The sequence below is a fragment of the Elgaria multicarinata genome, chromosome 5, assembly GCF_023053635.1.
Source record: "Elgaria multicarinata webbii isolate HBS135686 ecotype San Diego chromosome 5, rElgMul1.1.pri, whole genome shotgun sequence".
Classification (NCBI taxonomy): Eukaryota; Metazoa; Chordata; class Lepidosauria; order Squamata; family Anguidae; genus Elgaria; species Elgaria multicarinata.
This window is the reverse complement of record NC_086175.1, coordinates 119,200,211-119,776,926: the sequence shown is the minus strand read 5'-3', so window position 1 is coordinate 119,776,926 and position 576,716 is coordinate 119,200,211. Positions and strand designations below refer to the sequence as shown.

Sequence of the window (576,716 nt, the reverse complement as noted above, 5' to 3'; positions counted from 1 at the left end):
GAGCGTTCGTGTGCTGCTGTCCCTTTAAAAAATAAAAATGGTGGCCACAACGCCTCTCCTTCTGACATCGTTGTGCGTCGCATGTAAACAGAGGAGGAATTTCGCATTAAACACAACATGAGATCTTCCCTCCTCTGTCATGGGATAAAAGGTAGGTCTAGCTAAGGCCGAAGTCTGTAGAGTCCCAAGCTTGTGATGTGATTTGCAGATGCAAGGCGTTCCAACAACATGCACACGCTTGAAAAAATGTGTATGAAACAAATGTGTGTGTTTTGAAAAATCCATGCAAACATGCTTTAATCAGTAGGTGTAGAATGTGTTCATTAAAACAAAAAGACAAACAAAAACCATGATGAAACGCGTGTGAACATATGAACAAAAGTTTGTGTGGAAAAATAAAAAAAAAGTTTGCAATCTGACAAGGATGAGTTTCAAGGTGGAATTCGGAAAACCTCAATGAGTTCTGCTGATTCGCGCATCCCTAGGGAAAAGGCCTGGAAAGGTTCCAGGAATGTCAAATACCCCCCACCCCCTGCACAAACGATCTGTACCTCATGGGTCATAAAGAACTATCAATGCCAATGAAAACATGGCAAGACCCCAATGTGGCTGGGTTTTGTAATTGACAGGTGCCCCAAACTCGATTTCCATAACATCGAGTTATAAGAGGAGAGGACCCCACGGCAGCACTCCAATGGTAATTCATCCTTTTCATCAAAGCTGGAATGGGAGGCGGGGGGTGGGGGTTGTTTCTCTTTGTAGAGCAGCACCATTTTCCGTTAGCAGGAGCCTTTCTGTTTGTGTTATATAACCTTTCCCGACACGGAAAGAATGCCGCTTCCATTCACAAAGCTTCCATTAACTCCAGGAGGTCGGCACATGGCTAATGTCAGTCCCCTTTGGTCTTAGATTACCTTTTAAAAACTAATAAAGCCTAATTAAAATTCAGCTAATGTAAATCTGCATTTGGTATTCTAACACAATTGGGTTAATGCAAGCGAGAGGGGAGGGAGAGCAAAGAGCATTGTTCAAAAGCTGCTCAGATTAGCTGAATTACTACTTCGCTAAAAGCCTCTGCCTTCTTCTTTTTTTAATGCGGCAGGGTTTGACAAAAGCAAATAATTAGGTTTTCTTCATTTTTAAATTGAACTTTTTCTTCTTAATGGCTGCTCAGAGCTTGCTCAGGAGAGACTCTGGAAGAACTGACAGTGCAATTATATGAATTCACCACAGACAGAGTTTGGATATCACTTGCTCCAGAGGAAATGTTGTTCAAAAGCCGGCCTGCCACGGTTGCCACTGTATTTCTGACAGGAGCCCTGTTCTTATAACAACAGAAGCTGAAATCCAACTGGTTCTCACTGTGCATGGAAAACATTGCCTGTAGAAGTGCTAGCAGTCAGGCAGCTGTTAACAGTGGAGTGGAAATGATAACCTTTCCTCTCTCCATTACCAGTGGGTGACCTTTACGCAACTGGATTTGGAACTGGACTCTGCAAACTGTCTATATTATTATTATTAATAATAATTTTAATAATGATTTTTCTGAGCCAAATTATGAAATTCTGAACATGTCATTACCAGGAGTGCAAAAAGACATGTATATGTCTCCCCACCTGCTAGGGAGGGATGGACTCACCTGTGTCTGGCTCGTTGGATGCCTGCCAAGCTGCCACAGCCATACATAAGCTTCTTTGGGAAAGAATGGAGGCTCCGGAAATTGTGGGTTTCCCACGTTGCATAAATGGGGCCTTCATGGTCGCAATTTACACAACATGGAAAATATGTATTTTCCAGAGCTGCCATTGCTGCAGCAATGGAGGCTCTGGATGAGGGCAGCAGTTGACAGCTTCTTCTCAGGCCATGCAGTCACTCAAAGTGCAGGGCTGTGAAAGCACCACTGCCTGGTAAGCTGGGTACAGGGGGTGAACCCAGGGGAGTTCAAGAGGCAGCTGGACAACCATATGTCAGGGATGCTTTAGGGTGGATTCCTGCATTGTGCAGGGGGTTGCACTCGTAGGCCCCTTCCAACTCTGCTATTCTATGATTCTATGAGTCTGACAGACTCCCAGATCCAGTTGGGTGCCCACAATATCTCTTTTGTCATCCCCACTCAGTGTGACCCCCAATCCCTGTCCATCCAAGAACACATTGTCATTGTCTTACTGCCCTCTTTCCTTTGTAGATACTTGGTGGTGGTGACAAGGAAGTCTAAGTGGAAGCCTCTTTGAAGGGCATCTTTCTCCAAGGTGTCCAAGTCCTTAATGTGAATGTCAGTGTCTTTGGAAACTACATCTCCCAGACATGGAAACACATAATTTCCAGAAGGACACTCCATGCTCATACTAAGGATTCCTTATTCTTGAAAATGGCAATTCCCAGTGTCCAGGGCACCTGGATTGCAGCCCTTGCCATGTTCAAGATATGAAGTAGGGAGGGAATGTGGTGATGTATGCATGTTTCAAACACTTTTGTGTGTGTTTGCAGAACACATTGCAAGCTCAGAAATATACGAATTTTGACCAGATTACTTTCAGATCTGCATTTAGGTCTTGGAAATGCAACATGTTTATGGATAAGTGTGCAAATAGCCAGCCAGTCTTATCCTGGAATGGGAACATGGAAGATTGATCATTCAAAGCATGTTCTCTTTCACCAAAGTACGATCCCTTCCCAAGGGAAGGATCTACAACTAAACCTAAACAGGAACAATGTCAGTCAACCACTGGAGAATTGCAAGCAATAAAAATCAATAAATCACATATCTACAAAGACCTGTCCCAAATATGTGATTTCAGTGTGAGAAGGAGGAAATTATCTTTGGATGAGAAATTCAATAGGTTGGCATCCCTTTTCTGGTCTCTGTTCCTGGATATAGCAATCGAGAATTTCATGGGAAGCACTCTTTGAAAAAATGAAATCAACACCCCCTGCAGAGCCCTGCATGCATCCACAATATGCTATAGAAGGATTGGGGACCCCTTGGAGCAGTTTCAAGGGGGACTACAGGTGGGGAAAAGGGGATGGAAATGCCCTTTGCATGAACAGATTTCACTGGCAATATTTGGATGTAGCCCAATAGCAACACATCAAATGGCTTCAGCAAATCAATGCATGCTCTGAAAACATCTGAGCATGCTTAATACTATCCCACTGGGTTTATGTCTTGAGTAAAATGTATAGAATTGCACTGTTAAGCAAGGAAATTTTGCTCACAAGTTAGCTGGTGATAGCCCAGCTCAAAATGACAGAATGTGGGTCAGTCTTCGTACAGCAGCACAGTTTGCCATAAATCAAGATTTTAATTAAGGTGATAATTGTTTGTTTTTAAAATTAAGTGGCTTCTAGCTCAATTCAATGGTTTGTTTTCAATGCCTATGGGGGGAAATCAATAGGTTGTATTTACACTCTTCTCTTGAATCAGTGTTACAAGATAATGAACCTCATTTCTACTCGAGTGGTATCATCAACACAAGTACACAGAAAGAGTCCAATTGCACCATGCTCTCAGCGTTTTCGTACCACGTGTTGCACAGAGGGGAGACCCCTAAATTAACAGTACTGCACCCGGGTAGCTATCTTAGCTTTTCTTTTATTTATAGTGGGTGAATTCACCTTCATTTGGCATCAAGATACGCAAACCACATTGCCTAAAAATCCCCATAATACTAATGATTTGACTCATAACAAAGGCTACAGCTGGGTGAACATGTCAGCAGGAATAGTCCAAGACCGATTGGAAAGAAAGTGCATGTGGTGAATGCAGCTGGGAAAACAGTATATGCTTGCATTCTGGCTGCATTAAGCCTAAAAAGCATTTTGTTATTAACTTCAGTCAGAATAGGGTTTTGCCCCTGTAAGGTGCTGGGAGGAGCAAGGATCTCATTTTTTGTTTGTTTTGCCTAATACACTCCGCAGCAGCAGCAGCAGCTGCTGCTTCTTCTTCTTCTTCTTCTTCTTCTTCTTCTTCTTCTTCTTCTTCTTCTTCTTCTCCTTCTTTGCAAGCAATTTTCCTAATACACTATTGATTTTTTTCTAATGCAATGCATTTTCCCATTATTTTTCCAAATATATTCAATTTTGTATGCATTTGAAAACTCCATTGCAAAATTCAGAGAGGTGCGCATTTTGAAAGATAACTGGGTTTTTGTTTGCAAGGTAGCTTGAAAGGGTGAACTAAGGTACTGAACAAATTTCTCTGCTGTCCCTGTGGCTGCCTGCCATCAGGCTACTGCAAGCTGAGCAGACTGAGCCCTCTATCCCAAGGCCATCATCTTGGCTGCCGTACCAACTGGCGTGAGCCTCCAGTCACCTGACCAGAGTGATCATTTATGCATTGCCAAAAGAGACGACAAAAGGGGGTACAGATCTGCATAAAATTTGCATATGTGTCTGCTAATGAATATGCATCTATGCAAAAGAGAAATCATTACTATAGTGTGAATTACTTTTATTTACCTAAGCACTGTGAGACAGCAGGGGGGAATAGCTAAGAGCAGACGTAGTAAATTTGAATGACTGGCAGGTCCACCTTCTAATCCCTGGGCACATGTTACTAGGGTCTCCAGTCACTGCGCTTTGGGGGACAGCAAGGATGAGACCATGAAATGTGCATTCTTCCAATGCCACCATTCTTCCAATAGCCTTACATTCTTTTGCATTCATTTTAAGTTAACTTTCTAGCCACTGCATCTGTCTTGACATTTTGCAGGGAGGTTTTGGCATGAGAACACCTCTACGATGTGTGCTGTTTTTATACCCAATTGAATTTTAAGATGCCTTTTAATAATGTGCTGCCTTTTAATAATGTATTGGTTTTATATGTTTTTAATCAATTATATGTATTTTTGTAAACTGCCCAGAAAGCTTCAGCTATGGGGCAGTATATAAATGTAATAAATAAATATAAATAAAAATAAATATAAAAATAATAAATAAATATGTATTTTATGGTGTTTTGTATTTGTGTTGTGCCCCACCTCAATCCAGATGGAGAAGCGGGAAATAAATAAATAAATTATTATTATTATTATTATTATTATTATTATTATTATTATTATTATTTGACCCCTCAAAAAAAAAGAAAAACTTGGGGAGAGGAAAGGGGAAGAGAATCCCCTCCCCTTAAGAGAACCCCCTTTCTACATGCACCACTATACAAATCCTCCTGAAACTTTGCAGGTTTATTACTTAAGGGTTCACTTTAGTTTTGTTTTTATACTGTTTTTTTATGTTTTGATGGTTTTTAAATTTTGTATACTTTTAATGTTTACCATTTTTAATTGTTGTAAACTGCCCAGAGAGCTTCGGCTGTGGGGTGGTATATAAATGTAATAAATAAAATAAAATAAATAAATATTTAGTTTGTCAGTAGTACACATAGAGCCTGTTTAGATGACATGCTAAACCATGGTTAGGCCACTAAGCCTTGTGCAGCAAATGGTTAGTGAGCATGACATGCTAAGTCATGGTTAACATGACACACTAAGCTGTAATGTTTTGCTCAAAACATCTGAGCAGGGTCACAGTGCTCAGTGGGATAAGCACATCCTCTTTTGGAGACCCTGATAATCCCAGAGGTTCTCACTCCAAAACATACCAGGCTTGATCTTCCTCTTTTCTTTTCATTTTTTATTCAGAATAGAACGATGATTCACGCTGCACCTATTTTTCTGACATTGAGCAGGTGTCCTCCTGCCCTGGGCACTGCTATGCTTATAAGTATTATCCCATTCTGATCAAGAGTAAAACATTGCAGTCAGTGTTGGATTTCCATGCTACTCAATAGGAGCCACGAAGCCTCAGTTTTTTGAACCTCAGCTCGGGGTAGCTGAAGCTAATTGACACTGGCCTCAGCTAGACCTCGTGGTCTAGTGCAATGGAGGGGCGAAGATCCTGCGATATTTTTATCACGAAATCTCCCCCTCTGTTCACACACGGTTTGCGACAACCTGGAGAAGAGAAGATTGGTCTGGAGAAGAGAAGATTGAGGGGAGACATGATAGCACTCTTCAAATACTTAAAAGGTTGTCACACAGAGGAGGGCCAGGATCTCTTCTTAATCCTCCCAGAGTGCAGGACACAGAATAACGGGCTCAAGTTAAAGGAAGCCAGATTCCAGCTGGACATCAGGAAAAACTTCCTGACTGTTAGATCAGTACAACAATGGAATCAGTTGCCTGGTGAAGTTGTGGGCTCTCCCAAACTAGAGGCCTTCAAGAGGCAGCTGGACAACCATCTATCAGGGATGCTTTAGGGTGGATTCCTGCATTGAGCAGGGGGTTGGACTTGATGGCCTTGTAGGCCCCTTCCAACTCTGCTATTCTATGATTCTATGATTCTATGAACCTCAGAGGGAGAGGCGTCACACCCGCCATTTTGTTTTTTTAAGAAGAAGATGTGCACGAGTGCTTGTGCTCAAAATGTAAGGTGTTATTTTTAAATAAAAAACCTATTTTCCCCACTCCCCGCACCCCACTCCCGATGGGCGCACTGCTCCTGAGGAGTTCTGCACCCCATGCGTCGGTCCCAGCTCCTCGCAAGGAACCGCGAGGAACCGGGACAAACCGTGATGTCCACACACACTTTCCATGGTCTTGGGCTCAGCCCGAGACCGCAGAAAAAGTGGGCCTAAAGTGTAGGGTGAGATCCCAGAACAAGGGAGGGATCATCTCTCCCTGATCCCGGGATCCCCTGTGCGGCATGTGGATGCAAAGGGATAATCCTGGGGATTGCCCAAGGATTTCGCCCCATCTAGCTAAGGCCTCTGATTCAGTCCAAACAGAAACAGGCCATTTTCTAAAGTGCTGTATTGGGGTCCAAATCACATCATGGGCTCAATGCACATCTCTTGCTCCTAAGGTAAGCAGGGATGCTTTATAAAGATGTTGCTGGAAGTGTTGAACTGTTCCGTTACACTGTAGATAATGCACAAAACTGTGTCTGAAACATGCATTCGCTCATGGTGAGCTCTTACGCATTCTCTGGCTGGGGCTCTAAGTGAACCTTTGTTTGAAGGACTAAATACATCTTTTTGGAATTGAGGAACGAATTTAAACATCCCTCCTTTCTCCCACGGCAGTTGCTTTGTGATGGTTTCATTAGTCACAAATTCTATGATAGCAGCCATCTGCAAAACCAGTTACATGAAACTGGAGTCTGTCATCATTTATTTGTTTTCTCTGTCTGTAAAAACAACTTTATTCAGCCATTGCAGCCTGTTCAGTCTATGTTAACAACTTGTAAATAGTTTATTAAGTCATTTTAAAAAAACACTTTCCTCTACTGTATATTTGGTATTAGTATATCAGATACATCCATATTTACGCCCGAGTGGTGATGTTGTATAAATATAAAACATCTTTTCACCCCAGTTTTTTCAATGTTTTGTATTTCTAGTAGTTGTGTCACATAGTACTTCTTTCCCTCTATTCTGCCCTGGTTAGGCCTCATCTTGAGTATTGCATTTACTTCTGGGCACCACACTTCAAGAAGGATGCAGACAAGCTGGAGCGTGTTCAGAGGAGGACAACCAGGATTATCAGGGGTCTGCAAACAAAGCCCTATGAACAGAGACTGAAAGAACTGGGAATGTTTAGCCTGGATAAGAGAAGTTTAAGGTCAGACATGATAGGACTCTTCAAATACTTGAATGGTTGTCACACTGAGGATGGCCAGGATCTCTTCTCAATCATGCCAGAGTACAGGACACGGAATAATGGGCTCAAGTTACAGGAAGCCAGATTCCAGCTGGACATCAGGAAAAACTTCCTGACTGTTAGAGCGGTATGGCAATGGAACTAGATACCTAGGAAGGTTGTGGGCTCTCCTACACTAGAGGCATTCAAGAGGCAGCTGGACAACCATCTGTCAGGGATGCTTTAAGGTAGATACCTGCATTGAGCAGGGGGCTGCACTCGGTGGCCTTATGGGCCCCTTTCAGCTCTACTATGATTCTATGATTCTATGTTCATTATTTCAACTGTTGCCTCCTGTATTGGGATACCATAACACTGTACGACAGATCCTGAAACATATTACTGTCAATGCTGCCTGCACATGCAACAGTATTGTGTGAAAAAAAAAGGCAGGATGGCGTCTCTATCTCTTATTTATTCATTCCATTTCTATGCTGCTCTATAACAAACAGTTCTCAAGACAGCTCACGCAAGCCACTTTTTGATTCAAGGGCCAACGTTAGACTGTTGTGCGCATCGAGGAAAGCATCCTGTATACAAGCCAAGGGTCCCACAGGTGTTGAATTGATCCATAGGCACATTATTTATTTATCCCTTATTTAATGATATCTATGAATCACTTACGCTAACAGCAATTTCTAAGCAATGTACAAAACAATATGATGTGAGATTGCAATAAAATACTGTATATTATTACTTTATAGTAGGGCTGTGCAGTGCCTCGGGCCAAGGCCCCGAATCTGAGCTGAAGTGGGCTGATTCGGCCTGCCTCGGCTCAGTTCTGAGGTGGTTTGGGTGAAGCCCAAGGTGCCCTGAAGTGGCTTCAAAGGCTGCAAAGCTTTGAAGTGCCTTGGTGCTTCAGAGCGGCCCTCGGCGGGCCCTTACCTGCTGCCTCCACTGCTGCCATCCGCCGCTCGCCGCCGTCCACTGGCGCCTCCATCCTTGCATCTGGCAGCTTCCAGTGCTGCTGACGCATATGACCGGAAGTAGGCCACGGTGGCCTACCTCTGATCATATGCATCGGTAGCAGTGGAAGCCACCAGATGCAAGGACAGTGGCAGCAGTGGACAGCGGATGTTGGACGATGGCGGGGCAGTTATGGTGATGGGTGGTGGTGGACGGCGGCCAGCAACAGCAGGTAAGTCTGGGAAAGTCTAAGTCACCTCAGAGAGCCCAAATCTTGCCTCAGCTTCAGCACTGAGGTGGGTCAGGCAACCCGCGAAGCACCCCTGAGCTGAACCGAGGCTGCTTCAGGGGCTCCAAGCTGGCCTCCGAGGCGGATTGGGGGTGGGTGCACAGCCCTACTTCATACCTTTTCAAAATTCTTGTTGGAACAATCCTACTTTCATAACCTTCAAAACAACAACAACAACAACAACAACAACAACAATAATAATATATTTCTTACCTCCCTCTCCACTTTGATCGAGATCGGGAACAACAATAAACGATAAAATTTATTTATTTATTTCATTTATTTATTACACTTATATACCGCCTCCATAGCCAGAGCTCTCTGGGTGGTTTACAGAAATTCTAAAATTGAGATAAAAACAAGTATACAAAATTTAAAATTTTAAAGCACAGAACATACATAAAGCATTAAAAACTGTTAAAAAACTAAATGTTTGGGTGAATTAAACATAATATACATTGTTAAAAACATCCTAAAAAACATCCTAAAAACATTTTAAAAACATATTAAAAATCCACTGGATAGGCCTGCCGGAAGAAATTAGTCTTTATGGCTTTCTTGAATGCTAGTAGACTGTTAAGTTGACAAGTCTCCTCCCGCAGGCCATTCCACAGTCTGGGAGAAGCAGAAGAGAAGGTCCTCTGGGTAACAGTTGTTAATCTAGTTTTTGCTAGTTGAAGTAGATTCTTCCCAGACGACCTTAGTGTGCGGGGCAGATTGTATAGGAGAAGGTAGCCTGGACCCAAACCATGTAGGGCTTTAAAGGTGATAGCCAACACTTTATACTTCGCTCGGAAACTAAAGGGCTGGCGTCCATCTAATTCGTACTGGCAGGGAGTGGGCATTAGGATACTCAAGGTCCTATTCCGAACCACCATGGACCAAAATCGTAGGCATCCGCCAAGAGGATATTTCCAGATGGACATAACAACTGAGAAGGCAGGTAGGGGGTGGTCAGGCAACATCTTAAGCTAAGTGCTTAGATTAGAGAAGATTTTAGAAAGTGAAAATGCAGTAAGACCAGATGAAGCCAGAAGTTGGGAAGAGCCTGGTCTTCTACTCCAAGATAATTGAAGGAAACCTGATCATATTCTTCAGAGAATGTGGGAGATGAGGGGCTCTCAGGAACCTAATCAGAGAAGAATGCAGGACTAATAGGTGCAAGGAAAAATGTTTTAATAATGTCTTCTGGGGGATACTTTAATCATGGCTTCTAAGGGCCAACCCCAGGCTGGTAGTAAAGGAGAAGATAATGGGTCAACTGAGTTTCTAGATCTCACAACAGATCAACAGTAATCTCTCAAAGGAACTGGTGCAGCCCATGTATACCATGTATGAGCCCAGCTCCACACTGAAAATCCGGGGGTCCGCCGGACCTCTGACAAACCTCCAAAATTGTGGTGTGGTTAGGGGGAGGTTTTAAAACTAGCAGATACCCATGGTGTGGTTAAAAGATCGTTCAGAGCCCTGAACGGATCCATAGGTCCGAAGGCTTTTTAGTAGGGGTGTGCACGGACCCCCCGATCCGCTTCTCTTCCAGATCCACAACTTCCGGATTGTGTCCGCTCCACTCCGCTTCGCCTATAGTCCGCTCTGCTTCGCTGCGAAGCTCTGGATCCGGATCGGAGCTCCGCTTTCCCCCCCAATAGGCTTGCATTGAAATCCAAAAAAGTCTACAACTTTTTTTCTGTTAAAGTTAGAAACCTCAAATTTGGCACCATGACACCTCATGCATGTATACACACGCATGCCAAGACTCAAGCCAATCCAAGCCTCCCCTGATTTTGGGGGATTTTTTGAAAACCGGACACCCCATTTTCAGACATGGGATTTAATCTGACATTTTGACAGATAAAAACTTGGCAGCAGGCACCCTCACAGATGCCATCTAGATAAACATTTATGGCAAGTTTCAAGCAAATCCCATCATTCCCTGATTTTTGACGGGGCTTTAACCTTTAACACAGCACCCATAACCCCAATTCACACCCCTTTTGATATCTCCGTCAATTTTCATGTTAGAAACCTCAAACTCAGCACCATGATAGCTTATCCATGTATATATATGCATGCCAAGCCTCAAGACAATCCCATCATCCCCTGATTTTGGGGGAATTTTTGAAAATCAGACACCCCATTTTCAAACATGGGATTTGCTCTGACATTTTGACAGATTTTTTTTTTGAAGTGGGCACCCTCACAGATGCCATCTAGATCCACATTTATGGCAAGTTTCAAGCAAATCCCATCATCCCCTGATTTTTGGCGGGGCTTTAACCTTTAACTCACCCCAAATCAAGTCCCATGCTAGAACTATGTCAATTTTCATGTTAGAAATGTCAAATTAGGCACCACGACACCTCATGCATGTATACAAATGTATGCCAAGACCCAAGCCAATCCAAGCCTCCCCTGATTTTTGGGGAATTTTTGAAAATCGGACACCCTGGTATCTCAGGGATTTAAAGCTGCAGACAGCTCAATAGGGGCATTTCAAAGGAAATCCCAACATGCCATGAATTGAGGAGTAGATAAACCTATATGAATCTTCTTCCACACTTGAAAAATTGATTTGGAACTTCAAAAAGTCTAAGTGAGCGCAGGAAGGACTTACCCCTGAGTCAAAGCAAGACACACACAAACCATCCCTGCGAGGCGGGCAGGGGAGGAGGGAGGGAAAGCAGGAAGGCAGCAGGCATTTCTAGGGGCATAAGGAAATGAGGCAAGGATGGTTTGTTTCAAAGCCAGCAGTAAGTCATGCATTGCAAAGTGCAAACCATCCCTGCGAGGCGGTCACAGAGGAGGAGGACTGGCGGGCAGAGAGCCAGGCAGAGATATACCATAGATCTAGTATGGGGGAGTCAGTCCCGGCAGATGCCCCACCACGGGCTTGCCCATTTGATTTTCACAGCAGGAGAGGCTGCCTGCTTACTGTTGCCAGCCTGAGCCTTCCCTTGACCACCACTGCTTTCAGCACGCCTAGCCTCAGACATGTGCCTGCTCCCTCTTCTCATGATGATAAAAATATAATACGAATACTAATACTACTAATAATATGTATTTAGGGAAATGGGACAAGTGTGTATGCTTTGCCCAAACAGGATTTGAAATGCTCAAACTGTATTGGCTGTTTTGCACTTCACAAGGAGTGCACACAGCACACTCACACAATAACACACAATCACACACACAGTCCAAGTAACACACACACACACACACAGAGAGAGAGAGAGAGAGAGAGAGAGAGAGAGAGAGAGAGAGAGAAGAAATAGAGAATATATATTTTTGTTTTTGTTTTTTTGTATTTTTTTTTATATATATATAGAAGAAAGAAGGAAGATGAAACACAGTCAGGCTTTAAGATGGGGAAGGGGGGGGGAACCAAACAAACAGACAAACACTCCAAAAATTAAAAATAAAGTTTATATTAAATCAAAATAAGGGAAAAACACAGAGCAAACTAAGCAAACAGTCAGAAACAAGCAAACACACACACACACAAACACACACACAACCCAAGCTAAATCCTAATCTAATCTCCTCCAACTCCAAACACAGCAGCAGCACCTAACTAACTCCTCTCTCCACAAATGCCAACCCACAAAGACACACAAAGCAGAAAGCTCTCAGGGTGGCTCTGCCTTAGTCCCTCCTCCAACGCTGGGATTGGAGGATGCTTCATGAGGTGATCAATTCTCATCAGGATCGGGAGCTGAATCTGCCTGTCATCGCTAAAAAAAACACACGCCGCTTCTACCCTCTCCCAGTTTTTTTACATATTTTTTAAAAAAATTATAGCAAGCGAACCACACCACACAGAGAGCTGAGAGTAGGCTCAAAATGACCCCCAGCCACGACTCTCTAAGCACAAGAAGTTTCAGAAAGATAGCTTAAAAAACAACACAGTTATCCCCTATTCTTTTCCGCAATGCAATCCTATGGGCGAAATTATCCAAAATGGCGGGCGGATCGCTCCGCGAAAAGAGAAGCACTTCTCCTATGGCTGCTTCTCTTCGCCATGCTTCTAAGGGTCTGTGGTCCGCTTCTACTCCGCCTCTGGGCAAGGCGGAGCAGGCCAATTCGCTTCTGATTCTCCAATTCTAATCGGAGCGGAGCACACCCCTACTTTTTAGGTGACGTGAGGGCACATTTCATGTTGATGGACAGACTCTGAACACACTCCCATGTTAGGAAGATGCCAAGGGGTGAAGGGGGGGAGTTTTGAGATTGACATCTGAGGCTAACCAATATGCAAATATTGGCTATATGTGGCTAGCCACAGTCTCATCCCTGTCCCCCCATCCAATCACAGTGCTTAGGGAGAGAAATTGCAAATGATATAACCCATTTTTCCCCGCCCTGGAATTCATTCATTTGCAAGCTCATGGAGCGAGAAAAAATCCAAGTTCCAATCTCCATATGCACTACTGATGTTAGCTCAAAGGAAGGTTTTAGGAGGAAATGGCCCACTTTATGAAAATAATGAAAACCATTCCATGTAGATGAGTTGTCCCAGGAAGTGATGATGACTGGCAGGCAGTGTAGATCCATACAGTCTCAAAAGCCAATATTAGGATATGGAAAAGAATCTTGTGCCACGGGCTGGTCTGTGTATTGCAAGTATGGATGCAACTTGGCCGGGCATAAAGTCAAGAGAAGAAGCAGCGGTGAGAAAAAAGTTTGCTAGTACTAGTATATCTCCTGTTTTGTAGATAGGACTCAAGTTTATATGGTATTATATTTATGTTTGTTCTTGTCTGACCTGTCATAGAGAGAGCACACACTCCATTTCACCCCATTAGAGCAAATGGTCAGGGAACAGATCTGTTTTATAAACTGAAACAGATCTTTATTTTTATAAACTGGAGCTGACCTCTATTTTTATAAACAGAAGCTGACCTCTATTTTTATAAACTCAAGATGCACAACTGTGCATCAGCAAAGTAAAGGATAAAAGTCCTGCACAGGTGGGGGGGGGGGGGTTCCAGTTTTTTTTAAAAAAAATATCCTAAAAATCACAGGATGAAGGGATCTGCTTTAAACTTGGCATGGCTAAAGCTCTATTTAAGACCTACAAAGGTGGCAAGTTGCATCTCTTTGTCTTTAAAAATGATGGAGATGTATGCATTTTAGTTAATTCCCATTGTCTATAAATGAAGTGGTTTTCCGACGAGTAATCTGGCTGTGCGGGGAGACAGAGCCACCCTAAAAATTGAAGCAGGGAATTTCTTCAGTTGCACCTGAATTTTAGGGAGGAGGAGACCCGCTCTGCACACACCTAGTTGTCCAGGGAAAAGTATAAGTACAGCATTGTCAGGACTGAATCCCTCTTTCCATTTGGTAGGAGCTGTTGTCTCAGCACATCAATCATAGCCATGGACCATGATGAGTATAGGGTGGGAGGTGGAGGGGTCTGTATTTCCAGCATTGTTGTAAAACATCCAGATAGATGACTTTAAAAATGCAACTTTAATTGGAAAGACATCCAAGCCAAATATTACTGGGGGGGGGGGGGGAGTTAGGCACATTCATTGACTTGAAAAGGGGAATAGTCTTATGGTAAATCATCTTTGCCAACATCTGTGAGCGCTGCTGCCACTGACTGATTTTGGCAAACATAGAAAGTAGGCCTAGACTGGCGCCGTTTTGTAAATGTCATCGGATGACATCACCATGGGGAGTTGTCATCTTTTCTCATTGACAGCTACAAGGTTGTAATTAGAAGTGAGTGGCAAGGTGCTTTTGCTCTTTGATGAGAGAAGAATTATTTTTATGTCAAAATATCTCACTGCAGGATTCCCCCACCCCCACCCCTTTCAATGCCTTTCTCATCCTGGACACATTTTGCATAAGAAAGGGGGAAAGGAAAATTGAAAATGGTTGCCTAGTGACAATATATAAAAGGAGAAGATGTGCTGCATTTCAGAGATTATAAAATGTTTGAAGGCTATCATTTTGCGAAGTTGACAGACTCCCATTTGTGGAAAAGCTTAAAATGTTTCCTATTTGGGGAGGGGAACACTCACATTTTTTCAAGGAAGAACATCAAGACTGTTCTTGTTTTAAAAAAAATTAAAAAATAAGGATTTACCTATTGTGTGCTTTATGAGAACAACAAAAAAGCATGGGATTGAATCTTCAGGTAGCATGAGGGGATAACGCCAACAGACTGATGTAACAACAATTTTATTTATTTATTTATTTATTTATTACATTTTTATACCGCCCAATAGCCGAAGCTCTCTGGGCGGTTCACAAAAATTAAAACCACAGTAAAACACCCAACAGGTTAAAACACAATTACGAAATACAATATAAAAAGCGCAACCAGGATAAAACCACACAGCAAAGTTGATATAAGATTAAAATACAGAGTTAAAACAGTAAAATTTAAATTTAAGTTAAAATTAAGTGTTAAAATACTGAGTGAATAAAAAGGTCTTCAGCTGGCGACGAAAGCAGTACAGTGTAGGCGCCAGGCGGACCTCTCTGGGGAGCTCGTTCCACAACCGGGGTGCCACAGCGGAGAAAGCCCTCCTCCTAGTAGCCACCTGCCTCACTTCCTTTGGCAGGGGCTCACGGAGAAGGGCCCCTGTAGATGATCTTAAGGTCCGGGTAGGTACATATGGGAGGAGGCGTTCCTTCAGATAACCTGGCCCCAAACAAAGAAGAAGGGGTCCAAAATGAAGGACATTAATGAAAGTATCCCAATGCCTTTTGAATTAGATCTGTTCTTCAGGGAACTGACTTTATTTAGAGCAGGCTTACCCAGCTTGGGCCCCACCCTAATTTTGGACTACAACTCCCATCATCCCTGATCATTTGCCATGCTGGTTGTGACTTATGGAAGTGGTTATCCAAAAGATTTGGAAGGTTGAGAAGGCTACGTTAGAAATTACTAAAAAAAAAAAAAAAAAAAAAAAAAAAATTAACAGCAAGAGATGGATGATCAACCTTGCACTTGCCTCCCAGAGGGAACTAGGGGCTTTGCTAGACCTGCCGGGATAAGCCGGTAGGGAGGCAGGGCCAAGGCGCGCTAATGTTAGCGTGCGCCACCTCAGCTTCCAGACGCCGGATGCGCAGGGACGACGCAAGCCCTGCAGTGTCCGCCATTTTTTTTTTAGTTTAAAGGGGCCACGTGCAGCCCGAAGACTCCGAAGAAGGTAAGGGGTTTTTTTAGTTAACCCCCCCATCCGTCCCCCCTCGCCATCTCCTGTTCGTCGCCCCCCGCCATCCCCTCTCCTGCCGGTCTGGCCTTCCCTCCCCCATCTCCCCCACGGATCACCCCCCCCGGCACGATGGGCACAGCGCTCGAGTAAGTGAGTAGCCGCAAAAAGCCACGGACCTTCCTAGACGTTTCTCAGCCCCGGCCTGGGGCCGGAGCTGTGAAAAAGGCACGCCATAAGCGACTTCGCTTATGGCGCGTTAGAGGAGGCCTCAGTGCGGCCTGGCGCCAGATTCCCCTGTGAGTCATCTGGACGCACAGCAGGGAAACCGGCCCACAAAGCGCGCTAAGGCCTCGTCTAGCAAGGCCCATGGTCTTTTGAGCATTCCACATAATGCATTTTTCACCTGGGATTGTGGGGGCTGTAGTTCAACCCCTATGATCCCTTGAGTGGAGAAAGACGCTGGCAATATCACTATGCTGGCAGTGTCATCTTCTTTATCGAAACAAAGCCCTATGAGGAGAGACTGAAAAAACTAGGCATGTTTATTTATTTATTTATTTATTTATTACATTTTTATACTGCCCAATAGCCGAAGCTCTCTGGGCGGTTCACAAAAATTAAAACCACAATAAAACACCCAACAGGTTAAAAACACAATTACGAAATACAGTATAAAAAGTGCAACCAGGATAAAACTGGTTAGCCTGGAGAAGAGAAGACTAAGGGGAGACATGATAGCACTCTTCAAATACTTGACAGGTTGTCACACAGAGGAGGGCCAAGATTTCTTCTTGATCATCACAGAGTGCAAGACATGGAGTAATGGGCTCAAATTACAGGAAGCCAGATTCCGGCTGGACATCAGGAAAAACTTCCTGACTGTTAGAGCAGTGCACAGATTGCCTCCAAGTCTGTGTTTGGTTGGGAAGATGTAAACTGGGTGAATCCTGATCAAAAATGAACTTACACAAATTTCTCATGCAACCCTTGCTGTTCCCCTGTCTCTTGCTCTGGGCTAGACAATGGTGGTGGTAAGAAGGTGGAGCAGAAGATGTCATTGCCTGCTTGTTCACTGTCTCTTTGCCTTTCAATCAAGCAAGGAGTAGCAATACAGATCAAGACGAGGAGGGGCAATAGCAGTTGTTGACCATGGCAATGACAAGGGGCCCACAAAATCCTGGAGCTGGCCCTGCAAACACTTCTGCTGAAATTCTTGCAACTCCAGTTTTCTTGAACTTCCTTACGCTATTACGTAAACTAGGTGGTGGGATTTAATCATTCTTTAAATGAAATGTCCCAATCCAGCAAGAAAGATCTGGATCCATCAGCAGATCTAGATGTTTAGCTGAGTGCAAGTTATATCTGCACTGCAATGGATGCCAATCAGAGTCCAATTGGATTGGCTTCATGCATATTTTGATGCATGTAGATATGTACGGTTCGCACGTGATTTATATCCAACTACTTGCCAGTGATTTCTACTGGGAGGGAACCAAATACCTAAACATTTTAGTCTGCCCTGTTGGTTTAAAATTAGAAATAATTCAAACTAGATTTATCTCTGTGTTTGTTTGTTTAAGGAACACTAGCCTTGGATTGGTAGCCAGCATTGCTACTTCCATTTGTATTTTTCATCTATAATCGGCTTGATAAACAAGACTGTTGACCTGAAAAATTGGGCTGGGGAAAATGAAAGCTGCAGCTATAGTTCAGAGTCCTTGAACTATATTATCAAAATATAAACACATTTGAGTATTTGAAAAGACAAGTCTCTATTTGAAATGGAAAAACACTTTATTGGCAGGATGGTTGCTATCGCATGATATGTGAGCCAGTATGGTGCAGTAGCAAGAGTGCTTGGAGTCAGGAGATCTGGGTTCTAGTCCCCACTCGGCCATGTAAGCTCACTTTGGGCCAGTCACAGGCCTTAGCAAGATGAGGCTTTATCCCGGGGTGATCCCCGGGATCATCCCTGTGCATCCACATGACTCCCGGGATCAGGGAGGGATGATCCCTTCCTTGCCCCGGGGTATTGCCCTCCCCTTTGGCCCTGGTTTTTCCACGGTTCTGGGCTGAGCCCAAGACCGCGGAACGTGTGGCCAGGTGCCGCAGGTTGACCCGGCTCTGTGGAATTCCTCGCGAGGAACCGGGAGCTGGGCCCATTGGGGGTAGGGTGGGGGGAGCGGTGAAAATAATTTAATTTTTCTTTAAAAAAACTTACCATTTGCGCATGACCGTTCGTGCACTGCTGGGCCCTTAGGAAAAAGAAAAGAAAATGGCAAGTGTGACACCTCTCCTTCTGAGGTCGTCACGCATCATGTGTAAACAGAGGAGGGATCTCGCATTAAACACAACATGAGATCTTCCCTCCTCCGTCGTGGGATAACAGGTAGGTCTAGCTAAGGCTACAGACTCTCAGCCCACCCTACCTCACAGGGTTGTTGTTGGGAGGATAAAATAGAGACAAGGAGGACTGGGTATGATGCTTTGAGTTCATTGGAGGAAAAAAGGTGGGATATAAATGTAATAAAATAAATAAATAAATAAATAAATAAATAAATATGACAAGGGTTCTATGATTGACTGATGCTGGGATGGGAAGAAATAGATCTCCAAATGTTTGGGATTTTAGTTCGCAGCATTCCTGATCATTGGCCATGCTGGTAGAGGCTTCTGGGAGCTGAAGTCCAAAGCAACAGGAGGTCTACCTTCTGCCCATCCCTAGGTTAATGCATGTGTACGTTAGAGATCAACCACTTGAGCCTAGGGCCAAATATGCCCCCTCTCCATAAGTTACCAAGCCTGATGCAAGAGAGGTGTGAAAAGGAGGGTTATGGTTGTCCCAAAAGGACATTAGAAATCTACCTTGGGGGATAGGGCAACCATGCTCTAATTCCTCCTTAAAGTCACTCTCCTTTAAATCTAGTTGCCGGTCAAGGGTATATGCATAACTGTAAAAGCCTGTATTCAGCTGCAAAGATCTGCCTTAGATTTGGTGTTGTAGTTCATTAGGTACAACAATGCTTGACTGCTGTACAGAGAGAACAAATGAGTCCTTAATACTGATTATGTTTCCCTTGAGTGGCATTTCCTTCCTGCTTGGAGCTGTTCCAACCTCCAATTCCCTTTCAGGGGCTTATCAGCTACTGAATGTGGGCTATTGAACATCATCCATCAGACAATGATTGTGCAAACCTACCTTTGTAGACCCAACTGAGCTCAATTGGACGTACTCCCAGGAAAGTATGTATAGGACTGCAGCCTGATTTATCCCCATTTTGAATATTGGAAGAGTGCCTGCCGACAAGTTCCACAACAATAGATTTGGGGAGGATGACAATAGGGCAGTTCTATTTGAGCATTCAGCAGTATATTCATTTTTATTTTATTATTGTATTTATATCATGCCTTTTCCCTCCAAGGAACCCACGGCAGCAAACATAATCCTCCTCCTCTCCACTTTATCCTCACAACAACAACCCTGTGAGGTAGGCTGTGCTGAGAGTCTGTGACTGGCCCAAAGTCACCCAATGGGTTTCCATGGCTGAGTGGGGACTAGAACCCAGATCTCCTGACTCCCAGTCCAACACTTCAGCCACTACATGCACTGGCTCTCAAAATAGTATAGTGAATAGTGTGGGATGGTGGGAATTGTAATTGAACCTCTTCGGGAGGGCCACATGTTCCACTTTCCTGCTGCATGGAAGCTCTCGGGCTGATCAATAGAGATAATATCTACTTTCCACGAGGGATCTTCCATGAGTGGAAGCATTCTGCATGTGGAAGGTCATTCCATCCACTTTTTGAGGATTTTCTCTCCTATACACATACCACAGCTCACTCCATTCAGCAGCGGCTCCTGACTCTGTATAGAATTTTTAGGGGATTGGAAGGACTGCTCTACCAATGTAATAGATCCAGTTTCAATCTGGATCCAGCCCAACCACTTCCCCAACCCCAGAAATGTGCAGAACTGACATGAACCAGAACATACTTTAACATGTTTAGGCATAACCACATGACAAACTGCTATACTGCAGATGCGGCAGGGTCTTGCTATTTATTTATTTATTTATTTATTTAATTACATTTATATACCGCCCCACAGCCGAAGCTCTCTGGGCGGTTTACAACATTTAAAAATAGTAAACATTAAAAGTATACAATTTAAACACACACACACACACACACACACACAACAAAAATTTACTGTTTTACTCTGTACAGCACCATGTACACTGATGGTGCTATATAAATAAATAAATAAATAATAATAATAATAATAATAATAATAATAATAATAATAATAATAACCATGGCAAGGAAGTCTACTGCCATAGATATAAGCCAACTGCTGGACCAATTGGTTTGAGAATTAACCCAAAATAGGGATGCACAGATTTTGTTAAACCTGTTCCATCTGTGTTTTGTGGATTGTCAGGCATTTTTCATTTTGTCATCTGTTCATTAATGGAATAAAATATTTTTTAGCCAGAATTTCATTCTACTTGAGCTAATTCACATTACCACTAATTCACATTCGTGCCAATGCGCACTTGCGCACATACATTTATGCACATTAGATAGGTGCTATATAAATAATAATAATAATAATAATAATAATAATAATAATAATATGAATTAGCATTAGCACAAATGCAATTAGTGCAAATCCCCCCTCCCCCAAAAAGTGGGGGAAAAACCCGGTCTGCAAGCCTGTGACTCAGAGAAGGCCAGTCTGGTGTGTGGAATCTAAAACTTGGATCCATACAAACCTGAACTCATTTGAATCTGTTGCAGATTCTTCAACATCCTTAGCCTGTAACCCAGTCTTCTCCAATGAACCTGGTACCCCCCGGATGTGCCAGACTACAACTCCCAGCATTCTTGTCCATAGATATCCATGCTGATGTGAATTGGATTTCAGAACATCTGGAGGGTAAGGGTTGGGGTAAGACAGCTGTAACCTAGGGGCTGACTTCATGGTGCCAAGTTGGGCCCCCACTCCTCCTAAACCCCATGGTTCTGCTTACTTGTGGTGGCATTGGGTAGTCCCCATGTGAAGGAGGGAGCACAAGTCATCCTCCCTGCCCTCTTCCTGGCTTCCAGAGACCAATGGGTGGTTACCTTCCACTAGCACACACAAACCCCGATCAGCCATGGAGCAAGTTCAGATGGCAGAAGAGCCAGGGTGACCTCGCTCCCACTGATAAAGTCAGGATAATTACGGTGCAGCTTTGTGGAAAAGCTCTGCAGTGGCTGCGAAACTGTGGCTGCGTCATATAACTGACACCGTGCAGATTTGCAGCTACTGCAGGCCTTTGAGCGCATATAGGCAGCCTCCTATTCTAAGCAATATGTGTTTAATGGGTTTTTTTCATTCTCATATGTTAACTCACTCAGATGGTAGCTCTTTGACATGACATCTAGCACATCTGCCAAGGAGTCTGTGAACCAGCTGTTGCCATAAACCATTTAAATACAAATAATTGCTATTACAGTCAATACTTCTGCAAAGAAGACAGAGCTGTCTCCTGTTAGACATGTTGTACTGCAACAATTTCCAGTTCCTTCCATGCCTGCTTATGGCTTTAGTATGCTTGCATGTATCATGGTGGACTGAGCACCTTGCTGAATACAACTTATGCAGTGAAATCTAAATTGAAGATTACCAGCTTCCATTGTTCAAGCTGCTTTACCCGATAGGGTTGCTGAGGCAAGATAGGGAGCAGGTCTAAATCTCCCGGCATTCTGGGAGGGAAGGGGGAGGATCTTGCGATATGCTGATCATGAGATCCTCCCCTTTGTCCACATATGGCATGCAGCATCCAGGGAGGAAGGAGGATGTTGCGCCCGCCATTTTGGTTTTCGTTTTATTGAAGATGAGCGCATGAGCGCTCCAATGAAAAGGTCAGGTTTTTTGGTTTTTGGTTTTTTGTTTTTTTAAAAAAGATCCCTCCCCCCACCCCATCCTCGATGGGAACAGAGTGCCTGAAGAGCTCCAGGCCCCGGGCCCAGTTCCCGTTTACTCGTGAGGAGCTGGGACAAAACCGGGACAGCCGCCCACACCTCCTGTGGGAAAAAACAGGCTACAAGCCATCCCAGTTATCCCGGGGAAATGGAGGGATCTTCCCTCCCTGCCCCCGGGATCCCCTGTGCATCATGTGGACACACAGGGATGATCTCTGGGCGTTCCCCGGGATAAGGCATGGTCTAGACACGGCCAGAGATATTCTATACAAAGAAAAAAAAAGAAATGAAATGAAAATTGGTTTATTGATATCCTATTTCAGTAAGTTGCTCAAGTGAGATGTCAAATTTTATTTATTTTGTGAGGTGTCAGCTAGGGATTAGTAGATTTTGGTCAATATAACAAGAAGGAAGTTACTGGAGGGTATGCTTTGCATACAGCTAGAAAGTTTTTTTTTTTTTTTTTTGGCATGAGTTATTTTATAGGCAATGAGTAAAATACCCCAGACAACACTCTTATCAATTTTCCTTTGATCTTCTTGGAAACTACAAGCCGTTTTGAGCAAGGTAATTACACAGTGCAGTTTTTTTTAACTAATTAGTGCTCGCCTTAAATAGGCTGGAAAATTCAAGGCTGTCTTGCAAAGGTAAACTATCTTGTGAACAGATTTCCTGCAATTTGGGAGAACATATTCCTTGTCATTTGCTCTAATTCCTGCAAAGGCTACTACACCACACCATGTTCCTTCATGTGTAATAATTTGTACATCCGGAATTACATCCATGGATCTTTGTGAGTACTAATCACTTGAATACCCAATGATTCAAATTAAGGACATAAGACGTGCCATGCTGGATCAGACTGAGGGTCAACCTAGTCCAGCATGCTGTTGACACAATGGCCAACCAGCCATTGGCCAGGGACCAAATTGGGGCCGCACCAAGCCCAACCTGACACAAACGTTCTTATAGTCCTAGTAACTAAGATAGAAAACCACTGGGTTTGTTGGACTGGCATCTTCCAAATCAGGCTTCTAATAACTCGACTGTAGTAGGGTGACCATATGAAAAGGAGGACAGGGTTCCTGTATCTTTAACAGTTGCATAGAAAGGGGGATTTCAGCAGGTGTTATTTGTATATATGGAGAACCTGGTGAAATTCCCTCTTCATCACAACAGTTAAAGGTGTAGGAGCTATACTAGAGTGACCAGATTTAAAAGAAGGCAGGGCACCTGCAGCTTTAACTGTGGTGATGAAGAGGAAATTTCACCAGGTTCTCCATATATACAAATGACACCTGCTGAAATTCCCTTTTCAATGCAACTGTTAAAGATACAGGAGTCCTGTCCTCCTTTTCATATGGTCACCCTAGAGATGTTGCGAGTGCACAACTGAGTCCAGGAGTCCAGCGGAACTAGTGCTGGGCCAAATCCTGCCCCCAATTTTCAGGAACTTTCTTCCTATGAAAGAGACATTGTTTTTCTACCTCTTTCACTGGGGTGGGTTGGGGGGGGGGGATTTGGAAATTATCTCCTTAGGGCGGAGGACAGGGTTTTCACACATCTTTTTGAAGTGTAGCTGGTTGCTGAAGGCCCTTCTTCCTATTTTTTAGTTTTTCAAAAAAACAAAACAAAAACCTAACCCCGTCCAGCATTTGGAGCAGCCCAGCAGTTCTTAACGAATACCTGTTGGAGACTGTGCAATCTCTCCCTCCCCAATCAAAGTTCAGGAAGAATTCCTGGGCTCCTGAAATACCAGGCGTGATCCTTCAACAGCTGGCTACATTTAAAAAGGTACGTGGAAGCCCTGTGTCCTCTCCAAGGAGAAAATTCTCTAGAATTCTCACCCTTCCCAGCCTCTTCCGTCTGATTTTTCATGTTTCCCTCACCCCCTACAAAATGCCAAAAATGTAGGGTGACCATATGAAAAGGAGGACAGGGCTCCTGTATCTTTAACAGTTGCATAGAAAAGGAAATTTCAGCAGGTGGCATTTGTATATATGGGGAACCTGGTGAAATTCCCTCTTCATCACAACAGTTAAAGCTGCAGGTGCCCTGCCCTCTTTTAATTCGGGTCACTCTAGTATAGCTCCTGCACCTTTAACTATCGTGATGAAGAGGGAATTTCAACAGGTTCTCCATATTACAAATGACACCTGCTGAAATTCCCTTTTCTATGCAACTGTTAAAGATACAGGAACCCTGTCCTCCTTTTCATATGGTCGGTCACCCTAGAAAATGGAATGGTTGAAATTTTTGGCACAGCACTAGGCTGAACTCAGCCCACCTCCTAGACTCAGTTGGGCACCCCCAACATGAGCCCAGAGCCCAGCTGAGTGCTGACAAGGCCCTGGTGAGCACTTGGCAGCTGCCTGCCCACCACACTATAATCATGCTCTTCCCCTTCCTGTGTCAATGGTGGCTGCCATTAATGCAATGGGGGGAATTGTATGATTTCTGGAGCCTGTGTAAATTGAGTGCTTCCCCCATTAATGCAAGGGCTCAGAAAAGGTGAGCTGGGGCAGGTATCTGCAAGAGCAGGGTTAGCACCTGCCAAGGTGAGCACAGGTGAGTTTGCTATGGTGACCATATGAAAAGGAGGGAAGAGCTCCTGTATCTTTAACAGTTGCCTAGAAAAGGGAATTTCAGCAGGTGTCATTTGTATATATGGAGAACTTTATGAAATTCCATATTCATCACAACAGTTAAAGGTGCAGGAGCTATATTCAAGTGACCAGATTTAAAAGAGGGCAGGGCACCTGCAGCTTTAACTGGTGTGGTGAAGAGGAAATTTCACCAGGTTCCCCATAAATACAAATGACACCTGCTGAAATTTCTTTTTCAATACAATACAGGAGCCCTGTCCTCCTTTTCATAGGGTCACCCTAGAGTTTGCCCATTCCTGGTGACTGCCACTGTCACCACTCTTGGTTGGATCCAGATTTAGGTGCTTGCCATTGGGCTGGCAGAAGTGGACTTCCCCACCCCCTTCTGCCCATGCCTGCCCCTTGAAAATGCCACACAGAGCGTCATGGCCATGTTGAATGGAGGATCCCCAAAGCTCAGGAAGAGACACTTTCTGTGAGCGGCGCACTTCAGTCCACTGAACTCCCACTTAACAAAACCAATGGAAAGAGAAAGCTGTTCTTCCTTGGGGGACTGTTCTTGGTTGATCCATATCCTACATGCAACAGCATCAAAACACTGGTAACTCTCACCTTGGTGTGTCAAGTAGGATTTGTAATGCATATGGAGTATCACCAGATTATGATGATGCTTCTCCCCAGGAGAGGCAAGGAACATTAGACAGGGCCTGAACAGGTACTGGCAGCACTGGGAATACTGAAGGGATACGGGAGGATTTTGTTTGTGCTCACAAAAGAACCAGACAAGCCCCATTACAACCCTGAATGAGGACGCAGGCTGAAAAATATGTTCTCTGAAAATGTTTGCAAATTGTTGAGCCTGCGGTCATGTTCAAGAAATGCACATCTTTATTTATTTATTCTTTTATTGAACAGTTTGTATTTGTGCAATTTAAAATTGTGCAATTTGACACTACAGTCTATAGTGGAAATGGTGCAACTTTCCCATTGTGGTGCATTTGATTGTGCCATTTTCCTGCTTGCACAAACTGAATAGAAATTGCAAATGAGGGTGGTCAACGAGATGAGAAGAGCATCAAGGCTCAGGGAATCTGTGCAAACGTCCAACTCTATCCAGCAGGACTTGATGCAACCGAACTTTCAGTCCTCTATTCATTCTTCACATGATACAAAGGAAACGTGTCATGGACATTCCAGACTGCAGGAAGTAACATTAAGGTATCTGTAGGGCCTACTTTTATTGCATGGGGAATGGAACATCAATCTCCGATGCTGCTGAGCTGTTGCTTCAGTCATCCGTTCATTTGCCTCATGGGAAGGATGATGGATCAGGTCCCATCCTCACCTCCAAAAGCTTTTTACACATCAAAGGTATAAATTGGTCAATTTATTCAGCATTTCTCTTTCCTACGGATGCCCTCTTTACATGGCAGTAAAGGCATTTGTTAATGCAAATAGGCTTTCTGAGGCTTTCAAAAAGTCCTAATGCGTCTTGCCATTATCAAATATAAATCAGAATGACTTGCCAAATGAACCTGTGGCATGTTTTGCTACTATGCTACTAAACCATTAAGACACAAGCTTCCAAAAGCCTTTAGTGCACCTTCTTCCCAGTGATTTCCCACCCACTGACCCACCCATGTTCTGGGGCTCCAGTTACTAAGCACATCTATGCTAAACCAATACACTGAGATAGCTGATATGATTGGCTTAGAGCAGAGGGCCTTTTCTGCTGTGGCCCCATACCTCTGGAATAAGTTGCCATCAGAGGTCCACCGGGCCACATCACTGCAGGCTTTTAGGGAAGCCCTGAAAACCTGTGCTTCTTTAAGGAATTTGATCCCAAACCATTTAAGACGTTAAAACTCCAAAACAGCACTTTAAATTAGGCTCAGAAGCACACTGGTAACCAGTCCAGCTGAAGTTTCCAGACTCTTCAAAGGCAGCTCCATATACAGTACATTACACTAGTCCAGCCTGGATGTCATTAGTGCACAGACAGCTGAGGCAAGGTCCAACCTTTCCAGGCAGGGCCGTAACTGGCATACCAGCCTAAGCTGGTAAAATACGCTCCTGCACAATACAGGCACCTATGCTTCCCCAGTTAGTGCAGAGTCCAGGAGGACTCCCAAACTGTGCACAGTGTTTTGGGAAGGGGGAGTGCAACCCTATCTAAGACCAGTTTGGAAACTTCTATACACAGCAGTGTGTTTTTTTCCAAGCCCCAGTACTTCCCTCTTGTCTGGATACAATCTCAGCTCGTTCACTCTCATCCACTACTAAACAGCCTCCAGACACTTGTTCTAGAGTTGCACTTGCCACAGCAGTTTTATGTAGATGTTTAAAAGCATTGGGGACAACATGGAACCTTGCAGCACCCCACAGGCTAATAGCCATGTTGTAAAACAGAGGCCTTAGCTAGACGAGGCTTTATCCCAGGGCTAACCCTGGGATTGTCCCTGTGCGTCCATATCATGCACAGGGGATCCCGGGATCAGGGAGGGATGATCCCCCCATGCCCTGGGATAGAGCCCTCCCCTTTGGGCCTGCATTTTCCACGGTCCTAGGCTGAACCTGAAACCGCAGAACATGTGGCCCATTGCTGCAATTATTTATTCTTTATTTATTGCATTTCTATACCGCCCAATAGCCAAAGCTCCCTGGGTGGTTCACATTACTCATGCGGAGCTGGGAGCCACGCACAGGGCGCAATGCTCCTCAGGAGCACTGCGCCCATCGGGGGTAGGGTGGGGGGAGCAGGGAAACTAAATTAAATTAAAAAAAAACACTTACCTTCAGCGCACAAGCATTCGTGCGCTGCTTCTCCTTTAAAAAAAATGGCGGGAGCGACGCCTCTCTTACTGAGGTCATCATGCCTCACATGTAAACAGAGGAGGGCTCTCACGTTAAACACAATGTGAGATCTTCCCTCCTCCATCCTGGATTATAAGGTAGGTCTAGCTAAGGCCAGAAGCACCACCTTCTGAGACTGCTTCTCCAGGAAGGCCCAGAACTACTTTAATACTGTGCCTCCTAAGTCCAAGACAGATATATGATCCAGAAGGATCCTATGACTGATGGTATCAAAAGCCACTGACAGGTTCAGAAGAACCAATGGTGGCCAGATCTACACCAAGCAGGATATAACACTGAAAATGTTGAAAATGAGATATGGAATGTATCATGGGCCCCAACAGTTGTCAATGCACTTCAATACCATTATCAAACAGCAGTCTAGGTCCTACCAGAGTTGCATTCCCCCCAATCCATTCTTTGACATATGTCATCAACCAGAGTGGACAAGGCTGTTTCTGTCTCATAACCACATTTGAAATCTGATTGGAATGGAATTTTACAAGTGGATGTTTTCAAAAATCTTAATATTTTAAATCCTGTTTTATTGTTATTGGTTGGAATTGTTAGCAGTATTGTAATGACTTTTGATTGAACAATAGAATTCATCTCAGCTGCAGTCCTATGTGGACTTACTTGGGAGTAAGCCAGATGGAACACAGTGGGACTTATTTCTGAGTAAACAAGCATAAGACTGTTAGGCCGTAGCTAGACCTAAAGTTTATCCTGGGATCGTCCTGGGGTCATCCCTGTTCATGTAAATGACACGCAGGGGATCCCGGGAGCAGGCAGGGATGACCCCAGGACAATCCCGGGATAAATCTTAGGTTTAGCTAAGGCCTTAGTTATCTTAGGGTAAGTCAACGCAAGCCATGTCTTCTTACAACTGGAACAAATCTTAAGTGAAACATTACAGAAATTCACACACCATGCAATGGTGGCTGCATAATCTTCATCCATTCACCACAGAGGACTCTATTATAGGGCTCACACCTGAAAGGCCAAATCACATACTGTGAAGCATGAATTTGATAGAGAGGCAACTGTTGGATGGATTCTTTAGGAAAAAGCAATGATGACCAAATCTGTCAGAATTTTAATCTCTGTCATTTTTCTTTCTCAGAGCTATTTCATGTCGTATAAGTCACCACAGTTCTCCACAGCAGTACTTTTTTCATCATATTGCATCTAGGCTACACTTGAACCCAGTGGTATAGGGGTGAAGAGGGGTGAATATCTTTACAGAACCTCAGGGCTATCTTACATTATATAAAAAGACAAAAAACAACAACCCTTTTTTAAAAAAAACACTTTCCCCCCCTTTTAGTCTCCTTCGGCTAAAATAGTTTTCCTTCTTCTTTGTCTCTGAAGTGTCACCTTCTGACATGAGATTATTCTTGAGGGGGTGAAAATATACCCTTCTGAATGTGGTGGCAGCTCCGTGATGATAGTCAAGCAATCAAAGAAAGGGCTTCAGAAAGGAATGCCCCTTTCAAATGTGGCAGGAGTGATGGAAAAGGAAATCTTGAAATAAAAATGGGAATGACCTACAGTCCCAGTTCTGCAATTGTGACATGGTGCTTGATTTGTTTTAGTATTATTTCAAATGTATACATGCTATTCCACAATTTTTTATCACTGATATCTATAAGTTTGTTACAGTGGAGGCTGGTGGCTCCGATTTCAGTGGGGCTGTGCATCCATTCTGGGTTTCAGTCAAAACCCACCAGAACTCTAAAGGACCTCTCCAGGATGCTTACCTAATCCCCCAAATAGATCCAGCACCTGGGCTAACTCCTTAGGAATTCTGGCTGGTTCTTTTTTTTCTTTTCTATTTTAACAGTTTTATTATTTTCTACAGAAAGCAAAGCACAAGGAGAAAGAGGACCAAAAAAAAAAAAATCACATACTTAACTAATAATATAGTACACTACAACACATATTCAAAACATATAAAGCCATATTCCATTTGAGGCCATTTTCATGTCAGACATAGGCTGTCAATTACTACCCTTTTACCAGCCCAGTGTTATGTAAAAACCACAGATTATATATAAAATCCACAAACAAATAGATCATTCTTTTGCAACTCTTGTATGTACTCTATCAGAGGTTTCCAGTCCAGTACAAATGAGGTTGTTGATTTTTCTCTTACTAACACCGTAAGTTTCGCCATCTCCGCCAACTCCAAAACCTTGAGCAGCCATTCCTCCGTCGATGGTACTTGTGTCTTTTTCCAGTATTGTGTGTATAGTAGTCTTGGAATTCTGGCTGCTTCTGACTGAAACCCAGGCCTTAGCTAGACCTAAGGTTTATCCTGGGGTCGTCCCTGCCTGCTCCCGGGATCCCCTATGTGTCATTTACATGAACAGGGATGACCCCGGGATGATCCCGGGATAAACCTTAGGTCTAGCTAAGGCCCAAGAATGGATTCACAGCCCCAACACTGGAAGGCCTCCATTGGTTCTTTATAGTGGTCTTATTTTTACATACAACATCTTTAAAAGCTATCATAAAGAACCAAGTCTTTGGTGCAGATATAAATCTGCCAATTTCTTAAATGTGGGCAAACCAGTTAAAAACTCTGATTTCATGCTTTGGATGGCCGTAACTATGGTTAGAATTTTAGGTGCAGTTGTAAAGAAGCCAATTTCTTAAAGATAGCCAAATCCTTTACAAACGCAGGTTTTGATTAACCATCTTTAGCTGGCATAACATTTATTTATTTATTTATTTATTTATTTATTTATTTATTTATTTATTGTATTTATATACCGCCCCAGAGCCGAAGCTCTCTGGGCGGTTTACAACAATTAAAAATAGTAAACATTAAAAGTATACAAAATATATAAAAAAAAACATAAAAAACAGTATAAAATAACATATTTCAGGTGAATGAAGGGATGGAGGTGGAAAGAGATGGGTGAATCTGTCCATTTCATTTCACTCAGTTTCTCATTTCCACATTTGTTTTACTTTATTTTTTTATCTACAATATTTATATACTGCTGCACATCAGAGAGGTGAACAACATATAGAATAAAGTAATAAAAACAACCTCTTAAAATTACTAATTTGAAAAGAACAGAGTTCTGATAAAGCCTCAGTTGTGGTAAAACAGTGTCCAGTCTCTCAAGGAAAGCGTCCTGAAAAACATTTTCAGAAGACACTGGAAACAACACAATGTTGGTGTCTGCTTGACATTCAAAGTCAGGGAATTCTATAGGAAGGCTCTTCTCCTGGTGGACTCCAATAGGACCACCAGGAAATTTTGTTTGCAAATTTGGCCAAAACACACAAAAAATGTTCCCCACAAAAATGTATACACACTTTCATGCACATTTCTACTACTATACACATTATTGTTCGTACTTCTTGCAAGTTATTTTCTCCTAATATAATGGGGATTTCCCTGATATATACATTTATGCACATACCTTTCCTCAATATACACATTTGTGTGCATTTTTTTTTCTTGGTTGCAAATTGTATAACGGAATTCTGAAAAGTACAGATTCCAGCACACAAGTGTGTTCCAGTTCATGTATAAGTTTGGGAGTTGGAAGTTGGCTAAGTTCATATACAAATTCAGACCAAACTATTTTCTCCTCCATCCCTAGTGAGGATGGAGGAACCAGGACGTGTCCCCCAACAACACACTCCCCATCTCTTAAAAATGATTAAGAGATTGTCAAAATTATCTCTGCAACAGATGAAGGACAGGAGGAAATAAAGGTGCACTTATTCAGTGCACTGTACATCATTCTTCAAAATGCACAGGACAAAAAAAAAAAAAGAACATGTTTGCCCTTAAGCAGTTAGAACAGGTGATTATCAAGAAGTGAGATAATGTGAGCCTTGACTGAGCAATTCCTGTTTGTTTGATTTTTGTTTTTCTGAACAGGAACAATGACTTTATAGAATGTGATATGTTAACTGAAGGGTGGACAGTAATTGGGATGGATGGATGGACTCACCCACATTCAGCTTCATCAAGTGCCCACCAAGCCACCATCGCTGCCATTTGAGGTGCACCACAAGCTTCTTCAAAGAAGCTGCAGGGCTGCCCACCCTCATCCGGAGCCACCATTGTTGCACGCAGTGGAGGCCCTGGATGAGGGTGGTTCTCACGGGTGATTCCCCAGCTGGGAGTCAGTCCTCTCCAGAGTTTATCTCCTCAAGGCCAAATCCTACACACTCAGTGGGAAGTGAGGTTTCTTCCGGAGGTGAGCATCCCGACAAGCTAGCTAATGCTAGGGTCCACCAGAAGCTGAAATGCACAGCACGGAAGGAAGGCATGAGAAAGTCAGTTTGATTACACCAGAACCTGTCACCACACCAGGCGCTCTAAAGTTACAGGTGTTTGAAAAGTGGCTTCCTATTCTTCTTGAATGGACAATTGTCTTGCTTAGTTTGCATAATTTTGCCTAGGGGGACATTTCCAAGAGGTTAGACTCTGTTTAGGTAGAAGAGACATTTATTGCTTAATAAAAGCTTTGTAGATTACTTAGCAAGCCTCATCATTTGCCTCCCATCAAAAGCAGGAGTGTTCTGAGAAACATGACAGTGGGTAGCTGCCGGGCAATTGCTACACTTTGGTCCATTCGAAGAGTGGACTTACAAATGCACCACGGCTCAGCAAGCTGGGTCTGGGGGTTGGAGTTGGGCACAGGGGAAATCCACCAAACCTCAAGACCCAGTCTGGCACCCACGACCTCCCTAAACAGTAATATAATGACCATTGCATTTCTAATTCATTTATTTACATGTACATAGAGTCTTGTCTGCTAAAAAGCTGTCAAGGCAATGAACAACTATTTAAAACAATAAACCCTGCAACAATAAAAACATGAACCTTACAAGCAATAAGAGCATTATTATTATTATTATTATTATTATTATTATTATTATTATTATTATTATTAAACACATTTTAACAGGTTAAATGAAAAATATGTGTCATTTCACCCTTTCGAAAGGCCAAGAGAGTGGGAGACAATTGTAATCCTTGAGGGAGCACATTCCGTATTTGGGGGACAATACAGAAGAAAGCCTTTCCACATGTTCTTGAGAGAGGAGCATCTGTGGGTAATGGTGACCACAGAAGGTCCTTCTCATGACTGCTCCTTTTTACCTTTCTCTTTATAAAGGATCCCAACTATGGACCCATTTGGCATACTGCTGCTCACTGGTTCTGTGGTCCACTGATGCTTTTTGGCCCCACAGCAACCAGGCCAGCACTCTGTGCCCCACTCTATCCACTCTATTTACCCTTTTACTTCACTGCTGCCACCGTATAACCCAGTACTTTACCTCAGATACTTTAAGAATCCAATCCAGTTTATGAAAGAAACTAACTTTTATTTAACAATGAGTAAGTTCATGCAGTTTATCAATCTTGTGTTTTCATTTGTTGCAATACTTGTTTGTTACAATGCAGCATATCTCATGTATCCCTGCCTACTCAAATCTATCTCCTCCTGTTCCCTCTTTCCCAAAAACAATAAATTGTTGATCCTACCCTGATCTAACCCCTTCAGCAGACAAACCCAGAGACTCTCTCTCACTCCGTCAACTCACCACTCACAACTGGCACTGCTCCTAACTGCTAACTGTGACTCCCTTTCAAACACTTGAATTTAACAGCCAATCAGTATTCATGCCAACATTCCATTCACTCCCTCTCCCAACAGAATTAACCACTTACCATCCTTACCATTCAAAGTCCAAACAACATTTACATTATAAATACATAGCAATAAACAGTAAAACATCTCAGTCCTATACTTCAGGTCTTAATACGTGGGCAGGTTCATAGCAAGACAAGTGGTCCCTTAGATAGCCAGGTTCTAAGCCATTTCCGGTGCAATGCATGTTTAGCTAGAAAAAAGTCCTACAAATCTCCAAATTCCGCAGACAGGCACACTCAAGATAAGGATCAATGTGTAAAATCAATCTTGGCTTTGGTGGTGCTTTAATACATATCTGGGGTCCAGGTCTGATTATTGTGAGATTTCCAATCCAGTCATGTTCTAATGTTTAGTGTGTGACAACAAGAGTCCTAGAAAAATGCCTTGTTCTTAAAATCCAAAGAACAGCACAACAAAAATATCAATGTATGTTCAACAAGAGAGTCTTGGTACTATATGCCTCTGTTTGCTGATTCTTGCTTGTATACAGTGAGTTGGATTCAGACTTAGGCATACTTTTAATACACCAACCAAAATCAATTGGACAGTTCGTAATCACTTGTCCTATTGATTTCAATGTGTCTCTTCTAAGCATGACGAAGTCTGGATCCAACCCAATGATTTCCTTATCCAGAACTCAACCATTATCCGTAGTAAATCTACCTTTTCACAGATTGCTAGTGGTACTGAAGGAGATTTTGCTTCTTTTAATAATCTTGCTTTATTTCTGCCTAAAAGGTTACATCTCTGGTATTATCAGTAAAGTTAAAGCCTAGTCTAGTGATATTTCATAATAAAAGCTTTGAGACATCACTTTTATATGGCTAGTTTCATTTTGGAAATATTCAAACATGCTGTCTGACCTTTTTTTATGGATGCAACCCACCTGTGCCTTCTGTACCCTGAGGCTAGATTAATGTAACGATATCTCTCAAGCTGTCCTTGAAATCCATTTCAAAGATTTTTGCTACTAAGGCAGAAGGTTGAAGCAAGGCTGCCCAGCTGAGGATTGTAAGATCTGAGGAGGACCTCTCTCATCAAATATCATCTCCTTGGAAGATGCATTCAAAACAGTGGTCATCTTTTCCATGCTAAGGTCCTGATCAGCACATTACATTTTCCAGACATGCCATAAAATGTACTGATCTCTATCTATCTATCTATCTATCTATCTATCTATCTATCTATCTATCTACCTCATATTTCTAGCCCACCCAATAGCAAAATCTTCTATGGGTTGATTAGAAGAAAAAAGAATAAAAAACTTTCACAATAAGTAAAAATAGGGAATACAATATAAAACGCCTTTTCCCAACCTGGTGCTTCCCAGATGACTTGGATTACAACTACCATCATCCCAAGAATGGCAAATGGTCAAGAATGTTCGGAGTTGTAATCTAAACATCTGGAGGACACCAAGGTTGGGCTAGTCTAAAATGAACTTGGAGTGATTAGATATCTATGAAAGGTTGGATTTCTGAGAATCAGAGGTATGTAAAAAGTTCCCTATAATCCCCATGGATATTTCCACTCTGCTGTTTCATGGTGTCAAAGTTCTGGATGTAGGCAAATGCCAAAAAAAGATGGTATATAAAAATGTAATAAATAATATATTTCTGTGAAAGGTGGGGAATTCTCAGAGCAGGGTTGATCGTTCAAACAGACCATTCTGTAGTGTGAGGTGACTGGATCATTTTCCTTTGGATAATTCCTGCATGCTTCTTGTATTCGAATGAGTCATGGGTGGGGTGAAAGAGAGGAGTTATCCTCTCTGATGTGTTTCTTTGTTCTGCTATTGTTAAATTATTATCACCATCGCCCTCATTATATTATTATTATTATTATTATTATTATTATTATTATTATTAAAAAGGAATATTACAGAACTCACATCTGTAAAGAGGCTGTTCATGCAACATTCCAGGTGTGAATGGAGCAGGTGAGTCCATCCATCTCTAACTCTAAGCCAGCATTGCATGTGGTCCTTGGTAGGGATGTGCTCCGCTTCTAATCGGACCGGAGAAGCAGGAGCGGAGCGGGGGGCTTCACCTGCCCTTAAGGCGGAGGCGAAGAGGATTGGGGGGCTGGCGGAGCATGGCGAAGAGGATCGAGGTGAAGGCGGATCCTTTGCCTCGATCCGGAGCTCCGCCGGAAAGGTAAGTTGGGTTTACCGGGCCCTGCCACTGTCGCTGTCGCCCATACTGCGACGGCGGCAGGGCCCGGTAACCCCCCCCCGCCCTCCTCTCCCTTACCTGCCTCCGTCCGTGGTCCGTCGCTGTCTTCAATTGAGCCCGCCTGCGGCCCAGACTTCCTGGTGGAACCGCGGGCTCAATTGAAGACGGCGACAGACCACGGACGGAGGCAGGTAAGGTCCCCCTCTCCCTTGGTCCTTTACCGGGCTCTGCTGCTGGGACTGCCTTGAGTCTTGGCGTGTGTATGTATCCCTGGACAAGCTATCATGGTGGCGAGTTTGAGGTTTCTAAAGTGCAAATTGACGGAGCTATGGAAAAGGGTGCGAATGGGGTGCCCGGTTTTCATAAATTCCCCAAAAATCAGGGGATGATGGGACTGCCTTGAGTCTCAGCCTGCGTGTGCACCCCTGGATAAGCTTTCACGGTGGTGAGTTTGAGATTTTTAACGTGCAAATTGACAGAGCTATGGAAAGGGGTGTGAATGGGGTGCCCAGTTTTCATAAATTCCCCAAAAATAAGGGGATGATGGGACTGCCTTGAGTCTCGGCATGCATATGTATCCCTGGACAAGCTATCATGGTGGCGAGTTTGAGATTTTTAACGTGCAAATTGACGGAGCTATGGAAAGGGGTGTGAATGGGGTGCCCGGTTTTCATAAATTCCCCCAAAATCAGGAGATGATGGGACTGCCTTGAGTCTCAGTGTGCCTATGTATCCCTGGACAAGCTATCATGGTGGCGAGTTTGAGGTTTTTAACGTGCAAATTGATGGAGCTATGGAAAGGGGTGTGAATGGGGTGCCCGGTTTTCATAAATTCCCCAAAAATCAGGAGATGATGGGACTGCCTTGAGTCTTGGCGTGCGTGTGCACCCCTGGATAAGCTTTCATGGTGGCAAGTTTTAGATTTTTAACTTGCAAATTGACGGAGCTATGGAAAGGGGTGTGAATGGGGTGCCCGGTTTTCATAAATTCCCCAAAAATCAGGGGATGATGGGACTGCCTTGAGTCTCGGCGTGCATATGTATCCCTGGACAAGCTATCATGGTGGTGAGTTTGAGATTTTTAACATGCAAATTGACGGAGCTATGGAAAGGGGTGTGAATGGGGTGCCCGGTTTTCATAAATTCCCCAAAAATCAAGGGATGATGGGACTGCCTTGAGTCTCGGCATGCATATGTATCCCTGGACAAGCTATCATGGTGGCGAGTTTGAGATTTTTAACGTGCAAGTTGACGGAGCTATGGAAAGGGGTGTGAATGGCGTGCCCGATTTTCATAAATTCCCCAAAAATTAGGGGATGATGGGACTGCCTTGAGTCTTGGCGTGCATGTGCACCCCTGGATAAGCTTTCATGGTGGCGAGTTTCAGATTTTTTACATGCAAATTGACGGAGCTATGGAAAGGGGTGTGAATAGGGTGACCGGTTTTCATAAATTCCCCAAAAATCAGGGGATGATGGGATTGCCTTGAGTCTTGGTGTGCGTGTGTATACCTCCATGAGGTGTCATGGTGCCAAACTTGAGGTTTCTAACTTTCACAGAAAAAAAGTTGTATACTTTTTTAGCTTAATGCAAGCCTATGGGGGGGGGAAACGGAGCTCCGATCCGGATCCGGAGCTCCGAGCAGAGCAGAGTGGACATAGGCGGAGCGGAGGCGGGGCGGAGCGGCCCGATCCACAAATCGCGGATCTGGAAGTGAAGCGGTGCGGGAGGTCCGTGTATACCCCTAGTTCTTGGGGCTTAAACAGCTTGTGCACTCCTGCTACCCGGCATTTTAGGAAATTAAAGTTATGGATCACACGGTGCTGATGGGAGCACCCATTCTGAATGGCTGCTCCCTAGGGCAGATGTCAGCAGTAGGGTTTACTGGGGTCCTGGGTTTCCAGCAACCATTAAAGGGGGCTGCCATACCCTGGTGCTGGGCTTGTGTGTATGCATATGTGTCATTGTGTCTCCATGTGTTCTGTTTACATTCAACAAACATCATAAAGGTATTAGGTGATAAAATGCTGTAGTCCTAGCATATCAAAACCAGTAATGTTTAGAAAAAGCATTTTGGTGACAAATTGACTGCTGATGGTGCAAAAGACTGCTGGAAAAACCAGATGATCATCTTGCTAAAGCCAGCTCTTTTTCATAAGTGTTAAGGCTACGACAGAGGCATTTGTCTTCCTCCCTCGACACCAGCTCCTGCAGTTTTTCTGACGAGGTGAAATAAGTTGGCTTACTTACACTTGCTTCCTATTCGGCAAATCGTTTTTCTCCTGGAAATATGTTTAGATGATTTGGAAATCCATTAAAACGCATGGTGCATCTCTCCTGGGCCAAATTAGATCATACTAGCACTACCTGACAAGAGATATTGTCACTAGAGCTTGCTTAAAAGCAAAGGAGAGTCTGGATGTTCCCTTCTCAACGAAAGGTTGGAGGAATTTTGAAGGCAAGCAGAAAGAATTTCAAGAAAAAACAGGCGGCTTTCTGAGAGTAGGCCTTGCCTGGCACCAGGGCTGGGCAAATCTGGTAATAGGACCAGGCCAGATGGGAAATGTAGGCCCCATTTCAAACTGCTCATTAAGCATTTTTAATCAGTTCTAAATACATATGAACTAAAACGATTTATTTTAAAAAAAGGTAATGGCAAGCACTTTTATTCAAGATGTATATAAGACATCACTTCTTCACATTCAGAAATGCTTTACGTGCTTTTTTGGGGCAAATTCATCATCAACAACAGAAAAATCAAGCAACTTTGCCCAGGGGGACTCGGAGTACGCCCCCTCAAAATTGTAGGCCCATGCCAACTGGCCCCACTGCCCCCCCCCCCGCTGCCCAGCCCTCCCTGGCACCTACATGTCCTTGCCTGACACCTAAGGATGCAGCAGGTACCTGATTGAGTCTGGGAGTCCTAGGGACTTTCCCACATCCTCCCCCCTGGACCCAATAGGGCACTCAATAGCTATCTGCCCTCATCTGGAGTCTCCATTGGGCACCACAATGAGATGCCAGAATTTGCACATTTCTCCTGTTTTGCAAATGGCAGTTGGCACAGCCCCATTTACACAATGGAGGTAAATGAGTGATTTCTGGAGTGAGAGCGGATGACTTCTGAGTGTTCATTGGGCCTCACTGAGCCTCAAAAGAAGCTCATACAGCCTGATGAGCAGGAGCAGATGGCAAGCATCCAATGAATCAGAGATGAGTGGGTTTGCCCATCCTCCCCTGTCACTAATGGAATGGGGAATGCATTCTTTCAGTTTGCATTTTAATTTAATTTACCTAATTTTGCACTTTCAAAACACTGAGAACTTTGCAATCTTCTGAATTTTGCAATGGCGTTCTCCCATCACAAAAATGCATACAAGAAGGCATATATTCACTGCAGAAATGCATCTATTAGGAGAAAGAACACTAAAAATGCATTATATTATGAAAATTGCTCACTAAAATGTGTATATTAGCCAAAGATGCATAGAAAATGTATTAGGAGAAATGCTTGCGAATTTTCACATGTATTTTTTTTAAAAAATCCTCAATGTTCGAGATGAACCAAACTTAAGACTGGAGAAATTCTCAATGTTCAAGATGAATTTAAGATTTGGAAAATAAGAAACTAAGAAAAACTGAAATTCACAGATTTGTCGATCCGTAATGTCACCCACAGAAATTATTATTGCAGATTTTCAGTTAGCTTAAGCTGTGGGAGCCATCTGCCACTCACCAGCCCTTCTTCTGAGTCTGGGCTTGTTAAAAATAATTTCACTGAGGCAAAACGGACCAGAAATTGAACTAGTGTCAAAAATTGCCTGCAATGAATTTGTGGGCATCGTGTTTGGTCTCTAGAGTGCTAAGTTAAGACTGGGGAGATGCAGGTTCATATCCCCACTGAGACATGATGCTCAGTGGGTGAACTTGGACCAGTCATTGTTTGGCCTAATCTATCTCACAGGGTTGTTGTAAAGATAAGGGTAGAGAACTATGTCTGCCACCTGCAATTCTTTGTAGGAAAGATGGGATAAAAATGTAAACGACAACAAGAAGGATCTTGTGAGAATTTCAAAGCAAATCTGCAGAGTCTTCAAAAGACATGTCCCTGTATACATAGGCCCTTTCTACACCAACCCGGTGTAGAGGGAGGGAGTGGGGAGAATCTCACGATATTCTGATCATGAGATCCTCCCCTTAGTCCACATGCAGGCACGACATCCCAGGAGGAAGGAGAGTGTCGTGCCTGCATTTTTTTTAAAAAAAGGAGATGAGCGCACATGCGCTCCAACTAAAATGTAATTTGTTTTTTTAAAAAAAGACCCGACCCCGCTCTCCCCCACCCCCAATTCCTCCCAGACCAGTTCCTTCCCTCTACTGATCCCTGCTACTCACAGGGAGGAGGGAAGAAGCCAGGGACTGGCGGCCACATGTCCCATGGTCCCAGGATCATCCCGAGACCATGGGAACAATCAGCTTTTCCCAGGGATTGACAAGCGATTCCCTTCTTCATCCTGGGAGTCCCTGTGTGTCATTTGGATGCACAGGGACTCGGCCGTGACCAGCCCAGATTTTTGGGCTGGTGTAGAAACAGCCACAGCCAGGAAAAGGTGTCCCCAGATTTATCTTTTTATTACATTTCTATGCCATTGAATAGCACAAGCCGGCACATTAACAAATGAAGGAAGCAAGAAGTATGGCTTTGTCAACTGGCAGGTGCACATCACATACTAACACTAACCCATTCCTGCAGGCCAGCAGCATTAGAATGGGACAGGTTCCCTGTAGGTTCAAGCAGTGCAAACCTTTGCCACTAAAAAAATATAGGTTTCACAGTCACCTCTGGGATTGCTCTCCTATTTCTTTTGCCTGTGGATTTAAAATCTCAATTTTCCTCAAAGAGGAATGAAGGGAAGAAAATTGAAAAGAGCCCTCCCTCCCACCTCAAACACGGTTTTTCAAGAAATGTCACAGGACTCCCTTCCCTGGGTAACCATCAGCAAAAGTTCTCATTAGAAGGAACTTTACGGCACTTGCTGATCTGCAAAACAGTGTATGAGTGATGCAGACATTATCTGCATAATTGGTTTGGTGCCTACTAGAGCCACACACTGACTTTAAAGTGTCCCCCCTCTGTGTGTTCATTATATCCATCTCTCACCCACTTCTGCAGAAGACATTTATAGTACTTCGTTGCTGTTTATTATTAGAAAAGCAATGAATATGCAGTGCCATGTCCTGTGCATTAAGAGCCTAACATTAGAAAGCCCCATGTAGGTGGAGAGAGCAGAGCCCAGCAGAAGTTCACAATTCTCTCTCATTATTAAGAGCTACAAATTCTATGGAGGGGACCAGAGCACATTTCCTTCCCCCTGCCTCCAAACACAGGGTTTCTTCACAAAGCCAAACGATTACAATTCTGGCAAACGTATTTCACTTTCAGTACTTTAATAATATAGAGATTCTACTGAAGAATGGAGGCCCCAGGTGATGTTGGTGGCCGTGCCATTTCCTATGATGTAGGGAGAATCCAACATTTGAATACTTCCCACACTAGGAACGGTGCAATCTGTCAAGCTCAACTTTTTTTTTCTATTGCTAAGTTTGATCTGTCCCATTTCTATATTGGATTGTGATTTATTTATTTTTTATTTATTTATTTTTAGACTGCAAACAAATTGAATATATTTTTGAGATACACACACATAGATTTTTATGCATTAAGAACATAAGAAGAGCCCTGCTGGATCAGACCAAGGGTTCACCTAGTCCAGTACTCTGTTCACACAGTGGCCAACCAGCTGTTGACCAGGAGCCTACAAGCAGGACATGGTGCAATATTACCCTCCCACCCATGTTCCCCAGCACCTGGTGTATATAGGCTTACTGCCTCTGATAGTACGGTAGTACGTAGCCATCAGGACACTTTTCTCCCTCTCTGTTAATACTAGAACTCGGGGTCATCCCCTGAAATTGAATGGGTAAATATACGTTAAATATAGGTGACAGCTTTAATATTGTGGCTTTGCCATTTAAGTTTCATTGCTGAAGGAAAGAAGAGAAAACAATGCCCTCTAATTGACAATTGTGGAATTGGAAATGCAGTCATTTATCACGTGAAGTTCAAAGCTTAGGAGCAGGAGCCAAAAACAGTCCCAGATGTATTACAACCTTTTTGCATTAAAGATATAACAATAATACTAAGTGCTTCCACATAAAATTGTGGCAATGGGGAGGAAATTAAGTAACCTTCATAGGAATTGATAAATGTCACCCCCAAACCATGGATAATCCTTAGCTAAACAGATTTGTATTTATTTATTTATTTCCGAAAGTTAACATGCTGGTTTTATGGAAGTTCCGGTTCCAGAGCACGGAAATGAATTTTCAATGTTGAGTCATAAATAGCAGCTAGAGGTGATTGAAAACAGCACTGCTGACCCACTAATAGGGAATAACTATATACTCTAATTATGTCCAAGTGGTGGAAGGAAACAAAAAAAGAATCCTAAAGTTACATGAAAAGGAAATTAAAAGCCTTCAGCTCAGCATGATATCTCACTGTCCCCCCAAGGCAATTGAATTTATGTATTTATTTTTTTAGCAAAGGAGAGAGGATAAATCGAAACAAAACACACACGCATAAAAACCACCATATAAACTGGCCTTAGAGATTATTTGGAATCAGTTTGCAATGCCTGAATTTATGTAAATAGGTTAGATCCAAATTTAGTCATGCTCAGAGTAGACCCATTGATTTCAGTGCATCTACTCTATGCATTTGTAAGTCTGGATCCAAACTAATGATTGGAAAAACCCTTGTGACTTTGGAATCAGATCATATGACTGGAACTGATTACTGTGAGTTTGATCCAGACTTAGTCATGCTAAGAGTCGACTCACTGATTTCTTTATGCAACACTGAAAGACTCCTTTGCATACCATCACCTTTTCCCAAGGCTCATTGTGCAAATGCAATTTCAAAATCTTGCTGTCACGTCAACCCATTAATTTTTTACTCATGCTGATCTGTACTTGATGAATCAATTCTTCAAACTGACCTCCCCTCCATCCTTTCCGTTTTGGAATGGGTTGCTCTGTTATCATACTCATTTTCTGTGTTTCTTGAAATTATAATGCGTATGTCTGGAGAGCCATTCCTTACCATCTTGATTTTCATTTTATTTATTTTTTTGACATTGCTGCTGTTGTTTAAGGTGGCACCACGTGGAGATATGTCAAAGTGTCAGATCAAAGCAATAAGGGTGCATCATTGCCTCTCTCTGTTGGGGGAGTGGATGGAGGAGAAAGGGAGATTGCCGTACCGCTGGGGCACAGGGTTGTCCTGCAAACAAATCAGCTTTTTATCATAAATTTGACACGCATCACAAATTAGCAAAGGCAATTTCTAGCGTCCTAATGTAATCCCTGGAAGAACCGCAGCTGTCTATTCAGGTGCATTCAATCTCTCCTTGATGAGAATAATTACCTTCCGCCCTCACTGGGTAATTGCCTTTTGATTGAGGTCATCAGAACAATCAAGTCACTGAGAGGCAGAAATCACTGCTAGGGTAAAAAAGATGTGTGTGTGTGTGTGTAAAGACATGGACGGAAATTTGAAAAGGCGGAAATAATACAGCATCTCTGTTAATCATCTATTGTTTGTTGCCCTGTTGCAAATGGAGATCATGGGTAAAGATAACCTGATGTTAAATGAAATACTAAGTCTGCGCATGGTGTCGTCGGCGTATCCTATCATCTAACCAACAATGGTTCTAATTGTCTTCTTTCATATTAGCTTCCCCTTGTGAAACATGATATTAATATTAATGGGCGTGTTGGGTGCAGTTGCAGGGCAGCTTTGCCTGCACAATCAAATGAATGGGAGGTGCACAAGAACCTCGGGGCAACTCCATTCATTTTAACAGGCCGATTAAAAGTGCTCCGCTTGTCGGGCTCATGGTAGAAGTTCCCCAGGGGCTTGAGCTTTGCCCACCCAGTGAGCCGGTTTTCTTCCAACAACAGTGTCAAAAAAAAGAAAGAAAATCACTCGAGTTCTAGTAGAGAGAATTGGAATATATTTATGTACAGGTGGAAGCTGTTGATGCTGGCATCAGTATAACCTTCAGAATTTGACAGCAAAGAGGCTGGAGATGCTGACGAAGTTCTCATGAGCCAGGCTTACAAAAGTTTTCCAGGGCCTCATTAAAGCCCAAAAGAGGGGCAAGCTTTACAACCCCCCCCCCAAAAAAAAATCTCCTTCAGAATCACAGGAAAATAACCACCAAGTTCACTGCTGCAGGATTTCCATCTATCAGTTTGTTTCATGGGGTGAGGGAGAGAGAACCCTCCATGGGCAAAATCTGTGGGTGGAAGAGGGGACCTCATCCCCAACTACTCTTTCCCATGGTGATGCCATGGTCGTATTGCTCAGAGAGGCCTCCTTGTGATTTGCCAGCACGTGTGAATGTCAGAGGGAATGGGAACTGCCCGTGACACTGGGCACCCGCCACACCCTTGCATGACAGGCACCCAGGAAAGACAGGGAGTCCATTGGACTTTCTGCTCAACTCCGTCCTTTCCACGATCATCCCATACCCATACCCACCACCACCGTTGCTGCCAAGACTTACCTTTGCTTTGTGTCCTTCTTCCGTTAGAGCTGAGATGTAAAGGTAAGACGGGAGTCTCTCTCTTTTTCATAGATCTAAGGCTGAAAACTACAGAGGCCGTAAAGGGACATTACCCTAGTTTACAACAATAGATCTATGAAAAAGAGTGATCTCCATCTTCCCTTTGAATCACAGCTCTAAGTGGAGGAGGATGCACAGCAAAGGTTAGTCCTGGTGACAGTGGTGGTGGCAGCAGGGTTGGGGTGATCGAGAAGAGAGAGGAGAGGGGGAGGAGGCAGTTGCCTGGTGAGTCCAATGGACTCACAGTCTGCCTTACTCTGGCCCTCCCGGACAGGCAGTTGTGAATCTTTTTGAAGCACCCTAAAGCCTTTGGAACCAATCTGCTTCACCTCAGGGTGCCTTGAGCCAACCTGGTACCACATAGCCCTACAAACTAGCATTAGCATTGCCAGGCACGTTATTAAGAGTCACCTGCAGAAGCCAGCTTAATCAGGAATATCAGGAAGAGACTCAGCATGTACCCTGCCACCCAACTCTAGCCAATCAAAGAACTGTAGAGAGACCAGAAAACTTTTGGGAAATTGGAGGACCGATATTGGTCCAGCGTGCTAGCTCTACCTCTTCCCTGGAGCTGGACACAAGTTTGTCACTCTCTCTCACACACACACCCAAGCCACAGGCTTTCACAGTATTATAGCCATCTGCATTAGGGGTTTTGTGTGTGTGTGTGTTTTCTGAGAAAAATATCTGAGTTTTCCCTACCTTTTTTTAACAACACCCCCCCCCCAAAAAAAATAGTTGGCCACTTTGCAGAATTTTCTCCAAATATCCTCCAAGATGTATGAGATTGGTGCACACAAAAGACTGTCCCTTTTCTGTGGTAGCTCCTTACTTAGAACATGGCTTCTTCCCTGACTGTTTCTAAACAGGACTTAAAGACCTGGATGTTCTGGTCTGCTTTTAAATGAATGGATGCCCATTTTATCTTATAAAATGGAGTGATGACAATTGCCGTTGTTTTAAATGTCTTACATTTCTGTTTTTGCTCACTGTATTTTATATTTCCTTGTTTTAATATTTGGTCTTGTAAATCACCTTGTGGAGCTTTGCCTCAAAAGGGGATCTAAGGTTTTTGTGAACCGCCCAGAGAGCTCCTGCTATTGGGCGGTATAGAAATGTAATAAATAAATAAATATAAAAATATTTTAAATAAGTAAAAATAAATACAGACTAACATGCCTGCGCTGTCCTCTACATAAAACGCAGCTTGCAAACCACTTCCAATCCTCCATTAGTTCATATTTTAGCAAACGTCGTGGCTTAATTCAATATAACGCCAGCAGAATCCTGTTGCTTCTAATATTGCTCTAGATGGTGTGCAAAACATGAACAATTTGATTGCTTGCAGGGGTTTGGGAAACTTGTTTAAGTATGAGGTGCTGTTAGGCATATCTCGGAAATTATGCATTCCCTTTACTAACTTGAATGAGTGAGTATAGCAATTAACATAGATTTTAAAACCACACCAAATCAGATTTGCAGCCTAAATATAGTATACGTTAGGCCTATCACACGGCTGGAGTTAAATAGAAGTAGCGATACTAGCAGTAATATCACTTGTAGTAATAATACTATGAAGACATTAAGAGGATCTTGAGGACAATAAAACCTGCTATTTCATTACTTTAGAAATGATCCCTTACCATCAGTTCTCATTGTACTATACTTATAAGTTGGACAATTTAGTAGTAGATCAAACTCCGGGCTGTCATCTGCCTCAGCACTCCATTATTTGAAGTTAAAGATCGTTTATTTTTAATTGCTTTCCAAATTAGCAGGAGAGGCGATCATAACTAGAGTCTTTAAGAACCACAAGAGAAGGCAGTTTCCCCTTTCAAGTATTATACAGGATGTTGGCGAATAGGCTAGGTTAATCGTGTATGGCTCTCTTTGAACTATGCATGTGGAGTTATTTGTGATTTTTTTTCGTTCTCAATTTGAAAAGGGCATATTTACTGTTGTGGATGAATGATCAGTAGACTTGAAGGGTCAATAGGTTTGAGAATATTACTGTCAGTTGTTCAATACCAAGACCAGCCCTACCATTGGGCAGAGAGAAGAGATTGTCTCAGGCAGCAGATGTTGGGAGATTCTTGGCAGTTCCTCATGAACTCTCCAGCTGTCCCCCCCTGTTGGAGGGCAGAGCTGTCCATGCCACACAACTTGCCCTACATGCCTCAAACTAGCCTGCAGCCTCAGGTGTAGTGGAGAAAACAAAGGGCAAGAGTGCTTTCCAGTCATTTACCTCAGGCAGTACAATGTCTTGGGCCATCTCGGCTTAAAAGAGGCAGGGGTGGAGAATGCAGCAGTCACATGACGTGTCAGAAAACTGGTAAATGAGCCAGTGTGTCACCATGATTCAAATCTGGATGGTACTGCTCAGAGAAATACCTCTGCTTTTCCGTAAGGAACATTATGCTCAGCTAAGCCTATGGTGTATTGCAATGCTCATGCAACTTTTAGAAATGACTGAAATATGCATTCCACTGTTTTGGTTTTGGTCACCCGGAAACTAATTGGCAGCCAGTGAAGAGATTTTAAAACTGGTGTAATGTGGTCCCCCATAGGTGTACCAGTGACCAACCTGGTATGGATGGATCTGTCAATCACTGTCCCACTATGATCAATGCGGTCAAGCTCATTCCATCCCATTTCTGCAGAACTTTGATTTTTAAAACAATAATTCATGCCTTTTTGTTGCACATTTCTCATCATGTACTCTTGATGGACTGATTTTTGTTAGATGTGCACATGTTAGACGTGCACATTTCCCTGAGTACTTTTGCTGAAATGACGTTTTATGTGTATTTTTCTCAAATCTAGACTTCGTTGTGCACTTTCCTCTCATATGAATATTTTCATGCACAATTTTTTTTTTAACCTGAGAAAAGCTGCATCAGAAAGCTCTCAAAAATTCAGATTTCAGAATGCAACTATGACTTGATTCAGTGAAAGGCCCAGGAGGTACAAACTGGGTAAATCCATTAAAAACCAAAAAATCTTGTTGGAGTAAATTTCTCGCTCATCTCTAAATGCTATCTATGTGTCTACTCAGAAGGAAGTATTATTGAGTCCAATGGGTAGTACTGCCAGACATGAATATGTAAGATTTCAGCCTGAGCCCGCAATCCTATGCACATTTACTTAGAACTAGGCCCCACTGAACCCAGTGGGTTTTACTTCCAAGTAGACAGGCATGGCCTGGAAATTGAAGATAACAAAATTGCTTTGTCTGAACATTTTGTGCTTTACCAGCTAATCACCTATGTCACTCGGAGCATATTGGGAGCAATATGTGTAGTCTTTCTTCTGTGAACACTTGAATCCACTTGGTATATTACTAACTTTAATTAATGTTGGATCTGCTATAAAGACGTGTGGGTGCTTTCAATTTAAATGTATTAATTACAAATAGAAAGGCTTATTGTCAGCCTTTGGACCAAATCATTGCCTTGAGCAACATATATAAACCCACCATTTTGAGGAAAACTAATCTCATGTAGCATGGGTCATTTGACAATGAGTATAATTAGTACCAACTAAATTCCATTAGTAGATTTATCTAGTACATACGGTTCATCGTTTGTTTCCATTCCGGACCATGTGTTTTCTGTGCAGTATTCATGCTTTGTGCGTAGAATATTGCCCGCGTTCAGAGATTTGTTGAGTGTAGCATCTTTATAGTTGCATCCAGTTTCTCCTTTATTTATTTATTTATGTGGGGACCAAATTTCTGATAACAAATGTGATGAGAAATGGATTCAGTGATCATTGCTAAACCCTTCCTCATATGTTTTCTTATTGCAAGTTGAAAGCCTGGAGTTATTTTATAAGTACAGAACTTGGCTTTCAGATTACGTTCCACAATTGTGTTCCTCGGATTGTACCGCCTTGGTGGCATTTTAGCAAATGAGGTGGAATATAAATGTTACAGCAGCAGCACCATCAGCAGCATCTCCTGCTGACTGCTTATGACTGGAAAACCAGTCATAAGCAGCAGGCAACATAAAGCAACAGGCAACAAATCTGACTGGTGAGCTGTATTAAGCTTGATAGGCCATGAATTATTCACCTCTGGCTTATCACTAGAGCCTGTTTTAAATACCAAGACATAGGCCATGGCTAAACCAGGCCTATATCTCGGGATCTTGACCTTCATGACGTTGGATTTTGTGGCTCTGTCTGTAACTGGTTTGCCTCCTATCTAGCGGGTCGCTCTTTCAGCGTGTTGGCTAATGGCAGCTCGTCTTCTTCTTTTCCCCTTTCAGTAGGGGTTCCGCAAGGCTCGGTGCTTGGTCCGTTGTTGTTTTCTTTATACATGTTGCCCTTGGGTAATCTTATTCAATCTCATGGCCTCCAATATCATCTGTATGCCGATGATACACAATTATATCTTTCATCTCCAGATCTTTCTCCTGATGTTCACGATCGTATCTCGGCATGTCTTTCAGATATCTCAGCTTGGTTGCTTCATCGTCGTTTGAAACTTAATATGGCAAAGACTGAATTGCTTGTTTTTCCTCCTAAACCTTCTCCTCATCTCTCATTCTCTCTTACTGTCAATGATGTTACGCTTACTCCAGTCAAGGAAGCTCGTAGTCTTGGCTTTATATTTGATTCCTCTCTCTCCTTTATTCCTCATATTGAGGCAGTAGCTAAATCCTGTCGTTTTTTCCTGTATAATATTGCCAGGATTCGATCATTTTTGTCTGTCTCTTCTGCCAAGACTCTTGTTCATGCATTGGTTATTTCTCGGTTGGACTACTGCAACCTTCTTCTCACTGGCCTTCTTTCTTCTCACATCAGTCCGTTGGTTTCTGTTCACCACTCTGCTGCTAAGATCATCTTCTTGGCTCGCCGCTCTGACCATGAAACTCCACTTCTGAAATCTCTTCATTGGCTTCCAATTCACTTCAGAATCCAATATAAACTTCTCCTGTTGACCTACAAAGCTTTTCACTATCTAGCTCCTTCCTATCTCTCCTCTCTCATCTCACACTATTGCCCCGCTCGTGCTCTTCGCTCCTCTGATGCCATGTTTCTCACCTGCCCAAGGGTCTCTACTTCCCTTGCCCGGCTTCGTCCATTTTCTTCTGCTGCCCCTTATGCCTGGAACGCTCTTCCAGAACATTTGAGAACTACAAGTTCAACCGCAGCTTTTAAAGCTCAACTAAAAACTTTTCTTTTTCCTAAAGCTTTTAAAACTTGATTTTGTTCTGACTTTATACTGTTAGTTTTACCCTACCCAGTGCCTGTTTGCATTCTCTTCCCCTCCTTATTGTTTTATTATGGTTTTATTAGAATGTAAGCCTATGCGGCAGGGTCTTACTATTTACTGTTTTACTCTGTACAGCACCATGTACATTGATGGTGCTATATAAATAAATAAATAATAATAATAATAATAATAATAATAATAATAATAATAATAATCTTCCCAGGATCATCCCTGTGCATCCAAATGACACACAGGGGATCCCGGGTGCAGGCAGGGATGACCTCTCCATTTGCCTTGGATAATCCTTAGGTCTAACTAAGGCCACAGACTTGGGACATAAAATTAGGAATGGGTGAATCTGGGTAGAATCCTATTGTGCCCATCAGCTTGCAGGACCTACCACTTACACAACAGGACTTTTGCATTCTAAAAATAACCTGAAATGAGTGGTAATGCTCATTTGCAGAATGGGCCAGGTCAGAAGTGTTTCCAAAAGGGAGCTCCACTGACTGGGTCCAATCCAGACATTTCTATTTCCACTCATTTCTGAAGTTATTTGTTGAGAAGCGCAAAAGCCCCATTGTGCAACTGCTGGGACGTGTGAGCTCAACGAAAGCAGCGGGGGTGGAGCAGCCCTGTTGGATACTGCCCAGTGGCTATTTCTGGTTCATGTCACTTTCATGTATTTTTAACCCGTCATCTCTTCCAGTCTATTTCCACATGAATCTGGCAATTAACACCCTCCCCCCGACATCCCCTCAAAATGTGCATTACAATATGTATTCAATTTGAATATGTATTAAAATATTGTAAACCTCCCAGAGAGCTTCAGCTATGAAGCGGTATATAAATGCAATAAATAAATAAATAAATTTCTCCAAAAATGCTTTTAAAGTGTGCATTTACTCTCAATTTACACACATATTTTGATATGTTTAAACTGCCAAGAAATGTGCTGCCATGTTAGGAGAGGAGTGAAATCCAGTGGGTTGCTACATTCCAATCTGAACATTAGTCTGAGCAGGGGAGACCCAGTTATTTCCTATAGGAATCTGCAAAAGTCAAATTCTCCAAGCGTCCCTATATGAAAGAATAAGTGTCTTTGGCAGAGTGATGTCTCCTCACTATTTATGCATTTCTTTGTTTCATTTCTATGCCGCCCCATAGCCCAGCCCTGGATTAACCTCTAAACCATATAAGCACGTGCTTAGGACACCAAGGGAAGGGGGTCACGACAGAGTACCGGTACCATCGCTGTAGCCATCTAAGTTTAAGGAATTCCAGATTAAAAATTGTTTTCAATAAATTTTTGCATTTGCATTTTTCCTTTATAACAGATTTATTTTTTAAAAAATACATAAATCAGGGATGAAAATTGTATTTTTCCTGTTGCCCTAGTTATATGTAAGTAATTGGCTTATATTGCTTGCTGCTAAATAAATATAATAATAAAAAAAACAGTTTATATTTAATATAGTTGTGTGTTCTGGCGCAGGGGATGGCCTTGAAGAAAACTGAGTTTTTAATGTCTTATTTCACCTTCAATTGAGTCTTAATATCTTGCCAGCTAAGCAATGGAAGGGCCAATGGGGCACCATTATTGGGCTGTGCTTCGGACATCAGCTGGCCTTAATCCGGCCCTGCCATAGCTGAAGCTCTCTGGGTGGTTTACAACAACGAAAACCACAAGGTACAGCAAAAAATATGGAAGCTTAAAAAGCCACAATACCAAAGTACCACCAGAATAAAGCCTAGCGTTGATGCAGAGATTTAAAATACAGATTTAAAACAGCAATTAAAAGAGTAGGATGCTAAAAGGATGCATGGGGGGAAAAAGCTCTTCCCCAGCGCCAAAAGGACTACAATGTAGGTGCCGGGCGAACCTCTCTTTCAAATTAATAGCCATAACCAAACTTTGGATACAAATAAAAATTTCTATACAAATTCTTTCAGCACCAGAGCTTGTCTCTTTTGCACCCACTGTACAAAGTTTGCCATGTGATGCCGAAGTGCTGCTAGGTTTGAAGAGGCACTGGCTGAGTGGTTTTTGGGGGTTTTTTTTTGCACTGCCACCATCCACCTTGACTTTCCTGAGTTAACTAATTTAAAATCATTTGTTCAGCTGATCTTCTCTCTCACTTACCTCTGTCTCCGCCCCACTCATGCCTTAGGTTTGTTTCTTTGATGAGCAGGGGGTTCTCTTCTCAGCTCTACATCCCCCACCACCCATGTCCAGAAGGCAAAGGAGATAGGTTTGCTGCTCAAAGGGGTATGAGAAATTCATTTCAGTTGATTTTGACCAGAATTTACCAAATTTGCAACTCCTGGAATGAAACACTGACTCAAACGCTATCCGTGCTTGATATGTACATACCGCTAGTCCTAGACAACAGAAGGAAATTTAATAGGGATAAATGCCAACTTCTACATACAGGAAAAATAAACCAAATGCACAGTTACAAGGGGATACTTGGCTCAGCAATACTAAAAGCAAGAAGGATCTTGGAATTGTAGATCACAAGCTGAATATGAGCCAACAGTGTGATGCGGCTGCAAAAAAAAGCAAGTGCTATTTTGGGATGCATTAACAGACGTATAGCTTCCAAATTGCGCAAGGTACTGGTTCCTCTCTATTCGGCACTGATTAGGCCTCATCTTGAGTATTGTGTCCAGTTCTGGGCACCAGACTTCAAGAAGGATGCAGACCAGCTGGAGCTCCAAATGACAGCCCAGATAGATGCAACGGCCAAGAGTGCCTACTATCAGCTTCGGCTGATACGCCAGCTGCGCCGCTTCTTAGAGTCAGAAGACCTAAAGACAGTAGTGCACACGCTGGTAACCTCAAGGCTTGACTTCTGCAATGCGTTCTACATAAGGCTACCATTGTACCTAGTTCGGAAACTTCAACTAGTTCAAAATATGGCAGCCAGGTTGGTCACCAGTACACCTAGGGGTGAGCATATTACCCCAACATTAAAGTCATTCCACTGGCTGCCAATTACCATATTTCTTCAATTGTAAGACACCATCGATTGTAAGACGCACACTAATTTCAGTACCACCAACAGAAAAAAAAACCTAAGACACACCCGCGATTCTAAGACGCACCCCATTTTTAGAGATGTTTATATGGGAAAAAAGTGTGTCTTAGAATCGAAGAAATAGGATAGTTTCCAGGCAAAGTATTGGTCATTACCTTTAAAGCCCTAAATGGTTTGGGTCCAGGTTACCTGCGGGATTGCCTCCTCCCATACAGTCCGCCCCGCACACTCAGGTCCTCTGGGGTGAACTTACTTCAGTCAGCTAAAACTAGGCTGACATCAGTTTCCCAGAGGACCTTTTCTTCTGTTACCCCCGGATTGTGGAATGGCCTGCCGAAGGAGATGCATAAAATTAACTCTGTGTGTGATTTTAAGGCAGCTTTAAAGACCAGCCTTTTCCGGCAGGCCTATCCAGATCAATGTAAAATCAAGAATTTTTAAGATGTATTGATTCTGTACTAATATTGTCCCCCGCCTCGATCCAAAGGGAGAGGCAGGTAAGAAAATTATTATTATTATTATTATTATTATTATTATTATTACTATTATTATTATTATTATTATTATTATTATTTGTTCACGGCAATGATGAAACAAAGCCCTATGTGAAGCAACTGAAAGAAATTGGCATGTTTAGCCTGGAGAGAAGATTGAGGGGAGACATGATAGCCCTCTTCAAATACTTGAAAGGTTGTTACACAGAGGAGGGCCAAGATCTCTTCTCGATCCTCCCAGAGTGCAGGACACGGACTAAAGGGCTCAAGTTACAGGAAGCCAGATTTTGTCTGGACATCAGGAAAAACTTTTAGAGCAGTACGATAATGGAACCAGTTACTTTGGGAGGTGGTGGGCTCTCCCACACTTAGAAGCATTCAAGAGGCAGCTGCACAGCCATGTGTCAGGTATGCTTTAAGGTAGATTCTTGCATTGAGCAGGGGATTGGACACAAATGGCCTTATAGACCCCTTCCAACTCTACTATTATATGATTCTATGATTCTAAAGGCTATGTGCTTCCTTCAGTATCAGAGGCACTAGGCCTATATACATCAGTTGCTGAGGAATGTGGGAGGGAGGGTGCTGTTACAATGCTGTGTTTGCAGTGTGCACAGGTAGTGCACATCCCTAGATATGAATCTTGCTTGCTTGCCATTGATAGTTAACGTTGAAGAGTAATATTTGTTTCAATACTTCTGTGGGGGTATGATGGTTAAAGTATTTTGTCCTGTTGCACCCGTGTCCTGCATGTGGGTCTCTGGCTAGCAGCTAGGCTTTAGTGAGTTTATGGGGGGGGGGTGCCCCACAACTTTGCCAAACCCTGCTTGTTTGGCCCTGCTCCAAGGAGCTGGGTAACACAAGCCTTTGGAGAGGGCTCAGGAGGCTGCATAAGTCTCCCAAATGCTCAGCAAATTGCATGTTTCAGGGTCTCCGGAAAGTGAGCAATTCCCGCTGTTGCACCTGTGGCTGCTACCATTGATGTGGAGGGAGTGTGCAATTTCAGCATGAGGGAGGGCAGCTACTTAGCACTAGCAGGCCAAACCAAGCCTCAGAAGATGCTAATGTAGCCAGCAAGCAAGTGGGGGACAGTGGACGGTGGTGATGATGGGGTGAGCTCCTGCTAAGGTGGGCATGGGTGAGTTTGCTCACACTTAGGTATGCACAATCATAGATCTCGTGGCCGATCCTCCAAACCATGCTTTTGAAAGTTATGTATCAGTGCTTAAGGCAGTGCAAATCACAAGCTAGTGACTAACAAGAGAATGATTTGTTTAATTTGTAAATGAATCCAAATTTTATATTAAGGTTTGCTTCACAGAATATGCCACAACTAATTCCCACGCACAGGGAGATACAGAAAACCATATATATTCACTAACCTACTCACCTTTCGGATGGTGGCACTGAATCTAAATGAATTCTGAATCTACAAAAGAGAAAGAGACTTTTAAATATTATGGGCACCTTTTATGTACATCACAAAGAGAAAAGAGGATTATTAGGAGAATGGATTGGTCCCTTATGCATAAAGGTATCTGAAACAATCTCCCATTCTTAGCTGAAGCCGTTCTGTCATTTTTCAACCCATGGGATTAAAGAGACTTAAAATGACAGCTTTAATTTAATGTTATGACAGAGATCATCTTTTTGGCAAAGTAGCTGATTTCTTTGGAGTGTAGAACTTCCTGTATAGCCTCAGTATTGGCTTGTGTCTTGAACATGCCAAGAAATTGTCACTTAAATTACCCACCACTTAAAATACAATCCCATTGACCAATGACGAGTGTGTCGGGTGTGACAGGCCTATGGGTGGGTCCCACTGCATCCCAAGGACACACTTGAGAAGTTGCCATCACTGGAGAGGACTGCAGGACCACAGACAAGTCATATTGCACACCCAGGGGCACTGACAGGCATCTATGGACAGCCTGCAGGGCCCCAGAATCCTGAGAGGGCCCCTGCTGATGTCAACCTTGGACCCCAATGCTTATTTCATTTTATTTTTTATGGCCTGGCAGTAGAAATAGATGGTTGCATCTAAACACCCTCTTAATTTCCCACAATGCCCCTGAGCTATCAACACTCTGAGGCATTGTGGGAAATTGGAATGCAATGATCATTGGAATGCAATCACATTAGACAGGCACATCTTCCAGAACCCACTGAAAGGGGGGGGGGGGGCACCAGTTTATAATTTACCCAGAGCAATGGGCAGATCAATCTATTAATTTAGGCTTCTCTCCGACTCTTATTTTTCTTGCCAATGAATGTGTGTGTGGGGGGGGGTGAGAAATGTGCCCTTTTGCAAAATGATCATTTCTCCCATTTTTAACGCACCAAGGGAAAAAACAACTCACAAAATGACTTACACCATGCCCGGCGTAACCTGGGTGTGGTGAGGCTGTTGTGGTTGAGTGGGGGAGATGAGGCATGGAGGCCACTGGTAGCCTCAAATGGTGCCTCTAAGGTGGGGAGGGGACCATAACATGTGCACCAGGAGAGCCTCTCTGGAGGGAGCATTCCACAAAAAATGGTGCCACCACTGAAAAGGTCCTCTCTCTCTCTCTCTCTCTCTCTCTCTCTCTCTCTCTCTCTCTCTCTGTCAGAACCATCCGCCACACCTCATTTGGTGGGGATACTTGCAGGAGGGCCTCAGATGATGATCTAATGTCTGGTTAAGTTTTACTGTAGCCTAAGAGAGCAATCCTGTGGTTGCTGGATGAGCACAGGATTGGATTTGCCCATCTGAGGTCAGAGACAGCACCCCAACCTCGGAAGGGGGAGTTGGAGATCCTCCCTTCCTCCCCCACCCCCTTGCAGCCTGCTTGGAAAGAACCGCACTGACTACCCTTCAAGGTCAGGAAAAATACTTCAGAGGAGGAGGAAAGAGGGTGCTCCAGTGGGCAGGGAGGGAAGAGGACTGCAGAGGACAGAATATGAGTCATCCTGAGCCTCTCCCAGCCACCTTCCCTTGCCCTCCAAAGCACCTTCGCAAGACGGGCTAAAAAGCCTGTCTCGCAAAATTTGCAGGGCAGGAGGTCATGGAGGCGAAAATCACCTCTACCATGTTTTCTGCCATGCACTGGATGATCAGACGCCTCCAGATTTTTACATTTGCTTTTAGGCATTTTGCCAAGAATAAAATACAGGTTCAGACACAGCAGAATACACTTTGTCTGCCAATTGGTCAAAGAATATTGAGACAATTAGAAACATAGGAAGCTGCCTTATACCAAATCAGACCATGAGCCCATCTAGTCCAGTATTACCAACACCGGCAGGCAGCGGCTCTCCAGGGTTTTAAGCAGGAGCTTTTCCTGCCCTATTGGAGATGCCAGGGAGTGTAACTGAGACTTTCTATATGCTTAGCATGGATGCTACCACTAGCCACAGCCCCTCTTCAATCAGTCAATAGTGGCATATTACCAAAAACTCCATATGAGAATATGGGGGTTTGGAGGGGGGAGATTGATGTATTAAAGGAATTCCATGGTGCAATTAAATAAAAAGGGCAACTTGAATCATTTATATTGAATCATTACAATAACACACCAGAAACGAAACATGCAAGTGTGCCCTTTATTTATTTATTTTATTTATTATGTTATTTATTTATTTTATTTATTCATTACCGCTGTAATGAATTTGCCAGGCATTTCCAGGACAAAATCTCTGACATCCGTCGGGTCTTAGACTCCAGTGTTATAGCAGGTGAATCTAGTGAGGTGTCCAGAGTGCAGGCTTGTCCTGTTATCTTGGATGAGTTTCAGTTGGTACAGCTCGAGGATGTGGACAAGGTGCTTGGACATGTCCGCGCGACCACCTCTGTACTGGATCCTTGCCCCTCTTGGCTAATAAAAGCTAGCAGGGATGGAACAGCCAGCTGGGCCAAGGAGGTGATTAATGCCTCTCTACGAGAGGGAGTGGTCCCAGACCGTCTGAAAGAGGCGGTAGTGAGACCACTCCTGAAGAAAACTTCCTTGGACCCGGAAAATCTTAGTAACTACAGGCCAGTAGCAAATGTTCCATTCCTGGGCAAGGTCCTTGAGCGGGTGGTGGCGGGCCAGCTCCAGACACTCTTGGATGAGACTGATTATCTGGATCCATTTCAGTCAGGCTTCAGGCCTGGTTTTGGCACGGAAACAGCATTGGTCGCCCTGTATGATGACCTATGTCGGGAGAAAGACAGGAGAGGGAGTGTGACTCTATTGATTCTCCTCGACCTCTCAGCGGCTTTTGATACCATTGACTATGGTACCCTTCTGGGACGACTTGCTGAGCTGGGAGTGGGAGGAACTGCTCTGCAGTGTTTCCGCTCTTATTTGGCAGGTCGGATACAGAAGATGGTGCTTGGGGAACATTACTCAGCCCCGTGGACTCTCAAGTATGGGGTCCTGCAGGGGTCGGTTTTGTCCCCCATGTTGTTTAACATTTACATGTAGTTGCTGGGTGCGGTCATCCGGAGCTTTGGAGTGTGCTGTCATCAGTATGCTGACGACACACAGCTCTATTTCTCCTTTTCATCTTCAGCAGGAGAGGCTGAACCGGTGCCTGGCTGCGACAATGGACTGGATGAGGGCTAATAAACTGAAACTCAATCCAGACAAGACTGAGATGCTGTTAGTAGGTGATTCCGCTGACATGATGGGGGGTGTTCTACTGGTTCTGGATGGGATTGCACTCACCCTGAAGGAGCAGGTTCGTAGCTTGGGGGTTCTTTTAGATCCATCATTGTCACTTGAGGCTCAGGTGACCTCAGTGGCACGGAGTGCCTTCTACAAACTCCGGTTAGTGGCCCAGCTACGCCCCTATCTAGACAGGGATAACTTGGCTTCAGTTGTCCATGCTCTGGTAACCTCCAAGTTAGATTACTGCAATGCGCTCTATGTAGGGCTGCCTTTGAAGACGGTTTGGAAGCTGCAGCTCGTGCAAAATGCAGTGGCCAGATTGATTTCGGGAACCAGAAGGTTTGACCATATAACACCTGCTCCGGTCCGCTTGCACTGGCTGCCTGTATGTTTCCGAGCCCAATTCAAGGTGCTGGTGTTGACCTATAAAGCCTTACATGGCTTGGGACCACAATACCTGGCGGAACGCCTCTCCTGACTTGAATATACCCGGTCACTACGTTCAACATCTAAGGTCCTCCTCCGGGTGCCTACTCCAAGAGAGGCTCGGAGTGTGGCAACAAGGGATAGGGCCTTTTCGGTGGTGGCCCCCAGACTGTGGAATGATCTCCCTGATCCAACGCTGCTATCCTTTCGGCGCCAGGTTAAGACTTTCCTCTTTGCCCAGGCATATGGTGGCACATCCTAATTACCCACATGTTTAGTTTTAAATCGGTTTTTAATGCTTTATGTGTGTATGTTCTGTGTTTTAGAGTTTTAAATTTTGTATACTTGTTTTTACCTCAATTTTAGAATTTCTGTAAACTGCCCAGAGAGCCCTGGCTATGGGAGCGGTATATAAGTTTAATAAATAAATAAATAAATAAAATAATTTATTGCACTTATATACCGCTCCCATAGCCAGGGCTCTCTGGGAGGTTTACTCAGATCCCCAGCAATTAAAATCTGTCCTACCAAATCACACTTGTTACTCACTGATTAATCAACTAAAGTTTTGCAGTAGACTCCAGAGAGAACGTGTGCCTTGCTTGGCCATGCAGAATAGATGAAAAATCTCAGTCTGTTGCTTAACCTAGAGCTGAGCACTGCGTACAAACTGACAACCATTCCTTGACGTGCCCTCACTCTTGTACCTCTGCAGGCAGCAGGGCAAGGTTTTAATCAACCTTGAAAAGGGAGCCAACATAAAATGATACATCTCTATTTTGTGGACTGTGTTGTGTGGCTCCATACGATTTGATCCAGGTACACAAGGATGTTGAATGCTGATGAGCTTAAGAGCTGAGTTTTGACCCTCATATGTCTCATCCCGTTTTCATGGACATGCTGAAATTGATAGTACACAAAAAAGAAGGCATTGGCAAAGCATGCAAAACCAAGTTGCACACTCCAGATCCAATAATTTGTTTCATTTTGGAGGGTAAAGGAAGCAAATATCATATAGGCCAATAGAGATTTGAGTTCCCCGAGTGCTGGTCATTAAGTAGGCAAAGCAGCATCAAGTAACAGAGGCCTTGAATGGAGTAGAATGCCATGTTTTCCTTCACCTTAGGCAGCAAAATGTACATCTCTAGCATCAAGCAGCCCCACGGGAACTAGTAAACATCCAGGGACAGGATACTACATCTGCCCTTGCTCCTGACAGGACTCAAGGTGATGGTTTTGACTTGCACCATTTTTCATTTGCAAATCTGAGTGCCCTCATGGGCCACCTTACATGGCTGTTGCGTTTCATTCACCGTAATAAGGGCAGCCACTTGGACAGCTGGCTGGATCATGCTGGGAGTTAAGAACATAAGAAGAGCCCTGCTGGATCAGACCAAGGGTCCATCTAGTCCAGCACTCTACTCACACAGTGGCCAACCAGCCATTGGCCAGGGATGAACAAGCAGGACATGGTGCAACAGCACCCTCCCACCCATGTTCCCCAGCAACTGTAGGTCTTTTTCTCTCTCTAAACATGCATAAGGCTCCACTTTAAATTTGTATAATTTAAGTAAATTTCATAATTGTGTGGAAGACCTGTGGGCCTGCTCAGTTTCCTGTTCAGGTGCTAATTGTTGATGGCCAACTTCACAGCCCCTGCTTCCCTTTCTTAGACTTACTGTTATCCTATAAAGAGATGATGTCTACAAATAGAGTAGTGTCCTCTATAAATGGCTACATTAAGGATCTCAGGTTCCATACTAGGCAACATGTTTTAGGTTTTAGCTAATTTGTAGCTTGATTGGTTTTAATGGTTGACTTTGTTCTGAAGTTTATTTTATTATTGTGACATGTTTGTATTAACTTCTGGAAACCACCCAGGGAACTATTCTCTCTCTCTCTCTCTCTCTCTCTCTCTCTCTCTCTCTCTCTCTCTCTCTCTCTCTCTCTCTCTCTGGCCTTAGCTAGACCTAAGGTTTATCCCAGGATCATCCGGGGTCATCCCTGTTCATGACACACAGGGGATCCCGGGAGCAGGCAGGAACGATCCCGGGATGATCCCAGGATAATTCTTAGGTCTAGCTAAGGCCTCTCTCTCTCTCTTTCAGAAGGTGGAATACAGATATTTTAAATAAATAAATAAGTTGTGCACACCTGCTTCTAACTTACGCATTTTTTTTTAAAAAAAATGTGTTTGGCTGTAGTCCCCTGACAAAAATGCTTTCTTCCATTTGCTTCTTTGCAATCTCTCTGAACACTTTTATGATATCACCTGTGTGCAAATTCTAGGCTATATGAGCAACCTGTACAAAGGTCTCCTTCCATTTCAAACTTCCTTTCTGAAGACTTTGTGAAGTCTGACCCTGAATGTTTTCAGAAGCATTGTAAACCCTCTAGGTTTGGACTGGCTTATGATAGCTGCAGTTGAGCTTCCTACGAGCCTAGCTTTAGGGAATATTCTCTTTGTAACCAAATTTTGTAACCAAAATTTACAACATTCTGAAAACATAACCTTCCTTGATCACTTGGAATAAGGATAATACAATTAGTTCTCTGTGGCAGCACCCCAGTTATGGAATTCCATCCTGAAAGAAGTTAGGCCAGCCCTATTCCAGAAGTTTTTTTTATCAAAAAAATGTAAAAATGTTTTCTTTCCCCTCACTTTTCAATGGTGTTTAATTAGAATATTAACATTTTAATATCTCTTTCCCTTTCCATTTAATTTGTGCTCTTTGTCTTCACATAAATGATATTTATCATGTTTTTAATTGCTTAATTGTTTTAGTGTATTGAAAGTCACTTCCCTACTGCCTGTCATGGCCAAGGACTGAGAGGCCTTGGAGATGGAGGTTTCCAGTGACAGTGGCCTTAGCTAGACCTAAGGTTTATTCCGGGGTCGTCCCTGCCTGCTCCCGGGATCCCCTGTGTGTCATTTACATGAACAGGGATGACCCCGGGACAATCCCAGGATAAACCTTAGGTCTATCTAAGGCCAGTGACTCTGAGGAGAAGTCAAAACCAGTTCCCAGACCTTCACAAATGGGGCACTTTGGATACGGCACATTGGCCACTCTCACCAGGAGGCACTGCTGCCCTGAAACTCTCAGGAGAATCTCAGACTCCTTTAATAAGTAGAGAGGCTCAGGGTAGGATTCCCCAAACTGCTCCTCATACGCTCACTACCCTGAAGAAGCCAGCGACTGTGGGAAAGGGTTTGTGTCCCTTTTTTAGAGAGAGAGAGAGAGAGAGAGAGAGAGAGAGAGAGAGAGAGAGAGAGAGAACAGGTGTAGCATTTGAAGAGGTGATGGTTCCAGAAGACCCCTATCGGTTACTTAAAGCTAGTGCTGGGGGAACTTGTCTTACCAAACTGCAGGATTGCTCTCCGTGGTCCTGATCTGAGGCCACAGTCCTTGGATCAATACCTATGGTTCTGTCTGGGGTCCTGAACCTTCTCTACTCCAGAACTGTGTCAGCTGTTGCCCAACCTTGCATCCCCTTGCAGGAGCTTTGCCTAGCAGGGATGAGGGAATATAAAACGGAACTGGACAACCCTAGGGATGAACAAATGCACCTTTGCCCACCTCCCGCACCACTTTCCCAAACTCCACCTGCTGGCCCATCCTGTTTGTCACGCACAGCAAGCCGCTGGATGGCACCCAGTGGGTGACGCGTGGCATCCTGCTGCTCAAAATGGCATTTATTTATTTATTTATTTATTACATATCTATACCACCCAATAGCTGGAGCTCTCTGGGTGGTTCACAAAAATAAAAACCAAAGTATAAAACAACAGTATAAAACCATAATATAAAATACAATATAAAAGCTCAACCAGATAAAAACAGCAGCAATGCAAAATTACAAATTTAAAACACCGAGTTAAAATTTATTTATAGACTGTTAAAATGCTGGGGAAATAAAAAGGTCTTCACCTGGCGTCTGAAAGCATATAATGTAGGTGCCAAGCGAACCTCCTTAGGGAGCTCATTCCACAGCCGGGGTGCCACAGCAGAGAAGGCCCTCCTCCTGGTAGCCACCTGCCTTACTTCCTTTGGCAGGGGCTCACGGAGAAGGACCCCTGAGGATGACCTTAGGGTCCAGGCAGGTACATATGGGAGGAGGCGTTCCTTCAGATAGTGTGGAGTTTGATGCTCCACAGTATTTCCATTCATTCATTCTGTGTGTGTTGCCTCTACTGGAAAGAAGGGGATTAGAATTTCAAATCCTTTAGTCAAGAGAGTACATATGGGAGGAGGCGTTCCTTCAGATAGCCTGGCCACAAGCCGTTTACATAAATCCCCATTTGTGCAAACTGGTGATTTTTGTAAAATACTTACCTGCACTTTCCCACTCTTGAGCAAGTGGGAATTCCTGGTCTTGCATGTCTCAGCATGCACTGCAGACTTGGGCCCAGGGGGGCTGAGTGGGTGGAAACCCTCTGACCTCAAGCCCCCAAATAGACTTCCACAACACCTCTAGACAACAATGCCACTAGCTGGAACCCTCAGGCCTCTGGTCCCACTAAAAATGTTCCATTCCTCTGTCCCATGCTTGGGAATCAAGATTAAACCCTATTTTGTTGGATATCACAATCCACAATGCAGTTAGGTTTGCATCTAAACCAGTTGACTTGCATTGAAGTTCTCAAGTGAAATTCAACTATTCTAGCTTGAATAGTTACGGAGGGCCTGTCCCACCTTGCCTGTCCTCTCCTAGCTCGATCATTGGGTTTTTTCTTTGAAATCAATGACTAATTTTCCTCTTCTGTATTTATGTAGCAGTAGAACTCCCCACACACACACACTTCTTTGCTTTCAAAGCAAAACAAAGTGGATTATTTATTAATATTTGTTTCAGCATTTTTATAATTGGAATGAGGACAGGGCCTTTGATATATATCCCTTTTTGGACAAGGAACTTAATGAGAAGGGTTTTCTCCTGTCAATTTGTGAGGATTATATTCTGGTGCTTCTCGCTGACATGCCAGTCTCGAGTGCATTTCGCTTAACCACAAAGTTTGACAGTTGTCTGACTTCGCAAGGAGTGATACCAAAATAGAAAGTATGCCACAGATTGGGGCAACAGCTGCATATATTCCCAAAGGGAGAAGATAAAAAGCTTCCACGTTCCCCCCCCCCCAGCCTTTATTTGGTTTCATTAAGTAGAAATCAGCTGAAATATTATCCCAAATAAGCACTGAGGAATACTAGTAGGTCTCAAAAAATACCTCGTTTCCTGAGCCCTTCTGCTTCAAAGCTCATGTAGCTTGATTGAGCAGGTGAGGAGAGCTAGATGGAAATCTGAGAATTATTATTATTAATAATAATATTTATTAATATAGCGCCATCAATCTTCACGGTGCTGTACGGAACGAAATAAAACAGAAAACAAAACACGCTGCCATATGGCTTACATTCTAAAATCACAGTAACAAACAAACAGGGAGGGGAAAGGCCAACCAGCACAGGGGACAATAAAACAAATAATAAAAATTAGCATCGTCACACTACGGATTATAAGCCTTTGAGAAAAGAAACATTTTCAAGTAAGATTTCAAGACTGAGATCGACATCGCAGTTCGCAGATGTGCTGGAAGAGAATTCCAGGCCTAGGGGGCAGCGAGCAAAAATGGGTGAAGATGAGCGAAAGAAGTAGAAACTCTTGGGCGAGTAAGAGACATGGTGTTATTAGAGCGAAGGGTGCGAGCAGGACAGTAAGGTGAATAAGAGACGAGAGTTAGGGAGGAGCCAGACCATGACAAGCTTTAAAAGTCAAAAGGAGAAGCTTGTATTGAATTCTGTAGGAGATAGGGAGCCAGTGGAGGGATTTTAGAAGCGGGGTGACGTGATGAAAACGATGAGCCAGAAAAATAATCTTAGCCGCAGAATGATGAATGGAAACCAATGGGGAAAGATGAGAAGAAGGAAGACCAGTCAACAGGAGATTACAATAGTCCAAGCGGGAAATAGCCAAGGCATGAATGAGAGTCTTGGCGGAAGAGACCGATAAGAATGGGTGAATTCTAGAGATGTTATACAAGAAGGAACGACAAGGGTGGGAAGTATTTCCATTCACAGAGTTCCCATTTCCTAATACAACCTGCTCAGGTTGTATTTGTGATGTGCTGAGTGATGCAGGGGATAGAATGAACGACAGGAAGTGGCTACCAGAGAAAGAGCCTTTATGGTGGTGGTACCCTGGTTGAGGAATTGCTCTCCGCAGTGGACCTCGACTGGCATCCATGTTATTGCTTTATTGGCACAAGGTGGTTTTTGTTTTTGTTTTTTTAAATCTCCCATACTTTTAAAAATTGAAATCTTCAGTGTTTTTAGTTCTGCTGTTTGAATGTTGTTGCTACTATTTTTCTGTTTCTGCTTTTATTTTTATGTATTTAATTTTGTATTGCGGTTTTTAACCTGTTTGAGTGTTAGGACTCCTGGTGCCAATGGAGGCATTTTAAAAGCCTAATTTAGGGTGGGAAGTATTTCCAGCTGTGTGTATGAGGTCTTCTCCACTAGCCTATGTAATTACAGTCGTGTGAAAAAGAAAGTACACCCTCTTGGAATTGTATGATTTTACATATCAGGACATAATAACAATCATCTGTTCCTTAGCAGGTCTAAAAATTAGGTAAATACATCCTCAGATGAACAACAACACATGCCATATTACACCGTGTCATGATTTATTTAACAGAAATAAAGCCAAAATGGAGAAGCCATTTTGTGAAAAAGTAAGTATACCCTTACTGCTTCCATAGGAATTAAGATGCTAAGTAGCAGACAGGTGCTGCTAATCCAATGCCCACGGTTAATTGATCATCAGCAAGTATGACCACCTCTATAAAAGCCAAAGTTTTTTCAGTTTGCTGGTCTGGAGCATCCAGGTGTGTGTTAACACAATGCCAAGGAGGAAAGATGTCAGCAATGATCTTAAAGAAGCAATTGCTGCTGCCCATCAATCTGGGAAGGGTTATAAGGCCATTTCCAAGCAATTTAAAATCCATCATTCTACAGTGAGAAAGATGATTCAAAAGTGGAAAACATTCAAGACTGTTGCCAATCTTCCCAGGAGAGGATGTCCCAGCAAAATCACCCCAAGGTCTGACCGTGCAATGCTCAGAGAAATTGCAAAAAAAAAAAACCAAGAGTTACATTTCAGACTCTACAGGCCTCAGTGAGCATGTTAAATGTTAAAGTTCATGACAGTACAATTAGAAAAAGACTGAACAAGTATGGTTTGTTCGGAAGGGTTGCCAGGAGAAAGCCTCTTTTCTCTAAAAAGAACGTGGCAGCACAGCTTAGGTTTGCAAAGTTGCATCTGAACAAACCACAAGACTTCTGGAACGATGTCCTTTGGACAGACAAGACCAAAGTGGAGAAGTTTGGCCATAATGCACAGCGTCACATTTGGCGAAAACCAAACACAGCATATCAGCACAAACACCTCATACCAACTGTCAAGCACAGTGGTGGAGGGATGATGATTTGGGCTTGTTTTGCAGCCACAGGACCTGGGAACCTTGCAGTCATTGAGTCGACCATGAACTCCTCTGTATACCAAAGTATTCTAGAGTTAAATGTGAGGCCATCTGTCCAACATCTAAAGCTTGGTTAAAATTGGGTCATGCAACAGGACAATGATCCCAAGCACACCAGCAAATCTACAACAGAATGGCTGAAAAAGAAAAGAATCAAGGTGTTGCAATGGCCCAGTCAAAGTCCAGACCTCAACTCAATTGAAATGCTGTGGCGGGAACTTAAAAGAGTTGTGCATAAATAAATGCCCTCAAACCTCAATGAACTGAAGCAACGTTGTAAAGAAGAGTGGGCCAAAATTCCTCCACAACGATGTGAGAGACTGATAAAGTCATACAGAAAACGATTACTTCAAGTTATTGCTGCTAAAGGTGGTTCTACAAGCTATTGAATCATAAGGTGTACTTACTTTTTCACACATGGCTTCTCCATTTTGGCTTTATTTCTGTTAAATAAATCATGACATGGTGTAATATGTCATGTGTTGTTGTTCATCTGAGGTTGTATTTACCTAATTTTTAGACCTGCTGAGGAACAGATGATTGTTATTATGTCTGATATGTAAAATCATACAATTCCAAGAGGGTGTACTTTCTTTTTCACACGATTGTATATCTGAAGCCAATTCAGAGAGAAGGCAATTCTTTTTCTGATTCAAAACATGGAGAAAAATAGCACCCATTAGGAAGGTGTATGATTATCAGCAGGATAAGCGGATCAAAGATTTCAGCCCTGTTCATAGATCCCCTCTGAAAAATCTCAGTTTGATTCTCAGGCTACAAACAGCTGCAAATTTTGGGTGGGGATACTTTTTGGGGTCAGCTTCTACTAGTAAATATACAGCTCATAAGTGCAGATATGTACAAGGCTGTTTATTATCCATTAAAATGCTTTGTAGAAAGTCTGTTAGTATCAAATAACTGCTGCTGTTAGAAACGACTGAAATAAATTGTAAGCAAGACATTGAAATGTAGCATAGCAATGGACCAATTACTTTTCCAGTGCAGTTCCACAGGCTTACACGGTGTTAGTTTTACTTACAGCGGTTTAATTAACTAGAGCCGCACTAAGGATGAACGTGCTATAATGGAATCACAGAATTTGCTATACTGGAACTACAGTTTCAGGCCAAGAACGGATACAGTTTTCCCAAATGACACATAAATAAAACAAGCTGTGTTTGCTAGCACACTGAACTAATGTACCATAGCATCCTTCAAGCTTTGCACATTACAATTGTTATTTTAAAGCTACCGACACCCACACGTACTATCAGTGGCGTAACACTCAAGTTAGCCAACTTGGTTTACACTCTGCTTGCCGAAAGGGACTTTGAGCTCATTATCACTTCTTGGGAGATATTAGCGCAGAAGGGAAACTGTTGAGAAGTCTGTAAATGTCTGCTTCAACTGGGAAATGGTGCCATTGGCTGGGAGAACCGACGCCCAATTTCTTTGGGGACTTTTTCATATAAATCCTTGATGGCCAATGCTGGGGAAGCTCATAGCTAGCTGCATGAGGACTGCAGGACTCACCTGTGATTTTTAGTCCCTGTAGAAATTAGCAATGAAAAGTAAGGCCAATCTGTTTATTGGCCGTTTTGATTATTCCACTGAACTCAAGGTCAGTAGCAGCTGGCAATTCATGTTCTTGAGTCTCAGCAATGCCCCTGCCCTAAGCACTCAAGAAAGCATTGTGGAAAATGTAGTTTCTGCCAATTGAGCACCTTCTACCCATTTTAACATTAATTAGTCATGGCATTTAGACTAGACAGCCTGCTATATTTTGTGTTCCTATGCGAAATATAATGGTGCTGTGCCAAAATCTTCTCTGCCCTTTTGCAACCTCTTTGTTTCCCTGTGAAAGGGGGAGTTGTTTTTCTAACTCTTTTGAAGGGATGTTGAAAAACATAAAGTAGATCTAACACCAGTCTTAAAGGAATTACACTGGCTGCCTATACGCTTCTGGTCAGAATTCAAAGTGTTGGTAATGACATTTAAAGCCCTAAATGGCTTGGGACCTTGATACTTGAGAGGGCGCCTCTCCCTATATACGCCTGCCTGAGATTTGAGATCTGTTGGAGGAACCGTCCTCTGCGTCCCACCAACCCGAGACATACATCACGGTGGGACATGAAAGAGGGCCTTCTCTGTTGTGGCACCCCAGTTATGGATTGGGCCTGAATGGCAGCGATGCTGGCTTCATTTCAGCACCAAGTTAAAATGTGGCTTTTCATCAAAACCCTTGAGGGCTAAATTTGCCTAAAGCTGCACTTAATTGTTTTTGTTATCGCTTTTAAATATTCTACTGGTTTTAGCTTGTTAATGGTTTAATACGTTTTTAGCTGTGCACATTATTTATTGTTTTATACAGTTTGAATTGATTTTATCTGCACGCCGTCCTCCCAGTGAAATAGGGCAAGATGCAAATGTTTAAATAAATAAATAAATTCAGAGACACTTCTCATGGTGCAGTGCTTAAGTGCTTAATGTAAGGAGGAGGCCAAGGTGTGTGTATACTCTTTCTTTTACCATTCCCCCCCTCCATTCTATCCTTGTGGCCCCTCCAGCTGCTTGAGCTTCTTGGAAAGTCCCCCAGAGGATCTAGCTAAGCGGGTGTCCACACCAGCCATTTATTGCGGGATTGTATCGTAGTCATCACTAACGGGCCACATGACGATCACCTGCTCCTGCGATGATCTCGGCTCCCCCTCTCAGTTTTTCCAGAATATCCCTGACTGCTTTTGTCATGGTTTTTCCGGCTCTCTCACTTCCATTGTGAGGAATGTTTGTGGTGTGCCCCCCCTTTGCGAGGTCGTTGCTGTTCGACATGAGTTCTGGGTCAGCGAACAGCCAATCAGCTGTGAGGGGCGTGTGGATGGATATTGGCGGTGTTTCACCACTGAGGTTTTTAAAACAAAATGTATCTCTGTAAAGGAGCACATATTTTCAGAGTTCCTATTCCCCCCCCCCATGTGTTGCTGTGTATCTGCGCTGGTGCACATTCTTCAGGAGTCATTAAAAAAAATCCAGTGCACTGTACACATCTGTCTAGCCCCACCCACTTCTACCGATACACATGTGGAAGCACAGGAACAGGTCACACATGCTCCTGCAACCACACTCCTGTCATTGTGGGAAACTTTGCTCATGTATGCCCTGTGAGTGCTGATCGCAGGAGCAAGAACTTTCAGGAGCATCCCTCCTCTATAGTGAAAGGGCTGTAGGTGTAGATTAGGCTGCAGAAAACAGACACGAATGGATCTGCAGTCAAGACCGTTATTTGAAAACACCAATTTAAATCTTGCACAAATGCAAGAAGGGGTTGGAGATTTGGATTGAAGATTGAGGAGGGTAGAATCAAAATATCCCTAAGTGCAACTGGAAGACTTTAGAGCAAATAAATAGCACTGGGTTTGGGATCCAAAGAACTACTTTCGGCCCACGAAGGCGTGAATGGACAGATTCACCTCTGACCGCACTGAATGGTGCTTGCCAAACCCAGATGCTCAGCCCTGCTCATTGCACCATGTGAGCTGCCAAGCAGTCTGCATGTGCCTGGTGAGCAGTGCATGGCCACCCGATGCAAATGGTTCAAATCTCCAAAGCCCGATGAACTGCATCCTAGAGTAATGAAGGAGCTAGCGGAAGAAATCTCAGAACCTTTGTCTATTATCTTTGCAAAATCATGGAAGACGGGTGAGGTGCCGGACGACTGGAGGAGGGCTAACGTTGTCCCTATCTTCAAAAAGGGCAAAAAGGAAGAACCTGGGAACTACAGACCAGTCAGTCTGACATCCATCCCTGGGAAAATTCTGGAGCAGATTATAAAGAAATCAATGCGGTGATCACTAGAAGCCAATATGGATTTGTCAAGAACAAGTCCTGTCAGACAAATTTGATCTCATTTTTTGATCATGTAACCTTCCTTGTGGACTGTGGGAATGCTGTGGATGTCATATATCTTGACTTCAGCAAAGCTTTTGACAAAGAACCACATGACATTCTGATTAACAAACTAGCTAAAAGTGGGCTAGATGGAACAACTATTAGGTGGATTCACAGTTGGCTACAGAATCGGACTCAAAGAGTACTTATCAATGGAACCTTCTCAAACTGGGGAGAGGCAGCGAGTGGGGTACCGCAGGGCTCAGTCCTGGGCCCAGTGCTCTTCAACATTTTTATTAATAATTTGGACGAGGAGGTGCAGGGAACTCTGATCAAATTTGCAGATGACACAAAATTGGGTGGGATAGCTAATACCCTGGAAGACAGAAACAAACTTCAAAGTGATCTTGATAGGCTGGAGTGCTGGGCTGAAAACAACAGGATGAAATTTAATAGGGATAAATGCCAAGTTCTACATTTAGGAAATAGAAACCAAATGCACAGTTACAAGATGGGGGATACTTGGCTCAGCAATACTACAAACGAGAAGGAACTTGGAATTGTTGTAGATTGCAAGCTGAATATGAGCCAACAGTGCGATACGGCTGCAAAAAAGGCAAATGCTATTTTGGGCTACATTAATAGAAGTATAGCTTCCAAATCACGTGAGGTACTGGTTTCTCTCTATTCGGCCCTGGTTTGGCCTCATCTAGAGTATTGCGTCCAGTTCTGGGCTCCACAATTCAAGAAGGCCGCAGACAAGCTGGAGCGTGTTCAGAGGAGGGCAACCAGGATGATCAGGGGTCTGGAAACAAAGCCCTATGAAGAGAGACTGAAAGAACTGGGCATGTTTAGCTTGGAGAAGAGAAGATTGAGGGGAGACGTGATAGCACTCTTCAAATACTTAAAAGGTTGTCACACAGAGGAGGGCCAGGATCTCATCTCGATCCTCCCAGAGTGCAGGACACAGAATAACGGGCTCAAGTTAAAGGAAGCCAGATTCCGGCTGGACATCAGGAAAAACTTCCTGACTGTTTGAGCCGTACAACAATGGAATCAGTTACCTAGGGAGGTTGTGGGCTCTCCCACACTAGAGGCCTTCAAGAGGCAGCTGGACAACCATCTGTCAGGGATGCTTTAGGGTGGATTCCTGCATTGAACAGGGGGTTGGACTCGATGGCCTTGTAGTCCCCTTCCAACTCTGCTATTCTATGATTCTATGATTCTATGATCCCTCGCCAAACTGCCATTTTGAGAAAAAGGTGTTGGCTTGGTGTTTTGTTTTTTGTAAATGCAATGTTGTGTAAATGGCATCCGTAAAGGGACCATTTATGCAACAGTACAGGCTTAAATGGCCCCTTTGTAACCACCATTTATGCATTACATTCACAAAAATACCCATGCTGCCATTTTTTTCACAAAATGGTGGCTCAGCAGACCAGTGGGGGGACTGCTGCATTTGCCAACTATATGTGCTCTGAGTCAGGCAAGCATTGAGGTGCATAGACTGGAGTTTGGGAGGCTGAGCGGGGTCGTGGGGGCAGGGGAGAGATCTACCAGAGTCCACTCCCTTTCCAGGACTCCCGCAACATCCTTACACCCAAGGCGTCGGTGATCTGGGGACGTTTTGACCTTTTCCATTGGAAAGACAGATCTGCTTGCATTGATACAAATTGCTTATATAACACCCCCTCATTTTTTAAAAAATGTATTGTGTGAAAGAGGGAACTACTGTTCCTCACTGGAACCACTTACACAACATTACATGTCTTTAAAAAAATACCACAAAAAGCAACTGCTCTGAAGTACACAGCTCTAATCATGATTCTTTGAATTCAGGCCATTGAGCAACGTAGGTTATCTTATGTTTTTCAGCGTCTCAAAAAGTGGCCTAAAATTTAATATCATGCGCACATTTATTTATAGTAGCACTGTCCCAAATGTTTTGACCTATTTATTTTCAACCATTTATTGAGCAGGGGAGGGGCGAAAAGAAACTGCAGCTAAAAATTATGGGAAGGGGTGAGAATTTCAGAGAAATTTCTCTGGGCTTCAGGGCTTACCTTACTGTAAGGAGGGGGAGGAGGGGATCCTGCGCGTTCTTTCTTTTACCATTGCCTTCCACTGTTCTGTTCTCACAGCCTCGCCAACAGCTTGAGCTTCTCGGAAACCTCCCCGGAGGACTTAAGCAGGAGTCCCTCCTGTAGGGTTTTCAGTGCTGCTTCCTGCTCAGTGCCTGAAAGATGAGACAGACATTTTGGTTTGGCTTTGATGCAATTAAAAGTCATTTTAATAATGACGAGAAGAACAAGAATATCAGCAACTCCTCTCTCAGCTTTCAGCCATGACTGGCTAGATAGGAAAAAAAAAGTAGTGATAATCTCATTCGTAAAACAGGCAAACTGATAACATATATGCTCCAGCTATTCCATTTGTGAAATGTTGGAGGTGGAGGTTTGAAAAATGCCATTTTATTTGTCCGAATAAAAGCAAATTTCTCCAGTGACATCTCTTTTTCTCCAGTTAGAAGAGTGTGCTTGACTTAACACTTACTAAGGGCATAATTATTTGCTCGAAGACAACTCCATTTCACAGCAATCTTCTCTGTGCCAGTAGCTAGCTATTCCCTGGAGAAGATCTGGGTAAAAGAAGAAAGAAACAAATAGTGTTTCGGTGCATTCTTCTTACTCTTGGTTGGACAGGTGATTACAGCATAAATTATTTCTCCTGTTGCTACTTAATGTTTATTTACTTGGTGCTGTGTGCTGCACGAGCCTTCCCAAACAATTTGCAGCCTAATTTAGACTAAGGACCCGTTCTTTCCTTTCCTTCCCCCCCACTTCTCAGCACCACCCTCATGTCATTTCTCTACTTAAAACTTTTACTCTGAAAAAAAGAAGAAAAAGAGGTCTTTTAGTAAGCCTATAAAGATCTTTCCATTTTGGAGTTTTTTTTTCTGTTGGTTGACTCTGACTTTTTGAACTTTGATGACAATTTATATAGGTTGCACTGTTGCAGTTGACTGTATTGCTTGGCTTTATAAGTGTTGTTATTGTGTTAATTTAATCTTGTTGGTTTCAAAACTGAGTTATTGTTGTTGGCAGTATTTATTTATTTATTTATTTATTACATTTTTATACCGCCCAATAGCCGAAGCTCTCTGTATCAACTCCAGGGTTTTGTGGACCCGTCAGCAAGACACCCTCAATGTTGTCATGCTGAATGTTAGCCAGAGTTTCATGACTTGTTTCCTCCTTTAAACAAAAAAACAAAAACAAAAACACCAAAGCATGAATTAAATAGAGAGAGATGCTATTTAATTCATTCATTCATTTCTCTTTCGGTCCTTTAAAATGGTTCACCCAGATCTTCCTTTTTTTTCATCTGTGAAGGAGGATATGAGCTCTTCTTGCTCTTGAATCCAAACATCTGAATTTGCTAAAAACAAAAGCAAACTAGCAAACAGCAACATAGCACATTCAGAACGTGTGGATGCCTTTTCCCATGGGCGGCCCATCCGTGCTGGGGATCTACAGATTTAAAAGGAACAAACAAATAACAAAGATATCATTATTTCAATTCCTGTGTGCATACACTCAGGGAATATGACCAAGGCTGAAGAGGTGACCAGGGGACCGACTCGGAATGGTGGGGCTAAGTCAGGCTCAGTGGGGGCTCACACAGCCTGGTTCATGGGGGCTGGGCTGCAGGGACTGTGGGGCAAACACTCACCGATTGCAGCCCCACCCCCACCCCCACCCACCCCAGCAGCATGCTTTCCAGTTCACCAAAAAACTCAGGCTAGATCTGCCCTTGGAGTTTGAGGGTGGAGGCATCAATTTAGGGTGACCATATGAAAAGGAGGACAGGGCTCCTGTATTTTTAACAATTGCATAGAAAAGGGAATTTCATCAGGTGTCATTTGTATGCATGCAGCACTTGGTGAAAGTCCCTCTTCATCACCACAGTTAAAGCTGCAGGAGCCCTGCTCTTTTTTGTATCTGGTTACTCAAGTATAGCTCCTGCAGCTTTAACTGTGGCGATGAAGAGGGAATTTCACCAGGTGCTGCATGCATACAAATGACACCTGCTGAAATTCCCTTTCCTATGCAACTGTTAGAGATACAGGAGCCCTGTCCTCGTTTCCATATGGTCACCCTAAGCAATTGCATGGTTTGACCAGGGCGCCAGTTGCAGGCAGCTAGTCTAGGGCTGCCCTGTAGTTGGGATGGCAGGGAAAGCTCCATAGCAGCACTTTGAGTCCAGTGTGAAGAGGACTGGACCCATTTCAAAACAGGGCCAGACCTTCTGAGCATGAGGATCCTGCATTTCAAGCCCCCCTGCCCTTTAGAAGTCTTGAACCTTCACTATACTGTTGTAAGATTGGGGGGTTGGACAGGAGGAGGCTAATGGAGCCAAGACCCTTAATGGCTCCTGCTGCAAAGTTTCTGAGTGTCTCCTTTTGTTGGTGAAGGTACAGGTGAAAGGGCCGCACTGACTAGTAAAAAGCTGGGGACACGTTCAGAAAGTGAATGCCCAATTGGTAAAAGTTGCATCTTTCTTCTCTCCCTGACCTCCTACAGCCAGCTGAGTATTGGGGGTTCTCCTAGAACCATCTTTGTCACTTGAGGCTCAGGTGGCCTCGGTGGCATGGAGTGCTTTCTACCAACTCCGGTTGGTGGCCCAGCTGGACAGGGGTAACCTAGTTTCAGTTGTCCATACTTTGGTAACTTCCAGATTAGATTACTGCAATGCCCTCTACATGGGGCAGCCTTTGAAGACGGTCCGGAAGCTGCAGCTTGTGCAAAATGCGGCAGCCAGATTGATAGCTGGAACAGGGAGGTTTGAGCATATAACACCGATTCTGGCCCGCTTGCATTGGCTGCCTATATGCTTCCAAGCCCAATTCAAGGTGCTGGTTTTAACTTATAAAACCCTACATGGCTTGGGACCACAATACCTGATGGAACGCCTCTCCCAACATGAACCTACCCATACACTGTGCTCAACATCTAAGGTCCAACTCCGAGTGCCTACTCCGAGGGAAGCTCGGAGGATGGCAACAAGGGAGAGGGCCTTTTCAGTGGTTGCCCCCCGACTGTGGAATGATCTTCCTGATGAGGCTCGCCTGGCGCCAACATTGTTATCTTTTCGGCTCCAGGTCAAGATTTCTCTCTTCTCCCAGGCATTTTAAGCAGCATTTAACAACGTTAAGTTTGTTTTTAATGGACCCCAGAATTGTTGTTTTTAAATAGATATTGTTGTTTTTATACTGTTTTTTTTATGATTTTGATGGTTTTTAAATTTTGTATACTTTAATGTTTACTATTTTTAATTGTTGTAAAACAATTAAAGCCAGAGCCAGAGAGCTCTCTGAAGCCAGAGAGCTTCAGCTGTGGGGTGGTATATAAATGTAATAAAATAAATAAATAAATAAATAAATATTGTGTAGTCTAGATGTTTGTAAAGGAAAGAAAGGGGGCAGATTTCTGTTTGTGACAGAGGCTAAGCAAAGTGTGGAGACCAAGAGAATCTGGACTCTATAAATCACTTAGAGTGCTGGTTGTCTCCCTAAAGAACCGACATGGGAGCATTGGACTTTCTATGGGGAGTCTGTACCACCACCTATGCTCAACCTCTATATCTATAAATAAGCACCATTATTATTATTATTATTATTATTATTATTATTATTATTATTATTATTATTATTGCATTTTTATACCACCCAATAGCTGAAGCTCTTTGGGCAGTTTAGAAAAATTTAAACCATAGAAACCATTCAAAATATAAAGCAAACAGTATAAAAGCACAATATAAAATGCAATTTAAAAACACAACCAGAATAAAATGAGCAGCAATACAGAAATTAATACAGATTTAAAATACAAAGTTAAAACGTCAAAGTTAAAATTAAGTTGATAGACTTAAAATGCTGAAAAATAAAAAAAGGTCTTCACCTGGAAGAAAGTTTCCAGTGACCTCTTTCCAAATGAAACCAAACTAGGCAAATGCTGCAGCCCCCACTGTTGACCACCCTACCTACCTATTTATTTATTTATTTACAATATTTATATACCACTACCCATCCAAAAGATTTCAAAGTGTTGAACAACAAATAAAATAAAAGAATAGTATTATTAAATAGGTATGGAAACAAAGTTCTAATAAAACCCCAGTACTGTTAAAAATGTGGCTGGTCATTCACGGAAAGCTCCTTGAAACAGCAACGTTTTCAGGAGATGCCAGAAGAAACACAGCATTGTTGCCTGCCTGAGCTCCAAAAGCAGTGGATTCTACAGGAAGGGGGCCACCACAGTGAAGGCTCTTCTCCTAGTGGACTCCAATCGGACCATAGGTCCATGTGGACCTATGCTCCTATAACATAGATCAACCCTGTGGATCATCCTACCCACCTACACCATAATTTGAGATAATGCCATCTCAGGATTTCATGTGACAACATCTGCCACAAATGTAGAGAGTAACTTCACAGGAATGTGCCTGAAAATGAGCTGAAAGTGAACTTTGGAGGAACCAGCTAATAAGATTTTATAACATTCTATACTCCAGGTTACTGATAACATAGTTCAGTTTACTCTTAGAAAAGTCTACAACAGCTGATACAGCTCATTTCTCAACTCATATATATTGTTGAGCATGACAAACAGAAGTCACTTCAATAAAATCATCATCATAATACCCCCTATTTTAATACAGATAATATTTCATCAAAATAGATGTGGATTGTTGTTGAAGTGTTTTTAAGGCAGTATACAGTTCTGTACAATACACCCAAGAAATAATAAAAAAAAAAACAGATGAATGTTTGATTGCTATCGAGAAAGTCGCTTTGACATGTCAAAATGCTGAGTGATGTACTTGCTCTTATCGCAAAATGCACTCTTCTGAAAGACAGTTGATTTAGGTGCTTTTCTCAGATGCTAAAATGTTTAGAGATGGAATAAAGAGGACTGTGGCATTTCGTACACACGTAGAAGTTTACTGTCTTGACAACTGACAACCTAACAATACAGACAATAATATAGCTGACTTTTTTTTAAAGATAAACCTATGGTTGTGCTTTGTTGTGGATATATAATACGCTCTGAAGTAGAGTTGTTTAGAATAGGATTTTCTCTGCCCCCAAGAAACAATGATGGCCTTTATACTGGTTTCAGTAAACAAGACTGCTGGTAGTACAGCATCCTTGTCAGCAATTAGAGTTGAGAAGGTCCACTTCAAGGATGAGGAGATGAATAGGGAATTACCTTTCCTTTCCTCCAAGGAGACTACCCTTAAGTCTGATTTTTTTTCTGTCACCATTTCCTATACATATCTCTTACCAACTGAATAGAGGCAGCCAAATGTACTTAGCTGGTCATAACTGGTCATAGAACTTCCAGTTAAGAACATAAGATGGGCCATGCTGGATCAGACTAAGGGTCCATCTAGTCCAGCACTCTGTTCACACAGGGGCCAGCCAGCTGTCAACCAGGGAACCACAAGCAGGACATGGTGCAACAGCACCCTCCCACCCCTGTTCCCCAACAATGAGTGCTTACTACCTCTGATACTATGGTTGTTGATGACAAGTTAGGGATGATGAGAAAATTATTTCAGTTCATTTTTGATCAGGATTTTACCCAGTTCACGCTTTCCAGGTTGAACACAGAGTCAGACTTAATCTGCAGTCAGAGTCCATACACACATATCTGAGCTTGCAGTGTGATTCTCAGACCACCCAAAACCAAGTTCGTCAGCATGCGCACATTTGAAAACTGTGCATGAAAAAAAAACTTGCTTTTGAGAAAATGTGTGCAAATGCACTTGAATCAATGGGAGAAGCATGCCTACATTTTAACAATGCAAACAATTACATTTGGAAAAATAAACAGAAAAATCCACATGGATTTTCATGTAAAAAAACTACATTATACAATCTTGCAAAGTGATACAAACTGACAAGTTTAAAGGTGGAATCTGGAGAACTTTGGTGAATTCGTGTTTTCCTCATTTGCACATCCCTATCCTGTGTATAATGGCTCTATGGCATTCTTTTACACCATGAACACCTTTTGAGAACACTGTGTAAGAGTTACGCACCCACAAAACAAAGGCAACTCTTTATAAGTAAATGAACAAGATAAGGATGGCGAAATACTCTGCTCTAGGGAATTTGATTGGTCTAGGTGTTGTTTTTAATAGAATTGCCCAATTTCCATATATTGAGCCTTTCCGAAATCCACATTTCTGTGAACTTTCTGGTGTAGTTCATCTCAGGAAAATTGTACATATTATTTAAAAGTGTGCACAAAATGTTTTAAGGCCTTCTTGAAAGCCTGCAATGTTGGTCTATGGTGGACCTCTGGTGGAAGTTTGTTCCAGAGGTTTGGGACCACTCCAGAGAAGGCCCTCTCCTATGTGGACACCAACCTAATAGCTCTCACAGGTGGGCAAATGAGAAGGGTGTCTCATTCTGACCTTAAGTCAAAGCAATGTGTATCAAAAAGCAGTGAACCAAAATGAGCTCAGATGCCTTTGGATAAGGAAAGTTGTCAGCTTCTCCAGTGGTGCACTGAGCAAATAACCAGGTAAGACTGCACTATGATTTTTGAAAACAAGCATTAGAGAGATACTATGATCCACCAGCTACTTGATAAACCTGCTTTCAATGGCCTGGCAAATATAAAACAAGTAAAAATCAATGTCAATACGTGTGTAGTAGTAGCATCATATATCAACTTTGCTGTGTGGTTTTATCCTGGTTGCGCTTTTTATACTGTATTTCGTAATTGTGTTTTAAACTGTTGGGTGTTTTACTGTGGTTTTAATTTTTGTGAACCGCCCAGAGAGCTTCGGCTATTGGGCGGTATAAAAATGTAATAAATAAATAAATAAATAAATAAAATAGCAGTAGTAGTAACAGCAGTAGTGGATTTGGTTTGTGTCTGTTCACCTTTCACTCTTTCAAATATACACCGATTCTTACTGTATTTACACAAATAGTTCTGTAAAAGGACTTAAACATGCCAGCCACATGCACACACAAATGATGGGGCTGAAATTTATAATGAGGTCTTCAGAATGGTGGATTCAGTGGTTCACCCATAAGAACATAAAAAGAGCCATGGTGGATCAGACCAAGGGTCCATCTAGTCCAGCACTCTGTTCACACAGTAGCCAACCAGCCATCGGCCAGGATGATCAAGCTGAACATGGTGCAACAGCACCCTCCCACCCATGTTCCCCAGCAACTGGTGCACACAGGCTTTTTGCCTCGAATACTGGAGATAGCACACAACCATCAGGGCTAGTGGCTAATGATAGGCTTTGCACCCATGTCAGCTGTTTATGACTTAAGTACAGAAAATCTACCAAAGTACAATCAGGGTCCTAGGCCAGATCTACACCAAGCCAGATATGACACTTTGAAAATGGTTTGGAAACTGTATCTGGAGTGTGTCCTGGGCCCCAACAGTTGTCACTAGTGTTATAAACCATATTGATCCTGCCCTAGTCATTGCTATCCATTGCCTTGTGATGGACCTGCCTTTCCCCCCTCTCTTCCATATGAGTGGGTATGGGGAGATGGTATAGTAGATCCTCCATTAGCCGCTGGCTTCTGCTTTGGCAGTGTTCCATGTCATGTATGACTTGATGGGGCCAAACTTTGAAATCTGCTTAGAAATAAAATGATTTCTTATGTGTGTGTGGAGGATAACATTTTGAATTGAGTACATTTTGAATTGAGCCAGGAGACAGTGGTGGTCCATCTCTACACATGCAGCTTTTAGCCACCTTGAGGCCCAGTATTGGGGAAAAGGCATCATCATCATCATCATATGCATAGAATCCAACAGTTGACCGATACTGCAATAGTACAGTACTGCTCACTCCCTTCTACACTGAAACCCTTCCCACCAATGACACACATCATAGAATCAACATAGAATAGTAGAATTAGAAAAGGCCTATATGGCCATTGAGTCCAACCCCCTGCTCAATGCAGGAATCCATCTAAGGCATCCCTGACAGATGGTTGTCCAGCTGCCTCTTGAAGGTCCCTTGTGTGGGAGAGCCCACATAGATTCACTGATCCCTAGGTTCTAGTGATGTGACATTTTTCAAAGCTTCTGAGAAATTGGAATGTTTATAAATACTCCATAACACCTCAGCAGCTGAATTAATGGCTGAGGAGGTGACATTTCAATGACGTGAAGCTAGCCGATGTTGATGGATTCCAAAACTGACAAAATTTATCTCAGAGTTGTTTTGCCTTTGCTTAATTATGCTAAGGGGGGTGGAAAGCAACGTGGGAAATCTTTATGCTTTTCCATATATACCCATTATATATTGTAATTTGATATCTCAATTATTTCTTCGATCATGGTAGTTGTTTTATGAGATTATCCAAAGATGACTTTGAAGTTGCAAATAAATATATTTGCAATTGTCTGGGGACAATTTTGTATGCGTGGAAATATCACTGACTTGTGGGAATAGTCTCTGTCATAAGTGAAGGGAGAGAAAGCTGACGTCTGACAATGTTAATGGAATTCAGAGTTACTTCTTCATTATAAACAGATTTTGACATAAAGGGATGCAAGCAGTCTTTGTGAACCCTTCTTATTCAAAAATATTTACCATTTCTATTACAGGAACCCAAAGGGTATAAGCCAGTAGTCAAAAGCTGTCCAAAAGTAATCAGAATTGCCTCCAAAGGAGAAAGAACAATAAATATCATCCTTAATCTTGCTTCAACTTGATTTGCTTGAAGGGGAAAAATCAATTGAAAGGATATTGGTGAGACTCCTTTGTTCCAAAATGTATGCTCCCGCGATAGCTTAACATGACAAGCTGTTTTCTATGGAACTTGACTCTGAAAGTAAAAATAATAATATTTAAATGCTGGCTTTCACAGTAATAAAATTCTCCCCCTATTATCTGCATGTTTGATATTTCTCTCTCTTCAAATATATGTATTCCTCATTTAGTTACTATGTCTCCAGTAGTTTCAAATAACAGCTCACTAATTTAAAGTTGTGCAAATATCCACAGATGGTATGCTAGCAGAAATCAGTACTAGTGCAACATTATAAGTCTTTGCTAGTACGAAGGGTGATTCACCTTTCCAGTAGAAAGCACTAATGTGAATATATGCTATCACAATGGCATTAGTGCTACAGCTTCACATTAGTGCTATAGCTGCACTACTGCGGGAGCCTACACACAGTTTCTCTTCATGCTTGAAGACTAGTGAATAATGTCAGTGCAGGATACATATAACAGGGGTTGGGCAGATGTCAAGCTTGTGAGATCGCCTTTTGTTTGTTTGTATTAGAATACCAAAGTCCACCAACTGGAGCCACGTGAAAAATGCAGGTTGACTCAGGCCAAAGCTAGATTGGGCACTAACCTGGAGCGATCCCCGGGATCATCCCAGTTTGTTCACATGATGCACAGGGGATCCTGGGATCAGAGAGGAATGATCCCTCGCTTGCCCTGGGATCTCGCCCTCACCTTTGAGCCCACTTTTTCCACACTTTTGGGCTTATCCTGAGACCGCAGAATGTGTGTGAAGGCATCACGGTTTGTCCCGGCTCCTCATGGTTATTCTCAAGGAGCCGGGACCTGCACATGGGGCGCAGAGCTCCTCAGGAGCTCTGCGCCCATCGGGGGTGGGGTAGGGTGAGCGGAGAAAAGTGTAAAAGTAGCCCTTATGTTTTGCTCACGTGCGTTCATGCGCTCTGCCCCTTTAAGAAAAAAAATTGTGGGTGCGACGTCCTCTCCCTCCAAGGTTGTTGCACGTTTAAACAGAGGGGGAGATCTCTTGAGACCTTCACCCCTCCATCATGCTAGACCAGGTAGGTCTAGCTGTGGCCTCAGAAGGAGTCTACACCAGCCATTCATCGCAGGATTGTATCATAGTCATCACTTATGGGGTACATGATGTTCACCTGCTCCTGCAGTGATCTCAGGCCCACCTCTCAGTTATCCCAGAATATCCCTGACTGATTTTGTTGCATTTTTCCCCATCTCTCTCACTTCCAAAGACCACCAGCTGGAGCCAGGTGAAAAATGCAGGTTGGCATCAGCTAAAAATTAGGAGACAGCTTGCCTCTGAGCACATGTTCAGTCCACAGATTTGTGATGGGTACCAGTACCAAGCTCACAAGTCCTTTCACTGGGGATGTGCAAATGAGAACATAAGAAGAGCCATGCTGGATCAGACCAAGGGTCCATCTAGTCCAGCACTCTGTTCACACAGTGGCTAACCAGCCATCAGCCAGGGATGAACAAGCTGAACATGGTGCAACAGCACCCTCCCACCCATGTTCCCCAGCAACTGGTGCACACAGGCTTATTGCTGTGGATTCACAGTTGGCTACAGAATCGGACTCAAAGAGTACTTATCAATGGAACCTTCTCAAACTGGGGAGAGGCAATGAGTGGGGTACCGCAGGGCTCAGTCCTGGGCCCAGTGCTCTTCAACATTTTTATTAATAATTTGGATGAGGAGGTGCAGGGAACGCTTATCAAATTTGCAGATGACACCAAATTGGGTGGGATAGCTAATACCCTGGAAGACAGAAACAAACTTCAAAGTGATCTTGATAGGCTGGAGTGCTGGGCTGAAAACAACAAAATGAAATTTAAAAGGGATAAGTGCCAAGTTCTACATTTAGGAAATAGAAACCAAATGCACAGTTACAAGATGGGGGATACTTGGCTCAGCAATACTACAAACGAGAAAGATCTTGGAATTGTTGTAGATTACAAGCTGAATATGAGCCAACAGTGCGATATGGCTGCAAGAAAGGCAAATGCTATTTTGGGCTGCATTAATAGAAGTATAGCTTCCAAATCACGTGAGGTACTGGTTCCTCTCTATTCGGCCCTGGTTTGGCCTCATCTAGAGTATTGCATCCAGTTCTAGGCACCACACTTCAAGAAGGACGCAGACAAGCTGGAGCATTTTCAGAGGAGGGCAACCAGGATGATCAGGGGTCTGGAAACAAAGCCCTATGAAGAGAGACTAAAAGAACTGGGCATGTTTAACCTGGAGAAGAGAAGTTTGAGGGGAGACGTGATAGCACTCTTCAAATACTTAAAAGGTTGTCACACAGAGGAGGGCCAGGATCTCTTCTCGATCCTCCCAGAGTGCAGGACACGGAATAACGGGCTCAAGTTAAAGGAAGCCAGATTCTAGCTGGACATCAGGAAAAACTTCCTGACAGTTAGAGCAGTACGACAATGGAATCATTTACCTAGGGAGTTTGTGAGCAGGGGGTTAGACCTGATAGCCTTGTAGGCCTCTTCCAACTCTGCTATTCTATGATTCTATGAATACTGGAGATAGCACACAACCATCAGGGCTAGTAGCCATCAATAGCCTTTGCCTCCAGGAACTTATCCACCCCCCTTTTAAAGCCATCCAGATTGGTGGCCATCACTACACCTTGTGATAGTGAGTTCCACTACCAAATCTGCCAAACTCATGCCTGCTGAAGTTCTCTGCACTCCATTTTGTAGCTCATTCCGACTAGCATTGGGGCAAAAATCTCCTTAAGCCCACAGGGGCAGTGGAAGCCCCCGCATCCATCCCCACTAGTCCAGGCAGATGCACCCAGCACCAGGACAGGCCTGCACCCAACTGGTCTCACGCCTGACTGTGCCCCCTTTATCGTGCCCCCTCCCAGTTGTGTTAATGGTGGCTGCAAGGCTGGGGAAATTGTGTTTTCTCCCTCCACTCCTTGGGGAAATTACATTTATCCTCCCCCTTCCCTATGGTGATGGGGGGACTCAAATTAACCTTGAATTAAGAGGGCTGTTAAGGCCACAATTGGGATGAGGTAGAGCAAAGTGTGCTTTCAAGGAAAGTGCACAATTCTCCAGCCCATGATAGTGGCACGTCAGGGGAATTGCGCACTTTCTGGAGGCCCTGGAAAGTATGCTTTGCTGAGGGCTTGGTAGGCTCATGCAGGATCTATCCAAGGTGCTGAAACCAATTTGGGGCTAGGGCTCAGCACCTTGGATAGCTCTTTTAGAGTCCTGGCTGGTTCTGACTGAAACCCAGAATGGATTCTCATCCCCACTGAAATCGGAGCCACCAACCTCCACTGATCACAGCTAACTACCTTGGGTAGTAGGATTGCTGTATTAAAATTAGATTTAGTTGTGTGGACCTGTACTAACTCATAGTTAATAAGTATCAGTTGATAAGAATGAAAACAAGAACAATTGGGATCAACAATAAAGGGCCCATTCAGAAGACACTTTAAACCATGGCTTTAACCATGATTGTTAAGCCAGAAAGCCAGGCCGTGTTAAGAAGACACCTTAAACCATGGCTTTAACCATGGTGAATAAGGCTTTTTGCTTTATTCACCATGGTTAAAGCCGTGGTTTAAAGTGTCTTCTGAGCACAGCCTGGCTTTCTGGCTTAACCAACATGGTTAAAGCCACAGTTTAAGGCCTCGTCTGAATGGGGCCAAAATGTTGCAGTATGGGCAACCAGCCCGCCAGCCATTCTCTTGTCCGAAATATGCCATTCCATGCCCCCTGGTTTTTCATCCTTCCCAGAACAGTCAGCTAGCATTGTGTGGCCACTAAGCATGCTCAATCTGTGTTTAAAGTAAGTTTTGTCTTTGAAACTCACTGGTGCAATAAAACATCATCTTATTGTTTCTGGAGGTTGGCAGGTCTCCATCAAAGAAGCCCCCCCCCCCATCCAAGAGCTATAAAACTTCTGAAACTTTGAGACACTTGGGATACAGCTCACAGAAGGCAACCTGCTACAAAGAAAAAGCACAGCTCACTTGTCTTTTAAACTTTTTCAGACATTTGTCCGCATTTTCTTCCTTTCTTTTGTAGGAAAGTCTCTTCGGCGATCGCCAGTTGCTCTAGGCAAGGTGTTTTTAGCACTTTCCTCCTTCAGAAGTGTCAAGTGGCATGAAGTGAATGGACATCAGGAGGTGATTTTTTTATTTTATTTTTTTAAGGAAAAAATGGGTGTGGACTCTACTATGGCTTCAGTTGATTTCTTCTTCTTTTTTAAAAAAGCATCAACTTGCATGAGGAACAAATCCCAAAGCAGAAATGTCAGTTGTATTTGCTCTTCCTCATGGAAGCAATACAAATAAAACAAAATAATAAGCGAGGACAGCTAAGGATGACCAATGCTGTTGGTCCATGGGGTCATTTTGATTTAACAACATGAAAATCTTTGGCTTTGAGCCTCACTGATGTTTCAATTTGGTTCCCCTATCTCATTATGGAGAGAAATGCACTTCAATAAAACATAAGAAGAGCCATAAAGGATCATACCAAAGACCTATGAAATCCAGCACCTTGTTCCTACAGAAGACAACCAGATGCCCGTGGTGCTAGAAGTGCTAGAAGGGCATTTTAATAAAATTCCTTATGCCTCAAGACTCTGGCCTTGCCTTAGTCGTGGAGGATCTGCCTCATTATTTCTTCTACTGCGCTATCTATTCTCAAATTCATTCTAAATATTTAGATTGTTTTTTTGAGAATGTCTCGTGACTACTGCAGACCCAAAACTAGAAGAAGAAGAAGAAGAAGAAGAAGAAGAAGAAGAAGAAGAGGAGGAGGAGGAGGAGGAGGAGGAGGAGGAGGAGGAGGAGGAGGAGGAGGAGGAAGAAGAGGAAGAGGAAGAGGAAGAGGAAGAGGAAGAGGAAGAGGAAGAGGAAGAGGAAGAGGAGTTCACATTACGCCAGTCCTTTTCCAGCTTCATTGGCTGCCAGTCCAGGTCCGGGCCCGATTCAAAGTGCTGGTATTGACATTTAAAGCCCTAAACGTTTGGGGCCAGGTTATTTGAAGGAACGCCTCTTCCCATATGTACCTGCCCGGACCTTAAGATCATCCACAGGGGCCCTTCTCCGTGAGCCCCTGCCAAAGGAAGTGAGGCAGGTGGCTACTAGGAGGAGGGCTTTCTCTGCTGTGGCACCCCAGTTGTGGAACCCCAGAGAGGTCCGCCTGGCGCCTACACTGTACTCCTTTTGTCGCCAGCTGAAGACTTTTTTATTCTCTCAGTATTTTAACACTTAATTTTAACTTAAATTTAAATTTTACTGTTCTAACTCTGTATTTTAATCTTATATCAATTTTTCTGCATGGTTTTATCCTAGTTGTGCTTTTTATACTGTATTTTGAAATTGTGCTTTTAACATGTTGGTTGTTTTATTATGGTTTTAATTTTTGTGAAACGCCCAAAGAGCTTCGGCTATTGGGCGGTATATAAATGTAATATATAAATAAATAAATAAATAAATAAATAGAAGAAGAAGAAGAAGAAGAAGAAGAAGAAGAAGAAGAAGAAGAAGAAGAGAGTGTACTTCACTCTCTGGGGCACACGTTTATCTGATATTGAATATATATATATATATATATATATATATATATATATATGAACAAATTGCAATTTATTTAGGAGTCACTTTTCTATAACGGTGTTCGTAGCAACATTAAAAAAACCTATCAATAAAAATAAGAACAATGCAAACATATGAATAAAACAAGAATCAATAATTCCTGTAAGCAGCAGCTACAGACAACAAAACAGTAGGGTAATTAGCCTTTTAAAAAAAACTGCAAAAAGCATCCCTCTCTTCAGGAAAAAACAGCTATTTCATGGGGGCCCTATTCAACCTGATTTTATCATTTATTTATTTATTTATTTATTTTACCTTCCCATAGCTGAAACTCTCTGGGCAGTTTACAAATGTTAAAACACTGAACATTTAAAAATTAATATACAAAATTTAAAACCATAAAAAGCATAAAAACAGACTACACAGTTGGGGGACCACCACTGAAAAGGCTATCTTCCCTGTTGCCATCTTCCGAGCTTCCCTCGGAGTAGGCTCTCGAAGGAGGACATTAGATGTTGAGCATAGAATCACAGAATCACGAAATAGTAGCATTAGAGGGTCCTATAAGGCCATCTAGTCCAACCTTAAAGCATCCCTGACAGATGGTTGTCCAGCTGCCTCTTGAAGGCCTCTAGTGTGTGTTGATAATAATTTTGGGCCTACAACCTCCCTAGGTAATTGGTTCCATTGTAATATGGAGTGTAATAAAAATAAGCAGTGTAATAAAAATAAGCAAATGGAACTGAAGAGGAAATGGAAGTTGAACACAAGCAGGGAGCAATCCTATGGCCCCTAGACTCTGTCTAGACAGCCACAGTTGTTGTTGTTGTTGTTGTTGTTATTATTTCTAGGAACCGAGGTTGAAGCCAGCATTCAGTCCTCAGTTCCCAGAAACTGCTCACTCCTCCCGTCCCCCATCACCTCATAGCCAGTGTGATTTTTCCCATGCCAGCTCCTTCTCTACACTTGAGAATGGAAAATAGTGAAAAGGGGATGTGCCCAGGGTGGGGAGGGGAGATCATAGAATCATAGAATAATAGAGTTGGAAGGGGCCAATAAGGCCATCGAGTCCAACCCCCTGCTCAATGCAGGAATCCACCTTAAAGCATCCCTGACAGATGGTTGTCCAGCTGCCTCTTGAAGGCCTCTAGTATGTGTTGATAATAATTTTGGGCCCTCAACCTCCCTAGGTAATTGATTCCATTGTCGTACTGCTCTAACAGTCAGTACATTTTTGCTGATGTCCAGCCTGATGGGTTCATGGGTAGGTTCATGTCAGTTGAAATGTTCCATCAGGTATTGTTTTCCTAAGCCGTGCAAGGCTTTATCTTGAGAGATTCCACAGATTGAAAGCTGGCAGAGTTTATTTTTATTTATACTACCTTTATACTGATAATTAACAAGCAGTTCACATTAAAATGCAACATAATATAGAAGCAAGATACAAATAATATATAATTAAAAATGATTAAGGACACAATCCGAAGGGGATAGCAGAAAGCATCTGAACTCAGCCATCCAAAGCGAATTGGGAGGCATGAAGGAGGCAGTCATCACCTCTGCGCTCCTCCCACTCTGTATTTTTGCTAGACGGGCATTTTCACCCATCTAGCTAAGGCGTCGGGAAGAGGGAGGGAAGAAGGTTGGGGAGGCCTGGGGATACAGTCTAAGCCTTTGCAACCTCAGAGAGGCAGCCAGCACAGTTCTCTCTATGCTGGCTGTGAGTGGGTGGGGGGGGGAGTGCCAGTGGGATGCCGATTGCTGACATAGTGCTAGTTCTAGTGCTAGTTCTGGAAATGTAGCAATATGAAGTTCACACTGCAATTCCTAGAATAGCTCTCACGTTATATCAGAGAAACAGTCATCCGGGAGATATGGCAAGTTACGGGCATATAGGGTTAGCCTTCCTGGACAGAGACAGCAGCCAGTTTTAATTTTATTTTTACTAGTTCTATTTCAGAGTCGCATGTATCAAAAGGAATATGTTTGCAGATATGTTTGCAATCACTTTCTAGATTCTTCCATTTGTTCACAAAATCATTCACTTAATGGAGGCCTTCTCTGAGAGTCAAACTATATGCTATGCCAATTTTGTAGAGTGTCCTTAAATGTTTCTTTTACTTTTTACTCCCGTGAAACTGTGCACAGGCCTGGTTCAGATTGGGACCATGCTGTTCTGGAAAGGAGAGTTAAAATTTCTCCCCACCCATTTTTCTTGAAGTCCACCCATGGGATGCGGACAGGGAACATTTTATACATGAAACGTTGCTGCTGTTTTTATCTGGTTGAGCTTTTATATTGTATTTTATATTATGGTTTTATACTGTTGTTTTATACTTGGAATGTTTTTAATTTTTGTGAACCGCCCAGAGAGCTCTGGCTATTGGGCGGTATAGAAATGTAATAAATAAAAAAATAAAATAAAGAGTAAAAAGTGGAACAAGTCTCAAGTCTCAACTAAATGCTGCATGAATAGAGTAATATTTTTGGCCTTAGTATTCTTACTGAAATTGAAATTCATCACCTGAGAGAAGTGCAAAACCTGTCTCCACCCTTCCAATATTTGACAGATCATTAGGGGGCTTCCCGGCAATAATCGAAACACTATTTGGAGCCCTAGTTGCATTTTGAATAAGTGATCTGTCTCTAAATTAAATAGAGTCCTTGAAATAATTCAGTAATGTCCACCAACAACAGGATATCCTGTATTCAGCCATACAGTGCATTATCTCCAACATTTTCTTCAATAATCCTCCATAACCTTGCATAGCTGCCAAAGATACATAAAATCTGCATTGATTAACTGGCATTTCCAACAGGCATGGAATACAGCCTTATAAATCCCATTAAGTTTATGTGGAGTAAAATGCCACCTTAAAGATAACCTTGTATTGGACACCTTTCAATGTCTTGCATAATGAGAGATACTTTAAAACCTTTGTTTTTTAAATGTCAAACAATATATTACTAGCATTTGTAATGCATGGTTTGTCCTTTGTCTAATTAGAGGAAAACTGAACTTGCCTATGCCATCAACTTGCTCCATCCCCCTCTCCACCATCAAGAATTATTAAATACCAGGGATGATGTCCAAGCATTGTATCCTTAAGAGCTCGACAATGGTGTCAATGCCTAGACAGTGATTGACGGATTGGAAGCTGGCTTTCTCTCAAGATCCAACCTCCACGCCACCCCCATGTGATCAAATACTATAAGTACAATATAAGTAGCATCAGTGGAAGCATGATATACTAATTGTGATGAAGGATGCACCAGGTTTTTGTGGTCCTTGATTTTCCATGTTTTGAAGGACATCTGATCTAAGTGTCTGTGAAAATAGCTTGTCCACCACTCCTTTGCCCATCTTGTTCACCATCTCAAAGCCATTGTTCTTTATATTTTTTGCCTCAATATTATCATGTATTGTATATGAAAAGTCTTCCATCCCATGTGAGCCAAACCAATTAGGGGACACACAAATAATGTGACGATGTAACTGAATGATGTCAGCAGTCAGATTTGGCTATGTGGTGATTTCTGTAGAGACAACACTACTGCAATGTGCATATCATTCTTTTTTCCAACCCTGTTCCTGAGGGCTGATGTGGATAGACACTTAGATTTTAAAAGCTGTCTGCTGATGCACATAAATGTATGGATTAAAACAAACAACCCTTCCAGAAACACACACCCTTACACATTCCCATGCTTTTTTGAGTGTAATAATAAAAATTAATAATAGAGATTGCATGAAAATGTTCATGAAATACACCCTGCCAGTTCAGCTCAGCATTTTATGGAATACCTCTGGCTTCTTAAAAAATAAACATTTATATCACATGAAAATACAGAAAAGTAGACAAGGGGTAGGATCCAAATTAAGTCATTCCTAGAATACACCCATTGGAATCAGTGGCCGTTCAGATGACACGCTAAGCCACGTTGGTTAAGCATTGTTAGCTAAACATTATGCCTTAGTATGTTGTGTGAATCATGACTTAGCATGTCAAGTGAATCATTCCTAATCATGGTGGCTTCATAAACACAGTTTAAACACGCTCACTAATAATTTTCTGCAAAAGGGTTAACAGACTAACCATGGTTTAGTATGACATCTGGACTACTGTAGCCTTCTTCTGACTGGCCTTCCTTCTTTTCACATCAGTTCATTGATTTCTATTCATCACTCTGCTGCCAAGATCATTAATGGTGCTATATAAAATAATAATAATAATAATAATAATAATAATAATAATAATAATAATAATAATAATAATAATAATAATCTTCTTCTTGGCTCATCGTTCTGATCATGTTACTCCACTTCTGAAATCTCTTCACCGGCTTCCAATTCACCTCAGAAACCAATATAAACTATTCCTGTTGACTTTCAAAGCTTGTCACAGTCTAGCTTCTTCCTATCTTTCTTCTCTCATTTCACATTACTCCTCCGCTCATGCACTTCGCTCATTGAATGCCATGTTTCTTACCGGCTCAAGGGTCTCTACTTCTCTTTCTCGGCTTCATCCATTTTCTCTCACTACCCCTTATGCCTGGAATTCTCTTCCAGAGCATTTGTGGAACACGACTTCAATTTACTGTTTTTAAAGCTCAATTGAAAACTTTTCTTTTTTCTACGGCTTTTAGAACTTGACTTCGTTCTTACTTTTACACTGTTAGTTTTATTGTCCCCTGAGCCTATTTGGTGCATTCTCTTACCTCTCTTATTGTTTTATTATTATTTTATTAGAATGTAAGCCTATGTGGCAGGGTGTTGTTGTTTTATTCTTTTACTATGTACAGCACCATGTACATTGATGGTGCTATATAAATAAATAAATAATAGGACCAATGTGACTTCAGTTAGTGGATCCAGATTTAGTCATAGGCCTTAGCTAGACCTAAGGATTATCCCAGGCAAATGGAGGGGTTGTCCCTGCCTGTTCCAGGGATCCCCTGTGTGTCATTTAGATGCACAGGGATGATCCCGGGACAATCCCAGGATATAGGCCTGGTCATACTTAGAGTGGTCTCATTAATTCCAATAGGTCTTCTCTAACAGTAACTCAGTATGGATCCAACCTAAGGTATCTCAATGAATTGTTAGATAAAGGTCAAATTAATTCTGCATAAATGACTGTTCCTATGGAGGCAGAAAATGCTTGGCTGAGGCAGAAAGCCACTTGGTTGAGTTTTCAAGGAAGAGAAGTGAGTTTCCAGGACATGAAAAGATCTACAAAGATTTGGATGTAGACATTAACAGTGGTGAACTCATTATATTTGTAAAGGAGCCTTAATCCTGTACATATGCACATATATCCCTAGTGGTTGATGAACCACAGGTATGAGTGCTGGAAACATCCAGTTGCATTAGTACAAATGAAGTGCCCTGTTCTGAAGTCCAAAATCACAGAGAGAAAGCAGAAGGGTTAGATGCCTCCTACTAAATAGCAGATCGGCAAAATTAACTCTTAGATACCTGACTCCAAAGGATTGAGGACTATTATTTCAGTGAACAACTTAAAAAATTAAACAAAACATGTACTTATAAAGCCCAAACTGTTTATTTTATTAGAAACTGGCAAGGTAGAGTCAAGGCCATTGTGGTAATGTAACATAATTTAGCATGTCTAATTTGTCCTTGATTCAATAGTCAAAGACAATCTATTAAAATTCAGGTGTGTAGTATTTAATGCTTCCAAAAGTCTGAGTTCTTCTCTTATCAATTGCTCTCTAAACCGAGGAAATCCAATGCTCTGAGGTAGTGTCTTCATGTGAAGTGGAGGAAGATATTGCCTTCATGCTGAGTTTGTTCTGTTTGGCCACTATTGTGATAGCAGATGATCTGACCCACCACGTCTCTTCTTGTGAACACATGAGTAAAAGAGCGACAATAGCATTCCCATATTTATTATTTCATTTATATCCTGCAAGGAACCCAAGGCAGCTTACATGGTCCTGCTGCTGTCTGTTTTATCCTCAAAGAAACCCTGTAAGGTAGGTTAGGCTGAGAGTCAGTGACTAACCCAAAGTTTGCCCAGTGAGCTTCATGGCTGAGTGGGGATGAGAACTTGTTTCTCCCAAGTCCCAGTCCAATACTTTAATCACTACACCACAACAGCTTTAGCTCCAACTTTCCCATGCGGGTAAGCTTAAACATACTACCACCAGCTCCTCCTGTGTCTTCCTAAAAGCTGGCTCTGAGTATACTCTATGGTTCCCCCCTCGAACCACCTGCTCCCAGCAAATGATGTTCAGTGGCCTATTGTTCATGTATGAAATTGTAAGGAGCTGCTGGGGCTGGAATTGATAAACTTCAAGGTGCCCATTGGATTGTTAGCAAAAAGTCTCATGAACCATTTCATACATTGTACCTTGAGGAGACAGAAAAAAGGCATGGTTGAGCTTCAATGAAGATAAGTGAATTTCTAGGACCTTCACAGTTGGGGGGCACCACCAAAAAAGCCCTCTCCCTTGTCATCACCCTCCAAGTCATTCTTGGAAGAGGCACTCAGAAGGGATGACAGATGTTGAACATAGTGTCTGGGTATGTTCAGGTGGGAGAAGCATCCCATCAGGCATTGCTGCCCCGAGTGTCACTTAATAATGTCATATGATACATTTGTCTGAACCATCTCTTAAAGGCAATCTGATTCTACTTCAGATCTACCGTAAGGTTCAGAGAAGTGTCAGATCTGGTAGATAACGAAATGCCAGTCTGCACATTAGTCCCAGAGCAGCACATCGGATCATTTTATATACAGGTAATTGCAAAGAAAAACATGACTCAAGCATTTCTAGTATTATTTACTTCTGACGAAAAACATGCCAAATCTGAACCTTCCTTGAAATCGAGACAGATTTCTATTTGGGTAGTTTAATATGTCAGGCAGAACTTGCTACATTGAGTCTGGGTCAGATCGGGGTTGTACCATTGGAGGTAGGCTTAGGACTTCAAGGCATTACCCAACAGTGCTCTTGTACGAATGTGAAGGACCACTAGTGCATCAGGAAGCTAGCAGTTGATACTGCAACTGGAAACGAGTCCAAACTGGTGCTTCCGGAAGTGGACAACTCTCCAGCTCTCTCCAGTGATGTACTTGTGGTTTTAATTTTTGCCCAGAGAGCTTCAGCTATTGGGCAGAAATGTAATAAATAAATAAATAAATAAATTCTCTGAGTTCCAGTGATGCCCAGTTCTGGACGTGATAGTTTCTGGGGTTGCGTCATGAATGCTATTTTTCCATTGCATTAGGTGCTATTTCCTCTAGCACAGTGTGATTGGCATTGGCAAACTTCCAGTGTTGGATAGTTCCAACAGCTCTTCTCCATAAAAAACAAACAAACAAAAACCTGTGGAGAAGTTTCAAGGTTACACGGAGAATAGAGAGTTAAAAACAATCCCAATCAGACCATGCTACTAACTCCATGTTTTATGAGAGTGGCATTTAGATTCCAATAAAATGAGATTTGTGAAAGAAATTGAAGAGGCTCTTATTTCGCATGGAGCACTTTATTTATTTTCCCTTTTCCCAGGCAGACAAGCTCCTGTATTAGTAATGAAATTTCTAATCCCCCCCATATCCCGACACTATTTCTTAGTGAACTAAATGCAGTATAACTAATAATAATGTAACATATTTAGTATAAAAATGCATATTTAAACAACTAGACATCACTTTTAGAGCAGGTTGTAATTAGGAACTTAAGAAAAATGTGCAATTAAACACATTCATAAAAATAAATAGATACATGCTTAGAACACCAGTCAGTTCGCTGCATCATTAATATCCTTCAGTGTGGCACTTCTATAAAAAAAAATATTGCCATTAATTCACGTTGAAAATAGCTCAAGGCAGAATTGCCAGCACTTAAGTCTTTGCATCCACTATAGAACAACAAGCAAATATTATAGACATCTCCTCTTGATATCTCGTTTGGGCTTTTTGATGATGTCCCACACAAGAAGCTGCTGTTCGTTTGATTTTACTTTCTACACATTCATGTCTTTTTTTCTAGGTTAAGATAGGACAGACCCCCTTCAGTACCTGGAGCACTACCACAGGGCCATTGCAGGTATTGGTAGACCTAGGAAATTTAATTTTCCCAGGGCTACTGACATTCTTACAATGTCCATATCTCTGGGGAAATGACACGTATAAAGGCTCCTGGAGTCCGATTCACTGCTTCAGCACTGGAAGGGAAGCAAAAGGATTAGCTCCCTGCCTTATGTTCACTTCCACCACTTCAGAGAAATGGTCAAGTAGACAGGTAAGGAGGCAGACAGAAGAGTGGAGGTGAACAGGCATGTGGGACAAAGGGAGTTTGGAGCTTTACAGATGAGAAGCAATTGGGGGCCATAACGCTCCCTACAAGCTACTGAGATTCATATTCGAAGCTAGGGAAGGGTGAAATTGGGTAACATCTGTAGATGTCTGCCCTGCAGGGTACCAGAAGGACAACCTTGTCTTGTGCAACCTGGTGAAGTTGTCAGTATGACTCTTGGTATTTGACTTCCGGTATATGTAATAGTTTTTGATATTTGTACTCAACAATCATTCAATATGTATGCAGCAGATATTTGATGTTTTTCTTTTTCTTATTGTGTTTTGTTTCAGTTATATTTTGGTAATGTTTATCTATGTTTATATAGTGTTGAAAATGAATAAAAAATTTTTTTTTTTTTTTAAAAAAAAAGTATTTGACTTCCTCTGTGGGTGGAAATAAATTATGGGATTCACTACCACATGATGCAGTGATGGCCACCAATTTGGGTGGGTTTAAAAGGAGGTTGGATACATTCCTGGAGCAGAAGGCTATTAATGGCTACTAGTCCCAATGGCTATGTGCTACTTTCAGTATCAGAGGCAGTAAGTCTTTAAACACCAGTTGCTGGGGAACATGGGTGGGAGAGTGCTGTTGCTTGAGGGTCCCTGGTCGATAGCTGGTTGGCCACTATGTGAACAGTGTTGGATTAGATGGACCATTGGCCTGATCCAGCATGGCTCTTCTTACGTTCTTATGTTATTCCTTCACTGCATTAAATCCAGCATATTTCTTGGATTGCTAAATAACATTTTAACACTGGAAATAAAAAGGACTCACAGAACAGCTGCACAATCCTCCAGAGCTTCTCCTTGAGATTCCACTCTAGCAACCTAAACTTGCTCTTCTCTGAGAGTTTCAATTATAAACAAATTGAATCAAACACCAAAATCCCAGTGAGTGATATTGCCTGTGGGCATCAGCACATACACACCAGTTGTTCTAGTCACTCAACCATAAGGCTCCTTGGTTCTTGGGATACTTGATGGGTCTGAAGATCACTGTGTGTTTTAAGCTCAGCAACTGTTCTTTGCTATCTTAGATTTTCATAACATGTCTTTCATTTCATTGACAAAGGATCTAGATTTGTCCACTCCTGTGTGTTGGGGTAATGATTGTCTATAACTACAAGAACCAGGTATGGCTCCAGGTTTTGGGGGACCTAGGTAGGATGTCCTCACTGTCCCGTCCCCCCACCAGGTCTACACAAAGCAGAATATGACAGTCTGAAAATGTTTTGGAAACTGTATCTGGAGTGTGTCTTGAGCCCCAACGGTTGTCACTACTGTTATAAACCGTTTTAAAGCAGTAGTGTAGATCCTGCCCCAGTCCTCTCACTTTGCTTAACTTGGGAAGTTAATTTACTCTGAATGTTGATTTTAAAATCCATGAAAAAAAAATGATTAAAAATTACATGTGGGAAGGCTGCTGATTGGAGCTCCAGCCCATGCCCCCAAATTTCAAAGTGCTGCTGTCTTAATTCAGTGCCAGCATAATTCAGATGGTCTTCAAGTCTGGGCATGTGGCCGAGTGCTCTGGATACCAGAATGGGCAGACAAGCAGCTGGATAGCAGCGGTGGTTGGTAGCAATGGTGTGACCTACTGGGTTGCTGGTCCCTGCCACTTGCTCCGGTCTCTGTGTGGCAGCATCACCCCTTAACATGATGTCATACCTTGCAAAATGGCAGCACAGATCCTTACAGCCATAAACTGGTAGCATCCCAAGTGTAAGAGGTAGCACACACATATGACTTAAAATCTATCAGTGGAGGCTGGTGTTTCCAATGTCAGTGGGGCAGCGGTGAATCCAATCTGGCTTTCAGTGAGAAGACTAAAGTAGCTATCCAAGGTGCTGAACCCCTGGGGGTTAGAAGCAAAGTTGGCCATCTCACTGTTCACGCCAGCACTAAATCATTTATAAAAAAATACAGGTCATTGCCTGGTTAATCATCATCATCATCATCATCATCATCATCTGTGAGCTTAGGAATGTCTGTTAAATGTTTCCGAAAACATATCTATAGGAAGCCACTAGCTTTAACATTTACTCTATATTCCAGGGCTTATGATATAGTTTTTAGGGATGTGCTCCGCTTCTTCTCGGAGCGGAGAATCAGGAGCGAATTGGCCTGCTCCGCCTTGCCCAGAGGTGGAGTAGAAGCGAACTGGGGTCCTGGAGAAGCATGGTGAAGAGAAGCGGCCATAGGCGAAGCGCTTCTCTTTTTGCGGAGCGATCCGCCCGCCATTTTGGCTAATTTCGCCAATAGGATTGCATTGCGGAAAAGATTAGGGAATAACTGTGTTGTTTTTAAAGCTATCTCTGAAATTTCAGGTGCTTAGAGAGTCGTGGCTGGGGGTCATTTTGAGCCTACTCTCAGCACTCTGCGTGGTGCGGTTCGCTTGCTATATTTTTTAAAAAAATAGGGTAAAAAAAGCGGGAGAGGTACCTTTTAGAAGTGCTGAGAGGCAGATTCAACTCCCAGTCATGATCACCTGATGAAGAATCCTCCAATCCCAAAGTTGGAGGAGGGGATAGGCAAAACAGGATACTTAGTAACTTGGGATACCGGGAAACTTCTCTTTCTTAGTCTGAACAGACTTTTCCCAGTGTTTTTTAGAACAGTAGCCCCACCAAATGCACAAACACAACCTGAAATCATATACTAAGCAAATAAATAACAGATAGGAAACACAGCACTGCTACCCACCCTAACCTTGGTGAACAACTGAATAGATGTGGTGCAAGGGGATGAGGTCCCCTAGGGCATGTCGATGTGCCCAGTGCACACACTCCTGCCTTTGGAGGGTCATCTGAACCCTCCAAAGAGTAACCCAGTGGAGAGACTGGGTCACTTCAACTCATGCCTCTCATGAGTTGAAGTGACAGGTAGCTTCTTAAAGACTGGTACTTACTTAGGGCCAGTCAAAAATTGGCATATCCCCCTCCCCCTGGGCACGTCCACTTTCCTCTTACTGGTAAAAGACAGACATAGCCTTTTTAAAAAAATTCTTCTTGTTGTTTATTCAGCAACACTGCTGCTTTTAATTCCACCTCTCCTTTGTTTGTTTATTTATTTATTTATTTATTTATTCCATTTTATATTTACACCCCATAGCCCAAGCTCTCCTGGCTTTTCCTCTTCAGTGAAGTCAGGCAGGCTTTCATTGTGGTTCAACTCCTTATTGTTGTTGTTGTTGTTGTTGTTGTTGCTATTAATATTAATTAGTACTGCTATTATTAACATTACTATTGTTGTTGTTGTTTAATAATGGCTGTGATCACAGTGCAGTCAATCAACTCTGAAGCAAGGATCACAAGGCTTTACTCTTATCCTCCTAGCCTCCTAGTTATGGGATGCAAAAGAAAAGGCATCTCTCTGTGCTGCTCCCGCCTCACAGGGATGGTTTGCATTACTGGCTTTGAAACTATCCTTGGCTCACTTCTTTGTGCCCCCAGAAATGTCTGCTGCCTGCCTGCCTGCCTTCCCCCTGGGGTGCTGCTGTGGTGGGGCATCTGCCGGGACTGACTCCCCCATACTAGATCTATGGCATATCTCTGCCTGGCTCTCTGCCCGCCTGTCCTCCTCCTCCTCTGTGACCGCCTCGCAGGGATGGTTTGCAATGCATTACTGCTGGCTTAGAAAGAAACAAGCCATCCTTGGATTACTCCTTGTGCCCGCCTCGCAGGGTTGGTTTGCAATGTTACTGCTGGCTTAGAAAGAAACAACAAGCCATCCTTGGCTCACTTCCTTGCACCCGCCTCGAAGGGTTGGTTTGCAATGTGTTACTGCTGGCTTAGAAAGAAACAAGCCATCCTTTGCTCACTCCTTGCGCCCGCCTCGCAGGGTTGGTTTGCAATGCGTTACTGCTGGCTTAGAAAAACACAAGCCATCCTTGCTGCACTTCCTTGTGCCCCCAGAAATGTCTGCTGCCTGCCTGCCTTCCCTCCCTCCTCCCCGGCCCACCTCGCAGGGATGGTTTGTGTGTGTCTTGCTTTGACTCAGGGGATAAGTCCTTCCTGCTCTCACTTAGACTTTTTGAAGTTCCAAATAAATTTTTCAAGTGTGGAAGAAGATTCATATTTAGGGTTATCTACTCCCCAATTCATGGCATGTTAAGATTTCCGTTGAAATGGCCCCATTGAGCTGGCTGCAGCTTTAAATCCCTGAGATACTGGGGTGTCCGATTTTCAAAAATTCTCCAAAAATCAGGGGAGGCTTGGATTGGCTTGAGTCTTGGCATGCATGTGTATACATGCATGAGGTGTCATGGTGCCTAACTTGAGGTTTCTAACATGAAAATTTATGGAGATATAGAAAGGGGTGTTTGAATTGGGGTTAGGGGTGTTGCGTTGGAAGTTAAAGCCCCCCCAAAAAATCAGGGGATGATGGAATTTGCTTGAAACTTGCCATGAATGCGGATGTGCCTGCTTCCAAGTTTTTATCTGTCAAAATGTCGGAGAACAGTCCATGTCTGAAAATGGGGTGTCCAATTTTCAAAAATTCCCCCCAAATCAGGGGAGGCTTGGATTGGCTTGAGGCTTGGCATGCATGTGTATACATGCATGAGGTGTCATGGTGCCAAATTTGAGGTTTCTAACCTTAACAGAAAAACAGTTGTAGGCTTTTTTGGATTTCAATGTAAGCCTATGGGGGGGGGAAAGCGGAGCTCCGATCCGGATCCGGAGCTTCGCAGCGAACTGGAGCGGACTATAGGCAGAGCGGAACGGACCCAATCTGGAAGTTGCGGATCTGAAAGAGAAGCGGATCGGGGGGTCCGTGCACACCCCTAATAGTTTTGTACTTCAGCTAAAAAAAATCAATGGCCTTCACTTTGTTCTTAATAATAAATTAACTAATATATAATATACACCCTTTTAACAAAAGGGATATTATTAGTAAAATCCTAACTAAATGCTTTCCCCCTTGGGGCAGCAATCAATCCTCTAAGCCATCTCACTGTTTACAATTTGCTCAGCGTAATTTTACTTTTATTTGACTGGTGGCAAAATTTGCTAATACATTTCATTACAAAACCACTAATGGTTATTCCCCCCCCCCAAACAGAAAGCGTCATCTTCTGAAAGCTGTTAACAATTCACATTAACAATGCTCATTAACAATTCAAAACTGCTTTCAGTAAATATGATTTCCCACCCCACCCCTCATTTACAGAAAAAGAATATGGAAAGTTTTTATGACTGGTGGTAATGGAGAGAGAAAAAGTCTATGCGTACAACATTTAGGGGGATATTTCCTATCCATGATGATATTTTTTAAATCACTGATAGAGTAGTCATTGGAGTGGCCCGCCATGATAAGACTGGAGAATGTGCTTCTCAGCTTGTGGAATCCTTTATGTTCTCCACTGGAACCTGGAAGAGATACATCAACTGCAGACTGGTGCAGAAGAAGACACACACTTAGAACTAAATGAATTCTGAAGTAGTGTAGGGGCATGCCTGATCTCAATTGGAAGGGCATTTTATAGGACGGGATCCAACATACTAAGGGTGCAGTGCTATCAGGATAGTAAGCATCTGACCTTGGAAGCTAATGACTAACCTATGCAGGGCAGCGGCAGCATGGAGAGGCTCCTCTCTTCCATGCTTCATCTTTCGCACAGTTTCCACTGGATTCGCAAGGGAGGCCGCACGGCACATAGGAAGCTGCATAAAGCAGCTTCCGAAGTCTCCTCCCCTCCCCCGGTAGTGTCCCTTTTCACCTTCTCCATACTTCATTCCTGAGTAGGAGAAGGAGCTAGGGTGGAGAGAGTGATGATGGCTACAAGGCAGCAGGTAAGGGAAAGCTATGGGGAGACGTGATAGAGGCGCACAAAATTATACATGGTGCAGAGAATATGGATAGGGAGACATTTTTCTCCCTCTCTCAAAATGCTAGAACCCAGGGTCACCCCAGGAAGCTAATTGGTGGGAGATCCAGGACAAATAAGATGAAGCACTTCTTCACACAGCGCATAGTTAAATTATGGCATTCACTACCACAAGATGTGGTGATGGCCACCAATTTGGTTGGCTTTAAAGGGGGTTGGATAAATTCCTGGAGGAGAAGGCTATCAACAGCTCCTAGCCCTGATGGTTATGGGCTGCCTCCAGTATCTGAGGCAGTAAGCCTGTGTGCACCAGTTGCTGTGGAATATGGGTGGGAGGGTGCTGTGGCACCATGTCCTGCTTTATTTATTTATTTATTTATTTATTTATTGCATTTTTATATCACCCAATAGCTGAAGCTCTCTGGGCGGTTCACAAGAATTAAGTAGGAAAGAACTCAGGGGTAGCAAGTGTCATTCACAAAAACTGCATTTTGCGGGGGGGAGGGGGGAGGGAATACCAAGAATACTGGGGAACTCAAGATGGGGGAGCTGTTCCTTCTGAAAAGGAAACCCTGAGATTGAGAAGTGAGTGCAAGGAGCTAGTTTTTTGCATGGTGCAGGCCACAATATGGGCCACAGCTAGACCTAAGGTTTATCCCTGGATCATCCAGGGGTCAAACCTGTTCATCTAGGTGACACACAGGGGATCCAGTGCTCAGGCAGGGGCGAACCCTGGATGATCCCAGGATAAACCTTAGGTCTAGCTGTGGCCCTAGAGAACCTCTTGAGCTATGGACAAAACAGGCCATCTTGGTTCCTGGTCGACAGCTGGTTGGCCACTGTGTTAACAGAATGCTGGACTAGATGGACCCTTGGTCTGATCCAGCAGGGCTCTTCTTATGTTCTTATGTTCTAAGAGGGAGGAGGAAGACTTCAGAAACCAATAAATAAATAAATAAATAAATAAATCCTATGCCCATCTAGACATTGTCTAGTGGCCATAGTGTTGTTCCCTAATGGCCCTACTCCTGGTGGTTTCCATTAGGGAAAGGGTGGGTTATAAACCTATAGATTATAAAATTATAATATGAATAAGCAAAGTGTTTAATTTGTTGCAAATGCCAGCATAATAACTCTATGTCAGGAGAATGATAATCTGCAGTGGGATTTTTTAAAAATAAAATTGGACCATGTTTGTCTGTGTGTGTGTGTGTGTGTGTGTGTGTGTGTGTGTGTTATATTTTGTATCTCTTATCTTATAGTTGAGATCACAATGCATTTACTCATCTGCAGAAAAATGCATGTATGCAGAACATTCTCATCAAGTGGAATAGGCTAATGGGCCTAAAACAAACTTGCATAAGCAAACATTCACACAGGCAAAAGTTAAATTTACATATGATTTCATCTACATAGAGCACAGTCAGATAATTTCAAGCTGTTCAGTCTACTCAGATCTCTGACTGTGATGAATATGTGGAGGTGTGTACTTTATTGGTGTGAGTGCATGCACACACATGTATATGATTAAATTTTTTAGAGTATATGCATTAAAATAGTCTGTAATACGTCTTGAAACCATAGCCAAGTTCAGTCTTGTATAGTAAAATCTGAAAAGAGTGCATGCTGCTGGATCTTGCAAAATGGCAGCCCAGATCCTTATGGCCATGATCCCGTAACATCCCAGGTGTATGAGGTAGCACACACAGATGATCATTACACCCATTCTAAGAGCATAAGACCATAAGGAGAGCACTGCTGGATCAGACCAAGGGTCCATCAAGTCCAGCACTCTGCTCACACAGTGGCCAACCAGCTGTCGACCAGGAACCAAGATGGCCTGTTTTGTCCATAGTTCAAGAGGTTCTCCGTATTGTGGCCCGCGCCATGAAAAAACTAGCTCCTTGCACTCACTTCTCAATCTCAGGGTTTCCTTTTCAGAAGGAACACCTCCCCCATCCTGAGTCCCCCTGTGTTCTTGGTATTCCCCCCTCCCCACCACAAAATGCAGTTTTTGTGAATGACACTTGCTACCCCGGAGTTCTTTCCAACCAGACATCAGCCAGGGAACAACAAAGCAGGACATGGTGCAACAGCATCCTATCCCCCATGTTCCCCAGCAATTGTTGCACACAGGCTTACTGTCTCAGATACTGGAGATAGCACACAATCATCAGGGCTAGAAGCCATCGATAGCCTTTGCCTCCAGGCAAAGCCATCCAAGTTGGTGACTATCACTACATCTTGTGGTAGTGAATTCTGTAGCTGAACTATTTACTGCTGTACGAAGAAATATTTCCTTTTATCTGTCCTCAATCTCCTACCAATCAGCTTCATGGGATGACCCTGGGTTTTAGTATTTTGAGAGAGGGAGAAAAATGTCTCCCTATCCATATTTTCCTTGCCATTCTGAAGAACATTCACCAATCCTGGCTCTGGGTTTTTGTGGGGCCTTGGGCAAGACATGTTCAGTGGTCTTACAGTGACTCCACCATCTCACTCATTGTTGGCAGGTCTGTTGCTCCTCATCCTCTTTCTCACCATTGCTACCACTTGCTTCTTGCTCCACAGGTAGCGAGCCAGTGAGCAAGTAGGCCGTGGCATCTTCTGCTCCTCCTTCTCACCACTGCCGTTGTCCGGGCTAGAGTGAAAAGCAGACGAACAAGCAGGTTCCAATGGTAAAAAGCAGGAGAAACTTCTGGTGGGTTTTGTCAGTGGCCTCCTGCTGGATTGTGGGCCCTTGAAAGGTGCCTACCCTTGACACCAGCCCTGACATTCACATAGACAGCTGAGAAGATTAGTAAAACACAGTAAAATCCAAGAACCAAGCACTATAATCAATCATACAATGTCATTTAGAAAGCTCAACAGGCTGACCCGCTAATCCATTTTAAACAGAAAATGTAATAGCAAAGATACAATTTCCGGTAATGACATTCACAGCAATGATGTGTGAAAGAAACAGTAAACATATATATGGAACAAACGAACGAATGAATAATTTTTCCCTTGCCCAATCTGGACATGCTGGGGGTGGAACCTGAGACCATCCAAATGCCAAGTACGTGTTTTAATATTGTGGACAGACAGTTCCAAGTGCCTCTTCTGTGCATACTCAGTGCTTGGAAGAGTAGCCTGCTATCTCAGGGTCTAGAAATAACTAGGGGTGTGCACGGACCCCCCCGATCTGCTTCTCTTCCAGATCCGCGATTTGTGGATCGGCCCGCTTCGCTCCGCCCCCGCTCCGCCTATGTCCGCTCCGCTCCGCTGCGGAGCTCCGGATCCGGATCGGAGCTCCATTCCCCCCCCCCATAGGTTTGCATTAAGCTAAAAAAAATACAACTTTTTTTTCTGTTAAAGTTAGAAACCTCAAGTTTGGCACCATGACACCTCATGGATGTATACACACGCACGCCAAGACTCAAGGCAATCCCATCATCCCCTGATTTGTGGGGAATTTTTGAAAATCGGGCACCCCATTCACACCCCTTTCGATAGCTCCGTCAATTTGCATGTTAAAAACCTCAAACTCGCCACCATGATAGCTTATCCAGGGATACACACACACGGCAAGACTCAAGGCAGTCCCATCATCCCCTGATTTTTGGGGAATTTATGAAAATCGGGCACCCCATTCACACCCCTTTCGATAGCTCTGTCAATTTGCATGTTAAAACCCTCAAACTCGCCACCATGATAGCTTATCCAGGGATACACACGCACGGCAAGACTCAAGGCAGTCCCATCATCCCCTGATTTTTGGGGAATTTATGAAAATCGGATACCCCATTTGCAGACATGGACTGTTCTCTGACATTTGGACAGATAAAAAAAGGGAAGTGGGCACACTCACAGATGCCATCTAGACCCACAATCATGCCAAGGTACAAGGCAATCCCATCATCCCCTGATTTTTGGCGGAGCTTAAACCTGCAGACAGCTCAATGGGGCCATTTCAAAGGAAATCCCAAGATGCCATGAATTGGGGAGTAGAGATCAACCTAAATATGAATCTTCTTCCACACTTGAAAAATGGATTTGGAACTTCCAAAAGTCTAATTGAGTGCAGGAAGGACTTCTCCCCTGAGTCAAAGCCAGACACAAACCACCCCTGCGAGGCGGGCAGGGGAGGAGGGAGGGAAGGCAGGCAGGCATCAGACATTTCTGGGGGCATAAGGAAGTGAGCCAAGGATAAGCCAGTAAATGCATATAAAATGGAATAAATAAATAAATAAACAAAGGAGGGGTGTAATTAAAAGCAGCAGTGTTGCTGAATAAACAACAAGAAGAACTTTTTTAAAAAAGGCTATATCTGTCTTTTACCAGTAAGGGGTGTGTGGACGTGCCCAAAGGGGGAAGCATCAGCCATTTGACTGGTCCTGTCTAGGTATCAGTCTTTTAAGAAGCAGACGCTCACTTCAACTCATGATACGCATTGCTCCACTGAGTTACTCTTTTGGAGGGCTCTAATGGCCCTCCAAGTACAGGAGAGTGAGGGCACGTCCACATGCCCTAGGGGAGCTCATCCCCTTGCACCACATGTATTCAGTTGTTCCCCAAAGTTAGGGTGGGTAGCACTGCTGTGTGTTTCTTATCTGTTAGTATGATTTTAGGTTGTGTTTGTGCATTTGGTGGAGCTACTGTTTTTAAAAAACACTGGGAAAACTCCGTTCAGTGTAGAAAGAGAAGTTTCCCAGAATCCCAAGTTACCCGTTTTGCCTATCCCCTCCTCCAACTTTGGGATCATGTGATCATGACTGGGAGTTGACTCTGCCCCTCAGCAATCGAAAAGGTAATATTTTTCCCGCCTTTACCCTACTTTTTAAAAAATACTAGCAAGCGAACCGCACCACGCAGAGAGCTGAGAGTAGGCTCAAAATGACCCCCAGCCATGACTCTCTAAGCACAAGAAGTTTCAGAAAGATAGCTTCAAAAACAACACAGTTATCCCCTTTTCTTTTCCGCAATGCAATCCTATGGGCGAAATGTTTCAAAATGGCGATCGGAGCGGTCCGCGGAAAGAGGATCGCTCTGAAAATGGGCGCTTCTCTTCGCCTTGCTTCTAGGGGTCCGCGGTCCGCTTCTACTCTGCCTCTGGGCAAGGCGGAGCAGGCCAATTCGCTTCTGATTCTCCGGTTCTAATCGGAGCGGAGCAGATGCCTAGAAATAACCACAGGGAAAACATGGAGAGTAGCCCTAGGACACACTTGCAAAAGCCATTTAGAACTTTGAATGAGGTCTACAGAAGTTGCTGTGTTGCTGATGTGACCCTTCGCTCTCTCTTCTGATGTCAGCAGAGGCAGCCACTCCCTGGAAAATCCCAGGCATACCTGCAACTAGACAACAGAATGCCCAGCTGGTGCATAATAACCAGTGGCACTACTGTGCATGAACAGAACATTCAAAATCTGTCCAATGAATGGCATAGCATGGGCTTTTGGACAACTCTTGCCAACTTTTGTGTTCCTGCTGGATGAAGTGTTGCCTTGGTATGCTTGGGTTTTCCCAGGGTTGATGGGCATCAGCACAGAATTTCATCCCCAGCATTGCTGGGGATGCAGACCTGCCTCCAATAGGTAATATCTCCAACTCATTATGTGTCAGAAGGTTTCACAGAAACAAACCCACTAGCCAGGACAAAAAAATGGAAAATGGCCTTTTGAGATCACCTGTGAGACAAAAAAAAAAAAAAAGTGGCAAAATTTCCAGCACAAAGCTTTCATCTCAAATGACCTCCTGCGTTTGAGTTGCAGGTGACTATCCTCTTTCAATGGCCGGCAGGAAATTTGATCTTCTCCTCATCTAAAAGGACTGATTCCATGAAGCTGCACACCGCAGCATAAAGTGATAAGAATAAAAATGGGATTAAAAAAAATAGAGAGATACCATCTCTTCTTTTTATCAAGTAAGAAAAGGGCTTTGGAGCTCATTCAAATCCCATTATTATGCAAAATAAATCTATAAAACTTAATATCCTTGGGGTATCCTAACTTTTCTGCTTGCATTACTCTACCGGTCGGGGCAATGAGCCTGTCCCATGTAGACTTAATTTAATATGTCTGGGTTTGGATTTATATGCAAAACTTCTGATACTTTGGAAGGGAAGAGGCTATTCAGCTAAAAGTGTTGTATAAACCCCAATTAAGGCAGTGTTTGAGTGACAGAGCATTGCCCCAAAGCTAGTTCCTAAATGGTTGAGGTTGAAATATTTTGTGAAGTGGTATTTTTTGTTGAGGGTGGGGGATAGTTAATTCTGAAGCCTGTGGTGAGAATCAGCAGCTGATGTTTCAAAAGCAGGACCCTTGGAAAAAGTAATTGCCATGCAATCTGCTGACAGGAATATTCTGCATTTTTTAACAAAAGTAAAATGTTTAGTGATGGATATTTGTACTTAAAATCTCACGCATGCATTTTGAGTCTCTCTAAATGGCAGTCAAGGCACTAAAATTAGTTTTGGACTGTTCCACTTTAGGTTTTTAAGGACTTTTGGGGGCTGTGAAAGCCCAAATATGGGATGCCCTTCCCAAGGAGGACTTCCTAGCACCTACACTGTTATCCAATAATAATAATAATAATAATAATAATAATAATAATAATGATGATGATGATGATGATGATGATGATGATGATGTATGTGTTTCAATGTGTAATACAAAGAAGTTCACACGTCAGTGACCAGAGGAGAAGGGTGGTGGGAAGGAACCTTGGGAAATACAGGCTTGTTGTTATATGAGCCTCGTGTGGCGCAGAGCGGTAAAGGAGCAGTTTCTGCAGCTGAAACTCTCCCCACGGCCTGAGTTCGATCCCATTAGAAGCTGGTTTCAGGCAGCCAGCTCAGGTCGACTCAGCCTTCCATCCTCCCGAGGTTGGTAAAATGAGTACCCAGTTAGCTGGGGGAAAGGTAATAATGGCCGGGGAAGGCAACGGCAAACCACCCCGCTATAAGGCCTGCCAAGAAAACGTCAGCAAAAGCTGGCGTACCTCCAAAAGTCAGTAATGACTCAGTGCTTGCATGAGAGGGTCCTTTCCTTTCCTTTCCTTTCCTTTCCTGTTATATGCCTTGTTCCATTGATTGCATAATTGAGAAGGAAGGGAGATTGCTGGTGAAAGGAAGGTATGGTATCAAATTCAGCTTCGGCTATTGGACAGTATAAAAACGTAATAAATAAAAATAAATAAATAAATCCGGGCTACATTTATTGAAGCTCTGCAATGGGGAACTGGGCAGGCCCTAAACTACACTAGAAACTAGCTAGGTGTTTATATCGAGCAAAGCATTTTATGCCTGGAGAGTGGTGTCTGGGTGATAGGCCCCCACTGGCCTATCCATTTTGGGGAGGGGTGGCTTTCCTGTGTCATTCCCCCGCCCCCCCGGGTTGCAAAACACCAGGTGAAGTGAGTGAGTCAGCCTCACAGGTAATCCTTATCCCCACTGAGGGTTTTGAGGGGACACAAAACCCTCAGTAGAAGGCCTCAGGCATCACCTGTCATCAAACAACTGTGCCACAGAACAATCACCATCCCTTTCCTCTCAGCGTGCCTGCCCCTACCAGCCTGAGCCAAATGTAACCAAATTAATCTAAATCAAAATATCTTACAATTCCTAAGACACTCTCTCCCCACTTACAGTGGCCTAAGCTACACCTGCAGTCCTTTGAGGACTGGGGAGGGATGATCAGCTTCCGAGATTGTCCCTCAGGGATCACACATCAGCAAGTTCTCCCGGAATTAAAGGAGAGATATCCTGGGTGAAGTTTTTATTTCTCCCTACCCCTGATGCTTGTGCAAGAGCAGAGTTGTGATCCTGCACAAAGCTGCAATTTTATTTTATTTTAAAACTCAGCGCTGGAAGGTGCCGAGACCTATCTGAAATGTGAAGAAAATGCTCTCCCCCTCACCCCTGATACCCATAGGCTCACCCCTGGTTGCCTGTTCACTGATCCCCGCTATTTGCAAGGAACAGCGACAACCTTGGAAAGGGTGCCACACCGGCCACAGATCTCGAGATTGTCCTGAGAAAGGGGGGGAAATGGGGGGGAAAGCAGTCAGTAATGTCCTGGGGAAATGGAGTGGTCGTCCCTGGATCACCGCAGGATCAGCTGTGCATCATGTGGCCCAGTAGGGACGACCTCGATACTATCCCGGGATAAATGGCATGTGTAGGTTAGGCCAGTGTGAAGTAGGCAAAGAAGACACAGTGGGATTCTACACTAGTGGTTTTCTAACGTTATTAAATGGTTACTGTGACGCACAGGGTCACATGACCCTGTGTATCTAATGCTGTAAATGAGTTGTACTTACCGATTTTATTTCATTGTCCCCTTTCATTGTTGCACAGAAGTACCGCTTATATTGATTGTATGTTCCCCGTTCTATTGTCATTAGTTGTTCTCTGGAAATTTCAAAGTGAGTTGAACAGCCAATAGCTCTAAATAGCAATTCCTCTAAACTGTTCATTCTACTTCCTTTGGAAAGTCTTCACCCTTCCTTCAACCACCTTTTCTCTGAATCGCTGTGCTTCAATACATCCCCAGGGACTCTTCTGAGCCCTCAGCCTTGTACTATATGAAGTTTTGATCCCAGCCAAACTGCCAACTTTTCCTTCCCTTCCCTCACAGAAAATTAACTGCATATTGTTTTTGTTCCGGAACATTCAGCCGAACAACTCTGGACACCAGCTCACCCAGTCAATGCCAGAGGCTTCGTTGCAGCAGCCTCAAGCATAATACAATATAGATAATTTTTATTTATTTATTGCATTTTTATACCACCCAACAGCCGAAGCTCTCTGGGCGGTTCACAAAAATTATAATTGATAATACACTGGTAACGCAAGTAGCTATCCTTTGTATTTTGTTATTGTTGGTCTCTCTCTCTCTCTCTCTCTCTCTCTCTCTCTCTCTCTATATATATATATATATGTATAGTTAACCATTCATAGGTCATTAGGAGTGCAGGCAAGCAAGCCTCCTTTGCACATCTACAGCACTAGGAATGAAAAAAACACGTGCAATATGTTGTGCACATTAAGCTCTTAATGCACTGTCCCTCAAGAGTTCCATAAATAATTCCCTGTTTAGAAAATATCTCGAAAAGCTGTTGGGGGGGGGATGTTGCAAGGGCAGCTGGTGAGGCAGAGCTTTTGCTTTAGCACTGGCAAGGACGTCAGAATCATGGGGAAATGCCAAGAGAGGAGGAAATAAAAGAAGAGGGGGCAGAAAAGGCTTGGGGTAGTTTTAGCCCCCAGCTTCCAATGAGAAAATAAATGCTTCTGCAATGCAAAGCAGGCATGTTTACAATCATAACCAAAAATAATAATACTGACGTCTAAGTGAGTGCTGCAATTCTTGCGCTAACAACTCAGGAATTTCCCAAGAGATTTTCAAGAAATTACAGCATTTGAGCTATTCCTCTGTCTAAATATGCCTGACAAGAGCTCAGATAAATAGAACAAAAACAAAAAAAATTGCAAAATGCCATCCGTGTTGGTAGGTTGTTGTTGTTTTACCATCACTCTTACACTTAAAAGAAGAAAAAATAGTGTGAAGATTCTAAGATTCATTTGCCAAAGGCAAACAAATGGTACTCTCTAGGCAGCTTTTGAAGATGTGAGACTGTTTGCTTTGCTCTACCCTAGCAGTAAACACCTTCTCTAGTATTGAATGCTTGTGCTGAAAGGAGAGAATATATTGTATGTAGTCATTCCAACCCTATTTTTTGGAGACTTCTGTATTTCCCCCCTCTACCCACTTCACTTTTTGATTGAACCAATAACTATGAGTATTTTGAGATATAATGAATTCTTTAGGTTCTTTGGGAGAATTTTTTAAAAACAGTTTTCTTGTTATTTTCTACTTTTTTATCTAAACTTCATTGAAGTTTGGTATGTTATGTCAGCTGCTTCCATCTATGGATTTTACCACTGTGTGTAGGAGTTTAGCTTCTTTTCAGTGTTCTTTTTTTTCATGCTGGCCAGGGACTCACAGGACTTTTTCTGTTCTGAACACATGATAGGATTGCACCCTTAGGCAATATACATATTGCATTTTCAAGATATTTACTAATTGTAGTAATGGGAAAGGGTTGGGTTCAATCTATTGGTTCGGAGCAAGGGACTCCACTCTCAGACTGTGAGAGGCCAATGGCTATCCAATGCAGGGTGGATGGAGCACAGAAGAGATCCTTTTGTTGGATGCTTAATTTCGAGCATCTAGCAGGGGAGCTTTGAAGTGGGAGAGGGGAGGCTACATGGTGTACAGGAAGCTACATAAAGGAGCATCCACACAGGACACGAAATAATGGGCTCAAGTTACAGAAAGCCAGATTCTGGCTGGACATCAGGAAAAACTTCCTGACTGTTAGAGCAGTACGACAATGGAACCAGTTACCTAGGGAAGTGTGGGCTCTCCCACACTAGAGGCATTCAAGAGGCAGCTGGACAGCCATCTGTCAGGGATGCTTTAGGGTGGATTCCTGCATTGAGCAGGGGGTTGGACTCGATGGCCTTGTAGGCCCCTTCTAACTTTGCTATTCTATGATTCTATGATTTTGGCACATGGGTTGGCCCCTTCCAACTCTACTATTCTATGATTCTATGATCTCCCCTCCCCACCCTGGGCACATCCCCTTTTCACTATTTTCCATTCTCGAGTGTAGAGAAGGAGCTGGCATGGGAAGAATCACACTGGCTATGTGGCGATGGGGGATGGGAGGAGTGAGCAGTTTCTGGGAACTGAGGATTGAATGCTGGCTCCTACCTCGGTTCCCAGAAACAATAATAACAACAACAACAACAACAACAAAAACAACAACAACAAAGGCTGCCTAGACAGAGTCTAGGGGCCATAGGATTGCTCCCTGCTTGTGTTCGACTTCCATTTCCTCTTCAGTTCCATTTGCTTATTTTTATTACACTGCTTACGATATGGGTCTTAAAAAAGGGAGTAGGTGCCGCCTTCTTTAAAAGTGAGGAACTCAACAGTGGTAATGCCAAAATCTAGTTATGTCACCCTAGTTGAAAACTGAAGAATTTAAACTAGAGACAGAGGCCTGGCAACAATGTGGAGAGACTGAGGACTAATCTACACCAAGCAGGATATTGCACTATGAAAGAGGTATATAAAAGGCAGGAGCCACACTACTGCTTTATAGTGGTATTGAAGTGCACTGACAATTGTTGGGGCCCATTGACACATACCATATACCGCTTTCATACCACTTTTATACCTCTATAAAGCAGTAGTGTGGCTCCTGCCTTTTATATACTGATTTCATACTGCTTTCATAGTACAATATCCTGCTTACTGTAGATTAGGCCTGAGTCACTATTTTATGGCAAATGAAATCAGTGATGGAGATAAGAAAAAAAAATTCTCAGTGTGTATGGCAGTAATACATATGCCCTTCTGAGAAGATCATTGTACCCACATAACCCAGGAGATCATTTTTTGGCAGAATTGCAAAAGATGTCATCCAAACACTATATGCCAAAGCCAAGTATAATTGCAGAATGTGACAAATTCCATGCAGGGATTAGAAAGGTGAATCTATATCAGGATAGAACACTAATCGCCACACAAAACAACTCTAGGCAACAAACAGCCATAGTTCAACTCACAGGAGGTTTTCTCCAGCAAACACAAGAAGGCTCCAATGTTTCAGAAAACGATACAGGACTGGTGAAACTTCTTTGCTAGTCCCAGGCACTTTACCTTCCCTATCTGGATTAAAGACCAAGGCTTGCAGTCCCCCACCCCAATTCTATATTCAATGAACAAAAAACCTACGGTTTATAAAACAACGTTAAGGCCGTACACTTTTCCACCAAGCACCAAAAAGCGGGGAAATTGGGAGTTAAGGCTCGCCAGCCTTAACGCCACATCCTCCCTAAGGAGGCAGAAAGTACCAGTGAAATTCTCATTCTCCCAAAGCAGATAAACCATGAGGACAGGATGGAGAATAGGATATGCAGAGGTGACTGTGGGGTTGTGGAAAACTGATGACGAACAACTTAGAGCCACCTACTTCTTGATAAGCGCATGCGTGAGCTTATCAGATTCCCAATAGAGAAACATTAGGAATTTAAAAAAATAATTAAAAATTGATGGAACGGTCTTTCGAAAAAAGAAAGGCCATTCCATCAATGGGATGGATAGGGGAATGCAATCCAAGTAATGGATTGCAGAGGGAGTCTTCCCCTTTTGCGCTATAAGTGTGCAAAAAAAACCATCGCCAACCCGGAAGTAAAAGAAAGCAGATCGTGCCAGACATACTTTTCCCTCCTTTTCTGCTTTAAACTCCCACCCAGACCTCAATATTGCAGGAATCTCCCTGAAATGCGCAGGGAATGTAAAGCCAACATTTCTTTCTGGCAGTACTGCGTTTCAGAAAGATTGCTGGAATATTTTTCATTTTAGAGTGCTAGGTTGACCCCCCCCCCACTAATTACATTTAACATGGCAGAATGTTCATTTCACTGACGGGCCTTAACACAGGGGACACTACTGTGTCCCCTGTAATACTAACAACCAACTCCAAATGTGAATTCTTATGTTGCATGCAATAAATCTAAATTATGAATAAATGAGTAATCCGAAGGTTTGGAGATATTGTGTTAAAACAAAAACCAAAGAAAAACCTTGAGAAGAATGGGATAGTTGACTGACTTAGGACTGGAAATTTCTAAAAAAAAAAAAATCTAGGGAGGGCAGTGGGATTGGAATGGAACATCCTGGAAATGGGCATGGCTGGCTGGATCACTTCACACTGCCACGTTTTGTTGCATATTCCACTCATTTACCACTAACTGTAATTTCTTTACTACTTTTCCTTGTATCTCTCCCAAGAGCATCAGAATGCCATTTCATAATCCCTGCGTTACAATGCATTTTTCACTGCTGAACAGGAATTGGTAGGTGGGGAGAATATCAACCTTGAATAAAGTAAAATATTCATGGAAAATACTTATTTCCCAGTGGCTAGGCCATCCGAATATTCACAACAGAGATAATTCACCAGCCTGAGGAGCATGCTGAAGCACAGATTATCACAGGAGTGAAAAAAACAAAGGCAGCTGATATCAATATTTAATTGAGAGGAGATCCCTCCGGAGACATAGATGAGCTGCAGGCACAATGTGTGTGAAGTTGCTTGACTACCAGGTCATTATGTTCTGTTTCATGGCAGGAGTCATTACCCATAAATACCTACTCAAAAAGCCCAGCCAAGGGTGCCTGGAAGGAATGTAATCCCCTAATTGTCCCTAGTAGAGATGGCTGGTTGTGACCAATATGTTAAGGCATGTTTAGAATAGAGTTACCATCAAATTTCATCTACAGCCAAATCCAAAGTGAATTTGGAGGGTTCACACTTAATCAAAAAGTATTGGTATGAATTTCAGAGGAAGTCAACATTATTTAAACACACACTGATGTGTGTGTTTTTAGATAAGGGTCATCAGTAGAAAACAAGTTCTACCATTCTAAATGAGTAATTGGGGGGGGGGTCATTCTGAGATCCATAAAACTGAATCTTTTTCACCAATTTCCCTGCAACTTACATGTTTCAGAAAGAAGTGTTGGTTTTACATAACCTGAAAATTACATAAAGATTGAGAGAAGGAGGGCAGTTTAAAGTAGAAAGGGGGGAAACTTTCTTACAGTGACTCCTGAATTTTGGCTGGCAATGTTTTTTGCTCTGGTCTCCTCAGGAAATGACATGTTACCTAATTAAAATTCCAATGATTTCCTCTTTGTTTAATCTTATATTTGATAGAATAGCTGTTCTTTTTAAAAAAAAAAAAAATCCCCTTTAGGTTTTTTTAAAACAATATTTACGTTGAGCCATGTGCTCCCATAGAAACTAATGGACCTCCTGGTAAGTGCACTCAACCCGAGTAGTCTATCTCTCCCCCCCTTCCCCTCTCTCTAACTGGATTGGAATGTTGAGAGGCCAGGGGGATCGACTGACTGCCTCGTGGATTCCTTAACACTGTCTGTCCTTCTGGCCTGGTCATGAGGTGTATGATTTTTCTTTTCTTTCCCCCCTTCCGTTTACCTTCACATACCTTGTGCTTGCAAAGGCTCTTCTGTTGGGCAGGGAGGAGGTTGCTGCCTCTTCCCTTCCAAGTCAGAAGAGTACCTTGCAAATACAGGGAGCACTAGCTGGCTAGTGCTGTGTTTTGCAGTCTCTTCTCTTTCCTATTGGGCAGGGAGCTGGTTGCTGCTGCTACTTCTGTCCCAGCACGTTTATTACAAAGTGCTTTGGAAGCTTAGGGTGTCATCTCTCCCTTCTTAGGCAGGGAAATGCAGGGCCAGCGCTGCCATAGAGGCAGCTCAGGCGGCGGCCTAGAGTGCCAAGCAAAGGAGGGTGCCGAACGGCGCACTCAGAAGTTGCTCTCCTAGAGCGGCTTCCGGGCGTGCTGTTCCAAAGCCGACGCCGCCCCGGCCACCCCCCAAACCCAGTGTCCTGGCTTCGAAGCCAGCACCTGGCCAGGAGCTGCTCCTGGCTTCGAAGCCAGGATGCTGGGGTGGGGGTGGGGGGACCTTCAAAACGGCGCGCCCGGAAGCCACTTCTGGGCACACTGCTTTGAACCCTCCTCCCTGCCCCCCAACCCGTATCCTGGCTTCAAAGCCAGGTCACTGGGGTTGGGGGGTGGGGCGGAAGCTTCAGAACGGCACATCTGGAAGCCACTAACGGGTGCGCCGCTTTGAAGCCTCCGCCCGGCCCCCCAATGTCAGAGCGGGCGCAGGGCGGCTTTAGTATGGCGCGCCTGCCTAGGGCGCAAAATAGTCTGGCGCCAGCCATGGGGAAATGGTTGCCACCACTTTCCTCCTGAGTTGGAAAAGTATTTTGCAAACAAGGTATACTGCCTTTATAAGCTGCTTCTCTTGTGTTTTCAAAAGCTCTTCCCTCCATTCTTTGGGGAAAGGGCCTGCAACTGTCATGAGTTTTGCAAGCTCAACTCATTTTGGTTATATATAGCCAAGGTTGCTCACCTCGCTCTTCCTTCTCTGGCAGGGAAGCAGCTGCTGTTGCTTCCCTCCTGAGTGGAAGCATGCTTTGCGTAGTTTGGGACTTGAGTTAGGAAGAGGAGGAATGCAGTGTGTGTATGTGTGTGTGCAAGAGTCATCACATTAGGTTGTTGAAATGAGGTATAATGCTATTTTATCCTTTTATCTTCTTTAAATGCTCTCTATCATACCCCTTATTAGCAGCCTTGTCTGACAGGAAAAAATAGTGGAACGGTGGGTTCTAATGGTGCAAACAAGAGTTTCCAATGTTCCAAGTAGGAAAGAGAAATCCCTAAAAAAAAGAAAAAAAAAGAAAAGAACTTGCAAATGCATCCCTTTACAAACGAATTTCATTCCTGCTTATCCCGTTCCTGCTTGCAAAGAGCTGTAAAATGAGTCCCATTTCTGCTTTCAGCAACTGGGCAGCAGCAGTTCTTGGAATGGCCAAGTGACATTTGCCATTCCAGGAACTGCTGCTGAGCTGAAAGCCGATTGTGAAGACTCCCTTATGCTGTGAGTGCCGGAGATATGTTTTAAAAGTAGTAATAATAATAATAATAAAGATCATTAGAAGTCTCGCGAGCGACCTCGTAACTGAAAAAGGTAGATGGAAACCCTTCCTCCCCAACCCCATTCAGAAATGCTTCAAAATTTTCCCTCTTCTGGGTCTTCTGTGCAGGAGGCTTTTGCAGTCTGGTCCACTTTTATTGGGACATGCCTAAATGTGCTGTAAATATGCCACTAAATTAGTCTCCTTGTAAGCAAACCTGTGAATCTGACTACTTTTGTCTCCTTGGAACCCTGAAAGAACCTGAAAGCTCACTGCTGGAGCTAAGCTAGTTAGCTCAGATCCTATCAGTGTATATGTGACTGTCTGTGTGCCCCTCTCTCTCATATATATATATATATATATATATATATATATATATACACACGGAAAGGCATCCTTGGGTTTGTTCTTTACTTACTACATACCATAAACTACGTGTGAATAGAGAAATCTGTCAGAAATTATGCAGTACACTCACTTTTCGCACTTCCTAATACATTTGTTTCCCAACTAACTTTATGCTAATACAGTTATGAATCTAATACTAAAATTTGTAAATTTTACTATATTACAATTAAAAAATCCACATATATTAAATGCAAATCAGAAAACCTACCATTTTTTCATTTTACAGTTCAAGAATTAGGAGTCTTTGTCCTAATTATGCCTTACATGGTAGTTGCCTTTTTCACAGCAGCTGGGTCAACCTTTTCATTGAGTTGTCCACCTCGTCTGCCCCAAACTCTTTCTTGGTCAGTCACCTCTAGTTAGCTCAGATCCTATCAGTGTATATGTGAATTTGTGATCTCCCCCCACCCCCAAATTGCATCACTTTGCATTTATTTATTTATTTATTTATTACATTTTTATACCGCCCAATAGCCAAAGCTCTCTGGGCGGTTCACAAAAATTAAAACCACAATAAAACAACCAACAGGTTAAAAGCACAATTACAAAATACAGTATAAAAAGCACAACCAGGATAAAACCACGCAGCAGAAATTGATATAAGATTAAAATACAGAGTTAGAACAATAAAATTTAAATTTAAGTTAAAATTAAGTGTTAAAATACTGAGAGAATAAAAAGGTCTTCAGCTGGCGACAAAAGCAGTACAGTGTAGGCGACAGGCAGACCTCTCTGGGGAGCTCATTCCACAACTGGGGTGCCACAGCGGAGAAAGCCCTCCTTCTAGTAGCCACCTGCCTCACTTCCTTTGGCAGGGGCTCAGGGAGAAGGGCCCCTGTAGATGATCTTGCTTACATCAAACAGCATTTGACAGTTGATGGCTGTTCTCTTGGTACGGAAAGATCCTTTTGGAGCTCCTCACAATCCCTCTTTGTTTTAGCAAGCCTAAATAATTTGGTATCATCACCAAACATGACGACGTCAATGCTCACATCTCCCCTCATTCTAATATTATGAAAAAAGGGAGAAACTGTCTCCCTATCCACATTCTGCACAACATACATAATTTTGTATACCTTTATCATGTCTCCCCTATTCACAGTTTATTTAAGACTGCAGCACTTGCCCTGAGGAAACCACACTGCTTAGTGGTTAAACCAAACCCCATCAATCATAAGGAATACTAAGAAAAGCCATATGAACAAAATCGAAAGGAAGCATGAGAAAAAATGTAGTACTTATTTAAATATTTTTGCCCCACTTTTTGAAGTGCATAAAGCAGCTTACAAAAAGTAAAAGACTCTTGAACAAACTTAGCAGTCATGGAATAAGAAGAGAGGTCCTCTTATGGATCAGTAACTGGTTAAACAACAGAAAACAGAGAGTAGGAATAAATGGTAAATTCTCCTGATGGACAGAAGCAAATTGTGGGGTCCCACAGGGGATGGTATTGGAACCAATTCTTTTCAACTTGTTCATGAATGATCTGGAATTAGGAGTGAGCAGTGCAGAAAAAGTGCAGAAAAGGGCAACTAAAATGATTAAGGGGCTGGAGCATCCCCCTATGAAGAAATGTTACAACAGTTGGGATTCTTTAGGTTGGGGAGAAAAGGAGGCTAGGGGGAGACCTGATAGTGGTGTATAAAATTATGCATGGTGTGGAGAAAGTGAATAGAGAGACTTTTTTCCTCCCTGTCTCATAATACTGGATTCCCAGGTGATTGGTGGGAGGTGAAGGACAAGCTGATTGGTGGGAGATGAAGGACAAGTATAAAGAGGTACTTCTTCACATAGTGCATAGTTAACTATAGAATTTAGTATCACAAGATGTTGTACTGGCCACCAGTTTAGATGGCCTGTCCTCCTTTCCATATGGTCACCCTATGACATAACACTATTCCCTCTTCTGAAGAGGTCTGGACTTCAGACTATTAAAGACACACAAAGTGGCAGACCATAATATCAGTGTTAATGTGACCATTTGCTCCTGCAGGCTACCAACCTCTCTCAAAGACTTGTTGTGAGGATAAAATCCCCACCTTGTATGCCACCTTGAGAGAGTTTTGCCCTTAAAGACATCCTATTTTAAAAAATAATAATAATAAATAAATAAATAAATAAATAAAATGCTGCCCTAAGCTCCTTGGGAGAAAGATGGGATATAAATGTCAATAAATAATAAATTAATACATAAAAATATTTCCAAAGATCAGGGATATTGTTTTCACCTTCAGGTCAGATAGGCGAGTGATGCATATTCCCACAGGAATGGAACAAGAAGAAAGTTGTCATTCATACTTCCTGTGTTAAGCTATCTTATTAAGGTATGATATGGCCATCTGAATTGGGCCAGTGTGCGTCTTCTGTCTCATTAGAAGGTGAAAGGGCCCATCCGAAGTGCCTTGCCCAAATGACCCCCACCAAAAATGCTGGAGCCAGCTCAGGTAGCCTTCATCATGACTTCCTTCTTACGTGTGATAATTTGTAGTCAGCTGCAAACAAAAAGCGGGAAAATACTTATCAAAGAGTTATGTTTTGTTTCCCCAGGGCTGTGTTTTAATGAAGACCTGCTAACCATCACACAAGCAGGGGCTGAAGAACTCTGAGGCAAGCCATGCGGTCGTCATGGGAATTGATGCTGTTTCTTTCATTCACTAGCTGTCTTACAGGTAAGAACAAAACTCTTGCGCTTCTAAGAACATGAGTAGAGCCGTTCTGAATCAGACCAAAGGCCTGCCTAGTCCAGCATTCTATTTTGCACAGTGCCGAGCTGGAAGCACATGGAACACACACAAGCAGGACATGAGGACAATACCCTGATCGTGGACATAGTCATTCATCCAAAAAGTACTAATGAATAGGGATGTTACGAAGGTCTATTTGGGTCTGCAAGGGGAAGTGGTGCCCCTGCATCAGCTCCACATGGACCCATGCAGATGTGCCCAGTGCAAGGACAGACCTTCAGCCGAGTGTTTGCGAATCCCCAAGAGCGCAGGGGTGCAGGTATTTCCTGGCTTCGGGGATCATGGCCCACACCCTTTCCCCTCACCGCATTAATGGAAGCATTAATAGGGCCTTTGGGGGCTTATTAATAGGGCCACTTGTGTTAATAAGGCCCCATCAGCAATGGAGGGGGGAGAAACATGCAATTTCCCCAATGCTGAGGAAATCGCATGTTTCCCTGGAGAAATTTCGTATTTCCCCCCTGCACACTAACAGCGGCTGCATCATTATCTGTACACCACCCTGAGATCTTATTGCTATAGGGCGGGATATAAATGTTTTAAATAAATAAATAAATAAGCAAGCAAGCATGGAGGGGGGAATATGTGATTTCCCCAGCTGAAAGCCTATGCGCACCAGTTGATGGGGAACACAGGCTGGAGGGTGCTGTGCACTTGTGTCCTGCTTGTGAGTTCCCGGCTGACCACTGTATGAACAGAATGCTGGTCAAGATGGACCCTTGGTCTGGTCCTCCAGCTCTTCTTAAGGTTGTTTTGGTTTTTCAATGTATTGAGTATGATATGAATTTATACAGGGTGTTCATTCATTTTTGGAGTTTTAACCTTGTTCTTTGGTGAGGAATTTGCAGTTTCCTTTTACAGATAATTGTTTACTGGTTTTATGATCACCCCCTCCCCTCCTCCCAGGTGATATTTCGAGTTTTCTTGAGATGTTGACACAGTACAGGTTAAAAACATGAGAACAAGTGGTAGGATCCAAAGAGTTACTTGAGGTGTGCTCAAGGGCATGGATGCGTCAGTGAGATTGTTTACTTCTTTCTTTAAATGACAGAAGTGTGTGCCGTATCACAAAGTGCGCCACCAGTTTCAAAAGTGTTTTGCCTTGATACATTGGAAGACCTGGATCTGGGCCAGTTGCTGACAGAGAGAGAGAGAGAGAGAGAGAGAGAGAGAGAGAGAGAGAGCTTGGAACCAGTAAGTGGAGCAGGGGAAACAGCAGGAGAAACAGAAATCATGAACCAGAAATCAATGCCAATTACAGATCGCTGATGCCCAAGCAAAATTTCACCCTGAACAGGAACTTTTTATAGTCCTTCCTGGTCAGGGCAAGAGCCAATGGTCAGCTTTTATTGGTAGGTCTCTCCAGAGCCCAATAATCCGTTACTGCTCGGGGAACACTCTAAGGTGATTTCCTAGACAGGGCAGTTCACTTGGATCCATGCAAATAGTGCAGTTCTTAGGATCCCAACCAATAATTAAGACAATTGTCTGTGTACCACTTTCTATTGGAATTGGAAACGGGCGTATTTAAATGTCCTGCGTGGCACGGTTGGTGCTTCCGTGTGGTCATGTCCCATACTGCTCTGGCAATATAAGAACTGTCTCAAATAAATGGTAAGGCACACACAATCTGTGCTAAGGACTTCATCGGACAGGTGAATGCTTTAAAACTTGTGTTATAAGTCTCCTTGGGTATTGAGAAAGAATTTGAAAGAAGTAAGAAAGGTGGCATCATTATGTTTGGTATTTTGAATGGAAATTGCTTTTAGCTAGTGCCTATTTTTGAATGTTTTAAACCTTGTGTTATATGTCTCCTTGGGTCTTATTTTAAAGAGAAAGGTGACTGAGGGAATAACCCTATGCATGTTTAAGATGGAAAAATGTCCTACAACTCCGAGGAGTCATCAGGTAGTTTCTGTCTAGACTTGCATAGGTTTGTGCCCTAAGAAATTCAAATCATTGTCATCATTTTCATCATCATCTGGGATATAGCTCCAGGTACAGGGGGCAGCAAGAGGGGAAAGGAGCAATGACCATTTGAAGGAGGAACCGTGTAATCTGTTTTAAAATTGAAAATTGTCCCTATGCCATGTTCTAGAAACCATGATGGTTCTGTATGTGTATATTTTTGTTCAAAATGTGTATGGTGTTTCCGCACACCAGTGGAGTTTTTTCTTGCACAATGACATCTTGTCTTGCTTTTAAACTTGGCTTTACATGGTTGGTATTATCCATTAGTGTCAACAAATTATGTTGATTTATGCTTGATTATAATCATTTAATCTTTCCGCATAGGGATTCTTGCAGTCCGATAGGGTTTTACTTAACTTGATTTTTCATCTGTCTTTCATTTTATTTGCCGACTCCGTTTTTTTTTTAAAAGAAGTTATTATGTTGGTTTTCAATGTTGGGTCAACAGTATGGGTCAGATTTAATCCTACTTATTCCCCCCTTTTTCATTGTGAATATCAACAGAACAGAACAGAAAATATATCATGAAAAAGAAAAGAGGGGGGGAAACATTACATATATAGCAATATCAAAAATTTCCCATCATAAGGAAAAGGGGAGGGGGAAAGTTATACATAGAGTAGAGCAATTTAAATCAGTGGGGCTTAAATTGGTCACACCTAAGTCACAGTTAACACCTTTCAGAGAGGGAGCCATGTTAGTCTTTTGTAAGAAGTACTGTTTGTTATTTAAATTGAAATCTGTATTCAAATTTGTTTGTTTGTTGAATTGTTCAATTGATGCTCCACCTTCTGAGCCTCTAGGACCACCCTAGAGGAGTTTATGTCATAATAAAGCAGTAAAAAACATAGCAATAAGAGCGACAAGAATATATTTAAAATGTTTATGATAAATGATGAAGAACAAAGGCATAAATCAACACCTCTAGGAAGCGCTTAACTGGTCCCGTCTCCATCTGGTAACATTAAGGAATCCTCTGAGGCCTGTTGTGATATCTTTAAAAAGCATTTTCAGGATAAATTCCCTCAAACCACCATGACTTGTGCTAAACAATTAGGGGTGTGATCCGCTTCGCTTAGAATCAGAGAAGCAACAGCGAACCGGGGTGATCCGCCTCCCCTAAAGGCGGAGGAGAAGCAGATCAGGGGGCTGGAGAAGCATGGTGAAGAGAAGCGCTATAAGCGGAGCGCTCCTCTTTTCGCGGAGCACTCCGCCCGCCATTTTGGATTTTTTCGCCCATAGGATTGCATTGCGGAAAAGATTAGTGGATAACTTTTTTGTTTTTCAAGCTAACTATTTGAAACTCGCTGTGCTTAGAGAGTCATGGGTGGGGGCTCATTTTGAGTCTTTTTTCAGCACTCTGCGTGCTGTGGTTTGCTTGCTATATTTTTTTAAAAAAAATAGGGTAAAAAAGCAGGAGAGGTACCTTTTTGAAGTGCTGAGAGGCAGATTCAACTCCCAGTCATGATCACCTAATGAAGCATCCTCCAATCCCAAAGTTGGAGGGGGGTATTAAGCAAAACAGGATACTTAGTAACTTGGGATACTGGGAAACTTCTCTTTCTTAGTCTCTGAACGGACTTTTCCCAGTGATTTTTTAAACAGTAGCCCCACCAAATGCACAAACACAACCTGAAATCATATACTAAGCAAATAAATAACAGATAGGAAACACAGCACTGCTACTCACCCTAACCTTGGTGAACAACTGAATAGATGTGGTGCAAGGGAATGAGGTCCCCTACGGCATGTGGACATGCCCAGTGCACTCCTGCCCTTGGAGGATCATCAGAGCCCTCCAAAGATTAACCAGTGGAGACTGGAGTGGAGAAGCTATGCCTGTCATGAGTTGAAGTGTCAGGTACTACCTTCTTAAAGACTGGTACTTACTTAGGGCCAGTCAAATTGGCATATCCCCCTCCCCCTGGGAACGTCCACTTTCCTCTTACTGGTAAAAGACAGACATAGCCTTTTTTAAAAAAAATCTTCTTGTTGTTTATTCAGCAACACTGCTGCTTTTAATTTCACCCCTTTGTTTATTTATTTATTTATTTATTTATTACATTTTATATTTATACACCCCATAGCCCAAGCTCTCCTGGCTTTTCCTCTTCAGTGAAGTCAGGCAGGCTTTCATTGTGGTTCAACTCCTTGTTGTTGTTGTTGTTGTTGTTGTTGTTGTTGTTGTTGCTATTAATATTAATTATTAACTATTATTAACATTATTATTATGTTGTTGTTTAATAATGGCTGTGATCACAATGCAGTCAATCAACTCTGAAGCAAGGATCACAAGGCTTTACTCTTAACCTCCTAGCCTCCTAGTTATGGGATGCAAAAGAAAAGGCATCTCTCTGTGCTGCTCCCGCCTCACAGGGATGGTTTGCATTACTGGCTTTGAAACAATCCTTGGCTCATTTCCTTGTGCCCCCAGAAATGTCTGCTCCATGCCTGCCTTCCCACCTCTGCCTGGGTGCTGTTGTTTTGGGGTATCTGCTGGGACTGACTTCCTCATAGATCTATGGCATAGTCATACATCTCTGCCTGCCTCTCTGCCTGCCTGGTGCCTGGGAGCTGTACTACATGATGGGCTTTGTGGTTCAACCCCACAAGCCTCTGGCATGCTTGCTCCCAGTGCTGCCTGTACTCCTCCTCTGTGCCTGCTTCACAGGGATGGTTTGTGTGTGTCTTGCTTTGACTCAGGGGATAAATCCTTCCTGAGCTCACTTAGACTTTTTGAAATTCCAAATAAATTTTTCAAGTGTGGAAGGAGATTCATATTTAGGTTTATCTACTCCCCAATTCATGGCATGTTGGGATTTCCTTTGAAATGGCCATGAATAAAGCCCATTGAGCTGTCTGCAGCTTTAAATCCCTGAGATACTGGGGTGTCCAATTTTCAAAAATCCCCCCAAAATCAGGGGAGGCTTGGATTTGCTTGAGGCTTGGCATGCATGTGTATACATGCATCAGGTGTCATGGTGCCTAATTTGACGTTTCTAACGTGAAAATTGACAGAGTTCTAGCATGGGACGATTTGGGGTGAGTTAAAAGGTTAAAGCCCCGCCAAAAATCAGGGCATGATGGGATTTGCTTGAAACTTGCCATGAATGTGGATCTAGTTGGCATCTGTGAGGGTGCCTGCTTCAAAGGTTTTTTTCTGTCAAAATATCAGAGTAAATCCCACATCTGAAAATGGGGTATCCGATTTTCAAAAATCCACCCAAAATCAGGGGAGGCTTGGATTTGCTTGAGGCTTGGCATGCATGTGTACACATGGATAAGCTATCATGGTGCCAAGTTTGAAGTTTCTAACATTAACAGAAAAAAAAGTTGTAGGCTTTTTTGGATTTCAATACAAGTCTATGGGGGGAAGCAGAGCTCCGATCCGGATCCGGAGCTTCGCAGCGAACCACAGCGGATTATAGGTGGAGCGGAGCGGAGCAGACCCGATCTGGAAGTTGCGAATCTGGAAGAGAAGCGGATCGGGGGGTCCGTGCACACCCCTATAAATAATCGAATTAGATGAGTCTTATGGAAGTGTCCAGAGCTGCATCTGGTCCTGTGCTGATACATGAATTTAATTGTGGAGTCCTGAGAATTTGGGCAGGTACTTGCCCAATTTCAGCCCACTTCGTGTGTCTCTGGCCCCTCCTGGATTCATTGGCTCTATCCCGCAGGCAGCAGGCAATCAATTCAGTTCCATCTTTTCAGTCCCATCTTTTCAGAGGCAGTGATTCAACCCCTCCTGAAGAAACCTACTCTGGACTCAGAAGACCTTGGCTGGTAGCTATTTATTTATTTATTACATTTTTATACCACCCAATAGCTGAAGCTCTCTGGGCAGTTCACAGTTCCTGCAGTTCCTGGGAAAGGTAGTCAAGTTGCTGTATAACTTCAGGCATTTTGGGATGAGAATAAATTTCTAGATCCATTTCAACTGGGGTTTAGCCTTGGTTTGGGCAATGAGTCTGTTTTAGTCACCTTGATGTCTGACCTATGCTGGGATAAAGACACGGGGGGTGGGGTAGAGAGAAAAAACTGATTGATTCTCCTAGATCTCTCTGAGGTTTTCAGTACGACTGACCATGGTATCCTTCTGTATAGGGTGGGGTAGGAATTGAAGGCTGGGTGTTGTAATGGTTCCTTTATGGTTCCTTGGCATTTTTGTTATAATACAATGCAGGTTCCTTTTTGCCTCCATGTTATTTGACATCTACATGAAATCCCTGAATGAAATCACCCAGAGGTTTAGGGTGAGGTGTCATCAATATGTTGATGACATCCAACACTATTTCTCCTTTTCTACAAATTCAAGTTAAGGGAGCAGGAGATACTAAATCCATGCCTAGCTGTGATGAGGGTGAAGAACTGAAGCTCAGTACAAGCAAGATAGATATACTATGAGTCTGTGAGTCATTTCTCCAAAGCAATGGTGTTCACTCTGTACTAGATGGAGTTGCAATCCCCTGAAGAAAGAGGTTCACAGCTTTGGGGGTGTTCCTCACTCAATCTTTGTCACAAGAAGCACAGGTGCCTTTTATCAGTGTAGACAGCAGCTAGATCTACACTACTGCTTTATAGCAATATCGAAGTGCATCATAGAACCATATAATCATAGAATAGTAGAGTTGGAAGTGGCCTGTAAGGCCATCAAGTCCAACTCCCTGCTGAATGCAGGAATCCATGTGAAAGCATCCCTGACAGATGGCTGTCCACCAGCATCTTAAAGACCACTAGTGTGGGAGCTCCCTAGGTCATTGGTTCCATTGTCGTTCTGCTTTATTTATTTATTTATTTATTTATTTTATTACATTTTTATAACGCCCAATAGCCAAAGCTCTCTAGGCAGTTCACCCCTCATTAATTTTTGTGAACCGCCCAGAGAGCTCCGGCTATTGGGCGGTATAGAAATGTAATAAATAAATAATAATAATAATAATAAAAACAGTCAGGAAGTTTTTCCTGATGTCCATTGATATCTGTTGGTGCATATTGCACATTCCATATGCCACTTTCATAGAATCATAGAATAGCAGAGTTGGAAGGAGCCTACAAGACCATCGAATCCAACCCCCTGCTCAATGCAGGAATCCATCTTAATGAAAGACCACCCTTTCATTGTGGTCTTTCCTGCTATTTATTCCATACTATCCAAACTACTGCAACAAATGTTATTGTGTATCCTCTGTAGCTTTAACATGATGGGATCGTAATGATTTGAGTCAAGCTGTAGATCTGGGCTTTAGCTAGACAGGGTGAAACCCTGGGGCAATCCCCAGGATCGTCCCTGTGCGTCCACATGATGCACAGGGGATCCCGGGATCAGGGAGGGATGATCCCTCCCTTGCCCAGGATCTTGCCCATGCCTTCGAGCCCGCTTTCTCCGTGGCCTCAGGATGACCCCGAGACTGCAGAACATGTGGGCGGGCATCGCGGGTTGACTTGGTTCCTCATGGTTCCTCGCGAGGAGCTCGGACCCGCGCATGGGGCACAGAGCTCCTCAGGAGCTCTGCGCCCATCGGGGTGGGGGGAGAGGGGAAATTAACTTTAATTTTTTTTAAAAAAACTTACTTTTCTGCGCACAAACATTCATTCAGTCTTCTTCTTTAAGATTTTTTTTAAAAAAATGGCGGCCACGACATCCTCACCCTCCAAGGTCATCGCGTGCTGCGTGTAAACTGAGGGGGAGATCTCGTGATAAAAATATCATGAGCTCTTCACCCCTCCATCCTGCTAGACCGCTTGGTCTAGCAGAAGCCCTGGCCTCATACACCAGCGCCTACCTGAACAGAGGTACCATCTTAGAGTACTGTAAATTTAGGGGTGGGTGAACTTCTATTTGCCGGGCTGTGTGAGGAAAGGCTCACAAGGCCCTGCCGAGTGCTTGTCAGCCGCTTGCCCACATGCTGAAATTGTGTACTTCCTCTTCCTGCCTCAATGGTGGAGGGAATTGCACTGTTAATTGTGCATGCCTTCTGCCAATGGTGGCCTTAGAGGCCCCAGTGTTGCAAGGGTAAAGGCACGAATAGAGCCAGCCAGGCACTCACAGCATCCCTAACCATAATACGCTGCTAGAAAAACAGAGATCCTTCAAAATTAAAATTCAGCCAAAACATTACGTTTGTTTTTGCTGTTCTTGAAAAACATCTTTATTAACCATGATGGATAAATGGAGCCTCGCGGTCCAGAGGTGGTCCAGATAATACAGTAATCTAGTTCCTGGGGGTGAGAGATGGCTGGGCAGTTTCCATGCCCTTCATGTTTGGCTACAAAAACAGTGTGTAAGAAGTTAATCCAAACACCTATTAAATAGCATGTGCGTGCGCGCGCACACACACACACACACACAATTTGCTCCACTGGAGACAGCATATTATCTCCAGCAGCTCCAGAAGTGAGCTGGCCCAAGATATTTTGCTGCCTGAGGCAAAGGACAATAAGCCTACATACACCATTACTGCGGAGCATGTGTGGGAAGGTGTTGTTGCACTCATATCCTGCTTGTGGGCAGCTGATTGGCCACTGTGTGAACAGAATGCTGGACTAGATGGACCCTTGGTCTGATTCCGCAGGGCTCTTCTTATGTTCTTACAAGATGGCACCCTCTCCCAGCTGACTGGACTGGCAGATAATGGCTTCATCTACACCATGCAGGATGAAGATATACTATCTACATCCTTTGATATACTATCAAAGTGGTATATAAAAGGCAGGAGCCACACCAAGCAAGATATACCAGTATGAAAGTGGTATATGGTAGGTGTCAATGGGCCCCAACAGTTGTCAGTGCACTTCAATACCGCTATAAAGCAGTAGTGTGGCTCCTGCCTTTTATATACCACTTTCATAGCGCAATATCCTGCTTGGTGTAGATGAGGTCGAAGCCATCTCCAACACTAATGGGACAACGTTCTCCGCTAAACTTGAAGGCAGCAGGCTAACTTAAAGAGTGCAGAGTAGACTGCAAGACACACATTTATCTCCTTAATTTGCCACCTGAGGCAACTGCCTCACCTTACCTGCATGGAGGGGTGGGATTAAAAAACTCTCCCTCATGCCTGCTGCCAAACTGAATTCAGCCCACTGCCCCTGTGCTGTTTTTAACTAAAAACAGAAATAAAGAAGATCCGGTCATGGATCTCATATGTCTCCTGTAGTTTGGCTTTTCCTTAATCATTTATTTTTAAGAGCTCCATTAGACAATCATTTTATTGCACACTCGTTACTGGGCACTCACTGATTTTTGCAGGTCCCTCTCACATCATCATCTGCCTCCCATGCGCCTCCCGTCCCTTCTAGCCTTCGCACAACACACACGCCCCACTAAGTCCGACATTTTTGAAAATGGAAGTTGTCACTATCTCCTGCTGTGTGCAGGAGAAGCAGCATGACCAAAACAGCCCACTGCGTGAGCCACGTGCACGTTGTTTACTTCCTCTTTCAAAAGAAGAACTAATGAGGGACAAACGCGGGGGCGGAAAAATGGCAGTAAGCAAATACAATTTCCCGCCATGTGATGACACTTTGGCCTTAGCTACACCTACCTGTGAGTTCACGTTTTATTGCGAGATCCCCCCTCTGTTTACATGTGATTCGCGATGACCTCAGGGGGAGAGGTGTCGTGCCCGCCATTTTAAAAATTTCTTTAATTTCCATGCACTCGTGCACAAAAGTTAAGTGTGTTTTTAATATATTTCACGCTCCCCCCACCCCACCCCCCATGGGCGCAGTGCTCCTGAGGAGCTCTTCTCCCCATGCGTGGGTCCTGGCTCCACACGAGGAACCATGAGGAGCCAGGACAAACTGCAGCGCCCGGCCACACCAGGCCTAAAGGGGAGGGCAAGATCTCAGGGCAAGGGAGGGATCATCCCTCCCTGATCCCGGGATTCCCTGTGCGTCATGTGGACACACAGGGACGGTACCGGGGATTGCCCCGGGATAAAGCCCCATCTCGCTATGGCCTTTAAGTCTAAGAAATTCCATATGTTGTTATCAGCCACTCCAATCCATCTATTCCTCAAATGAAACTGAAGCACCTTTGAAATGTAAACCACAAACAAGTGAAAGATTAGCATTACAAAACAACATTGCATGGTGTTCAAATTAATGCTAAGCACAGTATTAGTTTGAAGAATCACAAAACACCAAACGCATTAGTGAGTCACCCAGGAATGCTGTTCAAAATTAAATACCTGTTTTGTCTTTTTGTTTTCAGCTGCTATTGATTCCTGCCAGGTATTCACTGAGGTCTGTGTTATCCTCTTTAATTCATTGACTAGATCCCCAGATTTACTTCAGCTTTGCTAAAGAAGATTATTTTATAAAAAATAATGCTTGCTTCAATAACACTCTGCATTACATTTACCCTTACAAATAGTACTTGCATTTTAATTTTGCATAAGGCAATTGTCACACTACCATCCTATATATGTCAACTAGTGAAATTGTTGACAGATATGCATACGGGGAGACAGTATGTTTATTATACGGAGAAGATTGTGGTGAGACATGATAGCACTCTTCAAATACTTGAAAGGTTGTCACACAGAGGAGGCCCAGGATCTCTTCTCAATCATACCAGATGGGCTCAAGTTACAAGAAGCCAGATTATGGCCGGACATCAGGAAAGACTTCCTGATTGTTAGAGCAGTACGTCAATAGAGCCAATTACCTAGGGAGGTCATGGGCTCCTCTCCCACACCAGAGGCATTCAAAAGGCAGCTGTACAGCCATCTGTCAGGGGTCCTTTAAGATGGATTCATGGAATCATAGAATAGTAGAGTTGGAAGGGTCCTATAAGGCCATTGAGTCCAACCCCCTGCTCTATGCAGGAATCCACCTTAAACCATACCTGACAGATAAAGACTGATTTCTTCTGGCAGGCCTATTCAGTGGAATTTTTAGATATTTTTATGTTTTAGGATGGTTTTTTATGATGTTTTTAACAATGTATATTATGTTTTAATTCAGTTTTATGTATTTTATCACTTATTGTTGTTCCCCACCTCAATCAAAATGGAGAGGCAGGTAAGAAATATTTTTTTTATTTTTTATTTGAATTTTATTACACATACAATAATCACATTACATCAACTTAATGTTGTAATAAAATACCACAATAATAAAATTGTGTAATAAAATACACAATAATAAAATTAAAAAGCTAGATAAGGTTATTATTATTATTATTATTATAGAATTTATCATTCCTGCATTGCACAGGTGGTTTGACTTGATGACCTCATAGGACCTTCCAACTCTACTATTTTATGATTCTATAGGGATGCTCAGGGACTGTACACAGGGGCCTAATCTGCTCCAAGCAGGATATTGCACTATGAGAGCAGTATGAAAGTGGTATATAAAAGGCAGGAGCCACACTACTGCTTTATAGCGGTACGGAAGTGCACTGACAACTTTTGGGGCCCGTTGAGACATACCATATACTGCTTTCATACCACTTTCATAATGCTGTCTTATGCTTGGTGTGACTCCTGCTTTTTATATACCACTTTTACCACTTCCATAGTACAATATCCTGCTTGGTGTAGATTAGGCCAAGGAGATACAATGGGGTTGCTTATAGTGCCAGGAATCAGTATCATAGGTCATGGTGAAATTGTTGGTCTGCTGTATATTTTTAAGAAGTACAATTAGAGATATCTTGGGCACCTGACTGGGTCCAGAAGTTCGATGGACTCCCCCCATCCCCCACCCCTGGACCAACTTGGGTGCCTGCTTCCATCTATGCAGCTCCATCCTATGTTGTCTTTCTCGATCACACTGTGTTGTCGTTCTTGTGTGCCAATCTATTGACAAAATGGGATGGATGGAATATTAGATCCTGGCTTACAGATATATAGATAATTGAAGTCAAAGCTGACAGAATCACGTTGGATGTCAAGGTAAGCTGCAATTCTAACAATGCATTTTCGGTTTTGTCCCTTTTGACATTTGATCTCATTGCTCTACAATTACACCCGTGTTGCGTTACTGCGGTCACTGAAGCGTGTTTGCTGCTGAAAATGCTTTCTTCTATTGATTTGTGCTCCGCATGGTCCACTAAGCCAAGTGCTTTAGCATTTTAGCTTTCAGCACTTGCAATTGCAATCTTTTTGGGTGGCAGCGCAGTGGATTTGGACAGGAACTGCTGGCCATTGTTTAGAAGTACAATTTAAATATGAAGGTTATAAGAGCACTGTGGGCAAGAGGAAAAGACATCTATTCTGCCCAGGATCAAAGAGATTTCTTTTTATCCTTCTTCTATATTACATTTTTATCATGCACTTTCTCCAAACAGCTGAAAATGTTGCATATGTTTCTCCACCTGCTTGCTTTATCCTCACAACAGCTGTGTGAGAAAGGTTAGGCTGAAAGAGAATGATTGGCCCAAACTTATCTAGTGAGTTTTGTGGCTTAATAGAGATTTGAACCTGGGGTCTCCCCACTCCCAGGCAGGATCTACACTATTGCTTTAACACGGGTTATTCATTCATTTATTTCTTACATTTATATACCGCCCCATAGCCAAAGCTCTCTAGGCGGTTTACAACAGTATTGACAACTCTTAGGGCCCAGGACACACTCCAGATACAGTTTTCAAAGTGTTATATCCTGCTTGGAGTAGATATGGCCCCCAGTCCTATTATAACCACTACATTATAATAGCTAGAATAGAAAAATAGGTAGAATAGAAAAAGCAGCATTAAAATGTACATTATAATAGTACATTACAACCACTACAGCACTTTCTGGCTAGACTGGGGCCCTTTCTACACCTAAGGATTATCCCAGGAATGCACAGGAATGATCCTGGGATGATCCCAGGGGAAAAAGGAAGGTGTAGACATGGCCTGAGTGAAATATTGGGCCTGCTCAACTTCATGTTCTCACACTGGGCCAGGAAGTTGATGACCTACCTGTAACTTTTTTAAATACTCTGTGTGTGTGTGTGTGTGTGTGTGTGTGTGTGTGTGTGTGTGTATCTATATCTCCTATATTCCTTCAAGAATACAGAAATACATGTGGGCAGGTATTGTTCTTCATTCTCACTAATCTCTTATCAGAAATTTGTCATGCAACAGAGGAACCCTTCCCCCCCCCTTTCACATGTCATATTCCATCTTTACATAGGTGTCCTATCACCTAGCTATATCTTTACGAGGCAGATGAAAACCTCCTCATTCTTTGAGATATCTTTGGTATCCAAAGGATGGAGCTATTTTTAATGCTACCTTTTCTATTCTACCATTATTATTTTGTAGTACTATTATTGTACTTCAGTGTGTCTTCAATCTTCTGAATGCAGCCTGACATCTATATAAATAAAAATGTAAATGTTCGTTTGAAAGAGACGTTATATCTCCGAAAGTTCATCACCGATTGCTTTGAAATTTTGACACAACGTTGCATTCAAATATGCGAGCGTTGTTATGTAACTATGTTCTATATGGGGTCAAAAGTTTGTCTTAAAATCGAAGAAATAGGCCTCAAAAAACCCAGTCCTGCTGATCATTGTGACATCGCCAAACAGTAGGCCAATCCACTGCCTCTGCCTCCTCTCCTATTTGCATGTTCTCTCACAATTGGCTGAGTGAATATAGATGTCACACCTGTGACAGTTACATGTTCTGAAGAAAGGTAACTGCCAAGAGTTTCCACTAACCTCCTCACCGTAAAAACATCCTTTTTAAAAAACCAAACAGTAGGCCAATCCACTGCCTCTGCCTCCTCTCCTATTTGCATGTTCTCTCCTATTTGCTCTTATAGGTCATTGTGACATCGCCAACCAGTAGGCCAATCCACTGCCTCTGCCTTCTCTCCTATTTGCATGTTCTCTCCTATTTGCTCTTATAGGTCATTGTGACATCGCCAACCAGTAGGCCAATCCACTGCCTCTGCCTCCTCTCCTATTTGCATGTTCTCTCACAATTGGCTGAGTGAATATAGATGTCACACCTGTGACAGTTACACGTTCTGAAGAAAGGTAACTGCCAGGAGTTTCCACTAACCTCCTCACCGTAAAAACATCCTTTTTAAAAAACCAAACAGTAGGCCAATCCACTGCCTCTGCCTCCTCTCCTATTTGCATGTTCTCTCACAATTGGCTGAGTGAATATAGATGTCACACGTTACACGTTCTGAAGAAAGGTAACTGCTAGGAGTTTCCACTAACCTCACCGTAAAAACATCCTTTTTAAAAAACCAAACAGTAGGCCAATCCACTGCCTCTGCCTCCTCTCCTATTTGCATGTTCTCTCACAATTGGCTGAGTGAATATAGATGTCACACCTGTGACAGTTACATGTTCTGAAGAAAGGTAACTGCTAGGAGTTTCCACTAACCTCCTCACCGTAAAAACATCCTTTTTAAAAAACCAAACAGTAGGCCAATCCACTGCCTCTGCCTCCTCTCCTATTTGCATGTTCTCTCCTATTTGCTCTTATAGGTCATAGAAGCAACAATCTTGACAGGACCTTTCAAAGGTGAAGATGTCCTCATTCCTCGCATTCCTATGATTCCAACAGATATGCCATTTCAGTTTAAGAGATTACAATTCCCAATTCGATTGGCGTTTGCAATCACCATCAACAAAGCTCAGGGCCAATCTTTAGAATTGTGCGGTTTAGATCTAGACACAGATTGCCTCTCACATGGACAATTATATGTTGTGTGTTCTAGAGTTGGCAAACCAGACAATCTCTATATCTACACAGACAATGGAACAACTAAAAATATTGTATATCCACAAGCATTGTGAAATTAAACATATTAGAAACATCCGCTTTGTCTTTTCTTTCTTTTCAATTTAACCAGACTGAGCCACAGCAACGCGTGGCAGGGTACAGCTAGTTTTAAAATATATTTCTCAGCCACATCAGTTCTCTTAATGTACCCCACAGCAGGAAAAACACAAAAAAAGGAATGAATGAGTTGCAATAAAATACACGGTACCAAACCACTGGAACAGCAGTGGAAACTGAGTTTGTAGCCACTGCTAAACTCAGTTGTGCTTTAGTTAAAAGCCGTAAGTGAAATATAGGTCTGTGAGTTAGCTGCACTAACAAGGGGGAATTAATGTACTTTACTATTCTCTATCCTGTCTTTCACTCGTGGCTTTTAACTAAACACAGGAGTTTCTGCAGACCGAGGAGCCACATGTAGAGGCATCTGGTCTGGACCCCCAAGTTGGAAGTTTCAGATCAGAAGCAGCAGGGCTTCGCTGAACAGCCGGTCAAGCCACTTATACAGTAATACAAAAATTGCCCTTAAGAGATGAACACGTGTCGAACTAATGCAAGTTTCAGCACCCTGCCTGCTATTCTGACCTGCGGCTGCTGGTGGGAGGAAGAACCTTCGGCTCTCCTCTTAGCTCCCTCCCGCTCCATCTGGCATGTTGGAGGCTTGGCGTGGATCTGACGGGAGAACCTCTGAAAGCATCCCAAAAGCTGCTCAACATGCAGTATTCAGATTTCCTAGCAAGCCCTGCCAGCATCAAAATTCATTGCCTAAAGGATGAAAAAGTCATTAGCCAGACCCCATCCAATATGTATGCCTCCCATACAGGCGAGGGCTGCTTCTGCCTTCCGTTTTCGGCACCTTCTGTCCAGTTTTGTCAAGTCCAGCGTATGCAAGTCTTTGAGAATGTGGGTTAGTTTGTTCCCTTGCCCAGGGGATAAGGCACTCATGAAATGTGGTCACCTGTCAGTCTGTAGGCCTGCCAAGAGAGCTCTTTCACGTGTGGCAAACAAACAAACAAACAAACAAACAATTGCTGCTTGGTGAATTTGTCTGTCTAGGCCTCTCTGTCAGGGCTGGCCCTCCCATGAGGCACATTGAGGTTCCTGTGTCAGGCAGCAGTTTGGGAGGACAGTGGAGTGACCACCACCCTGCTGCTTTCTTTGGCTGGCTGTCCACCCTGATTCCATCATCAGTGTCACATCAGGCACAGCATGTTGGGGGAAGATGGCAGCAATCTGCTGCCAATTGTTCACAGCTGAGAGGGAGCTTGGCTCTCATTTAGAAGTGCCGTCCCGCCCTTGCTGACACCTCATCTAGTAACCTGCTTGTCAGATGGAGGGAGGGTGCAAGTGGCTTATGGTGGTGTCAGGAGGTGCAATGGGGGAGGCAATGCCAGGCTGGGGCTGGAGGGGGTGGCCAAATTGGGGGGATTTGCTTGTCTGCCTCAGCATTTCTTTGGCTAGCCATTGGACATGCTCCAAGTTCTCTGCTATGTAAAGGAAATGGCCATGTCAATTCTCAGTGCACCGGGGGCCTTATGACATTCACAGTGAGGCCTCGTGTGGCCTGAAGTACTGCGGGGGAATGATTGTAGCTCTGTGGTCAAGTGGAGACCTTGCATGTGGAAGGTCCCAGGTTCAATCCACGGCATCTCTAGTTAAAAAAAAAGAAAAAAGGATCAGGTAGCAGATGATATGGAAGAACTTTGCACAAGATCCTGGCAGTCAGAAAGCAACTGGCAATCAGAGTAGAAAGTACTGAACTAGATGGCCAAATAGTCTGACTTAGGGCTCATCTACACCAAGCAGATATTCCACCATGAAAGTGGTATGAAAGCAGTATATAAAAGGCAGGAGCCACACTACTGCTTTATAGCGATATTAAAGTGCACTGACAACTGTTGGGACCCATGACACATAGCACATACCACTTTCATACCACTTTCATAGATGTGTCATGGGCCCCAACAGTTGTCAGTGCACTTCAGTACCACTATCAAGCAGTAGTGTAGATCCTGCAGTGCACTTCAATATCACTATAATGCAGTAGTATGGCTCCTGCCTTTTATATACCGCTTTCATAGTGGAATATCCTGCTTGGTGTAGATGAGCCCTTAGTGTAAAGGATTTTCATGAGGAAGTGACAACATTATTGTCCTTCCAGCAATTTCTGGAATGAGCTTCTTAGAGAGGTTTGTCCGGCCCCTACATATTGTACTCTTTCCATTCCCTGCTCCCAATCATTATTAGCATTTTAGCATTCCAGTTTTTAGCTCTGCTTTTTTAAACCTGCTATTGCATTTTGCTCTGGTTGCACTTTTTTACTGCACTTTTAAGCCATTATATTTTATATTGCATCTTATGATGCATTTTGTGGTTTTATTAATTGTGAACTGCGCAGAGAGCTTCAGCTGTTGGGCAGTATAGAAATGTAATAAATAAATACTTTAAATAAATTAATGGGGCCAGAAAGTGCTGCAGAGCAGTGGGTCCTAGACTGTTCTGGAAATGCTTCCATCCTGACCAGGAGCTATGGTCCTGGCAATCTTCTCAGAGGTGGAATTCAGCATTGTCATTGCACCTAACTCCAGATCTCTTGCTGCCTCCCAGTTCAGCCATGGTGCTGTGACTCAAAGGTGATTCAAGCTTATGACATATAGAAGCCATTTCCTTTCGGTATGATCACATACCATGGTGGAAATGAGTCTAAGAAGGAACAACATAGGTGGCTCCAGTGACATGCAAGAGCACAGCACTTATGGAATAAACATCCCAAAGAGCTTTGTCTGGCCCCTACGTCGTTATATTTTCAGCACCAGGCAAAGACCTTTTTTTTCCTCCCAGGCACTTCTAGGTTATTACTGCTGTTTTATCAATTCTGGTGATGTTTATTGTTTTGTATTACATTGTATTTTATTCTTTTAAAAATTACATTGTCTTTTATATTGTGTTATATGGCATTTTAGCTTTTTAACTGTTATAATCCACCCAAAGAACAGTTATTGGGTTGTTTAGAAATGTACTAAATAAAATAAAATAAATAAGAGGCCCAAGCAGATATTCCCCACCAAGAGGCCGAGCAGAAATCCTGAACCAAGAGGGTGTGTTGTGATGTTCACCTAAGAAAGAGTCAAGTAATTATCCCTATCCAAGTTGTTCCTCTGCATACATGTTTCCAGAGCCGTGTGTGATCACTTCACAGGGAAATGTCTCTGACCCCATTCCACACACCTGGAGCCACACAAAATTCCCAAGTAAAGACACAAGGCCAATATGTTAAGCACATTAATCTCTCCAGCCAAGTGGATCTTTTTAAGACTGAGACTTTCAGGGCATGTCTACTCTAGTCATTTTTCCCGGGGTCATCCCTACGTCATCCCTACACATCCAAATGATGTACAGGGTAACCCAGGGGTAACCAAGAATGACCCCTCCATTTTCATGGGATAACTGGTTGCCCAGTTATCCCAATTTTCCCCATGGTCCTGGGACCATCCCGAGGACCGCGGGCGGTGTGGCGCACGATCTTGCCTCCTCGCGAGTAAGCATGGCACTGGAAATGGGCACAGAGCTGCAGGGGGAGGCTCTGTGCCCTTTTGGGGTGGGGGCAGCATTTTCACTATCCCTGTGATTGAGGGGGTTGGGGCCCGATATCGGCCTGATACTTTTGCAAAGGATTGGGGCCTTGCAATTGTGTGACCGGCCCCTCTGTTGTTTTTATACTGTTTTTATGTTTTTTAAAATTTTTGTATACTTTTAATATTTACTATTTTTAATTGTTGTAAACCGCCCAGAGAGCTTCGGCTGTGGGGTGGTATATAAATGTAATAAATAAATAAATGTAATAAATAAATAAATAAATAAATAATAAATAAAAAGGAAATGGCACCTGTGACATCCCTCTTTCCTCCCAGGACATCGCTTGTGCATGTGCACATGGGGGAGGATCCTGGAACCCGGAAAACCCAAGATCCTCCCGCCCCACTCCCCGAAGGCTCATAGGTGTACATGAGCCCTCAAGGGCTGAATATACATTTGACCCCTTCTTTCTTTTCTGACTTGGAGTGCATTGTTTGTCAGAGTCGATGTGGGAAATTGTCCCCACTGGTCTCTTCTAAAGGAAAGCGCCACTTACTCTACGTTCAAAAGAAATATCCAGATATAGGTAAGCTGTGCAGTTTGGTTTGCTAAGGCTGAGTAAGCCACATTAAACAACAATGATTGCATGGTAACTTGTCAATGTGAGGGAGAAACATGGGGATTGAAAGGGTGCAGGCCGCCTGGGATGTCAATTAATGTATGCAGGCAAGAAAATGTCTGAGGAAGGCTCCCAGAAGTTTGAAGACAGAAGTGACTTGAATAGGGTGGCCATTTACACATTGGCCCAAGCAGGATATAACACTTTGAAAGCAGGTTGAAAACAGTATATGGAGTGTGTCCTGAGCTCCGACAGTTTTCAATACCGTTATAAACCTTTATAAAGCAGTAGTGTAGCTCCTGCCTTTGTCAAATAAGAGAAGTATCATCTACAAAGTGGAAACAGGCTTGCATAAAATGTACATATCTGCAAATGTAGACATAATTCATATAATTTAAATAGAACTACAATACATCTCATGATAGTGAAGAAGGCCCTTTGTCTATATCCATGTGTCCAAATGATGATGGGAAACTCCAGGGCCCCTGACAAAAATAGCATTTTGTTCAAGTTGCATAGAGTTGGACTTCGTTTCTGTAGGAGATGAGGGCTACAGCGTTGGTCTTAGCAGGTTAGTATTAGGAGGATGAAGATTACGCAGAGAGGAATATAGAGAAAACACTGAGAAGAGTGAAGGTGGAGCAAGACCACGGAGAGAATTTATGAAGAAGCTTAAACGTAATACAGAAAGATAAACAAAGCCAGTGGTGAGCATGATAAAAAGACAAGTGATATGCTTAGAACTGCAGCCAGCCTTGGTTTATGGTAGAGCAGTGCTTTTGTCAGTAGGCTTTTTTTTATTTTAGGGCAGCTTCCAAAAGGAGATGAAGCCTCCTCTGGAAATGATACTGAGCACAGCCAGGATTCATTCGGAGCAAGTGCAGCTGAAACAAACCACAGGAGGGAGCATTTTCAGCTCAGCACAGGCCAGAAAATGATAGCATTCAAGCTCAGGGTAGCTCCGAGTAGCCGTTGGTTTAATTCGTAAAGCCGTTCCCCTTCAGCACTGTAGCATGCTGCTAAAAACAGTCCTTTGGTCCCTTCCCAAGGCTCTGTAGGTCTCATTTTCCTAAGCGCTACAGAGGAGAAAAACATACGTCTCTTCTGAAAGATGTCTTTGTCTTCCCAAAAATTGCAGTCTTCCAGACATCCCTACTTGTGGAAACGTCGCTGTAATAACTTGGACTACCGAGTGCAATTGAAGCCATTGTTGCGTAAGGCAGTTATATCTGACTAGGTGCAGGGATGAGCCTCTATTCCAGATGTGGACGTGGCCCTTCCAGGGCATCTTTTTTGCTTTTGAATGAATGAATGAATGAATGAAAGCAAAAAGCCATCACAATTCAACATCGTTAGGAAAATAAAATACAAGTGAAAAGATGAGCTAAAGTAAATGGAATAAAAATAATTTAAACTAAAATAAAAATAGTAAACACAAATACAAGAATATAAAAATGGAAAGTCACATTAACATAAATTAATTGCTCTCCCTGTGGGTTATGAGATCAGCACATATAAAAAGGGCAAAAATTTTGCTTTTGATGAGTGAAGGGTAGCTGCCGGGTACTCAGCCCAGAATGAACTGGACTCCAGGAGCACTCCTTTTGAATCAACAAAAATTCTCAAGGTGTTCGGTTGTTATGGGGTGTGGGTTTTTTTGTTTTTGTTTTTAAAAAAGCATTTGAAAGGAATGTTCAAAAGGTACCGTTCCCTTCCCAACCTGCTATCTCATTTCCCGAACTCCAAGGTAAAAGACTCACCTTGGGGATAGGCGCCAACAGAGCAGGCAGCAGAGGGCTTGCTCATAAATGGGGGAGACTCCAGGCTAAGCTGCATGTTGCATTAAATGCATAATGCGTAGCTGATCCTAACTACATTTTTAGTTTAGTGAAACCATGTGAGGACGTATTCCAGATCGGGACCATCATTCATGGGTGGGGGGTGGCAAAAGCTTCCCACTTAATAAACTACATGCTCACACACACACACACACACACACACACACACACAAACACACAGGGCTGGGCAGAGGGGGGGGCAGCGGGGCCAGTTGGCATGGGCCTATGATTTTGAGGGGGGCTACTCCAAGTCCCCCTGGGCAAAGTTGCTTGATTTTTCTGTTGCTGCTGATGAATTTGCCCAAAGAAAAGCACGTAAAGCATTTCTGAACGTGAAGAAGTGATGTCTTATACACATCTTGAATAAAAGTGCTTGCCATTGCCTTTTTTTATAAATCGTTCTAGTTCATATGTATTTAGAACTGATTTAAAAATACTTAATGAGCAGTTTGAAATGGGGCCTACATTTCCTATCTGGCCCAGGCCTATTGCCAGCTTTGCCCGGCCCTGCAAACACCCACACCCACCCACCCACACACATGGGGGCTCTTCCTTTCTTTAGCCATATGTGGGAAGAGGAGACTAATTTAGTGGGGAAGCGACTGGGTGGGAAATTTCACCACAGCTACCCATGTGCAATGGCCCCGAAATGGATTGAAGGACTGTGTGCTTACAATAAAGTTTAAAATGTTAGGTTCAGCAAACACAGTAATAATGTATTTATTAGTGTTTTATTTTGGTTTTTATATTGCATGTTATATATATTTTTAGAAAATGTAAACCGCTTAGAGAACTTATAACATGAGTGATTTAAATAAGTAAGTAAATAAATACATAAAAAATAAATTAAACATGCTACAAATTTACCCGAGTGAGTTTTCCAAACAGAAATAAGTACAGCACTGCTAGCTCAGTGATTGGCAAGTGGTGGAGGGAATTGGGGGGGGCGGGGTATAAGCAGGGATGGCCATCGTGGGGAAATCTGTCCCTTGGGGACTTGCCGAATTTCCCCAGAGCCCATAGCTTGCATTTCTTATTTATTTATTTATTACATTTATATCCCACCTTTTTTACCTCCAAGGAATATAATCCTCCTCCTCCTCTCCATTTTATCTTTAAAACAACAACCCTGTGAAGTGGGTTGTGTTGAGAGTCTGTGACTGGTCCAAAGTCACCCAGTGGGTTTCCATGGCTGAGTGGGGACTAGAACCCGGATCTTCCGACTCCCAGTCCAACACTTTAGCCACTACACCACACTGAGCCATGGGCTTGCCCCCCAAAATCCATGAACATTCTCAAAAAAAAATTTAATATTGCCATTTACACAAATTGTATCTGCCTGCCCAAGACCAGAGATCTGTTGGAAGAGCCCTTCACTGTGCTGTATCAACACAAGATATGCACTATGGTGGGACATGGGAGAGGGATTCCCTGTGGTTGCACCCTGGCTGTGGAATGACCTCCCCCTGGAAACCCAGTTGGCACTGGTTTCATTTCAGTGCCAGGATAAGACAGCCTTTTTAATAGGGGTGTGCATGGACCCCCCGCTCCGCTTCACTTCCAGATCTGTGATTTGCGGATCGGCCCGCTTCGCTCCGCCCATGTCCGCTCCGCTCCGCTCGGAGCTCTGGATCCGGATCGGAGCTCCGTTTTCCCCCCCATAGGGTTGCATTGAAAGCTAAAAAAGTAAACAACTTTTTTTTGGTTCAAGTTAGAAACCTCACGTTTGGCACCATGACATCTCATGGGTGTATACACACGCATGCCAAGTTTCAAGGCAATCCCATCATCCCCTGATTTTTGGGGAATTTATGAAAATCGGGCACCCCATTCAGACCCCTTGGGATAGCTCCATCAATTTGCACGTTAGAAACCTCAAACCCGGCACCATGATAGCTTATCCATGTGTCCACATGGATGCCAAGTTTCAAGGCAATCCCATCATCCCCTGATTTTTGGGGAATTTTTGAAAATCAGGCACCCCATTCAGACCCCTTTCCATAGCTCCGTCAATTTGCACGTTAGAAACCTCAAACTCGCCACCATGAAAGCTTATCCAGGGATACATATGCACACCAAGACTCAAGGCAGTCCCATCATCCCCTGATTTTTGGGGAATTTATGAAAATCCAACACCCATTCACACCCCTTTCCAATAGCTCCGTCAATTTGCACGTTAAAAAAAAACCTCAAACTCACCACCATGACAGCTTATCCAGGGATACATACCCCGCACGCCGAGACTCAAGGCAGTCCCATCATCCCCTGTTTTTTGGCGGGGCTTAAACCTGCAGACCTCTCAATGGGGCCATTTCAAAGGAAATCATAACATGCCATGAATTGGGGAGTAGAGATCAACCTATATGAATCTTCTTCCACACTTGAAAAATGGATTTGGAACTTCCAAAACTCCAAGTGAGCGCAGGAAGGACTTCTCCCCTGAGTCAAAGCCAGACACACACAACATCCCTGCAAGGCGGGCAGGGGAGGAGAGAGGGAAGGCAGGCAGGCAGGCAGCAGACATTTCTGGGGGCATAAGGAAATGAGCCAAGGATAAGCCAGTAATGCATATAAAATGGAATAAATAAATAAATAAATAAATAAACGAAGGAGGGGTGGAATTAATAGCAGCGGTGTTGCTGAATAAACAACAAGAAGAACTTTAAAAAAAAGGTTATATCTGTCTTTTACCAGTAATAGGGGGACGTGCCCGGGGGAGGGGGAAGCAGCTGCCAATTTGACTGGTCCTAGTAGTGACCAGTCTTTTAAGAAGCAAGGCTGTCCGTTCAACTCATGAAAGCCATCGCTCCACCACTAAGAGAAGTCGACCGCTCACTTCAACTCATGATAGGCATTGTTCCACCGGGTTACTCTCTTTGGAAGGCTCTGATGGCCTTCCAAGTACAGGAGAGAGTGGGGACACATCCACAATGAGATGCCCTAGGGGAGCTCATCCTCTTGCACCACATCTTTTCAGTTGTTCCCCTAAGTTAGGGTGGGTAGCAGTGCTGTGTTTCTATCTCTTATTCTTGGCTTAGTATATGATTTCACAGGTTGTGTTTGTGCATTTGGTGGGGCTACTGTTTTAAAAAACACTGGGAAAAGTCTGTTCAGACTAAGAAAGAGAAGTTTCCCAGAATCCCAAGTTACCCGTTTTGCCTATCCCCTCCTCCAACTTTGGGATCATGTGATCATGACCGGGAGTTGACTCTGCCCCTCAGCAATCGAAAATGTAATCTTTTTCCCGCCTTTACCCTACTTTTTAAAAAATTCTAGCGCGCGACCCGCACCACGCAGAGAGGTAAGAGTAGTCTCAAAATGACCCCCATCCACGACTGTTTAAGCACAAGGATTTCCAGAACGATAGCTTAAAAATCAACCCAGTTATCCCCGATTCTTTTCCGCAATGCAATCCTATGGGCGAAAACCGCCGTTTGACCCGCGCTGTCCCTGTTTGTTGACCCGATTTTTTAAAAATTCTAGCGCGCGACCCGCACGACGCAGAGAGGTGAGAGTAGTCTCAAAATGACCCCCATCCACGACTGTCTAAGCACAAGAATGATAGCTTCAAAGACAACCCAGTTATCTATGGGCGAAATGTTTCAAGATGGCGATCAGAGCGGTCCGCCTGAAAGAGGAGCTCCGAAAAATGGTCGCTTCTCTTCGCCTTGCTTCTAGGGGTCCGCGGTCCGCTTCTACTCCGCCTCTGGGTAAGGCGGAGCAGGCCAATTCGCTCCTGCTTCTGCGCTTCTAATAGGAGCGGAGCACATGCCTACTTTTAAAGAAAGCCTTTAATGGCTAAATCCACCAGCCTGCATGTTGTCTTGTTTTAATTGGATTTTACTGTTTTAAAATTTCATATTGGTTTTAATACATTAATGGTTTAATTTGTTTTAGAATTGTATATTTCTTGTTCTATTTTATATGTAAGATTTTATTTGTATGCCACCTAGAGATCCTTGTGATATAGGGCGAGATATAGATGTCTTAATAAATAAATAAATAAAATAATTTGCTTAATTTGCACAAATTGTGGATGTAAAATGTTGAATTCTGCGCAAACCACAAATGCAATTTGCGCAAAGTGAGCACTTTATGGCCACAATTTGTAGTAAGCAAATTACAGCTGAAATTTGAACAATGGCAATTTGAAAGAAAGAAAGACACCATAGGCCAACCCAACTTGATTCATATTGAGTCAGGTCAGCTTCCAAGTAAGTGAGCCGAAGTCTGCAAGGGTGGATGTGGGGTGAGCTGCTGAAAGCTTGGCAAACTTCACCCCCTAGACGGATTCCTCCAACATGTCTATGTGCAACTGGAACTCAACCAGACAGCCTGCTTCCAGCAATTGTGCTCATCTGAATTCTGCTTTTGCTAGAAATCCCAATTACTCATCCCCATGAATGGACTGCCCATTTGATGCTTGATGGATGGGAAGCGCCCTTCTAGAAAAAGAGTTATTCGGATTACAGTTTTCTTTCATAACCTTCATGCACGCTTTTATGTGCCTATTATTTATTATATGTATCACACTGCAAGTGACGTTCAATCGCTAACTGACTAGCACAGTCCTAGCTGCTGGCTTGGATGTTTTAGCCTGGTGAACATAAAGTTTAGTAGAACCAGAAGACTGGACAGACACCTATCTGGAAGAACTTAGCTGTAACATAACCACTTTTAGGGAAGTGGACTGAACTGTCTGGTCCATCGGGTCGCTTCTAATTAAAACTTGATGTTGTGCAGACTTCTACTGTTACTTTCTACTGTTAGTTTTACCCTACCCTGTGCCTGCTTACCCTACCCTGTACCTGTTTGCATTCTCTTCCCCTCCTTATTGTTTTACTATGATTTTATTAGATTGTAAGCCTATGCGGCAGGGTCTTGCTATTTACTGTTTTACTCTGTACAGCACCGTGTACATTGATGGTGCTATATAAATAAATAAATAAATAATAATAATAATACATTTCCTTGAGAGTAGTATCTCTGATCTTTGATCAAATTATGTTTGATCTAACAAGACACCCTTCTGAGATTAGAGAAATGAATAAAGTGGGGAAAGTTAACTTGCTCTTCAGTCTAAAAAAGTATGAAACACACTTATCTTGTTTGGCGCTGGAGCTGTGGGAGGCAGTACTCTTACCTGGCTCCGTAAACTACTGTGTCTGGTAACTGTTGCTCACTGGAGTGTTTTGCTAGGCAGCTTTTTTCCTATTAAGTGCAGTAGTGTGAAAACGCCTGATAATGCTGAAGGCTGTGTATCCTAAGGGTTTAACTCTTCTTTGCAGCACGGCTGACTGTGCCTCCCAGAAAGACTCCTTTCCCAAGTGTCGAGTTTTTAGATGTTTCATTGTATTGACTTAATCTAACACAACGTGCTCCGTACAACATGCAGTCACAGCCGTATCGAGTAGCTGTTTCTCCCTCCAGCTCAGTGCTGAGGAATACGTGCAATTCTGTAAATTGGAGAATGCAGACATCAGACCGGGAGGTTAAATGTAGCACATGCTCATCATCTCCTGGGGTAATGGCAGCACGGTAGGGCCTCTCCTGTCTGTAGGAGCTCTTAGCTAGGTGGGCCACTGTGAGAAAGGAGCACTTTAGTTGCGGCCTGAGAGGACATGACAGCTTCTGTCCACACAATACTTGCGGGTGGTCAATGATGGCTCATTGCACACCTTTTAATGGTGTTGCTTTAGCAAGGTATGGCACAGCAAGTGGCGGCCTGTAAATGCAGGAGAAATATTGCTAAGCATTTTAATCATGTATTGGAGATTATAGCGTTGGAGACAGATTTCTCAGAGAAGTGAGGTCATCACATCAGCAAAGTCCCTGGCATGGCAGCTGGATATTTCCCTACCTACTCCAGGCGTGGCAGAAGAAGCACAGCCATGTGTCAGTGAGATACAGTGACAAGGGATTGGGGAGCGTGAAGCTCGGAAGTTCTCCTCAGCCCTGGAGAAGCCAGGAAGAACCTGCTCTGTGAGACTTCAGCCAACTAACATGTGGCCTTGCCCTTGGGAGTGCATAGAAGTGATGAGGTGATGGAAGAAGAAAGTTTAAGAGAAAGTTAGGCTGTGAACACTGGTTTGTTTGTTTTTTAAGCTTGCCTTTCCTCTGGAGCCTTGTGGCCTTGTGGGACAATTGTAGCAGCCTTCTTTGGGCATGTTTACACTAGTCCTTATCCCGGGAATTGTCCACATCCACATGACGCACAGCAGATCCCGGGGGCAGGGAGGAATGATAAATCCATTTCCCCGGGATAAATGGGACTGCTTTTAGCCCGATTCTTCCCACGGTCTCAAGATCATCCCGAGACCACGGGAGGTGTGGGCTTTGTCCCAGCTTCGTCCCGCCTCCTTGCGAGTAAACGCGAAGAGGCGGGAACTGGGCATGGGGCATGGAGCTCTTCAGGCACTCTGTGCCCATTGGGGATGGGGGTGGAGCAGGATCAGTTTTTTTTTAATATAACTTACTTTTCATTGGAGCGCATGTGCACTCATCTGTCTAAAAAAAAATGGTGGGCATGAGATCCCTCCTCCCTCCCAGGATGTCACACGCATGTTTGGACAAAGGGGAGGATCTCTCAATCAGAATATCGTGAGATCCTCCGCCCTCCATGCCCTGGTCTAGACATGCACTAAAACAGGTGTCCATCATCCCTCCCACTGAAGAGTGTTTCCGTACTTGGTCCTCAGGGCTAGCTCATGGCAGAAGAGTGTCCATGCAGGAACCCACCCATTGGAATCCAGTTGCTATGCCTTGTCCCTTTGGTGCATCTTGGAGGAATCTCTTGCTATATCTCATTGAATCACTGCCAGAAGCCCTGAAAAGCCCTCCTACAATGGAAATGGGCCATCAAAAGAAAACTGCAAGTGATATGACAGACCGCATCATTGTGTTGTACAAATATGGTTGTCTCTATTCCTACGTTAATGCATGGTGCTTCCAAAAACTGCCACACCTATTTGATCAGAGATGACAGCGAGACAAAACAAATGAGGATATACGCTCCAGGAAACAATGCCTCTCTATCATACTGCCTGAAATTCTCTCTTTGAACAACAACAGAAAAGAGCTGTTTGTTTCCAGTTAACTGGGATGCCATGGCCAGCCACATGATGTTAGCAAGAGCAGATGCAAGACTAGCAACAAAATTGTCTGCAAACTTGTCAGCATCTATATTGCTTCCGAGCATCAAGTGATTTTAACCAGAAGTGACTAGAGCTCCTTAGAGAAGCACAAGAGATCAAGGAATAAGCAGACTGCTAAGGACTAAATCTACTATCCTAACACTCTTACTAGATGGGTTTCCCAGTCAACACAATGGGAATTACTTCCAAGTAAACATACATAGGAGGATTACACAAGACCATAGTACATATGACATTTCATTCAGTGTGGAGGTGAATATTTCAAAGGCAACTGAATTTGATGTTAAATAACCAAAATATAAATCCAACAAAACAATGATGATGAAAACAAGGACTGAAAACAGACTTTGCCACATGGTTGTACTTTAGCGTGCATATCTGTCTACTCTATTAAGCACCATTATCACCCGTTACACTTGGAATAGAATAGAGGTGACGGCTAAATGCATAGGGCAATTTCATACAATTTGCTGCCTGAGTAAATAGTTAAACTATGGTGTTGGCTACCACCTGTCGTAGTGATGGCCACCGATTTGGAAGGCTTTAAAAGGGGGTTAGAGAAATTCCTGGAGGAGAAGGTTGGTTATCAATGGCTGGTAGTCCTGATGGCTATATATTACCCCAGTATCAGAGACAGTATGCCTATGTACACCAGTTGCTAGGGAACATAGGTGGGTGGGTGGGTGCTGTTGCACTCATGTACTGCTTTTGAGTTTCCCACAGGCATCTAGTTGGCCACTGTGTGAACAGAATGCTGGACTAGATGGACCAGGATGGTTCTTCTTATCTTCTTATGTTCCTAATTTAGTTAATTTACTGAAATACTTTCACATCATTTTCCAATTGCTTAGTTCTCAAAACAAAACAAAACACAGGAGTATATAATTTATCATTCATTTCACCTTTTTGTACCAGCCAGACCCTGCAGATGCATTCTAATTCATAGTTTCATGATCCAGAGGGAACCTTTACTTCAGAGGTGGACAAAATACAGCCCATGGGTTGCATGTGGCTGCTCCCATGGCCTTGTTTGCAGCACCCACTACCTTTGGTTGCTGCTGCAATAGTGGCACCAAAAAACAACAATTTTGCTTGAAAACAAGACATGCAAGGACTATGCACCGCTGCCCATTTCAGGGGAGAGAACAGATCTGGACAAGAATGGAAAGCATACACAGATCTGATAGCCATCCATTGCAATTAACAAGGGAGGCTGTGTACTGAATCCTCTATCCCCATAGGCTGGGCTGGGCAGAGGGGGGGCAGTGGGGCCAGTTGGCATGGGCCTACAATTTTGAGGGGGCCTACTTCTCACAATGATCCATGGGGTTGACTTGGTAATAGAATCTCGTGATGCCACATTAGATGTGGAAAGGGACAACATTGATCAACTACGAGCAGATATCCTGAAACTGAGAGAGAAATGGAATGATATACTTGAAGAAGCACGGCCTGTGTCAATCAAAATTTGAATGGATTGAATAGATTAGCAGTTTTGAACATTAACATTGACAAGGCAAAGTTGCTTGATTTTTCTGTTGTTGTTGATGAATTTACCCAAAGAAAAGCATGTAAAGAATTTCTGAATGTGAAGAAGTGATGTCTTATATACATCTTGAATAAAAGTGCTTGCCATTACCTTTTTTTATAAATAGTTCTAGTTCATGTGTATTTAGAACTGATTAAAAAATACTTAATGAACAGTTTGAAATGGGGCCTACATTTCCCATCTAGCCTGGGCCTATTACCAGCTTTGCCCGGCCCTGCCCATAGGAACTTCGGAAACCTACAGGATTTTAATATTTTCCTCTTCTAAATAACTACGATTTGTTAAGAAGCATAATGCCACAATGACAAATCCAAGGCACATTTCACCTTCATAACAAATAAAGATTTAAACATATCAATAAATCATAGAAGTTGGCTCAGAGAGAAGACAGAAAACCTCTTCTTGACTCCTGGGGTTGGTCTTTAAATCTCCAACTTAATGGAAAGATAAAAAAATATGATAAGATAAAATTATATCCATATCAAGAAAGCAAAAGATAGTCTATAAGAAAGTGTTGCTTTCATAAATCTGGTTTCCTCTGTCAGTGTAATAAATCCCTTTGCATTAACCGGTAAAAAAAAAAAAAAGAAGACATTTCAGAATCCAAATAATAGATTAAATGTCTTAATTCATGGTACCAATTATTTCCATACAATGAAGGTCATGTTTGTTTGAATAAAATTAGCATTCAACAGTAGACATCTTAGCAGAAATGTGAAGATCCACACCAGGGGTGTTAAATTTAGGGCCTGGAGGCCATATCGTGCCCTGTAGACTTACCCAATTCCCGCCCAGGTTCTAAGGTTCTACTTTCTACTTTTTCCAAAGGTATGGTTTCAGAACTTAGCAAGTTGAGTACTCCCCTTTTTGGCCTTTTTTCCATTCAGATAGACACTAAAATCCAATATATATATATATATATATATATATATATATATATATCCCATTTAAAATGTCCAGTTTTCTAAGGAAGAAGAAAACACTGTTTATTTGTGTGTGTGTGCAAAATCTATGATCGAATACAGAATTCCTGCCTGAATTCAAATGGAGTGAAACCCGAAGGATATTGGAATGATAAAACAATAACAGGGCAGAACTGAATTAATCCATCCTAGTTTTGATTTTGGTTTGATAGCTGGCTTATTGACATGATTGTTCCTAGGGTTTTGAGAAGAAGGATGTGTGGGTGGGGGTGGGGGTGTATGTGTGTAGATATTTGGCTATCATACTCATTCTATAAATCTGAACCTTTTTGAACTTGCTCCCCTTCTAATTCATTCTACTTTCCCCACCACCACCACCAACACACACACCCCTCATCTGTTCCATAACACAGCATTCTGTGTGCGCGCCTGCAGCCTGCTGCTGCATGTAAAGACCTGTGGATTGGGGCCCTAATCCAACACTGTCTTTAGAAAGGTGAACAGAGGAGACATCCCTTATCCCTCCTGCAATCATACATAATGAACCCTGATCAGAACCAAGCAGAGACTCTTCCTAAATCAGGTTATGATGGATTGGAAAATGGGAGACCTCACACTCCTGAGACACGGCTGGGTGTGGTGATGAACTTTTCTATGTACTTTTGGTCATTTTTTAGGAGATAGGCAAAAAGAAATCACATCCAGAAAATGAGGGAAGGGATGAGAATTTCAGAGAAATTTCTCTGTGTGCAGGGCTTCAGGATTCACCTAACAGCAAGGAAGAGGCCAAGGGTGTGTGTGGATGTGTGTGGGGGGGGAGTGCGCATGCATCTGCTCATTATTATTATTTATTGCATTTTTATTCCATCTTTCTTTCCTCCAACGTAGCGGAAAAAAAACCGTATTTTTAATGGTTTTAAATTTTGTATACTTTTTAATGTTCGCTGTTTTTAACTTTTGTTAACCGCCCAGAGAGCTTCGGCTATGGGGTGTTATGTAAATTTAATAAATAAATAAATAAATAAATAATCCTCCTCTTCTTTATTTTTATCCTCACAACAACAACCCTGTGAGGTAGGCTGGCCTGGCCCAAAGTCACCCATAGAATCATAGAATCATAGAATAGCAGAGTTGGAAGGGGCCTACAAGGCCATCGAGTCCAACCCCTGCTCAATGCAGGAATCCACCCTAAAGTGAGCTTCCATGGCTGAGCAGGGACTAGAACCCAGATCTCGTGACCCCCAGTCCAACACTCTAGCCACTGCACCACCCTGGCTCTCTTATGTCTACCCAGAAGTAAGTCCTCATTTTCCTGGGGGATGCAAGGAAACAGTAGAGAAGACTTCCCCTCTCCTCCTTTGCACACATACTAGGGAGGGAGGGAGTGCTCCCTCAATTCAGACCTTTAAAACATGTTTATTGTATGCTTCCTTCTCCACTTGTAACTGAAATACAATAACAAACAAACAAAATTAAAAAGAATGCAACGTACGTAATTTAAAAGGCTCACCGATTAATCAGCAAAACGCTGCAGCCATTAAAAAAAAGGGGGGGCTAATTTAGAATTCATTCTGCACAGAAAAGTTGTAAGACATTATCATTATTTCATGGAGCAGCTGCTTAGTCGTCGGCTATTTACATTTCATATTTGCTCTAGATGATAAAAAAATTCCAGAAAGGGCAAAAATAGTATGTTAGTAATGATTAAATAATAAAAAAAATGAAACTCTACTTTAGCTAGAGATTCAAGAACTATAATTGGGCAATGATTTAATTTCCTTACCTGCTTGAAAAGAGAAATTGCTAATATCTTATTAAAGCCTAATTTTCTTCACATTCAAAATATTTTCTTTTGCCCAAGTCAGCTCATTAATTGCTCCAAGTTACATTTAAATTGCTATCTATTCCACATTTCTAACATCAATGTCTTTAATGTGCCAGCTAATCTTCTACTTTAGGATGGGGGACCGGGCTGTTTACTACTAAGGCTGGGTCAAAATACCTTCTCCAATTTAGTGGCCCCATTCTCAAGTGGTAAAATGGGCAAGGAGATTGGGGGACATTACTGATTCTAATCACTATTCCAGTTCTCTATTTCTGCCCCATACATACACATATACACACACCAGAACAAAGAAGGACCACAATCCCATTTCTGAGAAAGGACCCCAGCTGGACCTAATTTACCTGTACGTAATAGTAATATAAAGATAACAAATCTGGGCCTCTTTTTTCAGCCTGAGGTCAGGAGGCAGGCAACTCAGATGGTAGAAGTTGCTAGGCAACTATCCTCAGTTCCCACCTCCCATCTCTGAATTTCTCCAAGCCTACAGGTTTTGTACCACTTTGCAGTGTTTCTCCCCAGGCACAAAGGATATGGGGTCATGATAGGAGAAGACAAAGAATAAAACCATAATGAAATTTGAAAGCAACCCCATCCCCGTAATTCATTTATTATTTCTTTTATTTATGATGTCTATGTGCTCCCGTAGAATAAAAAGTTCTGAGGGCAGTTCATACTATGTTGCGGGTGGAGAGATCTGAAGAGAAAAGCAGTAGCCAAATTACTGTCCGAGATACACCTCAGACTGAAATTTATTTGAGAAAGAGGGAAGAGCCATCAACCTAGAATAAGAGGGGGTTATACTGACATATAGCTCTTGTTAACGGTTCCCATTTAAAATCTGAAAATTGGGTGTCAAGGCCATAATATAGATATATTTTATTTATTTGTAATATTTCTATACTGCTGATTATAAAAGAATCTCTAAGTGGTTCACAATGTTAGATTACAACCTTAAAATACAGTATTAAAACATACCATAAAAACACAGTACAAAAAACGTGTCTAACAACAATGACAGAGCAGTAAGATGGAATAGTAAAATGGAGTGGTGTAGTTAATTTATTTAAGGCCCAGGTTAGGCCTGGGTGAACAAGTGTGTCTTCAAGAGGCGTTGGAATGATGCCACATTTTCTGCCTCCCGAACGACATGAGGGAGGGCTTTCCAATGGCGGGTGCCACTACCGAGAAGGATCGCCATCTGGGTACTTCATGGCGACATTCCGTCCATTTCGGAATGACAAACAAGACAGGAGAAGTTGCTCTACAGCAGTATCTCTATGGTGCAAGCCTTATTTGCCAGCCATTGTTCACCACCCAAGTGCCTGCACTTTATTGGAAATAGGTATGTCAAAAAGAGTTCCCTTGGATTACAGGATGGGAATAACACAGGATCTACACTACTGCTTTATAATGGTATTAACAACTGTTGGGGCCCATAACACATTCAATATACCATATTCAAACTGCTTTCAAAGTGCTGTATCCTTCTTGTTGTAGATCTGGCCTATATGTTTGGAGCACATCTTCCTCAAACTGGGCTATCATTTTCTGAATGGTTAATTTGCATGTCAATTTATCTCTCAGAGTTGGCTTTTATTGTGCCCTATTCATTTAAAGTCATAGTTAACTTTCTATTTATTATTTTTTCAAAGAAGAACATATGTGTACATTTCCCCCTTTAAAAGGCTGTTTCATGGAAAGGAGAGAAGTGGCTTAAATGCATGTTGTCATCCTTTCCTAAGAATACAGAAACTTGAGGATAGGGAAACTTGAGGAATTCCGTATTTGCACATACCTATAGGAAATAACCTAATCTACACTGCTCAGTCTAATGTGTGGCTCAGAACTTAAGTTACCCACCAGAATAACTAGTTCTCTATGGCCACAGCTAGACCTAAGGTTTATCCTGGGATCATCCAGGGTTTGCCCCTGCCTGAGCACTGGATCCCCTGTGTGTCACCTAGATGAACAGGTTTGACCCCTGGATGATCCAGGGATAAACCTTAGGTCTAGCTATGGCCTAAATGTTGCAATGCACTTTCCCACAGTTTTCAGTGCAATCCTAAGCATGTGTACTCAGATGTATCTTACTCCCAGACATATCTTACTCCCATTGCAACCTTGAAGTATCAAAACACACATTTAAGTAAGTAGTTCAGGGGAAATGCAAATTTAAATATGTGTTAGAATACTTACTTTGAGAGGATATCAAAACTATAAATCACAGGCGCATGTGGAAACAGAATGGAAAAGAATTATCGGTAAAACTATGAAAAGAAATACAGATAGGGTGACTGTATGAAAAGGAGGACAGGGCTCCTGTATCTTTAACAGTTGTATTTAAAAGGAAATTTCAGCAGGTGTCATTTGTATATATGGGCAACCTGGCGAAACTTCCTCTTCATCACAACAGTTAAAGCTGCAGGTGCCCTGCCCTCTTTTAAATCTGGTCACTCTAGTATAGCTCCTGCAGCTTTAACTGTTGTGATGAAGAGGGAATTTCATCAGGTTCTCCATTTATACAAATAACAGCTGCTGAAATTCCCTTTTCTATGCAACTGTTAAAGATACAGGAGCCCTGTCCTCCTTTTCATATGGTCACCCTAAATACAGACCAGTAATGGGCAGATTTGTGCACTCTGTCTTTGCATCATTCCCTGCTTACTAGTGGTCAACTGTTCCATTTCAATCTCTGCTGAAGGCAGAATGTACCAGTTGGTTAAACCTAAGTGTTACTTAATGTGTTGGTTTAATTTCATTGCATCTAGACTTCAGGGTGGGTCTAGAGATGGATGGCCTCACCTCCAGCTGCATCTATGCTTGCTGGCCAGCTTCCCCTGCTTGGCTCCCAGCAGCCACCTGACCCCTCAGCAAACCTCCATTTTACATTGAAGCAGCAGCTGGTTTTTCTCCCCTGTAAATGCAATGTTACTCAAATGGCCGCCGTAAAAGGGAAATTTACGTAAGACTGCAGGCGTAAATCGACTATTTATAGCTGTAATGTTGCATAAATGACCCCTTTATGGCTGCTATTTATGTTACATTAAATATACAGAAAAACCTGAGCTGCCACTGCTACGCAAAATGGCAGCTTGGTGAGGGATGGGGCAGCCGCCAGGCGCTCACGAACTGTGCAGCAGCTCAGTGAACGGGGTCAGGTATGCGTGGTGGCTCGGTGAATGGGGTCCAGGAGTGTGAACAGTGAGGAGTCTGCCAGATTCCCTCTCCATGTCAGAATCCAGCGACATCCATATGTGGGAATCACCATCTGGCAGAAACACATCTTTTTTCTTCTTTCCAAAAGCTTCTGCAGCAGCAGTGACCATTTTTGCAGCCTGGCTATCATCTTATTATTTATTTGTATACCCTGCCTTTCTCCCCAAATCAATGGCATTATTTTAAAATATTATTATTATTATTATTATTATTATTATTATTATATTACATATTAATAACATATTATTATTGTTATTTCTTGGCTGCCTTTCAGGGCAGTAGTCCTCACAAGGCAGCTTACAACAATTTAAAATAGATTGAAACAATAAAGCACATTGCAATACAATAAAAAAACATAACAATTGGAGAATAAAAACAGCACCCAACCCACAGACCCACTTACAGGCCAAAGCTCTTGAGTAAAGTGCTCTTTGACTGTTGTTGGAACAATAGCAGAGGGAGAGTGAACGGAGCCTCACTTGGGAGGGAGTTTCACATCCTGGGGGCAACCACTGAAAAGCCCTTCTCTTGTGTTGCCACCAAACATGCCTTTGATGGTGGTGGTCTCAAAAGGAGGGATTCTCCAGAAGATCTTAAGGGCTAGGCAGGCTCATATGGGAGAAGGTGGTCTTTCAGATAGCCTCGTCCCAAGCCATGTAGGGCTTTATAGGTCATAACCAGCACTTTGAATTCTGCCTGGGAACAGACCGGTAGCCTGTGAAGCTTCTGTAAAAAGGGAGTTGTGTGCTCCCCGTAACCTTCCCCAGTCAACATCTGAAGTTTCTGATCATTTTTCAAAGAGAGCCTCATTTAGAGCAGGTTACATTGTAGGTGGGAAATGGTGGTGGGGGCAGAGAAAGCATGGAGAATATTTGGAGAAAATTCTGCAAAGAGGCCTTCCTTTTCTATAGAAGTGAGAAAAAGAAAACTCTCAGGGAAAAATGTCTTTTGACAAATTTCAGGTGATATCCATCTCTAAGTGGACACATTAAATGCCAAACAAATGGTATTAGAATTCACAACTTTTGGGGAGAAGTATCTAGGCTCCCCAAATCATAAAGGCTCAGTCATACTGAAAACATTAATTCCTAACAAAACAGCAGGTAAGAGAAAGCAATGGTACTTTAAAATAAGAGCATCTTCAGCAGTCCCCCCCCCCCCCCGGGAAGCTGTTGAATCCTGCTTGTATTTAGAGATATCAAATAGAAATATTACTCATCTGTGCGAAATATATAGCACTGTAAATAATTTATCGGTCTGTCTCTAGGGAGATAAGCTTTGCTAAAGACACAGAATTAATCATGGCACTCACAGTGTTTGCCTGATGGTTAAGAAATGAGAAACTGTAAAATTACAAAAAGCCCATTCCTGGTTCTCCCAGCATGCAGTAAATGGAAATTTTGCGGCATCAGAATAAAAAATGGGGGCATAACAATGAATTTGTGATCTACTTTAAAAGTCACCAATACACAAATATATTTAAAATGTATCTAATGCATAGTTCAGTATGTGTGTTTGTATACACACACACACACACACACACACACACACACAGAGAGAGAGAGAGAGAGAGAGAGAGAGAGAGAGAGAGAGAGAGAGAGAGAGAGATTTGGAGAGATTTGCCTTAGGATATAATCACAACTCACTTCTTTCCAAAACCCAGTTAACAGCCATTGATCAGAACATTTTTTTTGGTCATTGGGCTTTTGGCTACAGTTTGAATGGAATATCCATCCTTCTGAACTGCAGTGATACTTTTGTAAATGGTATTCTGTAATTCAGTCGATACCATCACTACAGGGTCCCTGAAATCTGGCCTCGAAATGTGCAAGAACTGCTACTGATATTGGCAGTACGCAATACTTCCTCTGCACTCCTGCTTGATCTGTTCTACAAGTGGGACCCACCACTCATGCAACAGAAAGCTAGTGGTTCGATCAGCAATCCCGAAAACAAGTGGACACAAGGGACAATATCCAACTGTGTCATTCTGCTAGCACAAATGAGCTTTTGCTAGTGGAATCTCGTTCTAAACTATGCTCAAGAGAGGAATCCAACTAAAGTTACGTGTACGCAATATCCTGTGCATTATGCTTGTGAAACCTGTTGTGCAGCCCATGGCACATAATTCTTGTGCAAGCCATTGCACAACCCACTTGTGCAAATGGTTGCGCATTCCACTTGTGCAACCATAACGGGCAACCGCTTGGACAATGTAAAGATTCAGCGGAGCAGGCCCATCTGGGTTTGGGATTGTGGAATGAATTGAGTTTGCGGAATGACAAAGCTGGATACTGGCCTCTTGTTCCAAGATCAGAATAGGCCTCAGAATGACTCTGAGGCAAAGGATGTTTGTACAACTGTGGATTTAAAACATGATTACCAAATGTCCTCTATGCCTAGACCGAGGGGGGGGGGAATGTGCCTTTTCCTCACCCCCCCCCCAAAAAAAATGTTTGAAACATGATTCTCCTTAGGTTTCGGAGTTCAAGCCTCTCATGTATAGAACATGAGCCCTTAGCTTCACCACCTCACTAATCACCCAAGGCCTGCCTGTAAGCTCTGAATAGAAGACACGGCTGAAAGCCACCCCACCGAGTGACAATGAATTGCACAGGGTGTATTTTTGTTTGTTTTGTATTTACAGTGTTTTGGGCTTTTTAGTTTATACAAAAGGATATAGATAGATAGATAGATAGATAGATAGATAGATAGATAGATAGATAGATAGATATGGGGTGTGTAGAGTGGGTCTGCTCCACTCCAAAATTTGGATCGGAGCTACGATGAGGCATTTCTCTGCTCCAATTTTTGGAGTGGCTCTGCCTCTCTGCACCGTTGGATTACCTGTTGGAGCTCCATTCCATTATTGGATAACTGGTATAATGAAGCAGCTGACACTGTCAAATTTTGACATCTGTCAAACTTTTAAAAATCCTAAAAATCAAGGCATGAATGGAAGTGCTTCAAGCCTGGCATGGCTAAAGCTCTGCGTAAGAGCTATCTTGGGGCCAAGTTTCATCTCTTTATCTTTAAAAATGAGAGAGATGTAAGCATTTTTGTTAATTCCCATAGACTATAATGGAGCAATTATCCGAAAATGGAATGGAGCTCTGATGAACCACATCTCCGCTCCACAGGTATTCAACAGTTTTGAAACTGTCCCCTCTCCACTCCGAAAACTCAGAGCTTTGTTGGAGCTCCATCAGAGTTTTGGAGTTTCAGGGCAGAGCGTACAGCCCATAAAAAGTAGACTGCCCCTTGTAAATAGAAGCAATTGGAAAAAATGGAAGTTGTTTCTCAAGAAGTCAGTACTGTTTTTCTTCCAGCATTTCCTGTTTCTGTATTAAATTACAAGTGGACTGAAACTTAAATCTGGGTTTAAACCTATATTATGCATTCAAAGTGCTGCTCACTTGACGTTGATTAATTCTTGAGGCCAAACTCTCAGGCACGTGAACCAGCAATTCTGTCTTCTTGGTGCAATAATAAAGTGAAATTGTAAGTCAAACTTTTGATTAAGGAAGTATTATTATGCCAAGTGGCAAAGATTTCTGTTAATTAGTTTTACTTACGTTCTGTTATTTCTAATCTCAAAGTATTAGGTATTGATGGAATTAATAGATTAGTTGTTGCATCCAATGGGCCAAAATGCAAAGAGGTGTTGTTTTTAAATAGGCTGTATTGATTTATGCACATACACTGGTTAATCAGTTCTGTGCTCTCGTTACACAACATGTATGTTTTTAATAACTAAAGTCAAGACTGTAAACGAACGTGAATATTTTGGAGGGGTTTTTTTTAGTCAACTAATTTTGAGGAGTTTATTTAAATCATTTTGTACTTTGAAAATTAAACAGAAATATTTTTGCTTAAGCAAACTCCAACTAAACTCTTCTGAGCTGCCATTTTGGAAAGTTAACCAAAGTGTCCTCTACATCCATTCCACCTGGCTTCCTCACACTGTTTCCTTCCTGGACCTGGACCTGGACCTGGACTTGCATATCGGGTGAAAATGCATGCCAACATTGCAGTGCAAGTCAGATATGAGGCATTTGATAAGATTGTGGGAGTATCATATCCCACTGCTCAATGCAGATGCCAGGTCCAATCCCTTTTCTGTTTCGTTTTCAGTTAAAAAGCTTCTCAAGGCTGAGAAACCAGGTCTGAGATCTTAGAGAGTTGCTTCAAATTGGAGTAGACAGTAGAGATGGAGGAGTTCTCCCCATCTTCCATCAGATATACTCAAAAATAAGCCAAGCTTTACTCCAAGATCGGTAAACAGCTGGATCTACTGCTGAACCAATCCAGGCTGCTTGTCAAAGGAGCTCACAGTAACGCACAGGACATGTTTCTCCTTGGTTCTGTTTGAGAGCAGCTTTGAAGAACTGTCCATGGATAAAGTGTGGGTGGGACCCTCAAGCCCTTCCCTCAGCCCTGAGTGGGGTGTATTTAACAGCTGTCCCCACCTGAGAAACTGGGGATGGGGGACAAAAACCCGCCCTGCAGGGAACACTTCGGGTAAAATGGTGCTGGGGGAAGAGCTTTAAGGTCCCACCGCAGTTTATCCATGGACAGATCTTCAAAGCTGCCTTCAAACAGAACCAGGGAGAAGAATGTCCTCTGCATTACTGTGGCTTTGCAACAGGCCTGCTTTTGAAGAATGGCCTAGGAAAACTGGAGCTGGGGAGCGAAAGCCCTGAGCTAAGAGGGTCCCTTGTGTGGTGGGCTTTTGTTCCCCCCTCACTGCCCCAGTTTTCCTAAGATCATCTTTTTAGCAGGGATTGGGATTCTTCTCCAGCTCTGAAATTTAATCCAGACCATTGAAGCTCCTTTCTAAGCCTTTCTCAAAAAAAAAAAAAAAAAAAAATCACTAGCACCTCTAATACATAATACTAGAGTGATGGCTTATGGCATCTTTATATTTTCATCTCCCATTGAACTAAAGAGCTTATGCAATCCTTTCAAAACAAAACCAAGCATTCAATTATTTTGAAATGTTCCAGAGTTTCATGTTGTATTTGCCCACCCCCATCCCAATGTGCCTTTGTCGTGATTCTTCTTACCCTCCCTCATCTCATAGATACTATTCTTAAAGGGAAACTCCACCACCCACATTATCGGCTCATCTACATCTACGGGCTTTCTGGGATGGGGGGGCAGGATCTTGGGCTTTCCAGCTTCTGGGATCCTCCCCCAGCATCCAAACACCGGTGTGATGTCCTGGAAGGAAAGAGGGATGTTGGTGTGGCATGTGTGTGTTTTCGGAAGAAGACTTTTGCGCGAATGTGAGGGCACAATCCAGTGCCAAAGTAAGCTTGAATAAGAAAAAAAATCAAAAGTCAGCACCATAACATGCCAACAGCAATCCCAGGAATGGCAAAAAACCCTCACCCACTTACCCTGATGGGCACAGAGCACCACCCCCCGAGCTTCATTTCCATTTGTTGTGCTGCGCTACTCACGGGGAGAAGGGATGACCTGGGAGTATGCGCCACACTGCCTCAGGGTTGTCCCGGGACCATGGGTAAAATCGAGATAAAAGTAGTCCCAGTTATCCTGGGACAACAGAGAGGTTGTCCCTGGTTGACCCCAGGATCCACAGGGACAACCTCGAGCTGTCCCTGGGATAAATGGCTAGTGTAGACATGCCCTATGAGTGCATTTCATGCATTTGACATCCTATCCGTTTTGCCTCTGTCAGGTGCTTGAGATTTTAGCAGGAATTGCCAACACGGTTTCAAGCATATTCTTATGACCCTACAAAGACTAGGAGCTTGCTTTTTTAAAAAAAAAGAAAAAGAAAAAGAAAGTTGAAATTGTCAAGAAGCTGAATTCTAATGCCCTTTTCGGTACTCTTATGGAATTGCAACATGCACAGAGATTTGCTGGTAGGCAATAAAAAAGATAGACGAAATAAGCACATACACCCACACACACAAACACACCTCTAGTCCTGTGCAGTCACCAAATGTGCATGAATATACACAGGAGGCAGACACAGTGAGAATGTACCCCTGGCCACATCCCTTCATGCTCAACCTCCGTACTGTGTAGGCTCTGTCCATCCATGTACATTGAGAAAATGAAGGGTATAGGCTGCATGTTTACAGCCTATAAATGGAGGGGTGTGTGGATCTTCAATATGTGGAGTTTGTGTGTGGGACCAGAACACACCTCACCTTCCCACTCATACACAGTTTGCGACCAGATGCACAGGGCTTTGAAAGAGCCCAAAAGGATGGTTAAAAATGTGTTAAGCAATGCAGGGTAGCCATCCTATTGACTTAAAGTAGAGCATACTGGTGATGCATTGGCAGGATATCAGGAGTTAAATGCAACCATGGACAATTCCAGAAATGTATTGGTGGTACACAATTCCAGATTTCACCAGCAAATGTTAGCCAAATGATGAAGGACTGTTTCCGTTAAATTGCAACTTTTCAAATCTGGGCCTAGTTAACAAAAATCCTTTTATGGATGGCAATTGAGATATAGCAAGTTGACTTAATAACTCTTATGTTCACAACTGCAGGTGGTCTTCCCTTTGTTTTGTTAGATCATATATTCCAATCAATTAGAATAACATTTACAACCCCTGCTGCCTTAAATGTAAACTAGTTTGCAATCAATTTGCTTTAATGAAATTAAAGCTGAACTGTATGACTGAAGACAGAGAGTTCTTTGATGCTTTCCAGCTTTCGTAGTGGGATGTGAGTATGATGGGCGAAAGGCATCACATGCCAATGTCGAAAATTCAGAACACTAACGGAAGATTTAAGATAGCTTACTTTCAACTCATCAACAGGCTACAATTTTTAAAATTATCTTACAGGAGAGATGTCATTTCAAAAAGTGATGCTTGCAAATGGCTCGCAGAATTATTCCTTGTGCACATTTAATTGCACTATCAAATAGATTCAATCATTCTTTCAAACAAACAAAAACATATTCAAAAATGTAGTTCAAAACATATTCAAAAATGAAGTTGACCCCACTTGCCTATAGAAATTAGAGTTTATTATTTACATGCTAATTAACCTATAATATACAATCTGAAACAATGGCCACATTTTGGAGTTTCGGTTCGGGAGGGTTACGCATATTAGAGCACTTAACCTTGGCTAGGTCATGCTCAGACTTTGGAAGGAAAACATTTACTTAGCAATTGGAGGTATGTTCCTAGCAAATACTCATGTATGTCCTATGTTGTCAGATCCAGAACAATATTTCTTCTGTCTGTTTGTCTGTGGCCAAAAAAATTGCATAAGGTCTAAATTTGAGGATAGAGAGAAATTCATCCAATTTGTATTTTAAATGCAAACTCATCCATTTTTGTGCTTTCAAACCACTCTAAGAATGAAAACTCATCCTTCAAAATCTTCAAAATCTTCAACACTCTGAATTTTGCAGTAGAGTTCTCCAATAAAAAAATGCATACAACAATGGAAATATTGGGGGAAACAATGTTCAAACATATGTTATATTAGAAAAACTGTTCTCAGAAGATGCTTATATTAAGCAAAAGTTCATACAAAAATGTCTGCATTATGAATTATGCATACTATTAAAATATTATTAAAATATTATTAAATATTCTTCAAAACAAATTTAAGATTGGAGGAAGTTTCAGAGTTCAAGATGATTGGAAAACTTGGAGAAACTGAGAGAAACCAGACTTGACAAATTGACCTATCCCTACTTATTTTTTTATTAGAGTTCCCCATACGTCACACCAAACTTTAAGGCTCTGTGTCTCATTATACAATCCCATCAGTGAAGTTGGGTGGTCTAAGCTAAGTTTTGTACCACTGGCCGGATAGGTTGTCACAGAACAGGGGTGGAACCCTAAGATCCATTTTTGTAAAGCAAGTCATTAACTTGAAAATGTATATCTCACCTAGGATGGGTGAGAATTTTGTTACGTTCATATTTTGATAAGAATTTACCAAAACTTGCAAATTTCTTCACAAATGGGATGGAAAGAACTTGGGATTTATTTATTTTTTAATGGATGTGAAAGAAAGCAAAACTGCCAGATCTGTCCATCCAGAGACTTTGAGCTTTTCAAAGTCTTCGTTTGAATCTTTGGCCTTAGCTAGACCTAAGGTTTATCCCGGGATCGTCCCGGAGTCATCCTTGTGCATCTAAATGACACACAGGGGATCCCAGGATCAGGCCGGGACAACCCCGGGATAAACCTTAGGTCTAGCTAAGGCCTTTGTGCATTCATCCATGGCCTCAGCTAGACCAGGGGTTTTTATAGCAATGATCTCGCGATAATAGAATCCATGTGTTTTTTCCTCCATATTTTTCAAAATATACACACCCATTGTGTGCATTTTTGAAACATGCACATTCTTCTCCCATTGATTAAAGTGCATTTGTGCCTCCCCCCTTTCAAATATACGCATGCTGTGGAATGAAATTTGTTTGGTCCACAAATCACATTGCAAGCATGTCAATGTATAGACTTTGACCGCAGATTATGTCTGAGTCCTTGATGGGTCCGGAATGTGCGAAGTCAGAAAATCCTGTTCAAAAATGAACTGAAACAAATTTATCATACATCTCTACTCTGTGTTAAACAGAACCTCTGCATGCCTGTCTCTTTGTGGAATGGAAGCATGTGTGTGGATGGGTTTTTGGATTGCGCCGCCAGTCTACATACCAATTACCTGCAGGCTGGTGTGGAATTCCTTCTGGAATTTGCCCTCATATATCCAGGGCTGTCCCCAGGTTTGTTGGTTTGTCAGTTTGTTTTAAATAAAACATTTTCTTACCAGCAGCTGGGATAGCTGTGCTGGTGCTAAAAAGTATGGTTCAAAGGAATTGTTTAGTGTGTTGGGGTTCAGACCCCACCTTTGCCTTGTACTCAGTCTTTTGGCCAGGTTAATTGTCCTTTGCCATGGCTCTGATGGAAGCCATTTTGTGGTGGTTTCCAGGACTGTTTCTCAAATTGCCAAGTGCGCCCATGGCCCTGAAAGGTTGACTACCTCTGTTCTATTGGGTTCTTTCCTTTTGACAGTGGGTTTAGCTGGCAACAATGGTGAATGCATTGGGGGCCCGTTTCAGTTCCTCACAACGTCCTGGGAAGACACTACAGCAGGGGCATTGTGTGAAGAGAAGGCTGAGGGGAGACAAGATAGCAAATGTCACACTAACATCCTATATATGTCAACTAGTGAAATTGTTGACAGATATGCATACGAGGAGACAGAATGTTTATTATATGGAGAAGATTGAGGGGAGATATGATAGTACTTTTGAAATACTTGAAAGGTTCTCACATAGAGGAGGATGAAGATCTTTTCTCAATCTTCCCAGAGTGCAGGACATGGAATAATGGGCTCAAGTTACAGGAAGTCAGATTCCAACTAGACATCAGGAAAAACTTCTTGACTGTAAGAGCAGTACGACAATGGAACTAATTACCTAGGGAGGTCATGGGCTCTCCCACACTAGAGGCCTTCAAGAGGCAGCTGGACAGTCATCTGTCAGGCATGCTTTAAGGTGGATTCCTGCATTGAGCAGGGGGTTGGACTCGATGGCCTTATAGGCCCCTTCCAACTATACTATTCTATGATTCTATGAAGTTAAAATGGTGGTTCAAAGACCCTGACACTGGTGGAGGAGGGCTTAGCGCCAGTGGATTGTGCCTTGGAACTGAGACAACAGTAGCTAGGTGTTAATGCCAAACTTGACATATTCATAGTCCTATAACACTACTTTCCATGAAATTCCAATGTTAAAGTATTCCCCTCTATGGCCTATTTTATCATCAAGGTTTATTACTGTTGCAGAAAAATGGGTGCCATTTGAATGAAATGTGCTGAGGATCCCTAAATTATTTTTATTTATTTATTTATTTATTTATTCCTTATTTATTTATTATTTATTTATTTTATTTATTTATATACTGTGCCATAGCTGAAGATCTTTGGGCGGTTTACAAAAGTTAAAACAGTGAACTTTAAAAAGAAATATACACAACTTAAAACCATAAAAAGCATAAAATACAAACAAAAACAGACGATATCCATTTAAAAACAACTATTCTGGGGTCAGTTAAAAAACTCAGCATATGCTGTTAAATGCTGTTAAATGCCTGAGAGAAGAGAAAGTCTTGACCTGGTGCCGAAAAGATAACAATGTTGGCGCTAGGTGAGCCTTGTCAGGGAGATCATTCCATAAATGAGGGGTCAGCACTGAAAAGGCCCTCTCCCTTGTTGCCATCCTCCGAGTTTCCCTTGGGGTAGGCACCCGGAGGAGGACCTTAGATGTTCATAGAATCATAGAATAGTAGATTTGGAAGGAGCCTATAAGGCCATTGAGTTGATACGGGTAGGTTCATGTCGGGAGAGGCGTTCCGTCAGGTATTGTGGTCCCAAGCCGTGTGAGGCTTTATAGGTTAAAACCAGCACCTTGAATTGGGCTCGGAAACATACAGGCAGGCAATGCAAGTGAGCTAAAGTCAGTCTTATATGCTCAAACCTTCTGGTTCTATTAAAGTCTGCCTCTCTATTGTATGTAGACATCCAGCTGCTTTTCTTCAGGTTCCTCTTGCAGTAAATACGAATGGCGCTATTCACATCAGCAAAACATTGATCCCAACAAATAATGCCAATCCTGGTACATGAATCGGTGAAACCCAGCACAAGGTTGTCTTTCTTCTGCTGCTTGGCTGAATTGTTACATTTATCCTCTCATTACCAACCCGTTGTGTTTCCAGCTACATTGTATTAGCCACCGCGTTAATCTCCCCATTTGACTCGTCTGCTTCAATCTTTGTAAAGCATCTTGCCCTGTGTACTAGCTGGAATACTAAAAAGTTTGGGATGTAATCTCCAGGAAATACACTGCAATTACTGCTAGAGTATCTGCACAGCTACTACTAGATTTTGCCTGCAGATAAATTTGAGCTGGATTTGAAGAGTCCTGCTCAGGTGGGAATTCTGAAGGAAGCAAAAAGAATGTCAATAGAATAAAGTGGGAGGGGGGCTTCAAAGGGCTCGATCTGGTGGATAGAATTTCTTTCTTTTCTTGGCATTTTTTAAATGGTTTTGGAGCCGTGTATTTGTGAAAAAATACAAATGCTTCCTGTTGAGAGTACTGCAATGCACCCAGCACTATGCATGCTCTATTGCGGAAGTAACACACACGGGAAGGGGAGTATAAACAAAAACACATTCATTTTATGGGGACCAGAATCTCCTCTCTGACCTACATGTGCAGGAGGGGATGAATTCTATGGGAGCTGTGTATAAATGGCCTTATGAAATTCTCCACATTATTGATGTACAGAGAAATTCTGAATATGTAAACAAATTTCTCTGGGGGAAGGAAGAGAAATTCGTAATTTCTTGGGGGATGGTTTTCAGGGCCAATAGCCCAGCTAGGTATATCTGAGGAATCCATCCAGAGGAATGAGCTCACCAAGCTTTTATCAAGTTGACTCCCCTCCCCGCACACACTAACACAACTTCAGCTCAGTTTCCCAGGAGTTGACCCTACTCAATTTGCATTACGCCATTTGCAGCTGAAATTTGTTCAAATTGCAAAATTTACGGCCTCAATTGGCAGAAACTGCTATTTACGTTTTTGTTTTGTTTTTTAAATGAAATATTTTTGGGAAGAAACCCACAGCACAGCTCACAAATGCAAGCTGAGCTGGGAGTGCTGCAGAAATCGGGCACACCCCAAAAGGGTCAGATTTCCCAAGGATGGAAATCCCTAGAGATTTCCGCCCAGAGAGCTCCGGCTATTAGGCAGTATAGAAATGTAATAAATAAACAAATAAATAAATAAGCATAGCTTCTTTCTTTCTTTATTCTAAAGGTTTTTGTAGTTTGCAGCTGCAAGTGTTGGCATCCTGGCTTCCGTTTTGCATTCTCCAGTGTCCCAGACCTACCAATATTCCAGGTCATTGTGGAGTGGGAAAGGTAGCTATCACAAACAAACCAAAAAAGTGGAAAATATTCAGAGAAAATTCTGTAATGGGGTCTTCTCTTTTGGCATGGATATGAAAAAGAAAATTCTCAGAATTTTTCTTATAAAAACGTCTTCAAAGAAATTTCAGCTCAGCTCCAGATTGTGTACCCTAGGGTTGTTTTATGTCCGTTTACCAAAACAATCACTGGTGAAAACAGAGGAGAATATATTTTAGTTAGTTAAAATTTCTATATTCCTTTCCACTAGATTTATCAACCGTAATTTGAGTTTCCATTGTTGAAAAATTGGGCCATGAGTGTGTTTCCAACTTCTCACTGTTTCCATTCTTTTGTTTTTACCCAAAAGGATACCAGAAGAGCCTCTTTTTTTTCTTTTTTTCTTTTAGTTTTATGTTGTCATTGTCATATAATGAGAGTAAACCCACCATTGGGGAGAAATGAATCACATGATCTGTGATTTTTCAAGTGTTTCTTTTAACTGACATTTTGAAAAGCAATTTTCTCTCAAAGTCTTCATTTCTAAACATATTTCCCCCCTAAAACTCACGTTATACCCATTACAGCATGTTCTTCTGAGCCAAGAAGTACTCCCCTGTTAAAATAGCTCCACTGGCTGTTTCCGGGCACAATTCAAAGTGCTGGTTATGACCTATAACGCCCTATATGTCTCGGGTCCAGGTTATCTGAAAGACCGTATTCTCCCTTATGAGCCTGCCCATGCTTTGAGATCTTCTGGAGAAGCCCTTCTTTCAGTCCCACCATCTTCACAGGCACACTTGGTGGGAACATGGGAGAGGGCCTTCTTGGTGGCTGCTCCAGTGCTTTGGAACTCTCTTCCCGGGGAAGCTAGACTGGCTCCCTCCTTGATGGGCCTTCGGAAGCGGGCAAAAACTTCTTTGTTCCAGCAGGCCTTTGGAGAATAATCTGGTCTTCCATCTATGTTAAGGACTTGTAATATTGTCGTGTATTTTAAATGTTTATGTTTTAATATTGATTTTTTAAATATATATATATATATATATATATATATATATATATATATACACATCTCTTTTCCTAGGTTTAAAATGTATGTTTTAAATTTTGTAAGGCCACCTTGAGGCCCAGTATTGGGCAAAAGGCGGGATATAAATAAATATAATAATAATATCCAAAAATATAACTGCACTCCAGTCTGAACATTAATCTTGGACATGTGGAACAGGTCACTTCATGTCAGAATTCATAAAGAACACATTTCTCCAGCATTCCTATTTAGAAAAGGTGATTAATTTATTAAGGGCTGGAAAAAATGTTTATAGCTTTGTAGAGGAAGGAGGGTATCCCTCCTCTTCCATAACTAATTTGTTTTATAGGATTCGAGATAATGAAATGTACGTACTAAATATATGCATAAAAAAACACACAAATGTACTATACTCAATTTTTCAGGGAATGGATGTTTTCTATTATGTTTTTGAATGATACATATAATAACCATACACAACATTTACATAGTTCTCTTTGATTTAATAGTGGATTTGTAATTGAGATTTACTGGTATTAATTTGATAAATGGCCGGTTTGTACTTTTTAAATTATAATTTAAAACATACAGTAACACTAAACAATAGTAAACAGAGAAAAGGAAAAAAAGAAGAGATTAAAATAAAAAAATCAGCCGATTGCACTAGCTCCAGCATTTAACATTTGAAAAGGCCATGACTAATGTATTTGTGTCCTTCTATTCATGAAAGGACTAATAACTTTTACAAAATGAACCAGGTGAAAAGAATCAGAATCAGGGTTTTGCATCATACCTGATATTGTAGTGTCTTAATTGTGATATTATTGACGACATTGCTGTATGCACACCCTACTTCTGAATACTCATCATGTACTTCAGTTCTAGGATATCTCTCTCTCCCCCCCCCCACACACACTTTCTCTTAGCTGGACTTCCTTTTCATTGTTGCATTTTGTATAAGCCACAGATGTGATGAGGTGCATAAATTACATCATGGCGGAAACTTCCTTTCATTTCAAATTTGTATTTATTTAATATTTAATGTTAAATACTATTGTGTCAGAATTAGCACTTTAACTTCAGTCATTTCCTGTGTTCTTGCACATTTTTGCATCTGCAGGAAGACTCTCAGGGCTCTGTAATTTGCACATCAGACAATGGGGGACTTTATATTAAACCCTTGACCAATCTCTTAATTATTTACCACGTTGAAGATTCTCTAATGCTTTTTTTTTATTGTGCCCATGTGGGCTGTTTACTGAGAAGGAATTCGATGTTTTGGAGATAAATTAGCTTTATTGCTTTGCATTCACATAGTATTCTAAATGGTCTTTTCCAGGGCTCCTGAAAGTCTATTAAATTCAAGAGCCTTCCGGATATATATGCATGTATTCTTGAGGAATGCCAGCTTTTTAATGGGTTTCACTGATAGATTAATCAAACAAAGTTTCACTTGATCAACTAGTGGGGGCCAATTTTAATCAGCGATTCCAAATTTAACTGGTGGAGATGAGAGTTAAGGCTACTTTTTTTATCGTTTTGGTTCTGGTGCATTACTGTAAAAGAAAATCAGAGGAGTCCTTTCGAACAATGTGTGGTAGCCTTTCGTTTTTAAATGCTCAGTTAACTCATATACCCTTTCACATTGCTCCTAGTTCAATCTAGAAATATGGTACGGGTGCAGGTCCTTCTAATGTGCACTGCACATGAAGTCCCATTGGTTTGTCCATTTTATGGCACATTCTTCAATAAACTTCTCAGTGTGTTCTATATCGTTCCCCCAGAGCAAAATAGCTCCTGTTGAGTAAAAGAGGGGCCACCTTAGCTGGAACAACGGGGAGTTGGCAATGAGCTATTCTATTAGCCCATGTGCAGCCCATTACTCAGTTCAGGACCTTAATTGTCTGTTGGGATGGTGGGTGAGAATCTCAGTTCAGTCCAGTTTTGATAAGAATTTCCCAAAACTTTCAAAATTCTCCTTTGAAAGGACAAAATAACTTCAACAACAACAACAACAACAACAACAACAATAATAATAATAATAATAATAAGTGACTGTTAGAGCAGTAGAACAACGGAACCAGTTACCTAGGGTGGTTGTGGGCTCTCCCACACTAGAGGCCCTCAAGATGCAGCTGGACAGCCATCTGTCAGGGATGCTTTAAGGTGGATTCCTGCATTGAGCAGGGGGTTGGACTTGATGGCCTTATAGGACCCATCCAACTCTACTATTCTATGATTCTGTGAGGAGACACCAAAATGGACAGATCTGACCATCTAGGCCCAGAGTTGCCAACTCTTTTTGTTTTCGTAGGGGTCCTCATCTTTAAAAGGTAGGGGATGGTCCTCTCCACAGGGAATAGCTGTAGCTATTGAAATTGGGTGGTGCAAATGGGTGAGAATACTGTTTCAGTTAGGTTTTTAATAAGAATTTACCAAAATTCACAAAGTTCATATTCAGGAGAGAAAGAATTTAAGTGTTGTTGTTTTTTTCATTTTAATGAACACAGGAGAAAGTGATTCATCCACCCCTAACCTCCAATTGTTATACATCCCCAGGAGGCATGGCTCCATTCACAGTGTCAGCCAGAACATGGGCAGCCAATCTAACAGAGCATGGGTATTTGACTAGATGGTTATAGAGTTAATCATTGAGTGCATGGTTGTGAAACTTAACTCTCCAAGAACATGTATCTATGTGCACGAGTTTTCTGACCAGGCCTGTATATCTTGACAGCTGAAGGTCCATGATCCCCTCCTCTCTTTTTTTTTTTCTGCCTTTGAGAGAAAGGAGCTGGTCACTCTGATGTCAGTGGGCCGGTGAGTCCACTCCAGTTTTCAGTCAGAACCCATCAGAACTAAGAAGGTGTTGAACCCTATTCCAAAATGGGTTTAGCACTTTGGACAGCTCCTTTAGAGTTCTGACTGGTTCTGACTGGGGTGGATTTACTGCCCCACTGATATAGGAGCCGCCACCAGCCTCCGCTGTGAGGGACAGCAAGTGTGCAGGTCTCTTTTGGACACGTAGAGGCCCCATTTATGCAAGAGTAAATGGATGAACACTCAGTACGAAGGCTCCAGACAAGGACAGAAGTTCACATGGCACACAAGTGGGGGTGAATGGCGGTGGCAGGGAGAGTATCCAATGAGTCAGACCCGGGTGAGTTCACCCCTTCCTTAGTCAGGGTATTTTCTGCTCTATTGCTGGTATGAATGCACTATTTTAGGAAAGAGGGAGTAAACAGCCCCTTTTTCCATGGGAAGCAACAATGGAAACAGCAGCTTCTACAGGGGTGGGGCGGGGAGATAGACAGATGAGGTTTTCTAGCAAGTAGGATTGACAGTTCCTATTCTGAAGAGAGGGACTTTTCCAAATGCAATAAATGTCTACTGTGTGTGCCTCAGTGTTGGTGCACACAAAAATAGAATAGAATCCCGAAGTTGGAAGGCACGTTGCCTGACAGTAAGTCCAACTCCCTGTTAAGTGCAGGAAATCCCAAGCTATGCTAACGCCAAGAAATGGATGTACAACCTCTGCTTGAGGACCTCCAGTGAAGGTCACACCACCACCACCATCACCACCATCACCAATTAATTAATTCCAAACTGGTCTCACCATAAAGAAAGTTCTCCCTATGTTAGACTGAAATATTTTGTACTTATTTTAAAATGTTTTATATCTTGCCTTACCTCTGAAGATCTCTTGGCAGCTTACTACACGTCAATAAATTAACAATTAAAAAGATCCTCCCAATTGAATTTAAATGTAACATAAGACACAGAATCAGCAGCCAAAATACAACAGCAATCAAAATAATATTTCCAAAATAAAGGACTGCAAGTTAAAATACACACTCAGTGCCTTTCTTTAAATGGAAGGTCTTCAACAGCTTGCGGAAGGTCATTAGAATCACAGAATCATAGAATAGTAGAGTTGGAAGGGGCCTATAAGACCGTCAAGTCCAATCCCCTGCTCAATGCAGGAATCCACCTTAAAGCTTCCCTGACAGGTGGCTGTCCAGCTACCTCTTGAAGGCCTCTAGTGTGAGAGAGCCTATGACCTCCCTAGGTAATTGGTTCCATGGTCATACTTCTCTAACAGTCAATAGGTTTTTCCTGATGTCTAGAAGGAATCTGACTTCCTTAACTTGAGACCATTATTCCATTTCCTGCCTTCCTGGATGATCAAGAAGAGATCCTGGCCCTCCTCTCTGTGACAACCTTTTAAGTATTTGAAAAGTACTATCATGTCTCCCCTCAATCTTCTCTTCTCCAGGCTAAACGTGTCCAGTTCTTTCAGTCTTTCTTCATAGGGCTTTGTTTCCAGACCCCTAATCATCCTGGTTGCCCTCCTCTGAAGACACTCCAGCTTGTCTGCATCCTTCTTGAAGTGTGGTGCCCATAACTGGACGCAATACTCAAGATGAGGCTTAACCAGTGCCGAATAGAGGGGAACCAGTACCTCATGCAATTTGGAAGCTATACTTCTATTAAAGCAGCCCAAAATAGCATTTTTGCAGCCACATCACACTGTTGGCTCATATTCAGCTCGTAATCTACAACAATTCCAAGATCCTTCTCATTTGTAGTATTGCTGAGCCAAGAATCCCCCATCTTGTAACTGTGCATTTGGTTTCTTTTTCCTAGGTGTAGAATGAGGAGGTGAGATAGGCCTCCCTTAGAAGGGACTTCCAATCCTCGGTGAAGCCACCAAAAAGGCCCTCTCCCTAAGTCCCAAGAGGATTGTCAAAGATTATATCAATAGTCAGGTGGTGTTATACATAAGTCTATTACATCTACTCCTTGGCAGCAGAAAACAAGTCTTTGTCCTCTTCTATATGACAGCCTTCCGGGGGGGATCTACACTACTGCTTTAAAGCGCTTTGAAGCGCTTTATAACAGTTTTGACAACTGTTGGGGCCCAGAACACACTGCATACACAGATTTCAAAACATTTTCAAAGTGCTTTAAAGCGCTTTAAAAGCAGTAGTGTAGATCCCCCCCGGAAGGGTGGATTCCTGCATTGAGCAGGGGGTTGGACTCGATGGCCTTGTAGGCCCCTTCCAACTCTGCTATTCTATGATTCTATGATTCTATGATCCCCCCCCCCCCAGGTATAAACATAGTATCATTTCTCTCTGCACTCTTCTCTTCTCTACCTGAAACTCTACTTTTTCTATGGATTGCTAATTAACTAGGAGTGTCTTTCACCTCAGTTCTGAACCTCAAATCTGAATCAAAGCAGACCAATTCGGCCCACCTCAACCTGAATCTGGTTCAGGACTGGATTGGGCCACCTTGGCTCTAAGTGGCCAAAGTGTTTTGGGCCAATTTGGCCTGAGGGCCAGCTGCCACTGCTGCCCACCCACCCATCTGTGGGACTTCCCTGAAGCCTCCACTCTGCCGGCAAGCCACCCATCCTGTAGGAAAGCCACTCCAGCTGGAAACAGCCATTTCCAGCCGCCATAGTTTACAACAGTAGATCTACAGCAGGCCAGAGCAGCTCTCCTGGAGGACAGGCAGCTCACCAACATGAGTGGAGGCTTCAGATAAGTCCTATGGGCAGGGGGGTAAGCAGGATGGGAGGGGGAGCAGGAGAGGAGGGTCCTCTGGGCACCCAGGAAACAGCAACAGCAATTAGATTCAGAACTGAATCTGAAGTGGTCTCTGGCAGTTCCGAGGCACACCGAATCAGCCTCCGAGGCAAATCGGAAGGGCTGTGCACAGTCCTATAATTCACCCAGGTGTTTAGGAAGCTGTACTTCCTACTGATGGAAAACCTCAAGATTCTGAAAAGTTTCATGGTTGTCTATGTAGAACTTCCAGTTTAGCCAGGGCTTCTGGGAAATTGGATATTTTCACATCCCTGTTCAAGACTTGGTTATTCATGATGGATGAGCTGTTTACAGGGAGATAATAATTAGAGAATGATGTTTGAGTGCTTGTGTCCAGTCCAATTTGTTCAGGCATGCTGCAGAAATCAATACTGCTGACCACAATAATTGCACAAATTATAGCTAAAATAACATACACATTTGCATTTCTTTTGCCTCGGCTGGCATTAGAGACATGATGTTGATGGCGTGTGTGCAGAGACCGAGGGACTCTGCCAAATGATGGGTTTTTAATTTTGATTGTTTCACATGTTTGAGTGTGTACCGCACAGCTTTGAAAACAGAACAAGATCTACAAGCGATCAAGTCCCTGATGATGATGACAAGCTCAATGCTGATAAATAAATTAGGTCTGCAATGCTGCCGGAATTCCAGTTCTATTGTTATACCTCTGCTAGCGCTTGTCACTTCTAGTGTAGCACAGTCACTCATGGACTTGGGTTATTAAGACAGTGGGGTGGGGGGGAGAGACAAATGCTTCCAAAGGTTGACTGTTCTGGTCCAGTTCTGCATTGAACTGGAGCAATTCTTGGGCAGTGACATTATCTGCTTCCTTCTCCTTCAGAATATGTGAACTGTTTACACTTCCCTGTGCCTGTTTGCATTCTCTTTCCCTCCTTATTGTTTACTACAACTTTATTAGATTGTAAGCCTATGCTGCAGGGTCTTGCTATTTACTGTTTTACTCTGTACAGCACCATGTACATTGATGGTGCTATATAAATAAATAAATAAATTAATTAATAAATAATAATAATAATAATAATAATAATAATAATAATAATAATAACTGAAGCAATTGCTCAACTTCCATGGATGTATTTCTGGGGTCCCCAAATCTCCAGGGCACCATGAAGTTCTCCACTCCCTGCCCCCTTTCAGAGAGAGAGAGAGAGAGAGAGAGAGAGAGAAATATTAGGGTGGCAGGTTCTCCTTCCTGTTCCTGAACGTGCCACTGATCAGCTGTTCTTCAGTCAAGAAGAGAAGCAAAGAATTGCTTTCTTGCCCCATCCAATTGTCTTCCATCCCTGCAGACCTTTTTCCTTTTTTCTCTCTCTTTCTCCCTCCCTCCCTCCACTCCCAGCTTATGGGCTTGCTATTTCTCTCCAGCCAACCTGTTTCCTCACTTTTTTTTTTCTTCCTCTAACTTCTTTCCTCACCATTTCTCTCCTCCATCCCTGACCTTCTTCATCTCTCATCCTAGCCTCTAGCCTTGCTCTTTCTCTCCCGCTCACCTTTTATCTCGTTGTTTGCGAGTGGAGAAGAAAGCACGGAATAAAGACACAGGCCTTAGCTAGACCTCAGGTTTATCCCGGGATAATCCCGGAGTCATCCCTGTTCATGTAAATGACACACAGGGGATCCCGGGAGCAGGCAGGGACGACCCCGGGACGACCCCGGGATAAACCTTAGGTCTAGCTAAGGCCACAGGCACCAGAGCTTGGGATAAAACTAGGGACTCTTTATTTAAATAAGGTAACTTTACCCCTCCCTGGATCTGCATGTGAAAGCGCGGGAATCAATTATACCCTTTCTTCAGGAACCTAGCCTGCCAATAAGGGCAAGCCCCTCCATTGAACACCGGCCCCTTCTTCAAGCTACACTTCAGTGTATAGGCAGAACGGCCTGCATCATCCCCACTCAGGGCTGCAGAGCTCTGAGTAGATGAGACAGGAGGGTCCCCAAAGGCACACCATATCCTGACACAAAGCTGCAAAGCCCCTGAGAAGCAGGACCTCTGGATATGCCAATCACCACAAGGTGCCAGAGGGCTCACCATCCCGATCGTGCAAATTCCCGCACACCCCTGTTAACCCATCTAATTCACCTATTTATTCACCCTCTGGTAATCATAATTCCAGTATGGAATAGGCAAAAACCTAGCAGGGAAAAATTCCTACTCAGCCCCTCCTCCAAAGGAGGTGACTGGCTAATCCCATACTAGTTAAAGGCAGGGAGGGTGGGAGCTGAGAAGCGAAAGACACCGAGCTTCGGCAGGGCAGAGCTTTATAGGATCTGCCCCACCCACGCCTTATGCTGTTCACATCCCATTACACGAGCAGCGTCTTTCTTCTTCCTCCCCCCCCTGCAAAAGCCGCCCCCAAAGCCATTCAGGCCGGGCAGGGGGTGGCCTTCCCTCCACTCCCAGACTCATGATTCCTCTCCCCCTTCTTCTTAACACTGTTTCTTCCCCCCTCCCAGCCTCTACCTTTGCTCTTTCTCTCCCTTCTACCATTTTGCCTTGTTATTTTCCCCTCCCTCCCAGCCTCTGGCCTTGCTGTTACCCTTCTCACAAACTCACCAAGCCCCACCCCGCCCAGCTGGCCTTCTTCTCTCTGAGCCGGCCTGGCAAGCGCTTGGAATTGCACACGTCCAGGGCCTCTGGAAATTGCGCAATTCCCACACCATGTCATTAGTGTGCCGGGGTGGGGGGAGGAATTGTGCACTTTCCAGGCATGAAATGGCCTCTTAATGCTTGCCCCAATGGGAGAGGGAGGGGGAGAGATGTGGGAAAGCACAGTTTCTGGGTATCTGGAAAGTGCTCAAATTCCCCCAGCCATGCTAATGGCATGGCCAGAAAGGGTGCTTTCCTACTGCCACCACCACCCTGCATTCACTGGTGCCTGAAAGTCCTCTTAACACTTGCATTAAGAGGCCTTTTCAGGCCCCAATGGGCACCGGGGTGGGAAGAGTCATCTATGGGCTCATCTACCCTTAGGTGTAGATGAGCCCATAGACTGCCCCCATTCTCCTCCATTTTACAAGATCACAACGGATGCCAGTGCCCACAGACCAGAAACCCTCTTCTGGTTCAGATCCCAGCCAATCCTGAAAGGGTCTCATTAACCTCCCTGCTCAGCCACTTGCAATGAGATTTCATACCTTCCTGAGGCCACTTGTTTTCTCATGAACCGCTCTTCTTCTTAGGGATTTTGTTTTTGCAAAGCCTGTGAGTTTGAGATGAATCTGAAGTGCCGTTCCAGAAATCCTGATTCCCTAACATCTGCAAATTTGATAACTGTGCTATCCACTTCTTTACGACAACAGACACAGCAGAACCCCCTGCTGAATGCCGCCGGATACCTCTCTGCACACAGACAGTGATCCTATTATATACCTTTTGCAAGCGGTTTCCCAACAAATTGAGTTCTCATCCCGAGGCATGTTCTTCTGGATTCCATTTCTCAAGCTTCCTAACGAGGATGTCATTATGAGGATTATGAGGCTTTTTTAATGTCTATAACATTTCATGAAAGCAAAGAAAGGGCAAAGGAAAGGAGTAAACAGATACAAGCAGCATTAACTGTCTCCTGGTGTATAACACAGGTAATAAATGGAAAGTCATGTTTCCAGTGACTAAATACAATTCTGGTTTAGAGATGTGAGAAGAACGCCCATCTAGACATTATAAATATTTCTCTGCGTGTGTTTAAATGTTATTGGGAATTGATAGCAAGCTGCCATTAAAGTAATCTCTTCTGTCTATTTTCCTTCTGGGTTTTTTTCTTTTCTTTTCGTTTTCTTTTCTTTTTTCTTTTTGGCCCACTGTAAGTGGAATACCTAAGAGGTTTTAAAACATCAGAACAAAAGTTTGCAGAACAAGTCCAAGGCAGTAGCACAGTTAATTTGTTTTTGCTGAGTCCATTTCTCAGTATCGATTTTTCTATCTGGGCAATACATTGCCAGGAGCAAGAATTATTTGCAGCTGAAAGCATTTGTTTTATTTTGTTTATTTTAGTGTGGATAGATTGCATCTCTGTATATTTATAGCTTAGAGGGGAAAGTGTGGCAGAGCAGATCTAAGAAAGGGGAAAGGAGGAGCAAATGCTACAGACCTGTTGAGGACTCAACATTTACACTAAGTCAAAAAGTTTATTGAATAAGACTTCAGACCATTTCACACATAACACACATGTGTTAAAAACAAACAATAAATACATGAATCTTAAAACATTACTTTTAAAGAGTCTAAAATTAAGGTAATACAATATTTAAAAAGAAAAAGTACATAAACATTTTGATAAAATGAGTGCTTATGTTCCTATTGAGGCCCCATAAAATTTAAAAGCTGTTGCGTGGCTCATTTAAAATACATTTTTCCTTTTCCATTTTCCTTAAACTGGCCACCTTAACTGCAAAAAGGGCAACCCTATGAGTTACAAACTGGTTAGATCCTCATAAGAGGAAATTCACAGAAAACAGTAAAATACCCTGTGGCGATACCCACCTTCCTGTCCCTTAGGTATGTCTGGCTTTGTATGTCTAGCGAGTGCGGAATATTGGACTGAGTGGGTGTGTCTAGTGATGCTGTGAGGAAGGGGGAAGGAGGAGTATAAATAGGTTGGCTGAGGGGATTGTGGTCTAGTTTAGTCTTGCCTTGTCTTATCTGAGTCTGATTCTCCTTGATCTAACTGCAGCCTTTGACACGGTTGATCATGATCTTCTCTTAGATTCCCTTCATGACCTTGGATTTTGTGGCTCTGTCTATAACTGGTTTGCCTCCTATCTAGCGGGTCGCTCTTTCAGCGTGTTGGCTAATGGCAGCTCGTCTTCCTCCTTTCCCCTTTCAGTAGGGGTTCCGCAAGGCTCAGTGCTTGGCCCGTTGTTGTTTTCCTTATACATGTTGCCCTTGGGCAAGCTTATTCAATCTCATGGCCTCCAATATCATCTGTACGCCGATGATACACAACTATATCTGTCATCTCCGGAACTTTCTCCTGATGTTCACGATCGTATCTCGGCATGTCTTTCAGATATCTCAGCTTGGCTGCTTCATCGTCGCTTGAAACTTAACATGGCAAAGACTGAATTGCTTGTTTTTCCTCCTAAACCTTCTCCTCATCTCTCATTCTCTCTTACTGTCAATGATGTTACGCTTACTCCGGTCAAGGAAGCTCGTAGCCTTGGCTTTATATTCGACTCCTCGCTCTCCTTTATTCCTCATATTGAGGCAGTAGCTAAATCTTGTTGATTTTTCCTGTATAATATTGCCAGGATTTGATCATTTTTGTCTGTCTCTTCTGCCAAAATGCTTGTTCATGCACTGGTTATTTCACGGTTGGACTACTGCAACCTTCTTCTCTCTGGCCTTCCTTCTTCTCACATCAGTCCGTTGGTTTCTGTTCACCACTCTGCCGCAAAGATCATCTTCTTGGCTCGCCGCTCTAACCATGTTACTCCGCTTCTGAAATCTCTTCATTGGCTTCCAATTCACTTCAGAATCCACTATAAACTTCTCCTGTTAACCTTCAAAGCTTTTCACGGTCTAGCTCCTTCCTATCTCTCCTCTCTCATCTCACACTATTGCCCCTCTCGTGCTCTTCGCTCCTCTGATGCCATGTTTCTCGCCTGCCCAAGGGCCTCTACTTCCCTTGCTCGGCTTCGTCCATTCTCTTCTGCTGCTCCTTACGCCTGGAACGCTCTTCCAGAACATTTGAGAACTACAAGTTCAACCGCAGCTTTTAAAGCTCAACTAAAAACTTTTATTTTTCCTAAAGCTTTTAAAACTTGATGTTGTGCAGACTTCTACTGTTACTTTCTACTGTTAGTTTTACCCTACCCTGTGCCTGCTTACCCTACCCTGTACCTGTTTGCATTCTCTTCCCCTCCTTATTGTTTTACTATGATTTTATTAGATTGTAAGCCTATGCGGCAGGGTCTTGCTATTTACTGTTTTACTCTGTACAGCACCATGTACACTGATGGTGCTATATAAATAACTAATAATAATAATAATAATAATAATGATTCTGATTATTACTCTTGTGGAGTGTCTGAGGGTTGTGCTTTTTGAGAGTGTTTGGTGTGTGAGGAGTGAGTAGAGATAGGATTTTAAGGGACTTAGGATTGTTGTTTTAAATATAAAAACAAGCAGGTTTAATCTAAATTGAAATACCAAAGATCTGTTCAATTTCAATACACTTTACTTTGTGTTCTGTTACCACAAACCACACATCAGCTCGGATTTATTACCTGCTATATTACACAGTGTAAAAACATCTACCAATACACCTGCAGTTCAGTACCTCAACAATAGAACCTATTTTTCAAAACCCTTTGCCTTGCTCCCTCACATATAGGGGAGAGGTTGTGTTGTTTTTACCCTTTCCTCAGGCTATTCAAGGGCTTGAGAAGGGTGTGCTAGGCAAGGCCTTCTTTGTGAGGTTGGTGTTGTCACATACCCAGAGATTAAAATAAGAGAGCTTAGATGTTATGTCTAGGATGATCCACCAGTTACAGACTTTTACAAGTTGATAAGTCTCCTCTGCTGAAGTTCAATTAGGGGGGACACTGATGTGAAAGTATGGTTGCACATACATTTCCCTAGACAGATGAAGTGGGAACTGAATGTGCAAATGGCTGTTGCATGCACTATGCCTCCCATTCCATGTACCGTGGGCACTTTGTTGTCTGCGGTCGCTGAAAAGTTATTACCATTGACTTGCAACTGGAGGGGAGTGACATATATTTAATTCTCTACTCCTGGAAATTTTTCAGTCAGCCCCTATTTTGCCGTTATTTCTCTGACTGTGGATCAGCCATGTGACTGGCCATTGAAGAAGACTTCCGAGTCAAAATGCGTCTGGCCAAGCCCATCAAGCTTGTGAAGCACTTTTTAACTGTATTTTTAAATATGTAATGTACTGTATATTGTACTGTAGGTGCTCTATAGTCTTGATTGCATACTTCATCTTATTTTACTATAATTTTTTGTTGAAATTTATCACCTTAACCTGTTTGGTTTTCTAGTACCCCACTCATAAGAACATAAGAGCCCTGATGGGTCTCACTAAAGGTCCATATCCCACATGTCTAGAATATCTTGGACAAACCAACTCAAAGCATAACACATTTAAAAGATCTGGGCAAGAAGAAACAGCCTGGCCAAATCACAGATGCTGGTGGCTCCAATTTAGGTGGGACTGTGAATCCATTCTGGTTTCAGGCAAAACCAGACAGAACTCTAAAGGAGCTTTGCAAGGTCCTGGACTCAACCTCAAAAACTGGGTTCAGCACCTTGGAGAGTCCCTTTAGAATTGTGGATGGTTCTCACTAAACCCCAGAATAGATTTACACTCCCACTGAAATTGGAGTAACTATCTCCCACTGAATAAGACACTGGGACCTCATAAAACAACTGGCATAAATTCCCCGTCACATGCTGTCACAGGGAAGAGACAAGCCTGAATTCCTAGTTTGCACATAATGTTAAATATACCACAGACAAAACGGTCTCTGGTTTGTTTAGACATTTCTGCTTGGGGTGGGAGTGATTTGATAACCGACAAGACAGCCCTCTTGTGAGATAACTCTCGTTTACAATAATCCACAATTTTATTTTATTTTTTTTATGTCAGTTATCATGATGGGCAAACCAGGCCACTGTCTCCTTAACACTGTTACGTAGTGTAGACTTTTTGGTCCTTGGGCAGTATCCAACTGTGTCATTTCATTAGCACAAATGGCATTGTGCTAGCAGGAACTAGGTTCTGAACTAGAGGAGAATCCAACTAGTTACATTGGTGGAAGTGCACAAGTGGTTGTGCATTATACTTGTGAAACCAGTTGTGCATAACTCTTGTTCAACCCATTGTCCATTGTGTAATGGGCAATCGCTTGTGCAATGGAAAGATTCAACAGCGCTCTCTTAGTATGATTTGAGTTTGCAGAATGATACTACTGGATACCGCCCGTTATCTCTGAGCTTCAGATCTTTCCTCTGTAAAACAACGATAATAACATTTCTCTACCTCCAGGACTCTTTAAATACGTTGCAAAACACTGAATTACTGCAGTAATACGGACATTTAAATACCTTGGCTGGAAGCAGGAGTGACAGATGTTTGGAATGGTAGCAATCACAAAACAGTTCAAAAGTTGCTCCCTCAGGCACAGAAGAATTTACATGAGTTTTACATAGAATTTCAATCAAAGTGAAGCATACCATGTTAAGAGCTTTGTATTTGTCCATGGCTACTGATAACGATGGGCTCAATTCCTCGATGCAAAGAGCTTGTTAAACAGAATGTAATCTAGGGTCAATCCTACAGAAATTCAGAACCACAAAACTATTTTTTTATTGAGACATTCATTTTCTCATTTCTGCTGACTTCCTTATTCTTCAGAGAGATTTATAGTTCCACTTCTAGCCAGTGGCTGATGCTGACTTGACACAGGGTGAGGAGCATGGAGTAGCATGTGTAAGCCAGCAGCCTGGCTTACATATGAGCAGAATGAGAAGGATGCAGATCAGCTGGAGCATTTTCAGAGGAGGGCAATGAGGATGATCAGGGGTCTGGAAACAAAGCCCTATGAGGAGAGACCGAGAGAACTGGGCAAGTTTACCCTTGAGAAGAGAAGATTGAGGGGAGACTTGATAGCACTCTTCAAATACTAGAAAAGTTTGTCACACGGAGGAGAGTAAGGATCTCTTCTCAATCATCGCAGACTGCAGGACACAGACTAATAGGCTCAAGTTACAGGAAGCCAGATTCTGGCTGGACATCAGGAAAAACTTCCTGACTGTTAGAGCAGTAGGAGAATGGAACCAGTTACCTAGGGAGGTTGTGGGCTCTTCCACACTAGAGGCATTCAAGAGGCAGCTGGACAGCCATCTCTCAGGGATGTTTTAAGGTGGATTCCTACATTGAGCAGGGGGTTGGACTCGATGGCCTTATAGGCCCCTTCCAACTCTACTATTTTATGAATCTATAATTCTATGACACACACATACTTTCTGCTTTATAGGTAGAGATTATCCACGCAGTGAGAAAGACTCAATTGGCACCACTGGAACCTTCTCTTCTGATGCTGGAGGAGGAGATAAATACTCCCTCACAAATCCCTGCTGCCCTGACTCCCCTTCAGCTTCCATTGACATCTTCTAACATCATGTCACCATGCCTAGAGTAGCTTGTAGAAGGATGTGTTAGTGGGGTGCAGCCATAGTTATGACAACTCCTCCTTTCTCCTTCCAGGAGAGGGTGGTGAAGTCATGGGATATCTGTCCTGTCTTGACCCAGCTGGGTATTCCGAGTCCACTTCATTTCAGTTTCGGCTGTGGTGCTGCATTCAATCTGCAGTGAGTCAGGCCAGTTCACAAATTTCCAGGCGTTGTATGCATTTTGGAGGAAGATTCTTCCATTTGTGCAAATTTCTGGGCAATTTGAACAATTTATCACCAAACTTGTGCAAATTACAGATGAATTTATGCAAATTTGCCCATAATTTGAACATATTGATCAGAAATTTGTACAAATTTCAGAACCTTCTGCCAAAGGTGTGAAAATGTTCTCAGTGTTTTGGGAACATCACTGAGCTTGGCTCGCAGACACAACATGGAACTCTGTTGTGGGTAATCTGTTTGGGCCCATATACTAGGGGCAAGTGGGTCTGTAATGAAAAGTGGGTGGGGTCAAAGCCAAAGGTAGATTGCGCCACCCCTTCTCTCTCTCTCTCTCTCTCTCTCTCTCTCTCTCTCTCTCCTTTTTTCCTGCCATTTAATTTCCCAATAAAAATAATGTTCTTGACTTGAGCTGGATTGCGACGATACTTAGCAAAGCTTTAGCTTATTATTTAAATCCAAAAATGGTAAATCTGCTAGGCCTGCTAGAAGTATCTTGAAATTAATGACATATGCAGCCAGATCTTTGGCGCATTTAGTCAGAAGTCTTCTTGGATTCAGTGGGCCTTTCCATACATGTCTACTCAGAAGTAAGTCCTGCCAGGAATCAGAGGTTTCAGATTGCAGCCTAACAAAGCAATGCTAAGGGAAGTGGAGTGTGTGGGGGGGAATCTGCAGTGGAAGAACTGGCACTTCCTAAATGCTTCTGACTTGCACCATCCAGGGTGTAAGATATGGGGTGGATTTTCCAATGTCTTCCCTGTCCTCTTTTATTGCCTTTAAAAAAATCACTAATGGGAGTAAACATGCATATGCCAGCATACCATTTTGCCTTTGTTGGGTGTCTTAGAATCCTGCATTTCTAAGGCCTTCTTAAACCCAGTTACCACTGGAACACCAGCAGCCAATTAGCTATGGTGGTGGAAGTTTCTGCCGCTGGAAAGGTCCTGCAGCATATATGTAGGGTGATCATATGAAAAGGAGGACAGGGCTCCTGTATCTTTAACAGTTGCATAGAAAAGGGAATTTCAGCAGGTGTCATTTGTATACATGGAGAACCTGGTGAAATTCCCTCTTCATCACAACAATTAAAGCTGCAGGAGCTATACTAGAGTGACCAGATTTAAAAGAGGGCAGGGCACCTGCAGCTTTAACTATTGTGATGAAGAGGAAATTTCACCAGGTTCCCCATATATACAAATGACACCTGCAGAAATTCCCTTTTCTATGCAACTGTTAAAAATACAGGAGCCCTGTCCTCCTTTTCATATGGTCACCCTAACATATGCCATTCTCTGCCTGCAGAACTTCCTCTCCACAGTCTCTTAGGACCTCTGGCCCGTAAGATTACAGTTCAAGTGTGCATAGGACTGTGTTGTGCAAAATCCCAGTTAAATCATTTACGAAGTTATTATCCTAATATTTCTGTAAATATATTATCAATACTTGAAGATGCCTTTTCCTCTTATATTGGAGTTAAGAATACCAATCAAATTTCCCTTGATTAATTCCCTTGCTTTTGATAATGGTAAAACAGGGATTCCACTTTACGCATCTACCAGAAATTTTATATATTAACACAGTAGCTACAGCTAGATATTCTGTCTCCTGAAATATTCTCATATAAAAGAAAAAAGACAACTGTAAGCTTTTTTACTTCTCTGTGACAAAGAAGTAATATCAGATAAAACAGCAGGAAGCCATAAGATACACGTGCTACAACATTTTGTTTATTGGGCCCTTATATGATACAACATTGTTTTCAGGAGGAAAGTAGAGGCATAAGAGTTATCTGGTTTTCCTTTTTATCATTGTGTATATATTACACATCACTGCTACAAGACATTTGGTTCCATTATGCTTTAAAATCCAAGGAACATCAAGATGGCCCAAAAATAAACAGATGGAAAAGTTTGCTTTCTACTCTGCAACACAACAAGAGAAAGAGAGATCAAGCAATAGAGAATTGTTCAAGAATTTTGTGTACATCCTATCCTATCTCCAAATTTAAATTACAAAGAGTATAACATCTTATTTATCTCTTAAATAAAAAGAGAGGGAGATGAGCATTGATGAGAAAAAGCTGAACACTCAATTTTCCTATGCTTTCCCTGAATTAAATTATTGGTGGCGGGGGGGAGTATGGACTTCATGTACTGTTAAGAACATATGAATGTAAGAAGAGCCGTGCAGGATTCATGTCCACAAGCAGGACATGAATGCAACAACACCATCCTGCCCATGTTCCCCAGCAACTAGTGTACACAGGTATACAATCTCTGATACTGAAGGTGGCATAGAGCCATCAGAACTAATACCCATTGATAGACTTCTCCTCCATGAATTTGTCCAACGCCCTTTTAAAGCCATACAAATTGGTGACCATCACTGCATCTTGTGATAGCAAATTCCATAATTTAACAAGGGGCATGTCTAGAACAGGGGAGGGAGGGGGGAGGATCTCATGATATTCTGCTCACGAGATCCTCCCCTTTGTCCACATGCAAGAGCAACATCCCGGGAGGAAGGAGGGATGTCGCGCCCACCATTTTCTTTTTCTTGTCTTTTCTTTTTTACAGAAGATGAGCGCATGTGTGCTTCAAAGAAAAAATAATGTGTTTTTTTTCTTTTAAAAAAAACAACCATTCTCGCTCCCCCCCCCCATGGGCACAGAGTGCCTGAAGAGCTCTGTGCCCCATGCCCAGTTCCTGTCTCCTCGTGTTTTTCGCGAGGAGGCAGGATGAAGTCGGGATGGGCACCTACACACCTCCCGTGGTCTCAGGATGATTCCAAGACCATGGGAATAATCAGGCTACATGTGGTCCCAGTTATCCCAGGGAAATGGAGGGATCATCCCTCCCTGCTCCAGGGATCCCCTGTGCATCACATGGACACACAGGGATGATCCCAAGGATAAACACTGGATTTACACATGCCCTGTGTGCTGTGTAAAGAAGTCTTTCCTTTTATCTGTCCTGAATCTCCCACCAACCTGTTACATGGGATGACCTCAATGAGTTCTCGTATAATGTGAGCGGGAGAAAAATAGCTCCCTATCCACTTTCTCCACATCAGGCATAATTTTGCATACCTCTTCTTTAGTTGTCATTGTCATCATTTCCTGAGTTGAGTTGCTGTATGTCCTGCCTTTGAGAAAACTGTCCTCTTTTTGAAGGTGTTTTTTCTATTCTCTTTAACTATAAAGAGATACAGGAGCCCTGACCCCCTTTCTATATGTCAGCCTTAGACTGTAGTAAAGGCCTCCTTATTCCCATCTTTAAACCCCTTGCATTAATCTTTCTGCAAATAAATAAATAAATAAATTGGTCACTAGCAAGATCCATTTGGCTTCCTGTGCATACAAATCAAAGGTGCATACAAGTCAGTGATAAATAAAGCTTCTCACTCACTGTAGAACACCTTTGCTGGGAATACGCCTTTGCTATTCCCCCCCCCCCGACGCCCCCAGTGCCCTTATGGAAGTAGGGCTCACAATCAGGATGTTACAGCTAGTTTAGCACTGCTTGTACTCAAACGTAGATCAAAGCAAGCCGATTTGTTTGGCACTCCAGCTGATGAGCGCTTTACATTCAGGATTTACATGAATTTCTTGAGTTCATATTAACATTACTTAGAGTTCTCTCCAGGGGGCCCTGCCTTTTTAAGCATCAAAGTTTGAGGCCTTTTCAGCTTTATGCTCCAAATGTAGGGTGAACCGTGTACATCTTCTTCTTTTTCGCTTATGATCACTGATGCCAATTTATCAGCGGCAGAGCTAGGATTCGGTTGCAAGTTTGGGGGCTGCTCAGCTGAAGTGCCTGGAAAGCTGGTTGAGAAGTGAGATCAGCCTTCCCCAACCTGGTGTCCTCCCAGGTTGTCTCAGACTACAACTCCCAGCATCCTCCAACGGCCACACTTCACTGGGGATGCTGGGAATTGTGCTCCAACTCATTTGGAGAGCACAATCGGGGTAGGGAAGGCTGAATCAGATGGTCAGGAGTTACATGGAACTTTCTCCTAAACCCATCCGCTGAGAGTGTAGGAAACTCACCATTGGAGTACCAAGACTTTGACTAGGGATGTCACAAGCATCCGAATCTGGGAGTTTGATGGACAACCCCAACCCCCCGAGTCCACACCCCTGGACCCAGTCAGGTGTATGTGGTGTGAACATGGACCCATGCTTGAGTGCTTGTGAGACCCCTACGAGCACTTTGCAGCATCCGCCCTCACTGACGAAATTGTGCACGTTCCCCCACTGTATCAATGAGCCTTTACAGCTGCCATTGACACAGCAAGGGGAAGTGTGTAATTTCTGAAATATATGCTCAGTGGCAATATCAGAAAAAATAACTCATGACTTGCTTCTAATCCAAGGAAAAACAGAACCACTATCCTTTTATGCTATATGGCGGAGATTTATTTAACATACATCACAACTGGACCTTCAACAATATATGCCTGCTTCAGCTTTGAACATTTGGACATTATAACAACAAATGAAGATCATACAGCACACTTATTAATTAGTTTATTTGCTATTATTATTATTATTATTATTATTATTATTATTATTATTATTATTTTGTCCTCCCTTTATTTTTTCTTCTTTTTTCCCCTTTTTTCTCCTTTTCTTTCCTTCATTTCCCCCCTAAAATTATATTAATTATTTTTATATAACAGTTGCTTAGACAGCAATTGTTAAGGGACTGATCACTTGTTGGTTACATTAAAATAAAAATTATTTTAAAAAATAAATATGAGAGAAGTGGATGATTATATGAGAATACAGATAGTTGAGTATATAGACAGTAATATTCTATAGTGGAAACTTTTAAGAAAGGTCTCATAGAAACCAATACGCTAGAAGCCTTGTAATCGTATGTATTTCAACTTGAGGAAACTAAAAAGCTTATGTACACACGCTTACTTACGTTAATAAATTCAAATTACTTTCAAACAACTGGTGTGGCCTGTGGAGGAGTGACAGTTAGTTGTGGCAGTGGAATTATTTATTTATTTATTTATTGCAATTTTTATACCGCTCAATAGCTGAAGCTCTCAGGGTGGTTCACAAAAACCTGAGGGCTACTTTGCTGGGCTGTGGTGCTGTGGAGTAGGGCTATTGTCTGCTCCATTCCGGATCCCCGGATCCGGAGCGGATTGGGCCAATCCGGACCCCCTAAATTCACGTCTGATTTGGTCAGGGGAGGTCTAGATTGGTTTGGATCGGTTCGGGCCGATCTGACGCTCCAGATGCTATTTTGTGTCCAACCTCATTGTTGTTTTTTCCATTGACTTGCATTAGAAAAGAAAAATGCCTATAACTTTTTTATGTTTCAAGATACACACATGTATCTGGGCACCATGGTGGCTTCTAAATAGTTCCTTATTCATGCCAATTTTGAAGAAAATCGAATCATCCCCTGATTTTTAGGGTTTTTTAAAGCTTCCACCCAATTTACAAAACTGCATTTATCTCCATCATTTTTCAAGATACACACATATAACTGGGCACCATGATAGCTTCCATATAGGACCTTAGGCATGGCCACTTTGAAAGAAATCAGATCATGCCCTGATTTTTAGCGATTTTTTAATTATTTAAACCTCAACCATTCCCCCGATTTACAAAACTGCATTCATCTCCATCATTTTTCAAGATATACACATGGAACTGAGCACCATGATAGCTTCCATATTTATTTATTTATTTATTTATTTATTTATTTCATTTTTATACTGCCCAATAGCTGAAGCTCTCTGGACGTTTCACAAAAATTAAAACCATAGTAAAACAACAAACAGTCTAAAAACACAAATACAAAATACAGTATAAAAAGAACAACCAGGATAAAACCACGCAGCAGAAATTGATATAAGATTAAAATATAGAATTAGAACAGTAAAATTTAAATTTAAGTTAAAATTAAGTGTTAAAATATTGAGGCCATCGCTAGACCTAAGGTTTATCTCTGGATCATCCAAGGGTCAAACCTGTTCATCTAGGTGACACACAGGGGATCCAGTGCTCAGGCAGGGGTGAACCCTGGATGATCCCAGGATAAACCTTAGGTCTAGCTGTAGCCTGAGAGAATAAAAAGGTCTTCAGCTGGCGATGAAAGGAGTACAGTGTAGACACCAGGCAGACCTCTCTGGGGAGCTCATTCTACAGCCAGGGTGCCACAGCAGAGAAAGCCCTCCTCCTAGTAGCCACCTGCCTCACTTCCTTTGGCAGTGACTCACAAAGAAGGGCCCCTGTGGATGATCTTAAGGTCTGGGCAGGTACATATGAGAGGACATGTTCCTTAGGCATGGCCACTTCAAAGGAAATCGGATCATGCCCTGATTTTTAGCAATTTTTTTAATGATTTAACCCTCAACCATTCCCCCGATTTACAAAACTGAATTTGTCTCCATCATTTTTCAAGATACACACATGTAACTGGGCACTATGATAGCTTCTAAATAGATCCTTAGTTGTGCCAATTTTGAAGCAAATTGGATCATCCCCTGACTTTTAGGAATTTTTTTAAGTTAAACCTCAACCACAATATCCTTCAGAAATAAAGTGTATAGGAAAGGAGATAGTGAAAGTGCATCTCAGGACAATATTAGCACTTCAAAAGGAACACAGTGCAAAGGGAACACTGTGTTCCCTTTGAAATGCTGTTGTCCTGAAATGCACTTTCACTATCTCCTTTCCAAACTATTTAGAAGCTATCATGGTGTCCAGTTACATGTTTGTATCTTGAAAAACAAAAAAGTTATAGGCGTTTTTCTTTTCCAATGTAAGTCTATGGGGAGAAATTCGGACCTCTGGATCCAGATCGGTTTGGAAGAGGTCCAAATTGATCCAGAGCAGTTTGGACCCGATTCAGAAGGTCCAGATCAGGATCCAGAGCAGATCGGGAGGTCCCTGCACAGTCCTACTGTGGAGCCTAATGAATAAAGGTGAGACAGGAGCAGCAGCAACAACAGGCTTAAACCCTCACACAGGTCATCAGCACAGGGGGGATTGAGTAGTCCTGACTGCTGGTGGCATGGAGAGTCCTGTCAGGTAGTTTGTGGGCATCTCAGATGAAGGCAAGATGTCACAGGTGAAGGCAGGATATCATACCCCAGCCTCAAAGAAAGGACCGCCCCAAGCCTGTGGTGTCAAGTTGATATATACAGTAGATGGGTGTGTGTATGTGTGTGTGTGTGTGTGTGTGTGTGTGTGTGTGTGTGTGTGTATGGAATATCTAGGTTGCTAATGAGATAATGCCCATGTTGCTCAGATAAATTCATCCAATGCTTGAAAGCTGAACATTTAAACCCAAGTCATCAGGGAAACCTAAGAAGATTACTATTTTAATTGCAAATTAAAGCTGTCCTCTCTGTTGTATAACTTTTACAACGCAGGAAAGTTATATATACTAACCTTATTTCTTTAAGATTCATACTAATATGCAACAGTATCTTTGGTATAGTTAAATAACTAATTTGGGTATGAACTTTCTAACACTTAGTTAAATTGTACACTCACTTAAAATTGTCTTCTGGATTTGCCCATATCTTTTATGTTTTAAATGAGTACATATTCCTAAATGCAGGAGGGTATTGATTGAAATATATGCTATTTTCTCTTGCTGTACTGGAAGAGGTGACATAATCTGACTGATTGAGGTCATAATGATCCAGAGGGAGGGAAATATTTCCCCCACAGTCAGTAAAATGTATACTTTGGCTTCACACATACATGGGAGTATATTCCAGAGAACTCAATGGGGCTTACATCTGAGTAGACACATAAAGTATCACACTGTTTTTCATTTGCATCTGATCCCTTGTTACTCACTTGCAAAGATTCAAAAGGATCCTGACATGCTTTTCATGGTTTTTACTCTGTACAGCACCATGTACATTGATGGTGCTATATAAATAAATAAATAAATAATAATAATAATAATAATAATAATAATAATAATAATAATAATAATGGTTTTAATTTTTGTGAACCGCCCAGAGAGCTTCAGCTATTGGGCGGTATAAAAATGTAATAAATAAATAAATAAATAATGGAATGAAACCAACATGATGAAATTCAACTGAGATAAAAGCCAAGTTTTACATTTAGGAACAAAGAGTATAGGAAGGGAGAAGGTCAGGCTTGGCAGAAGTATTCACATGTCTTAGTGGATCACAAGCTGAACATGAGCCAGGGGTGTAATGCAGCTGCTACAAAAGTGAATGTGATTTTAAGCTGCATTAATAGAAGCATAATACCTGGTTCATCATGGGAAGTCATAGTTCCACTCCATTCTGCATTAGTCAGGTCACATTTGGAGCACCCATCCGTGCATGGGCCCCACTGCTGGTTCTGTTCCAGAACCTGTGTTGAGCATGGGGTTGGATTAGATGGTCTCCAAAACACCTTCCAACTATATGCTGTTAACTTTTTCATTCTATATTTGATCCCAGTCCAAATATGAGAGTTGCATAAACAGTTCCTTTCCCTTGCATGCTGTCATCCCCCTCTCTCTGCTGAAATCAATACGAATTGAGCTACATTTAGACTGTAAGATCCTTGGAGCAAGGACCTGTCAACATTCATTTAGTTATATTATTTATTTATTATACTTATATCCCACCTTTCCTCCAGGGCAGCATGTATGATCCAGCTCTCTATTTTATCCTCACAGCAACCCTGTGAGGTAGATTAGGCTGAGAGTCATTGACTGGTCCCAAGTGACCTTCATGACCTAATGGGGACTTTATAACCCAGATCTTCTGAGCCCCAGTTCAATACTCTAACCACTACGCCACGTTGACTCTCACACTTTTGGGTTATGAATTCCAGCAGAGTGTGAAGGACACCAAGAAAAATGAAGTCATGATAGTATTTACAACACATTTACCAATGAAGTTTTTTTAAAAAAAACAACAACACACCACTCATCTGTAATTTGCTGACATATATTAATTTTATTAATTTTATTTATTTATTTACTGCATTTTTACACTGCCCAATAGCCGAAGCTCTCTGAGCAGTTCACAAAAATATTTTTATTATTTAATTTGGCTTGTATCCTCCTCAGGGTGACTTACATGAGCTTCCAGATGAAACACTTTACAGAGCCATTCCGGAATTGATCAATTCACACACTCCTCCAGCATCAGGTGCTTCCATATCATTATGCATTAATTCTCACAAACACCAAGATGATCAAATATTTTATTAGAATTTGGAAAAAAAGAAGAGTGCTTTGCCAGAAAAAGAAAGGCTCACATAATAGAAGTCCGGGGTCTAACATTTACAGTAATGATACCTCTAATGCTCTAACCTTTGGAAGGATCTTTTTATGTGTACAATAAAGCCCTAGATGGCTTAGGCCCAATATACGTTACCATCTCCTCTATATTTAGAAAGCAGGGGTGGGGAACGTATAGAAACCAGGGATATGGACCATATAGAAAACATGGAACCAATAGAAACCAGGGATAGGGAACGTATAGAAACCATAGAACCTATAGAAAACACGGATAGGGTACCTGTAGTCCTCCCAGTGTTGTTGGATTCCACATCCCATTAGCCCCAGCCAGCATGGCCAGTGGCCAGGGGTGATGGGAGTTGTAGTGACCCATACTGTCAAATGTCAGCTGTTTGCTCCACCGGTGGGTGGATTATTTCACTTCTATACTCTCTGCAGCTGCAGAATAGCGTAGAGTTCATTAGTGTGAAGGCATCATCTGAAATACAGTAAATTGATAATAGGATGGAGACGTTATTCATTTATTAGGATGTTTGTTTGTTTTTTCAATAAAACTTTTGTATGCTGCTTTTCTCCTACAAATGACACTCAAGGCTACTTAACAAATAAATAATTAGCAGCCCTATATAGAGTCCTATATATTACCTATGAATAAGTGGCACTGAACTCACAGTGTCTGGTGGATAAAATTACCATAGCTCTAAATGGTAAGTCAAATAAATACGACCCCATTTAAAAGCATCCCAGCAGGCTATTTGCCAAACCAAAACAGACACAAAGTGAAAAACAAACCCCAAATAGAGCAATTCTTGAACTAAACACTAACACCCAATGCAAAAACTATACATCACAATGGACACACATTTTAAATAGTGTCCATAAAGTGGCTGTTTTGGTTTGGGGGTGGGGAAATGCAGAAGTATTCTACACCAGCTGAAGTTTCTGAATCATGTCTCAGAATTATATACTTGCAGTTCAGCCTTCACTATGTAAACATTGATATTAGCTTTGCCTCTTTTCTTGCTGTAGTAGGCCACCAAAATTCTTATTATTTCCCTCTCTCTCTCTCTCTCTCTCACACACACACACACACACACACAAAATCCTTTCGCTCATCCCCCCCACCCCGAATTACTGTGCATTACTCCACATGAGTCATCAGGAGCTAGCATTTTACTTGATCAAGGAGTCAGATAATTCTTCTAACACAACGCCTGTAGTGCTCTAATTTTTAAGAAGATGCTTTTGATTCAAATGCATTTCCCCATAGCTTGAAAATGTTAACTGCTTCATGAATGGAGCTCCCATGACTTCAAAGACATTTCAAACTGTGGAGCTCTGAAGGACTGGAGGCTATAATAGTTGAGGGTAGTGTTCTGACTCGGAAATGCAGACAGCAAAACTCTGGCCAAAGAAAAGGAAAGCTGAAATGTAAGCAGTGCATCAGCTGGCCATCAGTTGAACTCAAAGGGAGCTGTCCGAGGTGCTGAACCACAAAATACCCAGAATGTAAGGCAGAAGATCTCTTAACCTGGGCAGGAACTACGCTGCTGCTTTAAAATGGTTTATAACAGTAGTGACAATTGTTGTGGCCCAGGACACACTCCCTATACAGTCTTCAAAACGTTTTCAAAGTGTTATATCCTGCTTAGTGCAGATCTGGCCCTGGTCTCTGAAGCTCTCCTAACCTGGTCCATAGTGCTACATTTTAATGCTATAAACAGTTCATTACATTTTTCTTTTCATTTTCAAATGCAATACAAGGAGTAAACCCTTCTCCTCTCCTGCTCCCCTTCCCTCCCCTTTATTTATTTACATATTTATTAAAACATTTCTATCCCGCCCTATATCACAAGGATCTCAGGGCAGCGTACAGGTTTCCCCCTCCTTCTTTCATATCGTATCGTATTTAAAGCACATTCATCATTATCAGCAGCATTTTCATTTCTATACCACCCAAAAGCTGAAGCTCTCTGGGTGGTTTACAACAATTCACAAGATAATAAAATACAGCCTAAAATACAACATAGAATGCAACATCAACATTTAAACATACAAAATTTAAAAGAATTTAGATTTGTGTAGAAGAGTGCCATAAATGCTCCATCATATGTTATTAAATGTGTGGGAGTAGAGGGCAATCGTAACCTGACACTGAAAAGATCATAGTGTTGGTGCTATGATCTCAGTGGGGCACTCGTTCCAAAATTGTGGGGCCACCACTGAGATGGCCCTCTCCTTTGGCACCACCCTTTGAGCCAGGGTCACACAGAGGAATCTGGGGGCTGCAAGCAACAGAATTTTCAGGGGGGGGGGTTGCTTGTCCCAGACAGACACACATATAATCTGATTGTTGGGATGCCCCTGCTGTACAGGCGCCCTGAGCAAATTTTCCCCTTTGCCCATCCCCACCTGCTCTGGCTAGGCCTGCTCTGAGCCTCACTCTGAAAGTATAGAAAAACTGATTGTTCAGTTTATGGGATTTTTGGCCTGTGCAACTGGAGACTGGGGGCTCTGGTTTCACTGGGGCTGTGAAGCCACTTTGGGTTTCAGTCAGAATTCAGGGTTGTCATTTCTTATTGTCAGTATTTGACTCAGGATTGTCATTTCATTTCTATATTGCCCAAATTACAATACACACACACACACACACACACACACACACACAAATAAAAACATACAAATTCTAAACCCAATGTAAAACAGCTAAACAAAAACAGTTGTAATAAGATCAATGGAGGCTGCTTACTCCAATTTCGGTGGGATGGTGAATCCATTCTGGTTTTAGTCTGAATTACTCAAAACTCTAAAGGAGCTATCCTAAGTGCTGGATCCAATCTCCAAAATGGCTTCAGCACCTTGGATAGCTCATTTAGAATTTTGACTGGCTGTGCTGAAACTCAGAGTAGATTCACTTACCCCACTGAAATCAGAGCCACCAGCCTCCACTGGCCTGTGGCATCACTGAGTGCTTCTCCTCTGATTACTTCCATTAGAAAAGGTCTGCAGCACTGGTGACCCACCAGGCCAAATGCATAGCACCGTGCATATATTACAGCTTGCAAGATGATTGACAACTGCCCAGTTTTTGCAGCAACGTGATTTAACAATCCCATGGTCAATCATCTGTGTTCCTAATGGTTATGCTAGAAGAATCGCAACAAAATGTGGATTCAGTCTTGCCAACTCTGCTTCTTTTCACTGGGCACATTACTCCAAGGGACACACTGGTGTACTGCTAGCATTGCAGATGCTAGGTTCAGGCAAAAAAAAAAAATCACATTTAGTGTTGGCTGTTCCTTGCACCACAAGATGGTCCTGGTTGAGTTGGTATGCTTAGTGTACATCTGGGGGGAGTCTACATGGTGCCAAGTTGATGCCACCCTTCCCCCAATCCCTGCAGTTTTACTTACCCAGGGTGGTGCGAGGTAATCTTGATACCAAGAAGGGAGCATGGGGTTTCCATTGGACATCTGGGTATTGGAGCCATCCCCTGCCCTCTTCCTGGTTACCAGCAACCAATCGCTGGTCGCCTTCCACCAGGACCACCACCCGGATTGGCCATGGAGAGAGAACAGATGGCAGAAGAGCCGGGGTGACCTTGGTCCCTCTGGAAAAGTCAGAGTAAGTCCCTGACTTTTTTTCTGCGCAGCTTCACTGGAAAGCCCCGCGGTGGCTGTGAATCTGCAGCTGTATCATATAACTTATGCAGTGCAGATTTGCAGCCACTGCAAGGATTTGGGCACGTATATACTGCCCCTGGTCTGACCTAAAAACTACAGTTAGGAATCCTAGGAGAAATATTGGGCCCTGATGATGAGCACAATGCTTACATCTCTCTCTCTCACTCGCTCACTCCCTTACCCTCTTTCTCTCTTGCTCTCCCCAAATCTGGCTTCCAAAGCCTCAACTTCCACTCAATTCTTCACCATTGTTTTGCATGAAAGAAAATTAAAATAGAAAACAGTTCCACATGGCCAGCCCAGATGTTTGTCCACCCCAATTGGGGATGCTGGGTTGCATGGGTCACATACAACCACTGTCAAGAATAGCTCCCAAGGCTAGCCCTGTCCTGTCCTGAATTTAAGCTCACCAAGTGCCAATTGAATCTAAAAAGTATTTTTTTATATAAATTCTCTCTCTCTCTCTCTCTCTCTCTCTCTCTCTCTCTCTCACACACACACACACACACACATATATATATATATACATATATATGAATATTTTTATACGTGATTTTTTGCACTTTAGGCATTGGGGGGAAACTGAACACTTTTGAAAATTGCACACAGAAATGTGCACTTTTACCATTCTAAATGTGCACTTTTCCCAACTGAACCAGCTGAAAAACTGTTTCATTGCAACGCTTCCAAGACACGCCACACCATTTCCCCTCTGACTGCAGACACTGTTCAAAAGGAAGCCAACCTTGAGACCTATTTCCATGTTCAGAATTAGAAGGCTCCTAACTACCATATGATGGGGGAGGAGGAGGATGGGTCAGAGCTATTGTCTTGCTTCAGAACTTCCTAGAGTAGTATCCAGGTGACCTGAGTGTCTGCTTAGGATGCTGTCTTGGTATGAATGCTTGATGGGCAACATCAAGCCCCCTGCTCTCCCTTCTTAGAGCTCTTTACCTTTAGACTGGACTTGGACTGGACACAGCCTTTCCAAAAGAGGACCATCTTGCAAACAGAAGAATTCTTTTATATATGAGAAGATGGTCCTCTTCACAGCTAGGGATGGACAGACTCACCCACGTCCAGCTCTTTTGGATGCTCACCAAGCCGGCTACAAAGCTGCACTTGTCCAGAGCCTCTCTTAAGTTGTGTGAATGGCAGCTGTAAAAGCCCCATGTACACAACTTGGAAAATACGCCATTTCCAGAGCCACCACTGCTGTGCACAATAGAGGCTCTGGACAAGAGCAGACGGCTGTTGGGCAGTCCCCAAGCCTCAGGGCATGGGAAGAACATGCCTGTCAATGCACCACAATCCAATGATTTGGGTCTGGAGGGTTGGGCACACAAGAGTCTGCTGGACTCCCAGACCCAGTTGGGTGCCCGCAACCACCCTACTGACAGCCCCTCAAACAGAGAGCTGTCATCTGTAAAATAAGACACATGGGGTTAAATCCTATATTGTGCGGTTGAACTTCTGCAATTGCAATGGGCATTTCCCCTTGTTCTCCTCTTCTCTGCAATCCTCCCCATGCCCACAGATCTGCTCCAGAAAGTCCTCAAACCCTCCAGAGCAGATATGGGGTGTGGGTGGGTGGGCTGCAGAGGGATGGATGAATCTGTTCTGCCAGTAGTTTCTGCTTTGCTGCCAGATGGCCAGCAATAGATACACCCCATCAATACTCAGAATGAAGAGGGCTTTTCTTATGAGTTTCACACAACCTCTCCAGCTCCTTAAGGGATTCTTAGGGCACACCTCCTGTTTCTTTGGAGCCCCTAAAAATATGGCCATTAGGACACTTTTTCCATTTGAGTTTGGCTGACAAATCCTTTCCCTACTCTTGGGCATCCTTTCTGGAAGGGAGTGGTAGAGCAGTCCTACAAGGGAGGTTGATCCAGAACAATTGCCCCACCACCACCACCACCACCACCACCAGGTCTCTCTGATGAAATGGTGCCCCACAGTGCCATTATTTGGTCTCACTGACCCCATATTCCTAAACATATCTACTCAGATGGACGCCTCAATGAGTTCAATAGGACTTGCTCCCAGGCAGGTGTGCTACAATCCTAGGGGCTGCCTATACGTCATCTTTGCCCCAAGGTGGCTCCAAATCCATGCTGTGTCGATTATATGATGCAGCCATAGATTCAGAGCCAAAGATGTGGAGCAGAAAAGTTGGGGATTGACCCCAATTTTCCAGCCCAGACAAAGTCAGCACGGCTCTTCCCCATCTATCCTCACTCGGGCTTTCCTGGTTGGAAGGCGATTGGTCACTGGTCATTGGTCACTGGAAACCAAGGGAGTGAGAGGGGGCCAGCAAGCCTAATGTCCTCCCTTGCGCTGCCTCCCTTGTTGTGTATAACTTGCCGCCAACCTGCACCAGTGATTCCATGGGGTTTGGTGGCAGAGTAACATAAACACGCATAAAATTACACTGCGTAATTTTGACTTTTCAACCCTGTTGAGCATTCAGGAAGTGCTTAAAACATAGTTTACTTCAAAAAAAATAAAATCCAAGTCCTCAGCAACTATCTGAAACCTGCACAGCTTATCTAAGCCAAAGAAAAAGGAAAACTCAGATCCCAATAATTAGTTGTCACATTATTTATTTATCCTTTCCATACCTCCTCATTATAGGTGCAGTGCTTAACACTTAAACAATCTTAAATAAATCATCCCTTTAAATTTAATGAAACTTTTTTTGCCTGAATAAGGACTACTGGATTTCATCCTTAGAGAATGTATTGAATTTCTGTTGAATGATTCTCTTGGCTGTTCCCCTGGATTAAATTTCATTGTGATGTAGATGTTTGAAAAACAAGGCCAAGCAAATGAGTTATGACTCAAGTATCCTATTGCTCTCCTTTTGTTGTTTACATGCATATGCTGTCACATCCGACCTCTGCTCTGCATATCTATCAGGGTGTATCCTTCTGTCTCCTATTCTTTGTAGTAGACTAGGAAGCAGTCTATGAAATAATACATGGTGGGAATCTACACTGGTGTTATTCTAATGTTTTGAATGGGTTACTGTGATGCATAGTGTCACATAACCCTGGGTCTCCCACGTTGTAAATGAGTCGTACTTACAGGTTCTGTTTCTTAGTTCCAGCGTGGCTGCAGATTCATGTGCCTCCTTATATCGGTAATTCTCCTCTCACAACCCAGAGCTGCTGAGTTTGCTCCGCCCACTTCCTGTTCTCCTTCTTTTGCCCCGTTTGCTATCTTACCTGCTACAGCAGATAAATCACACCAGCCTTATACTGTGCAATCACTGACAATTGTATGCAAAGGACTCAGAAGTTTTCCACCTTAGAATCTGCTTTTATTGTGAAGTACTCCCATGCATCCTGCCTTAAAATTTGAATCAAATTGGGTCATCGGTGGATTTTTTATGATTTTTTTAAAAAAAAAATTTCCCCCCTCTTTGCAAAGGAGCTGTAGCTCCCTGCAGGAAAATTAACAAGGGTCCAAAGTCCAAAACTCATGACCAGCGGGGCTTAAATGCGGCTGCTGCTAAAACTTTTCAATTCGGTCTCCCATTCCAACCCTGACCAGACCCGACCCAGCTGAGCTTCAGCAAAGTGGCTGGCTCCTGTGCATTCAGGCAATTCCCTGGGACTTGTGTTAAGATGTTTTGGGAGGGAGGGAGTTTGTGTGTGCTTATGACTTGCCCTGCACTGCTGGCTAGGAATGAGGCAGGCAGTGGGCGAAGCAAACCCAGCAACGAAAGGATTTAACAATGTGCCCTGCAGTAACGTTGCAGCTACAGAGAACCGATACAGAGAACCACATTAGAAAGGGACACTAGCAACGTTATAAGACTAGTGTAGATCCGGCCATGGTCTGAGATCCGTTTATGGATCAACAAAAAGAAGCTCCAAACAATCAACATCCCCTGGGCTGTTCCAAGATCACTTTGCTTGCAGGATGGATCCTGCTCTCATCCTGTCCTCTTATCTTCAAAGGGACTCAAGAGTCCCTTTCAGGTGTTCATTCCAGAGATGATGGAAGGGTGCTGAGAGCCAGCATAATGTAGTGGTTAGACTGTTGGACCAGGACTCCAGAGATCTGGCTTCTAGTCCACTATGAAGCTCATTGGGTGACTTTGGGCCACTCACTGACTCTCAGCCTAACCTACCCCACAAGGTTGTTGTGAAGATAAAATGGAGAGGAGCTGGACCATATAACATGCCTTGGGTTCCTTGCAGGAGGAAAAAAAGGTGGGATAGAAAGGTAATAATAAAAATGGAATAAAACATAAAGCTTCAATCCGTTCGAAATGTACATTCATTCGGACATCTGAAGGGCAGCTATGGAAATACAGCTGTACATGGGAGGTCCCTTTTCAGATGTTTTAATGAACACATATAGAATAAGGAGGAGTTTGCCACCCAGATGCCATCCCTAAACAATGCATATTAATTGTCCCCAGATGAAATTCCTGAAAGAATGTCATTGTATGAGAATGTCATTACAGTTCCAATATCAGCTGAAAATGCCCTGCTCCCAGCCCTGAAAACAGTTGCATTTTTTGGGAAAAGTTCACCTATTCTTGAGCTTGTGATCACGTTCTCAAAATGTATGCTTTTTGAAAAGCATTTTTCATGCTTTTAATTTATTTTTATTTATTTATTATTGCATTTATATCTCGCCTTTTTTCCTCCAAGGAACTCCTCCTCCTTTCTATGCTATTCTCACCACAACAACCCTGTGAGGTAGGTTGGGCTGAGAGTCTGTGACTGGCCCAAAGTCACCCAGTGGGTTTCTATGGCTGAGTGGGGATCTCCCAACTCCCAGTCCAACACTTTAGCCACTACACCACACTGGCTCCCATTTAATCAATGGAAAGTGCACTCTGTGGTGCAAGCTTGGGAAAATGCACATTTTCCTGTTCAAAAATGCACTATTTTCCTGTTGGGAAACACACACACACACATACATGAATACTCACATTTGGGAGTGAGAGATGAGGTGGGAAAAGGAGGATGTGAAATGGGGACCAAGCTGCCAGCACAGTTGATGCTGTTGCCACTTGCAGTGGCAGAACAAAAGAAAAAAGAAAGTAGCTGTTGTTCAACTCTTGCCAATGGTGACACCTACCTGTGAGAAACAGTTGGAGAATTTCTCTTCCCCCTGCAGAAATTCAGTGAAATTGTCGTCATTCCCCCCTCCCCCCGATTTCTCTACCCACAAGTAGGGTGGAGAATTTGAAGAAGCCACTTGTGCACAGCTCTATTTAAAAGTCAAGGAGAACAGAAATGGCTTAGCCTGGCCCCAAAAAGATCACAATATCAATGCAAGGCTAGCTGCCCCTAAGAGAACACTCCAGAGTTGGGGGCCCACCACTGAAAAAGCCCTCCCATGGTTGCCAAAGCTTCCCTTCCACTTCGTTGAAACCTGGAGCTCACTGACAGCATTGGACCATACACAGAACTGTTTATGGAGAGAAGGGTAATAATTAGTGTATTAATCGTCCTCTAGCTGCAGAGCTATGCCAACAATAACGTGATTTTCTCTTAATTACTTCAAAAACCTTGACAGATTTTTACGTACCGCTGTCATATCTTTTCTTCCCCAACTTCTGCCACTCTGCCTGCTCCGCTGATTCAATATGAATGCTGGAGGTTTGTTTGGTGAACATGCTTATGGAAATTATTCAGAATTACTGAAGACAGTCTGACTTCTTATTTATCAAGCATAATCACTTAGCAGCCAGTATGTGTGTGGTTTTCTTTCTGTCTGATTGCTTGTTTTCATCTTTGTTCTGTATGAGCGAGCTCCTACGTTATGGCTTGAAGCTTCAGCGGGCAGTTGTAGAACCATGCAATGCCTGCAACTTTGCCCGAAGAACAACATAAAGCACACCATGGAACTAATTAAATAGCCCTACTTAATTGAATATATGGTTTGCAGCCCTAGAAAGACATATCTCTCATGCTATGCTATAGATACAATGAAGATGCCAGAAAGAATTAGATCACTTCACCATGTGATGCACCAATCAATGGCTATTGCATGACACCTGGGAAGAAGTGTACGTGTACACACACACACACACACATTTTATTTTGCTTCCAAGCTGAATCTGAAATGTAGCAATTTGTGAAACTTGTCTCTTTATTGACATCCCCAAGGGTCTCATCACATGTACGTCATATGTGTGCAGAGAGATACTTGCATCTGAATCACTGTTGCCTGCTGCGTGAATAATATTATCCACAATTAACTTAATTTAACACCATGGTCATCATCACCATTCAAGAGCGAAGGCATCTTTCTAAACAGCATGGTGCAGATCTGGGTTATTTTTGTACATCACGTTGGTAGTATTATCTGCAACTGGCTTCAACATCCATCCACTGCTTTTGCTTCTCCCCACACCTTCAATGATATCCCTTCAGACCTCCTGGAGGTTTAGGTCACTTGTCAGCCACCAGGACACTTCTCAGCCACCAGGACACTTCTCAGCCACTATGGTTTTCACATCAGGAGTGAGAAATCGTGTGCTCTATGTAATGTGCAGATTGGATGTCATTTTCAGACACCCACACAATGTGTTACTTCAGCATAAGGAGAATCTTTCTAAATGGGGCAGATCTTTTTTTCTTTCTTTTTTTGTTCAGGATGTTCTACAGGTCACTAGTCAAGAATGATTCCTCGCTGCTTTATGACATTGTTGAATATTAATACTTTTTATATATATAATAACAAGGCTGTCTCTCTTGGTGTAATCATAATTAATAGTGTTACTATAGATCCTCTAGACTTTTGTTATGCTTGACAAATCTTGGTATTTTAGACTCATTGAAATGGAACAGAAAGAATAGGGCAGTCATTGATAATTTAAATCAAATAAATGTGTCCTCATCTGCTAGTTCACATGTCTGGTAATTTCATTGAGTAATACTGATGCAGGAGGCATTTTTGTTCACTGCATGTTAGTAGTGTAACTCACCAATTCCCACTGGAACTGCAGGTGTAACCTCCTTCTCTTCTTTCATTCTGTATTTCAAGACATACTTTTTTCAAAATCAGATGACAGCATATCATGCTTGGAAACTGGAATATGAACCACCCAGGCAGATTGTCTGGGACCCAAAGAGCTACATTTAGGGAATGGAGAACCCACAAATTCGCCAAGCCCTGCTCACCTAGCCCTGTTCTGAGGAGCTGGGCCAGAAGAGCGCTCGGCAAAGCACACTTTCTGGGTAGGGTGACCAACTGTCAGGATTTCCCCAGATTTGTCCTGGTTTTTGTTCTTTCCATGGTGTCAGGGGGGATTTTCTATAATTTTCAATAATGTCCTGGAATGACACACCTTCCTCTTTAAGGCTGCCATTAGCATGGCAGGAGGGAATGACATGCTTTCTTGAGGCACGTCATTCCCCCACCCCGAGCTCCAATTGAGGTCTTAAAGGGGAAAGTGGGTCATTCGTGGACATTATAGAAAAGGCCCCAATTAGAGTGGATGGTGGTGGTGCAGAATGAAATCCTTTCCCCTCCTCCACTCCAATCGGGTTCTTTAAGATGGCGGGGGAATAATGTACTTTCTGCAGGACTCAGAAAGCTGCTTCCCCACACACACACTAGGTGTCCTCTTTTTTGGTTTCCCAAATATGGTCACCCTATTTCTGGGGCCTCCAGAAAGTGCAGTTGAAGGCCTTTGAGGCCCCAATTGGGTGGGGGGTGCAATTTCCCCAGGCTGGGGAAATTGTGTATTTTCTACTCCACTCTAATGGCGGCAACTGCCATTAGAGTGGAAAGACAAAATATGCAATTTTCCCAGCCTTGGGAAAATTGTGTTCCTTCCCCCCACACCACTGATGGGTTCCTTAAAAGCCCTGTTAATAGGGCCTTTAAGGCCCCCATTGGTACAGTGTGTGGGGGAGAGAAAAACACTATTTCCCTAAGACTGGGGAAGTTGCGTATTTCCCCCCACTGCATTAATGGTGACTACCATTAACACAGCAGAGGGAAAAGACAAAGGAAGCACAGTCAGGATGGAACCACACCCACTTGCTCTCGAAAGCTCTGGGCACATCCGCCTGGGTCCATGAAGGCCAGAAGGCCATGAAGCCTTCACAGGCCCAGGTGGATTTTTGCCTGAAGGCTAGCTACTTTGGTCATACCCAAGGTTATAGTCCTGCCATGTGCACCAACAATGTGAGATGATAAGTGCATAGGAAGACTTAGTCTTCTGATAAATGGAATTGCTAAATCCATATACCAGGGGTGAAAGACCTATGACTCTCCTGGATGTTGTTGGATTCCATCTCCCATAATCCCAGACAATTTGGTCAGTGGTCATGGATGATGGGAGTTGTAGTCCAACAACATCTTCTAGGTTCTCCCAACCCACACCCACACCAGCCATATATACGAAAAGAACTGTCAGGTTTTCTGCCAAAGAACTGTAGTTCTGTGCATGCAGTGACAAGTCACTGTTTGAAATTCCCCGGCTCCCTCACAGAAGCACAGTTCCCAGAGTTATTTGGGCAGGAGGTAATGGCAGTCAAACCAGCTCAAATCTATAGCACCTCTTAGCATTCAAGGAATCCTTTCCCCTGAGTGAAACACCACACAGGGCATGTCACCTTTGCCTGATAGCATCTGCCACCAGCTGGAAGATATTATGCAGATTTTGTTCCTTGCATTAAAGCATTCAAATTAGCTGCTGCCCTCTATACTCTTATTCAGGCTCCAGGAAGCTTTCTGTGGTGCATAAGGTGCACACTTCTGAGGGCAAGAAATAGATGCTCAACAAACAATGTCAGACTTTTTCATCCCACTTCTCAGGATTTGTTAGAGTAGCATGGAGACTCACCAGCCCACCTGAGAAAAACATAAGTATGTCAAACATATAATGAAATCTGCACGCACCCACACACATGTCCCGGGATCCACTTTAAATGCCTGCAGTGGAAAACTATGTACACGTATAATTTAAAGGGGATATGTTCCTAAGGGCAAACACAAGAAAGTTCAATGAAAGTATGGAGGAATCCTAGAACCATCAACCAAGATAAACTGTGTGAAGAAATACTTTCCTTCCTCTGTTCTTAATATTCTGCCAATCAGTGGCAGTGCACACTCTCAAGTTCTAGCATTGTGAGAGATCTCTACACCAGGTATAATTACAGAACCTTCCATTAAACTAAAAAGCCCGAATCATCTCTACCTATAAAGCAGAAAGTATGTGTGTGTCACGTATGTCTGGAAATGTTTACCACTTCCAGATGAGTTAGAAACTTGTAATTTGACATGCTGATAGGTCTGGCGATACAATGTACCAGAAAAATCTAAAAACACTAAAGTTGGGGTTTTAGGTATTTTTTAAAGAATTTAATAAAAACCCTATGCTAATGCCTACAACTCCCAGCATGCCTTGGGTGGAACTCCCAGCATGCCTTGGGCAGGAGGCCAGACTTACCAGCCTTTGGTGGCCATTGTGATTTCTAATGTTAGTCTCAAGCAGTCAACCCAACTCTACATAAAAGGAAACAACCCACATAAATGGGCTGCATCCTTTTGTGGTGCCTCCTCCCACTTGCCATGTCTGGTTTTAAAATCATAACTAGATACAACAGTGTGTCTTTGAGAGGCTGAACTCTGGACATGCTCAAAGGCACCCCGTCCAGATATCACTGGTTCTCCCCCCCCCCGAGAAACTGAGGGAAGCACGCATGCAGCCTTCACCGTTAAGTGGGAGTGAGGGAGGAAAGGGAAACACTCTGCACATGCCCAGAAATAGGCTCAACGAATGGGGGCAAGTAGGTGGGCTGGCCCTGACTCTTCAGTACAGGCTCCTGATGGAGCACTTGGTGGGCAAGAAATGCAGCTGTCCTTGCAGGACTTGGCTTGAGCTGGGTGTGCCCACTGACAGCTACTTACTTCCCTTCTTTCACAATACTACTCCTCAATCCTCTAACAAAGAGCAGCATCAGCAATGAGAGGAAGGAAGTGCCTCTCAGAGGACGTGGGCATCTGCGGGCCGCCAAAGGCATGCTGGGAGGTGTAGAGTACTGGCATAAAAAGTGGCTGATTTTAACTAATCATTAGTCAGTCAGCCGGCTGGCTCCCTCAAGGCCTATGTGCAGACACCAATTGCACAGTGCAATGTGGACTGGATTGGCCAAACTTCACTTCCTGTGAGCCTCAGTGGCAGGATTCCCATTGGGCAAGTTGGGCACCACAGCAAAAGGTACGCTAGGAGTTGTAGTTTTTGTTTTCAGCGGGAACAAGGAAAATCATGGCAGTGGCTTCACGCGTACGGTGAGAGCGAGAGCGAACCATTCAATTTACTTTAAAGTTACCTCACAGGCCTTACATCAGCCTACCTTACAGGATTGTCATGACAGTGAGAGAGGAAAAAAAGAAACAAATATAATTCTATTAAAAGTTACCTCACAGGCTTAGCACTGGCCTACTACCTCTTACACATAACTTAAGGGGGAATGCCGGGTATAATTTGGAAAAAAAAAAAAGGTTTGCATCCTTTTTAGCTGGTAGAAACGGTATTGTGTGTCCTGATTGTTTCTGAAGTTTAGACGGCTGTGCCGGCGAAGGCATGATGGAAGGTGTAGGCATTTCAGGTAAAACAAAAAATGTGGTTTATCATCAAGCTCTAATTTAAAATACAGTTCTTATTAACACAATTTTCCATTTATTCTAACCAAACAATTTACTAACTCAACCAAACTAAAAAACCAACAACCAACCTAAAATGAATAAGTTGCAGAGAAATTTATTTTTTCAAATATATGTTATAAATATTATTCACAGACCCGAGCAACGTCGGGCATATCAGCTAGTTCACCATAAAGTGGAAATGGAAGAGGGCAAAAGCAAAGATAGATGGGAAAAGAAGATCAAGAGAAAAAAGCGTCTGGATCTGCCCTTGACCATATCACCAAACTAGTGGGATTTAACAGGCTTTATGCTAGTATCAAATAATTCACAATTTCTGGTTGCTGGGTGTTCGGATTTTATTTATTTTTTATTTATTTATTGCATTTTTATGCCGCCCAATAGCCAAAGCTCTCTGGCTGGATATATTGCATCCCATCCTTTTGTTCTTCTTTGTGATTTGAAAACAAGGGAAGGTTATTCTTAGCCACGATAGAGGACATAATTTATCTGTTTCTTATATCCGGAAAGATATGGCCTTAACTATGCGATCTCGTGCATAATCAGACAGGTTTGGAGTTCTCCGGATGTAATCTTGTGCTGTACATCTCAATTAATCTTGCAGACTGTGGCTAATCACATCCCCACCAGGCAAGCTCACATCTCTCACCGAGCTGGGATTATTAAAATCCATATTTCACGTTAACAGCCATGTGTGTGAGATTAGTTTCTAAGTAGTAATGTACCTGCCATAAATACCGCCTTTCTGGTATCTTCTGAAATACTGCCTCTGTCAAAGATGAAAAAGCAGGATGTGCATTCAAAAGTAGTTTACAAGTCTTTTTTTTCTCTCCCCGCCTTTTTTTTTTCTTTTTAAGAAAGATTACTTTTTTCTTTCATCTTTTTACTCTGATATATCCGAAAAGCTGGAAGGGTCCAGACAAAAACATATTCCAGAGCTAATAGATTGTGCCATGATTTCCAAAGTTGTGATAGTTAAATCACACTATTAGCAGAACTAAGATCATAGGTATTTTTTTGCCTTTATACCTGTCTATCTAAAAAGCTTATTTTTAGAGAGTATATAAAAAAGTGCAATGCTGTAAGTTATTGGTATGCATATGGCTCCTGTTTGGTGGGAGACAAACCCAGCATATTAATTCATGCAGGAATCTGATGGGCAAACTCCTTTGAGGACAGAAAAGAGAATTTACTGCTGTTTAGCTAAATGTCGGAGCTGTGCATGTTTTTTTCATTCTTCGTTCTTATCTCTCCCACTATTCCCAGTGTGCAGAGGACATTGCTGTTTGCTTATATAGCCAAAGCAGCACAAATAGGAAGTATCAACAGGTTTGTAGGAACACCAGCTTTGTGGAAATAAGGCCTTAGCTAGACCTAAGGTTTATCCCGGGATCATCCAGGGGGTATCCCTGTCTGCTCCCGGGATATCCTATGTGTCATTTACATGAACAGGGATGACCCCGGGACAATCCCAGGATAAGCCTTAGGTCTAGCTAAGGCCTAAGAAACCCCCCAAAAAACTATAGGAGGCAGGAAAAAGCATAAGTGGGAGATCCTCAAAACAGCTGACTGAATGCTGTGCTAAATAATCCAACTTACACGTCTCTAAAACTTACAAATTGTCTTGGTTCTGAAACTAAACAGGAGCAAATTAATATATAGCATGTAAATATACACACAAAAGCAGGATTAATAAAATCTGGGAGACAATGAGTATGTATAAACTTACTCAGCAAGTACAGCGAGTAAGGAATCCTAATGTGAAGAATGATATTATGATACCATGGTTTCCAATTTGTATTATTTACTTTCTTTAGGTATTCAGCTCCTAAATAGGCCATATTATTGTAGATATTCCATAAAATATCGGTTATAGACTAAGATTTATAATTAGTGGATTCCTTTGTTTCTTTAGTGATTTTGATTTAATATTATGTCACTCATCCTTCTCGCTTTATTTTATTAACCTTATTTCAAAATTAAATAAAATTTCATGATAAAAAATATACACAAAATGTGGATATTAATGCATACATTACAAATAATGTGTACAAATTTCTGTATGGATTTTCATTTCATTTCTACAAAAAAAAAATGCAACTTCATGCAGAACGTGGATGGAATAAGCTTGACCTCAAATAACTGACAGTCTCGGCTAGACTGAGACTGACAAATCTGTCCATCCCTAGATAAGGCCAAGAGTTATTGACCACCCAATGGGCTCCATAACTAATCATAGCCTAAGAAATCCACCACATTAGTTCTCCTCTTCCCAAGGTTAAGGCCAGACATCTTGAATACAGTAAAAGAAGGAAAAATAAAGTGGTGCATTATGAGAAACTGTCTGTCTCATATAAGGTTATCAAAGAAATCTGGTTTTTTTGGGGGGGGGGGCATTATTTGTTGAGTTTCCTAGATTCAGCTCCCTGGACTTTCTTTCATTTCCCAACTCAATCTGCAGTTAGTTGAGCCAGTTTGTAGTTTTTCTAGGCGTTTAGTACATGCTTTTTGCAGATTCTGCAATTTGTGCAATTTTTAAGCAATTTGCACAAATTTGGCCACAATTTGTGCAAATTGTTCAGAAAATTACGCATATTGTAGAACCTGGAAAAAAATGCAAAAAAAGTTCCCAGAATTCAGAAAAAAGCCCATAGCTCTGCCCACCAACACAAATCGAGTCACACATGATCTCAGTCAAGTCAAAAAAGGATCAGGTTTCCCAATGACTGACATCCCCAATTCCACATTTTGTAGGCGCAAAGAGAAACAGATTTGTTACATTCCTATACTCACACCTTGCAAGGATCATTACATACACTTCTCTCCACCACAACCACCTCAGTAGACCACATAGCTAAAGTCAACTTTGTGACATCAGCCAACTTATTTATTTATTTATTTATTACACTTATATACTGCTCCCACAGCCAAGGCTCTCTGGGCGGTTTACAGAAATTCTAAAAATTGAGGTAAAAACAAGTATACAAAATTTAAAACTCTAAAACACACATAAAGCATTAAAAACCGATTAAAAACTAAACATGTGGGTAATTAGGTAATTAGGTAACTGCATTGAGAATAAAGGCTATTAATAGCTAGTAGTTTGTTTATTTATTTATTACATTTCTATACCGCCCAATAGCCGGAGCTCTCTGGGTGGTTCACAAAGCTAGTTGTGATAACTAGCCTTCTCAACACAGTGCCCTCCAGATGCATTGGACCACAAGCTGGATACAGACAGAAAACTAAGCCACAAACGAAAAAGAAACAGTGAACATACTAACAGATGTAGCTGTTCTTTCCAATAAGATTGGTTTATTTATTGAAGGACTTCAAATCCAGACTTTACAAAATTAGGGTGACCATATAAAAAGGTCATATTGTATTGAAAAGTTGTATTGAAAAGGAAATTTCAGCAGGTGTCATTTGTATATATGGGGAACCTGGTGAAAGTTCCTCTTCATCACAACAGTTAAAGCTGCAGGTGCCCTGCCCTCTTTTAAATGTGGTCACTCTATTATAGCTCCTGCAGCTTTAACTGTGGTGATGAAGAGGGAATTTCACCAGGTTCTCCATATATACAAATGACACCTGAAATTTCCTTTTCAATACAACTGTTAAATATACAGGAGCCCTGTCCTCCTTTTCATATGGTCACCCTAGCAAAACAGCAAAGGGTTAAGTGACATCTTTCCATGAGCATGAGAACTGTAGATGGGATTATTTACATTTCCTTCAGAAAGCAAAAAAGTTCATCCAACCAACCTCAGGACACATGCAGAAATGGTGGCATTCGGATACTTTAGTCAAACAAATCCCACAGGTGCTTGTAATCAATCCAAGGTTGCATAATGAAAATACTAAAGTTCATTAGATAGCCATTCAAGCTTGGCATACATGGGTATTACAATCATAATAGATTCTACCAATGAACCACCTAATTTCAAGTTTCGGTGGCATCTCAAGATAGCTGCACTGAAACATATAGAAATCGATCGGTTTCACAGGAACCTGACTCTGTATAACTGAGTTGTTACTATTAATATGCAATGACATGCATGTGCATTAGAGATTCATTAGTACTGCAATCAGACATTCAATTTCTAAAGACGATGGGAACAACATGCAATCCTGAAGACTCTAGCATCCCCAGAAGGCAAAAAAGGGAGAGTAATTTATTGTCTCTTAATAAACAAATAGAAAATATGCGGTATCCCACTTTTTGCTCTAAATGCATAGAAAATCTTTAGTAACTCAGAAGGCAATGTGGTGAATTTGTTGTCCGATGTTGGTTTTGCTGGTTTGCATGGAATCTACTCAAGCCGCCATTCTTATCTAGGAGCTTTTAAGATCAAAGAACTCAATATGTCAGCCAAGCCAAAGCGAAAAGTTTTCTAAAAATAAATGCAGAGAGAGAAGCATCCGCAGCAATCCCTGGTGGAAATTACTCATCTGAACTGCATTTATATGAGGGGGGAGGGAGTACAAAGGAGCATAGTTAAAAATAGCCTCTCCCTACAGACACTGATAACTTGAAAACCAGCACAATCAACAACTGTACAAATTACAGACATCGGCATCGTACACTTATCAAGTTATATTTAAGGCATCAAATGTCATGAAATAGACAGCAAGGCAGAAATTATGCAGAGTGGGTATTAGCTATATCAAGAGAAAAAATTAAATGCCAGTTCCTGGGGTCTCTTTATTGGGTTCCAGTGTGAATCCAGGGTGGGGCCATGCGGAGAGAAGCATGTTTGGTTCCCACGGAGCTCAGTGGGACGCAGTTGACAGGCTGTAATCAAAAAGTTGAATGGCTGCCAGTTACTCCGAGGAAGAAAAGTGAAGCCCTGCACCTGGTGATAACGTTGCAGCGGAAGCAAAACCTCTTTATTGAAACCTACAATTGATTTTTCCAGATGTCTCTATGTAGAACTCCACTGGGGTGTGGGCAGGTACCAGGTGTCTCTGCGTGCACTCAGTGTACAGCTCTCTGTCCAACATTTTGCTGGTACATTATAAATGCCACATGCAATACCGTGACCCTTTTTTAAACAGCTTAGAACACAATCCTAAACCATTGTTTGATGTCTGGAAGGGTTTGCGATAGCATACTGGTCTGGTGTTAGGGTGGCCATAGGAAAAGGAGGACAGGGCTCCTGTATCTTTAACAGTTGCACAGAAAAGGGAATTTCAGCAGGTGTCATTTGTATGCATGCAGCACCTGGTGAAATTCCCTCTGTAACACAACAGTTAAAGCTGCAGGAGCACTGCCCTCTTTTGTATCTGGTCAAGAGGGCAGGGCTGCTGCAGCTTTAACTGTTGTGATGAAGAGGGAATTTCACCAGGTGATGCATGCATACAAATGACACCTGCTGAAATTCCTTTTTCTGTGCAACTGTTAAAGATCCTGGAGCCCTGTCCTCCTTTCCATATGGTCACCCAATCTGGTGTCCCTCCAACAGCCACCGCAAGCAGAGAGGAGTTTTGTGCAGCTTTCAGCAGCTGCTAAAGCTCAGGCAGATCCCACCCACCCATTCTGCTTTGCCTTGACAGGTGAAAAGTGACCAATGATGGTTGTCCTGCCAGCAGTAGCAGGCGGAAAGACTCAAAATGCAGTGTCCCGTTCCATGCCCATTAACGCATGCCCCCCTGCTGTTAAAGGGAGGATTGTAAAATCAGAAGAACTACCTCCTCTCAGAGTTGCCAGCTAAGAGCAGAGAATTTATGGCTGCCCTTATCGAGGCGGACGCTGAACTAGAAAAACTGCAGCTACGCTGACTGAGTTGAGTCACACAGTCACAGTGTAGGGTTTAGATGCAGGAAGAGTTGGGGTCGAGTTTCACCAGAGAGTCTAAATGCACAGAGAGCTGGATGGACTGAACACCAGGGTCTGAACGTAACTTCCAAACCCTGACAGCCTGCTAAGGCTGATCCCCTACTCTCACTAGCCTGCGCTAAGCTGGGGTTGGAGGAGCCTTCCTCATTGTCCAACACTGTTAAAGTGGCATCAGCTGAGTAAGGTAAGGAGTCTTGTCCTACCTTGCTGCTAGTGCCTTTCCAAGGGTCTGCTAGAGCTTGACCTTCCTCTGATGATGATGATGAGGCTGGAGGAGAAATGACACCTCTCTTCTTCGCTGGCTGGTGCAAACCAGCAGGGCTAGGGATGAAGCAGTTCATCCTCTGCATCACTCCACACTCTGGATGCTGGAGAAATCCAAGATGGGCTAAAATGAGTTCGGATTTCTAAGAATCTGACCTGTGGAATCAACCTCTGGCTGGCCTTCTCGGGCTGCAAAAAATCCATGGACTTCTGGGTTTCTTCTTCTTTTTACTTCCCCAAAACATGCACAAATTTATTTAGAAGAGAGTATGCAAGTTTCTATTGAGTTATATGCAGGGAAAAGTTGAATGGAATCCGGGGGTGGGGGGTGGAGAATACGTTAAATGTTACATGCTAACATAAATTACATAAATTGTTGTGAACCCTCTTAAGGAATTATTTGCCCATTTTTCCACATTAACCGGGGGTGGGTGGGATTGAATCCATCTGTGAGTGGACGCCAGACTGAACACCACCATACAATCCACGAAACACTCACTGGACAGATTTCACAAAATCCAAACATCCCTACACCCCACCAGATCTACTCAAGTTTGCTCTGCCCCTCCAGAGACATTTTTAAGTCTTTCTGCTCTGCATTTCTTCATTGCAACGTATTTACCAAAGCCTGTTCTGTTCCATGGATATCAATGCGATGTGTTGCTTGGAAAATATCGTTCTTCAAGGCACTAGAGTCTATACTATTGACTCAACTGCACTCAAGGACTATATTTCCCCAGTTCCTATAAAGAGCTTACATGTGAGTCACACGGCAGAAGGAGAAGAAAGAGAGGGTGCTAAGAGATTCCTGTGAACAAACACAGCTAAACATGCAGAATATATGGAGGAGCAAGAGTGAACAGTGAGGTGTGGCATGAGCAGCAACAACAGTATTTTAGTGTTGTGTTGTTGTTGTTTTTATGATGATGATAATCCACAGGGGTCCTTCTTCATGAGCCCCTGCCAAAGGAAGTGAGGCAGGTGGCTACTAGGAGGAGGGTTTTCTCTGCTGTGGCACCCCGGTTGTGGAACCCCAGAGAGGTTCGCCTGGCACCTACACTGTATTCCTTCCGTCGCCAGCTGAAGACCTTTTTATTTTCTCAGTATTTTAACACTTAATTTTAACTTACATTTAAATTTTACTGTTCTAACTCTGTATTTTAATCTATATCAATTTCTGCTGTGTGGTTTTATCCTGGTTGTGCTTTTTATATTCTATTTGTGTTTTTAGGCTGTTGGTTGTTTTATTATGCTTTTCATGGTTTTAATTTCTGTGAACCACCCAGAGAGCTTCGGCTATTGGGCAGTATAAAAATGTAATAAATAAATAAATAAATAAATAAATAATGTTTGTTACCTGCCTCTCAGAATGGATCGAGGCGGGGTACAACAGCAAGCATAAAATACATAAAATACTGATTAAAAACATAGTATACACTGTTAAAAAAACATCCTAAAAGCATCCTAAAAGCATCCTAAAATTCCACTGGATAGGCGTGCCAAAAGAGATAAGTCTTTATAGCTTTCTTGAATGCTAAAAGACTGTCAAGCTGATGAGCAGGCTATTCCAACTTTTGGACAAAGACAGTAAGAAGACCAAACATACTTATACTGCATGTGAAAAATTAGCATGCTGACATCCAGGTACGGCATTTCATGGGGGTTGGGGGGGTGGATGAAAACTGTGGTGAAAGAGGCTGGGAGAGGTGAGATGTTTTCTCCTTGGGGAGAGGGACAGGGTTTCCACATACCTTTTTTAAATGAAGCCAGTTGTTGAGGGGTCTTCTTTCTTTTCATTTTATTTTTTAAAAACACCCACATCATATTCAGAAGCCCAGGAGTTCTTCCTGAATGGTTATTGGAAAGGGAAAGGTCACATGGTCTCCAATAGGCATTCACTAAGAACTGCTGGGATCTTCCAAATGCTTGGGGGGGGGCAGTTCTTGAAAAACTAAAAAAATAGGAAGAATTTAAATGTAGCTGATTGCCCCTCAGCAATCGGCTGCACTTTAAAAAGGTATGTGGAAACCCTTTCTCCCTCCCTCTGAAAGAGGAAGAAAAACAATGCCTCTTTCTCAGGGGGAGAGAAAGTTCCCCAAAATAGGGGAAAGGATTCGGCCCAGCACTTATCCCAGGCATTTCCCTTCTGCCCTCATTGAATCTGTTATTGGCCTTTTCTTCTCCTCTATCTCCTCTTCTCCTTGCTGGCTTAGTCACCTCCGTGGAAAGCTGAGCCCGCATATCTTGCACCTGGGCCTGTTGTTCTTGATCAGTCTTGCCAGATACGCTCTGCCATCCTGGGATTCCGATACTCACTGTCATTTCTTTTAAAAGCTGAAACTGCAGATCAAACACCTGTGATGTTCCCCTCTGTTCACCTGATCTGCGGACGGGTGTGTGCACATGTGTCTTCTTCCTTTCTCTTTCTTTCAACATTTATCCCTGTAGGTTTGTGGATTCTGTGTATGATTGCCACATTTATTTATTAATTAATATTGAGTTCTGGGATGGGGTGTAGGGGGAATTGTCCTTTTTCTGCATACAGTGTTAAATACCACATGGCATTTGAAGATGAAAATAGCAACACCTGTTCCTTGGTCTTTGAAATGGGATTGTGTCTGTTTTGCTGAAAACTCATTTCTAATGACCCCGGGCTTGCAGAATAGCATGAATGTGCACTTTGTACCCAGTGTCAGTGATGCTAAAAAATAGTGAAGAAATACAGTGCATAGTTAAATTATGGAATTCACTACCGCAAGATGTGGTGATGGCCGCCAATTTGGGTGGCTTTAAAAAGGGTTGGATAAATTCCTGGAGGAGAAGGCTATCAATGGCTACTAGCCCTGATGGCTATGTGCTACCTCTGAGGCATTTATTACTATATGCAATAAATAAATAAATAAATAAATAAATAAATAAGCACCAGTTCCTGGGGAACATGGGTGGGAGGATGTTGTTGTACCATATTTATTTATTTATTTATTTATTTATTTATTGCATTTTTATACCACCCAATAGCCGAAGCTCTCTGGGCGGTTCACAAAAATTAAAACCATGAAGAGAATAAAAACAACCAACAATTTAGAAACACAAATACAAAATACAACAAATACAGTACCATGTCCTGCTTTGTTGTTCTTGGTCAACAGCTGGTCGGCCACAATGTGAACTAAGCGCTGGACTAGATGGACCCTTAGGCCCTTTCCACATCATCCATTTTTCGAGGGATCTTCCCTGGATTATCCCTGTGTGTCCAAATGATGCACAGGGGATGCTGGGAGCAGAAAGGGATGATCCCTCCATTTCCCCAGGATAACTGGGACTTAAGTTATCCCAGTTTTACCTGCGGTCCAGGGATGATCCCAAGGACCATAGGTGTGGGCACCCATCACGGCTTCTTCCCTCTTCCCTGCGACTAGTGGGGGTCATCAGAGGGAAGGAGCTGGGACAGGGGGAGTCCAGGGCCATCGGGGATGGGGTGGGGAGTGGGGTTGGGCCTTTTTTTAAAAAAAAACTTAATTTTCACTGGAGCATGAGTGCATTCCAGCTCTTTTTGTTTTTAAAAAATGGTGGCCATGACGGGTGTGACACCTGTGACATCACACGGCGCATGTGGACTGAGGGCAATGATCCCAGAAGCAGGTAAGTCCGGGATCATCCCCCTCTCCCTCCCTCTATACCCGTAGGTGTAGAAAGGGCCTTAGTCTAATCCAGCATGGCTCTTTTATGGTCTTATAAGTTGGTGGGGAAAGTGTATGTGGCACAATGTGTTATATGTTCGGGGCTCACATAAGCTATTATTGTAATTAATAGTAGTAGTTTTTGTAGCACCAACAGTAACTAATCCCCACCATTTATCAAACGGGCATATTTCCACAAGGCTGCTTTTAAACATAAGAATGGTAAAGTCAAAATGTTACTTCAAGCAGCTGAGTGTTTTACCTACTGAATGGTGATATGGATGATTCTGTGCCCATATTGTTAAGCACAACAGTATTCGTACAACTGTTTATATGCTTGGCCATCTGTAAACCATTTAGTTTTCACTGTGTCACTGCTTCATGTATTGATCTATTTGCAGTGTTGCCAAATGCCACCTAAAACCAATTTTAGGATGGAATTTGTGAATCTGCCAAGGTGGAGACATACTCCAAAACACATAAGCAGAATCCACAACATGGTTTTCATTGGATCCACACGGGGGTTTTGCAGAAAGTGCCTGATTCTTTATTCAGCCTTAACATTACAAGAATCCCATGATGTATTGGAGATGTAAGCAGAATACTCATACTACTACTGCTTGTGCAACTTTGAGACTACTAATCCCATATTGCAGTGCGACTGCACTAAGTAGGCAAATATGAACAGGACCCAATTATTCAAATGAGCTACACAAGTCTCAGAACGAGACAGACCTCCAAAGAACATGTGGTTTTCTGCAAGATTACATTTACTTATGAGCAGGAGGAGGAGGAGGAGGAGGAGGGAGGGGGGGATGTTTTGCATACATTTCCAGGGATGCCAAAAATGCCGAAGTCAAAGGAGGAAAACAAAGGATGCTATTTATTATGATAAAATAAATCTGATGCATTTCCAACTCTTGGGTCCTTCCTCAGGGTGTTTAGAAAAAATACAGGTATCTCTTTTATTTCATACCCTCAGCCTCCTATGATCTGAGGGTCTGAAACACGTCGGGTTAATTTTATCATAATAAATGACATGCTTTTTCTACCCCTTTGCCTTGTCTTTTTCGGCATCTCTGCTGGGGTTTTCTTTTCTTTTGGGCCTCCCTTTCCAGGGCCTAAAGTTTGTAATAGCAGTTCAGCTATATCTGCCTCCAGAGTTTAATGCAATTAGCAATTACTTTATTAGGTAAGTAAATAGCAGCTTCAGCGAAAGGTAATTTCAGTCAGGGCCATGACTTGGCAACTAATTAAATGTTGACGGGATCTTGTCTCAGACAAATTCCAGGTCAAGCTACAACCCTAGTTTCCAATCACCAGTAGGTGTCACCTAATTTAATTGCAAATCAGGTAACCAAAATGTAATCATGTCTAGTCTTCTGCTCTCCCTTTCAATGGCTTTTGAGCAAGATCCGTCTTCCTGGTTCCTTGATGTGTGTTTACGGATGTCACAGGTGCCTGACTGAGTCCAGAAGACAGAACGACTCCCCTGCATCCACCCCTCGCCCCTGGACACAGTCGGGCACTCACAGCATGCTGGCGGACCTGTCCCCCGAGCACCTGTGAAGCCTTATGAGTGCTTGGCAGCTGTCTGCCCTTGTCCACCATAATGGAGGCTCTGGAAATTACGCATTTTCCTCATTGTGTAAATGGTGGCCCTAAACGCCCATTGACATCTTTACTCTGGCCTGCTTGCATTGGCTTCCTGTATGTTTCCAAGCCCGATTCAAGGTGCTGGCTTTAACCTATAAAGCTTGGGACCTCACAGAATGACTCTCCTGACATGAACCTACCTGTACACTACGTTCAACATCTAAGGTTCTCCTCCGGGTGCCTACTCTGAGGGAAACTCTGAGGACGGCTACAAGGGAGCGGGCCTTCTCTGTAGTGGCCCCCAACTGTGGAATGATCTCCCTGACAAGGCTCGCTTGGTGCCAACATTATCTTTTCAGTGCCAGGTCGAGACTTTTCACTTCTCCCAGGCATTTAGCTATATGTGAAGAGCCTGGGTCTGTTTTTTAGGCTCATAACTTTTTAAAGTTGTTATAGCGGTTTTAAATGTGTGTGCATATTGATTGTTTTTGTGGTTTTTATTTTTTGTATATTGTTTTTAAGTGTTTTAATCTTATGTAAACTGCCCAGAGAACTTTGTCTATGGGGTGGTTGTGATAGTCCCCCCGTGTCCCTGGACCTTTCTTGATCCACCTGCTACCACGGGAGAAACATCCACCCTCCACTGGGTATCCTCCTGGATCACTTCACTACTTTTGTGACTCCAAATGACCCAACTCAGATGCACAAGTTAGGGCTATAGATGCCAAGTCTGTCTCTGTGGCACGCCTGCTTCAGCTTAGGCTGAAGCAGGCTTCAGCCTAAGCAGTCCAGATCAACACCTTTACCCAACCTTCTCCTTTCCGCTGCCACCACAGATTTCACCCGTACCCTTTCCCAGGTACTTCACTGTCCACACCAGGATTAATTAAACAATATTTATTTAACAATTAGATTGTTCAGGCTCAAAGTGTGTTGGTTTCCTTCAGTTAACAAGCTTATGGTTACAAGCACATAGCATAATGGTTTCTTAGGTTCATTCACTTAAACATTTTTCAATATAACTTTCAGTAGTCATCCTGCCTACTCTACCCACTCTAACTACACTATCCTCTTCCCACACTCTGATCTCCCAAAACAACAAACACAGAGACCCTTCTTAACTCTAACCCAACGCTCTCTCCACCCTTTACCTCAGAAGCAGTTCTCTTTTATTCAGCTCAGTCTTCTGACTCCTCCCCCTCTCACACACAGCCAATCCAGGCACTCCCCACCAACATCCAATCAGCACTCACCTTCATCTAGCACTCATTAACCCTTTTATGCTTCATACTTACTACAACACACTCACGGTGAGTACTACTATTTTAACTCTGCAGCTCTTAAAACTTTATATTTAGCAAACTTAACACTAAACAGTAAAACATCACAGTGGTATATGAATGCAAATAATAATAATAATAGTGACCTTTACATCTGCAATTTATGCAATGGGGGAAATATGCAATTTCCAAAGTGAAATATGTAATGTCCAGGTCTTGTTGGGGTTCGCCAAGTCTCAAAAGAAGCTTGTGCAGCCCAATGAGCAGGAATGGATGGCAATGTGGGTGAGTTTGCCCATCCCTATGTATGTTATGAACCTTCTATAGGTATGTAAAAAGGAAATCTAAAGTAAAATATAAAGCCTAAGCCTTAATCTCAAACGTGCTGTTAGCTATTAAATGTATGATTGGTTAGCAATAAAGGAAAATGAGACATAAGTGTCTATATTTGGTACTGAGAAACAAATAAGGTCTGCTATATGTTGGGTTCAAACTGCAGCATTTTGAAAAAACATTTTGCTTTATAGCCTTTGTTGAACTTCAAAGGATAATCTGGAAATATCTTCTGTTGCAGCGTTGTTGTTTTTCCGTTGTAGCGTTGTTGTCTTCCCAAAGCCAACTACTGGGCTTATCCCCACCCCCTTTTCTTTTCTTGCATGTCTACTCAGAAGTAAGTCCCATTGAGTTCAGTGGGACTTACTCCCAGGAAAGTGTGTATAGGGTTACAGTCTACACCTGCTTTTTTATTATTATTTACACAGAATGAAAATAAAAGAACAAGGTATGTTTATTGGGAGTGTATATTTTTACAGGCTGTCAGGAGCCCATTTTTAGTTCTTTATTTCCTTGTAGCTGCTGCAAGTCTGTCAATTCCAGAAGCCGATATTAATAGCCGAGTACTGAATCCTTGGGAGACATTAAAAAGGCAAACCATAATTTTCTTTAATATCCCTTGTTCTGACAGACAGAACTAAAGTGCTTTCTGTGATTGATGTGTCAGAAAAAGTGCCATGGAAAAATAATAATCTTGTTTAAGTTTTTAATGTGAGTGTTGGATGACCACCTGAAAAATAATGCTTCCTTTCTTTTAATAGGAATGCAAGAGAGCAATCCTACAGCCCCTAGGCACCATTGGCAGGGTGCAGGGGATAGTTCAGATTCCTGGATCAAGGGTGGACCTCAGACCCAGGAGTCTGAGCTCCCTGCCCCCTCCCCATCATGCCGGATGCTTCTCCAAGGTTGCAAAAGTGACCGTAGATGAAAGGGGCATTCCCATGGGCAGGGAGGGGAGGGGAGGGGATAAGGGAGGCCAGCTTACAAGGAATTCTCCAGCTTCCCCAGTTTCTTCCCTGCGCCTCCTTAAAGCCTCTGCTAGATGGCCAAAAAGCAAAACAAAAACACCCATCTAGCTGAAATGCAGAGCGGGAGGAATGCAGAGGCACTCTGCATAAGGTGCCCATCAGCATCTGAGTTCAGAGGCTGATGGGCATCTGGATAGGATTGTGCCCTAAGCTTTAATTCAACCTTCCTCAACCTGATGCTCTGTGGATGATTTGGACCACAACTCCCAGCATTCCTGACCATTGGACATTGCTGACAAGAGCTGATGGAAGTTGAAATCCAAAACATTTGCGAGACACCAGGTTGAGGGAGGTTGATGTAGCTCAATACTGTCTAGAAGTCGCTCTCCAGGGCTTTAGGCAGGAGATCCTCCCTGCTGTACCTGGAGAGGCTAGAATTTTAAAAGTCAATATATATTTCCTTTTCCTTAAGGGATCAAACAGGATGGTAAGACTCAAACATAGAATCAGAGAAAGTGGGCATGAAACACAGAATGTATATGGTCATTGTGGAGGTTTTTAAACCCACCATGTTTTTGTCATGCAATTGTTAGTCGTTAAAAGCATTAAGTGGCACAAAATTGTGGTATGTATGAGCTTACATGCAATAGTGTAATGATTTCTCTTGTTCATCTTCTGTGATTACTGTTGAATGCTCAGACTGTTCTGAAGGGTACAATAGAGAAACCATACTCATCATATATATATTTTTAAAAGCATAGTAATTTCAAGGCTACAATCATTTAGATATTACTACAAGCTTTTCAAACAACTGAGTACATTGTACATTTCCGTTTTATTTTTTTACAAGTTGCACAGAACTGACTTCAAACTTTTGCAATGAAATTCTCACCTCCCGCTGCACCCACATTGCGTTCCATAAAAGTTACAAATGCATATATAATAAATGTTTACGACGCCATCCATTCACAAAACCCATTCAAATGAATTGGCATTGTGGAGTATATTCTTGAGCTTTCAGGGAAGGAAATCAGAGATTAACACACTACTGAGCTTCTTCATAAACTAGAGAAGCAGTCACATGCCTATTCCCTCCAGAGGGCATGTTCTCTAAGATGTGATGTAAGACTTAATGCATACAGCCCATAAAATACATGGAATGTGCCCTCAAGTAAATCGTTCTTAGAAAAAACTCACAGACACAGAGGCCCAGTTCATCAATGTGAAGAAATGTCCTGTTTATAACCATTATTGTTATGTAATGTTTACCTTGTGTGGCCTCTGAGGCAATAATAATAATAATAATAATAATAATAATAATAATAATAATAATACATTTATTTGTTATCCACCACTCCCTCCAGATCGAGGCGGGGTACAACACAAATGCAAACGCCATAGAATACATATAATTGATTAAAACATGTAAACTAATACATTATTAAAAGCAGCACAATATTAAAAGGCATCTTAAAATTTAACTGGGTACGCCTGCTGGAAGAGATCAGTCTTTATAGCTTTCTTAAAATCCGGAAGACTGTTAAGTTGACGAATGTCTCCCAGCAGGTCATTCCACAAACTGGGAGCAGCAGAAGAAAAGGTCCTCAGGGTAATAGTTGTCAGCCTTGTTTTTGTTGACTGGAGTAAATTCTTCCCAGAGGACCCAAGTGTGTGGGGCAGATTGTATGGGAGAAGGTGATCCCGCAGGTAGCCTGGACCCAAACCATGTAGGGCTTTATAGTTGATAACCAACTCTTTATACTTCACCCGGAAACTAATTGGCAGTCAGTGAAGAGATTTTAAAACTGGTGTAATGTGGTCACCCCTAGGTGTACCAGTGACCAGCCTGGCTGCCATATTTTGAACTAGTAGAAGTTTCCGGACTAGGCACAAAGGTAGCCCTATGTAGAGAGCATTGCAGAAGTCAAGCCTCGAAGTTACCAGCACGCGCACTACCGTCTTTAGGTCTTCCAACTCTAGGAAGGGGCACAGCTGGCATATCAGCCGAAGCTGATAGTAGGCACTCCTGGCCATCACATCTATCTGGGCTGTCATTTGGAGCGACGGATCCAGAAGCACCCCTGTACGGTCAATATTGGTGTTTTGTTGTTTTTCCCATAATCTATTTCTATTGAATCAAAGGCGGCTGAAAGATCAATAAAGGCTACATATAGATGACTCTTGATATTCTTGGTATATTTCCTGATGATGTAATTCAGAGTAAAACATTGATCGATGGTGCTATATCCGCTTCTAAAACCAGCTTGTTCTTCATGTATAATTGGTTCATTTCTAGCCAATCAAGTAATTTTTGAAGTAAGTGTCTTGAATATAACTTTGAGGAGATGTCCAGCAAACTGATCGGCCGATAGTTTTTTGGGTCATCCCGGTCTCCTTTCTTATAAATTGGGGAGATGTTAGTCACTTTCCATCTGGAGGGCATTTGTCCAGTGTTATTAATCCTGGTAAACAGAGCAGCAAGGATTGGTATCCAACATTTTGAGTGTTCTTTATAAAGCTCCGGAGGTGAAAGATCTTCCCCAGGAGCCTTTTAAAGTTGCAAACGTGAGACAAGAGTCTTTATCTCCCTGCTAGTGTCCGGTTGCCATTCAGGTGGGTTAGACGGATGTTGATGTGCCCCTGATCATCCCTGTATCTGAGTAGGCCTCAGGCCTTGTTTTGTTAGTGTCAAAGGTGATATTGTAGTGATATTCTGAAGGGGTGCAGAGAGAAACAATCACTTTGAATGTTGTTAGATGTGGTATATCTGGTGTGTTTGATTTTGATTAGCTGGAGATGCTAGCTAGGTGAAAGAGTGCTGGGAAACAACAATAACGATATGACATTTGAAAGTTGTAAGTCTTTTGTAGTCACAGAGGGAGAGGTTCTTCTGGTTGGTGTGTGGTGTTTTGGAAGGACTGGGAGAAAGCTGAGGAGAAAGTTAATAGCCAAGGCCTGGATACTGAGCTATTCATTCTCTGTGGGCTAGTGAAGATCAGGTGTTGAGAGCAAGTGGCTGTGTTAACTGTTCTAAGATCTTTCCAGAAGAAAGTCATAGAAGCAGGCTGTAGAAAACCCCAGAGAAATTGTCCAAGCAGACAGAAAGACAACAGGAGGAGCTTTGGTGTCTGAGGAAGACTGTACCTAGAAACTGGACCTTGTTGTAAGTGTATTTGGCTGAGATAAAGTTTTATGAAATTTGGCCTGAGGTAAAAGAAGGTATTAGAGGCTTGTAGCAGCAGTGTCCCTTGAGTCCTTAAGGGTTGTCATTAAGAAGTGTTTTGAAAACTCCGAAGTAAATATTAGTCATTTCTTATGTTTAAAATATCCCTTTAATTATACATTGTTTTTAAATAGTTCTTCTTGTCTCTAGTGTCAATGTCCATCTCACTCCTAGGCTTTTTAGGTGTGAGATGGGGAGATTTTAAAGTATTCTAACAGAATTGGTGGCAGTAGAAAAGGTTCAGTTGGTGGAACTCTTGGGCTCTAGTGGCAGAGAGTTACTTAGGCCAGGAAAAACAAGCATTTGCTATAAATAAGAAACCCCATAGGTGGGATTGCCCAGTAAAGAAGCAGTTTCCCCATAGGTGGTGGCAAGGCTCCGGAAAGGAAATCCTCCATATATCTGACCATAAATTCCCTTCGCTTGATAGAGGAGGATACAAATGAAATCCCTTGCATTACACCTTATAAGACCTGCAAGATCGACAAGACGGGTAGTATCTCCATTCTGCCATCATGGACAGCAATTTGAGCAGTAATATATTAAGTGGGAGGGGGAACATTGCAGTTCTGGTAAACTATTCACAGGAAACAGTAGACAATTTATTTTTAAACTCTATCTGAATAGCCTGAAGGTGCATAATTTCCATTAATACAAGAACTGTTCATCCTTTTCAATACAAATATAGCGATAATGACTCCAAAGGTAACTTCAAACATTCCTTTTATGTTTTTGATGTATGACAAGATCATTGCCTAGCATTTAAGCGAAACTGAAAGCTGAGCTCCTTATTTGTTAGTGATACCAGAGAAATGTGTTACTGTTCTTTTTTGAACTCATCACACTGCATCTCGCCACCCTCTTGCCTCCTTCATCTCACTTTTTTTTTCTTAAAAAAGTATAAAAGGCAGGAAAAATAAAATAGTCCTTTGGGGAATATTTTTTTCTGGACTTGTGTTGGTGTAGGTGTGCAGAATGTATGATCCATCCTGTATTGGATCACAGCCAAATCTCCAGACCTTGTGACAAAGGTGAGATCTACATCAAGCGGGATATAACACTTTGAAAGCAATTTAAAAATAGTATATGGAAATTGTCCTGGGCCCCAACAGTTGTCAATCCCATTAAAACCTGTTATAAAGTAGTAGTGTAGATCCTAACGAAGAAGGCTCAGTGTTTTCCAGGCATCTTTGTTGCCACCTGACTACTACAACTGAGCACATAAGGTAAATTTGGAGGTCCCTCTGTACCTGTGTACAGCATTCAGAGAATAACTATACTCATTAAACAAAAACTCTATGGTTTACAAACTATGTTAAGGCTCTAGAGATTTCAACCAAGCATCAAAAAGCAGGGGAATTGGGTGTTATGGCTCACAATCTTCCTGAAATTTTCAGGTTATGTAAAATCGACATTTCTTTCTGACACATGTAAATTTCAGGAAGATTGGTGAAAAAAATCTCGATGTTATGAATGTTAGAATACCCAAACCCCCAATTACCCCATTATAATAGTTTGTTGTTTATTCGTTCAGTTGCTTCCGACTTTTCATGACTTCATGGACCAGCCCACGCCAGAGCTTTCTGTCAGCCGTTGCCACCCCTAGCTCCCCCAAGGTCAAGTCTGTCACCTCCAGAATATCATCCATCCATCTCGCCCTTGGTTGGCCCCTCTTCCTTTTGCCTTCCCCTTTCCCTAGCATCAGTATCTTCTCCAGGGTGTCATGTCTTCTCATTATGTGGCCAAAGTCCTTCAGTTTTGCCTTTAACACCATTCCCTCAAGTGAGCAGTCTGGCTTTATTTCCTGGAGTATGGACTGGTTTGATCTTCTTGCAGTCCAAGGCACTCGCAGAATTTTCGTCCAACACCTCAGTTCAAAAGCATCTATCTTCCTTCGCTCAGCTTTCCTTATGGTCCAACTCTCGCAGACATAGGTTACTACGGGGAATACCATTGCTTTAACTATGCGGACCTTTGTTGTCAGTGTGGTGTCTCTGCTCTTAACTATTTTATCAAGATTTGTCATTGCTCTCCTCCCAAGAAGTAAACGTCTTCTGATTTCTTGGCTGCAGTCAGTGTCTGCAGTAATCTTTGAGCCCAGAAATACAAAGTCTGTCACTGCCTCCACGTTTTCTCCCTCTATTTGCCAGTTATCAATCAAGCTGGTTGCCATAATCTTGGTTCTCAGATATGCAGATGACAGGCAAAAGGAAGAGGGGCCGACCAAGGGCAAGATGGATGGATGATATTCTGGAGGTGACAGACTTGACCTTGGGAGAGCTAGGGGTGGTGACGGCCGACAGAAACCTCTGGCGTGGGCTGGTCCATGAAGTCACAAAGAGTCGGAAGCAACTGAACGAATAAACAACAACAACCCCCTATCACTGTTGCCTGTTGCTTTCCTTCTTTCTTGGGCTACTTCCAGTGTCTCAGCAGACAGCCATCTTGCCTTCTTGGTTTTCTTTTTCTTTGGGACGTTTTTTGTTGCCACCTCTTGGACAATGTTGCGAACTTCTGCCCATAGTTCTTCCGGGACCTATCTACTAAATCTAGTCCCTTAAATCTATTCTTCACTTCCACTGCATATTCATTAGGAATATTAGTGAGCTCATATCTAACTGATCTGTGGGTCTTCCCTATTCTCTTTAGTTTGATTCTAAATTGTGCAATAAGAAGTTCGTGATCTGTCACGAACAAGTCAGCTCCAGGTTTTGTTTTTACTGTCTGTATAGATGTCTGCCACCTTTGGCTGCAAAGGATGTAGTCAATCTGATTTCGGTGTCGGCCATCTGGTGAAGTTCATGTATAAAGCCGTCTTTTCGGTTGTTGGAAGAGAGTGTTTGTTATGCACAGTGAGTTGTCCTGGCAGAATTCTATCAGCCCATGTCCCGCTTCATTTTGTTCTCCTAGACCATGCTTACCTGTAATTCCAGATGTCATTTGACTGCCCACCTTAGCGTTCCAGTCTCCTGTAACGAAAATAACATCTCTTTTTGGTGTATTATCCAGTAGGTGCTGCAGATCCTCATAGAACTGATCTACTTCTGCTTCTTCAGCATCTGTGGTTGGGGCGTATATTTGGATCACTGTGATGTTAAATGGCTTACCCTGAATTCGAATTGAGATCATTCTATCATTTTTTGGATTGTATCCAAGCACTGCTTTAGCCACTTTATTATTAATTATGAAGGCTACTCCATTTCTTCTGTGATCCTCTTGTCCACAGTAGTAGATCTGGTGGTGATCTGATGTGAAGTGGCCCATTCCAGTCCATTTCAGTTCACTGACACCCAATATATCTATATTTAATCTTGACATCTCACCAATAACCACATCCAATTTGCCCTGGCTCATAGAATGGCAGAATGCTTTTTTTCCGGTCAAACCTTAACTAAGGACGCATTGTTGTGTGTCCTTAAATAATCCTCAACATCAAAATTCTTAGAGTTAAGCCAGTGGAGGCTGGTGGATCCAATTTGGTGGGGGTTGTAAATCCAATCTAGGTTTCAGTCAGAACTCTGAATGAGCTATCCAAGATGCTGAGCCCTTTATCCAAAATTTGCTCACTTTGGTTAGTTCCTTTAGCATTCTGACTGGTTACAGAGCATTATGGATGCCATTTACACAACATTACATTTATAGAAAAACTTGAGTAAACAATTCAACATGGAATGGTGGTTCACTGAGGGGTCAGGGGCTGTCGGGGGCTTGTGACTGTGTGGCAGCTTGGTGACCGGGATTGGATAAGTGCAGAGGCTCAGCAAATGGGATCTGAGAGGCTGAGCAGGGGGGAGTCTGCCGGACTCCACACACACCATTCTCAGACTCCCACAACATCCCTGCAACTACAGAACAGCATCTTGCCAGTTCGACCAATAAAACTACTGATTACTGGAGTTAGTGCATGGTTTGGCATATTTGTTCTGTTGCCTGCAGAGACTGCACAAGCTTTATCACTAAATCTAAGTCCTCAAACCCATCGAATTATCTTCCGGGAATCTTCAGTTTTCGCTTGCTCACTCCATAGTAGCTTCTCAAAGGAAGGTATCTCTGTAGGTTAGGCGGAGGCTGGAGCGAATGCTGAGAATGAAAACTTCTCCAGGCAGTTCCTCGATGGCACTGCTTTGATCACAATCTTTTTACTGAGTTTTCAGCCCTAACCTGTAGGACATCCTGCAAATGCAAAAAAGAAGAAGAAAAAAGATAAAGAAAAAATTGAAAAAAAGAAATCCTGTTCAGATCTATGGCGACTCAGCTATTACAGTTTCTATGAGCAGTGAGCATCCATTAGCATTTCTGTCAGGCCAATAACTATTTCAGGCATAATGTGCTTGGGAGAGATGGGGGAAATGAATCAGAGGGAAAGGAAAGATGGGCTTTTCATGTAGGTCTGCATTTCAGCTCTTTACCAAAGGATGTCATTTGCCGGCTGTTGACTGAAACCCTCTGCAGCTGTTGAGCAGGGGCTTATTTTCCTGCTTTACAAAACACAAGGACAAGCGCTTTGTTTCAGTGTCAAACCCAAAGACCAAATATTAGCTGTTCCTTGAGATTCTTGCCTCCAGCCTAAAGACGTCTCAGACAGTATGCATAAGAATGATGTTTTGCACCTGCTGTGGAGCAGGCATATATATATATATATATATATATATATATATATATATATATATCATATTTCATCATACTCTGGCATGACTAGCATGCTAAGGTGAGATGAGGCAGAGATGAGCAGGCATCACTCTCGATTTGGGATGGAATAACCAGTGATTTTCTAGTTCGCCAAAATTCTTTGAAATGCAGTTTCAAGCTTGTTTCACCTCATTCCCATTTTTGTTTCTAATTTCTTCTACAGCTTATTCAAACAGGAAAAGTGCACATTTTGAACAGGAAAATGTGGCCATTTCTCTGCATATTTTCCCCCATAAGGGCATATTCCCTACCCGCATAGACTAGAGCATAAAAAAAATGTGCACGTTTCAAATGTGATCGCAATTTTTGTTAATTTGCAAACATTCCTCAAAATAAAACATGCTGCTTTTGCTCACATTCAGGATTGCAAACAGTACATTTTTGGATGAATAGGAATGGAATTCTTGAACATCCTATTCTCAATTATGAGGGCTGGGGGAATGTTTAGCTGTTGCCCCAATGATGTCCCCAAGTCCATCCTTTTTCTTCCTCCTACATTATTGTTCCGGAAAATAAATCAGCCACCATTCTGAAGCAAAATGGTGGCTTGGAAAAGGAGCAAAAGGGCCCTCGTTGCTTGTTGGTCACTCATTAAGCCACTGAGGGGCTCACATAGTATGGCAAGCAAGTGCGGGCGGTGGCTCAGAGAATGACCGAGGGTGCTAGAAAAGGTGAGGCCATCCAGCCCTATTCATATATGCTGTCATGCTCTCTTAAGTAAAGCACTACATGTATTGGCTTGGCTTTCAATGGCAGGAATCTTACAGGGGCTGCAATCTGCCGCTCGGCATTGCTCCTCTCCAGGGCCAATCCCCCCATCCATCCACATCCCCAACACATCAGAATAATGGACTGTTTTCTAGTCGATATGTGTGAAATCAGTTCCTGCCGTTCCATCAAGACCCAGTATACCCAAAGTACAAAATCCAGTAAGACGCTAGGCAAACAGAAGCACATTTCCTTGAATCAGAGAGCTGAAAGGGACTTTACAGATAATCTAATCCAACCTCGGGATATAAAAATCATCAAAACCTGAGCTCAGCCAGGTTCTCTGGGTTCCATCTTGCAGCTTGGTCTGACTCAGATTGTGAACTTTTCCCTCCTCTTTGTGTGGAAAGCATTAAGTGCTTGGGCAGCCATTCAAAAGTATGTGATCTATTCCCATTAATTAAAACATGTTTATGTGCACCTTTTACATGCATATTTTAACATGTGTAATTTCCACCACCACTACCACCAAGAGCACTGCAAGATCAGGAACGTACAACCTTCAACTACAGATTGCATTCATGTTTGGGTTTGGGTTTAAGAGGTGTGAACAGGGTAAATTCTGGTCATAAATGAACTGAAATGCATTTCTCATACATTACAAATCCATCCGTCTGTTCAGTGCAGGCACTGCAATGCAGGATACAGCTACAGTATCCCTGACAGTGGGCCATTTAGGTTCTGTTTAAATACTCCGCTTAGGAGAACCCACGACCTCCGAAGGCATTCTATTCCACTGCACAACAGCCCTCACTGTTAGAACATTTCTCCTAATGTTTACCTAAAATTTGAGCCTGCCCTTTAGAGAAACCGAAAACAACTCCATCTTCTGCATTACATGTCTCACCTTAATCTTCTGTTCCCTAGGATAAACATGTCCATCTCTTCCAAACATTCCTCTTAGGACTTCATTTCCAGACCCCTCAGTATCTTGGTCACTCTGATCTGGACACATTCCATTCTGCTAATGGGCTTCTTAAAATGTGGTGCCCAGAATTGGACACACTACTCCAAATGCAGCCCGACTAATGCAGAATAGAGCAGATATATACAGTACTGGCAGTATTTTCAGTGTTGGTGAATGCTAACATGAGCAACATATTCCCATTATGAGCTTAACATTGTGAGAAATGGAATATTATTTCCATCTTTCCTTAACTTCCAGTCTTCACTATCATTATCTAAAGATTATATTTGGCACCCAAAACCTGGATTCCTTTCCTTTTCTTCTTTCCACCATCTGTCACCATTCTGTAATATTAATAATTTCAAGTAATTTGATGCTGATGACTTTTCTTTTGTAGGAGGTAGAAAAATAAACTCCCTAGTCTTGACTTGGCATTTAAGGAAATTTCTTCATTATGTATTTACACTGGTTTACTTCAAGTATATGAGCTTGTTTTGAGAAGCGGTTCCCTGCTGAGTATGATTTGTACTATTTTTTTAAATATAAATTGCTAATTTGGATGTTATTAAAACAAAACAGGAGAAAAATAATGTACTCTTGTTAATTATGATTTACTCTTAAGGAGTTCACTATCCACTGTGGAAAGAACTTAATGCTCTCCAGATGTTTTGGACTACAATCCCCACAATCTTTAACCAATTAGCCATGCTGGCTGGGCCTTATGGGAGCTGTAGTACAACATCTGGAGGGTACCAGGTTGTCTACTGCTGCACTATAGGCTGTAAATGGCCACAGTTGGACCAGCAAGAATATAGAAATATACCAAAATAGGAAGAAAATGTTTCATTTGGTCAAAGTTCTGAATGTTGGAAGTTAAAAAAAAAAATCCCCAGTAAGCATACTGAGATGGCTGTGAGAAATAAAAATGTCACTTGGTGTTTGGGCAGGGGAGTTTTGGTTCATTAAGGAATGGTGAGTGTGATTTATCCAGACTTTCAATGTACCACAAAAAGGATGCATACTCAGTTGGTTGTGAGTAGGGATGTTGTGGGCACCCAACTACATCCTGTGCCCACCCCACCCCCACCCCCCAGACTCAGCTCACTGAGCCATGCCGCATTCACCGGCCTGCTCATCGAGCCCTCTGTAGCTTAGTGACTGCCTGGCAGCAGTCCACCTCATCTGGAGCCACCGTTGTGTGCAACAGTGGCAACTCTAGAAATTGCGTATTTCCAATGTTGCAGAAATGGTAGCTGTAAATGCCACGTTTATGCCACATTAAAGGCATGGATCCTCTATTCACACCTTTAATATTGCATAAACGGGACCTTCATGACTGCCACTTCTACAACTTTGGAAATATGCAATTTCCAGAGCCACCATTTTTGCACACAGTGGCAGCTTCGTGGATGGGTGAACAGCCCTATGGCTTCATCAGGTGCTGGCCAGGCTGCAAAGAAAAGAAGGGAGTTGCCATGGGGATGAAGCTTCCCTTTTTTGACTCATGAATCTTTTTCTGTTACTTGAGGGTGGACTGTTTGAACTGCCTTGTGGAGGCTTTTCTCCCCCCATTTTTTTTCCTGTGGGTTTCATGTGGATGAGGCCTTGTACTGTTAGTTTTCTTAAAGAAAAGAGCTTCGGCATATGGGTGGTATAAATATGTAATAAAAAAATTAATTAATTAACACAAACTATTGTTTAGTGAATGATCTAAGGTCCGGGCCCGATTCAAAGTGCTGGTATTGACATTTAAAGCCCTAAACGGTTTGGGGCCAGGTTATTTGAAGGAATGCCTCCTCCCATATGTACCTGCCCGGACCTTAAGATCATCTTCAGCGGCCCTTCTCCGTGAGCCCCTGCCGAAGCAAGTGAGGCAGGTGGCTACTAGGAGGAGGGCTTTCTCCGCTGTGGCACCCCGGTTGTGGAATGAGCTCTCCAGAGAGGTCCGCCTGGTGCCTACACTGTACTCCTTTCGTTGCCAGCTGAAGTCCTTTTTATTTTCCCAGTATTTTAACACTTAAATTTAACTTAAATTTAAATTTTACTGTTTTAACTCTGTATTTTAATTTTATATCAATTTTGCTGCGTGGTTTTTATTCTGGTTGTGCTTTTTATATTGTATTGTGTATTTGTGCTTTTAACCTGTTGATTGTCTTACTATGATTTTAATTTTTGTGAACCACCCAGAGAGCTTCGGCTATTGGGCGGTATAGAAATGTAATAAATAAATAAATGAAATATGATATAATGTGAATATAATGTTGATATTATTGGTACTTAATATAGTTAAATTACCTAGTGCTTATTTAAATTGTAAATTTAAATAATTTACAATTATTTGTAAATTATAATGTATTTATAATTGTAATGTATTATAGTTATGGCTATTGAGTATGTTTTGTGAACCGCTTTCAACAGTGTTTTATGGGAAATGCGGTATACAAATAAATTGACTGTGAATAAGAAAAGGAGAAGGGAGAGAAAGGAAAAGAGAGGAGGACACAGGGGATTGGATGAAGGGAGGCAGCAAATGGAAGCTGAGTGAGAAACAAAAACCATAGAGAAGGGGATAATATGGAAGTTTGGAACAGATGCAGTCTAGAAGAACGTGAGGAAGATACAGAAAAAGGTAAGAAATTGAGAACAGGGAGCTGATGGGGAAAACCACAGCAGCATGACTAGGACATGGGCTTTAGATTTTATTACATTATATAGAACTGCTGGAGCTCACCTTAGGAAACCATGTCCTCTGCAATGCTGTAGAGTGTGAGCCAGGACAGCTATGGGTAGCAGCACTCGAAGGTGATGTCATTTAGGAGTGACACCCAACCAGCTCATCTACTGGAATTGGCTGCAGCTGTGGTTGGCAGGCAGGGAAGGGACAGGAGGGTCCAGTGGATGCTAGAGAGTGACTTAAATAGCCCCATGTGGGGCAATATGGAAAGGAGGATGGAGCAAGTGAGAAAAAAAGATAGAATGAGAGCATGTGAGCAAAGAGAGAGACTAGGGGAAAAGAGGCACACAGAGGCAGAAGAAGTAGCTAGTGGGATGGACATTTGGGAGTGGCTAGAGTGTTCACTGGGCCACAGGAGAGACCATGTAGGCCATCAGTTGTCTCTAGGTTCTGTAGATTTTCCATTAAGCAGAAGTATCCTGAGTGGAAATGGTGCAAGCCAAGGAGAAAGCTGATGCCTTCAAGGAGTTGAGACTGCGACTGACCCAAAGGGGATTGCCTTTAGTGTTTGTGTGTTTGGGGGGGGAGCTCTGTTCTGTGAAGACCCAATCAGAACCAGTGAAGTAACTGCAAAAAGTTTCAGTAAACAACTACTTAATTAGCATGTGTTGTTGTTTGATGGACCTGATGGAGGTTTAGATGTTCCCTTGCCAGAGAACAGGATCACAGCATGCAGGGTGGGAGGAGGAAACTTGGTGTTAACAACAGCCCCCATGTCTGTTGTAGGGTCTGATTCCACTCTGAATTGAGAGGGGAAATCTAGAGAGAACATGCAGAGGAGAGATGCATATACTGCATGGACAAGAGTTGACGAGAGTTCACAGATTTACTTAAAATGTGCAGCTGAATATTTTGTGTGTTATTCCAGTTCTGCAAGACTTTTTTTAAAAAATAACTCTCTCTTGTCATGTTTCCCAAAGCTTAAAAAAATAAAAAAATAAAGGCACATACTATATGAACACCAAGCACAGAAATGGAAACCGCACGTGTTAGCCAAAAACACAGACCGGTGGAATATTTTAACGTCAGTAAAATGGACCCTGCATAATCAGTTCCTTTTAATTGGAAGAAGCATGGTGGGCGGAGCATCAATCAAAGAGCTGTTCTGCACAGTTGGAGAGAACAATAAAGAGAGTAGAAAGCCGTAATTGGGGTATTTCGTTACTCCCCACCGAGCTAAAGAGAAGGCAGTGGGCAGCGGTATTTATTTAGCAGTTTGATGCTTTTATCCCAGCAGCAGCACATTTCTTTTCTATTGGCATTATCCCATAAATATATACATAATGAAAATTAAGACACTGGAATTATAATTAACTACTGGCAGTTACTCGTATGGGATTAAGCAGCTTTTATCCCACATCCTTGCAATCTTAAACCTAAATGTACCATTCAGCTTGTTTAAGAGACAGCTTGAAGAGAAACTTCTTCTTTTTTGGTGTCTTGTGTTAATCTGCTTTTGAAGTCCTTTCTCTGTGTGTTCTTCCCCTCATGCTGATATGTTATTTATTTGTATTTTATCCCATCCCGGTGTTGGTCTCAGGCAACAGGTGTTAGGGTACCATTAAAGCAAATGATCAATGATTTAGTTTATCCTTGGACTGGACAAAAGTCACTGATGGCCTTGCTAGACATACCTGAAAATCCGGGCGTGTGGAGGGGCCAGCCTGCGCTAGAAGTAGCGTGGGCTGTTGCTCCTATACACACATCAGACCTGACTGGATAAAGGAAAGGCCCGTCGCGTTGGCCATTTTGTTTAATATCTTAAAGGGCCTTAGTGCGCAGGAGCGCACCAGCGACTAAGGTAGGCTTTTTTAAAGGGAAGAAAAGGGTTCCCTGCTCCCCCCTGCCCCTGTTTTCCCCACCCTGGCTGCGATCCCCCCCACCCGCGATCTCCGATTCCACCCCCCAACCATGATCTCCAATTCCCCCCATCCCCCCGGCTCTGTTTTTCCCCCATCCCCCCTGGCTCCATTTCCCCCCATCCCCCCTGGCTCCGATTCCCCCATCTCACCCCCCCTGCCTTGATGGCAGCAGCGCTCCTGTGGAGCGCTGCGTGCCATCCGCTGCTTTTCCTGGCTACTCACGAGTAAATGCGGTAGCCGGGAAAAGCGGTGGACCGGTCTACACGCCGGTGGTCTGGGGCTCAGCCCGAGACTGCGGGAAATACCGGGCCACAAGCAGTGCCGGTTACCCCCGGGTCCAGGGAGGTTTGACCCCTGCCTGAGCCCGGGATCCCCTGTGCGTCATCTGGACGCACCGGGCTAACCAGTCATCTAGCAAGGCCCTGAGTAAGTTTTCTTCAGGGGTAATTTGTTGTGGCTTCATACTGGCAAGGGCCAGACTGAAAAGTGGGTGGGAAGGGAATCCAAACAGAACCACATCCCCCCTCTTTCTGCAGCCACCTTTTTGGCGGGACTGAGAATCCAATCCAGTCAGAACCAGCCAGAACTCTAAAGGAGCTATCCAAGATGCTACCCCACTGAAATCAGATCAACCAGCTTCCACTGCCTCCCAGGTTTTTGCAACCCTTATAAAAGTAATGTAAGTAGGAATTTCACAGTGTGCTTGAGTTTATGGGGCACTGGTGGGAGCTGTTCAAGTTTTCAGGTAAGGAAAGACATGCTAGAGCTGGGATGTTGTGGTTTATTTGATCACTCATGCCAGTACCAACTGATGGGATCTGGTGGCCTAAGGTTTGAGATCTAACTGTCCACTTCGCTATCAAAAATGTAAAGGGATTGGTGGTGGTGATGGAGTCACACCTTTGATTTGTGAATCCATCAGTAAGAACAAGAAGACAGGCCCCTGCCCTGGGGAGCTTAAATATTAGGTTTTGACACAAAGGGCTGGGAGGAAAACACAGGTGAAAGTAACAGGAGAAGAGGATAAGTTCTTTTCACATATTTAGGCTTGGTTTCAGTAGGGCATGGGAATTAAGAGGTTGAGAGTGTGATTACTCTGATGCCTTTAGGGGTAGTCTCCACGCTCCTGTATCTAACTGTGTTTAATTCACTAGGGCCAGATCTACACCAAGTAGGATATGACACTTTGAAAATGTTTTGAAAACTCTATATGGCGTGTGTCCCCAATGGTTGTCACTACTGTTATAAAACATTTTAAAGCAGTAGTGTAGATCCTGCCTAGGAGGCCTTAGGCAAGCTGCTATTTTTTCAGCTTAGATTACCCCCACGCCACCCATGGAAGTTCATACTACTGCCGTGCCCTGCCTAACACTTTTATGCAAAGTGCACTGAATATGGTGTATAAATGCTAAGTCCTAATAATTATTATTAAAGGCTTACCTCATAACAAAAGCATGAGCCTGAGGCTATCTTGAAGATGGTGGACAGCTCCACCACCCTTTAGTTCCAGGGTCTCTATACTGATGAGCATAAAGATCAATGGTGCCGTTGAAATTTGTCCCACGGTAATATTTGAAGTAGGTTTGGGGTAAAGCATTAAAGAAATTGCAAGGGAAGTTAACAGACTTTTGATGCAGTTGGTATCCGTTCTTGGTAGTGGCAGTGGTGATGCTGGACATTCCAGGGTCTGTTATTAGGTTTTGCCTAAAGCAAAATTCAGAGCAAATTTGGGAAGTCTTCTTCAATCAAACACCAGGATTTTGGGAGGGGTGAGACAAAATTTTTGTTAAGACTGGTTAAATTTCTAAGAGGGTGGTTTTCATGGGCATGGAACATGGCCATTGGAACATCCTCTTTGTAAAGAAAAAGTTTAACAGGGCACACACACACACATTCGTGTGTGTGTGTGTGCGTGCATGCGTGCGTGCGTGTGTGTCTTTTCCTCTTCCACACCACCTCCCAATTAGAAACTTTTGAAAAATGAAGTGCCTTGCCTGTCCCCAACCTCAAAAAAGGTATGTAAGGAGAAGGCCTTTTTCTGTCAGTTGAGATTATTGTGAAATTTGAGTTGTCTCCTAAAACAAACACAGAGAGAATTATTTGTTTGCCACCCTTTCTGTTACAAGGCTTTTTGAACATTTACACGGCCGCTTAAGTAAATTCCATGTTTGTCACCAATAACTTGAGGTATTCACGCTCCCCACACACCCCCCTCCAGTTTCTTTCTTTTAAAGCCTTTTAGGAGGATGTGTATATTAACCCTTTCAACCCACCGCCAGTTTTCTAAAGGTTATATATCATTTTTGGAAAGAAAACAAATTTTGAGAATTGAACCTTTTCCCCCCAGTATGAATTGATAGGTGTGCTTGGCTATGTCGGCGTGACAAAATGTAGGACCAGTTTATGGGTTTGACAGCCATATTGAGACTATTTTAAATTGCTACATATTGTAGTTTTGACCTGTTACCTGTTATCATGCTGATCATGTGAATTTCACCAGTGTTACAGGTGAGAGACTTTGTTTCAGCTATCTGTCTATAGTTCAGTACTTTGGAAGCACTTAGCCAGCTGTTTACCACTTAATAGCAGATACATACATCTTTAAAAAGTGTACACCTAAGATTGTTTCATGGGTTACAACCTAGATTTTTGTACTAACAATAATTAGTACAGGAAAATCATTTTTCCCATGTTTTATTTTTATTATGAATATGCTTATAGTGTCACCTTAGAATATAACCTGCATATAATGACAGAAAAACATTTATGTTATTAAACACAGCTCTGCTAAGGATTCTTAGATCTTAACAGCATAGAAAGAAATACACTTTCTTAACCATTTCTTTTTCTTAATCTTCTAGTCTTGACACTTTAAAAAGAAAAGATCTCATTCTAAGTACCAAGTTCTCTATTCAATACCGAATAGGCAATTCAGCAGACAGGTACATAGGTGTAGTGAGCTTTTAAAAAGAAACTCCCGTATTCAGCATGCACTTGTACCCCCCCTTTTTTTTTGTCAAAGTTATCTCATAACTAATATTATCAACTGACCCATAAATTAGGGCTCACAATCTTAATTATCTCACTGTTGTTAAACAGTTTTTAAGAAAATTAAAATTAAAATTGGAACATACATATAATGCTTGCTCATACACCTTTCAGGCTAGATAAGATGAATTTTGAATACATCTCAGAACATAACTCTTTTCTCAAAATCTGCTAATTAAACTTAAGTCTACAATTCTTTTCCTAGACATCTATATATCAAGCTTTTTGATGTGTGCACCTTACACAATATTTTGCTCATTAATTGTTAAGTGAGAACTTTAAGTACACTTTTCACCTGGAATTATACAGTCCCAAACTTGTTAATTATATTATTATTATTATTATTTATTGGCTTTAAATCAGCATTTCCTCTTTGGATACTATTGAAGTCATCTTTATATAATAGTTGCCCAGAATTCATTGTAAACTTGCTTGTGTCTTTTATATTGGTACCAGTTAATTTATTATTTATTTCTCTGGATTCTAGTTATGTTCTTTGCAACATGCTTAATTGCTTCGGACTTGCGGCTCCAAGACAAGACAGCGTTTGGTTTTTGTGGAAGGAAAATAGTAATGTTCTTCAGTAATCATTTCAACCACGTTGAAGACTTTTTTGTGGCCTAATAAACATTACCTGATCCACCTGGCAAGTAACTAGACATGGATGAATGGTTCACTGTGTCATTGTATCTGCCACATGGAATAATAGAAAGAGACATCTATGAGACAGTCCTACCTAAAATGTAAAAATCAAAAATGTATCCAAGGACTTTTGATCCAAGAGAGTTCCTCTACAGCCTACGAAAATCTGCTCATTAGGAACTTTGTGGGAAGCTGTAGGGGAAGATGAGAATTTAGGGGAATATATATAGAGAGAGGGATTCATAAGTATAATATGTTGTACTGTGTATATATAGAAATATAAACTCATAGGGTCATGGACATGAAATACAACTGAAACCACCATGGTGTTAAAATCTTACAATGTGTGATCAAAGTTTCTGCTGTAAATCTGATGGTCATATAATTTGCAATCCTTAACAGGAGGCAGATCAATTTGCCTATTTTGTACAAAAATAATATTATGTATTTATTTATTGTCATAATCTGCTTTCAGACAAGCTTATAACAATTAATAACAGCAATAGCAATGACACCAATCAAATGATTAAATTCAGCAGATCAGCCAAAAGTCACAGTATAAACCAGAGTAAAAGTATAGAAAAACTAAAATGAATAGGGGAAATAAACTGCCCTTTCTTGGACACCTATATGTTCAGAGAGCTTTTTTACATGAGGCTGCTAATCCATTGTATCTACTTCCAGTTTTGTCACAGAATTGAGATCTGAAGTTTACACAAAAAGTTGTTCCACTACTTCACTTCTAGATGGCACTGTGCTATAACAGAATAACACAATTACATGCATAGAAAAATATGTTTCATTATGCAAATAATACTCTGTTTTCTCCATTCTAAAACACTCCCTGCAAAAATGCTCTTTAAAAATTGAAGCAAAACTGAAGGGCCACATCATCATCTAAAGAAGCGATAAACAACCATGAGTCAGGAATGATGATCACACAATAAATGCCTTCAGTAGGGAAGCTCAGTGGCTCTTCTTTTCAGAAGTTTGGACTAAATTTACAGATATTAGGGGCAAGTCCAGTAGGGTGCACAACATTAGGGGCAACGCCAGTACTTGCACTTCCACTTCTCCATATATCCAGCCTCACTCATGGAGGAAAATCTGGGAACAGGGCTACTAACTGTTGAGTTTTGTAATTCTTTCTTACTCTGGTGTCTAAGATTATTCTACTGTGTCATTCTTCGGTATTAAATGATGCAGTAATAAAATGAAATAAAAATTCAGTTCTACAGTAAAGACCACATAGGGCAGTATCCAATGCTGCCACTGTGCTCATGTTGATTACGTTATGCCAGCGGGACCCACTGATGGTGCAACGGCGAATCCCAGAAATGAACAGAAATGCTTCTTTCCAGATTGTAACTGTGAAGTGTATCTCGGCAAGCTCTGCTGACTTGCCCTGTTCTGGAAATATTTTGGCTCATTTCTGGTTGTTTTAACAACCTCTAGCTCCCTGTTGTGCATGGAGAGCATAGAACACTGCCCATAGGTTTTTAGTTTCCAAAATTGGGTGGAGCCCCCACTTTGCATGCAACAGGTCACAGGTTTGATCCCTGGCATCTCCAGGTAGGGCTGGAAAAACTCCTGCCGGAAACATTGGGCAATACTGTGGGCATGTCTACACCAGCCCTATATCCCAGGATCATCCCAGGATTGTTCCTGTGCATCCAAATGCCACACAGGGGATCCCGGGAGCAAGCAGGGATGATCAATGGGATAGCCCTTAGGTGTAGAAAGGGCCTGTGTTGACAATACTGGGTTAGATGGACCAAGGTTCTGACTCAGTATAAGCCAGCTTCCTATGTTCCTAACATCAACATAGTATGGGGAAATAGTTTTAAAAATGTTGCATTCCTATTCAGTCTTTCTTAAAAGGCTATAACTTCTAGGAAATTGTAGAAAAGTTTCCAGCCTCCTATGGCATAAATCAGTGCATATGCAAATAGAAAATGTGAGATAATAGCTACCTACACAGCAGAATTTAATACACAGGCTTACTGTATATGACTGATTGCTCTTATATCTTAGTCTTCCGAAATGAAAATTCCCAGTGGAATTAGTTTTCGAATGATGAAGTGTACAAGGAAAGGTCAACATTTTATTTAGACTTGCACAGCGGAAATATGAGTGCAAGTTAAATATTTAATGTTTTCTTCTTAAAGCCAGGCATAACTCTATCAATTGGCCACCGCAGATCCTTCACTGGGTTATAATTAATGTCTTACTTTCCCCTACAAACACTTTCCCCTCTTCTTTGAAAAGAAAAACAATGGCCTTTGCTAGACCTACCTTAAAAAGCGCGATGGAGGAGGGGAAAGCCCGTGATGCAACTATCGCGGGCTGTCATGCTAGTCTATATGTCAGGCGCGATGAGCTCACGAAGAGAGCCATCGCGCCCACCATATTTTTTTTGTTCTTAAAGGGCCGGATGCGCACGAATGCTCGTGCGCCCAGGTATGCTTTTTTTTAAAAAAAAATCATTTCCCCCGGTCCCTCCACTGTGCCCCCGATGGACGCAGTGCTCCTGGGGGTCGCTGCGCCCCGTGCGCAGCTCCCGGCTACGTGCGAGTAATCACGTGTAGCCAGGGTCAAGCTGCGAAAACAGGCCACACGGCAGAAAATACCGGGCCCATAGGGATAGACTATATCCTGGGGCCAGGGAGAGTTGATCCCTCCCTGAGCCCGGGATCCCGTATGCGTCATCTGGATGCACAGGGGCGATCCCGGGTATCAGCCCGGGATATAGCCTCGTCTAGCAAAGGCCAATGACTGGAGGTAGGGATGGACGAATCGGTTTATTTCCAATCCACATCACTTTTGTGTTCACTCATAAGATTGTATCCAATGATAGCTTAGCCTCAATAGGAAGTATTTCCATGCAGTCATGCAATTTGGGACACCCAGTGTTCACAAATCCTTCCCATCCACTTAAGCTTCCCGTTCCCACTGGAAAAACTGTTTCTGAGGGTTGGGGAAGGTGCAGAGGGTGCAGGAAGTAGGTAGGTTTGGCAAAAATTGGATGTGCCAACTGAAGCTAGGGGAAGCCACCATTTGATACCGCCTATATGTTGTGCTGTCCAGTTTACACATTACTCTGTTAATTAGGTTTTTGTTTTGTTTTTGTTTCTTAAAAAACAAAAAATCACTTTGTCTGTGCCTTCTCCTATTGGAGATTAGCTAACATAAGAACATAAGAAGTGCCCTGCTGGATCAGACCAAGGGTCCATCAAGTCCAGCACTCTGTTCACACAGTGCCCAACCAGCCATCGTCCAGGGATGAACAAGCAGGACATGGAGCAACAGTACCCTCCCTCCCATGTTCCCCAGCAACTTGTGCACACAGGCTTACTGCCTAGAATAGATAGCACTCAACCTTCAGGGCTAGTAGCCATTGATAGCCTTTGCCTCCAGGAATTTATCCAACCCCCTTTTGAAGCCATCCAGATTGGTGGCCCTCACTACATCCTGTGGTACTGAGTTCCATAATTTAACTATGTGCTCTGTGAAGAAGTACTTCCTTTTATTTGTCCTGGATCTCCCACCAATCAGTTTCATGGGATGACCCCAGGTGCTAGTATTTTGAGAGAGGGAGAAAAATGTCTCCCTGTCCACATTCTCCATACCATGCATAATTTTGTACACCTCTATCATGTCTCCCCTTAGCCTTTTTTCTCAAGCTAAACAATCTCAGTTGATATAACCTTCCCTCATAGGGGAGATGCTCCAGCCCCTTAATAATTACAGCTGTTTTTGTTTTTGATGCCACTGCTCTAAATAATTGTATAGAATCATAGAATCATAGAATAGCAGATTTGGAAGGGGCCTACAAGGCCATCGAGTCCAACCCCCTGCTCGATGCAGGAATCCACCCTAAAGAATCCCTGACAGATGGTTGTCCAGCTGCCTCTTGAAGGCCTCTAGTGTGGGAGAGCCCACAACCTTCCTAGGTAACTGGTTCCATTGTCGTACTGCTCTAACAGTAAGGAAGTTTTTCCTGATGTCCAGCTGGAATCTGGCTTCCTTTAACTTGAGCCCGTTATTCCATGTCCTGCAGTTTAGGAGGATCGAGAAGAGACCCTGGCCCTCCTCTGTGTGACAACCTTTTAAGTATTTGAAGAGTGCTATCAAAAGTACAGAGTGCTAACAGAGTGCTATCAGAAGTACAGCCATACCACTCCCTCAAGTTCTTCTTCCCACTGATCATTTCCCTTTGTATAATAAGTTGGAGCATGGTGTATTTTTCTCCTCAAATAATATGGCCAAGATATTGCAATTTTCTTTTTTCTGATGGTATTTTTTAATTCTGTTGGTTTGTTTACCCCACATAGTACATCCTCATTTGTTATTCAGTCAATCCATAGTATCTTCAATGTACATTGGTATATCCATATTTCAAAAGATTCGATTTTCCTCAAGTTGTTTTTCTTACGTATCCAAGCCTCCACTCCGTAAAATAATATTGAAAACATGCAGCATCTTACCTTCCAAGTCCTTAGGGTAAAATTATGGTCACCATTACAAAGCAGTTGTTTCATTTTGACAAATGCTGTTCTTGCCTTCTTGACTCACAGGCACATGTGTATTCCTCCCCCCCAAAAAAATGTGCATTTATAAGTACACTTTGATAGCTGAGAACTGCCTCAGAACTTTTGGGAAGTGTGAACATGGGTGGATAAAGAAGTTCCAATCCTCACATTAGTGTGGGAGCTGCTGACCAAAATTAGTTCATAATCAGAACTCAAAAGACTGAATTCCTCAAGCAGCTTTCCCCTTCCCTACAAGTCTATTGCAGGAAGATGATCTATAATGGAGACTTAGGCCTCATCTACACCAAGCAGGATATTGCACCAAGCAGTATGAAAGTGGTATATAAAAGGCAGGAGCCACACTAAGTAGGATATAGTGGTATGAAAGTGGTATAAGGTATATTTTAATGGGCCCCAACAGTTGTCAGTGCACTTCAGTACTACTATAAAGCAGTAGTGTGGCTCCTGCCTTTTATATACCACTTTCATAGTGCAATATCCTGCTTAGTGTAGATGAGGCCTTAGAGTCATCAAGTTGTATGATGTGGAGAATGCCCAGGGACTAAGGAAATGAAGATATATATGAGTTCCTGGGATAAACAGACTTGGGTGTTATGTACTGTCGGTCCTGTAGACTGGAATGAATTTTAACCTTCACAAGTAAAAGGTTAGTTTAATTAAGTGTTAGCAAAAGCTGTTTACAAGCGTCTCCTACGGTGCTGACAACACATCCAGTGATTAATTTGTGGGATTCCTGGGGGGAAAGACTAAGCCACAGAAAGGCCTTAACAATGCACACCAAGGTGAATAGAATGTTGTAAAATATTTAGCAGACACTAAAGCACAGCACAGAATATTACTCAAAGACCAGGCAGTACAAGGGAGTATGTTTTAGAGTAAAAAGAACAGAGGCTTAAAAGGAGAAAAGCTGAGCACATCATAAGGTATTCCTAGCAGATAAAACTAAATTAGTGTAAGAAGAAAGTTATTTTATTACCAGTTATTGGAAGTTTTTCAGTCCTCAACTCTAACTAATTGCCAGCCACTATCTATATCTAGATATAGATACTGTTTCTTATTATGTATATTAAAGAATTGACAATATATATGAAGACATCTGTACATATTGGTAATAATTATTCCAGAAATTAATTACTCTTCCCAAATTGGCACTACAATTATCAATGTTAATTTACTATCTTTCAGTATCTGAAGTTATTATTATTTATTTCATTCCCATCACTGTCCTACACCCTGTGTGCATAAAAAAAACAGAGTGTGGAGCTGCTTCTCCTAAGATTCCAGTTTGAGCATTTTTACCTGGCCAGTTTTATATAATTCATTGAGAAGAACATTCATCTAGTGATGCCTGTCACTAAGAAATCAGTTTCTTTTTTGGCCCAATTGAGTTCTGCGGTGCAAACAACTCACTTTACGTCTGTGATCTCAACTACAAGCTGTTCCCCAAACCCTTACCTGCATCATCTCTTTCTTTTATGACCAGTTTATTGATTGATTTGGCTGTTTGTCACACTGATTGTTAGAGTGGGTATAGATCACTTCACACATTACACAGAGGCAACCCAGGTTTGCCACTGAGTATACACTCAGGTAGCTGCAACTGATCACTGCTTCCTGATGAATGCTGGGATCTTTGCGCAGCTGCCCTGAGTGGTGAACCACTGAACTGCAGGTAGCGGTGTTCTCCATCAAGTACCTTCTAGCCTTGGCCAGATCAAGTTTGATCAAGAGGGCTATAAATCCCATGATGGATGGTGATGAAAACCCAGAGTCAAGGGCTACAGATAACAGCCCAAGCACTGTAGCAAGAAGAGCAGCTGTGGTGGGGCCTGTTAAACCTCTTAATAAAAATGTAGGGAGATCATGGAACTGGGGGATACCTATCTTGACAAGTGAAAAGGTTTTTGAAGTAGTAGTCCATCACAAGCTGAGTATGAGTCAGCCATGTGATGTGATTGGAAAAAAGGCAAATGCAATTTTAGGTTGCATCAACAGAAGTATAGTTTCTACATCATGGAAAGTAATAGTTCCACTCTGCTCTACTCTGCTCTGGTCAGACATCACCTTAAATACTGTGTCCTGTTCTGGACACCACATTTTAAGAAGGATTTGGATAAACTGGAACAAGTTCAGAGAAGGGCAACAAAGATGTTCAGGGGACTAGAAAATAAGCCCTGTGAGGAAATATGAAAGGAACTGGATATGTTTAGCCTTGAGAAGAGAAAGCTGAGGGGGGTGGGTATGATAGCACTCTTAAAGTACCTAAAGAGTTGTCACACAGAAGAGGACCACAACCTCCTCTCTATCATCCAAGACACAAAATAAAAGGCTTAAGTTAGAGGAAGGCAGATTTTGGTTGAAACTCAGGAAAAACTTCCTAATGGTCAGAGCAGTCAGACAATGGAACCAACTACTAGGGATGTGCTCCGCTTCTAATCAGACTGGAGAAGCAGGAGCGGAGCGGGGGGCTTCGCCTGCCCTTAAGGCAGAGGCGAAGAGGATTGGGGGGCCGGCGGAGCGTGGCAAAGAGGATCGAGGTGAAGGCGGATCCTTCGCCTCGATTCGGAGCTCCGCCGGAAAGGTAAGTGGGGTTTACCGGGCCCTGCCGGCGATGGCGGCAGGACCCGGTAACCTCCCTCCCCGCCCTCCTCTCCCTTACCTGCCTCCATCCGCGGTCCATCGGCGTCTTCAATTGAGCCCACGGTTCCACCAGGAAGCCCAGACTTCCTGGTTGAACCGCGGGCTCAATTGAAGACGCCGATGGACCACGGACGGAGGCAGGTAAGGCCCCCCTCTCCCTTGGTCCCTTACCGGGCTCTGCCGCTGGGACTGCCTTGAGTCTTGGCGTGCGTATGTATCCCTGGACAAGCTATCATGGTGATGAGTTTGAGGTTTCTAAAGTGCAAATTGACGGAGCTATGGAAAGGGGTGTGAATGGGGTGCCCGGTTTTCATAAATTCCCCAAAAATCAGGGGATGATGGGACTGCCTTGAGTCTTGGCGTGCGTGTGCACCCCTGGATAAGCTTTCATGGTGGCGAGTTTGAGATTTTTAACGTGTAAATTGACGGAGCTATGGAAAGGGGTGTGAATGGGGTGTCCGGTTTTCATAAATTCCCCAAAAATCAGGGGATGATGGGACTGCCTTGAGTCTCAGCATGCGTATGTATCCCTGGACAAGCTATCATGGTGGCGAGTTTGAGATTTTTAACGTGCAAATTGACGGAGCTATGGAAAGGGGTGTGAATGGGGTGTCCGGTTTTCATAAATTCCCCAAAAATCAGGGGATGATGGGATTGCCTTGAGTCTTGGCGTGCGTGTGTATACCTCCATGAGGTGTCATGGTGCCAAACTTGAGGTTTCTAACTTTAACAGAAAAAAAGTTGTATACTTTTTTAGCTTAATGCAAGCCTATGTGGGGGGGGAAACGGAGCTCCGATCTGGATCCGGAGCTCCGAGCGGAGCGGAGTGGACATAGGCGGAGCGGGGGCTGGGCGGAGCGGCCCAATCCGCAAATTGCGGATCTGGAAGTGAAGCGGAGCGGGGGGGTCCGTGCACACCCCTACCAACTACCTAGAGAGGTGATAGGCTCTCTGACGCCGGAGGTATGCAAGTCTGGACAGCCATTTGTCAGGGATGCTTTAAACTGGATTCCTGCACTGAGCAGGGGATTGGACTGGATGGCCTAAATGCCTCCTTCCAACTCTATAATTCTGTGATTCAGGACAACTCATTATTTTATTCTCACGTCAACCTCGTAGGTAAGGCTAAGAGATAGTGGCTGCCCCAAAGTCACTCAATGACCTTCATGTCTGAGTGGGGGATTTATACATTTCCCCCTGCCCTAATCCTAGTGCAATACTCTAACCACTGCACCACACTTTCCAACTTGTAGCTCAGTCTCTTATGCACTACATGTGTATTGATTAATTCTTCCTGCACTGGGATTATTATCTTCTTAGGCTTTCCAATATCCAGCTTAACATTTCAGCTTCTGATGTCTCCTTTTCTGGCCAAATAGCATTTTGTCTATTTGGAGGGCTTCGTTCCACACCTTTGCACCTTCGATACATTGTAATTTGGGTTTTAAAGAATTATTTTCAAAAAGGATTTTGAGTCTTAAAAAATATTCAGCTATTTTTACGCCTGCCAAAGACTTATGGAAGTAATTTGTTTTTTATCCCAAGCTTGCCTAAAAGGTTCCAGGTAGTAACATAAACCAGAAGACGTGCAGATGACTGTGTGTGTTTTTCTCCTTGTCATTAGAACACTGAGACAAAATTATAGCCTCATAATGCATACAAGTACAGGGGTTTATATTTCAGTTTTATAATGCAGTACTTCAGGTAGCAATAAAAAGAGATACATTTCTGGCATAAACATATACAAATATTTAGCTAAATATATGTGAAACCATCTCTTTTATTTTATTTTCGTGGTGTCACTAAACCTCTACCCAGCTAGACTATAAATAACATTTCATGTTTTTTTCTTCTTTAAAATAAATGAGGTGACTTGGTATCATGTATATGGATAGCTGCTCCTTATTTATATAGATTATAAAATTCCTAAATTTGATTATTTCCCATACAAGCTAGGAAACAGGGCCAGCCTGAGATATTTTGCTGCCCACAGTGGAACATTAAATGTCCCCTTCCCCACAAATAAAAGTTGGTTGTACACAAGGCCAACCAAGGCAGGATCTACATTACTGCTTTAAAGCGGTTTATAACAGTAGTGGCAACTGTTGAGGCCCAGGACATACTCCATATACAGTTTTCAAACTGTTTTCAAAGTGTCATATCCTGCTTGGTGTACATTCAGCACAAGTTACTTTGGGGGCTGAGACAGAACATCCCACAAGCACCCCCCTCTAGGAATAACACACACACACACACACACACAAACATAAAATAGAATGAATTAAAATAACTGAAAATATCCTAGCCTTCCGTGACACCCCACATCAGCTGACTAAGGCAGCCGGTTTGCTCTGCCAAATGGTAGGGCTGGCCCTGCAAAATAGGTGGTGCATCATATTGCCACAATATTTTAGTTTGTGTCTGCATCTTATTATTACTTAGGACTTCTGTATTGGGCTAGCTCAGTAGTTCTATACATTGAGGATCAAACTAAACATTGCTCTTAAAACACAGGACACAGCTGCATCCGTCCTTTTTTTTTTTCATACCACAAAGGTAAGCATGTGGGACCCAATTCAGATCAAGACCCTAATTTAGGGACTGGGGGGCTTTAATCCTTTGTCCCCACCACCACTGTGGTCCTAATCTGGATTTCCCCCCATATGCCTGCAAAAAAAAAAATCCCAATAAATAAATAAATAAATAAATATCCTCCAGTTTTCACTGGGAGCCTTCCCACCCCCCTTTGCAGACTGCATATATGTGTGAGGAGGGGTGATACAGACTGGAAATGCAATGGGAGAAATGGTTGAAGCCCTCCTCTCCCACATGCTAGGTTGCCAATCTGGATTAGGTCCCCCACACTCACTGTTGAACAAGAGAAAGGAAGAGACGCAGCTGCCTGCTACATGTTAAAAGTAGTGCGTAATTCACCTCTCTGTCATTATTGTTAGAAACCATTAATTGCATAGGCCTATTTGCTTTCAGTCAGCTTTCCAAAGGCAGGCATAAAAAGGTGTGTGGTTACTAATGTGCACAGCTCGACTCGCAAACACAACATGTTAGCAATACACACTATGGAACTCCATAGAGTCAAATGAGAAATTAGGGTCTCCTGCATTACCAGCCAACTAGGGCCCTTCAATCTGGAAAGATGCCGGGCTCACTGTCCTTTCCGTAAGTGAGGAGGGTGGGGACATAAGATAGGGCATTCTTCGTGGTGGCCCCCTGTTGCAAGAGAAGTGTGATTAGCCACCACTGTGTCTATTTTTAAATGTAAGTTAGAGATGTTTCTACTTCCAAAATCAATGGACTCTTGACTTGTTGTGATTGTGTTTTTAGGTTACATTATTATTGTTGTAGTCTAAATTGTTTTATTGTGATAGTAGAATTTTATTGTTGTTTTGTTGGTACTTGTTTAATTAATATTCTAAGCAGCTCTGTGCTCCTTTCCAAGGAAGGCTCGGGAATAAAATTTTCAAACAAGTAAGTAAATATCACATTGAAAAACAGTTGAGGAGCACATACCGCTAACTCATACAGCAAGAAATGATTACATTTCAGAACCAGAGTGTAGTTTACAGTAGTAAACTGTGTAAAGTGAAGCTGGCTGCCTTGAATAAGTCAGGGAAACAGAACAGAAATGGCACTCCCTTTGAACAACATAATTAAAAGTTACAGCATGGAGAAAAACTGTCTTAGAGTTTTAGTGACATTTGACTAAACATGCGGGGTAGTAAGAAAAGAAAAGAAAAAAATAGCCCAGGCAAGCGAAGGTCACATTTGCAAGTATTATAAGCTAGATTCCATTCTAATTAGAGAACCAGTAAATGTCATTGAGCCCTCGCCACTGACCAACTGTCACTGAAGTCACACCTTGCAACTAGGAAGTCAAGAGTTCTTTACTCAGAAGTAGGGCTCTGCCAAGCATGCATTGCCTGTGTTTCACTGAGGCAAACAATGCTAACTTAAAGTTAGGGCAGTGTAGCCAGGAGTGATCACATGAGGGGTGGGTGAAGTCACCCGCATCTGATTCGTCAAACACTCGCCCCACTGCTGCCACCCACCCCGATGGGCTGTGTGAGCTTCTTATTTTTAATTTATTTATTTACAGTATTTATATACTGTAGGGCTGTGCAAATCCAGGCTTCAGATTTGAAAATTTGAAGCACAGAGGCCATTTTATGTTGGATCGCCATTTTATGACAGTTCTGCCATTTCAAAGCACAGCCCTAGGCCCCCATACAGCCTACAACTCCCAGCATCCATTGGCTGGGAGGGCTGTACTTACAGAGTCTTGTTGCCGCCACCGCCATTGCCCACTCTGTAGGTCCACCGATGAGATCCGCCTCCTCAGGCTGGGCCCCATTCTCTCTGGCCGGCGTCCATTTCTATACCACACAAAATAACCAAAGCTCTCTTTTGAGGCTCGCCAAGGCCCAACGAGTGCTTGGCAGCCGTCCGCCCTCGCTCTGGAAATTGCGTATTTTCCCCATTGCATAAATGGCGACCGTAAGGGCCCCATTTACGCAAGAGCAAAAGCTTGAACACTCCACACCTTTACTGATGCATAAGTTTGCTGTCAACTGTAACTGCTGAACTTTGCAACTAAGATTGTAGTGCCTGAATTTGCTTTCCTTTTCCCCCTCCTCCTCCTCCCTCCCAATCCCCTTTCCTTTTGTGTCATGTCTTTTAGATTGCAAGCCTGTGGGCAGGGACTGTCAAGAAATACTTTTGTAAGCCACCGTGAGAGCCTTTTTTGGCTGAATGGCGGCATAAAAATCCTTAAATAAATAAATAAATGGCACTTTTATGGCCACCGTTTATGCAACAGGGGAAATACGTAATTTCCAGAGCCTCCATTGTGCACTTTTACTCTTGCATAAATGGGGGCATTACAGCCGCCATTTACACAACAGAGGGAAATACATAATTTCTGGATGAGGGCAGGCAGCTGCTGAGAGCTCATCAGGCCTCATGAAAACTCGGAGCGCAGATCCATGAACGTGCCGTGGGTATGAGGGGGGGATATGGGTGACATTCCTAGTGATGGTGTCACTGAGGGCAAAAGAAGCCTTTTCAGAGTAAGGGCATTGTTTCCTGAATATGCCAAGCCTTTTGTCCCCTTACATAGCAATCCCCAAAATATCACTGAAAAGGAGCTCCTTTTGATGCTGACAGGGATTTTTTTATTTTTTTTTTTTAGCAAAAGCTGCACATCCACTTCTGCCTCAGCCCTTTTCAAGAGCTCATGGCCTTTACATCTCGAATTATGGCCACTCAAAATAGTGGACAGATTTTGCATTCTTTCATCTTGCCAGCACAATGACATATAATAACGATAGAATTGTGAATCATATTTTTAACCAATAATATAAATGGCAATCCAGCAGGATTAAAACTCATTGATTTCAGTTGGAATTGAAAGCAGTTAACTGTGCAGTGTACTAAGCCTTATTGCATATTAAAAGGAAGTTAATCATGTGTGTTTCCCATTGAGATTGGTTGAACTCAGGTCCATTAACTGTATACTCCAGTCCTATTGATTTCAATGGAAATCCTTTATTTCCCCCAAACGGCACCCATACTGTACAATTTTCTGCTAATTCTTAGCACCACTGATGTGAAGGAGGAAGGAAAAAGAAGAGGGGATCAATTGGAGTAAGTCAGGATGAACAGATGTGTTTTTAGGTAGTGACTCTTGTCCTCTGTTTTTAGTTTTAAGCATGACTGTAAAACTAAGGAACGGAGGAAGAACATCAGAAGTCAGGTGGAAGGGTATTCCAGTGCTATGGAACTATATGAGGAAAAATGGGATTTAGACAGGAAATAGAGTAAGAAGATCAGTAGCAGTAGATTAGACTTCCCCAACCTGGTACCCTCCAGACATTTTGGATTTCTACTCCCATCAGCCTTGGCCAGCATGGCCAATCATCAGGAAACTTGGGAGTTGTAGTCCAAAATACTGAGAGGGCATCAGGTTAGGGGAGGCTTCTATAGAGCAAAGCATCTAAGGAGGAGCATACAGAGAACAGAGTGAAGATAAACATAGAGGAGCAGGACCACTTGAAAACTGCAAGAATTTAAAGGGGAAAGAAGTGAGAAGTTTATTACCTCCTTGCCTTATCAAAAGTAGGTATTATTATTATTATTATTATTATTATTATTATTATTATTATTATTATTATTATTGCTTGGGTGGGAATAACAATGGGGCAGGTTTCTTTCACTGATTTGGCTGTTGTTTTTTCACCTCTTGTTGTTTTGAGCTTTTCTCAAGAATCTCTCCCTCAATCTCCTGGGGAATTTTCAAGGTGAACCACAGGGACTTTGCTCACCACTAGCAGCAAATACTTATGAGGCTGGTGTGGAGGCCTTGCAACAGCTCAGTTACTCCCTACAGGGTTTTTCAAAGGCCAGCTCCAACACTGAGACCAGATCTGTACCAAGCAGAATATAACACTATGGAAACAGATTGAAAATGGTATATGGGCTCAAGTTACAGGAAGCCATATTCTGGCTGGACATCAGGAAAAACTTCCTGACTGTTAGAGCAGTACAACGATGGAACCAGTTACCTAGGGAGGTTGTGGGCTCTCCCACACTAGAGGGCATCAAGAGGCCTCTGTACAACCATCTGTCAGGTATGCTTTAAGGTGGAATCCTGCATTGAAGATGGCCTTATTGGCCCCTTCCAACTCTACTCTTCTATGATTCAGTGCAGTGGCAGAGCCACCGAAGAGCAGCCAGAGAACCATTTCCCACTCTGTCTGGCTCCCCCTCTGGATCCCTACTCAATGGCCCTACTCAATGACCCTTCCAATTCTACTATTCTATGATTCTGTGGAATGTGTCATGGGCCCCAACAGTTATCAGTGCACTTCAGTGCTGTAATAAAGCAGTAGTGTAGATCCAGCCAGAGTAGGCCCTGAATTAAATGCCCTCTGGTAGGTCCCCTCATCTATTGGTGGGCCGTGGTGGTGGAATTACCTGGCAGTAGTGGCAGGCAATGACAGTGCTCCAAGCAGTGGTGGGTGGTTGAAGGGATGCCATTTAAATTTCCCACAGTGTTGCTGAGTGATGATATGCTGGAGGCATGGTGGGAAATTTAAGTGGCAGGTAGTGATGCTTGGAACACCAGACTGGAATTTTTAGAAAGGGGTGCAGCGTACGCATTAGCAATGGGTCCTCCCAGGACACTGGGGCCCAAGCAATTGACCAATGATGCCCAGGTGCTGACACCAGCACTGAACAAGGCCCTGCAGCTTCTTGGGCATCCTTAGCTGACAGAAAAGATAACATTTCAGACTTGAGGAGCCGACAGTTCTGGACTCAAAGCTGCTAATGTCTGAACATTTGCCACTGCCTCACCCGTACCCAATGTAGCTACAGGGTTGATGAAATGTAATGATTTGATCAAGGACTACATGGAATTGATGTTCCTTATGAATAATATTAACAAATTTCTCATCTCTGACACAGTAAATTAGATCGTTCAGTGAATCTGAATTCTCATCTGTAAAGTGAGGGCTCAAGCCACCGAGAATTTCCATGAGTCTGCATTGCCTATGGTGTTATTTTGGTGAATTATGTCTAAATCTGATCATATCAAGCGCTGAGCAGCTGCAAGTGCTGAACAGCTAGGCTTCCATCAATAATTTAATGAGACTGACTCATTACAAAGTCACCAGATAGGATGGAGATATTAATATGCTGGCTGGGGGGGAAATCATACTTAAGATAAGTCTTCAAAACAAATTATGGTATGTCTCTATCTAACTGCTAGATATCTAGTGTGTGTTTGTGTGTGTGTTGGGCCACAATGACAGGGGGTTAAACGTGGGTTGGATAGTTCTAATCCCCTTGGCGCATGAATAAAGTACCCCAATTTCAAGGAAAAGAACTGAAAATTAAAGAATTGTTCATACATTTCTCCTTCAAACAGGGGACTCAGAACAGGGGACCCAAATAGTTAAGCAATGTCCACACCAACTAGAAAGTTGAATTTCAACAAATGTGCAATACCTGAGGGCAAAATCCTTGAGGGTGTCTTATCCCTGAGGAAAGCTCAGTAGAGTTCATGAATGTATTGGGGAGAAGCGAGAAACTCCTTCCTTTTCATTAGTGTACTACTCACACTTCAAAAGAAGTCTTACCCCTCATATCAAGCTGCCCATCCTTTCATACAACTCTAACCATCATGTCCTTTCTAAGGAGCCAATGATCTATATTATGTCGTACAAGTGGGACCTGCAACAAAATATTGCAGTGTGAAGTACTCCTGAAGCCAACCAGCCGTGCCTTCTTCCAGAATACTCCAGTCTATTTACCTGCCCACTGGTCTTTCATTCCTCCTTCCTCAATCAGTCAGCAGTCTGTGCCCATTAACCATGATCAATCCTCATTGGACTGTTTTTGGGTTTCCCCAACATGATCACAAATGACTTCAAAAGAGGAAATCTCTCTAAAATGAGGGAACTGGTAAAATGAAGTTGGAAAGCGGAAATCAAGGTTAAATCCCTTCAAAATGCTTAGAGGTTACTTAAAACCACACAATAATCAATGGGGGTGGGGGTAAAGATGCAATTGTCCGTTGTGTTGATTATTATAACAGGCACACAACTCACAGTAAGCTGCTCTGCTGCTTATCTGGAGACCCATTGATTAACATGTCATGTGGCCAGCTCTGTTGTGTAATCTCCCCCATTGAGTGCACTATTCCGGAAGGTCAGAGAGTTCTCTGGCAGGAGCAGCCAAAAGCACCCCGGCCGCTCCTGTACATCCAGCAGAACTAGAAATGCATGATGGGATAGGGTTGGGAGGAATGATGGAGGAGCACCAGCTGCCCAGAAGGGCTCCGGGACTTTCAGCCATGCAACAAGGGAAGAGGCAACATGTTGTGTGTGGGGTACCTCTGAAGTAAAGGTACTGTGCCTTACCTATTCCCTCCTCCTTTGCCTAAAGTGTCGTCTGAACACGGCCAATGAAGAGCAGTCCAGAAACTGAAGCAAGAAGATGCTTCAGTTTCCCTGCCTCCCAAGGAGGGAGCTCAGGAAAAAAAAGTTGCAAGAGCCCTGCAACACTAAGAAGGCAATGAAATGATTGGTCACTCAATTGCATATATCGATTGGAACTAAATTACCAATTCTTTGGCTGCAGGCTTCTATCTCTTAGGGAATTTACCTTATTTTAGAGCACTTTTGTTTCAAAATAGAAATCTCTAGCACTATAGTAGACATGTCCAATTCTTCAAACCGCCATCTCTAAAACAGATGCTACTCTCCCAAAACAATCACACCATTTCATCAACATTGATAGAAAGTTTGATGTTCCACATTTCAGGAGAAACACAGTGAGAAACAATAGCCTTTTATGGCTCCACTAGTCTATAAAAGCACTACACCTTTGTTGATGGCTTAGATGACAAAGAAGATACAGTTTGAAAACTCACTTCCAATACTTTTATAGACTAGTTAGGCCAGTAAAAGGTATCGCCTCACGTTCTCTGCATTCCTTACTCTGCAGGACTAATGTCATTACACATCTCCAGGTAGGGTTAAGATTTTCTTTGTAGTGTGACCATATGAAAAGGACTTCGGTATCTTTAACAGTTGTATTGAAAAGGGAATTTCAGTAGGTGTCATTTTTATTCATGCAACACCTGGTGAAATTCTGCCTTCATTACAACAGTTAAAGCTGTAGGAGCCTTGCCTAGCAGGACCAGATACAAAAGAGGGCAGGGCTCCGGCAGCTTTAACTTGTGATGAAGAGGGAATTTCACAAAATGATGCATGCATACAAATCACACCTGCTGAAACTCCCTTTTTTTATATAACTGTTAAAGTTACAGGAGCCCTGTCCTCCTTTTCATATGGTCACCCTACTGGAAAAAATCAACTTATATCCCCATACCAAAAAAGGGAAACACTAAAGAATGTTCCAACTATCGGACAGTGGCACTTATTTCACATGCCAGCAAGGTAATGCTCAAGATCCTGCAAGGTAGACTCCAGCAATTCATGGAGCGAGAATTGCCAGATGTACAAGCTGGGTTTAGAAAAGGCAGAGGAACTAGAGACCGAATTGCCAATATCCACTGGATAATGGAGAAAGCCAGGGAGTTCCAGAAAAACATCTATTTCTGTTTTATTGACTATTCTAAAGCCTTTGACTGTGTGGATCATAACAAACTGTGGCAAGTTCTTGGTGGTATGAGGATACCAAGTCATCTTGTCTGCCTCCTGAGGAATCTGTACAACGAACAAGTAGCAACAGTAAGAACAAACCACGGAACAACGGACTGGTTTAAGATTGGGAAAGGAGTACGGCAGGGCTGTATACTCTCACCTTACCTATTCAACTTGTATGCAGAACACATCATGCGACGTGCTGGGCTTGACGAATCCAAGGCTGGAGTTAAAATCGCAGGAAGAAACATTAACAATCTCAGATATGCAGATGACACCACTTTGATGGCTGAAAGCGAGGAGGAGCTGAGGAGCCTTATGACAAAGGTGAAAGAAGAAAGTGCAAAAGCTGGGTTGCAGTTAAACCTCAAAAAAACCAAGATTATGGCAACCAGCTTGAATGATAACTGTCAAACAGAGGGAGAAAACGTGGAGGCAGTGACAGACTTTGTATTTCTGGGTGCAAAGATTACTGCAAACGCTGACTGCAGCCAGGAAATCAGAAGACGTTTACTTCCTGGGAGGAGAGCAATGACAAATCTTGATAAAATAGTTAAGAGCAGAGACACCACACTGACAACAAAGGTCTGCATAGTTAAAGCAATAGGTTTATAGAGCAATAGGTCCGCATAGGTTACCCCGTAGTAACCTATGGCTGCGAGAGCTGGACCATAAGGAAAGCTGAGCGAAGGAAGATAGATGCTTTTGAACTGTGGTGTTGGAGGAAAATTCTGAGAGTGTCTTGGACTGCAAGAAGATCAAACCAGTCCATACTCCAGGAAATAAAGCCAGACTGCTCACTTGAGGGAATGGTGTTAAAGGCAAAACTGAAGTACTTTGGCCACATAATGAGAAGACAGGATACCCTGGAGAAGAGGCTGATGCTAGGGAAAGTGGAAGGCAAAAGGAAGAGGGGCCGACCAAGGGCAAGATGGATGGATGATATTCTGGAGGTGACAGACTTGACCTTGGGGGAGCTAGCGGTGGCGACAGCCGACAGAAAGCTCTGGCGTGGGCTGGTCCATGAAGTCACGAAGAGTCGGAAACGACTGAATGAATAAACAACAACTTCTTTGCTACCATTAGAAGGGTATTTGGTGGTGATGCAAGAGAGGGACTTTCTGGAGGCTGCTCCCAGACTGTGAAACTCCTTGCCTAGAGAGGCTTGGTTGGCTCCCTTTCTGTTGTCCTTCCAACAGCAGGCAAAGACATTTTAATTTAAGCTGGTCTTTGGCATGTTACTATTGCATTTTTAACTGTGCTTTCTTTCATGTATTTCATTTTCCATTGTTTTAATCACATGTTTTTTAATTTTAAAAAGAGTTGCTATGATTATAAACCGCCCTTGAGTGCCATTTTCTTGATAGAAAGGCAGGGTAAAAAAAAATCAAATCAAAAACAAATCAGGATGGGACAGACGTATGTATCAATGCATAAAGAAACTGATACAAACCGGAAATAAATTCCCAGGAATTTAATGGTTTGTGATGAGGCACCTATGTCTTCTGTTTTAGATCAGGTCTATTGAGCGGAAAGCATTGTTTATTTAAATCTTTTCAACTGTTTACATTGTTTAAATTTTTCTATGTTAAAAATTTCAGACTCTTATTATGTTATACGTTGTATATTTACAAATTGTTGCAAACCACCCAAAGAGCTTTATCTATGGGGCACTGTAGAAATAAATTTATTTATTTATTTATTTATTTATTACATTTTTATACCGCCCAATAGCCGAAGCTCTCTGGGTGGTTTATTTATTTATTTATTACATTCAGAAATAAAATCAATCAATCAATCAATCTGTCCCTCCTTAATTAGAGAACAGGACGCAGAGGGTAGAAAACAACAAACAATTCTCACAACAGGGAGATAGAAAAAGTTAGATCCCCAATGACCTATATATTTTCTTCCCTCCTTCCCCCCTCACAGGTAATTCAAGCACTGCCCTTTTCTGTCACTGGTAATGTGATGCAGAGAACAACTCCCCCCTCAGAATATCTTTCGTCAACCTGGGGCCATCCAGATGTGTTGGATTGCAACTGACCAATAGCCGTGCTCGCTGAGAATGACAAGAGTGCAGTTCAACACATGTAGAGGGCACCAGTTTGGGCACAGCTGACCTAAAGAATGCCTAAATAGTATCAAAACAGATATTTCAGTACTGAGAACAGAGTTCTTTATTTGTCTTCTGTAGCACAGAAATCTGGTTCAATGAACATTAAGGGAACTATTTGGCCGATTAAAGGAAACGATACCACTGAAAAGTGTTTTCTAATTAGGTTACCTAGGGCAGTGAGGGTCAGTTTAAGCAAGGCCAGATCACCTCAGGGAAAGGCTTCGACTGGAAACGGGTTTGCTTTCAGGCATGTCTGGTTACTGCTATCTGTTGGCACTGCTGAGTGCAGATTCCAGACTCGCAGCAGTAAACAAAAGGAAGAAAGCTTTCCTTCTACATAATTGATTAAAACCATCTCTAAATGTGTTTTACAAGACCCCCATGTCGCTAGGAACACGGAATCCTCATGAGTGCCGTAAAACAGCCACCATTAAATGAAACCGCATCGTTAACATTAATCCCTATCTAATGGAGGACCCCTTTAGCAATTACACTCGGAAAGGTCAGGAACCAGATTGCCTAATGTGGTGTTAGTGGGGAATATTATCATTGGAATATAAGTGAAGTTTGTTTTGTTATTATGAAATCGCTGCTCTTCAAAACCACCACTTTAGATTTACTCTAGAGCTCGGCCGAACATTTCTTCCACATTTTTTCAACCATTTTAATTCAATGTTTGCCAGGGTTCCTTCTATGACCTGGACTCCCAGAGGAACTCTTTCAGGAGCCTTCCCTCCTTAAGAGTTCCACCTTCCTTCTTTTTACCTTCCCCTTCCCAGTAATGTGTAGTCTAACTATAAATGTGGGGCGAGTAATCCTCCAGACACTTGTGCATTAACACAACAGTTTACTAGTAAAGCAAAACAAGCAATTTACAACTGAAGATAGTTCCTCAATAGAGCTGAGTGACACAAAGGCAATAAAACAATAAAAGCTGCAAAAGGCAAATTCTTTTACCCTAATCTGCTTCTTTCTGCTCCTTCTTTAATATGTTGATTTTCTAAAAAGCCTGCTCCTGGCTTTGGTCTGTCTCTTCTCCCGCCCCATAAAACAGATAGTAAAGTTCCCACTGAGGAAATGAAACTTAACCAGGAATGAACCTTAACTGGATAAATGAAACTCCTCTGAGGGATACGTGACCCCCACAACAGAAAACTCCAGGTCTTTAAAGCCTGACTTTATTACCTTGCCTCTGCAGGCCCCCAAACTTCACAGTGATACAAAAGAAATGGCTTTCGAAGGGGGGAGGAATTTTGAAAGAGATTGAAAGAGAATTGTGGTGTAGGATTCTTGTGCTTATCTGAGATATGAGGTGGTTGAGGGTAGGGTGACCATATTTGGGAAACCAAAAAAGAGGACACCTATTGTGTGTGTGGGGAAGCAGCTTTCTGAGTCCTGCAGAAAGTACGTTATTCCCCCGCCACCTTAAAGAACCCGATTGGAGTGGAGAAGGGGAAAGGATTTCATTCTGCACCACCACCATCCACTCCAATTGGGGCCTTTTCTATAATGTCCACGAATGACCCACTTTCCCCTTTAAGACCTCAATTGGAGCTCGGGGTGGGGGAATGATGTGCCTCAAGAAAGCATGTCACTCCCTCCTGCCATGCTAATGGAAGCCTTAAAGAGGAAGGTGTGTCATTCCAGGACATTATTGAAAATTATAGAAAATCCCCCCTGACACCATGGAAAGAACAAAAACCAGGACAAATCCGGGGAAATCCTGACAGTTGGTCACCCTAGTTGAGGGAATATGCGTGTGTGTGTCCTTTTACTGTACAGTTATCACTCTGCGGTCTGTAAGCCTCCCCAACGTCCAGCTCTTTCATGGGTGGGGGTTGGGAGAGGAGAAAACTTTTGGAAACAGGAGAACAGGTTTCAACACAGCTGGAACTGACACCATAACACCTTTTTAAATTCCTATGTTCTTGCATACATAGGGGAGGTTTGAAACCTGGACTGGGAAGAATGTGGACACTTCTCATATCTACTCATCCATGAAGCTCACTGGGTAGCATTCAGAAAGTCAGTACTTCGCTCTGCTTAATCTGCCTCACAGGGTGGTTGTGCAGCTGAACAGATTATCTCATCTACACTATCTGGGCTTCCTAAAAGAAGGACAAGATAATAAATGTGACGAATGATACATAAATAAAGTAAAATGTCTCATTTTACCATTTGTTTACCATTACTATTTACCATTTGTTTACTATTACTATTTATTTTTGTTTTATGTTTTAAAGCTAGTGTTGAAAGGATTTAGCAAAGTATACTTAACATAGGTACTTTAAAATCTATCAACAGGGTCCCACGCTCAGGACTGAAAGCCATTTCAGATGGAATACCATTTTTCCCCTCTTATCATTCTTGTTGTGGTTTTGCTGAGAGATAAAAATTGTATTGGTATAATAGAAGATACACGGAACTCAAGATGGAATGCAAGTTCCAGCCTTCACAGTTCATTTATAAGCAAAGCTACTTTTTGTGTGTGCATTTTTGTTCTGAAAGCATTAATGTGCATACAGAATAGCAAAAGTCTCATTTCAAGGAAGATGTTTGCTTAGTCTCCAGTCCCAAGTAGAAATTACGATCAATCTACAAACGTTGCCACCTGGGAGAGTGTAGATCTTGTTAAAATATGATAAGAAATATATCAGGAGACAATGGAAGATAATGTTGTAAAGAAAACCACATTATATTGCTATGCGGAGGATTCTGGTGGCATCGCTAGCAGAAGTCCTATACTCATACTTCATTTTAATTTTGGGCATTACATCACGGACTACTGCTGTTTCCTCTTTCTTCTTTTTATTGGTCCAACCATCTTATATTACAATACTAAATAATTCCTTCTGGTGAGACATAAAAGGATTTTAAGGGGGGGGGAGAGAAAAGAAAAATAGGATGCAATTTCAAGCTTGAATGGTTGTCATACAGGGGCTCGGGTGATTTATGAATTCCTGTACAAGATAATATTCCAAATTTGGCTTTTGAGAAAATAGTTACCTGGATCCAGTAGTCTCTCAGGAGAAAGCCAGCCTACTGACAGAGGAAGTTCCTTTTGCTTCCCCTTTCAATCCAATGCAAGGGGGGGGGGAGGCAGTTCTGGATGCACAGAAGAAATTGAGAAGAGAGCTCCCTCCTCAACTGAAATGAACCAGTAAAGATCTGCAGGAGATCAGAGCTTCTGCTGTTGTAGATGAGGCTATGTATTCGGTGTTTGATTTGCCTCGATAAAATTGTCCGAATGACTACAAAGCTTAGGGGGAAAGTTCCCACTGGTGCCAATGAGATTTTTTTCTCTTAAGTCTTGTAACCATATTGGGAGAGGAAATAGTTCCGATTGCAATAGGGAGGGATGAGATAGACTTCCCCTCCCTATGTGTTGCATACCCAGTAAGGACAGGCTCCTATGTGTGCCTGTAAGGGAGATGTAGGTACTTGCTATGTATGAAGTATAACATCTAGTTTGGCCATTAGGGAAGACCAAGGGGGACGTGGTAGCATTCTTCAGATAACTCAAGGACCATCACAAATACTTGTTCTCTGCTGCCCCAGAATACAGGTCTAGGTCAAATGGGCTTAAGTTACGGGAGGGTAGATTTCAATTGAGCCTTAAGAGAAAGTCTTGATGGTGGAGCCAGTTAACTGGATAGAGGGGCATTGGGCTCTTGCTTGCACATTGGGATAAAAAAATCCCAACTTCAAGTATAAGACGATGGGATCTGAGGCCTTAGCTAGACCTAAGGTTTATCCCAGGATCCTGGGAGCAGGCAGGGACGATCCCGGGATAAACCTTAGGTCTAACTAAGACCTAAGTTAGCAAGAGAAAGAGATCTTGGAGTGGTGGTGGACTGTTAGAGATGTTGGAAGTATCCAGTTCAGGGGGGCTCGCTCATTGAGTTTTTACCAGCTTGCGGCCCTCAGCACCAGCTTGTGGATACACAAGCTTGCCCAACTCATTGTGTGCCGAGGCAGGCAAGCTTGCTATTTCCCATTTTTCCATGAGCCACCATTTGCACAAAAATTGGGAGCTAGCTATTTTTGGAAATTACCATCTTGCATAAAATGCCAGCCATAATTAGTGGCATTTGTGCAAGAATGCAGTCATAAATGGCTTAATTTAATCATCTACAGCCACCATTTCATGAAAAATTGTGATTTTTGTAAATCGCTTGCCCCCAATTTTGCACAATGCATTGCTCAACCCTACAGACAGCTCATTGAAAACATTGACCCAGGGTGTGGCTGCTGTGAAAAAGGCAAACTTCGTCTCAGGCATAATCAGGGAAAGAATTGAAAATAAAACTGTCAAGATAATATCCCCTTATACAAATCTATAGTGCAACCACACTTAGAATACTGTCTACAGTTCTGGTCACCACACATAAAAGGTTATTGTGGAACTGGGAAAAGTGCAGTCCAATGCCTGCATTAAGCAAGGCATTGGAAAAGATGCCTTACGAGATCCCTCCAATTCGGTTATTCTATGCCCCTTTGTGCCTGGTGCAAGCATAGCCTAAAACAAAGGCTACCCATGCTTTCATATCTGTTCATCCATGTTGCTGCATTATAGTTAGACAGCTCAGTGCCTGGAATTTAAACCCTCAAAGCTTCTCAAGAGTTCAGGCTCAGAGAATTTGGATGTAAACCTGACCAGATGTTCAGGATTACACCCTCTGTTGCTTGTGTCTATTGGGCTCATAAATTTCCGCTCATCAAGGCGTGATCTGAAATTGAAGGTTATATTTTCCTGCTCCACAGATGACTGTAACTCATCTTTAAAAAATCATATATATTTTTAAAAAAAATTGAAATGTGCTGTGACCTGCTTCAGGTATAGGAGAGGATTTGAAAAAGGGAAATCCCAAATAATCTAAAACCACTTAAGAGAGAGAATTTTATTACAGGACTGCAACATTTTCTCTCTTCTTTTATTGTATTGGCAGTCTGGCATTGTACTGCATCAAGTCATAAGAACATAAGAAGTGCCCTGATGCTGGATCAGACCAAAGATCCATCTAGTCCAGCACTGTGTTCATACAGTGGCCAACAAAGCAAGACATGGTGCAACAGGACCCTCCCACCCATGTTCCCCAGAAACTGGTGCACACAGGCTTACTGCCTTGAATACTGGAGATAGCACATAACCATCAGGGCTAGGAGCCATTCATAGCCTTCTCCAGGAATTTATCCACCACCACCCTTTTAAAGCCATCCAAATTGGTGGTCATTACTACATCTTGTGGTAGTGGGATGACCCCGGGTTCTAGTATTTTGAGAGAGGGAGAAAAATGTCTCCCTATCCACATTCTCCATACTACGCATAATTTTGTACATCTCTATCCCTGCTCATCTAATGCAGTACAATAGTTGTGTGATGGCCAGCAGTTTGCCATGAAAGCTACAGGTTCAAATTCCATTCTCCTCCATGCCAGAGGCAAGTAAGGGGATTGTAACTTAGGAAAGTGGGCTTCACCCAGTGGTAAAGCACATGTTTTGCATGCAGAAGGTCCCTGATTATATCACTCATCTTTGTTTAAAGAGAGCTGGATCTTTCTAAAGACTAATCTACACCTACAGCCCTTTTGCAAAGGAGGAAGGGTGGTTGCAAGTTTCCCTGCTTCCGGGATCAGCGCTCACATGGCACATGTGAGTGAAGTTTTCCGCATTTTCAGGAGTGCCGTTGGGGGGGGACGTGTTCCCCATGATGGCACTTCCACATGTGGATCTGGAGAAGTGGGTGGGGGGTGGTTTTTATGTGGCTACGGGGATGGGTTTTTTTTTATGACTCGTTAGAGATGTGCACAAACACAAATGCACAGCTACACATGGGGTGGATAGGGAGTCAATTGAATGTGCGATGCTGAGCAGATATATGTTTGTGTATAAAAAAGGCACTTTGCGATGAAACACGCTGATACTCATGTACACACCCCTCACAGGTCATTGGCTGTTCACTGGTCCTGGAACTCATGGCAAAGAGCAGCGACATCGCAAAGGAGGGGCACACTGGCTGCAGACTTTGGGATTGTAGTGAAAGAGGGGGAGGTAACCATGTCAAAACCAGTCAGTGAAATCCCGGAATAACTGAGGAGTGGACCCAAGATCACAATGGGATCAGCCATCTAAACCATCTAAAATAAAATCTCATATGCAAACAAACAACCAGTCTCGGACAGATACAAATGTTTTCAGCTATCTCTGATTTATAAGTGTGGTTGCCAATCAAACATTTCTGGGGAGCGTTGTCCTCAACAGAGGTGCCACTACAGAAAAGGACCTATTTCCAAAGGCCACCAGTGAAGAAGTTAATGCATTAGCAGGGTCATGATGATCCATGATGATCTTTGGAATGGAGTGGGGCTCAACTTGCAATGGCTTTTGGATTTCTAAAGTTGGAAGTGCATTTCTAACCTGTCCTCATTTCTAAAATTCACCACCATCACTAGTTATCTCCAGTTAAAGAAATACTGGACTTTTCCCTAAGACTCTGGAGAGCTGTTGCCAGTCAGAGAAAACAGCACTGAGTTAGAGATACCTGTGATCTCCCTAAGCTCCTATCGATTTTTTTGCATGGTGTGTACTGAATTTGCAGCTAATAGAAGAATGCAGTTTCCTGCCACCTACACCTGATCGAAGATAATATTTGTCTGTCATACTTGATAGCTTGCCAATATGGGCTACAGTGTGAAATACTAAAAGTACTTTGTGATTGACAAGAGCAAAAGAATACACAACTGTATGGTGTCTGATAGCCCAACACTATGCATTTTCAATAGGATGAACTCCAACATTAGCATGGACAGCATGGCAGCTATCAAATGTGAATAAGAGTTATTTCAGTATGTAGAGAAAATGGTGCATTTGTATGTGGGAGTGTGTACCAAGGTAAACCACCCCTCATGGGATTGTGCAGGGATGTATCTTAGTGGCAGAGCACATGTTTTGCATTCCAAAGGTCCCAGGTTCAATCCTGCCATCTGAAGATAGGGCCTAGGAAGACTCTTGTCTGAAATCATGGAGGGCTTCTGTGTGTTAAGTGTAGACAATCATGAGCTAGATGAATAAACAGTCTGACTCAGTAGAAGATACCGTAATTCTTCAATTCTAAGACACCATCGATTGTAAGACACACACTAATTCCAGTACCACCAACAGAAAAAAAGCTTTGATTCTAAGAAATAATAAACGCACCCACGATTCTAAGATGCACCCCGTTTTTAGAGATGTTTATATGGGGAAAAAAAGTGTGTCTTAGAATCGAAGAAATACGGTAACTTTTTATGTTCCTAATGCCAGACTTCCTATATTTCTAATTAACCTTCTCTGCTGTGGCACCCTGGCTGTGGAATATGCTCCCTAAGGAGGTTCGCTTGGCACCTACATTATATGCTTTTAGACGCCAGGTGAAGACCTTTTTATTCTCCCAGCATTTTAACAGTCTATAAATAAATTTTAACTTGGTGTTTTAACTTTGTAATTTTGCATTGCTGCTGTTTTTATCTGGTTGAGCTTTTATATTGTATTTTATATTATGGTTTTATACTGTTGTTTTATACTTTTAATGTTTTTAATTTTTGTGAACCGCCCAGAGAGCTCCGGCTATTGGGCGGTATAGAAATGTAATAAATAAATAAATAATAAATAAATAAACATGGCAGGGTGGAGAGAGATAATGTTTGAAGATTTCCTAATATAATGCATTTTAATGTTAATCTCACAAATATAGGCATTTTTGCACCTTTCCCTAATATGTGCATTTGTGTATGCATTGTTTAATTGGGGAAGTCCATTGCAACATTTGGAGAAGTCCACATTTTGAAGGGTAACTGCGTTTCGGTTTGCGGAGTGCTTTGAAAGGCCAAAATTAAGTTATTTCACATTAAAATGACAACTGGACAAATTTCTTTTCCATCCTTAGCACTCATAGTTGATACAGACCTTCATTTACATTGGGATGGCCTAGGGAATGGGTAACAAACAACTTTTGAAATTGCCAGGATTCTCTGAACATTATCTAATCACTCATTTCATGCCTGACTCCCATTTGCATTTGTGATTGGTGCAAATGGAAACTTGCATAAGTCGAGCAGCAATTAAATGGGAGATTTGCACCAATTTCCCAAAATTTTCAACAATTTCCTAATTTGCACAGGTTTCCTCCATAGATTAAAATGTGTCTGTTTCAGCCTATGGAGGACATTAGCACAAATTAGAAAATTTGGGCCAATCAAACTGGGAGTCAGGAACAAAACAAATGCAAACATGTGTTCAACAATTTTGGGGGGACATATGGTCATGATAGTGTCTGGAGCTTTGAAAGGGGTGTGCGCATACGTTTTGTGAGCCAAAATGAAATTCTCATATGTTTGTAGGACAGCCATCTGGGCCCCATTGAACTGTTTGACCTAAAGTCGGGGACATGTAGAATTGTTGCATGCCAAAAGTTGTGCACAACTACATTGGAATCCATGTTTGTGTTGTGTAAGAAACGATGTTATCTAAAAGCTGATATTTCTCATCTCCAATTCAGAATACACTTCTCTCTTCCCTCCCCTCCAGAATATTCCGAAGCTATTCCGGGAATCCCTACCACATATGCTGCTATCTTAAGACTCAAATCTGCCAGTTCATCCTACTCCTCAGCTGCCATTAACTCAAGAAGCAGGCAACGATCAAGCAGCCCTGGCCTAGGAAGCATCTCTTCGCCAAGCTGGCATGGGACCGCGCAACACTATCACTCGCCAACGAACCTCTATCATACCTCAGAGGCCTTCAAACATGATGGTATGTTCGATTTCCCCTGGTGGATCCTTGGTAGAGAAAGCACAAATCTGTGGCTCTGACAGTTTCAAAAGCTATTCATTATATTCAAATTGTTTATGCATCTGCCGCTAAATTTCAATAAACTACATTCAGCCCCTGAAAAAGAGAAAATCACTTTCTTTAAATCTCTTAGATTAATCTTAAAATGAGCACTTTCAGCGTATTTCCGAAGTTTCCTTTCATATTGAAGCCATACTAACATAACTGTGGAAAACTAGACATGAAATGAAATTGCATTACAACCCAACCTGATCTATATTACTTGTCTGTATCTTTGAAAGTCAATACAGTAGAGCTTGGGAAGCCAATATATTTCTCCCTCGATTGCTCCAATATTTTTAAAATTGACTCCATAACACTAGTTATGTAGTTTATAACCATGAAGCTCTATTTATCAAACTAATTTTGTCATCAATCAAATATTTCATAGAACTCTTCCATAATACATATAAAGTACACCTTTGTATTTTTCCAGCTTAAAAATCTTCAGATATAATAAATATTCTCTATTATACAAATGGCATTTTCTCTTACCTTCTTTTTTTTCCTGATGAACCTTAATAATATCTTATTAATAAGAGGAAGAGAAATGTTTTATATATAGGCAAGCGAAGAGCTGAAAGAATTATCTTTAGTAGAACCCTCATAATTAATATAAATATACTATTACGTTATTTATTTATATAATTTTAATAAATTTTACATTGACAATTAATGTTAATTGTATTTCGAAATTATTGCTAATATTAAATTCAACACATGTATTTGAGATGAAGGTGTCAGTCGGCAGTCATTGGGCTCGACAAAAATAGGAGTGATTTGGCCTAGCAAAAAATGGTGATGCTATATATACTATACAGATTATTTCTTCTTCTCTCCTATAAAGTTACTATGATCAGCCAAGATCTACTGTACCCAAAGACAAATCGCAAGGATCAGCTACCACTCTCCAGCTTTTTACTCCTGGTTTTCAGAGCTTAACGTAATACTTATATTCAATATATAGAATGATCACTCAGAGATTATAGACTCATAATAGCTCATCTTGCTATCAAGATACTGCATGAGTTGGCTATGAGGTTCATTAACAGTGCAATCCATTAGTCAAAAGTAAATCACCATGCAGTTTAATGGTACCAAGGCCCAAAACATGCATGACTTTGAATCCATAACTAGCAGCTACATCTTTGTGCTATTTTTACTCAAGATTAGGTGTAGTTGAAACTTGATTTTGTTCTGACTTTATACTGTTAGTTTTACCCTACTCAGTGCCTGTTTACCCTACCCTGTGCCTGTTTGCATTCTCTTCCCCTCCTTATTGTTTTATTATGATTTTATTAGAATGTAAGCCTATGCGGCAGGGTCTTGCTATTTACTGTTTTACTCTGTACAGCACCATGTACATTGATGGTGCTATATAAATAAATAATAATAATAATAATAGTTGTCCCAATTCAGGTTTTAAGAGCCCTCTAACCCCATACTAGAAATCCAATCTGGATCAGGCCCATCACACCTAATCTACATTAAAAATGTGGGTGGGGGGAGATGTAAGTACTAGATATGGATGTATGGTTGTATCCATTTTGGCCCCTACTCTTAGGTAAATGTGTACTTACCTAATATGACCTAGCTTAATATGACTTTGGTCTGCCAGTATCTCTCTTATAGGAGCTATACTAGAGCTATACTAGAGTGAACAGATACAAAAGAGGGCAGGGCTCCTACAGCTTTAACTGTTGTGATGAAAAGGGAATTTCACCAGGGGCTGCATGCATACAAATGACACCTGCTGAAATTCCCTTTTCTATACAACTGTTAAAGACACTGGAGCCCTGTCCTCCTTTCCATATGGTCACCCTAAATTTATTTTAGAAGATTTGGTAGAATATTGTGTTCTATTTATTTATTTATTTCATTTATATCCCACCTTTCCCCCCCCCAAAGAACCCAAGGCAGCGTACATAATCCTCCTCCTCTCCATTTTATCCTCTCAACAACAACCCTGTGAGGTATGTTGGGCTGAGTGTCTGTGACTGGCCCAAAGTCACCCAGTCGGATTCCATGGCTGAGTAGGGACTAGAACTCAGATCTCCCAACATTCAGTCCAACATTTTAGCCACTACACCACACTGGCTCTCACTACACCAGAATGGCTTTTATGTGATTCCACAATATGAAAGTTTCCTTCTATGGCCCTGAATCAAAAAGACTCCACTGTTCATATCTAGTGGTAATTTAAGAAAACATGAAGAAGCTAATGTGTCAGCTAACATTCTGCATATTTAGATCAAACAGATTTTATTATTATTTATTTATTGGTAACAACAGACTTTTAATACCATTGAATTTGCTGTCTGTACGTGTTATCCCGAGAATTTAAAATCTGATTAAGAGATCAGACTGACTCTTTCCACGGTAATGAAGGTTAATTGAAAGACCCTGAAGAGCCATCACCTGAAGCACATACTGAGCAACTGTAAATTGAAAGCAAACATTCAAAGAATGAGTACCAAAGTGAAAATGATGTGTTGAACAACAGCTAATATCTGATTTGTCTGAACCACGTTAAGGCTTCTCCCCTTTCCTCAATCAAAAGAACATGTGCTTCTTCTCTGAGTAAGGATCCTGTTCCCATTTATACTGGAACAATTTCAAGAGATATAGGGAGCATTAGAGTATTTGTGAACCGCCCAGAGAACTTCGGCTATTGGGCGGTACAGAAATGCAATAAATAAATAAATAGAAGGAAACTTGATTATTTTTATTTGGTGGTCCTCATTTCCCCAAGCATCAGGTACAATGTGGATCTACCAACTTTCTTGTGAAACAATCTCCATTGCTCTTTTGTTTCCATATTGTTGTTGGTTTTCATATTGACCCTGACTGTGGTTTAAGGTGTCTTCTGAATGGGGCCGCAGTGTTGTGTGAACCATTCCTAACTATTGTGGCTGCATAGCCATGGTTTAAGCATGCTCACTAACCATTTACTGCAAAAGAGTTAGACCACCATGGCTTAGTGTGTTGTCTGAACAGGCCCAATATCTCAATTTGGAGGGAAAGTCTAGTTCAGTGTCTGCCTGGAGGGTAGCTATGAAGCTTCATCATTGGCCTAATGGCCACTGGTGTAATGGAACCAGGGCTCACAGGGACTCACCAATGGGACTATTTTATTGGCAGGGACAATGATGTCATCTGCCAAACCCCTCAGCCTTCCCTGTTCCCTCCAAGTTTAGCTACCATCATCTCAGCAGCTGGGGAGGAAATGAATTTGCTTGCAAATAATATATTGTTCCCTGTTGTAATGTAAACTATTTTCAGGTGGCTTGGTCTTGAACGGAAATTAAGCTTTACAAAATACTGGTTCCTACTGCAGGTGAAAATTGCTGGGCATGCTTCGTTTATATGGATCAAAACATATGCCTGCATTTTTGGACTCTTCTCGGGGGCATGGCTATGGGATTGTCACAATGAGGCCCTGTACTTCACAACCTACTGTTAATGGCGGTAGGAGGCTCCAGGGGAAAATGCTGGGAATCCATCAAGGCAGGATCCTTTTAAGACAAGGGGCCCCCAGGTACTTAATGTTAATTTGAACACCCCCATGCTCAACTAAGCCTTCAGCAAGGCTTAGGAGAATTTCAAAACTGAATTTCATAATTGGAGCATGTGCAGTTTGCCATAGATTTCTGTTCCTTCAGTTCATTACTTTCAGATTGGACTAGTCCATGCAGGTCTGCCTTTGAAAAGTGTTCAGAAACTTCAGCTTGCCCAGAATGCTGCAGCTAGCAATGAATGGTAGGGCTGGTGGAGGAATTCAACTTGAGGTCAAGTCCAGCGAGCTGTTGTTGTCGTTGTTGTTTGTTTGTTTGTTTTTGAGTTGAGGGCTGTATTACAAAAGGCAGCAAACTACTGATTTGTGTGCTAGTCTGGGAAAATCCCTGCATGACAAAGTTCCATGAAATCAGCCCAATCTATGTGGTTGCACTATTCATACATTCATACCCATGCAGGATGGGACAGCACCACTCTGCACTGGCTTTTTTGATTCAGGCTGTGTGTGAAGGAGGCTTTTGAGTCATCTTTCACAACAAATCTCTCCGCAATGCAAAACTAACAGGCGTCCATCGAGGTAAGGTATAAATAAAGTCAACATACTGCTGCAACACACATCGTTGCAACAGTAGCAGGAGCTGCTGTTGCTGAGTTTCAAAACTGGGGGAGTTAAAAAACTGACAGGTGTTCCTAAAAGTCTTGATGAAGAACGGGGGGGCGGGGGGTGTTGCCCTTGGGAAATTACAGTAGTAAGTGATGGCATATGCCTGTCTGCGTTTATTTCTCAATAGATCTGTCTTTGTTAAGGAACGTCTTTTGATTTATTATGTATCAACTTCTTTGTCATGACTCTTTACAACGTATTAATTTCTCTTCCCATTTTATGTTCTTGCTCACATGTTAGAATTAAAGTTAGAAAGTACAAGTTCATACGCAATCCGGTTAGGGTGCAATCCTGTGCACTTTTAGATAGGGGTGGAAAAAAGACTTACAACTCCCAGCAAATTCTGCGGCTCTCTGAGTGCCAGCCTCAGTGGCTTTAGTGGTCTTTATATTCCTAAGTTTTAAATGTGTTGGCTTGGAAATCCTGTCGTGGTGCTTTTATTGTATTTTAACATATTGTGCATTACTTTATGGGCCTTTGGAGCAAAATTTGGCCAAATTATAAACATACTAATAATATAGGTAATATTGACAATAATCTATTCTATCTCTACTTAAAAAATATTTGGAAAGTTCCCATTCTAAGTCAACCTGTACTTATCAATGTTAGAGGAATGTCATAATTTTTTCAACACTTATTTTATTTATTTATAATTTATAATTTATAATTTAAAATTCATTATATATGTATGCATTTTGGTATATTTTTGAGCCGAGAACTATATTGCAAAATGCAACATGGAGAAGCTAACTGCATTCTAATTTGTATAGGAGTCTGGGAAAATCACTACATGAGAAAGACCCAGGCAAGCATGGCTCATATTATTATTATTATTATTATTATTATTATTATTATTATTATTATTATTATATATAGCACCATTAATGTACATGGTGCTGTACAGAGTAGTTGTTGAACCTCTTTCAGCTGTGGGTTGAATTCAATTTCAAAGATGCTGTTGTGGGCGGGGCTGAAGGAAAAGCAGGTGGGGCCAAAATGACAGCATGTTTTAGCTTAAAGCTCTTACTGCCAGTAACTAAGCCTTAGGAGAGATAGAATGCGTGTGTGTGTGTAAAGGCCAGTAAACCACCAGATCAGTGTTGTGCTGAAAATTTCTCCCATAAGAATTTCAAACATTCTCATTCAAAATTGTTTTCAAAAGGAAGTTCAAAGGAGAAGAAATTTCGGAGAAATTCTCATGGGTTTGGTTCAGGGTTCTTGTGTTTACCTTACCTATGAGATGACTGAGGAGTGTGTGCGAGTGTCCTGGCTTTCACTGTGCAGTCTTCTCTCTGACAGCCTCCTTGGCTTCCTGCACTTTCCACGCAGAGGAAGGCATCATGAATTTTATTCCTCCTGTAGGGCCTTTTCAGATCAGGAAGTACAGGCAGACCGGGAGACTCTAGAGCATTGGTGAGATGTGTAATAGAAAGAAAAATATAGACAGTCCACTCAGCCACCTCACAGTGATTAGTTAAGGACATTCCAAAAGACATTTACAAACTATTGTAGACTTGGCGTTCTGTGAAGATCCTATTAATTCCTCCAAAATATAGGAGGTGCTGAAGCACTCATCGCTGATGGCCCATATATAGACATCAGAAGGTGCTGTGATTGGATATATTGCCACCCAGCACTAAGTGTTAAGTGATATCTATGCTGCAGTATTGAAAATGGGAAAAACTCATCATCCGATCCTATTAACTGATCCGGAGTATAAAATACACTATCAACCCAATTCCTCCATGCCACCTCCACCCAAAAGCCTGTTTCTTATTTTCAAATCAGGATTCCCTCATAAAATTAATGTAGCATGAGAATAAGGTTCAAACTGCAGCTGATGAGATATTAGGTACCATATAAAGCCACCATAATTACAGGTAGAGCCATTCTTTTCTTTTTAATGGACCTAGATCCAAAGGTCATCCAGCTGAAAAAAGGTGATAAATAGTTTGACTCCAAAATAATCCATGAAACATACTTGGAACAAATAAGCTATTTTCAAGAGTTCTTTATAGCTCATAATTCTTTGCACTTAAGAACATAAGAAGTGTCATGCTGGATCAGACCAAGGGTCCATCTAGTCCAGCACTCTGTTCACACAGTGGCCAACCAGCCATCAGCCAGGGATGAACATGGTGCAACAACATCCTCCCATCCATGTTCCCTAGCAACTGGTGCACACAGGCTTACTTCCTCAAATACTGGACTGTAGATAGCACACAACCATTAGAGCTAGTAGCCATTGATAGCCTTCTCCTCCAGGTATTTTATCCTACCCCCTTTTAAAGCCAACCAAATTGGTGGCCATCACCACATCTTGTGGTAGTGAGTTTCATAATTTAACTATGCGCTGCGTCCTTCCTTTCCAGTACACATGTACATTTTCAAACTGCCATTTGGGGATGGTAGTGCAGGGGTGGGGAGAATTGTCTTGATCATGTGGTGTTTGTATTTTAATTAGGGAAGTTGCCACCAGACCCCTTTTGCCAAACCATGGGGCATTCCTACACACGCTCCTAAAGCCCCATGCATCCAGGAGTGCCTTGCCACTGCCCGCTCCTCCTGTGAGCTGGCATTTTTATGGATAACTGTTTTCATATACTTATGTTGTGCAAAATGGCAGCCGTAAAAGGGCAATTTTGGCAACAATAGAGATGTAGTGGGCTAAATGTAAGTGTCTTTTCTTCCAAGAGGAAAAATGTGGATTTTTGATTGGGATAAATTAATATTTTTAAAAGTACAATTTTTTCCCTAATTTGAAAAAAAAATACTAAATTTTCATGCACTGAAGCATGGACATGCACATTTTTCAGAAGTGCACATTTTCATAAACTTCCGAATATGAATGCAGGTTCAAGAAATTGTGAAAATTTCCAGGGAATTGTGTTCCTGCTTGCATTTGCATTCAGGGTTGTGAATGGGACAACGGTGCAAGTTTACAAACTGGAACAAAATTCTTGAAAGAAATTGGTTCTACACTGTCAGTAGATGTATGGTTCTGAAATTGATGTTGAGACGAAAGTCCTATGCATGCTTACTTGGGACTCCGCCCTTCTGAATTTGTTGTGATGCAGAGATGTGCAAATTTGCCTGGATCTGGTCTGGGGGGGGTGTCTGTCATGAGGAAATCTGGGCCTCATGGACCCTTAAACATAACTAAGCACAATAATAATAATAATAATAATAATAATAATAATAATAATCCTTAACCGCCTCTCCTTCTGGATCGAGGTGGGGTACAACACAAATACAAAACACCATAAAATACATTATTATTATTATTATTATTATTATTATTATTATTATTATTATTTGTATCCCGCCTTTTGCCCAATACTGGGCCTCATTTTTATACATATAATTGAATAAAAACATATAAAACTAATATATTATTAAAAGGCAGCACAATATTAAAAGGCATCTTAAAATTCAACTGGGTTGAATTTTACGTCTGCAATTTGCATAAAATATGCTAATTGCAGCCATAAGTTGCTCAAGATGCAAATTGCTTACCAATTTATATAGCTAGCTATTTTAAAAAGGGAAATTTTAGACAGACCCCTCCCACTCTCCCTGCTGGTGTTAACACCGGCAGGAAGCACCGGTCTGCTGCAGATTTCAGAGGTCTGATTCTTTGGGGTACGACCTCATTTAAATCTGTTGATGACTTCTCCAGCACCCCTATTTCTGAGTAGAGTTGCTGAAACCTCAGACTGCTGAATTATATGGACCTTTGGTCTGATCCAGCATGGTTCTTCTTACGTCCTTATATTCTTTCAAAAATAGATTTATTTATTTATTTATTGCATTTCCATACCGCCCAATAGCTGAAGCTCCCTGGGTGGTTCACGTCTTTTGCATGGACGGCTTTTTTGGAAATGTTCTATATTCTGTCGGTAGTGCTGTGTTTTTATCCATTGTAAACCACTCCTGGTGTTTTGAAGATGGGCGGAGTACAAATGTAATGCAAAATAAATATCTGCAGATGTCGTCCTATGAGTCTCCTGTAGATAGATTGCAGATATTCATATCTGTAATTTGCCAGCAACCCCTTCATGCTCCTATGAGGACCCAAATTGACAAGGATTGATCTGAATCATTATGTCTGCTGAGAAGCAGAAGAGCCCAATCATGCACACACTTATGCACAAGGGTATTTTTGTGCATGTGAAAATCTTCCAAATTAGCAGATGAAAATCGCTGGCTTGTTTAAGAGCATTCGTGTCACGGGAATTAGGAACCAAAAGATACGAAGCAAATTATTCCATCGTTTATAGAGAGAAGTGATTATGCAAAGTGCTATAAAAACTTTATCTTGTTCCCGGGAAGTAAAGGTTGCCAAAAAAAAAAAAAATCCCCTCTCTCTTTTTGGCAGGATCCTGAGAAGCAGAAATTCAAATGGTGAAGCCAATGGAGGCTGGTGGCTCCCATTTCAGTGGGGCTGAGAATCCATTCTGGTTTTAAGTCAGAACCAGCCAGAACTCTACAGGATTATTTATTATTATTATTATTATTATTATTATTATTATTATTATTATTATTATTATTATTATTATTTATTTATTTATATAGCACCATCAATGTACATGGTGCTGTACAGATAACACAGTAAATAGCAAGACCCTGCCGCATAGGCTTACAATCTAATAAGTTGTAGTAAACAATAAAGAGGGAAGGAGAATGCAAACAGGCACAGGGAAGTGTAAACAGGCACCGGGTAGGGAGAAGCTAACAGTATAGAGTCTTAGCCCCAAAATAGGGTCAGCACCTTGGATAGTTCCTTTAGAGTTCTGGCTGGTGAAGCATTTTTTTTCATCATGGAGACTGAGTAACGACAAAACCAAGCAAACACAGGCCTAGCATCATTATCCGGCATCAACAGGCAGCTGCCAGGACCCATTAACACTAACTCCTATCCTGCCCAAAACCCTGCATGCCAGGCAGCTGTGAGCCAGTATTTAAAATTTCCCATAATGCCCTGGACTGGCCAAAATAGCATCATTTTGGTGGGGGGGGGGGCAGTGGGGGAACTTTAAAATGGCAGCCCATAGGTACATGTCAGTATTGCAAGCTAAGGCCATATCCAGGGACAGAGTTGGCTCCAGATTTATGCTAGCCCTTGGACAAGTTGTCCACTTTCTCCTCAGCACTGCCACAGTTGCCCATTTGTTTGCCCTATCTATCTGGGTCCAGTTCAGAACACCACCTTGAGGAAGAGGGCAGGATGAGTGGAGAATGATTGTCTGTATTATAAATTTTAGATGAGGACAGGGCAGATGAAGAAGCAACAATCCCAGGAAAAGAGACCAGCAGAACCAGGGAGCTCCAGGAGATAGCAACTCCCCAATGATGCCATCCCTTGAAGTTAGTTGGGGTCACGGTCATTTGGGATAGGAAGGGGCCCATGGAGGGCACCAGAAGAGGGAAAGTTTTTCTTTTCCTGATACATACGTGCTGCAGGTCAATGAACTGAGGACTTCCTGGATTTGATTCAGATATAAGATGTGTAGGACCTTCAAAATAACAGTAAGGTTTCAGTGCCAGGTGTACTTTCTTCGGAGTAAGCCCCACAGATGCAAAGTGAGACTTCTGAGTATAGCTGGCAGCTCTAAAATAAAATAAAATAAAATGGAGCCCAGTGTGAGAGGGTGAGTGGAGGGAGAGTAGTAGAAGCAGCAGCAAAGACCATTTGCCAATAGGAGGCCTGGGAGTGGAAGCACAGCTGAAGAGGAGAGAGAGAGAGAGAGAGAGAGAGAGAATCTTGCCCCTTATTTTTTTGCCAACTGATCCAAAAGCAAAGAAAATCAGCCAAGCCAGTTTCTTGTTTATTTATTTATTTCATTTATATATCGCCCCATAGCCGAAGCTCTCTGGGCGGTTTACAAAAGTTAAAAACAGTAAACATTAAAAAAGTTTTAATGTTTCAAGTAAGCACGAATAAGATCCAGCTGCACAACCGTCTATCATGAAGGGACCACACTACAGTCAGAATGAGTCAATCTTGTGTGATCCGAAGATGGGAATCCTAAAGGACACAATTAGTTTTGCTCAGGCACCAGCTAGCAGAGTTGCCCTATTCTGCACAAAACTTGATTTTTACTTAATGATGATGTGCTTGACCATCTCATTTCAGCTTTGCCTGTCTTGGGTCCTTACTCTGCCTCTGTGGTTTGTGCTATGATCTTCCCATTCCCCCCTTCTTTATTTCGCAGGATGGTCATGTTTTAATTAAAGTGGTTGGCAGTTATATATAATTGAAACGGAGTTCACAGTTCTCTGTTCTTTGGGTCTTTTTACCTGAGGGTCATATCTCCATATCTATGCCTGCAAGGCTACATAATAACCCCACATTAATCATCACAGTCTAGGTAGGTCATGTGGGGGGGGGAGGAAAAAATGCATGACAAGGATCTCCAAATCTCAAAAGGTCTATACAGATGTTTTCTTGGACATCTGAGAGAAGACTCAAAGTGTGTACTGGAATGGGTCTGCGTATGCTGGCTCTACCCTAGGGATGTCCATTGCTATAAAATCCGGCCCGTGAAGATACACACAGACTTCCCTGGCAACCCCGACTTGGCTTGCCTTTGAGCATCATCCCACATACCTGTTTCCCTCGAATTATCCCCTACAGCGCTAAGCTGTCACCATTGTTGTTGTTGTTACTACCTAGGCTAGATCCTTTGCATACCAGGAAATGGGTTTAAGGGGGGAAATGTAAAAAAAAATCATTAAAAAATCAACAGATGACCCAATCTGATTCAAATTTGGTATGCATAAAGCTCTCCTTAATATCTATTGCTGTGCCAATTTTGATGTCTTTATCTTTAAAGCTTACCCAGATGTAAGTATTTGTTTAATTTTTCTTCAAATCCTGCTCTTGCGCCCCAGTGGCCACTCAGAAAACAACAAATGATACGCTCAAAAACTAGTAGCAAAATATGGCGAGGCTTTTGCCTTTGAAGCACAATTAAAGCAGGATGCATGGGAGTACTTCACAATAAAAGCAGATTATAAGCTGGAAAACTTTGGAGTCCTTTGCACGCAATTCACAGTGATTGCGCAGTATAATGCTGGTGTGATAAAGCTCCATTTGAGCTGAGCCCCAAGCATCTGTTCCCCAAATCTGGGAAATTGGAAGCAGTGGAGGTAGAAGGGGGCAGTTCCCACCACCAATGTTCCACCACTGCAGTGCAATGCTCTCTCTGTCCCTGGTAGTAGCAGGAAGAGAGAGAGAGAGAGCAGCACAGCAGTGAAAAGGTGGGTGGGGAGCTGCTCCACCAGGAGGGACAGAAAGAGCATTGGGCCTTTGCATGATGGCAGAAGGAGGTGGAATGCTCCCGCTTTCTGCTGCCATGCAAAGGTGGAAAATGTGCAAGCTGGTCCAATTCGGTGCATGCGGAGTCGGGCCAGCTGGCAGATGCCTGACCAGAGTCTAGGGAGTGAGCTGGTGAGAGCATGTGGAGCGTCATACCCCTCCCCCATGGATTCCTCCAGTGTCCATACTCTGCCCTTCTATTTTTGTTCATGCTGGGCTCTTCCGCTTCACTACAGATTTTGCCATTGAACCTGCAAGTTCTGAACTAAAGATGTCAGAGAATTCCGTTTGGTGGCTGGTGATCGCTGAGCTTTCATCAGCCCCCACCCCAGATTTCAGCTCACATCCCCACGAGTTGGCCCGGCTCAATCTGCATCATGTCAGGCCATCTCATGGTTTTTCTGGTGTGCGTTTTTCATAAATAGAAAGTTCAGCAAATTGCATCTGCAAATTTGCATTATTTGCACCAATTCTGGCTGTAACTTGCTTAATTCCAGACATAATTTGCACGAAAAACACCACACCCAATCCCAGATCTTAGGTAAACTAACAGCTTGGCTTGCGAAGGCAACCAGAGCCAGGCGGGCTGTGGGAATCCATCAGTCCCAAAAAGTACCAGATTTGCAAACAACAGACATCCCTAGTCTGAACAAGAGTTCCATTTGTATTAGCTGGAATGCAAGTAGAACTCTCCTAGTGACTGGGAACCCCGAAAGGGCTAACGTCTTTTGGAGGATTCAGCCATTTTATTTATTTATTTATTTATTTATTGGAGAGGGATAAAAATACTAGGTGGATGATTGATTCACACATGAATGTGATTACTCTGCATGTGCTTGTGTACCCTGAATGAGGGTGAGGTGAACCAGGCTGTTTGTTAAATTGTATTTGAATTTTATATATGAAAGATGATGATGATGATGATTGTATTTGGGGTTTGTCATTGGTTTTGTGAATTGCCCAGAGAGTTTTGGCTAGTGGATGGTATAGAAATGAAATAAATGAAATGAAATCTCACCCAAGAATCTCCCCACCCTTATCCCCGAGTGAAAAAACAAACGAACAAAGCTGAAGCTAATGCTGCATGCCATAAAAACCTCCACCAGCTGTACATGGTGCTATATATATAAATAAATAATAATAATAATAATAATCTTTGCTAAAAAGTACAGAAGCAGGCCAAGTTGGTTGTTTCTCTGACCTGCTTGTGAGCCTAGATGTCAAAGTCTTCTGACTGTGGTGTTATATCTGGGATAGCTCATTCACACATGCAAACACTCACCTGCTGTTCTAGTAATCAAGTGAGGAGTAGACATATATGGGCCAGATCAGAGACAAGCAGGGTGATGATATGAAAAGGAGGACTGGGCTCCTGTATCTTTAGAAAAGGAGATTTCAGCAGGTGTCATTTGTAGGCCTTCAGCAACTGGTGAGATTTCCTCGTCATCACAACAGTGAAAGCTGCAGAAGCTATACTAGAGTGACCAGATACAAAGGAGGGCAGGGCTCCTGCAGCTTTCACTGTTGTGATGAAGAGGGAATTTCACCAGATGCTGCAAGCATACAAATGCCACCTGCTGAAATTCCCTTTTCAATTCAACTGTTAAAGATACAGGAGCCCTATCTTCCTTTCCATATGGTCATCCTAATACTGGAGCCCTGCCTCCTTTCCATATGGTCACCCTAGAGACAAGTTAAGTGTACCCTTCCTCCCCCCAAAAATCTTGTTGTGCAAAACTTGCAGAAAGCTTTCACTATGACCTCTGAAGGAGATTGTCCTTGCTGTCTTCACAGAGAGTGTCGATTACGGGCCGGTGTTTATACAGGAACCCGACAATGTGATTTTCCCCATGGATTCAGATGAGAAGAAAGTGTCCCTCAGTTGTCAAGCACGAGGAAATCCTGCTCCTACTTACAGGTAAGTAACATGCTTGTAGGGACGGACAAGCAGGGTTCTCCTGTTTTCAATCCTAAATCCATTCCATCCAATTTCCAAGCCAATTAAAAGAGAGAGAAAAGAGTACCCAACACCTTTTGTATACATTTCTCCTATATACCCATTTTTGTACTCAATTTCCCATAGCATGTCACTTCGTACACGTTTGTTTGTTTTTAAATGAAGAGTTGTACCACAACATTCTGAGAAGTGGAAAAACCAACGGATAACTGAATCCCAGTTTGCATATTGCTTCAGGAAGTGCGAATTAGGTCAGTTCTTATTCAAACATGAATCAAAATGAATTCTCCCTCATCATTCCATGTTTTCTGGAATGCTCTTCCATAGGTTTATTATTTATTATGTCCAGCCCTATTCGGAAGATCCAGCAAAGCTCAAAATATTTCTGAGATGTGTATGTGGGTTTATTCCTTGCAGGTTGTTCTTGAATTTTGTGTGTCATGGCAGGGAGGGCCAGGGAGGTTGCAGAAAGGCAGAGGGTTGGGTTCTGCAATTGCACGTGAAGTTCATAGTGTCCTTAAGTATGTGTTAATAAGGACTGGAGAACTTGCAGGGGGCTGGCCCTGTGAGTTCACTGAGCCCTGCTCTTCTGGCCCTGTTCCGAGGGGCTAGGCCAGATGAGAGCTCGGCAAAGCACACTTTCTGGGGCCTCTGGAAAGTGTGCAATTCCCCCCCCCAGGACACTATTAGCATGGCCGGGAGAACTGCACACTTTCCGGAGGCCCTGGAAAGTGCACATTGTCTTCCCCTTGCATGCCAAGGGGCCCAGGAAAGTGTGCAATTCGCCCAGCCACAGCACTGGGGCAAAATCCACTGGGCCCATCCACATGGGCCCATGAGGGCCCAGGCGGATTTTTGCTCCAATGTTATTAGGGAACAAGGAGTACCAGAGGCATTATCAGATGAACACATTTTGCACATAATGAACCCATGGATGGGGATAGAGGGGTGGGTATCATACCTGCTGACCCAACTCCTGACTTTGATAGACTGCTCTGGTTTTCTACCTAGAGTCTATCCATGTACAATTTGTACGTGCATAGACTTTCTCTATAACCTGAACACTGCATTTTTATAAGCTATAGACTGCATGGACAGATACATTGAACTGTAAGTGTTAGGGATGTCACGGGAGTCGGAGAGCAGGGTGGATGACTAATTACTTCTCAAAAATAATTAGTTATGGAATTCTGTCAATTATATCAACGTTTTGTTTAAATCTCCTGTGTCTTCTTGAAATGGACACTTTCTCTGATTTCCTCCAAGATGGGTCCGGAATGGAACGGAGATCGACATTGAAAGCGATTACCGCTTCAGCATAATAGAAGGGAGCATTATCATCAATAATCCCAGCGAAACGAAAGATGCAGGGCAGTATCAGTGCTTTACCACCAACATGTTTGGCAGCATTTTGAGCAGAGAAGCGACACTTCAGTTTGCATGTAAGTAACAACACACTGTTGATCCTATTGCCATGTCCCTTTTTATCATCTGGATTCATTCATTCATTGTTATTTATTACGGTCACAGACCAGCAAAATCAACACCAAAACATACAAAGGGTAGATAAAAAGTGACATAAAAACAAAATACAGTTTGGTGAGTTGCTTCTCTCAGAAGGATTGCAATGTTATTTTTCTAATTTGCATTGAGGTCATGAGAAACTTAGAGACCCTTTCAGTGATATGGGAGGACACCTCCCTTAAACAGATTAATACCAACGTAGTGGGGCTACATCCAGAAAAGGCTGTTAATAAAGAAAAGATTGGCTTTTTTCTGCATTCCTCATACATGTTACAATGCAAAATGACATGTTCAACAGATTCTATTGCTCCAGAACCACAGACAATGAAGTGAATATTGAGGATGGGACTGGTTGAACTGTGAAGGAATGGCCTTCCCCCAACCTGGTGTTCTGAATCTCAGCTCCCATCAGCCCCAGCCCATATGGCCAATGGCAGGAAAGCTGATCTACAGTTTCTGCTAAGTGATGGTGTTTCACAGGATCTCAGTCAGGAGTAGTTTACAAGTTAGCTTTATTACGGAGGTAGCTGGAAACAGCCTCCATATGTTGGATGTTCCACACCACCAACAGATTATGTCCTGTGGCTCATTGTGTGATTCTCCTACAAGGTGTGAAGAATTATGTTGCCCAGTGTGACAAAATCACCTGCTTCTTGGGTTAATCTTTTCCATTATATTGATATGAATGTCAATATTTTCATATTGACATTTCATATTGACATCAGGAAGTTAGGAAGGGTTAACTGTGGATAGCAGAATATGTGTGTGTGTGTGTGTGTGTGTGTGTGTGTGTGTGTGTTGTTGCAAGTGTGATTCTTCCTGGGGGAAAGGCAGAGTGAGTGATGTCAGAGGAGGTTTTTTTTTCTGTTTTGACAGTTTTGAGGGAAATATGGTTTGGAGTTTGGCGAAAGATCATCTTAATTTGTTGGAGAATTTAGAGAGGTAGTGAAGCAGGTTTAGGCTATTTATTCATCATCCATGTAAATGATAATAATATCTATAGCATTGAAACAACATCTCGTAAATAATAAACTTTTATTTTGTGTTATTGAGTTAAATCTGTGTGCAGTTTGGTTTTTGTTTATGTTACCGCATACGTTAGTATTTAATAGCCAGCACCTAGTTCCCCAAACTAGTAATTATAGTAGCAGTGACAAATTTGACACACTTGGCATTGATTGTGAAGGTATAGACCGTTGGTTAGGTCAGTGTATACAGCTGTTTCGGCAGTGACCTCCTACTTCTTGGACTTATTATCTAGGCATGAGGGGATAATAGGGGAAAGCCCAGAGAAAGGAGGGGTGGCTCTCCTACACAGACTTGCCATTGGTAGAGAAATTCTCTTCACATACAAAGGACTATATAATGAGCATTGTTTTATGTTATGACAGTGGCAAGACGAAACCATCGTGAGGGGTCAGATCAAGCATCAGGCCTGCTGAAATGAGAAATACTTCAGGTTTTGTCAAAACATTGCCAAGCTGTTTTATGGGAGCAGGAACCTTTCTGGATGATCTGAGGGGACAGGCAGGTTCTACTAGAATGACTTAGTTCAGACAACACATTTCTCAGTGGTGATTTAGAACTCCACAGTGGAGTTTTTACACCACCATTGAGAACTGTGTTGTCTGGTGGGAAAACGCTCCATGCAGAATGTCCACGCTGTGCAGAAGAGAGTTCCTGCACAACCATTGTGTTGTGTGGTGGGCTCCGTGGAGTTTTCCATTGCATTGAGTTGACTTTTCCCACTGGCTACAGAGTTCCCTGGCAAGAGCGGCAGCAGGGGAAAGTGCCACAAGAATTGAATTTGTTTGTTTTTTGCAGTAATGGCTGATGGGATACTATCAAGAGCACTGGGGGAGGAGAGAGGGCAGTGGATCTGTCAATCACATGTCACGTTGACTTTTACTCAACTCCACAGTAGCCCACAGTCACGCAATGGTGGAGTTAGAATATGCTGTGTGGGGAGTACCCCCTTAAAAACTCAACCGTTGAGTGTTTTCACACTGCATTGACTAATGCGTTGTCTGAACTGAGCCAATGCATCCCATTTATTTATGTATTTATTTATTACATTTTTATACCGCCTAATAGCTGAAGCTTTCTGGGCAGTTCACAAAAATTAAAACCATAATAAAACAACCAACAGGTTAAAAATACAGGCAGGCCAATCATGGCCACAGTATTCCGGATGCAGCCTGGCCGATACCTCATACAATACATTGCAATGAATACAGCTACTGTATATCCAAGCAATTGCCTTCCTCCGCTTGAAACAGAAGGCACGTCAAACAATGTTGTCACATGTCTAAGGTTCTCCACAATAACAAATATTCTCTCAAGGTGCGGTAATTTTTAATGATGTGTAGCGACTCCCTGTACAAAATTTGTCGCCATGCCATTTTGAGCTTATTGTCGTGCTGATGAAGCCTTTGAATTGATAATGTGACGTCTCCAGCTTCCTTCACATCCTGCTGAGCTTAGAACCTGAAAACTGCTAGCAATTAATCAAAAAGTTTAGGTTCTCATACATTCATCTCAAACGCAACATGAATGCGGGGGAGGAGAGATCACAAGCTTTCCCGTGATATTCCCAGCTTGGAAACCTCTGTATAGTCGCTCTGCTGAATTGATACCATTGAATCTAAATACAGGGTATGCCATTTTCCAGGGCATTTGGATGGTGAAGGCTGCAGTTCGGTACACAATTACCTGAGAGGAAGTTGCTTTGGGGAAGTGCCGTAGCTTAAGGATAGAGCACATACTTTGCATGCAGAAGTGTTCAATATCTCCAGGTAGGGCCGGAAAAGACACCAGTCTGAAACACCTACCCACTAGGTTGGTTTGTTTTCAAAAGGACTGAGAGAGGGCTAGTTGGTGGTGGCTGTGGGGGGACTGGCTGGTGGGAGAGCCCCCAGGAAACCAACTTGCCTGGGGGCAGGGGGTCAAAGGTAACGGCAGCCCCCTGTACAGTTCCATATTATTCCGCAGCTCTACATTGTGCATCTTATTGAAGTGTTTTCATTTTGAGTTCTCATGTTGTCTTTATGTATACTGTCTGATTGAGAGTTTTATGGTTTTATATTTTGTATGTCGTTTTTAATGTTTTAATGTTTTCATCTTTTGTTAACTGCCCAGAGAGCTTCAGCTATAGGGCCATATATAAATGTATATTATTATTATTATTATTATTATTATTATTATTATTATTATTTTGAAAAACTCAACAAGGTTACTGGATCCTCAACTGAGAAGACTGTATTTCAGAAATATCTAGCTTGAATTAATGGCAGCCATTGAGAACAACTAGAACTTAGTTACTGAGGGCATAATCCTATGGAGATGGCCATAGCCTCTGAACTTGGAGGGTTATAGCCATCCAAAGCAGAGTGGGAGGGAAATCTCATTCTGGCTAGATGGGCTTTTTTGCCCATCTAGCTGAGATATCAGGAAGGGGGAGGGAAAGAGGCTGGGGAGGCCCGGGGAAACAGCATAAGGCATCCACTCCCCACCCACCAGCATGAATACTTTCCTGTCTGTTCAAGGTCACCACCTTGGAGTGATAGTCAGCATGGTTCTCTCCACACTGGCTGTGTGGGGGCAGGGAACTCAAATCTTCTGGGTCCGAGACTGTGCCAAGGGGCCATATAGCATTGCTCTCCTAGTTAATGGTTGTGAACCGCCCAGGGAGCTTTAGCTAATGGGCACTATAGAAATGTTGATGTGTTTTTTTAAAAAAAAAATTGAAAAAATAATGCAAACCTAAGGTTGCATATTCATATAGAGCTTGTATTTTTCCCCAGTGGAATTGCTCCTTAGTAAATCTGTGCACGATTGTGGGCTATCGTGTCATATCGCATGACAAATCTTCAATGACTATTTTGCCAGTTTTTTTAAAAAAAACAAACCTCAAAATGTGTACATTTGAAAAAGTATACACAAAGTGCATACATTTGAAAAATATACATATACTAGCTGATATGCCCAGTGTTGCTCGGGTCCGTGAATAATGTTTATAACATTTATTTGATAAATAATAAATTTCTCTGCAAATTATTCATCTTTAGGTTGGTTGTTTTTAATTTGGTTGAGTTAGTAAATTGTTTTGTGAGAATAAATGGGAAATTGTGTTAATAAGAACTGTATTTTAAATTAGAGCTTTGTGATATTATTATTATTATTATTATTATTATTATTATTATTATTATATTTATTTGTATCCCGCCTTTTGCCCAATGCTGGGCCTCAAGGCGGCCTTACAAAGTTTAAAATATACATGGGGGGGGAGGGAAACAAAACCATAAACAATTAAAAAATACACAACAAAATTATAAGACATTAACATAGATGGAGGGCTGGATTATTCTCCAAAGGCCTGCTTGAACAAAAAAGTTTTAGCCTGCTTCCGAAAGCCCACCAAGGAGGGATAAACCACTTTTTTTTTTTTTTTTACCTGAAAAGCCTACACCTCCCATCATGCCTTGCCTGGAGCAGCCGTCTAAGCTTCAAAAACAATCAGGAAGCACAAACCCTTCTACCAGCTAAAAAAGATGCAAACCTAAGAATTTGTTTTCAAAAAATACCCAGCATTGCCCAGATATCTGAATAACATATAGTATTTATTTATTTATTTATTTATTTATTTATTACATTTTTATACCGCCCAATAGCCGAAGCTCTCTGGGCGGTTCAGGGAAGCAGATCTCAGTGGACGCAGGGAACTATTGTATACATGTGCTCTGAAGCTATTATTATGGGGGGGAAAGGAAAGGAGCCGAAACACAGAATACTTTATTGACATAATTTACTATATAATATCTACATTTAACAGGTTTTGGCAGAGAGCCAGGATGGTCAAAGCCACTGGTGACTTGGGCCTTTATTTTATTATATTAAACTTTTATTACATTCAATTTTTTTCCCCTCCCTTACCCTCACGACAACCCTGCAAGGTAGGCCAGTCCTAGGCCTGTGAGGTAACTTTAAAACAAATTAAATCAGATTCTTCCCCCACCCCTCTCTGTTTCTGAGGGAGCTGACTGACTGACTCACGGGTAGCTTGGTCATTGCCATTAGGGATGGGTCCAGATCTGTGACCTCCTTCCCTTCTGCTCCAGCCAGCCCAGGCACTCTCCTTTCAGGCCCAGGATGGCCACCTACTTCCAGATGATGGCCGCCAAAGCCTAAGTCTTCCCTGCTGCCCAAGGCACGCTAGGAGTTGTAGATGCAAGCCTAGCTCCCTGAATAGCAGGATAATCTTTGAATACATCTGAGGTGTGGTGGGAGAGCGGGCCTTCTTAGTTATGGCACCCTGCTTAAGGATTTCTTTTTCCCGGGCAGGCTTGCCTACTGACTGCATTAACGGCTTTTAAGTGCCAAGTGATTTTAAAAAGTAATAATTCCAAGGCCTTTTAACTTTATGAGATTTTTTATGCTGTGTTTTTTCTGTTATAAATAAACCCCAACATTCCAAGACAGATGCAGGAATTACTGAATAAAGTTTATGATTTTTATGTAAAAGCCTGACGTTACTATTGAAACACAAGAGTGAATGGAGGAATGACTGATAGCCGAGGCTAGAATGAAACGGTGGGTGGGGTTAGTGGCAGTTGGGGAAAGTCAGTTAGAAGGAGAACAAAGGCAGTTAGCAAAAGGTCAGGAAAGTGTGGGGGGGTGAGTTAGGGCTGAGAGATAGTGACATGCCAGTACTATACCTCTCAGCATGCCTCAGGTGCCCATATCCTCACCTCTTAGTGGATGCCCACAACCCTGGCTAAGTCCTGCTGGGACTGCTTCAGCCTGCACTTCTCACCCATAAAATGCTCCATCAGGAGCCTGTACTGAAAGGCCGGGACTCGGGTGGGCACTTACCCCCCTTTGTCAAGCTTATTTCTGGGCATGTTTCCTCCCTCCCTCTGTACTGTGTACTGCTGCCATGGTTATGTTGATAATGATAGCTCTTAAAGCTGTTTTCTCTCTGTGATTAAGTGCAAACTAGAGTTTGATGAACAGCTAGTATTTATAAAGAAGTGTGTTTTCCTCTAACCACCCCTTAAGAGAATAATAATAATAATAATAATAATAATAATAATAATAATAATAATAATAATAATAGAGTTTATTTTATGATTTAGCTTTATGTACTTGTGTTGGTAGCTCAGAATTTATAGTATTAATCTAGTTCCTTTCACTTCTCTGACCCAGGTGAATGGAGAGACATTCACGAACTTACATGATATTCCAAAAATAGAATAGTATCAATAAGGTGCTGCATCATCTGCAACCTAGGGGAAGATGAAAGGAATACAGGTGACGCTGCCCTGATGCATTCAGTCCTATTGGCTTGTTCCTGGTTGTTCTGCATTAACCTCTGCTTATGTCAAGCAAAGAGGGTCCTTTGAGACCAAAGGCTTCTCTGTCCAAGCAGCCCTTTCCTTCTCTCGGTTGTATTGAGAATGAGAAAAAATAGTAAGCTGTATGCTTTTACTTTCACATTAATGACAAGCTGAAAAACTAAGCCTCTAAATTCAAAGGAAAAATCCCTTCTCCTCCTAAGGCAGGTCTTTGTGTTGCAAGCAGTTCACAAACCTGCCTTCTGGTGTATATTTTCACCGTCTCCACATGATTTTCACCTCCACCATAATACATAATACAGGAACACGTTTCAGATTGTAAGCCCCTTAGTTAGTTAATGCATCTCTTGTGTTATTATTTATTAATTTCAGAGATGTATATGCCTTTCAACCCATTCCAAACTGGTTAGCTATTTTTTTAAAGAAAAAAGAAAGAGATACAATAAATAGTGGTTGGTTATGACTAGTTGAAGTCCCAGGCTCCAGGAGGAAGAAGGAGACACTTCTGCACAGCACCCCTGGTGCTCATAGAATCATAGAATAGTAGAGTTGGAAGGGGCCTATAAGGCCATCGAGTCCAACCCCCTGCTCAATGCAGGAATCCACCCTAAAGCATCCCTGACAGATGGTTGCCCCAGGGTTGTGTGTATGCAGCAGAGAGAAAGAGAGACAAGTTGCATACAGCCACCACTGTGAGTTGGGATATGGGAGTTCTGGCGGAGAGAGCCCATGGCTTGGCTAGCAAGTGAAAGCTAAGCTGGGGGAACTCCAGGGGAATCCATCAAACCCCAAATGGGCTGGATTTCCCGATGGCAGACATCCCTAGGCTGATATGGGAGCAGACATTCCTTAAGCTGCATAAAACCCAGACGTGCTTAAGTGGCACCTCTCATCTCAAAGTAGGATCCAGACTTAGCCTAAAGTAGACCTGTTGAAATCAATGACTTGATTTCAGTGGGTCTACTCTAAGTATGGCTAGGTCTGCATCCAACCCTCAGTATTTGTGTCTCCGCTAAATAAAATGTTTTGAGACAATCAAACCAAATCTAATAATAATAATAATAATAATAATAATAATAATAATAATAATAATAATAATAATTCTTACCCGCCTCTCCATTTTGATCGAGGCGGGGAACAACAGTAAACGGTAAAATACACAAAACTGAATTAAAACATAATATACATTGTTAAAACATCCTTTAAAAAATTCTAGAAACATTATAAAGATTAAACGATGCGTATATAGTTCCGCGTCCTCAATGCCAAAGATCTGTCTTTTGTCAAGTCATACTTGGGGTGGATAGACTCACCCAAGATCCCGCTTCTGCTGCCCACCTCCACTTGGGGCACTGTGTGAGTTTCTTTCTGGCCAAGGGGGCGCGCGATCCAGAGCGTCCATTGTTGGACACAGTGGAGGTTCTGGATGAGGGCAGACAGCTGCTGGGCAAACGCTGAGCCATAGGGTGCTCGAAGAGCAGGCCCATGAATGTGTAGCAGCCCAGCATACTGGGTCCAGGAGGGTGGACCCAGAGGATCCGCCAGACTCTCAGACCCAGTCAGGAACCCCCGGCATCCCTAAATCTTACTCAAGTCTTACTTTGACTGGGTGATGAGGCACAATTCACGTAAGCCAGAAGTCAATACAAATATCAGTACTTTCCAAAGGGGAATGGTGTGCAATGAAGCCTGCAATCCTATACCTACTTACCTGGGAATAAGCCCTATTGAACTCAATGGAACTTCGCTCTGGGTCAGTATGTGTAGGATTACACTATAAGGCAACTGCACATGTGATACCCGACAAAGATGTGGGATAACAATGCATGTGTGCTGTTCAGGAATTTAGAAAAATGTATTGATGAGAAAACTAAATCTGCTTTTGCACACAAGGGAGAGGGCCTTTTCAGTGGTGCCCCCCCCCCTCAAATTATGGAATTATCTCCCCGACAAGGCTTGCCTGGCGCCAACATTGTTATCTTTTTGGCACCAGGTTAAGATCTTTCTCTTCTCCCAGGCAGTTAACAACATGGGCTGAGTTTGCTCGTTTCGAACTGACCCCAGAATAGCTGTTTTCACAAGGATACTGTTGTTTTTATGCTTCTTGTGTTTTTAAATTTTGTATATTTGTTTTTAATGTTTACTGTTTTTAACTTTTGTAAACCGCCCAGAGAGCTTCGGCTATGGGGCGGTATATAAATGCTATAAATATAAATATAAATATAAATAAATAAATGCCCTTAATTAGACCTGTTGAGGAAGGTAAAACTATCTGTGGAAATAACGCATTGTTAGCATTGTTAAATGCTAGGGAATAGGGCAGGGTAGCTTCATTTGCAATCAAACAGGCTGTAACCCATTCTATAGTCATGCAGTTCCACTGAAAGCAATCATCCTTAAGTATGGTCTGGATTATAACCACTCTGGCTTTTGTTTGTTAATTTACTTATTCTGCTGACATCTCTCCTCACACATATAATTCATGTTCTCCTTAATGCAATAAAGTGTGCTTTATTTGTTCATAGATTATTTTGCTGTTTGGGGTCTTGACATGACTGTATTATTTACTTTCTCTCCTCCAAATCTATCTCGTAAATTTTCAATTCAACTTCCACCGTCCAATTTTACTTGTCTGATTGTTACTGCCACTTCTTTTTTTATCTTCTTTGGCGGTTTTTTGCTCCCTATATCTATTTTCCCATTTAGGATACAGAGAGACAAGTACCGATTAGCTATAACTCATATCTCCCTTTGCCAATGGTTGCAGCATAATAACTGTCCGCTGACAGACAGGATAAGAAGTCCGCAGTGACACAGACAAATAAATCAATAGGGGATTGGGAGACAGCCTATGTGCTGCACATTCTATCATGGAACACTCCTGACGGCTCGCTGGAGAACTTGCTGCCGCCTGCAAACTGTCTTTAATGAGCTCTGTTGTCTTTGGTGGCTCATGGTGACTAATAAACGCCTTGGACCCAATCCAGCCCTTTCTCCATGTGCTGAGACTATTAGTCCCAGATGGGGGTGGCCCTTTTCATCAACACATGCATCCATCAGTTTCATTGGGGTCATGATGAGCCCAATCTAGGGACTTTAGAACTTGTGGGGTGCTAGCCCCGTGAATTTGCTGAGCCGTCCTCAGCCGGCCCTGTTCTGGGAGCTGGCCAGACGAGCACTTGGTAAAGCGCACTTTCCAGGGCCTCTGGAATGTGTGCAGTTTCCCCGGCACAACATTAGCATAGCCAGGGGAATTGAGCACTTTTGGGAGGCCCCAGATAGCACCCTTTGCCTCCCCCACCATGCCAATCATGGACTTAAAGGCATGCGGGGACAGAGGAAGGAAACACGATTTCCCCAAGGCTGGGGAAACCACACTTTTGCCCCTTTACTCTAATAGCAGCCAACACCACCATTAGAGTGGAGGGGGAAATACGTGATTTCCCCAGCCTTGGGGAAATTGCATATTTTCTCCCTCCACTAGAGGTGGGGAAAGAAGGGAGATGGGGGGGGGGCAGAAGACCTGATTTCATCTGTTGATTTTGGTTGTTAGAACATAGTAAAAATGTTCAATCACATAACAATTTATGCAGTTCCTTATGTAAACTACATAACCCACACAATACTTCCCCACCTGCAAGACCACAAACTGTAAATGCTGCTTTTTCACAACAACAACAACCCCTGAACCTATTCATCTGCAAATTGGTAGTCTCGACACCCCTCTGTTCTGTTTTGTACTAGCTAAGTGGGTTTAAAAGGGATTTAGGTAAATTTTGAGACGCAGAGGGGATCTACACTAGTAAATGAAACGTTGTTTTTACAGTCATTGAATGTTTTGGTTTTTGAACGATTTAAAACATAGCAGTTTTTAAAATGTTTACTTACTTTTCTCTTTCTGTGGGAATGCATTCCTTTTGGCCACACTAAGAAAAGAAATCCGTTTGTTCTATTTCCCCCGTCTGCCAATTTCCCCTTCCACTTCCTCTTCTCTCCGAGAATCCTCCACCGGCAAACAATCCAGCAAGCAGCCTCCCAAAAGTGAAACAAAAAGTGTCAGCAAAGAAGAGGCTTGAAAGAAAAAAAAATGGCTCCAACTTTGGGTGCAGAAATTACATAAACATGCCCCCCAGGAATGTGATTGGCTAATTAAGAACTACAGGGAAACCATTTAATACGATGAAATCAGCCGCACCATACCAAATAGAACGACTTATTTCAGAGAAGTTCAAAATAAAAACCGGAGAACAGACAACAATAAAACGTCACAAACTGAACGTCATGTGGTGAAATACTACCAAACGCACACTTAAAAACGGTAAGACATGTTCTAACTTGACTAGTGTAGATCCCCTCACAGTCTCTCATTGGCTCTTAGCCATGATAGGTAAGTGAAAGTTTCAGAGCCAATATGTCACTGAATATCAGTTGCTCAGTACCAACATGGAAGAGACCTGTTGTATTCTTGCTCTGTGGGCCTTGACGGCTTCTCAGAGTTATCTGATAGGCTACTGGATGAAACAGGATGATGGGATAAATGGATCTTCGGTCTGTTCCAAAAGGGTTATCATCATATAGTGTTGGCGTAAAAATTATATAGGCAGGATCTACACTACTGTTTTATAACGGTATTGGAGTACACTGACAACTGTTGGGGCCCATTGACACACACATGCCATAAACCATTTTCAAACCATTTTCAGAATGTTATATCCTGCTTGGTGTAGATCTGGCCATACATATTTTAAAATTGAAAATGTCGTTCCTAAGGCTTAGTTACTGGCATTAAGAACTTTAAACTATGCTGGTATTTTTTGGAGTATTGTAGCCTCACCCTTTTGCCATTGCACGGGCACACCACTAGAATCTGCCCCTGTTTTAAATCAATATTAACAATTTTAAAATGAATACAGCTGCCCTTTCCAGAAAAAGGGTGAGCAAATATTAGAATACGAACTGTCCACCTTTGCTTTCTCTTTGTTGTTCTTGGGAAGGCTCGCTAGGAGAAACTTCCCTCAGAACTAGCCACTTTTAGAGGCATGATGAAACCAAAGTTAATCTGTGTGTGTGTTTGCTAACTGTTCTGCAGAATATTTACTAAAGTGCCACAGAAGATTGTAAACAATTAAATCCTTAATTTCTTTGACAGCATAAATTAACAGAGCACCTCTTGCCATTTATTTATTTCCTGACTTTTTCATTTAACTGCTAATTTATAAATAAAAATGTTTCTGACAGGTCTCTCTGCCTTTAGAACAAATTAGTGAAATGTATTGTTTGGATATAATTATGTGAGTTGCTGGGATGTGAATGTAGGAATAGAATGAAACTGTAAATTACAATTAAGATGTCTCTACCCAGCCAACGCTGATGCTATAAAATAGAAATGTATTGTATAGCTCATATTGCAGCTTGTAGACCAAAAGAAAAAAAGACACGGGCTCAGGTGCCCACAGACTATCTGGTGGCTCACCCCACATGCATGCTGGCATGAGGCAACCAGTGAGAATCCGGTGAGCAGAGTGCAATCAGGATGCAGGGGAGTTCCCCCATCTCTAGTTAGTTGTCATAAATCACCGACATTACAGAGATAAGCAGGAGGGAAATGTCAATAAACAGTCCGTAGTCAAAAGCCAAAGTTTCAGTTCGAAACTGGGTCAAAAATACTGGAATCAGGAAAGCGTCAAAGCGTAGTCAAAATCCGGTCCAAAGTCAGGTTAGGTCCAGGCAAGGTCCAGGAGCTGGCTGGCAAGGAACCAACGACAATTGCTTCCAGTAAACACCCCCAGCATCTCAGCCTTTCTTTATATTGTGCTGCTGATGCCTGAATGCCAGCTGTGTTGGATTGCAGTGAGCTCCTGTGAAGGGCTCCTCCCCAAACTCTCTCAGGCTCAGCTGTTCAGCCTTTCTCCTCTATCCCAAGCAGAGACACAACATTAATATTGTATCAAAATTCCAACTGGGCCCAGTCGGATCTGCCCAGCACTAGGCTTCCTAGCTCCTGGTGGGGTGGGGGACAAAAGTGAAACTAGAAGTGGCTCCCAAAAGTGAAACTAGAAGTGGCTGCAAAAAAGAGGCTTGAAAGAAAAAAACAGCTCCAACTTTGGGCACGGAAATTACATAAACATGCCCCCCAGGAATGCGATTGTCTAATTAAGAACTACAGGAAACCCATTTAATACGATGAAATCGGCCACATCATACCAAATAGAACGAATTATTTCAGAGAAGTTCAAAATAAAAACCGGAGAACAGACAACAATAAAACGTCACAAACTATACGTCATGTGGCGAAATACTACCAAACGCACACTTAAAAATGGTAAGACATGTTCTAACTTGACTAGTGTAGATCCCCTCAAGGTCTTGGGAGGCTCAGCAAAGGCTCGCACGGCCTGCCTCCTTGATATAATTTTCTTTTCTTTTCTGATGGTTTGTTTGGTTGAAATCTTACAGTAAAAAAAACCATTTTTAAAAACTTTTTCCCACATTTGCTTTTTTAAAATCTTAAATTCTCCCCCACCCCCCGAATATGGTGAACTTTGAGCATTTTAGTAAATTCATATCAAATCCTACTGTAACAATTTCAAACTCTTATGAAATAATGTTCTTACCCCTTCCCACATTGGAGAGAAAATAGGGGTAAAATAAATAGTTAAACAGGAATTAAAATGCCATTTTGGGTGTGGATTTCCCTTTTATTTTATTTATTTTTAAAAATCATGATTTAATGTAGCAATGGAAAGGAATGGGCATATGAGTGAATGCATGGGAAAGTGACCTGAACTGGAGATAGACTGATTCCTCCATCTCTACTCCTCATGTCCTAGGAAATATGAGCAGACTATATTTCCCTGAGGTGTAGGGGGGGGGGGGTGGACTTCATCGCAACTTCAGGCATTAAATATCTTCTTTTCCAAGCAGTTTGCCTTTTAGAAAACAGAGCTAGCAAGTATGAATATCTAAAAGGACTGTGGAAGTTACACTGCTGCAACATCATAGACCTAGGTGTTGGGGATATGAACCTTAAGGGAAAGCCGCAAACTTCTCTCTCCCTCTCACTCCCTTGGCATGTTGTTCTTTGGGCAAGCAGTCACTGAGGACCTCATTTTCAGGCCTCCTAAATATCCATAATTCATATTATATAGAAATGTAATGAATATAAAAATCTAATGGAATTTGAGAGTTGGACAAACCAGATTTATTAACGCTGGTTCCCACCTAAGTGTGATTTCCTGCACCTCAAACCCAGTAACAGATAATTCCCCCTAGACTGGTAGAACTAGAAAAGCTCTGAAACGTGTTGTCAAAAACAAACAGAATATCGGTTGTAGCACTCGGAAAGTCCTAGCTTGTTTGTGCTGGTTTTAATGGCACCCAGAAGATCGGAGAGAGCACAGAGACCTCACAACAACGGCTTGTTGTAGTTGTATACTGCATACTCTGCCTTCACGCTCAGTTCTTTGACCTACATCCTTGTTTTTCTCTCAAATTGTGTGAGATCTTTAATGCAGCTGCCCCTGTTGGGTGAAACCCTATCTATCACCACAACACCCAGTTCCCAAAGACAGGGTTGCCATTGTTCTGCTAGTGGTTGCACAGCTGCCAGCAGAGCAATTAGCACAAGCAGTGCAACTAACGGTTAGTCACAACGAGTTGCACAACACATTGGATTTGACACTAGCACAAGAATAGAAATGGGGTTTCGACAAGTGGTAGAAACCTTGCACTAGCTGGTCATGCTCTTGATACACTACCCTGGCATCCATCAGAACTATTTTAGAACTATTTTAATAAGCAATAAATAAGTCATACGTCTGTTCCATCCCATTTCTATATCAATCTGCAATTTAAAAACAAGTGCAATCCGCACGCACACAAATGTTTTTCAATAGGTACTTAAAAGCTTATTTTTGAATGTATTTTCTCACAAAATATGAACTTCTAAACATATTCCATCCTATAATGTGCATTTAGGTACCTTCTTTTTAGCTGATCACTTCAATGTTTAATCTGGAGAAATGCAAATTCTAAAAACAACAACTGTATCCCAGTTACTGTAGGAGAGGCAGATCAAGTCAGTTCATAATGGAAACAAACAAGAACAAATTCACCCAGCAACCTTAGCTGTTATGCATGCAAATCATTCATATTGAATCACTGTCCCTCCCTGGGCAGCGTCCTTCAGGAGTTTTTTTCTCTCCACCGTCCATCTACTACTGGGCTACTTGCTGCCAGTCCTTGCTGTTAACACTCCAAGGGCATCTCTCTTTCCATGAAACTGTTCCTTGTTCTGGTTAATCCAGTCTCTCACTTTTCTGCAGGTGCCTATCTGTGCCTCTAATAAAGCCTCCGCATTTGGTGATCTGTGATGCCTCTCATTTTCATTTTGTTTTTTTGAATGGCCATTGGTTCTGTTTTAGTATGTTTTACTTATCTTGTATGTGCATATTTGTATAGTTATATTATGTTTTTATTGCTCTACACCGCCTGGATATGTTTTACATGACAGATGGTATTTATTTATAAATACGTAATAATAAGGCTGGCATATAGACCCAAGATAATTACCAACCTGTCAGTGCTGACATGCATGGACCATGGATGCATTACTGAGGATTTCATCTGTTTCAGCATCTACCTGTCAGTTTTAAAACCTGATTGTACAATCATGAACAGCAGTTGCAGTACATGGATTCATATGCTGGCCTCCCAGTAAGAGGGCGCTTCACTCCTTGTGCCAGTACCGGAAGCCAGTTGCATCCCCTTGCCAAGGTACCTGCTGCCATCAGTGTTATTGTGTTGTTGTGTATTCTAAGGCAGGGACTGGCTGAAATTTATTTATTTATTTATTTGTTTATTACATTTTTATACCGCCCAATAGCTGAAGCTCTCTGGGCGGTTCACAAAAATTAAAACCACAATAAAACAACCAACAGGTTAAAAGCACAATTACGAAATACAGTATAAAAAGTGCAACCAGGATAAAACCACGCAGCAAAATTGGTATAAGATTAAAATACAGAGTTAAAACAGTAAAATTTAAATTTAAGTTAAAATTAAATGTTAAAATACTGAGAGAATAAAAAGGTCTTCAGCTGGCGATGAAAGCAGTACAGTGTAGGCGTCAGGCGGACCTCTCTGGGGAGCTCATTCCACAACCGGGGTGCCACAGCAGAGAAGGTAGATCTGCCTACATGAATAGCATCTTATCCTGGGAAGAAACCACAACAGAAGGGTTGAGCACATGCTTTGCATGCGGAATATCCCATGTTCATTTCGTGAGATTTCAGGTAGCAGGGAATGAGAAAGATACATGTGTTCGAGGTCTTGAGAGTTGCTGCCATATGTAATAAATAGTACAGGGCTAGATGGACAGATAATCTGACTTGGTATAAGTACGGATGGGTGAAGCCCCCCCACATCCTGTTAGTGCTTTGCTTGCTGAGACTGCCACCAATTACCCGACTCCGGTGTACATGCAGGGTGGGCTGCCAGATGGTCCATGGTGTGGCGTTACACCCCACTAGTCAGTTCCGTAATGCATGTCTAGCATTGGTAAGTCTGGTGGGTTTAGAATGTTGACCTGAGTGGGTGGAGTTAGAATGTCATGGGAGGGGGAGGAGTGATATATAAGGAGTGATTGTAATGATTATCATCATTTTGTATTTGTGTTTTTTAACTTGTTGGTTGTTTTATGATGGTTTTAATTTTTGTGAACCGCCCAGAGAGCTTCAGCTATTGGGCGGTATAAAAATGTAATCAATAAATAAATAAATAAGGAAATGACTGAGAGGATTTTGAGCGCTCTCTGTGTTAACTCAGTATGTTAGCTCTTGGTGTGTAGAGTACTTGGGTTCTGGAGAATTTGAGGTTCAGTGTAGAGAGTGGTGTCTTTTGAGGTTGGTGTGCTGATAGTCAGTTGGTGTATATTAATCAATACTGATAATAAAGAAAGTTCAAGAGTGAATGCGTGTGAGAAAGGAAAGTGTGTATGAGAAGAGTGAAAGGATTGGATGAGAGGTTTTAAAAAGGGGATTTTTTAAACTGTTTTATTATGAAACAAAGCTTGTGAACGTTTAAAATAAAGTTTTAATCAGTTTGTTTTAACTACCACAAAAATCCCACGTGTCTGTTTGGCAATTATCATCTCCAGTTATTTACATTTAACACCCACTCTGACAATAATCCACCTCAGTACATATAATTCACAGCGCTTTAATTTATTACTGAAATCCTTCCAATTTAACCCCTTTCTCCACATAGTTTGGAGAAAGGCAGTGGTTGTCCCTTGCCTCAGGCTCCTCAAGTTGTGGGGCTTAGGGTGAGTGCCCGCGGCCAGGCCTCTTGTTCAGAGACTGTGTCTTGGCACATGGGCACCCAGCAAGAGCTTGCATCTTTTTTTATTATTCATGAACTGTGATTTGTGCAAATTCACAGCTGGGAATATTTATGGAAATCACGATCTATGCAAATTTGCAACCTTAATAAGATTGCAATCATAAAGGACCATTTATGCCTGCAATTTTGCACAAATTGTGCTTTTTACAGAAGTGAATTTGCACAAATCATGATTTCCATAAATTTTTACACCCATGAATTTGTGCAAATCGGGATTTGCACTAATAAAAAAAAGTGGGAAACCATACCCAACTGGGCACACATTGAGTCGAGCTAGCTCAGGGATCTGTGAGCTGGGGGGGCCAAGCTGGTGAAAGCTCACCAAGCTCCACCCCCAAAACAGATTCCTCTGACATGAGGTTGCATTCCTCTGTGAGCAATCCCCATTGAATTCAATGAAATATGCTGCCAAGTCAATGTGTCTAAGATCGGGCTGTGTATTAACCAGCATGTCCTTCCATCATACCTTGCTCCTGTGCATACTTACTCAGAGGTGGGAATGTCAGAGAAATCCATTTGAGGGGTGAAACTCAATGAGCTTTTGCCACTTCAGCACCTGGGCTCTGGCCCAACGTCCACCAGTTGCCCCAACTTAGTCTGAAATAGAACATGGCATCTACATCTGTTATAATTTGTGGAACATCATGTTTACATAAAGAGGTGGTGGGAGGTCCCAGATTTCAAGAGCAACCCTGCAGGCAAACCAAGCCAATAGCATCATGGGAATCCATTGAGTATTAAAAGGACTGGATTTTCCCATGATGGTTATCTCTACTCAGAGGTCATTGCAGACTAAATCCTAACAGCCATGAGAACAGCATACAAGGATAGAAGGGATATCATAGAGGCAAATGGGATAGAACTTCACTCCTGTTTTCTGTCTACATTGGCCTTCACAGCACCATGGTAAACAATCAGGTCGCCATTTTGGAACATTTCCCTTTGCATGTGTTTCAGACCACATCCGACTATTCCTCAGGGATTCTACATGTTTATTTGTGAAATAATTAGGACTATAAGGCTATACACACTGACTGGAGTGAGTCACATTGGACTCAGTGTGGCTTAGTAAATATGCTCAGAAGACAGGAGAAGGCTATATGTGGGCCTCTTTACTACACATGCTCTTAAAATGCACTACTATTGGTTTTGTGGTTGTTTTGCAATTTAATCTTTAGAAAATTTTAATTTGATTTATTTTCATTTCCATACTGCTCCCCCTCCCAAAAGGGCAGGGCACCGTGCATGGTCTCCCCACCCCCAAATGTGCAGATCTAGAGCCTTTAAACCTTGGTAGGCATCTGTGCCCTCATGGCAGAAATTGGAAATAGACAGGATTAGGGTGAAAATGAAATTAAAGTTCGCTGTACTTCAACATGAGGTTTATCTCAATGTGCAGCTTTACTTTATGGCAAGTGTTTGTAGCTCAATACAGTGACAGATCATTTATGGCCAAGAAATTGTTCATAACGCTTGTTATTAATCTGAAAGCAGTGTATCTTCTTGTTGCCTTAATAGAGAAAATGTGCTTTTTGCAGATCAGTAAAAATGTGCAGTAATTTCTCTTTTAACCATTTGAGATTTCTGGATCCGTTGCAAGAATTTTCATATTCGGCTGTGGTGATTATTAATTCAAAAACCAGTGCTCAGTGATAATACAGTGTAATGAACACAGTATATAACAGTCAATTTCACTTAATCACGGACTGTCATGTACATCATTCTTTTTTAAAACAGCACACATTAACCCTTATCGTAAATGCTTTTGTCATTTTTATTACCCTATATAAATATCCTTATTTGCTCTCTCTTTCTTAATGAAAACATATAGCCTCCATGGCAAATGAGGCAACCATAAATTAAATATAAATTAAAATGGAAAAGACACTCTGGTTTAGTAAATGCAAACAACAAAACAAAATAAATCATCCAACAACATTTGAAAATGATTTTTTTTGTTTAAATCCATTAATATTAAGGCACTGAGCTAAAGATATGTCTCACACATTTTAGCAGTTATTGCATCTGGATCCTAATTGTGACTGATAGCTCTTAAGCAAGTAATAACGGATAGGCTATTATTTCAAGAAACCCTAATAAATAAGATGAATATTGCAGTCTAATAAGTAAAGTCTTTGGGTTGCAAAAGTAATAATAATTACAATACCAGAGTTGTAGAGTACTCCAGCACTGCAGGCCAAATATCTTATTACTTATTAGGCAGAACTCTTCACACATTCAAATAATATTGCAATCCATGTGTATTTGTAGGTGCACTTTTTAATCCTGGCAAACAAGTTCCCATTCTTAAAGAAAAAAAATTCTTGACATCATTTTGCCTTGTATGAAATCATCATCATTATGAACCCACAGCAGCATTGCAACAATTTCCAGAAGGTAGCCATGTTAGTCTGTTACAGCAAAAACAGCAAAGCTTCTTGAAGTACTGTATTTCTTTGATTGTAAGACGCTATCGATTGTAAGACGCACACTAATTTCAGTACCTCCAACAGAAAAAAAAAAACTAAGACACACCCGCGATTCTAAGACGCACCCCATTTTTAGAGATGTTTATATGGGAAAAAAGTGTGTCTTAGAATCAAAGAAATAGGATACCTTAAAGACCAGAAGTAGTACCTTAAAGGCACACACACACACACATACACTGGGGGGGGCATGTGCACCCACAGATACACACACTCACACACTTGACAGCAATTTGGAGTTGCAAACATACCTTGTTTTGATGCAAAATCATGCTATGAAAGCACCTTGCTATAAAGTAGGGGTGTGCACGGACCCCCCGCTCCGCTTCATTTCCAGATCTGCGATTTGCAGATCGGGCTGCTCCGTCCCGCCCCTGCTCTGCCTATGTCCACTCTGCTCCGCTCGGAGCTCCGGATCCGGATCGGAGCTCCGTTTCCCCCCCCCATAGGCTTGCATTAAGCTAAAAAAGTATACAACTTTTTTTCTGTGAAAGTTAGAAACCTCAAGTTTGGCACCATGACACCTCATGGATGTATACACACGCACGCCAAGACTCAAGGCAATCCCATCATCCCCTGATTTTTGGGGAATTTATGAAAACCGGGCACACCATTCACACCCCTTTCCATAACTCCATCAATTTGCATGTTAAAAATCTCAAACTCACCACCATGAAAGCTTATCCAAGGGTGCACACGCATGCCAAGACTCAACACAGTCCCATCATCCCCTGATTTTTGGGGAATTTATGAAAATCGGGCACCCCATTCACACCCCTTTCCATAGCTCCATCAATTTGCATGTTAAAAATCTCAAACTCGCCACCATGAAAGCTTATCCAGGGGTGCACACGCATGCCAAGACTCAAGGCAGTCCCATCATCCCCTGATTTTGGGGGAATTTATGAAAATCGGGCACCCCATTCACACCCCTTTGCATAGCTCTGTCAATTTGCACGTTAAAAATCTCAAACTCGCCACCATGATAGCTTGTCCAGTGATACATACGCACGCTGAGACTCAAGGCAGTCCCATCATCCCCTGATTTTTGGGGAATTTATGAAAACCGGGCACCCCATTCACACCCCTTTCCATAGCTCCATCAATTTGCACTTTAGAAATCTCAAACTCGCCACCATGATAGCTTGTCCAGGGATACATACGCACGCCAAGACTTAAGGCAGTCCCAGCGGCAGAGCCTGGTAAAGGACCAAGGGAGAGGGGGACCTTACCTGCCTCCGTCCGTGGTCCGTCGCCGTCTTCAATTGAGCCCGCGGTTCAACCAGGAAGTCTGGGCTGCAAGCGGCCCAGGCTTCCTGGTGGAACTGTGGGCTCAATTGAAGACGCCGATGGACCGCGGACGGAGGCAGGTAAGGGAGAGGAGGGCGGGGAGGGGGGTTACCGGGCCCTGCCGCCGTCGCCGCATGGGCGACAGCGGCAGCGGCAGGGCCCGGTAAACCCCACTTACCTTTCCGGCGGAGCTCCGGATCGAGGCGAAGGATCCGCCTTCACCTCGATCCTCTTTGCCACGCTCCGCCGGCCCCCCAATCCTCTTCGCCTCTGTCTTAAGGGCAGGCGAAGCCCCCCACTCCGCTCCTGCTTCTCCGGTCCGATTAGAAGCGGAGCACATCCCTACTATAAAGCAAAAATGTGAGGGGGGGCTTGGCAGCAAAACAGCTATGAAGCAGCTATTTGTGATTTAGATAGATCAATGGTCTGACTCATATAAGGCAGCTTCCTATGTTCCTAGGTAAGCCAATTAACACATGTAGGGTGATATTTTTAAAAAATCCCAATTCAAGCTTCCGGGGATAGAATTAAACCTGTTGATGAGCCCTAGCTGAACCTAAATATTCACAGTATTCTCACATGACTTACTCAGAGGAAGTGACACACTGCTGGATTTGTCTGAAAATATTTCAAGCAGTACACCGTCTTCTTCATTTTAGATGTTGAGAGCAGTAAATACCTTCATTAAATACATCACGGTGCATTTAATATGGACAAACCACCCCATGCCCACCCTGCACACCACTTGCAAGATCCCCATCACTTACCCGCCCCTGTTTGACTCCCTGGTCCATTCATGCCTGTAATCTTGTGTAAATGGCCACTTTATGGCCGCCATTTGCCTAAAAGGCATTTTACCTTAAAAACAAAAAACAAAAAACCAAGCCACTGTTTTTATACAAAGTGGTGGCTTTTTGAGGGATTGGGCAGTTGCACACTACTTGCTGGGCACTTGAGGACCCCCTAGAGACTCATCCAAGGAACCGAACGGGTGGATAAGTGGCAGTGGTGTGCACACTGGAGTCCAGGAAGCTGGGGGGGGGAGTTCACCAGACTTCACCCCCATTTAGACACCTGCAACATCCCTACCCAAAACAACAAAACATGTTCAGAGGAGGGCAACCAGGATGATCAGGGGTATGGAAAAAAATCCCTATGAAGAAGACTGAAAGAACTGGGCATGTTTAGCCTGGAGAAGAGAAGATTGAGGGGAGACATGATAGCACTCTTCAAATACTTAAAAGGTTGTCACACAGAGGAGGGCCAGGATCTCTTCTCAATCCTCGCAGAGTGCAGGGCACGGAATAACAGGCTCAAGTTAAAGGAAGCCAGATTCCAGCTGGACATCAGGAAAAAAATTCCTGACTGTTAGAACAGTACGACAATGGAATCAGTTACCTAGGGAGGTTGTGGGCTCTTCCACACTAGAAGCCTTTAAGAGGCAGCTGGACAACCATCTGTCAGGGATGCTTTGAGCAGGGGGTTGGACTCGATGGCCTTGTAGGCCCCTTCCAACTCTGCTATTCTATGATTCTATGTAGGCAACATTTAGGAGGAATATTTAGGAGGGCCATAGCATTAGATCATGCAAAATGTTTTCTGTTCAAACTTGGCATCTTACAGATAGGTCAGGAAAAGCAAGGCTCCCGTCTGAAACTGTGGAAAGCTGCTACCAGTAGGCAATACTGAGCTAGATGAACCAATGATCTGACTTGTTATAAGACAACTTTCCATACACCTGACCTCCCTTTCTGCCCTTGGACAGTAAAAACATTTGCAGGCCTGGGGGCGGTGTGTGTGTGTGTGTGTGTGTGTGGAAGAGAAGGGTATGTTATACCAAAGCAATGCCTTGTGTTGCAGTGGATAGAAGTGTCCCCAATACTCTTGTACTGCTGGTGTAAGCTGCTTGGGATGTACCTTCTGGATTAAAAGGTGGGATAGAAATCCAATAAATCCAATAAATAAAGATGTGCTGATCACTTGATTTAATAATGAGCCAGCCATGATCTTGAGACAGTATTCATGATGGCCCCTTCAGAGGACTATCTCTGCAGCGGTTACCAAGACCAGGAGCTAGGATCTTCTCATCATTAGAGAGCCGAACATGTATAAAAAGGCTCATATAACATACAAATGTCAGTGATTAGATGTGTACAAACCTCTGTGCCTCTACAGCTTGTCACTTTAAAATGTGCAATAGCAACAATATCATTGCCACGCCATAGTTTTGTAAAACTCTTTATCATTTCTTTCTTTCAGAATTTGATTTAAGTAAGCAGGCAAACCAGCCTGCATTAAAAAAAATTACAAAAATAATATAAATCATAATGGACTTCTTTAGATTAAGGGGAAATTATGTTTCCTTACCAAGGTTTTGCTTCCTGTTTCTCTTGAGCAATTGTAATGGGCTGTATTACATGGGTGGAAAAGGGTGACCCTGTGGTCTATAACTGAAAACTTCCCCACCTTTCAGTGTACATAGCCTTGAATGGAGCAGCACCCTCTAGTGGGTGTTTTCTAGTGCAACTTCAGCTGCACATGTTAGGAAATTTAAGGAGAATCAGGATATCTGGGGTGGGTGAGTTTAAACAGGATTACTGGTGGAAGGTGCAGAGATGCGAAGGAAGGTAACGATGATATCAAAAGGACCCACAATCTTCCTTGAGTGGCCAGTCACAAAGTGCCTTAATTTGCAGTGTGAAGTACCTCAATATCTTAAAAAACATTTTTTAAAAATTAGCAGTTCACAATGGATATATAGAGCATGGCCAGTGAATGTCCCTAAACAAAAAAAGGGCACATGGCAGAGAAGGCCATGTCCTTGGAAGCAGATTTATGTGAGGGAAAGATGGTCAGGTTCATTCCTTCAGATGACCTAAGTCATTTATCCCCCCTCCACCACCACCACCACTTTAATATTTTTCTAAATGTAAAAGCCTCAACATCTTAACCTCAGGAACCTACTGGTATTCAAACTATGTCCATTTCTACACCTGCCTTTTTTCCAGGGATCGTCCCAGGATCATCCCTATGCATGTAAATGACACACAGGGGATCCCGGGAGCAGGCAGGGACGTTCCCTCCGTTTTCCTGGGATAATCCTTAGGTGTAAAAAGGGCTTATGTGGGATCCTGGTATCAATGAGATCAGTCTTAGCAGGCAAGTTTTACCCAAAGACATCTTTTTCACCCTTACCAGCCCTTGCCCTGGATTTCTCTGCAATCTGCTTAGGTGTATCTCGGCAGATGTGGGAAACATTCCTTGAAGTTGAAAGTTTGAAAACCACATCTCTGTTCATCTGTTCTGTTGCATGGAATACATTTCAAAACTTGTTAAGCAAAGTGCTGCTCATACTGTTTTGGTAAGCGATTTACCAATGCAACTTGATGTTCCAGCTTACCCAGTTTGACCACTTAACTCAATCATCCCAGAGTGCAGAACATGGAATAATGGGCTCAAGGTGCAGGAAGCCAGATTTTAGCTGGACATCAGGAAAAAACTTCCTGACTGTTAGAGCAGTACGACAATGGAACCAATGACCTAGGGAGGTCATGGGCTCTTCCACACTAGAGGCATTCAAGAGGCAGCTGGACAGCCATCTCTCAGGGATACTTCAAGGTGGATTCCTGCATTGAGCTGGGGACTGGACTCGATGGCCTCCCAACTCTATGACTCTGATTCTATGAAACCTTAATTTGGAAATCTCCAACAGTCCCAAGTGAGTTGCTGCTAATATCCTTCTAAAAGTAGGATAGTTCCATAACAGCTGGCAGACTTTAGCAAAGTGAAATGTACGATTTTCCATTCAATTGGCAATAAGTTCTTTCACCTGGAGAAAAGCCTATTCTTTTTGAGCGAGGGCAATGAGCATTCCAGGAGTGAAATCCAATATTATGCTAGGAGACCTCCACTTGCACAACAGGACTTTCCTCTCCTCTCCTCCCCCATGCACACCCCATCTGCTGTGGACCATCCCTCAATCCTCTGTGGCAGATTTTGAAGGTGTTTGCGGGCTGCAGAAGAGAGGGAGAATCATTCCCCTCTCTGTTTCACTGATGGGGGCCATTCTTTTGGCAGGAGGGGTTTATTGGACACCACCACATTTTTTGGGTTATATATTTAGCTTTGAGATATTTAAACCCTTTCATTGCAAACCACCTACTGTAATCTCTTTGTAAACAGTGATGCATCAATGCACAACAGTGTTTTATTTGTTTATGCAGACTTAAGACTAGAAAATCTATTATGCAGTGCGAGTACGAGCTAACCCGAACGCACAACATAAATGGGCAGAGAGATTTTCCATGGGGATTTCCTACTTGGGGCTGGGAAAACATAGCTGATAACAAATTTCCGCCTGCAGGCTTTACACATGCTCATCAATAAATATGTATGGCCATAGGGGATCATTATGATATTGTTTTCCTCTAACGTTCTACATAATAAGAAGTTATTCAACAAGCCCAGAATTTCAGGGCAAGCAACAACTTGCTTCACTTTTTTTGTTTGTTTATTTTTGCAAACTCAGGTTTTCAGCAGCTAGAGAACACCAACTTGCATTTGGGAAGCTTTAGTTGTCCCTGATTTATTCAGTATGACAGCAGAATTTTGGTTTGAGGTAATTACATGAGTCGTATATTTACCTTTTTATAGATATTGCCTCAAAGTAAAGTATGCTCGGTGAATAATGCTGCCTTCATTGTTCGCACTGCATGGATACCGCAAATGGAGAAAGAGACACGTTTGATACATTAAATCTAGGTGTTATGAAAAAGGACTGTAATAGAAGGTTTACAAGTTTCGGGTTTTGAATTATAATGGTGGGGAGGAAACGAGGTTTTTGCATCAGCTCTTTAAAATACAGCTGGAAATAGAAGTATGGTTAAGCACTTAAAAGTTGATTTATAAAACCCTTGTTTACTGTTTATGCAGATTCTCTGCAGAGTTTACTTGGTGAAAGCATAGCATGTGTTGATTTTTGCAATAAGTTATATATTATGGAGATTCTTGTGAATGTCACCCTCATCATTCTCATCCCATAAGTGTACATTAAAGCAAAGTGGAAATGAATGTCAGGGAATCATGCTGCATTCTAAGAATTGGTGTGCAGGTTAAACTTTCCCCCCCACCACCTTAAGAAAAGAATAGCACACATTTCAGTTTAGAAAAGCAATAGAGAGAGCACCTATGTCTGATTTGAAGCCTGGGATGACACTGGGCCTTCTTTTAATAGCTCAGTATCTATTTTCTGTATTGTTCTTTTGATAGCGATTCAATATCTAGATTCAATATCTAGATTGCTATCTCCAGTATTCGAGGCAGCCTGTGTGCACCAGTTGCTGGGGAACATGGGTGGGAGGGTGCTGTTGCACCATGTCCTGCTTGTTCATCTCTGGCCGATAGCTGGTTGGCCACTGTGTGAACAGAGTGCTGGACTAGATGGACCCTTGGTCTGATCCAGCATCAGGGCACTTATGTTCTTATTCATCACTGCCTATGGAGGCATAGGTGGCCTTCACAGGGAGGAGTACCTTTTTTCCACTTTCCCTTGGTTATGCCAGCTACAGCCGTTCCTGGACAGGGATACCCTGGCCACAGTGATCCTCAAGTAACTTCTAGATTGGAGAATTTCATTGCGCTTTATTTGGGGCTGCCTGCGAGGTTGGCCCAGAGGCTGCAGCTAATGCAAAATGCCACTGCTAGGCTGCTTTTGTGAACCGCCCAGAGAGCTTCGGCTATTGGGCAGTATAGAAATGTAATAAATAAATAAATAAATAAATAAATAGGCTGCCGAGTGGGATGACCTACAGGGAATATCTTAGACCAGTACTGAAAGAGTTGCACTGGCTGACAATAAGCTTTTGAGCCAAATTGAAGGTGCTTACGGTGACATATGAAGTCCTATGTTTGCTTAGGACCTGGGGGCAATCTACACAACTGATTTAGTGCAGAAGGAGGTTGTGGCGATACCCACCTTTCTGTCCCTTAGGTATGTCTGGAGGTTTGTATGTCTAGTGAGTGTGGAATGTTTGACTGAGTGGGTGTGGCTGGTGATGCGGTGAGAGAGGGGGAGGGAGGAGTATAAATAGGTTGGCTGAGGGGATTGAGTAGTGAGTTTTGTTTGTTTGGTGGGAGGTTTGGTTTTAGTCTGGGAGTTTTAGTCTAGCTTGTGCTTCGTGAGAATGTTTGGTGTGAGGAATGAGAATTTTAAGGGACTTGGGATTGTTATTTTGAATATAAAAATATGCAGGTTTGATCTGAATTGAAATACTAAAGATTTGTTAAATTTCAATAAACTTTACTTTGTGTTCTCTTACCACAAACCACGTGTCAGCTCGGAGTTATTACCTGCTATATTACACTGTGTAAAAACATCTAAAAATACACCTGCTGTTCAGTACCTCAGTAATAGAACCTATTTTCCAAAACCCTTTACCTTGGTCCCTCACATACAGGGGAGAAGTTGTGTTGTTTTTACCCTTTCCTCAGGCTTTTCAAGAGGTAGCGCTTGGCTTGAGAAGGGTGTGCTAGGCAAGGCCTTCTGTATAAGGTTGGTGCCATCGCAGAGATCCATTGTGATACATGACACTGTCACCAAGTTGCAGCTATCCTGTGACTTCCCTCTGGAAAAGCCAAAACTTTGGAAACTCCCTGTACTGCGTTTTTACTTCAAAACTTTTTCCTGCAAGAGCCCTGCCCACTTTGGTCACTCTAGTATAGCTTCTACAGCTTTAAATAATAATAGTAATAATAATAATAATAATAATAATAATAATAATAATAATAATAATAATTTATTTCTTACCCGCCTCTTCACTTGGATCGAGGCGGGGAACTTCAATTAATGTAAATCACATTAAAAACTGATTAAAAACATAGCATACATGATTAAAACATCCTTAAAACATTCTAAAATTTCACTGGGTAGGCCTGGGAGGGAATTTCACCAGGTGCTGCATGCATAAAAATAACACCTGCTGAAATTTCCTTTTCTATGCAACTGTTAAAGATACAGGAGCCCTGTCCTGCTTTTCATATGATCACCCTAGGCTAACCTCCTTAGCATCTTTTAAATGGCTGGTAATGATGATATTGCTTCACTAAGTTCATGCTGCTCTCTGTTTTTATCATTAATCCATGGGTTTTAATATTTTTGTCTTTGTACATCACCTTGAGCACTCATGGAATAGAGGGGCTGTGACGAAGCACCCTTTCTCACTGGAGTATTCATACTGCTATACTCACCACTTGTGGAGGATCACCCCTCACCACTGAGCAATCCTTCCCTTGCCTTCTACTGCCACCATAAATCTATCCCCCTGCTTTATTTAATATATCCTAAAGTAGCTGGTAATTAAGTGTAAGACAAACAGATCAGAGATACGTATAATAAACAAAGATAAAGAATAAACAATCTCCCTGACGAGGCCCACCTGGTGTTGACATTGTCATCTTTTCAGCACCAGGTCAAGACTTTTCTCTTCTCCCAGGCATTTAGCAATATGTAATGAGCCTGGGTCTGTTTTGGGACTCATCGTTTGTAAAATTGTTGTAATGGTTTTAAATGTATGTGCATTTGGCATGTTTTTGTGGTTTTTCATTTTTGTATATTGATAAGTATATAAGATAAGTATTTTTTAGGGGTGTGCACGGACCCCCCACTCCGCTTCACTTTAAGATCTGCCATTTTCGGATCGGCCCGCTCCGCCCCGCCCCCACTCCGCCTGTGCCCACTCCGCTCCGCTCGGAGCTCCGGATCCGGATCGGAGCTCCGGTCCCCCCCCACAGGGGGGGTTACCGGGCCCTGCCGCCATCGCCGCCCATGCGGCGACGGCGGCAGAGCCCGGTAAGGAGGAGGGGGGCCTTACCTGCCTCCGTCCGTGGTCCGTCGCCGTCTTCAATTGAGCCCGTGGTTCCACCAGGAAGTCTGGGCCGCAAGTGCGGCCCAGACTTCCTGCTGGAACCACGGGCTCAATTGGAGACACTGACGGACCGCGGACAGAGGCAGGTAAGGGAGAGGAGGGTGGGGGGGTTACCGGGCCCTGCCGCCATCGCCGCCCATGCGGCGACGGCGGTAGAGCCCGGTAAGGGACCAAGGGGGAGGGGGCCTTACCTGCCTCCATCCACAGTCCGTCACTGTCTTCAATTGAGCCCGTGGTTCCACCAGGAAGTCTGGGCCGCAAGTGCAGCCCAGACTTCCTGCTGGAACCACGGGCTCAATTGGAGACGCTGACGGACCGCGGACGGAGGCAGGTAAGGGAGAGGAGGGTGGGGAGCGTTACCGGGCCCTGCTGCCGTCGCCGCATGGGCGACAGCGACAGCGGCAGGGCCCGGTAAACCCCACTTACCTTTCCGGCGGAGCTCCGGATCGAGGCGAAGGATCCACCTTCACCTCGATCCTCTTCGCCACTCTCCGCCGGCCCCCCAATCCTCTTCGCCTCTGCCTTAAGGGCAGGCGAAGCCCCCCGCTCTGCTACTGCTTCTCCGGTCCGATTAGAAGCGGAGCACATCCCTAGTATTTTTATCTTTTGTGAACTGCCCAGAGAGCTTTGGCTATGGGGCGGTATACAAATGCTAATAATAATAATAATAATAATAATAATAATAATAATAATATGCATCTGGATTACCTGGGACTGCCGTACTCTTTCTGTAAGATGTTTACCCATTCAGAAATAATATAAAGCTCTACTATATCTGATCACACATGCAGAAAATTCAGTGACAGCTGGACTTATGTATGTGTCTTTTGGCTGCAGGGAGTACTGTGTGTTTTCACCTTACACTGTGGACCAACCACACCACAGAAGGTGTCTTGACTGTCAAAAGTTGACCTTTCTACATGAGTGTCACAACACATGTTCCTTTTAACTCTAGGAAATATGGATGTGAATGTTACGCCCTGCCCTTCATGTCACAATTCATTTCTTTGCGCTGACATGCAGCCACTTTGTCAGCTAAGCCTCAGGGTGAAGTGACAGTCCATCAACAAGGCAGTGTTGATTTTCCTTTGAAAATCACAAGTATTGTATATAGGGCTTTATCATACTGTTCTTTAGAACAGAAATGTATTTCCAACTGTTCTGCATGAGGGTAAGTGTCAGAAGCTGCTAAGACTAGAATCAAGAACCTTTTGTGCCACTGCCCTGTGTGGTGCAGCTTGGACCAACTTCTACCTAGGCCGTGAACACTTCTGCCTAGATTTGATCCACCTGCCCACTCACACAAGGTGGCCACTTTGGACCTTCTGGACAGAAAAGGCTATAAAGACTTTGTGTTTGGGCTGGGACCTTTCTTGGGCAATTACACACTTCCTGGTTTTGATATGTTTCTGCCTGCTGGTCCTCAGCTCTGACTTTATGCCTGGTTCTTTGGCTCTGACTTCATGGCTTAACTTGTAGGGCTCATCTACACCAAGCAGGATATTCCACTACGAAAGCGGTACGAAAGCAGTATATAAAAGGCAGGAGCCACACTACTGCTTTATAGCAGTATTGAAGTGCACTGCAGGAACTACACTACTGCTTTATAGTGGTATTGAAGTGCACTAACAAATGTTGGAGCCCATGACACATCTACACCAAGCAAGATATAACACTGTGGTATGAAAGAAATATGAGTTATGTCATGGGCCCCAACAGTTGTCAGTGCACTTCAATACCGCTATAAAGCAGTAGTGTGGCTCCTGCCTTTTAGATCCCGCTTTCATACCATGTTCATAGTGGAATATCCTGCTTGGTGTAGATGATCCCCTAGTTTTTGGTTCCTGGTTCACCTCTGACTACTGCCTGTGGCTCAGTTCTGAGAGTAAGAACTCTACAGCCAAACTTCTTCACCCTGCCATATGAATAAATACTGAGTTTTCAAAAGAAGGACCTGTGCCAGCAGTTCTAGTCAGTGGCAACCATGAATGTTGTCCTCTAGTAGGAATTGCTAGCTGCCATTGTGGGGCAATTGGGGAAAAGGGAAATCCCATCCTTACCAGAAACAAATTCAGGCAGGGGACACCACATTCAGGACCATGCAAAAGCTACTGGCTGGCTAACTGTTCACCACGTAGGCGTGGGCTGCAGACATCAGCAAGGATGCTAGCCAATTAGTTTGCACAATGCTGACTGAAGTGCCCGCTTCCTTCACTACTGGTACAGTCAGGAAGTTCCTTCACTCTGGAATTGTTCACAATGGTAGCCAGTGGATTATACTAGAAAACTGTTCTTGTGCCAACCTAGGCCATAGCTAGACCTAAGGTTTATCCCTGGATCATCCAGAGGTCAAACCTGTTCATCTAGGTGACACACAGGGGATCCAGTGCTCAGGCAGGGGCGAACCCTGGATGATCCCAGGATAAACCTTAGGTCTAGCTGTGGCCCCAGTGTCCAGTGATTTGGGCCACATCGCATAAACCAGCCCTCATTTAAACCACTGTTAGAAAGGGTAGGTGATCCTCTCATATTATGTCTCTTTCTTTCTTTCTTTCTTTCTTTCTTTCTTTCTTTCTTTCTTTCTTTCTTTCCTGAACAGAGGCAGCTTCTCATCTTTTGCTGTGTTAGGTTTGCATCTTATGGGCAAACAGATTCCAACCAGTAAACAACAGACTAATTTTCATTTGTAACAAGTGAGCACTTGAAGTCTGCTTTCTTCTCTGGAAAGCTAATCTGCAAACTGAGTTTTGTGATAATAAGACAGCGTCAGTTCTGGCTTTACCACTGGCAGTTTTAAAACCACTTTATTTTAAATTGATCAAGTACACGACATAGCCCACTGTGAAGTATGTTGTACGACATCCTCCAGTTGAAAAAAAAAAAGGAGAAGCGGTTTAATGAGCAATGTTTTTTTTTTTTTTTAACCATAGGAAGAATAGATTTTCAAACAGGATTTTGGAAGGATGAATGGGGGTGTGCATTTATCATTGGAGCCTGTTGTTTATGCAGCTGTGACATTTGCTGTGTAAGGATGTATTCCAGTTGGGAATAAGCTGAGCATCTTACAATAGCCTCCTCGCTGTCTCTCTCATGTCAAGATTGGGCTGGTCTCTGTCCACCACTGCTGGTCTCTGTCCACCACTCTGCCGCTAAGATCATCTTCCTGGCCCGCCGCTCTGACCATGTCACTCCACTTCTGAAATCTCTTCATTGGCTTCCAATTCACTCCAGAATCCAATATAAACTTCTCCTGCTGACCTTCAAGGCTCTTCACGGTCTAGCTCCTCCCTATCTCTCCTCTCTCATCTCACACTATCGCCCCGCCCGGGCTCTCCGCTCCTCTGATGCCATGCTTCTCGCCTGCCCAAGGACCTCCACTTCCCTTGCTCGGCTTCGTCCTTTTTCTTCTGCTGCCCCTTACGCCTGGAACGCACTTCCAGAACACTTGAGAACTACAAACTCAATCACTGCTTTTAAAACTCAGCTAAAAACTTTTCTTTTCCCTATAGCCTTCAAATATTGAGTTTGTTCTGACTCTATACTATTAGCTTTACCCTACCCGGTGCCTGTTTACACTTCCCTGTGCCTGTTTGCATTCTCCTTCCCTCTTTATTGTTAACTACAACTTATTAGATTGTAAGCCTATGCGGCAGGGTCTTGCTATGTACTGTGTTATCTGTACAGCACCATGTACATTGATGGTGCTATATAAATAAATAATAATAATAATAATAATAAATACTACTTCGGCTGTAGTTGCCATAGTAGCTTTTGTTTCTGCTATTCCCTCCTGTCCTTTCCTGGCAAAACGCCATCCTAATAGCAGATTTACTCTTGTCCATGTGTGCATTTCAGTGGTGGAAGTAAAACTTGGCAAGTCGTTGAGTTTTCTGCTCCTCTTATGTATGTAGAGTTTCTTTTCTAGTGGTGGCAGACAAGCGCTCGTCAAATATTAGACAATGCTTCATTCAGTTTAAAACTAGAAATATAGTTAACCTAGGCCTTTGCTAGACCTACCTGAAAATCTGGGGGAGAGGAGGGGTGACCTCGCATTGTGAGTAACGGGAGATCTCGCCCTCATTTACATGCAAGGCGCGACAAGCTCAAGAAGCCCCGATGGGCGCAGCTCCTGGCTCCGTGCAAGTAATCGCGTGGAGCCAGGAAAAGCCGCAGAAACAGGCCACATGCTTGCGGTCTTGGGCTCAGCCCGAGACCGCGGGAAAAAGTGGGCCCAAAGTCTAGGACTTTATCCCAGGGCCAGAGAGGGATGATCCCTCCCTGAGCTCGGGATCCTCTGTGCGTCATCTGGATGCACAGGGGCATTCCCGGGTATCAGCCCGGGATAACCCCGGGTCTAGCAAAGGCCCTAGATTGTGTGTACCTGTTTTTGATAGATATAGGAATGTAATATCTCCCAGGTAAGGCAGGTCCTTCAGTTTTCACTGAGGTCCTTGCTAGACCTACCTTTAAATCCGGCTGTGTGGAGGGGCCAGCCTGTGCTAGAAGTAGTGCGGGCTGTCGGTCCTGTCTACACGTAACATGCGACGGGGTAAAGGAAAGCCCCGTTGTGTCGGCCATTTTGTTTTCACTTTAAAGTGGCCATGTGTGCAGGAGCACACCAATGATAAAGGTAGGCTTTTTTAAAAAAAGGTTTCCTGCTCCCCCTGCCCCCGATTCCCCCCCGTGCGATGTCTGATGCCCCCCTGTCCACCCACGATCTCTGATGCCCCCCATCACCCCTGGGATGCGATTCCACCCCCCGATGTCCCCTGGGCCGCGATTCCCCCACCCCCGGATCTCCCCTGGCCTCTGTTTCCCATCCTCGATCTTCCCTGGCCTCCGTTTCCCGCCCCTGATCTTCTCATGGCCTCCATTTCCCACCCCCCATGTCCCGTAGGTCGTGATTCCTGCACCCCCATGTCCCCACCGTAGCCCTGATGAGCACTGCATTTATTTATTTATTTATTTATTTATTACATTTCTATACCGCCCAATAGCCGAAGCTCTCTGGGCGGGTCACAGCCCGTCCGCTGCTTTTCCTGGCTACTCGGGAGTAAATGCAGTATCCAGGAAAAGCAGCAGATCTGGCTACACACCTGTGGTCTCGGGCAGAGCCCGAGAACGCAGGAAAAACCAGGCCAGAAGCAGTGCCAGTTACCCCGGGCCCAGGGAGGGTTCACCCCTGCCTGAACCCAGGATACCCTGTGCATCATCAGCCTCGTCTAGCAAGTCCCTGAGAGATCCTGTTCAGATAATACGCTAAGCCACATTTCCTTGCAATGCATGTACAAGGACCCACATTCAGTTCTTGGCAGCCTTTTAGGTAGTGGTGAAATACCTCTGTCTGAGCCCCTGGTGAATTACTACTCAGCCAGGTGAACCTGGTGTAAATTAGCTCCTTGACTTGTTTGCAGTGGTACCCTGCTTTCTTTCTAACATGCCTCTCTCTTGAACTATGTTCCTCCTGCAAATAGCCCGTTCTGTATGCTTTGTCCAGTGTCGTATCAAAGGTGTTAAATCTTCCATCTTTGTTTTACAGATGATTAACCATTCTGATTCAATTAGAGCTAATGCTGCAAAGCCTCCTGCTACTAATGGAAGCTGAGTCTATCTACACCCTTGTGTGTAGTATTTTCTTTTCCAGCCTGGAAGCACCTGAATAGCAATTAATTTTCACTTGCAAATAGGGCTTGTACTGTTTACAGGAAACAAGTCCTTTACAGTGGTAATTGAATTTAATAGAATGCACATTTCTACACAAGTTGTTTTTATAAATAATTTTGAAAATGCCCAGATAAAGCCCCTCACTTAAGCTGTTTGGCAGCCAGTGCATATAAATCAAGGCATAATGAATAATGGCAAGGCAGAATAATTTTCTTTTACATCTCCTAAGCAGAAATGGTGTCTCTTCCTCCTCCTCCCTGCATGCTCCTGTATGATGAAACACCAACAACCCTTTCGCACATTCCATTTCATGTTGATTTTGTAAAATTTAAGGGTGATGCTTTGGCATTGCAAAAGGAATGTCACCTTGATTGCTAGACAGAAAAGCCAAAGTCAAGACATTTAAATCTGAGTTAGTTCCTGGTTTTTGTTTGCCATTCAGCCCTTCCCAAATTTACTTTCTCATTCTTGGTACCTGGTTTGGCCCAGGGGTCATGGGTATGGTTTGGATTTTTAAAACTTATTTTATTTTATTTATTATTTATTCATTTATTGCATTTATATCCCACCATTTTTCTTCCAAGGAACCCAAGGCAGTGTACATAATCCTCTTCCTCTCCATTTTATCCTCACAACAACAACCCTGCGAGGTATGCTGGGCTGAGAGCCTGTGACTGGCCCAAAGTCATCCAGTGGGTTTCCATGGCTGAGTGGGGACTAGAACCCAGATCTCCTGACTCCCAGTCCAACACTTTAACCACTACACCACACTGATTTGTGTCATAGACTAGTAACGGAAAAAGACGTTTAGGCCCCACACTGCAGTCATGTCTACATATTATGTCAGTGCCTTAATATTACCACACAAAGGTTCTAAGGGCTGGCCCTACCATTAGGCAGAGTGAGGTGATTGCTTCAGATGGGATAAGCTGGAGAGGGGTTGGTGACAGGGAGGTGTTATAGACTTGTTTAACTATGAACCCCTCAAACAAACAAGCATCTTTTCTGAAACAGTGCCAGAGTTCTGAGCCAATTTTGTGGATGTCATGTGGGTAAACTAGCACAAAACTTTGGCATAGGTTCAGATGGAGGGGCCATAGCTCAGTGTAATAGAGCTCATCCTTTGTATGCAAAAGGTCCCAAGTTCAATCCCTGGCTTCTCCAGGTAGGGTTAGGATAGGAATCCCACCTGAAGCCCTGGCTAGCTGCTGCCAGTCAGTGTTAACAATACTGGACTAGATGGACCACGAGAATGTGGATTTTTTTGCCTTCACCAGGCCAATGTAAGGGTATTGTAAAATGAAAGAGGCCACTAACCTGAACAAAAGGATCAAAAAGGGACAGTGATATGTAAAGTAACTTTTGTGACAAGTAACAAATGTTTATGACATGATGGCATGAACATATAAAAACAATGATAAATGCCAAATGGTAAACGTGATGTAAACAACAGTATAAGATACCACTTACTTCGGAAATGTATATGTTTTGTATCTTCATCAGATCACATCTAACACTTTAATTGTTGGCAGCAGGGCTTGAACATCCACTGGGTAGTCATCTTCTTTGAAATTTGGATTCCTGCATTAAGCAGGGGGTTGGACTAGATGGCCTTGTAGGCCCCTTCCAACTCTGCTATTCTATGATTCTATGAAATGGGAAAGAACTCTGTGGTATCAATGTGTATAATAAATTATTTTATATTATTTTATAAAAATAAAATTGATAAATACCTTCAGTTAGAGGAAACCATGTATTGCACAAGCACTGATTTGTATATTGCCTTTAACGAACAACTGTAAAAATACAACTATTTTTTATTTCTTGCTTCTTATTTATTTCTTGATTTTTATTATTAATAATTATTCAAGGCAACTGGTTTAAAGTTAAACTGGGCTTTTAACTGCCAGTGAAAAGGTGCCCATATATTTATCTCATAGAGCTAGAATCTAACAGTACCTTCAATTAGGGAAGTTCAAAAAATTGCATAAAAGCAAACTTGTACCATTCCTCTATCTGGTAAAGTTCTCACAAACATTGACAAATATATACTGATAAGGTACAGGCATGCAAACTACCTTGGAAAAAAGGTGCAGACATGCAAACCACCTAAGGGTATGCCATTTTCACACTTTTGATGGCAGCACAAAACTTAGGATTTGTGGCACAGAAACGAACATAACTAGCACAATGCTTTGGCATAGGTTCAGAGTAGATAGGAGAATGTAGGGGTTATTTTTAGCATTCACCATGCCATACAAAGGATATGTCATTTCATGTTTCAGAGGGTGGCACAAAATTTGGGATTTGTGGCACAAAACAGAACAAAACTAGCACAAAATGCCCGGGGTTTGGAGGTGATATGACAATGGTGGTTTTTATACTACGAACATGGTCGGATGGTACCTGTATGTTAAATCATTATGGTTTTTGTAAATGTGTTAATATTGTTGATTTTCAAAAGTTGAATATGCCTCCGAAGGGATTTTGTATTCTCTCACTTTGCAACTCGATCTAGGGGTGGGTAGAGAAGGAGGGAAGTATTGTAGAATATTGTATTTTATAAAACGCAATAAAAAATAAAATTAAAAAAAGGAAACAAATCTGTGCTAACTATGAAGCTGCGTTTAATGTATCTGTACACAGTTGTGGGTGGCAGCACAAAACTCGGGATTAGAATGTAAGCCTATGCGGCAGGGTCTTGCTATTTATTGTTTTACTCTGTACAGCACCATGTACATTGATGGTGCTATATAAATAAATAAATAATAATAATAATAATAAAACTGGCACAAAACGTTGGCATACGTTTGGAGGTGAGGTGATACTAGCTTGGGGGGGGTTCATAGTCAAAAGAGCTGATGTGCCAGTGTGAAGACAAAGTTGTATGAGTCACATACCCCAACCTAGCCTGCTGCTTGCAGGTGCTGTGGACAATGCTGTACCATCACCAGTATTGATGAGTCAATTACCAATCTGGTCGATTTCTGTATATGGAATTAGAGGCAGCACACATGTTGTCTTGGGACATTACAGTTTCAGTTTATTAATCTAAGGATGGCAATACCCATCTACTTTAATCCTTGTCTCTTCTCAGAGTTCCTTTATCTTACGTTTATGTGGCTGAATGCAACTTTTTAATGTCTCGGATTTTATTGTTAATTGTTTTATTTGTATCACTTTAATTTTGTTTCATACTAGAGTTTGCATGTTCACCATTTTTTAAGTTGATGTCAGTGTTTTAATTATATAATATTTAATTTGCATTTTATTACTGTTAGTTGCCATGAGCACGAATTTTAATGGGAAGATGGGGTAAAAAAATGTTATTTTTGTGCCAAAATGCTAAGAACAACTGCGTGCTAATCTATAAGACTGAATGCAAACAGTTGAAGAAGTTACTAGCTTGTTTACCACAGAGTTAAAGGACCAGAAACTGGGTCAATAGATGCCAGTTCTACAAAATTAGGTACAGTGATGCTGCAGAAAGGCACGTATTCATGTTCTTTCTAAGAACTACCCTTACCATTATGCCCAATTAGAAAAAGTCATTTGGCCATAGTGCTTGGATTCAGAAGGCCTCACTAATTCATCAATGGAAAGCAGTGGTGGACGCAGATCATACCACATTACAGGCTATGCACTGATGTATCTCCAAGAATCCAAAAAATGGCTCCTAATGCAGTTGATATTTTTGTGGTCAATAGTATACACAGTATACTAGAGTTAACAGATACTGATTTGCCCTCATTCTAAGAAGAAGATTCTCTAACCAGGGTAGATAGTGTCTGGGGGTGGGGAGGGTGCAAGGGAGAGGTAGTAGCAAAGAGCTTCTAAAGAGGTAAACAGTTACACAAATCCAAGTCTTTTAACGGAATCAGAATCCCCCCCCCACTAGAAGCAGTACTTTTGACCCAATAAATGAAATGGGCAACCATTCAGTGCAGCCCTAATTAAATAATTATTTACTCAAACTACTGGAATGATGTACAGGGAAATTAAAACAAAACAAAGGGATTCTGGAGTAATGCATTCCAGACCAAACAGATCCATGGCTTGATCTACCGGAATACAGAATAAGACCAATGGAAGATGTAGGCTCACCTAGGCCACAGCTAGACCTAAGGTTTATCCTGGGATCATCCAGGGTTCGCCACTGCTTGAGCACTGGATCCCCTGTGTGTCACCTAGATGAACAGGTTTGACCCCTGGACGATCCAGGGATAAACCTTAGGTCTAGCTATGGCCCTACTCAATTTTTGCCATTAGCCAGAAAGCTTGGAAAGTGTGCCTACATGTATGCAATGCATTCAGATATAAGTTTGGAGACATTCCACTGTGGTTCCAAATTCCATGGAGAACTTATATACATCCAGATGTGTTCTCAGGAAATCCTGTTTACAGGTCTTGGGGTTGGGAATAGTAAGGCACAGTGACATTAGAGTCGGGGCCAGTAGGCAGCATTACTGTAGAAAGGGCTGTATTCTCACTCAGAACAAAGTAAGGCCATAGCTAGACCTAAGGTTTATCCCAGGATTGTCCTGGGGTCAAACCTGTTCATCTAAGTGCCACACAGGGCATCCAGCACTCAGGCAGGGACGAACCCGGGATGATCCTGGGATAAACCTGAGGTCTAGCTACGGCCTAAGTGATACTTTTGTAGCACAACATGCCCATGAGACTTCAGAGAAGTTTTTGGACAGTGACAGAGAAGCCTGTGACTCCATGGGCCTTTTCGACACCTAAGGATTATCCCAGAAAAATGGAGGGATCGTCCCTGCCTGCTCTCGCGATCCCCTGTGTGTTGTTTGGATGCACAGGGATGATTCTGGGATGATCCCGGGGGGAAAGACAGGTGTAGAAATGGCCCATCAAGAGTCAAAAATAAAAGAAAAGCTATTACATACACAGGGCAGTATTATCTTTGTATGGGAAGATGAAACAATAAGGCCCTGATAGTAGGAACCACTATGGCTAGAACATCATCATATGGGGGGAAATCGTGTTTCCTCACTGTCACTTCTCCGCCCCCTTTTGTCTCTCATTACTTCCTCTTTCTTCCCAGAGGCGAAAGAGGTAGTAAACAAAGACCATGTGGCCCATTCAGGGGCCATTTTTTATCGTGCTGCGTTCCTGCACACAGCAGGAGATAGCAGCGCATTCTGTGTTGTTGCTTTTAAAGAAGTCAGATTAAAATGGGTCTATTTTGCCACAGAAAAATGAGAGGAAGGAGCGGGAGGCTTGCAGGAGGCAAATGATGTCATCTGAAGGACCCGTGGACATCCATAAGTGGGCAGTAGTGAGCGTGCTAAAAATGCTCATCTGATGATGCATTGATAACTGTTGGGGTGCAATCCACATTCCATGGACCCCTATTTCCTGCTTTTTATTCCACATTTTTAATGATTTGACACAAGGTGTAGATCTGGCCTATGTTACACAAGTGGTTGTACAGAGGGAAGCAATTTAGAGTGCGGGGGGGGGGGGGAGAAAGAAACCCTGAAGCCAAGAGCGACAGCCATTTGTGTTATCATAGTAAGAGTTTTACAGTTTGACTAAAGTTGTGTTATTACACACTCCGGTCTCCTGCTGCGCTTGCATCATTTATTGAGTGTGCAGCAACAAGTACTAACAAGTATAATGTGCATCCAGGCCGAACATCCCTGGCTTGCGAATGCTGGATGCACAGGGGTTGCTAACTACGAAAATACTTTTTCAATAAATAATAATGAATAAATCACTTTAAAATGTCACGCCTGCCATGTAGAATTGCTCCTGGGTACTTCTTTTTCTTTTCTTTTCTTTTCTTTTTTTAAACTTTCCAGCATCACTTTTAAATTGCGCTGAAGAGGAGGTAGGAAAGGTGCAAGGAAAAAATTCACAGCTTCCTCTGCCTTTGGTCCCTCGCTTCACTGCTTTCTTCAGAAGCTCCTTGCAGCACTGACAGTCACACTTGCCAGTCACACTTTAAAGCAAAACATATTTTCATTTTTAAACACCAATCTCACAGGTTCTGCTACTTCTTCACTTTCAGCCTCTTTCGCATCCCCATCTTAACTCAATCACTGTCTGTCTCCTCCAGTGCTGACCCCAGCCAGCTGTTCGTTGCTTGATCCCTAAAGGCTGTCTTTTAAAAACACATTTTAGGATTGTCACCTACGATCCGGCCCTTGAACTCTGGTTCTCCATTGACACATACTAACATTGTCATTTCCTGAAAATACTTCGAGTGGGTTTCCCTGTTTGACGTGCAGAAAAAGAACAGCCCTATAATATTGTATCAGCCTTCCCCAACCTGATGCTGTCCACATGTTTTGGACTAGAATGCCCATCATTCCTGACCATTGGCCATGCTGGCTGGGAATGATGGGAGTTGAAGTCCAAATCACCTAGATTTGGACTTCAACTCCAGGTGACTTTTGTAAACCGCCCAGAGAGCTTAGGCTATGGGGTGGTATATAAATGCAATAAATAAATAAATAAAGGACACCAGGTTGGGAAAGGGTGTGTTACATGATACTGAAGGGGAGGTATAAGGCGAAGCACGTCTCATAAATTTGTGACCCACCTACTTTCACTGCAATGGCTACCCAGTAACTGAATTCCCTTTATGATATTACAATAGGGTGACCCTATGAAAAGGAGGACGGAGCTCCTCTCTCTTTCATAGTTGTGATGAAGAGGGAATCTCACCAGGTGTCATTTGTATGCATGCAGCACCTGGTGAAATTCCCTCTTCATTACAACATTTAAAGCTGCAGGAGCCCTGTACTCCTTTTCATATGGCCACACTATAATTTCCTTTTATTTTAATTTGCTTTATTTTATGTTATTATTTTATTTATTTATTTATTTATTTATTTAAGGATTTTTATTAGGGGTGTGCACGGACCCCCCGCTCCGCTTCACTTGCAGATCCGCCATTTTTCGGAGCGGGTCGCTCCGCCCCGCCCCCGCTCCGCCCACTTCCGCTCCGCTCCGCTCGGAGCTCCGGATCCGGATCCGGAGCTCCGTTTTTGCCCCCCCATAGGGTTGCATTGAAAGCTAAAAAAGTAAACAACTTTTTTTCCGTTGAAGTTAGAAACCTCACGTTTGGCACCATGACACCTCATGGGCGTATACACACACACGCCAAGTTTCAAGGCAATCCCATCATCCCCTGATTTTTGGCGAATTTTTGAAAATCGGGCACCCCACACACAACATCCCTGCGAGGTGGGCAGGGGAGGAGGGAGGGAAGGCAGGCAGGCATGCAGCTGGCATTTCTGGGGGCATAAGGAAGGGAGCCAAGGATAAGCCAGTAATGCATATAAAATGGAATAAATCAATCAATAAACAAAGGAGGGGTGGAATTAAAAGCAGCAGTGTTGCTCAATAAACAGCAAGAAGAATTAAAAAAAAAAGGCTATATCTGTCTTTTACCAGCAATAGGGGGACGTGCCCGGGGGAGGGGGAAGTAGCTGCCAGTTCAAGACAGCCACCAACAGCTCTGAGAAGAAGTAAAACGCTCACTTCAACTCATAACAGGCATTGCTCCACCACTGAAAAGTGACCATTCACTTCAACTCATGATAGGCATTGCTCCACCGTTTTACTCTCTTTGGAAGGCTCTATGGCCTTCCAGTGCAGGAGAGAGTGGGGGCACGTCCACGATGAGATGCCCTAGGGGAGCTCATCCCCTTGCACCACATCGATTCAGTTGTTCACCAAGGTTAGGGTGGGGAGCAGTGCTGTGTTTTCTATCTCTTATTCTTGGCTTAGTATATGATTTCAGGTTGTATTTGTGCATTTGGTGGGGCTACTGTGTTAAAAAACACGGGGAAAAGCCCGTTCAGATGAAGAAAGAGAAGTTTCCCAGAATCCCAAGTTACCTGTTTTGCCTATGCCCTCCTCCAACTTTGGGATCATCATGACCGGGAGCTGACTCTGCCCCTCAGCCCTTTGAAAAAGGTATTTTTCCCGCCGATTTTTAAAAAACTTCTAGCCCGCGACCCGTACGATGCAGAAAGTTGAGAGTGGTCTCAAAATGACCCCCATCCACGACTCTCTGTGCACAAGAATTTTCAGAACGATAGCTTAAACCCCCCCCCAGTTATCCCCGATTCTTTCCCTCAATGCAATCCTATGGGCGAAAAGCCGAAACGGAGCCCCGCGGTTGACCCGATTTTTAAAAAAATATTGCACGTGAACCACAGCACGCAGAAAGTTGAGAGTGGTCTCAAAATGACCCCCATCCACGACTCTCTGTGCACAAGAATTTTCAGAACGATAGCTTAAACCCCCCCCCAGTTATCCCCGATTCTTTCCCTCAATGCAATCCTATGGGCGAAAAGCCGAAACGGAGCCCCGCGGTTGACCCGATTTTTAAAAAAATATTGCACGTGAACCACAGCACGCAGAAAGTTGAGAGTGGTCTCAAAATGACCCCCATCCACGACTCTCTGTGCACAAGAATTTTCAGAACGATAGCTTAAACCCCCCCCCCAGTTATCCCCGATTCTTTCCCTCAATGCAATCCTATGGGCGAAAAGCCGAAACGCAGTTTGAGCCCCGCGGTTGACCCGATTTTTAAAAAAATATTGCACGTGAACCACAGCACGCAGAGAGGTGAGAGTGGTCTCAAAATGACCCCCATCCACGACTCTCTGTGCACAAGAATTTCCAGAACGATAGCTTCAAAAACAACGTAGTTATGCGCGATTATTTGCCGCAATGCAATCCTATGGCGAAATGTTTTCAAGATGGCGACCGGAGCGCTCCGCCTGAACTCGGAGCTCCGAAAAATGGTCGCTTCTCTTCGCCTTGCTTCTAGGGGGTCCGCGGTCCGCTCCTACTCCGCCTCTGGGTAAGGCGGAGCAGGCCAATCCGCTACTGCTTCTACGCTCCTAATCGGAGCGGAGCACATCCCTAATTTTTATGCCGCCATTCAGCCAAAAAAGGCTCTCATGGCGGCTTACAAAAGTATTTCTTGACAGTCCCTGCCCACAGGCTTACAATCTAAAAGACATGACACAAAAGGAAAGGGGATTGGGAGGGAGGAGGAGGAGGGGGGAAAGGAAAGCAAATTCAGGCACTACAATCTTAGTTGGAAAGTTCAGCAGTTACAGGTGACAGCAGGAGGGAGGGGGCTCTCAGCTGGAGCTGGACCCAGGCATGGTGGAGAGGTGCCTGGCTGCTGCTTCCTCCCTCACTGGTGGCCTCTGCAGAGACAGTTGGTAGCAGGAGGGAGGGGGCTCTCAGCTGGAGCTGGACCCAGGCACGGTGGAGTGGTGCCTGGCTGCTGCTTCCTCCCTCACTGGTGGCCTCTGCAGAGACAGTTGGTAGCAGGAGGGAGGGGGCTCTCAGCTGGAGCTGGACCCAGGCACAGTGGAGTGGTGCCTGGCTGCTGCTTCCTCCCTCACTGGTGGCCTATTTTATGTCCCTCCAAGATGCTTGCGGAGTCTGTGTGTATTCACGGAGTATTTTCAATTTGACCTAACAACAATCCTGTGAGGTAGGTTAGGCTGAGAGAGAATGATTTTTATGAACCGCCCAGAGAGCTTTGGCTATGAGGCGGTATAAAAATGCAACAACAACAACAACAACAACAACAACAAAACCTAGGCCAAGGTCATGTAGTGGACTTCATGGCATGGCTAAGTCCAGGTTTGATACTCTATTCACTACCACCAATTTAGTCCTCCATTGTGATTGTCTTCCATCTCACTCCCCCCTCCAAGAACTAAATTAATAAATGCATTATGGTCCAGAGATTATGCCATTACATAGGAATCTCTGTCAGGTTCTTGAATTATTATGATTCCCAGTAGATGTCTGAATGATAAAAAAAGTTCTGCTTCCCAGGATAGAGGCAGAAAAATGTACTGAGACAGAATTCCGAGTTAACCATTGATGTAGTGGTATATTTTGAACTGCAGAAGCTTATCTTGATAGTTCCTATGGAAAATCCCTAGGCATTCTTCTGCTCTTCTTATTTATATTCAAAGGAGCTATCATTCTGGTTAAAAACTCCTTCGTGAACACAAGCATCCAAAATAAACCAACAAACCAGTAATAAAATCTCAGAATTAAGTTTACGGAACGTGATTGCAATCCTATGCATAGTTCATATGTATTGAACTCAATGGTCCTTACTTTTGACTCCACTGGTTCAGCTTAGAAAACACACAGAGCTTTAACAAAAGACCTTCAGTCAACCAAAAGGCAATCTTGAATTTTTAACTAAAGAAGTCAAATATCGTGCAAATAAGTTTTGTCAGTTAGCTGCTAGTGTAAAGTAGGTATTCCATCAAAGAAAAGAAAGTAGCATTCAGCCTCTGCTTTGATTGTTTTCCTCATTCTCTGACTTCCTCTATACTAACCTGTCACAGCCAACAATAGTAAAACTCCAAAGTTTCATTGACCCTGACCAGATGATACACCAAGCCGCATTGGTTAAGCATTTTGACTTAAACATTATGGCTTAGCATGCCGTGCAAACCATTCCTAACCATGGTGGCTACATAACCATGGTTTAAACACACTCACCAACCATTTGCTGCAAAAGGGTTAGAAATCTAACCATGGCTTAGAGTGTTGTCTGAACAGGCTCATCATTACCTATTGCACTGACTAGAGGAAGGAGTAGGGGTGTACAGATATTATTAAGAACATTCAATTTATCTTTTGTGTGTCCTTTGTTCTGTCATCCATGATCATTCATAGAATCAGATTTTTGGCAGGAGAATTTTGGTTTGTGAATTAATCCACATTTGCACAAATTTCCCAAAAAATTTGGGGGGAGGGAATGAAAAAGCACAAATCCCGCCATTCACATTTTCATGCTTTAACTATCGGGGGAAATTTGCATCTTTGGTCAGTGGGTTTTCGGTTCCCACCTTATTATTAATATTTATTTATTTATAATGCACCATTAGTGTACATGGTGCTGTACAGAGTAAAACAATAAAATAACAAAACCCTGCCACATAGGCTTACATTCTAATAGAATCATAATAAAACAATAAGAAGGGGAAGAGAATGCACCAAACAGGACCAGGGTAGAGTAAAACTAACAGTATAAAAAGTAAGATCAAAATCAAGTTTTAAAAGCTTTAGAAAAAAGAAAAGTTTTTAGCTGAGCTTTAAAAAATGCGATTGAACTTGTAGTTCGCAAATGTTCTGGAAGAGCATTCCAGGCGCAAGGGGCAGCGGAAGAGAATGGATGAAGCCGAGCAAGGGAAGTAGAGACCCTTGGGCAGGTAAGAAATATGGCATCAGAGGAGCGAAGAGTACGAGCGGGGCAATAGTGTGAGATGAGAGAGGAAAGATAGGAAGGAGCTAGACTGTGAAAAGCTTTGTAGGTCAACAGGAGAAGTTTATATTGGATTCTGAGGTGAATTGGAAGTCAATGAAGAGATTTCAGAAGTGGAGTAACATGGTCAGAGCCAAGAAGATGATCTTAGCAGCAGAGTGGTGAACAGAAACCAACAAACTGATGTGAGAAGAAGGAAGGCCAGTGAGAAGAAGGTTGCAGTAGTCCAATCAAGAAATAACCAATGCATGAACAAGAGTCTTGGCAGAAGAGACAGACAAAAATGATCGAATCCTGGCAATATTATACAGGATTATACAGGATTATACAGAAACGACAGGATTTAGCTACTGCCTCGATATGAGGAATAAAGGAGAGCGAGGAATCAAATATAAAGCCAAGACTACGAGCTTCCTTGACCGGAGTAAGCGTGACATCGTTGACAGTAAGAGAGAATGAGAGGTGAGGAGAAGGTTTAGGAGGAAAAACAAGCAGTTCAGTTTTTGCCATATTAAGTTTCAAACGACGATGAAGCACTGCCTCAATATGAGGAATAAAGGAGAGCGAGGAATCAAATATAAAGCCAAGACTACGAGCTTCCTTGACCGGAGTAAGCGTGACATCGTTGACAGTGAGAGAGAATGAGAAATGAGGAGAAGGTTTAGAAGGAAAAATAAGCAATTCAGTCCTATTTTTATATGGCTAAACTTGCATACAGTTCCAGGAAATAAAAAATAAAAATCCACAAGTCTTCGGAATCTACACAACTCTACTGTGGAATCTGAGGCCATTTATCCCTGGATCGTCCAGGGGTCAAACCTGTTCATCTAGGTGACACACACAGGATCCAGTGCTCAGGCAGGAGTGAACCCTGGATGATCCCAGGATAAACCTTAGGTCTAGCTGTGGCCTGAGAGTCAGGTTCATAGAACTCCAAACACATTTGAAAACATTGCAGATCTGTCTGACGTCCCTAGCAAGGAGGATCCATCAATTCCCCTGGTGCAGAAAACATTATTACTCTTGCTCCAAGAAAAGCCCCAGATGTCCATTCCCTTGCATTCCCACAGCACTACACTTGTGTAGGGCAGTATAATTTCTTCTTGTGGTTGCTGCTTCCTTTTGCCCTGGTCTACATGGTTTGGAAGGTGTTCAGATTTGTTTCTGTCCCTTGTTCCTTCTGCAAGCATGCCAACCTGCTGCATGAATGTATACATTAGTTTTGCTTCTTTATTTCAGAGTTATACCAGGCATGTCTACACCAGCCCTATATCCCGGGATCATTCCTGTGCATCCAAGGTCATAGCTAGATGAGGGCTTATCGCAGGGATCACCCCAGGATCATCCCTGTGCGTCTAGATGACACACAGGGGATCCCGGGGGAAGGGAGGTATGATCCCTCCATTTCCCCGGGATTTTGCCCTACCCTTCTGGACCGGTTTTTCCATGGTCCCAGGCTGATCCCGAGACTGTGGAATGTGTGGCCGGGCGTCACAGTTTGATCCAGCTCCTCGCAAGTAACCGCGAGGAGCCGGGAGTAGTGCACTGGGCACAAATCTCCTGAGGAGCTCTGTGCCTGTTGGGGGTGGAGGGTGAGCAGGGAAAAGTAAAAAACACCAAACACTTACCTTCTGCACGCAAGCGCTCGTGTGCTCTGTGTTCTTTAAAAGAAAAAATGGCGGCCACGATGTCGCTGCTGCATGTAAACCAGAGCGATGACCTCGCAATCATAAAATCGCAAGATCGCCTCCTTCTGACCTCCCCCCCCCCCCTCATCTAGCTGAGGTGCAAATGCCACACATGGGATTGCGGAAGCAGGCAGGGATGATCCTTGCATTTTCCTGGGATAACCCTTAGGTGTAGAAAGGGCCTCCATGGATCTTCCTTCTAGCTCATGAATTTCAAAACATCACTTATATAACCATGATTAAGGAAACTTCCTTGAATGGTGTTGAGGTGGGGATTCTTTCTGATGCCTTCTAAGGCATGTGATTGCTTATACGGGGCAGTACTAGAGGTGATGTTAAAGAAGTGAGTGCAATTGACATTCATTATTTTTGCAATGTAAATAGCAGCTGTACGGGGGAACAGCATTGGAACTGGGGACACAAAGGGGAAATTTAACCTCTTCCTTCCCCCTGCCATTGTCCCAAGGAAAAACATTCCTCATGGCATCCACAGAGCCTTCCCTACTGGTGAAAATATCAGTTTAGGAGAGGAGATGTTTTTTGTCAGGATCATGGCAGGAGGAAAATATTAAGCTCCCCCTCCCCACAATCCTGCGTTGCTCCCCCACCCTGTTAGGGGTGCTATTTACATTACAAAAACCATACACACAAGTTGCATTTGTGCAATTAATGTCATGTCTAGTTTGGCCTCCAGTTTGCTTCCAGTAAAGCCACATTAAAGGGGCAGATGACCTAATAAAAAGGTGATAATCGCTGCAGGAAGCTGCTGTGTGAACCAATTCTTGTTACGACATGCTTTCATTAGTTCGATTTTTTTAAAAAAATTAATTAACCATGCTGCCTGGAGACCATCAAAATCTGCAAATTGGTTTTAACAACAGCAAAATAGATTTCCATCTTATCGCTCTTTATGATCTATAATTTATTTACAGTCAGTGAGGACAATTTTTGAGAGCAATTTTGTGAATTGTTGCTGCTTGTGGCATCTCTGTGAAACACTTGTATTTCTGAGAATGCAATTATATGCCCACAGAGGTGTCATTAATTTCCTTAGGATGCCATTTGCCTTTCTGAAAAATGCCTTCAAATGATAGATGGAACAGGCACTGAAAACTGTACAAATTTTCATGTTTTACTGTTGTCTTTTGGAATATGGAAAATGAATTTAATGGTTCTTCCGGAGGAATGGAAACAGGAATACTGTTTCATTATTTTGCAAAAGAACTGGGGACGGGAGAGAACAGGAAACCCAATTTTGAAAAGGTCAGCACACAATGAAAAACACAGGAGAGGTTAAGATCAACACTGTTGCTGTGCCAATTTTGTTATATCTGAAAATGTAGCCAGAGTAGCAAATGACTAGAAAAAACAAAATGGACTGTTGTACATAATCAGCTTGCTGCTCAAAAACCTTACTGGGCATTTTCATCTACATAGGAGACTCAACTACTTATATTTAATTGATGTCTTGTAAGGATCTGGACTGCTATGTCACATAGATTTCTCTCTCTCTGGTCCCTCCTTGTGATAGGCTGTGTTGTTTCATTCTAGTAAGATTTTTGCAAAGGATATAATAGTGCTAAGCCTCAACCAAAGGCTTACCTACATTTGCTTCATTAGTGATAGGGTCACTTGATCATTGCCCCTGATAATTCAGGCAAGCACAAATTAGAGTATGCATATATGGCCTTAGCTAGACCTAAGGTTTATCCCGGGGTCATCCCGGGGTCATCCCTGCCTGCTCCCGGGATCCCCTGTGTGTCATTTACATGAACAGGGATGACCCCGGGACGATCCCGGGATAAACCTTAGGTCTAGCTAAGGTCTACATCTCAAATATGTTGGAGTGGAGCAACAATGCTTGTGATAAGTCATTTGAACTAGTGGGGGGCAATAAACAGAAAGGGAACCTGTTTTCTTCCTCCACTAGTTCCTTCTTGTAACTACTTGTTAATGTAGATTGCAATTCTTAGGCTTCACTTCCTTCCTCTTTCTTCTCAGTTAGTTAACTTCCTCTTTGTCTGAAGCATGCAACCATAATGGCTGCACTCAACTCTCTCTGAAACCACTTTTGTTTTCCCAGGAGCTATAAGCTCTTAACAATGCTATATTTTAACTAGAAATAGCAGTGTGTGTGTGTGTGTGTGTGTGTGTGTGTGATTCTTTCTATAGCTTTGCCTTACACCAGTTACATGCTGAAGTTACGCAGCTGAACTTTATGAAACAAAACATAACTCTAACAAATTAGAGACACGCGTGCATCCACACTGCAAGAACCAACCATGGTGTCCTTACTAGGGATGTCGTGGGCGACCAGATGTGTCCGGGAATCTGGTGGGCAGCACTCCGTCCAAATCCCTGGATCCAGTTTGCTAAGAGATGGATGCTTCCGTGCACTCCCATCAAGTGCCATGCAGTCCGTGAGCACTCCATAGGGAAGGGAAGGAACCTCTCGTGCAAGCACTGAGTCATTACTGACTCTTGGAGGGATGCCAGCTTTCGCTGACGTTTTCTTGGCAGGCCTTATAGCGGGGTGGTTTGCCGTTGCCTTCCCCGGCGGTGATTACCTTTCCCCCCAGCTAACTGGGTACTCATTTTACCGACCTCGGAAGGATGGAAGGCTGAGTCGACCCGAGCCGGCTGCCTGAAACCAGCTTCTGCTGGGATCGAACTCAGGCCGTGGGGAGAGTTTCAGCTGCAGAAACTGCTGCTTTACCGCTATGCGCCACACGAGGCTCTCGAGCACTCCACAGCAACCCACTTTTCTAATCTTGCGGGAATGGCCATATACAGCAGTCATTGTACGCAATAATAGTTATGCGCAATTTCGTAGACAGCTCGCAGGGAGAAGCGGGTGGCTCTGGCCACTCACGGAGCATCCGGCAAGTGATCCAGGGACTCACACAGCCCAGCTCGTTCAGGCAAGTGGCAGCAGTGAGGCCACGAGCACCTGCCACTCCAGACTCGGGTGAGTCTGTCCATCCCTAGCCATTACCAAATTTCCAAAGAACCAAGCCTCACAGAATTTTGGATTTCAAACTTAAAGCAGGACCTGTTTTCTTCCAACTACCCTAATTTTGAGGTGTTTTCTTCTTCTTCTATTCTTTTGCAACACATTCAGTCACACAGCCTTATATTCTGGCATACTTTGTAAAACCCAGTAAGGGGCTCTGGTTTTCTAGTTCTTAAACGCTCTAAACGAGTTCAGCAAAAAAACTTTTCCTTTACAAAGATGAGTGTCCTACTGCTAGGGCCCTCTTTCTTCTTTCAGGGGTGGGGAAATGATTTATTTCCCACTGTTTCCAAATGTTACTTACCTATGTCTCCCTTTCAGAAATATGTTCTTGCCATCAATGGACTTTAATTTCTCTGGGTATTTACAGAAGAGTCCTCACACATTATTCTTTTGTTATGAATAATGTACCATCCTTGTGCATAGTTTTTTTGCGGAATAATAATAACAGCATCATCAGCAACAACAACATTCCCTGCCATGAGGAGAACGCAGTCGAAATTTTGACGGTGGAAAGAGCAACAACAGAAGGGATAGAATTGAAAGGAGGAGTTAAAAGAGGAGCATCCTGTTTGAATTCTTCCCAGCAGAATCTAGGCAGGGACAGACCACCTCAAGTGGGCTTCCTATCTTGATTCTATTCACAGATACACTATCCTTTACTAACTGCTACTCCATGCCTAGAAGGGCAGGGTTCATCTTCACTTCAGGGCCAGAACAGGTCAGCAGATGGTGGCAACTGTTTCCAAGACAGGGGAAGCCTTCCGCCATGCGGTTTTGTGAAGTCGAGAAGACATTGAACAACTCCCATGAACCCCAAGTGGTAAAAGGTGCTAGCAACAGTTCCTCTTTACTTTACAAACTAGGGTGGCCAAGTGTCTCCTTTACAAATGGCAGTCCTCTATTTGAAGGGTTGCCAGAGAAAATTCCTCTATATTAAGCTAACCACTATTTTAAGGGCTGCCCAGTCCATGTCCCGTTTAAAGAGAAATGCTTTTTATGGTTTTAAATTTTGTGAACCGCCCAGAGAGCTTTGGCTATGGGCCAGTACATTATTATTAATAATAATAATAATAATAATAATAATAATAATAATAATCAACCATAAGAAAGGAGAGGCCTTGGAGTTGCCCATGAACACTTAGCGCCTGGAGGGCAGACTGAGCATGAAGCACATAGACCATCTAATCACAACCTCCACATACACCCATGATGAAATGTATTATATTACTACTTAAATTATAGTAATTATTTCCAAATTTGCATCTACGCACATTTTATGCAAGTCTGTATCCTCTTTTGTCTGTCTGTGTGAGAGAGAGTGATGTGTTTCATCTTTTGGGGGGATGTGTGAGTAGCCACCTTAACTGCAAACTGTTGTAGGTGATGATGAAAATCCCAGTGAGCCTCCTACATTTTCCAAGGAGCTGCTGCTGCTGCCTTCTACCCTGCCATTAGGGATGTTGTGGGCACCTGATTGCATCCAGGAGCCTGATGGACTCCCCCACATCTGTCCCCGGACCCAGTTCTCTGGGCCATGGCACATTCGCAGGTCCACTCTTCCACTGCCCCCTGGCTTGGTGACCACCCGGTGTTGCATGCAAAAGGTCAATCCTTGGCATCTCAAAGTTGCTCTAGAAACAGCACCTGTCTGAAAACCTGGAGAGCCACAACCATTCAGTGACAAAGCCGAGCTAAACGGACCAATGATCTGACTTGGTGCAGGGTAGATTCCTGTGAACTTGGAATAAGGTAGATTCCTATAAGCAATAACAGTGGAATATTCATTTGCATTTTGAAGGGAAATAATCTCAGTTGAATAGAGGAGATTTGGAGGTACACAATCTTGGTGGATCAAGCAGACTTAATTTTGCTCATTAACCAATTATAATGTAACTAATTATCCCTGGCAACCAATTGTGTATCATTATTATCTTACCAAGTGCTTTGGCTGCCCCAGCCTACATCTCTGTGAGTATGCTTAGGTTCAGAAGTAGAGACTCCATTCCTTCTCTATGAAATTATTGGTGGTCACCAAGGGTTATTTCGAGGACAAAGATCGTGAGCACTTCATAAACATTTAATAATGTTAATAGAGTCTCATCTAGCTCCCATAGAACAGATTTCCCAGCAGATCCAATGCTGCAAAACATGTCCCAAACAATTCAATATTGCCTTGTTTGCAGTATCCCTTTGATGACACCCAAGAGCCTCACACAGGATGCAGGTTAGATGCATTGCATCCTCTTCCCCCCGTTATATCTCTTTTCGCTATGCACAGAAGGACTTTTACTGGGCAAGAAATCAATAAGCAGGAAATAGTAAAAAGGAATAAAAGAGCTATTAAATGTCTGTTACAGAAAGGTATATCGCCTAATGCCTTCTTGCTGACACCATTTCCATATCCTATAAGAAGCAATAAAAAGGTGTTGATGTATGGCAGAAAATATTGCCGTGTTCCAGTTGGAATCAGACAGAATAGATTTATTGAGTAACGGCTGGACATTCTCTTTTAAATTTCAAGAATAAAAATGAGCATTCATCTTTTTAGCATAACACAGAGAGGGAAGAGAGGAAGGAGAGGAAGAGAAAAGCTGTACAGACACTAACACCAATAACTTTCTTTCCATGAATCTAAATTGTTGTATTATGTTAACAGACCTGGGGAATTTCAGCGGCCGGATGAGAAGCGCTGTGTCGGTGAGGGAAGGTCAAGGAGTAGTTCTGATGTGCTCCCCGCCACTCCATTCTCCAGGTACAGTTGGCTGCATTTTGTATTGATACAACTCTCACTTTTCGGATGCCTAACTTTCTAGCTTCATCCCATGTACCTGTTTCCCTCGAATTATCCCTACAGCACTAAGCTGTCGGCGTTGTTGTTCTTGTTGCTAGCTAAATCACACCCCAGGCGGCAGCACTCCTAAGATCCTTTGCATACCAGGAAAAGGGTTTAAGGGAGGAAATGTAAAAAAAAATCATAAAAAATCAACAGATGACCCAATCCGATTCAAATTTGGTATGCTTAAAGCTCTCCTTAATATCTATTACTGTGCCTATTTTGATGTCTTTATCTTTAGAATTTGCGCAGATGTAAGCATTTGTTTAATTTGAATGCCTAAAGGTATCAAATCCTGCTCCTGCACCCCCAGTGGCCACTCGGAAAACAACAAATGATTCGCTCCAAAACTAGTACCAAAATAGGACGGGTCTTTTGGCTTTATAGCACAATTAAAGCAGGATGCATGGGAGTACTTCACAGTCAAAGCAGATTATAAACTGGAAAACTTCAGAGTACTTCACAATAAAAGCAGATTATAAACTGGAAAACTCTGGAGTCCTTTGCACACAATTTGCAGGGATTGCACAGTGTAACGCTGGTGTGATAAAGCTCTTCAGCTGCAGACTTGATTGTGGATTATGGAATGTTGAACTATACACAGATCCATTACCAACTCCTAGACTACCCAAGGAGCATTGCGGGATTGTCTACTGTAAATGCCACTGAACAAGAAGGGTGTCTGAGATCAAGTGGCCTTCTTTATGTTCTGCCCAGTGATGGGAACAGCAGTAGCTGTTTGTGCAAAGTGCTTCGCCTGCAGGTTGCAGGAGGACATTTCTTTCAAGCTCCAAAGTGTTCCAAATGTCATTGCTGGGAGGGGCCGTAGCTGCATGCCATTTAAAATGTTTAGTTTTGACTAGTTCAGACAAGAATTGGTTTCTGATCCTCCTGCATAATGAATGGAAGGCAAAAATAAATAATTAAACAAATAAATAAGAGAACTTATTTTTTTAAAAAATGCCCTCTGTTTGAGTTCATAAAGCTTCCCACATACTTTTTTGAACTTCAGAACAACCTTGCTGGATCAAACCTAAGCCCTATTCTGACATTATTTGCCTACACTTTCAAAGAACATGTGAAGGGAGACACATGTGCAAATGCCCCCTCCCAAATTCCCTTCTTGCCAGCTACACCCCTGAAGGGCAATTTTAAGTGTGTTTGGCTGGATGTGTTTACAATCCTCCTTTGATGGGGCCTGGCTTCCCACTCCAGGTGTTCATCATCATCATCATCATCATCATCATTTTATTCCTTTATCGAGGCATGGAACAAGTATAAAATACATAAAACTGAATTTAAAACATAATATACATTATTAAAACATCCTAAAAACATCCTAAAAGCATCCTAAAATTCCACTGGATAGGCCTGTTGGAATAAATCAGTCTTTATAACTTTCTTAAATGCTGTTTGTGCATCTTGAACACCTGTATACAGCTCTAACTTAAGGATGGATGAATCTGTCAGTTTTGCTTTCTCCTACATTTGATTTTTTTAAATCTCAAGTTTTGCTTCATCTCGAACATGAAGAAATTTGTGAGTGAGTCTGTCCATATCTAATAGGAATGGGTTGACTTTTCTCTTTTAGGTCTATTTTTTTGTGCTGTTTAAGTTTTATTGATTGACGGTGATGCTGCATATGTGATGGTGATGATTGATAGATAGATAGATAGATAGATGATAGATAGATAGATAGATAGATAGATAGATAGATGTGTATCTATAGAAAGATAGATACAGTTATCAGTTCTGATTAAATGAGAAGAAGAAATCTCTGGCTATCATCCAAATCACAACGTTTGCAAGATTGAAAAAGAATAGAGCATTAGCCATTTTTGGTCTTCTTCTTTAAACCATTCTATACGTTTTTATCACCTCCTAATAGAGAATGAAAATCTCCTTACTTTTAAATTAGAGCAGTGTTTCTGTCTATAGTATGAAAAGCAGATGTGGTCTCCCCTCTCCCTCAAAGGACATTACATCCTCTAAATGACTCTGCAGTACAATTCTGAGATATAACAGCTGTACAGATGTTATATTGAAAGTTTTATTACCATGTTCTAAAGGACAGATCTGGTTTTCACTTTAATTGGAACCAGTGCTATAAAAACCCTCCCCACCACCACCTCTGCCAATGTGGTGCATTTCACTTAACAATACATGAACTTTCTAAGCAGTGGTGTTCCTTAGAACAAAACACACACACATCCATTTCCCATGGGAGGCAATGACTACACCTACTGCCTGTGTTATCCAGTTCTTATAATGAGGTGACATGAGATCATACAGGTTCATCATCAGAGTTCATCGATTCACTGGTACAAGATGAGTGTCTTTTTTTTACTGGAAATTATTCTTCTGTAGGAAATTATTCACACATTATGATTAAATTCATGTGTAGCTGGGATTATAGCATCTCCTTTGCATGGTCTGGAAGAGTGCCTAGAGTGTTTTGTCTTATTTTATGGGAAAATGTATATCCCACCTACTAGCACTACAAGGGCTCTAGAGATGGCTTACAATGTCATTAAAATACAATACAGAGCTGAATTAAAACTATTTAAACCTTTCACAATAAATGGAGCAATCAGGCAGCCAAGACACAATTGGAACAAGCAGTGGCAGTTAACCAAAAGCCAATCTAAACAGAAATGTCTCAGCCAGCATTAGAACATAAGAAGAACCCTGCTGGATATCACCAAGGGCCTGTATCTAGTCCAACATCATGTCTCGCATAGTAGACAACCAGATGCTTCCGGGAAGCCCATGGGCAGGATATAAAGGCACAGAGCTGGGAAAAGTGCAGAAAAGGGCAACTAAGGGGCTGGAGCATCTCCCCTATGATGGAAGGTTGCAACAGCGAGGATTGTTTAGCTTGGAAAAAAGGAGGCTAAGAGGAAACATGACAGAGGTGTACAAATGGTGTGGAGAATTTGGACATTGTTCTCCTTCTTCCATAATACTAGAACCCAGGGTCATTCCATGAAGTTGATTTTATCAGAACAGATAAAAGGAAATTACATCTTGACACAATGCATAGTTAAACTACCACAAGTTGTTGTGACGGCCACCAATTTGGATAGCTTTAAAAAGAGGTTGGATAAATTCTGGGAGGAGAAGGCTATCAATGGCTACTCGTCCTGATGCTATGTGCTACTTCCAGTATCACAGGCAGTATGCCTAAATCCATCAGTTGCTGGGGAACATGGGTGAGAGGGTGCTGTTGCACCCGTGTCCTGGTTGTGGGTCCTTGGTCATCAGCTGGTTGGTCACTGTGTGGGTGCAATGATGGACTAGATGGACCCTTGAATTTATCCAGAATGGCACTTCTTAAGTTCTTATGATTTCTTATGTTCTTATATCTGTGATCCTAGAGGGCTTGGACAGATTTTCTTACAGAATGAATCCAAGAACGGTCCCATTACTGTGAGGGCCCAACTTGTCATAAGCTTTGTTCACTAACTAAGGTAGTAAACCTCTGTCTGAGCTGTACCAGTTTAGGTTGAAGGTGGGAGCTCACATGATTAATTTAGAAAACTAAAACATCAGGAAGAAAGCTAGGCTAGAACTTTCTCAGACATCTAATTTTCTACATGCAGGTTTTCTCTGGATTCTGCTTTTTAATTGTTTTATTTATTTATTTATTTATTTATTTATTAGATTTTTATACTGCCCAATAGCCGAAGCTCTCTGGGCGGTTCACAAAAATTAAAACCACAATAAAGCACCTTGTACGTTTTCTTGTACGTTGTACACCACCTTGTGATTTGATAATGAAGGGTGGTACATAAATATTTTAAATAATGAATGAATGTGCCCGTGTGGACCAACCCTTACCTGAGCCATCTACGTGTAGTAAAAGAACCTGAAATCCATCCTTTTACTCCAGCATTACTCATATCTTCTGTGGTACACTACAATCTGGATGAATGTGAGGATTAAGCTGAAGGAGGTTTATGTGTCCTGTGGAGGTGGATCATAAAACGAATACATTATTAAATTCCTAAAATATTTTAAGACATTTTAAAATTTGACTGGGTAGGCTTGCCGGAAGAGATCTGTCTTTATAGCTTTTTTAAATTCAGAAAGACCATTAAGCTGGCGGATCTCTCATAGCAGGCCATTCCACAGTCTGGGAGCAGCAAAAGAGAAGATCCGTTATGTAATGATTTTCAGCCTAGTTTTGGCTGACTGAAGTAAATTGTTCCCAGAGGACCTGAGTGTGCAGGGTGGATTGTACGGGGGAAGGTGATCCCACAGGTAACTTGGACCCAAACTATGTAGGCCTTTAAAAGTAATAACCAACACTTTATACTTCGCCTGGAAACTAATTGGCAGCCAGTGAAGTTATTTTAAAGTTGGTGTAATATGGTCACCCCTAGGTGTACCAGTGACCAACCTGGCTGCCGTATTTTGAACTAGTTGAAGTTTCCAGACTAGGCATAAAGGATGAAGCAAGGGTGGTGTTAGGAATCATTCTTTTCTCTTGTTTGGGTTTAGAACTGTGGAGATGGCAAAGGGGAAACGATGTTGAAGGGGATTTCATTACGGTAGTAGTGATTAGCTTTTGACTGTACTGGAATTCAGAAATTAAGAGCTTATAACTACTGACCATCAACTATATGATGTCTGAAGTGTGTAACCATTAAGCTTTCATCGTGAAATTTCCTGAAATAAAGAAGTCTCACTGATTTGGGTGTCTTCTGTTAGGCCTAATCTGCACCAAACAGGATATTGCACTATGAAAGCGGTGTGAAAGTGATATATAAAAGGCTGGAGCCACACTACTGCTTTATGGCGGTATTGAAGTGCACTGACAACTGTTGGGGCCCATTGACACATACGATAAACTGCTTTCATACCACTATATCCTGCTTGGTGTGGCTCCTGCCTTTTATATACCACTTTCATACTGCTTTCATAGTGCAATATCTTGCTTGGTGTAGATCTGGCCTCTGTTAGCAAACTAGTGAACCTTCTTTGTTGCAGGAAATTTCACACCGAAAGCTTAATGGTTACACACATCAGAAATCATATAGCTGATGGTCAGTAGCTATAAGCTCTAAGAAATTCTAGAACAGTCAAAAGTTAATTTGGGTGTTCTGTGTCAGTTTGCCAGAATGTGTACTTGGCTGAGGGACCAAGAAACCTGACAGGTGGTGGCAGAATAGATTTGCTCTGGTTGTTTCTGGCCCTGCGATATGGGTCCACTATTGAGCAATCTTGAGTTCTCTTCCAAATTTGTCCAGAAATCTTTACTGTTCAGTGAGCTTGCCCTGTTTCTACTTTTCCACTCACTTGTCATTCTGACATAAGGCGACGTTGACTCCTAAGTTAACGAACACTAAGTGGAGTTGGATTTGGATGTGGTGGTTTACTCGCTGAAATGGCTCTTCCCTTGGGGTACGATGAAAAGTGGGGGTGAGGGAAACTAGCTGACCTTGCCCAATTAAGGCAGCACTTGGTGCAGTGGGAATGAGGATCCCCGACAAGGAATCTCCTTCGGGGCATTCCGCTGCTGTGACACAGTGTTAGTGATGTCGACAAGTATAACTCCAGATGCCACTACAGCCAACTCAAATGTGAGAGAATAAGAGGGAGATGGCAATTAATTAACTTGAAAAATGCACTGAGAATGTTGGCTCTTGGCCATGTCCTTTATTGCCTTTTAGGCATCTTCTCTTTGTGGTTACTGATATATGGGACAATAATGATAGGGAAGGATCTTTTCTCCCTCCCCAGGGGCAGATTAATAGCTTGTTACAGAAATATCCCAATTAATCCACATTTTTGCAAATTACTAAAACTACCACTGAAGCTTCAGTTCCTCTCTCTCTCTCTCTCTCTCTCTCTCTCTCTCTCTCTCTCTCTCTCTCTCTCTCTCTCTCTGAGAGAGATTTTCTGATTCTAAGCCACAGAACCTGCTCCCCTGATTTCTGCTTGTAATGGTGGAATGCAACTTGTGGTGCATAGGCTGATAAATAATGAGACGAGACAAGAATAGCTGAGTTTAAACAGGGCCACATTTATTAATGATCTGCAAAGGGGTAGGAATCCTAACGGGCATCCAGTATGGCCTGCTTACAGGCCCCTCTAGTTGGGCGAGCCATTCATGGCCCGTGGGGAGGTGCTGCACCATTCATAATTCGCCTTCTCACAGGCCTGCCCCTTGTGGGGTAGGGTGACTTTCCTTTGTCACGCACTAACTCAGGTCGAATGGGTGAGTAGGGTTGGCCCCAAAGGTAAGCCTTATCTCCCTAGCTAGGCCGCGGGTCTCAAAACTGGGAGCCTCAGAACTTACCGGTCACCCTGAACAGTGCCTATGAATGCTCACCAATTTCCAATCCCACCCTGGATGCCCGTAACTAGCGCCAAAATCAAGTGTGAACAAATTGAATCAACAAATTAACCTATTTAGTACTCCCAAGCTGTCTTACAGTGTGGAGTAGGCAGAAAAACTCATGCACAATTCAGTACATGAGTAAAAAATTCCTACTCAGCTCTGAGTAGCAACCAGCAAGCCCACACTGCCTACAGGGAGGGAGCCGCACAGCAAAAATGAAGCTGGGATGGGTGAGTCTTATTTTATAGACCCTGCAGCCCCCTCCCAGCCTGGTGGCACCCTGTTGTACCTAGCCTATGGCAGTCAGTCAGGCATATCTCATCATCTCCCCCACCCACAAAAGCCTCCCCACTCCCAGACACGCTGGGCGTGGCAGAATGGCACTTATCTGACTCACTCTTAACATGTGGCCACACTGTGGTCTTGTTATGTATAAACTGGCCATGATTCCAATAGGCTTAGCCTATTTAGATGCTTTAACACTTTAAAGGTGCAATCCTATGCATGTTTAGATAAGGGGGGGAGTCCTACAACTCCTGGCTGGGCCAAGCTGGGAATTGTAGGATTTTCTCTCTCTCTCCAAACGTTTGTAGGATTTTGCTTTATGTGAGTCATCCATCTGCTGTCTGAATTGGTTTTGAAGCTATGGCGAATCTGGAAAGCACTTCTCCTTTAATTGTGTGTGTCGGAGGTAGTACTTTAATGTACTTTCTTGTAGGGATGTGCTCCGCTTCTCCTCGAACTGGAGAAGCAGGAGCGGAGCATGGGGCTTTGCCTGCCCTTAAGGTGAAGGCAAAGAAGATTGGGGGGCCGGCGGAGTGTGGCGAAGAAGATCGAGGTGAAGGCGGATCCTTCACCTCGATCCGGAGCTCCGCCAGAAAGGTAAGTGGGGTTTACCGGGCCCTGCCGCTGTCGCTGTTGCCCATGTGGCAACGGCGGCAGGGCCCGGTAACACCCCCCCACACACACTCTCCTCTCCCTTACCTGCGTCCGTCCGCGGTCCCTTGGCTTCTTCAGTTGAGCCCGTGGTTCAACCAGGAAGTCTGGGCTGCACAGACTTCCTGGTTGAACCGCGGGCTCAATTGAAGAAGCCGAGGGACCGCGGATGGAGGCAGGTAAGGCCCCCCTCCCCCTTGGGCCCTTACCAGGCTCTGCTGCCGTCGCCGCACGGGCAGCGACAGCGGCAGGGCCCGGTAACCCCTCCACCCTCCTCTCCCTGCCTTACATGGCGCCACTCCCCTCCCCTACGGAGCTCCGATTTGGAGCCGGAGCTCCGCGGCGAAGAGGAGCGGAGTATGGGCGGAGCGGCGCGGAGCGAGCTGATCCAAAATTTTCGGATCGGCCCGCGCGGCAGAGCAGGGGGTCCGTCCACACCCCTACTTTCTTGTTTTGCACTGCCCTGGAATGTATTTGTATGAAGGAAAGCAGACAAACATCAGAAACCATTCTTCCCCAAGTGGATGCTCTCCATGAAAGGGATTGAGGTCTGACACATCAGGAGGGGACAAGGTTGGAAACTGCTGTCTTAAATAAATGAGAAATCTCTCTTTGAAAACTATAGGAAAGTATACTATTTTCAGTCATTGTTGCAGGCTTCTGAAGGTATTTCACACTGCTATTGACTGTAAGCCCACGGGCCCCCACCCCCACCCAACCTCACTGTACTACAGCTAAGCTTGTCTGCATTTGCCAGATGCTAATGGAAACATCCTCACTGACCTGTGTATGAGACTCATAAAGTCCCATGGGCTCCCCCTTTTTTCCTGACAGGTTCTTTCCCTCAAGATACCACGGATCACATATTGGCAACTAACAAACTGTCCGTCTTCATAAGATGATGGGTTTTCAGCTCTTCTCTAGCTGAAAGCAAGGATGAAGTGTCCTTTGTTGTCTGCTGCAAAAACCTAAGAATCGTGATCTTTAGCTCATTTTAAGCATTCAGAGCGCTTCGACAATCTTATAGGGTTGTCGAAAGAATGGCTGAGACAGTGTGACAGCCCTGTAAAGTAAGGCAAAGATGGTTATCCCCAAATTGCAGCTTGGTGAGCAGAGGCCTTTGCAGCCAATCTAAGGCCACTGGGTAGGTTTTCCCTCAGCCCTATTCAAAAAGAGTCCCATGTTATACCTAGAACGGCCTTACCATGGAAGGGATTTTGTAACAATGGGGGTGGGAAGTGGGGACATCCTTTTGGGTCCTGGTGGATTTGTGGTGCCCCTGACTTGGCTTGCGTTTGTGAGCCAAGCTAGAGGTTTGTTCCTGAGATACAGGAACTTTTTTGCAAGGGGGATAGGGTGGAAAAAGCAATTTCTGCAAATTACAGATACAATTTGCACAAATTATGTCTGAAATTTGAACAAATTATGGCCAATATTTGCATAAATTATGGTTGAAATTTGCCTAATTACATGAATTTCAGTCACAATTTATGCAAATCACATCTGTAATTTACAGAAATTGCTTCACACTTTTCTTTTCAATGGAAATCCACAAGCTGGCCCAATTTGATGCAGAGTTGGGCCAGTTTGCAGGAAAGCAAGCCATAGTCTGGGAGTCTGGGAGCTGACGAAAGCTTGATGAACTTCTCCCCCTGGATGGATTCCTCTGACATCCCTAGCAGGATGGCAGTGCTAAAACCTTTGATATGATAGCACTCTTCAACTACAAGAAAGGCTGTCACCCAGAGGAGGGCCAGGATCTCTTCTCGATCATCCCAGAGTGCAGGACACGGAATAATGGGCACAAGTTACAGGAAGTCAGATTCTGGCTGGACATCAGGAAAAACTTCCTGACTGTTAGAGCAGTACGACAATGGAACCAATTACCTAGGGAGTTCATGGGCTCTTCCAAGCTAGAGGCATTCAAGAGGCAGCTGGACAACCATCATTCATTGATGCTTTAAGGTGGATTCCTGCACTGAGCAGGGGGTTGGACTCAAAGATAGATAGATAGATGATTACAGGTTATACCTGGAGCTGCCCCTAGGAACTTGAAAGCTTGCACATATTTATTTATTTATTTATTTAAAAAATAGGATTATTTTGCCTTATCAAGGTATTACACTACAATGAATTTTGGATTTTTTTCCTAATGGTCAACATATGCTTTTTTATATATTCTGATGCATGGGAAGTATCCAATTGGACACTAGCACTAATGTAAATTATGTTGCCATAGCATAAGGGATCTCAAGTGTCATGCCAATAGTGTTAGCTTGTGTGATGGGTTTTCCAGGGAATCCCGTCACACCAGCTAACTCTATTGTCATTGCGCTAGAGGTCCCTTATGCTAATGCAGTCTAATTTACGTTAGCGATAGTGTCCAATGGGATATTCTTAGATAAGATTTATGTATACCTTGAGCGTGCATCCCAGGTTTTGTATCTTGGTCACACAAACATATGACTTACATATGGATGAGTATCGATGCATCTAAGGATGATAGATACAGACAGACAGACAGACAGATGCTAAACCAGGTATACTAAACCTGAATAGGCCAAACACGTGAGGGGAAGACATGTTCCAGACCCTCATTACATTTCATCAACTTCTGCTCATGAAGGGCAACAGCCTGAACAGGAGAGTCCAGTATTTGTGGGGACTCTCTAAGTAGTTACGGATCCTGGGATATCAGGGTTCTTAATCATGTTCAGAGCTCCCATGGATATAGGAGGCCATCTTCTTTGGAATGTCCCTCTCCACACATAGAGGGTGATTGGTGTGATGATGAAAGGAACATGGCTGGAGCATTCCTCACTGCACATGTTCATTCAATAGGGATAGATGGACTGTTAAATAAATAGACAGACAAGACAGATGTGGGTAGATATCCCCCATCTAACCCCCTTTAAAAGTTGCCTTCTTATTAATTCCCTCATGTTTCTCTTTCTTGGCAGTATCTTCATTACTGACACTAGACTAATAAGATGGAGATTGTTAAGCTCTAACCATAAGTGATTTTAAAAGGTTTAACTCTGGGGGAAATGAATCTGTGATGACAGCATAATTGAGTGGGATCAGGTGCGGCTTTGCATGGCTGTGAACGTGTGTTAATGTTCGGATTAAAGACTGAAGGATTACACACACTTAGGCGAGCATCGAGGCACCCAGAGCAAATGTGCTGCGTTCTCTCCCCTTAATGAGAGAGCATTATATTTGTGGCACTGTCGAGGTGCTTCTAGGTGTCACCAGCTTTCGCTTCCACCAGTGCGGGCTATTCTTGACAATACGCTAATTAAGCGTGCTCTTGGTCCTGATAATTTGCCCGCTTCTACCTGCTGTGTCCTAGCCTTGTGATTAATTTCTGAGCGGTTTATTATCAGACGAATAACTTTTCGTATTGGCATAGTTTTTACACAGTAACATGAGGCCCCTCGTCAGGCATCTCCACACATCTGGATTAGTGATGTTAGAGGAATCTGTCCAGAGGGTGGAGTTTGCCCAGCTTTCAGCATCTCATCCCTCTGGATTTTGGCTCACTTTTCCCTGACCTGGCCCGATTCAATCTGCATCGAGTTGGGCCAGCTTGTGTATTTTCCAGTGTTTCCCACCACCACCACCAATAGAAAGTTGTGAAAATTTCAGCTGCAGTTCACATAATTTGCCCAAAATCTGGCCATAAACTGCTTAATTTGCACAAATTGCAGCTGTAATTTGCATAATTTGCAAATTTGTGAAGCTTTCTATTGACGAGAAGAAGAAGAGACACCACAAAACGTTCCCACATTTTGGGGAAATGTAAGTTGAGCCAGGTGGGCAGCAGGGGTTTATCGGGTCAAAAAAGGGCCAGATTTTCAAATGACAGAAAACCCTAATCTAATTACTAACTTTCTGGATTTTTATTCCATTGCCTTCCCATGCTCTGAGGGTAATTTAAAATCAGATCTGAGGCAGAAAAAATAACTCTTGGAGGCATTTCCTTTGGTAATCAATAAAAGAGTCCTTCCTATGGCTAATTCTTCTTGGCTATAGAATGACACTTTATTTTAGATGGTGTGCACTGAATTAAAAGCTCCAGGCCCAACCATCACATGACCTGAAGAATCAAGTTTGAATGTCTGCAGTGCCCTCTTTCTCCCCCCTCCCACTGCCATCCACCTACTTCAAGGAAGAACCATAGTTCAGTTGGTAGCACATGCTTTGTATGCAAAGGTCCAAGGTTCGATCCCTGGCATCTCCAGGTAGACCGGGGGAAATTCCTGCCTGAAACCCTAGAGAGATGCTACCAGTCAGTGTTGACAGTTCTGGGCTAGATGGACCAATGGCCTGACTCAGTGTAAGGAAGCTTCCTGTGTTCCTATAAGGAAGAGGATGGCAGAAGGGAAGGGAAGGGAAGAGAGGAGGAAAGTGATGACAAAATTATGAACCTGTTTGTTCACTTAGGTCATCATGACTTTTCTCTGCTCCCAGGCATTTAACAGCATATGTTGAGTTTTTTAACTGACCCCAGAATAGTTGTTTTTTAAATGGGTATTGCCTGTTTTTGTTTGTATTTTATGCTTTTTATGGTTTAAAATTTTGTATATTTCTTTTTAACGTTCACTGTTTTTAACTTTTGTAAACCGCCCAGAGAGCTTCAGCTATGGGGCGGTATATAAATATAATAAATCATCATCATCGGACAACTGGGCACTACTCCAGTTGTCTCTACTTGCAGAAGATTACACAGGTGGCAACTGGAGATAGATCTGCTTCTGTGGTGGCATCCTCTCTCTGGGATATCTTCCTCAAAAAATGTTCATTTGGTATCAGTCCTCTTTTCATTGTTTGCCACTTTTTATTTTCGTGGAACTTTTCTCGAGTCCCTTGGATGCTTTTTGCATTAAGTTTTCAATGCTCCTGAAAGTTGAATACTGATCTGATCAACTTTATTAGGCTTGTTATGAGAAGATCTAAAATATTCTATTCTGGCTTCTTTGAACACAGATTGGGAAAGGTAGTCTACATATATAAAAAAAGACTTTTCAATATATAAAACTTTGGTTGATAACATTTTTCTGGGCCATCAAAGCGGTGTTTGTTTGACAGGATACAGCCACATTGGACATCTGGTTTATCCACACAAAGACTAGCCAGTTGTCTTTACCTTTGTGCATGGAAGGAACTAAGAGTACATTGGAATAGCCATCACAGATCATTCCAAACACCGAAAACCTACTTGCAAGTGGTTCTTGCATGATTACATTTTGGGTATTTGTTCTTTTCTTGTTTAATAATACAGTAAAATTCAATTCAATTAAAAATCAGTTTCTTCAAGTTGCCATTTTCTCAGAATCCTGTCACGTATTGCTATCTTATTTCTATTTATTGGTTTTTTTAAAAAAACACGTTGTTCATCCAAAGATACTAAGGTGGTAAACAAAACAAAAAACACAGGAACCAAACTATGCCACAAATATAATACAATAAAAACATAAAACAACATTAAAATAAAAATAGTTCTGAGGTTTAAAAAGCAGAGCAGAGAAAGTTCAAACCAACTGATGTATTTTGCATAGGCTGTCAACCCACTGAAGATGTTTTTTTAAAAATAATTTTCAATCATCTGCAATTACATGTAAATTACTACAGGGCCCTTTTGAGAAACTGAAGAATGTGTAAGATAATTTATACATGGTTAATAAACAAAGGCTACCATGCATAATTAGAAAAGAAAGGCTTGCTTAAGGCTTTATTTTTATTTATTTTTCATTAGCTGTTACATTTGTAAGTATGGCTTCTTTAACTCAAAGCCTGACCAATTAATTGGTCTCTATTGATTTAATTGACAAAGGTGTTAGTTGATTAATCCATCTACTAATATAAGTCCATTTACGAATGTGCTTATATTTGGATATTTAGCCTCCATTCACAGAAGTTTATGTGCAATTTACTCCTCTTACCTTTCCTTCTTTTTTCACCTAGTATGTTGTGATATTTGAAACCGAGGCTTTTGAAGTATATAGTGGTACTTGTATTATTGTTGTTGTTGTTTTATTTCGTTAAAACTAACAACAAAAAAGTTTTTAAAAACCCATCTACTACAGTTTGCAGCCATTGTTCCATGGTTGCGGTTCTATGAGGCACTGACTTGCAAGTGAGCATTTATGTTCGGAAGTACCCAGAATGGAATAAACCATAGTCTGCTCAGTACTGTCTTTCCTAACTATTCTGGTGAATTGTGAGTGTGTGTGTTACTTATATGTAAAATGATCATACTGCCCTCTAGCAAGAAGCTGTGAACAACAGGGTCGGGAGCAGAAGTATTATTTTATGGGCGCCTAAAATGTGTAGTTATTTATCTTGTTGCAATTTCTGTGGGTGACCACCAGTCTCTGCAGGTATACACCAACTTGCACACTTGGGATGTACAGATTGTGTTAAAGAAAATAAAATTAAAGAAGGGGTGAACAGTTATAACAAACAGAAGTTTTATAACAGGAACTAAAATGCAACAATATATTAACACAAGCAATTATAGCAGATAACAAGCAAGTTATACACAAATGCAAAGTTATACCATTTTAATAATAATCTACAGTGTTGAGACACGAAAAAGTCTCATCAGTATTTAAACCTAATAAACAAAACAATGCAATGTGGTAACAGTATGAATCAGTAGTTTCGGCTGTTAACCGAAAGAGGATTAAAAACACTGATGAGACTAAAAGATTAAAAACATTGATGAGACTACTTTGTGTCTTAATACTACTGATTTATACTGTTAACACATTGCATTGTTTTGTTTATTAGGTTTAAATACTGATGAGATTTTTTCATGTCTCCACACTGTAGATTATTATTACAATTGTATAACTTTGCATTTGTGTATAACTCTCTTGTTATCTGCTATGATTGCTTGTGTTATTATATCATTGTATTTTTTGTTCCTGTTAAAAAAAAACTTCTGTTTGTTATAACTGTTCACTCCTTCTTTGATTGTATTTTCTTATAGTATAGCAGTTGTGTGCCTTGTGCACCTTTTGGTTGTATCTTGCCTTCTCTATTTATGCTTGGATTGTGTTAAATCCATTCCGTCTGTGTTTTATGGATTGCCAGGCATCTTTAATTCTTTCATATGCTCATTGGTAGAATCTGATTTTTTTTTCTTTTTTACCAGAATTTCATTGCATGAGTGGAGTGCGTAAATAAAGAGATGACACACAAGAATGGATTTAAAATAAGGGCCACTTTTATTTATAATTCTGCAAGAGGTGGAGGCCTAAGTGGGTATCCTATCTTGGCCATGAAGCTGGCCTTGAAGGGATCGGGCAAGACATTCGTAGCCCGACAGTTGTGGCCTTTATTCCACCACCCCTCAGGCTTCCCCGTAATGGGGTTGGTAGGCCTTCCAGTGTCGCTCGCCCCATGTTACGAAACTCCAGGTGAGTGAGAAAGGTTGGCCTCAAAGGTAAGCCCTGTCTCACCAGCTGTTGCCACAAGACTCCCAGCTGTGAGTGTCAGGCATTACCCCTCCCCACTAATGGTGCCAATGAATGCTCACCATTCCTATGCTTGTCCACGAAACATGCCAACTGTGGTAATTACGTTAAAGTTTAAATGTATGTAGAGTAAGGACATTCTCAAAGCATCGTTGAAAGAAACATAAGTTAATTTACACCTGCAGTGGAGTAAAACCCCGTTATCTCAATTCAGGCCACATATGATAGAAGTGAACTTCTTCCCATTCAGCTGGAATTGTCTTTGAAATTCTTTGAAGCCCCTTGGCCTTGTAACCAGGAATGAGCTGTCTGTGATCCTGGCAACTTACAGTCTATCCTGGACTCTTTGCCAAACTTTGTCAATATACCACCCTGGATTCTTCCTTGCACAGGATAGCTGGAGACTAACATGGGCCTGGGCAACGTGTCACTTTGCCATTTGTTCACTTACGAAGTCACATCATTAAACAGAATATAGTTTTGAATATCTAGGCTCCTGTTGGGCAACGCGTGAAGGATGGGTCACCGGCATACGCTGTGTAGAAGATTGCAGAATATTTAACGTACCGCTAGATTATTTGTTTTCAAAAAGAAGGAGGCACCAGTGGCAAAGCATTGCCTCTTTCTTTGATGTATATTCCTATGATATGAACATCAAATGTCACATTGGCTGCTGTTGCTAAGGGGTTGAAGAGATATTGTAATCATGGGACAGAGCCCTGGGCTCGAAATAAGACAACAGATGGCTATGCGTGATCTCTAAATAACAATTATTTGACAAGGGGAAGATGGATGGAAGTAGTTTGCTGGGCTTCCAGCAGCTCCACATGATGTACGAGATAACAGGGACTCAGCTGTGTTTTATGTATATGTAAGATCAGGTGAGGGCTGCAGATTTTGCACTGCCAGGTACTGTCTGAATGATAACCGGGTAGGAGTTATATTGATAATGATTTATTAGCCTAACACACGGCTAAACAGAAATATTGGCATCATTAGTCAGTTGACTAACTTTTGATAAATTGGCTAGTCCTCTCTTCCCACCTAGGCTCCAAAGTATTTTAATTAAGTCTCACAAAGAGAAAGTTACCATCAAATAAGTCTGGAGTTCAGTTCCTTGCTTTTCATTGGGAGGGCTTTTCTTTGACCGATTTGCAAGGCATCTGGCATTCTGTGGGCACACAGGCCATTTCTGTCCCGGTAACTTATTATTCAGCTTGGACAGCCTTGCTTTAATATGCATGCCTTGTTTGGGTGGTGAATGATGGAGAAAGCAGCATGACTAAGCGCCAGGCTATTGTGTGGATGGCTGATATTGTGGTCTTGTCACTGAAAAGTCATTTCACAGGGTATCACATAACAGTGAAAATAACACTGCCAAATCACAATGCCAAGTACTTATACAGCATTTTCCTAGAGTGATCAGCACACATCGCCCACATTATTTGACATTATTTACAATAATCCTTGTAAAGCATGGATGTTGTACCTTTGGCCTGTGGATCAAAACTGACCCACCTGAAGCGCCAATTCAGCCTTTCCATCTTCCCCAGACAGCCTACCCCCCTTCCCCTGGTATCAGGCGCCTGGCCTGTGGCTTAGTTTGTAGACAAGCTGTGTTTCCAGTCCATTACTTTTACTATGCAAACTACAAAAAAGTTCTTGTTTCAGGATAAAGACAGAATCCTTATGCAGCTTTCCTAGCAAGCTTTGCATAATACAAACTTCAGGTAACTACCTGGATTAAAGCCCCACCTTCTCCTTTTCATGAGGATCCTGCATTCCTATGGGTTCAGGGGAGGGCCTGGCCTGGCTGTCATCCAATTGGTTAGACTGCAGCTGGGCTTCATCCTCTCTGTCAGTATTATTCTCACCAGGGCTCTGCTCCTGCAATTTTGATGCCTCATCAAATGAAGCCTCATCAAATGAACTCCTTCCCCTCCCAGCTGCCTGTCTGATTCAGAATCATTTCCCATGTGTTCTTGGGGCACATCTGCAGAGGTGCTGGCCCCAATCCCTACATCTGGCCACACCTCCTTTTCCCTGACCTCCAATCAGGACCTGTTCTGAACTTTTGAAGTGCCTTAATAGTGGGAGGAGTTGGGGGGGAACTTACTTCCCCTCTTTTATTTATTATTTATTTTATTTATTACATTTTTATACCGCCCAATAGCCAAAGCATTTTGGAGGGGAAACATAAATGATGCTCCCATCCTCTACTCAGCTGATACCCATTGATTGAACCAGTACTGAAGCAGCAATTCATGGCTTCATTTGGAGGGGGCACCTTCCATGAATGGAGCCCTTCAATCACACATTTTATGGTCAATAGAAGACATTTTTCTGGGTATAACATTATGTGCATCAAGTTGATTACAAAACTCCCTTCTCCCCCATAGATTTGTCAAAGTTGAAGCCTGAGCAATGTCCAGGAACGTTGGCAGGCGTTTTGCAACTCTTTAAATGTCTGTATAGGAAACGGGAAAATATTTGTGTGCAGTTTTTGGTATTTGAATTGCTATTTCATTTGTGTTGGTTTTATGAGGTTGTTTTATAGCTGTTGTTGTTCCCCAATTCATTTTTGGATGGGAATGAGTCAGGTGTTTTTTTTTAAAGGCACCATTGACCCATCTGGCAATTATAAACTGTCCCCAACCCACCAATCATTTCCAAGTGCAATTTATTTCATAGTATCATCGTGTTTAAAAGCTGGAAGTGACCTTGGAGGCCATCCAGTCCAACCCATTGCTCAGCACAGGCTCAAGAGCAACAGCAGCTTTGACAGATGGATGTCCAGACTCTGCTTAAATAACTTCGAAGAAAAGCCCACTATCTCCCGAGGCCGTCTGCTCCACTGTCAAACAGCTCTTACAGCTATCATGTCTCCCCTGAATTGTCTCTTCTCCAAGCTAAACACACAGCTCTTTCAACCACACTTCTTCGGATTTGGTTCCCAAACCTATCATGTGTCTGTCTTATCTGTCTATTAAAAAGTGGAAATAACTATTCTCTTTCTGAGAGCTGCCCTTATGGCAATACAATAGGTGGAAGAGGCCATTGATGATTGGTGTATCAGGGTTTTCAGTATGCCCTCAATGATGAAATGAATTAATATGATTAGAGCCTATATATAGGCTCTCTTTATTTTATATTGGAATGATAAAGTTCAGGATTCAGTCCAACCTTATTGATTTTTCAGGGGGAATTTAACTGTTACATTGATAACTAGGGATGGATAGACTCAACCATACACAGCTCCATTGGACACCCACCAAGCTGCGGCCTGCCTCCATTCGCAGTGCCACATGAGCTTTTTCACAGCCCAGCGATTACCCAACGAAGCTGCAAGGCCACCTGCCCTCACCCAGAGCCTCAACTGTGCACAACAATGGCATTTCTGAAAACTGCATACTTCCCAAGTTAGGTAAATGGAGACTTAATGGCCACCATTTACACAACTTGGAAAATATGTCATTTCCGGAGCTGCCGTTGATATGCACAATGGAGGCTCTGGATGAGGGAGGATGGTTACCGGGCAGTTGCAGAGCCATGGGGCTCTCAAAGAGCAAGCCTGCAAAAGCGCCATGACCCAATGACCTGGGTCAGGGTGGGCATGGGGATGTCCGCTGATCTCCCAGACCCAGTCAGGCACCCACAACATGCCTATTTATAACTCTTATTTGTTATTATTTGTATTTGCGAATCAGTGTAAGTTATTAAATGAATGAATAAAGGGTTGTTTTTTTAAAAGCATATATACCACCTATTTCCCTGGAAGAGAACTCAATGTGGCAAATTAACAAAGTCAGCAATATTTAAAACAATCTTAAACACCCAAACAAATAAATAAAAAACAAACAATCTATATAAATAAAAATGTAAATGTTCATTCGAAACAGATGTTATATCTCCGAAAGTTCTTCACCGATTGCTTTGAAATTTTAACACAATGTTGCATTAGAATACGCAAGTGTTGTTATGTAACTATGTTCTATATGGAGACAAAAGTTTGTCTTAAAATCGAAGAAATAGGCCTCCTCAAAACCAGTCCTGCTGATCATTGTGACATCGCCAACCAGTAGGCCAATCCACTGCCTCTGCCTCGTCTCCTAATTGCATGTTCTCTCCTATTTGCTCTTATAGGTCATTGTGACATCGCCAACCAGTAGGCCAATCCACTGCCTCTGCCTTCTCTCCTATTTGCACGTTCTCTCCTATTTGCTCTTATAGGTCATTGTGACATCGCCAACCAGTAGGCCAATCCACTGCCTCTGCCTCCTCTCCTATTTGCATGTTCTCTCACAATTGGCTGAGTGAATATAGATGTCACACCTGTGACAGTTACACATTCTGAAGAAAGGTAACTGCCAAGAGTTTCCACTAACCTCCTCACCGTAAAAACATCATTTTTAAAAAACCAAACAGTAGGCCAATCCACTGCCTTTGCCTCCTCTCCTATTTGCATGTTCTCTCCTATTTGCTCTTATAGGTCATTGTGACATCGCCAACCAGTAGGCCAATCCACTGCCTCTGCCTTCTCTCCTATTTGCACGTTCTCTCCTATTTGCTCTTATAGGTCATTGTGACATCGCCAACCAGTAGGCCAATCCACTGCCTCTGCCTTCTCTCCTATTTGCATGTTCTCTCACAATTGGCTGAGTGAATATAGATGTCACACCTGTGACAGTTACATGTTCTGAAGAAAGGTAATTGCCAGGAGTTTCCACTAACCTCCTCACCATAAAAACATCCTTTTTAAAAAACCAAACAGTAGGCCAATCCCTGTCTCTGCCTCCTCTCCTCTTTGCATGTTCTCTCACAATTGGCTGAGTGAATATAGATGTCACACAATTATATGTTGCGTGTTCTAGAGTCGGCAAACCAGACAATCTCTATATCTACACAGACAATGGAACAACTAAAAATATTGTATATCCACAAGCATTGTGAAATTAAACATATTAGAAACATCTGCTTTGTCTTTTCTTTCTTTTCAATTTAACCAGACTGAGCCACAGCAACGCGTGGCAGGGTACAGCTAGTAAGTTTATAAAACAGCAGTTAACAATAAAGGATAAAGCACATTCAAGGACTGTTAAGCATATAAGCAAATGCCTTCTTAAAGTGACAGGTTTTCACATACTGCTAAAAACAGTGCAGTGTTAGGGCCTGATGAATTTCTGTTGGCAACGACGGATGTGGAGGAGATATAGCAAGTCTAACCAAAAACAGCTTAGAGCTCATTGTCTTGCCTATTCTACGGCAATCATGGAGGCAAAGAAGTCTTACCTTTCCACCAACATCTCATCTCCACACTGCTGTGTGGCAGAGTTGATCGAAATAGTGAAGAGCCTATTACAGCTTGGCCTTCAGACAGGAGTGGAGGATTACTTGGAAGACTTCTATGATTTGCCAAGCATTTTCCAGATGAAATCACTCAGATTCAACGTGGACTACATTTTCTCAAATGCCATTCTGGAGCAGAGTCGGGGTTTCAGTTTACTGGAAACTTTTCATGCTGTTGGTCTAGAGCAGCCTTCCTCAACCTGGGGTGCTCCAGATGTGTTGGAGATGCAGTCCAACACATCTGGAGTGCCCCAGGTTGAGGAAGGCTGGTCTAGAGGATGTGGACTGGATCCTTGGAGAAATGCAACCAACCACCTGTGTTCTTGACTCTTATCCACTGTGACTTGAAAAATCAATACAGTCAGGCTTGCACACTTGGGTCTGTGATGCATCCTTCAAGGAAGAACATATATCTCAGGAATCTTTCTAGACCCAGTAGTCTTCAAGGTCAAACCATCTTAATTGGCTGTTCAATCATGCAGAATTTAAAGGAGCCTTCCCCAACCTGATGCCCTTCACATTTTTTTGGACCACAACTCCTAGGAACTGGAGAACTCATGGGGGGGGGGTTTATCCCATGATTTCACCGAGCCCTGCTCAGCTGGCCCCATTCAGACAAGCGGTTGGCAAAGCACACTTTCCAGGGCCTCCAGAAAGTGCTCAATTCCCCCAGCATGCCATTAGTATGTCTGGGGAAATTGCACATTTTCCGGAGGCCCCAGAAAACACACTTTGCCTTGCCCACCTGGCACCAATTGTGGCCTTAAAGGCCCTCTTAAATCCTTGCATTAAGAGGGCCTTTAGAGCTCCAATTGGCACACGGGGGCAGAGGCAATGCTAATGGCATGCAGGGGGAATAGCACACTTTCTGGAGGCCCAGGAAAGAAACACTTTGCCTTCCCTCCCCCATGCCATGCCAATCAGGGCCTTAAAGGCACTCTTAATGCCAGGTTTTAAGACGGCCTTTAAGGCCATGATTGGCACCGAAGGAGATGCAATTTCCCCAAGGCTGAGGAAAGCTTATATTTTTCCCCTCCACTCTAATGTTGGGCACCACCATTAGAGTGGAGGGGGAAAATATGTGGTTTCCCCAGCCTTGGGAAAATTCTCTCTCTCTCTCTCTCTCTCTCTCATACACACACACACACACACACACATACACACACACACACCGATTGGTGCCTTAAAGGCCACCATTAGCGCAGTGGGGGGAAAGGACAAAAGGGGCAGAACCACTCATTAAAAGTAAAATTCAGGGTGAAAATCCGCTGGTCTCATCCGCTGTCCTCATGGGCCCAGGTGGATTTTCACCCCAACACTACCATTGACCATGCTGGCTTCAGCTAATGGGAGCTGATGTCCAAAACATCTGAAGGCCCCAGATCAGGGAAGGCTGGTTTCGGAGGTGTGAAAAGTCTAAACATCATGATTTTGGTCACCATAAATGTTCTTGAAATGTTGTACTAAGAACTGGGTATAGTACTATTAAAATATTTATTTCTCATCGTTCAGTTTAGGCTGCTCAGTGCCTTGTTCTATGCCTTTTGTCCTGCCTTTCCTGCTGGCAGGAATTGCATGCCTAAGATTCAGGAATCATTTGTTCTCCCATATTTTGATGACTGCTAACAATTTGGAATAAAAGCCGTTCTGTGACGCACACTAAGCTTTTTAGTTTGCCAGTGCAGGATCTGTCCTCAAGGTATGTTCACCTTGTTACCTTATCTTCAGCAACTCTCTGTGCAAAGCAGTTAGAGAGAAGGAAAGGTCTAAAGATTTATCACAGTAATTAAACCTGAACAAAGACAAATACACCATCTCTGGATTTCTATTCAGGCAGGTAGGTATGTGGTAGATACAGGAGCCCCCAGAGCAGAAAAGGAAGCAATTTCATTTCCAGGTGATAAATAGACAGCATCTTCTCTTCCTATGTGGTGCATTCTAATACAGCAAATGAATTGCTTTCATTAAAGATTTGCATGGAGGATTAATGAACACCGATAATAAATCACAGTTGTACAAGCAAATGCACAATTTATACAGGGTGTGAATTTGTGTGTTATCTTATGAGCTAAGTGGTGTGGTAGGTCAGTGAATGTGAAGTGTGAGCAGTGGGCAGGGTTATGAATGCTTTTTTAAATTATAAAAAAAATACATAAGGATGTATGAGAATTTCATTTTTTCCTTGCAAAACATGCAAGCATGCCCCATTCAAAGCACTAAATGTGAGTGCATGTCCGCCAACAATATTTCCAAATTTCTGAACATGTGTTCACATTTGTCTCATTCCCAATACCCAGTTCAATTTGCGCAAATTTTCTAACTTACACAAATTTGCTCAGTTGGCTGAATCAACCCTGCTTTAGTCTATGGAGGAAATTTGCGCAGATTAGGACATTTGAACAAATTGGGGGAGATTTGCACAAATCTCCCATTCAATCACTGCTCAGTTTGTGCAAGTTTCCCAAGATGAGTCACAAGAAAATGTTTGGAGAAACCTAGCAATCTTGAACATCACTCATTTGCCCATCCATCATTTTACACTAGGATAAACCATCTCTGAGTCTTGTATATTTCAAGGATTTCACTTGCATTTCATTGTTCATTATTTATTATTTGTTTCATTTCCATACCCCACCTGATATTTAGTTTACAACATTTCATAAAATAATGAATGCAATATAAAAATATAGCGTAAAACACAGCTTAAAAATACATATACAATTTTTTTTTAAAAAAAAAGTAGACAGCTAAAAGCAGTTTTGATAACATACTAGACCTGTTTAGATGACTGGAATTAATGCCCCATCATATGCCACTAAATATTTACAAAGTGCTGGACATGCGCTCGAGTCTGATTTGTGCAACTTCCAGTCTGATTTTGTGCAAATTTCATAATTTGTGCAAATTTCCCCTGCAGACCCATTCAGTCCCACTTTAGTCTATGGAGGAAAGTTGCACAAATTGGTGGAAATTTGCACAAGTTTCATATTTGATCGCTGGTCCGATTTCCCATTCATCCAGAGTGAACAGCAATTGCAAACATGGATAGGAATCAGACACAAGATGTGCAGCAAGTCGACGTTCAGAGAATCCTAGCAATCTTGAACATCACCCTTTCCCCCCTCCATACATGCATGTGTATATTTATTTATTTATTTATTTATTAAATTTATATACCGCTCCAGAGCCGAAGCTTTCTGGATGGTTTACAAAATTTAAAAACAGTAAACATTAAAAAGTATACAAAATTAAAAATTATAAAAAATATAAAAACAACAGTATAAAGCAACAGTATCCATTTAAACAATGGCAGTTCTGGGGTCCATTTAAAAAAAAAACTGAGCCAGGTGTTAAATACTTGGGAGAAGAGAAAAGTCTTGACCTAGTGCCAAAAAGATAACAATGTTGACGCCAGGCGAGTCTCATCGGGGAGATCATTCCATAATTGGAGGGCCACCACTGAAAAGACCCTCTCCCTTATTGACATCCTCCGAGCTTCCCTCGGAGTAGGCACTCGGAGGAGGACCTTAGATGTTGAGTGCAGTGTACGGGTAGGTTCATGTCGGGAGAGGCGTTCCATCAGGTATTGTGGTCCTAAGCCGTGTAAGGCTTTATAGGTTAAAACCAGCTCCTTGAATTGGGCTCGGAATCGACCCATATTCATCTGAAGAGTGGTTCTATAGACCTTGAAATGAACTCCTTTGGTATTAAATAACCCAAATCAACTAACTACAATTGCTGGCATTCTGTGCTATTAATTTTATAGGTTGCTTTATTGATATCAGATGAATTTACATGTCAACTCCATGCAACAAGTGTGAAATTCATGTAAAGGCATGCAATTTTATGATTGCATGATGTCCTTCATGCCGGGAGAGGTATTTGCCTACAGTGCAAAGAATAAAAATGGAGATTCCAATGATGAAAAGCCCTTCACGGCATCTCTGATGCATTCAAAGCAGCAGATATAGACAACGAAACAGCTAGAAGAACTATTATATTTTTTACCTGGCTTTGACCCCGTATGTCGAGTCTGCGTGATCTGTCTTTTTATCATACTAGCATCAGTAGTACCTTGGAAAACTCATTTCAGATGAGATAGTGTAGCACTAGGAACGCTGATATGGGAAGACCCTATAGTATTTCTCCATTAGGAGAGGGAGATCAAATTGTGGCAGCTCAGGAAACATGAGCAGGGATAGATCTCTCTGAATTAGTTCTTAAAAGTTCGTAAGGAAAATACAAAACAAAGTAAACAAAACAAAAACGTTCACCTCTCCCTGTTCTGTTGTTGGGTAGCTGAGATCTCCCTCTAGACACACAAGAATGAATTAAAGGAAGCACAATAATATATGGAAATAGGTGCAAAATTTAGAAAGGCTTTCCAAATGACCTTCGGAAACTAGATACAGGACTCCTGGAGGGATCTCTGTAAACAAGATGGGCTATTCATGAAACGAAATGCCAGCACTGCTGTCACCATGGTGACTTAATCACTTCAACAACCAAACTTTGTAAATAGCAGGGTTTGCTGGCAGACAATAGCTCCTTCGCAGCATCCCATGAGAATGCCAATTTACGGCTACCTTTACCATTCATGATTTCTTCTTCTTTATATTCTGAGCATACTGTGGTGAATGTTTGATGAATTGTACTTAAAAGTTTGTTTTCTGACACCTGTACATTGCAATTTCACTGCAACCGGCTGCATGATTTCTGCCTAGTTGCTGGTAAAGGTCTCAGATTAAAAATAAACTAACCATGAAAATTCAGTATAAGCAGTGTGTGTATGTGTGTGTGCGTGCATATATCCCAAAAACAAAAAGAAATCAACCGAGCATACTACAGTGTTGAAACTCTTACTTTGTCTCACCAATTTATTTATTTTTTTAAGATAGATGCAATGATCAAATTTTGCTCCAGAACCTGTTGGCATCAGAAAAGCATACATGATGGAGTCATAGTTAAGAATTTTAGTGTTGTATTGATTTTAGTGGGACAGAATTAAGTAAGTGCATAATTCTCCCAATGAAATCAATGGGACTTAAAAGTGCTTAACACTGACCAGGTATTGTGAAGTATACTGTTGCTAGGGTTGTCAGACTTTTGATTTCAAAATTACTGCCATAATAATAGTAATAATAATAATAATAATAATAATAATAATAATAATAATAATAATAATAATTGTTACCTGTCTCTCCCTCTGGATCGAGGCAGGGAACAACATAAAATACAAAAACGTTATAAAATATATAAAACTGATTAAAATGTATAAAACTAATGCATTGTTAAAATAAAAGCCAGACTTCTTAAAATTCGACTGGGTAGGCTTACTGGAAGAGATAGTCTTTATAGCCTTTTTATATTCAGAAAGACTGTTGAGTTGGTGAATCTCACCCAGCAAGCCATTCCACAGTCTAGGAGCGGCAGAAGAAAAGGTCCTCTGGGTAATGCTTGTCAGCCTAGTTTTTGCTGACTGGAGTAAATTCTTCCCAGAGGACCTGAGTGTGCAGGGTGGATTGTATGGGAGAAGGCAATCCTGCAGGTAACCTGGGCCCAAACCATGCAAGGCTTTGGGTCCTACTTCCACTACCAGCACTGCTGCCCTGGTGTGAGCCAAGAGGAGGACACAAACATGGAACCTGGCCAATAATGTATGGGTAGAGCCAGGGGGCGGGGACTTGGTGGGGCATTCACAGAGCCTGGCTGGTCTTGTGGTGAAGTCAATAGTTGCATCATGTGGTTGTGACCATTAAGCTGCCTGCATGGTGAGCTCAGAGGAAATACTTATAGACAGATTTTATCTCATTTTTAATTTCAACTACCCTATTTCTTCGATTCTAAGATGCACTTTTCTCCCCATATAAACATCTCTAAAAATGGGGTGCATCTTAGAATCGCGGGTGTGTCTTAGGTGCGTGGTTTTTTTTCTGTTAGTGGTACTGAAATTAGTGTGCATCTTACAATCGATGGTGTCTTACAATTGAAGAAATATGGTAGTTCAGGAAAGATTTGGATGCTGAACCTTTGGCACAACAGGATCATGGATGAAAATGGGGAGAAGAAATATCACATTTCAGGAAGTGGGCCTGTTCATAAAACTGCTCTTCTTTCTTTCTTTCTTTCTTTCTTTCTTTCTTTCTTTCTTTTTCTTTCATGTAAGTTCTGCAAGGTCAGATCTCGGTGACCATTGCTGGAAGCAGCATCCAATTCATGTGCTGTGTTGTTGATCTTTGAAGACAACATTTGTAGCCACCTTCTGGTGTAAGCATGGGCAACACATCCCCACCCTGCCTCTCAGTGTGTCCCCTGCTGCCTCACCTCATCCTCTGAGAATTTATTGAGGAGACTTATTCTGTAAGTCTCATAGCAGTGAATGGATAGTTTAAAAATCCACTGCCATGAGAGGAGGGCAGAGTAGCCCAAGGAGGGGCCATGGGGGGAAATGGCTCATAGAAGTGCACCATGGAGGTTCCAGGGGGGGAAATTGACCAACCCAAAGTGGCCCATCCCTGCTCTAATACAAGGGAAGGGTTTCTCATAGTGAAAATAACACTGAGGCAAAGCTCCTCACCAGCTCATGGATCTTTGGGGTGGGATAGCTAAAAAACGCCCAAGGCATTTTTGAAAACTCCATAGAAAACTAAGAAGTACTGTGAAATTGAGTAAAGGAAGCCTTGAAGGAAGCCATCAGAATGAGGTGGCCGATGAGGCACCACTGATGGCAAATGTATAGTCACTGACCGCATCCACAGGGTTGTGGTAGGGAGGTGCCAACATTACATGAGGTTGTCCCAATATAGCTGCCAGGCACAAAGGAATCCCAGGAACATTCCCATTATCCATAAAGCCTGCTCACATCCAAGGAGTTCTCTGACAGAGGCCTTAGCTAGACCTAAGGTTTATCCTGGGATCATCCCGGGGTCATCCCTGTTCATGTAAATGACACACAGGATATCCCAGAAGCAGGCAGGGATGACCCTGGGATAAACCTTAGGTCTAGCTAAGGCCTGATTGACCGAAGCAAAATGAAGGATGCCAGAAGGCAGTATTAACTGGGTTATCCCATACTTGCAAATTCAATGACTAGCCATTGTCCTTGTTGTGGATCATAAGAACATAAGAAAAGCCATACTGGATCAGACCAAGGGTCCATCTAGTCCAGCTCTCCATTCACACAGTGGCCAACCAGCTGTTGACCAGGGACCCACAAGCAGGACTGGGTGCAACAGCACCCTCCCACCCATTTTCCCCAGCAACTGGTGTATGTAGGCTTACTGCCTCAGATACTGGAGGTAGCACGTAGTCCTCAAGACTGGTAGCCATTGATAGCCTTCTCCTCCAGAAATTTATCCAACCCCCTTTTAAAGCCATTCAAATTGGTACCCATCACCACATCTTGTGGTAGTGAATTCCATATTCCCATCAAGAAAAATTATCCTTAGGGAATGCTTCTTCCCCTCTGTTCCAGCCTACCACTTAACGTCCTCGGAGGGTCAGCTGCTGTGACTGCCTAGTATAAGATTTCCAGTCACACACCAGAGAACCTTTGCCTCCCTTCAGAATGACCTGCTGCTTGAAATGTGCCTGCTGACTTCTTTGAATGTAAAGACTCAATTATTCCAGAAGGCCTTTCCTGTTTCGAATCTTATTGCTGACTATTATATATTGTTTCACGCTGTACGGTTTTATTGCTTGTTTTATCTTTTTAAATTGTTTTTCACATTTTTATGTTTTAACTTTGTATGCCACCCAGGGTATTTTGCAGATAGGTGAGGTATAAATTGAATCAATCATCAACATCATCAATATCTTTTTGAGAGTAAAAGTGGCGTGTGCCTCCAATCTGAATCCAGTGCCCCAGGTTTCAAAAGTGTGGGAAACACTGCATAAAGAGGAGCGTCACTGAACCCAGAATCATCACCACATGTAAACAGAGCGTTCTTTCAGTAAAATTGCTGAAGTGGTTCACATTGACTCTGTTTTTCAGCCATCACTCTAATTAATGGATGAATTATTAAAAGGCCATGCTGTCAGGTTGCTGATTAAATACCTTTGATTTTACATCAGTCACTGAGAAGCCGCGTGATGGCTACATTTCAAATAAAGTGAACTGCCTCAAACCCATACCAATTATCAGACTTTTATTTCTCTCCGTGTGAATGAGGAACAGGTGCCTCTAATTTAAAAAATGTTTTCTATGAAAATGTTCCTCTGTTGCTAAATAAACACTTGTGTTATCACTTATCGTTACAGCCAGATAAGGCATTATGTCAAATCATAGCATTACAATTTTCATTGGGGAGGGGGGAAGAGTTGGGAAATAGGCAAAATGTGTGGATTATTATTTATGAGAACTCGTGTTGAATAGTGGCTAAAAAAAAAAGCAAAGCGAGAAAGTTCCCCATTGAAATATTACCTCAGCACAGGCAGTATGATCCAAGACATCTGCTTGGAGTTGCTAGGGAACCATGGCAGGCAGGTGCTGTTGTACTCATGTCCTACTTGGGGGTTTCCTACTTGGGCAATGTGTGAACAGATTGCTGGACTAGATGAACCCTGGGCCTGAGCCAGCATAGAATCATAGAAGGGTAGAGTTGAAAGGGGCCTATAAGGCCATCGAGTCCAACCCCCTGCTCAATGTAGGAATCCACCCTAAAGCATCCCTGACAGATGGTTGTCCAGCTGCCTCTTGAAGGCCTCTAGTGTAGGAGAGCCCACAACCTCCCTAGGTAACTGGTTCCATTGTCGTACTGCTCTAACAGTCAGGAAGGTTTTCCTGATGTCCAGCCGGAATCTGGCTTCCTTTAACTTGAGCCCGTTATTCAGTGTCCTGCACTCTGGGAGGATCGAGAAGAGATCCTGGCCCTCCTCTATGTGACAACCTTTTAAGTATTTGAAGAGTGCTATCATGTCTCCCCTCAATCTTCTCTTTTCCAGGCTAAACATGCCCAGTTCTTTCAGTCTCTCTTCATAGGGCTTTGTTTCCAGACCCCTGATCATCCTGGTTGCCCTCCTCTGAACACGCTCCAGCTTGTCTGCGTCCTTCTTGAATTGTGGAGCCCAGAACTGGACACAATACTCTAGATGAGGCCTAACCAGGGCCGAATAGAGAGGAACCAGTACCTCACGTGATTTGGAAGCTATACTTCTATTAATGCAGCCCAAAATAGCATTTGCCTTTCTTGCAGCCATATCGCACTGTTGGCTCATATTCAGCTTGCGATCTACAACAATTCCAAGATCCTTCTTGTTTGTAGTATTGCTGAGCCAAGTATCCCCCATGTTGTAACTTTGCATTTGGTTTCTATTTCCTAGAACATGACTCTTCTTATGGTTTTATGTGAGGTACATAATAGGCAAGGCCCGCCAGATTAGTTTGGCTCTTGAGGCAGAAAACTCTACAGTTATCTTTCCCTGGAAGTAAAATAATTCATCATCATCATCATCATCATCATCATCATCATCATCTCTTTAGATAAGTTACAATTTGCTGCCCTTTTGTAACACCCAAACCCAGCTGCCTGAGGCCACTACCTCACTCTGCCTTATGGCAGAGCCAGCCTGAGCAACTACTGCCTCATCCTCAGCATCTTCACCTCTTCCGCCACCCCACCTATCTGCAATGTGGAGCTAGGAATGCCTATGTGTGGCAAAAAAACAAAAGGTAAAAAAAAACCCATGCCGAAACACCCCCTGCCATCCCTGGGATGGCAAAATTGCTCCCCCCCAAGGGCACGGAGCCCCCCCCCCGAACAGCTCTGTGCCTGGCCCTGCTACTTGCAGGGAGGAAGGGGGAAGCCAGGATGGGTGCCCACACCAGCCACAGTCCTCGGGATGGTCCTGGAACTGCAGAAATCAGGATAACTGCAGAAGCAGTTATCCCAGGAAAATGGAGGGGTCATCCCTGGTTGACCCCAGAATCCCCTGTGTGTCATTTGGATGCATAGGGATGACCCGGGGGGGGGGAAGTATAGTGTAAAGATGCCCTCTGAAGATCAGTAACTGCAGTCTACCTTTTTTAAAAAAACTTTCCAAAAAAAGGAAAAAGCAGCCAACCCTCTCCCAAAATACGCAGCCACATAGGCAGGTGGCTGTGTTTTAAGGTACAATTTCAGTTTGAATGAAAGAACAATGGACTGGCTGGCCAGCTTCATGTATGAACTGAGCGCGAATCCTCCACAGCCTGCCAGTGGTGTCTGGTTCCTCCAGTGTTAGTAGGGAGGTGAATCCACTCTGGGTTTCAGTCAGAACCTCTCAGAATTCTAAAGTAGCTATTCAAGGTGCTGAACCCTTTTGAGGGACAGGGCTCAGCACTTTAGATAGCTCCTCTATGGTTCTGGCTGGTTCTGAATGAAACCCAGAGTGGGTTCACTGCCCTACTGAAATAAGAGCCACCAGTCTCCCCTGCAACGTTCAGGAATCTCAACAGACAAGTAAAGCGTAGAGAAAGTTCTCTGAATTTAGACATTTTGAAAGACACTGACGTAGAACATTATTAGTATTATTATCGTTGTTGTTTTACTCTTTAGGCAGGCCTACCTAGTTGAATTTTAAGATGCCTTTTAATAATGTGCTGCTTTTTAAAAATGTATTAGTTTTATATTATTTATTTTAATAATGTATTAGTTTTTGTGAATTGCCCAGGGAGCTTCGGCTGTTGGGTGGTATAAAAATGCAAATAATAATAATAATAATAATAATAATAATAATAATAATAATAATAATAATAATATTTTAATTAATTATATGTATTTTATGGTGTTTTGCATTTGTGTTGTACCCCACCTCGATCCAGAGGGACAGGTGGATAAGAAAATTATTATTATTATTATTATTACTACTATACATTTATGTACCCCCTTTGTCCATCGTGGAAGTTCAGGTGGAGTACATGGGGTTTCCTTGGTGATCTCCCATCCATGCACCAACCAGACTCAGACCTGCTTAGCTTCAGCAAGCTGGCTGCATCATGTGCCTTGAAGCCATGCCCTGGGCTGTCATAGACTTATGGCAGTATCCAAAAAAAGGAACACCTAGAAGGATTTCTAGCTAAACTAGTTCCATCCTAAACACACACACACACACACACACACACACACACACACACACACAGAGAGAGAGAGAGAGAGAGACAGACAGAGAGGGAGAGAGAGAGAGAGAGAGAGAGAGAGAGAGAGAGAGAGAGAGAGAGAGAGAGGTGGGAGGGGGGGTTGAATGAATGCACCAAGGAAATTAAAGATATTTAGAGATGCTAATTGGAGAGATGTTTCCAATCTTGTAACCTTAAATTCTCCCAACTTTCTAACTATCCATTGACAATTAGGCTTCTTCATTCTCTTCTTCTTCTTCTTCTTCTTCTTCTTCTTCTTCTTCTTCTTCTTCTTCTTCTTCTTCTTCCTTTTCTTCTTCTTCTTTCTTATTTTTAGCACATTAGAAAAAAAGGTACCATCAGGCTAGATTGTGATTACTGTCTTCGTACCATTTCTCGGGCTGAAAACAGTAGCTCAGACAATTAGTCGCTGAAAGCCCAGAACTCACTCTACCGGCAAAGCATTTTGTGTCTTGGAGCAGTGGCAATGACTTTCTATTACTGTGCTAACCTTGACATTTCTGCATTTCGAGCCAGCCCTGACAAGACTGTCAGAGAACCGACAGCAGAGCAAGGCTGCCTCAGAGCTAATGTTGGGTGTCAAAAGTTCAGCAGCTTAGAAGAGTCGAGGCAGTGGGGGTGGGGAGTGGGAGGAGAAGAGGAGATAATGCAATGGAGACGATGGGATGTGAAAATTGAGATGGAGCTGTGTCTTCTAAGGCAGCTCTGGCAGAAGAAAGACTCTACTGCTGTAGCAGTTCCTATCCGTTGGTCTTCTCTTCCTCGACTGTTCTTCCAGTGTGACTTCGAGGAGTACTATCAGAAAACAGAAAGGGAGAGAAAGGGGAAGGGAGATGTGTTGGAGCATCTGCCACTGTGTACTGGGAGAGAGTTGTGTAGATGCCCCTTGGTGCTAGCAATGGCAAAGAAGAATAGCAGTGCTCCCCCCCGCCCCGGTAAATGATGAGTAATGTCATGATAACAGCAGCCATTGCATCAATGTCTGCCTCAACTCAGGCCTATTTGCATGCCTTGCAATGAATGTTTTCTGTACAGAGGGAAATGGTTGACACTGCCATACTAAAAATGGGACTGAGTCAGGAATGGATGTGCGCATACAGAAATGGGTGACTCATTCCCTCTACTTGGTGTTTGAGGGTGGGGGGCAGGAGGGTTGTGTTGTGTTTCTCAGAAAACTTCTGCTTTTGATGGGAGGCAAATGAGGAGGCTTGCTAAGTAATCTACAAAGCTTTTATTAAGCAACAAACATCTCTTCTGCCTGAACAGAGTCTAACCTCTTGGAAACGTCCCCCTAGGCAAAACTATGCAAACTAAGCAAGACAATTGTCCGTTCAAGAAGAATAGGAAGCCACTTCCCAAACTTCAGAGTGCCTGGTGCGGAGGCAGGTTCTGGTGTAATCAAACTGACTTTTTCACACCTTTCTTCCACCCCATGCGTTTGAGCTTCTGGCGGACCCTAGCATCAGCTAGCTTGTCGGGACGCTCACCTCCGGAAGAAACCTCACTTCCCACCGAGTGTGTAGGATTTGGCCTTGAGGAGATAAGCTCTGGAGAGGGCTGACTCCCAGCTGGGGAGTTACTTGTGAGAGCTTCCTCCCCCACTGGTACAGGCTGGCTGGTGTCTGGCGCTGCGTCTTCTGCTTCTGAGTCTGATTCTGATTGATTACCTGAAACATCTTCTCCCAAAACAGGGGCAGTAGTGTTAGACATGACAGGTTGTAAGTAAGAATTATAGGTTTTGTTTATACTAGGATCCATCAGCACCACTGAGACTTTATCACAATCCACTGGAGGTGTAATTACAACATGGCCTCTCAGTATGGAGCTGTATTATACTCACACATAAATCCCATTGAACAAATTTCCCCTGCAATGTTAATATCTAACTTCCTTCTTACATATTCTGCCTTGTTATTGTTATTGTTTCCTGTTCAGCACAGCTAAGGGATTAGTGATTAATCCCCCCATTACGGATTCTTAATTAATTACCTTTGATTCCTCACAATATGAAAGCTTTAATTACTACAAATGAATTACTTTAATTCTTTTGTTTTCTTTCTTTTATAAAGAAATAGCACTACTTTGATATAAGCGAAAGAAAAGGGAAAAATAGAGGAAAGCAGTAGTTGGAGCAATTAGAGTCAATTCAGCAGTAATTCCCACAGCCACATCAATGGGGAACAATACATGAGGCAGATGCTTCAAGCAGGAAGCTTTTAATTAAAGACAAGCTAGGCCCTAAAAGTGTCAATAGTGTGTGTGTGTGGGGGGGGGTGTTTGTCCATACTGTATAGACTGGTACTTGCAATTACAGTTTATTTCTTTAAAATCACCAAAACACATCTAAAAATAAATGGAAGGACAAATGTCCTGGAAAAGGGACAGTTGACTTCCATACTATGTTATGCGGTTCTAACCAGAATAGTGGATATTTGACTCGTATACTCTTATGCTTTATTTGCAATTTTTATGGTCAGTAGCAATATGAATAAATTGATTCTAATTGATTCTAATTCTGAGGAGACAGACTCCAGGTGAGTAGATTTTCCTGAAAGGTGAAAACATACCATAGTACCATTTCACATGTTTTATTTAAAGACACAGGAATGTGCTTGCGAATCACTGCAGTGACATAATATATGCAGGATAATAATTAATATATGCATCTAACTCTGAGACACATTTCTAACCTGTTTCACTCAGGCTAATCATATCTACAAGAGTTACGCTGTAAACCTGTACATGCTTAACTGGGAGTAAGACCCATTGAATTTGACTTACTTCTGAGTAGAGATGCATAGGATGGGTGCTATTAATGCTGGAATGAAGTTGCTATGTTTGTATTCATGGTAAAGTACTAAATGTATTTATACACATGCAGAGATTCCTACATTGTAGGAAATATTTCAGTTGTGGCACTTGCTGGGCTTTTCACTTCTAACTCCAGTGTTATTTGACCCCCCCAAAAGTATTGAAGTAAGAACTTGTGATGTGAATGGGTAAGATTAAAGCCCCTTTTGCCACACTGGCCCCGTTCAGAAGACACCTTAATAAACCATGGCTTTAACCGTGGTGGTTAAGCCAGAAAACCGGGCTGTGTTCAGAAGACATCTTAAACTATAGCTTTAACCACAGTGACTAAGGCCATAGCTAGACCTAAGGTTTATCCCTGGATTGTCCAGGGGTCAAACCTGTTCATCTAGGTGACACACAGGGGACCCAGTGCTCAGGCAGGGGCGAACCCTGGATGATCCCAGGATAAACCTTAGGTCTAGCTGTAGCCGATGGCAAAAAACCTTATTCACCATGGTTAAAGCCATGGTTTAAGGTGTCTTCTGGCTTAACCACTGGTTTAAGGTGTCAATCAGAGACATGTCCATGCAATTTTTCCCAAGCTAACTTTTAGCAGAAGATTGCAATTTCTCAAACATCAGTAACTTCAGGCCACTTTCATTTACAGATTTAATGATCTGAGTTGGTTGATTTTTTTATAAAAATTAAGTTCTGCTCTTTTTTCCCCCCAGAGATCATCTATAGCTGGGTATTTAATGAATTCCCCTCCTTTGTGGCAGAAGACAGCCGGCGTTTCATCTCCCAGGAAACAGGCAATCTCTACATCTCCAAGGTACAGCCATCAGATGTCGGGAGTTATATCTGCCTGGTGAAGAACACAGTGACCAACGCCAGGGTTCTTAGTCCTCCTACACCACTGACCCTCCGAACAGACGGTAAGCAAGCTTTATTATTATTATTATTATTATTATTATTATTATTATTATTATTATTATTATTAATTTGTATCCCACCTTTTGCCCAATACTGGGCCTCAAGGCGGTCTTACAAAGTTTAAAGCATATATTGTAAAACTAGGAAAAGAAATGTTAAAAAAAAAATTAAAATACACAACAAAATTATAACTCATTAACATAGATGGAGGACCAAGTTACTCTCCAAAGGCCTGCTGGAACGAACAAGCTTTGTGTCCAATAACCACGTTGAAATATACTGGGGTGAGGTGGTGGTTGAGTCGAGACATGGTAGGGTGTGTGCAAACTTAGTGGGATGTACAAATAGTGATGTATGTTGGTTACATCAAGATTGGATTAGTATGACAGACCTTACATGGAGCTGCCCTTGCTGTTCAGGATCTCCAGAAGCTTTGCACCTGAAGCTCACAGAACATGGTTGCCTGAGCATTTGTCCATGTTAGAACAGCTGCACTGATGCATTTCTGGCTGCAGTTCAAAGTGCTGCTGATGGTTAAGGATGGAAAAATCTGGCTGTTTTGCTTTCTGTAACATTCACATTTCTTCCAAGCATGAGTTTGTTCTGTCCACTTTTCTGCATCAGTTCCCCACCCCATCTTCATTTTTTTATCTGTATGTACTCTCATGCACATGGAAATTGGTACAGCTTTTTGTGTGCAATTTTCTCAAGTGTACATTTGTTAGAAGCACTTTCCCTAATATATGCCTTGGTGTCTGTGATTTTCCCTAATGTACACTTTTTATGTTCTTTTTCTAAATGTAAGCATTTTCTATAAACGTTTTTTGATCAGAGAACTGCATCGCAACATTCAGAGATGTGTGAAAACTGAAGGATGGTTGTGTTTAGGAAGTGTATTGAAGGGTTTATTAAAATGAGAACCAAATTTCACCCTCATCCCTAGTTATTACTTATAAAGTCATAGAATCATAGAATCATAGAATCATAGAATAGCAGAGTTGGAAGGGGCCTACAAGGCCATCGAGTCCAACCCCCTAAATGGCTTGGGTCAAGGGTATCTAATGGACTGTTTCTTCCAATGCCATCCTGCCTGAATCCTAAGAACTAGTCAAGATGACCCTGTTTGTGTCCCAACAGAGACTGATGCTAGATCAGTCAGGATGCAAAATGGGGCTTTTCCTGTGATCATACCCCCTGTTATGGAATTCTTTCCAATGGAATTCTTTCATCTGGCCCCCACATGTTTTAATTTCAATCACCTGGTGAATACAATTTTGTTTAGGTGGCTTTTTTGTTAGCCTTGTTTTATTCAGACATGTATATTATTTTTTTATGTTGGCCTCCTTGGGCAGTATTTTACAGTGGAAAGGCAGATATAAGTTTTCTGAATAAGAATAAATACATAAATAGAGATTTTGTGTCACAGCAATTTGCAAGCTGAGCCATGGGCTTTTCCAGAAATCTGGAAATGTTTTCGGGTTGTTGTTGTTTTTGTTGTTGTTTTTAAAAAATCATTAATTTACACTGATGACGATGATGGAAAATCTGCCACATGGCTCAACTCGGGTCAGCTGGTGGACACTGGAAGAGAGTTGGGGAGGGGGGTGAGATGATGAAAGCTCATTGAACTTCACCCCACAACTGGATTCCCCTGACATCCCTACTGGATTGACAAACAGGGTTGCATTCAATGTCGGCATGTTGGAGAAATCTGAAATGGATCCAGTTGACTTCAGTTTTTTGTGAATTTGATCTATGGATTCCACAGGCATTTTCTGAATTCCATGGATTCCATGGACTTGTGGACCATTTCCCACCCACCCCCAAATTGTCTGCATAATTTTGTTGTATGGACAAACAAAAGTTACTGGAAAAAATGCTAATGCATATGACATTTTTAAAAACAGTAACAACCACACACACAATATTTTATACATCTCCCCACTGTGGAGCACGCTTTTGTGTGTGTGCTCTGCTCATTGATTTCATGCTGAACTAAAAACTAATATGCAAAATGTTACTTGACAGCCAAAGTTATGTAAATTGCATCTGACATTTTGTGAACTTTTATGAAGATGAAAGGAAGTCCGATTCCATCAATGAGCAAACTCCATAATGAAAGATGCCTGATAATTCATGAAACAAATAGAGAACCAATGTAATACATTTTTTTTTAAAAAAATGGAGGAGCAGTGTTGTTGGACTCGTGTCCTGCTTGTGGCTTTCTGGTCAACAGCTGGTTGGCCACTGAGTGAACAGAATGCTGTACGAAATGGACCTTTGGTCTGATCCAGCTCTTCTGATGTTCTTACATTTTAGAATGAATTAAACAAAAACCATACATCCCTAATCCAGTGTTGTGGAGTGTAGGTGGATAAATAACGAGACAGACAACAATAGCTGGGTTTAAACAGGGCCACATATTTATTTAGCGATCTGCAAAGGGGGTTGAAAACCTATCGGGCATCCAGTATGGCCTGCTTACAGGCCCCTCAGGTCGGGCGAGACATTCATGGTCCATAGGCAGGCGCTGCACCAATCATCTTCCCACGAGCCTCCCCTTGTAGGGTAGGGGAGCCTTCCTTTGTCAACCCCAACTCAGACCGCCTGGTTCAGAATGGGTGAGTAGGGTTGGCCCCAAAGGTAAGCCTTATCTCCCAGGCAAGCTGCTGGGCTCAAAGCTGGGAGCCTCAGATCTTACCAGTCACCCTGAACAGTGCCTGTGAATGCTCACCAATTTCCAATCCCACTCTGGATGCCCATACCTAGCGCCAAAATCAAATGTGACCAAATTGAATCAACAAATTAGCCTATTTAGTACTCCCAAGCTGTCTTATAGTGTGGAGTAGGCACAATTCAGTACATGAGTAAAAAATTCCTACTCAGCCCCGTAAAAGGCAACCAACAAGCCTACACTGTCTACAGGGAGGGAGGGAGGGAGCCGTGCAGCGAAAGAGGAGGTGGGAAGGGGTGATCCTCCTTTTAAAGCATCTACACCCCCTCCCCTCCTCGAGACCCAGATGTGCCCTACCAATGGTAGGAGGGCACATCTCGTTCATCCCCCCCAAACGCTTCCCCACACCCAGGCCAGGCCGGACATAGCAGAATAGCCATTAGTGCTATTTAGGGTAGACCCATTGAAATGAATGGGACAAATTAACATTAGATACAACTCATAGTCTGATAAAGTAATTGTGTTTGTGTGCCTAAAAGGTATTTATTTTAAATTAAACATGAATGGATGCATGAGCTGGTGGTTGCAGGACAACTCCAAGCACTCTTGAATGAAACGGATTATCTAGATCCATTTCAATCGGGCTTCAGGCCTGGTTTTGGAACAGAAACTCCCTTGGTCGCCCTGTGGGATGACCTTTGCTGGGAGAGGGACAGGGGGAGTGTGACACTGTTGATTCTCTTGGACTTCTCAGCAGCTCTCAATACCTTCAACCATGGTATCCTTCTGAATAGGTTGTCAGGGCTGGGAGTTAGAGGCACTGTGTTGCAGTGGTTCCACTCCTACTGGATGGCCGATTCCAGAAGGTGGTGCTAGGGGATTATTGCTCTGTGCCATGTCATTTAGGCCATGGGGTTCCACAGGGCTCTATTTTATCTCCTATGCTGTTGAACAACCGCTGGGAGAGGTTACCCGGAGATGTGGGTTGAGGTGTCTTCAATATGTGGATGACACCCAGCTCTACTTCTCCTTTTCATCAAACCCAGGTGAGGCAGTGGTTGTGCTGAATCAGTGCCTGAGCATGGTAATGGACTGGATGAGGGCCAATAAACTGAGACTCAATCCAGACAAGACGGAGGTACTGTTAGCAGGTGATTCGCCTGTCCAGCTAGGTGATGTTCACCCTGTTCTGGATGGGGTTGCACTCCCCCTAAAGGATTGGGTTCATAGTTTGGGGGATGCTCTTGGATCCAGAACTGTCACTTGAGGCACAGGTGAACTCAGTGGTGAAGAGCACCTTTTATCAGCTTAGGCTGATATACCAACTGCGCCCTTATCTGGATGGAGATAGCCTAGCTACAGTTATCCATGCTCTCATAACCTCTCGTTTGGATTACTGCAATGTGTTATACATGGGGGTGCCTTTGAAAACAGTCTGGAAACTTCAACTGGCACAAAACAGGGCAGCACATTTACTAACAGGGACTGGCCAATGAGACCACATTATGCCACTCTTCTTCCAGCTTCATTGGCTGCCAGTCCAGGTCTGGGCACAATTCAAAGTGCTGGTATTAACATTTAAAGCCCTAAACAGCTTGGGGCCAAGCTATCTGAAGGAATGCCTCCTCCCATATGTACCTGCCCGGACCCTAAGGTCATCCTCAGGGGTCCTTCTCCATGAGCCCCTGCCAAAGGAAGTGAGGCAGGTGGCTACCAGGAGGAGGGCCTTCTCGCTGGCGCCACGGCTGTGGAATGAGCTGCCTAAGGAGGTTTGCCTGGCACCTACAATATATTCTTTCAAATGCCAGGTGAAGTCCTTTTTATTCTCTCAGTATTTTAACAGTCTATAAATTAATTTTAACTTTGTTGTTTTAAATTTGTATTTCTGCACTGCTGCTGATTTTATCCTGGTTGTGCTTTTATATTGTATTTTACATCATGTTTTTATACTGTTGTTTTATACTTTGAATGGTTTTAATTTTTGTAAGCCACCCAGAGAGCTTCAGCTATTGGGCAGTATAGGAATGCAATAATAAATAAATAAATAAATCATTAAATATTGGTTGGCATCATAAGTACATATGAAGAGCCATGCTGGGTCAGACAAAAGGTCCATCTAGTCCAGCACTCTGTTCACACAGTGGCCAACCAGGTGTCGACCAGGAACCCACAAGAAGGACACGGGTGCAACAACACCCTCCCACCCATGTTCCCCAGCAACTGGTTTGGATAGTCTTACTGCCTCTGATACTGGGTATGCCATAATTTTCAAAGACTGCTCCTTTTTCAGAAACTCACTTGAGTAGTCCACTCACACACACGCACACAGAAAAACACATAAGCTCATAGGAGTAAGTATTAAACAAAGCCGTAAAACATGCAAACACAGTAAGATACTTGCTCTGGCTTATAAATATTTGAGCACTGTGAGAACATTACAAAGTCTAGGCTTTAAAAAGATGATTTCATTTGATACAGTCTATATTCATTCAGAGCTTAGCCTGGAATTAAGTTGATCCTTGTTCATTACTACTCACTGGAAAGTTTTCATGTTTGCACAGCATGAATCCTGTATAAGAAGTAGGTCCGTATTGTGCTAAATGCCCTCACAGTTTATTTTGCTTTTGTGCCATCCTAAATTCACCAATCTTGGCTTTTCAGCAGTCAAACAATGTTGCCTGATCATTTTCTGGAACAAATCTCTCTTTCCTGTTTAAAACAGTGGAAATTATTTCCAAAACAATTTATATTTTTTACTTCATCATTTTTTTCTCTCTCTCCACCCTTCAAGAAGAAGGATTCTGGTTGGTCTATAGCATGGCTTGTGGGTCTCCCATTAGGCAGCTGGTTGGCCACTGTATGAACAGAATGCTGGACTATTTATTTATTTATTTACAATATTTCTGAACCGCTCCCTATCCAAGGATTTCAGAGCGGAGAAGAAATGTGGTAAAAGAATAAAAACAGAATAGAAAACAACATTGCAAAATTATATTTTAAAAGAATAGGTTCAAATTAAACCATGGCCAGTTATTCCTGGAAAGCTTCTTGGAACACTAATGTTCTCAGGAGGCACCAAAAACCATACAAAGTTGGTGCCTGACTGACCTCCAGTGGCAGGGAGTTCCATAAGAAGGGCCCACAACACTGAAGGCTCTTCTCCTGGTGGACTCCAGTTGGGCCATAGGCCCATCTGGAACCACCATGAGCATGCCCTCAGATGACCTCAGTGGCCGAGCAGGTTGGTGAGGGAGATGGTGCTCTCTCAGGTATCCTGGACCCAAGTTGTTTAGGGCTTTGTACACAAGTACAAGAACCTTAAACCTGGCCTGGTAGTGTATAGGCAGCCAGTGCAATGTCCTCAGCAGAGAAGTTACATGCTGGAAAGGGGCAGCTCCAGACAATAGCCGAGCTGCTGCATTCTGCACTAGCTTTAAGGGCAGCCCCACATAAAGTGCGTTGCAGTAATCCAGGACTAGATCTGATCCAGCATGGCTCCTCATATGTTCTTAGGGCTGGGTAACATCATGCTCGGGGGAGAAATGTGGCCTTCCTGGGTCCCCAATCAGGCCCCCTGGGGTTCTCCAGATTATCTGTTTCCTTAGCCATGCCCTCTTCCCTCCAGTCCCCAATCACTTGGTGGTTTCCCAACTTTTGTGAAGTCCCCCTGTCATGCCCTGCACAGAGATGGAGTCAGGAGATGAGGAGGAGGTGGCAGAGGCTGGACCTAGTGCCGAGGAGCTCAGCTCAGGTAGTGAGGAGGCTGGACTGGCAGAGACTGTGGCAGAGCCTCAGGGAGAAGAGCCAAGGCCAGCTGGGACCTCTGCTAGCTCTGAGGGCTTGATGCCAGCAAAGACTATGGAGGAGCCGCAGAGGTCTGAGGAGGAGGTGGAGAAGCCTGGTTTCAGCCAGTTGCGGGCGGAGAAGGCAACAAGACGCTGGTCTCGCCGCCTCCACCAGAAACGCCAGGCAATTAGGGATCAGCTGAGAGACCATGACTCAGCACTCTGACTGAGCATAAAAGCGCAGCCGTGAGCCATGCAAAGTTGTCAGAGATTATCTGAGCATTCTGGCGGAAGCCTTTGCTCTTAGATCTTGTGACCTCGTGCCTTGTTCCTGGACGCCTGGATTCTGATTCCTGCCCTGATTCCCGGACCCCGTGACCATGTCTGCCTACTCTGGATTCCTGCTTCGACCTTGGATTGGTTTGTGACTATGTCTTGCCTGTTGTTGCCCCTGACTCTGGACTGTGTTACTGGTTTGTTGCTGACTGTTGGCTGTGTTTGAACTTGGACTGCATTATCGAATCTCTTCCTTGCCACGCTCCCTCGACTTTGGACTGGACATTGACTATGCTAAAAGCCTGCTTCCTGAACTGTTCCTGTTCATTGACTTTTGCATTCAAACCCCTGTTTCCCCCTCCTTTCCCTGCACTGTTTAGCTTCTGTAAATAAACACCTTCATTGCCTAGCTACCGGCTGGTCTTATCTTTCTTTGTCAAGCCATTTGGCGGCTTTCCCGGACACCTCCCTTCTAAAAAATTGAAATGCCTCTCCTAAGGCTCAGTTACTGGCAACAAGAGCTTTCAGCTACCGTATTCTGGGGTGGGGGGTTGTCTCTCCCCTTTGCTTTTAGCCCCACTGTGTCATTGGTCCCACCCACCAACAGAATGTTGGCTCTCTCTAGAGCTTTTTCTGAAATTGAACTCAACCCTTGGGCTGAAAGATGTTCCCAAACCCCTGGTCTAGAGTCAATGGAAAACCTGAGCTTCATGCAGACATGGGGCATCTTCACCCATTACATTTTTCTTGAGCCACACTTAAGATTTTTTGAATTTTACACCTAAAAGTGTAATGTGTGAATGAAGTCAATGTGTGCTTATAAACACATCTATCATATAAGTGTGTGAATTGGGGAGCAATCTGAGGGGCTGTAGGATAGTTTGGATTCCTGGATCCGAGGTCAGAGGCAGTGCTCCAACCTTGGAGGGGGGAATCAGCCGTCCTCTGAGGTTGGGCACTCGACCTCGGAGAGAGGTAAAGGGGCATTTCTGAGAGTGGGGAGAAGAGGAGACTGGAGAGGCCAGCATATGAGCTCTCCCGAGGCCTCTCCAGCCTCCTTCCCTCCCCAACTAAAATGCTGTCACTAGACAGCCCATCTAGTGCAAAATGCAGGGAAGGAGGATGGGGCGGTGAAGATTGCCTCTGTTGTTTCACTCATCCTGCATAGGATGCTTTTAAGCTTCCAAGTTGCTTGCAGGCGCAACCCAAAGGATTGTTCCCTGAGAGAACCAGAGTTTGCTGTTCCCCACCCTGGAGCAGCAAGATCATTGTTGATTGTCCACCAGGTGGTGAACCCAGACGTATTGCCATGCAATGTGTTGAATGGTCCGTAAAACATCTTTCCTCTTCTATGCAGAAAAGGGCCATAGCTCAGGTCCAAAGTCAATGAGGTGATGGAGATCCATGATCAGATGACCCATCCCTTTAATTTTGCATCAGCAGATAGAGGTGGGTGGGATATGAATCAGGAATATGCAGAATGGGAGGTTTAACCGCGGCACCATATTTTTCCAATAAAACCACCCACTAAAAGTAATTATTTGTGGCCTTAAGGCAGTGGGGGAGGGGGGATTTTGGCTCTCCAGATGTTTTGGCTCACAGTCCCCTTCAACCATAGCCAACACAGCCAATGGTGAGGGGTAATGGCAGTTGTAGGCCAAGACATCTGGAAGGCCACAAGTGCCCAGCACTGCCTTAGAAAAAAAATCCAATTAATCTCTAGTTTTTCTCTAATGAGGCGAATAGCCAACTTCCTTCACTTTTTCCGCTCCATTCAGTCTGCTCATACAAGTGAGAAAAGTGAGCCCCATCATTTTGGAATTTGAATAAACCTGTAAAGGGTTTTCTCATCAATATGAATTTCACTTGGCAATGCAGAAAATGTGAGAAGTGTCTAAGTGATTAAACAGAACTTGCTTACTAGGCAGGCCACCAGAAATAGTGTGATAATTTGTAGGGGTGTGCACGGACCCCCCGCTCCGCTTCACTTGCAGATCCGCCATTTTCCGGATCGGGCCGCTCCGCCCACTTCCGCTCCGCTCCGCTCCGCTCGGAGCTCCGGATCCGGATCCGGAGCTCCGTTTCCCCCCCCCCATAGGCTTGCATTGAAAGCTAAAAAATTATACAACTTTTTTTCTGTTCAAGTTAGAAACCTCATGTTTGGCACCATGACACCTCATGGGGATATACACACGCACACCAAGTTTCAAAGCAATCCCATCATCCCCTGATTTTTGGCGAATTTTTGAAAATCGGGCACCCCACACACAACATCCCTGCGAGGTGGGCAGGGGAGAAGGGAGGGAAGGCAGGCAGGCATGCAGCTGGCATTTCTGGGGGCATAAGGAAGTGAGCCAAGGATAAGCCAGTAATGCATATAAAATGGAATAAATCAATAAATAAACAAAGGAGGGGTGGAATTAAAAGCAGCAGTGTTGCTCAATAAACAGCAAGAAGATTTTTTAAAAAAAGGCTATATCTGTCTTTTACCAGCAATAGGGGGACGTGCCCGGGGGAGGGGGAAGTAGCTGCCAGTTCAAGACAGCCACCAACAGCTCTGAGAAGAAGTAAAACGCTCACTTCAACTCATAACAGGCATTGCTCCACCACTGAAAAGTGACCATTCACTTCAACTCATGATAGGCATTGCTCCACCGTTTTACTCTCTTTGGAAGGCTCTAATGGCCTTCCAGTGCAGGAGAGAGTGGGGGCACGTCCACGATGAGATGCCCTAGGGGAGCTCATCCCCTTGCACCACATCTATTCAGTTGTTCACCAAGGTTAGGGTGGGGAGCAGTGCTGTGTTTCTATCTCTTATTCTTGGCTTAGTATATGATTTCAGGTTGTGTTTGTGCATTTGGTGGGGCTAATGTGTTAAAAAACACGGGGAAAAGCCCGTTCAGATGAAGAAAGAGAAGTTTCCCAGAATCCCAAATTACCTGTTTTGCCTATGCCCTCCTCCAACTTTGGGATCATCATGACCGGGAGCTGACTCTGCCCCTCAGCCCTTTGAAAAAGGTATTTTTCCCACCGATTTTTTAAAAACTTCTAGCGCGCGACCCGTACGATGCAGAAAGTTGAGAGTAGTCTCAAAATGACCCCCATCCACGACTCTCTGTGCACAAGAATTTTCAGAATGATAGCTTAAACCCCCCCCCAGTTATCCCCGATTCTTTCCCTCAATGCAATCCTATGGGCGAAAAGCCGAAAACGCCGTTTGAGCCGCGCGGTTGACCCGATTTTCACAAAAATATAGCACGCGACCCAGACAATGCAGAGAGGTGAGAGTGGTCTCAAAATGACCCCCATCCACGACTCTCTGAGCACAAGAATTTCTAGAACGATAGCTTCAAAAACAACCTAGTTATGCGCGATTATTTGCCGCAATGCAATCCTATGGCGAAATGTTTTCAAGATGGCGACCGGAGCGCTCCGCCTGAACTAGGAGCTCCGAAAAATGGGCGCTTCTCTTCGCCTTGCTTCTAGGGGGTCCGCGGTCCGCTCCTACTCCGCCTCTGGGTAAGGCGGAGCAGGCCAATCCGCTACTGCTTCTACGCTCCTAATCGGAGCGGATCACACCCCTAATAATTTGCCTGGATTTGTTACAGTCATTCAGTATTTTTGCTTGTCTTGTTAGTTTCAATCCTTAAGGTAAAAAAAAAGGTCTTTCCATGAATGTTGGAGTCATGCTTTCTGTCTGCTACTTTAATAATCTAGATTATAATACTGGATTCAGAGCTTCTGTGTGGGCACCATAGAGACAAGAATGATGCTTCCTATTAAAACACAGGAGGCTGTAATTTTAGAAATTGCAGTCGTAGCATGTTTCTCTTGGTAATGTGGCTGTTAACTACTTGGGGTTCATCTACACCAAGCAGGATATTGCACTATGAAAGCGGTATATAAAAGGCAGGAGCCACACTACTGCTTTCTAGCGGTATTGAAGTGCACTGACAACTGTTGGGGCCCATTGAGACATACTATATACCGCTTTCATACTGCTATATGCTGCTTGGTGTAGCTCCTGCTTTTTATATACCGCTTTCATAGTGGAATATCCTGCTTGGTGTAGATGAGCCCCCAGTCTATAGGCCCTCATTAGGCATTGGTTAAGCTACTGTGATATCACAGAAGACTAGGATATTGACAGGAAGGCAGAGAATAAAATGTGAGATGGGGTCTGGGGGAAAGACTAAATAAAGATAGAGGAATAGTCTGAATGTATTTTATCACTTTTTGTTTCCTCCAAAAGGAAAAGAAAGAATCCCATGGAAGTTAAGAACAAAACATGACTAGGAGCGCAAACAGAGAGCAAACATATCAGCTTTTCCCAAGTTTGAGTCTTCACATATTGTTGGTCTTTAATTCCCTTCCTCCTTGGCTAGCATGGGCAATGACCAGGGATGATGGAAGGTGTCCAACTTCTGGGGACCCAAGGTTGGAAAAGGGGACCACAGAGAGAGGAAAGCAGGGTGCTTAGAAAGGCATGGAAGAAACCAAGGGCAAAGGAAAGGATGGATGGATGGATGGATGGATGGATGGATGGATGGATGAGAGAAGGTGCTGATGGAATGGAGAATGAGCCAAATCAGGTTGAATGAGAAAGGGAGGTGCAACTGGAAATCTCCTTCTGAGTCTCAGCCTCCCTTTTTCCTTGTTGATATTGGTTGAGATGAATAGGGATGTCCGTCATTTGAAAATCCGCCCCTCTTCGGGCCTGACAGATTCCTCACTGCATGCCCAGCTTGGCTTCCTTTTACAATTTATGAGCTGAGCTGTGAGTTTTTCCTGAAATCCAGGAACTTTTCTCAGGTGGGGGCATGTAAATTGCGAGCCAGTGTGGTGTAGTGGCTAAAGTGTTGGACTGGGAGTTGGGAGATCTGGGTTCTAGTCCCCAATCAGCCATGGAAGCTCACTGAGTGACTTTGGGCCAGTCACAGGCTCTCAGCCCAACGTACCTCACAAGGTTGTTGTGGTGAGGATAAAATGGAGAGGAGGAGGATTATGTACATTGCCTTGAGTTCCTTGGAGGAAAAAAGGCAGGATATAAATGCATTAATAAATAAATAAAATGTAAATAGGAGTTTGCACCATTTGCAATTGCAATTTGCATAATTGGCACAAGTTTAGGCCATAAATTGAATAATTTCTATGAGCTTAGCCAGATCAAGTTGAGCAAGCTCCCAGGAAAGTGAGCCTGGGGGCGGGGCAAGGATGTGAACTGATGAAAGTTCAACAAGTTTCACTCCACAGATGGATTCCTTTATCATCCCTAGAGATGAATGATGTCACAGAATGTTCTGGAAGAGAAACCTCAGTCAGGGCCTAAGGACAGAGGAAAGTAATCAAGGAGATGTCATTTTATGTGCCCTTGGATGGCATTGTTGAGGGAAACTAAACAGAGTTCTCTTCAAGAGATCGCCTTGCTTCAGGCAAGCATACCTGTGCCTAGAGGTGAAGCCTGCTAAATTCAGAATAATCCAATTACAATAATCCTTTCTGTGAATTTGAATTTTCACGGGCTACTACTTCTCACTCAGAATTCTCAATTGTAGGCAATACCACTGGGACCTGGCATCTTATGACAATAATTCTCCCCAGACAACATGTCTATATATTTATCTTCATTGAGGCAGCAGAATAATATGATAGTTTTATGTCAAATCCTGCAAGAGTGTAGGAATTCACTTGTCTTTATATTAATCTTTTATTTCCTCAGAGCTCTGCCTCAAAGGGAAACTTATCTCCTTGATACGAAGCAAATTAAATAAAAACATCAAGAAATCCTTGAATGGATTCTGAATAAAATGAATACCTCATTTGTGCAGATGTCCTTGACAATCAGTCATTCCATACAATTCAATTTCGCTTTGCACAGACTTACAAAAACAATTTAAAATGCTATCTGAAGAGATAAAAAGTTTCATCAGGAGGGGAAAAAAATAGATCATGCATCATTTCATTAACTCCCTTTTACAGTGCATTAGAAACTCTGTAGAATTATTTAATAAGTGTTTACAAGCAGTAGAAATAGCATTGTTTTCTAGGATGCAGTTTTGGCGTCTAAATTACGAATCAGAAACAGTAAAAAAAATGCCTTTGGTGAAGGAAACTGCAGGCAACTCCCACAGAATAAGGAAATGGAAACTTAGGGAGTTCAAAAGATTTGCTGTTTGATAATAAAATGCAGTCATTTCAAGTTCATATATTTTTATGATACTGTTACCCTACCCCTCCTAATGTGCTAATAAAAGTGCTTTGAATTGTATGTGGTTTCTTACTAAAAAAAAGGAAATAAAGCCATTGAATGGTTGCTTGATAAGTACTTTTTTTGGCCTTTGCTCATCACGAGCTATTCTGAAATATATAGCTACAGGGAGGTCCCAGAACACAACCAATGCCTCATCTAAATTACGCATGATGTGGGAGATTGTCATTGGTTGTTGTTTATTCGTTCAGTCGCTTCCGAGCAATGACAAATCTCGATAAAATAGTTAAGAGCAGAGACACCACACTGACAACAAAGGTCCGCATAGTTAAAGCAATGGTATTCCCCGTAGTAACCTATGGCTGCGAGAGCTGGACCATAAGGAAAGCTGAGCGAAGGAAGATAGATGCTTTTGAACTGTGGTGTTGGAGGAAAATTCTGAGAGTGCCTTGGACCGCAAGAAGATCAAACCAGTCCATACTCCAGGAAATAAAGCCAGACTGCTCACTTGAGGGAATGGTATTAAAGGCAAAACTGAAGGACTTTGGCCACATAATGAGAAGACAGGATACCCTGGAGAAGAGGCTGATGCTAGGGAAAGTGGAAGGCAAAAGGAAGAGCAAGGGCAAGATGGATGGAGGATATTCTAAAAACAGCCTCAGAACTGGCAGTTTGTGGGGGGCATGGGAAGCATGTTCCATTTATGCAAATATTGCTTGGTGTAAATGGCGGCCACAATAAAAACAACAACCAGGCAATTAAAAAAGAACTGGAAAAAGTTCCCAGATTTCCAGGAAAAAGCCATGGCTCAGCCCTCAAATGCGAGCTGAGTTGGGTGCACAGTGGGAATTGGTTGAACCGCAAAAGTGTCAAATTTCACAGCAACCGACATTCCTACTTCACCCCACTCTGTTTTTCCGTCGCCCCACCTTGTAACAGCATGAGGGTGGGTTAAATCCCCGCCAGACCCATGCCTCAACACCATCTGTTGCAATCCCAATCACATGGCGAAAAGCCAGGCTGTCTATAGACCCGCTGGCACGTCATTACTGCTGGTGGACTCTGTCCCATTTAGTCGGCCAAAGGCTGTGTAGGCCTGATTTGGGGGTGCAACAATGCCTGCACTTGATAACTGCTTTGTAAAGTGGTGCTTTGAGATACAGGGAGGTGTTAAAATGATTTCCAAACTCATCCCCAAGAGGAAGAGGCCAGGCGTGCCCCGAGCCTAAGGAATTACTGCACATAATTTAGTGAAATTAAGAGTTCCACTCGACTATTGATTTGACACAAACTGACTACTGCCATCAATGGAAAATGCAGGTGTTCTGTTACTCTGTCTGCTAATTATCTGTTGAAAGATTTATCTGGTTGTACAAGACCTTGGGCATACAGTGCTATATGACAGCTCATTAGTACCTGTCGCTAGGGAAGAAGATATTTGCTGGTGGGGGTGCATGCGTGCGTGTGTTTTGACCAGGGCCAGCTTTTAAGCATCAGCAGACTTTGGGGGAAAATGCACCCCAGTGTTGCAGGGCTCTTTCCTACTTCCCTGCCCTTCCTTTTTATGTTGACAGCATGGTGAAATTCTGGCCTTAGCTAGACCTAAGGTTTATCCCGGGGTCGTCCCGGGGTCATCCCGGCCTGATCCTGGGATCCCCTGTGTGTCATTTACATGAACAGGGATGACCCCGGGACAATCCTGGGATAAACCTTAGGTCTAGCTAAGGCCTCAGTCTCCCAGCTTAATCTTGGACCATTTTGCAAGCAGATTTCAGCTTAGCAGGCACAATGGTTACTCACAAAACTAGGTGTTTATTTACCTCTCTGTTCACAGATTCTAACCCTTTCCCCCCTCTTCCTCCTGTATATTACCTGTCTGACAGCTTTCCCTACAGTCCTACCATATGACATGGAGTCCAGCTAGGAGCAACTTGTCACTTCCTGTCATATGTCAGCCCTCTGAAACGATCTGATTATGAGCAGAAACCATTTGGCTTCGGGACAGAAAGGCGCCAATGTAACAAGGGCACTTTGTCGCTATAGGCGGTAAAATAATGGACGTTTTGGGTTGCTTGCTGCTGAAGGAGAGAGAAGGAGCTTTGAGCCTGTCTGGTCTTTATTATTGAGGAAATGAAGGGATGCTTGCACTTGATTGTGCTTTGCACAATGCGTGTGGGTCATTTTAGCTGACAAGCATTTCTCATTTCTACAGCTCATTTTAGCTTAATTGGATATCAAAGATAGGAAAAGTAATCCTCCTTTTCCATCTCAGTCCATTACAGCTGAGCGAAAGGGGGGAACACTGCAAATAATGTAAGACAGACATTACAGCCGTCTAAGGAGCTGAATGAAGAGGATGTTTACTCTTGTGCCTCACAAAAGCAGCCATGTGAGAATTTTAAGGAAGGAGCAATGGAAGAGGGTTGTAGAATGTAATTGTTTGAAAGCATCTTGGAGTCTAGGGGCTCATCTACACCAAGCAGGATATTACACTATGAAAGCGGTATTAAAGTGGTATATAAAAGGCAGGAGCCACACTACTGCCTTATAGAGGTATTGAAGTGCACTGACAATTGTTGGGGCCCATGACACATCTACACCAAGCAGGGTATAACACTACGAAAGTGGTATATGGTATGTGTCAATGGGATGGTACAAGCTGGATAAATCCTGATCAAAATGGAATGGAAGCATATTTCTCATACATCCCTAACTCTAACTGGCAGTGGCTGTCCAGGGTCTCAGGTAGAGGTTTTCCCCATCACTTGCTACTTGATCCTTTAAACTGAAGATGCTTTCTGCAAGTGAAGCATCCATGTATCGCTGAACTAAGGTCAATCCGAAATCCCAGTTTATTAAGCTTAAACACAGGGCTCATCTACACCAAGCAGGATATTCCACTATGAAAGTGGTACGAAAGCAGTATATAAAAGGCAGGAGCCACACTACTGCTTTAGAGTGGTATTGAAGTGTACTGACAACTGTTGGGGCTCATGACACATACCATATACCGCTTTCATAGTGTTATATCCTGCTTGGTGTAGATGTGTCATGGGCCGCAGCAGTTGTCAGTGCACTTCAATACCACTATAAAGCAGTAGTGTAGATCCTGCAGTGCACTTCAATACCGCTATAAAGCAGTAGGGTGGCTCCTGCCTTTTATCTACTGCTTTCATACCGCTTTCATAGTGGAATATCCTGGTTGGTGTAGATGAGCCCACAGTTTATCAAGTCATATTCATTTCTACATTCTCCTATTTCTAAATATTTCAAGATGTGTTCTAAGATAAGAAGCGGCTCATTTCTTCCCTGTATAAACCCTGCAAGGCTTTTTTCCCCTTCTTCTCTCCCTTGGATGCAAAATTAAAATTCTTTTGAGGCAGGGTAGTTTGAAGAACGCTATCTAGCCAGCGGGGTGGGGATGATGTGACGGCATTATTTCCTTCCAGAGTCTCAAGTAGAACCAGTGGAGGTTTCACCAGTTTAGTACACTGCCGAGCAGGGATTTCACATGGTGCTTTTGAGGGATTGCCAGAGGACACATTTGTTTCTGAAAAACAGACTAGCAGGATTCGGCGTTGAAATGATGTTTTGATAAAATACAGATACCGCACCATGGAGCAAATAGGCAGGAAATATTGCATATGTAGTGTGCTCTGGGATTTGATCATGAAGCTGAGTTATTTACATGAGCACAAAACTGTTTCTAAATTCCTTCCAGGGTACCAAAATTCTTTCATACAGTGTAAGCTAAATATTTATCAGTTTTAGGTCAAATAATAATAATAATAATAATAATAATAATAATAATAATAATAATAATAATTGTGCTGTCACATCATCCCCACCATTTTGACAGGTGTACAGTACCCAAACTCTGCTGGCCAAAGCCAGACCTTCTGGGGTCCCAATCTGGCCATATACCTAGTCCCTGGCTCTATCTCCATTTCCATCAATCACCATTTAGTTTGTTGTTTTCCCAGTTTTTGTGCAATTTTTCCCCATTCTGAAAGGTTGAAATGGACCCCCTGGACCAGTATCAAACCTTCCGTTTTGGGGCAAGGTGATTGAGAGGACAGTTGCCTTCCAACTCCAAGCAGTTTTGGATGATGCAGATTTTCTAGTCCTATTTCAAATAGGCTTCAGAGCAGGATAAGGAGATGAGATTGTTATGGTCGCCTTAATGGATGACCTCTGCCTGAGTATTGACAAGGGTAGTGTATCTTTTTTGGTACTTCTGGATCTCTCAGTGGCTTTCAATACCATCGACCAAGGTATCCTTCGAACACCTGAGAGGATTGGGAATTGGGGGCACTGTGCTTCAGTCATTCTGGTCCTACCACTCAGGTAGGGTCCAGATGGTAGTGCTTGGGGATAGCTGCTCCTCAAAGAAGGAGCTTCTGTGTGGTTTACCACAAGGTGCCATCCTATCCCCAATGCTGTTTAACATCTACATGAAAATGCTGGGAGAGATCATCTGGAGGCATGAAGCGGGGTGCTATCAGTATGCTGATGACACCCAAATATATTTCTCTATGTCTTCGACAACAGCATCAGCTAAGGATAGTGTGTCTCCTCTGAATGAATGCTTGGAAGGGGTAATGCGTTGGATGAGGAAAAACAAACTAAAGCTGAATCAAGACAAGATAGAGGTACTTGCTGTCAAAGGCCCCAACCTGGGTTTGGAGGTGTGCCAACCAGTTCTGGATGGGGTTACACTCCCCCTGAAAGACTGTGTTCACAGCTTGTGGGTGCTTCTGGATCCGCCACTTCAAATGACAGCCCAGATAGATGTGACAGCCAGGAGGGCCTACTATCAGCTTCGGCTGATACGCCAGCTGCGCCCCTTCCTAGAGTTGGAAGATCTAAAGATGGTAGTGCACGTGCTGGTAACTTTGAGGCTCAACTTCTGCAATGCACTGTATATAGGGCTACCTTTGTGCCTAGTCCAGAAACTTCTACTAGTTCAAAATATTTCAGCTAGGTTGGTCACTGGTACACCTAGGGGTGACCACATTACAACAGCTTTAAAATCACTTCATTGGCTGTCAATTCGTTTCCGGGCAAAGTATAAAGTGTTGGTTATTACCTTTAAAGCCCTATATCGTTTGGGTCCGAGTTACCTGCAGGATCACCCATACAATCCGCCCCACACACTCAGGTCCTCTGGGAAGAGTTTACTCCATTCAGCAAAAACTAGGCTGACAACAGTTACCCAGAGGACTTTCTCTTCTGCTGCTCTCAGACTGTAGAATGGCCTGCCGGAGGAGATTCATCAACCTAACAGTCTTCCAGAATTTAAGAAAGCCATGAAGACAGATCTCTTCCGGCAGGCCTACCCAGTTGAATTTTAAGATGCCTTTTAATAATGAATTAGTTGTATATGTTTTAATCAGTTATACATATTTTATGGTGTTTTGTATTTGGTGTTGCACCCCGCCTCAATCCAGAGGGAAAAGCGGATAAGAAATATATTATTATTATTATTATTATTATTATTATTATTATTATTATTATTATTATTATTTTGTCCTTAACTTTGACATGCATGCACTCTATTCAAACATTATGCCCATATGTGAATATCCAGGGGTGTCAAAGGTGGTGCACTTAGTGGCAGGGTGGAATGCATGAGAACAGAAGAGCCCTGCTAGATCACATCAAAGGCCCATCTATTCCAACATTGCACAGTGGCCAACCAGACGCCTATAAGGAAGAAACACAAGAAGCCCCTTACCCCCAGTTGGTAGTTATGGGAACAAGAAGAGGCAGACAGATTTGTAACTCAGACGCAGGCCAGGGATCATTTAATTTACTTCTGAAATCCAGTCAGTTCAAGGAGATAAAACAACTCAACTGTTTAACAGCATTGAGTCAAATGAAAACTGAAAAGAGAAGATGAAGGATCTCAGATAAGGACAAGTTTTTCCACTCAGACTTTATTGATCTGTGTTGTCATTTTATGTGGCCTTCGCAGCTGATGGCTCGACCCTAACAGAAGCATTAAATATATGTACAATGTTCTAGATATGCCTCCCAAATCATGCTTTGAAGAAAGTTTCATTCGATAGATTGTGCATTTATTTCCAAATGAAAGCCCGTTCTTCTGGGTCTGCCAGCATGTAACCACTAGAGCTTCCAGTCACTCCGATGTGATTTACTAGTGCAGTTGAATATAAACAACCATTGAACAGTGGAGGCTGGTGGCTCCAATATCAGTGGGATGGTAAATCCATCAGAACCAGCCAGAATGGCCTAATCTACACCAAGCAGGATATTGCACTATGAAAGTGGTATGGAAGTGTTATATAAAAGGCAGAAGCCACAGCAAGCAGGATATAATAATAAATAATCTTACAAAGGCCCTGCCTTTCATGCCTGCTGGTCAGTATCGATGAAGTGTTGGAGATGTTGAGGAGGTACAGTGTGTTCATCGATTCGTCTGGCTTTTTCAGTCACCCTTTGAGCATACATGATGTTGTAAAGAAAGGCAATCCAATGTGTCATGCACTGAGTCATGAGAATAGGTGCTAGATCCTTCCAGGACCACAGCTTTAGTGGTACATCTCTTTAAAAAGGCCCTTTTTGGTGATGGCCCTTCATTTGTGGCCTGGTTGACACATTCAATGTTGATCATAAGGAACTGCCATTAATAGAAGTATAGCTTCCAAATCACGTGAGGAACTGGTTCCTGTCTATTCGGCCCTGGTTAGGCCTCATGCCCTCATCTAAAGTATTGCATCCAGTTCTGGGCTCCACAATTCAAGAAGGATACAGACAAGCTGGAGTGTGTCCAGAGGAGGGCAACCAGGATGATCAGGGGTCTGGAAACAAAGCCCTATGAAGAGAGACTGAAAGAACTGGGCATGTTTAGCCTGGAGAAGAGAAGATTGAGGGGAGACATGATAGCACTCTTCAAATACTTAAAAGGTTGTCACACAGAGGAAGGCCAGGATCTCTTCTCGATCCTCCCAGAGTGCAGGACACAGAATAATGGGCACAAGTTACAGGAAGCCAGATTCCGGCTGGACATCAGGGAAAACGTCCTGACTGTTAGAACAGTATGACAATGGAATCAGTTACCTAGGGAGGTTGTGGGCTCTCCCACACTAGAGGCCTTCAAAAGGCAGCTGGACAACCATCTGTCAGGGATGCTTTAGGGTGGATTCCTGCATTGAGCAGGGGGTTGGACTTGATGGCCTTATAGGCCCCTTCCAACTCTGCTTTTCTATGATTCTATGATTCTACATACTCTAGATATCAAATAAACACTGATGGCTCTAACATCCAGTGACGGCTTCCATGTATGGCACAGACAGAGATTTCGTAACAGCTCATGCCCAAAGAATCAGCTACCAGTTAGCAAGGGTAAGGTAATATGAAGTCATGCAAATACATGGGCAGGGATGGGAGGATGAATGTGGCTCAAGTCTGATGAGATTTCCAGAGTTCCACCTTGATGTTTGGTCCACCTCATTCCCGTTCCTGAATACAAGCTTTTTAAAGTTACTGTTTGAATGGGGAAAGTGTGCATTTAGATGCACTGTTTTAAAGTGTACTTTCGTGCCATTGATTAAAATATGAAAATTTGCCCCCCTTCCCCTCCCAAAGCAACTGTACATGTTTTCTAACCAACACAGTTTGTGAAAGAATCTGCAAGCTCAGGAACACCCAAGCACTGTTGCCCCAATATTCTCGCATTAACATTCAGGGGTGTGAATGGGAAAAGTTCTGATGTTTAACGTACCGAAACAAAATTTTCATATGTCCCTTTGCATGAGTGTGAATGAATTTCCTCCATAGCAGGAATCCCCATCAAATGTGAAGACAGTTCTCTAGGAAATTTTTTGAATAGGTCCTCTTCATCTACCCCAAACCTATGACCTACCTACCATCTCTTTCTTTAATTCTTTCTTCATTTATTTATTTCATGTCATTAAAGAGACCAAGCGTGACCTGAATGTTTTTAGACTTATTTTTATTCTATCTGGCATTTTGGAATGGATAGAAGCCAGTTACATTTTTAGTGTGTGGCCTATATTAGCCCTTTCTCCAACGTGGTGTTTTCAGGCTGCATCTCCCCAGATGCCATCTCCAAAGTAGGGGTGGGCGAATTCACCTGTGCCCACCTTGGCAGGCGCTCACCCCTCTACCACAACTGCATGCCCAAACTCACCAGGCCACGTAAGCCTCTTCTGAATTTGTGCCTTTATCCTTGCACCAGTGGGGCCTTTAAGGCTGCCATTAGTGCCAGGGGAGGAAGAGGGCAATTTACAGAGGCCCCAGAAATTGTGCAATTCCCCCCATTGCATCAGAGGCAATCATCCCAGAGTGCAGGACATGGAATAACAGACTGAAGTTACAGGAAGTCAGATTCCGGCTGGACATCAGGAAAAACTTCCTAACTGTTAGAGCAGTACGACAATGGAACCAGTTACCTAGGGAGGTTGTGGGCTCTCTCACACTAGAGACATTCAAGAGACAGCTGGACAACCATCTGTCAGGTATGCTTTACGGTGGATTACTGCACTGAGCAGGGGGTTGGACTCGATGGCCTTATAGGCCCCTTCCAACTCTACTATTCTATGATTCTATGATTTTGGCACATGGGTGGCCGGCTACTGAGCGCTTGCCGGGGCCTTTGCAAGCGTGTCGAGTGGCGGTCCGCACTCATGGCGGGAGTGCCCAACTAGGTCCAAGGGGCCACCAGACTACTGGACCCAGTCGGGTGTTCACAGCATCCCCAGCTGGGGATAATTGGAGTTGTAGTTCAACAAATCTGAAGTGCACTAGGTTGAGACAAGCTGGTGCAAATTATTTTTATTTATTTAATAAATTGTTTATTATTTGCAACATTTGTATACCACTCTGGATCTAAACAGATTATGGAGTGGTGAATCACAAGAGATAAACACAATATTAAAATTATTATTTTTAAAAACCAAGGGCCCCTAAAAAAGTGTCTAGTCAACCAAGAAAGACTTCCTGGAAAAGCTGTTTTCAGGAGGCAACAAATTGTGTTGGCAACTGTCTGGCCTCCAGAGGCAGGGAGTGACATAGGAAAGGGGCCACCACAGTGAAGGTTCTTCAGGTGGAACCCAATCCTATATTGGTTTATTCAGAAGTCTGTCTCCTGAGTTTTAGTGGTGCTTAACCTCCACCAAACATGTTAATAGGATTGCAGCCAAAAAAATAAAATGTTACATGGCTAATTTTATTTTGAGGAATGGGGAAATGAAGATGATGATGGTGATTGTAATACTTTTGTGCATGCTGAGGTGCATCTTCCAATTTTTTTTGACATAAACACCCTAAGAAGTAATTGTCTGCTCTTTAAAAGTAAAATGTTGCTTTGATAATACTGGGGAGCTCTCACTTTTTAGATGATGTTTGGGATTTGGTCCCATTTCCTTCCATAATTAACTTCTTGGCTAACTATCTAGCTGTTTAACAACATGGAGAGCCATGACAGCTCTCAAAATTATTTTTTATGAATGGAAACCAACAGTGACATCCGTTTTATTTTTTAAAGACCCTTCTTTATTTCCCAGGTGTGATGGGGGAATATGAGCCGAAAATTGAAGTCCATTTTCCATACACAGTTACAGCTGCAAAGGGATCTACTGTTAAGATGGAGTGCTTTGCACTTGGCAAGTAAGTACAGATTCTACCATAATTAGACACAACTGGTTGTTACAATATGACATATTTCATCTTGGGCTCTGTTATGTAGCAGTGTTCCATTTTTTCAACAAAAACATCCCCTTCCTTGATCCATATGCTAAACTTAATTAAACCAATTCCTGTGGGAATGGACTGTAAGAAGGCAATTATAAATTCTGTATGTTGTCAAATAAAGGGTTGGATCTAATCTTATTCAGAGTGGATCCATTGGGCAGGATCCGATGTGACATGAGTGCTAACATAAATTACATTGTGTTAGTATAAAGCACCTCTAGTGCAAGATGAATAGCTTTAGCTGGCATGATGGATTCCCCAGATGGATTCCCCCATCCAGTTAGATGGATTCTAACTAATGTTATTGTCAGTGTGCTACAGTTTCTTCATGTTAGTGTAACATCATTTACATTGGCGTTCAGGTCACATTGGATACTGCCCACTGAAAGCAATGGAGCTCAAATTAGTCACGACTAATTTGAGTCCCATTTATTTCAGTCAGACTACCCTAGCTACGGGTAAGTCTGGATCCAACCCCAAGTTTCCAAGTTATGGGGCTAAATGTTGAGCTGCTTTATGGAGGCAGTACTGCATAGGATCGCTGCTAGAGGACCTCACCAGTTATAGTGTGGAATAACTTGAGTGGATGCTGGTTCCACTCAAAATATGTATTAGAGAGCCTACACATTTGGGAAATGAATTCTTCTTCAGGGGCACTCTTATGCATAACAGAATTCAGACTTTGGTCTCCAAACTATGGACATGTCTACACCAGCCCTACATCCTGGAATTGTCCTGGGATCGTTCCTGTGCATCCAAATGCCACACAGGGGATCCCAGGAGTAGGCAGGGATGATCCTTCCATTTTCCTGGGATAACCCTTAGGCGTAGAAAGGGCCTAGCCTCAAAATGTAGTTTTGAAATCATCATTAGAGGAGGAGGAGGAGGAGGAGGAGGAGGAGGAGGAGGAGGAGACATGATAGAGGTGTACAAAATTATGCATGCTATGGAGAATGTAGATAGGGAGACATTTTTCTTCCTCTCCCATAATAATAAAACCTGGGATCATCCCATGAAGCTGATTGGTGGGAAATTCAGGACAGATAAAAGGAATGGAATTCACTTCCACACGATGTAGTGATGGCCACCAATTTGGATGGCTTTAAAAAGGAGTTGGATAAATTCCTGGAGGAGAAGGCTATCAATGGCTACTAGTTCTGAGGGCTAGGTGCTACCACCACTATCAGAGGCACTAAGCCTATATATATATATATGCCAGTTGCTAAGGAACATGGGTGGGAGGGTGCTGTGGCACCTTGTCCTGCTTGTGGTTCCCTGGCCGACGGCTGTTTGGCCACTGTTTGAACAGAGTGCTGGACTAGATGGACCCTCAGTCTGATCCAGCAGGTCTCTTCTTATGAGGAGGATTCATATCTCAAACATGTTGGGTTCAGTAAAGCATACTTTTTGTGCATCAGGAGATTTCCACTGTTCCTTTCCCATATTTGGTACCTTCCTGCTTTCCATTTCCTTGCCTATGGTAAGGTCAGGGAAGACAGTTAGAGTTGCAGGGCAGAGGCAGGCATTATTTCTAACATAAGAACATAAAAAGAGATCAACCTTATCAGACTAAATCCCTACCATGTCCAGCAACCTGTTTCTCACAATAGCCTCCAGGTGTCTATCGGAAACTCGAAACCAGATGTCGATGGGTAGACCTGTCCACCTGTTGTTCCCCAAAGACTGGTAGCATGAAGTGAGCAATGCAGGCTGCTACATGTTGGATTGAGCCCAACAGAAATATCTTCCCCATGGACTGAGGGAAAGGAATTTACTGTGCAGCCCTATTATGTTTTTCAGTGGAGAAGTCATTAGAAGGCCATGTGAGTGATTCAGTAGAAGGAGAGAAAGTTATGATCCTAATGGCATTCACTTACTAACAGCTAAATAAAGGAGCACCTGAGAGCATTGGTGTAATATATAGGGAAGTCAGAGGAATTTTTGTCAGCTCGGCCCCCCCAGATGCCAGCTAGTGGATACGTGAGCTGGCTTGACTCACCGCACACTGAGTTTCCTCATGATGCAAATCCCAAGTTGTGCAAATTTGTGGCTAGGAACATTTAAGCAAATTGAAGGAATGCCTCCTCCCATATGTACCTCCCCAGACCCTAAGGTCATCCTCAGTGGTCCCACTCTGTGAGCCCCTGCCAAAAGAAGTAAGGCAGGTGGCTACCAGGAGTAGGGCCTTTTCTGCTGTGGCACCCCAGCTGTGGAATGACCACCCTAAGGAGGTTCGCCTGGCATCTACACTATATTCTTTCAGACACCAGGTGAAGACCTTTTTATTCTCTCAGCATTTTAACAGTCTATAAATTTAATTTTAACTTTGCTGTTTTAATTTTGTATTTTAAATTTGGCATATTACTAGTGAGTTTGCCCATTCTAGTAATATGTTTTGAATGCTTAGTTCTTATCACCAATTTTGCTGCCATATTCTGTACTAATTGAAGTTTGTATAGAATAGGCTATAAGTTACTTCCTTACAGTATTACGTACATCCAGAGTTTGGACCACAGAGCCAGTTAGCACAACTATTTGTAGCCTTTCTCTCACAAGTGTAATTCAAATGAACCTAAAACTGTACATTATCTGCCACATGTCCACATCAATGCACTAGTTATCAGATGTGCACAAAAGTTCATAAACCCCCTGAAAATCAGACAACAGTTCCAAAAAGTTTAATGAAAACTATCAATCCATTAAAAAATATGTGTTCTGCAGAGTTGTTCCCAAAGGATGATGGTGAATTAGCAACCTAAGATCACTAAATCAATAATTAATTCAGTGTCCCAAATGAGGAAATTGATAAAACAGTAAGGCAGAAGCAAATGTAATGTCCTACATTGATTATGAAATTATGAAACATTCTGGATTTATATCCCATCATATTCTATGGGCATGGGGTGGGTATAACTATCTGTATTTTAAAAACAGAAAATGCAAACTATTAATTACGTTAAATTCAAACAACCCTGTATCTGTCTTACAGTAATTGCCAAATTTCAAGCCAAATGTAAAGGACAGAAATATAAATGTGCAGTGTTCCACAGTTCCACAATGTCACGTATAGTGTGTCTCTGTGTGTGGGAAACCCTATACATCCTAAGATGATATGAACTTACTCTGTGGGATTAAAATGTCTTCTCCCACTACAAGGCTGTTTCTTGGGGAGGGCAACCTCCCTGGGCACCAAATTTTGCGGGTGGCAAATGATACCCTGAGGGTGATGTCCCCAGTGGTGGCTATGTGGTGGTGGTGGTGGTGCTGGTGGTGCTGGTGGTGCTGGCAATGGCAGCATTCTGGGTCCTCCTAGCTGGCAGTGAGAGCCCCTCTGTTGTTGAGAGGCTTGTGCATGGAGTGGCCAGCCAATGCCTAGTTCTGAGAGTGAGGCATTGGCCTGCCTGGCACTCCAAAGACCTGTACCAGCTTCTCTCCTGCTGAGGAATGCCTGGCACAGCTCACCAGAGCACCGGCCACCCCATGCCTTAATCGGAGAACCCCTCAGCATGGGGCACGCTCTTTGGGAAGACCTGCCAGCTTGCTTCCCAGCTGCAGCAAATTCCGTAGCAGAAAAGCAGCCATGGAGGTTCTCCAGAGAGCTCACTAGGGAGCAGCAGCCCAAATGCTTCAGGATGAGGGGCCCTTCATCATAGGGAGGCATGATGGTTGAGGTGGCCTTGGGGCTGCCTGTGACACAGGAGCAGAGGCAATCGCCAGGGCCAACTCAGCCAGAATGCCTTGCTAGGAAAGATCCTTCAGGGCTAGTGAGGCAGTCAAGGCAGCGTCCACCAGGGTGGGGGGGGAGCTGGAAGAGAGGACCTTGGCGGTGGTAAGGAGGAATGGGGGAAAGGGAAAGAACAGAGGAAGAGGTGGTGAAAGCCACGGGGAGATGCATTGGGAAGGGAAAGCGAGGAGGAGGAGGAGGAGGAGGAGGAGGAGGAGGAGGAGGAACTGGTGTAAGAAGCAGCCAGGCTGGATGGGGAAGGGAAGGAGAAGACAAGGAAGAGACAAGGTTGTCAGGATGTATGTGGGTAGAAAGGAGGTGGGCGGTGGTGATGGTGGTTGGAGGGAGAAGGCAAGGAGGAGGAGGGTAGTGGTGGCAGCAGTGGCAGTAGCTGCCACTTAGGTAGGCAACAGAGAAGAGATGGTGGCAGCGTGTAATTTATTGCACCAAAATAAGTTGAGATGGTCCACATCTCATTAGCTGCCCATGCATTGAGATCATTTTATCAGGCCCTTCTCTTGATGTCCTGCCTTCTGAAATTAGGATGGTAGTGACCACTGAGACGGATTGTTCAGTGGTGGCACCCCAGTTTTGAAATGCTCTCTCTAGGGCAGCTCACTTTGAATTTAGTAGTAGTAGTAGTAGTAGTAGTCTTAGTAGTCTTTAATGCATTTGTATACCGCCCCATAGCCAAAGCTCACTGGGCAGTTTACATAAGATAAAAAGCACTTAAAAACAATATATAAAATTTAAAAACACAAAAACATACAATATACACATACATTTAAAACCACTATAACAACTAACTATGAGCCTAAAAAACAGACCCAGGCCCATTACATATTGCTAAATGCCTTGGAGAAGAGAGAAGTCTTGACCTGGCGCTGAAAAGATAACAATGTCGGCTCCAAGTGGGCCTCATCAAGGAGATTGTTCCACAGTTGGGGGGCCACCACAGAGAAGGCCCTCTCTCTTGTTGCCGTCCTCCAAGCTTCCTTCAGAGTAGGCACACAGAGGAGGACTTTAGAGGTTGAACATAGCGTTTGAATAGGTTCATGTCGAGAAAGGCATTCGATCAGGTTGATCTTATGTCCGTTTGTTGCCAAAGATGTGTTTAAAAAAAAAAAATCCCCCAGGACTTTGTAAACATCCGCTGAATGTTATGCTTGCTGCTTTATTCCTCCTTTTTAATTTTGCTATTGCTCATTTTCCTATATAATGATAATGATAATAAGGGAAAGTATTCTAAATGTATGATATGAATGCATAGGTCAGATGCCCTGGAATGTGATAGTTCTCTCCTAGTCCACTGGTTTACAAATTGGATTCCGGGAAAACTTGAGTTTCCTTGGAAACTTATCAGAGGCTGTTAATGAGAAGACCAGTAATGGTTAACAGGGTTCCCTGAAAGACATCTTGACTAATGCTACCAAATTATTTCTGCAATAAGCAATTGCAAGGAAGCACGGGGTTGTGTTGCAAGATGTGTTCATCATTCACATAGGACAGTGATGAAACACAGCCGATCTGGTCAGTGCCTTGTGGATGTACCTCACATGAGAACTATTGTTAGTGGCTGACTGATAAATGGAATGAGTAAATAAATCAATACAGATAAAGATAAATAATAATAATAAAATAAAATGTATCTACGCAGTGCAAATCCTCTGCAACAGATAGGTATAACAATCACCTCCTGGCAGATGAGATTACAAAAGATGGACCCATATTACATTAGTTCTGAAGGAGCTTCATTGTCTGATTATTTGTTGCTGAGCCCAATTCAAGGTGCCAGAACTTACCTTTAAAGCTCTAAACAATTTGGAGCAGAACTACCATATGAACTCGCCCAAAAATTAAGTTCATCAGAGGAGGCCCTTTTCTGAATTCCTGTTATAACAGAAGTACATTTGCATCAACATTCAAAAGCAAAATTGATATAATACATAAATTGTATTAATTATGTAAAGGAGTATTAATCATACTTTCTGATGCAATTGTACACCCACACGCACACTACATAAAGCTTTTCTAAACCAAGCTGTTAATCTGCTCTATGCTGTATCGCAGAATTGGAATCAGAGCACTATATGAAAAGTGTTTCCTTTCATGTTTTTCTGCTACATAACCTCTAGGTGGCACTGTGGTATAATGGAATAACAGAATTACACAAGCGGAACAGTTTTCCTACACTTTCACAAATAATGCTGCATTTTCACTGGTTTTAAAAAGAACTCATTGCAAGTGTCATTAAAAGACAGAAGGGGAACTGGAGGGTCACAACATAATCTAAGTAACCCATAACCAACCATGAATAGCAAATGATGAACACGCACTAAATGCCTCATGTAGAAAAGCTCACAGTCCTTTCTAATATAATAATTTCTAGTAATTTGCTAAAGAAATGTCTCTGTGTGTGAGAGAGAGAGAGAGAGAGAGAGGGAGAGAGACTTTAGGTTTAAATTAAAGTTTGATTCAAAAAATATAATGATTTTAAGGTAGAGGCATGTTCTGTATGAATCAATTTCATGCCATGGGCAGGGGGCGGGGCAGGACAGAATGGCATGTTCTTTCCCTGTTAAGAGCAGCTTCTCCTGCAGAAATCAGTAAGTAGGGATGGCTGTCATGGGGAAATCCTGTTCACTTTTGACTCAATGGATCCCAGCGAATCAGTTCCTGAAACCCAGGAACTTTTCCACCTTTTTTAATATGTGCAACCAATGAGGCCACTTATGCTTGTAATTTTATACAATTTGCTCTATTTACAGCAGCGATTTTGCACAAATTGTGATTTTCATAAATTGAAATTTCCATGTGCGTGCACATACACCAGGGTGACCATATGAAAAGGAGGATAGGGTATCTTTAACAGTTGCATTGAAAAGGAAATTTCAGCAGGTGTCATTTGTATATATGGGGAACCTGGTGAAATTTCCTCTTCATCACAACACTTAAAGCTGCAGATGCCCTGCCCTCTTTTAAATCTGGTAACAGTATAGCTGCAGTATAGCTCCTGCAGCTTTAGCTGTTGTGATGAAATGGAAATTTCACCAGGTGTGACATGCACACAAATGACACCTGCTGAAATTCTCTTTTCTATGCAACTGTTAAAGATACAGGAGCCCTGTCCTCCTTTTCATATGGTCACCCTAACATACACACACAAACACATAAAACAGAAAACCGCAAGCTTGCTGGACTTGCCACATGATGATTCAAGCAAGCTCAGGGATGGGTGAGTCCAGGGGGTGCGGGGAGCTGGCGATAAACATTTTCAGCTGCAGATATCAGCAGATTAGGAGGGGAAAGATGTCGACATCCTCACTGAGTAAGTGAATGCAACTCATGAGTGAAACCAAGAGTCAACAGGTTAAGGCTGACTCAAGTCTTAGCTAGACCTACAGGATAATCCTGGATGGAGGAGGGGTGATCTCGTGTTGCGATTAATGAGAGATCTCACCCTCGTTTACACGTCAGGTGCAGCGACCTCCGGAAGAGAGGCGTTGCACCCGCCATTTTTTATTTTTAAAGAGAAAGGAGTGCTCAAGTGACTAGCTGTGAGTGTTTTTTTAAAAATTGATTTCCCCCGCTCCCTCCACCCTACCACCAATGGACGCAGCTTCCTCGCGCGGAGCTGGCTCAAGCTGTGGCAACGAGCCACACCTCAGCCCGGGACCACAGAAAAAGCAGGCCCAAAGTGTAGGGCTTTATCCCAGGGCCAGGGAGGGATGATCTCTCCCTGATCCCAGGATCCCCTGTGCATCATCTGGACACACAGGGATGATCCCGGGGTTTGCCCCGGGATAAAGGCTGGCCTAGCTAAGGCCTCACAAGCAAGGAGGAGGATTTTTGGGTGTTTTCTCACCAAGACTCTGAGAAAAAACCTCTTTGTCTTGAGTTTTGTCACACCTATCACAAAAGGGGTAAGAAAGGCTGACAGCTAACACCGTCATTATCTCAACCCTAAGTTCACAGCCTCTGTTGTTAAGCAGCGGAGAGTAACTCAAAGCAATAGTGAAAGAGGCAGATGGTTTAGGTCTTGCGGCCCTTATCTTGCCTTTCCAGCCATCAGTACACAATCAGGGACCACAAGCTACACCGAAACTGCTTTTGACTTCATTCTGTAATAATGTGATGGATGACATTTCAGGCGGCATGTGACTCCTGGAGGCTGAGGCGGGAGGTAAACATGCATGAAATACCCTTTTGTCGTAGGTTTTCATCTCATCCTACTTCCCTCCTCCTTCCCACCCCACCCCGCAAATTAGCATTTACAATGTTTCTATTGTCGCCTTTCACCAGGCAATCATTAACGAACAGAAAGTCTTTATTGTTCAGCATTTTCAGCAAAAATAAACAAATGCCAGCTATTACTAATTTCCAAACGTCATTTGCTCTAGGGCTCTATAATTTTGCTTTCCTCGTGATTTTGGCTCAGGCTGTTTCATGCGGCTTCTGTTCCATTGTAACTTTGAGAATGACAAATATTCCGGAGAGACTTTCTGTGGTAGGTAACTGGCAAGCGTCCCTTAGAAGAGCCAGGGCTTTTAGTTACAGATTAATGATTTATTAATAGTGTTTATTTGGAACTGCCAATCACCGCAGGCCCCTGGAATTAAAAACTAAACTGGAAGAAACGCCATATGTGTCTGTCAAACTCAGGTCAGGCGATTTGATAGCTTGAGGGACAGAAATCCTGGAAGAAGAAAAAAAGGCCCAGAAAACAAAGCCTTGTGTACAGAGAGTATATCTGTAGTAATCGATGGTCTACATCCAGTAATTTATTCTTAATAGGTTAACCAATAATAAAAAAAGTTTCATCAGGTAAAAAGGTGTGTGTGGTTGATCAGGCAGCAGTGGAAAAAGTAATTGTACAAATGAAAGCTGTAAAAAAAAAAAGTAATATAAATGCAGTGTAACATCTCTCCTATCACACTTGCTGCTGTTCAGGATTCCAGATAGCTATTACTATCAACCAGATCATTCCAGTCTTCTCCTTCACATCCTATTGCCCATTTTTCTTCTTCATCTGACATTCTATCTTCCATCACCACTTAGCATGCTCTGTCCTCATTGGGCTGGGGCTGGGCCAGGGTGTTTGGGGATGACCCCTAGGTGGTGTTTTTTTTAAAAAAGGGGGGTTGTACTTCTGCAAAACTCAGGATTCCACCCAAGTGTGTTGAGACCTCCTTCATATTTCTCAGTGGCCAATTTGGAGCTTAACCACCTGAGTTCACTATTAGAGGGAGTGATAACACATGGATAAGGCACCATCTTAAAAAGAGGCATTCCCCCTTTTTTCTTAAATAGGAGTGAATGCCTTCTCTAAGATGATCCCTCCGACAACACACACATCCATCAACTGAGGATAAAGGAAGTCTGCTCCTTGCTTCAGGACTATAGTTTTGCACCCATGTGCAAAATTAATTGATTTATTAATCAACTAAAACTCACCAGATTAATCACTTAAGATTCCTTAAATTGTGTGACAGCCCAAATTATTAATTTTTATTTATTGTGGCATTTATTGGTTGCATGACCTATCACAAACGGCATCTGAAGCAACACTCAGAATGAAAATCATTATAAAATTGTCATCACAATGCACTGTACCATTAAATCAGCACCTTAAAATAGAACAGATAATCTCCACGAAACAGGATATGCAGCTCAGAACAATGTCTGCATCATCAGCCAGGAGTAATCAAAATATCCTTGCCTGTTGGCAAAAGGCCATTTGGCAGTCCAACGGATTTCATAGGAAGAGTATGAGTGCCATCATGGAAAGCACTAGAGTCTTGTGTCTTTGTCAAGCTCATCTGGGTGATAGATGGGACAGAAAGAAGGTCTGAGGAAACAGAGAGGAAGGGAGGGAGATGGTCCTTAAGTAACCCATATAATTCAACCATACTTTCTGGAAGATGAAAATCTTACTTTCCACACATTTGAAGGATGAGAATGTCGTTGAAAAACATTCAAAGTGTGTGTGTGTGTGTGTGTGTGTGTGTGTGTGTGTGAGAGAGAGAGAGAGAGAGAGAGAGAGTTGACATTTGAATAAACAACAGTTACATCCACAGTTTTATTTATGTATTACAGCTAGGCCACCGAGGTGTTATACAACTAATGTAAGATAAAACAATTTACCTATTTTTCAAAACAAGAACACACACAACATGTTAATCCAGCCATTAAAAACATTAAAACATTAGCACCCTCAAAATAATTCAAAAGGCTAGCTCAGCCTAGCTCAGCCTGGTGCCCTCCGGATGTTTTGGACTTCAACTCCCATCAACCTGAGCCAACATACCCAATGGTCAGGAATGTTGGGAGTTGTAATCCAAAATGTCTAGATTTTGCTCTGATCCAGCAGGACTCTTCCGAACATAAGAAGAGCTGTGCTGGATCAGACCAAAGGTCCATCTCATCCAGCATCCTGTCCATGGGAAATCAAAAGCAGGATAAGAATGCAAAGGCTGTTCTTCTGGAGGATTCAAAGGGTATAGAAAACCTTTAATTATCACTGTCGATATTTTCTGTACTTTACATCCTTCTGATTTCAGTGTTTACATACAGACATACACACAACTCTCACTCTCTCTCTCTCTCTCTCTGTGTGTGTGTGTGTGTGTGTGTGTGTGATTCAGCATAACACTTAATGAATCTGATGACATGGACTCCAGTCCATGAAAGCTTGTGTCATAATAAATATCTTAGTCAAGTGCAACAAGATTCTTTACTGTTTTTACTGGACTTGGCTGAGGAAACCATGACAGAACAGAAGGAGTTCCCACTTTCTCCGTGATCAAAGTGGTTTAGCTGGGATGGCAGCGTTACCTGTCATGGACTTATCCTTCCCCAAAAAGGGAAAGAAGAGGTGTGAACACTGAAAAGAATTTAAATTAAGTTAATTGACTCTGCAATCCCAGGGGCCATAGGCAATGCTGGATCTCCGCCTCTGACGACAAAAACTGCTCCCAGATGCCTTGGAAATGTGCAAGGCCCAGAGCCGGCCCTACCATTAAGCAGAGCGAGGTGGTCACTTCAGGCAGCAGAGGCTGGCAGGCAGCAACAAGGAGGAAAGAGCTGTTTGCCAAGCAGCCTTCCTTTGCCCCCTAAATGGGCCTAATTACCTTGAGATGAGATGAAGAATGCTGTCCCATCGCCAGTGTTGAAGGAAGATGCAACTATCAGTCCAGTCAGGTTTCATACATGGAATGGAAGTGGGTACCATCTTGTTCTTCACCTCCGGCAGAAAAATAACTTGGGGCAGTTTGGCTATCAGCCCTTCTCTGATAGCCAAACTCTAACATCAGAGACAAGGGAAAGGAGGTACGCTGGTTAAGACAAAGAACAAAAATGCTGCTCCTCATAGAAACATAGAACAGTACAGTTGGAAGGGGCCTATAAGGCCATCGAGTCCAACCCCCTGCTCAATGTAGGAATCCACCCTAAAGCATCCCTGACAGATGGTTGTCCAGCTGCCTCTTGAAGGCCTCTAGTGTGGTAGAGTCCTCCCTAACTTTTGTCTGCCCAGCATGAGCCTAGCAGGGTTTTGGATTCCTCAGAGCCTCCCATTTTGGAGTTCCTGACCACTAGAGGTAGGATTACTCTGTAAATTTCCCAAGTGGTTTTCACATGTATTTTAAGAGAATATGTTCTTCTCCTGTATCTTTCAACAACGTTACATGTAATTTTCCAAGAGGAAACCAAGAGTAAATAAGGTGTATCAGCTTCTCTAGTATTTCTAGAGACTCTGTTTTAGACTAAAAAAAACCCCGCCTACGTAAAAATATGTGCTCTTTTTTCCCCAAGAAAGTTTTATCACAGTATTCTTGGTTTTTCATCATCCTTCTATTTATTTTTTTATCAAAGTCACAGAGGAGAAATATCTGCATATACATATCTCCATATATATTCATGTTGGATATAAAATCCATGTGACTGGTGACTTCGGCAAGGAAAATAAGATTCATTAAAGCAAGTTACAACTTGCCTTTGAATAGCGATTTGCAATTTGGGAGCAATTTCCTTTGAAATCATTAAAACTTTACAGCCAAAGTATTTTACTCTCCTTGAAAAATTGGCTTATTACCTCATCATCAGAGAAGGGGAAAAAGTAAAATTTTGAAAGAGACTTGTTAATGGCCTAGGCAATGACATTAAAAAAAAAATCTTTCAGCATCTCTCCAGCTGTAATTGATAGCAGTAAAGTTGATGCAGCATACAATTAAAACAAGATAAAAGTCTGGTTAAATCTATTCAAAGTTTGCTATACCAAAATTGCTTAGAAACTTTTGTAACTCCTGAACTAGATGGAAGAGAGTCTTTATTTTGTCTGAAATATATGAAGCTGCCGTGTACATGTTCAACATATAGCCAGCATTGTCCATATAGCCAGCATTGTCTTCTGCTCTTCTCATCATCAGTTACCTGATCCTTTTATGAATGAGGATGCCATGGATTGGACCGATTTTGGTAGGGCTGTGAATCCATTCTGGATTTCAACCAGAATCAGCCAGAACTCTAAAAGGTGCTAACCCTACCATCACCATCAACCGCCCCCCAAAAATAGGTTCAGCACCTTGGAGAGCTTCTTTAGAGTTCTGACTGAAACCCACAATGGATTCACAGCCCCAACTAAATCAGATCTACCAGGCTCTACTGGATTAGTCCTTCTCTATGTAAAGCATGTGCTCAACCATGAGCTATGGCTCTTACCCTTCACATAGAGGGTCACATTGCCTAATATCTTTCCCTGATCCAGCCTAAGTGTATGGTGATACACCTGCCCCAACCTTGACATCCCAGGACATCCGCGTGGGACTAGAAAGTTCCAACATGGCTTACACTCTCATAGAAGCCAATGTTTATAAGCTGATTTCTCAGGCCTGTTTTTCAGTATAAGTCCAACAATTGACTATTTAATGTGTACCTACATCGAATAGATTTACATGCACAACCCATATATGAATGTTCTTAGGAATGGCCAAAGGTGTGATGTCTGAGTTTGCTAAAATTCACCAAACATCGTCCCACCGCTAGCCTCGTGCTCATTTCCAGTTTGCGTTTGTGAACATTGCTCGCTCTGCATGAACAGGAAACTTTAAGAAAATCAAGCAACGATTGAATGGGAGATTTGTGCAAATCTCCCCAAATTTGTGCAAATTTCTTCCATCGACTTAAGTGGGACTAATACAGTCAACTAGGGAAATTTGTGCAAATTAGGTCATTTTTGCAAATTAAGTAATTTGAGCAAATCGAACTTGGACTTGGGAACGAGATGAACGCAAGAACATGTTTGATGATTTGTGAACAGTTGTGAACCCAACAGTTGTCAGTGGTATTGAAGTGCACTGACAACTGTTGGGGCCCATTTACACATACCATGTGCCACTTTCATACTGCTTTCATAGTCCCATATCCTGCTTGGTGTAGATTAGGCCTCAGGCTGTCCCCCCCTCCTTTTTTTTTTACCAAGGCCTTCCACTCTTGAAACTAAGGAACGAGCACCCTTATCAGTTGGGGAAATGCAGACCATGCAGAGCTGTGCAAAGCAACTACTGTGCATTGTCTGTTAGTAGGGAATTTTTTTAAAAAAGCACCAGCATTCATGGTGTGTGAATGCAGCTGTGAGAACCAACTCTGAAATCATAAAATTTGCCAATTGCTCTAACAAATCAATGTACTTATGCTGTAAGGTTCTTACCTTTTCATTTTTTATATATTTTTTTCTTTTTTAAAATTCTCTTTAAAGCCACTTCCTTTGCTGGTGGCTTCAGTGGCAGAGCGGCAACAGCAAAGCTCTTGCTATAATTATTCTTCCTTCCCAGAGTGCTTCTGGGAAGAAAGCATAGTGGCAGTTAAAGCTCTACTGCTCTTTAAAAAGTTTTTTTTAAAAAAAATGTAGAAGAAGAGACAAGGGCAAGAAGCCCCTTAACCCACCTCAGTCTATTCCCTCAAAACTATGGATTGAATCATGATCCACAAAATGGAATCAAAATGGCCACCAACAATTCACCATCTGGGATAAGGTAGCGAATTGGGAGCATCCATTTCAGTCTGCCCCGAAGATTCCACCCTGAAACAGCCACAGATGGGGGAAAGTGCACAAAAGTATGGATACTATACGTTTGCCATTCTGGCCTCCACAAAATGGCAAATTTCCCAGTGAAAATCAAACTTCTACAAAAGTCACTGTAGCACTAACAAGTGTTAGAGTACTAACAAGCCTTAGCACTCATAAGACCAGAATGGACAGCCTCTGCTCCGTAGTGACTTTGCTCAAAGGTTAAGCCTGGTGAAAGCACAATATAGTTATAGAAGTAAATGTTTGCATTACATTTTTGCTGAAGTTCCGTGATGCTATTTCTTTGAGCCCCTGAAAGGTAGCACATTCAGTTTAAATCCCGTAGCTTAATTGCTGGGATGACTTAACTTTCTTTCCTATAGTCAGGAAGCATCCATGACAGCAATGGCACTTATTAAATACCCTCAGTTGAAAGTGAAATATATCAAGCAGTTCATGAGCCTTAATTGTGATTACACTTTATTGCTGCTTAGACGATTAAGCACTTAAATTAGCAGGTAACGGGATCTATATTCTTAATGGAAGGAAGGCGCTAATCATGACTTCACTAAATATTTCAGCCCCGTTCCAACCATCTCGTGGAGGAAAGTTAATGGCCCCAATCCGAGCAAAGCCCGCCTGCGGAAGTCCCAAGCAGTGCTCGAGATTCCGAATGTGCAGCTGGAAGACGCCGGGACCTACGAATGCAAGGCCGAAAACTCCCGCGGAAGGAATGTCTTCCGAGGACAGCTGCAAATATACAGTACGTGGAGAAGTTTATCTCTTGCAAAGGGCAAAACTAACCAGTGTTCTCTCCTGGCTGCAAATGAGCATGTCCAGATAGAAACACTTTGTCACTAAGGCGATAATCCTACGCTTGCTTTCCTAAGAATAGGGATGTCAGAGGAATCTGGTTTGGAGGTGGAGCTGGGTAAGCTTTTGCCAGCTCAGCCCCCCAAACACCAGCTCACAGATCCCTCAGCTGGCTCAACTCATGCATGCCAAGTCGGGCAAGCTCACATTTTCCTGCTTGGGTGGTTTTTGTGCAAATCAGGATTTGCGCAAATCTGAACTTGCACAAATTCACGACTGGGAATATTTACAGAAATCATGATTTGCACCCATTTGCATCCATAAAGTGCGCAATTTGCACAAAATTGCAGGCGTCCATGTTCCTTTATATCTTCATTTTTATGCAAATTGTGCTATTTATGGTCATGATTTTTTGCACATATTCCCAGCCACAGATTGATGCAAATCAATGGGAATAAATTCAATTGAATGCAGTTGGGTTGATTTTTTTTAAAAAAAAAACTTTTACATTCATTTATAAAACAATTCAATACTGCCTTTTAGCACTAAAAAGAACCCCAAAAGCCCTTTACAATGATAAAATACTAATGCAATTAAAGAGCAATCAAAGTCAAAGCAAAGCAGGTCAGCAAAACCAGGACTAGATGAAATTAGAACAGGTTTAAAGCCTGGCAGAGCATAGGAAAGTAGAAGGGGCCCAAGTGAGCTCCCTTTCCCAGTTGGGGCACTGCCACCGAAGGTCGTGGCCTATGTCCCCTCCGATTGCACCTGCCTTGTGCACGAGATACAATGCAGTGCTTTGGAAGATGATTACAATTGTGGGAAGTTTAGTTCTGAGTAAACCTGTACGTGATTGCACCGTAAATAGCTTTAAAGAGAGAGGAACAGAGAAAGCAGGTACTAGCATTTCAGAGCTGCGCCTGGCTGGATTTGACCCAACTGCATCTTCTGAACCTAAAGGATGTCCGATGGGAATTCAGCCTGGATGCTGCTATCTGATTCTTGCAAAAGGAGAGAACTGCAGGGTGGTCAGACCCAGGAGACCAGTGAAGATGCCTCTTACCCACAATAGGACAGAGTGGGACATGTGGTACAGCCTGATCCAGTGAAGACCGATGGCTCCAATGTCAGTGGGGTGGTGAAGCCGCTCCAGACTTCAGCCAGAGCTGGTCAGAACTCTAATGGAGCTATCCAAGGGCTGACCTTATTTGGGGTTTATTTATTCATTTATTTCATCCTAGGTCTCTATTGCCCAATAGCCGAGGCTTTCTGGGCGGTTCACAAAAATTAAAACTGCAAGATGCAGCATACAATATAAAATATGGAAGCTTAAAATCACAATATAAAAGTACAACCAGAATAAAACCGAGCAGCAACGCAGAGTTTTAAAATGCAAATTTTAAGCATGGATTTAAAATGCAGATTGAACACAGCAAAGCTAAAAGGTTAAGATGCTAAAATGCTAAAATACTAGGGAAATAAGAAGGTGTTCACCTGGGGTTTAAAGGAGTACATCGTAAGTGCCAGGTGAACCTCTCTAGGGAGCTCATTCCACAGCTGGGGGGGCCACAGCAGAAAAGGCCCTCTTCCTGGAAGCCACTCACCTCACCTCCTTTGGCAGGAGCTATCCAGCACCTTGGTTAGCTCCTTTAGAGTGCTGACTGGTTCTGACTGAAACCCAGAGTGGATTTCTGGCACCACAGGCATCGGAGCCACTAGCCTCCACTGGGCTGATCCATATACAAGCTTGAGAACAGGATTGCTGGGCAACAAAATAACTCTTCTCTGCGTGGGGGATTCAGGAACTTTGCTGGCAGCGTTTAACAAGGCCGGCTAAATTAGACAGCAACCCCGCTAGTTGCTTGGGACTGCAATATGCATACTCGGGGGGCGGGGGGGATGAAACAGTGCATGATCCAAGAGGCCGTGCGGATATCACATTGTGCTGCCTGCAATAAAGCAAGATGTTCCTCGACGGCCTTGCACGGAGCCCATTTCAGTCATCTGAGAACTGTGCTGTATCGAGGACTGGTTAGCATGTGAATGTTCAATCACCAGTGGAGGTTGGTGGCTCCGAAATCAGTGGGTCAGTGAGTCTGCTCTGGGTTTCAGGCAGAACCAGGCAGAATGCTAAAGGGGCAGAAGAGGGAGATGGGGATTGCGCCAGCCTCATTTTGGCTTCCTGTAAACAGACCAGGGATGCTCAGTTCTATGAGTGTGCCTGCTGTACATGCTCATTCCACCTCTAATTTACATTTCTCCTCACCATGCTAATATATAAGATCAATGGCGAAGTAGAGATGACACTTATCAATGCTTTGGGTGCCCTTGCTTGGCTTTCCTGAAAATCATGGCTTTTTAGCCGGGGAACAAGTCTTGGTTAAAAGCCTGACATGGACACTACAAATTCTCCTTGCTGTGGGTTCACTGATTTGTAAAAAAACCACCATCTTTTACCGAGAGGTCCCTTGCACAGCTTCCGCCTGGCTTATGGGATGGAGCCTGTCGTTCTGGGGAATGCTCCAATTTGCATTCATCCTTAGGTACTAGTTTTTCTGTCTTCCTTAATCATGCTCAGAGTGTCAGTTGAATTTGATCCAGTTCACCGTGGATGCTTTGGGGAAAGCCCAGAATGCACGGAGGCAGCCTGTCGGCTCTCATGCAATCACAGGCTGATTTGATTCCCATCTTACCTAATGCTGACAACCAGATGTACCATGATTGCCGGATACAGCTGACACTTTGGATGCGATCACTGCATCTGTCTCAGCCACTTGGCTTGACATTCAGCCCTGCAAGTGACAAAAAAAAAAAAAACCCACTTCGTGTTTGATTTCGCTAGACCCACAATGCTTGCCCGGCTTTCTGTTTTGAAGAGGTGCAACTTTTCCTCCCACTACATTTTGGCCACCTGTGATTTGTGGTTGTTGTTGTTGTTGTTCAGAATCTGGTTGATTTCCTGGCCTAGGACAGGGTTTTTCAAACTTTCTACCTTCAGGCACTGCCGGTGCTAGGTTTCGAGGGCCTTTGGGCAAGATGCCCACAATGCAGGACCCTCTATCTTCTTACCCCTATTGCCACCAGTTCCTGTTGCTCCTCGTCCTGTTTCACATGGTTGCTACTTCTTGCTTGCTTGGCAGGTAATGAACCAGTGAGCAAGCTGGCAGTGGCATCTCCTGCCGCTCCTTTTCACCACCACCATTGTCTGGGCCAGAATGAGAGGCAGGTGAACAAGCAGGTTGCCATGGCAAAGAGGAGGAGCAAGTTGAGCTCTTGCCAGTGGAGTGGGGTGTGGTCCACCAGCAGGTGCCCGGCCATCTATACCTTTGATATTGGTCCTGCCTTCAGAAAACCATTTCCACATGGACCTTTCTGCTCAGGAACAGCTGAATATTTCAGAGGATTCTGGGGAACGTTTGAGGACACACATACTACTACTACTACTAATAATAATAATAATAATAATAATAATAATAATAATAATAATGTAATTATTTCTTACCCGCCTCTCCCTTTAGATCGAGGCAGGGAACAACATTAGTACAACAATACGATATAAATCAAATACATAAAATTAATTAAAAGAGCATATAAAACCAATACAATATTTTTTAAAAAAACAATCAAGACATCTTAAAATTCTTGGTTTAAAATTCATCTGGGTAATACATGCATGGGGCTGACCAGTCTTGTTGGATCCGTCTAAACTGTGCACACCTTTTATCACCACTACCTTGAATTGTTAGGACATAAAAAAGAGCACTGCTTTATCAGGCCACAGGACTATCTAGTCCAGCATCCTATTTCTACAGTGACACGTCTCTCCCAGGAAACGTGAGCTTGCTGAAGTTCTCCAAATTCCATCCCAAGCTTGTTCTGATTCGAGTCCATATCTGATTGCAAGCTTTGAGGGGGTTTTGCATGAAAATCCATGCGTACTTCTGTGCATATTTTTCCAAATGTACTCATTGGTTGTGCACATCCTTGCAATGCACACATTCCTCTTACATTGATTAAACATATTGGTGCACATTTTTCAAAAGTGTGCATTTATTCATGCACATTTTTTCCCATATGGATGGATGCTGTTGAACATTTTCCTTTTTAGTCCAAAAATCACATTGAACCTTAGATGGTGTTGGAGTCTGTGTTTGTTCTGGAAGGTGCAAACTGGGTAAATCCTGATCAAAAGTGAACTGAAATGAATTTCTCGTACATCCCTAAGTCAGGACATGAGTTCAACAAGTATGCTGCCCCTGATTCTGGAGGTGGCATATAACCACCGTGGCTAGTTGCCATTGAGAGATAGCCTTAGGCCGTTTCTACACCTAAGGGTTATCCCAGGAAAATGAAGGATCATCCCCGCCTGCTCCCAGGATCCCCTGTGTGGCATTTGGATGCACAGGAACGATCCCAGGATGATCCCAGGATATAGGGCTGGTGTAGACATGCCCTTAGCCTCCATGAATTGGTCTCACCCTTCTTTAAACCTGTCCAAGTTGGTGGCCATCACTACATCTTGTGACAGCAAATTCCATAGGTTAACTTATGCACCTTTTGTCTGTTCTGAATCTCACACCATTCAGCCCAATGAATCTCACACCCCAAATTCTATTTTATGAAAGTGGAAGAAAAACATCTCTCTCTCTCTCTCCACTTCTTCCACACTATCTGCAGTGTTATGCACCTCTAGCACCTTTCTTCTAAACCAAATAGCACCAAACATTGTAGCCTTTTCTCAAAGGGGAGTTGTTCCTGCCCCTTTGATCAGTTTGGTTGCCTTTTCTGCAGTTTTGTTTTGCACCGAATTTCTAATATCAGCCTTCCACAACCTGGTGCTTTCTTCCAAATATGTTTGACTATAACTCCCATCATCCCCAGCTACTGGCCATGGGGAAGACTGTCCTAGGTGTCAGTGGTGGCAGAATATGTGTGAGCATGCATGGATTTGGGACATTGGGAAAAACTTCCTGACTGTTAGAGTAGTATGACAATGGAACCAGTTACCTAGGGAGGTCATGGGCTCTTCCACGCTAGAGACCTTCAAGATGCAGCTGGACAACCATCTGTCAGGGATGCTTTAAAGTGGATCCCTGCACTGAGCAGGGGGTTGGACTTGATGGCCTTATAGGCAACTTCCAACTCTACTATTCTATGATTCTATGTCTATACCATGATATGGTAGTGGTGTAAGAGAGAGTTCACACAGATAGGAAACAGTTGTGTTTTCTCTGTGTTCAACAGAAGGGCTCAAAATCCTTTTATAGGGGTTTTTTTGGGGAGGGGAAGGGTTTTTTTCTTCTTCAAATAATCCTAATAGCATTTCAGTAATTACATGCCAACAAAACATTCCAGACCTGAACATCTTATCAGTGCAAGCCTAATGTCCTCAAATATGTCTAATTAAAGGGAACAATTGGCTGACTTGGTTTGTCTCATTAATTTGTGCTTTCTCATAAATGGAGAATGATACCCATTTATCACAAAACAGTCTTTGCTTGAGCTACTTTTTTGTAAGGCACATATAAAATAATTTATTTATTTTTTTAATTTGCAATAATAATGTTAACAATCTCTCTGCTGTAAGAATCCTTTTGCCTTTTGATTATTTGCCTCTTATTATTTTTTTTCTGAGAATTGCATGTTTATCATCCCAATTTGACTTTTTGACCCCAATTATTTGAATTACATTTTGAAAATTGATAGGAACATTACAAATAATCTTCAATGGATTTGTTTATTTAGTTATTTATTTTATTTATTAAAACATTTGTATCCCACCCTATATCATTAGGATCTCAGATAAAATCAGAACAATGTAAAACAATAAATTATATACACAGCTAAAAACGTATTAAAATGGTAACAAATTAAAAACGGTAGAATTTTTTTAAAAAACACACGAATGGAAACAATTAAAACTATGTGCAAACATGGAGAATTTAGCTCTCAAAGGCTTTGATAAAAAGCTATTTTTTAACTTGGCGCCAAATGAAGCCAGTGTCGGCACCAGTCAGGCCTCCAACAATGTTGGAGGGTATTTCACAACCGGGGTGCCACAACAGAGAAGGCCTCTCCTATGTCCCACCTTTTTAAGATTATTCACAACAAACTGTCCTCTCTAATTCATTACCCAGAACTGAATGCTTTAAGGGGTTGGATAAGAGCTAAATGCAGTAGTAGACTACATACCATTACTATCATTTTCCAGAAGTCTAATGTTTGGAGAAACCATTGGAAAGAGGACACATGCTTCTTCTTCCATCTTCACTTCATTATTAATATTCCTAATAAACTCTTTTGTGAAACTGAATAGTAATTTGATTGTTAGTACTACATTTTGTACTGATGGATTAGTATGCCATTTTATCCTTCTGATTTCAGAGAGTATAAGCAGCAGGTTGGTTCCAGACTGGGTCATGCTTAGAATGGACCCATTGAAATCAGTGGGATGTAAGTTACTCATAACTAAAGTCAGTGTCATTGATTTCTGTGGAGCTACTCAAAGTATGGCTTTGGACACAACCCTGTTCATGTTTAGATATGAGAAAGGCCTACAATTCCCAGGATTCCCCAGCCAACTTTACCAGATAGCATTATCATCTTTCTCTTTTTTCCACTCTCACCTTAGGGCCTTGCTAAACGATGGGTTAGCCTGGTGTAAGCTCCAGGCCCGCCCCTGTGCATCCAGATGATGCACAGGGGATCCATGCTCAGGCAAGGGTAACCCTCCCTTGGCCCAGGATAACTGGCACCGCTTGTGGCCTGGTATTTCCAATGGTCTCGGGCTGAGCCCAAGACTGCGGGTATGTAGACAGGTCCACCGCTTTTCCTGGCTACAGCAATTACTCGCGAGTAGCCGGGAAAAGCCGCAGAGAGGGTGCAGTGTTCCACAGGAGCGCTGGGCCCATCAGGGCAGGGGGAGAGATCGGGGTGGGGAGATCGCAGGGGGGAAGCGGGGATTGTAGGGGGGAAGCAGGGATCATGGGGGGAAAGTGGGGATGGGGAAGCGGGGATCGTGAGGGGGAAAAGCGGGGATCGCGGGGGGGAACCGGAGATCGTGGGGGGGAATCGTGGCCAGGGTGGGGAAATCAGGGCAGGGGGGAGCGGGGAACCCTTTTTTTAAAAAAAAAAAACCCAACCCTGCCTGTTTTCGTCGCTGGTGCGCTCCTGTGCACCCGGGCCCTTTAAGGCTTAAACAAAATGGCGGACATGACAGGGCTTTCCTTTACCCCGTCGCATCTGACGTGTGGAAAGGAGCGACAGCCCATGCTACTTCTAGTGCAGACTGGCCCCTCCTCACCACTGGATTTTCAGGTAGGTCTAGCAAGGCCCTTAGTCTGAGTTCCAAAGTAATAGGGACATTAAGAATTCAGTTGGGTGACCAGGAAAATATTGTAAAATGGGGTTCAGAAGATCATTGGCCATTTCTATTAGATCCTCTATGACTACTTGTCTTTTTAATAGCTTACTGTACGCTCAGTCTTTTTGAATGTAACTTTTGTTGACTACAATAAATTGTTGTTGTTGTTATTGCCACCTTAGTGGATTTTGCTTGCTGCAACATGTGGCGGTGTTATCTAAAAACAAAGTATTCTTTTTGCTTTACAGTTCACATGCAAGTTCATCCAGGTTTAATTAATGTGATCAATATTTTATCCACAGAGGAGAATAAAGGGAAACACCCTCTTCTAAAATGACACTTGCAACCCAGAGTTTCCACATGTCATGGTCACTTCTTTCGTTGTCATCTGTTGTTATTATTATCATTGTTTTAAATTCAGGATGGTTTGCTAGTTCTTTGTTGTTGTTTTAAAAAAATATCAAGCTTTCTTGGATACTCATGTATAATCTCAACCTTCAAAGTATGTGTTCCTGTTGCTGGCCAGTGCTTGTCTGGAAATATTCACATGGAAAACTAAAAGCATAGTCCTATGAATGTATGTATTATTGCATTTATATCCCGCCTTTTTTCCTCCAAGGAACCCAAGGCAGCGTATATAATCCTCCTCTCCATTTTATCCTCCCAACAACAACCCTGTGAAGTGGGTTGGGCTGAGAGTCTGTGACTGGCCCAAAGGCACCCAGTGGGTTTCCATGGCCGAGTGGAGACTAGAACCCGGATCTCCTGACTCCCAGTCCGACACTTTAGCCACTACACCATACTGGCTCTCATCTATGTGCATTTATGGGCTCATCTACACCAAGCAGGATATTCCACTATGAAAGCAGTATGAAAACAGTATATAAAAGGCAGGCGCCACACCAAGCAGGATGTAGCACAATGAAAGTGGCATGAAAGTGGTGTATGGTATGTGTCAATGGGCCCCAACAGTTGTCAGTGCACTTCAATACCACTATAAAGCAGCAGTGTGGCTCCTGCCTTTTATATACCGCTTCCATAGTGGAATATCCTGCTTGGTGTAGATGAGCCCTACGTGCATCTGTGCAGAAGGCCACCCCACTGAGTTCAATGGGGATTGCTCACATCTCAGTGTGTACAGAGTTGCAGCCTAGATAATAACTTGCTTTATATTCTTCGTAACCAATGTGACGGGCAAATCTGTCATGCCCTACTTGCAACTTCTCGCAACTCCGATTTGGCGACTGGTCAAATACCAAATAGATTACAAGATTTATTTTTAAATTCAGCCCAGCACAGGGGCTGTTATTAAAGTGCCTTATTGATTTTATTCTGTCCAAAATAAATCCTTCACTGTGCTAACTCTCAATTACTAGCCAGCCCTGCCAGATATATTATTCTGCATTCCTAGATGTCAAGGCCATTGACACCTGATACTCTGCGATGCCATACAGAAGAGATTTAAAAGCTTTCCACTTCAGCGTTTCGGATTAATGAATTAAGCTTTATTAATTTAAGAAGGCTTCTTTCCTCCTCCCCCTTGGGATTTCACATCTGTAGGATAATTTTTAAAGGCCTACTGCCTATATCATCCTTTCCCAGCCAGATGTTTTGGCCTTTCAACTTCCATCATCCCAAGACAGAATATTCAATGGTCAGGAATCTTGGGAATGTTGGAAATGAGCACTGATGCATATTGGTTGTTTGGAAGGGGTTAACTTCATTAACCTTCCTTTAATTTGTCTTTATTGACTTAATTGGTTCTGCCCTTTCTTGTGCTCCTATATCTTGACCACTCCCTTTCCAATCTGCTCTGCTTTGCTATTCCGTTTCTTATCTCTTACCTCCTCACTTTATAATGAAGTTTGTTTTCTGTTTGTCCAGTACCCTAGATGATTACGTATGTATTTTTTTTACTTAGAATAAAATCTGTTATTGTTTTCTTTTTTACCTTTACCGTCAGTCTTAAGAGACTGTTTATTGAAACTGCTGTCTACGCACTGGTTAAGCTCTCCACATAGATCCTGCAGGGAATTGTATTGCTGGAAGGGGCCAGTTTGGGGAAGGCTTGGCTACAGCATCAGCTGTCACTGTGAAAACCTTATGTTGGTTAGGAGAATGGCTTTCAGAGCTACGCTGATTGGCAGGGAACTCTATGTAGCTGCAGGAGAGCGTTCCAGTTGACCTGAAGGATCTTCTTCTCCCATATACATCTGCTTGGACCCTGAGAACAGGCCTGCAAAGGGGGCAATTTGACCCAGGCTCTGGCACAGTGGGGGTGGGGGGCATACAAGTTCTCTGTGTGTGTGACAGCCCCCCCCCCCAATTCCATTGCCCTGGGCCCCCAGATTTCTCTGAGTAGCCCTGCCTAAGATCATCTTCAGCAATCCTTCTCTGGCAGCCCGCTCCAAAGGAAGTGAGGTTGGTGGAAATGTGTTGGGCCTTTTCTGCTGTGGCACCCCAGCTGTGGAAAGAGCTTTCTAGAGCGGCTCACATGGTGTCTACACTGCTCTTTTCAGTGCCAGGTGAAGACCTTTCCCCCCCCACCCCCCAGGCATTTCAGTTTTTCAGTTTCCCTTTTAAGTATGGTACTAGGGTGACCATATTTGGGAAACCAAAAAAGAGGACACCTAGTGTGCGTGTGGGGAAGCAGCTTTCTGAGTCCTGCAGAAAGTACGTTATTCCCCCGCCACCTTAAAGAACCCGATTGGAGTGGAGGAGGGGAAAGGATTTCATTCTGCACCACCACCACCCACTCCAATTGGGGCCTTTTCTATAATGTCCATGAATGACCCATTTTCCCCTTTGAGACCTCAATTGGAGCTCAGGATGGGGGAATGATGTGCCTCAAGAAAGCATGTCATTCCCTCCTGCCATGCTAATGGCAGCCTTAAAGGGGAAGGTGTGTCATTCCAGGACATTATTGAAAATTATAGAAAATCCCCCCTGACACCATGGAAAGAACAAAAACCAGGACAAATCCGGGGAAATCCTGACAGTTGGTCACCCTATATGGTACTGCATTTTCAATCTTGCACTACTGTTAGGTCCTCTTGGGCTACTATTTTAATTTTTTATACTGTAGTTTTAAACTTTTAAACATTTAAATAGTATTTTATTTTATTGTCTTGTATTTCATGGTTTTACTTATTGAGAACTGCCCAGGGAGCTTCAGCTATTGGCCAGTATAGAAAGTAATAAAATAAAATAATGTAGATAATGCTTTGTGAATGGAGTGGACCCCAGAGGCTGTTTTGAGCTGGTTGGGACATAACACTTCTGGTGCATATTAAATAAAATGACCACCAGTTTGCCTCTGAATACTAACTGCAGGGGAACAGCCATGAGAGAGCCCTTCTGTCCTGCTTTTGGGCTTCACCTAGGAATCTGTTTGGCCAAAGTGAGAAATATGATGGATTGGATAAGCCAGTGGACTGATTCAGCAGGACCCTTCTTATATCCAGGGTGTAGAAAACTGAGATGTCAGTGGAGAGCTCTGTTCATGGCCTAAAATCCACAGCAGGGTTAAGGGCATCCAAGCCCAGCCATGTGGTAATGCCATTGAGATGCAGTGGGGTGTAGTGGTTAGAGTGTTCGTCTGAGATTGGGGAGACCTGGGTTCTAGTCCCCACTCAGCCATGAAACTCATTGGGTGACTTTGGGCAAATCTATTTCACAGCGTTATTGTGAGGATAAAATTGTACATATGCAGGTGGATCGTGTATACCACCTTGGGCTCCTTGCAGTAAAAGCCAGGATATAAATGTCACAAATAAATAAATTGCTCTCCAATTAGCCAGACTGTTGTCACCTGAGGGCATCTAAAGAGACCCACCCACATCTGTATCAGGTCAAACTCAAGACAATTTGTCTTTTTCTTAATACATCCTATTTTATTTGTAATATCTAATCTTTTCCATGATTTTAATCAGCTATATCTGTGGTGGCACCCCGACTGTGGAATGCCCTCCCCTTGGAGGCCCGATTGGTGCCAACATTGATTTCATTTCAACGCCAAGTAAAAACATGGGTTTTTAACAAAGCCTTTGATGGTTAAACTCACTGGCACATTGTTTTAGCTGTTTTAACTGCATCTATTGCTTTTAAATTATATATCGTTTTAACTTGGATCATGGTTTAATTTGTTTTTAACTGTGTATCTTGTTTTATACTGTACGTTTTTATCTGTACGCCGCCCTGAGATCTTAGTGATATAGGGCGGGATATAAATATTTTAAATAAATAAATAAATATTGGCTGATATTTCACGTTCATTTGTGTGTTTGGGGATTGTAAACTATTCCAAAGGCATTTGTCAATTGGGTGGTATATCAATCCAATAAATAAATAAATGACAGTTTGTTACGCAATTCTACCGTTCCACTCCTGATTGGCTGAAGTAGGCCGAAACTGTCTTCATTCCCAGCTCATTGCTTGCAAGATGTTTAAAAATGCCATTTCTGCCTCTTTATCACCAGGGATATTTGCTCACCTGAATGAACCTTGATATTGTCAGCTCAAAGTTCACTAGTATTAATCATCACCTTTTGTTGTTATTGTTGTTATTGGCAGCATACCCGCATTGGACGGAGAGGTTGAACGATACCCAGTTAGACAGTGGGGAGCAGCTTCAATGGGAATGTAAAGCTATGGGAAAGCCAAGGCCTACCTATCGTTGGCTGAAAAATGGAGCCCCTCTCTGGCCAGAGGTAAGTGTATGATGGTTTCAATGTGCTTTCAGCAAGTGACCTTACACAATTTAGACTAGATCTACACTAGTGCTTTCTAGCAATATTGAAGTGTAGGGGCACAATCCACATTCCATATCCTGCTTTTATAACATTATTTCCTGCAACAAATGTCATTGTGTGGCCTATGAGGTATAAATGTGCAGGAGGGATCGCAATGATTTGATACAAGGTGTAGATCTGGCCTTACTGTGCTGCTGAGACCGAACCTCCAAGGAACTTAAATGTCTACTGAATTATGAACGGGGTGCATGTATTCTGCATTAAATGGATACTGTTGTTTTTATACTGTTTTTATGTTTTTTTAATTTTTGTATACTTTTAATGTTTACTATTTTTAATTGTTGTAAACCGCCGAGAGAGCTTCGGCTGTGGGGCGGTATATAAATGTAATAAATAAATAAATAAATAAAATAAACAATAAAATAAAATAAAAATTATGTACCAAGGTAACCAAAACATTTCTAGAGGGTACTCACTTTAGTCTATTGTGGCAAAAGCACAATAAAAAGCAGAGACTGCCCAGAACCTCCCAGAGAGCTTCAGCTATTGGGCGGTATAAAAATGTAATAAATAAATAAATAAAAGCAGCAAAGAGGCCTGCTCCAGCATGAAAACTAACAAATTTATTCTGGGACAGAGTTTTGTGGACTATAGCTCATTCCATCAGATGCATGGGATATTACAGAGAGTCTCAGGTTTATATGTTGTACATTTTGGGGGGTCAGAGGAGGAAGAATTGTAAATAGTGAGGTCAAACGGAAATTAAATATAGAAAGTACTGATAGTGACCTCACCAAATGTACAATATTATTAACAGTGGTCATTCACAGTGCAGTTGTTGCTAGTAATACCGGGCACATCCTGCCCTTAGGTAGCCAATTGACATGTGTCGTTTGATAAGAATCCTTTATCCTGATTCGAGCCTCTGGCGATAGAATTAAACTTATTCATGAAGTCTGAAGTCCTTTGAAGTGTCTTTGCTCCATAATGGCCACTTTAAGGTCAGTGATAGAGTGCTTTTCTGTAATAAGAAAATCATAATTGCATAATTTAGGCAAGTTAAGCAAGTTTATATAGACGTAGCCATTTGCACGTTTTTCCTCCCTTCTGTAAGTAATGGGGTGAGAGAAGAGTCTATATAGGACAGAGCTCCAAAGAGATCACTGGACATATTGGTCAGCATCTAGTGGGGCCCAACTGCTAATGTAAATTAAGTTGCACTAGTGTATGCTACCCTAGCACAGCACCAATAACATTAGCTGGCACACTGATTTCCCCGAGAAATCCACACACATGGTAATGCTACTGGTATTGTGTTAGAGACATTTAAACTGGCACAATGATATTTATGCTAGTAATTATGCCACAGTGGATACTGTCTATTCAGCAGTCTCTTTGGCTTATGGATTTCAGCGTGCATTGCTTTCAAACTTTCAAGCTTATCTTCAAAATCATGAAGCTTAGATTTTAAAAAGAAAAGAAGGCTGAAGTTCTGAGGAAGCAGAACTCTGCACCTAATCCCAGGGATTTCCATTACCATGGAATCACAGTAGAGTTGGAAGGGGCCTATAAGGCCATCGAGTCCAACCCCCTGCCTTTTGGGGCTTGCCAGACTTCCATGGTGCACCCAACTTGGCTCACTTTTGCGAGCTGAGCCACATGGTTATCCCAAGTTTAAAGGATTTTTTATACATCTCTTTTTGGGTCTCAGCCATAATTTGCACAAATAGAGATTTCTGCAAATTGCACATATTTCCATAATTTGCACAAATTATAGTTGTAAATTGTGTGGTTTGCACAAATTGCAGCACTAATTTGCGCACATTACACAGTTTATGACTGTAATTTGCCAGGTGTCTTTTTACATAAATAATAATGAGTTACAGAAATTCTATTAGCTGGCCTGACTCATTGCGCACTGACAGGGGCCAGCTGGTGGACGACCGGACAGAGTCTGGGAGGCTGAGCCGAAGAAAACCCATTCAACTCCACCCCACAACTGGATTCCTCCAGCTTCCCTACCTAATCTACATTATGCACTTCTGTGGAATTGCATCATACATACAGCATTAATCATAAATGGAAAACCTAGTTATTCTTCTTTTTCATTTTATTGGGGTTTGCATAAATTCAGTCAACCAGTCAGTCAGTACTTAATTCCTAAAACCAAAGGTTATCACAAAGAGGAAAAACTGTAACACATAACAATTGAATCAAAGTGCATATATACAACTTATTCTTCTGTCTGAAAGCCCATGGAACTACGAGCACTGTCCAGCCCTTTCCTTACCCCTTCCCATGCTGGCAGTGGACTTCATGTGCTGAACTCACTTCTGTGCATATGCAGTTTGTACATGCACATTTTTTCTTCCAGGCCAAGAGCTGAATTGGTCACAATTAACATATTTTAAAATGTATATCCTGCATTTCTGCTATAAATACTGCCCAAGGTGGTTTACCAATAGAAGGATAAAAACAATAAATATACTGTAGAGGCCAAAAGGTGTGGTATAAATATAACAAGCTGCATTGTAAAAATTCATTACCAGCATATCTGGCAAACTCACAGATGCCCAAGTTCTTATTGATGCATCTCCTGTTGGGTTTGCAGGCGCAAGATGGTCACTGCAATGATGGAATACATGTGAACTGACATTACGCATACACTAGCTTGGAATGCCACTTTCCAAGGTTAAGAGAACTCTGCCTGTCTTTGCAGAATGTATTCTTGCAATACTTTTTCAGGCGCAATACGTTTTCAGGGACAGTCCTCTCCTGTCTGAAAAACGTAATCAGCCGTTTCACAAGAAAAGTACATTGACTCAGGTGGACAAATTTCACTGCAAGTTTCTGATCAATTAAATCCTGACATACACCAATGATTTTTCTGGTGGGATGGACCATTGCCATGAGGTCAAAATATGTATTCGCTTGGGTCGTACTCAATCTGATGAGTGCTACTTCAGTAGAAATACAACATGATCCTTTCTTTGTCATGGGACATGATTTCTCCAGCGAAAGCAGCACAGAGCAAAACTGGTGGGTTAATAGATATTCCAGGCCCCACCAAACTGAGCGCATCCCACTAGTCATGTATTATGTAGTGTGGCAGGTGACAGTCACCCTATTCTTGAAATCACGGGCAGCAGAAAAAGCAAGAGGCTTAATGCATCCTCTGTGGGCTTCCATAGTCAATGGGCTAGGTTTGGCTTGGGCCGCCAATTATACAGGCGCTATTCACTTCTTCAATCTCAGAGTCCTGCACAGTAGAATACCCTGTAGAAAGCAAATGGCAATAAGGCAATGAGTTAGAAAAGTTAATAAAAGAGGATAATCCCAGGCTGTATCCATTGTATGCACATTTAAGCATCCCAAATATTTTGGCATTGTCAAATATTGGGCAAAAGGCGGGATACAAATAAATATACTACTAATAATAATTGTCACAGAGTAAAAAGGCAAAATTAAAGAAAAACCATCACCATTAGGGTGACCATATTTGAGAAACCAAAAAAGAGGACACCTAGTGTGTGTGGGGGGAAGCAGCTTTCTGAGTTCTGCAGAAAGTACGTTATTCCCCCGCCACCTTAAAGAACCCGATTGGAGTGGAGGAGTGGAAAGGATTTCATTCTGCACCACCACCATCCACTCCAATTGGGGCCTTTTCTATAATGTCCACGAATGACCCACTTTCCCCTTTAAGACCTCAATTGGAGCTCGGGGTGGGGGAATGATGTGCCTCAAGAAAGCATGTCATTCCCTCCTGCCATGCTAATGGCAGCCTTAAAGGGGAAGGTGTGTCATTCCAGGACATTATTGAAAATTATAGAAAATCCCCCCTGACACCATGGAAAGAACAAAAAACAGGACAAATCCAGGGAAATCCTGACAGTTGGTCACCCTAACCACCATTGAACTCAGTAAGTGACTTCCATGCATGTTTGGCATATTAACAAGTGCCACCTCCCCCCACTTCTTTCATATAAAGCTGAAAACCCAGCACGTTTTCCTGGTGTTGTTTGCTTTTGTAGAATTATGTTTCTATTCCATTACAGAGCAGGATTGAGATGGTTAATGGTGTACTGATGATCCACAGTGTCAATCAGTCTGATGCTGGAATGTACCAGTGTGTAGCAGAAAATAAGCATGGAGCCATTTACGCCAGTGCCGAGTTGAGGATTTTGGGTGCGTATTTAATTAAGGTTGTTTGCTATCCATTTTATTGTTACGAATATACTGTTGGCAAAGAGCACAATACACCGGGATGTTTTCCAGAGCAAGTCCCATTGAAATGATGGTATAGTGTGTCCAGTCAGGAACAAAGCAGGGGGCGAAGTGTTAAAGCCTGGGGGGAATTATTTAGTACTGATGCTTCCTGTCAGAAAGGCAGTTAGCAGAGAAAAAATAAAAGGCAGAACAGAATGAATGTTTACCAGTCCCATATGCACACAAGGCTAAAATGGAGACCCCAGCCTTCTTTAGTAAAGAACAGGAAACTAGTTGATTCACTTGCATAAAAATGCACGTACAGCATATAGTTTCAAGCAAGAGTTTGTTCAGTCCGTTTTGTGTTCTGTAACGTTGGTAGGAGCAATAGAGCAAACACAACTGCTCCCAGCAATGGAGGAGGTCAGAGAGAGGGAGGGGAGGAACGGAGGAACAAAAAACCCCAAATCACAGGAAAACACACTGTAGGCTATAGAGATCCCAAGGCAGGCTGTGGCCTAAATTCCCATGAACTAACTGACGACAATACTGCTCAGTTTCAGTAAATTGCAGATGAGGTTGTGATATTTCCAACAACCCTTCCAGACACCCACACTAGGATCCTGATCTGCAATTACTTTAGATTTTTTTTTTAATGTAGCTACCTATTTCCTTTCTGCATATAGAAGTTACTATGGATGGACAAATCTGTCAATTTTGGTTATGTTTCAGATTCTCATTTTACCAACCTTAAGTTCAATTTGGCCCAGTTTCATATCAATGTATGATTTTTTTTTAAAAAAAAAAAAAGTCTGCTTGAATATTCATATGCATTTGTATGCACTTTTTCCAAGTGTATGTATTTTGGTGTGCACATTTTGCTAATGTGTGCATTTTTGCTGTTTTTCTTCCTAAAATGATGTGTTTCTGTGGGTTTTTTTTTTTATAATATTGCAGACATTTTTGTCCCACTTTTCCATAATGTATGTGTGCAACTTTCCTTGATGTGTGCATTTTTGTGTACCTTTGTTTTAATGAAGAACTATAGTACTACATCCAGAAAAGTGAAAATTTTGGTGTGCATCTCTGTTATAGATCACTCATTGGTTTGTCAGGCATAAATTTGGTAAATTGGTTTAAACATTCAAATGGAACAATTTTCTTTCCCCACCCTAGGAATTACCTTGGTGGATCAGGCCATGTTCCAACAAGTCCAGTGTTCTGTTAAACAAAACTGTTAAACAAAAGAAAGATGTAGGGGAGGGGAACGAATTCAAATGTGGGCATATAAGAAAATAAATGAAACGAAGGTTGGGCACGTCTACAACTACAGGCTTTCCGGGATGTGGGAGGAGGATCCCAGGCTTTTCCGCTTCCGGGATCGTCCCCCAGTGTGCACATGCCTGAGCATCATCCCGGAAGTGAGGAGGGACATCCCATTGTGGAGACATTTGCACAGCAACGCGGGCGCAATCGTGCGCCAAAGTAAGTTTAAAACCTTGGCACCCAAAGATGCCGAGAGCCGTCCAAGGGATGGTGAAACCTCTGCCCCCTCAATGGGCATGGAGCCCCCCCCAACAGCTCCATGCCCATTTGCTGAGGCCCTACTCACAGTGAGGAGGGAGGACCTGGGAGACTGTGCCACATCGCCCGCGGTCCTTGGGGTTGTCCCGTAACTGTGGGAAAAATCATAATATATCCAGTCCACTTCATCCCGGGTCAACTGAGAGGTCATCCCAGGTTGACCCCAAGATCCCACGTGCATCCTTTGGATGCACAGGGACGACCTCGAGCTGACCCTGGGATAAATGACTGGCGTAGACATGCCCCATGAAACAAATTATGAATTATTTCATTCATAATTTAAACCACAGTTTGTTTCTAATATATAGAAAGCATTTGCATTTTCAACTTTTTAGAAGCATGTTAACTACAAATAATTTTAATCAAATGGTTAAATGAATCCTCCTCTTCTTTCCCTAAATCTCTCCCTTTCAAGCACTTTTCTAATTCTAAAATTCTTTCATTCATAATTTAAACTTTTATAGTTGTATAATTTCCGATATGGTTTAATTGCAAAGCATTCCAATGTATCCTTTCGGATTTGCATACTAACTTACTATGTGCTTTTGTTAAACAGCTATAGGGTTATGCATTGTAAGAGCTTCCATAAGAAAAAAAAAAAGCACCCACAAAAAGTGGCATGCAATTTGCGAAAGCATTCATCGAAATGGTAAGCTAAATATTTAAGTGTCAGGCTAAGACATTTCCTTTTTCACCAGCTTCCGCTCCAGCTTTTCCCCTAAGTCAACAGAAGAAAACAATCATTATTACCAAGGGCCAAGAAGCTGTCATTGAGTGCAAACCACAAGGCTCCCCCAAACCAACTATTTCATGGAAGAAAGGAGACAAAGCACTGAGAGAAAATAAAAGGTCAGATGTCAGTTCATTAACGTTCGCTTTTGAATGCACAAATGCCTGTAAGAAAGAGATAACAGTCCCGCTCCTTTGACAGACAATAGTTGGCTTAAAATGCTGAATGTGCTACGTAATGAAAATGTGTGATGCTTTTTATTTTTATTTTCCATTCTAATGTATATTATTAATTAGAGGGTTTTGTTTTTGGGTTTTTTATGGACGTTTGGATACTAATAGCTTACCTAAATTAATGAACTACTTTTCTTCTTATGGAAAGGATCTTGTTTTAAACCAGGCATGTTCAAAAATGCTTGGTTTGGAACCATAAACACTATATAATTGAGTGGCTGGGACATGCTGGGAGTTGTGGGAGTTTCTTCTGTCTAAACGTACAAAGGACTGGGTGCAAAACCACTGTTTTTCACACTTTCTACGTTCAAGTCTGCCATGGTACCATGGACTTTCTCAGAGAATTCTGGGAAGCATCAGAAGGCACATTTCCTGCTGACTGATGGCCAGGGTCATCACTGCCCCATGTGAGCTCAAGGCGGACTCAAAGTATCCCATGGCTGTGCGTTGCTATGCAAGATCAGGAATGGTGGGCAAATTCTCTTCCAAGGTTGCTTGGCCATTAACTTTGCTTTCCCCCTTGAGGAATCTCTGATAAGCTTCCAAGACATGCTAAGGTTCTTCAGAACACAGTGAGGCTGTTGATATAACATGCTAAATCCCTTCCTTTTTTCCTCCCTTTCTTTTCTCCTTTCTCAACTGACAACCGTAACATCTCAATACTGCTTTATGCCAATCATCTGGTACTTCTATCATTGAATAAAATTGGCCTTAAAAGGATGCTTGCCAAATTTGGCCAGCTTTGCAACGAGGAACGTTGCTAACCCACAGGTTGAGCGTGGGTTATTGTTGAATCGTAGGTTGTTTGTTGAACCGTGGGTTAGCATGTTGTCTGAACCTAGGACATTTTCTGCAAGGTGGCTTGCTAACCATGTAGTGTGGCTTGTTACACATCCTGAACACCTCAATCACACACCATGGATTTTCAAGGTGGCTTGTTTGAGACAAATAAGCCACACTCCATGGTTAACAATTACCCTGCAGAAAATGTCCTAGGTTCAGACAACATGCTAGCCCATGATTCAACAAACAACCCACAGTTCAACAACAAACCACACTCAACCGCTGACTGTGTGAACTCAGTCAGTGTAAAAACTACCACTGTTCTAGATTTATTTTTGTTTTATTGGCTTCAGATAGTCCTTAAGCAGGAGGCATAAACTTAAAAAACAAAAACAAGCTTTGTTCATTTCTTCCTTCTCTCTCTCTCTCTCTCTCTCTCTCTCTCTCTCTCTCTCTCACACACACACACACACACACACACACACACACACACACATACACACCATCTCATTATTGAGCTTTCATTTCAGCTCATTATTACCATTACATGCCCATTAATTATAGTTAAAATAAAATCATCCCAAACCATTCTAGCAAAGGAAAATCCTATTAAGGCTCTATTATTACTTACTTTGCTCCCTCTGCAAAAGAAAAAGTGTTTTAATTGTCTGCTTTTAGCTAACAAAAATCTAATTTCAGGAAGACAGTGTCTTTTTTTTATAATGTGTTTGCCTTGGTTTGTTAGCTTTTCTGAAAGTGAATGACAGTATTAGACCAGAATTATTTGCATGTCAAGACGTGTGTTTTAATTTTACGGCTGATGATTACAAGTTTCCATTTTGGCCAGACCATGGGCATGTCTACACATAAGGGTGTAAAAGGAGGGAGGGGGGAGAAACATGGACTTACCTGCTTCCGCGATCCTCCCCCATCGTCCAAAGAGCGGCGCGATGTCCAGAAGGGAAGAGGGACATCACGGCCGCCATTTTACTTTATTTTTTAACAGGGGAGACGGAGCGCAATTGCGCTCCACCCAAAAGTAAGTAAAAAGTACTGTAAATTATGTTGCCATTTAGGCAACTTGGCAAATATGCCATTTCTGGAGCTACCGTTGCTGCACACAGTGGAGGCTCTGGAGGAGGGTGGGTGGCCTCACAGCTTCGTTGGGTGCTTGCTGGACTGCAAAGAAACTCACTCGGGGCCACAAGCAGAGGGGGCAGACAGCGGCTTGGCAAGCTTCCGACAGAGCCGGACGTTGGTGAGTCCATCCATCCCTACTGGGAGACTGTGCCAAGTGGGGGTCCAGTGGATGATGCTTTTCAGGTGGGAGGGACTCCCACCTCCTGCTGTCCTTGCACCTAGACGTACCAATGTGAGAGGTGACATCAACAGGCTCTGGACAGGATCCAGCAATGTAATTCCGCTGACAAAGATTATTTTCTGATAGTACAGGGGTAGTTAATTGTTTAGCTAGGAAAAAAGGAGGCCAAGGGGAGACATGATAGAGATGTACAAATTGATGCATGGTGTGGAGAATGTGGATAGGGAGACATTTTTCTCCCTCTCCCATAATACTAGAGCCCAAAGGGGTCATCCCATGTAGCTGATTGGTGGGAGATTCAGGACAAATAAAAGGAAGTAGTTCTTCACACAGCACAAGCTATGGATTCACTACCACAAGCTGTAGTGATCACCAATTTGGATTGCCTTAAAATGGGGTTGGATAAATTCTTGGAGGAGAAAGCTTTCAGTGACTATGGGCTACCTCCAGTATGAAAGGAAGTAAGCCTATATACACCAGTTGCTGGGGAACATGGGTGGGAGGGTGCTGTTGCACCATGTCCTCCTTCTGGGTCTCTGGTCAACAGCTGGTTGGCCACTGTATGAACAGAGTCCTGGACTAGATGGACCCTTGGTCTGATCCAGCAGGGCTCTTCTTATGTTCTTATGATCTTTAATCCATGCCCACCAATGTACCCCTGAACTCCTTTCTTGCCAATGGTGCCCTACTCCTCCCACTTTGGTTCTCAGCCTTTGGGGCAGGTTCCTTGTCTTTTGCTATGCCTCCCATGCCAGCCACTTTGTGGTGATGCCTACGACAGTTTCTCAAATTACCAAACCTTCCCATGGCCCAAAAAACATTGCCTAGCCCTGCCCTAGAGTAAGGGACCTCTGGGGCAATGGCAATATTTTTAATTTGCACAACCAGTTTTCCGCAGAACCTCGTTCCTCCACCTAACATTATTGCCATGGTTTTAGGTGCTCCTTATGCTAACACAACGTAATTCGCATTGGATATTGCCCTCTTTTTTTAGCCTGCCCTCACAAATGGCAGGAAAAGCTGACATTACATTGCATAGATTATATTCTTACCAAGGAAAAGAGAAGATGCAGGTTTGATTCTTCCAACACTCTCATAAAATCTAGTTCCAGCCCAAAAGAAACCCTGTAATGCTGCATCTACAGACTTGAAAACAATATACAATTTGTTCTGTGGCGGAGTACATACTTCAAGACCAAATAAGATTTGCTTTCACCTCCTTTCATGATGGGTAAAGTGCATCCATAACTCAACATTAGAGAGCAGAAAAATCCTATATATACTCCAAGCAGGATTTGTTCAAATTAAACTGACAGTGTATGATTGTCATGCCACAGAGAAAAGATTTACAAAACAAAGTGGTGTGTGTGTGTGTGTGTGTGTGTGTGTGTGTTAAAAAATGAGAACATGCTATCCATGCTAGGTCAGCTATTCTGTGTTGATTACAAAACAGGAAGACGTCAGCTTAGAGACTGAAATAAATAGCATAGCAGAGGATTCGTAAGTTGGCCATCATGGAATGTGTAGGTAGTAAACATCTGAGAAATAGTGGAGCTTTTACATTAGGGGCTATTTAGTTTGGAAAAAATAGCAAGTAAGGGGGGACGTGGTCGGGCTGTATAAAATTATTGTGCACAGTGCAGAGAAAGTAGATGGAGTTGAGTTTGTCTCCCTCTCTCATAATATTAGAATCTGAAATTATCCAATGGAGTTGCATAATGAGAGAATAGGGTCGGGTGAAAATTTCGTTTGAGTTTATATTTGGGACAAAAACAACTTGAGATTAAAAAAAAAAAACATAGGGGAGAGAACAAAATGAACAGCCCAGAGAGCTTCAGCTATTGGGCGGTATAGAAATGCAGTAAATAAATAAATAAATATGAACAGACTTGTCCCTGCAGGTTCAGGGTAGGCCAAATCTACAGCAAACAGGATATAGCACTTTGAAAGCGGTTAGAAAATGCCATATGGAATGTGGCACGGGCCCCTACAAGTGTTAATACCGTTATAAATTGTTACAAAGCAGTAGTGTAGATCCTGCCTGTGTTTATGTTGTTGTTTTAAGGTAATCAGCCCATTTTTCTGGTAAATTCCTCATCTTTAACAGCTATCCGACAGACAGGTGCAACAAGGTCCTGTTGAATTTGGCATGTGCATATGAGCAAGAATTTCAATTCAGTTTTGATCAGAATTTACAAACGTTCATGAATTTCTTCATATTCAGGATAGGGATGTGATGGTCGCCCCACTGCCTCTGCCACTTGCCCTGCTTCATGTATGTTGTAGTGGCTAGAGTGTTGGACTGGGAGTCGGGAGATCTGGGTTCTAATCTCCACTCAGCCGTGGAAGCTCACAGGGTGGCTTTGGGTCAGTCACAGACTCTCAGCCCAAACTACCTCACAGGGTTGTTGTTGTGGGGATAAAATGGAGATGATTATGTTTGCCACCTTGGTTCCTTGGAGGAGAAAAGGTGGGATATAAATGCAAAAATAAATAAATAAACGTGCTGTGCAACTTCTTTGGCAGCTTGATGAGCATCCAACGCGTGCCCGGCACCTGCCCATCCTGTTCCACAGCCTCCGCTGTGCACAAAATTACATCATTTCCCCCACTGCATAAATGGTGGGTATAAAGGAGCCTTCGTGCCTTTACTCTTGTGTAAATGGAGCCTTTATGGCCACCATTTATGCAGTAGGGGAAATGCACCATTTTTGGAGCCTCTGTGGTGCGCAACAATGGAGGCTCCGAAAATTACGCATTTCCCCCACTGCGTAAATGGAACCTTTACAGCCACCATTTATGCAATGGGGGAGGGGGATTACGTAATTTCTGGAGCCTCCACTGTCACGCATAATGGAGGCTGTAGAGTGGGGCAGATGGCTGCCAGGTGCTCATCCACCATGTGGGCACTAGAACCGTGGGGCCATGAACACACTCTGGGTGCCCAAGTGGGTCTGGGGGCAGACGTGGGGGTGTCCATTGGACTTCCAAACGCAGTTGGACACCCGTGATGTCCCTAATTTGTGGTGTAAAGAACTGGTGATTTTAAGAATTGGTATGTGGGAGAAACCAATATGACAGGTTTGTCCATCCCTATTCAGAACAAAAGGAGGTACTTCTTCACACTGCATATAGTCACACTACATTTCCTTCCATAACATGTGCCATTGGCCACCAAATTAGACAGCTTTAAAATGGGGAGTTAGACACATTTGTGGAAGAAAAGGCTATACCCTACCTTTGGCTTTGCAAAACATCCTCCGTAGGGCTTTTGAACACAGTGACATGCATGCATAACCATTCAGGTTAGTTGAAATCTTAAACAGGCTCAGACAAAAAATCCAAACTACCAAATCCTGACACTTGTTATTGGCAACTCTCTGGCTGCAGATATGTCTCCCTGAGCTGCCTCCTGATTTTCTAGCATTTTGCCTAAATCTGATTTCACACACCAGTAAGTTCTGAACAATCTGTGGCTCTGAGCGTATCATGTACTAATTTTTCCTCTGACATCCTTGTAATGGGAATTTGAATAGTTATTGTGTTTTCCTTGTTAAAAACAACATGTATCTGTGTGCATTTGTGTGTGATGCTCTTATCTATCCACATGCCCCATCTCTCCAATCTTGTTCCAGGAAAATGCTCTTTAAAAACAAAAAACAGGACAAAAAACAACAACCCCACTGCAATAACATGGATGCAGATTTTCCCTCACTTCAGCCTGCTAGCTCAGGATCTCCCTCTGACTTGATTCAGCCCTAGTTATGCAAATGTTTGTAGAGAGTAAGAACATAAGGAGAGCCCTGTTGGATCAGACCAAGGGTCCATCTAGTCCAGCACTCAGTTCACACAGTGGCCAACCATTTGTTGAACCACAAGCAGGAACCACAAACAGCACCCCTCCCACCCATGTTCCCCAACAACTAGTGTATACCTGCTTACTGCCTCAGATACTGGAGGTTGCACTTAGCCATCAGGACTAGTAGCCATGGATTGCCTTCTCCTCCAGGTGTATTATATCACAGAGCTAATTAGTCTCGAAGAGGTGCAACTTATCAGGAGTTTAAAAAGATGAGACAGACCAGGAAGCTACAAAGGTTTCTCTTCCACACGGGAAGGAGAAGCCGGAGGAGAATGCTTGAAGCAGCAAAGGGGGTGGAAGAAAAAAAACAAAATGGAAGTTGGCTGTTGTCAAGGATAACTCTCCCCCCTCCTGGTGTTCTCTGTTACTTAGGGTGACCATGTGGAAAGGACGACAGGGCTCCTGTATCTTTATCAGTTGCCCAGAAAAGGGGACTACAGCAGGTGTCATTTGTATGCATGCAGCTATACTAGAGTGACCAGGTGCAAAAGAAGGCAGGGCTCCTGCAGCTTTAACTGTTGTGATGAAGAGCTTTTGTGAACCGCCCAGAGAGCTTTGGCTGTGGGGCAGTATCTAAATGTAATTAATTAACTAACTAAATAAATAAGAAGGCATTTCATCAGGTGCTGCATGCACACAAGTGACTCCTGCTGAAATTCCCTTTTCTGGGCAACTGTTAAAGATACAGGAGCCCTGTCCTCCTTTCCATATGGTCACTCTACTGTTTTGCATGCCCAGTGTCCCCAGTTCAATCTCCAGGTAAGGTTTGAAAAATTCTTGCCTGAAACCCTGGAGTGCTGCTGCCAGTCAGTGTCGACAATTCTGGGCTAGATAGACCAACGGTCTGACTTATATAAGGCAGCTTCCTAGGTTCCTATTTTAGTGATCTGTATAAGAGATGAGCAGTCTGCATATTTAAGAAGGTAGACCCATAAGACCGCAAGAGTATCTCTAGCTCACACGGGAGATGCCTGGGCAAAAGTCATATGTAGACCTGTTCGAAGGCATTGTTCTCAAGGTGTATGCCATCTTGAAAAGTTATTAAAATATGTAGGACTCCGCAGCTTGAGAATTACCAGTTTCATGGTGGGAGAACCACTGGAAAGTCAACATTGAAAGCATTCATCAAGACAAGTAACTTGGGAAGCCACCAAGTTTGCTTGCATCCCCATTCTTTGTCTTTCATCCACTGAGGTTTTAATTGTAACTTCAGGTTTGCTTCCCGTCTCAAGTTTTACGTTTGCATGATGCTCAGATAAACGTGTATACCAGAAGGCACAGTCCAAATTGGGTAGCTAACAGAACCCCTAGTGTGTAATAGGGTATCTTGAAAAGAGAGAAAAATTATAACCCCTGGCAGCGACTGCTGAAGACGAATTCCTATTTATTAAAAATCATTTCTTCCTTAGCATGGGGCCGCTTGTTCTGTCGGAAGTAATTTTCCCAATATAGTTAATGAAAGAATTTTCATTGCATAAACATAATATTAAAAAGAAGTAATTCACACGCTTCTGACTGAACCCCAGAGTGCAGAGAATTGTACAAAGGCAATTGACTGCACTTAGAACAGTTGATACGAGCTTCTTCCTGCAGAATACTGCTGAATAATTTGGCTAGGGGGTTACTTACTTTTTTGCCATGCATTCATGGCTCCTCTTCAAAAAACAATGGCACCCATGATGTCCCTCTTCTCTTCCGGGACATCACACAGCCATATATAACCTGGGGGAGGATTGCAGAAGCAGGTAAGTACATGATCCTTCTTCCCGCTACACCCTTAGGTGTAGACATGCTCCAAGAGTCAAGTCTCAGGCCTAATTTACAAATTGTTCACCTAAGAAGAGACTAATATATTTGACAGTCTCCCTGCTCCTCCAGCTATTTTAGAATATCGAAGGACAGAGTTGAGTTCCCCACATGAGCAGACATGCAAGGTGACTTTGGGGCTCATAGGCTTGGGGTAAGGATTCAGTCCCCACTAAACTTTCAATGATATTATCAGGAAGGAACACAACAGAGCCTGAATCGGGTACAAAATCATTTCCCTATTTTAGAGGGTTGCAATCGGTTTGCTGCTGATGAAACTGAAGAGGAGAAGTCGCTCATCCCTACTAATTTTGGCTTAACTTTCTGATTTATTTTTTATTTTTTTTAAAAAGACCCATTTACCATCTTGGGGAATCAACTGAAGGTATTTTTTGTATGTCACCATGACAACCTGAACCTACCTTGTCCCTTACACACGCCTATTTTGTGGTTGTTCCATCAACCATGAGAGTTCTATAAATGCTTTAGAGAAATTTCCAAAGACCTAGCAAAATATCCTGTGAGACGTCAAGTGGCCATTCACAATATCCTTCCTCATTTTGTTGAATCGCTCAGTGCTGAAGAATGTAAAGTTCAAGTTATTTGTTTCGTTTTAGTTTAGAAAATGTCTACCCTGCCTTTTGGCCTCTGAGATTAATTACATTCATTAGCATGGACAACAGATCACTGTAAACTTCCACTGATTGGTTTTTTACTAGCCTGCCACTTAACTTTTTCATTTTTCTATGTCCAAATACTCCAGCGGGGCTGCAGGTGGTAGAGACTGGTGAATCGGACGATTCCTGGTCCATTACACTTTTGCACGTGTTCACCCATAAGTTGTTCCATCCCATTTCTGCATTAATCTGTGATTTATTTTTAATCTGCACAAACGTTTGCATTGCAAACATACCTTCTCTCAAAATGACTGTTTTTAATGAGATCTTTTCGAGCCAAGAACTATGGCATAACGTTTGGAAACTGTGGAAGTTCCCCTCTTCAGGCATTCAAAATGTGTCCCACTGGGGACACACTCTCCAGCCCCTTAGCTGAATGCAATCACAGGACTCCATGGATTCAGCCAAGCACTCTTATACTCTCTCTTAAGAACATAAGAAGAGCCCTGCTTGATCAGACCTAGGCCGTGCCTACACCATGCATATATCCCAGGGTCATCTCTTTTTTTTAAAAAAAATATTTTTATTTTCTACAATACTTAAACATACAGCATACAATTAAAGAAAAAAAACATACTACATAAATGTTGAATAAATGTTGAATACATAATATCATGTCTACATAACATAATCAAACTTAACATATAAGTGCTCCCCCCACCTCGGGATCTCATTCCTGATTCCAAAATCTCATACTTTCTTCTGCTGGCGGTTTCCCACTTCCCTTAGAAAATACAAATATTAGGAACTGTTTCCAAATTCCTTCAAAATCATTTGTTTTAGCTACACCTCTTCTCAATTTAACATTACAAGTCAATTTATCATTAATAGCTATATCCCAAACTTCTTTATACCATTCTTCAATACAATAATCCCCTTGAATCTTCCAGTTCCTAGCTACAATCAATCGTGCCGCAGTCAGCAAATTCGATATCAATTCCTTAATTTCTTTTTTACATTTTAAATCTTCAAATAGTGACAGTAATGCAACTTTTGGTGTTCGTTTAATTTCATTCCCACAATTTCTTCAATCTCCAAAAACACCATCTTCCACAATTTTTGTACATATTTGCATTCCCACCACATATGTAAATACGTTCCTTTTCCCCAACATCCTCTCCAACAATTTGCTGAGTGCTGATTATTTATCTTATTTAATCTAACCGGGGTTAGGTACCACTTCCATATAATTTTAAAGTAATACTCTTTTATTCTCACTGACATATTTCTCAACACTCTTTGTTTCCAAAGTCCCTCCCAGCTCTGTTGTCCTATTTGTACATTCAAGTCTGTCTCCCAAACCATTTTACCTGAACTATCCATCGACCCTTTCTCCAACAGTATTCTATAAATTTCACTCATTAATCCTTTTGACACTGTTCTTTTTCCCTTATCATTTTCTTTCTTAACTATTAATTCCTCAAACTTCGTCAATTCTCTACAATCTCCATTTTCTCTTACCCACTTTTTAGTCCACTGTTCTAATTGCCAATAATTTAACCAAGTTAATTTTTTATCTTTTAAAACCTCTTCCAAATCCTCTCTTGTATTCATTTCTCTTAACCATTCCCTTAATTTCATTTTATTTTTTTCCATTAAGACTTTACTTAATCTACTCTTCAATTCCTCCGGGAAATTCTTTAGCATTATTACCGGTGATAGAAGTGAGTTGCTCAGGAGCAACTCCCCTTTATATTTACTCCAAATTTCCCAGTGAAACCTCAAGAGCGGGTTACCTATACTTTCCACCCATTTTTCCCAGGGTCATCTCTAGGTCATCCCTGTGTGTCCAAATGATGCACAGGGGATCCCAGGGTCAAGCAGGGACAACCAGAGACTTTCCCCAGAATAACTGGAACTGCTGATTTCCTATTTTTTCCGCAGTCCCAGGATAACCCCGAGGACCACAGCCAGTGTGGCATGCGATCACGGGTCATCCCCTCCCCACAAGTACCGGGGTTCTGGAAATGGGCACGGAGCTGTGCAGGGGCAGTCTGTGCCCCTCGGGGGTGGGAAGGAGCAGTTTCAAAGTTTTTTTAAAAAAACCTTACTTGTGATGGAGAGCAATTGCACTCTATTTCCAGGGGAGAAATGGTGCCTGCAGTCATCTATGCTCTGGTAACCTCCAAGTTAGATTACTGCAATGTGCTCTATGTGGGGCTGCCCTTGGAGATGATTCAGAAGCTGTGGTGGCCAGATGGATAACAGGAACCAGAAGGTCCAAACGTATACCACCGATTCTGGCCTACTTGCACCAGCTGCCTGTATGTTTCTGTGCCTGATTCAAGGTGCTGGTTTTGGCCTATAAACCTTACATGGCTTGGGACTGAAATACAGGGGGCAGGAGGAATACATAATTATGGCTTGAATTATATAAACTTTATTGCATATTAGCCGCATGGGCCATTCGCAAACAGATGAGACAATAACATACCCGCCGCAAGCTTGCCACTAGCCAGCAAAAGTGCTGCAAAAGAGAGTGTTAATAGGATATCAATCATCCGGGTTATAATTACAATGTTAACCAACATATAATATTGGGTTATTAGAGTTTAATCGTTTGAGTCAATCAATAGTTTCCGGACCTCCATCGCCCGGTGTACAAACTTGGCAGTCCTAAATGATGTATAATGGTCTGTACCAGCCAAAAGTGTTTGAACTACACCTTTAGATGTCATGTAATTAAACCTGGGAATTAAAGGCTCATGGTATTGTTTCCTCAACTCCGCATACCTTGGGCACTTAACTAGGAGATGAATCATATCCTCAGCTTTAGGGCAGCCTGCTGGGCAATCTACACTGACGCTAGGGTGGTTTTTATAGTGCGCCTTCACCTCCATCAGCTGGAGTGAATTTAACTTGCGCCGAGTAACTTGCACTCAGCTCTTGTGGCATTCCAGAAGTTAAATATAGGGGAGCCTTTCTCGGAGCAGTAATGATACTTTTATAGATCCCATTTGAGCGGCTCACTTTGACTGCTGCCATAGATGTCTATGGCTTGAATTAACCATCAGTAGCTCTCCAGGGTTTTCTACAATGGTCTTTTCCTGCCCTATCTGGAGATGCCAAGGACTGATCTTGGGAACATCTGCATGCAAAACACGTGCTGTGCCCTTAAGCTCTGCTCCTAGAGATTATGAGGAGACCGGAAATGGTGGTCTTGAAGACAACTCACACAGATCACATCCCTCATCCTGCAATCAGATGTGCCTCTGTAATTATTTTCAGAATCTTATCTGGTTGTTACCTTGCTAGTAATATCTAGAGGTTACTGTCTCAGAAGAGAACTACGAAGCATTCTAAAAAAAAACCACCCAATTATCATAAAAACTCGGGCAAGGTTATTACATAACGTTATACAGGATGTTTGCTGGAGTAAAACCTAAAGACAATCCTAATGAGTTTTTACAGTAGAGTCAGAAGTTCAGAAACCTTGATGCGCAAGACTTTTATTTTCTTAGCTGGGTAAGTGAGTGGAGGAAAGGATTGATGTTCAAGCTCTCTAATGACACTCGGAGGAATGTTCAAGAAGATTGTATTTATACATCATCGTCAATAGGTTGGAACTTCCATGCTTAGCACAAGAAGGACTTTGATCAATAGCATGTGTTGTTTTTCTTTTTCACGAGAGAATCTCAATGCACCAAAGTTACCAAAGCAATTAAAAGAGTTTTCAAGGAACCGGATCTTGGGAAAACTACAGGCTGATGACACTAAGCTGTCACTATCTCAGCAGAGAGCTGACTTGATCTAATTATGAAAAAGAAAGAATCACAATCATAGAAAGAACAGAACTGAGGAGCAAGGATGTGTTGCAGAGAATTGCAGTCCATCCCAATGATTTCCATAACAAAGCAAGAAAGGGGTTTTAAAAGATACTATAACCTTGCTGGGCAGATGGACATAACTCGTAGTTCTCTCCTCCCTTATTTGAGTGGCAGAGTGAACATTAGTATTTCTTTGGAATAACTTTGTTCAATAAAAAAAATGGATCATGAACCTACTGATACACTACATTAATCATTTAAGCCCCTCCTCCAGGGGCCTCCTCTGAAGGAGGCTTGGAAGGTGGCAACAAGGGAGAGAGACTTCTAGGTGGTTGGCCCCCAATTAATGAATGCTCTCCCTGTTGAGGCCTGCCTGACACCAAGCCCTAATCTACACCAAGCAGGATATTGCACCATGAAAGTGGCATATAAAAGGCACGAGCCACACTACTGCTTTATAGAGGTATTGAAGTGCACTGACGACTGTTTGAGGCCCATTGACACATTCCGTATACCACTTTCATAGTGCTACATCCTGCTTGGTGTGGCTCCTGCCTTTTATATACCTTATTTATTTATTTATTACATTTATATACCGCCCCTTAGCCGAAGCTCTCTGAGTCTGGGAGGCCAAGCAGGGCAGAGTCTAACAGACCCCATCCCCTTCGCAGACTCCTGCAACATCCCTACTAAATAAATACTGGGAAGAAACAAGGGATGACCATCAGTTACACATTCATTGTGAATGCCTAGAGCTTTCTGTCCGGCCGTATTTAGAAAAATAACTAGATTGACCTTGATCTGATCCAATGAGACAATTCTTACATTCTTATGATATGGAATACAATTTCTGAACAAAAACATGCCAATCTGATTTGTTAACCATATAACTTAGAAAATAGTGTCGCTTGATCTAGTTTGCAAATCATGATCTAGACTCTTAATTTCCTATGGTAGGGAAGAGAATGACATGGGCTTGTTTATCAGCAGCAACTGAAAAGACTTTGAACTTAATTAAACGTCTCGGTGTATTTGATTGCTTGGGTGCATCTTCATAGACTGTGATTTATGAACAGGGAAGGGCTCAAGGGAGCCATTTACCGATTTTGACTCATTTCATTCATGTCATTTTAGCTGGCAATATTCATATTAAGAAAAAGAAAAAACAAGACCAACTTCAAGCACAGCTCACAATGCTGAAGCAGGTTCCATTGTAAATTGACAGTGGGTTTTGACTCAACACACCAGGTGAAAACGTCAGGTTTTGCCCAATGAAATGCCTTCAAAGGAATTTGTCATTTTGAGATAGCTGCGCAGGATGAATCATTACACAAACTTACGCCTGTTGAAATTCCCTGTTCTACACAATTATTAAAGACAAAATACTGCAGCGTAAAATGCTCCAGTTCAGGATTCTAACCAGCCATGGCTTTTGCAGGATTCTCCATTTCTTCTCTCTCCTCATTTTCTGCCCCCCAGCCCTCCCCCAAAGTCAGCATTTCATCAAGCTGTTGTGGGGTTCGTTCTTCTTAAGGTTCACACACACACACACACACATTTTTTTTTAACATCTGCAATACTTGGCGGGGGAGGTTCCCCCAAGCTTGATACAATCTCCTCATGTGTGGATAGTGCTGTTATGGCTACCTAGAGATCCACACTCCAAGAAGGACAAAGGAGGATACCAATTTGCGTAACATTCACACATACAAATTTATATGCATAGGTGCAGATTTAGGGATGATTAGTGTTATTTGAATAGAAAAATAAGACATCTCACCATAGTTGGAGAGATTGACTAGTTGACCTGTGTGCCTCCTCAGTCTGCTGTCAAGTTGCTAGCTGTCGATGGACAACATCAATGTCCCTGCTGCTCTCCCTCCTTATGGGTCTTTGTCTTTAAACCAGACTTGGACTGGACACCTCTTCAGATAGAGGACACCTTCAAATAGAGGACTGCTCTCTGCCTGTTCTTCAAAACAGAGGACTCTACCCCATAAAGTAGGACACCTGGCTACCATAGTTGTGGTTGTAAGCCCCATGAAACAGGGGGTGAGTAGAGCCTGTGGGACCAGCCAAATGCAAAATAGTGACTTGAGGGAGTGCAGACCAGATCCAAATCATGACTTAGGGTGGACCCAGTTACGTATTGCATCACATCCCCCATCGGTCATGAGCCTGAATATAAAGGAACAAATTAGCATCTTAGGCAGGATCTACACTACTGCTTTATAAAGGTTTATAACAGTACTGACAATTGTTCAGGCCCCGGACATATTCCATATACCATTTTCAAAGTGTTATATCCTGCTTGTGTAGATCTGGCCTTAGTTATTACAAATCAGTGTCTGGAATGCAAAACTCTAAAACTGGAGAGTACAGCTACACAGGCAAAAATATGTTCTTTTTACTTGTATTTTTAATTGTATTCCTGAAGGCTTGGGAATCAGGAACTCTTGGAGGTCTTCTGGAAATCCCCCAGAGAATCAGTAGTAGACCCTGATAGACCTTGCTAAAAAAAAAATCCTTCCTCCATAAGAGTCTTCCTAGGGACGTTTTGCTACCCCACCCCACCCCACCCCATCCCTCCCCTCCTCTCTCTCTCTCTCTCTCTCTCTCTCTCTCTCTCTCTCTGATCAGTCCACTTGTGTCTGTGTTTCTCTAGCTCTTGCTGAAAAATACACTAACTCATATCCGGAGAGACTGAGATGGCAAAGGATGATGCATAGATAGCCATAAGGAGCTTGACAGACATACATCAGCTAAATAGCCATTGCAATCCAGAGGCAGAAGAAATGCCAACCTAGTACTCCATGGAACAGTTATCGGAGAAACGACCTTTCGGCCCACTGCTCTTAGATCTCCACCTCTGATTTCTTCTGTCCCGTTCTTCCACTTTCTTCCTAGGCTGTAGTGTACGGATCTGACCATTCATTCTCATCTTTTGTTCTGTTTCTCTCTCGTAGCTCCTCAGTTTTCTTTGATTAAGCTATCAACGTTCTTCCTCTGAATTAATTGTCCCTCTGGCATAGTTACATGGTATTAACTACCGAGCGCACACTTGGACTAATGTTCTCTTTTCAGAAGCTACAAGGGTAGACAATATAGGTGTCTGATGCTTCCCTCGATTAAAAAAAAATGTTATTTGGGACAGGATGAAGCTGGATCCCCAAAGAAGACAAGAGTAATTAGAAGAAACAATCTTCATTCCTTTTAATGCGGTTTTTGTTGTTGCTCACTAAGCATAAAGAAATGAAAATGAAATTGCCTGCAAGGATTAAAATTTTAAATAATGTTATTAATGCTTAGATAGGCATTTATGGCCTCCATTTCTCACTATTCTTATCCAACCAGCTCCCCACGCTCTAAAGAAAATAACAGCTTCCCCTTCCTTTTCTCCTTTTTTCTCCCCACTTGTAAAAATAGAGGGAATTTTTATTTGGTTATTAGCTGGCCATTTCAATACAGAATTCAATGTTTATTATTATTAATAATTAATATTTAATAATATTTAATATTATTTAAATACAATTAAATATTTTAATATTAAAGCATATATATCCTGATTTTTAATTTGCTCGTCCAACTTCTGAACTTCTTCGCTTATAATACGCAGCAGACCCAGGGGCATATTTGACCGGAAGCTGCATTCAAATCTGATTAGAGTAACAACACAAATAATGCATCCCTTTTGGGATGGGGTAATACCTCACCCTGAAGGCAGCTCCCCGAGTGGGGCAAGTGCTGGGAGCACAGACTGGCATCTGGGGGGTTCTCACCGGTGGTTGAGTCCCAACCAGATGACTGCACCATCCCTATCTAAATAAAGACTATTAACTGACCACACACACCCCACACTCAAAGTCATAGGATGGTAGAGCCTGTGCTTTGATTTCAGAAGAGTCCAGTTTCATTTCCTGGCATCTCCAAGAATGCCTGGGAAAGTCCTCTGTCCAAATCCCTGGATACTGCCAATCAGGGTAAACAATATTGAGCTCGATAGACTATACATCTCACCTATGTTGTTATTGCATGTTACTGATGCCTCTCCTCAGCTTGCTCTTAATTTACACTTATGTAATTTACATAAGTGTAAATTACAGCTTACGTAAGTCTCTCCTCAGTTCGCTGTTAATTTACACTCTTGTAAGCTGTTCCACACTGGTTTCTGAATCAGATGTCCTCAGTGCATAACCATTATTGTTGTTTATTCGTTCAGTCGTTTCCGACTCTTCGTGACTTCATGGACCAGCCCACGCCAGAGCTTTCTGTCGGCTGTCGCCACCCCCAGCTTCCCCAAGGTCAAGTCTGTCACCTCCAGAATATCATCCATCCATCTCGCCCTTGGTCGTCCCCTCTTCCTTTTGCCTTCCACTTACCCTAGCATCAGCCTCTTCTCCAGGGTATCCTGTCTTCTCATTATGTGGCCAAAGTCCTTCAGTTTTGCCTTTAATACCGTTCCCTCAAGTGAGCAGTCTGGCTTTATTTCCTGGAGTATGGACTGGTTTGATCTTCTTGCAAAGGAGATCGTTACCTTGTCGTGGTGCTGGAGCTTGAGCACTTCAAGGATGCCATGAGCTAAACCGTGAAGGGACACTCAAGACGGGAAGGTCATGGTAGAGAGGTCAGACTAAATACGATCCCTGGGGAAGGTAATTGCAACCCACCCCAGTATTCTTGCCATGAAAACTAAATGGATCAGTACAACCAGAGATATGTCGGTATACCATCGGAAGATAGGACCCCCAGGTCGGAAGATGGTCAAAATGCTACTGGGGAGGAACAGAGATAACCGTTATAGTTCCCTTAAAAAAGAATAATAGGAAAGCTTAATCTCAGCATGGTTCTGTTTGTATTTATTATGGAAGAATCAGAACATAAATACATCTAGCATCATTTACTATCTAGATAGGTATTTGGGTGTTTATTTCATTGATATCCACTCTATTGGATTCAAAATGGCATATATGGTTTCTCCCCTGCCCCCCACAGACACGCCCTATCTACGCTCACAACTCTGTGGGGTAAATTAATGATCACCCCCAGGACAACCACCCAATAAGCTGGTTGGCTGGTTGGGTTTTGACCTTCAGTCACCCTAGTTATTGTCTGGCAATTGATTCGATACTGTAGTTGGGATGGGTGAGTTGGAAAGAAAAGGTAGTGCAAAGGTGCAAATACTAACACACATTTTAACACACATACACACAGAGAGAGGCAAAATGTGTGTGTGTGTGTTAAACAAAATAGGGCTGTTGGTTTTTTCACAGGGGATCATCAGATGGGGAAAATCACACTTCCTACCGTCACTCCCCCCCCTTCCCACTTCTGTCACACAATACTTCTTCTTTCTCACAGGCAAGGACCACGTGGCCCATTCAGTGGATTTTTTTTTATTGCACCGCTTTTCCTGCACACAGCAGAAGATCGCTGCAAGTTTCGCTTCTAAAAATAAATTTTATTATGGGACAGAAAGAAGGCCAGAAGGAGCAGGAGACACATGGGAGCTGGACAGCATTGTCAAAAGCACCCGTAAAAAAACCATGAGTGGGCAGTAACGAGTGTGTGATAAAATGCTCGTCTGATGAAACTCACAGTTATCAGGTGCCAGAAAATAATGACTTCACTTGTTAGATGGGGATATTGGGAGTGTATGCAATTGCACACATGAAATATCTTTTGTTTTGTTTTCTAAAGCTTCACACTTTTAAGGTGTATTTGAACCCAGTGAGGCTTACTCCCGAGTAGGCATGCATAGGATTATGCTGCAAGATATTTTGTGTCTCTACTGTACAGGCTGAGAAAGATAACCACATGACACATGCAATCTTTGTTGGTTTGTCTTTTTAACTTACTGCATCGCTAGAGATGCAGGCCTTGTTACTTCCTGGCATGTTTCTGCCTCTCCATCAGAGTTCTCCAGGGAGAGGTGGGCAGTTTGTGTCTTGAGCTCTTGGAGTCATTTCCTTCTGCTTCATTATCTCCACATGTGACACTTACTGACAGTGGATTTCCCAGACATGAACTGCCTGTAGGCGCTTCTTCCCTCTTACAAACATCCAGAAAGCCTAGCTGGTCTTAAGGGCTTTCCCGCACACACACACACACACACCTGCTACCACACTGAAAGAGGCCTGATAGGTCCATGAAACTCCCTCCTTCCTTCTCCATTGCATGCATCTCCCCCACTCTGCCGCAGCCTCCAGCTCATGAGGTGTGTAATGGATTGTACAGGGCCTTATCCACTCATTTTTCATGGGACAAATAGCGAGGCAAATGGCATTTTCAGAGCTCTCATTGCCAGCAGCCCAGACTCAAGGGACATGATGCACCCTCATTCTGTCAGATCAGTCCAGATAACCCAAAGGACACAAGCAGAAATAGATGCTCAGCAATCGTTATTTAGTTGTAATTTCCATGATTGTTATCACATACGCTACAGATATATGCAAAAGCCAGCTCCGAACACCACTATAGTGCAGGGCTGGGCAACCTTTTCTACTGAGGGCCATATTCCCACACAGGTAATCTGTCATGACCGCATGTTGACAGTGGGCAAGGCTGAAACCATCAGTGAGCAGGTCCAGAGCTAACATGGGTGGGTCACCTCTTTACTCAACCCCTTTACTCTCTCTCCATCTTCCTTCCTATGCAGCAAGACACCAGGAAAGGGACAGGTGCCTCTTCCTAGAGGTCTGACCTGATTGCATGCAAGGTTGATCCTGCTAAAATTCATCAGCTTATTGGTCAAAACTCATCCATTTGGAACACTCTCCTTTTGTAGCAGGATCGATGCATTATGGATTTACTATTAAGTTTAGAATTGATGGTGCACTTCGGAGCATGTGCAGTGAGTTAGAATACAGATTGCCCTCCCTAAATGTTTAGTTGACCTACCTAACACCACCCCCACCCCCAGCTTACTTTAAGCAGTCTCATTGGTTGCCTTCCATCTTGTCTTGCCACCACAATTCTGGATCCAAGGAGAACTGTGTGGTCCCATCTTCATGCCAGGGTTAAGCGACATCATATAACCATCACATGACATCATCCCATAGGCAGGCCACATAAAAACAACCAATCAGAAAGGGGCCACGTAATGTGGTGATGCATGATGTCATGCCATACTATGAGATTCCCAACTACAGCTCTCAACATGCACTTTGATATTGTGCATGCACACACTCAAAAAACATATACACTGTACAAGATTTAGGATAAAAGGAGAAATCTTGTCCAAGCACACATGAATGAATTTGTTCCTTCCTGATTTTGGGGAAGGGGATTTAGACTTAGGACCACATGAAATTCGGCCAGGGGCCATGAGCAGCGCTAGGGCTGTAGGTTGCCCAGCCCTGCCAGACTACAACCAAGAAACCAAAATCCAGGACATAAAAAGTTGACTTAAACTATTGATCTATCCTGCCCACTATTGTCTCATCTGATGGGCAGAAGCCCTTCAAGGTGGCAGGTATCAGTTTTTCCTAGCTTTGATAGGAAAAACTGTAAATCGCCCAGAGAGTCCTGGCTATGGGAGCGGTATATAAGTGTAATAAATAAATAAATAAAACAAATGATAGCTAGGAGATATTTCACAGCCCTGCTCTCTGAGAACCTTTCAAATAGGGATGAGCAGAGTATATTAAATTAGTTCCGTCTTTGTTTCACAGGTGCTTTTCCTTCTGTCATCCATTCATTCACAGAATTGGATTTTTTTTTTCAACTTATGAACTTGAATTTGTGCGCCCTTGTGCAAATTTGCCTTACCAAAAATGTGTGAACTCTCCCAAAATATAAAAATCCCCATCCCAAAATATGCATTTTTATCCTTTAGCCTATGGGGCGGGGGGGGGGGGGGGAATGCACATTTTTGGATAGTTGTTTAAAACTTATTTTTCATATTTTCTTAAAATTCTGGGAAGTAAAAAACCAGTTTGCAAGCCGTGAAATCCATGTGACTCAGAAAAAGAAATTGGTCATGTATTTTAGAAAATTGAGATGATATAGATCGATAGATATTCCCAGAGCGTGCTTCCTGTAGCAGATTTTGGCATTCTTACAGGGAAAAAGTACCTATGTGGAAAGTTGCTGGTTATTGTCAGATTGTGACCCTTAAGTTACACGCAAAATAGCTTTGTTTGCTAAAGTTGCAAAACATATTCATGCAATCACTCTGAATGCTATTGCAGTGGACTGTGCAGGTGATCCATTAATTTGATTTCTGATTACATTCTGTTATTGCATGGTGTATTATTTTCTTCATAATTGCAATGAGTCCAATACAATAAAATGTTCTGATCTGATATATAAATAGTTAGATCTAGATCTAGATAGATCTTTTTCAGAATGCTGTATGTATTAGCGTATTTTCCAGTACACTTGTGCAAATGTTGGGGTAGTAAAAACCAGTCCAAAATCCATGGTGACTCAAAGAGGTTGGTCCGCCTTGGAAACCATAGGTCAAATTCAGAGGAATATGAACTCATTTTACTTTGACTTTGATTTCTCTGTCAGCCCTAAACAAAATACATCATGCACAGTGACTGTGCTCCAACATCCCTCACCTCCACTCCATTGGCTGCAGAATGTGAGTCTGTCAACATCACATTTTATATTTTATTCTAAGTTACCAGGAGAGAGCTAAGGAGGAGATATGAGGGTGCGAATTCCAGTAGCAGCCATGCAGCTCTCATTTCCTCTAGCAATGCCCTGAATTTCAAAATAGACCTAGGGTCATACATCTGCCACTTCACCTAGTCCCACTCCTCTTCTTTTTTTTTGTGGGGGGGGAGAAAACTAGGCCCTTTCTACACCTAAGGATTATCACAGGAAAATGGAGGGATCGTCCCTGCCTGCTCCCGGGATCCCCTGTGTGTCATTTGGATGCACAGGGATGATCCTGAGACAATCCGGGGGGCGGGGGGAGGCAGGTGTAGAAACAGCCTTAGAAACATAACATTGATGTTCTCAATTGCTTTCAAGCAACTGCTATTTCTAAGGCTAATCAACATGGAAGAAGTTGCAAAATGACTCTATTTTTGTTTCCTTTCAGTGTAAGGAATTGGGAAAACTGGAGCATAATAATCCCCTGTGCAATAGGCTATTATCATGCCTGTCATAGGATTTCAAAGAGGGTCGCTCCTGCCTGTAGCCACACTGAACTGACCTAAATCAGAGCATTTCTCTCTCAAATGCATTCTCCTTTCATTAATTTCTAAAGTGGCCTCCCCTTCTCTGCCACTCCTTTCAGCTATGCCCCGACTCTATGAATTCGCGATGGCTCCTACCATATACATCAGCCCCATGCATTCCCTTCCTTAGGAGCAAAACATAATTAAAAGGGGTGCAACATGATGAAGATGACACTTAATAAAAGTTAGGGGTCCTCAAATTTTCCCTAGCACAAATTAAAGCTTGTCTACTGATGGGCATTTAGTCCAAAGTAAGCCTTGCAAAGTGGATGTGGAACAAAAAGAAGTCCCCTTATCAGTTCAGCCCAGGTCCGTCTTATTGCTGTGATTCAGAACAAATCTAACAATTCCGGTGGCAGTTTAATTTGTAATATATCAAAAACAGATATTCACTCTTGAAGTGGATAGTGGCTATCAGATTGCAAGGCATATAATTTCTGTTTCATCGGGATGGGTTCTATTACAGCCTGCTGCGCACTTGCTGTAGCAAACATCTATAACAGCTTTTTTTTAAAAAAAAGATCTGCCTGTCTACATTGAAATATAAAAGGGGTGACTTGACCTTTAAATATACCTATTAATCATTCCCAATGGATCTTTTTTCACCAAGGGGACTGTGTAGGGTGACATCCTTTTATGATGCAAACATGCACCAGAAGACATTACAACACAATAGAGATAATGCCTAATTTCTTTATGCAACAGATAAAGAAAAAAATACATACGGAATTGTCATCTTTTGCCAAATAACATTAAAAAGAAATATGCCAATCTGAAATGTATCATCCACCCCCAAATAAAAATTCATCATTGTATTCATAGGCTGCAAAGTTATAGAGGACATCCCAATTGTTGTAGTTCATGTAATATTTATTTATTTATTTATTTATTTATTCCGCCCAATAGCCGAAGCTCTCTGGGCGGTTCACAAAAATTAAAACCATGAAAAGCATAATTAATCAACCAACAGTCTAAAAACACAAATACAAAATGCAATATAAAAAGCACAACCAAGGCTGTAGCGAGACCTAAGGTTTATCCCAGGATCATCCCGGGTTCGTCCCTGCCTGAGTGCTGGATGCCCTGTGTGGTACGTAGATGAACAGGTTTGACCCCAGGACAATCCTGGGATAAACCTTAGGTCTAGCTATGGCCCAAGATAAAACCACACAGCAGAAATTGATATAGATTAAAATATGGAATTAAAACAGCAAAGATTAAATTTAAGTTAAATTAGGTGTTAAAATACTGGGAAAATTAAAAGGTCTTCAGCTGGCGACAGAAGGAGTAATAGTAATAGTTTATTTGCAGTCAACAGACCATTATGCAAGTATAGGAGAAAACACAGCCGAGGGATGAGACAAGGTCTGTAAAATACCATTTTAGGGTCCATCATATGTGATTTGGTAGAGGTGGCAAAGTTCAAAAAGTTGGCTACCCGCACTGTGATTAGCTTGTTGGTACCTTGAAGTAGTTTGATTATGTGAGACTCTGTAGAGTAGCCTGGGAAGGACTGGAAGATAGGATAAGAGTCAGTGTAGTGGCTAAAGTGTTGGACTGGGAGTCAGGAGATCTGGGTTCTAGTTCCCACTCAGCCATGGAAACCCACTGGGTGACTTTGGGTCAGCTCAACCTACCATCACAGGGTAGGTTGTTGTTGTGGGGATAAAATGGAGAGGAGAAGGATTATGTATGCCACCTTGGGCTCCTTGGAGGAAAAAAGGTGGGATATAAATGTAATAATAAATAAATAAATAAATAAATAAATAAATAAATAAATAAATAAATAATCCTCTCATACCACTTAGGAGTAGTTACATTGGAAAAGGACATGTGAAATTGACTCCACCTCGGCATTCTTGCAGGGGCAACACCTGTTATTCAGAATAATTTTGAGGTATCTTCCAACAAGTAAATTAGAGGAGAACCTTGCTAAAGAGAATGCCCTTCTGTATTTAGGAATATTAAGCCACCTCAGATAGGGCATTCCACCTTTACATAGGAGGCCTGAAAGACCCAGTGCTTGTGGTTTATGTAAATAGCAGCATACAGATGTATGAAAAATCCATATCAGTTTGGTATTGATCATACTTTTACCAACTTTGCACCTTCTGGACCGGACATGGTCTCGGACGCAATGTGTTCAACAGCATGCATACATTTGGAAGATGTGCATGAAGAAGTGCGCACTGTAAAACAAAATGTGCACAAATGTGCTTTAATCAATGGGAGAAGAATGCACACGTTTCTAAAATGCACACAACTGATGTCCAGATGTTTTGTACATTTGGGGAAATCTGCATGGAAAGGCGCGTGGAATATCATGCAAATGAAAAAGCAAAGCTCCCAGCCTGTTATGGACTCAAGTCGGAAGAAGCTCTGAGATTCAGAGAATTCAGAGAACTTTGGCGAGTTCAAGTTTGCTGATTCACACCTCCCTAGGCATGAACGTATTGATGGTGGCAATAATGATTTTGTTAAAGCGGTTCCATCTTTGTTTCACGGATCATCATACATCTTTTCTGGCATCATTTGCTCATGGACGGAATCAGGTTTTTTTGTACAAGAATCTCGTTCCTTTGCAAATGAGCATCTGCGTCAATGCACACTTGCGCCAATGCACCATTGCAGTAATGTGCCTTAGCGCAAGTGCGCATGGCGTTAATGCACGTTAGCGCAAGTCCACATTTGCAAATACACAAAGTTGTGCAACCACCACCACCCAAACTAAAAGAAGGTCCGCAAGTCTGTGAAATCCACATGACTTGGAAGAAGCCAGTCAGATTCATACAAATCTGAACACATTTGAATCTACTGTGGGATTTCTCTGACCTCCCTATCCACCATTGATCTATGGTTCCTCCCCAATCCTCTCTGCTGCTGATGGGAACCATTTGTCTTTATTGCAAGTTCAGTTTCTTTCACAGAAGACATCAAAGCAAGAATAGGAGGCGTTGTTTTCAGAATGTTTGTTAAGAAAGCAGAAGTCATTCTTTATGTGCTCGCTTTAGTGTTTTCTGGACAGGAATTTGGATTTACACTGAATGCCTAACAGCAACAGGGAGTGTCGTGCCACCACTACCAGGGCCATGTGAAAGGCAGCATTGGTTGTAAAATAGTGGACAGTGGGTGAGTTTGGTTTCCTGAAACCTTTCAGCACATCTCCTGGGGGGGGGGGGATCTACACTACTGCTTTTAAAGCACTTTAAAGCACTTTGAAAACGTTTGGAAACCTGTATATGCAGTGTGTCCTGGGCCCCAACAGTTGTCAAAACTGTTATAAAGCGCTTTAAAGCAGTAGTGTAGATTCCCCTCCCCCCACCCCCGGGTCCACAAATCAAGCTGAAAAGGTTCAACAAAGCACTTTAGGTAAAAGAGAGGGAGGAGAAGGAGGAGAGTTATTACAAATGCAGTACTGAAAACATCTGGCAGGGAAAGGGATATTATAATTATTATTAATTCCATTTATGAATTGCCCTATAGGTGAAACTCTCAGGGCAACATACATAATAAAAACAAACACAATAAAACCAATGATAAAGCACATTAGAAGAATTCAGAAGCAATTAAAAAGTAATTTGAAATCGTTTTTAAAAGAGAGATAAATATCAAAGCAGCTAAAACATGGGGAAGGATTATTTTAAAATGCATCTTTAAACATATCATTAAAAACAAAGCAAACAGCAATTTGAAAATGATAATTGTAAGGCCTGGGAGAATAAAAAGGCCTTGAAAAGTCAGCAACATAGGTGCCAAGCAGAGGGCATTCAATTTGGGGGCCACTGCAGAAAAGCCCGCTCACAAGTATCCACCCACTGAATCTCCATATGTAGGGGTACTCAGAACAAAGCCTCAGGTCATTTCTACACCTGCCTTTTTTTCCAGGAATCATCCCGGGATCATCCCTGTGCATGCAAATAACACACAGGGGATCCTGGGAGCAGGCAGGGATGACCCCTCCATTTTCCTGGGATAATCCTTAGCTGTAAAATGGGCTCTAGATGATGATTTCAGGACATGGTCCCCTTAGAGGAAAGAAAAAGGGGGCAATGTAACATCCACAAGTGTCTGCTACTATCCCAAAATCTCATCCCTCCACTAGTATACCACAGCTCTTATGATACAACAAGTATGACCTGCAACTAAGTGTTGCAGTGTAGTTCCAACCAGCCAGCTATGCCTCTTTCCAGGATATCCGTTCTACCCCCTCCCCATTTTCTTTTCCTCTTCCCCAATAGTCAGTCAGTAGTCCATGTCCACTGATCATGCTAATTTCTTTCCTAATGATGTTTTGTACTTCTTCAAACCTTGGGCTGCTAATACCTTTCTCCTATATGTGAATGGTGCCATTTTGGCTACACACAAGAACCCACAGTCTGAGAAGGATTTCATTATGAGATATCTGGAATCTAACGTAGCATGCAGGGCATTGTCTCAATTAAAATGTTCCCTGGTGCTGATACTGAATGTAAGTTGTGTTCCCCCCCACCAAACAAATCAGATTTATTTGATTCAATCTCTTAGAGCAAGGATGCTTTTAAAAAAGAAAGGATTTGCTGTTTAATCGATTGAATAAACCAATTATAATGGGTTGCTCCACTGTATATGAATGGGTTCTGACATGGGAGGCCGGGAGGCGAATATCATGTTGAGTTCAGCAAAAAGTGCATCTGGGGGGGAAATAGAAGCAGAGCAAGACATACCAGTAGAAATGTGTGAATCAGCGAAATTGAAGTCACCAAAGTTCTCCAATTCCATCTCGAAACACATTTTGACCCCAAACCATATCAGATTGGAAATTTTATTTTTCTTCGTTTCACATGAACATCTGTGCATACTTCCATACGCATTTCTCCAATTTTGTGCATCTTTAAAATTTATTTATTTATTTGTTTATTTTATTGCATTTTTATACTGCCCAATAGCCGAAGCTCCCAGTACAGATTCTTCTCCCATTGATGAAAGTTTATTTATGCATATTTTCCAAGCCTACACATGTTTTCATGTGCCTTTTTCAAATGCACGCATGCTGTCAAATGCATTTTCTTGGGTCTGCAGGTCTTACTGTGATCTCAGAAATGTACAGACTTCAGCCGTAGATTACATCTGAGTCTATGTTTGGCCCAAAAGGGGCAAATAGGGCAAATCCTGATGAAAAACAAACAACTGAATTTCTCATCCATCCCTACCTACCAGTAGGCATGTCCCAGTCATAGAATCATAGAATAGCAGAGTTGTAAGGGGCTTACAAGGCCATCGAGTCCAACCCCCTGCTCAATGCAGGAATCCAGCCTAAAGCATCCCTGACAGATGGTTGTCCAGCTGCCTCTTGAAGGCCTCTAGTGTGGGAGAGCCCACAACCTCACCAGGCAACTGATTCCATTGTCGTACTGCTCTAACAGTCAGGGTTTTTCCTGATGTCCAGCTGGAATCTGGCTTCTTTTAACTTGAGCCTGTTATTCCGTGTCCTGCACTCTGGGAGGATCGAGAAGAGATCCTGGCCCTCCTCTGTGTGAGTCCTGTGCAGAGTAGGATATGCTCCGTGATTGTGCTGTATTCCCAATCCAGCCATATATAACTCTCATCGTTTTATAATTACCTCTACCGCTCTGAGCCCCCAGGATGAGAGAGGCTATAAATAGAATAATTAAAGTGAAATAGGAGTCAATCTTACCACGTTGTGGGACCCGTCTGAACATGAAACCTCAAATCAATCATATTCTGCCCTTTAGCCCTGACTGAAAGCAGTTGATGCTCACAGTCCATCTCCGCTTCGGAGTGTCCGTCTTCAAGGTTGTGTTATTTGTCTGCTTTTGTCCGCTGGGTAACACTTGTACTTCTAGAACTTGAGCAATCGCTGCAGGACGACCTTGAAAACAGGACTGAGACAGACCCCTCCCCTCCAGCATTACTTTATGCTGTCAATCTATTTTCACAATTTAATAATTTACCAGCCAGAAAGACTTATCTAAATATATTTTTTTCCAAAAAAAGTTTTATTCAAGGTGCAGGGAAAAGCAGAATGGCATAATTTCAAGCCTTAAGCTATAGGTAGCTTTTGCCAATGAGCTCTGCTATAGTATATGGTACACCTTTGGATGAAAATCAGCCCATTTTCTCAGTACTATATATAACTGCTCTTAATATTTTATGTGGAGGGAGGAACTGAATTCATAAATAATAAATCCAGACCTCCTAGGTAGAATACATATGAACTGAAAGTTTGCAGGAGAGGGAAGAGGTATCACAAATACAATGTTACTGATATTCTAATGTTAAATACAAGTATTTGGTTCCTTTCCAAATGATTCTAATCACCAATCATTAGAATTGATTGATTGATTGATTGATTGATTGATTGCATTTCTATACCACCCAATAGATGAAGCTCTCTGGGCACTTCACAAAAGTTAAAACCATCAGACACGAATCAAACTATAAAACAAACAACAGTATAAAAAACACAACCAGGGTAAAACCGAGCAGCAATAGAGAGATTTATAATACCGATTTAAAATTAGAATGTCCAGGCTCAAATCAAATGAGGCAATCTTTTGATCCCTGCTTAATCAATTTACACAGCTTTTGGAGATCAAAACAAGAAAGGTAAAAGGTTGACCCTTGGCACAATGCCAACAATGTTTTTAAAAGCAATTTATTAAACTATTTACTGCCTGGTTGTATAGTTTGACAGTGACTCATAGGAATAGCACAAGCAAAAGTAGACAATGAATTCAATGCCCTTTTGCAGAATCCAAAGTTTCAAATGTTGTCTTGAAGACACATACTGCAATGATGCTGCCCATGGGCATTGTTATAGGTAGCACACCAGGGCACATGCCCTGAATCTCCTGAGCTATGCCTTGAATCTTTGGAATGGCCCTAATAACAGCATCTGCCTTAACACAAGCCTGCCTCTTAGTAGCCTTGCATTGTATAAGTAGGGTGGCCATATGGAAAGGATGACAATGGCTCCTGTATCTTTAACAGTTGTATAGATAAGGGAATTTCGGCAGGTGTCATTTGTATGCATGCAGCATCTGGTGAAATTCCAGCTTTGCCACAACAGTGAACGCTGCAGGAGCCCTGGCTTCTTGACCAGATACAAAAGGAGCCCTGTCCTCTTTTCTGTATGTTCACCTTACTATTTGCGTTTTAACTGAAGCTCCCATCGACATCCATGGAGGAACCCCTTGAAATGCAAATAGCAGCTTCAGGGAAGTGATTTTTGTTAGGGAGAGAAAGAGTAAAATGTTTCCCCATGTTCCTAAGACTGATCAAGCTTTCCTGTGCCTTGTCTTCTTTCATGCAATTAACCGTATACCTAGTTTGCCTGCTTGCCAGAATGATGGTTAATCCAGCCCCAGGTTGCCCCATATAGTGAAGGACCAGAAATATCTGCCTGAATACAGATATTCCAAGAATATCTCTTTTCCAAAGAGCATCCTAACCAAGGCCTGCCTGCCTTGAACATCATAATGAGATCACAGTATGACATGGGATAGCTGTTGGACACTCCTAATACTTCACCGTCTTATTTAACCTTTACAGCAAATCTGAGACTAGTAAGTGGGGGGGAAGCAATTACACTAAACCATAAGCCAATTCATCGCCATCCCAATTTTCCCACACAGGCGGTAGTGGCCACATGCCTCTTAAATGTGAATAGTTTTCACCGGCAATGAAGACATGTCTGGCACCGTGTTCTGCGCACAAAGTGCTACTTGACTGAACTAGAAGCAATTAGATACCTGCAGATTTAATAAAGTGTAGGTTCCACTCCCATCAATCACAGGCTGTCCGGTTGATTGCTCAACAGTCAAATTTAGATTTCCTCTGTGTGGAATTGTTGCCAGCAATGGATGTTCAGGGACATGACAACCTGGAAGGATTCAGAAATCTCGTTCAGATGTCCAGATGGCTAATAGCCTCTTCTTTTGATTTGTTTTGGATGTTTAAAGATGGTTAGCTGCAGCTTTCTTTTAATGCCAACCCTTTGGTGTATTTCTGAGCCTTTGCACCAGGATCTCCATACCAACACTGAGGCATTTCAGAACGCCAATAGCAAAATGGCTGCACATTCGGTATAGTTAAACCAAGCTTAGAAATGAAGCTCAGAGAATTTAAGCAAGCTCGAGCATCCCTGGTTTTCCCTTCCCTTTCTCTTTCCAGGATCAGCCAGTGCACCAATGCCAGCAACATGCCAGGTATGAGCTCTTGGGCCTAGTCTACACCAAGCAAGATATTCCACTATGAAAGTGGTATGAAAGCAGTATATAAAAGGCAGGAGACACGCTACTGCTTTTTAGCGGTATCGAAGTGCACTGACAACTGTTGGGGCCCATTGACACATAGCATATACCACTTTCATAGTGTTAGATCCTGCTTGGTGTAGATCTGGCCTTGGAGAGATGGAGGAGTGCTAGGCTATAAGCCAAAGGCCTGTACCTTTAAGACTTCCAGTCTGGGGGAAAGGGTGGAGTCCGGGGCCATAGCATCAAAGGCTTCAGTTTGGCCTCATACTTTGTTGGAGCAAGCTGCTCACTAGGAGCTGCCCTGGATGTCTTAATAGCCTGCCTTGATACTGTGCTAATAACTACCTGGTGTTGAGCCCTGTGGGCTTCTGCTTGGTCCAGAACAGGACACCAGACTGCACTTGTTCAAGGACCAGACCTAAGGATGAATTTAGCTTTTCCCCAACCTGGTGCCTGCCAGATGTGTGGAACTGCAACTCCCACAAGCCCCAGCCACGTGGTCAATGGTGACACTAGCTGATGAAGCCACCAGGTTGAGAATGACTGACTTAATTTAATGGAAATGCTTAAAACAACAACCACACCCTGTATGGCATCTGTTGCAATGTGTTGAACTTCTCACCTGTAGCCTTTGACAATGCGATTAAAGACCAACTCTGCAACAGACTTTGCAGCTTGGCTCTCATAAAGACCACGAACTCAGTCCAAAGTCTCCTTGTATTAAAGAGTTCCCATGTGCATATAGGCTTTAATGAGGGGGTACTCCACACATGTATTCTTCCAGCTGCACCCATTGAGTTACCTTCTACTGAACTCAACAATTCATGCCTCTAGTGGACGTACAGAGTTTTGAGTTAGAATCTGTCCCAACCAGCCACCTGTTTTTGAAAAACTACCTCTAGTGCTACCTTTGATGCATTCTCATTTTCCCATAGCGGTTGATGCTAATGGGATTGTATTCTCACCTTGGGCCTTGTAGATTTACAATCTTTCATTTCTGGCTTAGCTCAATTATATCTTAACTAATTGTTTCCAGATAATGATGCTTCCTTCACTTTGTCAGGTATATTGGCTGATGATCCCATAAGCTTCAGTTACGATTTCTGATTTATTAGATGCAAGTATGTTATACTCTTTTTTTTCTTTTTCTTTTTCTTTCTTTCTTTTCTTTTTTCTTTTTCTTTTTTTTTTTTTTTTGCCATTGTGTCACTGTAACCAATTCTTTGGTCCGGACCAATAGATTTTTCCACATTCGTTTTAATTTCAGCAACGCATTGTCCTCTGCTACAGAACGTATCCTGAGCAAATAATTTGTATAGCAGCGATAAGAATTTAAGCTTGGCTTCTTTGTCTTTTGGAGTCACATCTTTTCTAATTAGTGCCGCATATAGAGAGATCAATGTTGTTTTTCTGTTTCTTTAATCAATGGTCATTAACGTCATCCCTGTTTTATTGTGATGACAGCTTCCTATTTATTCTGAATTACCATATCTCCTGTTCATTTACTAAGTAAATGTAACTCGTTTGTTATGGCTCAGATCCCAAACAGGTGCTTTCGCTCTTGGAAGGGACTTGTGCTAACCCAATGAACCTTTGCTTTACTTTTATTTGTCTTTGAATAGCTGACCTTGCTGTGTCACAAACTGCTTTGGAAGCTTTCTTTAGTTCAAAACCAGTTTGCCGTGGAGCGTGAGTGTTTCTGATGAAGAAAAACAAGACTAAAACCTCCTTGGGCTCACAGAACAAGACTCACCGTCGTTTGGATCCTGGTCACTGTATGATCCCATTCTAACAATTAGACAGCCCGCTGCTTGTTAACTGTCAGTTCTTTGCAGATGGTTGGAAGTAACCCCGCATACTGGCTCCCACCTACTCAGCCACTTCTGCTACTCTAAACTAACCATGGGTTGTTTCTCCTCCAACAACCTGGAGTTCCAGGTTTTGGATGCAATGGCAAACAACCTAGGAATGGGGTGCTCCTGGGTTGTTTAAGGGAAGTAGAAGTGGGCAAACAGGCAGGAACCAGCATACTTGCCCACTCTCAGGCACTCCCCCAAAGAACCCATGGTTTAGTTAATTGTGTCAATGCATCCCACCTATGACTATGTTCTGGGTTATATCTAGCCCCTCCTCCCCATGGCAGCCCCTCCAGCCTCCTGAAAATGGAAGGCACATTATAGATCAAGCATAGCCAGAGTCAAGAAAGACTTTAATTGTCCAGGGAGTCTAATGCTTTAAAGCGCTTTATAACAGTTTTGACAACTGTTGGGGCCCAAGACACACTGCATATACAGGTTTCAAAACATTTTCAAAGTGCTTTAAAGCACTTTAAAAGCAGTAGTGTAGATCCCCCCTCAGTCTGAACAGGAACTCCTAATGACCCTTCCTGTTAGACAGATCCGATGGCAAGCCTAGGTGAGCAGAGTTACTCCAGTATCCAGAAATTCTTTCCTGACTAGCAAGATGCTCCAACCTGTAGATTTGGTGGCTCTTTTTACAAGGTAGTGATACACATACGAATAAAAGAAAAGCCATGCTGGATTAGACCAAGGGTCCATCTAGTCCAGCACTCTGTTCACCAGTGACCAAGCAGCTGTTGACCAGGAACCCACAAGCAGGACACAGGTGTAACAACACCCCTACACCCATGTTCCCCAGCAACTTGTGTATATAGGCTTACTGCCTTGGATACCGGATGTAGCACATAGCCATCAGGACTAGCATAAGAACATAAGAAGAGCCATGTTGGATCAGATCAAGGTTCCATCTAGTCCAGCACTCTGTTCACACAGGGGCCAACCAGCCATCAGCCAGATATGAACAAGCAGAACATGGTGCAACAGCACCCTCCCACCCATGTTCCCCAGCAACTGGTGCACACAGGCTTATTGCCTCGAATACTGGAGATAGCACACAACCATCAGGCTAGTAGCCATTGATAGCTTTTGCCTCCAGGAATTTATCCAGCCCCCTTTTGAAGCCATCCAGATTGGTGGCCATCACTACATCTTGTGGTAGCGAGTTCCATAATTTAATTATGCGTTGTGTAAAGAAGTACTTTCTTTTATTTGTCCTGGATCTCCCTCTAATCAGTTTCATGAGATGACCCCAGGTTCTAGTATTTTGAGAGAGGGAGAAAAATGTCTCCCTGTCCACATTCTCCACACCATGCATAATTTTGTACACCTCTATCATGTCTCCACTTAGCCTCCTCTTTTCCAAGCTAAACAATCCCAGTTGATGTAACCTTCCCTCGTAGGGGAGATGCTCGAGCCCCTTAATCATTTCAGTTGCCCTTTTCTGCACTTTTTCCAGGGGCTCCCAGTTCCAAATACGTAGCTCCTGATGCTCACTCCCAGGTAGTGCCCCTGCCAATCCAGAACTGATTAGCCTCAGTCTCTGTTCCTGACCTATCTGGCAGGTCAGTGGTGAACCCAAGATGGGTTCTGTAAGGTTAGAGACCAAACCGCCAGGAGGAAATCTGATGGGTTAGGAGTAAAGACGCTACAGAAAGCTGAGTAGGTAATAGAGGGAGTTCATCAAAATCTATTATTATTATTAATAATAATAATAATAATAATAATTTATATAGCACCATCAGTGTACATGGTGCTGTACAGAGTAAAACAATAAAATAGCAAAACCCTGCCGCATAGGCTTACATTCTATCTGGTGAGTTATGGGCACCATTTGGAATTCCTGGATCATAAGAACCTAGTACAGGTCATCTAATAGAAATAAAACTGTTTTGCTGGTTGGACCAGTGCATGCTACCTGATTGGCAATCCCAGATATAGAAGCTTAGAGAAATGTCTTCTATTATGCCTTCATTTATCACTAGAGACCCCATTTTAAGCCACGTTGCTATTTCCTCCCCACAGCCCCACACTAGTGACGATAGCCTCACCAGGGCATAAAACATCTACCAGCCAACTTGCAGCAATAATGTGGTCCTGAGACCTGTTTGAGGTTTCTTTTTCCTCTTAAAAAAATCAAACTGTATTTATGGCTGCACGGTTCATATTGGTTGTTGTGGGCTGCATCTAAAGGTTTTTGCCACTTCAAAGTCAGCTTACTGCTGTCCAAAGGGTCTTGCTGTGTTATTAACTCTTCTCTTGTGGCACAAAGCAAACTCTCTTTCTATGCAACTGATCTATGCAATACTACAAACGAGAAGGATCTTGGAATTGTTGTAGATCACAAGCTGAATATGAGCCAACAGTGTGATATGGCTGCAAGAAAGGCAAATGCTATTTTGGGCTGCATTAATAGAAGTATAGCTTCCAAATCACGTGAGGTACTGGTTCCTCTCTACTCGGCCCTGGTTAGGCTTCATCTAGAGTATTGCGTCCAGTTCTGGGCTCCACAATTCAAGAAGGATGCAGACAAGCTGGAGCATGTTCAGAGGAGGGCAATCAGGATGATCAAGGGTCTGGAAACAAAGCCCTATGAATAGAGACTGAAAGAACTGGGCATGTTTAGCCTGGAGAAGAGAAGATTGATAGCACTCTTCAAATACTTAAAAGGTTGTCACACAGAGAAGGGCCAGGATTTCTTCTCGATCATCCCAGAGTGCAGGACACGGAATAATGGGATAAAGCTACAGGAAGCCAGATTCCGGCAGGACATCAGGAAAAACTTCCTGACTATTAGAGCAGTACAACAGTGAACCAGTTACCTAGGGAGGTTGTGGGCTCTCCCACACTAGAGGCCTTCAAGAGGCAGCTGGACAACCATCTGTCAGGGATGCTTTAGGGTGGATTCTTGCATTGAGCGGGGGGTTGGACTTGATGGCCTTGTAGGACCCTTCCAACTCTACTATTCTATGATGCTATGATTCTATCTTCAGTGTTGCAAGCTGCATTGTGGCGATACAGGTGGCCGTGGCAGCTGTGGTTATGTATTGTTGTTTTCTCTTAGATTTTGCAGTATTTGCTTGAGTGTCTGAAAGGTATGATAATGTCTCCACGATTATCATAAATACAGATTTATGAGTCTGGCACCTTTTAATATCAAGTTAAAGTTTATTCATAAAGAGAGTGACTGTGAAGGACAAGGGGTTGAGGGCTATGAACATGTTTTATATCTTTCCCTGGTTTTATGGGCAGGGCCGGACGTGACAGCAAATGCAGAGTTTGCTATTGTAAATTAGCAATCCATTTCTCCTGTCATCCCTCTGTGATGCATTTCTGAAATCCACGGCACAACATAATCACATCCCGCATTGCCTTGAGCCTTGACAATGGCAGCCAGTGTTGTTGCACAGGGGCAGAGAAATGCACCACAAAATCAGGGCCGGCCCTACTACTACGCAGAGTGAAGGGTGGCCTCAGTCAGCAGAAGACTTGTGGTGTCGTGAAAAGGCAGCAAATTGTTCTTTTATGTTATTTATTCTGTTGTTACTGTATTTTTAGTGCCAGAGATGGAGAGAAGTTCTGGAGGGATTTTCTACCTCATATACCAAAGTAACTTGGCTGGCTTTGGATATTATGCATCTTGGTGGGTGGGAGGTTGGGTGGGTGGTACCATTTGCTGCTCTGCCCCAAACAGCAAAATATCTTGGCCACCTCTGAACACAATGATACCATATATGACATTACAAGACGTAAGCAGTAAGCCTATATACACCAGTTGCTGGGGAACATGGGTGGGAGGGTACCATGCCCTGCTTGTGGGTTTCTGGTCAGCAGTTGGTTGGCCACTGTGTGAACAGTGTGCTGGACTAGATGGGCCTTTGTTCTGATCCAACAGGGCTCTGATGTTCTTAAACGTTTTGCACAAAGCGGGGAAACTGAATGCTGGTGGACGCTGCAATTTTCATCAGCAAGCCTGTATTTGGGAGTCATATCTTGAGTCCCAAATACATGAAGGAACATCTCCCTATACCAGCCTGCCCATGTCTTAAGATCTGCAAAGGAGACTTTTCTCCAAGTACCTTCTACTTGTTATGTGTGAACTTGTTATGCCTTCTCTGTCATGGTACCCCAATTGTGGAACAGCCACTCCAGAAAGGTGCTTCTGGTTCAGCCTTGCAATCAACAGTTTTTCTTTCATCTGGCCATTATAAGTTGGCCAGTCTGTTTGATTGCGTTTTTATTATTATTTATTACGTTTATATACCGCCCCATAGCCAAAGCTCTCTGGCCGGTTTACAAAAGTTAAAAACAATGAACATTAAAAAGAAATATACAAAATTTAAAACCATAAAAAGCATGGAATACAAACAAAAACACACAACATCCATTTAAATTTGTATTGCCTTTTAATACTGTTTTATGATTTTGTGTTACTGTTTTTATTGCATTTTGTAGTTGTGTGAAATTTGTGTGTGTGTGTGTAATTTGTTTCTTTGATTTTTATTAGGATCTATAACCATTTTTCATGATGAAGGGTGGTTTATAATACATAATACATAAACATTAAAGAAATAAATCCACTGAGCCATCCTACATGGAACACAGAATAGGGACCCCAGAGCCCATTAGGGGCTGGGCTCCTCTCCCCCATCTTTCTGACCCCATAATGTGACTCTTGGAGAGTCAGCAGGGGGACTGCAGGATTCCAAACTGGATTTGGAATCCTACAATATACAGGATTTTATATACATAAAAATGTAATAAATAAATTTATTTTTTTTAAAAAAACCTCAGGTATTTACAAGGTTTCTCCCCCGCAAACACACACACACACACACACACACACACACACACACACACACACGCACATCAAATGCACTACATTAAAAAAAGTGCTGCAAACTTGCTACATCTTTTAGTGAAAAGAAAACCCTGTCATGCAATTTTTGTGGAAACACTCTACTGTATTTTTGAAGGAATTTACTGCATAGCATTTGTACCGATGCAATTTCACCTCTGCTCTTCTGTTCTCCGGGATGTTGCTACGGGAGATGTCACTTTTAACAAGAGGAAGTCACTTCCTGGGGAAACTGGCATTAAGCCTCACCGTCAGAACTTCTGAAGTTATTGCTAAAGAGCAAGTCGCCCCTGCATGGCAAACTGTAGCTTACACGGTCCAGACATTCCCTAATCAATAGATAGTTTGCCAGTAGGAACTAATGCCCTTTTCACCCCCTAATATTAGCAGTAATAAAGTTCTCCGGAAAGGACACATCTGTCTTTTTAACTGCCTCTTCCCAGTTGCAGACCCATAATTCACCTTGTAGTGTTAGCAAAAAGTGATAGATGTTGCCTTACCCATTTTGCCAATCATAGCACATGATAACTCAATCCTTTTGCGGAATTTGAAATGAACTCTGCAGAGCAAAAACTGGTGTCAAGGGTCTAATGAGATTCTGGTATATTATTGGCCTAATCCCATTTATTTTATTTTAGTGTGCGTGCGTGCGCGTGTGTTGGCTTTTGACAGACTGGAGTCTTTTCTGTAGCAGCCGCAAAGCAGCGTTTCCCTGTGACTGACAGCATAGCTTTCGACTCCCTCCTTTTTTCAAGGTGTCTAAATAGCCAAGGTTAAACTGGACATTACAGGAAACATGAGAAAGCTGGCGATTCTGCAGTATAATTTGAAGTACTTATTTATAACTCCTTTATAAAAGATTAAACAGAGAAGGAAGTATCCATCAGATTATTAACCTGTGGCTTGAATATCAAACTGGGAAGGGGGAATTGGAAACTGGACATGATAAGCAATGGAAAGAGAAAGAGAGCATGACCCAAATTGTGTTTGCATCTGATGCTTTCAGGATTCATTGGCTTATTGTGGGGGAAAGGAGGGGGGAAATAAAGAGACGAGACATATGTATATGGTATAAAATTCAGACCACATTTATTGAACATCTGCAAAGGGGAAATCCATGGGTGGGCACCCCATCTGTGCCAGCAGCAAGCCAGGCAGTGCACATATTGGGCGAAACATTCTATGCCTGCTGAGTGGCGTCTGCTAGATCGCCACTCCCAGGACTACCCCATTTGGGGAAGGGAGGCTTTCCCGTGTCACCCCCTCCCAGGCTACAAAACATAGGGTGCCCATATGAAAAGGAGGACAGGGCTCCTGTATCTTTAACAGTTGTATTGAAAAGGAAATTTCAGCAGTTGTCATTTGTATATATGGGGAGCCTGGTGAAATTTCCTGTTCATCACAACAGTTAAAGCTGCAGGTACCCTGCCGTCTTTTAAATCTGGTCACTCTAGTATAGCTCCTGTAGCTTTCACTTTTGTGATGAAGAAGGAATTTCACCAGGTTCTCCGTATATACAAATGACACCTGCTGAAATTCCTTTTTCAATACAACTGTTAAAGATACAGGAGCCCTGTCCTCCTTTTCATATGGTTTCCCTACAAAACACCAGGTAGCCTCACAGGTAACTGGGGCTGCAAAACCCTGAACAGGAGGCCTCAGGCATCACCTGTCACTGGAACAGTGATTCAGAATGCTCACCATCCCTGTTCACACTAACAGTGTCCACCCCTACCAGCCTACCTGCCATGAAATGTGACCCAACTTAACAGTCAAAACATAACCAGATTTGCCTATAAGACACTCCAGCTCCACTTACACTGTGAAGTAGAGGGAAAGATTCATAGGCCCAGATAATCAGATTATGAGACAAAAATTCCTACTTGGCCCCCAAAAGGACACTCAGCAAAGCCTGTACTATGTACAGGGAGAGAGGGAGACACATTTCAAAGAGGCTAAATGGGGGGGGGGACCCATAGGCTTTTAAAAAGCCTCATGAGCCCCTCCCCTGGCCAGCAGTACCATAAGGAAAATGCAGGGCGATCACCCAGCCCCCACCTTTCTTTCTCCCACCCCCACCTGTGATGCCCACCCCTCCCTGTGGCCAGGCAACTCAGATGTGGCATAGGGCATCTTTTGTAATGCTCTCCACCTTTTTTAAAAACAAAATACATTAACAGTACAGTCCTTGACATGTCTACTCAGAAGTAAACTCCACCAAATTTAATGGGCCTTGCTCTCAGGTGTGTATATAGGATACAATCACACACACACACTTCTCTGGGGGACTTATTTCTGAGTAGATATCCCTAGGATTGTGCTGTTAACGGGATGAGCAAAGACAACTAAAACACTAAAAAATGACTAAAATCAACCCAACGCCAGTCAATAGATTATGAAAGCCAACTTGCCAACAGGAGTAGAACCAAATCAGGAGCTAATCATCAGCAGTAAACGAAAAGCCAGTAATCTGGAAGTCGCTTTATTTATTTATTTATTTTATTACATTTCTATACCGCCCAATAGCCGAAGCTCTCTGGGCGGTTCACAAAAATTAAAATCATAGTAAAACAATCAACAGGTTGATTGTTTTACAAAGTGTTCACTTGCAGATTAAAAGGTAGGCAGAGAGGCCTTTGGTGGGAGCACATTACATTATAGAGAAAGCGCAGCTCCACACCATACCCTCACAAATCATATTTGAATAAGTGGAGGAATGTGGAACGACACTCCCCTTCCTTGCCTGAGCTATCAGGGAGGGCTGCATGGATGAAGGGGTTTCCCTACGATATGTAGGTCACTTAACATATTTAGGGCAGGAGTGTATAACCTCAGGGCATCCCAATTTGACCCTGTGGGGTTCCCTGGAAGGCCACCTCCACTTCCCTGGCCCCACTCCCTTTCCCCCATTTGTAGGGTGGCCATATGAAAAGGAGGACAAGGCTCTTGTACCTTTAATAGTTGCATAGAAAAGGGAATTTCAGCAGGTGTCATTTGTATATATGGAGAACCTAGTGAAATTCCCTCTTCATCACAACAGTTAAAGTTGCAATAGCCCTGTCCTATTTGTATCAGGTCAACAAGGCAGGGCTCCTGCATCTTTAACTGTTGTGATGAAGAGGGAACATCACCAGTTCCTGCACGCATACAAAGGACACCTGCTGAAATTCTCTTTTCCATACAACTGTTAAGGATACAGGAGCCCTGTCCTCCTTTCTATATGGTCACCCTAGGCCCATTTGGTGGTTTTCTGGCTTGTGTGCAGCTTTTCCCCATTCTAAAAGGTTGCAATGCCTCTCCTAATAATTAGCTACTGACAGTAAGAGCTTTAAGTTAAAATATGCTGGTGTCTTTTGCTTTTGGCCCCTCCCACCACTAGGATGTGCCCCCTGAGAGATTCTCCAAAATGACTGGAAGAAGATCAGCACCCCTTGATTTAGGGCTTTTAACTTAAGAGCCAGCACCTTGACTCAGGCCTGGAAACCTTTTGGCAGCCAGTCAAGTTCTGTTAGAATTGAGAATGAGTAGTTCTACACCGGGCCATTTAATTTTTCTTCTGCAGGTTGCCTGTATCCTGTGTCCCCTGGTTTAACTTGTATAACTGTATAAACTGCAGGGCTTGCTCATACCTCTTTTTTCCTTGCCAGTTACCAATGTGCATAAGCACATATGTGCATTGATTAAATCAGCATGCAGCAAGAAATGTTGATGCAATCACACATTCATGTCAAGATTCGTTTTGGGGCACAGTTGTAGTGCGCCCATGTGCTTTTGTGCATTGCTAACCTTGAAGGGATAAAAGATGCCGACAGAAAACTGTGTCACGTTGAGCATTCAAAGTGGCCTGCAAATGTCCAGAAATCGAAAATTAGAGATGTCAAATCATCAACTCATCAATGCTAGCCTGCAAACAAATTTAAATAATTTAGAAGCCCCAACTCTGGGGAGAAATTCAAACAGAATCACAGAATTGTGAAGCTGGAAGGGACCACAAGGAGTCCAACTCTACAATGTGCAGGAAACAAACCATCCATGAGGTGTAGCTGTCCAGACTGTTCTTAAAAACCTCTAGAGATGGAGAACCCACAATCTCCATAGGTAGACTATTCCATTATGGTACAGATCTTACTGTCAGGAAGTTTTTCCTTACATTCAATCGAAATCTATGTAGCTGTGGCTATGCAAAATAATTCTTGACCATCTTCCCTGTGGCACCCTTTTATGTATGTGAACACTGCTAACATGTCTCCCCTCATTCTTCTTTTCTCCAGACTTAACATCCCAAGTTCCTTCATCCAGTCCTCCTAGGGCATGTCCTCAACTCCCTGTATCTTCTTTGCTACCCTCCTCTGAACCTGTTACAACTTATCAATGTCCTTCTGGAAATGTGGTGCCCAGAATTATACACAATACTCCAGGTGTGGTCTCACTAGTGATGAGTAGAGATGAATAAGGACTTCACACAACTTTGATACAGGGCTTCTTCTAATGCAACCCAGAACTGTGTTGGCCCTTCTAGCAACTATCCTGGAACGCTGGCTAATGTTCAGCTTGCTGTCAATGACCACATCCAAATCCTTCTCTGATGTACTGCTTCCAAGCCATGAATCCCCCATCTTATATGTGTACACTACATTTTTCCTTCCTGAGTGTAATACCTTATATTTCTTCCAGTTAAAGGACATCTTATTCTTCTCAGTCCAAGTCTGAGACTGAGATTGCAGTCTTATTCGGTCATCATGGGAGTTGGCCAGACCTCTCAGTTTTGTATTATCTGCAAATTTGATTTAAAAAAGCTCATTAATTCCATCATCCAGGTCATTAATAAAAATGTTGAATAATACTGGCCCCAAGAAGAACCCTGTGGTACCACACTGGTTATTGCTCTCCAACTCGATGTAGAGCCATTAATGCTGACTCTCTGAATGTGGTTAGCCAGCCAGTTGTGGGTCCACCTTACTGTAGTGCCATCCAAGCCAAACTTTAAAAGTGGGCCAATGAGAATGACATGTAGAATAGGAGCAGGGAGAGAGAAAATGCTTCATCAAAAAAAAAAAAAGAGGACAAAAGAGTCAGAGATTTTCATTAAAATGTGCATATATTAACAGAACTTAACAAAACCTTGTGAAAAGAACCCAAAGGATAGCTTTACCACCCCTGCAGTTCTGCAGATGGGGAAGGTTTTAGTGAGAAATTCCCTTTTAAACCTGGGCAGCCAAAGGTCCATAGAGAGAGAGGGGGAGCATAAGAAGAACAAGTGAAGGCAACAATCATTCACACAAAATTCCACCTGAATTAAAATCTATGAAGTCAACCTAACTCTACCTATTAGAGCAGAACATGTGAAGAGTTTCAGAGGGAATGCAGAGTTCCTTATAGATAGAATAGTCTCAGAGAGCATCTTTGGACTCCTGATTAGATTTTCTAGGGGGACTGGCTGAGAATGGAATCTCATATATTTATGGGAATCAGTGGCAAAACCTATGGGGGATCATGAATTATTGTTGAACTGAACACCCAACAGCCGGGAAATAGTTTTTTCAGCCATAACACCCAAACCAAATTTCTCATACATCCCTATTAAAATCAGAGCCAGCCAGAAAAGAATTCAAGTTCCATAATGCTTTCCTCTATATGAGGTTGGAATTATGAGCTCTTTGGCGATTCTACTCCCAAGCCTAGAAGCATGAGATTAGCCAGTGTGGTGTAGTGGTTAGAGTTTGGACTGGGATTTGGGAGATCTGGGTTCTAGTCCCCACTCAGCCATGAAGCTTACTGGGCCAGTCACTCACTGACTCTCAGCCTGAATTTAGGCCAGTCACTGCTTTTCAGCCTAACCTACCTCGCAAGGTTGTTGTTAGGATAAAATGGAGCGGAGGAGGGCCACTTTGGCTTCCTTGCAAAAGAAATGTAACAACAACAAGCGGCATCTCTACTTTTAGTTCAAAAGAATCTTGGTTTGGATTTACCTTCTCCATCATTCTGTCGGGATGGCTAATTCCAAGGAAGCATTCATTTAAAGTGAGAGGTGCTTTTGCATCTCGAACCCTTTGGAAATTGGAAATTGATTAGACAGTGATTATTAGGGGTGTGCTCTCCGCCCCGGAATTATCTGGTAACTGCGAACATCTGCGGAGCATTCGATCTTTCACAGCGGAGATTCCAAACCCATTGATTAATATCAGAGCGGAGACGTGCCCAATTGGAGCTTCTAACATCTCTGAAATTATCTGACTGTTTTTCAGGCATCAATGCTGTGTGTGTGTGTGTGTGTGTGTGTATTGAATATCTCCATATTTGGAGAATGTTGAGTGGAGTAAGGAGTAGCTTTGAAATGAAGGCACTGTAAGCATTTGATTAATTTCCATTGACTAGACCTGGGTGGTTCTCTGATGGATAATCTGATGGGGTGGAGTAAGGGGAGTTGCTCCGAAATTGGGGCAGAGAATCGCTTCATAGAATCATAGAATCATAGAATAGCAGAGTTGGAAGGGGCCTACAAGGCCATCGAGTCCAACCCCCTGCTCAATGCAGGAATCCACCCTAAAGCATCCCTGACAGATGGTTGTCCAGCTGCCTCTTGAAGGCCTCTAGTGTGGGAGAAGAGCCCACAACCTCCCTAGGTAGCTGATTCCATTGTCGCACTGCTCTAACAGTCAGGAAGTTTTTCCTGATGTCCAGCCGGAATCTGGCTTCCTTTAACTTGAGCCCGTTATTCCGTGTCCTGCACTCTGGGAGGATCGAGAAGAGATCCTGGCTCTCCTCTGTGTGACAACCTATTAAGTATTTGAAGACTGCTATCATGTCTCCCCCAATCTTCTCTTCTCCAGGCTAAACATGCCCAGTTCTTTCAGTCTCTCTTCATAGGGCTTTGTTTCTAGACCTCTGGAATGGAGGTCTGGCTCAAATTTTGAGGCAGAGAAGACCCACTTTGCACACCCCTAGTGATTATTAGTATTAGTCATGCCACTTAATGATAACACATCAGGGAAATTTTGGGGAAGTTTCCATACAGTTATAAAACTGAAGAAACACTTTAAACTTTACTCTGTACAGCACCATGTACATTGATGGTGCTATATAAATAAATAAATAAATAAATAAATAATAATAATAATAAACTAAAAATACTGAAGAATGCTAAGCTTTAAATACACTGTGCTTCCCCAGAATTCTGGCAAGTATTTCGTCTGATGAGGTATCCACAAATTCACATCAATTTTTGCTTTGGGCAACATTTTCAGCAGCACCGCTGCCTGTCATCAATGCACACTAATTACTGGGAATTGTGATACGGCTTTCCAAACAAAGAGAATATTCAACCAACAGAGTATATTGTTACCTGTAGTTAACATTCCAACAGCATAGCTCTAAATCGAATAACCATGTAGGTTCCATCTGAATGGACAATATTGCACGGCTCATTTTAATAATACAAATGATTTAACTCAACAATTGTTGCCCCGAGTGTAGGGAAACTTTCCACGTACATAGTCAATTAACCATTCTGAAGTTAACAATACTCTCTCCACATTCGCTGAAATTAAAAATGGGTTGTGCTTCACACAAATATGCAAACAACCATTGTATTTATTATGCATTTCTCAAGGTTAAAAATGTAGCACTTGAAGCAGAGTTCGCCCTTCAGCTTTACTATAGCTTGAGCCAAGATTCAGGTATAAATCTCCACAGAACTAAATGGGTTGTACTGACTGTACCAGCTGAAGCGTTGTACTTCTGTTAGGTGCCCGCATACGAACCACATAAGAACATAAGAAGGATCCCACTGGATCATCTTCCAGCATCCTGCTTTCCACAGTGGCCATTCAGGTAATTCTTTGCTTCCATTGCTCCCCAGCAACTGGTACTCAGAGGCCTATGGCTATTCATAGCTCCCTCCATCTCTGATATTCAGAGCTGAGAGCCATTGCTTATGCAGCCAAAATGGCACCTTCCAAGTGCAAGAAGGGAGAGAGTCATCACCAGTGTCATGGGAACACCAAGGGTTGCAGTAGTACAAAAAAGATGTGTAAGGGGGAAAATATTTATTTATTTATTGCATTTCTATACCGCCCAACAGCCGAAGCTCTCTGGGCGGTTTACAAAATTAAGACAATTCAAAGTGTAAAACAACAGTATAAATACACTATAAAAGCACAACAAAGATAAAAACAGCTGCAATGCAAAAATACAAATTTAAAATGCAAATTTAAAACAGCAAAGTTAAAATTAATTTATTTATTTTATTTATTTATTTATTTTATTTATTACATTTTTATACCGCCCAATAGCCGAAGCTCTCTGGGCGGTTCACAAAAATGCATAATTAATGTATAGACTGTTAAAATACTGGGAGAATAAAAAGTTCTTCACCTGGCATCTAAAAGAATCTAATGTAGGTGCCAAGCGAACCTCCTTAGGGAGCTCATTCCACAGCCAGAGTGCCACAGCAGAGAAGGCCCTCCTCCTGGTAGCCACCTGCCTCACTTCTTTTGGCAGGGGCTCACGGAGGGCCCCTGAGGATGACCTTTGGCAGGTACATATGGGAGGAGGCGTTCCTTCAGATAGTCTGGCCCCAAGCCATTTAGGGCTTTAAATGTTAATACCAGCACTTTGAATCAGGCCCGGACCTGGACTGGCAGCCAGTGAAGCTGGAAAAGGACTAGTGTGATGTGGTCTCGTCAGCCAGTCCCCGTTAGTAACCGTGCTGCCCTGTTTTGTACTAGTTGAAGTTTCTGGACCATTTTCAAAGGCAGCCCTACATATAAGGCATTGCAGTAATCCAAACTAGAGGTTATCAGAGCATGGATAACTGTAGCTAGGCTATCTCTGTCCAGATAAGGGCGCAGTTGGTATATCAGACTAAGCTGATAAAAGGTGCTCTTTGCCACTGAGTTCACTTGTGCCTCAAATTACAGCTCTGGATCCAAGAGCATTCCCAAACTATGAACCCAATCCTTTAGGGGGAGTGCAAGCCCCTCCAGAACAGGGTGAACATCACCTAGCTGGACAGGTGAACCACCTGTTAACAGTACCTCCGTCTCGTCTGGATTGAGTCTCAGGGCGTTACTAGACGAGGCTCTAGCGCGCGTTACCTTCCACAGTCACGTCGAGGCTTCCAGATGACGTTCACAAGGATCCGCCGTTATCCTGCGGTGAAGCCTCTTTCTCCCGACTTTAAAAAAGTGAGTTCTAGTGCGCCTTTTCCTGCCGTCCCGCGGTAATTCGGAGTACGTGTGGGAGGATGTGAGGTCACTGCGGTCCGCACTGGGCAGGAAAAGGCATGCTAAGGGGGAGTGGTCAGCGGCTTCGGTCAAGCCGCGTCCGCCATTTGCGCGCAGTCCACCAGCTGGGGCAGCGCGGCTTTATTTTTTACTCCCCCAGTGACAGTTTGCGCAGGAACGGAAGAACGGAAAAGTGGCTAGTGTGCTGCTGGGGTGTGTGGGGGATGGGTGCTGGATGTGCGCCTGTTCTAGTGGGTTTTTTTTTTATTCCCCCAGTGACAGTTTGCGCAGGAACGGAGGAACGGAAAAGTGGCTGGTGACTCCTTGCGGTGGGCAGCTACCGTGGCCGCATAATGGCGGTGCTGTACGCTGCCTGTTAGTGTGGGTACCAGGCTGGCAGAGGGCAGAGCTGTTTGTGGGCTGCTGCCATGGCTATGGCCAGATGTGGGTTGGCTCCTTGGGATGAGGCACAGGGCACAGAGGCGGTCATCGCCGCCGACACCTCAGAGGCATGATGGGAGATGTAGGCACAGAGTGGCCATGCAGACGATTGACCTCGGGTCATATTACACCCGCCATGACCCCCATCAGGAAGTGAGCGCATCAATGTTGACCCTCAACAGCACCAGCAGCACTTCAGCTGGCACTGCCACTGCCGCCGCCGCCGCCGCTGCCGCCGCCGGGGCCAGCGGCGGCATTGCTGACGGCTGCGCAAGTTTGCGGTCTTTCGGACGTGCGCAAACCGTGCAGCGAGCGAAAAAAAAGCCGCGGCAATCAGACCGGTGTGGCTGCGCAACCGTGCTCGCGGCGGCAGCAGCACAACCGGCGCAAACTTCCGCCACAAATCGAAGGCAGGTGTGGAGCATGAGGCGTCACGGCTGAATGGGAAAATCCGCTTTCACCGCTCCTCAACGATGGAACACCTGGTAGGTCTAGCAAAGCTGTCAGTTTATTGGCCCTCATCTAGTCCATTACCATGCTCAGGTGCAGGTGGGCACCTAATGTCCCAATGAGGACTGAGCATGTTCAGTGGCCCACAATGCTGCTTGACTGTTGGGAGTGAATGGAATGGAGTCTCCTGAATATGGGTTCTCCACACTGCAACCTTTTGTGGCAGGTCCCACTTGTATGCCTTTATTGATCGTGTCTAGAGCGTAGGTTTCCGTTTTGGTTTAAGGCCTGTGATACTCAGATGGTATGAGTAGGAGATTGATTTGTTCAATTTTTTTCTATGGAACTCCCTGCTTCTGCAGGCACCAACATTGTGCTATTTTCAGTACCTCCTGAAAACATCTTTACTTCAAGAATACGACAGTTTTTTTATTGGTACTCTATTTTAAAAATCATTTTTAAAATGTTTTTAACATGGTGTGTTTTTAAAATCTGTTTATCTTTCATTGCTCTGGAATCTGTTTAGATGTGGAGAGGTATAGAAATGCTGGAAATGAATAAATTACATTCAAAACCTAATTTAAGGTTTAAAACTAACCATTTCCCATTCTTAAATGGTGATGGAGAGGGAAAGAACCAGTTGTCCCAAGATCATTATAGTGTGTGTGTGTGTGTGTGTGTGTGTGTGTGTGTGTGTCTATGTCTGTGTTTTAAATTGTGTGTCTATATTTTAAATTGAATTGTCAGCGAATGAGCTAATTTTCTGCTTCTGTCATTCACAAACCCAAAGAGAGATTTACAACAGTGGAAGGATAATGAGTATTAGGTCCTAAATCTATTGTTCTCTGAATCTAATGAACAATCTAAAGATTGATTTCAGGGGAAATAAATATTAAATATTCCATCAGCTTCAAAATGTACATGTGGTAGAGGCTATGTTAAAATGAATAGAAATGGATACTAGAGCAGCATTTAGATATATATTCCAAAAGTGCTCTCCCTTGGATTCTTCCATGTAACGATGTGTTACTGCTAAATTCCCTTTGTAAAATCAACATGTAGCCAGTTTACCGTGCCATGCTTCTGTTTAGTATAGCAATTGTCGAGTTTATATTAGCACCAGTGGAATTTTCAGGGGTGCAACGCCCCATGGGATACTGCCCCATATCAAAACAAAACACGAATAAATGCAACAAGGATTTATTTAATCCTTAATTAAATGCAATAAATCCTTGTTGCATTTATTCGTGTTTTGTTTTGATATGGGGCAGTATCCCACGGGGCATTGCACCCCTGAAAATTCCAGTTCTGCAAGTGAGGCCCACCGCTTGCTTAATGGAGATTTGAGCATTTCTGAGCGCAACCCGAAACAAGTGGAAACATTCTTTTCTGAAATGGGACAGATCACCAGGGCTTAACCTTCCTTCTGCAAGGGGGGTGGGCCCCTCTTGCAGACAGGAACTGATGGGGTGTAAGAGTATCGGCAGCATAAGCACCCCATTGGAATCTGCCCAAGGAGTATATTGGTGCAGGTTAGTGGGCGAATAAGTCTGTGCAGCCTTCAGGATGAGAGTGAGCATGCCTGCGAATATGGATTGCTCGTAGCAATGGCAGGAGATGGCTATTGCCCCCGTGTCCTGCTTGTGCGATTTTCATAGCCATCTGGTTGGCCACTATGGGAAACAGGATAGGGGACTCGATAGGCCTTTGGCCTGATCAAGCAAGGCTCTTCCTGGTGGGATCTACACTTATGGAACAAAACATTAAGGAAACATTATGATAACTGATTGGGACACACAATGCTCATTTTTAACGTTTTTTCATTGTTGTTTTTTCCTTCTTTCTATCAGAATATTTTTTCTTTTCTTATGTTTTAAAAGCATTGCATGAGGTGCCATGTGTCCCTTTCCATCGTTATTACTTCCTCTCTCTGAGATTTCAAAAACAACCCCTTCGTCTGCAGCCAGTTACTATAATCCTCCCTTTCCCCCCACCCCCATGATCCACTCCCAATTCCCAGGATTTTATGAATGGAGGGAAACGTTGCTAGGGTCTTCCCTTTCATAGGAGCAAGAACTCCCAGTTTGCAAAAACACACACCCGCCCCAGGCGCCGCAGCGAGGCTCGCTTAGGCGATTGCAAAACCTTGTTGTTTAGCCAATCGTAGTCCTGCGTTTCTCCTTCTGTTCCTTAGCTCACCCTGTGGGGTGGGGGTGGGAGGGAGAAGGCATGAGAGCAGGAAGATCTCACAGTATCGAGCGACAAAGAGTGTGTCCTGGTTTAACTCATAAATACTGGGAAAGCAAAAGGTAAGTAACGCTGCATTCACTGAGTGTGACCCGTGACATTTAAAAGCATCCCAAACTGAAACGTTAGAAGTAGTGGGGAAAAACGTTGTAAGCAATTGTGTAGATTTGCCCCCTATATTCTTAACTGAGGGCCTTGCTAGACGAGGCCTTAGCGTGCTTTGAGGCCCGGTTTCCCTGCTGTGTGTCCAGATGACGCACAGGGGAATCCGGGGTCAAGCCATGCTCAGACCTCCCTTAACGCTCCATAAGCAAATTCGCTTATGGTGTGCCTTTTCCGCAGCCCTGGCCTGAGGCCGGGGCTGCGGAACGTCTAGCAAGGTCCATGGCTTTTTGTGGCTACTCGCTTACTCGCGAGTAGCTGGGAAAAGCCACGGACTGGGCACAGCGCTCATATGAGCGCTGTGCCCATTGGGCTGGGGGGATCCCGGGGGGGCATGGGGGGGAAGGCCGGACCGGCAGGAGAGGGGGAGGGCGGAGGGTGACACAGGGGATGGCGAGGGATGGCAGAGGGTGACACAGGGGACGGCGGAGGGCGACACAGGGGACGGCGGAGGGCGACACAGGGGACGGCGGAGGGCGACACAGGGGACAGTGGAGGGCGACACGGGACGGCAGAGGGCAACACAAGGGATGGCAGAAGGCAACACGGGACGGCAGAGGGTGACACAGGGGATGGGGAGGGAGGGCGGGGAAAGAGTGGGCAGGAGGCATGGGAGGGGATCAGGAGCAGATGGGGGGGGTTAATTTTAAAAAAAACCACCTACCTTCTCCGGAGTCTTCGGGGCGCACATGGCCCCTTTAACAAACAAACAAAAAATGGCCGAAACTACAGGGCTTCCGCAGTCCCTGCACATCGGCCGTCTAGTATTTTCATAGTAAATTTTCATAGTAAATTTTGCTTTTGGTAAGAAGGGCCGCATTTGAATTTGGAATAAACCACTCAGAAGAAAACTTTCTGCTTGTTTCCTGGCTTCCACTCAACAAGTCTTAATTTACTACCTTCAGGGCTGCCACTCGATTAACGAAATCTCAGTTGATTAGTTCTCAGAGTTCAGTCTATTAATCAATTAAATTTACATTAATTTGCAATTTGAAAACATTTTCATTTTAAGTTTCTCTCTCCAAGTGTGTGTGTGTGTGTGTGTGTGTGTGTGTGTGTGTGTGTGTGTGCAGGGCCGGTGCCAGACTATTTTGCGCCTTAGGCAAGGCGAGCTACTTGCACGCACACACACACACACAAACACACACTTGTCAACTTCGATTCAGCTGTTCAAGAAAAGTTTCTGAACTATTATATTTTCCTTTTATTATGTTTTTTTCTTAAAACAGCTAATTTGTATAAAACTGTGACCCTTCAAAGGCAGTACTGCACTCCTCTGAGGTCTGCGACCTAGGCGGCTGCCTAGTTGGCCTAATAGTAGCGCCGGCCCTGTGTGTGTGTGTGTGTGTGTGATAACAGTGGTGAGGGCTAGAAAAGTGTAACATCTAGGCAGCTACTCCCATAATTTGTGAAGGTAAACTAAACTCCCCAAAATGTTCCATCCTTTATTTATTTATTTATTTATTTATTTATTTATTCATTACATTTCTATGCCACCCAATAGCCAAAGCTTTTTGAGCTGGGTATAGGAATGGGTGGACATGTGATGAATAAGCTTTTTGAGGTTCTCTGAATTCCTCCTTGTAGCTTGGTTCACTTGGTTCACATTCCTGAATGCTTGCGTCTTTTTCCCAATTGGGAAAAATAAATGTTTTCGAGAGGGAAAATGTGCATTTAGGCTAAAGTGTAAAAATTGCGGCTTTGTGGGGGAAATATGCATTTGTGCAGGTGCACACTTGCGGAAGTGCACATTTTGGAAGTATGCACTTGCATGTTTGGGAAATTACAGACATTTCCCAAGAACTGCATCCCTCCTCATGTTCAGGGTTGCAAATGGGATGTGGTCGCATGATTTGCAAACAGGAACAAAATTCCAGTACACCCCTAGCTGGGGAGCAGGCAGTACTACAGTGTGGGGAAGACAGCCAGGAGTATAGAGTTGACATGCCATAGCCAGGACTCCGTTCTACTCCTATCCAGGTATGTCACATTTATTCCAACAGCAGCATCCATACTTCATGTTGGTCACTAGCGCTTTCATGGAATGCAATATGAAGGCTGCTGTACTAATTCAAAAGCCTTTACTGATAGCTATTTAAAAACTCATAATGGTCCAGTGATCCTACACTTCCCGTATGGATTTAAAACAGATCATATTCAAAGATATGAAACCCAACCATTTTAACACGAGCAAAGTCCTCCATTTGGCTGAAAGCAGGAAATGGATTTGTGGTGCATTAATGCTGAGTCTTAGCATTTTACTTTTAGTATTCCAGTGACCTTATGGAACTACACTGAAGCATTAGGACATAATCTATTCTAAATACAAGGATGAGAAAAATCAGCTAAATGAGACATCCTAGCAATTTTGTTTTGAGCTGTGGGATTTAACCACAATCAAGTTCCTTCTAATTAGGTCAACAATATTGAAAATAACACAATTCAATACAGGATCAGACTGTCAAAAATTCATACCAGGGTGGTTGGTATCCTGGTTACCCAAGGTATTTCAGCCAAATAATAATCACCCTTAGCTCCTCTGAGCTTTAGAGGCTTATAATTCTAATATGAAAGACAGAGAAAGGAGATGGAGAGCTCGCGAGCCATTCAAGGAGAAATAAAGGTTTAAACTATTTACAAATACGTGTCTTCATTCCACATAATCTAAGCTAAAGAATATTGACAGGTTCCGTATCTAGGCTAATGTGAAATGACAGATTGCTCAGATCAGAACACCGAGAAAAGCCACAGGGTAAATGAGTCAATCCAACTTCCCAACCTGTTTTGCATCTAAAAAAAAGCCTCCATTGCTAGCATTCGGCACAAACCAATTTCATACCCCAAGTGACGATGTCAATTGAGAAAAATAGGAAACAGAACCGTTTAAGCTGCTTTTTTTCCCCTTACTCTATTTAACCTACTTGCTGACTTTGGGTTGATGCAAACCCTTTCATTATCTATTCCTTCCCCAGGTCCCTCTCCTCCTCCTCCTCCTCCTCCTCCTCCTCCTCCTCCTTCTTTTAAATGCTGTTCTACATTCATTCCCTCATTATTATTTCAACTTTTCATCTAAGGAAGCATGAGAATCAAGGTCGATTGTAAAATACTGTATGCATATATGCAACAAATTAACAGCGGAATCTGATTCATGGTTCCGTGAAAGTAGGTCCTGCTGTGCTCAGTGGGGCTGACTCACCACTAAGCGTACATAGGGTTGCAACTTGAATGAGCAAAATGCAGGGCCAACTGTGATGACCCTCCAATTGATGTCTGGAGCAATGAACAGAAACGCAATCCTTTTTAAACCCTTTCTTTGAAATTATCGTAGAAATATCCTACAGAAGGATAAGCTGGTGCCATTACAAGCAAAGACTTACAGCCCGTATTATAAATCTTGCAGGTTTGATCATTCATTCTCTGAGACGTTTCTCCTGTTGTCTCCTTGCATTCAATGTACTTTTGCTGGAGTTTCTTGTCATCTTAACTCCAGCCCCAACCTGGATTCCCACTTTGTCATGTGTTCCATCCTCCTGGAGCTCCACTGGAAAGAGGTTCCCACCTTCCAGTGTCACCGTCAACAGGCCCTCCTGTTTGCAATGCTCCATTTCAAGATGGTCCATGCAAATTAATGCCCGGCATCAACATCCTTGTACTGGATTGTTGGCATTGGCCCCATTCAGAAGACACCTTACACCACAGCTTTAATCATGGTGGTTAAACCAGAAAGCCAGGGTTTATTCAGAAGACACCTTAAACCATGGCTTTAACCATGGTGACTATTCACCATGGTTAAAGTCATGGTTTAAGGTGTCTTCCGAACACAGCCTGGCTTTCTGGCTTAACCACCGTGGTTAAAGCCGTGGTTTAAGGTGTCTTCTGAAAGGGTCGTCAAAATGATGAGGGAAAAACACTACGTGAAACTAAAAAAAGGAAGAGACGGTCTCTAGTGTTAAAAAGTAGAAAAGTTTTAATCTCTTTGTACAGATGTCTCAAATGTTTAAAAATGTATTGTTGTTACAAGACTTTTTGAATAAAAGCTCGACGTTTCAGGTCTGCTGATACTTCTTCAGGAGCTGATATAACAGAATAACATGAACTTCCAAAAAGTCCAAATGAAGCAGTCTAAAGACTTCCTTGCACAGGCAAAAAGAATGCAAGGAAGTCTTTTGACTGCTTCATTTGGACTTTTTGGAAGTTCATGTTATTCTGTTATATCAGCTCCTGAAGAAGGATCGGCAGATCCGAAACAAGCTTTTATTTAAAAAGTCTTGTAACAACAATACATTTTTAAAATGTTTGAGACATCTGTACAAAGAGATTAAAATTTTTCTACTTTTTAACACTTTTTTTGTCTTCTGAAAGGGACCAGTGTATTGTTACATTCTCCAAATGTTGTCGTTCAGCTGTAGAGCACCTTCTTTGCATACTGAGGGCCCCAGGTATGATCCCTAGCTTCTCCAGGTAGCGCTAGGAAAGTATCCTGCCTCAAACCCACAACTTGGCAAAGATAAAGATGAAGGCAGATGCACTCTTGCCTAATGTTTCTCTTGCAGTGCTGGGCTCAATGCTGCCGTCCATAGTACGTTTTAATTTCAAAAGAAAGAAAGAAAAATGGTAGGTGGGTGACTAGTGTCAGCTGCCATGTGTCCTCTGGGAGCCATGGCCCTCATTTACCCACCATTTCAGATGCTTACATTGTATCTGTTATCATTTCAAGTAGGAAGGCTGCAAGTTTGAATGCTCCTCCAGGGCTTTTAATAATCTGCAATGAGACACAAAGTGTGCAGTTTCAGGGGGGAAGTGTGCAGTTCCCCCCACCCAAAAAAAGTTGTGCAGTTAAAAATTCAAATTAGACTAAAGTTGCATGATGTTAGCTGATGTAAAAACTGATTATTATTATTATTATTATTATTAATAATAATAATAATAATAGACAGGGGTGCACAACTGTGGCCTAACCATTCCCTGGCTTGAGGCCCCCCAGCTCTCCCCTCATATGCCTTGGTCTGACCTAGCAGGTCTGCTCTTACAGAAATCTCAAACTCTCCAAAAGAATGGAAGTACCAAGTCATTTGGGCTATTGTGCCACAGTGATCGCTTAGCAGCACTGCTAGCTTGATCTTTTTCCCCCCTTTCACACAGGGATAGGGTGACCATATTTTGGAAACCAAAAAGGGGGACAACATGGTCGGCCCCCAAGGGGGCGTGTCCAGCACCAAAGGGGCGTGCCCACCCAAACATAGCCTTGGTCACATGTCTGATTTTATAGCACACATTTAAGACAAATCTGTTCTACATAGCATCTTAATGTTAAAATCACTGAAATAAAGAACAAGTGAGAGATTCAATGTATCTGAAATTAACTTCACTCACTCCTACTTTTGTAGATTTTGCTGTACTTTGAAGCTTTTGCTATGCTTTGTGTGATACAGTCTCCCCTTCCCTCAAATATCTTTTCTGACTGTATCTTCACTCATTGCAAGCTGCTGTTGTTGTTAAAAGGGTTTGCTACTGGCTGGCCAGATGGCTGGCTTTTTAAAATTTCAATTTTTTAAAAAAGCTTGTGTATAATTGTCACAAGTTTCTCTACTCTAACATTAGGGTGGGTGTTGTGGCAGTTTAACTAAAGACTGGAGATCCCCTTAATGCCAAGGGCTGAAACTGCTCAATATGCAAAACCCCAAAGAGGAGGTTTGACAACCTGAGTTTGAAGGATATGGCTCCAGCAGTTTTAAAACACAATAATTTTAAAACTTTGAACTTTTAAAAAAATCAAAAAAAAAACAATGGATGAACAGATCTGATTCAAACCTGGCATGGCTAAATCTCTCCTTAAGAGCTATCATGGTGCCGTCTTTCAGCCCTTTATCTTTTAAAAATGTCATTTTAAAAAAATAATTTTAAAACCTCAAACTTTTTTAAAAAATCCTAAAACTCAATGGATGGACAGATCTATTTCAAACTTGGCATAGCTAAAGTCCTTGTTAAGAGCAATCATGGTGCCAAGTTTCATCTCTTTATCTTTAAAAATAATATTTTTTTAAAAAAATTAAATCCTCAAATTTTAAAAAATTCCTAAAAATCAATGGATGAACAGATCTGTTTCAAATTTGGTATGGCTAAAGCTCTACCTAAAAGCTATCATGTTGCCAACTTTCAGCTCTTTATCTTTAAAAATGGTTTAAAATAATAATTTAAAAACCTCAATTTTAAAAAAATTTCTAAAAAATCAATGGATGAACAGATCTGTTTCAAATTTGGTGTGGCTAAAGCTCTACCTAAATCCTATGATGGTGTGAAGTTTCATCTCTTTATCTTTAAAAATGACGATTTAAAAAATAATTTTAAAACCTCAATTTAAAAAAAATCCTAAAAAATCAATAGATGAACGGATCTGTTTCAAATTTAGTATGACTAAAGCCCTTCATAAGAGCTACCATCATGCCAATTTTCATGTCTTTATCTTAAAAAATGACAGCGTTATAAGCATTTTTGTTAATTTCCATTAGAGCTGTTCTTTGGAAAAATCCGGATTTCCCCTCCTCCTCCCGGATTTGTCATCAAAAACCCGGACAAATCCAGGCAAATTCAGTCATGTGGTCACCCTACACAGGGATATATGACCAATGCAATCTGCAGTCAAAGTCTGAGCTTGTGAAGCAACACCCCCACACACAAAAATGCAATCAAAAAGTGTGTACATATGAAATAGGCACATGGGGGGGAAAGTACTTTTGAAAGATGTGCACAAACGTGCTTTAATCAATGGGGGAAATGCATATATTTCAAAAATGTGCACAACTGATGCATACCTTTGGAGAAAATGCAGATAAATTTTCATATGAAAAGAAAGTGGGGAACCAAAGCTTGCGATCTGCTATGGACATGAGTCAGAGTGAGCTTCAAGGTGAGATTTGGAGAACCTCAACCAGCTCAGGTCTTGCTGATTTGCACATCCCTGATTGCACTGCAGAATGACCATAGCAGGTGGCCATCAGATGGCACTGAGGTTTCTAGCCTAGCAATGTTCAGGTCATACAAAGAGCTAGTAGAAGTCCCATCTCATCCTATAAGGCTGTTAATTCTGGACTGACTCATCAGTTTGCACAACTTGCCAATCAGATGTAAGCACAGCTACTCCTCACTGGCCAATTCCTGGTCGGGATGGACGGATTGACCTGCGTCTGACTCAGGTGGATACTCGCCAAGCCACTGTGTCAATACCACTCACGGCGTCCTCTTGCGGTGCGATTTCTGGATGAAGGCTGATGGCTGCCTGGTGCTTGTTGGGCCACACAGGCACTCGAAGTGCGGGCCCATGAATGTGTCACGGCCTAGTGAGCTGGTTCCGGGGAGGTGGGGGAGCCTGACAGATCCCCAGACCTAGTCAGGTGCCTGCAACATCCCTAATTCCTGGTTTGCTTCTCTGAAGAACGGCCTTTCTGCCTCCATCCTACAAGCCCTGCCATATTTTTGTGAGAAAAAAGGAACCATTGATGGTTAAGCCAACAAAATTCCATCTGTTTTCTGTGTAAATACGCTCTGTTTAAAAGTAACGTCTCCTCCTCCTCCTCATGAGAAAAAGGCCACTTTCTCCATTTTTGCACTGTTATTACAGCTGACAAGAAAATCATATGATAAAAAATAAGGTTGATGAAATCGCTGATCTGTGTAATCTGATCCTTTTCTGTGAATAAAATAAATGTGAAGTTGCCTTTCTTAATATTTTTTTAAACAGAAGCAGCAAGGAAACTTGGCACAAATATTTGAACAACTAAAAGAGAGAAAACAAACAGCCACTTCTGTAGTATTGCAGAAAAGCAACAATTACAGGAACTTTTTGCTGTCTCCCACATGTCAAAACGTAACAAGTAAATATATCTGATTTCTGGAGGTAGTTTACATTTGCGCTGGTCATTCCTCCTGTCTGAATTTTCCATTTGAAAGTTTTATTTATTTAATTCCCCCACATCCACCCTGCCCTTCTTCTAAATGGCTGGCATAGAGAGATCTCCTTTTATTCTGACAACAGCCCTGTGAGGTCAGTTAGGTTGAGAGCTAATGGCTTGCCCAAGGCCACTCAATGTTCAGCATGGTAAGGAGACACATGGTAAGGGGAGACGTGATAGAGGTGTAGAAAACATAGATGGCATGCTCACCAGTCTCACATAAAAACATCCATATATCAAGCCATTCATCCATCTAGTTAGCCCTGGCTGAGAATTTATTTGGTTCATTTTTTGATAAGAACTTACCAATGTAAGTTCTTACTAGGGCTGTGCTCCGCTCCGATTCGGATCGTGAATCCGGAGCAGAGCGACCCGATCCGCCTCCGCCAAAGGCGGATCTGGATCAGGTCAAGGGAGCTGCGGATCGAGGAGAAGCAGTTCGCCTCCATCCAAAGCTCTGAATGCAGGTAAGTGGGGGGAGGGGGGCTGCAGATCAGGCCACGAAGCGGTTCGGGGGGGTCCGTGCACAGCCCTAGTTCTTACTGCACTACGCTATACTCCTTTAGACACTGGATGAAGTCCTTTTCTTATTTTCTCAGCATTTTAACAGTCTAGTAACTTAATTTTAACTTTGCTGTTTTAAATTTGAATTTTAAATCTGTACCAATTTCTGCATTGCTGCTCGATTTTATCCTGGTTGTGTTTTTATATTGTATTTTACAGTATGCTTTTATACTGGTTGTTTTATATTCTGGATGGTTTTTGTGGTTTTAATTTTTGTAAACCACCCAGAGAGCTTTGGCTACTGGGTGGTATAAAAATGCAATAAATAAATAAATAATATTTCAAAATTGCTTCATAAACAGGATACAATTTTTTAAAAAATAATTTTAATAATAAAAAATAATAACTTGGGACCAGGATACCTGAGAGAGCACCTTCTCCCTTACCAACCTGCCTGGTCACTGAGGTCATCCGAGGGCCTGCTCCTGGTGGTTCCACCTAGATCCATCCTCCGATTGGAATCCACCAGGGGAAGAGCCTTCAGCGTGGTGGTGCCCCTCCTGTGGAATTCCCTGCCTCTGGAGGTCAGGCAGGCTCCAACCTTGTACTCCTTTCGGTGCCTCCTGAAAACATCTTTATTCCAAGAAGCCTTTCTTTAACATGCAGCCTTGGATCTCTGTGTTGTTGTTTTTTGCTTCTTTTTAAATTTTGTTTTAACTGTTTTATTCTGTTTTTGTTTTCATTTTACCTTGTACACCGCTCCGAAAAAAAATTTCAATGAGGAGCGGTACATAAATATTCTAAATAAATAAATAATAATAATAATAATAATAATAATAATAATGTTGGAGAAAGGAAAAACTGAAAGGGCCCAGGGCTTTGAGTGATCAGCTCTTTAAAATCCCTGCATATTGGTGGTCCTGAATTAGGGTTGCCGCCTCTTTTTTCTAGGGGTGGGTGAGCTCACCTCCGCTCGCCCTGATGGGTGCTCACCCCGATGCTGCAGCTACCTGCCCCTGCTCACCGGGCCACACGAGTCTCAGAAGAAGCTCTCAAGGCTCTGGCAAGACACAAGAAGGGGAAGGGCACCATTTTGGTGCATGGATAGGCAGATGCTGATCACTCGTCAGGGCCTTGTGGGTGCTCAGATCCACATTCATGTCGACAGTGCGCAACTGGATCTGGGGGGGGGGCAGATGCCGGGGGGGGATCCGCAGAACTCCCAGACCCAGTCTTGGGCAGTTGTAGCAGCCTTAGTCACACTTCTCATCTTTAACAAGTTGTTTAAAATGGATATTGTTGTTTTTAAAAAACTTTTGCTGGCTTTAAACTTTGTGTATCTGTTTTTAATGTTCATTGTTTTTAACTTTTGTAAACCGCCCAGAGAGCTTCGGCTATGGGGCGGTATATAAATGTAATAAATAAATAACAGCTACACGTCAGGCAGGTACGACATGAGTATCTGCATGCTGTATCTACTGAATTTCACCAGGGCAGATGGGTGAGAACACAATTTTAGTGTGTTTTAGGTAGCAATTTAGCAAAATGTGCAAAGTTCTTAAATTCAGGATCGAAAGAAATTGAGACTTAGGCCAGATCTACACCTAGCAGGATACTGCACTACGAAAGCAGTATATAAAAGGCAGGAGCCACACTACTGCTTTATAACAGTATTGAAGTGCACTAAAAACAGTTGGGGGCCCTTGACACATACCATATACCGCTTCAATACCTCTTTCATACTGCTATATCCTACTTGTTGTGGCTCCTGCCTTTTAGATACGGCTTTCATAGTGCAATATCCTGCTTGGTGTGGATTAGGCCTGAAAGAATTAAAATGCGGCAGGAAGTGAAACTGACAAATAGGTCCATCTCTACATCTAACGTGTCCTCTGACAGGCAGTAGCTCTCAGAGGCATTCTGCTGAGGTATTTCCCAGTCCTAGTCCTGACATCCTTTCAGTGGAGGTGGAGACTGGCATCTTACGCATGCAAAGCACATGTTCCTTCACTGAGCGCTCTCTCGCTCTCGCTCTCTCCAACACTTTCGTGCCTGGCAACAGTCAATCATGCCTTCATAACCCTGAGGTTAGATTACTGTAATGCTCCATAATGGGACCCAACAAGAAAATGTATGCAACGTGATTAGATGGAAAGGACTTGGTTGTCAACTCTTCGCACTCTTGTAATCCATCCCTCACCCTCCACATGTAACATGCAGCGCACAGCCCGCCAGACCTTTCCATGCCCCCAGATTTGCTTTGACACCTATTTACCCTATCTGTTGAATTGCTACGAACAGGGACCGAATTCACATTTCAAGTAAATGGTAGCCCATTTTTCATGACAATGGGACTTCCTTCAGCCAATAAATCTTATAAACTGCACACAACAACAAAGCCGTAATTTATTTTTCCTCAATGGGGTCATATAGTATATTCTTTTGATGTGGAAAACCCTGACAGATTCTGGATCAGCTTTTGTTTTGTTGGAAAATAGCTCCTGATTCTGCAGCAGAGACAATCAATCCATCAAAAAGGGGGTGAGAGAGACAGGGATGGAGATTTCATGACATGTGGATGACATCATGATCACCTGCTAGGATACGCTACCTCTAAAGAACCACCTTTCCCCAAGGGATGTCCTGTCCATCATTAGAAATCAGCCCTTCTGGGGCTTGACAGACCCACTACCCACCCGGCTCAGTTTGCAATTGCAAGCCAAGCCACATGGGTTTTTACTGAAAATCCAGAAGTAGTAGTACTATTATTGGTTGTTGTTTTTTACATTTGTTCAAATTGCAGCTGCAAATTGGGTAATTTTGTGGCCATAATTTGTGCAAATTGGAGTTGCAATTATGGCCACATAAGTGTCCACTAATGCCTGACTCTTAAGTGTGGATGGTGCTGTTTTAGCTATGTAAGCACTGGCTCTGAGCTCTGATTATCAGAAATAGAGGGAACAATTTGTCCGGACTTCAGTTCATCTTTTGCTAACTGGCCTGCCTCGATCTGCAGCAAATTGGACCAGCTAACAGATTTTCAGGTGTGTGTGGTTTTTTTTTAAAAAAAATGAGCAAATTATGATTTGAGCAAATTTGCATAATCTGTGCAATTTATGGTGCAGATTGCACATATTATGCAAACTCTGGCTGTAATTTGTGCAAATTGCAATCATAATTTGTACAAATTATGCAAATTTGCTCAAGTCACAGGCACCACTCACACAAAAAATACCCAAGATTCCCCAGAGTACAGGAAGAATCTGTGGAGTGGCTCGTAAACATGAACAGTGCCTGGTGCACTGCAGAACTCCAATGGGCCAGATTTCCTGGTCACAAGCATCCCTACACTGTACAAAATGAGGGTTGTGGCGGAGGAGGGATCCCACACAACCCTATTATGTTCAGGAATAGTCCCACGCTGCTTATACACTTTAATTCTACCCTTAGTTCTGCTGACTTCATTTAGATAATGTGCTGGATAAGTATAATAAATGAAAATAATATGCATTAGTAGCTGGATCTCATTTTCATCTTTGTGCTGCTCTGGCCTAGAATGTCCTATAAATCATCTTTTGGCTATATACAACTAATTTTCACTTATTTCCCCATCTGCACTTACCTCTTACCAGTATTTTATTATTATTATTATTATTATTATTATTATTATTATTATTATTATTATTAATTTGTTTTTTAAGGTCGGTATTAGATTCTAGTTCAGCCTTCCTCAACCTGGGGCGCTCCAGATGTGTTGGACTGCATCTCCCAGAATGCCCCAGCCTGGCTGGGGCATTCTGGGAGTTGTAGTCCAACACATCTGGAGCACCCCAGGTTGAGGAAGGCTGTTCTAGTTGGACAGCTGGTGCATAATACTAACACATCTTTTGATGATAAAAAAAAATCTGAAAGGCAGGTATATTTTTGAAACAACAACAGCAATAACAAAAACACCTCATTACACTTTTACCCTTTGTAGTTTTAAAAGATGAGTCCTCTTGTTTGAGGATTTGGGACCTTTTTGTATCACAGAAGGCGAGGCAGTTACATGAGTTTATTTCAGCTGTATTTAAAAAGACCGGCAGATTCAATTGGCATTGGCATTATTCTTCGGAAACATCAACAGGCATCCATAATTATATTTATGAGGCTGACAAAAAATGACTTGACTGCACTTGTCTGCATTTGCGATAATTTTGCATATGCTATTTCAGGATAAAAACCTTTTTTATAATTTTCAGGATAACTGTTCTTCCAGATGGGAGCCTGCGGATCCTGAATGCCTCCAAATCCGATGAGGGAAGATACGTGTGCCGGGGAGAAAACGTATTTGGTTCAGCAGAAATAGCAGCTTCTGTGTTTGTTAAAGGTGAGAGATACCGAGAGAGAACTGACTTGGCTACACAAAGGATGCTGCTTTAATGGTTGTAACCCCCTAACTGGCTAGGGCAGCTCTAGACAACCTGTGACTTGCTAAGGACTATGTTGGCTGCCATTTATGTATGATGCCTCTCAAAGGCCTGGCCCTTCCATTAGGAGGAGTGGGCTGGCTGTCTCAAGTGAAAGAAAGAACAAAGAGCAAGGCGACAGGAGCGGGCGGAGGAAACATGGGGCCTGCTCCTGTTGGACTCCCCTCCTTCGGGAGCAAGACAATTCTATCAGCCCTGTTGCCAGTCTACTTAATCTCTCTCTCTCTCTCTCTCTCTCTCTCTCTCTCTCTCTCTCTCTCTCTCTCTCTCTCTTTCTCTCTCTCTCTCTCTTTTCCCTCTTCCCTCCTGAACTCCTTTTCCTTGTGTGTCATGTCTTTATTAGACTGTAAGCCTGAGGGCAGGGACTGTCTTTTTTGCTAAGTGATTGTAAGCTGCTCCGAAAGCCATTTGGCTGAGAAGCGGGGTATAAATATGATAAATAAAATAATAAATAAGTGGCAGAGGTCAGCATGGAGCAGTGGCGAGTTGTTGGAGGAGAGGAGTGTGTGTGCCACACAGTCTGCCTTACACTCACTTAAGCTAGTCTGCTGCTTTCCAGTGCAGTACAGGACTTTGACCCTGTTCAGAAAACACACTAAGGCCCATTGAGATGACTTTGACCACAGCTAGACCTAAGGTTTATCCTGGGATCATCCAGGGTTCGCCCCTGCCTGAGCACTGGATCCCCTGTGTGTCACCTAGATGAACAGGTTTGACCCCTGGACGATCCAGGGATAAACCTTAGGTCTAGCTATGGCCACTGAGAGCTCTGTGGTTAGCTTAACCATGCTTAGGGTGACCATATGAAAAGGAGGACAGGGCTCCTGTATATTTAAGAATTGCATAGAAAAGGGGATTTCAGCAGGTGTCATTTGTATATATGGAGAACCTGGTGAAATTCCCTCTTCATCACTACATTTTAGCTGCAGGAGCTATACTAGAGTGACCAGATTTAAAAGAGGGCAGGGAACCTGCAGCTTTAACTGTTGTGATGAAGAGGGAATTTCACCAGGTTCTCCATATATACAAATGACACCTGCTGAAATTCCCTTTCCCATGCAACTCTTAAAGATACAGGAGCCCTGTCCTCCTTTTCATATGGTCACCCTAACCATGCTTCTATGTGGTTACCACTAACTCTCACACACAACACCACTACCCTATCCAATTCCCAGTTTCCTTAATCACACACTATCCACAAAGAAATTAGATGAGCGCCTGAGTCCTCCAAATGCTCTGCCCCGTATCCCATCAGCCCTTGTGCCGAGAGAGCCAGCAGTTTCACAATTTAGGTTATTTAAGCCCCTCTATACTGCTAGCTCTATGATTTCTGCCCCTTAACTACAGCTGCGTGTCAGACGGCACCTTAAGCCAAAGTTAGTGCTGCTAACCCTGCTGCAGAACATGGTTAGTGAAGCCTAACACAGTGTGGTTAGCAGAGGCACCTGGTTTAGGAAAACGCAAGTCAGATGACACCATTAACCCTGCTGCTTAACCAAAAACTCTTAACCAGCATGGTTAATGGTGTTGTCAGAATGGGGCCTTAGCCATGGTGGTTAAGAGTTTTGAGCTAACCATAATGGCTTAGCATGTTGTATGAATGGTGTTTTTCATAAAAACATAAAAATATCAGAAGTGCCCTGTTGGATCAGACCAAGGGTCCATCTAGTCCAGCACTCTGTTCACACAGCGGCCAATCAGCTGTCGGCCAGGGACCAACAAAGCAGGACACAATGCAGCAGCACCCTGCCACCCATGTTCAGTGCACCCAGGCTTACAGCCTCAGATACTGGAGGTTGCACATAGCCGTCAGGGCTAGTAGCCATTGACAGCCTTCTCATCTAGGAATTTATCCAACCTCCTTTTAAAGCCATCCAAATTGGTGGTCATCACTACATCTTGTGGTAGTGCGATGACCCCGGGTTCCAGTATTATGGAAGAGAAGAAGGAGAAAAATGTCTCCCTATCCACATTCTCCACACTATGCATAATTTTGTACACCTCTATTGCCTATCACCCCTTAGCCTCCTTTTTTCCAAGCTAAACAATCCCAGTTATTATAGCCTTCCCTCATAGGGGAGATGCTGTAGCCTCTTAATCATTCTAGTTGCCCTTTTCTGTACTTTTTCCATCTTTATTATATCCGTTTTTAGGTGTGGTGACCAGAACTGTACACAATATGCTAAGTGTGTTCACACCATAGATTTGTATAAAGGCAGTATGATACTGGCAGTTTTATTCTCAGTTCCTTTTCTTATAATGCCTAACATGGAGTTTGCCTTCTTTACAGTGGCCACACACTGGGTGGACATTTTCATCGATCTTTCCTAACCATGGCAGCTACGTAACCACAGTTTATCACCAGTGTTGAAGTAATGTTCAACTAACTGCCAGTCTATTTGTAGATAGAAAGTGGGTGGATCATCTTTGCCTTCTACCTTAGGCACCAAAATATCTCAGGACAGCCCTTCAGTGTTGGCTAGCTAGGAGAGCAAAATTGTCAAGGGTGAGGGAGCTTGTCAACTACTTCACTGTTCACGACACATGGCTGATTTGGTGGGTTGGGGTCGAATGCATCTGATATTAATAGGTGGTTGGCAGTTCTTCCTAGTGGTTAGCACCTGCTTTCACAATAGGATAAACCTTACCCCTGTTATGGGTAAGGTTTTGCTTTTGTTTCTTTGTATTAGAGAAACTATGGGAGGAGGGAGGACTTTGGCCTGGTTCCTCCTGAGGGTCCTGGGTGTGTTATTTACCATGCAGTCAGGCATGATCACTCCTTCACACTTAATCATGATTGTGGCAGGGACAAATAGGGACTTGTCTTTCCTGTGTAAAACATACAGCAGCTCAGAGAGCAATCCTATAGTCCTTGGGTGAGTGTCCCAGGGACTACTTGATGGTTCGGAAAACTGTTTCCAAGATTGGAAGCAGCCCTCAGACCTCGAAAGGGTGGGGTGGAAATCTGACCTCCAATCCTGACTCCTTGGAAAGAACCTTGACAGGTACCTCTCCAAGGTCAAAATCTCATGTATCCAAACAAGGGAGCATTCTGTTAGATGGGGAGAGGAGGAGACTGGAGAAACCAGGATATGTTACTCTGAGCCTCTTCCAGCCTCCTTCCCTTCCCTTTCCTTCCAAAGTACTTTCTCTAGTCTGGCTGAAAAGTCTGTTCAGCAAAAATGTAGGAGATCAGAACACCCGGAGGGAAAGATCGCCTCTGCTGCTCCTCCCGCTCTGCCGGCTTCAGCCCAGCAGGGCGTCGGAATCTCAGAAGCCTCCAAGTTTGGGGGCTTCTTAGCAGCAAGGATGCAGTCCGTAGCCTCAATGTATTTTGGGGGCGCCAATTAGTTTCTGGCCAAAGTACAAAGTGTTGGTGATTACCTTTAAAGCCCTACATGGTTTGTGTCCAGGTTACCTGCAGGATCACCTTCTCCTGTACAATCTGCCCCACACACTCAGGTCCTCTGTGGAGAACTTACTTCAGTCAGCCAAAACTAGGCTGACAATTGTTACCCAGAGGACCTTCTCTTCTGCCGCTCCCAGAGTGTGGAATGGCCTGCCAGAGGAGATTCGTCAACTTAACTCTCTCTCTTTCCGAGTTTGAGACAGCTATAAAGACTAGCCTCTTCCAGATGAATTTTAAATGAAGGATTTTAAGATGTTTTGATTGTTATTTTGATATTGTATTGGTTTTTTATATGCCCTTTTAATTAATTTTATGTGTTTGATTTATATTGTGGTGTTGTACTAAAGTTGTTCCCTGCCTCGATCCAAAGGGAGAGGTGGGTAAGAAATGTTGTTATTTTCCTAGCCCTTGTTTTTGCTTCTTGGGAAGAGCATCAAAAAGTTCAGACATAACTCATGACAACTGTGTATACAGAGGGTGTGTGTGTGTGTGTTGCTATTATAACCTAGCACTGCATGCCATTGATTCTTTTTGTCTCTTTAGAGCCTACCAAGATAGACCTGACTCCAAAGAGGACAGAGCTAACCGTGGGGGAAAGCATTGTCCTCAGCTGCAAAGCTCTTCATGACCCCACCTTAGAGGTCATGTTCCACTGGACTCTGAATGGGCAGCCTATCGATTTCGAGAAAGAAGGAGGACACTTTGAAAGCATCAGGGCGGTGAGCATGGCTTAAAATCCATTTCCTTTGGAAAAATCTAAAAGAAAACTCACTGCCAGTGAAGCCTTTTCTTCACTGCAAAATTTCAAACATGACTGAAAGAAATGTAATTACACTCAAGGTATTAAAAAAAGAAAAAAAGGAAGGAAGGAAGAAATGTTAGCTCACGGAATTAAGTATCTCATTTGAGTTAATTGAAGCATGGGGATATTTGCTCTAGTCAAGAAGAGAATAGCCATGAATCATATGGCATGGCTATTGGTGAGACATTCATGAGTCTAGGGAGAAAGATTATTATTATTATTAGTAGTAGTAGTAGTAGTAGTAGTAGTAGTAGTATTTTAAGAAGATGGTCCTTTGAGTACACACTTATATGTTTCTGGTCTGCATTAAACTAGTTTAAACAAGAGATATTAATAGAAACCAGGTTATCTTTGATTAGTTGTTACAGGAGCCAACGGCAAATCTCAGTCAATGCTATGCATGTACTTAATTTACTTTGATTTATTTTGTATTATTCTGTGTAGTCAGAAAAATTGCAATCCAATATTTTAATAAGTAAGCTAAGTATTATTATTTTTAAAAAAATATCCAAATACAATAATTATAATTGATTAAATTAACTGGAATGATTTATTATTATTATTATTATTATTATTATTATTATTATTATTATTATTATTAATTTATATAGCACCATCAATGTACATGGTGCTGTACAGAGTAAAACAGTAAATAGCAAGGCCCTGCCGCATAGGCTTACAATCTAATAAAATCATAGTAAAACAATAAGGAGGGGAAGAGAATGCCAACAGGCACAGGGTAGGGTTAAAGGCAGATTATTAATATAAGGTTATTGAATCAATGGACCACCTTTAGTAATAAGTCCCAATTCAACTCAAGGCATGCACAACTAGCCCCATGTAACTAGTGATCCTAGTTAGGAATATACATTGAGAAATGCATACATCCAGCGCACAATACACATTGTCCTTGGGCGTCCTTGGGTATGTTGGGCAAAGCCAGTGTCAAGGGTAGGGATGGCTGGAAAACTCCCAAGGGCTGACACCCAAGCTGGGAGCCCACTGACAAGAGCCCAGTGTACCTGCTCCTCCTCTTCACCATTGCATGCTGCTTGTTGACCTGCCTCTCACCCTGGCCAACAGTGGTGGTGAGAGGCCTCTGTCCATCAAGCAAACAAGTAGTAGCAATGATGAGAAAGAGTGAGGAACAATAGCAACTGGTGACAATGTTCATGAGAAGGTAGACTCCCACAGACAGAGAGAGCTGATTGAGGTTGTCTTGTCCAAGACCCTCCAAAACCTGGGGCCAGCATTGATGTTGAGTATGGTTCATGACACAGTTGAAACAGGGATATTTTAAAGCTTGAAACACCTGCTGGTTCTATGCCTGAATTGAGAGTGCAGACTTGTAATCCCCCATAATCCTTTGCAACATGCAAAGCTTCCATGACAGAGGGACAGGGGTGCTTCAGCTGGGGAAAAAAAAGATATGAAAAGGAAGTTTTAAAAACATTCTCCTACCATATCTCTCCTATTTTACTTGTTATAAAATCCAGCTAAAATTCTCTTGTAGAAACAATTCCATTAAAAACAAAACAAAAAGAAGAAGCCAGAAGCTGAAATAAAGTCCTGTGGGCAGCAAGGTCCATGAAAAGATGAGTCACTCATAAAAAAGAAAGGAAAGAACATCACTAGTCCGAAAATGCTGTACTAACTAAGTAGAAATTTTTGTGGTTTCAGGCAATACTTATTAAAACATTCTTTTCAAAGATATAGACATGTTTGCACTTAACATGTTTTAATTGGCGAATTTCTGCTAAATAAATGTTGTGAGTCATCTTGATGGTACATGACCACTTTGCCCATGAGAGAGAAAGACGAAAAGGTCCATTCTTTTTGAGATAACTTTTAACATTATCCCACCTTCCCACCTTCACCTCTGTGTGATCAGAGTTCTGTTTTGCATGGAGGCCTACAGGGTTATAGCTGTACACAGGTATGCCCTCCCCTTCATACAATAGGTGCAGACACCTGCAGGGGATAACTGATGCGAATTTTAGGGGTGGATGGATGGACTCATCTGCGTCCGGCTCAATCAGATGCTCACTAAGCTATGGGAGCTTCTTCACAGCTCTGGGAGAGCCCAATGAGGCTGTGAGCCCATCTACCCTGGTCCAGAGCCTCCAGTGTTGTGCAAAGTGGAGGCTCCGGAAATTGCATATCTCCTACTTTGCGTAAATGGGGCCTTTACGACTGTCATTTACGCAATGTAGGAGATACACAATTTCCAGAGTGCTTGAGAAGAAGTGCTTCGGAAGGAGGAGGGTGCATGGCAAACTCATTCATGAAGAGCTTGAGCCTATGCTCGCTCTGGATTATTTCCTCGTACGCATCTAATAGGATTGTACTGAGTACAACAGCAGCTCTCAACATGTAGTCCTACTGATTCTCCTGTAGTTACCAGACTGTGTACAGCTGTAACCCTGTAGGCCTCCATGCAAAACAGAATTCTGATCACACGGAGGTGAAGGAGGGAAGGTGGAACCCAGAAGAGAAGAGAAAGAAATGGAATCAAGCCATGGAATCAAGCGGGATAAATCCGATAATGCAGCTTTCTCCAACCTGGTTCCTCCAGATGTTTTGGACTTCCATGTCATCAGCCCCCAGCCACCATGGCCAGTGGTCAAGAATGGTGGGATTCATAGCCCAAAACATCTGGAGAGCCCAGGGTTTGGGAAGACTCCTGTAAAGGGTGGATATAGAGTGTGTCATCAATGCATGAGAAGGGTGTTCCTATGCACACACCACCTTAGATGATGTCTTTGGGATAGATAATAACAGTTCTTCATCTTCTTCTTTACTGCAGCCTTCTCTTTCAAGAGCCATTAATAAGGGCCAGTTTATATATTTATCAGAATCAAGGAATAATGCATTATTATTATTATTATTATTATTATTATTATTATTATTATTATTGTGCCACTTCAGCAGCCGTCTGGGTGTTACATGCTTGAATATTCCACCACAGTGGGGGGGGGGGATTCTGCTCATAGAATCTCAGAGGAAAAGCAAAGTTCTCTCTCCATCATAGGAATGTTTTATAGAAAAATTTTGAACTGCACAGTGACATGTGATTGTATTTTTTTTAATATTTAATGTTTTAAACTTAGGTGAACCACCCAGAGAGCTTTGGCTATGGGGCAGTAAAAATAATAATAATAATAATAATAATAATAATAATAATAATAATAATAATAATTTGGGCATGAAGCATGCCCCGTTACAGCACACATGTGCATTTTCTTTGCATGTGAGTAGAGAGCCAGCTTGGTGTAGTGGCTAAAGTTTTGGACTGGGAGTTGGGAGATCCAGGTTCTAGTCCCCCCTCAGCCATGGAAACCCATTGGGAGTCTCAGCCTAACCTACCTCACAGGGTTGTTGTTGTGAGGTTAAAACAGAGAGGAGGAGGATTATGTACACTGCCTTGGGTTCCCTGGAGGAAAAAAGGTGGGATATAAATGCAATAAATGCTCAAGTTTTGGAATAAATAAATAAATAAATAAATAAATAAATAAATAAATAAATAGAAATGTCCATCGCTGGGAAATCCGTCCCCTTTGGGATTCGCCAGATTTCTGCGGTGCCTTTGGCTTAGCTTGCGTTTGTGAGCCGAGACATGGGTTTTCCCCAAAGTCTGGGGACTTTTTCTGGGAGGTTGGGAGGAGGAGCAGAACTTTATGCAAATTGTGCCCTTAATTGGTGTAACTTTAAAAATATGGAAAATCCGCTAGCTGGCCCAACTCACTGCAAGCAGAATTCAGCTAGTTAACAGAAGGCTGAACAAAGTCCGAGGGGGGCTGAGTCAATAAAAGCTTGTCGAATACACACACACACACACACACACACACACACAGAGAGAAAGAGAGAGGAGGAGGAGGAGGAGGATTCCTCCAACATCCCTTCGTGTGAGCGCATATGCTGGGTTGCTTAGAGCCACATCCCATGACTTTTAAAAGCCTACGCAGAGTGACAGAAAATCCTCAGAAGTGGGAATTTGGCAGCACTATTGCAGAAGAGTGTTGTATTATTCAAGCTTCACATATGGGGGAATCATGAATTCCAACAAAACTTTATTTGGCATAGAGATTATTTTTTTAAAAAAAAAAAACGAAGAACAAGAGGGAAAATAACAGGTGTACAGACACAGCAGCCCCTGTTAAGAATTTCTGGATATTTTCTGGCATCCCTGCCCTTTTCATAATATTGACCCTGTTCAGGTGGCATTCTAAGCCACGGTAGTTAAGCATTTTGAGTAAACATTACAGCTTAGTGTGATGTGTGAACCATGATTTAAAGCTTCATCCCACGTACCTGCTTCCCTCGGATTATCCCAATAGCGCTAAGATTTCGTGGTTGTTGTTGGTTTTGCTACTGGATGACAGCGATCCTTTGCATACCAGGAAGTGAGTTTAAGGGGGGAAACGTAAAAAATCATAAAAAATCAACAGATGTCCCAATTCAATTCAAATTTGGTATGCTTAAAGCTCTCCCTAACACCTATTACTGTGCCAATTTTAGTGTCTTTATCTTTAAAGCTTACGCAGATGTAAGCATTTCTTTAAAATCCTGCACGTGCGTCCCAGCGGTGGCTTGGAAGATACACTCAAAAAGTAGGGGATAAATACGGCGAGTCTTTTTGCTTTATTGCACAATTAAGGCAGGATGCATGGGAGTACTTCACAATCAAAGCAGATTATAAGGTGGAAAACTTCTGAGTCCTTTGCATGCAATTCGCAGTGATTGCACAGTATAACACTGGTGTGATAAAGCTCTTAGCATGCCATGTGAACCATTCCTGTTTATGGTGACTACATAACCATGGTTTAAATACACTCACTGACCACTTGTTGCAAAAGGGTTAGGTGCCTATCCATGGCTTGTGAACCGCCCAGAGAGCTCCAGCTATTGGGCGGTATAGAAATGTAGTAAATAAATAAATAAATAAATAAATAAATAAATAAATAAATAAATGGCATAGTTGCCCAGTTATCCTGATTTTGCCCACGGTCCCAGGAAGGTCCCAAGACCGTGGGAGGTGTGGGCACTTGTGAGTAAGTGCAACACCAGAAATGGGCACAGAGCTGCACGGCATGGCTCCATACCCATCAGGGGAGGGGATGGCAGCAATGGTTTGGAAGTCGATTTCAGGGGGAACGGTTTTTTTTTTCCCTTCCTTTTTTGTTGGAAGAGCCTCGTGTGGCGCAGAGTGGTAAGCGGCAGTTACTGCAGCCGAAACTCTCCCCACAGCCTGAGTTCGATCCCAGCAGAAGCTGGTTCTCAGGCAGCCAGCTCAGGTCGACTCAGCCTTCCATCCTTCCGAGGTCGGTAAAACGAGTACCCAGCTAGCTGGGGGAAAGGTAACTGCGACTGGGGAAGGCAATGGCAAACCACCCTGCTACAAAGTCTGCCAAGAAAACGTCAGCGAAAGCAGGCGTCCCTCTAGGAGTCAGCAATGACTCAAGTGCTTGCACGAGAGGTTCCTTTCCTTTCCTTTTCGTTGGAACAGGAACTTGCTCTTGCATGACTTGCCCCGCTTCTTCTAAAAAATTTTTTTAAAAAAGTGGCCATGACATCCCAGCTTCCTCCCCGGATGTTGCACGCCGCGTGTGAATCCAAGGTGAGGATCTCATGATCAGCATATCACGAGATCCTCCCCCCTCCCTCCCTAGGTGTAGACATGCCCAGAGAGACGGAGAGAGCTGGTGGGCAATTATTTGCATTCTGGATCACATGTTGTGCAGGTCTACCTAAGAGCAATCCTAATCCATTTTGTTGAAATAACTGCATGCCAAGAGTATCTGTTTTCATTGCTCTTCTCGTTGCCGCCCGAAAAAAATCTGTGATTCATCCAAATGCTACCAGTCTGCCATTTAGGTATGTAGATTGAATATACATTTGCTTTCCTGAGATGCACATTAGGATTCAATCTCTGTGAACCTCTGTCATATAGTGTCAGCTACCATTTTTAAAAGCACTGGGGCAATAAAGCCAGTCACTCACTGTATATATGATACTTTTATTTTCTCTAACAGCAAAGCCGCCATTAAATGTAAATTATTCTCAGAGGGGAAGGAAAATGTGGACTGATTTTGGTCTTACCCTTTAACTATCTATAGTTTTATATCAAAAACATTAATCTTCTTGAATAGCCTATATTTCATGGCTAATAAGCATTGTCGCGCCAGACAAGTTGCAAACTTTCTATCCCCAAGATGGCACCTTACTGAAGTGAAATACAGTGATTCATCACATCGTCCATCTTCAGAGTCACAATGAACTAGCTAGCTTGTGAAGTACCTGAGAGATCCCGAAACTCTGCAGTGCAAACATGAGAATTGACGCTTTGAAGCTTTTTTTCCAAGCAATTGGCTTAGACAAGTGTCAACAGATCTGTCAAGCTTGATATATGCAAGGAAGAGTTATGTTATCAGTGGGATATCACCTGTGGATTGGTGTGTGTGTGTGTGTTAAAACACTTATTCAGAGTTTGAGTTTTCGCATTCCCTCTAAAGAGATCGTATAGGTGTGTGCGAATCCAAAGTATTGTTATGAAAAGGGATTTGCTAAGTTCCAGAAATGGGCTATTTCCCACTGGGTGAGAAAAAAATACTGGCAAGGATGGAGAAACGTGATAGCGGTGTAGAAAACTCTCATAATACTAGAATTCGGGGTTCATCCCATGATGCAGGATGGTGGGAGATTCAGGATAGATAAAAGGAAGGACCTCTTCATAGGATTCACTAACACAAGATGTGGTGATGGCCCCCAACTTGAATGGCTTTAAAAGGTGATTAGACAAAGGATAAGGGCATCAATGGATACTAGTTATATGCTTCCTCCAGTATCAGAGGCTGTGAGCTTTTCTTCATGAGGCTTTTATTGTACTCTCATAATTCCGCACTCAAAGCTATTTATGGGTTCTTCAGATGATGTCATGACACCTCCCCCACCCAGTTTCACTTCTGTTTTTAAGGACCACTTTCTGCAATATTTTTTAAGAGCAGGAGAAATGTGGTATTAATTGTGAAAACGCTTTTTCCACTTGTGCATTTGGATTATTCCACTATAGTGCAGTGCCATCTAGAGGTTACATAGAGAATAAGCAGGAAAAGAAATGCTCTTCGTGTAGTGCTCATGTCTCAATTTTGTGACGAAACTGAAAGTAGTATGCCTATGTAGCAAAGCCCAGTATGCCTGTATAAACCAGTTGCTGGGGAACATAAATGGGAGGGTGCTTTTGAACTCATGTCCTATTTGTGGGATTTCCACAGGCAGCTGGTTGGCCACTATGTGAACACAATACTGGAGTAGATAGGCCTTTGGTTTGACTCAGCATGGCTCTTCTTATGTTCTTCAGGCTGGAGACCTTATATGACCTACACAGGCATTCAGCCTGTACATGTGATATTTAAAAGCCTAGTGGGAGTGAAGATACACATGCAAGTCCTCCAACCATCATCTCCACATGTTGAGCATGAAGCTCTGCAGGAGATTTATAAGTGTGTACAGTTGAACATGCTTACAAAAAGCCTTGCCTTTGGGAATCCTAATAAGGCAATCCACAACTCGGCAAAGCACTGGTCAATGCTCACGTTAGTGAAAAATTTGTAAAAGTTCTTTAGAGGTGCCAATGTGCCCTGGGATGTTGTGAGAAAAGTTTGCATGTGCGTCCTCATCCCCATTATCACAGATGTCATAGAACTACAGCCTAAGTGTCAATGAATGTTATGGGACATTGTAGGGAGAACACTATTCTGCCATTTTTGGTGGTGGACCCTTGTCAAAGGTACTATGTCATTCCATCAGCTTTCAGTGTACCCCTTCCTAATCATGTTTGTGCTGACACATCAAGAGCCAGGCTCCAGCCATTACACTGTTTACATCACCTGTAAAATCTTAATGGAAAAAAAGGTTACAAGGGATTCTAGGCAGTGAGTCAGAGAGCTATACAAATAAAAAGAAAAGGATAAAGGAAAACAAAAACCCCAACGCTTTTTGCAATGTAGTAACGATATATTGTAAGCATGATATAAATCAAGTTGCCGTTCAGCAAGAAGGCATCTAGCATAAAGCCCATCATATTCCATAGTAAATACTGAAAGGGACAATGTGTTATTGTCATTCAATACATCACAGCCGTTCCAAGAATTGTGGTTGCAATTTAAGAAGATTAGTTTATCGCCTGCCACTCCACATTTTTAAGAAGTAAGCAAATAACTACCTACTCATTCTGTCTTGGCTTTATCATGCTCTTTAAAACAGCGCAGTCTTTTATGGTGCACTGATAAAAGAGACTCAGCAGCGTGGCTTAAAAATCTAGAAATAAACCACAATCTCAATGCACAGCAGAGCCGATTACACTGTTTTAAAATGGGTCCCTCTCCTAATGCCACTCAAAAGCAACATCACCGTTCCATCGCACCACTGAACTGGTGTTAACCTTGCTCTTCATATCTGTAGATGTAAGCCTTCATCTGAATTCTTGTTTGCATTTACAGTAATATGTAGAAACAATGCCGAGGCACAAAATATGGATGATCAATTATTGGCATTGGGCCATTTAGACAATCGGACCCTCTGGGGTCCCCCAGAAGGACGCGCCCATTTCTCCTGGCCTCAACTCCTTTCCCATCATTTGGTGGTTTCCCCGCATTTGTGAATTTCCCCCCATTCTACAGGGTTGCAATCCCTCTCCTAAACCTTAGTTACTGGCAGAGTCTCCGCATCAGTCAAGTGTGTATTGTTACGACACGTAAGTGAAACATTGTAAGGGCAATGTTACATCTAAAAGTTACTTAGACGATTCCTCCATTCATTACAATGCAACCATTAAAGAAAATATACAAGTATATGAATGGGGACTATCATGCTTTTAACTTCTCTGTGGCCCTGATCAGAAGACATCTTAAACCACAGCTTTAACCACAGCTTTAAGCAGCTTTCCGGCTTAAAAGCCATAGTTAAAGCCACAGTTTAAGGTGCCTTCTGAATGGAGCCAATCTTAGTTTCCAATCTGTGACCTCCCTTTTTGCAGGATGTGGCATATTTTTAAATTTAAAATTGTCATAGAAACCGTATCAGGGAAGGTCCATTGCACTGTGGTTGAGCACGTGATTTGCATGTACAAGGTCTCCGATTCGCCCCCTGGTGTCTCCAGTTCAAAAGAGCAGATAGCAGGACTGTAAAACAAACTCATAAACAAACAGTCTGAACTGTGTGCTGAAAGGATGGTGGCTGCAATGTCAGTGGGGTGGTGAATCCACTCCGGATTTCAGTCAGAACCAGTCAGAACTCTAAAGGAGCTATCCAAAGTGCTGAACCCTATCCCCCAAAGAGTTCTGACTGAAACCCGGAGTGGATTCACAGCCTACTCGAATCAGAGTCACTGCCCTCCTGCTACTAGTAGAGACCAGCAGGCAGCAATATACCAATGGTCCAACTCAGCATAATGTAAACTTGCATATCCATATTAATCATAATTAACACAGATATTACTATAACACATTTTGAGTGTGGTGGGGTCACCACCAGCGTTGTGCTCATATTGGAATAAGAACCTCCAAAAATACTCAATGAATGCTGCTCCTCCATTTCTGCAAAAAATTGTGATGTTTTTAAGCTGGTGCTATTGTATCTCTCTTTTCTTTTTTTTCCAGCAAGCATCCTCTGCAGATTTAATGATCAGGAACATTCTTCTGATGCATGCTGGGAGATATGGCTGCAGGGTACAGACCACAGCAGACAGTATATCAGATGAGGCAGAACTTCTTGTTAGGGGTGAGTATGGTAATAACGCAGGACATGATCAACATAAATTATCCTACAAAGGAATTTCAATGAAGCCTTCCATGTGCTTCAGTACTATAAATTGCATCTCTCTCTCTCTCTCTCTCTCTCTCTCTCTCTCTCTCTGTTTGGGTATCATTTCTGTGTTGTTGTTTTTCCTTTAACAGCTTCTCTTTGGGAACAAGGACCTTTAGTTAAAGTTTGCAAAGGGTGATAACAAATTGAAATCTGGCAATTCTGACGACTTGAAAAGCCTTGATGATTAACCTCCCTGCAAAAAGGTGGGGAGAAGGAGACTCAGATGTTTGGGTGAGGTAGAAATAAATGATATAGTTATGACTCCTTTTTGATCGGGAGAACCATTTTCTAAAAAAAAAAAAATCCGTTTTGGAAGGATGTTTGGGTTCAAAAAGTGCATTCCAGCCACAGAGATGGACTCTTAGTTCTCAATAGAACACCACCTCTCCACCAATATCACACAATGCAACTTTCACACATAAGGATTTATGTTTAATGATACCGCTGAATTTCGGGTCGTTGGTCAAAATTCATCCATTTGTAATGTTCGCCTTTGTAGCGAGTGTGGATCGATGTATTACAAATTTGCTATGAAGTTTGGAATTGATTGTGAGCAGTAAATGTGCAGTAAAGTACTATTTAGATCCCCCATTAAATTTTCAGTTGTCTTACCAGCTAGACCCCCCCTCAAAAAAAAATCTCCTTGAAGCGGTCTCATTACGTGCTCCCCTTGTAGTCACTAGGGATGGCTGTTGCAGGGATTCCCAGCTGTGCATTTTCAAGCTGAGCCATGGGCTTTCCCCCCAAATCTGGGAAGTTTCTTGTGTTCCACAAAAAATATCTCCACTTGTGCAAATTAAGCATATTATGGCCAAATGTTGTGCAAATTACAGCTGCAATTTGTGTAATTGCGCCACGGTACCCATGGGCACCACCTGGGTAACCATTGCATGCCTTGATGTATGTAAATGGAGGTTTTAAAAAACAATCTTGAATGCTCTGCAGACTAAGCACACCCCATGGATTTAGCCTGGAGGGGGTTTCTGGGGGGAGAAAATGTCCCCCATACCACTCATGGTTGTCCACCCCCATTCTAAACAAACAACAAGTTTCAAAAAAGAAACCAATTCCAAATAAAATAAATGTATACAATAAATTCAAAGCAACTTAAAACCAATACCACGACCAGAGTATGCCCTAAAAGCCATTAGACAATTCAAAATAAACTGAACCATTATTAAAGAGATGTTAAAAGCCTGGTGGGATAAGATTCAACCTTGCAGCACTATTTATTTATTTATTTATTACATTTTCATACCGCCCAATAGCCGAAGCTCTCTGGGCGGTTCACAAAACTTAAAACCATAATAAAACAACCAACAGGTTAAAAGCACAAATACTATCGAATTAGTAGGTATAAACAAACCTATATGGAGACTTATTGCATATGGAGTGAAGAATTTTTATCCTCTGCAGCTGCTCTCCTCTTTTATACGTCTATGGTCCTTCCCTTGCTCAAACATTTGGCCTTTGGACTACCTGAGCTGGAGGATGCACCATGCCGGATCTATTTCCGCTCACGTTTGCGTCTTGCCTTGCCCACGCCCTGCTGTGAAATCACCTCACACCATCATAGCTTGCAGAGGGGAAAAGTGGGGCGCTATGACAGCTGGCATTGCCTGAAGATTCTCGCTGCCTTTCGTTACCAGGTCACCTGCGCTTTTCACAGCTCCATGACAGGCAAAATGAATGAATAAATGGAATTAATAAAAAACTGAAACAAATGCATGTAATTTTTCCGAACGTGACATATCCATGCTGGAAAAGGGTTCACTTGCTCACTTGGAGGCAATATATTAGAAACATAGAACTGGAAGGGACCACAAAGGTCATCTAGTTCAACCCCATGGTGCTGGAAGAAATCCACAAATCTCTGACCAGGGGCCATCCAAATTCTATTTTAAAACTTCTAGTGAAAGAGGTTCTGCCTCCTTCTAAGTGGTTGCGTTCTGCTGTCAAATAGCTTATAGCATCAGAAAGTTCTTAATGTTTAGTTAAAATCCACTTTCCAGTTAATAATATGCATCTGTTCAGGAGCAATGCAGAACAAATTTGTTCCATCATTATTAATTGGGTCCTGGGATTTCTTATTGTTGTTTTTTAAAATTGTATGTGTACACACACAGACACAGCTAACAACAATAAGAAATCCCAGTATTCAATTATGGAGCAAATAAACAAACACACACAGACACACATGTTGTCTGTTTACATGTTTGTATATAAGTGTGTGTGTGTGTGTGTGTTATATTCTAAACTATTGTATTTTTAAGGTTTTATTTTTTTGTAAACCATCCAGAGAACTTTTGCTATTGTGTGGTATAAAAATATCATAAATGGGAAAAAATGAATTAAGGTGCTATCTCATGCATGTTTAGACAGAAAATAAAGTTGTACAAACTCCCAGCATACCCCAGACAGCAGTGTTGGGTTTTTGCTTTTTCCTGTTTGAACATGCATAGGATTGAGACTTTAATCATCTATGTAACAGTCCTTAAAATATTGGAAGATGGCCATCCTCATATCACCTGTTAATTGTCTCATTTCCAGCATACATGTAGTCTACTCCTCCAACCTTTCCTCATAGGACTGGGTCTCAAGGCCCCTCACCATTGTTTCCCCCCATCTCTGGACCTGTTCCAAGTTGTGGATAACTTCCTTAAACCGCAATGCCCAGAACTGGTCCCAAAGCCCGTATATTAGCATCAGTTTGCAGGTCACTTTACAGACTTGCAATGGACAGGTCCCTACCCTGAGGAGCTTAGAATCTAAAATCTGTCAGGGGAGAAATAGCAGAGGAAAGGACAGGAAGGGGAGGCAGAAGAAGACTGCAATTATTATTTAAGCTACACCTACTTTGGCTTAGTTACAGTAGGACAGCCTGGCCCCAGCATTGTGCCCTCCAGATGTGATGGATGGCAACTTTCATAATGTAATTCCCAGCCAGAATGGCCAATGGTGAGGAATGCTGGGGGTTGTTGTCCAAATTAGGGCTGTGCTCCACTCTGTTTTGGGTCGTAGAAGTGGGGGCAGAGCAACCTGATCCGCCTCCGCCAAAGGCGGATCGGGTTGGGGGAGCTGCGGATCAAGGCGAAGCGGTTCGCCTCCATTCGGAGCTCCGAACGCAGGTAAGGGAGGGTCACCTGGTGGCAGCACCACCGCAGTCCATGCAACAACAGCGGCGGAGCCAGGTAAGGGGAGAGGGGGCTTACCTGTGTCAGTCGCGGTCCGGCGCAGACTTCAACTGAGGCCCAGGACCGCGACGGAGGCAGGTAAGTGGGGAGGGGGGCTTACCTGGATCCACTGTTGCTGCAGTCCGTGCAGCAATGGCGGTGGAGCCAGGTAAGGGGGAGGGGCTTATTCAGCCCCCATTTTGCCCTCCGTCCCCACTTACCTGCCTCCACCGTCCGCCGCGGAGGTAAGTAAGTAGGGAAGGGGGGAATGTTGATCTGCCCCTCTGGATCTTGTTCCGTGGAGCGGCGGAAGTGTGGAGCAGCCCTAAGCAGATCAGCCTGATCCGAAAGTTGCGGATCGGGCCACAAAGCAGTTTGGGGGTCATTGCACAGCCCTAGTCCAAATCATCTGGAGGGTCACCAGGGGGCAGTATCCAGCAATGACATTCCACAAACTCAAATAGCGCCAGTGGAGCTCTGCTGAATCTTCCGGTTGCACAAGCGGCTGCCTCTTACTCTCATGCAAATGGCTGCACAACAGGCGCAAAGCACTTGTGGACCCAGTTGTGCAATGCATTACACAAGGGGTGCAAGCAGCTGCGTCATCCAAGCAGAATGTGCAACGGGTTGCACAACTTGTTGCAAAGCGCAATGTGAAACTGCTTGCACACACGTAACTGTAGTTGGATTCTGCTCTTGCGCTTAGCTCAGAACCTAGTTTCCACTGGCGCTAATGGAATGGCACAGTTGGATACTGCCCTAAGTTGAGGGAGGCTGGAGTAGAGCTTGGAGAAATGGGCCAAAGTCTGCCCAGAATATGTGTGATTTGAGATGGGATTTGAAGGAAGAGAAATGGCATCACACAGCTGTTCTGGGAGACATGTTGACCTGTCATGCAGATCTTAAAGGGACAGTTATCCCTGGCAGAAAGTAACAGTGGCCATCCCAACCCCACCCTCTAACCTCCCAGCTACTCTACTTTTCTGATACACCCTGCCCATTCTTCATTCACAGCTTGCAAAAAGAATGAGCCGATTTTCAAAGAAGATGGTTTCTCTTTAGGCACCACCGCTCAACATGTTTACCGCTCTTTGTTTCCTAGTGCAAATTGATTTTGGGGGGGTGGAAAAGAAGCAGAACTTCTTCAAACAAACCACGGTATTTGCACAGGGTAGTGGCATTTATGACACTGTGGAAAGAAACTTGCTTCCATTTGTCAGGTCTCAGTTTATGGGGACGAATCGAGTCTTGCTCCCTGTCTGCAAATGATCAGAACCAAGTTTTTGGTTCTGATTCCAGAGCAGGTTTTCCTTTCCTATTGGCATCCATGCCTGCCAGCTTTTATTTATTTGAGAGGGTTCTACGCTTAAAGGTGGCCTAGAGTTAATTTTACGTGCGTGCGCGCACACACACACACACACACACACACAGAGACAGAGAGACAGAGAGAGACAGAGAGAGAGAGAGACAGAGACTGGCCCCATGAGGGTGAAAGACAGGGGAACAAGCAGGACGCCATGGTGAAGAAGAAGAAGAGCAACTCCAGGAGACTCTGGCAACTCTACCCTGCTGGGGTAAGGGTCCTCCCTGGATGACAGCAGAGTTTTCCATTACAGCTGCTTCAACTGTACCAAGAAACCTTGAAAGGGATGGAGTCGGGAAAGCTTTCGATCCACTGGGTCCAAAGCCACATCATTTCTCAAATAAAACCCCAGAATGGAGGGGAAGCTATACCACCCCTGAAGCTGGGGGAGTGAATAAACCTCCTACTGGAGGCAATGAGAGTTTCCTTTTCAACAACCGCCAGCCCAAGTTTATAATCATTTGTATCGTGCAGCTGAAGAGGTGCGCAATATACAATTGCATGCATTCGCCATTGAGGGACAGCCCTAGGCACTGGAGTCTGCATACATCAGAGACTCAGAATCTCAGACCTGGGGGGCAAATCCAGCCTGCTTGGGGTCCCCATCTGACCCTTCAGAATAAGTGACTCTTAATTTTGTCCAGTGCATAACACGGGACGTGGGGAGATGTTTGCATCCGGGCATTTTCCTTCCCCAATGTGCATGAGCCTCCCTTTGAAGTTGGGAGGAATCAATAATTGTAAATTATATTGGTAATCTGGAGTGGGACCAATGAAGGGTCATGGCCCTGAAATTACGAAGTTGTGAAACCTCAAGGTCAGATAAAACAGCTCATTAACGAAGTCACTAAACCATAAGTTATATATACATGGTTCCGAAACTTTTTGCAATGGGAACAGCTACTTTCTATTTATTATACAACTTCATGGTACAGCTCAGATTGCTTTCTCTGACGAGACTGGCTGCATTTATACCCAGTCATTGACTGTGCCAAGCATACAGGCACACTTTGAAAAGTCTATGCATTTTCCCCAAAATTGTCTCTTCTCAATTTTAAAAGGAAAAGGAAAAGAAAGAATTGTCTTGGGGAATCTAGAAAAGTAACACAGCCCTGGGGGGAGTAGAAGAGCTTTCCTGGATTAACCATCCATTTGACACTGTAAATGACTACAGTTCAGCATAACATTTAATGAGATTTTTTTCCCCCACCAACACAAGCTGATTGACATCTGCATAGGATTTTAGGCCCTAGCTGACAATCATGCTTTCGTCTTGACTGAGATGTGTGGCTTGAGGGGTGTTTTCTTTTACCTATTCCAATCTACTTTCAAAACACTCTGTGTTAAAAGGAAGCGCTTGTTTTGCAATCATACAGACAGTGCAGGAGGTATGCAGTTCGAAAAACCTAAACTACAATCGTGAAGATTGAAGGTTTCAGAAATGTAGAAGAATCCTTGCTGCAAAAATAGTGTTGGAGATTGAACATGGACACAACCTCTGCATGTTTTATATGGGCTTGAGCTTGCTGCTGTGGTGGTAGTACTGTGATTGGAAATACTCTCTATATGTACCTAGGGATGTCGGATAGGGTGACCATATGAAAAGGAGGACAGGGTTCCTGTATCTTTAACAGTTGTATTGAAAAGAAAATTTCAGCAGGTGTCATTTGTATATATGGGGAACCTGGTGAAATTTCCTCTTCATCACAACAGTGAAAGCTGCAGGTGCCCTGCCCTTAAATCTGGTCACTCTAGTATAGCTCCTGCAGCTTTAACTGTAGTGATGAAAAGGGAATTTCACCAGGTTCTCCATATATACAAATGACACCTGCTGAAATCCCCTTTTCTATGCAACTGTTAAAGATACAGGAGCCCTGTCCTCTTTTTCATATGGTCAGCCTAATGTCGGAGAAATCCATTTGGGTGGTGGGCAGAGTTCACAAAGTCTTCCTAGGTTCAGTCCCCTCAGACTTCTTCTTGGTTCCCGCTGCAGCGCCTGATTTGGGCCACTTTGGGCAGTCTGCACAATTTTTTTTCCCCACAGGGTCCTCAACTTGCACAAATTTCTGAGCAAAGCCCTGTCATTTGCATAAATTGCTACCAAATTGGCACCAATGTGGTTGTAATGTGCACCAATTCTTCTGAAATTGGCACAGATTGCAGAACCTGGGGTGGGGAGGGAAAATGGACAAAAAAAGCCTGCAGTTCAGCTCGCAAACAGAAATTGAGCTGTACACACCACAGAACGAAGAAGAAGAAGAAGAAGAAGAAGAAGAAGAAGAAGAAGAAGAAGAAGAAGAAGAAGAAGATTTCACAGCGACAAACAACCCTACTGTTTAGGGAAAGAATATCATAGAATGTTGACAGTCGGTTGAAAAAGAAAAAGAAATGAAAAACGAGGTATGAGAGGGAAGAGTAAATTGCTGTGTTTGAAGCCGTAACAATTTATAATATCCCAGAGGAAGACATGGCTGGCAAGCCAAACTACTTAACAGAAGAGTAAATTGGTGTGCTTGTTAGTCTTATCAAAGTCATAACAGATATACAAAATCATCAAAGTTACAAAAGGTATACAAAATGCATCATTTTTTGTTAAAAACAAACAAACCTGAATGCAACAAGTGAAATTAAAATCAATTTCCCCTATCAGTCGGAAACTTTCATAAGTAATAAGTTTATTATTTATTCATTTATTTTATTTGTGGCATTTATATACTGCTGATTATATTATTAAAATCCCTCAGTGGTTGGTTCACAATATTAAAATACTTTTTTATTATTAATAAATTATTAAATATTGAAATATTTTTCTGCCTCCCAAACTGCACAGGAGAGGGTTTTCCAGAGAATGGGGGCCGCTACAGAGAAGGCCCCACCGTTGAGGTTTTTCATGGAGACTTTGCTTTCACTTCCAAATTCTCCTGACAGTCCAGTCAGTTTCTCTATGTGGAATGAGGAGGGGGCATTTTGTCCTTTGCCTCAGAGAACAAAATGTCTTGGGCCAGCCTTGCCAGGGTCCTCCAGATGTTTTGGACCACAACTCCCATCAGCCCCATCCAGCATGACCAGTGGTCATGGAAGATGAGACCTATGGTTCAACCCATCAAGATAGGGATGGATGGTTTAGGACCTATGGCAGAGAAGTCAAAATACTATAACCCTGAAGGTTATGGGTTTGCATTCTACAGAGACTGAACAGCCATTCCCCAGTGAGAAGATTCAAATCTGCAGACTCTCAAGCAGCACAGTTCTTTCATGTGCCTGGGTCCCTGGAGACATAGCGATGATGAAAAGTAGCAGTTCTTAATCTGGATTCATTACAGAGTACACGTGGATGTGATCCTATATGTGTACCAACAGGAATTTCCAAGTACTGTAGTGCATTCAGTCTCTTGTCTTTCAGGTCCACCTGGGCCTCCTGGGGTTGTGATTGTTGAAGAGATCACAGAGACCACAGCAACACTTTCGTGGACTCCCGGGGCAGACAATCATAGCCCCATAACCTCCTACAACCTGCAAGCACGAAGTCCGTTTTCACTTGGCTGGCAGACTGTAAAAACAGGTGAGAGAATTAAAAATAAATAAATAAATAAACCACATCAATCAAGCAATCTGAATGGATCTTGTGGCCTGTCTAGGGCCAGAAAAAGAAATGGAGGAGTGGTCAAGGGCCTAGCACAATGTCACAACTTGATGAGTCGCAAGCCCAATTTTTGCTGACAACTTCATCTTGCTTCTCCTACACATTGTCCCTAGGAAGAAACAAAACTGACTAATCCTTCTCTCTTGTCACTTTTGCACATGTTTTTAGTGTTAATCTTCCATTTATTTTTATTTTTTTAAAAAAATAATCCCTAAATAAATATTTAAATATGTATTTTGAGGGATGGGCTAAAATGGCCATGCCCAATTTTCTGACCAATTTCAGCTGGCAAATGGGAGGTGACTCTTTGGGGTCAGTTTCAGGGGTCACAACTCAATCCCAAAATTTTTTGGGGGGTAGAGGTCTCACAGCTGGTTGGCCAAAAGCTGGTTGGCTACCGTGTTCACAGAGTGCTGGACTAGATGGACTCTTGGTTTGATTCAGCATAGTTTTTCTTATGTTTTTAATTGCGGGGGGGATTCCTCCCTACCCGTTATTTAAAAGGTTAAAGCATGGCAGTGTGGCACCAGGCATGAGCCCCTGGAAGCCACTGTAACTATTCAGAATGCCTGCGAGAAGGAAAAATGGTCGTGCCAACAGCCAGAGCTCCAATACTAATGCAGTGCCACTAGGGATATTGGAGGAACCCGTTCAGGGTTGAAGTTCTCCAGGCTTTCATCAGCTTGGTCCCTCGGACTTCGTCTTGTTTCCCTGTGATCATGGATTTTCCAGGGTTTTTTTTAATATGCATAAATCAAGCCCAAATGTGCACAAAATATGGGCAAAATTTATGCACATTATGCAAACCGCAGCTGCAATTTGCACAAATTTCTATTTGTGGATTTAAAAACAAAAAAACAAAAATGTTCCTGGATTTCGGAAAAAGCCTGCAGCTCAGCTTTCAAATGCAAGCCAAGTCAGAGGCACATCAGAAATCCAGTGAGCCCCGCAACTGACTTCCCTACCTGAGACCAAACCCACCAGCAAAGCCAGAAGGTTTTATTAAAACTGTAAGGGCTCAATCCTATGCATGTTCAAACGGGCGGGGGGGGGGAATCATACAACTCCCAGCATTCCCCGGCCAAGCCATGGATAAAATTGTACCCCCAAAAAAAGCATGCCTAGGATTGCACCAGGAGCAAATTAAGAAAATAGAAGGAAAGGTAAGAAGCGCGCTCCTGGAATTGTAAGCCCCTTTCCCTCTTCTGCCTCTGAATCATGCCCCCCAGAATAAAACCATTTTGCCCCTCCATCTGTTTTATATTCCCACACACACAAAATTTGGGCAAACCCCCAAAATAAAAGAAAAAAGAGACCGGCTGTAATTTAAATATGTATTTAAATGTGTGTTTTGTCTAAAAAGAAATCCACATTTAAACACACATTTTCCTCCCAAAATACTCTTTAAGCCCATATTTTGGAATATTTAAACTGCTGAGAATTTCTTTGCAACATTCGAAGGAGTTCAAAATCTGTTGGATATTTAATTTCCGTCCACACGTGAGCCCGAATGGTGCAGTTCAGGACATGTTATATACGAATTAGCTCTGTCTCAGCAATTGATTCCTCCAACTTCAGTTTAGCAACTTCAGAGAAAATTGTTTGTGGATTGTGTGGCAGTAATGAGTTACTCAATTTCCTCTCTCTTCACAGTTCCAGAAAACATCAGTGGTGACTTGGAGTCTGCGATGGCTGTCGAACTGAACCCGTGGGTGGAATATGAATTTAGAGTCGTAGCAATGAATAAAATTGGGACCGGAGATCCAAGTGCGCCATCTAGAGTGATCCGGACCAAGGAAGCAGGTAAGAATCTCAGATGGAAACAGGACTTTTAAAAAGGCTGTGATGCATATCCTCGTTTTGTCATTGCTGCTTTGCTTACTCCCAAACTAGCCTGACAGACTTGATTTTTTTAAAAAGGTTTCTCATAAGAAGATGGATTTTAGATTGGCAGTTTCTTGAGGGGGTAAACATTTGTGACCCTAGACATACTCTAAGCGCACATGTTTTTCCTTCACACTGTCTGCAATTGCCTCATTTTGCATTTCACTTGTAATACCAGGCTAGAATTGTAAAGTTCAATCGCAGCTTTTAAAGCTCAGCTAAAAACTTTTCTTTTTCCTAAATCTTTTAAAACCTGGTGCTGCTTGGACTTTATACTGTTAGTTTTACCCTACCCTGTGCTTGTTTACCCTACCCAGTGCCTGTTTGCATTCTCTTCCCCTCCTTATCGCTTTACTATGATTTTAATAGAATGTAAGCCTATGCGGCAAGGTCTTGCTATTTACTGTTTTACTCTGTACAGCACCATGTACATAGATGGTGCTATATAAATAAATAAATAAATAAATAAATAAATAATAATAATAATAATAATAATAATAATAATAATAATAATAATAGTAAAGTTATTAACAGACAATATGCAGCTCTTAGACAATTTTGGAATTCGGAGTGAGGAGTGAGAAGTGTGTGGAGTGCCCTTTTTCAAGATTCCAGAAACTGCATTCCATTTTCCTTCCCTCCTGGTTTTATTTTTATTTTTCCCTCCAACAGTCAGTCAGCAGTCTGTGCCAACAGAGCATGCTCAGTCCTCATTAGGCAGTTTTGGTCCTCCTACTACCCCACCACTCAGGGTTTTGTGGTGGTGTTTTTCGTACTTCGGGAAACCTCAGGGTCACCAAACCTGCCGAAAACTCCCTCCTGGGCATGGATGGGGCATTCCAGCTACCTAAGGACCTGGTTTGAATGAAACAGCAACCCATGCTGGGCTGTCATCCTTGTTTCTTTCAGAGTGGCTTGTCATGGCATCCGAACCTGGAATAGTTTCCTCAGTGTGGTTTGTCAACCATGCACAAGCCACCCAGAGAACCATGGCTTGTTATTGGTGGCTTGTTTTCAGAGAGAACCCAGAAGAGCGTCTTGTGCATTGTTTGTCTGAAAGAACTACAGAGCTGCTGGCAAGAGAGATGAAAAACATGACCTTTGCTAGTGTCACCTCCTGCCTCCATCTGCCACTCCTCTGATACCTTGTTGCATCCCTAGACAGTGACACTTTTTCTTTTTCCATCTTCGGGGAGATTTGTGCATATTTGACATTATTTTTATTCCAACATCAATTTCCACAAATTTAACATTATGTTTCTTTCCACCTTTTGTGGAGAATTGCACATTTTTGTTTTTATTTTCATGAAATAAAGATTCATGCAAATTTAACCCTTTTTGTTGTATTTGTTGCTTTCAGGAAGATTTGCACAAATCTACAGCAACAACTCTTCTTATTCGTAGTAACTACTGAGCTTTAGTGAATTTGCTCAAATCTCCCCCAAAGTAAACAAACAAACAAAAGGTTACACTTATGCAAATCTCCCTGAAGGTGAAAAACAGTTCTAGGAAATAAACTGTACTCTGCTAATGAACACATTTACACTCATTAGTGGAGCAGGGTGCTGAGGCTGTGTCACAAAGTTGCATGAGATACATGCCAGGAGTGGGCAGGGGAACTCAGAGGGAAAGAAGCCACAGCAGGCCTCAGACCACCTTAATATCTGTCAGGCGTAATGTGCATTAGCGAGTGAACAACCAACCCATTGTGGCTTATTTTCAGGGTTGCTTATCGTGACGTGCGAACTGGCTAATTGACTGGTACTTGGAGGTTTAAGATCACTGTTGTTCTGAGTTATATGGGTCTGACAACTCCCAGATACTACAAATTCAATCATTGGCAGTAGCTGCGCAAAGTGGAACTGTGTCTGCAACTAGGGATAGGAGAGAAATTTATTCAGTTCACATTGTAATGTGAGTTTACCTAATTCCGCAGACCAAAGCTCAGTTGTCCTTCAAAATTCACAACAGAGTTCTCCGATTAAAAAAAATGCATGGAAAAATGTGTTTATTAGGGGAAATCATTTTAATAAATTAATTATATTAGGAACAGTGCTTGCGACAAAAGTGTATAGTACCCAAAAATGCATATAAAAATGCAAGTATTTAGAGAAATGTCTGTAAAAATGCTTCTGGATTTTCATGCAAACATTTTTTGTTACAAATGCTCAAGATTCAGAACTAAGATTAGAAGAATAAGAGATGGAATGAAACCAAAACTGACAAATCCTTCTATCCCTATCAACTGTAATTGCTGCTATCACCTCTTTACTGGCATTTCAGCATGTTGCGAAAACCATTTTTTCACTGTCCCTTTGGTTTGGTTTAGTTCCTCCTCTATCTGTGTTTTTCAACAGCACCAGCTGTTGAAAATGGCTGCATCATTAGACATCACTTCCTGTTTTTATGTGTCACCCTCCTCCTCGTCCTCATGGCTCTCCATGGCAAGAACCAGGATCTTGATATCTGGCTTCTAATTTTTAACTCGGATTTTTTGCTTAGTCTTTGTTGTTTTATGGATTGTATATTGTTTCAATTGATACTGTTAGCTGCCTCTTGGGTCCCATGACAGGCCAAAAAGCAGAATATAAATATTTTAATAGATAAAATAGTGTGTGAAATGGCCTCTGGGTACATCATATATAAGCATCATATATTTCCTACACGGGTGGGCCTGGTAAATCAAAACCCTTCAAAAACGGGTTTTCACTTTGGAGGCTTCTAAATAATATGTTATTGCTTTAATAAATTTATATTAGATTTTAACAGCTGGTTTCATTCAATTAGCTTTGCTCTGGTTCCTAGGCAATTACACACCTGGTAAATTAAAATGCAGCACTATGCTGGCTCTCTTGCTTACCAGTGTGACATACTAACTATAGTCACTGAGGGCTGGTTTTTCCGATGCGACTGCCTGCCGTGTAAAAACCACCAGACATGTTTCTTTGTGGTGGAAGCAAAATACTGACAGGTGACGAAGAAAAGGCAGAACTGATCGATTCCTGTTTTGGCTCGATCTTCTCCCCAAAGAGGATTTTTGTCCCATCTGGCATATGTAACAAACAGGCTGAAGGAGTAGGAGTGCAGCTTGAGGTTGACAAAGAGATGGTGAAGGAATCTAAAAACCTTCAATGAGTTCAAATCCGGATGAAACGGATGCTAAGGAACTAGCAGATGGACTCCCAGAACCTCTATCTGTTATCTTTGAGAAATCCTGGAGAACAGGTGAAGTTCCAGAGAACTGGAACAGGGCAAATGTTGTCCCTATCTTCAAAAATGGCAAAAAGGACAATCCAGAGAAGTATATATCAACCAGGCTGATGTCAATACCTGGGAAGATTCTAGAGCAGATTATAAAGGGAAGTATAGTGTCTAAATCACAGGAAGTAATCATAGAATCATAGAATAGTAGAGCTGGAAGGGGCCTATAAGGCCATCAAGTCCAAACCCCTGCTGAATGCAGGAATTCACCTTAAAGCATTCCTGAAAGATGGCTGTCCAGCTGCCTCTTGAAGGCCTCTAGTGTGTGCATAAATTCAATAGGTCATTGGTTCCATTGCTGTACTGCTCTAACAGTCAGGAAGTTTTTCCTGATGTTCAGCCGGAATCTGGCTTCCTGTAAATTGAGCCCATTATTCCATGTCCTGCACTCTGGGATGATTGAGAAGAGATCCTGGCCCTCCTCTGGGTGACAACCTTCCAACTATTTGAAGAGTGCTATCATGTCTCCACTCAGTCTTCTCTTCTCCAAGCTAAACATGCCCAGTTCTTTCAGTCTCTCCTCATAGGGATTTGTTTCCAGACCCCTGATCATCCTCATTTCATGTTATAGGGGAGAATTTGGCATAGCTTGGCTAATTACAGTAGCCTCTCATGTTCTTTTAAATGCAGCTCCATTTGTAAGCTAAATAGAGGGGAACCAGTACCTTACGTGATTTGGAAGCTATACTATTAATGCAGCCTAAAATAGCATTCGTGAGGGGTTTTTGCAGCCATATCACACTGTTGGCTCATAGTCAGCTTGTGATCTATAACAATTCCAAAATCCTCCTCACTTGTAGTATTGCTGAGCCAAGTATCCCCTATTTTGTAACCATGCATTTGGTTTCTTTTTCCTAGGTGTAGCACTTGGCATTTATCCCTATTACATTTCATTCTGTTGTTTTCAGCCCAGTGCTCCAGCCTATCAAGATCACTTAGGTATCCCACCCAATTTTGTGTCATCCGCAAATTTGATAAGCATTCCCTGCATATCCTCACCCAAATCATTAATCATAGAATCATAGAATAGCAGAGTTGGAAGTGGCCTACAAGGCCATCTAGTCCAACCCCCTGCTCAATGCAGGAATCCACCCTAAAGCATCCCTGACAGATGGTTGTCCAGCTGCCTCTTGAAGGCCTCTAGTGTGGGAGAGCCCACAACCTCCCTAGGTAACTGATTCCACCGTCGCACTGCTCTAACAGTCAGGAAGTTTTTCCTGATGTCCAGCCGGAATCTGGCTTCCTTTAACTTGAGCCCGTTCTTCCGTGTCCTGCACTCTGGGAGGATCGAGAAGAGATCCTGGCCCTCCTCTGTGTGACAACCTTTTAAGTATTTGAAGAGTGCTATCATGTCTCCCCTCAATCTTCTCTTCTCCAGGCTAAACATGCCCAGTTCTTTCAGTCTCTCTTCATAGGGCTTTGTTTCTAGACCCCTGATCATCCTGGTTGCCCTCTTCTGAACACACTCCAGCTTGTCTGCATCCTTCTTGAATTGTGGAGCCCAGAACTGGACGCAATACTCTAGATGAGGCCTAACCAGGGCCGAATAGAGAGGAACCAGTACCTCCCGTGATTTGGAAGCTATACTTCTATTAATGCAGCCCAAAATAGCATTTGCCTTTCTTGCAGCCATATTGCACTGTTGGCTCATATTCAGCTTGCGATCTTCAACAATTCCAAGATCCTTCTCGTTTGTAGTATTGCTGAGCCAAGTGTCCCCTATCTTGTAACTGTGCATTTGGTTTCTATTCCCTAAATGTAGAACTTGGCATTTATCCCTATTAAATTTCATTCTATTGTTTTCAGCCCAGCACTCCAGCCAAGATTAATAAAAATTTTGAAGAGCACTGGGCCCAGGACTGGGCCCTGTGGTACCCTGCTCATTACCTCCACCCAGTTTGAGAAGGTACTGTTGATAAGCACTCTTTGAGTCCGATTCTGTAGCTAACTATGGATCCACCTAATAGTTGTTCCATCTAGAACACATTTAGCCAGTTCGCTAATCAGAATGCCATGGGGTACTTTGTCAAAAGCTTTGCTGATATATTATGTCCACAGCATTCCCACAGTCCACAAGGGAGGTTACCCGATCAAAATATGAGATCAGATTAGTCTGGCAGGATTTCTTCTTGACAAATCCATGCTGGCTTCTAGTAATCACTGCATTGCTTTCAAGGTGCGTACAGATTGACTTCTTTATAATCTACTCAAATAATTTCCCAGTGATTGATATCAGAAAAAGTGGTCTGTAGTTCCCAGGTTCCTCCTTTTTGCCCTTTTTAAGCCCTCTTCCAGTCGTCTGGCATTTCACCCATATTCCATGATTTTGCAAAGATAATAAACAGTAGTTTTGAGAGTTCTTCTTCCAGTTCCTTTATTATTCTAGGAAGCATATCATTGGGCCCTGGAGATTTGAAGTCATTCAAAGAAATTAGATGTTCCTTGACCATTAATTTATCAATCTCAAGCTGCAATCCTGCCCCTACAGCTTGTACTTCACTTTTTCCAGGGGGGTCATAGACCCACTTTTGGGAGAAGCCTAAGCCAATAGTTCCACTCACCTCGACCTCACTTCAAATATGGTGTCCATTTCTGGACACCACATCTGATGGCTAAATTCACCAAGGCTGCACACAGTATTAATTGTTTCTACTGCTTTTAAATTCTATACTGGTTCTAGCTTGATTAATGGTTTGTTTTTAGCTGCATATATTTATTATTTTATACAGTTTGTTTGGTTTTATCTCTATGCCACCCTGAGATCCCAGTGATATAGGGCAGGATTCAAATGTTTTAATAATAATAATGTGTCCCGTGCCCCAACAGTTATCAGTGCACTTCAATACCATTTTAAAGCAGCACTGTAAATCTAGCTTGAGACAAATGCAGAGCTGTTGCTATTCTTTCTTTCTTTTTAAGTGTCATCTGAAAGTTACCCAGAGGTTCAGCCTCTTCTTTCCTTTTCAAAAGCAGCCAGCTGCTTACTTTGCTCCATTACACTATTATGGGAAAGAAAGAAAACGGCATTAAATATGCATGTGCACCTTCACCGAAAAGCATGTTTGGAAAAGCTTTTACCACCCATCTTATGATTTAGATGGTTCCGCTGCACCATATGGACTCCTTCGGTCAAATGCAAACAGTCTAACTACTCCTCTGTTAAACCAGGCAGCACAAATCAAAGAGGACGTGGACATGGAACAGGATGCTTATCTCGGGTGATAGGTTGCATCCCACAGCCCATGTTCTTTCAAGAGTTAGGAATGCGTATCCTGCATTTTAAAGGGCAGATTCTGTGTTTTAATGGGCCAGATGGGTTTTAGGCTGAGAGCGCATAATTTTCACACCAGCTTGGGTGTTTAAAATTTTCATGACACAGGTTTGCTCTGATTTGGGGTAGGTATTTCCCCTGCCCCCATTCCAGTTGTTTACCAGGCAACACGTCTTATCTCATTCTTCTGTCTTCGTAATAAAATTGCACTCCTCGGCACTGTTCTTTTATTGGTTTCTCCTTGTTTGGTTTATTTATTTGTTTGTTTCTCTGTGTGCTGCCCCTCCATCTCTCAGGCCTGTTTGGAATATTTTCATAGTTTCCTGCTCCCCTTGAGTTATCCTCCTATTTTCTTATGCTTTCTACTCTACAGCCAACTCAACCGATTTTACAAAACAATAAAATGAGCTTTTCAGCCAAGTGTCCTTTTCCAATTCGCTTGTGTCCCACTGCAATGAACCAATTGCTCATCCATGTTCAACACAAAGAACTTAGTTCCCCCTTTTCCCAATGCCACGGGCAAGATCCCAATTTGTTTCCAGGCACAATTCAAAGTGCCTCTTTTTGCTCTTTAAAAGCCATAAATTATCTGTACATTAAAGACTCTCTTCTCCTATAAGAGCTTCTTCAAGTGGGGTGGGGGGATTATGTTTCCCTCCTGTCGCTTTGCCTCATGTTACTATCCCACAATAGGGACAAGCAGATTCCTCTTTCTTCGCACACTGAAGAAAGAGGAAGTAAACAAAGACCACATGGCCCATTCATTGGTGGTGATCGCAACTGTTTTCCTGGAATATCCCTGACTGCTTTTGTTGCAGTTTTTCTCGCTTCCTTTCTGAAGAACGTTTGTGGTGTGCCTCCCTCCCCCTTTGCCAGGTTGTCAATCAGCTGTGAAGGGCATGTGCATGGGTATCGGAAGTTTTTGGTAGTGGACCTGTCCACCATTGCCAAATGATTTGGATGGTTCTCGGCATGTTTTACCATTGAGTGTGTGGGTGAGTGTTTTTAATATGAACGTATCTCTGCACAGGAGTGCATATCCGATGGAGTTCCTATCCCCCTATGTGTTATTGCGCATCTGCGCTCCTGCGCATGCCTCACAAGTCATTAAAAAAATATGCCCCATAGCTGCGTCATCTGTGCAGCATCACCCAGTTCTGTCGATCCACATGTGCAAGCAGCTTAACAGGGCACACATGCTCTCGCAGCAGCACTCCTGTCATTGTGGTACACATCAATGCCATGTGCCCCATGAGTGCCAATCGCAGAAGCAGGGAACATTCGGAAGCATCCCTCTTCCATGCTGAATTGCCTGCAGGTGTAGATTAGCCCCCAGTCTCTCCACTATGGTGAGATGTCTTCTATTTCTATTTAAATCATAATAATTTCTAAATTTGCACCTATAAATATAAATGTGCATCTGCAAACGTTATGAAATTGGTGTCCTCTTGTTTCACAATGCATAAGCAACCACCCTAGCCACTGTCAGCACCACACAAACACCCAAAATTATCCATATCCCATAAAATGAGTCGAAGAAGACACAGAAATAGAAAAGGTGTGAGACCACCAATTCAAAAATTGTGAGATACCACCATCTAGTGACTTAATAATTTAGATTCTGTGGGGACTACCAAATTTTAATCCACCTGTGGTCAGGCTTGCCCACATTTTCATTCATTAGGCAGGAAAGGAAAAAAGTTTTCATGTTTTAATAACTAGACATATGTATTTTAACATTACATTTTTGGTTTTATTTTTTTATCATATATTCCACCATTTTTCTTCCAAGGAATCCAAGGTTGCTTACATAATCTTCCTCCTCTCCATTTTGTCTTCACAACATGTTTGGAATGCCTCAGCTATGCCTCAGTTCTCCATAACTGTAAATTCATTACTACTAGATGGCACTGGGTATGAATATACCTGAGAGAATCAGTTTGTGAAAATCCCCAGACTAATGAAATAATAATAATAATAATAATAATAATAATAATAATAATAAAACAACAACAACAACAACAACAACACTTTTTTTTACTATTAACATTACCATAACTAGCTTTAGTATTTATATACTACTTTTCCACCACTCCACAGCTTACAGTCTGTGAAGGAACTGAAATGTCTTTTAATTTTGTATATAATTTGATTTCGGTATTATAGGGTTAATTTTTATTATCAGTGTAAAATCCAAAAGGTTAAAAGTTCAGTTAATGTCTTGGTGCCACTAACAGATGGTTAGTAAGATAGGATGCCCTCAGAAGCAAGTTTGTTTACATATCATTATGGTGCCCAAAAGTCTACAGGCTGCCAGAAGTGGTTTCTGTGGAAATGTTTACAACTTGCTCAGCAGAAGAGGTTTAGGACAAGGGTGAAGTTTCTTTATTGGTCAAGAGTTGTAAGAGTGCCAACTGGCTTTAACTTATAAAAATTTGAGGCCAAAGAATAGTTTTTAAAACGTAGAGGAAGACTGAAAGGAAGGAGAATGTTGGGGTGTGGTGGTGTGGTGGGGAAGGAGGAGGAGGAGGAGGAGAGGGGAATCAGAGAACTGCTTTCTGGGAAAAGCAGAATGCTTGGAAAAGCTGAGAACTCTGACGATAAGTTGGGAAGAACTATGAGAAAATTCTAGTTAGAAATTAGCTACCCTCCTCCAGCAAAAGAGATCGTTACCTTGTCATGGTGCTGGAGCTTGAGCACCTCAAGGATGCCATGAGCTAAACCGTGAAGGGACACCCAAGACGGGAAGGTCATGGTAGAGAGGTCAGATTAAATACAATCTCTGGGGAAGGTAATGGCAATCCACCCCAGTATTCTTGCCATGAAAACTAAATGGATCGGTACAACCAGAGATATGTCGGTATACCATCGGAAGATGGGACTCCCAGGTCGGAAGATGGTCAAAATGCTACTGGGGAGGAACAGAGGATAAGTTCAACTAGCCCCAGATGTGATGACACAGCTAGCTCAAAGCTGAAAGGACGGCTAGCGGCCGACAGTGCTGGTGGTGAACGACGAATCCGATGTTCTAAAGATCAACACACCATAGGAACCTGGAATGTAAGATCTATGAGCCAGGGCAAATTGGATGTGGTTATTGGTGAGATGTCAAGATTAAATATAGATATATTGGGTGTCAGTGAACTGAAATGGACTGGAATGGGCCACTTCACATCAGATCAGCACCAGATCTACTACTGTGGACAAGAGGATCACAGAAGAAATGGAGTAGCCTTCATAATTAATAATAAAGTGGCTAAAGCAGTGCTTGGATACAATCCAAAAAATGATAGAATGATCTCAAATCGAATTCAGGGTAAGCCATTTAACATCACAGTGATCCAAATATATGCCCCAACCACAAATGCTGAAGAAGCAGAAGTAGATCAGTTCTATGAGGATCTGCAGCACCTACTGGATAATACACCAAAAAGAGATGTTATTTTCGTTACAGGAGACTGGAACGCCAAGGTGGGTAGTCAAATGACATCTGAAATTACAGGTAAGCATGGTCTAGGAGAACAAAATGAAGCGGGACATAGGCTGATAGAATTTTGCCAGAACAACTCACTGTGCATAACAAACTTCCAACAACCTAAAAGACGGCTTTATACATGGACTTCACCAGATGGCAGACACCGAGATCAGATTGACTACATCCTTTGCAGCCAAAGGTGGCGGACATCTATACAGACAGTAAAAACAAGACCTGGAGCTGACTGTAGTTCAGATCACGAACTTCTTATTGCACAATTTAGAATCAAACTAAAAAGAATAGGGAAGACCCACAGATCAGTTAGATATGAGCTCACTAATATTCCTAATGAATATGCAGTGGAAGTGAAGAATAGATTTAAGGGACTAGATTTAGTAGATAGGGTCCCGGAAGAACTATGGACAGAAGTTCGCAACATTGTCCAAGAGGCGGCAACAAAAAACGTCCCAAAGAAAAAGAAAACCAAGAAGGCAAGATGGCTGTCTGCTGAGACATTGGAAGTAGCCCAAGAAAGAAGGAAAGCAAAAGGCAACAGTGATAGGGGGAGATATGCCCAATTAAATGCAAAATTCCAGAGGTTAGCCAGAAGAGGTAAGGAATTATTTTTAAACAAGCAATGTGCGGAAGTGGAAGAAGACAATAGAATAGGAAGGACAAGAGACCTCTTCCAGAAAATTAGAAACATCGGAGGTAAATTCCAGGCAAAAATGGGTATGATCAAAAACAAAGATGGCAAGGACCTAACAGAAACAGAAGAGATCAAGAAAAGGTGGCAAGTATATATGGAAGATCTGTATAGGAAGGATAATAATATCGGGGATAGGTCAGACGGTGTGGTCAGTGAGTTAGAGCCAGACATCCTGAAGAGTGAGGTTGAATGGGCCTTAAGAAGCATTGCTAATAACAAGGCAGCAGGAGACGACGGTATCCCAGCTGAACTGTTTAAAATATTGCAAGGTGATGCTGTCAAGGTGATGCATGCCATATGCCAGCAAATTTGGAAAACACAAGAATGGCCATCAGACTGGAAAAAATCAACTTATATCCCCATACCAAAAAAGGGAAACACTAAAGAATGTTCAAACTATCGGACAGTGGCACTTATTTCACATGCCAGCAAGGTAATGCTCAGGATCCTGCAAGGTAGACTCCAGCAATTCATGGAGCGAGAATTGCCAGATGTACAAGCTGGGTTTAGAAAAGGCAGAGGAACTAGAGACCAAATTGCCAATATCCTCTGGATAATGGAGAAAGCCAGGGAGTTCCAGAAAAACATCTATTTCTGTTTTATTGACTAATCTAAAGCCTTTGACTGTGTGGATGAAAACAAATTGTGGCAAGTTCTTGGTGGTATGGGGATACCAAGTCATCTTGTCTGCCTCCTGAGGAATCTATATAACGAAAAAGTAGCAACGGTAAGAACAGACCACGGAACAACAGACTGGTTTAAGATTGGGAAAGGAGTACGGCAGGGTTGTATACTCTCACCTTACCTATTCAACTTGTATGCAGAACACATCATGCGACGTGCTGGGCTTGACGAAGGCTGGAATTAAAATCGCAGGAAGAAACATTAACAATCTCAGATATGCAGAATTGATAACTGGCAAATAGAGGGAGAAAACGTGGAGGCAGTGACTAACTTTGTATTTCTGGGTGCAAAGATTACTGCAGACACTGACTGCAGCCAGGAAATCAGAAGACGTTTACTTCTTGGGAGGAGAGCAATGACAAATCTTGATAAAATAGTTAAGAGCAGAGACACCACACTGACAACAAAGGTCTGCATAGTTAAAGCAATGGTATTCCCCGTAGTAACCTATGGCTGCGAGAGCTGGACCATAAGGAAAGCTGAGCGAAGGAAGATAGATGCTTTTGGACTGTGATGTTGGAGGGAAATTCTGAGAGTGCCTTGGACTGCAAGAAGATCAAACCAGTCCATACTCCAGGAAATAAAGCCAGACTGCTCACTTGAGGGAATGAAACTAAAGGCAAAACTGAAGTACTTTGGCCACACAATGAGAAGACAGGATACCCTGGAGAAGAGGCTGATGCTAGGGAAAGTGGAAGGCAAAAGGAAGAGGGGCCGACCAAGGGCAAGATGGATGGATGATATTCTGGAGGTGACAGACTTGACCTTGGGGGAGCTAGGGGTTGCAACGGCCGACAGAAAGCTCTGGCGTGGGCTGGTCCATGAAGTCACGAAGAGTCGGAAGCGACTGAACGAATAAACAACAGCAACATTTACCCTCATTATTTTCTTATCCTTTTGCTATGGTGTGTTTTTTGTTTGAGTGCTATATACACATGTTAAAATGTTTTATTAATAATAATTGTTATTATTTTCAGTAAACTTTTAAAATGTGTTGTTTAAACGCTTTTCTTGAGTTACTTATCCCATGCCTAGAAGTGAAACCCCATGTTATCGAAGAGTGTTTGCAAGAGACAAGAGGGTTTTACGACAGTTTGGTGGAAGCAGGGAAAGGAGAACCAGAGGGACTCCAGGTCACCAAAATTCCCTGAACTTCAAAGCTTGGTTTGGTTCACTCCCATTCACATTTGCAACCTGATATTGTCATTTTTCGGTTTGCTCAAATGGGGAACGTGGGCATTTTGAATGGGAGAAGTGTGCATTTTTCAAAACTGTGCATTTTCCCCATTGACTAATGTGTGAAATGTGCATTTTTTTTAAAAAAAAAGTGTGCAGTTGTGTGATCATTTGGGGCGAACATGTGCTCCCGTTCATGATCATGTTCAGTGTTGTGAGTGGAACATTTTCGAGTTATTTGTTAACTGAAGCAAAATTCTCATGCATTCCCAGGTGGAAGCAGCCAGGGGAAAGAAAGACTTCCACCTGGGGGAAGAAGAAATGTTATTGAAAGAGAGGGGCAAACAGGAAAGGCGTAGTCTATTTGGACTGGTGTCCATTCGACTCATGGGCCATGGCTTAGGTGGTCCTGTGACACAGTCAATAGTAAAACAAAAAGCAAAAGAACGTAAGTGATAATTACAAATCAATTAATAAAACTTCATAACATACATAATAAAACAGTGACCAGAGGGCTATAAAAATCAAGCTGGGAATCATTAAACAATAGAGAGCTGCATCTAATAGATCAGAAGCAATTAACAGACCCTGTTTTTATATTGATTAGACTACTGGACTAGGACTGGGGAGGAATAGGTTTAAATTAGGGATGTGCTCCGCTTCTAATCGGACCGGAGAAGCAGTAGCGGAGCAGGGGGCTTCGCCTGCCCTTAAGGCGGAGGCGAAGAGGATTGGGGGGCCGGTGGAGTGTGGCGAAGAGGATCGAGGTGAAGGCGGATCCTTCGCCTCGATCCGGAGCTCCGCCGGAAAGGTAAGTGGGGTTTACCGGGCCCTGCCGCTGTCGCTGTCACCCATGCGGCGACAGCAGCAGGGCCCGGTAACGCCCCCCGCCCTCCTCTCCCTTACCTGCCTCCGTCCGCGGTCTGTCAGCATCTCCAATTGAGCCCGTGGTTCCAGCAGGAAGTCTGGGCCGCACTTGCGGCCCAGACTTCCTGGTGGAACCGCGGGCTCAATTGAAGACGGCGACGGACCGCGGACGGAGGCAGGTAAGGCCCCCTCCCCCTTGGTCCCTTACCGGGCTCTGCCGCCGTCGCCGCATGGGCGGCAATGGCGGCAGGGCCCGGTAACCCCCCCGCCCTCCTCTTCCTTACCTGCCTCCGTCCGCGGTCCGTCAGCATCTCCAATTGAGCCCGTGGTTCCAGCAGGAAGTCTGGGCCATACTTGCGGCCCAGACTTCCTGGTGGAACCACGGGCTCAATTGAAGACAGCGACGGACCACGGATGGAGGCAGGTAAGGCCCCCCTCCTCCTTACCAGGCTCTGCCGCTGTCGCCGCATGGGCGGCGATGGCGGCAGGGCCCGTTAACCCCCCCTATGAGGGGGACCGGAGCTCCGATCCGGATCCGGAGCTCCGAGCGGAGCGGAGTGGGCACAGGCGGAGTGGGGGCAGGGCGGAGCGGGCCGATCTGAAAATGGCGGATCTTAAAGTGAAGCGGAGTGGGGGGTCTATGCACACCCCTAGTTTAAATCCCTATTCTGGCTAAAGCCAGAGACTCTCTCTCAGGCTAATGTACCTCACAGGGTTGTTGTGAGTATAGTATGACAATGGGAGAACTACGTATGCTGCCTTGGACTTGTTGGAAGAAAGGTGGGATATGAATATAATAAATAACTAAGGAAATAAATAGTGTTTAAGGTGATAATGGCCATGTTCAGAAGACACCTTAAACCATGGCTTTAACTATGGTGGATTAAGGTTTAAGGTGACTTCTGAACACAGCCAACGTTTTATCCCTATTGAAGGGCTGACTTCCAATCTGGGAAAGGTCTCCAGGACTGAATTCCATCTGTGGATGGGGCCAAAGGCAGAGTAGAGGCCTTGCTACACAGGCCATTTATTGTGCTCTCATCATTCCCTACTCAACGCTTGTTTAGAGGTTCTTTAGATGTTGTTGTGACCCTCCAGTTTTGCTTCTGTAACTAACCAGCACTTTGGGCGAGTTATTTTAGAGCAGGTGAAATGCGGCATTTCTGGATTTATAATGAAATAAATGGGGTTTTTTTTAAAGGTGAGAGGTCATAGCTCAGTCATAGAGCTCACGTTTACAGACGGCCCCAAGTTCAACGCTTGGCATCTCTGAGTTTAAAAAGAGTATCAGGGGGCATTGGAAAGAGCCCCTGGTGAACACCTGCCTGTCAGGATAGGCAAAATGAGTCAGTAGAAAGCAGCTTTCTGTTTTCAGCTATGATTAGGGGAAATGGCTTGGACCCTCGGTTTTCTGGCAATTGGCCCAAAAGCATAGCAACCGGCCAGGCTGGGTTTGTTTATTTTCCCCTCGAGGTTGGCTAGCAACCATAGATGCTGTAAAAGCTCATAACTACATAATTGCTTCAGAGTTTAACGCGTCTTGTGGAGCATGGTATCTCATAATCTATATAAATGTCAATATATTGCGTCACGGCAATTGTTGAAATCCATTGAAGTAAGTGGTGAATTTGTCACGTTTGTCATTCAGCATGTCTCCTGCTGACAGCTTGGTTAACTGTTGCTTCAGGTTCATTATTTCTTTTTTTAAAAAATATCCAGATTGATTTATTCTTAGTTGTCTGAGATTTCTTTTTAAAAGGAGACATGAGGTCAGTGCCATTTGAGTTTTCATTGTTTACTGATGCCCCAAAGATTTGGAATTCCATTGAAAGGGAATTTGAAAACTGGTCTGTCTTTCTTCTTTTTAAAACTGTCTTTCTATTTTGGAGGAAGCTAATCACACAAATGGGCAGGATCTACATTATTGCTTTAAAATGGCTTATTACAGTAGTGACAACTGTTGGGGCCCAGGACACACTCCATATACAGTTTTCAAAATGTTTTAAAAGGGTTATATCCTCTTGGTGTAGATCTGGCGAACGCATCAGCTTACAAATGGAGCTGCATTTAAAAGAACATGGGAGGCTACTGAAATTAGCCAAGCCATGCCAAATTCTCCCCTATAACGTGAAATGAGGATGATCAGGGGTCTGGAAACAAAGCCCTATGAGGAGAGACTGAAAGAACTGGGCAAGTTTAGCCTTGAGAAGAGAAGATTGAGGGGAGACATGATAGCACTCTTCAAGTACTTAAAAGATTGTCACCCAGAGGAGGGCCAGGATCTCTTCTCAATCTTCCCAGAGTGCAGGACACGGAATAATGGGTTCAAGTTACAGAAAGATGGATTCCAGCTGGATATCAGGAAAAACATCCTGACTATTAGAGCAGTACGACAATGGAACCAATGACCTATGGAGGTCATGGGCTTTCCCACACTAGAGGCCTTCAAGAGGCAGCTGGACAGCCTTCTGTCAGAGATGCTTTAAGGTGGATTCCTGCACTGAGCAGGGAGTTGGACTCGATGGCTTTATAGACCCCTTTCAACTCTACTCTTCTGTGAACCTATATCACTTGCTCTGTGTCATGATGTCATTGTGCAATGATGATGAAATCATGGCCTTTCAGATCCAGATGTTTTGACCTGCAACTCCTGTTAGACCTAGACATTGGGGAGGGATGAAAAGTGTTGTAGGCCCAAAAATTGGGGTGCGGGGAGAGCATAAGTGATCCATGCCTATCATTGTCGCTTCTTCTCTCCTGGGGGTAACAACAGTTTCAAAGTAAGATGCTCATTGGGAACAAAGCATGAGAGAAATGGGTAAGACAAGACACCCTCTCCTCATGCTATGGCCCCAAGCATGATTCTCCACTTCCGCATGGCTTTAACGCAACCAGGTATTTCACATTATCATCTAGTTTGCCCTTAGAGAACTGAGGATGCAATGCTATACTTGGCATTGAACTGAATGGGTCTTACTTCTACATAGACACATATAGTGTTATACTGCTGTCTCCTTTGGTCAGAATGCTTCTGAGGTTTTTAAAGCCTTACAGAATCACATTTAGATGTAACAGTGGGCTGAATATTTATTTATTTATTTATTTATTTATTACATTTTTATACCACCCAATAGCCAAAGCACTCTGGGCGGTTCACAAAAATTAAAACCATGAAGAGCATAATAAAACAACCAACAACTTAAAAACACAAATACAAAATACAATATAAAAAGCACAACCAGGATAAAACCACACAGCAAAAATTGATATAGGTTAAAATATGAGATTAAAATATGCTAACTAGGGATGCCTTAAAATTCAAGCTACAGCTCCATTGAGTCGATTCTCTGCCCCAATTTCGGAGTGACTCCCCTTACTCCGCCCCGTTGGATTGCCCATCGGAGAACCATTTGCTCTAGTCAATGGAAATTAATCAAATGCTTACAGCTCCCTCATTTTTAAAGATAAAGAGATTAAACTTGGCATGGTGATATCTCTTAAGGAGAGATTTAACTATGCCAAGTTTTTAGCAGATCCATTCATGCCTTGATTTTTTTTTAATTTTCCCCTCTCCAACCATTATCCCCCTTGAACAATGACACACGCGCGCACACACACACACACACACACACACACTGAACATTTATGGAGGGATCTTTTCTCTTTTACTTTGCTGATGCAGAGCTTCATTGCTGCTGGTGGAAGTTTCTACTCCAGCCTTCTCCAACTTGGCGCCCTCCAATTCTTTTGGACAGAGCAAGTGATATAGGTTCACAGAAGACTCTCTGCAAAGAATTTTCAGGGGGCTGGAGGAGCTGCTGTGGAAAGGAGTGGGGGGTAGCAGAGAAGTCCACTTACATCAGTACAGCTGATCCAGTGTAAATCTGGACTGAACCTATTGTTTTTGTTGTTGTCGTTGTCATCATCATCAGTAAAATGATCACTTTTCCAAGTTCTTTCCGTGTTTTCTGGCACAGGTGATTCTGTTCCCATCTGTTACAGCTCCTATACATATTTTACTGATCTACGTTAGAAAAGAGCCCACAACATGAATCTAAACGTGCAAGACATTCCACTAAAGCAGCTGGGCATTTGGAGCCTTGGGGCATGGCATCAATTACATTATCTATTCATGGGGAAGTAAGAGTCGAAATTGAGTAGAATCAGAGTTTACCCTGCTAATCATGCATGCACACTGGCTTCCATGAGCTAATAAGCCGGTGACATTTATCAGTAGCAGCATGTGTGCAGGAATTAAGGAGGGCGAAGCAAAGGCCTGATTCCAAATTAGATCTTCCAAAGAATGAAAGCGAGAAAAATAAGTGGCTTCAACCCTGCTTGTTTTGTTCTTTATCTTGGGGAAGATAGTTTAAACTTTTCCACTGATTTTAGTTAATGGGCACACCTATAAAATCATCACTTGTATGAAAGTGTAAGGAATCAATACTACCCACCCGCCCAACCCCAATAGGTGTAGTGGCTAAAGTGTTGGACTGGGAGCCGGGAGATCCAGGTTCTAATCCCCACTGAGCCATGGAAACCCACTGGGTGACATAGGGCTAGTCAAAGGCTCTCAGCACAACCTACCTCACAGGATTGTTGTTGTGATGATATGGAGAGGAGTAGGATTATGTACGCCTCCTTGGGTTCCTTGGAGGAAAAAAGGTAAGGATACAAATGCAATAATTAATAGAAGAACCACTCTGTATGCAGGTAACTGGTATTAACCGAAATGCTTACAGCTCCCTCACTTTTAAAGATAAAGATATACAACTTGGCACAGTGATAGCTGTTACAGATGGCTTTAGCCCCACCAAGCTTGAATCCGATCAGTTCATGCTTTGAATTTTTAGGAATTTTTAAATGGAAATTAACAAAAATGTTTACATCTGCATAAATTTTATAGTTAAAGAGATGAAACATGGCAAGGTGATAGCTCTTAAGGAGGGTCAAGTTTGAATGAGATCCATTCATGCCTTGATTGGGAGCAGAGTGAAGCCCCAGAATCAGCCTGTGACAGTGTTGCCTGAATAGATGTGGAGGCAGAGTTGGTACTCGGGTCTATTGCACGGTCTTGTCCCTCTGTGTCTCTGTCCTGTGCACTACTGCTGGTTAGCATCTGCTTCAGGTTGGGAGGTTGTCTGTCAGCTAGGACTGGTCTGCCTCCCAAGGCTTGTGAGAGCAAAGTCTCTGTGCTGATGATGGGTTGGAGTTCACTGATGATCCGTTGCAGTGGTTTCAATTGGGGGCTGTAGGTGACAACCAGTGGTGTACTTCTTTTGGTCTCTTGTCCTTCCTGGGTATCCGTATGGCCCTGTCAATCTGTCTTTAAGTTTAAGGTGCTACTAGCATTGGTGATAACCTGTCCAGTCATGAAAGAGAAATAATGTGCTTGGCTGGGGTGGGGGAGGGGGTGTCCGACAGGGCATTTGAGCAGTTGGAAAATTTGCTTTAAAAAAAACCCTGCTGCAATGTGCCATGGTTTAATGACATCTGTTGTGTCATATCAGTGGGAAAATGGGGTTACGGGGCCCTTCTCTACAAATATATATATATATATATATATATATATATATATACTTCAATTGACTGCTACCACTCTGGTATTTAAAAAGATATCTGGAATCCCCTTATCAAAATCTCCTCCTATAAAGAGTCAAAACAAACCTCCCAATTGTCTGAAAATAATACATGGCCTTGGCAGAACATAGAATAAAAGCTACAATTTTAGGCAGGGCTGGCATCAAAGTTAGGCATGGTTGGACACCTCCTGAGGGCCCACACCTCAGGGGCCCAGGGTCAAGAGCCCCCTGGACTTGCTCCTCTTCTTCTTTGTTGCAACCTGCTTGTTCACCTGTCTCTCAGCCCAGACAATAGTGATGGTGAGAAAGAGGAACAGTAGATGCCACACCCTACTTGCTCATTGATCTCAAGCAAGCAAGACCATGACGTGCCATGCTGGGTCAGACCAAGGATCCATCTAGTCCAGCACTCTGTTCACACAGTGGCCAACCAGCTGTCTACCAACAAAACAGGACATGGTACAACAGCAAACTGTCACCCATGTTCCCCAGCAACTGGTGCACACAGACTTACTGCCTCGGATACTAGAAGTAGCACATAACCATCAGGGCTAGTAGCCATTGATAGCCCTCTCCTCCAGGGATTTATCCAATCCCCTTTTGAAGCCATCCAAATTGGTGACCATCGCCACATCTTGCGGGCGTGGTAGCAATTATGAGGAAGAGGAGAACCAATGGGAGAAGCATGCATATAATTGAAAGATATGCACAATTGATGTGTACATTTGGAAGAGTACACATGAAAATATGCACACGTTTTCACATGAAAAGAAAAAAATGAAGATTGCAATATGATGCAGACTTGAGACAGAACTAGATAAATTCGCAAAGGGAATACTGTTTTTCCAAAATGGATGCCAAGCTGAGGCCACTGGGAACTGAGAACTTGGCACTGCCAGTATGGCCTTCACATGTTATATAGCCCAAATAGTGATAATGTGGGAAAATGGCTATTTAATGACTGCATTTTAAATAACAAATACCAGAATGTCTTCAACATTGAAGAAGAATGAACAGCTTAGCAGCATGTGTTGTGTGAAAGTAGAGTCTGTAATTCTCCCCCCATCGTTTTCTGCTTATGTGAAATATGTTGGACCAACTCCTTTGGAAGAGTTGACACATTTTCACTTCTAATTCTCGAAGAGATGAGATGTGAAATGTGTTCTTAGGAGGGTGAGAACTGGAGGGCTGCCCTTTCATACTGTGAAAGGGTTTTCACTTAATATTTGTTGCTTTCTCAGATGTATACTGCCAGTATTTTTTTAAAAAAAATATATCAAGGAGAAGGAAAGAAAATAACAGCAAAGAAATTCAAACATCGGCTGAAATACCAAAATGTTTATTTGCCTTATTTGAATTCATGCATCAAGAAGCTTTCGTCAAGCTGTTGACAAACCTATTTTCTTAAGTGAGATCAGACACCATGAAGAAAAGAGGCTTTAGCACAACATAACACTTAACATTTTACACACACAATAGTCTGACTCCCTATAAGGCAGCTAAACCTTCCATTCTGCAAGCATAGATACATGTTCCTGGATGCTGTTGGAAATAGCCCCTCAGGATGTGTGAAGAAGAAGAAGGACTTGGATGGCCAGGTGTCCTACTTCACAGAGAGTAGTCCTCTATTTGAAGCCATCCCTTTTTTGAAGGACTGTTCAGCCCAAATCTGCATTAAAGCAGAGAGAGAGAGAGAGAGAGAGAGAGAGAGAGAGAGAGAGAGATACAAACACAAGAAGGGAGAACAGAGCCTTGAAGTTGCCCATGACAACAGACCAAGCAGACACCAGGTCATCTCTGGTCACAATTGCCACACTGCGGTGAGATTTATTATATTTCTATTTAACTTCTAGTAATGATTTCTCAATATGCATCGATACTTTGCAGTTGTTACCATCTGCAAAGTTGATACACATCGGCACCCTCTCTTGCTCTCCCTTTTGGTGATGTGTTTCCTCATTTTTGGTCACCCTAAAGGAAAGTCATGGGACAATGAGAGACAGCTTCTTCACATGTTGGATAATGGGGGCATCCCATTCAGTTCAATGGGAGCTATTCCTAAGAAAGTGCAAGTGCGCATTATTTGAAGAGCTCTCAAAGAGGAGGAGCTTATTTGAAGAGCTGTCTATTCCAAGGGCATGTCTAGACCTCCTGGTGTTCTGGGAGGAAGGGGGGAGGGTCTCGCGGTAGTCTGCTCGTGAGATCCTCCACCTCAGTCCACATGGGCTGCACAACATCCCGGGCATTGCGCCTGTCATGGCAGCCATTTTTTTCTAAAAACAGAGGAGCTGGAGCGCACGAGCGCTCCAGTGAAAATTACAAAAGATTTTTTAAAAAAAACCGATCACACTCTCCTTCCCACCCCCAATGGGCACAGAGTGACCTGAAGAGCTCCATGCCACATGCCCGGTTCCCAGCTTCTCGTGTTTACTCACGAGGAGCCAGGACGAAACCGGGACAGCCGCCCACACCTCCCGTGGTCTCAGGACGATCCCGAGACCATGGGAAAAGTCAGGATTAAAGCCGTCCCGGTTATCCCAGGGAAATGGAGGGATCATCCCTCCCTGCCTCCGGGATCCTCTGTGCGTCATGTGGACACACAGGGATGATCCCAGGGCTATCCCCAGGATAAGGCATGGTGTAGACATGCCCCAAGTCTAGTTGGAAAATAAAGAATCATAAGAAGCAAGAACAGAGGCCTTGAAGGCATCCATCCACAGTTAGAACGTCAACAACAGCCTGAACAGGGAGGTACATAGCTCACCTGGCCACAGTCTTCCCAAGTTTAAAAATGTATTTCTATTTAAATTAGAATAATGGTTTCTAAATTTGAATTTATATATGCAAATTAGCATATCCACATTTTATGCAAAATTGTGTTCTCTTCCCCCCGCCTTTTTTTTGGGGGGGGTGATACTTTTTTTAAAAAAAAAAAACTAAGAACCACCCATGTGTCTGTGAATGTTTCCAGATTTATGTTGCCTCTATAAAATCCCCTATCCCAGAATGGACTCGCAGCCCCACCAAAATCGGAGCCACCAGCCTCAACTGGTGGAAACATCTCAGGAAGAGCCCTTAGCTCAGTGGTACAGTACATGCTTTACCTGGCATATCCAGGTAAAAGGTTCTTCTACCAGATGATTGGAAAACACCTTTGCCTGAGACTATAGCAAGGCCACGATACAAGAAATTCTATGGCCTATCCAACTTCAGCTCCACCCCAAGCCCATCTAAACGGGGTGGGGGGGACACACACACGTCCCCATCTGATATTGTTCAGCATGGTTGGACAGTACTGCTCACCACTGTTGAACTTTTTGTAGCAAAGGCATTCCAAATTTGCTCTCCCTTCTGTCTAGATTAGTTTTATCCAATGTATTCTATTCCCTTTGCTCCAGGATCTTGTCCAATCTCAATTATGATAAGAGCCGTATTGACAATTAGGAGAAAAAATACCTCTAAGGCATTAAATTGCCAAGACAGACTAAAGGAGTTAGCAAGGAAAACACAGGGGAAAGTGACTTGACCAAGGTCATACATATGCCACTAGCAAAATGTGGCCTAGAACGCATATATTCCAAGGCCATGATTTACACATTAAAATTTGGAATTAGATTAGAGCTGTCAAGTTGTTAAAGCTGCATGCAGCCAAGACAGGGAAAGCAATATTTCAAATTCTAATGCATAAGAAAGGCCTACCACATGGCCTTAGACGAATCAAGAGAGGTACACCGCACCGTCAGCATTGATCATACATTAGTGGCTGCCTGAGAAGTCACTTTGCATGTTAATATGCCTGCTCATTCTATGAGGACTGCCCAGAGAGCTTCGGCTGATAGGCAGTAAATAAATAAATAAATCATATGCACCAAAAATTGAAAGTGGCCTTTGAAACAAATATGATGCTTAACTCTTTTTTTCTTACTTTTTTTTGGAGAAGCACGTTTCCACAGTGATTTAGCAATATGTAATATCAGCCATAGACACAATATGCTCAGTTCAAACAATCCTAAATCATTGCACAGACCTTCACATCATGGCTTTCCCCCTGCTTACATGTGGCTTGATTTCAGTTTCCTGTCAAGCACTAACCATACTTTGCTGTAATGGCTGAATCGACACTATGGTTTGTACTTGCCATACAAAAGCCACAATCATTTGAAGTAGGTTTCTAATTGTGGTTTAGAGAACAAGTGTGAACCATTGTTTGCCCATTTGGATGTAAGCTCTGGTTTATATAAACCAGGAAGTCAGGGAAAGGACTGTATCATGCAAGGGGAAGAGAGAACACGTGAGCTCATTTTTTACCCTCTAAACCATGGTTTGTAGGATCATCGAAATACGGTTTCACAATTCCCACCTCCCCAAGCAGAAGTAAATTACAGAGAAACTTTAAAAGGTCATTAATTTCAGGGCCATGTGGTGTTTTCTGTATACAAATATACAGGTAGCACAGGTGGAAGCAAGGAGACATGTCTATCATATTAAACTTAATTTAATTAATTAAGGATCACACATTGCTGACCCCTGGCATAGAGCATCAAGATGTTTACCAGAAAAGTAGCGGCGGTGCCTTTCTCTTGTTTTTTCCTTATTCTTTTTTTTTTTTTTAAGCTTTTTTGCTTCAGTGATGAAGTTTCCCTCAGCAGTCTCCACCATTTCTTCTTCTTCCTGGTATCCTAGTTTTCTGTATGAAGGGATTTTTTAAAAACAAAACCAAAAACAAAGCAGGAGAGCATTCAAACATGCAACTTACCTCAGGCCTAAATCAATACAATTCCTACCAAATCTTTACCACTTGATTCTGATTATTGTCCTTCTACGGCGGCCATTATAACCAAGTTCTCTGTCAGCTGGAGAAGAAGAAAAAGTAAACTGTCACCGCCACCATCTCTTCAACTAGTCTATTCTCCTCCTCCTTCCCTGTCCCTTGGTCTTGGGTGTCATTTCTTAGATTGTAAGCCTCAGGGTAGGGACCGCCGTTTGAAACTTAATATGGCAAAGACTGAATTGCTTGTTTTCCCTCCTAAACCTTCTCCTCACCTCTCATTCTCTCTTACTGTCAATGATGTTACACTTACTCCAGTCAAGGAAGCGCGTAGTCTTGGCTTTATATTTGATTCCTCGCTCTCCTTTATTCCTCATATTGAGGCAGTAGCTAAATCCTGTCGTTTTTTCCTGTATAATATTGCCAGGATTCGATCATTTTTGTCTGTCTCTTCTGCCAAGACTCTTGTTCATGCATTGGTTATTTCTCGGTTGGACTACTGCAACCTTCTTCTCACTGGCCTTCCTTCTTCTCACATCAGTCCGTTGGTTTCTGTTCACCACTCTGCTGCTAAGATCATCTTCTTGGCTCGCCGCTCTGACCATGTTACTCCACTTCTGAAATCTCTTCATTGGCTTCCAGTTCACTTCAGAATCCAATATAAACTTCTCCTGTTGACCTACAAAGCTTTTCACTGTCTAGCTCCCTCCTATCTTTCCTCTCTCATCTCACACTATTGCCCTCTCGTGCTCTTCGCTCCTCTGATGTCATGTTTCTCACCTGCCCAAGGGTCTCCACTTCCCTTGCTCAGCTTCGTCCATTTTCTTCGGTTGCCCCTTACACCTGGAACGCTCTTCCAGAACATTTGAGAACTACAAGTTCAGCTTTTAAAGCTCAGCTAAAAACTTTTCTTTTTCCTAAAGCTTTTAAAACTTGAATTGTTCTGACTTTTATACTGCCTGTTTGGTGCATTCTCTTACCCTCCTTATTGCTTTATTATGATTTTATTAGAATGTAAGCCTATGTGGCAGGGTCTTGCTATTTATTGTTTTATTCTGTACAGCACCATGTATATTAATGGTGCTATATAAATAAATAAATAAATAAATAAATAAATAATAATAATAATAATCTATATAAGCTGCTTTAGGCTCCTTTTTGGCTAAAGTGCAGGGACTAAATGTTGTAAACGAACAAATATTAACTTCCCCTATTTGTCATACCTGTTGTGAAACCCTTCCCATACTTGAGGTATCCATATAATCAGAGCCAGCTTTCAAGGGTCGGTATGGTTGGGTAGCTGCCGACAGCTGACACCAGAACAGTGGCCCACTTGGAAGAGCCCTCTGGAGTTGCACCCTCCTCTTCACCATTGCACCCTGCTTGTTTACCTGCCTCTTGCTCTGGACCAGGTGATGGTGGTGGTGAGAAGGAAGAGCAGTAGATAGCACTACCAACTTGCTCATTGGTTCTCAGCTGTCAAAGTGGTAGCAAAGAGGAGGAGGTGGAGCAATAGCAGGTGACAATGCTGGTGAGAAAGTAGAACCACTGATGGTGGGAGCCCATTGATAATGCCTCCCCCAAAGCACCTTCAAACACCTGGAGTCTTCATTGCATTTATTATTATTATTATTATTATTATTATTATTATTATTATTATTATTATTATTTCATTCTTTAAACCCCCTCCCCCCCAAGATCCTTCTCAGGAAGCTAGGAACATCCAGTTTATTTCACTCTACCCAAAATGATTTTGCCAAATAAAAAGGACATTATTTATATCGTAGCAGGTGGCACGCTTTCCTCTGAATAATGGACAGCAAACCAACAAAATGGCTGATGAATTTTGCTATTCATTCATCATGGCATATCAAGGTTCTGCAATAGAAAGTTAACTACTTGATCTAGGAGAAATTCTTCACATCGCTTCTCATGCAACTTGTTTCTGGCTAGGTTTCGTTGCACAGCATCTGTATTTATTGACCAATATCTGTAGCACTGCTAATAATTCATATCTAGACTAGCAACAAGGTACTAATTATGCAGTCATAAACATAGCTTACGGGCAAATAGCTCTTGGTATAAAATTGTGTTCCATAACGTTAAGTGAAGTTTCAGAGAAAGCTACAAATAAACAGCCCCAATGTCAAGGGGGAGGGCGGAATGGCTTGTTTTAATAGTTTTCTTCACTGAGCATTTATTCATTTAAGAGTGTTCCTTGTCTGACTGGGTGTTTGCGGTTTGGTTTTGTTTTTGGCTTGGTGCAATGCAGAGAAAAAATATTGCTTTGACATATTTATTTTTTAAATGGTTATTCATTCAGGAGAGTTTCACTCTATGTCTCTGTATTTTACAGTTTGGGGCAGAAGGAGATTCATTCTTTGGACAGGTTTATTCTTCTAACATTTATTCATTTAAGGAGGGCTTCAGTCTACAAGGCCATTACCAACAATCCTCTAGAAAGGTGTTCATCTCTGGCTGAGTAACAAACAAGGCCATCCGCTTGGATATTTCAAAGAGAGATTGTGCTCTGAATCAGTGAAATGACAGATGAATAAATAAGGCACCAGGTGTATATACGCCAAGGAGAACGGCTATTCTATCAAGAACATGCGAGTAAATAACACACTATGATTGATACACACACAAAGGGATCATCTACACCAAGCAGGATATTCCAATATGAAAGCGGTATGAAAGCGGTATTTAAAAGGCAGGAGCCACACTTTATAGTGATATTGAAGTGCACTGCAGGATTTCCACTACTGCTTTATAATGGTACTGAAGTGCACTGACAACTGTTGGAGCCCATGACACACCTACACCAAGCAGGATATTGCACTATGAAAGTGGTATGAAAGCAGTATACGGTATTTGTCATGGGTCCCAACAGTTGTCAGTGCACTTCAGTACCATTATAAAGCAGTAGTGTGGCTCCTGCCTTTTATATACCACTTTCATAGTGGAATATCTGCTTGGTGTAGATGAGCCCAAAGATACAAATACCACTTCTGTTTTGAAGTCCCACACAAACAATAAAACCGGGCAGTTGATCAAATTGTTTATGAGCTGCCATAGCTGCATTTGACTCATAGATCACAATTCATGATGTACTTTTGCCATAGATGTTGGCTGGTACCGTTTGGTCTCCATTTACATTTAGCTGATGAGATAGGAAAACTCTGTTATTTATTGTGAAATGTTTTCAAAATGTTTCGCAAAGCACATGGCCATATTTACGTCATTGACGTTGTTTATTCCATACATTTTTCTACTTTGGCAGGTTTTCTGCATGGCTACCATTCGTAGCCTTTCAACGGGATCTCTCAAAACTCAGTTACGGAATCCAAGCAGAAGCAGCATCTGTCTTTTTCTTTTCTTTTTAATTATTTTTATTTTAGACCTGATTTGCCCAGGGCATCTCATCTTCTTGAGAAGAGGATTCCTTTTGGGAAAAACCTTGCTAGCTTGGACGTTCTGATTTTTCCCTTTCTGTCTTTCTCTTTTTGTTCACAGTTCCAAAGACAGCTCCTGCTAATGTAAGTGGCAGGAGCGGAAGACGGCATGAATTAGTAATAGCATGGGAGGTAAGGCGCTCTTTTGATTAACGTCCCTGTTTCATGTTGACTTCTTTGAGGGCCGGGCACAGAGGTTTCCCCACAGCAAAGCCTGTCAAGACAGGCACAGGCAAGATCATGTCCTAAATGTCTGTTAAAATCTCCCTGTGGGTCACAATTTAATGTGAAGAGGAAAAAACCTACCGGCAGTTCGGAGAACCTGTGACTCACAATAAAATCCCCAATTAATTTTGTTTTGCTTTTTGCTTTCACTTTATTCAGGTGTTAATTTGAACCCGGGATAACCATGGGTCAGACTCGACATCAATATGAGATAATAATACATGTATTTGGGGAATTGGGTCTCCCTCACCCCCCACTGGTGAGCAATAACTTTTACAATCAGCAACAGTGGTGTGCTGGAGTCAAGGCTCACAGATTCACAGCTTTGACACTTTTTAAAATTCTTATTAGCAAGGATACTGATGTCATCTGCCCCTGTTCCCCCTGAGATTAGCTACAGTCCTCACAGTAGCTGGATTGGGTGGAGGATGAATTTTTTCAGCAACAATAAATTGTTTCCTGTTTTAGTACAAAGTGTTTTGGGGTGATTTGGCCTTGAATGGCAGTCCAATGGCAGTCCACTTAAGTTGGACTGCTTTGAGCCTGAATCCCAAATCTGAACCGAGGCGGGGCAATTCAGACTCCTCGGTCCAAGTCTGGATTGGGACCAGATCGGGCTGAGGTGGTCTGAAGTGCTTCAGGCCAACTCGAGGCAATGGTGAGCTGCTGCCCCCACCTGCCCACCCACCTGCAGAACTTGCCTGAGCCATCTAGCAGCCACCTGTCCTCAATGAGGGCCACCATTTTAAATGAAGATGGGGAATCTGTCGTTTCCAAAATCTATGGATGGGTAGCTGTCAGATGGGTCAGGTAAGTTCCGCAAGTGGGTGCGGGCTGAGCAGGGAGGGGGGAGGCCAACGGACTCCCTTTGGCCTCTCACCCAGCTTGGTGGTCACCCAGGAACCCTCAATGGTCAGCCCACTTTGAAACCAGATCCGAAGTGGGTCGGTCTGGGCCTGTAGCAGCCTGAATCAGATCAAGGCTGATTCAGAAACTCCAAATTGGCCTCCAAATCAAATCAGGAGGTCCATGCACAGCCCTACAGCTTCTGCAAAATGCAAAATAATTGGGGTCAGAAGATCTGAATATATGACACCAATTCTGGTCCACTTGCATTGGTTCCCTGTATATATCCAAGCACCATTCAAGGTGCTATTTTTAACCTATAAAGCCTTTCACGGCTCAGGGCCACAATAGCTTACAAAGTGCCTTTTCTGACCTGAACGTACCCAGACACTATGATCAACATCTGAGGCCTTCCACTGTGTGTCACCTGCAATGGAGGCCAACAAAGGTGAGCACCTACTCACTGGTGACCTGCCAATTATGGAACAATCTCCCCACTGAGGCTCGCCTGGTGCCACCACTGACATCTTTTTAGCACCAAATTGAGATTGTCCTTATCTTGCGGCATTTATGTCAGCTGTCTTTAACAGTTCTAGAATTTCATTGCAATTGTTTTTAGCTGTTTAAATTGTTTTACCTTTTGTATGTTAAAATGTTGTACTGCATTCTATTATCTTGCATCTGTGGTTTGTAAAATAAACTTAGTTCAAGCAATCATAAAAACAAATAGAGGAAAAACACAATTGAAAACACAACAGTGCAGAAATAAACCAATAAAGCCTGCTTTAGAAACAGACCAGCTTGTAAGCCAAAAGCTTGCTTGAATAAAAACATCTTTGCCAGGCGGTGGAAGGACAACAGAGAGAGACCCAATCTAGCCTCCCTTGGCAGGGAGTTTCAAAGCCTGGGAGCAGCCACCAAGAAGACCCTCTCTCACGTACCCACCAAACATGCCTCTGATGGGGGTGGCACCAAGAGAAAAGCCTCTCTGGAAGATCTTAACACCCGGTCAGGCTCATAAGGGAGAATGCGGTCTTTCAGGTAGCCTGATCCCAAGTAGTATAGGGCTTTATAGGATATAACCAACACTTTGAATTGATCCCGGAAACAGATGGTAGCCAATAAAGCTATTCTAACAAGGGAATCACAAGCTCCCTGTAACTGGCCCCAGTCAAGAGCTTACCCACAACATTCTGGACCTGCCATTTGCAAAGAAAAGAATTCTCCCATTGGCACCAATGAAAGACATCACATCCAGGTTGACTCTGAGTCCTCTTTAGGAGCCTTGGAAATGTACGCTGTATTTTGAAAGACTTTGGCAGTTTCCTTTAAATGAAACACTGCCTGTTAGCGGTGGGCTTCTAACTTGAGTGATAAATGGGCATCACATTTTAAAATGTCAGGAAATAATTACAGATATGCCAGGAATTACTTAACTTTCTTTTAATGGACCTTCCAAAACGTTTCACCCGATATTAAAAAGAAAAAGACAGAAAGCAGAATGACATTTTACACATGGTCAGTGACAGTTATCTTGTTTTTAAAGAGGTGTTTAGAAATGAGTGAAATAGCTGGGGGGGGGGAAATCATTTGCTGGCTGAATATTTTGTTGGAGATTTCCTTCTCAAAAGGCATAATTTGAGAGCCAGTGTGGTGTAGTGGCTAGAATTTTGGATTGGGAGTCGGGAGATCCAGGTTCTAGTCCATAGAAGTTCACTGGGTGACTTTGGGCCAGTCACAGACTGTCAGCCCAACCTACCTCACAAGGCTGTTGTTGTGAGGATAGAAATGGAGAGGAGGAGGATTATGTATGCCACCTTGAGTTCCTTAGAGGAAAAAAGGTGGGATATAAACGCAGTCAATCAATTTGCAAAACATTCCACAACTATTGTCTTTGGGGTTTAGGCATATTTTCTTCATTTTTTAAATAACAGATATATATTAGGGATGTGCTCCGCTCCGATTAGGAGCGTAGAAGCAGTAGCGGATTGGCCTGCTCCGCCTTACCCAGAGGCGGAGTAGGAGCGGACCGTGGACCCCCTAGAAGCAAGGCGAAGAGAAGCGACCATTTTTTGGAGCTCCGAGTTCAGGCGGAGCGCTCCGGTCGCCATCTTGAAAACATTTCGCCATAGGATTGCATTGCGGCAAATAATCGCGCATAACTACGTTGTTTTTGAAGCTATCGCTCTGGAAATTCTTGTGCTCAGAGAGTCGTGGATGGGGGTCATTTTGAGACCACTCTCACCTCTCTGCGTTGTCCGTGTCGCGTGCTATATTTTTTTGAAAATCGGGTCAACCGCGCGGCTCAAACTGCGTTTCGGCTTTTCGCCCATAGGATTGCATTGAGGGAAAGAATCGGGGATAACTGGGGGGGGTTTTAAGCTATCGTTCTGAAAATTCTTGTGCACAGAGAGTCGTGGATGGGGGTCATTTTGAGACTACTCTCAACTTTCTGCGTGCTGTGTTCACGTGCAATGTTTTTTTGAAAATCGGGTCAACCGCACGGCTCAAACTGCGTTTTCGGCTTTTCGCCCATAGGATTGCATTGAGGGAAAGAATCGGGGATAACTGGGGGGGGTTTAAGCTATCGTTCTGAAAATTCTTGTGCACAGAGAGTCGTGGATGGGGGTCATTTTGAGACCACTCTCAACTTTCTGCATCGTACGGGTCGCGGGCTAGAAGTTTTTTAAAAATCGGCGGGAAAAATACCTTTTTCAAAGGGCTGAGGGGCAGAGTCAGCTCCCGGTCATGATGATCCCAAAGTTGGAGGAGGGCATAGGCAAAACAGGTAACTTGGGATTCTGGGAAACTTCTCTTTCTTCATCTGAACGGGCTTTTCCCCGTGTTTTTTAACACAGTAGCCCCACCAAATGCACAAACACAACCTGAAATCATATACTAAGCCAAGAATAAGAGATAGAAACACAGCACTGCTCCCCACCCTAACCTTGGGGAACAACTGAATCGATGTGGTGCAAGGGGATGAGCTCCCCTAGGGCATCTCATCGTGGACCCACTCTCTCCTGCACTGGAAGGCCATAGAGCCTTCCAAAGAGAGTAAAACGGTGGAGCAATGCCTCTCATGAGTTGAAGTGAATGGTCACTTTTCAGTGGTGGAGCAATGCCTGTTCTGAGTCGAAGTGAGCGTTTTACTTCTTCTCGGAGCTGTGGCTGTCAGTGTCTTGAACTGGCAGCTACTTCCCCCTCCCCCGGGCACGTCCCCCTATTGCTGGTAAAAGACAGATATAGCCTTTTAAAAAAAGTTCTTCTTGTTGTTTATTGAGCAACACTGCTGCTTTTAATTCCACCCCTCCTTTGTTTATTGATTGATTTATTCCATTTTATATGCATTACTGGCTTATCCTTGGCTCACTTCCTTATGCCCCCAGAAATGCCAGCTGCATGCCTGCCTGCCTTCCCTCCCTCCTCCCCTGCCCACCTCGCAGGGATGTTGTGTGTGGGGTGCCCGATTTTCAAAAATTCGCCAAAAATCAGGGGATGATGGGATTGCTTTGAAACTTGGCATGCGTGTGTATATCCCCATGAGGTGTCATGGTGCCAAACATGAGGTTTCTAACTTGAACAGAAAAAAAGTTGTATAATTTTTTAGCTTTCAATGCAAGCCTATGGGGGGGGGGAAACGGAGCTCCGGATCCGGATCCGGAGCTCCGGGCGGAGCGGAGCGGAAGTGGGCGGAGCGGGGGCGGGGCGGAGCGGCCCGATCCAGAAAATGGCGGATCTGCAAGTGAAGCGGAGCGGGGGGTCCGTGCACACCCCTAATATATATGAACAACAATTAAAAAGGGGTTGCAAGAATCTTCCAAAAAATAAAATAAAATTCACAGATGGAGGGAGAAATCCTACCTTCTCTAGGCAATGTTGGAGCTGAGAAACCGTGCCCCCTGCTGCCCCCTGCCGTCCCTCATAGGAGGCACAGAGAGAACCACACTGGCTACTTCTCTGTGCTTGCAAAATGGAGTGTGGAGACATGGAAAGAGTGTTCCCAGGGAAAGGGAGGAGAGGGGACCAGGGTGGCAGCTGTACAACAAATCCTATGGCTGCCTCAGCCTCATTGCCTCCCCCTCTCCGAAGCCTCCTTTCAACAAGTGAAATCACCTGTCTCGGTTAAATGCAAGGCACCAACCACTCTGCATAGGACACTCATAAGCTTCCAAGTTCTGAGGCTTCCAAGTAGCCTGGGCACATCCCATAGGATTGCACCCTTGCTCTATTTCAACATTTTTCATTGCAACGCCTTCTAAAGTTCCATTTCTGATCAATGTATCCTCTTGTTCTCTTCTTTCTCGAAGCCTGCAACCTTATTAGGGTGGCCACTTACACATCACCAAAATAACAGGAAATACATCGCCCCCAAAGAGAGGGCACATTAAATTTCCATGTCCTGTTTTATATGTGTAGATGCACATTTAAAAATTATTATAATTCATACAGAATTGCAATACATCTCACCTTCATGGGGAAAACGATGACCAGGTGACCTGTTTTGGCTGCTTAGAATGCTGTTAGGTGCTAACTCTTGATGGGCAGCATCAAGCTGCCACCCACATTGCTCTCCCTTGTAAGGGTTCTTTGTCTTTAAACCAGACATGGACTGGACAACCCTTCATATACAGGAATATTCTCTATCTCTTTGGATAGAGGACTATCCACCGTAAAATAGGACACTTGACTACCCTAAGTCTTATTCATACTTATCTAGGAATAGGTCCACTAATAGGAATAGTGGGACTTACTTCTGAGTAAACATGCATAAGATTGCTGCGCCTGTCCCACATAGGTTCATAAGCTTTGTCACACTAAGTGTTCCAAATACACTCTCCTAACCTTTTCTTTCAATACTGGGCAATTTTCATGGTTGCTGTTTTTAAATATGTGTTATAGCTAAACTTCCATGTCAGTGGGCCATACCAAAGCCAAGGAATAATAACCGTGCTTCTCTTTCTTCAGCCAGTCTCTGAAGAGTTTCAGAATGGAGAAGGCTTTGGTTACATTGTGGCTTTCAGACCCAATGGGACAAGAGGCTGGAAGGAAAAAATGGTAACCTCTTCTGATGCCTCCAAGTTCATCTACAGAGATGAGAGTGTGCCTCCTCTGACTCCATTCGAAGTGAAAGTTGGAGCTTATAATAACAAAGGAGATGGGCCATTCAGCCCTATCGTTGTTATCTGTTCCGCTGAGGGAGGTAAGTCTGTAAAACCTCATGTTCTGTTGCATCTTACTAACCATGGCTGTGACCTTAAGTGTATGTAATGAGATGTAAGATGAGTCTGTAACTGGGTCACACAGCATGACAACCCACACTCAGTGGTTGAGTATGGGTTGATGGTGAACTGTGGGTTGTTGGTGAACTGTGGGTTATCATGTTTCTGCAGAGTGACTTGTTAACCATGCAAGGTGGCTTCTCATCCACCCTGAACAACCCAGCAACAAACCATGGGTTCTCAAGGTGGCTTGTTTGAGGAAAATAAGCCATCCTGCGTGGTTAACAATCCACCTTGTGGAAAACGCACTGAGTTCAGACAGCATGATAACCCACTGTTCAACAACCCATGGTTCAACAACAACCCATGGCTCAACAACAACCCACGGTTCAATGACAACCCACACTCAAGTGTGGGTAATCATATTGTGCAAACTCAGTCAATGGGACTTATGAATGGCCTAAGGAAATGTGTTTAAGACTGGAGTTGAAGTGTGTTTCCAGGATCAACAATTGCTATTCGGTCTGTGTACTATAATATGTGTTTGGAGTGAAAGGTCTCTACTCCCCGCAACCCCCTGCCTTGCCAAGTGGGTTCTCCTATTAAGGCAAGGATGAGGAACCTCTTTCAGCTCCAGGGCTGAAGCCAAAGGAGTAGGGCCACAAAGGGGGAAGACCCAAAGGCAAAACAGGTGGGACCACACTTCTGATCCTGAGGGGGCTCTCAGCAGCTCCTATTTACCAATCAAAAAAGATATGTGCCTTGCAAAACTAGGTGTTGAACATAACATGACATTTGGCCCTGATTCTGAAACAAAGGATGTGACAAACTAAATAGAAGGTTTCAATTGCTAAAGAGTAGTAGCACTTTCTCCTGTAATTTAAGTTGTACATTTATCAGTGGATTGATATACCTTGGATTTGCCTAGACATTCATGATCAGAAGACAATTTGACCCAGTGGTAACTGAGAAGGAGAGAAGATACAGATACTTTTACTAAATTTTCCTGTCAATTTAGATATGAGTATAGAAGATTTTAACCAAAAATAAAGCATGGGAAAGTTAACTCCCTTTAATATGTCATAATCAGCACTTTTCAACACTTGTACTTGCATTATGAAATATTCACATCATCTCAACATCCACAGAAAGTTTAAGTGATGTCTAACCTTATATTTAGGACATCAACTGCAACATACATTTGACTTCATTGGCTACAAGATTAGGCTGCTTAAATCCTTCTGGCTTTAATTGCATGCAGGATAGCAGCCACCTCTGTTTACTATGGAGTGAATTTCTCTTCTTCATCTTTATGCTGTTACAATTTTTAAAATATTCCAGTTTCAGACTTTTCTAGCAATCAGTTGGGACTATCTCATCATAGAGTCTTTCTCTAGAGTCTTCATTTTCTCCTATGCCCTCCTATTCCCTGCCACATCCACACACAAATGCATTGGAGCCAGATTGACTACCTCCTATATACTCAGTTCAATACCAAATTTAGAAACTATCTCTGATTGATAACCAAAACAAATATAACCCCATGGGAAAGCAGGGGTTTTAGAAATATCTTCTTCATTTCTGAGTGATCTGATTTTCTAAGAATATACCTATGATTCTTTTCAATTGCTTCATTTTGGGTTTCTGGGAGAATTCCAAATAATTTCCTAGAAGAAAGTCAGGGTGCACGTTGTGCCCGCCATTTTGGATTTTTTAATAATTATTTTTGAAGATGAGCGCTCCAGCGCTCCAGCTTAAAGTAAGTGTTTCAAAACAAAACAAAAAACTCCTGCTCCACCCCATCCCACCCCTGATGGGCAGAGATCAAGAGGACTTTATTTTTATGGACCACTTGCAAATTGCTGTGGATTTTAGTGGACCACTTAATAAACTTATTATTATTATTATTATTATTATTTATTTATATAGCACCATCAATGTACATGGTGCTGTACAGAGTAAAACAGTAAATAGCAAGACCCTGCCGCATAGGCTTACAATCTAATAAAATCATAGTAAAACAATAAGGAGGGGAAGAGAATGCAAACAGGTACAGGGTAGGGTAAGCAGGCACTGGGTAGGGAAAAACTAACAGTAGAAAGTAACAGTAGAAGTCTGCACAACATCAAGTTTTAAAAGCTTTAGGAAAAAGAAAAGTTTTTAGTTGAGCTTTAAAAGCTGTGGTTGAACTTGTAGTTCTCAAATGTTCTGGAAGAGCGTTCCAGGCATAAGGGGCAGCAGATGAAAATGGACGAAGCCGAGCAAGGGAAGTAGAGGCCCTTGGGCAGGCGAGAAACATGGCATCAGAGGAGCGAAGAGCACGAGCAGGGCAATAGTGTGAGATGAGAGAGGAGAGATAGGAAGGAGCTAGACCGTGAAAAGCTTTGAAGGTTAACAGGAGAAGTTTATATTGGATTCTGAAGTGAATTGGAAGCCAATGAAGAGATTTCAGAAGCAGAGTAACATGGTCGGAGCGGCGAGCCAAGAAGATGATCTTTGCGGCAGAGTGGTGAACAGAAACCAACGGACTGATGTGAGAAGAAGGAAGGCCAGAGAGAAGAAGGTTGCAGTAGTCCAACCGTGAAAACTTATTTTTGGTTTAAAAAAATAAATCAAAGCTAAGGTATAACCTATATTTAAATCATAGTGTCTTCTAGTATGCCAGTATAATTGTCAGAACCAGTACTGTATTGTGGAAATCATGGGCCCTAGGCCAGGCTGCAGTTAAAGGGCCCCTAACTGTTACATTTTAGGGAAATATTGGTAGGCTGCACCAGCACCAGAACTTGGGCCAAAGGTCCCCAACCTTTCTGGGTCGGTGGACCCATTCGGAATGTTGATGGAGTGCTGAGTACAATCTCAGAAAATGGCTGCCATGGGGAAGGGAGTTGACCATTGATAAAATGGCTGCCATGGTGAGCGTAGCTGGCCACAAAACATTCATCTCCCGAACTGGTGAGACTAAAATCAAAGTAACTTTCCCAAAGAACCTAAGTACTAGGCAAAGGTGGGAGTCTGAGATCCAAAACACAAAAACATTCTTTTCAATCCAAATAATGATGGCACTGGAATGCTACACCTCACTTTGCCCACTGTCCTAGTTTTTATATATATATGTTTTTACATTTTAAATGAATCTTAAGAAATGAAATAAGAATCAGATGGGCCTGGTGTGTGGTGGCTGCCCTGAGACGTGTCCATGGATGCATTCGTGCCCATGGGCATGACATTGGAGACCCCAAGCCTCGGCCATGTTAGCCTGTTTAATTATCTGACCTGGTCAAAAGGGCTTTAATCTCTGTCATCAGAAAAAAAAATTAAGTGCAGGGGCAAGTACATATATTCTCAACTGTTCCACAATTTTAAAATTTCTGATTGAGATAAACAAAAGACTTTAGGTGGGACAGTTTGATCACCTATATGGTCTCCTTGCACTTTCATCCCATGTGAGAATTCCTCCTGAACTTTTCTCCACAGGACATAAAAGATCTGATCAAAGAAATTTCCTTGCTTACCATTTCCTGTTGCTTATAACTCCTTAGATTGGGTCCAAAGGGAGAGGACAAGCAAATCACCAGTGGTGACAGTGGTAAGGAGGTGGGTGGTAGAGGAAGGAGGGTCTACTGAGGACATCTTGCCCAAGGACCCTGAAAAACCCAACGCCAACTTTGCTCATGGAGGCTGGAATCTCTAAAAGAGTGCCTCTGTCATCAAGGCAGGGGCAGTGATTCAATTCAGACATGTACACGAGCAGCAGGCATGCATGATTCCCTTCCTTTTGCCTCCACTTGTGAAGGAAGGAGTTTTAAAGTTTCTACTTATGCTTATGGACAATCGATAATGTGCTGCTGTGTCGGAATGCAACAAACTATGGTTTGCCCAAATCACAATTTGCCCATAAGTTAGATTCATGCTTACTATGTATGAGGAGTCGAATCACCAGGCATATCCACTCTATGGACTTTTAACAGTCATTCCTTCTTTACAGGGGATTCTGGGAACTGTAGTTTTCTGGTTCCTAATGGAATAGTAAGAACAGTCATTGTGGGGGGATCTGCACGTCGCTCCCAGAGCGCTTCTATGCGATCCCAGTGCACCCCGAAAACGATAGTCTGACTTCCCTGTAAAAGAAACGAGGAAGAGCCGTCCATGACGACGAGGAGGACGAGGAGGAGAGCTCTCCGCTTGTGAGGAGAGCTCGGCAAAAGATGGAGGGGTGAAGAGCTCTCCACCCCTCCTTCTTTTGCCGAGCTCTCCTCGCCGGGGGAGAGCTCTCCTTGTCGTCGGCAGCGGCAGCATGGACGGCTCTTCCTCGTTTCTTTTACAGGGAAGTCAGACTATCGTTTTCGGGGTGCACTGGGATCGCATAGAAGCGCTCTGGGAGCGACGTGCGGATCCCCCCTAAAGCTAGAATTCCCATAATTTTTTGGAGGAAACCATAACAGCTAAATGGATATAAAACTAACCCTCTGATTCCCTTTTTAACATTTACTGTAACTAAATGAATGCAGCTTTCACCTTGGCTTTAGATTCTCACAACTGGTAATATATGGCACATTAAATATAGAATTCCAAATGTTGGCCTTTGAAAATGGGAAAACAGTGAGGTTGAGATGTGGCATAAAATATTTTAAATCTTATAAGAACAGCCTTTATAGATATTGGGCTTTTTTCATCTGCACAGGTCTGCAAATACATTTATAGTTAGAAGTTGATACTACAACATTAATAAAAGGTTATGATCATAACACTGGCAACAATTATAGGGAGATCTAATGAACCCATCAATCTTAGTGTTAGTCAAACAACATTCAGCAATGTACTGAGTTATGGGCTATTTCAAATTATAGCAGATTTGATAGTCCCTTTCCACTCCAAATCAATATAAACTACCATTTCATCTATATAAATGTTCAGGAAATTATACTATAGCTTATTCATATATTGTGCATTCCCAAGCTTTTGCATTTTAGTGTCTAATATCAGAGAATCCCCAGCGAATAACTGCATGCAACACAAAAAAGGAATAGAGAAAAAACACATTTGTTTCATATATTAAACAGAAAGACTTGATTTCTTCTCCCATATGGCAAAAAGCTATTTATATTTTTGTCTGCTTACTTTTCATTCTGAGCAGTACAGTCCCATGAAATGAAAATGATTCTGCATTTATAGAAAACTGCCATCCAACATTTTGTATAGATCGCAAATTATTTGTCCCACTGCAATCTTCCCTGACAACACGGTAATTGCTTCAATGATATCAAATCAAGAAAAATGGCTTTCAATGCACAAATCTTTGTAATGCATAAAAGAGAAAACAAGGTGCGCCTACTGCACAGAGAATCATGTTGGGCGGAAAATATTGAAGCATAATATTTCTTTGACTCCATAACATTTCTCATTTTATGCTATGGAAACATGGGAGCTTAGTGTTTTAACATTCCAGGGCTGAGAAGAAGCACCAAGGCACAGGGAAAGACTCTGGCTCCATGGTAGAGTGCATGCAATCCATGCAGAAGGTCTCAGGTTCAATCCCCATCATCTCCAGTGAAAAGGATGATGGGTGAGACCTGTGCCTTAAATCCTGAAGCACTGCTGCCAGACAGAGTAGACAACACTGGGCTTAATGGACACATAGGTCCGACATCAAGAGTAGCCAAGTGTACTTCTGAAAAATGAGGGTTTCCCCCAATCTTGTTGATCCCTCCGTCCTCTCCATGGGTGGTGTCATTTTGGCTATATAGGTGACAGCACTCAGGCCTGAAGATTGGAAATATATGGATTTATTAAAACCTGCAATAGGGAAGAGTCCATGATCACTGGAAACAGAAGCAGCAACTTCAAACAGAATGTATTCCCAATACAATACATACTGTGCCTGTTCAGATGACACTGAGGGCTTTGTAGGTAGCTTAACCATGCTTTTCTGTGGTTAGCACTAACCACAAGCTGTACGTTTGCACACAACACAGTAACCCTGTCTGGTTCCTGGTTTCCTTAACCACACGCTAACCACAAAGCAGTTAGAGGAGCGCCTGAGTCCTCCGAATGTTCTGCCCCGTATTCCATCAGCCCTTGGGCTAAGAGTGCCAGCAGTTTCATGATTTAGGCTATTTAGGCCAGTCTATACTGCTAGCTCTATGATTTCGGCCCCTTAACCACAGGTGCTTGTCAGATGACATCTTAAGCCAAAGTTAGTGCCACTAACCCTGCTGCAGAACAGAGTTAGTGAAGCCAACCACAGTGTGGTTAGTGGAGGCACCTGGTTAAGGAAAACGCATGTCAGATGACACCATTAAGCCTGCTGCTTAACAAAAAAAAATCATTAACCAGCAAGGTTAACAGTGTCGTCTGAATGGGGTCACTTTTAAGGAGAGCTTTTTTATTGTATTGGGGTTGTGATTTTTTTATTGTAAGCTCCCTTGAGCATATTTTTTGAAAAGCAGGATCTAAATGCCTATCAACCATCACAACAAAATTAGCACACTGTGTTCATCACAATGCTTAGCAGTTTGCTAGCTGACAAGCAATATTGAAACGCGTAACGATGGATAGGAATTCTAGGTGGCTATCTTTCTGGACCAGTCAGTGATACAAATTTGATGAGATGCCATGAAGCATTGCAATATGATGAAAATAATGGTTTTATCCTGAACAATATGAGAGACTAAGGAGAAAGTATATGACAATTCCAGCTCTAGTACTTTTTATATATACAGATCCAATTTGTAATGGCTGGGCTTTATTATTTCAATTTTTTTTCTTAATACAGAACCCAGTGCTGCTCCCACTGATGTCAAGGCCACAGGATTGTCAGTATCAGAGATTCTTGTTGCATGGAGACACAGTAAAGAAAGTCTAGGAAGACCGCGGGGATTCGAGGTATTAATATAAAATATAAACTGTGTTGCAGGTCTGCTTTTGTTTTCCTAACTCTGTGTTCTGCTAAAAGAATTGCATGGTAGAACTTCTGTTGAAATTCTAATCATTGTAATATATTCGTAACAAAAAGGAAAACAAACTATTCACACAAGACTGGATTAACAGTTATGCAAATTAAGGTATATTGTCCCTAGGCCATGAGTCCCAGCCTTCAATGCTTTTTCCAGATGGTTCCCTTATGCATTTTATTTTATTTATTTTTTGGCTTCCATATTTGTTTCACAGGTATTTGCTGCTCTGTTTTGTTGACCAAAGTGACAGGAGAAATAAGTCTTCTGAGATGAAGGATGCATGAACCTGTCAATTCTGCTTTTTCCCCACATTCATTTTAAAAAAACACACCTTAAATTCTTCCCATCTTTAATATGAAGACATTTTTGAAAATTCTTATCAAAACCAAACTGAAACTAAATTTCACCCATCTGCCCTACCCAAATGCAATGGATTACAGCTATTCCCAACAAAAAGAGGACCATGGGTATATTTACACTGGGCGATATCCTGTGGATTGTCCTGGGATCGTCCCTGTGCATCCACAATATGCACAGGGTATCCCGGGAGAAGGGAGGGATGATTCCTCCCTTGCCCCAGGACATCACCCTACCCTTTAATTCTGATTTTTCCCACGGTCTCAGGGTGATCCCAGGAGGAGTGGCCGGGCATCCCGTTTTCATCCCAGCTCCACGCGAGTAATCATGAGGTGCCAGGAACCGGGCACGGGGCGCCTCAGGAGCTCCATGCCCATCAGGGTTGGGTGGGATGAGTGGGAGGTTGTTGTATTTGTTTTTTAAAAAAACATACCTTTGGTGCTGGAGCGCTCCTGTGCTCATTTCTGATTAAAAATCAAAAACCAAAATGGCGGCCGTAATGTCCTCTTCCTCACGGGATGTCATGCGCCACGTGTAGACTGAGGGGGAGGATCTTGCGATCATCATATCACGAGATCATCTGCCTCCATCTCCCTGGTCTAGCCATGCCCCCATGTTGTACCTGCCTGCCATTAAATGTTAAAGATGAGCCTGCTGGAAAAAAAAGAGGTGGTAAATCTAATTTTGCACTAAAATGGTTGAATATACACAGGGATGTAAACACAGACTTTTAACATCTAAGCACACAAAGCCCTGGGCCTGGACGGACAACACTTTCTGTTTTAGTTTCTCCCAGGTTCAAACTTTTAAAATCTCAAATTCTTTCTGTCCCAAATATGAAGAAATTCATGAATTTTGGCAAATTTGTATAAGAAAATGACATGGAATTCTCACGCGAATCTGTGACCTACTAAGAATTACAGGCCTGCTGCATTTTGCAATGAGAAGCCATTGTGATTTGTCCACTTTCGCACACATCCGAGCCGTACCAGCAGATAAAGAACAGAAAGGAAAAAACCCAGGAATGAGCATTAGCACTGCTCTACAGCAACCTCTCTGCTAATTATTATTATTGTTGTTTTTGTTAATATTATTATTATATTATATTTATTTATTTATTTATATCCCGCCTTTTGCCCAATGCTAGGCCTCAAGGCGGCATTGCAAAATTTAAAACATATACATTAAAAACCTATAAATACAGGTATACAAAAGTTAAAGTATATTAAGCATATTTTTTTGTGAACCGCCCAGAGAGCTTCGGCTATTGGGCGGTGTAAAAATGTAATAAATAAATAAATATAAATAAATTTATTTATTTATTTATTTATATACCGCCCCATAGCCAAAGCTCTCTGGGCAGTTTACAAAAGTGAAAAACAATGAACATTAAAAACAAATATACAAAAATTTAAAAGCATAAAAACAGCAATATCCATTTAAAACAGCTATTCTGGGGTCAGTTAAAAACTCAGCATATGTTGTTAACTGCCTGGGAGAAGAGAAAAGTCTTAACCTGGCGCCGAAAAGATAACAATGTTGGTGCCAGGCAAGCCTTGTTGAGGAGATCATTCCATAATTGGGGGCCACCACTGAAAAGGCCCTCTCCCTTGTTGCCATCCTCCTTGGAGTAGGCACTTGGAGGAGGACCTTAGATGTTGAGTGCAGTGTACGGGTAGGTTCATGTTGGGAGAGGCGTTCCATCAGGTATGGTGGTCCCAAGCCATGTAAGGCTTCATAGGTTAAAACCAGCACCTTGAATTGGGCTCAGGAATGTATAGGCAGCCAATGCAATGCAATATTAAAATATTTAATTCCTTAGCAGGAATTTTGGTAGCAAATTCCATAGTTTAATTCTGCACTGCGTGAAGAAGTCCCTCCTTTTTATCTTCTGCCAGTCAGCTGCATGAGATGATCCTGGGCTGAATTGCCTCTCCTAAGGCTTAACCCCTTTCTACACCTCCCGGCCTTCTGGAAGGGGGCGAGGATCTCTGGATTTCCTGGTTCCGAGATCCTCCCCCTGGGTTCACATACCCACACCACATTCAGGGATGGTGTGGGCGGCATTTTTTTCTTTTTTCTTTTAAGCAAAGCGGCTCTGTGCCCATTTCTAGTGCTGTGCTTACTCGTGAGTAAATGCAGTACCAGGCAGGACAGGTGCCCACATCTCCCACGGCCTCGGGATGGTCCTGAGACCCTGGGAAGAATCGGGTTTTCCCTGAGTTGCACTGCAAAATTCACAGAAGGAAAAATAAGAAGGAGGACTGTGTTCTGAGCCTCACGTTAGTCTGGGATGGGCAGATAGAGTCTGTTTGCCTCAAAATGCAGAACAAACAAAAGCCTGAAATATCTCTAGTCATGGCTAAATGACTCAGGTGATTGGCTGGAACATGCTGGGAGTTTGGGGACTTTTTTCTGTCTAAATATGCATGGGATTGTGCCCTCAGCTAACTTAGTCTGGATCCACGGAGGGTGGTGGCTCCTATTTCAGTGGGGCTGTGAATCCATTCTGGGTTTCAGTCAGAACCAAACAGATCTCTGAAGGAGCTATCCAAGGTACTGAGGGTTCTGCTCCTTGGATAGCTTGTTTAGGGTTCTGTCTGGTTCTGACTGACACTAGTAGCTATCAATGGCTACTAATCCTGATAAATCCAGTATCTGAGGCAGCCTATGTACACCAGTCGCTGAGGAACATGGGTGGGAGGGTGCTGTTGCAATAGTCTCCACTGGTCTGGATCCAGCCCTGTATATTTTCTTAAAAGGCTTCCTTGTCGCAACACAGGCTTTTAATAGATAAGGATAAAGTGTTATGTGCTCACTGTAATTTATGTGTCGTATGCAGGGCTTTATTTTATCGTCTGCATTTTTATTATGTTGGTTTTTCTGAAGTCCACAGTATCACCTGTGCAGCCAAGCCCTGTGGGAGTTCTTTAGCTGCAGGGGCACAAACAGAGGTTCACACACCTCTGCCCTGCTCACCCTGAGAAATTGCTAGCAGCTGCACATGGTCCCTGCCTTGGGAGTTGCTGCCTGCCTCTGTGAACTGCAGTGTCACTGCCTTTGCACACAGTTGGGCTCTAAGCCTCGTTCTCTGAGGAGATGTTGTCTAGATAATTATGAGTAGCTTCTTTAAAGCCATATAACCCTGTGGATAAAATTGGAAACAAGGCACAGTCTTCTAAGATCGCAACCTGGGGAGGAAATTAGGCTAATGGAATGGCAGGGCCACAATTGCCTCCATGCTCTAAGTCTCAGAAAATGGTCAGCATTGCCCGCATGAGATGCTCTCATAGGCTACCAAGTAAATGTCGTTGGAAACAGCAATAATAAGCAGTCAGGTTCAAAACTCCTAACTAGCATTCCCTTTATTTATTAATTTGTTTGCTTGTTTCATTGATATCCCGCCTTTTCCTCCAAGGAGCTCCGAGGTGGTGAACATGATCCTTCTTCTCCTCCTCTACATTTTATCCTCACAACAACCCTGTGAGGTAGGTCAGGCTGAGTAATTCAGTGAGCTTCATGGCCATAATTCTAAATTTCCAGATGAGCCACATGAGATGTCCATCAAAATATATTTTACTTAGAAACCAAACCCGCAACTGTTGAAGAGTGTTGAGTTATGAGCAATTAAAAAACAGAGCATGTGAGGCCTGCTAAATTTCTGTAGGATTGTCTCTAAGGCAGGATCTACACTACTGCTTTAAAACAGTTTATAACAGTAGTGACAACTTTTGGGGCCTAGGACACACTCTACGTACATTGTTTTGTAAACTGTAGGGTTTTTGTTTAATGAATCTAGTTATTCTCTGAATGCTGTACACAAGTACAGAGGAACCTCCAAATTTACCTCATGTGCTCAGTTGTGGTAGTCAGGTGGCAACAAAGGCGACTGCAAAACACTGAGCCTAGACTACTGTTTTATAACAGTTTTTAATGGTGTCGACATCTGCTGGGGCCCAATACGCATTATATATAACAGTTTCAAACCATGTTTGAAGTGTCTTGTTTGGTGTAGATCTGGCCTAACCTGACACATTTTAACCTATCGAGCCTAATATCACATACCATTCTCGAAATTTGCTCACAGTTAAACAGCTGAGAGTTTGCCTATAGGATTTTAAAGTCTGTTTATGGGCTCATCTACACCAAGCAGGATATTCCACTATGAAAGTGGCATGAAAGTGGTATATAAAAGGCAGGAGCCACACCAAGCAGGAGATAACGGTATGAAAGCAGTATATGGTAGGTGTCCATGGGCCCCAACAGTTGTCAGTGCACTTCAATCCCACTCTAAAGCAGTAGTGTGGCTCCTACATTTTATATACCGCTTTCATACCACTTTCATAGTGGAATATCTGCTTGGTGTAGAAGAGCCCTATATATCACATTCCTACCACTCTTTAAAATGCTTCTTTTCAATAGAAAAGCGGGATGTAAGTCTTTCCCAATAAATGAATAACAAACTTAGCAGCAGTTGTAGTGAGCTCAGGCAGTAACTCCAGCACTACCCTGAAGTAAGCAATTGGTTCGCTGCAAAAGCAGCGTCTTGTAAGAATGGATTACAAAGGAACTCTTCAGTATTCATGCGCTGCCAACCTAGCCTCCAGAGAGTGGGGGAAACTCAGTGAAGGCAAGCAACGACAACCACAGACTTGTAAACATCAAAAACGATTTGGGCTTTTGTGTGCGGAGGAGGAGGAGGCGCTCCACAGAGAGGATTCTTCCTGAATTACATTTGACAGAAACCTGTTCCTATCCGAGTAACTCAAACCAAATCCTCAGCCCTCTTCTCCGTCCCCCAGCGATGCTGCTCCGGTATGATTAACCCACTACAAGGTTTCCTCAGGTGTTCTGTCATCTCCAATTCATTACATAGATTCAAAGCTTTCTGACTGTGTGCTGTGCTGGCCAAGGAAGGTAATATTGTTCATGCCACTTCCTCTCATGATTCACTCAAAGCTTGCCAGGTTTGAATAGTAAAGGTCTTTGAAGACCCACCAGAGGTGGGTTGTCCTTGATTCTTCTCAAGTGCTTCTGACTTCCTGTCAGCAGTCATGCTTGCTTGTGCTGTCAAGCTCGTCACAACACCCCTTGCCGGCATACTTGCGGTGCACTGAATCTCACTGAGCTAACACTGTGACATCCTGGACGTTTCTATACCTGCCTTTTTCCCCGGGATCATCCCTGTGCATCCAAACGACACACAGGGGATCCCAGGAGCAGGCAGGGACGATCCCTCCATTTGTCTGGGATAATCCTTAGGTGTGGAAAGGGCCCCTGTTTCTGGCCAGCTGGGAACGGTATGTCAAGAGTGAACCATGGGTTTTCGTAAGGCTTTTTCCTCAGGAGAACTGGTGAGATTTCTTGGAAGGAGGAAAAAACTCAAGCAATAAACACAACAAAAATAGCACATTTCAGAAGACTGTATAGGGCATGAGCGTCAGTGTGGTGCACTGGTTCAGGTGTTGGACTAAAATTTAGGGATATACTGTATGAATCTGTCAGTTTGAGTTTCACATTTTCCATACTTAAGTTGGTTCATATTGAACTTTGAGGGGGGGGGGGAAGCATATGCATTGTTTGATGGGAGAATTCCATTGCAGTTTTCAAAGGTGAACTGAGTTTCAGGTGTTAAATTTGGTGAGTTTGCATTAAAACATGAACTGAACTAATTTCTACCTCCTCTCTATTAGGGCTGCATGTTCATATCTTCACTGAGCCACAAAGCTCACTGGGTGACCTTGTATCAGTCACTAAGAACATTAGAAGTGCCAAGCTGGATCAGACCAACGGTCCATCAAGTCCAGCACTGTGTTCACTCTGGCTAACCAGCCGTCAACCAGGGTCCCACAAAGCAGGATGTGGTGCAACAGCACCCTCCCACCCATGTTCACCAGCAACTGATGCACACGGGCTTACTGCCTCGAATACTGGAAATAGCACACAACCATCAGGGCTAGTAGCCATTGATAGCCTTCGCCTCCAGGAATTTATCCCAACCCTTTTAAAGCCACTGAAATTGGTGGCCATCACTACATCTTATGGTAGTGAGTTCCATCTTCACACTATGCACTGTGTGAAGAAGTACTTCCTTTTATTTGTCTGGAATCTCCCACCGATCAGCTTCATGGGATGACCCCGGGTTCTAGTATTTTGAGAGAGAGAAAAAAATGCCTCTCTCTCCTCATTCTCCGCACCACAATTTTGTACACCTCTATCACATCTCCCCTTCGCCTCTCATAATTCAGTGGTGGAGCATCAGTACTGCATGCAGAAATTCTAAGAAGAACCCCTGGAATATCCAGGTACAGCTGGGAGAAAAACTAGTCTGAAATCCTGGAGAGCCACTCCCAGTCAGTGTAGAAAATATTATATATGTGGCAGAGGTGTACAAAATTATGCCTGGTGTGGCAAATGTGGATAGGGAGACATTTTTCTCCTGCTCTCAAAATACTGGAGGATGAGGCTACAATGTTTTGGACTGGATGGTTAAAAAACAAAAAGGTGAATAAATGAAGTTATAAGGTAGTGAAGTGATATTATTATTATTATTATTATTATTATTATTATATTTATTTATTTATTTATTTATTTATTTATTTATTTATTTATATAGCACCATCAATGTACATGGTGCTGTACAGAGTAAAACAATAAAATAGCAAAACCCTGCCACATAGGCTTACATTCTAATAAAATCATAATAAAACAATAAGAAGGGGAAGAGAATGCACCAAACAGGCACAGGGTAGAGTAAAGCTAACAGTATAAAAGTCAGATCAAAATCAAGTTTTAAAAGCTTTAGAAAAAAAGAAAAGTTTTTAGCTGAGGTTTAAAAGCTGCGATTGAACTTGTATGGCTCAAGGTTCAAAGGGATCTGGAATCCGGAACCAGATGAAGGTATACATCTTTTTCTCTATGGAGCATCAAGGTTTGCAAATAGATCATGAACTCCAGAAGCCAAAGCGGCTTCACAGGATTGTTGAGAGGTTATAATTGGGATGGGATACCCATATACAGTCTTGGGGGGAAAGCGTAACTTACAAATACTTGGTAAATAATAAATATGTAAATGCCTCTGGACTAGAGGTTCTTTCATATGGATCCACAACTGGAGACCCCTGGGTAAAATCAAGTGCTTTGAGGAGAACCACCTGACTTCCCTCAGTTGCCAGTCTGGACAAAAGATACATTTGTAGTGTGAGAGCAGCTGCTTGGTCCACCTTGGATGACATTGTGGACCATAACCCTTATTGGCCACAGCTCAGGGGTAGAGCATACGCTTTGCATGAGGAAAGCCCCAGGTTCAACCCTGGTGTCTCCAGGTAGGGCTGAAAAATCCCTGCCTGAAATGTGGAACACCAATCAGTGTCAGCAATACTGGGCTAGATGGACCAATGGTGTCACTCAGTATAAGGCAGCTTCCTATTTTCCTAGCCCTCCTATTCATGCACCAAGAATGTAAAAATATATATCAGACGTCCATGTCCTGGCACCTTCAAGATGTTTTGGACTGTAACTCTGATCATCCATGACCATTGGCCATGCCGATGGGAGTTGTAGTCCAAAATGTCTGGAGCGTACCGGGTTGAGGAAGGAGATATGATATTACTGAACCAAGATCCAATGGGTGGCATTGGTCACATAGCTATTCCTCAGCCTTCAACAAAACATCACAGCTTCATTGTGAAGGTGATAGAAATAAGATATTTCAAAGAGTTGTGTATCCTGAAAAATGCTATTGACATTATGAATGATCATAGTTAAGGAAAGGACCTCACAAATGTACTGGTCAATCGCTCACACAGACTTCCATTGGCAGGTTGGTTACTGGAAAGATATGGAACAAGAAGAAGCAGCGCAAAAGGCCAGGACAGAAGGAAATGAGTCGTCCATCATCCTGACAGGGCTCGAAGGCAACACAATGTACCACCTGAGAGTGAAGGCGTACAACTCAGCAGGGTATGGGCCACCTAGCAGCGCAGTCCGTGCTGCTACCAAGAAATCTCGTAGGTTCTCCACTTTTTGTTTGCCTGATAATGTGCAGCCTGAAAAAGGCTTCCATTCTCTGTTTTGTTTTGTTTTTCTTATCTTGGGATATATAAACTAAGAAAGAGGGCTGTGATGTTGTTCTGATTCATGAGCTCATTTGAAAGGACCTGTATTCTAAAAAGTGACCAAGAGCACTTGGCATTCACAAGAGGCAAAGGGTTATCTTTGTGAAAAACAAGGCTAAGTATTTTTGGCATGCAACAAGAGGAGAGTAAATGATTCAGGGCTCACCAGCAGCTATTAAAAATGACACTTCTGCAGCAAGAGACTATACGCCTGAACTTTATCTAGCAAGAGGTGGCAATCAAACATAAACCTAATAAAATATTGAACTAGTCCTTGGGTGTGTTTTGCTCTTTTTTCAAACTCTTCCAAAATGTCTTGCACAACATGATCTTTTTCCCCACCCTCCATTTTTCCTCAGCTCCTAGTCAAGCACCAAGCAATATTATGTGGATGCAAGATGGCTCCCATGTATCCTTGGGATGGGAACCTGTGAGACCTTTAGCTAATGAATCTGATGTCATGGGATACAAGGTTAGTTGACCGTATTTACCATCTCAAATAATGGAATCATAGAAACATAGAATAGTACAGTTGGAAGGGGCCTATAGGGCCATCAAGTCCAACCCCCTGCTCAATGCAGGAATCCACCCTAAAGCATCCCTGACAGAGGGTTGTCCAGCTGCCTCTTGAAGGCCTCTAGTGTGGGAGAGCCCACAACCTCCCTAGGTAACTGATTCCATTGTCGTACTGCTCTAACAGTCAGGAAAATTTTCCTGATGTCCAGCCAGAATCTGGCTTCGTTTAACTTGAGCCCGTTATTCCGTGTCCTGCACTCTGGGAGGATCGAGAAGAGATCCTGGCCCTCCTCTGTGTGACAACCTTTTAAGTATTTGAAGAGTGCTATCATGTCTCCCCTCAATCTTCTCTTCTCCAGGCTAAACATGCCCAGTTCTTTCAGTCTTTCCTCATAGGGCTTTGATGGTGGCTTACGGATCCAATTAAAATTAATTAAAATAATTCATTACAATGCAATGTGAGCATGCCAATCACAGAAAAAGTACTATTAAAATAGCATCCAACCCACCAGTTCCACTTACAGGTAAAAGGCTTTCTTAAAGCAAGCAGTGTTGCCCTGATAGTGGGACGCCATCAAAGAGGGAACAAACCAAGAGGGAGGTCTGCAGCCTAGGAGTGGCCACTAGAGATGTCGGAGGAATTCATTTTGAAGATGGAGCTCAGTGAGATTTTGCCAGGTCTGCCCACCAAACACCACCTTGCAGATCCAAGAGTTGGCTTGATTCGGTGCGCACTGAGTCAGGCAGGGCTGCATTTTCCTGGTTTTGTTTTTTGTGTGCAAATCCTGATTTGCGCAAATGCAGATTTTCACAAATGCAGATTTGTGCAAATTCGCGGGTGGGTACATTTGCAGAAATCACTATTTGTTCAAAATTGCAGCTGTAAAGAGCTCAATTTGCCCCCAAATTGTGAACTTAAATCATACTTTATGCCGGTATTGTTACATAATTTGTACTATTCATGGCCATAGTTTTGCGCAAATTTTGATTTCCATAAATATTCCCAGCTGTGAATTTGTGCAAATTGCAGCTTGTGGGCAAAAGAAAAAGATGCAAGCTCTTGCTGGGCACCCGCAGATCGTCTGCCGGTTTGCCCCACATGCACGCTGGGATCATTGGGCAACTGGCGGGAGTCCAGTGAGCAGAGCGCAAACAGGACTCAGGGGAGCTTGCCCATCCCCAGGCCACTGAAAAGATCCTTTCTTGGGTCACCACCAAATGTACGTCTGCAGGTGACATTCTTGAAAAAAGCGCCTCTGCAAAAGATCTTAGGAACCAGGAAGGCTCATATAGGAGAATGTGATCTTTCATTCTAAGGGCCAAATTTTGCGGACGTTCAGTCGGCAAAGGCAAAAGGGCAGGGCCATAGGCAAAGGGAATGGGACCAAAAATACCGGCATATTCTCCACTCCCCCATCCCAAGTATTGCATGTGTGAGCCCAGCAACAAGGTCATGGAAGAGCCACACGTACAGGACATTTTTGTACACATGGTTCCTCATCTGATGCTCACACAGAAGCCTAATTTCACATGGGCATAGGGAGGAGACAGTCCTCTCCTGCCTGCAGCTTCACTTAGCTGTGGACCATTTCTTAAATAGCTCAATCCCATCTACCTCCCTCATCTCCTGGTTACATTATTGTAGAAGACATGGAACTCCAACAAAAAGTTATTACTTTTATGGTGGGGACTAAAAGGGAATTAGATGCATTTATTCCTTTGTTAGTATATTTTGAATATAGTGATTGTCAACCAGGGATTGTAAACGGAGTAATATACGCTTCTTGATGCCGTTAACACCATCCCATCTGACTATTAATAGGAGCAGACTGCAGTGAAATCCATGTGCATGCTTCAATTTGACAGTATATTTGCAGTAGGATTTAAGAAAATGCAGAAGCATGAGGTGTCGTAAATGCCATTAAAATTAATATTTTCTTTATAGAGCAGAAGTGCAAATACTGAGATTTGTTATGATTATGTTGGGGATATTCAGCAATCTGTGCCCATAGCATCTGGCTTCTTCTTAAATTGTGACTGCTTTGAAGAATGAATTGGTTTTTACCCAGATGTCGTTAGGAAATGGTTATAGGCCCATACCAAAAAAATGCATATGCAACATTTCTGTCTCACGTGCACAGGCTATAGAACATATGTTTTACAGTAACTGCCCAGAAGGTTCATATCCTACATTACGGGTTGGATCCAGATTTAGGCTGGTGGAAACTTTCCTGCTCCTCCTTCCCATGGTAACCCTCCAGCCCCCTGAAAATGCTATGCAGAGAGTCAAGAGACCCTACTAAATGGGGTGAGCTAAAGTATGTAGGGGGAGGGGGTATCCCCAAAACTCAGGGGGAGGGACCTTCCATGAATGGAGCCCCTTCTCTTACAGAAGGTAGATCCTGGATCCAACTCTTTATAGGGAAAATGGAGTGGGAGAAGAAGGAGCAATCATCAATCTACAGTGACTGGTGCAGATGTAATGTTAGCAATCTTCTACCAATGGTGAAGAAGTTTTGTGAACCACCCAGAGAGCTTCAGCTATTGGGCGGTATAGAAATGCAATAAATAAGTAAATAAATAAATAAGTTTAAGAATGGATGCCGGCATTGAGCAGGGGGTTGGACTCGATGGCCTTATAGGCCCCTTCCAACTCTACTATTTTATGATTCCATGAATATGCTGCAGGCTTACACACTCCCATTTCTTACACACTCTTTTGTTTCCTGCTCATTCGCACCGTTACACCCTTGGTTAGCATCAATTGTGTTGCATCACTATGGGAAGCATTAACCTGGTTCTGCAAACCAGTATTAGGAAAGGGGAAGCAAGTGGGCAGTGGGGAGGCGATCATGGTTAGGGTGTTAGAGGAGGAGTTAGGGTGATAGTATATTTGCTCTGCTGAAAAAGTGGGATTTGTGAAAAATAGGGATGGGCAAACAAGCAGGCTTTGAGATTGCATGGGTTCTCCAAATGTAGGCTTGCTTCTCATCCTGTGCCCGATTCCCATTCCCATTTGCAATCGGTGCTCACTTTGCATGAATGGGGAAATGCTGCAAATCGAGCAGCGGTTGAAACAGGAAATGTCTTGAACTTTCTTAAATTTTTCTCAAATTCCCTAAAAATTTACACAAATTTCTTCCATAGAGTAAAGCGGGGCTGATTCAATCTATGGAGTACATTTGCACACATTTCGAAATGTGTGCAAATTTATGATAGTTGCATCCATTTAGGAAATTTGTGCAAATTGAACACAAGCACATTTTGGGCCATTTTTCAACAGACACATGCTCACCCACACGATCACATTCGGAGTTGCGAAGGGGGCAGGGTCTCATGTTTTCAGAGCCAAAGCAAAATTCTCATACATCCCAAGTGAAGAGACCTGAAAGAGCCAAGGAAGGATTGAGGGTGAGGTAGGCCTTAGACCCCAGTGTAATTTCATTAACCAAATCCTATTTCCTTAGCCCTTGCTTTCATTGCCCTTTTCCTGAGTCCGGAATTCAATATTTATGAGATGTTAGACATTCTACATGGCCATTCATCTCATCCACAGGTCTTATTTAGGCAAGAAGGTCATAGCAACAGTCAAGTCATTGAAACACAGAAAACATCTGCAGTGGTGCTTCTCCCTGATGTTGGTGTCTACATCATAGAGGTCCGTGCAGTCAGCGAAGGAGGGGATGGAACGCCAAGCAACCAAATCAGGGTACCTTCTTTTTCCGGTAAGGCATCTGTGTCAATTGGAAGTAGAATACAAAATTGTTCTATTCCCAACCTGCCACCACTGCTATACCATAGGCCAGCTGTGCAGGCTTATAAAGCTGATAAATGCATGCATCCTTATTTATGACCAACTGAAAACAGAGGAAAGATCTGAGCTCTGATATTAATCTTAATTGGGTGTCCACCAACAACAGCATCCTCAGAATTAAACGTCATGAGGGAGAACTGCAACAAAATATTGCAATATGAAGTGCTGCTCTTCAGGATTCTAGCCACTCTGTTCCATTCCTTCTACTCCCCACATAACACTGGTGTGGTTTCCCCCCAACAATCAGTCAGCATTCCATGACCACTAAGCACGCTCAGCAATCATTGTGTATGTGGGGGGGGGGGTCTGCTCCTTCGGGTTTATAAAAGAAACAGTTGTTTTGTACTTCTCCAAAACTTGGGGTGTCTCCCAAGCCAGCTGATGTTTCCCTGTTGCATGGGGGTGGTACTGTTTTGGCTGAATTAGCAATGGCACTCCCTTGAACATTAGAAGTGGAGTGAGTGAGATGGGGGGGGGGGAACCCACAAGCGTGGGAAAGAAAGTATTTCAGAAAGGAAGAATGTTACCTTGTAAGTTTGGATACACAGCTCCAGCAAATACAGAGCCCTCGGTGCTAATTTTAAAAAAGAAAGGATGACTCAGTGCATTGTTTACATTTGCATTGATTAACTATAACTAATATCACTGATTAATAAGTTTGCAAAGGACATGCATTCCAAATAAACAAAAGAAAGGTTATTTACTCTCAGGATTTCTTGCCAAATAGAGAGTTAATTGTATTTCTGCATTTCGGCTTAGCAGAGACATCCTCGTTGAAAAACAAATTCAAACCTGTTGTAATTAAAATGAACCTTAAATGTTGCTTCACTGAGCCCAGGCAGATATAAATTTAAGAATATTCTGGCTTGGATCAACAAGCCCCTTGCATTTCTTTGGCAAACTGCATCATAAACTTCTGACTATTATAGATTTGGACATCTAACTACATTCTGGTTTGTGTTCAGGTTCATGAAATGGAAGTTTGGTAAGTTCACATTGAGATATGAACTAAACAAATTTGTCGCCCATTCCTAGAGCAATCAGGACACTTCTTCTACCTGCCTATCACAATCATTTCTGTTGACTGATCTTTACACACACCAGATGTGTAATAACAGACGTTAAGGGACATGAGTGGGAGAGAGTTACTGTCTACATGGGTTTCCCATGGGCTTATGGGTTTCCCATAGGTATCTGGTTGGCCACTGAGAGAACAGAATGCTGGACTAGATAGCGCTTTGGACTGATCTATCATGGATCTTATGTTATGTATGTATTGGTTCAAACTTTCCAAAAGGACTGGATCTGGCTGGTAGAATAGAGTGATTGATGCATCCAACTTGGTAGCAATTTTTCAAAGCGCACCTCAGCTCCTATTGGGGGATACCTGTACTCTAGCATGGAGTCTGGGAATCATTGCATAAGCTGTTCTAAAATGCCAAAATACTATAGGGATTTACTGTTTCTGTTCACCTTTGGTTTTGATCACTGCAGGTGGAAAAGTCACAAGTTCTCAATCAAGCCTAAATGCTTTCTCCACTTCCTCATCGACTGTAACTTTTCTCTTGGTACTGATGGTCCCTTCAACCTCATGGTGAAGAAGACTGTGGACCTTTTAACATTCATCTGTTCAGCTGCTTTAGCCTGATAACACCAATGGATGGAGCTCTGTATCCATGGAGGAAGCAGACAGCGAAGAGCTAACGGTCCAAGATGTGCCGAAATTCACCCAGTGCACCAGGAAGAGTGTTGTGGGAGGGAAATAATTCTTTTTAAAAAGTCATCAGGTTTCTTCTCTTCTGTTTTTATAAATGTCCTCTATGGGGGGAGGGGATATTTATTGCCCAACAGAAAATATGCAGATTGTATGAAATGAATTTTTGTAAGCAAATGAAATTTCTGTCAAATTTTATTTTACTTTTCTAATATGTTTATATATTAGCTGACACCAGTCTTGTATCATCAGTAGTTTAAATTGTGGCGTCTAGTACAGTACATCTATTTTGTTTGAGTTGTTCCAGATTTTTTTTAAAGAACAAAGTTTGATAAATATTTGGCGTTCTAGTGTCCCCCCTTCTCCCTTTTTTCATAAGGCTGGCTTTCTTTCTTTCTTTCTTTTTTCCTCAATTGACAAGGCATAACGACAACATTTAGATTATGTGGCCCCTTTTCTAAATTGCTGTGACAAATGTTGCTGTTAAAAACAACAACATAATGCCACCTCAAGTTAGTAAAGTATGGAAATTTTGTATTTTTTTTTTCAGCTCTGTATTCTCTGGGCACATAGTGAGCCACTTTTCATTAAAAGGTAAATTTGAAGCATTTGAAATGAAGAATAAAATTCAGCCCTATTGCTTTGCATGGGGTATTGTCCACCTTAACAATCAAGGGAGAAAAATGCTTATTTTTAATAGCGAGAATACCGCTGATTCAGAACGCCAATGGCAATGAAACCATTGCCGGATGGTTAATCATAGCCTCCAGTAATTGCTAACTGGAAGTAAGAAATGAATGCAAAGAGACAAAGCTGTTATCCCCAAACAGTTTTCAGTCTTTAGACCTTTATTTTTGTAGTCCATTTTTGTATGGTACTGTACTGTCTATATTTGGTGATTAAACTAAATGATATCAAGAAGCATATTAAGATTGGAACAGGATGGTTTTGCCTGGATTTTTATCAATAAAATGTACAACGTTCAAATTCTGGGTCCAGAACAGCACTGGAATGGATATTGTTGGGCAGTGTTTCTAACCATCTTAGCCAGGGGTGTGCAACATGTGGTTCTCCAGATGTTTTGGTTTAGGGTGACCACATGTCCTACTTTACAGAGGACTGTCTTCTATTTTGGAGAGCTGGCAGAGGACAATCCTCCATTTGAAGGAATCATCAATTTGATGGACTGTCCAAAGAACCATAAGGAGGGAGAGCAGCAAGGGCCTTGAAGTTTCCCATCAACACTTAGCATCTGGACAGCAGACAGAGAAGACAGACAGGTCACCTAGTCAGTCTGTCCATCATGGTGAAATGTCTTGCATATCCATTTAAATAAAAGCTATTATTTCTAAATTTGTATTTATACAAATACAATTTTGTATGCAAATTTATGCAAATTGGTGTCCTCTTTCGTCCTCCTTTTGGGTGATGCATTTCTGGGTGATGCCACCCTATTTAATCTACAGCTCCCATCATCCTTCACCACTAGGACAAAATGTCTGGAGGGTCAGAAGTTGGGCAACACTGATCTAAGCCAGACCCAGATTCTATCTTTAAACTCAGCCTGCAACATTGGATCCACTTTCATTTTTAAAATTTGTATATTATTTTTGATTGATTTATCCATTTGTCTATCTAGATCTGTTCTTTCTTCTTTCCTTCATTCCCTTTTCCCTCTTGCTTTTCTTCTCCTTTCCTCCAAATTTTGCCTTTCCTCAACACCAGATGATCAAAACATATTGATGTGACTTAGGCCAGATCTACACCTTGTGTCAAAACATTATCAATGTGGAATAAAAATCAGGAAATAACACTATGAAAGTGGTATATGGAATATGGATTGTGCCCAACAGTTATCAGTGCACTTGAATACTGCTATAAAGCAGTAGTGCACATCTAGCCTCACACTAGGTATTCAGTAATATATCAATTCAATTTGTGGTGAATGAATCCCAGTCTGAACACCATTAATCTGGTCCAGGAGTTGGCAGAAGGAAGATCTTCAGATGTTTAGGACTTTAACTCCCAGAAGCCCCAGCCAGCATGGTCAATGGTTAGGAATGCTGGGCTTTGAAATCCAAAACATCTGGAGATCTACTTTCTGCCAACCCCTGATTTAGACTGTTATCTTAGTCTACTTAGATACTCTTTCAATGGCTAAGGCCATTTGTTGCCAATACTGATACATGAAGTTCTTTTGTGGTGATCTACAATACAGAGTGAAGGGATGAACACACACACACACACACACACACCTATGGTAGTTATAAAGGCCATTTATGATTTGAACACTCAAGCTAAATGGTCTATGGTCTGTGTGATGTGTATTTTCAGTGTGAACATTTGCAGTAACATGGTGTATATGGTGCAGTGAGGGATGAAGTGAGTAATACTCCTTCACTATCCAGTCTATTAAGGTTGTTTCTTGAAAGCAGATGGAAGACCATTTGCTTTCTCTCTCCTGTTGATATTACATTTCTATGCATATCACTTCCTTAGAAAGGGGGGGGGATTAGTTTAAATAGCTCCAACCATTGTCACACCAAGAAAATGGTTAACTTGAGCACTATTTGTTTTAGAGGCAAGACAATACTTCCTCAAAGCTATTTATTTTAGAATGTAAACTGTTCATCTAAAACAAGAACAAGAACAACAACATAGTTTAGCAAATCAATTGAATGCAAACTGACTTCATGCCACGGATGGAAGATGCAGGGAGTGGAGGACCGACTGTGGTGGTGTGAAAAAAAAAGTGAGTGAAATTATTAAAATGGCAAGGTGAGGAAAAGCAGAAAAGGAAGATTACAATTGTCACAGTCCAACAAAGACAACCCAGGGATTGCCCTTTGCTGTCTATGGAAAGCAATACTCATAGGCATGTGGTGATTTGATATTCCTCAGTCATCAACTGGTGTTCGCACCAAATTCCACACTGGGTCTCTGAAATGTAGCTAAAAACACCTAAAAGCACTGAAGTCCTCTGTGAGGCCTCTAGGTGTACATCAAAAAATGTTATCAAGCATGGGGCAGAGACTAAGGCTGTCCAACATTACTACCCCACCCTCTTCAGCATCGATCAGGTTCTCCCAGCCAGCCCTACAAAGTAATGCAATGAGTAGGTGGACAGCCTGATCCATCTTACAGAAGCATGGAAAACTCAGGGGCTTTGGTACACCTCTGATGTCATCATCAGAAACACACCGGAGCCTGGAGTTCTCCCTGTATCCTGTGCTCATCCCACCATCAAGTGAGCCACCGCCACCATCACTACCACCAGGGTCAATCATCAAGTGGAAGGAAGGGCCCGATCAACGTCAGGAAAAAACACAAATAATCCTCTATGCCTCAGGACACCTCAACGATGTCATTAGCGGGTCTGTAGTGCCCTTCTTTGATTAATTTTGTTTCCTTCCCTTGGCTGTTGTCGTCCAAAAAATTAATTAGACAAGAGGGTGAATTACCCCATCACTACCTGCAACATGGACCCTACAAACCATTTTTGCTTCTGGTTTACGAGCAATGGGAATGGCATATTAAAAACAGCTTTCTGAATGAACTCTACAGAAAGGAACATCTCCCAAAAAGCATGTTTTGGCATTCTATCACCAGCAGTGGGAACTTAGCATGCTCACAGTCTCCCAGCTTGTGACTAAGAGCCTCTTTCGTATATTTCACCATTATGGTCCAGCAGGCTGTGTCACCGAAGAGATGGCAGACGCCTGCTGTCAGTTAATAGTGTAGATCTGAATGGCCAAGCTTGTTGAGTAACTGTGTAGCAGGGATGAAAAGGGGAATGTTTTATCTTCTACCTGCGCAGAATGTTGTATGTTGAATCCTCAACCTATTAATAAACACGTTTTAAATGCGTAAGTACCTCCATATCACCCTATCTGTTATTTTGTAGAAGATGACGTATTCATCTCATGAAAACTATTTGTTGTTTTTGTTTTAGTGGGTTTTGGGAAGGGGGTTGCTGCAAAGAGAGGTGTATCTGTTTTGTTTTGATTTGATTTTCTTTGGATGAGATTGTAACAGAGCAGTCCAACTTAACTGGAAAGACTGTATTTTTATATAATGTCTTAACAATTTTAAAAAAGGTGATCAAGAAAAATAAAATTGGTCCAGAAACCAAAACAGAGGCCCATCTTAACATGTTAGATATCTTGTATACAAGCTGTATATATTTACTATATATAATGGTATATACTATGTGAAAGACACAGTCAAATACTGGTTCCTGCGTACTGTTCTTGTAACATTAGATCTTTTTAATAAATTATTCTCTTTTTATTGACTTTTATCTTATTTCCTGTCAAGTCTAAATGATACGACATCTCATGACCTCCAGATGTCTTGGACTGCAATTTCCCATAAATCCCAGCCAACATTGCCGTGCTGGATGGAAATTATGGAGGTTGGACCCAATCATGAGTGTACCATAAATCACTTGTTTAGTGAAGCTCAGAGAAGATACTTGCCCCCGTTTCCCCCCCCCCTCAAAAAAGCAGCTAACCTCTACTTGTGTGAGTCCAATGGGTCTTAATCAGAATGAAACTTGTAAAGGTATAACTGAACAAACATGTCTTTAGTAAGAATTCAGCTACTCAAAACATGCAGCCATTTCCCAATACAAAAACATGCAACAATTAGTCCAAACAAAAAGATGGATTTCTTGCTTGCAACTGTGCTCAAGGTGCTGGAAACTTCAGTAGTCCCTTTTATAGATTTTGGGTTCTTCAGATGAGCATTTTATAGCACGCTCGCAACTGCCTACTCATGGTTTTTCACGTGTCCTTTAGACAGCGTCCTCCTCCCGCTCCTCCTTGCCTTTTTTCCATCACAAAATGGACCCCTTTTAATCCAACTTTTTTTTTTTTTTCGGAAACAGAATATGCCGCCATTTCCTGCTGCGTACAAGAAAAGCAGTGCATTAGAAACAGCCCCAGAATGGGCCACATGTTTTTTGTTTACTTCCTCTTTCTTCTCCATGAAGCAAGAGGAAGTATTGTGGGCCAGGAGCAGGGGTGGAGAAGCGACAATAGGGAACTGCGATTTCCCCCCACCCACCCATCTGATGATGCTCCTGGTCCACAGGACAATCCATAATTAGTCACTTAAACACTGTCGTTCAAGGTATCAGCTCTGCAATTATAATAAAATTATATTAAGTATCAAGGATATAAAAACAATTCCCCATCCCCTTGCAATTCTTTTGTATACAAATATAGTTCAGTTTACCTTATACAAGGTGATGAGAGCCCATAAATCATGAATCAGTTCTGTGTCATTCAGTTACCCAACTCCAAATGGGCTCTTTTTTGTGGTTTCTTTTGTTATTGAGGCCTCTTCCCAAGGGACTAAGGCCTTTGCTAGACCTACCAGTAAGTCCGCAATGGAGGAGGGAGATCCCGTGATGCAAGTATCGCAGGATGTTGCCCTTGTTTACATGTAAGGCGAGGCGACCTCACGAAGAGAGCCATCGCGCCCGCCATTTTGTTTACTTTTAAAGGGGACAATGTGCACAAACAATCGTGTGCAAAGGTAAGTGGGTGGGTTTTTTAAAAAAAAGGGGGGTTTCTCCGCTCCCCCCACCCTGCGCCCTATGCGCGGCTCCCAGCTCCGGGCTCCGCACGAGTAATCACAAAAATGGGCCACATGCTCGCAGTCTCGGGCTCAGCCCGAGACCACGGGAAATAGCAGGCTAGAAGGGGTAGGCTTTATCCCGGTGCCAGGGAAAGGATCATCCCTCCCTGAGACCGGGATCCCCTGTGCGTCATCTGGATGAACAGGGGCGATCCTGGGTATCAGACCAGGATAACCCCTGGTCTAGCAAAGGCCTAAATCATCTAGTCAACACAGGTTACACCTGGTCAGATGGTTTAATGACGTAATTCACAGAAATCAACATGTTTCAGTGAGAGTTGCAGGTTAATATTAAAACACTTCTACATATGCCCTACAAAGTAGCAGGTTTGGGGCATCTGATTTGTGTAGAAGGTCACCTTAATTGTAACCTTCTGAGCTCAGAATCTCATTGTAACCAGGGATGATCTTCCCTCCCTCCATCCCCCCACCCCCTCCACACAAAAAATCTTCACATTCAGGGGAGATCGTGAGGAAGGTGAAAGCCCTGCGTAAGATTGGAGCCGGAATTCCAGTGGGATACAAGCAGTGGAGACGGGCGTTCTGTATGAGGTGGTCTGTCCTAGAGATTTTTAATTTTTGTTTTCTTCATTTCATACTCTAAAATTGAAGCCGCAGCTTTCCTGCATGCTTGGCAGCAACCCAGGTCCCACGTGCTTTGGAAATGGGGCCGCAAATGCCCCTGGGAGTGACAATACGTGATGACGGGCTGTCTTTCCTGGAGACATCATACAGTGGGGAAAGATGGCTGCCCTCAGAGGGATTTGCGGCCTGTCTTCAAAGAATGCAGCAGCCGAGGTGCAGCCAAGCACACAGAAAAGCTGCAGCTTTGGTTTGAAAGTTTGCAAATAAGTAAGGAGGGCATTAAGCCGGGGATGGGGGCGGGGTACTGTAATTAAGGAAACCTCCACCTCCAAAATTCTCCCCCATTAATATTTTGATTTGGGAATTTAAACCCAAGATTAAAAAGAAAAGTGACCCTTAATTTGATTTCTCTCCAATTCCCTTTCAGTGTTCCTGCCATAACTTTATCATCTAATGTCCCTACTCTGCATTGGCCTCCTGTTTCCCTCAGGCTCCATTATATTTATTTAGTAGTAGTCATAGTAGTAGTAGTAGTAGTAGTAGTAGTAGTGGAGGAGGAGGAGGAGTATATCCTGACTATAAACATACCATGCCTTCATTCCAAAATGGATTTCAGGGCATCAAATATAAAATGACCTAAAAACAATACAGTACCATGCAGTGCAATTTTAAAAACTTGATCTAAAATCTAAAATTGAAGGTCTGTGTGGTGTAATGATTAGAGCGTTGGATTAGGAGTTGGGAGATCCAGGCTATAGACCTCACTTGGCCTCACAGGATTGTTGTTGGGAGGATAAAATGGAGAAGAGGAGGGTTATGTACACCATCTCGGGTTCCTTGGAGGAAAAAAGGTAGTATATAAATGCAATAAATAAATAAATAAAAATCTAAGCTTCATAAAGTAAAACTAAAAGAAATAAAACTATAACAACCATCTAAAAAGAACTTGAATCTAAACATGTATGAATGAGTTTCAAAATGTTTGTGCAAATAAAAAGGTTTTCACCTGGCACTGAAAAGAGTGCAGTGTTGGTGCTGGACATATCTCCCATGAGAAGGTGCCACCACAGAGAAGCTCTCCCATTTGTAAACGGTTGTAGTTCTTATTTTATGGAAGGACGACACAGAAGGGCACCCTCTGATTACATTAATGGACAGAGCGGTTGATGTAAGATCATAGTTCAAGTCAAATACAAGCTCCCTAAAAAAAAACACCTTGGAAGTATCTAAAAATCTGCATTATACATCCTATCTTCTCAACCATGCATGAAGACCCAACTGCTCTATTCTGCAACTGGACTTGTACATCAAATACAAGAATGGTGGACACTTATGAACCACCCCCAAAGTAAGACAAAACAGGACATTGATTTGTGTAAAATGTGCATAAGCTAATTTATGAATGCAAATTTAGAAATAATTAGTATAATTTAAGTAGAAACACAATGCATCTCACCATACTGTGGAAGATTGCGAGCAAGGGCCTTGTGTGCTTTGTTCTGTCTGCTGTCCAGGTGCTGTTGATGGGCAATTTCAAGGCCCAGCTCTTCCTTTATTTTGAGGGCGTCCTCAAACAGGGCCGCCCTCAAAATAAAGGACAGTTCTCTGGCAGTCTTTCAAATGTAAGACTGCCCATAGAAGCCCTGGACTCTTAAAGTACAAGCTCACAATATAACTTTGGGTTCCAGCTGAGTTCTCAGTTACACTTGCCAATGACTTTATTTGGAACACACACACACACACACACACCACGCTTTGGTTTCTTTAGTGTTTCAACCAATGACCCCATTGGCCTTATAAATGAATTCTTACTCCTCATGCCACTGACTAGAGAAGAGACATGCAAGAAGTTTAAGATGAGATTAAAATGCCATCCTAGGATTCTCCTGGCCTTCAGAAATAAGTGACACCATACCCGTGCTGGTGCCCACTTGATTTCCTCCAGTCAGTCTGGACAACTTGTTGCTGCCAAAAGCCCAAGGCAGGGTTGGCTGTCGGCTGGTGGCTCCGATGTCAGTGGGGCGATGGACCTGCTCCAAGTTTCAGTCAGAACCAGACAGAACTCTAAAGGAGCTATCCAAAGTCCAGAAGCAAAAGCACATTCAATGGCTCCTTTAGAGTTCTGACTGGTTCTGACTAAAACCCAGAGCGGATTCACCACCCCACTGACATCGGAGTCATCAGTCCCCACTGGATGCAGGAATATGGCCATCTAGTGGGCCCTTATCTTAGTGGGCCCTAAGCAACAACATTTAAAATTCCCCACCACAACTGTAGAGTAGCATGATTCCAGGGCGCTGTGGGAAATTAAAATGGTGGCCTCCACTGGACGTGGGGAGGAATTCTACCCTGAAGGAAATTAAAAACAGAGTCTTGAGATCCAGCTGACTTTCATGGAGGACTCAGGGCAGGATAGAGTGTTGGACTGGGGCTCAGGAGATCCAGGTTCTAGTCTCCACTCAGCCATGAGACTCACAGGGTGACTTTAGGTCAGTCTCTGACTCAGCCTAACTTCACAGGGTTGTTATGAGGATAAAATTGAGAGGAGGAGGAGGACCATGTAAGCCACTTTGGAGGACCATGTAAGCCACCTTGGGTTCCTTGCAAGAGGGAAAAAAGTGGGATATAAATATAACAACAACAACAACAGCCTCAGGGTGCTACGGCTGATGCCCATTGTCGACCCCTCTGTGTTTCCAGAATGTTCCCCTGACACTTGTCTATCTGTCTGTTATCCTCTTGGCTCCAGGTACTTGCTGCCTCCCCAACTGCTGGAGACTACACCTGAGATACCGCTACTGTCTGTTCTCCAGGTCTCTCCAGCAGACCTATCTCTTGGTTCTAAAATGAATGGTTTTACTCTCAAAGTTCTCTCTCTTTCTCTCTCTCTCTCTCTCTGCAGCAGCCTTCCCCTCCCTAACATCATCAAGATATGTTGGACTGCCACTCCCATATGGTATTATGGGAATTGTAGTCCCACACAGCTGGGAGACTCCAGGTTGAGGCAGCCTGCTCTACGGTGTTGTGGAAGGCCCCAAGTGTTTTCTGACAACCTCTCATTTGCCTTTTAATCATTGGACTTAGATGGGAACTTTTCTAAACACTCATCATAGTTTTATGGCACACACATTGATAAAGCTACATGAGTTTGCAATATAATAACAAATAAAAAGAAGAAGAGGACAAAGTTGCTTGGGAAATAAAAATAGATTGTCACTCTGCATTTCGACCAAGATTTCCATTACAAAATGGTTGTTGCTTAAATTGCATATTATAAGAGGCCTTCTAGTAAATTAGCTATGAATGTCACAGAAGACTGTAATGACCTTTTTTTGCTGATGCAGACAACAGCATATATTGAAAATCCATAAGCTAGTCAGGACTTCTATCCATCTGCAATCCACTCTCGTCCTTTTATGACCATCATCACCACTCTTGTGAAGATGAAAGGCATTTCCTTTCTTAATTACTAACTAGGCTAGGCAGCAAAACAGTCGGTGATAATAATAAAAAAAAGAATATAGTTTTAGTATTAGCTTCACATTTGGACCTATTTCTAGAACAATTTTGTCTTCTTTTGGTTGTCACAAAACCCACAGACCAACCCAGGAATCTAAGCCTCGAACCAGGAACCTCCAGGTTTGACAGAGGCCTTCAAAAGCAGATTTACCTGGTGGCAGTCTCAGGCAACTGCAAGCCCCTGTTTTAAATTTCCCACAATGCTCTGGAGTACCTAACTCAGTGTCACTATGTGCCATGACTAGGCTTGTTCTCCTTAGGCTGGCGGAAGAAGTTTTAAGCAATCAATCAGAATCAGATTCTGAAGCAGAAGAGACATCACCAGAAACATACTAGCCTATACGGGGAGTAGAAGAAGTGACTCTCACGGGCTCTTCACTAACTAGGAATGAACTTTCGCCAAACCTTATCTCTGAAAGTGTTAACACGCAGTCTGTGGGAAATCAGTATTCTTCAGAGGGGGAGGGCACTTCAGGGCTAGCTGATCCTAGAGTATGCTGCATACTCAAACAGGCAGAGCTAAAGGAAGGCGAGAGAAGGTCAGCCCAGCTAGCTTCTTGCCAAAGGCTTTTTCAGAACCAGTCTCCCTGAAGTTAAAGCGTTCTGGGGAAAGGCCTTACGTTCTTCTTGAAAGGACAATTGTTTTGCTTAATTTGCATAGTTTTGCCTAGAAAAAAGTTCCTAGAGGTTAGTCTCCCTTCAGGTGGGAAGAGATGCTTATTGCCTGAATAAAGCTTTGTGGATTACGTGGCAGACAGCTTCCTTGTCTCCCGATGAGGCAGGAGCTTTTGAGAAACATGAGGCATTGTTGGAAATTTGAATGTTGGCCCACACTGGATTATTATTATTATTATTATTTATTTATTTATATAGCACCATCAATGTACATGGTGCTGTACAGAGTAAAACAGTAAATAGCAAGGCCCTGCCGCATAGGCTTACAATCTCTGTTGGGCTATCCAGGGCATTGTAGGAAATTTAAAATGGTGGTTATTGCATCCCACCACTTGGCATTTGGGGGAAGGCCTGAGGATGCCTGGGGCTGATGCTGGGCCTCCTCATATTTTGAGGCTGGGACCAGGCCTAATAAACTGTTCAGGATTGTGTTAGCTCAGGCTCCAGATCCTTCCTCAAGCATGAAAGGAAATTGGAGTGTGAAACTATGATTAGCTGAGAATTTTCCTCCTCCCACCTTTGTCACACCTTTATCTGG

The 576,716-nt window shown here is 42.7% G+C and overlaps 1 protein-coding gene across 1 annotated transcript; it reads left to right on the top strand.

Moving 5' to 3' along the window:
- The first annotated feature begins 118,355 nt into the window (after positions 1–118,355).
- Positions 118,356–565,795, top strand: CNTN5 (contactin 5). Its single transcript, XM_063127114.1, has 23 exons — positions 118,356–118,473; positions 265,446–265,670; positions 279,044–279,167; positions 280,473–280,648; positions 333,500–333,595; positions 368,429–368,632; positions 391,125–391,227; positions 405,683–405,864; positions 417,850–417,986; positions 422,084–422,213; positions 424,517–424,667; positions 486,376–486,503; positions 490,556–490,731; positions 500,471–500,591; positions 508,618–508,776; positions 510,511–510,660; positions 538,051–538,121; positions 544,029–544,263; positions 551,058–551,167; positions 559,418–559,604; positions 560,072–560,184; positions 563,785–563,953; positions 565,537–565,795. Exons 1-23 carry the CDS (start codon positions 118,419–118,421, stop codon positions 565,638–565,640), a joined length of 3,306 nt encoding a protein of 1,101 aa, XP_062983184.1. The 5' UTR covers positions 118,356–118,418; the 3' UTR covers positions 565,641–565,795.
- Positions 565,796–576,716: the final 10,921 nt, after the last annotated feature.

Bases quoted from the DNA above. Each gene is read 5' to 3' on its own strand.
- CNTN5 (XM_063127114.1), top strand. From the start codon at position 118,419: ATGCGGTCGTCATGGGAATTGATGCTGTTTCTTTCATTCACTAGCTGT. The intron at 265,671-279,043 runs GTATGTTCGATT...CTGTCTTCACAG, and splicing joins AGAGGCCTTCAAACATGATG to AGAGTGTCGATTACGGGCCG. The intron at 560,185-563,784 runs GTTAGTTGACCG...TCTCATCCACAG, and splicing joins CTGATGTCATGGGATACAAG to GTCTTATTTAGGCAAGAAGG.